This window comes from Syngnathus scovelli, chromosome 7 (assembly GCF_024217435.2).
Source record: "Syngnathus scovelli strain Florida chromosome 7, RoL_Ssco_1.2, whole genome shotgun sequence".
NCBI classification, from domain to species: Eukaryota; Metazoa; Chordata; class Actinopteri; order Syngnathiformes; family Syngnathidae; genus Syngnathus; species Syngnathus scovelli.
In genome coordinates, this window is record NC_090853.1 from 13,885,996 (window position 1) to 14,457,500 (window position 571,505).

General features: G+C 42.7%; 6 protein-coding genes, 2 long non-coding RNA genes and 3 pseudogenes across 18 annotated transcripts in view; 6 read left to right on the top strand and 5 right to left on the bottom strand.

The window, feature by feature from the left end:
- The first annotated feature begins 18,276 nt into the window (after positions 1 to 18,276).
- LOC125972221 (ATP-binding cassette subfamily G member 4-like) lies at positions 18,277 to 37,395 on the top strand (annotated as a pseudogene).
- Positions 37,396 to 44,615: 7,220 nt separating this feature from the next.
- On the bottom strand, positions 44,616 to 134,535 carry ngef (neuronal guanine nucleotide exchange factor). The gene is made up of 15 exons (XM_049725776.2): positions 133,982 to 134,535; positions 72,383 to 72,479; positions 64,536 to 64,838; positions 64,118 to 64,176; positions 62,024 to 62,262; positions 59,146 to 59,306; positions 58,876 to 59,028; positions 52,676 to 52,805; positions 52,497 to 52,571; positions 51,345 to 51,434; positions 49,933 to 50,096; positions 49,700 to 49,858; positions 46,486 to 46,565; positions 46,300 to 46,404; positions 44,616 to 46,223 (listed from the first exon to the last, which is right to left on the bottom strand). Exons 1-15 carry the CDS (start codon positions 134,199 to 134,201, stop codon positions 45,979 to 45,981), a joined length of 2,280 nt encoding a protein of 759 aa, XP_049581733.1. The 5' UTR covers positions 134,202 to 134,535; the 3' UTR covers positions 44,616 to 45,978.
- A 1,717-nt stretch (positions 134,536 to 136,252) lies between these two features.
- mrps23 (mitochondrial ribosomal protein S23) lies at positions 136,253 to 145,936 on the top strand. Its single transcript, XM_049725949.1, has 5 exons — positions 136,253 to 136,415; positions 140,626 to 140,805; positions 140,925 to 141,002; positions 141,135 to 141,258; positions 145,285 to 145,936. Exons 1-5 carry the CDS (start codon positions 136,372 to 136,374, stop codon positions 145,414 to 145,416), a joined length of 558 nt encoding a protein of 185 aa, XP_049581906.1. The 5' UTR covers positions 136,253 to 136,371; the 3' UTR covers positions 145,417 to 145,936.
- A 973-nt stretch (positions 145,937 to 146,909) lies between these two features.
- On the top strand, positions 146,910 to 174,594 carry LOC125972189 (centrosomal protein of 164 kDa). Of its 2 annotated transcripts, none has more exons than XM_049725634.1 (28): positions 146,910 to 147,078; positions 147,435 to 147,512; positions 147,724 to 147,835; positions 150,480 to 150,693; positions 150,902 to 151,066; positions 152,209 to 152,316; positions 152,419 to 152,499; positions 152,705 to 152,803; positions 157,923 to 158,762; positions 159,326 to 159,379; positions 159,850 to 159,974; positions 161,279 to 161,920; positions 162,727 to 162,858; positions 163,007 to 163,193; positions 163,306 to 163,380; positions 163,453 to 163,575; positions 167,055 to 167,198; positions 167,875 to 167,958; positions 168,027 to 168,095; positions 168,160 to 168,419; positions 168,530 to 168,688; positions 170,725 to 170,869; positions 170,953 to 171,057; positions 171,794 to 171,896; positions 171,997 to 172,326; positions 172,411 to 172,477; positions 172,581 to 172,682; positions 173,800 to 174,594. In XM_049725634.1, the coding sequence occupies exons 2-28, from the start codon at positions 147,440 to 147,442 to the stop codon at positions 173,894 to 173,896; spliced, it is 4,695 nt and encodes a 1,564-aa protein (XP_049581591.1). In that variant the 5' UTR covers positions 146,910 to 147,078; positions 147,435 to 147,439; the 3' UTR covers positions 173,897 to 174,594. The 2 variants fall into 2 exon arrangements, with proteins under 2 accessions (XP_049581591.1, XP_049581592.1); XM_049725635.1 differs by having other exon boundaries at positions 172,414 to 172,477.
- A 1,160-nt stretch (positions 174,595 to 175,754) lies between these two features.
- On the bottom strand, positions 175,755 to 176,571 carry LOC137840472 (uncharacterized; annotated as a pseudogene).
- Positions 176,572 to 196,233: 19,662 nt separating this feature from the next.
- Positions 196,234 to 437,757, top strand: fat3a (FAT atypical cadherin 3a). 8 transcript variants are annotated; one of them, XM_049725605.1, is made up of 32 exons: positions 196,236 to 196,398; positions 250,843 to 250,901; positions 283,989 to 287,315; positions 299,746 to 300,069; positions 330,676 to 330,737; positions 333,590 to 333,904; positions 334,510 to 334,720; positions 336,365 to 336,433; positions 357,451 to 357,590; positions 362,626 to 362,901; positions 364,693 to 364,903; positions 364,980 to 367,705; positions 367,810 to 369,178; positions 374,194 to 374,390; positions 374,551 to 374,704; positions 375,715 to 375,948; positions 376,400 to 376,792; positions 381,066 to 381,280; positions 381,941 to 382,078; positions 388,483 to 388,626; positions 391,476 to 391,673; positions 393,058 to 393,859; positions 403,006 to 403,140; positions 403,506 to 403,660; positions 403,837 to 404,079; positions 420,348 to 420,594; positions 426,108 to 426,261; positions 428,870 to 429,582; positions 430,073 to 430,186; positions 431,950 to 432,009; positions 433,016 to 433,051; positions 435,327 to 437,757. In XM_049725605.1, the coding sequence occupies exons 3-32, from the start codon at positions 284,006 to 284,008 to the stop codon at positions 435,953 to 435,955; spliced, it is 13,974 nt and encodes a 4,657-aa protein (XP_049581562.1). In that variant the 5' UTR covers positions 196,236 to 196,398; positions 250,843 to 250,901; positions 283,989 to 284,005; the 3' UTR covers positions 435,956 to 437,757. The 8 variants fall into 8 exon arrangements, with proteins under 8 accessions (XP_049581570.1, XP_049581562.1, XP_049581564.1 ...); XM_049725607.1 differs by lacking the exon at positions 433,016 to 433,051; XM_049725612.1 differs by lacking the exon at positions 362,626 to 362,901.
- Positions 221,379 to 223,432, bottom strand: LOC125972323 (uncharacterized). The gene is made up of 2 exons (XR_007482768.2): positions 222,358 to 223,432; positions 221,379 to 221,665 (listed from the first exon to the last, which is right to left on the bottom strand). It is a non-coding gene; the product is annotated as an uncharacterized lncRNA (long non-coding RNA).
- A 54,097-nt stretch (positions 437,758 to 491,854) lies between the features above and the next one.
- LOC125972268 (melatonin receptor type 1B) lies at positions 491,855 to 542,046 on the top strand. The gene is made up of 3 exons (XM_049725908.1): positions 491,855 to 492,410; positions 537,886 to 538,004; positions 539,740 to 542,046. Exons 1-3 carry the CDS (start codon positions 492,215 to 492,217, stop codon positions 540,487 to 540,489), a joined length of 1,065 nt encoding a protein of 354 aa, XP_049581865.1. The 5' UTR covers positions 491,855 to 492,214; the 3' UTR covers positions 540,490 to 542,046.
- Positions 532,182 to 538,202, bottom strand: LOC125972324 (uncharacterized). The gene is made up of 3 exons (XR_007482770.1): positions 538,119 to 538,202; positions 537,877 to 538,019; positions 532,182 to 532,510 (listed from the first exon to the last, which is right to left on the bottom strand). It is a non-coding gene; the product is annotated as an uncharacterized lncRNA (long non-coding RNA).
- A 6,740-nt stretch (positions 542,047 to 548,786) lies between the features above and the next one.
- On the top strand, positions 548,787 to 548,905 carry LOC125972981 (5S ribosomal RNA; annotated as a pseudogene).
- A 3,630-nt stretch (positions 548,906 to 552,535) lies between these two features.
- The window catches only part of LOC125972243 (vascular endothelial zinc finger 1), a 37,365-nt gene continuing 18,395 nt past the window's right edge, over positions 552,536 to 571,505 (bottom strand). The window contains exons 2-7 of one of the 3 annotated variants that reach the window (XM_049725840.2): positions 570,934 to 571,505; positions 569,702 to 569,771; positions 568,535 to 568,703; positions 560,767 to 560,808; positions 560,099 to 560,164; positions 552,536 to 559,900 (exon numbers count right to left, since the gene is read on the bottom strand). The exon at positions 570,934 to 571,505 is cut by the window's right edge and continues 183 nt beyond it. In XM_049725840.2, the coding sequence (XP_049581797.1) occupies positions 559,533 to 559,900; positions 560,099 to 560,164; positions 560,767 to 560,808; positions 568,535 to 568,703; positions 569,702 to 569,771; positions 570,934 to 571,505 (1,287 nt within the window). In that variant the 3' untranslated portion in view covers positions 552,536 to 559,532. The remainder of the gene's footprint in view (positions 559,901 to 560,098; positions 560,165 to 560,766; positions 560,809 to 568,534; positions 568,704 to 569,701; positions 569,772 to 570,933) is intronic. The other 2 variants (XM_049725841.2, XM_049725842.2) reach the window with 2 other exon arrangements.

A 571,505-nucleotide genomic window follows, 5' to 3' on the forward strand; every position in this document is an offset into this window, starting at 1 on the left:
CCATCGCAAAAAATATATTATGTATTTTTTTCTGGAGGAAATATTTTGTTTTAGTTAACAAAATCATAAAGTTATTGACATGGGAAGGGGGTTTTCTTCAAAGACAATTACCGCAGGCAATTTACATTCTTACCCGACGTACTACTGTGACAGAAGTGAGGAACAAGTCTTTATTCCATGACTGACTGCCAACAGTGAGAGGCGTCGAGCAGGTGTGGGCGTACTTATTGCCCCCCGGCGGGGCGCCTGCACATTGGGGTTCACCCCGGTGAACGAGAGGGTAGCCTCCCTCCTCCTTCGAATGTGGGGACGGGTCCTGACTGTTGTTTGTGCCTATGCACCGAACAGCAACTCAGAGTACCCACCCTTTTTGGGGTCCTTAGAAGAAGTGCTGGAGAGCGCTCCTTCTGTGGACCCTATCGTTCTACTGGGTGACTTCAATGCTCACGTGGGCAATTACAGTGAGACCTGGAAGGGGGTGATTCGGAGGAACGCCCCCCCCCCGATCTGAACCCGAGTGGTGTTCTATTATTGGACTTCTGTGCTCGACACGGATTGTCAATAATGAACACCATGTTCAAACATTAGGGTGTCCATGTGTGCAATTGGCACCAGGACACCCTAGGCCACAGTTCGATGATCGGCTTTGTAGTCGTGTCATCGGATTTGCGACCGCATGTTTTGGACACTCGGGTGAATAGAGGGGCAGAGCTGCCAACTGATCACCACCTGGTGGTGGGTTGGCTCCAATAGTGGGGGAAGATGCCGGTCCAACCTGGCAAACCCAAACTCTCTGTGAGGGTCTGCTGAGAACGTCTAGCAGAATCCCCTGTCAGGAAGAGCTTCAACTCCCACCTCCGGCTGAGCTTTTCCCACGTCCTGGGGGAGGCAGGGGACATTGAGTTCGAGTGGACTGTGGTCCATGCCTCCATTATTGAGGCAGCCGACCGGAGCTGTGGCCGTAAGGTGGTTGGTGCCTGTCGTGGCGGCAATGCCCGTATCCGCTGGTGGATACCGGCGGTAAGGGATGCCGTCAAGCTGAAGAAGGAGTCCTATCCGGCCGTTTTGGCCTGTGGGACTCCGGAGGGACCCGACAGGTACCGGATGGCCAAGCGGAACGCAGCTTCGGCGGTTGCTGAGGCAAAAACCCAGGCGTGGGAGGAGTTTGGCGAGGCCATGGAGAATGACTTCCGGACGGCTTCGAGGAAATTCTGGTCCACCATCCAGCGTCTCAGAAGGGGGAAGCAGTGCACCGTCAATACTGTTGACGGTGGAGATGGCATGCTGCTGACCTCGAGTCGGTGGGGAGAATACTTCGAAGACCTCCTCAATTCCACCGACATTGTGGAAGCAGGGCCTGGAGACTCTGAGGTGGACTCTCCAATCTCTGGGGTCGAAGTCACTGAGGTAGTTAAAAAACTCTTCGGTGACAAGGCTCCAGGGGTGGATGAGATCCGCCCAGAATTTTTAAAGGGTCTGGATGTTGTGGGGCTGTCCTAGCTGACATGCCTCTGCAACATTGCGTGGACATCGGGGACGGTATGTCTGTATTGGCAGACTAGGGTGGTGGTGTCCCTCTTTAAGAAAGGGGACCGGAGGGTGTGTTCCAACGACAGAGGAATCACACACCTCAGCCTCCCTGGTAATGTCTATTCAGGGGTGCTGGAGAGGAGGGTTTGTCGGGAGGGCGAACCTTGGATTCAGGAGGAGCAGTGTGGCTTTTGTCCTGAATGTGGAACAGCTCCACACCCTCGGCAGGATCCTCGAGGGGGCAAGGGAGTTCGCTCAACCAGTCGACATGTGTATTGTGGACTTGGAGAAGGCGTTCGACCGTGTCCCTCGGAAAGTTCAGTGTAGGGTGCTTCGGGAGTACGGGGTGCCAGGCCAACTGATAAGTGCAGTTCAGTCCCTGTATCACCGATGTCAGAGTTTGGTCCGCATTTCCGGCAGTAAGTCGGATTCGTTCCCAGTGAGGGTTGGACTCCGCCAAGGCCGCCCTTTGTCACCGATTCTGTTCAGAACATTTATGGACAGAATTTTAGCCGAGGCGTTGAGGGTGTCCGGTTTGGGGACCTTAGCATTGCGTCTCTGCTTTTTGCAGACGACGTGGTGCTGTTGGCTTCTTCAAGCCGTGATCTCCAGCTCTCATTGAAGCGGTTCGCAGCCGAGTGTGAAGCGGTTGGGATGAGGGTCAGCACCTCCAAATCCGAGTCCACGGTCCTTGGTCAGAAAAGGGTGGAATGCCCTTTCCGGATCAGGGATGAGATCCTGCCCCAAGTGGAGGAGTTCAAGTATCTTGGGGTCTTGTTCACGAGTGAAGGCAGGATGGAGCGCGAGATTGACAGGCGGATCGGTGAAGCGTCGGCAGTAATGCGGACTCTGTACCGGTCTGTCGTGGTGAAGAGAGAGCTGAGCCAAAAGGCAAAGCTCTCAATTTACAGTGGGGGAAATAAGTATTTGACCCCTTGCTGATTTTGCAGGTTTGCCCACTTGCAAAGAATGCAACGATCCATAATTTTAATCATATGTACATTCTAACAGTGAAAGACGGAATCCCAAAGAAAATTCCAGAAAATCACATCATATGAATTTATAAAAATTGATAATCGTCTGATGAGGAAAAACAAGTATTTGAACCCCTGGACAAACAGCATGTTAATATTTTGTAGAAAAGCCATTATTGGCCAGCACAGATGTCAAACGGTTTTTATAGTTGGTGACAAGCTTTGTACACATTTCGGCAGGGATGTTGGCCCACTCCTCCCTGCAGACAGCCTCCAAATCATTCAGGTTCCGAGGTTGTCGCCTGGCAACTCAAATTTTAAGCTTCCTCCAAAGATTTTCAATTGGATTCAGGTCTGGAGACTGGCTAGGCCACTCCAGAACCTTGATGTGCTTCTTCTTCAGCCACTCTTTTGTTGCTTTGGCGGTGTGCTTAGGATCGTTGTTGTGCTGAAACACCCATCCTCGACCCATCTTCAGCTCTCTCACTGAGGGAAGGAGATGTTGGTCCAGAATTCTACGATACATGGCCCCGTCCATCCTCCCCTCAATACGATGGAGTTGTCCCGTCCCCTTGGCTGAAAAGCACCCCCAACGCATGATGTTGCCACCACCATCCTTGACGGTGGGGATGGTGTTCTTTGGGTTGTACTCGGTGTTCTTTGCCCTCCAAACACGACGAGTTGAGGCCAAAAAGTACTATTTTGGTCTCATCTGACCACATCACCTTATTCCAGGCCTCTTCTGAGTCGTCCAGGTGCTGAATGGCGAACTTCATGCGGGCCTGTAAATGTTTCTTCTTGAGCAGGGGGACCTTGTGTGCGCGGCAGGATTTCAATCCATGACGGCGTAGTGTGTTACCAAACGTTTATTTTGTAACTGTGGACCCAGCTGCCTTCAGTTGATTCATCAGTTCCCCCCTTGTGGTTTTGGGATGATTCCTCACCATTCACATGATCAGGGAGACCCCACGAGGTGAGCTCTTGTGTGGAGGCCCAGACCGACGGAGGTTGGCGGTGGTGCAGTGCTTCTTCCATTTCCTGATAACTGCACCGACAGTTGATCTTTTCTCTCCAAGTTGCTTTCCGATTCTCTTGTAGCCCATCCCAGCCTTGTGCAGATCAACAATCTTGTCCCTGATGTCCGTAGAAAGCTCTTTGGTCTTTCCCATGGTGGTGATGTTGGATGCTGGTTGTTTGGGTGTTGACAGGTGTCTTTTATACAGGTAAAGAGGTGAGGCAGGTGTATTTGATGTAGATAAATGGTTGGGATTGGGGCTGTGTCTTAAAGAAAGACTAACTGGATTGTAGGAGCCAGAATACTTGCTGTTTGTCCAGGGGTTCAAATACTTGTTTTTTCTCATCAGACGGTTATCAATTTTTATAAATTCATATGATGTGAATTTCTGGAATTTTCTTTGGGATTCTGTCTCTCACTGTTGGAATGTACATATGATTAAAATAGTAGATTGTTGCATTCTTTGTAAGTGGGCAAACCTGCAAAATCAGCAAGGGGTCAAATACTTATTTCCCCCACTGTATCTATGCTCCTACCCTCACCTATGGTCACGAGCTATGGGTCGTGACAGAAAGAATGAGATCCAGGATACAAGCGGTCGAAATGAGTTTCCTCCGCAGAGTGTCCAGGCTCTCCCTCAGCGATAAAGTGAGAAGCTCAGTCATCCGGGAGAGACTCGGAGTAGAACCGCTGTTCTTCCACGTTGAGAGGAGCTAGATGAGGTGGCTTGGGCATCTCATCAGGATGCCTCGCGGACGCCTCCCTGGGGAGGTGTTCCGGGCATGTCCCATCGGTAGGAGACTCCGTAGACGACCCAGGACGCGCAGGAGAGACTATGTCTCTCAGCTGGCCTGGGAACATCTTGGGATCCCCCGGGATGAGCTGGATGAAGTGGCTGGGGAGAGGGAAGTCTGGGAGTCTCTCCTAAAGCTGCTGCCCTCGCGACCCAACCCCGTATAAGCGGAAGAAGATGGATGGATGGATGGATGGATGGATGGATGGATGGATGGATGGATGGATGGATGGATGGATGGATGGTATACTCGCATCTTATGTAAATGTTTCAGATGTCTATGATTTCCAGAGGAATGCACTCAGTGCTGATGCCTGTTTTATGTCCTTTTCGGAGTTTACCCCTAGAGGGCGTATGCACGTGTTACAGGTCCAGCGAGGTGCACTACCCTAACAGAAGGTGTTTAGACAAGGGGCTTGTCTTAGATCATGTCTGTTTGTTTTAGGAAAACCATATCTGAGCGAGCCATAGAAATGAAACTCGTCCTAATGGGCACTCATGATCGGTTGCGAGCGTGTCTCCTCCATCCCTTCCCAGTTCACACGCACACAATTAAGTGTCCGTTTGAAAGATAATCAGTGACACAGACTCTTCCTCATTCAAGTGTCCACACACCAAGAACTAGGGTGACGCTAAAAACAGAGACCTTGCAGGGAAAGACAAAAAAAAAAAAAAAAAAAAAAAAACAGACAACTGGTGAGAGTGTCTAAACACACGCTTCTACGCGTCCGCGCCGCCGACTCACAATGATCACAAACAACAAAAAGACTATGGATTAATATTTTGTGATTATGAAGTAATTTGTTGCGTATGAAGTTTAAATAAAAAAGATAAAATGGAGAATTATTTAATTTGGATTAAAAATCTCACGATACAACCTGGCATATTTACTGCAGTCACAATCACCAATATCACCCTTCTTATTAATACAACATTAACAATAATAAAACAAACTTAATACATCTAATAAAAAAACATTCAACTTTCATAAAATTGTTAATTTGTATTTAGTTTATTTTTATTTTAATCTTTAAAATTCCCCTCCCCCGGGATCAATAAAGTTTCAATCAATCAATCAATCAATCAATCAATCAATCAATCAATCAATCAATCAATCAATCAACCAATCAATCAATCAATCAATCATATTTAACATATTTAGAAATTCATTTACAATGGTACAATGGTACAAGGAATGTCGGTGCGAATGGTCGGCCCCTATACAATTTCATCTAACCAAATCTGGCCCACTTTGCAAAAAGTTTGGACACCTCTGTTCTAAGTAAAACATCTGTTCTATTATCTCCTGAATGTTCTGTGCCTATGTCCATCCATCCATCCATCCGTCCGTCCGTCCGTCCAGCCATCCATCATCTGAACCGCTTGTCCCTACGGGGGTCGCGAGCGTGCTGGAGCCAATCCCAGCCGTCATCGGGCAGGAGGCGGGGGACACCTTGAACTGGTTGACAGCCAATCACAGGGTACACAAAGATGAACAACCATCTGCACTCGCACACAGGGTACAATTTGGAGTGCTCAATCGGCCTATACGAAGTGATGGGAGGGAACCTGAGTGCCCAGGGAAGACCCACGCGGGCACGGGGAGAACATGCAAACTCCATACAGGAAGAACCGGAGGTGGAAGCAAACCCACACCCTCCCAACTGTGAGGCCGACGTTCTAAGAAGTTCGCCACCAAGATGCCTGGTTAAAATCACAGACAGACAGACAGACAGACAGACTGGTTGGTTTCAGGATCGGTACAACCGGACCAACCCATTAAAAATATTTCACAGGTGTGATGATTTCCTCTTTTATTAATCTGTCAATTTCCTCATCCACTTGGCTTGGAAGGAAAATGCCAAGCCATATTTCTTTCATTCTAGGTCAGTTCCTTATGCCATGAGAGATAAGATAATAAATTCCCCAACTTTATTGTATCTCATCACAGAATGACAATAAAGGGTTTTTATCTCTTATGGCATAAGGAACTGACCTTAAGAAAGTGTCCTCCTTAAAATATTCAATACCTCGAGCAGATGACTTATTTTCAGCACTTACCAGTGGAAAACAGTTCTCCATATTGGACATGAGTCACGCTTATCAACAAATACTCATGGATGAAGACTGAAAGAAAGAACCAAGCTTTACATTGTTTTCAGACAAGGCCCCTGATGTTGATGTTTCAGCACCAGAGCCCAACGACCCAGAAGAAGTTGCGGCGTTACCACCACCCTCTCTACACAGTCCGAGTGTCAAAGACTTGCCTCATGAGCCAGAAAAGAGACGTTCAACCTGGGAGAGATGTCCACTGGTTCACCTTAAGGACTTTGTTTATTAACGTACAACGATTTCAGGTTGACAGTAATGTGTACTTACCATATTTTCGGGACTATGAGCCGCACCAGCTAAAATTAGGGAGAAATCTTGTTTTGTGCATATACTACGTATAAGCCACAGGTGTTTTATGTTTAATTGTAATTTGTAAGAGAATATACTCAAAGAGGATTTTCAAGAAAGAGATGTTTCTTTGGGGATACATATCTTTTATTGACATAGCGTTTATTGACAGAGATGGAGGAGTTCTACAAACACACAAACATGCATAAATCTCAGCGATGACCGTTATAAACTTAATGTGCTGAGAACACTAGCAACACACAATAATAAATAAAATGGGACCACTTACAGGGGTGAAGTTGGCAATGTGATACGAGCTACACGTAAAGCTCCGGAGGAGACATGACCCAGAAAAAAAGTATTGAAAAGGGTGCCGTAACAAGATGTCATCAACAATAGCCCAGTGTCCTCTAGTGGCCGGAGGACAGTAAATGCAGCAGCTCCATTTCCATTTTTCGTTTTGTCAAGAGCCAAAACGACTGCCTTTAACGTAAAGCGGCATCATATCCATTTCTTTTGTCTCTCATAATTAGCATTTGTGTAGCTTCCTTTACCCAGTAATGTCCGTTTTGATCTCATTCTGTCTCTTCTTCGTGTCAATTGTGCGGCACTATTTGCCTAGCGGACAAACATGGGATCAGCGCATCAGTGTTCTCCCCAGTAACCCTGAGTCTAGTACTTCCGCCAAGCAAAGCGATGTCGCACAACAGCGGTCCACAACCTTTTTACAAACAAATGTATGAGTTTATTAGATATCATACAAATCACGAAAAATCCATAGATATGCCGCATCGGACTACAGGCCAAAGGGTCCGAAGTTTGTGCACAAAATAGGGGCTTATAGTCCTGAAAATATGGTAATTTGAGACAGTGCATCTTAATTTGTTACATGTTATCTGTAGTGTCAGGTTGTTCGCTTGAAGGTGGAGGAGATGAGGTATACTTGCGCCTTATATTAATGTTTCAGATGCAGTATATAATCTCCAGAGGCGGCTTGGTGATGCACTGGCTAGCTCGTTCGGCTCCCAGCTAGGAGGTGTGGGTTTGTTTCCACCTCCGGCCCTCTCTGTGTGGGGCTTGCATGTTCTCCCCATGCCCGCATGGGTTTTTTCCGGGCATTCCGGTTTCCTTCTACATCTCAAAAACATGCTTGCTAGGTTGATTGAGCACTCCAAACTGTCCCCAGGTGTGAGTGCCAATGGTTGTTCGTCTCTGTGTACCCTGCGATTGGCTGGCAAACAGTTCAGGGTGTGCCCCGCCTACTCCAAATTGTCCCTAGATGTGAGTGAGTGAGTGAGTGAGTGAGTGAGTGAGTGAGTGAGTGAGTGAGTGAGTGAGTGAGTGAGTGAGTGAGTGAGTGAGTGAGTGAGTGAGTGAGTGAGTGAGTGCGTGCAAGTGTGGATGGTTCTTTGTCTCTTTGTGCCCTGGAATTGGCTTGGCCTACTGACAAGCGGTATAGGAAATGGATGGATGGATGGATGGATGGATGGATGGATGGATGGATGGATGGATGGATGGATGGATGGATGGATAATTTCCAGAGGAATGCGCTTAGTGCTGATGCCTGTGTTTTATGTTGTTTTCGGAGTTTACCTCTAGAGGACGGATGCACGCTTTGTGTAAAAGTAGAGAAAGCAACAAGCAATACCGAAAGTGTGCTATGTGAACGTGTGCCTGGAAGTTCAGTAAAATGTTAATTATATTCTGGTTATTGTGCAGTTATTTCAGCCACGATGCACGAGAGACTTTTTTGTAAACACTAGCTATCCTTCCGTTCACATTTATACACCTTTTGGACATTATTTCTGTCAAGTCAAGTCAAGTCAAGTTTATTTGTATAGCCCTAAATCACAAACAGTCTCAAAGGGCTTCACATAGCCAAAATTGACAATTATTCTCAATTTAATTTCTGGAATTTTGGCAATGAGTCTTTCTGCCATAGTCCCGACGCATCTGCAAATTTAGTCGCGAATAGAAGACTAAATTTTGGACTGGTGAAAGGAAGTGATATTTTGCAACGAAAATTGTCTAACGCAATTTCGGTGTATTTAATTGAGGCACATGCACACAGATTCGGCGCTCCGTGGATGTATGTGGTGGACGTCGCCAGATTTCATTCATAACGAATCATTACAAAAATCAATTCATTGAGCAGATTATAATTACTACCATCTCGAAAATATTTTAATAGCACCCACGTCACCTTTCCCTATTGCGGGGTCTTGGACTTAGACCAAGTGCTTCTCAATCATTTTCTGTGATGCCCCCCTAGGGAGAAGAAAACATTTCACAACCCCCCATGCTTGTACCCTTATTAACATTAAAGAAAACAACAAATAAATAAAAGAACAAAGAAAAATCCATTTACACTAAAGAATAACTATATTAATAACATTGTTTTTTAGTCTGTAACAGAACAGATTCAATGATCAACTGTTACAACTTGTCCCAGATCGTCCTACCATGTGTCCATGTTGTCAAAATGTCTGTGTACTTGCCCCTCCCCTCCTGTGTCTGCCCACGATCAGTGTAATCACAGTCACCTGCCTCTCGTTACCTGTCTTGTATTTAAGTCCTGTCTGCGTGTCACTCCCTGTTCGATTGTTCTCGTCTGTAGTCTTGTCTGATGTCTTCTTGTCTCTTGTGCCACGTCTTTGTCAGTCTGTTCCCCTTCATCCTCCACTCCAACTCCCCTTTTCCTTCAATAAACCCTGGCCCAAGCTGCATTTGGTCGCCCTGGCTCCATTTCGATCCTGACAGCATTACTTTGCCTGAAATTAAAAACCAAATTATAATTATTTAAACAATAAACATTCTTGACCAACTGTCATTTTATGCTGAAAAAAATACAATAAAATAATAACATACATAATATTAAATTAAATAACAGCAATAAATAATATTCAATTCAAAGTAATCAGCAACATTAACTCAGGAGCACAATATATAAAACATTTTAACCTACAAAACAAAAATGAATAAAACAATTTGTGTTCAAAATGAGGCAGCATGACGGAGACCATATCCACGGCTCCAGGTAGTATCAGCTCTTCTGAAATGGTGTGGTTTTTTTCTTGCACTGAGCAATTTGATACGCTGCTTTATATGATGCTTACTGTGCTTGCTGATTGACTGAAGTAGCATTCACTAAGTGGGATGATTGTTGGCAATATTCAGCCCGTTTTTGCTGAAAAACCTCAAGCATCTTATCAGCATGATTGGGGTGCTTTATACATAAGTGCCGCCTTAATTTATTTGTCTTCATACTGTCCGCTGCTAACATTGTAAGGCACAGTAAACACACTGGTTTTTCCTCGTCTCCCATCGTAGTCACACTGAAGCCGAGCGCTACGTACGCTTCGTCATATTTCCTTGTCTTAGCTTTCGTGTGACTCAATTTTCTTGTCTCTGTCTCTCTCCGCCGTTCTTTTAAACCCTGTTAAATATTTTTCCTTGGTGTCCCACTGAACTTTTTATCGCCTGCTCTGTGCTGTGTGTGCGTAATTTCCGTGCGCTCTACACTTTAGAGCAGGGGTGGCCAACCAGTCAGAGACTAATAGCCACTTTTTTTACTGTTACCGCAAAGAGCCACATCATACACAGGAGCACACATGAACATCACCTCATCCCTTCCTCTTATACACACACGCACGCGCGCGCGCGCACGCACACAAACACACACACACACACACACACACACACACACACACACACACACACACACACACACACACACACACACACACACACACGCCTTTTCTGGACAGTATAAAACAAGCTGACCTGGAGAAGGAAACTGTTGGTTCATCTGCTGCCGTGCCTCGTGTACTGGCCGCCATTAAACAGCCCAAGATCTTGCCAATAAAGAACCAATTGTTACTCCACATCTTTGTTTTTGCTGGCTCAACAACGGACATCCCAAACAACATGCAACAAGAGTCATTTGTTATTCTTTCTTATACATGCACATTCCTCTAAACTGTGTAACTGGCCCTGGCTAAATTAATATTAAAATATATGTCTGTTTCCTATGCAAAGGTGAAAATATTGTCAGTTTTGGTGCTTTAGACCAGACCTGGGCAAATTACGGCCCGCGGGCCACATCCGGCCCTTTGTGCGTCCCTGTCCAGCCCGCATGAGGCCAATTGTAAATTATATTTGATTACTACTTAATTTACAAAAAAAAATAAAAATAAAAAATAGCACCGTGCGCGCAATACAACTGTTTTGCTTTTATTTTGAAGGCGTCGTACTTCCGTGTAGCGTACGTGTATGTGAGCTGTGCGCAAAGGTGAACAGTGCGAAGTAATGCTGCCCGAGAAATGTGTGCTGACCCTCAGAAAAGAAAAGTTGACAAGGAGCGCCGTGGTTTCAACAAGACATGGACTGCCAAGTATTTCTTTACAGAAATGAAAGGTAAAGCCGTGTGCCTGATTTGTGGTACACAGGTCGCTGTGTTTAAAGAATATAATTTGAATCGCCACTACACGACCAAGCATGAGAAAAAAATACATCTGTCTGATAAACAGGGCGCATCAGAGACTGATGCATTGCTAGCAAAACTGCAAGCCCAACAAGGACTTTTAATCAAGCTTCACACCCAGAGCTTTGTCATTTGAGGAAAAGTTAAAGAAGTTAAGAATAAATTGTACTGATTAATGATTGTTTTATTAATGACCTATACACCACAATTTCACATAGCTTAATATAAATATAAACAGAATAATTGTATTCTTCTAATTACCAGTACCAACTATTTAAAATAAATAATTTAGTGCATTTTACAATGGAAGAAAATTGAGCAGGTTTAAGTTATCGTACGTAGGTGTGGCCCTCTGACACAACTCAGGTTTTTCATGTGGCCCTTTGTAAAAATTAATTGCCCACCCCTGCTTTAGACAGTAGGCCCAGTACTAGCTCAGAGCAGCTAACAGGTAAAGAACAGTCATCAATCACTGGTGTTATACTAGTATAGTATACTGGCAAGACAAGTCCAGGGAGTAGTGCAAGGGAAAGGCTAACTCAGGACACAGACAGACAGTCAGACTTATTTTGCTCGCCCTCATTCCAGAGATTTTGATTTGTTTTTTTCCGGTACCACCCACAACAAAACCCAAAGAATGATTGTGTGCATATGTGTGCGCAAAAATTTATTTTGCTTGTGCCCATGCACGTGTGGGCAAGGCCAGGGTGGCCTGGTTACATAACTGACTGCTGGCCTGAAAAAATCTCCCAGTCCGGCCCTGCAGAGTATGATCCCCTCCCTCCGTAAACTGGGCAGTTTTCCAACACAATAACGACCCCAAACACACCTCCAAGACGACCACTGCCTTCTTAAAGAAGCTGAGGGTGAAGGTGATGGACTGGCCAATCATGTCCCCAGACCTAAACCCTATTGAACATCTGTGGGGCATCCTCAAACAGAAGGTGGAGGAGCGCAAGGTCTCCAACATCCACCAGCTCCGTGATGTCATCATGGAAGAGTGGAAGAGGATTCCAGCGGTGACCTGTGAAGCTCTGGTGAACTCCACGCCTAAAAGTTTACGGCGGTGCTGGAAAATAATGGTGGCCACACAAAATATTGACATTTGGGTCCAATTTTGACATTTTCAGTTGGGGTGTACTCACTTTTGTTGCCAGCATTATACACATTCATTGTTGTATTTTGAGTTACTTTGAAGTAACAATAAATTTACGTTGCTATCCAAGCTATACAGTGACGACTTAACATTGGATCAAAGTGTCATTTCTTGAGTGTTTTCCCATGACAAGATGTCATTAAAACATTGCAGAAATGTGAGGGGTGTACTCACTTTTATGAGATACTGTAGACTGAGCTTTGTGCTCGACATGGACTCAGAACGAAAATAAGGCCCCGGCAGGTTGCGTTGTATGTTGCATGTCAGTGACTTGTTTAATTTCTCTAACGATTCTGTGATTGTTTTTCTTTCTGTCATATTGTAGTTTACAGGAATGAGGCGAGGCTAAAATCATATTGTAGTTTACAGGACTGAGGAGCGGCTAAAATGAAGCGCTGATAAGGAAAAAAAGAGTGTGGACATAAAACCCATGCACAAACACTTGACAATAAACGTTCATGGGTTATTCGAGGTGAAAACATCGAGCAACATGTTCAGTACGGTATGTAACATTTATATAATTTTCAAAGTTACATGTTTCAATGAATATACAACGAATAAACAATTTTAGTCAATTTTTGACCATATTGGTATAATGTAGGCTAAATACTTTTAAAAAAATCCTCTTTTTTTTTTTTTTTTTTTTTTTTTTTTTTTTTTTACTCATGGGTGAACAAGCCAATACTTTTGCTTCCTCTGCAGCTGGTCAATCAGTTCAAAGGATCTTAGCACTTTGTTCTACTACTTTGTTAAGACAGGACAAGTTTGGTTAATTATTACAGGTTACATTCCAACATAATCATAGGATCAAACTAATCTATCAACCCTAACATATCCGTCCTGTTTATCATATGATTATGTCACCCTGATTAACAAACATAAGCAAGAAAATATAATGAAGATAGAAGAATAACAACACAGAAACATCATTGTATTCATCACTTGCGAGGGATTGTCGACGGTCAAATCTCACACACAGTCTCCAAAAAGGAGTCTTTCTATCACATTGGTCCCAAGTTCTCCTCACAACATTCATATATCATTTTCAACTCAAGATTCCTGATAGAACAACCCACCAATCCCAAAAAAACTCAACACAAAAAAACTGCTGGCAAATTAATCAGAATTTTTTTCTTTGTTTTTAAATTTAAAGAACTCAGTCTCTCGGATCTAATTCACATGTAGAAGTTTGTATAATCTTATAACACAACCAATCAATTATTCCTATTAAATCAAGCATTGCAATGTCTTAAATTCACAATTCCTGAAAACATGTTTTCTCTGTCTTTTGAATTTGTCTTCAAGGTGAGACACTAATGAGCACTAGTGTGAACCAGTTTCTGCCCACAGGTTTCTTTCTTTTTCTCTCTATTTTATTTTTCAAAATTGTTTCCGTTTTGCGGTGCAAATTGGATAGACCACAGCCTAGCAATTTCTTCACCCTAAAAGTTTAGCCAATTTCATCATTTTAACACATACGCACACACATGCATAGCTCTCGCGGGCGAAGTGTAGGTCTCGGCACCAATGATTCGTCACAGGCTGGCCATTTCGTGCAGTCGATACTCCATACTTTTTCTTCCACTTCGGCATACAATTAGAAAATCTACTCGCCATGTACTTCTCATCTACTTCAACAGCTAGAGATTTACCGTTTTTATTTCCCATCTTAATTTGGTATTTTAGGTTTTACAAATTTTTTTTCAAATGTTTTCTTTGACGATCCTCAATGCAGGTTTAAATTGACCTTTCAACAAATTTCTTGCCTGTGTTATTTGCTAGTACTGCTCTTTAGTCAATTTATCCTACCAGTCACTCACTCGACCACACAAGTTTTTTATCCCTGCCTACGCGAAGTCCTCTTTAAAAAAAGAGCTGCTTCATTCGGGGGGAGACTCTACAACACTCCCTCCTTCCCTGGGAACTAAAGACAACAGTCGTGTTACCCAGCCCTGCCAACGCGAAGTACGTATTACTTTTTAGAACAGTGGTTGTCAAATGGGGGTACACGGAGGTACTCAAGGGGGTACGTGAGATTTTACAAAAATATATAAAAAAGTTTGAGAACCACTGCTCCTGAAGAGCCACTTCATCCAGAGGGGGACTCTACAACAGCCCCTCCTTCCACAAGACTTAAGATCTTCTGTCCTGCCTATTTACTTGTATATTTTCCTGTGCACTTTTCCTTTTACTTTAGTGCTTTTACTTACTTGTCCCCTGGTTCGTTGCACTTCCGGATCCCGTCAATCCATTGTTGTCAGACGAAGGCAGACCTAAGATGCTGGCCCAGCGAGGAATTTTCTTCCCAGGTCTTTCTTTTCCAGGTCCTCCTAATGGACGCTGGCTTGTCGACAATGCAGCACGTCGTCCTCCGTTGATCAGCAGTGGGGATGTGAGGGATCGGGGTCACGGCACCAAAATGTTAGATTTTGCAAGAACCACACGGGAGACAGTATGCCTTTTGAACACTTGCAAATGGAGAGGTCGTTCGTCACTTTGCATACAGCGATGATCGAACGAAGTCTGACTTTGGATTCTTGCAAGAGAGTATTTATTGAGAGAAAGCAGGGTGGGGGTGAGAGTGGACAGGATGGGGTTGAAGCCCCTGGCCTTTGGTCAAAGCATAGCAGGGGTCTTTTACAACGTTGGGGGAAACAAAACAACTTAGATTGCTTCCTCTGCAGCTGGTCAGTCAGTTCAAAGGATCTTCGCACTTTGTTCTACTACTTTGTTAAGACAGGACAAGTTTGGTTAATTATTACAGGTTACATTCCAACATAATCATAGGATCAAACTAATCTATCAACCCTAACAATTCAAATGCAGTATAACGTTTAATTAATTTCAAGAGCGTCTGAGTCACTATCACAAAGGCATCGTCCCCAGCGACAGGCAGCACTTGCACCAATCGATCACACAGCTCATCATCTCCCACTCTGTCATGCTGTGTCTTGAGCATTGTCTCCTTGAGACTAGCCATCTCATGACAGCGGTCAGAACAAGGAAGCCGATGGCCATGAGGATGGAAATGTACACATCTTCCACATCTTCCGTATGCAACCCGTCAAGGCAAATGACACGCCACTTGCTGTATGTGTGTCCCCAAACTTCAGTACCATAAAGCAAATGAGGTTCTATTAGTGCCGAATATAGAATTTTCAAAGTTGACTTATTTACTTTGTTTTGTAGTGTGATTGCACAGATATTTTTTTTGCTAATTTAATTTGGAGGTTTTTGAAGTGTGGTTTCCATCCCAAGAGGTTGTCAATAGTGATTCCCAACATGTTGTACTATATACTCTTTCGATAGGAGAAACATTTATTGTTAAATGTACTTATTGTTAGAGGTTGTCAATATAATTTCATCTTGTACTTGTTTCCTCTTTCGATAGGTGACCCATATATTGTTAGTTGTACTTCCTTGTTTTCAAAGTGATTCACTCCACATTATGTAAGACTGTCATGTTGTGGCATGGTCGAGGAGCCAAACGCAAAGAAATGAGGCAGGAGTCCAATAAAAAGTAATTTAATTCAAAAGTAAAAATAATGCAAAACAAGGTAGTTTGGTAACCAAAAATTCCCAAGTATCAAAACAAAAGTAACTTCAAAAAGACTAGGAAATCGAATAGAACATGAGGAGGTAAACAAACAGGATGACAGACGACGTGACAGGGACACAACAAACCGATGATGGACAACTGGACAAAACACAAGGTGGGTACACGACACAAAAGAACACAATAACCTACGGAGACAGACACAAAAGAAACACGAGAAAAACATAAAACTACTATATATTCTAAAGGAAAACCAAATCAATGAATCATTGTGATGGCGAAATGAAGCCTCATGAATTGCCGAGCTTCAGAAAACTGGTGAGTTGTGATTGGTTGTGACCAGAGACCTGGCAATTGTGATGTCATTTTTAGTCGACAGCAGGTGACTGTCCCCTCCCCGTGATGAATAAAAAAGGATGACTTTTGCTGCTTAACTCATATTTCTCACACACACACACACACACACACACACACACACACACACACACACACACACACACACACACACACACACACACACACGCAAATGCACGCACACACACACACACACACACACACACACATTTTAATCAGTGTTCACCTGGTGGGGGCACATACAACATATTGTTAAGAAAGTTTTGGGGTTGACACAAAAAAGAATGAAAAAATAGAGCAACTTAAAATGAACTAGCATCATGGAATTGGTTTCAGCTGAAAAGTTTCCACTATGTTATTACACAATATGTACTTTAGGATACATGTGCTTTTATGTATTGCGGGTAATTACTTTAGGTGGCTCGGTGATGCACTGGTTAGCACGTCCGCCTCACAGTTAGGAGGGTGCGGGTTTGATTCCATCGGCCCTCCCTGTGTTCTCCCCGTACTCGCGTGGCTTTTCTCCGGGCACCCCGGTTTCCTCCCACATCCCAATGCTTGGTAGGTCGATTGAGCACTCCAAATTGCCCCTAGTGAGTGTGAGTGCGGATGGTTGTTCGTCTCTGTGTGCCCTGCGATTGGCTGGCAATCGGTCCAGGGTGTCCCCCGCCTACTGCCCGATGACTGCTGGAATAGGCTCCAGCACACCTACGACCCCCGTGGGGTCAAGAGGTATAGAAACACGGATGGATGGATGTAAGTACTTTATACGACTTGAGGTGTACCTGCATATTTGAAGACCTTTGACACCATCATTCCATGATTTAAAGAAAGAGTTATTACTACAAGTATAGACCTCTGTCAGCAGGTAGTAGGGATAAGATCATTATTTCTTAAGAAAATGGCTAATTACATTTTTTGTCTTTGTCACTTTGACCAGTGAAAAGGTTGAACAAATCAAGCATGTAAGAAGCCCTGCTCCTGATGAATTGCTGCTGTTTATAAAGGCACTCGTGACTAGATTTAAATGACTCAGGACTTGTTACTTGGAGAATGATTTCCCCTTTGGTAAGTTAATATTATTGAAAGCCACATGGACCAAAGAGAAGACAAAGACTTGTCCAAATATACATTGTATAGACATTTCCCATCTAAATGAGTATGGGTCACATCTAGCTGCATGCTCAGTATTGGAGATATGTGACTCTCGTGGACGAGTTGATGCTTGCCTTTTTGCCACATTCTTAACCACGAAGGAATTCGATTGTGACTCCAACTTCCACATAATGTGTCATTGCAGCTGTAACATGTAACATACCTCAAGGCATGTAAACTCACTAAACGAACTGGAAGTTCCAAATGAAAAAAATCTAATTATAGTAACAATACAACCAAATTTTGTGTAAGAATATTGATCTCAAACATGTTACCATAGTAACGCTAAATAGCATTTTTTTTTTGTTTTTATACCTTGCTAATCAGACCAGAAGCACCTACTGAAGGTCAGAAATAGTCTCTGGGATTAAGTTCAAATGTAGTCTTGCTGACTGCTACCCGACCATATGATAAAATCATGTAATCTCTGTGTATCCATTTTTAAAAATTCCAGTGATTTTAATTAGCTTAACCTTTTTTGTTTTTCTCCTGGGATTCCAACACTCTCTTTATTCAGTTTTAAACGGGAGCTGCAGTTTAAAGAAATACTGTAATAGAAATACTCATTAGAGTGGACTATGCAATTTTTGAATGAGCAAATACTGCATTTATGTTTACTTATGAGAAAACTAAGACATCAAAGTTATCCTATCCTGTAAAGTTGCGATTGAAATAAAATTAAATAAAAAGGAATTAGAAATGATAAAGATAAGAAGGGCATAAAAAGACATTTCCATGAGGTGTTGCTTAATCCCTCATGTGACTCAGGTATGTTAGAACAGCCCCTCCCCCAGCCATCTACAGTATCCACCTACCAAGTCAACCCGAGCCGACCTCCCGCCCACATCCCTCCTGTAGTAATGCACCCTGTAAACTGGGGCCCGGCGAGAAGAGATGGTGGAGAACACTCTTGGCTAGATACTGAAGACTCAAGCCGGTACAACCTCATCAAACTTGGACGTCATACTTGACAACAAATAACGTAAGAGCAACACCCAATTTCCAAATTAACTTGAAGTACAGCCTTTTTCCCTCTGTTATTGTTTTAAATGTTGTTTTAGATAAAAGCAGATACTTAATGTCACACAAGTTACCCTTTATGGGTAATTATTGTTAATTCAAAATACCTTTTTACTTAAATCTCTTAAATTTATGTTACCTATTTAGTTTTTTTTTCTTGTATTGAATATTGATGTTAATTTCAGTAGCAACCTAAAAGTAAATCTGGTTAAAATAATAACCACTCTTTCCATGGTTGTTTAAAATGAAGCAATACAACATTTCTACATTATTTACACAACAATTTAGATCGAATGTGTATGCATCTTCTGTAGCTTCAATGAAGAAATTGTTCTTTTTGTTTCCCCATTTAAACTTCCTCAGCAATTTAGCTTACTAAGTCATGGGAGACCTGCACTGTTAACCTATTTTGCTTGGTCTGATCTCAATATACAGCATTTCAGCATTCTCGTGTTAACATAGGGGCAAAATCACTTCACAGACCTACTGTTAATCGTTACGTACTGTTTATTACCATAGTAATATTAAAGTATTAAAAATTGAAAGTATCAAACCTATAATTAACCATTTGGCTTCAGGATTTTGTGGTTGGCTGAAAAATGTCTTGTTCCATTAATAAGTCATCCAGGCCTTGAAGTGGTAAAACAGCCGCAGTTGAAAATGTTCCGGAGATGACAAGATGCCATCCGCGGTAGATTATTTTACAGTTTGCCATTGTAGGGATAGCCAAACTTTTTTTTTTTATTAACCTTGTAGAATCCACACTATTATGTGAATTAGTTTAGCAATTAGCACAGCTTATCAGTGTTTCCTCGTTGTCCCTTTCTGAGAACCACACTTGTAACTACCTTATTTGCCACCATACAGGAGATGGTTTCAAGTTTAGGAGCGACTGTGCAACATGTGTAAATGAACTATTAGCCAGCCTGAACTAGCATCCCAGACAAGCTTTTTGGGCCGATTGGCAGTTTATTCTCAGTTGTGCTATTCAATGTTTTGTTGAGCACTAAATGTGAATTTTACATTGCAAACTTTGATGCAAAACTGCATATTTGAGCTTTGTAGCCTATAGTATGTACCGGAATATACATATTACCCAACCATTTGAGGCAATCACTGCAATGAAAAATGTTGTTAACTTTTGTGGTATATGGTTTTTGCTGCTTCGCTGGTCTTCAAAAAATACTCGGTGATCGGTGGCTGTTTCCCGACGAATGAGCACTTCAGGGACCACGGCTGATTGGGAAAAGATTTTATTCAACCAATGTCAGAGTGAAGTCTTTCCAAAAAGTTGAGTGGCACAAGGCATGGATGTAAAAAAGCCCTCCCCCCCCCCCCCCAAAAGGGGGAGCGAGCGAACCCGTGCTAGAGCGAGCCCTGGAACCAACGAACGACCCCTGCTCGAACGAGAGACAACGAACCCCCCTCTTGTCAGGCCCGTAGCTTTTATACCTGACAAGAAGCTGATGTCACGGCTTGGGGTAACAGCTGTAGTTTTCAATCTACTAGTTTACTTCAGTCCTAAAAAGGAGATCTTGACCAGCGCTGTTGGTGATGGACAACAACAGCCACTTTACCTTATTATAGGATTGCACACATTGCTGAAACTGAATTCTCCCTGGTCACGGACAACTGGCCCTTCTGTCTTCTACTACGTACTTATACACTACTGAAACTAAAGCTTCTCTGTACAGCAAATATAGTTTGATAGTCTTACTGCTACTAGTGGATCATCTAGTGCAACATACAGATACGCATAAAGTTCAAAATTCACTTCACTTTCAATGACACTATGGGCAAGTGTTTTGACCTTTTCCTCATGAGAAAACTTCTTCAGTTGTCTCAACTTTGAAGGATGCTTTCTTTGACTGCATGTTTTAGTTCTTTTTATCGGTTCAATAGGGTTGAGATCAAGACTCATACAAGGCCACTTCAGAATAGTCCGACACTTGGTTCAAGATGGCGGCGCGTGCACACGCAGCGGCCACTCTCTGTCCCGTTCGGTGTTTTGTGAGTGCTTACTGAGTGTTTGTCCGGCCGTTTTGTGTGTGTTCGTCTCGTGTGATACGTCGTGCTACTAGTGCGGCGGGCATGTTCTGCTCAACATCGGCGGAAGTGGGTTTTATGGCGTTCTGGACTTTGGTGCGGAGAGATTAAGGGCGCTCGGACTGCTTCGTCATTCTCTCAGAAGCTTTGTGATTAGTCAACATCCAATTTGGCAAATTCCAGTCTTGCGTTTTTATTAAAAAAAAAATTCAAGGACAAATGGTGTGATCTGACACTAATGTACTTGTACCTTGACCTTCGAGTTCACCTTTAATTTCTTTGGAAGTCATTCTGAGCTCTTTTGCTACCTTGTGTGCTTGTTATCTGGCTCTTTAATTTGTCATCAATTTTCTTCCTGCGGCCATGTCCTGAGAGGTCTACATATCTTTGGTTCTTAAATTTCTGAATAGTATGTGCAACTGTAGTCACAGGAGCGTCAAGCCGATTGGAGTCTTTACTTTTATCATGTTCATAATTTTCTTTATGATCCCCTGAGACGACTCTCTCATTTGCTTCCCTGGTTCATGTTTAGGCTGCGTGACTGATTATGATGTGTGTTTGAGGACATCTGTGGACAAACCTTGGTGAAACAAGTTCCTATGGTTAAATTATTTGCAGTATATTCTGGGGGTAACATAATTTTTCTGTACAGGCCTGTTTCATGAGTTTGTTTTTCAAAAATAATTCTGCTCAACCACAAGTATAAAGTAATGAAGCATTTTCATTTTTTCAATTGTATGCAGTTTTTTTCATTATTTCATCAGGTTCAAGTTATATTTGTGACCGCTGTGGGATTTTCTTCTATTAAGAGAAGGGTGCCAACAATTTTTTCCATTTGGTTGCAGTGAAACATTTCAAATGAGATTCAAGCATAACAGTGCACTTGAGATGGTGTGATCCAAGGCCATTGAGTTCTTCTCCCCGTGGACTGTGGCTTTCGTCCAGAGTACTCGCCAGGTTGACTCGTGACATGTTGGCATGAAATGTGTCTCCCCTGTTCCCTGCTCTCTTTTTATCAGAACCTTTTGTCACCTACTAAAAACTAAGGTTGAGACCTCCCACTCTATGCTGTCAGTAAAATGAGTGTGTCTAAGTGTGAAGTCGGGGGCAAGTGAAGGAGTATTCATTTCCCATACATTGGCTTGGCATCGGACATGAGTCTGCAGATTTTTCCCAAGGAAGTGACTGCTGCCCCTCCTGCCCCCAACAGATCAAGGCTGGAAAAGAAGGTTTTTAATCCCAGAGAGGATTAAAAACCCCATGAAAGATTAGATGAGACCTCTAGCTCAAAGTGGACAAATTACTGTACCACCTCAGACTTAAGAACCGCTTACACAGTGTTAGATTATGGCTCCATATTGATGTGTGATCAAGAGTTTGACTACATATTTCTGCTACTTAGAGTCTTGTCAAGAGGATGGAATTGGATTGCAAAACTCATATTGCAAGCATAGTCGCCAAATTATAAAGATTAACTGAATCAATTTAATTTGGGACAATTTTGAATTGCAACTTGCCTGGTAATTTGACTCATGTACTTCCAATGGAATAACGTTTCAAACAACTTATCGCTTTTACTATTATTTTATGCTCACAGGAGACGAGTATGGATAACAAGGCGTTGGAACCCGACTCTGTGAGTGTTTCCATAGAGGACAGCATCATTTGTAATGGAGGTACTCAGCAACAGGAGACTTCCATGCTAAAGCTAAAGAAAGTTGAGAACCAGATCACAGAAGCACAGCGCATCACCCATCTACCTAAACGTTCACCTGTAGACCTTGAGTTTATTAACATCTCTTACACCATTCAGGAGGGATCTTGCTGTAAGAGGAGAGGTAATGCACATTAAACTCATCTTTCATACAAATAGTTTTGTCAGTCATCCATTTGGCTTTTGGTTTTGTCAGTCTTCCATTTATCAGTTTTCACTGAGCGGTGAAAGCTTGTGAAGGTGGTGTATGTTAATTATCCAATATAACAGTCAAACATTAATTGGAAATGAAATGTTATGAGGAACTCATAAAATTGAACACAAAAATATATTTTTTATACATAATGTTTTTATTTACCTCTTTATTTTACTTTTATATTTACAGTGATACCCCATTTATTGCTGGAGATGTGTTCCAGAACCACCCACAAAAATCAAAATTCCGCAAAGTAGAAATATACGTATGTATTATTAAGGCATTTAAACAAACACGCGATATAAACACACCGCCTCCTGTGTTTGAACGCAGTCACGTCCGCAGTGACACACATTGCTCAGAGGCACGCCCCACGCTATCAGTGTGTGTTTAGATGCCGGTCACCTGTTGCTTATAAACCCACAAAGTAGCGCATTTGCTAAAGGTGAAGCGTAAAGTGGCGAGGGATCACTGTATTTTTATTCTTTATTACTTTTAGTCTTACAGTTACTTGTCTTACACTTTCTTGTTCACAAACGGATGTTGTCAGCTTTATTGTCAATTTCTCCACATGCCAAAGACACACAAAGAAACCGAAATTTCGTTCCCTGCTATCCCACGGTGACAAGACATGGCCCACAATAGACAATCAAGTAAACAAGTAAACAACAGCGTGCTGAATAAATAATGAATACCGTATTTGCCGGTGTATAAGTCGACTCGGTGTATAAGTCGACCACCTAAAATTCGACGGAAATTTACGATTTTATGATATATCCTTTGTATAAGTCGAGCTCAATTGTTGCATTATATTAAACTTCAAAATTCAATCAGAAATATGCGAAATTTATTGACGAAATGTGTTCAAATTCGCGAGTTTGTAGCGAGCGATCTATACGCCATTTTAAATATTATTTACTTCATGACCCTGTGATATTACGCGCCGAGAGAGACTAACAACAATGAACACTCTTAGAAACTGGTTTATTTTTATAATTATAAAGTGATTGCCGGTACATAGAGTTCAAAATTCGTCTTCATCGTCGCTATTTCCGAAAAGCTCGTTCCATTCGTTTTCGTTTAGTTTGTCGTCATAAAGGGCATCTTCTTGGTCTTCTCTATCCTGAGAGCGTTTGGCGAATATTTTCTAAGTGCCAACGGCTCTTGCGCCATAAAGAGTCCGCCACGGCTGGTTCCCCATGTCGGCCAGAACAAGTGAAAATTCGGCCTCTTCCCCTGGAAGTCCGGCCAAGTTTGGCGAATATTTTCTAAGTGCCAACGACTCAACCGCCGTAAAGTGTCCGCCTCGGCTGGTTACCCATGTCGGCCACCACAAGTGAAAATTCGGCCTCTTCCCCTGGAAGTCTGGCCAAGTTTGGCAAATATTTTCAAAGTGCGAACGACTCAACCGCCGTAAAGTGTCCGCCTCGGCTGGTTCCCCGTGTCGGCCACCACAAGTGAAAATTCGGCCTCTTCCCCTGGAAGTCCGGCCAAGTTTGGCGAATATTTTCTAAGTGCCAACGACTCAACCGCCATAAAGTGTCCGCCTCGGCTGGTTCCTCCGGTCGGCCAGAACAAGTGAAAATTCGGCCTCTTCCCCTGGAAGTCTGGCCAAGTTTGGCGAATATTTTCTAAGTGCCAACGACATTCATTTAGACATGGCGATTGAATGTTTACGTACCGGTAGTTATTGCCGTTGCTTGACGCGCGATGACTCACACATTCGCTCAATACCCAGTACTTCCCCCTAGCAGTCATCGTCGCTGCCTGGCTTTCGATGTCCGTTATTGAGGTGAGAATATTTGAAATTGTCGCTGAGGATGCGTGTTAATGCGACGAACGCTTTATAATGATTCAGTTTCTCGCTGTTTGATGAGCCTGACGGACGCACACCCACGCACAATGAGATGCATGAGAAACGGCCTTGGTTACCATCACATTTGAAGCGATGAATACGAAGTTAAATTTTATGACTCGGTGTATAAGTCGAGGTCGATTTTTATCGGTCGATTTTGGATCGAAAAAGGTCGACTAATACACCGGCAAATACGGTAAATAACACAACAAATAAATAAGAGGAGCAAAAAGGAACAAGTGAGCGTACAGCAGACATTCCAGAAAATAGCACAACAGTGCCACACGCTACGCAGAAGGGGGTACCGAGTTCAGGGTCCTAACAGCCTGGAGAAAGAAGCTGTTGGCGAGTCTGGGCGGTGCGGGAGCGCAGGCTCCTATACCTCTTCCCAGAGGGCAGAAGGTCAAACAAAGAGTGAGCTGGGTGACTCACATCACTCGCAATCGTGGTTGCCTTGCGGGCGAGATGGGAGGTGTAAATAGGCTGTCCATTAACAATTTTCATTCATAACTTGACGACTTGGATGAAATTTTAATTGACTGTTTCTACATACGGCATATGAATCCCTAAATGATCAATACCATGTCTATCTATGTTCAATATTTTTATTAGGATTCAAAGCCTTATTGAAAAGCATCTCTGGGAAATTCTGCAGTCGGGAACTCGTAGGAATCATGGGTCCCTCAGGTGCTGGAAAGTCTACCTTAATGAACATTTTGGCAGGGTACAGGTGAGCTAATCCACCTCTAATGCTAAAGTTATTGTCCATAGTCTTTGCCATGACTAAAATCAGCGCTTTTTAAAGTACCAAGTACAAATCTGATTATTTATCAACAATCAAACAAATAAATAGAAAATGAATGTCCTCATAGCAACTTTATTACTGTACTGATTTTATCTCTTGCACTTGGGTATTTTCTGTACCCGTTTGAATGTATCTTTTATTCTGATTAGGGGAAAAGGAATGAAGGGTCAAATCCTTGTAAATGGGAGACCCAGGGACCTGAGGTCATTTCGGAAAATGTCATGCTATATCATGCAACAAGACATGTTGCTGCCACATCTTACTGCACAAGAAGCCATGATGGTAAGCAGTTATACATTATATTTGAACCTTTATATAATGCATGTTCTTGCTGATATTCACTTTTTTTTTGTATTGTCTTGTGATTATATTACAGGTATCAGCCAACTTGAAGCTCAATGAGTCTATGGATGTGAAGAAAAAACTGGTAAACTAAAAAGAAAACAGACAAAGTACACAGGGGCAATATATCAAATTCTGGCAATTTATAACATGCTCAAAAGTAATTTTGCTGTGTTAATATTTGGGGTATCTGACACGTAGCTACATGTGGTCACAGTGAGAACCAAAAGTAAAGTAACTGTGGTTTGTTCATCTTGAAAAAATTTAATGTTCTGCATACAAAGATGTGCCAATAAGCTAAAATTTGATCATTATCACACTCGTGGCATCAACCAAGGACTTTTGCCAAGTATTGCCAAGCGCTCACACCCCACGTTGGCATTTGTTTGCTTGAGGTCAGAAGCATTTTGAGCGTAGCCAACGAAAGGGGATGTGCGCTTTAATGTCAACTATGATTCCCCCAATTGATTTTTTGCTCTCTTAATGTTCATGTTTCTTTGATAGGTTAATGAGATTCTGATTGCCTTGGGGCTTCTTGAGTGTGCTCATACTCGTACCAGCTCACTATCAGGCGGTCAGTGTAAAAGGCTCGCCATTGCCCTTGAGCTGGTGAACAATCCACCAGTCATGTTTTTTGATGAACCCACCAGGTAAAAAAAAAACAACACACACATATATATATATATATATATATATATATATATATATATATATATATATATATATATATATATATATATATATATATATATATGTGGGACAGACAAAATAGTTCCATGTAGTTACAGAATCCAAAGTTCAGATGTTGCATATATTGGAAGCTTCCAGATGTGAACATGCAAACATGCTCTAAGGGGAATTATTTAAGTCACAGTGATGACGTTAGATGACCATATCTCACAAATTAACATTTTACTTGTACAGTCATAAATTAAATCATTGTCACAAACAATGGGGTATAATCTACAATAGATTAAATCTTCAACAACCTCAAGATTTAATTTGTAGTCGATGCTGAGGTCATGTTAGTCAAGTCTACTTTTTTTCCATTGACAAATTCCTTAACTTATACAAAAATAACATTAAGTCATATTAATTCATCATCATTTTAGGCAGATGTGAATCGGTTTAGTTGCAGTGAGTCACTTGCAGAATATGACAATTTAATAAGTGACACATGTTCTGGTTGTTATGGTCCCTTACTGCAGAGATAATGATGAATAAGCATGCCTGTTTCTCTTCACCACACTTTCCCTATGCTCATTGAGTTTGTTTTGTTTGCTTCTGCAGTGGCTTAGACAGCACATCGTGTTATCAGGTTGTGTCCCTCATGCGTTCTTTGGCGCTGGGAGGAAGGACTATCATCTGCACTATCCATCAACCAAGTGCTAAACTCTTTGAGATGTTTGACAAGGTATACATTTTTTCACAAAGAAGCACACACTCACTCAAACATGGATTTAAATTTTTGATCATACTTGTACCGTATACATGAATTCATTAAATGTTTTATAATTGTTCTTCCAAGTGATTTGGTTAACCCAGCTATGGGCAAACTACGGCCCGCGGGCCACATCCGGCCCACGGGACCATTTAATCCGGCCCGCCAACCCTAAATAAATTGTATTATTAAACTTTTTTTTTCTCTCGGTCATTTTGCCTGCAATGACTGCGTTTCCCCAGTAGATGGGGAACCACTCGCCTGCGCATTTACTACAGTCAGAAAGCTCGGTGCACACTCACAAGTGCGTGTACGTACTCAGTAGTACGGAAATGGCGCACTCGCGCTCTATTTGTAGCAGTGCCGAATTTAGAGCGTGGGCTGTGACGACAGCATTCTTGTAATTTGCGCGCCGAGTTTTCGGATACAGTTTTACGCTAAAGCCACCCACAAAGCTTCCCTTGGAATCCTTCCATTAAAAGGAAAAGCAAGGTGGACACAGTGCCGAGTGTTTAAAAAGAGTGGCCAATTTGGCTCGACGTACGCGACGTGACGTTCAGCCACATGAACATCAACATCAAATGAACACTGAAAATGAAGGAGAGGCTTTCAAGTTTGTTGTAAAAAAATGCATTTTGAATATGATCTGTACAAATAGCAGGGATTGAAACTAGCGACCATTCTCATTTTCAAACAATGCAGGATGCTCAAGGACATTGATGCACCACCTGTTTGTGACTAATCTTAACCTTTAAAGTTCTTAAGGCTTACTTTAAGGAAGTGTTTTCCGTTTCCTCACCTCTGTTACCAGGTGTTTGTGAGTTAAAACTCTGCTCTGATTTTCAGATACCCCTCACCGTGTTGCCGTTTTGATTACTTTATTTGGATGTATGCTTTCACCGTTTCTTCAAGATGATGTATTTGGTCAGAATGTTTGCCGTTTGATGTGACCTCATAAGATAAACATCTTTCATTAATCTGACCTGCAGGCACTGAAGTGATGGAGACTGTTATTCATAATAACAGTGTCGTATTTTATGAGAGGGCGACTCGGTGGGGCACTGGGTAACACGTCCGCCTCACAGTTAGGAGGGTGCGGGTTCGATTCCGCCTCCGGCCCTCCCTGTGCGGAGTTTGCATGTTCTCCCCGAGCCCGCGTGGGTTTTCTCCGGGCACTCCGGTTTCCTCCCACATCCCAAAAACATGCTTGGTAGGCCGATTGATCACTCCAAATTGTCCCTAGGTGTGAGTGCGAGTGCGAATGGTTGTTTGTCTCTGTGTGCCCTGCGATTGGCTGGCAACCGGTTCAGGGTGTCCCCCGCCTACTGCCCGATGACAGCTGGGATAGGCTCCAGCACGCCCGCGACCCCCGTGGGGACTAAGCGGTTCAGAAAATGGATGGATGGATATTTTATGAGAATCACTGATAGCAGTTTTTTAGGGATTTTTTTTTTTAATGCTGTTAGTAAATGCATTTGTTTTCAAAAAAACTTTTTTGAATATCCATGCTTTACTACCTACTAAAGGCCAAAACCTTTTATTCAATGACCTTTACAGGTCATTTATATTACTTCACACAAACACTACATCCATCTGCTCCTGGTTCGGCCCCCCGGTCAAAATTTAGAACCCAATTCGGCCCGCAAGTCAAAAGGTTTACCCACCCCTGGGTTAACCCATTCAGGGTTTGACACACACTTTTGTAACCCGGTTTGTCCTTTTTTCCATCTCTTTGTTTGTTCTCACAACACTCATCAATCATCCTTCATTTCCCCTGCCCTGTTGCCTTTGTTACAATATGAGTCATTCATCCAACCGCAGGATGAGAACATGAGAAGTCATTCTGAGAACCTGTTTGTTTCTGGGATTACTTTTGTTTTTATTTTAGATCTTGTTTCATACCAGTCCTCAAGATAACCTTGTTGACCTTTTCATTGCATTTATTAGAAAAGTAAATATTGATTTCACTTCATTGTTTGTCGAAGAATTTGTGACCTTTGCTTCTCCATGAATCTTAAATAGCTTGGAGCCCCCACACCCCACAAATTGTTTTGCACAGATTCATCCTCCATAATATCTCCCTCCCCTAAAGAGTGATTAATTGAACAAATTTGTCCTTTCACAGCTCTACATCCTCGGCCAGGGTCAGTGTATCTACAAAGGCACAGGCCCCTACCTTATTCCCTATTTGAAAAGACTGGGACTTTACTGTCCCACCTATCATAACCCCGCAGACTTCAGTAGGTCTATTTTAACTTTTTTTTTTTTAATGATAAAACTTCTTAATATTTCCCTCCTTTTCAATTACATTACATCTCCCTGATTCTGATTCAGTCATTGAAGTGGCATCAGGAGAGTATGGAGACCTGAACCCAGTTTTGTTTGAAGCAGTCCAAGGAGGAATGTGTGGAACAGAAGACAAAAAGAACCAGCGTGGTACCAATGGCTCATTGGTCTATACCACAGAACATTCCAAGGTGGGGAGTAAACAAAGTGTTGCTGTGCATCAAATTCTGAATTGCATGATTTCTTTCCCCCCTCAACTAAACAAAGGAGCACACTGCTTAATTCAATCAAGGCTTTTTATGAAAATAGATTGTTTGACAGCATAGCGAAGAACACAACCAAAATTTTAAGATACACACTATAATCAAGAATGAGAAGCTCAATTAAGGATAAAACTACTTTTGTGGATATTACGTTTGTGTCGTATGTCAGAAAAGCGGTATGCATCTCAAGTTTATTTATATTGATTCGATTTGAAGGAGTAAACTCTGCTGGTTTAAAATATAATATATAATATTTAAAAAATAAAACTTGCTTGAAGAAACCATAGTCTTTGTGGGGACAAGTAAGCAGGCGCAAAATTAGGTCTAATTCTTAAGATTATGTACTGTAATAAAAAATAAAAAAATACCTGTCTCAATTTTGCTCAGGATACTGGACACATAGAGAGACATACTTTTGCTACAAGCACACTGACACAGTTTTGCATCCTCTTCAAGAGAACCTTCATAACTATTTGGCGAGACCAGGTAACTGATTATAATGCTCTACAAATACTTATTCAACATGTAGCATAAATATACCAATATAGTCATACTACAATGAAAGATACAAGTTTTTCTCTGATTTCAGGTTTTGACCCACCTCAGACTGATGTCCCACATTGTCATAGGTGTGGTGATAGGCTTGCTCTATCTGAACATTGGTAATGATGCCAGCAAGGTGCTTAACAACACTGGATTTCTCTTCTTCTCAATGCTTTTCCTCATGTTTGGAGCACTCATGCCAACTGTGTTAACCTGTGAGTATTAAAAAAGAAAAGAGCAGAGAGCAGCCACCTTGGAATTCTCATGATTCTGTCAATCAGTGTAGGTACATGTCTCTTCTATTTCAGTTCCTCTGGAGATGTCAGTGTTTCTGAGGGAGCATCTGAACTACTGGTACAGCCTGAAAGCCTATTATCTAGCCAAGACCATGGCTGATATTCCATTCCAAGTGGGTTGGCAGTAATTGAGCCTTAGATTAAAACAATCAGATGTCCACATTACTCTACAGCAGGTGTCATCAACCTGAACAAAATACATAGCGCCACATGTCACTGAGCAGCATGTAAAATCTCGGTGGCTATTCTCTGTAAATCACACTTGCAGGAATGTAAATTTGGAAATTCTTGAGATGTAGTCAAGCATCCAACAGGTTTTCTGGAAGATTTGATCTCTATCATCCCTTTGATACAAGAAGTGTCATACTTCCACCACTCCCTCAAAGCTTAAGGCCCCCAGTGAGTCTGGGTCACCACAAAATGATCAAATAAAAAAAAAAAAAACTAGCAATGTTCAATGGTCACTATTGTAGCACATGATCAAACCATAACATTTGTGGGGACAAGTGAACAGGCACAATGACAATGAGAAGATTAATTACTTCCAACTACCTTTCTATACCATGAGGGGAGCTAGAGCCTATCCCAGCAGTCATCGGGCAGTAGGCGGAAAACACCCTGAACTGGTTGCCAGGCAATCACAGGGCACATAGAGATGAACAACCATCCGCTCTCGCACCTAGGGGCAATTTGGAGTGCTCAATCACCTACCATGCATGTTTTTGAGAGGTGGGAGGAAACCAGAGTATCTGTATCCATGCAGACAAAGAGATCATGCAAACTCCACACAGGGAGGGCTGAAGGTGATTGACAGGTGCACATAAATTTTAGTTACAATGCCGACTTAGAAACACAACTATCGTTAACGGGTACCTGATCCCAGCTGATTGGTCAGCAGAATTGTAAAAAAAAAAAAAAAAGCTATGGTCTGTGGGCACCAGGTAGCTCCCAAGGACCATGTGAGTACCCCGCGGGCTTGCTCCAAAAATAGCTCAACAAAAATGGGCCGTTGTAATTTTCTAATAATGTTGTAGAAGTGATCATTTGAAAATGTAAATGTATATCAAATGGGTTAAGCTCGCATAAAGTATTCATCAATTAATAAAAGAGCCATGATAATTTATAAAAGCTATGACTGTCCAATGAATAAAAGCAGAAACTACAGGAAGCAGCATTGCAAGTGGTGATAGATCAATAATACTATACTATAGGCATTATATTCAAGTAAGAATTAAACTAGCAACTCATGATAACAATATGTCGTTTCAGGTGATTTGCCCCATCATGTATTGCAGCATTGTGTACTGGATGACAGAGCAACCTCCTGAGGTCAGCCGCTACCTCCTCTTCATAGCGCTGTCTATTTGCACTTCTCTGGTTGCACAATCCCTCGGCTTACTAGTTGGTGCTGCTTCCACTTCATTGCAGGTACTCTCGCTCTCTCTCTCTCTGTCTGTCATATATATATATATATATATATATATATATATATATATATATATATATATATATATATATATATATATATATATATATATATGTGTGTGTGAGTTGTCACCTTATCGTGGTGGAGGGGTTTGCATGTCCCTATGATCCTAGGAACCATGTTGTCTGGGGCTTCATGCCTCTGGTAGGGTCACCCATGGTAAAAGGGTCCTAGGAGAGGGGTCAGACAAAGCATGGCTCAAAAGACCCCTTTTGAAGGTTACAGTATATAGACTTAATTTTCCCTCGCCCGGACGCGTCACTGGGGCCCCCCTCTGGAGCCAGGCCTGAAGGTGGAGCTCGAAGGTGTCTGGTGGCCAGGCCTTCGCCCATGGGGCCCGGCCGGGCACAGCCCAAAAAGGGAACGTGGGCCCCCCTTCCCATGGGCTCACCCCCTGTGGGAGGGGCCAAAAGGGTCAGGTGCGTAGTGAGCTGGGCGGCGGCCAAGGGCGGGAACCTTGGCGGTCTGATCCCCGGCTGCAGAAGCTGGCTCTTGGGACATGGAATGTCACCTCTCTGGCTGTAAAGGAGCCCGAACTGGTGTGTGAGGCAGAAAAGTTCAGACTAGACATATTCGGACTTGCCTCCATACACAGTTTGGGTACTGATACAAGCCCTCTCGAGAGGGGCTGGACTCTCTTCCACTCTGGAGTTGCCCATGGTGAGAGGCGTCGAGCAGGTGTGGGCTTACTTATGGCCCCCGACTGGGCGCCTGCACATTGGGGTTCACCCAGGTGAACGAGAGGGTAGCGTCCCTCCGCCTTCGGGTGGGGTGACTGGTCCTGACTGTTATTTGTGCCTATACACCGAACAGCAGCTCAGAGTACCCACCCTTTTTGGGGTCCTTGGAGGAAGTGCTGGAAAGCGCTCCCTTTGGGGACTCCATCTTTCTACTGGGTGACTTCAATGCTCACGTCGGCAATGACAGTGAGACCTGGAAGGGCGTGATTAGGAGGACCGCCCCCCCCCCCCCCGATCTGAACCTGATTGGTGTTCTATTGTTGGACTTCTATGCTCGACACGGATTGTGAAAATGAAGACCATGTTCAAACATAAGGGTGTTCATGTGTGCACACCCTAGGCCGCAATTCGATGATTGACTTTGTAGTCGTGTCATCGGATTTGCGGCCGAATGTTTTGGACACTCGAGTGAAGAGAGGGGCGGAGCTCTCAACTGATCACCACCTGGTGGTGAGTGGACTTCGATGGTGGGGGAAGATGCCGGTCCGACCTGGCAGACCCAAACGTTCTGTGAGGGTCTGCTGAGAACGTGTGGCAGAATCCCCTGTCAGAAAGAGCTTCAACTCCCACCTCCGGCAGAGCTCCCACATCCCGGAGGAGGCGGGGGACGTTGAGTCCGACCATGTTCCATGCCTCCATTGTTGAGGCAGCCGACCGGAGCTGTGGCCGTTAGGTGGTCGGTGCCTGTCCTGGCAGCAATCCCCAAACCCGTTGGTGGACACGGGCGGTAAGGGATGCCGTCAAGGTGAAGAAGGAGTCCTATCGGGCCGTTTTGGCCTGTGGGACTCCGGAGGCAGCTGACAGGATTTCTAGGCGCAGCCGAGGCGTTGAGGGTGTCCGGTTTGGGGACCTCAGCATTGCGTCTCTGCTTTTTGCAGACAGCGTGGTGCTGTTGGCTTCTTCAAGCCGTGATCGCCAGCTCTCACTGGAGCGTTTCACAGCCGAGTGTGAAGCGGTTGGGATAAGGGTGGGCACCTCCAAATCTGAGTCCATGGTTCCCGGTCGGAAAAGGGTGGAATGCCCTCTCCGGATCAGGGATGAGATCCTGCCCCAAGTGGAGGAGTTCAAGTATCTTGGGGTCTTGTTCACGAGCGAAGGCAGGATGGAGCGTGAGATCAACAGGTGGATCAGCTGTAATGCGGACTCTGTACCGGTCTGTCGTGGTGAAGAGAGAGCTGAGCCAAAAGGCAAAGCTCTTAATTTACCGGTTGATCTACGCTCCTACCCTCACCTATGGTCACGAGCTATGGGTCGTGACAGAAAGAAGGAGATTCCGGATACAAGCGGCCGAAATTAGTTTTCTCCGTAGGGTGTCCGGGCTCTCCCTTAGAGATAGGGTGAGAAGCTCGGTCATTTGGGAGAGACTCGGAGTAGAGCCACTGCTCCTCCACGTTGAGAGGAGCCAGATGAGGTGGCTCGGGCATCTCATCAGGATGCCTTGCAGAACACCTCGGAGGTGTTCCGGGTATGTCCTACCGGCAGGAGACCCCGTGCTGACCCAGGCCGCGCTTGAGAGAGTGTCTCTCAGCTGGCCTGGGAATGTCTTGGAATCCCCCAGGGTAAGCTGGGCGATGTGGCTGGGGAGAGGAAAGTCTGGGAGTCCCTCCTTAAGCTGCTGCCACTGCGACCCGACCCCGGATAAGTGGAAGAAGATGGATGTCTGGATGGATGGATTTTCCCTTGGGTCACTTTGTGTGTGTAACTACTGCATGTCTTTGTACCGGTTCACAGGTGGCCACATTCGTTGGACCCGTCACAGCTGTCCCGGTGCTACTTTTCTCCGGATTCTTTGTGAACTTTGACACAATTCCAAAGTACCTGCAGTGGACCTGCTATGTGTCATATGTCAGGTTTGTGCAGTATATGTATCAGAACATATCAAGGAGGGCATTACTATCTGCTGCTCAGTAGATGTTTGATAAGTTTTCTCTCAACAATATACAAGTTCATCCCGTGTACCAAAACATTAGTTCACATTGAGTGTTTTTCTTGCATTGTTTGACAGAAGAAAAAGTTTCATGTTTTCAAACGTCCCTCCCAGGTATGGTTTTGAAGGAGTGATTCTGTCTATCTATGGGATGAATCGTTCTGAGCTGGATTGTCCAGACAAGGCGTGTCGCTTACAACAGCCTGAGGAGGTTCTTCAGCTGTTGGACGTAGAAGATGCCAAGCTCTACATTGATTTCATTGCCTTGGGCGTTTTCTTTATCATCCTGCGGCTGGCCACCTACCTTGTTCTCCGCTATAAGATAAAAGCTCAGAGGTAGCTTGTTTTACAGAAGATTTGTACTGTTGCCATTCCAGACATCATTTACACAACCCGAAATACGCTCTTTTACCACATTGATGTATTTTTTATTTTTACTGCACACATCGCTGCTAAAATATTTGCTGAAGGTGTCAATAATGTTTGATTATGAACTTGTATATTACCGTAATTGCCGGACTATAAACCGCACCGGATTATAAACCGCACCAGCTAAAATTCAGGGATATTTCTTGTTTTTTCTTACATAAGCCGCACCGGACTATAAGCCGCACTTGCACACGAGTTTTTTACAAAGAAAGACAGTACATAGAAAGCCTTTTTAACGTTTTAATAACATACTTGAACATGTCTTTCTAAACATTGCCTGTGACGCAGCAGTAGTACCGCAGCAACGCGGAAGTGTGCACGCGAGTTATTAGCAAAGAAAGATTGGACACAAAGTTTTTTTTAAAGCTTTAATAACATACCTTAACATTTCTTTCCAAACACTGCCTGTGACGTGGCAGTAATACCACAACAACACGGAATTAACACAGCAAAGTCACTGAGACGCGGCGGTAATGGCGGCGGTTACACAGCAGCAACACAGTAGCACAGCACGAACAGGGCTGGTTAAAAAAACATACCAATAAAAGTACAAAAAGAGCCGTCTTCATCTTCCTCCTTAGTGTCCGATTGGAATAGCGTTAGATATCCTTCGCCTCACACTTTCTCAGTCTCTCTTTCGTCGTCGGTTTTATGCATTTCTTCGAGTGTGAAGAGGTTCTGTTCATGCTAATCTTATTCATGCACGAAGCGCTACATTATATTAAACTAGCGAGCGACACGTATAGCTTAAAAGCGGCATCATATTCATTTATTTTATCCCCCATAATGACGGTTTGTGTATAAAAGCTTCCTGTCTTTGTGTGAATGTGGGTGTGTGCGTGATGCGCGAGACGATCACGTCTTCTTCGGCGCATTATCTCTTCTTCGTCTGTCTCGCTCTTGCTTCCTGCTAGAGCGCCCCCTGGAGAGCGGAGGCCCTAAAAATCCATAAGTACGCTCCAGAGTAGACACAAGATAATGTCATCAACATCGACTGCCTTTGGCTTAAAAGCTGCATCATATGCATTTATTTTGTCCCCCATGATGACGGTTTGTGTACTCGGTCAGTAATGTCCGTCTTGATCGCGTGATGCGCAAAATGTAAACAAAAACTAGCACGTCTTCTTCGGCGCATTGTCTCTTCTTCGCCTGTCTCGCTCTTGCTTCTTGCTAGAGCGCCTCCTGGAGGCCGGAGGCCGTAAAAATCCATACGTACGCCGCGCCGCCGTTTAAGGTTCAAAGTAACCTTCTGAATAAAATGCATTAAAAGTTCACATTCATTACAACCTGTTTTTGGTGAGCAAAATGTCAGAAGAATTGAATTTAAATGCTGATTGATTGGGTTTTAATACAATGCAGATTACTTCACTGGTTTCTTTTATATCAAACAAGTTGTTATCAAACAACTTGTTTGATTTAAAAGAAACCAGTGAAGTGATTAAAAAAAGGAAAAACAAGATGAACTTAGTACAATTACAATGCAGATTGTCCAAACAGCGCCACTGCTTTGTGTAATCTCTGAGTGATATGGCAGAGTAAGAGAAAGGGTTTAGAGCACAGGTGTCAAACTCAAGGCCAGATAGGGCCCACCACATCATTCTATGTGGCCCGCGAAGACAAATTGTGCATCAAATTCGTGTGTCATTACTAGAATTGCAAATTGTCTTCACTTTTAATAATATTTGACCAGTTTTTACTCGTCTGATTTGAAAACGAGTTATTTGTCAGTTTTTTTTTTGGTAGCTTTTACTGTATATAATAGTGTTAAGAGTAAAAGTGATCAAGTCATCACAAAAATCATGAAAAAAATCTTATATAAGCCGCACCTGACTATAAGCCGCAGGGTCCAAAATTTTGGAAAAAAGTCGCGGCTTATAGTCCGGCAATTACGGTACCTCAATACACCAGGCTTACTCTTCTGTTTTTAAACGACTGTAGTTCAGTCAGAGCAAACTCAACAGAGCATAAATATATTTTTAACACCAAGCATGGGTGTGCGCAGTGATTGTTTCCACTCACAAGGAGAAACAAGTCAAGTCTCCCCTCGAAAAACACAGTTTACATCATATTATGTAAGTCTAATACTTATATCAGCTCAAATGACTTTAGAAATCAATTCATTCTTTTGCTAGATGGACTTATTTGTAGATTAATTAATATAACCATATGTTCTCAAATGTTATATTCTACATACAATATGTGAAATTCTTTCAATGTGAATCAGAATGTAATGTTTTTTTGTGTAATTATCTCCTTGTGTTTATGCACTAACATACAGCATGAGTATTTAAGATAGAAATAAATGAGTATACTTTTATTTATTTTGTACCTACACAACCATCATCATGCAATCATGTTTGGTGATAAATTTCATGATCAATATGAAAAACACAATGCATCTGGACTGCACATTAAAAGGAGCGCTTGGAACATGGCCAAAAACTGGAAGCAGCTTTATATTGCATTTAACATGATGAATTATTTTTTTCTCAAACTAGTTTTTTGTTTATGTATTTTATGTTTTTTAGCTGGACTGCACAATCATTTCCAGTAATTGAGAATATAATAAACAATGATTTGATTAATTTGACGGAATGTTTCAAATAGTTCATCAATCACGTATGACTTGTGTTGAATAATGTAACATTTTTATTGTCTTAAAGCTCTTGATGAGGATTTTCCATATATTATTTTGTCTTCATTATGTCAGATATCATCAACCTATATTAAGCCTGCCACCGCGACTTTGCAGATCTATATCATACATTAAGCAGGCACAAAACTAGGCCCACTTGCACTTGCAGAATCATATTCTATAATAGTGACACTGTCACAGAGGCAGGTTTTTAGCCTGGTTTGAATTTGCTGTGATGGAGAACTGTACTGCAGGGAAGAAGAGATGCAAATGCTCACCAAAAACTGTCTAGGACAGGGGTCTCAAACTCGAGTCCTCAGGAGCCGCATTCCTACATGTTTTCCAAGTTTCCCTTGTTAAACACACCTGATTCAATTACCAGGCTCCTGCAGAACGTGAGGATGAACTGATCATTTGAATCAGGTGTGTTTAACGAGGGAAATGCGGCACCCGCCAACTGGAGTTTGAGACCCCTGGTCTAGGAAGTGCAGATGTTGAGGAAAAAAAAAAAAATCTCTATTGATCGACCCCCCCTCCCCCCCCCCCCCCCCCCCCCCCTCTCATGTACAGGACTGTCTCAGAAAATTACAATCTTGTGACAAAGTTCTTTATTTTCTGTAATGCAATTAAAAAAACAAAAATGTCATACATTCTGGATTCATTACAAGTCAACTGAAATATTGCAAGCTTTTCATTCTTTTAATATTGCTGATTATGGCTTACAGCTTAAGAAAACTCAAAAATCCAATCTATATATAGCAAAGCAACACTGTATTTTAAAATCATTTAACGGGTGGGCTAAATGTGATTGCCACATGCAGCCAGGCTGTGGACTGCCTCCAACTACTGATAAGAAGCTAGACATACAGCATTATGTTGCGACATACTACTGCACTACGGCCAAATACACTCACTAATAGACTTTAATATGTCAATCAAACCTGAACTTTTTGTTATCTTTTAAATGCAAAATATTTGATACATTTCATAAATATATTTTTAATTTAGGTTCATTTGCCACTATAGTATGTCCACTAGAGAGAGAACAGTGGACATTTTACCTAGGTTTGCTAGTGTCATGCGGTCGCGTTTATTTTTCCGGTTTTCTGTCTCGTCGGTGTCGTAACTTTACTTCCTGTTTTATTTTGTCATCCCTTCCGTTTCAGTTCGTGTTTCCTTCCTTGGTGTTTGGTTGTCTTGTCTTCCCTGATCCCGATTGTGTGCACCTGTGTAGTTGACACTAATTGTCAGCACCTGTGTCCCCGCCCTTTTGTGTGTATTTAGTCCGTGTCTTCCCCTTGTCTTGTGCCAGTGTGTCTTGCCTCGTCCCGACCACCAGCGATTCTTTGACGTCCGAGCTCTCAGTAAGACTCCTCCTTTTTGTCTCGCCACAGAGCGACGCTTTTTGTTAGTGCCTTGATCCCCATAGCCTTTTTGTCTCGCCACCGAGCGACGCCTTTTGTTAGTGCCGTGATCCCCAGAGCCTTTTTGTCTCGCCCCAGTGCGACGCTTTTTGTTTGTACTTTTTGCCACGTGTTTTCCCTCGCAAGAGGCGTTTTGAGTTGTACTTTTGATCAGTGTGTGTGCTGGAATAAATCAGAGAAAGAAACGACTCTGCATCCGAGTCCTCCGCCTTGTTCCCAGCCTGACAGCTAGTCTGTCATTTGTTCTATATCTGTGACCTGTATACCTTTTTGTGTTCGCTTCCAATCGTTTGTCATTCGTCATACAAAACCCCTTTGCAAAAAAATAAATAAATCATACTACAGATGAAAAACTCAAAGAGTACCTACACCATACAGTACCATCACTGGGACGGAATTCCCACTTCTAAATATAGTGGTAATTCCCACGTCAGCCGTATTTCAATTATTATGTCTTTGATGTGGAATAGGCCTATTGACAATTAAAAAAAACTTTAATGATGTTGTGACTGGTTGGTGTAAGGTTATTTGTTAGATCTTAAAAGGTTCCCACTCCTGGCTCCGAACGGGAGCAGAGCCAAGTACACCGACTACTTATTGTAGTTTACATGACTCAAATTGTTCAAGCATGGGCATGTCTGCCGCTAATAAACAGGTGTCAGGGTTCTATTTAGAGCATAACAGAATGTTTGGCATATCGTACGTGACAAGCAGTAATTTAAATTATGAAAAGGAATAATACTGCTCGTAAACAAATACTTTTATTTAGGGCAGTGGTTCTTAACCTAGGTTCGATCGAACCCTGGGGGTTTGGTGAGTCGGTGTCATGGGTTCCTCAGAGCCGCCACTGTGGAGGTCCGAACATACCTGATTTATCGTGTAAATTTGTGATGACGCATATCTGAACAGGTCTTGCAAAGGCAACAGCAGAAGTCACACTGCAGGTGTGTAATTTGTTGTGAGTTCATGCATTATGTTGGTTTTGTTCTTTGAACAAGGTGATGTTCATGCATGGCTCATTTTGTGCACCAGTAAAAAACATCGATGTCTTGAATTTGAAAAAACAAAATAAATTCACTAAAGAGGGGTTCAGTGAATGCGCATATGATACTGGTGGGGTTCGGTACTTCCAACAAGGAACCACTGATTTAGAGCCTTCCATCCATCCATCCATCCATCCATCCATCCATCCATCCATCCATCCATCCATCCATCCATCCATCCATCCATCCATCCATCCATCCATCCATCCATCCATCCATCCATCCATCCATCCATCCATCCATCCATCCATCCAGCTTCTGTACTGCTTGTCCGCATTCACACTCACACTCACACCCACAGGCTGGTGGGAGGAAACCAAATTCCCGGAGGAAACCAATGCAGGCACGAGGAGAACATGCAAACTCCACACAGGGAGGCCCGGAGGTGGAATCGAACCCCCCACCCTCCAAAATATGAGGCGGACATGCTAACCAGTGCACTGCCGAGCCGCCTATTTAGAGCCTTTTATTGATCAATTTAAATTACAAAGTACATATATTTTGATTAAATCTGTGATGCAAGTACCTAAAAGTTAAACAAATATCTGATGAGTTTTGATACAATCTTCTGGGTTGTTTTGAATAACAACCCAGAAAGGTGGGTCAAATTGACCTATAGTATACATTTTTGACGGAATTTGTTTTGTTTTGAGAAGGGGTGCCATGAAACACCAATAGTCACGTCCGTGCCAGAGCATGCTCGGCCGGCAACTTCCCTCAGCCACACCCCTTCGTCACCGTAATGTCTGTCACCTGCTCCCTCTTGTTATCCCATGTATTTAAACTCTGCCCTTGTGTTTCTCCCTGTCGGTGTCCACTGTTGTGTCCCGTCTGTGTACGCGCCGAGTGTTCCTGTCTTGCTCGTTCATTTTCCCCCTGGTCTTGTGTGGAGGCTCACGGGCAGAGTCGGTTCCGTGTTCGAGTGGACTTCTGATTTACTGTGCTGTCCGTGAGTCTCTGTCCCGCATGTGTTTGTGTTCACCCACTTCCCTTCCCTTCAATAAACCCTGGTCCCAGCTGCATTTGGTCGCCCTTGCCCTACTCATTCATGACATAGAGGACTTTGTACAGTCCATCTACAACTAAAAAACTACCTATTGATTCAAAAAACAAAATAAATAATCTGAACTGCAAGTATGCAGTGGTTTGCTGAACAGTATGTCTCGAGTCTCACACAAAACTGCAATGACTATTACCGTGATCCATCCATTTTCTTCATTGCTAATCTTCACTAAAGTTGCTGCCTTGCTGATAATAAATTAAGAAATAGAGTCACCTGACTTCCATGCATGCAACGTGGTTTTAATTCCCACTTAATCAACTTAGTCTACAGTACTTGCCCTGCTATTGAATGGAAACCAGTCAAGGGAGAACAGTACGACTGAATATGTTTGGCCCACTCTAATCACAAAGCGACACTGACCTATTTGGTGGGTTGAGTTGTGTCACATGCGATGAGTTAAAATTCACAACTGGTTTGTGTATGTACTGTGTGTGTAATACACATTTACTACCCTAATGAATATCTGAAAAAGCTGTGCACATTAATCGAAAGACAACAGTAGAATTTCTAAAACCTGTTGATTTACAATCATAATAGGTCTGGATCGATATCAAAAGTAAGTAACATACACAAAATACACATCATACACATAATAATCATGAGCACAGTTTTACCTCATTTTAAGCTTTCTTCTTTATCCATACCAGTTTATGTTTAAAGCAAAACATGACTTTAAAAACGAAAACACTATTAACACATCTCTTTTTTTTCTTTTTTTACTTCTTTTTCCAACAATGATATACATACCGTATTTGCCGGTGTATTGGTCGACCTTTTTCGATCCAAAATCGACCGAAAAAAATCGACCTCGACTTATACACCGAGTCATAAAATTTAACTTCGTATTCATCGCTTCAAATGTGATGGTAACCAAGGCCGTTTCTCATGCATCTCATTGTGCGTTGCACTTAGAAAATTTGAACCGTGCGGTGTGCGCGAGTGCGCGGCCCGCTGGAAGTCCAATGAGGCGCCGCGATCTCCTGCGCGGTGCTTATAAAGTGCCGATCCGCTCGGCTTGGAGCTATTTCCGACCTCCCGTTGGTGCCGGGCGGCGTGCGCGAGCTCGCCGGCCGCGATCTCCTGCGCGGTGCTTATAAAGTGCCGATCCGCTCGGCTTGGAGCTATTTCCGACCTCCCGTTGGTGCCGGGCGGCGTGCGCGAGCTCGCCGGCCGCGATCTCCTGCGCGGTGCTTATAAAGTGCCGATCCGCTCGGCTTGGAGCTATTTCCGACCTCCCGTTGGTGCCGGGCGGCGTGCGCGAGCTCGCCGGTCGCGATCTCCTGCGCGGTGCTTATAAAGTGCCGATCCGCTCGGCTTGGAGCTATTTCCGACCTCCCGTTGGTGCCGGGCGGCGTGCGCGAGCTCGCCGGCCGCGATCTCCTGCGCGGTGCTTATAAAGTGCCGATCCGCTCGGCTTGGAGCTATTTCCGACCTCCCGTTGGTGCCGGGCGGCGTGCGCGAGCTCGCCGGCCGCGATCTCCTGCGCGGTGCTTATAAAGTGCCGATCCGCTCGGCTTGGAGCTATTTCCGACCTCCCGTTGGTGCCGGGCGGCGTGCGCGAGCTCGCCGGCCGCGATCTCCTGCGCGGTGCTTATAAAGTGCCGATCCGCTCGGCTTGGAGCTATTTCCGACCTCCCGTTGGTGCCGGGCGGCGTGCGCGAGCTCGCCGGCCGCGATCTCCTGCGCGGTGCTTATAAAGTGCCGATCCGCTCGGCTTGGAGCTATTTCCGACCTCCCGTTGGTGCCGGGCGGCGTGCGCGAGCTCGCCGGCCGCGATCTCCTCCGCGGTGCTTATAAAGTGCCGATCCGCTCGGCTTGGAGCTATTTCCGACCTCCCGTTGGTGCCGGGCGGCGTGCGCGAGCTCGCCGGCCGCGATCTCCTCCGCGGTGCTTATAAAGTGCCGATCCGCTCGGCTTGGAGCTATTTCCGACCTCCCGTTGGTGCCGGGCGGCGTGCGCGAGCTCGCCGGCCGCGATCTCCTGCGCGGTGCTTATAAACAGCCGCATGCGCACGGCCTCCCGGAATTTGAACACATTTCGTCAATAAATTTCGCATATTGAATTTTGAAGTTTAATATAATGCAACAATTGAGCTCGACTTATACAAAGGATATATCATAAAATCGTAAATTTCCGTCGAATTTTAGGGGGTCGACTTATACACCGAGTCGACCTGTACACCGGCAAATACGGTATATTTGTCACGCCCGTGCCACAGCACGCTCGGCCTGCACTTCGCTCGGCCACACCCCTTTCGTCTTGCTCGTTCATTTTCCCCCCGGTCTTGTGTGGAGGCTCACGGGCAGAGTCGGTTCCGTGTTCGAGTGGACTTCTGATTGCCTGTGCTGTCCGTGAGTCTCTGTCCCGCATGTGTTTGTGTTCACCCACTTCCCTTCCCTTCAATAAACCCTGGTCCCAGCTGCATTTGGTCGCCCTTGCCCTACTCATTCATGACATAGAGGACTTTGTACAGTCCATCTACAACTAAAAAACTACCTATTGATTCAAAAAACAAAATAAATAATCTGAACTCCAAGTATGCAGTGGTTTGCTGAACAGTATGTCTCGAGTCTCACACAAAACTGGAATGACTATTACCGTGATCCATCCATTTTCTTCATTGCTAATCTTCACTAAAGTTGCTGCCTTGCTGATAATAAATTAAGAAATAGAGTCACCTGACTTCCATGCATGCAACGTGGTTTTAATTCCCACTTAATCAACTTAGTCTACAGTACTTGCCCTGTTATTGAATGGAAACCAGTCAAGGGAGAACAGTACGACTGAATATGTTTGGCCCACTCTAATCACAAAGCGACACTGACCTATTTGGTGGGTTGAGTTGTGTCACATGCGATGAGTTAAAATTCACAACTGGTTTGTGTATGTACTGTGTGTGTAATACACATTTACTACCCTAATGAATATCTGAAAAAGCTGTGCACATTAATCGAAAGACAACAGTAGAATTTCTAAAACCTGTTGATTTACAATCATAATAGGTCTGGATCGATATCAAAAGTAAGTAACATACACAAAATACACATCATACACATAATAATCATGAGCACAGTTTTACCTCATTTTAAGCTTTCTTCTTTATCCATACCAGTTTATGTTTAAAGCAAAACATGACTTTAAAAACGAAAACACTATTAACACATCTCTTTTTTTTCTTTTTTTTACTTCTTTTTCCAACAGTGATATACATATATTTGTCACGCCCGTGCCACAGCACGCTCGGCCTGCACTTCGCTCGGCCACACCCCTTTCGTTACCGTAATGTCTGTCACCTGCTTCCTCTTGTTACCCTGTGTATTTAAGCCCTGCCCGTGTGTTTCTCCCTGTCGGTGTCTACTGTTGTATCCATTCCTGTTCGTGCCCAGTGTTCCTGTTCTTGTCATCTGGTTTTCCCTCGGTCTGTCTGAAGGCTCACAGTCAGAATTTTAACCTTGTCCAAGGGGACTTCATGTCGGTCAGTCTCTGTTTTGATGACCGTGAGTCTTCCTCCCGTCTGTGTCGTCGGTTCCCCACCTGCCTCCCTTCCAACTCCTTTTCCCTGCAATAAATCCTGGTTCAAGCTGCATTTGGTCGCCCTGGCTCAACTCATTCCTGACAATATTTAAAAAAAAGGAATTGTTCTCGTTTTCATTTGAATGTTTTCATTTATGTACACAGACAGAAACATACAGGTTTTACAATCATGCTGTTCCACACTTCATATAAATGTATACACATTTACAACCTAAATGTAATAAAACCAGAATTTAGCATCTGTGTATTTGTGTGCATAGGAATGTTTTAGGTCTAAGATTTTGGTAAATTTTCATTCCAGAGGGACATTTTGGGAAGACTAACCAAGCTGTGGTGAGTGAGTCATAAATCCAAAATACATTTTGCTGACTTACTCTTTTCAGTAGTCATGCAGACAGACATTTGGGTAATCATTGATGCTTTTCATAACATTTGCTATGCATTTTTATGATGAAATGAAGGAACACAATCAAATGGTTAAACCCTGCCCACGCATCTGAGGGACAATTTACAGTAACTTCACAATAAATTAACTACAACATTTTTACCCTCAAACAAGTTCTTTATCAAATATAGATCCTTCATTTATTACACACCACATGAAGGGCAACAATACCCTTCATTGCACATTTATAAGCCATGCATCACTTGAATCATTTTGATGAGTTTGTGATCACTTAGACCCCTTTACATTGCCTGTAGAAGAACGCATCAAGATAGAATGAGGGTGGGCAAAGTCATCTTGGCAATTTTCTGCATTTGGAGGTAGTATCAGAGACATAACAGAAGTCCACCACACTATAAGTGATGCAGCCAACCGAAATGAAGACAGTGTTCGGCATCTAGAGAGGCAGCCTAATAATACTGACACTCTCTCCTTTACTCTCACAAACGTCCTCTCTTGGAAACAACCAGGGGTGCCACCAGGGGGTGGCCTCAGCCCTCTACAAGCCACCCCACAGCCACTCACCAGAATAGAATGCATAAGCATCAGTTATGCTTTTTATACCAAATGTCAATTTCACACACTTAAACTTTATTCACCATTTATTCACTACATAATAAAACCTAAATTCAAAATGTTAACTATATTGTTATGAGTCTGTGCATGTGAGAGCATTAGTAATATTAAATACAACACAATATACCAAAGCATATCGTTCGACATTTCCTAATGTTTTTCTGCTAGTTTTCTACTGGCCAGTAATGACAGGGGCAAGGTTGCCATTGGGAATTCTTTGAAAATGTATGGATTTTCCTACACAGCCAGTAGCACTAGCGCACATTTATTGGTTTCTACATTTAAAAAAAGCAATGGTGGATTCTGTTATAGCTCTGATGCATCATTTGTGCGCAATCTGTAAAAAAGGGGCTACTGACAGCAAGAAAGTGAAGCTTGAAAGTCATCTGCCCATAATTCAAGATCTCAAAGACTCAATGCTTTTGCACATGCATCTTCTTCAAGTGCTCTGCTTTACTTCCTTCCCATGGGATCATTCCACAAACTGAAGAGGTTGGAGACTTTTGGCATGGGTCTTCCTGCTCTTAAGCCAATCCTTGTTCCACTTTGCAAGGCTCCACCAGCATCTTGAGCATGATGAACCTTGAATGCCTCTCTCAAATTCTGAGCTCGAACTTCCGGACTCTGGATCTCCTCCACAAGTCGACTTGGGAACCATCCTCTTTCGCCATCGTGGAGCCTTTCCCCCATCATCCAGCCTAGAAGCAACCCACAAAGATGCACATTGACTATTTGTAAGTGAAATGCTTTTGAAGGCGATGTAAAGCCACATACCATCATCTGTCCTCTCCAAGAGATTCAAAACGTCGGCCATCTCAATAGAGAGTTCATCTGGCTCCTGAGAGGAGTAGGACTGAATACACTGCACCTGCAAAGAGTCTAAAATCCCAACAAATGGGATGCATTAATAGCATCATATTTGCATGTTACTGTAAGCGATTATGTCATTTGATATCTCACCAGATTGGTGCGTGCTGGTCGACATAAAACGAGTGCGTGGGTTTGGAGTCAGCGCACTCATCCATCGAAGCTTATCGCTCCTGTTCACAGGGTTCCATTGATTAGCAACGACTCCAAACTTTACTTGATATTTAGTTGCAAATAGTCAACAGCTAGCGTAGTGGTAAGAAGGTCAAACCATGGACTTGAATGTTATATTGATTTGGGGCATTTAATGATACATTGGAAGTGTTCTTGTCCTGGATGTGGTTGCAGGGGATCTGTGACCTATCTTAGCTGATTTTAGACGACAGGTGGTACACTCTTGATTTTAATTTCAACATAGGGTGGACATTGTGTAGAATGTCCCACCAGACCCAGAAGCTGCATTTTCATGCAGTAAAACCACTTAAAATTAAATGGTACAAAATCCCAACAATTTCTACAGGTTGTAGAATATGACACTAGAATATGTCTGAAACTTGAAAAAAAAAAAAAACTTAACTAGAATGTGACGTGTGAAGGTGAGGCAATGCACAGGGTGATACATTATTGACTGAAAGATAAATGTGATGCTGTCAGTATTGTAGTAGTTCTCAAGATCGGTCTTGGTTTCAAGACCGGCCCTGAGACCACTTTTGAAGAGTCTCGGTCTTGTCTCGCAACCAAAGGTATTTTTACTTGGTCTTGTCTCTGGATTTTTGATCAAGACCGGTCGAGCCTAAGCCAGCATAACTGTGATCAGTGAGAAACCTGAACATTAAGAAACACAGAAGGTGTCGCCGAGAGTGCCACGCCTCTTGTACATAGAGTTCAAGAGGGAAAACTACTCGAGACGCTGCACCCCAGAAGAATAAGAAAAAAATGTCGACAAACTCGTCAGTAATTAAGTTTGGTTTCCAAAAGGCTTTCATTTGTAAGTATGTACTCTGAAACATGCAAACTGGCACAACGTCCAACTTTTATCTGGAAACTAAAAGGAATCATGACGACATGATAACTGTTAAATGAACCACACTGGCAAAGTTAAAACCAGAGCACCCCATTCCAAGACAATGAGCAAAAATAAGCAATTTCCTACCTGCAATATATTTTTGTTGCAAATCTTAAGAACTAACAGCGATTTAATATTACAGCAAACGTAGCTTGCATAGCATGTTAAAAAGCAAGCTAACACAAAAACAAATAATCAACACGCCAGGTATTAGTCATTCCCCCAGGTGTTAATCGTTACATTTACACCAGTAAATGGGGCGAGCTTTAGATGAGACCAATTTCTATGTTGGTGCTTTAGCTGCAGAAAGTTGATCATTTGGCTTAACAACTGAAAGCTAACACTGTGCTAACTGGCACAAAGTCAACAACACTAAATGAATATGGTTCATCAAATTTCTTTCAGAACAAATATTGCTTAAAAAAATAAACATTTTCTAAGACAATAGAAACTCAATAAAGGTATTGTTAAAGACTCCTTAAGAGCAGGTAATAGAAAGTTGACTTCTTTATTCCAAGCAAAGTGAATACATATGGACTACTGCATGATGTGTTTCTCTGCAATTTGACACTTGTGTGCACTAAGCACAAACTTGTTTGTTGGTGTACTTGTTTTTGTTGCAAATGTAAAGTAAAATTTAATGGATATTGGTGATTTTGATTTTTTTTATGTATACACTTTGGTCTTAACCCCCAAAAGTCTTGGTTTTGGTTGATCAGAAAATATCGATACATGATTTGCACAGTATATCTAAATACAATACAAATTTGTCATTGCATCAATACTACAGCGCAAGCTGTTCCGCCAACCAGGCAGACAGCCTTCACTGCGGTTCATCTGGTTTATTTTGGTTATTTATTTTGCATGTATTTGCATGAAGTGAAAAAGTTATCTTGTTTTGTTTTTTGATTTATTCATTATCTACTGTTCTGTTTTTAATATTATTAAAAATCTGTCTTCATGTTGACACAAGCCTTGATGCATTTATTTGGAAATTTGGTTCCTCTCTCTTTATCATGTTATGTGCATTTTGTTGTACTGAAGCTCATTCCTATTCCATGCATCTGGCACACCAGAGTCTATAAGAAGACTAAAATGTAGTGCCTGCTGGATGCAGTTCTAAGTTTTGGTGTAGGGAGTCTAAGGAACTTTTGGTGAATCTGATAGCAGTGCAGGCGGACAGATTCTGAGCTCTGCTGACATGTTCAATTAGGATGGAAAGCAGTCTCCAAGTTATTATTATAATTATTAGCATGTTTATCATGGATTGTTAAAATAATCCCACTGCCAGCAGTAAAGCTATGGAGAAGAGCATTAGGTGAATATTTAAGGCCATGTATGATCCAAGTGCAATGTTAAATGATCGTCATCACACACATCTGGGTGTGGTGAAATGTGTCCTCTGTATTTAACCCATCCCCGTGTGATTTCTATCCATCCCCTGGGGTAGAGGGCAGCAGTGAGCAGCGGTGCCGCGCTCGGGAGTCATTTGGTAATCTAACACCCCAATTCCAACCCTTAATGCTGAGTGCCAAGCAGGGAGGCAATGGGTCCCATTTCTATAGTTTTTGGTATGACCCGGCCGGGGTTTGAACCCACAACCTTCCAGTCTCAAGGCGGACACTCTACCACTAGCTCACAGAGCTGGTCTCCAAGTACCCACTTCACAGATCTGTGACTTCCCTATAGTCTACTTGATATCGCGTGGAAAAGTCGACTGGAAGTTCCCTATAGACGTACTTAGATACTTTGCACTTTGCAAGATGTCGCAGGACTCAAGTAAAACAAAGTCTACTTCCTTCATGTCAATTCAAGCATGACTAGCAGCTCACACAATGCATAGAAAAGGAATGAGAGAAGCCACTTCAATTGTCGGCAAGACAAGTTGGCTGTGTTCATGGCCACAATGGTGCAAACTGTCCTTAAAATGCGGCATGCTGGTCTGGCTTGTGAAAATACCAAAACTCAGTCTAGCCCGCTCTTGTGCTGCTCTAATTGTACACCAACTGCCTCGTGCCAAACTTGCACTGTAAAAGTAAAAAATTGGTTTACAAAAGTAAGAATCAATGGTTATTTACTAAAGATGGAGTGTTTTAGAGTTTGCAATCAAAACAATTGTAAATTTGGTATTAAATATGCAGGTAATGTCAATGAATTGTGGCAGAAGATCAAAGGATGTAGGAATACTGCATCCATGTGAAAATGGCAGGGATTTTTACAACATGGGAAACAAAACCTTACATGCTTGCGGTCTTGAGCATGTAGTTGACGGCACGGTCCTCTTGGTTCTCCATCAATCTAAGATTAAAGACATAGGCCAGCATCTGGCCTTGGTCATCCTGATCTTCAGTCCTCAGCATAGCCCGTGTGCAGGAGTCAAGAACCTGAAACTTGTCCCCACTGGAAAGAAATTGCCATTTTGTTCAGGAGTGACTGACTGTCTTTCATGTAACAATGACTTAACGGATGCTTACCTCGAGCTGCGCTTGGTGACCAGCAGCAGGTTGTTGAACAGGAACAAGAAGACGGGCTGGTAAAGCTTACGGCTTCGCAATGTCCTGGTGCTCTTGGGTCCCGCCATGAGCTGCACCTCACCCTTCTTGAGCAGCCAGCGGGAGTGGGAGATGATGGGCACAGACTACAGATGAAGAAAGCAAGGTTTCTGATATACAGTATATGACTCTGCAAAGCAGGCCTACGTCACAGCATCACGGATGAGTTTGCACCCACTGGAGAGTGATCATACAGTGTGACTCAATTTGCATTGAAGAGAGTTTATTTGCATGTGTACATACAGACACACCGTGTTTACTTGCAGCGGCATTCCAAAGATTTTCTGAGAATTCAGAGCATTATTCTTTCTAGATATCACTTTGAAAGCTACATGATGGAGATTGGAGAATGAATTATATCTTTAGCGATATTAGCTGTTTTCATAATCAGCCAAAATTTTGCTAATGAAATACGGCTACATTCTTACTTTCTCATGAAACAGTAAATGCTGTTCAGTGTTGGAGTTAAGGCTTATTAACCTGGGGTCCTTGGTGTCTTACCAAAAGCCATCAGTCTTGAACTTAGGTTTAAAATTGTACAGTGATATAAATTGGACCGGCAAATCGTGTAAATGATATATACTCTTTGGCAATTATTTCGATGATCTAAACATTTACATTACTAGCAAAGCTCTAAGTAAAGAGAAACTACTTCTTTCTTAGACTTTGGAAAGGGGGGATTTAGGACAAAATGCAGACAAACCCAAGGCCTGAATATTATGATACAGAAAGAATATACGGAGCTGATGTTTTGAATCTCTGATGATTCCCTTGACAAGCAGAATGACACACTAACAGTCTTTATTCTTATACAAAGACAGTCGTATGCCTCACTCACTGTATCACAATCCATAAAACATCTTATGGACGTACAAGTCCTTGCAATCCTCTCCTTGTTTTGCATGCTGGATATGTTTCAACAGCCACACTTTTTATTGCTTTACAACAGTCACTCCCTCTGCTTCTACAGTTTCCATCTCTTCACAAATGTCTCTGTTATTCCAGCTCCTTTTTTCATAACAAAAAAAGAATGACACACGACACTTTACAGATAATTTGTCTAGGTTTTGCACTTCCCCCATACTTGCATGTTTTTACATTCTCAAAACATCAAAGACTAAGGTTAACCAAATACTGTAAATTGCCCCTAAGTGTGAATAAGAGAGTGTGAACAGTTGTCCGTCTCTACGTGCCTGTCGCCCAAAGTCAGCTAGGATTGGCTCCAGCTTACTCATAAACTGGGCAAGGGGTAGAAAATGCATGAAAGGCTAAGGAGTGAAATTAGTGCAATAAACAACAGAAAAATGCCAAACGATAGGTACAGTACATTTTACCTTGGATTTAAACTCTAATGTCTTTTCAATGCTGATAAGCTCCTCTGTGCGACTCATTTTGCGGACACCCTCGTTACACTCTTTCACAATCTGAAACACACGCACAAAAAGTAAATATTCTGGATCAATTAAAAAAAGTCATTATTTTCGTTTTGTTTCTAGTTAATGATGCCTTATTGCGATGTGATTAAATTGCACTTTGTAAATGCTCAGAGACAATCATTATTGTTTGTAACAAGTTTTACCTATGATGTTTGGTACTGATGTCGCATAGTCGCAATAAAAAAATAAAACGTTAATTACTCTATAATGTATTGTATTATTAGGGATACAAGAATATATTATTTATAAAATGAAAGGAAAGACAGAAAAGCATGCAATTTAAGCAAGGATGTCATGGCATTTCTCTCATGCTATTCTTCTCATAAGGGCATATTAAGGGCAGAGTAAATGATGTGATTTCCTGTAAGAATTTAACAACACAATATTGTGAATCAAAATGTAACATTATTCCTTATAACTTGAGTTCAATAATTGCAAGTAAAGAGTCATTAAAATGCATTCTTACATTTTGGAAGTACCTTGCTTAAAAATTTTGATTCTTCATTAAAACATAGAAATGAATGGTGCTTCGTATGTCTTATTGCGCGTTATGGATTTTTCTTTTCTTGCCTTTCTAATGAGGAAAATTTGACAGGTTAAAAATGTCAGAATACAGATTGTGTTGGATGTGTGTAGGTCAACTGTATTTAAAAATGATTCACCCTATTTTATTAGTGCCATACATGTACACAGATACAGAGAGCCAATCACAAAATCAATTCCATCGAGATGCCAGCATGGAGAGTTATGATATGCTGTGAAGTAATATCAATATTACTGCAGAATGTCGAGTATATAAAATATATAATGCATTACAATCACAATCTTGCCTTTTTTTTTTTTTTTTTTTTTTTACACAGCTTGCTATCCAGTCCACGTAAGCCTTACGCCACATCACTTTATGTTTAGAAGTTGTTTAGGTGAGAACATTTGACAGGCCAGACATTTATTAATAAATCAATAAGCCCCTGTTAATGTGACACTAATGTCGTCATTTATTCAATGACTTTGTAAACACATACTGGTGTCATTGCAAATATTAATGTTTACCCTCTCCAGTTGCTGGTGAGCTTTAATGGCACTTGCTTCCCTCTCAGAGTTTTCTTCAGAATTTTTCAGGATATTCTGTGTGAGAAACGACAGTTAGCAAAAAAAAAAAAAAAAAAAAGAACAGTGATATTTTAAAACTATGTCTGCGACTCTAATTCAAATCAGTAAAGCCTACTCACTTGAACGAGTAATTTGAGTCTTGTGATCCTCTGGAACGGAAGAATGAGGAACGATGTAAAGGACAGCCCTCTGACACATGAATGTTTCTCCAATACTGCCATCGTCTCCCGGAATGCCTGGTTCCCCTCTCTGGAGAGACACAAATGTTCATGGTACCACATGCTTGACAAAGAGGTCTCTGAGTAATTCACAACATTGCTACAATTTCTCCAGCAGGAAAAAGGCAGTTTGCGTACTCAGCTGCAGCAAATACTGTTTGCTAATTTGAATGATGCATATATTTGAGAGGAATTCTCATGAGACGCGACAAGATTTATCAATCAAACTAGCAAAAAAACACTGAGGTACATGAATACAAATTTACAAAACAACAACAATAATAATAATGATAAAAATGATAGTAAAAATAACAATACAGCAATAATAATAATAATAATAATAATAATGCTAATAATATTGCAAGTTCAAAATAACTTGAAAGTCTTGCAACAAAATAATGACCCAAAACACACAGTTATAAACACCTAAGAATGGCTCAAAGCAAAACATTGCATTGTTTTGAAGTGGCCCTTTTTGAGCTTTGATGTAAATTCTATTGAACATATGTGGAAGTAGCAGAAATATGGAGTCTGGAGGAAGAACTTGTCAAACCCTGGGCATTTGGGATGATTTTTTTTTTTTTGGAAGATTGGCAGAAAACACCTGCTGAGAAGTGCACAACTCTGAAAGAAATTTATAAAATTCATTTGATTCCAAAGTTTGCCTCAGATGTTTGTGGGGAGAAAAATATTAGGTAAAGGATACAATGGTTTTGGTCAGGCCTTTTTCATGAGTTTGTTTTTAAAAATAATTCTGTTGAGTGACATTTCAAAAACAATGTTGATTTCCTTGTTTATTTCTTTCATTAACGTTGGTCCACTAACAATTTTGTCCACATTACTATGCAAGAGTATGAGTTTTGTGGTGATTAAGAAACGAGCTGATATGTCTATTCAGATTTATCACTCTTTACACAGCAAGATCAAATTCAAGTTTGTTTTGTTTTTCATATGTAGTATGTCCTTTTAGCTAAGACTGCCATCGCTCTGAGTCACTGCAGCACAGAGAAGTTTTATTTGTTGATTTCACAGCTGAGTTACACGTCACACAGCTGCTACGTCACACTCCTTATCCATCTTGTGCAGCAATCTCATATGTTGATCTAACAGTGGTGTCACACCCATCACGGAAAATCGACGCATATCAAGGTGCAGCATTATGGGTGTATCACTCGGTGGTAATGTGACTACAGTAATTAGTATTAGTAATTACAGCTAGCTAGTGGCACCACCTGTAACTGTTTTTTTGGCGTCTATACACGGAAAGACGCTTGTTCAATGGATGATGCACATGGCAACACTATGCTACCATATGTCATCATTCATCCCCACATACAACTAAACTCTTAATGTCTCTCTCTCTCTCTCTCTCTCTCTCTCTCTCTCTCTCTCTCTCTCTCTCTCTCTCTCTCTCCACCTTCACAGGGTCCACATCAAATTCAAACAACAAACTGCGTTTTTTTTTTTATCATTGATAAACACCCACATAGTTATTCATTCTCCCGCATTTACGGTATCAAGGGAGCAAGGTTCAATGTGTTTCCGTACAATTTGTCGTGTACAATCTTTCCCCAAGCTCCAGTTTCACTGCGTGAGGTCAGACACACCTGTCAGGTAGGTGCGCCTTTGACTTTAAAAGCCGGCTCTTCCAGACCACTCCCTTTCTCTATTTCCCTTTTGCTGTTCAGCCTTATAACTAAATCATCTGTGTCTTTAGTTTGCTTTGTTTTGCCTCTGTTCCCTGTGAATGAATGTATAAAAGTACTCAACTGATTGGCAAATACTGATACAGTCTATTTTAAACTGCACATACAATACAAGAGTAATTTCCCCATTGTGGTGACGCCATAGTGACACCAAAACAAACTATACACCATTCAGATCCACTGGATATTTAGTAAACGTCACTCGCTGTCAAACCTAGTTTTTCCAGTTAAGAAAAAAGGACACAGACATTGCTCATGGCTCTTTGGCTCTCATACCTTCAGCCAGGTTTTATGTTATAGTACGAGATTTGTATCTTTCCACTCACATACAAACATTACGTAAACAGCTGTCCCTACAAACACAATGATAGTTTATTTTTGACTGACAGATATAGACAGCTATTAAGTTAACTACATTTTATTATGATTGTAGTTCTATGTTGAACTACAGTGCTAAATATATTGTAAAGGGAATAATTATTTTACAATGTCGGTCAAATTTTTGAAACGTCTGAATTGAAACAGCGGTTTTCAACCACCGGACCACACCAAAAGAAGCCATGCAAACCTAGGCCATAACATTAGCTAGTATATTGAGTGTTTCATAAGAACATTCCTGCACTACAGACAGACAGACAGACAGACATACAGACAGACAGACAGACAGACTTGATTGATTGATTGATTGATTGATTGATTGATTGATTGATTGATTGATTGATTGATTGATTGATTGATTGATCTACAAAACTTCAAAGTGAGGACTAATGAAGCTGTGCTCATTATGGCAATTATATACTATATAATCTTTGTGAGAAACACCGGCAAACTAATTTCAACACCCTGCCAAGTACTGTATATCAAAGAGAGGGGACGAGGCAATTAAGAAGAGTTAAAGACATTGGAGAAGACGGTATGTCAACAAGCAATACTGGTTTGATTTCTTAACACTCCTGTAGCAAAATGTATCATAAACTACCAGTACAAACAAGACAGAAAGCACAAAGTTTGCTTTTAATGACGAACCTGAGTACACTGTGCTGGTATCGGTTTCAGTGAAAACTGTCAGTCAGCCTGAATACTTTAGTACAAGACAGTGGTTCAACTCTTTCGCAGGCTGATAAAACTGACACACTTGACTATGTGATATGTATCAAGATGGAACTCCTGACACTTTAAAAAGTGGAATCCCACTTTTCCAACTCAATGATATACTGTAAATGCATCTATCTATCCATCTATCCATGTTGTATTCCACAGATCCTGTTTAGGATTACAAGGAAGTTGCCTATCCTTTGATGGGTAGTTGGGTACAGCATAAATTAGTTATTGATTAGGACAAGACTTAAGCCAGATGCATTAAGTCACCCATGTGAATTATTGCTCAACCAATGACTGATTTTGACTGATGCCATTTACAACTACTATGGTATATAATAGAACTCGGGTTTTGCAAGTCAGAGCTAAGTCTTGTGTGGTGCGTGGGAACATCTCATTAGCTCTTTTGTGTGCTGGGTAAGAAGCAATGTACAGTGCACTTCTAAATTCACAGGCAACCACACCCTTCACAGTTGTCATTATGAGAAACAAAGCTGCTCTTATTAAGACAACTGTGACTCCTGTTTCACTCACACACTCAATGATTTTTATTTATTTATTTATTTTTTGCAAGTCACATTTGAATTATGCAACCCCCAATGTAATTTTATCAAGAACTTGGTGTTTTTCTCTGTGATTTATATCCCTGGAGCTGTTTCAATTGGTCAATCGAAAATAAAATAAAAACTAATCACTGGCATAAAGAGGGATTTTTTACTTAGATGAATGTACATTTCAGAAATAAAAAGATGCAGGTATATTCACAATCTAAATAAAAAAATAAATAAAAAAACTCCTCACTGGCATTAAGAGGGATGGTTTACCAAAACGATGCAGGTATATTTACAATCTAATTGTCGGGGGGGATAAACCCCTTGAGCCTCTGACCTGAAGGTACAATGGTGTGCCTTTATGTGAAAAGGTAATAATACACTGTGAACCGCAGACCCCATGAAATGTAGACCTCTATTTTTTGAAGCTGATACTTTCTGAATCAGGGTGGCACAGTAGTTAGCACGTCCGCCTCACAGTTCAGAGGTGCAGTGTTCAATTCTGGCTCCGGCCTTCCCGAGTGGAGTTTGCATGTTCTACTCCGGTTTCTTCCCACATTCCAAAGACATGCATGGTAGGCCGATTTACCAGTTCAAATTGTCCGTAGGTGCGGTTGTGAGTCTGAATGATTGTCTATCTATATGTGCCGTTGCGATTGTCTGGTGACCAGTTCGGCGTGTACCCCACCTACCGCGAAAAGGCTGCTGGGATAGGCTCCAGCACACCCGCCAATCATTCCCACGGCGCGAACGCTCATTTCTACCAACAAAAAGAAAACTCCACCCATGTGCACAGCAAGACCGCCCTTTGCAGTAGAGTTGGGCTGGGCACGGAAATACGTAGATTGGCTTGTGAACTCCAAGTTAATTAGTTCACTGATGCTGACAGGCCGCTACAGTATACGGAAATACTTTATCCTAATTGTGTCAAACTGGGAGGGCTGGCAGTTAATGATTTACTGTAATCTACCTTATATGCTGTTCCATCCTCTCTGAAACATTTTCATATTCACTGTAACAGCAACTGCTCTAAAAAAATTAAATAAAACCGACCAAACTGGAACAGTTGGCATCTCAGGTACTTAAAGTGGAGTAGAGTGAGAGGAGTAAAAGACTCATGGAGGACAAAAAAATCATTATCGTGCGTGACGACTGGATGTGCATTAAATTGTTCAAAAACACCAATTTTGGGAGGATTAGCATCATGGCAACATATAGAGAAGAAAATGCAGGGAATTAGATAAATCAGACCTCCTCCAACTGTGGATAAATTCCACATATCTGCCAAAGCGACTCAAGTGTAAAAGGGACAGTTCAGCTATATCCAGTCAATGCAATTAAACAGATCAGTGACATACACTCCCACCTCAACATAACAACACAAATAATCACATTAAAATACACCATTTTTAAACCTAAAATGCAGTGAAACTATTTATCATTAAATATGGTACATTACTGGCATATAGAGCAATACATAAAACAAAAATAATTGAAAACGAGGGTCAGTGAAGTAACACTTAGGCCAACTATACTATATGTAATGTTTAATATTTCTATTACTGCTCATTATCGTTTTTCTCTGTGTTGTTGCCACCCAGCGTTAACACCTGTTTAGTAAAAATTATTTATAGATGTCATGCGGTCACGTTTATTTTCCGGATTTCTGTCTTGTCTGTGTCATAACTTCACTTCCTGTTTTATTTTGTCATCTTTTCCGTTTCAGTTCGCGGTTCCTTCCTCTGTTTCTGTTGTCTTTTATTCCCTGATCCCGATTGTGTGCACCTGTGTGGTTGACGCTAATTGTCAGCACCTGCTGTCCCAGCCCTTTTGTGTGTATTTAGTCCGTGTCTTCCCCTTGTCTTGTGCCAGTGTGTCTTACCTCGTCCCGACCACCAGCGATTCCTTGACGCCCGAATTTCTAGTAAGATTCCTCCTTTCTGTCTCGCCACAGAGCGACGCCTTTTGTTAGTGCCTTGTTCCCCATAGCCCTTTTTGTCTCGCCCGAGTGCGACGCTTTTTGTTTGGACTTTTTGCTGAGTGTTTCCCTCGCAAGAGGCGCCTTGAGTTGTATTTTTGGTCATCTTTTTGTTGGAATAAATCAGTGAAAAGAAAGACTCTGCATCCGAGTCCTCCGACTTGTTCCCTGCCTGACAATAGATACTAAATTGGAATTGGTGAATGGCCTACACTTGTACAGCACTTTGCTACCTTTGAGGTACTCAAAGCCTTTTAAAATTGTCTCCTCATTCCTCTACTGATGACGCAGCATCAGGAGCAACTGGGGGTTCAGCATGTTATTCAAGGACACATTGACATGGTCAAAAACACTGAGAATCAATCGCACAACATTCAGACGGCCAGCCTACCACTTGAACCATGCCTTCAACAACAAATTGGCCAATTGAAATTGTATTTTAAAAAAACGATACCCTATATACACATATACCGGATCAATACAGTGTATATAATAAAATGTCAACTAATGCCCAGCCCCAGGGAGAGCCTGTATCCAAAATAGCATCTACAACTAGTTGGTTTTCAATCGATATGATTATTGTGGTTTGAGGGACAAAATAAAACAAACTATTTTCACAGGTGCAATTTCGAACGCCGACTGTCACTGAAAATGTTGCAGTGATAAGGGTCGATTTTCATTCTTATCAAAACGAATGGCCTATTGATACTGAAAGGACAATAATAGAGAATGCAACAGATAACCAAGAATAATGAAATGAATACTCACAAAATTCGCCTGTAGTTCTTCTCCTGGTACACCTGGTTAATGACATACTTGATGAAGACACTGAAGTGCTGAACAGCATGGCTATAAACAATGTCACACACATCTGAAATCAAAATGGACTTCTCGATTCGGTGTTCGAGATCCATTAGGAACCTGAGAACATAAGATTTGAATGAGTCATTATGATTTCTGAGGAAAAGTCTGTTTGTTGGAATGGATTACATAGGAGGGAAACAAATAGGAATTTGTGTTAGCAAAGCGTCATCCTACCGTTCACTGGCTTTCATGACTTCTTCGATGTTGGAGAAAAGAAAGTGCATATCAGATTGGCTGAGGTTGTTTATTAAAGAAGGGTTACGTAGGAAGTGAGTTTCTAGAATCTCCAAACTTTTGTAGTACGATGCCTCTGAAGTAATGAGCTCAAACATGGCCTAGACAGAAAAGAAATGCCATACCGTCATATTGTGACCTAGCCATAACACAAAAACAAGAGTTGCTCTTTCAAAATTGTATATTGGTAAATAAAGACAGGCTCATCAAAATTAAGTACCGGTATTGTGTTAAGTCCATACTAAACAAACAAACAAGCAAGAAATCCATCCATCCATCCATCCATCTATCCATCCATCCATCCATCCATCCATCCATCCATCCATCCATCCATCCATCCATCCATCCATCCATCCATCCATCCATCCACCTTACAACCACAGCTCCGGTCAGCTGCCTCAACAATGGAAGCATGGAACATGGTCCACTCGGACTCAATGTTCCCCGCCTCCTCCGGGATGTGGGAAAAGCTCTGCCGGAGGTGGGAGTTGAAGCTCTTCCTGACAGGGGATTCTGCCAGACGTTCCCAGCAGACCCTCACAGTACGTTTGAGTCTGCCAAGTCAGACCGGCATCTTCCCCCACCATCGGAGCAGCTCCGCCCCTCTCTTCACCCGAGTGTCTAAAACATGCGGCCACAAATCCGATGACACAACTACAAAGTTGATCATTGAACTGCAGCCTCGGGTGTCCATGTGTGCACTTGGCATCAGGACACCCTTATGCTTGAACATGGTGTTAATTATGGACAATCGGTGTCAAGCACAGAAGTCCAATAATAGAACACTGCTTGGGTTCAGATCGGGGGGGCTGTTCCTCCTAACGACGCCCTTCCAGGTCTCACTGTCATTGCCCACGTGAGCATTAAAGTCACCCAGTAGAGCGATGGAGTCCCCAGAAGGAGTGCTCTCCAGCATTTCTTCCATCCATCCATCCATCCATCCATCCATCCATCCATCCATCCATCCATCCATCCATCCATCCATCCATCCATCCATCCATCCATCCATCCATCCATCTTCTCCCGCTTATCCGGGGTCGGGTTGCAGGGCCAGCAGCTTTAGGAGGGACTCCGAGACTTCCCTCTCCCGAGCCACTTCGTCCAGCTCATCCCGGGGGATCCCAAGGCGTTCCCAGGCCAGCTGAGAGACATAGTCTCTTCAGCGCGTCCTGGATCGTCCACGGGGTCTCCTGCCGGTGGGACATGCCTGGAACACCTCCCCAGGGAGGCGTCCAGGAGGCATCCTGGTGAGATGTCCGAGCCACCTCATCTGGCTCCTCTCAATGTGGAAGAGCAGCGGCTCTATTCCTAGTCTCTCCCAGATGACCGAGCTTCTCACCCTATCTCTAAGGGAGAGCCCGGACACCCTGCGGAGGAAACACATTTCGGCCACTTGTATCCGGGATCTTGTTCTTTCCGTCACGACTCATAGCTCGTGACCAAAGGTGAGGGTAGGAGCTTAGATCGACCGATAGATTGATTGACTGGGCGGATCTCATCCACCCCTGGGGCCTTGCCCCCGAGGACAACAATGGAGGTACGGAACATGGTCCACTCGGACTCAATGTCCCCCGCCTCCTCCGGGACGTGGGAAAAACTCTGCCGGAGGTGGGAGTTGAAGCTCCGCCTGACAGGGGATTCTGCCAGACGTTCCCAGCAGACCCTCACAGTACGTTTGGGTTTGCCAGGTCGGACCGACATCTTCCCCCACCATCAGAGCCAACCCACCACCAGGTGGTGATCAGATGACACGACTACAAAGTCGATCATCAAACTGCGGCCTAGGGTGTCCTGGTGCCAAGTGCACACATGGACACCCTTATGTTTGAACATGGTGTTCATTATTGATAACCCGTGTTGAGTCCAATAATAGAACACCACTTGGGTTCAGATCGGGAGGGCCATTCCTCCCAATCACGCCCTTCCAGGTCTCACTGTCATTGCCCACGTGAGCACTGAAGTCACCCAGTAGAACGATGGAGTTCCCAGAAGGAGCGCTCTCCAGCACTTCTTCCAAGGACTTCAAAAAGGGTGGGTACTTTGAGCTGCCGTTTGGTGCATAGACACAAACAACAGTCAGGACCCGTCCCCCCACCCGAAGGCGGAGGGAGGCTACCCTCTCGTTCACCGGGGTGAACCCCAAGGTGCGGGCGCCCTGCCAGGGGGCAATAAGTATATCCACACCTGCTCGACGCCTCTCAACGTGGGCAACTCCAGAGTGGAAGAGAGTCCAGCCCCTCTCGAGAGGGCTTGTACCAGAACCCAAACTTTGTGTGGAGGCAAGTCCGAATATGTCTAGATGGAACTTTTCTGCCTCACACACCAGCTCAGGCTCTTTTCCAGCCAGATAGGTGACATTCCATGTCCCAAGAGCCAGCTTCTGCAGCCGGGGATCGGACCGCCAAGGTCACTCTGCACCCGACCCCTTTGGCCCCTCCCACAGGTGGTGAGCCCATGGGAAGGAGGACCCCCGTTTTCTTTTCGGGCTGTGCCCAGCCGGGCCCCGCGGGTGAAGGCCCAGCCACCAGATGCTCGCCTTTGAGCCCCACCTCCAGGCCTGGCTCCAGAGGGGGGCCCTGGTGACCCGCGTCCGGGCGAGGGAAAACGAGGTCCATTTATTGTACTCATCACAAGGGGTTTAAAAAAAAAAAAAAAACATACAAACCAAAAAATACATGTGTATAAAAAATTATATATTGTGCGTTAACCAAAAAACAAGAATCACAAAAGAAATGTCTGTGTAAAACAACATAAAATGGGGGAAAATAGTTGTGCCTTTCATCACAGTCATCCCAATTGAAAAATAATTTTTGATCACCTCTTGCATTATAATTTCTTTTTGTGGCAACTGGTTGAGTAGTCCGCTGGCCTGCACCACTTCCAGGTTCTGCCACAAGCTTAGCGCACGGGCATTGTTCCTCAGCTGCAGCTGTAACACTGGTGCAGGAGAGACATTGGACTTTGCCAACATGGTGGAAGGAGTTCGATGCTCACGCTGGCGCCTTTGCTCAATCTCCTGCTTTTTGGATGTATCTCGGTATTCCTGATACAAGAAGGCTGGAAGACAAAATAATAAATGACATTAACTTAACCTTTTTTCATTGATGGGACATTGACCATCAATTTTAAACATAGCATTATGAAAGTCAATTATAAGTGAAGCACATATCTAATCCAACTCCACTGTATATAACATAACCATAATATATATATATATATATATATATATATATATATATATATATAGAGAGAGAGAGAGAGAGAGAGAGATATATAGATATATAGATATATATATAACCATAATATCATAATAATCCAACTCTATTTATCTGCTTTGGTCTAGACCAGTGGTTCTTAACCTGGGTTCGATCGAACCCTAGGGGTTCGGTGAGTCGGTCTCAGGGGTTCGGCAGAGCCTCCACTGCGGACGTCATTCATGCACGGCTCATTTTGTGCACCAGTAAAAAACATCTGTGTCTTGAATTTGAAAACAAAAAACTAAAAATTTCACTAAAGAGGGGTTCGGTGAATGCGCATATGAATCTGGTGGGGTTCGGTACCTCCAACAGGGTTAAGAACCACTGGTCTAGACCCTAGTGCCCAATGACAAGTGTGAAACAGCCAAGGAGACAGTATAAAAACAGAAAGGTTAATGAATGGAACTGAAATGTTCTATGATAGTGATAATAAAAAAAAAATAATAATAATAATAATAGTAGTAATAATATTTATTATTATTATCATTATTATTTTTATTTTTGTTATTATTATTATTATTATTATTACTAGTATTATCCATCCATCCATCCATTTTCTGAACCGCTTAGTCCCCACGGGGGTCGCGGGCGTGCTGGAGCCTATCCCAGCCGTCATCGGGCAGTAGGCGGGGGACACCCTGAACTGGTTGCCAGCCAATCGCAGGGCACACAGAGACAGACAACCAATCACACTCACACTCACACCTAGGGACAATTTGGAGTCTTCAATCGGCCTACCAAGCATGTTTTTGGAATGTGGGAGGAAACCGGAGTGCCCGGAGAAAACCCACGCGGGCCCGGGGAGAACATGCAAACTCCACACAGGGAGGGCCGGAGGTGGAATCGAACCCGCACCCTCCTAACTGTGAGGTGGACGTGCTACCCAGTGCTCCACCGAGCCACCACTATTATTATTATTATTATTATTATTATTATTATTATTATAGAACATTACAATAATAATGGTGATGACAATAATGATAATAATAATAATAATAATTATTATTATTATTATTATTATTATTATTATTATTATTATTATTATTATTATTATTACTACTATTATTTTTGTTTTTATTGAGCAATCCAAACATAAAGGGGTGTCAGACAATGGCTTTGTACTAATGGGTAGATGCACTACTTTTGTGCATTCAATGTAGGAGTTGAAGAAGCTTTTAGAAGCTTTACAAATTTTTAGGTGGGTTTGATGTTCACTGATAAGAACAGACATTTTTTCCCAGAGTATATTGACTGTGTGTATACCAAAACATAATGTGGCTAGAAACAACGTTGCATAATCTACCCTATACTGCAGATTGGTTTGGTGGGTGTCAAACTGGATTGCAAGTTACATAAGAGTGACAAAAATATGCAGCTGAAAAATGCATAGGGTGGTTATGCTTGCATGTCTAAACAACAATAAGGCACTGTCATTTTACAGTCATTAAAATAAAATGCATGCATTATTTAACCTGAAACATGCGTTTAAGATAAATGGCTAAATGGACCCTTAACCCAGGGGCTGTAGTTCTACATCTGAGACCAGCTCTACTATTATTAACAAGTATAACAAGTCAATTAAGATTCTAGTTTGAGGCATTCCTAGAGGGGATGACAGTTGGAGAACGCGGCTGTAAAGTGATTAGTGATCTCACCGATGTTTTTGACAATGTTGAGGCTCATTGGCTTAGAGTAAGCTCCATTGTTCAGCAGCCTGGAAAGAAAGACAAGCAGACAGATGATTGTTAAGACAAGCATGCAAACAGGTGAAAGATTATGTTCCTGTGTCAGCGAATGTATGAATTTAAATAAGGTGACAGGACAAGTTGTTATGTTATAGCGCAGACACCATAATTTGTGTTTTCCTTTTCATGGACATTCACCCTCAAGCAGCACAATATAACATTGTTTAATAAACTGAATTTTCAGATACGATGGACATAGGGGGAAAGCTATATGTTTGCTCATTATTTTCTTTGTGTGCTGTTTTTTAGATTATTTACTTGTAGCAGAAAACCCATAAACTTGAATTATTTGCCCATATCCGGTGCTGTTAGTGTAATTTGGTCAAACCTGTGGTTATAGTTGTCCCGGTCTGCTCCCTCAGGGCTCAGCATTCCCGAACTCATGGTACTTCCGATGTCGCGTACGGTGCAGGCTGAAGTCGTTTGCTCAGACAGCTTTTTAATGTCCCCACTGAGAATGGTGTGAGTCCGGTATGAGATTGAGTCGGACGTTAAAGCACTGTTGTGGTGGTAGGAGGTAGCAGATATGTCCACGCTCCCTCCTCCCACACTTCCCCTTTCCTTATTCACAGTATCCTTGTACAAAGAATAATATCTGCTGCTGGCCTCTCCATTGCTTGGCAACACAGATCTGGAATGAGGGAGATGTGGTGAAAATCAGAGACAAACATTTCATAACACAAAAGCCACTTTAGAGTAATAACTATCCAAGTTATCCTTGGAGCAGAAATTCCAAAGCAAAGTGTGATCGCTATCTGTATATTTGTTAGTTTGTTTTCATGGACGTGCTAGAAGTCTAGCCATATATACACAACTGATTGTTGGAATTTCACCTCTTTACACTATAACCATAATGTGTCACTGATTGTAGGGTGTGAACATATCAACATTTTTCTTGATTCATTATTTTCCTTATTGATCAGCTAAAAACCCCTCCGTGAGTCGTCACCTTATCGTGGTGGAGGGGTTTGCGTGCCCTTATGATCCTAGGAGCCATGTTGTCGGGGGCTTCATGCCCCTGGTAGGGTCACCCATGGCAAACGGGTCCTAGGTGAGGGGCCAGACAAAGCACGGCTCACAGAAGCCCCTTATGACGATTGAAATAAATGGACTTCGTTTTCCCTCACCCGGACGCGGGTCACCGGGGCCTCCCTCTGGAGCCAGGCCTGGAGGCGGGGCTCGAAGGCGAGCGTCTGGTGGCCGGGCCTTCGCCCATGGGGCCCGGCCGGGCATAGCCCGAAAAGGAAACGTGGGTCCCCCTTCCCATGGGCTCACCACCTGTGGGAGGGGCCAAAGGGGTCGGGTGCAATGTGTGCTGGGCGGCAGCCAAAGGCAGGGACCTTGGCGGTCTGATCCCCGGCTGCAGAAGCTGGCTCTTGGGACATGGAATGTCACCTCTCTGGCTGGAAAGGAGCCCGAGCTGGTGTGCGAGGCAGAAAAATTCCGACTAGATATAGTCGGACTAGCCTCCACGCACAGTTTGGGTTCCGGTACAAGCCCTCTCGAGAGGGGCTGGACTCTCTTCCACTCTGGAGTTGCCCACGGTGAGAGGCGTCGAGCAGGTGTGGGTATACTTATTGCCCCCCGGCTGGGCGCCTGCACATTGGGGTTCACCCCGGTGAACGAGAGGGTAGCCTCCCTCCGCCTTCGGGTGGGGGGACGGGTCCTGACTGTTGTTTGTGTCTATGCACCAAACAGCAGCTCAGAGTACCCACCCTTCTTGGGGTCCCTGGAGGAAGTGCTGGAGAGCGCTCCTTCTGGGGACTCCATCGTTCTACTGGGTGACTTCAATGCTCACGTGGGCAATGACAGTGAGACCTGGAAGGGCGTGATTGGGAGGAACGGCCCCCCCGATCTGAACCCGAGCGGTGTTCTATTGTTGGACTTCTGTGCTCAACATGGATTTTCAATAATTAACACCATGTTCAAGCATAAGGGTGTCCATGTGTGCACTTGGCACCAGGACACCCTAGGCCGCAGTTCGATGATCGACTTTGTAGTCGTGTCATCGGATTTGCGGCCGCATGTTTTGGACACTCGGGTGAAGAGAGGGGCGGAGCTGTCAACTGATCACCACCTGGTGGTGGGTTGGCTCCGATGGTGGGGGAAGATGCCGGTCCGACCTGGCAGACCCAAACGCTCTGTGAGGGTCTGCTGGGAACGTCTGGCAGAATCTCCTGTCAGGAAGAGTTTCAACTCCCACCTCCGGCAGAGCTTTTCCCACGTCCCGGGGGAGGCGGGGGACATTGAGTCTGAGTGGACCATGTTCCGCGCCTCCATTGTTGAGGCGGCCGACCGGAGCTGTGGCCGTAAGGTCGTTGGTGCCTGTCGTGGCGGCAATCCCCGAACCCGCTGGTGGACACCGGCGGTAAGGGATGCCGTCAAGCTGAAGAAGGAGTCCTATCGGGCCGTTTTGGCCTGCGGGACTCCGGAGGCAGCTGACAGGTACCGGATGGCCAAGCGGAACGCGGCTTCGGCGGTTGCTGAGGCAAAAACCCGGGCGTGGGAGGAGTTCGGTGAGGCCATGGAGAATGACTTTCTGACGGCTTCGAGGAAATTCTGGTCCACCATCCGGCGTCTCAGGAGGGGGAAGCAGTGCAACGTCAACACTGTTTACAGTGGGGATGGCGTGCTGCTGACCTCGACTCGGGACGTCGTGAGTCGGTGGGGAGAATACTTCGAAGACCTCCTCAATTCCACCTACACGCCTTCCATTGAGGAAGCAGGGCCTGGAGACTCTGAGGCGGATTCTCCAATCTCTGGGGTCGAAGTCACTGAGGTAGTTAAAAAACTCCTCGGTGGCAGGGCCCCGGGGGTGGATGAGATCCGCCCAGAGTTCCTAAAGGCTCTGGATGTTGTGGGGCTGTCATGGCTGACACGCCTCTACAACGTTGCGTGGACATCGGGGACAGTGCCTCTGGATTGGCAGACTGGGGTGGTGGTTCCCCTCTTTAAGAAGGGGGACCGGAGGGTGTGTTCCAATTACAGGGGAATCACACTCCTCAGCCTCCCTGGTAAGGTCTATTCAGGGGTGCTGGAGAGGAGGGTCCGTCGGGAGGTCGAACCTCGGATTCAGGAGGAGCAGTGTGGCTTTCGTCCTGGCCGTGGAACAGTGGACCAGCTCTACACCCTCGGCAGGATCCTCGAGGGTGCATGGGAGTTCGCCCAACCAGTCCACATGTGTTTTGTGGACTTGGAGAAGGCGTTCGACCGTGTCCCTCGGGAGGTTCTGTGGAGGGTGCTTCGGGAGTACGGGGTGCCGAGCCAACTGATAAGGGCGGTTCGGTCCCTGTATCACCGATGCCAGAGTCTGGTCCGCATTTCTGGCAGTAAGTCGGATTCGTTCCCAGTGAGGGTTGGACTCCGCCAAGGCTGCCCTTTGTCACCGATTCTGTTCATAATTTTTATGGACAGAATTTCTAGGCGCAGCCGAGGCGTTGAGGGGGTCCGGTTTGGGGACCTCAGCATCGCGTCCCTGCTTTTTGCAGATGACGTGGTGCTGTTGGCTTCTTCAGGCCGTGATCTCCAGCTCTCGCTGGAACGGTTCGCAGCCGAGTGTGAAGCGGTCGGGATGAGGGTCAGCACCTCCAAATCCGAGTCCATGGTCCTCGATCGGAAAAGGGTGGAATGCCCTCTCCGGATCGGGGATGAGATCCTGCCCCAAGTGGAGGAGTTCAAGTATCTTGGAGTCTTGTTCACGAGTGAGGGGAGGATGGAGCGTGAGATCGACAGGCGGATCGGTGCAGCGTCGGCAGTAATGCGGACCCTGTACTGGTCCGTTGTGGTGAAGAGAGAGCTGAGCCAAAAGGCAAAGCTCTCAATTTACCGGTCGATTTACGCTCCTACCCTCACCTATGGTCACGAGCTATGGGTCATGACCGAAAGAACGAGATCTCGGATACAAGCGGCCGAAATGAGTTTTCTCCGCAGGATGTCCGGGCTCTCCCTTAGAGATAGGGTGAGAAGCTCGGTCATCCGGGAGAGACTCGGAGTAGAGTCGCTACTCCTCCACGTTGAGAGGAGCCAGATGAGGTGGCTCGGGCATCTTATCAGGATGCCTCCTGGACGCCTCCCTGGGGAGGTGTTCCGGGCATGTCCCACCGGTAGGAGACCCCGGGGACGACCCAGGACGCGCTGGAGAGACTATGTCTCTCAGCTGGCCTGGGAACGCCTTGGGATCCCCCGGGATGAGCTGGATGAAGTGGCTGGGGAGAGGGAAGTCTGGGAGTCCCTCCTAAAGCTGCTGCCCCCGCGACCCGACCCCGGATAAGCGGAAGAAGATGGATGGATGGATGGATGGATGGATCAGCTAAAAACCACAGCAATGAGCTGATATTACTGTACAGATCAAAACAATCAAAGCGAACCATTACATGAGAAAACGTCTTAGCATTTTTTTAGCATGACGTTTTGAAAACTACCGTATTTGCCGGTGTATTGGTCGACCTTTTTCGATCCAAAATCGACCGAAAAAAATCGACCTCGACTTATACACCGAGTCATAAAATTTAACTTCGTATTCATCGCTTCAAATGTGATGGTAACCAAGGCCGTTTCTCATGCATCTCATTGTGCGTTGCACTTAGAAAATTTGAACCGTGCGGTGTGCGCGAGTGCGCGGCCCGCTGGAAGTCCAATGAGGCGCCGCGATCTCCTGCGCGGTGCTTATAAAGTGCCGATCCGCTCGGCTTGGAGCTATTTCCGACCTCCCGTTGGTGCCGGGCGGCGTGCGCGAGCTCGCCGGCCGCGATCTCCTGCGCGGTGCTTATAAAGTGCCGATCCGCTCGGCTTGGAGCTATTTCCGACCTCCCGTTGGTGCCGGGCGGCGTGCGCGAGCTCGCCGGCCGCGATCTCCTGCGCGGTGCTTATAAAGTGCCGATCCGCTCGGCTTGGAGCTATTTCCGACCTCCCGTTGGTGCCGGGCGGCGTGCGCGAGCTCGCCGGTCGCGATCTCCTGCGCGGTGCTTATAAAGTGCCGATCCGCTCGGCTTGGAGCTATTTCCGACCTCCCGTTGGTGCCGGGCGGCGTGCGCGAGCTCGCCGGCCGCGATCTCCTGCGCGGTGCTTATAAAGTGCCGATCCGCTCGGCTTGGAGCTATTTCCGACCTCCCGTTGGTGCCGGGCGGCGTGCGCGAGCTCGCCGGCCGCGATCTCCTGCGCGGTGCTTATAAAGTGCCGATCCGCTCGGCTTGGAGCTATTTCCGACCTCCCGTTGGTGCCGGGCGGCGTGCGCGAGCTCGCCGGCCGCGATCTCCTGCGCGGTGCTTATAAAGTGCCGATCCGCTCGGCTTGGAGCTATTTCCGACCTCCCGTTGGTGCCGGGCGGCGTGCGCGAGCTCGCCGGCCGCGATCTCCTGCGCGGTGCTTATAAAGTGCCGATCCGCTCGGCTTGGAGCTATTTCCGACCTCCCGTTGGTGCCGGGCGGCGTGCGCGAGCTCGCCGGCCGCGATCTCCTCCGCGGTGCTTATAAAGTGCCGATCCGCTCGGCTTGGAGCTATTTCCGACCTCCCGTTGGTGCCGGGCGGCGTGCGCGAGCTCGCCGGCCGCGATCTCCTCCGCGGTGCTTATAAAGTGCCGATCCGCTCGGCTTGGAACTATTTCCGACCTCCCGTTGGTGCCGGGCGGCGTGCGCGAGCTCGCCGGCCGCGATCTCCTGCGCGGTGCTTATAAACAGCCGCATGCGCACGGCCTCCCGGAATTTGAACACATTTCGTCAATAAATTTCGCATATTGAATTTTGAAGTTTAATATAATGCAACAATTGAGCTCGACTTATACAAAGGATATATCATAAAATCGTAAATTTCCGTCGAATTTTAGGGGGTCGACTTATACACCGAGTCGACCTGTACACCGGCAAATACGGTATACGTTTCAACCAATAGTGTAGTGAAGGGTTACGAAGAGAAGCTGCAAAATTCATATGGAACAATATATATGTAGATCTGTCTATTCAACAATTTATATACTGGTGTGCAAAGAAAATGAAGACTGAAAAGGTCGCCGGTGAGCTGGACCCCCAATCACACTTGAATATGGGTGACAGTTGAAGTACTCTAAACCTTGGACTGGATGGTTGGTAAACGCCACCTTTCAAACGTACATTTACACTAGAATGATTTGAGAGTTTAGCATGAGCATGCAGCTATGGATATATACTGTATTTTTTTAAATTATGTGCTTACTCAGTGACCTAAAACAAAACTGTAGGCCGATAGCTTCACAAACAGGTTCAATTTAAAGTAGCAATAGTAGCAAAGCCATGCATCTATCTATCTGTCCATCCGTCCGTCCGTCCGTCCGTCCGTCCGTCCGTCCGTCCGTCCGTCCGTCCGTCCGTCCGTCCGTCCGTCCGTCCGTCCGTCTGTCTATCTATCTATCTATCTATCTATCTATCTATCTATCTATCTATCTATCTATCTATCTATCTATCTATCTATGTTGTATTCCACATATCCTGTTTATTCTATCTATCTATCTATCTATCTATCTATCTATCTATCTATCTATCTATCTATCTATCTATCTATCTGTCTGTCTGTCTGTCTGTCTGTCTGTCTGTCTGTCTGTCTGTCCGTCCGTCCGTCCGTCCGTCCGTCCGTCCGTCCGTCCGTCCGTCCGTCCGTCCATCCATCCATCCATCCATCCATCCATCCATCTATCTATCTATCTATCTATCTATGTATCTATCTGTCTATATTTCTTTGTAGTTATTCTATATCTAGATAGTTTCCACTCCTTTGGAATCTTAATGATATTTAGGAATGTGTGCTCACATACATGCCGAGAAGGCACTTGTCAACAAATAGAGTCATAGAATACGAGTCAAAGAATACGAGTCGTAACAAGGTGATTTTACATTATTGTTAGTAGCCAGGGCCGTGGACTCGGACTCGGGGACTCGGACTCGGTCGGACTCGGTCGTTTTTGCCGGACTCGGACTCGGTGCTGATTTTGACCGAGTCCACCGAGTCCGACAATAAAAAAAATACGTTCAATTTTATTTTCATCATGCTGCTGAGAATGCGCGTAGGAATACTGACCACAGCCCTGCTTACGATCAATGCGGCCACGTTGAGTCTCATTTAGGCTATTGTTTACATTATGTACCAATGTCAAGGCCGATTATGTCACCCAGCTTATATCATTGATGTGTTTCGATAGTTGTGGGGTTGTCACTAATTATTTGTGTTTAGATAAATGTCTGAGCTATAATGGTGTAATTAATGATTAAAAAATATTATCTTACATGTCCTGTGTTTCAGAATGGTTATTTAATTGGGTGAGAGTGTGTTTTCAAGCGTTTTGCCTCATGCCAATGGCAGTCAGGGCTAAGGGTGGGCTTCAATGACTATTTTTGTAAAGCCACGCATTTAATACCATGTCAAATAATATATTAGAGTGTAGGTTATGCTCCAATGTATCCACTTCTATCGGTTAAATTGTCAACCGTACATTTATGACTACGCCATGAGTGATCTACGTTATGAACTTGCACAACTCCGGTAGGGCAGGGAAAATGTTATCGATCCGACGTCCGATTGGAACGTCGCCTCACTTTTACGTCCGCGCTCTCAGCAAGGGATCCTATATGAGCCGAACCAGCCAGTGTGAAAGCAGTTGCGTTCGTTCTGCGTATATAATTAACTATTTTGTCCCTCGGATAATCATGGCATCCAGAAAGAGTCATGTGTTAGCCTTGAATAAAGACTAAGCAGTCACATGAATTAACAGAAAAAACAGCCGGACTCGGACTCGGTGGTCAAGAGGCCGTACTCGGACTCGGTGCAAAAATCCGACCGAGTCCACAGCCCTGATTGTTACCACACTATTTTTTACAAATACACTAGTACAGCTATGTAGTATACAACATTTAACATTTACTGTTTAAATGAAAAGTTACACATGTCAATGGAAAATGAGCTACTTACAATGATTTTTGGCTCATCTGATAAAGAAAAATGTACTCACAATTTGCGCACCTCTCACATCGTGTCTGATATACTGTAAAACTGAAAATGCCAAACTAAGTTTGTTTTAGTGACAATCTAATGGCCCTCACTGCGTGTCCACCAGCATTGTTTTGACATGCAACATGCACATTTGTTTTGGTAGTGGTTTTGAAAAAACTCTTGAATCTTGGTTTTGATAGTCAAGGTGATAAGTCAACTCACCGATCAGCCGCAGACAGTTCCGGTGATTTATAGGGTGATGGAGTATTAGAATAAGAGTTTGGTGATGTGGTGTTGTCCACTCCAGATCTGGAAGAACCTTTTGTAAAGGGTCAAAGTTCCACATGGTTTGAAAAGAGAGAGAGAGGGAGAAAAAGCTTATTACTGAAATGAAGCACAATAACAGAATGTAACGGGTATTTTTTTTATATTGGCACTGAACACTGTTAACAGTTGTTACTGTTAAGAGGATCCATGAAGACACTGGGTAGCTTTCTAGAAGGCTAGCTAGATGCGAGTTAAGAGGATGTATGATAAATTGATTATTCAAGCAATAAACAATGATGAATATGTTACAATCTTGGATTTTATGGACAGCTGACTCAAAGATTACCCAGGTGATGGAAAGGCAAAAGCTTTCAGGAAGAACAGATTTGTTCACACTCCAAAACATGCAGTTTCATACAGGGTTGGGGAAGGTGGGCCAAAAAAACAAATCACCAGCGTTCTCTAACTCGCTGCCAGACAGGGCAGTTTGCCACCACTATGGTATAGAATGCAGCAGCCCGTCTCAAACGTGTCAGCCAATTACATCCTTCTGTCGGCACCAGAAGTGAGGCGCATTTTAAGACGTTTTAAACTCAAACAGAAAAATACCATCTATGTATTAAATGTTCATAACTAGAAATATCTACACAATTTAAGATTTCTAGCAATTATTAAAAGTTGACATGCAAAAAACATTATGGGGTAAAATCACGCAAGTCCTAATCGGCTCAATAATAATTTTTGTGTCTAAAAACTGAGCATCCGATAATGAAATTAATTCAAACTTTGATCGGATTAAAGATATTTTATCAATGTCAAAGTCACCATATTCACCTTTAATTTCCAGGTTACAGCAAAAATAAAGAAATTGGCCTCATTGTTCAAATACTTTTGGAGGGGAGTGTATGTGGGAGGGCAGTCAGCATGAACTTGCATGCATGTCACCGAGTACAGTAAGTGACTGCACTGCATGCTTCAAAGTCAATATTATTCCACCATAGCATCTGGACAGATGTTTTCTCCAGGAATGGAAGGAAATGAACTATTTTACAAAGAGAAAACAATTATGCCTCCATTTTGTGCAGCCATTTGTTCAGTCTTGTTGCAACATTTAGTAAATGAAACAATGCTTAATTTGTTTATTAAGAAAATTCCAGTTTGTCCACAAAAAAAAAAACAAACAGAAAAGGCCCTCACAGTAGAATAAAAATTGTTTAGTGTATAAGAAAAAAGAGATACCATTCAATGTTAATCTTTTATCACAGTGATCGAGAGGACACATGAGTAGCAGTTCACTGTATTCCTAACATAGAGGTGCAGATATGACACAGTAAATAGTGTGTTGAAATATACAATAGCGTGTCACATTGCCATATCAGATCGTAATCACTGGAAACATGATTTCTATTTCAACACCCCTAACGGCTAATGATGTCTTCTTGTTCTGTTTTACATATTTGATGATTAATTTGTGTGAAAAATAAACAAACAGCTTACATCTCAAAAAGCACTTCCATGTGTTTTTTTTTTTATTGGCTGTAATGAAGAAAATGCAATTAAACTTGAAATAAACAACGTCTATTTTGTATGTGTGTAGCGGCTCGGCGGCGCACTGGGTAGCACGTCCGCCTCACAGTTAGGAGGGTGCGGGTTCGATTCCACCTCCGGCCCTCCCTGTGCGGAGTTTGCATGTTCTCCCCGAGCCCGCGTGGGTTTTCTCCGGGCACTCCGGTTTCCTCCCACATCCCAAAAACATGCTTGGTAGGCTGATTGATCACTCCAAATTGTCCCTAGGTGTGAGTGCGCGTGCGAATGGTTGTTTGTCTCTGTGTGCCCTGCGATTGGCTGGCAACCAGTTCAGGGTGTCCCCCGCCTACTGCCCGATGACGGCTGGGATAGGCTCCAGCACGCCCGCGACCCCCGTGGGGACTAAGCGGTTCAGAAAATGGATGGATGGATGGATATTTTGTATGTGTCGCACATTTTATATGGCAAGCAAAAAAAAAAAAAAAAAAACCTATGTGCTCCAAGATAAAAAGCAAGATATAAGTGAATAAACAACAAAATCATTATAAAATTGTGAGAATAGCTGTAGATTTAAGATTACGTTTAAAGGAAGATTTTGTTGGAGATGAGCAGAATTCCAAAGGCAAAGAGTTCCACAGTGTTAGACTCTAGTAACTAAAATTATTTTAATCTGATTTGATTTGATATATTGAGGAGGGATTTACGTAAGGTGTCTGTTCGAAGTATAGTGAGCATGTCGGAAACATACAGTGAGCATTGAAAAACAAGTAAAATCTTGTAATCGATTCTTAACTAGAAGTCAATGAAACTGGAGCAATGTGCTCATATCTGTGTTTGCTAGCATTCTTGGTAGACCAATTTGTAAAAATTATTTTGAGTGCTTGATTTGTTAAAGCAAAAAAAAAGACCATTAAAGAAATTTTAAAAACTACAGATGAATAAATTAACCATATTTTCAGTCTCTGGCGGCTTCCTTGATCACCCTCATTTATTGATTCACCTCCTTTAAATGCCTGCCTTGTTTCTTACATGATAAAAGGCCGTAGAGGAAATATTAGTTAAAAACTAGAATTTGCAATTCCTGAAGAAATTGCGTGTGAAGGTGAAGAGGTTGAATAAATACTTGGGGAATGCTGCAGAATGATGTTGAAAAGAGTTGAATCGGTTGAAAAATGTAGAAATTACAAGGGAAAAAGGAAAATTGGGAAAATTGGGTGTGAATTTCAAAATCAAAAATTAGGAATTTTGGGTAAGTGGGAAGTTGTGGAATAGGTAGGAAAATGATGAACAGTTGAAAGGTGGAATGGGTTGAATAAGTTGAAAAATGTAGAAATTAGATTAGAAAAACAAAACTGTAGAGAATGTTTGGTAAGTGGGAAGTTGTGGAATAGGAAGGCAAAAGATGAACAGTTGAAAGTTGGTACGAGTTGAATCTGTTAAAAAATGTAGAAGTTTGAGCAAATCTTGAATCCTAATAGAGAATGAATGGGAATTAAAAGAAAAAAAAATGCGCCAAAATTTTGGGAAATTTGGAACAAAAGGAAAAAACGGCTTCAGGAGGTTCACTTTTGGGGTTAAAATGTTGAAACGGGTTTAATCGGGGAAAATTTGCAAAAGTTAGCGCAAATGTAGCTATTTAGGGCACTTAATGTCTAAATATGGTCACTTCCGGTTTGATTTGGGTCACTTCCGGTCTATTTGGGTCGCTTCCGGTTTGATTAGAGGAACTTCCGGGCTAGCTGAGGTCACTTCCGGTTTATTTGGGGTCACTTCCGGTTTAAAAAGGTCACTTCTGGTTTAAAAAGGTCACTTCCGGTTTGATTTGGGGTCACTTCCGGTTTGATTTGGGGTAACTTCCGGTTTACCTGAGGTCACTTCCAGTTCATTAGGGGTCAATTCCGGTTTGATTTGGGGCACTTCCAGTTCATTCCGCGTTCATTGGGGCACTTCAGGGTCAATCCAAGATGGCCGCCACTCTGGAAGTGGGGGTCAAGGCTTGAATTGTGGAAGTGGGGGTGAAGGGGGTGAATATGGTAAGCATAAGGTGAACAAAGTGAATAAAGTTGGAATGGGTTGAATCGGTTGAAAAATGTAGAAATTAGAAGGGAAAAACTAAATTTTTGGAAAATTTGGTGTGAATTTCAAAATTGAAAATTTGGAAATTTTGGTAAGTGGGAAGGTGTGGAATAGGTAGGCAAAAGATGAACAGTTGAAAGTTGGAACGAGTTGAATCGGTGGAAAAATGTAGAAATTAGAAGTGAAAAACTAAATTTTGTGAAATTTTGCAAAATTTTGTGCAAATTTTAAAAGTGAAAACGTGAAATTTTTGAATTTGGCAAGTTTGGGAATGTCCCCAATGTGATTTGAATGTGTTGAATTAAGTGAATTTCAAACTGGAGCAACGTAAATGTGAAATGTTGAATCTGCCATTAAGAATGAATGGGGAAGAATTTGCCGGAATTTTGTGAATTTTGCGAAAACGGAAAATTTTTTGAACGGAAAAAATGTAAGCACCCGTGTCATGAATATTTGGAATCAGTGAAAAGTGGAATGGAGTGAATCGGTTGAAGTATGTGGAAGTAGTTAAGCGTCAAAAAAGTGAGCGGAATAAGTAGAATAATAATAACTAGAATTTGCAATTCCTGAAGAAATTGCGTGTGAAGGTGAAGAGGTTGAATAAATACTTGGGGAATGTTGCAGAATGATGTTGAAAAGAGTTGAATCGGTTGAAAAATGTAGAAATTACAAGGGAAAAAGGAAATTTGGGAAAATTGGGTGTGAATTTCAAAATTGAAAATTTGGAATTTTGGGTAAGTGGGAAGTTGTGGAATAGGTAGGAAAATGATGAACAGTTGAAAGGTGGAATCGGTTGAATAAGTTGAAAATGTAGAAATTAGAGTAGAAAAACAAAATTGTAGAGAATTTTTGGTAAGTGGGAAGTTGTGGAATAGGAAGGCAAAAGAGGAACAGTTGAAAGTTGGAACGAGTTGAATCGGTTAAAAAATGTAGAAGTTAGAGCAAATCTTGAATCCTAATAGAGAATGAATGGGAATTAAAAGAAAAAAAAATTGCACCAAAAGTTTCTGAAATTTGGAACAAAAGGAAAGAAACGGCTTCAGGAGGTTCACTTTTGGGGTTAAAATGTTGAAATGGGTTTAATCGGGCAAAATTTGCAAAAGTTAGCGCAAATGTAGGTATTTAGGGCACTTAATGTTGAAATATGGTCATTTCCGGTTTGATTTGGGTTACTTCCGGTTTGATTAGAGGCACTTCCGGTCTAGCTGAGATCACTTCTGGTTTATTTGGGGTCACTTCCGGTTTAAAAAGGTCACTTCCGGTTTGATTTGGGGTCACTTCCGGTTTGATTTGGGGTCACTTCCGGTTTACCTGAGGTCACTTCCGGTTCATTTGGGGTCAATTCCGGTTTGATTTGGGGCACTTCCAGTTCATTCCGGGTTCATTGGGGCACTTCAGGGTCAATCCAAGATGGCCGCCACTCTGGAAGTGGGGGTCAAGGGTTGAATTGTGGAAGTGGGGGTGAAGGGGGTGAATATGGTAAGCATAAGGTGAACAAAGTGAATAAAGTTGGAATGGGTTGAATCGGTTGAAAAATGTAGAAATTAGAAGGGAAAAACTAAATTTTGGGAAAATTTGGTGTGAATTTCAAAATTGAAAATTTGGAAATTTTGCTAAGTGGGAAGGTGTGGAATAGGTAGGCAAAAGATGAACAGTTGAAAGTTGGAACGAGTTGAATCGGTGGAAAAATGTAGAAACTAGAAGTGAAAAACTAAATTTTGTGAAATTTTGCAAAATTTTGTGCAAATTTTAAAAGTGAAAACGTGAAATTTTTGAATTTGGCAAGTTTGGGAATGTCCCCAATGTGATTTGAATGTGTTGAAATAAGTGAATTTCAAACTGGAACAACAAAAATGTGAAATGTTGAATCTGCCATTAAGAATGAATGGGGAAAAAAATGCCACAAAATCGTGAATTTTGTGAAAACGGAAAATTTTTCGAACAAAAAAAATGTAAGCAGCCGTGTCATGAATATTTGGAATAAGTGAAAAGTGGAACGGAGTGAATCGGTTGAAGTATGTGGAAGGAGTTAAGCGTCAAAAAAGTGAGCGGAATAAGTAGAATAATAATAATAACTAGAATTTGCAATTCCTGAAGAAATTGCGTGTGAAGGTGAAGAGGTTGAATAAATACTTGGGGAATGTTGCAGAATGATGTTGAAAAGAGTTGAATCGGTTGAAAAATGTAGAAATTACAAGGGAAAAAGGAAATTTGGGAAAATTGGGTGTGAGTTACAAAATTGAAAATTTGGAATTTTGGGTAAGTGGGAAGTTGTGGAATAGGTAGGAAAATGATGAACAGTTGAAAGGTCGAATGGGTTGAATAAGTTGAAAAATGTAGAAATTAGATTAGAAAAACAAAATTGTAGAGAATTTTTGGTAAGTGGGAAGTTGTGGAATAGGAAGGCAAAAGAAGAACAGTTCAAAGTTGGAACAAGTTGAATCGGTTAAAAAATGTAGAAGTTAGAGCAAATCTTGAATCCTAATAGAGAATGAATGGGAATTAAAAGAAAAAAAATTGCACCAAAATTTTTTGAAATTTGGAACAAAAGGAAAAAAAACAGCTTTAGGAGGTTCACTTTTGGGGTTAAAATGTTGAAATGGGTTTAATCGGGCAAAATTTGCAAAAGTTAGCGCAAATGTAGGTATTTAGGGCACTTAATGTTGAAATATGGTCACTTCCGGTTTGATTTGGGTCACTTCCGGTCTATTTGGGTCACTTCCGGTTTGATTAGAGGCACTTCCGGTCTAGCTGAGGTCACTTTCGGTTTATTTGGGGTCACTTCCGGTTTAAAAAGGTCACTTCCGGTTTGATTTGGGGTCACTTCCGGTTTGATTTGGGGTCACTTCCGGTTTACCTGAGGTCACTTCCGGTTCATTTGGGGTCAATTCCGGTTTGATTTGGGGCACTTCCAGTTCATTCCGGGTTCATTGGGGCACTTCAGGGTCAATCCAAGATGGCCGCCACTCTGGAAGTGGGGGTCAAGGGTTGAATTGTGGAAGTGGGGGTGAAGGGGGTGAATATGGTAAGCATAAGGTGAACAAAGTGAATAAAGTTGGAATGGGTTGAATCGGTTGAAAAATGTAGAAATTAGAAGGGAAAAACTAAATTTTGGGAAAATTTGGTGTGAATTTCAAAATTGAAAATTTGCAAATTTTGCTAAGTGGGAAGGTGTGGAATAGGTAGGCAAAAGATGAACAGTTGAAAGTTGGAACGAGTTGAATCGGTGGAAAAATGTAGAAACTAGAAGTGAAAAACTAAATTTTGTGAAATTTTGCAAAATTTTGTGCAAATTTTAAAAGTGAAAACGTGAAATTTTTGAATTTGGCAAGTTTGGGAATGTCCCCAATGTGATTTGAATGTGTTGAAATAAGTGAATTTCAAACTGGAACAACAAAAATGTGAAATGTTGAATCTGCCATTAAGAATGAATGGGGAAAAAAATGCCACAAAATCGTGAATTTTGTGAAAACGGAAAATTTTTCGAACAAAAAAAATGTAAGCAGCCGTGTCATGAATATTTGGAATAAGTGAAAAGTGGAACGGAGTGAATCGGTTGAAGTATGTGGAAGGAGTTAAGCGTCAAAAAAGTGAGCGGAATAAGTAGAATAATAATAACTAGAATTTGCAATTCCTGAAGAAATTGCGTGTGAAGGTGAAGAGGTTGAATAAATACTTGGGGAATGCTGCAGAATGATGTTGAAAAGAGTTGAATCGGTAGAAAAATGTAGAAATTACAAGGGAAAAGGAAATTTGGGAAAATTGGGTGTGAATTTCAAAACTGAAATTTTGGAATTTTGGGTAAGTGGGAAGTTGTGGAATAGGTAGGAAAATGATGAACAGTTGAAAGGTGGAATGGGTTGAATAAGTTGAATGGGTTGAATAAGTTGAAAAAAGTAGAAATTAGAGTAGAAAACCAAAATTGAACAGTTGAAAGTTGGAACGAGTTGAATCGGTTAAAAAATGTAGAAGTTAGAGCAAATCTTGAATCCTAATAAAGAATGAATGGGAATTAAAAGAAAAAAAAATTGCGCCAAAATCTTTTGAAATTTGGAACAAAAGGAAAAAAAACGGCTTCAGGAGGTTCACTTTTGGGGTTAAAATGTAGAAACGGGTTTAATCGGTCAAAATTTGCAAAAGTTAGCGCAAATGTAGGTATTTTGGGCACTTAATGTTGAAATATGGTCACTTCCGGTTTGATTTGGGTCACTTCCGGTCTATTTGGGTCACTTCCGGTTTGATTAGAGGCACTTCCGGTCCAGCCGAGGTCACTTCCGGTTTATTAGGGGTCACTTCCGGTTTAAAAAGGTCACTTCCGGTTTGATTTGGGGTCACTTCCGGTTTGATTTGGGGTCACTTCCGGTTTACCTGAGGTCACTTCCGGTTAATTTGGGGTCAATTCCGGTTTGATTTGGGGCACTTCCAGTTCATTCCGGGTTCATTGGGGCACTTCAGGGTCAATCCAAGATGGCCGCCACTCTGGAAGTGGGGGTCAAGGGTTGAATTGTGGAAGTGGGGGTGAAGGGGGTGAATATGGTAAGCATAAGGTGAACAAAGTGAATAAAGTTGGAATGGGTTGAATCGGTTGAAAAATGTAGAAATTAGAAGGGAAAAACTAAATTTTGGGAAAATTTGGTGTGAATTTCAAAATTGAAAATTTGGAAATTTTGGTAAGTGGGAAGGTGTGGAATAGGTAGGCAAAAGATGAACAGTTGAAAGTTGGAACGAGTTGAATCGGTGGAAAAATGTAGAAACTAGAAGTGAAAAACTAAATTTTGTGAAATTTTGCAAAATTTTGTGCAAATTTTAAAAGTGAAAACGTGAAATTTTTGAATTTGGCAAGTTTGGGAATGTCCCCAATGTGATTTGAATGTGTTGAAATAAGTGAATTTCAAACTGGAACAACAAAAATGTGAAATGTTGAATCTGCCATTAAGAATGAATGGGGAAAAAAATGCCACAAAATCGTGAATTTTGTGAAAACGGAAAATTTTTCGAACAAAAAAAATGTAAGCAGCCGTGTCATGAATATTTGGAATAAGTGAAAAGTGGAACGGAGTGAATCGGTTGAAGTATGTGGAAGGAGTTAAGCGTCAAAAAAGTGAGCGGAATAAGTAGAATAATAATAATAATAAAGGACAGCAATAACAATAGTGTGAAGGTCTTCACCTTCACACTAACTAGAATTTGCAATTCCTGAAGAAATTGCGTGTGAAGGTGAAGAGGTTGAATAAATACTTGGGGAATGCTGCAGAATGATGTTGAAAAGAGTTGAATCGGTTGAAAAATGTAGAAATTACAAGGGAAAAGGAAATTTGGGAAAATTGGGTGTGAATTTCAAAACTGAAATTTTGGAATTTTGGGTAAGTGGGAAGTTGTGGAATAGGTAGGAAAAAGATGAACAGTTGAAAGGTGGAATGGGTTGAATAAGTTGAATGGGTTGAATAAGTTGAAAAAAGTAGAAATTAGAGTAGAAAACCAAAATTGAACAGTTGAAAGTTGGAACGAGTTGAATTGGTTAAAAAATGTAGAAGTTAGAGCAAATCTTGAATCCTAATAAAGAATGAATGGGAATTAAAAGAAAAAAAAATTGCGCCAAAATCTTTTGAAATTTGGAACAAAAGGAAAAAAAACGGCTTCAGGAGGTTCACTTTTGGGGTTAAAATGTAGAAACGGGTTTAATCGGTCAAAATTTGCAAAAGTTAGCGCAAATGTAGGTATTTTGGGCACTTAATGTTGAAATATGGTCACTTCCGGTTTGATTTGGGTCACTTCCGGTCTATTCGGGTCACTTCCGGTTTGATTAGAGGCACTTCCGGTCCAGCTGAGGTCACTTCCGGTTGAAAAAGGTCACTTCCGGTTTGATTTGGGGTCACTTCCGGTTTGATTTGGGGTCACTTCCGGTTTACCTGAGGTCACTTCCGGTTCATTTGGGGTCAATTCCGGTTTGATTTGGGGCACTTCCAGTTCATTCCGGGTTCATTGGGGCACTTCAGGGTCAATCCAAGATGGCCGCCACTCTGGAAGTGGGGGTCAAGGGTTGAATTGTGGAAGTGGGGGTGAAGGGGGTGAATATGGTAAGCATAAGGTGAACAAAGTGAATAAAGTTGGAATGGGTTGAATCGGTTGAAAAATGTAGAAATTAGAAGGGAAAAACTAAATTTTGGGAAAATTTGGTGTGAATTTCAAAATTGAAAATTTGGAAATTTTGCTAAGTGGGAAGGTGTGGAATAGGTAGGCAAAAGATGAACAGTTGAAAGTTGGAACGAGTTGAATCGGTGGAAAAATGTAGAAACTAGAAGTGAAAAACTAAATTTTGTGAAATTTTGCAAAATTTTGTGCAAATTTTAAAAGTGAAAACGTGAAATTTTTGAATTTGGCAAGTTTGGGAATGTCCCCAATGTGATTTGAATGTGTTGAAATAAGTGAATTTCAAACTGGAACAACAAAAATGTGAAATGTTGAATCTGCCATTAAGAATGAATGGGGAAAAAAATGCCACAAAATCGTGAATTTTGTGAAAACGGAAAATTTTTCGAACAAAAAAAATGTAAGCAGCCGTGTCATGAATATTTGGAATAAGTGAAAAGTGGAACGGAGTGAATCGGTTGAAGTATGTGGAAGGAGTTAAGCGTCAAAAAAGTGAGCGGAATAAGTAGAATAATAATAATAATAACTAGAATTTGCAATTCCTGAAGAAATTGCGTGTGAAGGTGAAGAGGTTGAATAAATACTTGGGGAATGTTGCAGAATGATGTTGAAAAGAGTTGAATCGGTTGAAAAATGTAGAAATTACAAGGGAAAAAGGAAATTTGGGAAAATTGGGTGTGTTACAAAATTGAAAATTTGGAATTTTGGGTAAGTGGGAAGTTGTGGAATAGGTAGGAAAATGATGAACAGTTGAAAGGTCGAATGGGTTGAATAAGTTGAAAAATGTAGAAATTAGATTAGAAAAACAAAATTGTAGAGAATTTTTGGTAAGTGGGTAGTTGTGGAATAGGAAGGCAAAAGAAGAACAGTTCAAAGTTGGAACAAGTTGAATCGGTTAAAAAATGTAGAAGTTAGAGCAAATCTTGAATCCTAATAGAGAATGAATGGGAATTAAAAGAAAAAAAATTGCACCAAAATTTTTTGAAATTTGGAACAAAAGGAAAAAAAACAGCTTTAGGAGGTTCACTTTTGGGGTTAAAATGTTGAAATGGGTTTAATCGGGCAAAAATTGCAAAAGTTAGCGCAAATGTAGGTATTTAGGGCACTTAATGTTGAAATATGGTCACTTTCGGTTTGATTTGGGTCACTTCCGGTCTATTTGGGTCACTTCCGGTTTGATTAGAGGCACTTCCGGTCTAGCTGAGGTCACTTCCGGTTTATTTGGGGTCACTTCCGGTTGAAAAAGGTCACTTCCGGTTTGATTTGGGGTCACTTCCGGTTTGATTTGGGGTCACTTCCGGTTTACCTGAGGTCACTACCGGTTCATTTGGGGTCAATTCCGGTTTGATTTGGGGCACTTCCAGTTCATTCCGGGTTCATTGGGGCACTTCAGGGTCAATCCAAGATGGCCGCCACTCTGGAAGTGGGGGTCAAGGGTTGAATTGTGGAAGTGGGGGTGAAGGGGGTGAATATGGTAAGCATAAGGTGAACAAAGTGAATAAAGTTGGAATGGGTTGAATCGGTTGAAAAATGTAGAAATTAGAAGGGAAAAACTAAATTTGGGGAAAATTTGGTGTCAATTTCAAAATTGAAAATTTGGAAATTTTGCTAAGTGGGAAGGTGTGGAATAGGTAGGCAAAAGATGAACAGTTGAAAGTTGGAACGAGTTGAATCGGTGGAAAAATGTAGAAACTAGAAGTGAAAAACTAAATTTTGTGAAATTTTGCAAAATTTTGTGCAAGTTTTAAAAGTGAAAACGTGAAATTTTTGAATTTGGCAAGTTTGGGAATGTCCCCAATGTGATTTGAATGTGTTGAAATAAGTGAATTTCAAACTGGAACAACAAAAATGTGAAATGTTGAATCTGCCATTAAGAATGAATGGGGAAAAAAATGCCACAAAATCGTGAATTTTGTGAAAACGGAAAATTTTCCGAACAAAAAAAATGTAAGCAGCCGTGTCATGAATATTTGGAATAAGTGAAAAGTGGAACGGAGTGAATCGGTTGAAGTATGTGGAAGGAGTTAAGCGTCAAAAAAGTGAGCGGAATAAGTAGAATAATAATAATAATAATAATAATAATAATAATAAAGGACAGCAATAACAATAGTGTGAAGGTCTTCACCTTCACACTAATAATAATAATAATAATAATAAAGGACAGCAATAACAATAGTGTGAAGGTCTTCACCTTCACACTAATAAAGGACAGCAATAACAATAGTGTGAAGGTCTTCACCTTCACACTAACTAGAATTTGCAATTCCTGAAGAAATTGCGTGTGAAGGTGAAGAGGTTGAATAAATACTTGGGGAATGCTGCAGAATGATGTTGAAAAGAGTTGAATCGGTTGAAAAATGTAGAAATTACAAGGGAAAAAGGAAATTTGGGAAAATTGGGTGTGAATTTCAAAATTGAAAATTTGGAATTTTGGGTAAGTGGGAAGTTGTGGAATAGGTAGGAAAATGATGAACAGTTGAAAGGTAGAATGGGTTGAATAAGTTGAAAATGTAGAAATTAGAGTAGAAAAACAAAATTGTAGAGAATTTTTGGTAAGTGGGAAGTTGTGGAATAGGAAGGCAAAAGAGGAACAGTTGAAAGTTGGAACGAGTTGAATCGGTTAAAAAATGTAGAAGTTAGAGCAAATCTTGAATCCTAATAGAGAATGAATGGGAATTAAAAGAAAAAAAAATTGCACCAAAAGTTTCAGAAATTTGGAACAAAAGGAAAAAACGGCTTCAGGAGGTTCACTTTTGGGGTTAAAATGTTGAAATGGGTTTAATCGGGCAAAATTTCCAAAAGTTAGCGCAAATGTAGGTATTTAGGGCACTTAATGTTGAAATATGGTCATTTCCGGTTTGATTTGGGTCACTTCCGGTTTGATTAGAGGCACTTCCGGTCTAGCTGAGGTCACTTCCGGTTTATTTGGGGTCACTTCCGGTTTAAAAAGGTCACTTCCGGTTGAAAAGGGTCACTTCCGGTTTGATTTGGGGTCACGTCCGGTTTGATTTGGGGTCACTTCCGGTTTACCTGAGGTCACTTCCGGTTCATTTGGGGTCAATTCCGGTTTGATTTGGGGCACTTCCAGTTCATTCCGGGTTCATTGGGGCACTTCAGGGTCAATCCAAGATGGCCGCCACTCTGGAAGTGGGGGTCAAGGGTTGAATTGTGGAAGCGGGGGTGAAGGGGGTGAATATGGTAAGCATAAGGTGAACAAAGTGAATAAAGTTGGAATGGGTTGAATCGGTTGAAAAATGTAGAAATTAGAAGGGAAAAACTAAATTTTGGGAAAATTTGGTGTGAATTTCAAAATTGAAAATTTGGAAATTTTGCTAAGTGGGAAGGTGTGGAATAGGTAGGCAAAAGATGAACAGTTGAAAGTTGGAACGAGTTGAATCGGTGGAAAAATGTAGAAACTATAAGTGAAAAACTAAATTTTGTGAAATTTTGCAAAATTTTGTGCAAATTTTAAAAGTGAAAACGTGAAATTTTTGAATTTGGCAAGTTTGGGAATGTCCCCAATGTGATTTGAATGTGTTGAAATAAGTGAATTTCAAACTGGAACAACAAAAATGTGAAATGTTGAATCTGCCATTAAGAATGAATGGGGAAAAAAATGCCACAAAATCGTGAATTTTGTGAAAACGGAAAATTTTTCGAACAAAAAAAATGTAAGCAGCCGTGTCATGAATATTTGGAATAAGTGAAAAGTGGAACGGAGTGAATCGGTTGAAGTATGTGGAAGGAGTTAAGCGTCAAAAAAGTGAGCGGAATAAGTAGAATAATAATAATAATAATAATAATAAAGGACAGCAATAACAATAGTGTGAAGGTCTTCACCTTCACACTAACTAGAAAATGCAATTTCTGGAGAAATTGCGTGTGAAGGCGAAGACTTTGAATCACTTCTTGGCGAATGCTGGCGAATTATGCTGAAACGAGTTGAATTACTTGAGAAATGTAGAAAATAGAAGTGAAAAACGGAATTTTGGAGAATTTGGTGGAATTTCAGAATTTTGGAGAATTTGGTTGAGTTTAAAATCTTAAAATGTGGAATTTATGGCAAGTGGAAATTTGGGGAATAGGTAGGAAAAAGATGAAGAGTTGAAAGTTGGAATGAGTTGAATCGGTTGAACAATGTGAAAATTAGAGTAGAAAAACACATTTTTGGAGAATTTGGTTGAATTTCAAATTTCAAAATTTGGAATTTTTTGTAAGGGGAAGTTGAGGAATAGGTAAGCAAAAGATGAAGAGTTGAAAGTTGGAATGGGTTGAATCGGTAGAGAAATGTAGAAATGAGCGTAGAAAAACGAAATTTTGGAGAATTTGGTTGAATTTCAAATTTGGGATTTTTGGTAAGTGGGAAGTTGTGTAATACGTAGGCAAAAGATGAAGAGTTGAAAGTTGGAATGGGTTGAATCGGTTGAAAAATGTACAAATTAGAGTCGAAAAACGAAATTTTGCAGAATTTGGTTGAATTTCAAATTTGGAATTTTTGGTAAGTGGGAAGTTGTGAAATAGGTAAGCAAAAGATGAAAAGTTGAAAGTTGGAATGGATTGAATCGGTTGCACAATGTAAAGATTAGAGTAGAAAAACAAAATGTTTGAGAATTTGGTTGAATTTCAAATTTTTAATTTTTGGTAAGTGGGAAATTGTGGAATAGGTAGGCAAAAGATGAAGAGTTGAAAGTTGGAATGGGTTGAATCGGTTGAACAATGTAGAAATTACAGTAGAAAAACGAAATTTTGGAGATTTTGGTTGAATTTCAAATTTGGAATTTTTGGTAAGTCGGAAGTTGTGGAATAGGTAGGCCAAAGATGAAGAGTTGAAAGTTGGAATGGGTTGAATCGGTTGAACAATGTAGAAATTAGAGTAGAAAAACAAAATGTTGGAGAATTTGGTTGAATTTCAAATATGGAATTTTTGGTAAGTGGGAAGTTGTGGAATAGGTAGGCAAAAGATGAAGAGTTGAAAGTTGGAATGGGTTGAATCGGTTGAACAATGTAGAAATTAGATTAGAAAAACGAAATTTTGGAGAATTTGGTTGAATTTCAAATTTGGAATTTTTGGTAAACGGGAAGTTGTGGAATAGGTAGGCAAAACATGAACAGTTGAAAGTTGGAATGAGTTGAATCGGTTAAAAATGTAGAAATTAGAGTAGAAAAACAAAATTTTTGAGAATTTGGTTGAATTCCAAATTTGGAATTTTTGGTAAGTCGGAAGTTGTGGAATAGGTAGGCAAAAGATGAAGAGTTGAAAGTTGGAATGGGTTGAATCGGTTGAACAATGTAGAAATTAGAGTAGAAAAACAAAATGTTGGAGAATTTGGTTGAATTTCAAATATGGAATTTTTGGTAAGTGGGAAGTTGTGGAATAGGTAGGCAAAAGATGAAGAGTTGAAAGTTGGAATGGGTTGAATCGGTTGAACAATGTAGAAATTAGATTAGAAAAACGAAATTTTGGAGAATTTGGTTGAATTTCAAATTTGGAATTTTTGGTAAACGGGAAGTTGTGGAATAGGTAGGCAAAAGATGAAGAGTTGAAAGTTGGAATGGGTTGAATCGGTTGAACAATGTAGAAATTAGATTAGAAAAACGAAATTTTGGAGAACTTGGTTGAATTTCAAATTTGGAATTTTTGGTAAACGTGAAGTTGTGGAATAGGTAGGCAAAACATGAACAGTTGAAAGTTGGAATGAGTTGAATCGGTTAAAAAATGTAGAAATTAGAGAAGAAAAACAAAATGTTGGAGAATTTGGTTGAATTTCAAATATGGAATTTTTGGTAAGTGGGAAGTTGTGGAATAGGTAGGCAAAACATGAACAGTTGAAAGTTGGAATGAGTTGAATCGGTTAAAAAATGTAGAAATTAGAGTAGAAAAACAAATTTTTTGAGAATTTGGTTGAATTCCAAATTTGAAAATTTGGAATTTTTCATAAGTTGGAAGTTGTGGAATAGTTAGAAAAAGATGAACAGTTGAAAGTTGGAATGGGTTGAATCGGTTGAAAAACGTAAAAGTTAGAGTGGAAAAACGAAATTTTGGAGAATTTGGTTGAATTTCAAATTTGGAATTTTTGGTAAGTGGGAAGTTGTGGAATAGGTAGCAAAAGATGAACAGTTGAAAGTTGGAATGAGTTGAATCGGTTGAACAATGTAGAAAAAAGTGGAATGATGTAAATGTGAAATGTCGAATCTGCCATTAAGAATGAATGGGGAAAAATTTGTCGTAAGTTCGCGAATTTTGCGAAATCGGAAAATTTTCGGAACGAGAAAAATGGAAGCGCTCATCTCGTGAATATTTGGAACACGTCAAAAGTGGAACGGAGTGAATCGGATGAACTATGTGGAAGAAGAAGCGGGACAAAAAAGTGTGGAGAATAAAATAGAAGAATAATAATAATAACTAGAATTTGCAATTCCTGAAGAAATTGCGTGTGAAGGTGAAGAGGTTGAATAAATACTTGGGGAATGTTGCAGAATGATGTTGAAAAGAGTTGAATCGGTTGAAAAATGTAGAAATTACAAGGGAAAAAGGAAATTTGGGAAAATTGGGTGTGAATTTCAAAATTGAAAATTTGGAATTTTGGGTAAGTGGGAAGTTGTGGAATAGGTAGGAAAATGATGAACAGTTGAAAGGTGGAATGGGTTGAATAAGTTGAAAATGTAGAAATTAGAGTAGAAAAACAAAATTGTAGAGAATTTTTGGTAAGTGGGAAGTTGTGGAATAGGAAGGCAAAAGAGGAACAGTTGAAAGTTGGAACGAGTTGAATCGGTTAAAAAATGTAGAAGTTAGAGCAAATCTTGAATCCTAATAGAGAATGAATGGGACTTAAAAGAAAAAAAAAATGCACCAAAAGTTTCTGAAATTTGGAACAAAAGGAAAGAAACGGCTTCAGGAGGTTCACTTTTGGGGTTAAAATGTTGAAATGGGTTTAATCGGGCAAAATTTGCAAAAGTTAGCGCAAATGTAGGTATTTAGGGCACTTAATGTTGAAATATGGTCATTTCCGGTTTGATTTGGGTCACTTCCGGTTTGATTAGAGGCACTTCCGGTCCAGCTGAGGTCACTTCCGGTTTATTTGGGGTCAATTCCGGTTGAAAAAGGTCACTTCCGGTTTAAAAAGGTCACTTCCGGTTTGATTTGGGGTCACTTCCGGTTTACCTGAGGTCACTTCCGGTTCATTTGGGGTCACTTCCGGTTTGATTTGGGTCACTTCCGGTCTATTAAGGTCACTTCCGGTTTGATTAGAGGCACTTCCGGTCTATTTAGGTCACTTCCGGTTTGATTAGAGGCACTTCCGGTCTAGCTGAGGTCACTTCCGGTTTATTTGGGGTCACTTCCGGTTTAAAAAGGTCACTTCCGGTTTGATTTGGGGTCACTTCCGGTTTGATTTGGGGTCACTTCCGGTTTACCTGAGGTCACTTCCGGTTCATTTGGGGTCAATTCCGGTTTGATTTGGGGCACTTCCAGTTCATTCCGGGTTCATTGGGGCACTTCAGGGTCAATCCAAGATGGCCGCCACTCTGGAAGTGGGGGTCAAGGGTTGAATTGTGGAAGTGGGGGTGAAGGGGGTGAATATGGTAAGCATAAGGTGAACAAAGTGAATAAAGTTGGAATGGGTTGAATCGGTTGAAAAATGTAGAAATTAGAAGGGAAAAACTAAATTTTGGGAAAATTTGGTGTGAATTTCAAAATTGAAAATTTGGAAATTTTGCTAAGTGGGAAGGTGTGGAATAGGTAGGCAAAAGATGAACAGTTGAAAGTTGGAACGAGTTGAATCGGTGGAAAAATGTAGAAACTAGAAGTGAAAAACTAAATTTTGTGAAATTTTGCAAAATTTTGTGCAAATTTTAAAAGTGAAAACGTGAAATTTTTGAATTTGGCAAGTTTGGGAATGTCCCCAATGTGATTTGAATGTGTTGAAATAAGTGAATTTCAAACTGGAACAACAAAAATGTGAAATGTTGAATCTGCCATTAAGAATGAATGGGGAAAAAAATGCCACAAAATCGTGAATTTTGTGAAAACGGAAAATTTTTCGAACAAAAAAAATGTAAGCAGCCGTGTCATGAATATTTGGAATAAGTGAAAAGTGGAACGGAGTGAATCGGTTGAAGTATGTGGAAGGAGTTAAGCGTCAAAAAAGTGAGCGGAATAAGTAGAATAATAATAATAACTAGAATTTGCAATTCCTGAAGAAATTGCGTGTGAAGGTGAAGAGGTTGAATAAATACTTGGGGAATGTTGCAGAATGATGTTGAAAAGGGTTGAATCGGTTGAAAAATGTAGAAATTACAAGGGAAAAAGGAAATTTGGGAAAATTGGGTGTGAGTTACAAAATTGAAAATTTGGAATTTTGGGTAAGTGGGAAGTTGTGGAATAGGTAGGAAAATGATGAACAGTTGAAAGGTCGAATGGGTTGAATAAGTTGAAAAATGTAGAAATTAGATTAGAAAAACAAAATTGTAGAGAATTTTTGGTAAGTGGGTAGTTGTGGAATAGGAAGGCAAAAGAAGAACAGTTCAAAGTTGGAACAAGTTGAATCGGTTAAAAAATGTAGAAGTTAGAGCAAATCTTGAATCCTAATAGAGAATGAATGGGAATTAAAAGAAAAAAAAATTGCACCAAAATTTTTTGAAATTTGGAACAAAAGGAAAAAAAACAGCTTTAGGAGGTTCACTTTTGGGGTTAAAATGTTGAAATGGGTTTAATCGGGCAAAATTTGCAAAAGTTAGCGCAAATGTAGGTATTTAGGGCACTTAATGTTGAAATATGGTCACTTCCGGTTTGATTTGGGTCACTTCCGGTCTATTTGGGTCACTTCCGGTTTGATTAGAGGCACTTCCGGTCTAGCTGAGGTCACTTCCGGTTTATTTGGGGTCACTTCCGGTTTAAAAAGGTCACTTCCGGTTTGATTTGGGGTCACTTCCGGTTTGATTTGGGGTCACTTCCGGTTTACCTGAGGTCACTTCCGGTTCATTTGGGGTCAATTCCGGTTTGATTTGGGGCACTTCCAGTTCATTCCGGGTTCATTGGGGCACTTCAGGGTCAATCCAAGATGGCCGCCACTCTGGAAGTGGGGGTCAAGGGTTGAATTGTGGAAGTGGGGGTGAAGGGGGTGAATATGGTAAGCATAAGGTGAACAAAGTGAATAAAGTTGGAATGGGTTGAATCGGTTGAAAAATGTAGAAATTAGAAGGGAAAAACTAAATTTTGGGAAAATTTGGTGTGAATTTCAAAATTGAAAATTTGGAAATTTTGCTAAGTGGGAAGGTGTGGAATAGGTAGGCAAAAGATGAACAGTTGAAAGTTGGAACGAGTTGAATCGGTGGAAAAATGTAGAAACTAGAAGTGAAAAACTAAATTTTGTGAAATTTTGCAAAATTTTGTGCAAATTTTAAAAGTGAAAACGTGAAATTTTTGAATTTGGCAAGTTTGGGAATGTCCCCAATGTGATTTGAATGTGTTGAAATAAGTGAATTTCAAACTGGAACAACAAAAATGTGAAATGTTGAATCTGCCATTAAGAATGAATGGGGAAAAAAATGCCACAAAATCGTGAATTTTGTGAAAACGGAAAATTTTTCGAACAAAAAAAATGTAAGCAGCCGTGTCATGAATATTTGGAATAAGTGAAAAGTGGAACGGAGTGAATCGGTTGAAGTATGTGGAAGGAGTTAAGCGTCAAAAAAGTGAGCGGAATAAGTAGAATAATAATAACTAGAATTTGCAATTCCTGAAGAAATTGCGTGTGAAGGTGAAGAGGTTGAATAACTACTTGGGGAATGTTGCAGAATGATGTTGAAAAGAGTTGAATCGGTTGAAAAATGTAGAAATTACAAGGGAAAAAGGAAATTTGGGAAAATTGGGTGTGAATTTCAAAATTGAAAATGTGGAATTTTGGGTAAGTGGGAAGTTGTGGAATAGGTAGGAAAATGATGAACAGTTGAAAGGTAGAATGGGTTGAATAAGTTGAAAATGTAGAAATTAGAGTAGAAAAACAAAATTGTAGAGAATTTTTGGTAAGTGGGAAGTTGTGGAATAGGAAGGCAAAAGAGGAACAGTTGAAAGTTGGAACGAGTTGAATCGGTTAAAAAATGTAGAAGTTAGAGCAAATCTTGAATCCTAATAGAGAATGAATGGGAATTAAAAGAAAAAAAAATTGCACCAAAAGTTTCAGAAATTTGGAACAAAAGGAAAAAACGGCTTCAGGAGGTTCACTTTTGGGGTTAAAATGTTGAAATGGGTTTAATCGGGCAAAATTTCCAAAAGTTAGCGCAAATGTAGGTATTTAGGGCACTTAATGTTGAAATATGGTCATTTCCGGTTTGATTTGGGTCACTTCCGGTTTGATTAGAGGCACTTCCGGTCTAGCTGAGGTCACTTCCGGTTTATTTGGGGTCACTTCCGGTTTAAAAAGGTCACTTCCGGTTGAAAAGGGTCACTTCCGGTTTGATTTGGGGTCACTTCCGGTTTGATTTGGGGTCACTTCCGGTTTACCTGAGGTCACTTCCGGTTCATTTGGGGTCAATTCCGGTTTGATTTGGGGCACTTCCAGTTCATTCCGGGTTCATTGGGGCACTTCAGGGTCAATCCAAGATGGCCGCCACTCTGGAAGTGGGGGTCAAGGGTTGAATTGTGGAAGCGGGGGTGAAGGGGGTGAATATGGTAAGCATAAGGTGAACAAAGTGAATAAAGTTGGAATGGGTTGAATCGGTTGAAAAATGTAGAAATTAGAAGGGAAAAACTAAATTTTGGGAAAATTTGGTGTGAATTTCAAAATTGAAAATTTGGAAATTTTGCTAAGTGGGAAGGTGTGGAATAGGTAGGCAAAAGATGAACAGTTGAAAGTTGGAACGAGTTGAATCGGTGGAAAAATGTAGAAACTATAAGTGAAAAACTAAATTTTGTGAAATTTTGCAAAATTTTGTGCAAATTTTAAAAGTGAAAACGTGAAATTTTTGAATTTGGCAAGTTTGGGAATGTCCCCAATGTGATTTGAATGTGTTGAAATAAGTGAATTTCAAACTGGAACAACAAAAATGTGAAATGTTGAATCTGCCATTAAGAATGAATGGGGAAAAAAATGCCACAAAATCGTGAATTTTGTGAAAACGGAAAATTTTTCGAACAAAAAAAATGTAAGCAGCCGTGTCATGAATATTTGGAATAAGTGAAAAGTGGAACGGAGTGAATCGGTTGAAGTATGTGGAAGGAGTTAAGCGTCAAAAAAGTGAGCGGAATAAGTAGAATAATAATAATAACTAGAATTTGCAATTCCTGAAGAAATTGCGTGTGAAGGTGAAGAGGTTGAATAAATACTTGGGGAATGCTGCAGAATGATGTTGAAAAGAGTTGAATCGGTTGAAAAATGTAGAAATTACAAGGGAAAAGGGAAATTTGGGAAAATTGGGTGTGAATTTCAAAATTGAAAATTTGGAATTTTGGGTGTGGGAAGTTGTGGAATAGGTAGGAAAATGATGAACAGTTGAAAGGTGGAATGGGTTGAATAAGTTGAATGGGTTGAATAAGTTGAAAAAAGTAGAAATTAGAGTAGAAAACCAAAATTGAACAGTTGAAAGTTGGAACGAGTTGAATCGGTTAAAAAATGTAGAAGTTAGAGCAAATCTTGAATCCTAATAAAGAATGAATGGGAATTAAAAGAAAAAAAAATTGCGCCAAAATCTTTTGAAATTTGGAACAAAAGGAAAAAAAACGGCTTCAGGAGGTTCACTTTTGGGGTTAAAATGTAGAAACGGGTTTAATCGGTCAAAATTTGCAAAAGTTAGCGCAAATGTAGGTATTTTGGGCACTTAATGTTGAAATATGGTCACTTCCGGTTTGATTTGGGTCACTTCCGGTCTATTTGGGTCACTTCTGGTTTGATTAGAGGCACTTCCGGTCCAGCTGAGGTCACTTCCGGTTTATTTGGGGTCACTTCCGGTTTAAAAAGGTCACTTCCGGTTTGATTTGGGGTCACTTCCGGTTTGATTTGGGGTCACTTCCGGTTTACCTGAGGTCACTTCCGGTTCATTTGGGGTCAATTCCGGTTTGATTTGGGGCACTTCCAGTTCATTCCGGGTTCATTGGGGCACTTCAGGGTCAATCCAAGGTGGCCACCACTCTGGAAGTGGGGGTCAAGGGTTGAATTGTGGAAGTGGGGGTGAAGGGGGTGAATATGGTAAGCATAAGGTGAACAAAGTGAATAAAGTTGGAATGGGTTGAATCGGTTGAAAAATGTAGAAATTAGAAGGGAAAAACTAAATTTTGGGAAAATTTGGTGTGAATTTCAAAATTGAAAATTTGGAAATTTTGCTAAGTGGGAAGGTGTGGAATAGGTAGGCAAAAGATGAACAGTTGAAAGTTGGAACGAGTTGAATCGGTGGAAAAATGTAGAAACTAGAAGTGAAAAACTAAATTTTGTGAAATTTTGCAAAATTTTGTGCAAATTTTAAAAGTGAAAACGTGAAATTTTTGAATTTGGCAAGTTTGGGAATGTCCCCAATGTGATTTGAATGTGTTGAAATAAGTGAATTTCAAACTGGAACAACAAAAATGTGAAATGTTGAATCTGCCATTAAGAATGAATGGGGAAAAAAATGCCACAAAATCGTGAATTTTGTGAAAACGGAAAATTTTTCGAACAAAAAAAATGTAAGCAGCCGTGTCATGAATATTTGGAATAAGTGAAAAGTGGAACGGAGTGAATCGGTTGAAGTATGTGGAAGGAGTTAAGCGTCAAAAAAGTGAGCGGAATAAGTAGAATAATAATAATAATAAAGGACAGCAATAACAATAGTGTGAAGGTCTTCACCTTCACACTAATAACTAGAATTTGCAATTCCTGAAGAAATTGCGTGTGAAGGTGAAGAGGTTGAATAAATACTTGGGGAATGCTGCAGAATGATGTTGAAAAGAGTTGAATCGGTTGAAAAATGTAGAAATTACAAGGGAAAAGGAAATTTGGGAAAATTGGGTGTGAATTTCAAAACTGAAATTTTGGAATATTGGGTAAGTGGGAAGTTGTGGAATAGGTAGGAAAATGATGAACAGTTGAAAGGTGGAATGGGTTGAATAAGTTGAATGGGTTGAATAAGTTGAAAAAAGTAGAAATTAGAGTAGAAAACCAAAATTGAACAGTTGAAAGTTGGAACGAGTTGAATCGGTTAAAAAATGTAGAAGTTAGAGCAAATCTTGAATCCTAATAAAGAATGAATGGGAATTAAAAGAAAAAAAAATTGCGCCAAAATCTTTTGAAATTTGGAACAAAAGGAAAAAAAACGGCTTCAGGAGGTTCACTTTTGGGGTTAAAATGTAGAAACGGGTTTAATCGGTCAAAATTTGCAAAAGTTAGCGCAAATGTAGGTATTTTGGGCACTTAATGTTGAAATATGGTCACTTCCGGTTTGATTTGGGTCACTTCCGGTCTATTTGGGTCACTTCCGGTTTGATTAGAGGCACTTCCGGTCCAGCTGAGGTCACTTCCGGTTTATTTGGGGTCACTCCCGGTTTGAAAAGGTCACTTCCGGTTTGATTTGGGGTCACTTCCGGTTTGATTTGGGGTCACTTCCGGTTTACCTGAGGTCACTTCCGGTTCATTTGGGGTCAATTCCGGTTTGATTTGGGGCACTTCCGGTTCATTCCGGGTTCATTGGGGCACTTCAGGGTCAATCCAAGATGGCCGCCACTCTGGAAGTGGGGGTCAAGGGTTGAATTGTGGAAGTGGGGGTGAAGGGGGTGAATATGGTAAGCATAAGGTGAACAAAGTGAATAAAGTTGGAATGGGTTGAATCGGTTGAAAAATGTAGAAATTAGAAGGGAAAAACTAAATTTTGGGAAAATTTGGTGTGAATTTCAAAATTGAAAATTTGGAAATTTTGCTAAGTGGGAAGGTGTGGAATAGGTAGGCAAAAGATGAACAGTTGAAAGTTGGAACGAGTTGAATCGGTGGAAAAATGTAGAAACTAGAAGTGAAAAACTAAATTTTGTGCAATTTTGCAAAATTTTGTGCAAATTTTAAAAGTGAAAACGTGAAATTTTTGAATTTGGCAAGTTTGGGAATGTCCCCAATGTGATTTGAATGTGTTGAAATAAGTGAATTTCAAACTGGAACAACAAAAATGTGAAATGTTGAATCTGCCATTAAGAATGAATGGGGAAAAAAATGCCACAAAATCGTGAATTTTGTGAAAACGGAAAATTTTTCGAACAAAAAAAATGTAAGCAGCCGTGTCATGAATATTTGGAATAAGTGAAAAGTGGAACGGAGTGAATCGGTTGAAGTATGTGGAAGGAGTTAAGCGTCAAAAAAGTGAGCGGAATAAGTAGAATAATAATAATAATAAAGGACAGCAATAACAATAGTGTGAAGGTCTTCACCTTCACACTAATAAAGGACAGCAATAACAATAGTGTGAAGGTCTTCACCTTCACACTAATAACTAGAATTTGCAATTCCTGAAGAAATTGCGTGTGAAGGTGAAGAGGTTGAATAAATACTTGGGGAATGCTGCAGAATGATGTTGAAAAGAGTTGAATCGGTTGAAAAATGTAGAAATTACAAGGGAAAAGGAAATTTGGGAAAATTGGGTGTGAATTTCAAAACTGAAATTTTGGAATATTGGGTAAGTGGGAAGTTGTGGAATAGGTAGGAAAATGATGAACAGTTGAAAGGTGGAATGGGTTGAATAAGTTGAATGGGTTGAATAAGTTGAAAAAAGTAGAAATTAGAGTAGAAAACCAAAATTGAACAGTTGAAAGTTGGAACGAGTTGAATCGGTTAAAAAATGTAGAAGTTAGAGCAAATCTTGAATCCTAATAAAGAATGAATGGGAATTAAAAGAAAAAAAAATTGCGCCAAAATCTTTTGAAATTTGGAACAAAAGGAAAAAAAACGGCTTCAGGAGGTTCACTTTTGGGGTTAAAATGTAGAAACGGGTTTAATCGGTCAAAATTTGCAAAAGTTAGCGCAAATGTAGGTATTTTGGGCACTTAATGTTGAAATATGGTCACTTCCGGTTTGATTTGGGTCACTTCCGGTCTATTTGGGTCACTTCCGGTTTGATTAGAGGCACTTCCGGTCCAGCTGAGGTCACTTCCGGTTTATTTGGGGTCACTCCCGGTTTGAAAAGGTCACTTCCGGTTTGATTTGGGGTCACTTCCGGTTTGATTTGGGGTCACTTCCGGTTTACCTGAGGTCACTTCCGGTTCATTTGGGGTCAATTCCGGTTTGATTTGGGGCACTTCCGGTTCATTCCGGGTTCATTGGGGCACTTCAGGGTCAATCCAAGATGGCCGCCACTCTGGAAGTGGGGGTCAAGGGTTGAATTGTGGAAGTGGGGGTGAAGGGGGTGAATATGGTAAGCATAAGGTGAACAAAGTGAATAAAGTTGGAATGGGTTGAATCGGTTGAAAAATGTAGAAATTAGAAGGGAAAAACTAAATTTTGGGAAAATTTGGTGTGAATTTCAAAATTGAAAATTTGGAAATTTTGCTAAGTGGGAAGGTGTGGAATAGGTAGGCAAAAGATGAACAGTTGAAAGTTGGAACGAGTTGAATCGGTGGAAAAATGTAGAAACTAGAAGTGAAAAACTAAATTTTGTGCAATTTTGCAAAATTTTGTGCAAATTTTAAAAGTGAAAACGTGAAATTTTTGAATTTGGCAAGTTTGGGAATGTCCCCAATGTGATTTGAATGTGTTGAAATAAGTGAATTTCAAACTGGAACAACAAAAATGTGAAATGTTGAATCTGCCATTAAGAATGAATGGGGAAAAAAATGCCACAAAATCGTGAATTTTGTGAAAACGGAAAATTTTTCGAACAAAAAAAATGTAAGCAGCCGTGTCATGAATATTTGGAATAAGTGAAAAGTGGAACGGAGTGAATCGGTTGAAGTATGTGGAAGGAGTTAAGCGTCAAAAAAGTGAGCGGAATAAGTAGAATAATAATAATAATAAAGGACAGCAATAACAATAGTGTGAAGGTCTTCACCTTCACACTAATAATAATAAAGGACAGCAATAACAATAGTGTGAAGGTCTTCACCTTCACACTAATTTGCAATTCCTGAAGAAATTGCGTGTGAAGGTGAAGAGGTTGAATAAATACTTGGGGAATGTTGCAGAATGATGTTGAAAAGAGTTGAATCGGTTGAAAAATGTAGAAATTACAAGGGAAAAAGGAAATTTGGGAAAATTGGGTGTGAGTAACAAAATTGAAAATTTGGAATTTTGGGTAAGTGGGAAGTTGTGGAATAGGTAGGAAAATGATGAACAGTTGAAAGGTCGAATGGGTTGAATAAGTTGAAAAATGTAGAAATTAGATTAGAAAAACAAAATTGTAGAGAATTTTTGGTAAGTGGGTAGTTGTGGAATAGGAAGGCAAAAGAAGAACAGTTCAAAGTTGGAAACAGTTGAATCGGTTAAAAAATGTAGAAGCAAATCTTGAATCCTAATAGAGAATGAATGGGAATTAAAAGAAAAAAAATTGCACCAAAATTTTTTGAAATTTGGAACAAAAGGAAAAAAACAGCTTTAGGAGGTTCACTTTTGGGGTTAAAATGTTGAAATGGGTTTAATCGGGCAAAATTTGCAAAAGTTAGCGCAAATGTAGGTATTTAGGGCACTTAATGTTGAAATATGGTCACTTCCGGTTTGATTTGGGTCACTTCCGGTCTATTTGGGTCACTTCCGGTTTGATTAGAGGCACTTCCGGTCTAGCTGAGGTCACTTCCGGTTTATTTGGGGTCACTTCTGGTTGAAAAAGGTCACTTCCGGTTTGATTTGGGGTCACTTCCGGTTTGATTTGGGGTCACTTCCGGTTTACCTGAGGTCACTTCCGGTTCATTTGGGGTCAATTGCGGTTTGATTTGGGGCACTTCCAGTTCATTCCGGGTTCATTGGGGCACTTCAGGGTCAATCCAAGATGGCCGCCACTCTGGAAGTGGGGGTCAAGGGTTGAATTGTGGAAGTGGGGGTGAAGGGGGTGAATATGGTAAGCATAAGGTGAACAAAGTGAATAAAGTTGGAATGGGTTGAATCGGTTGAAAAATGTAGAAATTAGAAGGGAAAAACTAAATTTTGGGAAAATTTGGTGTGAATTTCAAAATTGAAAATTTGGAAATTTTGCTAAGTGGGAAGGTGTGGAATAGGTAGGCAAAAGATGAACAGTTGAAAGTTGGAACGAGTTGAATCGGTGGAAAAATGTAGAAGCTAGAAGTGAAAAACTAAATTTTGTGAAATTTTGCAAAATTTTGTGCAAATTTTAAAAGTGAAAACGTGAAATTTTTGAATTTGGCAAGTTTGGGAATGTCCCCAATGTGATTTGAATGTGTTGAAATAAGTGAATTTCAAACTGGAACAACAAAAATGTGAAATGTTGAATCTGCCATTAAGAATGAATGGGGAAAAAAATGCCACAAAATCGTGAATTTTGTGAAAACGGAAAATTTTTCGAACAAAAAAAATGTAAGCAGCCGTGTCATGAATATTTGGAATAAGTGAAAAGTGGAACGGAGTGAATCGGTTGAAGTATGTGGAAGGAGTTAAGCGTCAAAAAAGTGAGCGGAATAAGTAGAATAATAATAATAATAATAATAATAATAAAGGACAGCAATAACAATAGTGTGAAGGTCTTCACCTTCACACTAATAATAATAATAATAATAATAAAGGACAGCAATAACAATAGTGTGAAGGTCTTCACCTTCACACTAATAATAACTAGAATTTGCAATTCCTGAAGAAATTGCGTGTGAAGGTGAAGAGGTTGAATAAATACTTGGGGAATGTTGCAGAATGATGTTGAAAAGAGTTGAATCGGTTGAAAAATGTAGAAATTACAAGGGAAAAAGGAAATTTGGGAAAATTGGGTGTGAATTTCAAAATTGAAAATTTGGAATTTTGGGTAAGTGGGAAGTTGTGAAATAGGTAGGAAAATGATGAACAGTTGAAAGGTGGAATGGGTTGAATAAGTTGAAAATGTAGAAATTAGAGTAGAAAAACAAAATTGTAGAGAATTTTTGGTAAGTGGGAAGTTGTGGAATAGGAAGGCAAAAGAGGAACAGTTGAAAGTTGGAACGAGTTGAATCAGTTAAAAAATGTAGAAGTTAGAGCAAATCTTGAATCCTAATAGAGAATGAATGGGAATTAAAAGAAAAAAAAATTGCACCAAAAGTTTCTGAAATTTGGAACAAAAGGAAAAAAACGGCTTCAGGAGGTTCACTTTTGGGGTTAAAAAGTTGAAATGGGTTTAATCGGGCAAAATTTGCAAAAGTTAGCGCAAATGTAGGTATTTAGGGCACTTAATGTTGAAATATGGTCACTTCCGGTTTGATTTGGGTCACTTCCGGTTTGATTAGAGGCACTTCCGGTCTAGCTGAGGTCACTTCCGGTTTATTTGGGGTCACTTCCGGTTTAAAAAGGTCACTTCCGGTTGAAAAAGGTCACTTCCGGTTTGATTTGGGGTCACTTCCGGTTTACCTGAGGTCACTTCCGGTTCATTTGGGGTCACTTCCGGTTTGATTTGGGTCACTTCCGGTCTATTTAGGTCACTTCCGGTTTGATTAGAGGCACTTCCGGTCTATTTAGGTCACTTCCGGTTTGATTAGAGGCACTTCCGGTCTAGCTGAGGTCACTTCCGGTTTATTTGGGGTCACTTCCGGTTGAAAAAGGTCACTTCCGGTTTGATTTGGGGTCACTTCCGGTTTGTTTTGGGGTCACTTCCGGTTTACCTGAGGTCACTTCCGGTTCATTTGGGGTCAATTCCGGTTTGATTTGGGGCACTTCCAGTTCATTCCGGGTTCATTGGGGCACTTCAGGGTCAATCCAAGATGGCCGCCACTCTGGAAGTGGGGGTCAAGGGTTGAATTGTGGAAGTGGGGGTGAAGGGGGTGAATATGGTAAGCATAAGGTGAACAAAGTGAATAAAGTTGGAATGGGTTGAATCGGTTGAAAAATGTAGAAATTAGAAGGGAAAAACTACATTTTGGGAAAATTTGGTGTGAATTTCAAAATTGAAAATTTGGAAATTTTGCTAAGTGGGAAGGTGTGGAATAGGTAGGCAAAAGATGAACAGTTGAAAGTTGGAACGAGTTGAATCGGTGGAAAAATGTAGAAACTAGAAGTGAAAAACTAAATTTTGTGAAATTTTGCAAAATTTTGTGCAAATTTTAAAAGTGAAAACGTGAAATTTTTGAATTTGGCAAGTTTGGGAATGTCCCCAATGTGATTTGAATGTGTTGAAATAAGTGAATTTCAAACTGGAACAACAAAAATGTGAAATGTTGAATCTGCCATTAAGAATGAATGGGGAAAAAAATGCCACAAAATCGTGAATTTTGTGAAAACGGAAAATTTTTCGAACAAAAAAAATGTAAGCAGCCGTGTCATGAATATTTGGAATAAGTGAAAAGTGGAACGGAGTGAATCGGTTGAAGTATGTGGAAGGAGTTAAGCGTCAAAAAAGTGAGCGGAATAAGTAGAATAATAATAACTAGAATTTGCAATTCCTGAAGAAATTGCGTGTGAAGGTGAAGAGGTTGAATAAATACTTGGGGAATGTTGCAGAATGATGTTGAAAAGAGTTGAATCGGTTGAAAAATGTAGAAATTACAAGGGAAAAAGGAAATTTGGGAAAATTGGGTGTGAGTTTCAAAATTGAAAATTTGGAATTTTGGGTAAGTGGGAAGTTGTGGAATAGGTAGGAAAATGATGAACAGTTGAAAGGTGGAATGGGTTGAATAAGTTGAAAATGTAGAAATTAGAGTAGAAAAACAAAATTGTAGAGAATTTTTGGTAAGTGGGAAGTTGTGGAATAGGAAGGCAAAAGAGGAACAGTTGAAAGTTGGAACGAGTTGAATCGGTTAAAAAATGTAGAAGTTAGAGCAAATCTTGAATCCTAATAGAGAATGAATGGGAATTAAAAGAAAAAAAAATTGCACCAAAAGTTTCTGAAATTTGGAAGAAAAGGAAAGAAACGGCTTCAGGAGGTTCACTTTTGGGGTTAAAATGTTGAAATGGGTTTAATCGGGCAAAATTTGCAAAAGTTAGCGCAAATGCAGGTATTTAGGGCACTTAATGTTGAAATATGGTCATTTCCGGTTTGATTTGGGTCACTTCCGGTTTGATTAGAGGCACTTCCGGTCTAGCTGAGGTCACTTCCGGTTTATTTGGGGTCACTTCCTGTTTAAAAAGGTCACTTCCGGTTGAAAAAGGTCACTTCCGGTTTGATTTGGGGTCACTTCCGGTTTACCTGAGGTCACTTCCGGTTCATTTGGGGTCAATTCCGGTTTGATTAGAGGCACTTCCGGTCTAGCTGAGGTCACTTCCGGTTTATTTGGGGTCACTTCCGGTTTTAAAAGGTCACTTCCGGTTTGATTTGGGGTCACTTCCGGTTTGATTTGGGGACACTTCCGGTTTACCTGAGGTCACTTCCGGTTTACCTGAGGTCACTTCCGGTTCATTTGGGGTCAATTCCGGTTTGATTTGGGGCACTTCCAGTTCATTCCGGGTTCATTGGGGCACTTCAGGGTCAATCCAAGATGGCCGCCACTCTGGAAGTGGGGGTCAAGGGTTGAATTGTGGAAGTGGGGGTGAAGGGGGTGAATATGGTAAGCATAAGGTGAACAAAGTGAATAAAGTTGGAATGGGTTGAATCGGTTGAAAAATGTAGAAATTAGAAGGGAAAAACTAAATTTTGGGAAAATTTGGTGTGAATTTCAAAATTGAAAATTTGGAAATTTTGCTAAGTGGGAAGGTGTGGAATAGGTAGGCAAAAGATGAACAGTTGAAAGTTGGAACGAGTTGAATCGGTGGAAAAATGTAGAAACTAGAAGTGAAAAAGTAAATTTTGTGAAATTTTGCAAAATTTTGTGCAAATTTTAAAAGTGAAAACGTGAAATTTTTGAATTTGGCAAGTTTGGGAATGTCCCCAATGTGATTTGAATGTGTTGAAATAAGTGAATTTCAAACTGGAACAACAAAAATGTGAAATGTTGAATCTGCCATTAAGAATGAATGGGGAAAAAAATGCCACAAAATCGTGAATTTTGTGAAAACGGAAAATTTTTCGAACAAAAAAAATGTAAGCAGCCGTGTCATGAATATTTGGAATAAGTGAAAAGTGGAACGGAGTGAATCGGTTGAAGTATGTGGAAGGAGTTAAGCGTCAAAAAAGTGAGCGGAATAAGTAGAATAATAATAACTAGAATTTGCAATTCCTGAAGAAATTGCGTGTGAAGGTGAAGAGGTTGAATAAATACTTGGGGAATGTTGCAGAATGATGTTGAAAAGAGTTGAATCGGTTGAAAAATGTAGAAATTACAAGGGAAAAAGGAAATTTGGGAAAATTGGGTGTGAATTTCAAAATTGAAAATTTGGAATTTTGGGTAAGTGGGAAGTTGTGGAATAGGTAGGAAAATGATGAACAGTTGAAAGGTGGAATGGGTTGAATAAGTTGAAAATGTAGAAATTAGAGTAGAAAAACAAAATTGTAGAGAATTTTTGGTAAGTGGGAAGTTGTGGAATAGGAAGGCAAAAGAGGAACAGTTGAAAGTTGGAACGAGTTGAATCGGTTAAAAAATGTAGAAGTTAGAGCAAATCTTGAATCCTAATAGAGAATGAATGGGAATTAAAAGAAAAAAAATTGCACCAAAAGTTTCTGAAATTTGGAACAAAAGGAAAGAAACGGCTTCAGGAGGTTCACTTTTGGGGTTAAAATGTTGAAATGGGTTTAATCGGGCAAAATTTGCAAAAGTTAGCACAAATGTAGGTATTTAGGGCACTTAATGTTGAAATATGGTCATTTCCGGTTTGATTTGGGTCACTTCCGGTTTGATTAGAGGCACGTCCGGTCCAGCTGAGGTCACTTCCGGTTTATTTGGGGTCACTTCTGGTTGAAAAAGGTCACTTCCGGTTTAAAAAGGTCACTTCCGGTTTGATTTGGGGTCACTTCCGGTTTACCTGAGGTCACTTCCGGTTCATTTGGGGTCACTTCCGGTTTGATTTGGGTCACTTCCGGTCTATTAAGGTCACTTCCGGTTTGATTAGAGGCACTTCCGGTCTATTTAGGTCACTTCCGGTTTGATTAGAGGCACTTCCGGTCTAGCTGAGGTCACTTCCGGTTTATTTGGGGTCACTTCCGGTTTAAAAAGGTCACTTCCGGTTTGATTTGGGGTCACTTCCGGTTTGATTTGGGGTCACTTCCGGTTTACCTGAGGTCACTTCCGGTTCATTTGGGGTCAATTCCGGTTTGATTTGGGGCACTTCCAGTTCATTCCGGGTTCATTGGGGCACTTCAGGGTCAATCCAAGATGGCCGCCACTCTGGAAGTGGGGGTCAAGGGTTGAATTGTGGAAGTGGGGGTGAAGGGGGTGAATATGGTAAGCATAAGGTGAACAAAGTGAATAAAGTTGGAATGGGTTGAATCGGTTGAAAAATGTAGAAATTAGAAGGGAAAAACTAAATTTTGGGAAAATTTGGTGTGAATTTCAAAATTGAAAATTTGGAAATTTTGCTAAGTGGGAAGGTGTGGAATAGGTAGGCAAAAGATGAACAGTTGAAAGTTGGAACGAGTTGAATCGGTGGAAAAATGTAGAAACTAGAAGTGAAAAACTAAATTTTGTGAAATTTTGCAAAATTTTGTGCAAATTTTAAAAGTGAAAACGTGAAATTTTTGAATTTGGCAAGTTTGGGAATGTCCCCAATGTGATTTGAATGTGTTGAAATAAGTGAATTTCAAACTGGAACAACAAAAATGTGAAATGTTGAATCTGCCATTAAGAATGAATGGGGAAAAAAATGCCACAAAATCGTGAATTTTGTGAAAACGGAAAATTTTTCGAACAAAAAAAATGTAAGCAGCCGTGTCATGAATATTTGGAATAAGTGAAAAGTGGAACGGAGTGAATCGGTTGAAGTATGTGGAAGGAGTTAAGCGTCAAAAAAGTGAGCGGAATAAGTAGAATAATAATAATAATAACTAGAATTTGCAATTCCTGAAGAAATTGCGTGTGAAGGTGAAGAGGTTGAATAAATACTTGGGGAATGTTGCAGAATGATGTTGAAAAGAGTTGAATCGGTTGAAAAATGTAGAAATTACAAGGGAAAAAGGAAATTTGGGAAAATTCGGTGTGAATTTCAAAATTGAAAATTTGGAATTTTGGGTAAGTGGGAAGTTGTGGAATAGGTAGGAAAATGATGAACAGTTGAAAGGTGGAATGGGTTGAATAAGTTGAAAATGTAGAAATTAGAGTAGAAAAACAAAATTGTAGAGAATTTTTGGTAAGTGGGAAGTTGTGGAATAGGAAGGCAAAAGAGGAACAGTTGAAAGTTGGAACGAGTTGAATCGGTTAAAAAATGTAGAAGTTAGAGCAAATCTTGAATCCTAATAGAGAATGAATGGGAATTAAAAGAAAAAAAAATTGCACCAAAAGTTTCTGAAATTTGGAACAAAAGGAAAAAAAACGGCTTCAGGAGGTTCACTTTTGGGGTTAAAATGTTGAAATGGGTTTAATCGGGCAAAATTTGCAAAAGTTAGCGCAAATGTAGGTATTTAGGGCACTTAATGTTGAAATATGGTCATTTCCGGTTTGATTTGGGTCACTTCCGGTTTGATTAGAGGCACTTCCGGTCTAGCTGAGGTCACTTCCGGTTTATTTGGGGTCACTTCCGGTTTAAAAAGGTCACTTCCGGTTGAAAAAGGTCACTTCCGGTTTGATTTGGGGTCACTTCCGGTTTGATTTGGGGTCACTTCCGGTTTACCTGAGGTCACTTCCGGTTCATTTGGGGTCAATTCCGGTTTGATTTGGGGCACTTCCAGTTCATTCCGGGTTCATTGGGGCACTTCAGGGTCAATCCAAGATGGCCGCCACTCTGGAAGTGGGGGTCAAGGGTTGAATTGTGGAAGTGGGGGTGAAGGGGGTGAATATGGTAAGCATAAGGTGAACAAAGTGAATAAAGTTGGAATGGGTTGAATCGGTTGAAAAATGTAGAAATTAGAAGGGAAAAACTAAATTTTGGGAAAATTTGGTGTGAATTTCAAAATTGAAAATTTGGAAATTTTGCTAAGTGGGAAGTTGTGGATTAGGAAGGCAAAAGATGAACAGTTGAAAGTTGGAACGAGTTGAATCGGTGGGAAAATGTAGAAACTAGAAGTGAAAAACTAAATTTTGTGAAATTTTGCAGAATTTTGTGCAAATTTTAAAAGTGAAAACGTGAAATGTTTGAATTTGGCAAGCTTGGGAATGTCCCCAATGTGATTTGAATGTGTTGAAATAAGTGAATTTCAAACTGGAACAACAAAAATGTGAAATGTTGAATCTGCCATTAAGAATGAATGGGGAAAAAAATGCCACAAAATCGTGAATTTTGTGAAAACGGAAAATTTTTCGAACAAAAAAAATGTAAGCAGCCGTGTCATGAATATTTGGAATAAGTGAAAAGTGGAACGGAGTGAATCGGTTGAAGTATGTGGAAGGAGTTAAGCGTCAAAAAAGTGAGCGGAATAAGTAGAATAATAATAATAACTAGAATTTGCAATTCCTGAAGAAATTGCGTGTGAAGGTGAAGAGGTTGAATAAATACTTGGGGAATGTTGCAGAATGATGTTGAAAAGAGTTGAATCGGTTGAAAAATGTAGAAATTACAAGGGAAAAAGGAAATTTGGGAAAATTGGGTGTGAGTTACAAAATTGAAAATTTGGAATTTTGGGTAAGTGGGAAGTTGTGGAATAGGTAGGAAAATGATGAACAGTTGAAAGGTCGAATGGGTTGAATAAGTTGAAAAATGTAGAAATTAGATTAGAAAAACAAAATTGTAGAGAATTTTTGGTAAGTGGGTAGTTGTGGAATAGGAAGGCAAAAGAAGAACAGTTCAAAGTTGGAACAAGTTGAATCGGTTAAAAAATGTAGAAGTTAGAGCAAATCTTGAATCCTAATAGAGAATGAATGGGAATTAAAAGAAAAAAAATTGCACCAAAATTTTTTGAAATTTGGAACAAAAGGAAAAAAACAGCTTTAGGAGGTTCACTTTTGGGGTTAAAATGTTGAAATGGGTTTAATCGGGCAAAATTTGCAAAAGTTAGCGCAAATGTAGGTATTTAGGGCACTTAATGTTGAAATATGGTCACTTCCGGTTTGATTTGGGTCACTTCCGGTCTATTTGGGTCACTTCCGGTTTGATTAGAGGCACTTCCGGTCTAGCTGAGGTCACTTCCGGTTTATTTGGGGTCACTTCCGGTTTAAAAAGGTCACTTCCGGTTTGATTTGGGGTCACTTCCGGTTTGATTTGGGGTCACTTCCGGTTTACCTGAGGTCACCTCCGGTTCATTTGGGGTCAATTCCGGTTTGATTTGGGGCACTTCCAGTTCATTCCGGGTTCATTGGGGCACTTCAGGGTCAATCCAAGATGGCCGCCACTCTGGAAGTGGGGGTCAAGGGTTGAATTGTGGAAGTGGGGGTGAAGGGGGTGAATATGGTAAGCATAAGGTGAACAAAGTGAATAAAGTTGGAATGGGTTGAATCGGTTGAAAAATGTAGAAATTAGAAGGGAAAAACTAAATTTTGGGAAAATTTGGTGTGAATTTCAAAATTGAAAATTTGCAAATTTTGCTAAGTGGGAAGGTGTGGAATAGGTAGGCAAAAGATGAACAGTTGAAAGTTGGAACGAGTTGAATCGGTGGAAAAATGTAGAAACTAGAAGTGAAAAACTAAATTTTGTGAAATTTTGCAAAATTTTGTGCAAATTTTAAAAGTGAAAACGTGAAATTTTTGAATTTGGCAAGTTTGGGAATGTCCCCAATGTGATTTGAATGTGTTGAAATAAGTGAATTTCAAACTGGAACAACAAAAATGTGAAATGTTGAATCTGCCATTAAGAATGAATGGGGAAAAAAATGCCACAAAATCGTGAATTTTGTGAAAACGGAAAATTTTTCGAACAAAAAAAATGTAAGCAGCCGTGTCATGAATATTTGGAATAAGTGAAAAGTGGAACGGAGTGAATCGGTTGAAGTATGTGGAAGGAGTTAAGCGTCAAAAAAGTGAGCGGAATAAGTAGAATAATAATAATAAAGGACAGCAATAACAATAGTGTGAAGGTCTTCACCTTCACACTAATTTGCAATTCCTGAAGAAATTGCGTGTGAAGGTGAAGAGGTTGAATAAATACTTGGGGAATGCTGCAGAATGATGTTGAAAAGAGTTGAATCGGTTGAAAAATGTAGAAATTACAAGGGAAAAGGAAATTTGGGAAAATTGGGTGTGAATTTCAAAACTCAAATTTTGGAATTTTGGGTAAGTGGGAAGTTGTGGAATAGGTAGGAAAATGATGAACAGTTGAAAGGTGGAATGGGTTGAATAAGTTGAATGGGTTGAATAAGTTGAAAAAAGTAGAAATTAGAGTAGAAAACCAAAATTGAACAGTTGAAAGTTGGAACGAGTTGAATCGGTTAAAAAATGTAGAAGTTAGAGCAAATCTTGAATCCTAATAAAGAATGAATGGGAATTAAAAGAAAAAAAAATTGCGCCAAAATCTTTTGAAATTTGGAACAAAAGGAAAAAAAACGGCTTCAGGAGGTTCACTTTTGGGGTTAAAATGTAGAAACGGGTTTAATCGGTCAAAATTTGCAAAAGTTAGCGCAAATGTAGGTATTTTGGGCACTTAATGTTGAAATATGGTCACTTCCGGTTTGATTTGGGTCACTTCCGGTCTATTTGGGTCACTTCCGGTTTGATTAGAGGCACTTCCGGTCCAGCTGAGGTCTCTTCCGGTTTATTTGGGGTCACTTCCGGTTTAAAAAGGTCACTTCCGGTTTGATTTGGGGTCACTTCCGGTTTGATTTGGGGTCACTTCCGGTTGACCTGAGGTCACTTCCGGTTCATTTGGGGTCAATTCCGGTTTGATTTGGGGCACTTCCAGTACATTCCGGGTTCATTGGGGCACTTCAGGGTCAATCCAAGATGGCCGCCACTCTGGAAGTGGGGGTCAAGGGTTGAATTGTGGAAGTGGGGGTGAAGGGGGTGAATATGGTAAGCATAAGGTGAACAAAGTGAATAAAGTTGGAATGGGTTGAATCGGTTGAAAAATGTAGAAATTAGAAGGGAAAAACTAAATTTTGGGAAAATTTGGTGTGAATTTCAAAATTGAAAATTTGGAAATTTTGCTAAGTGGGAAGGTGTGGAATAGGTAGGCAAAAGATGAACAGTTGAAAGTTGGAACGAGTTGAATCGGTGGAAAAATGTAGAAACTAGAAGTGAAAAACTAAATTTTGTGAAATTTTGCAAAATTTTGTGCAAATTTTAAAAGTGAAAACGTGAAATTTTTGAATTTGGCAAGTTTGGGAATGTCCCCAATGTGATTTGAATGTGTTGAAATAAGTGAATTTCAAACTGGAACAACAAAAATGTGAAATGTTGAATCTGCCATTAAGAATGAATGGGGAAAAAAATGCCACAAAATCGTGAATTTTGTGAAAACGGAAAATTTTTCGAACAAAAAAAATGTAAGCAGCCGTGTCATGAATATTTGGAATAAGTGAAAAGTGGAACGGAGTGAATCGGTTGAAGTATGTGGAAGGAGTTAAGCGTCAAAAAAGTGAGCGGAATAAGTAGAATAATAATAATAATAATAATAAAGGACAGCAATAACAATAGTGTGAAGGTCTTCACCTTCACACTAACTAGAAAATGCAATTTCTGGAGAAATTGCGTGTGAAGGCGAAGACTTTGAATCACTTCTTGGGGAATGATGCCGAATGAAAAGATGAACAGTTGAAAGTTGGAATGGGTTGAATCGGTCAAAAAATGTAGAAATTAGAAGTGAAAAACGGAATTTTGTGAAATTTTGTCGAAATTTTTAACGTGAAAACGTGAAATTTTTGAATTTGGGAATTTTGGGAATGTCGAGAATCATTCCGAATGTGGTTTGAATGTGCTGAATGAGGTGAATTTAAAATGGGAATGACGTAAATGTGAAATGTCGAATCTGCCATTGAGAATGAATGGGGAAAAATTTGTCGTAAATTCGCGAATTTTGCGAAATCGGAAAATTTTCGGAACGAGAAAAATGGAAGCGCTCATCTCGTGAATATTTGGAATACGTCAAAAGTGGAACGGAGTGAATCGGATGAATTATGTGGAAGAAGAAGCGGGACAAAAAAGTGGCGGGAATAAAATAGAAGAATAATAATAACTAGAAAATGCAATTTCTGGAGAAATTGCGTGTGAAGGCGAAGACTTTGAATCACTTCTTGGGGAATGATGCCGAATGATGTTGAAATGAGTTGAATTTCTTGAGAAATGTGGAAAATAGAAGTGTAATACTAAATTTTTGAGAATATGGTTGAATTTCAAATTTGATTTTTGGAATTTTTGGTAAGTGGAAAGTTGTGGAATAGGCAGGCAAAGGATGAACAGTTGAATGTTGGAACGGGTTGAATCGGTTAAAAAATGTAGAAGTGAGAGCAAATGTTGAATCCCCATAGAGAATGAATGGGAATTAAAAGAAAAAGCAATTGCGCCAAAATATTTTGAAATTTGGAACAAAACGTAAAAAAACAGCTTCAGGAGGTTCACTTTTGGGGTTAAAATATTGAAACGGGTTCAATCGGACAAAAAATGCAAAAGTTAGCGCCTAATGTAGCTATTTATGGCAGTTAATGGTGAAATAAGTTCACTTCCGGGTTGATTTGGGTCACTTCCGGTCCATTTGGGTCACTTCCGGTCTGATTAGAGGCACTTCCGGTTCAGCTGAGGTCACTTCCGGTTTATTTGGGGTCACTTCCGGTTTAAAAAGGTCACTTCCGGTTTAAAAAGGTCACTTCCGGTTTGATTTGGGGTCACTTCCGGTTTACCTGAGGTCACTTCCTGTTTACCTAAGGTCACTTCCGGTTTGATTTGGGCCACTTCCGGTTCATTCTAGGTTCATTGGGAGCACTTCAGGGTCAATCCAAGATGGCCGCCACACTGGAAGTGGGGGTCAAGGGTTGAATTTTGTAAGCATAGTGGAAGTGGGGGTGAAGGGGGTGAATATGGTAAGGATGAGGTGACCAAAGTGAATAAAGTTGGAATGGGTTGAATCGGTTGAAAAATTTAGAAATTAGAGTAGAAAAACCAAATTTTGTAGAATTTGGTTGAATTTCAAAATTGAAAATTTGGAAATTTTGGTAAGTGGGAAGGTGTGGAATAGGTAGGCAAAAGATGAACAGTTGAAAGTTGGAATGGGTTGAATCGGTTGAAAAACGTAGAAGTTAGAGTAGAAAAACGAAATTTTGGAGAATTTGGTTGAATTTCAAATTTGAAATTTTGGAATTTTTGAAAGGTGAGAAGTTGTGGAATAGGCAGGCAAAAGATGAACAGTTGAAAGATGGAATGGGTTGAATCGGTTGAAAAATGTAGAAATTAGAGTAGAAAAACGAAATTACGAAGAATTTGGTTGAATTTCAAATTTGAAAATTTGGAATTTTTTTGTAAGTGGGAAGTTGTGGAATAGGTAGGCAAAAGATGAACAGTTGGAAGTTGGAACGGGTTGAATCGGTTGAAAAATGTAGAAATTAGAGGTGAAAAACGAAATTTCGTGAAATTTTGTCGGAATTTTTAACGTGAAAACGTGAAATTTTTGAATTTGGGAATTTTGGGAATGTCGAGAATCATTCCGAATGTGGTTTGAATGTGCTGAATGAGGTGAATTTAAAAGGGGAATGACGTAAATGTGAAATGTCGAATCTGCCATTGAGAATGAATGGGGAAAAATTTGTCGTAAATTCGCGAATTTTGCGAAATCGGAAAATTTTCGGAACGAGAAAAATGGAAGCGCTCATCTCGTGAATATTTGGAATACATCAAAAGTGGAACGGAGTGAATCGGATGAACTATGTGGAAGAAGAAGCGGGACAAAAAAGTGTGGAGAATAAAATAGAAGAATAATAATAATAACTAGAAAATGCAATTTCTGGAGAAATTGCGTGTGAAGGCGAAGACTTTGAATCACTTCTTGGGGAATGATGGCGAATGATGTTGAAATGAGTTGAATTTCTTGAGAAATGTGGAAAATAGAAGTGTAATACTAAATTTTGGAGAATTTGGTTGAATTTCAAATTTGAAGTTTGGAATTTGTGGTAAGTGGGAGGTTGTGGAATAGGTAGGCAAAAGATGAACAGTTGAATGTTGGAACGGGTTGAATCGGTTAAAAAATGTAGACGTGAGAGCAAATGTTGAATCTCCATAGAGAATGAATGGGAATCAAAAGAAAAAGCAATTGCGCCAAAATATTTTGAAATTTGGAACAAAACGAAAATAAATAGCTTCAGGAGGTTCACTTTTGGAGTTAAAATGTTGAAATGGGTTCAATCGGACAAAAAATGCAAAAGTTAGCGACTAATGTAGCTATTTAGGGCAGTTAATGTTGAAATAAGGTCACTTCCGGGGTGATTTGGGTCACTTCCGGTCTATTTGGGTCACTTCCGGTTTGAGTAGAGGCACTTCCGGTCTAGCCGAGGTCACTTCCGGTTTATTTGGGGTCACTTCCGGTTTAAAAAAGTCACTTCCGGTTTAAAAAGGTCACTTCCGGTTTGATTTGGGGTCACTTCCGGTTTACCTAAGGTCACTTCCTGTTTACCTAAGGTCACTTGCGGTTTGATATGGGGCACTTCCGGTACATTCTGGGTTCATTGGGGGCACTTCCGGGTCAATCCAAGATGGCCGCCACACTGGAAGTGTGGGTGAAGGAGGTGAATATGGTAAGCATAAGGTAAACAAAGTGAATAAAGTTGGAATGGGTTGAATCGGTTGAAAAATGTGGAAAAAAGAGTAGAAAAACGAAATTGTAGAGAATTTTTGGTAAGTGGAAAGTTGTGGAATAGGCAGGCAAAGGATGAACAGTTGAATGTTGGAACGGGTTGAATCGGTTAAAAAATGTAGAAGTGAGAGCAAATGTTGAATCCCCATAGAGAATGAATGGGAATTAAAAGAAAAAGCAATTGCGCCAAAATATTTTGAAATTTGGAACAAAACGTAAAAAAACAGCTTCAGGAGGTTCGCTTTTGGGGTTAAAATGTTGAAACGGGTTCAATCGGACAAAAAATGCAAAAGTTAGCGCCTAATGTAGCTATTTATGGCAGTTAATGTTGAAATAAGTTCACTTCCGGGTTGATTTGGGTCATTACGGTCTATTTGGGTCACTTCCGGTCTGATTAGAGGCACTTCCGGTCTAGCTGAGGTCACTTCCGGTTTATTTGGGGTCACTTCCGGTTTAAAAAGGTCACTTCCGGTTTAAAAAGGTCACTTCCGGTTTGATTTGGGGTCACTTCCGGTTTACCTGAGGTCACTTCCTGTTTACCTAAGGTCACTTCCGGTTTTATTTGGGGCACTTCCGGTTCATTCTAGGTTCATTGGGAGCACTTCAGGGTCAATCCAAGATGGCCGCCATACTGGAAGTGGGGGTCAAGGGTTGAATTGTGTAAGCATAGTGGAAGTGGGGGTGAAGGGGTGAATATGGTAAGGATGAGGTGACCAAAGTGAATAAAGTTGGAATGGGTTGAATCGGTTGAAAAATGTAGAAATTAGAGTGGAAAAACGAAATTTTGTAGAATTTGGTGTGAATTTCAAAATTGAAAATTTGGAAATTTTGGTAAGTGGGAAGGTGTGGAATAGGTAGGAAAAAGATGAACAGTTGAAAGTTGGAATGGGTTGAATCGGTCAAAAATTGTAGAAATTAGAGGTGAAAAACGGAATTTTGTGAAATTTTGTCGAAATTTTTAACGTGAAAACGTGAAATTTTTGAATTTGGGAATTTTGGGAATGTCGAGAATCATTCCGAATGTGGTTTGAATGTGCTGAATGAGGTGAATTTAAAAGGGGAATGACGTAAATGTGAAATGTCGAATCTGCCATTGAGAATGAATGGGGAAAAATTTGTCGTAAATTCGCGAATTTTGCGAAATCGGAAAATTTTCGGAACGAGAAAAATGGAAGCGCTCATCTCGTGAATATTTGGAATACGTCAAAAGTGGAACGGAGTGAATCGGATGAATTATGTGGAAGAAGAAGCGGGACAAAAAAGTGTGGAGAATAAAATATAATAATAATAATAATAATAATAGAGAATGGTGTAGAATAACATATGTGTGAAGGCCATCGCCTTCACACAACTAGAAAATGCAATTTCTGGAGAAATTGCGTGTGAAGGCGAAGACTTTGAATCACTTCTTGGGGAATGATGCCGAATGATGTTGAAATGAGTTGAATTTCTTGAGAAAATAGAAGTGTAATACTAAATTTTGGAGAATTTGGTTGAATTTCAAATTTGAAAGTTAGGAATTTTTGGTAAGTAGAAAGTTGTGGAATAGGTAGAAAAATGATGAACAGTTGAAAGTTGGAATGGGTAGAATCGGTTGAAAAATGTAGAAATTAGAGTAGAAAGACGAAATTTAGAAAAATTTGGTTGAATTTCAAATTTGGAATTTTTGGCAAATGGGAAGTTGTGGAATAGGTTGGCAAAAGATGAACAGTTGAAAGTTGGAATGAGTTGAATAAGTTGAAAAATGTAGAAATTAGAGTCGAAAAACGAAAATTTGGAGAATTTGGTTGAATTTCAAATTTGGAATTTTTGATCAGTGGGAAGTTGTGGAATAGGTAGGCAAAAGATGAACAGTTGAAAGTTGGAATGGGTAGAATTGGTTGAAAAATGTAGAAATTAGAGTAGAAAAACGAAATTTTGAAAAATGTGGTTGAATTTCAAATTTGGAATTTTTGGTAAACGGGAAGTTGTGGAATAGGTAGGCAAAAGATGAACAGTTGAAAGTTGGAATGGGTTAAATCGGTTGAACAATGTAGAAATTAGAGTAGAAAAATGAAATTTTGGGTAATTTGGTTGAATTTCAAATTTGGAATTTTTGGTAGGTGGGACGTTGTGCAATAGGTAGGCAAAAGATGAACAGTTGAAAGTTGGAATGGGTAGAATCGGTTGAAAAATGTAGAAATTAGAGTAGAAAAACGAAATTTAGAAAAATTTGGTTGAATTTCAAATTTGGAATTTTTGGCAAATGGGAAGTTGTGGAATAGGTTGGCAAAAGATGAACAGTTGAAAGTTGGAATGAGTTGAATCGGTTGAAAAATGTAGAAGTTAGAGTAGAAGAACGAAATTTTGGAGAATTTGGTTGAATTTCAAATTTAAAAATTTGGAGTTTTTGGTAGGTGAGAAGTTGTGGAATAGGCAGGCAAAAGATGAACAGTTGAAAGTTGGAATGGGTTGAATCGGTTGAAAAACGTAGAAGTTAGAGTAGAAAAACGAAATTTTGGAGAATTTGGTTGAATTTCAAATTTGAAATTTTGGAATTTTTGGTAGGTGAGAAGTTGTGGAATAGGCAGGCAAAAGATGGACAGTTGAAAGTTGGAATGGGTTGAATCGGTTGAAAAATGTAGAAGTTAGAGTAGAAAAACGAAATTACGAAGAATTTGGTTGAATTTCAAATTTGAAAATTTGGAATTTTTTTGTAAGTGGGAAGTTGTGGAATAGGTAGGCAAAAGATGAACAGTTGGAAGTTGGAACGGGTTGAATCGGTCGAAAAATGTAGAAATTAGAGGTGAAAAACGAAATTTCGTGAAATTTTGTCGGAATTTTTAACGAGAAAACGTGAAATTTTTGAATTTGGGAATTTTGGGAATGTCGAGAATCATTCCGAATGTGGTTTGAATGTGCTGAATGAGGTGAATGTAAAAGGGGAATGACGTAAATGTGAAATGTCGAATCTGCCATTGAGAATGAATGGGGAAAAATTTGTCGTAAATTCGCGAATTTTGCGAAATCGGAAAATTTTCGGAACGAGAAAAATGGAAGCGCTCATCTCGTGAATATTTGGAATACGTCAAAAGTGGAACGGAGTGAATCGGATGAATTATGTGGAAGAAGAAGCGGGACAAAAAAGTGGCGGGAATAAAATAGAATAATAATAATAACTAGAAAATGCAATTTCTGGAGAAATTGCGTGTGAAGGCGAAGACTTTGAATCACTTCTTGGGGAATGATGCCGAATGATGTTGAAATGAGTTGAATTTCTTGAGAAATGTGGAAAATAGAAGTGTAATACTAAATTTTTGAGAATATGGTTGAATTTCAAATTTGATTTTTGGAATTTTTGGTAAGTGGAAAGTTGTGGAATAGGCAGGCAAAGGATGAACAGTTGAATGTTGGAACGGGTTGAATCGGTTAAAAAATGTAGAAGTGAGAGCAAATGTTGAATCCCCATAGAGAATGAATGGGAATTAAAAGAAAAAGCAATTGCGCCAAAATATTTTGAAATTTGGAACAAAACGTAAAAAAAACAGCTTCAGGAGGTTCACTTTTGGGGTTAAAATGTTGAAACGGGTTCAATCGGACAAAAAATGCAAAAGTTAGCGCCTAATGTAGCTATTTATGGCAGTTAATGTTGAAATAAGTTCACTTCCGGGTTGATTTGGGTCACTTCCGGTCCATTTGGGTCACTTCCGGTCTGATTAGAGGCACTTCCGGTCCAGCTGAGGTCACTTCCGGTTTATTTGGGGTCACTTCCGGTTTAAAAAGGTCACTTCCGGTTTAAAAAGGTCACTTCCGGTTTGATTTGGGGTCACTTCCGGTTTACCTGAGGTCACTTCCTGTTTACCTAAGGTCACTTCCGGTTTGATTTGGGCCACTTCCGGTTCATTCTAGGTTCATTGGGAGCACTTCAGGGTCAATCCAAGATGGCCGCCACACTGGAAGTGGGGGTCAAGGGTTGAATTTTGTAAGCATAGTGGAAGTGGGGGTGAAGGGGGTGAATATGGTAAGGATGAGGTGACCAAAGTGAATAAAGTTGGAATGGGTTGAATCGGTTGAAAAATGTAGAAATTAGAGTAGAAAAACCAAATTTTGTAGAATTTGGTTGAATTTCAAAATTGAAAATTTGGAAATTTTGGTAAGTGGGAAGGTGTGGAATAGGTAGGCAAAAGATGAACAGTTGAAAGTTGGAATGGGTTGAATCGGTTGAAAAACGTAGAAGTTAGAGTAGAAAAATGACATTTTGGAGAATTTGGTTGAATTTCAAATTTGAAATTTTGGAATTTTTGATAGGTGAGAAGTTGTGGAATAGGCAGGCAAAAGATGAACAGTTGAAAGTTGGAATGGGTTGAATCGGTTGAAAAATGTAGAAATTAGAGTAGAAAAACGAAATTACGAAGAATTTGGTTGAATTTCAAATTTGAAAATTTGGAATTTTTTTGTAAGTGGGAAGTTGTGGAATAGGTAGGCAAAAGATGAACAGTTGGAAGTTGGAACGGGTTGAATCGGTCGAAAAATGTAGAAATTAGAGGTGAAAAACGAAATTTCGTGAAATTTTGTCGGAATTTTTAACGTGAAAACGTGAAATTTTTGAATTTGGGAATTTTGGGAATGTCGAGAATCATTCCGAATGTGGTTTGAATGTGCTGAATGAGGTGAATTTAAAAGGGGAATGACGTAAATGTGAAATGTCGAATCTGCCATTGAGAATGAATGGGGAAAAATTTGTCGTAAATTCGCGAATTTTGCGAAATCGGAAAATTTTCGGAACGAGAAAAATGGAAGCGCTCATCTCGTGAATATTTGGAATACATCAAAAGTGGAACGGAGTGAATCGGATGAACTATGTGGAAGAAGAAGCGGGACAAAAAAGTGTGGAGAATAAAATAGAAGAATAATAATAATAATAACTAGAAAATGCAATTTCTGGAGAAATTGCGTGTGAAGGCGAAGACTTTGAATCACTTCTTGGCGAATGCTGGCGAATTATGCTGAAACGAGTTGAATTACTTGAGAAATGTAGAAAATAGAGGTGAAAAACGGAATTTTGGAGAATTTGGTGGAATTTCAGAATTTTGGAGAATTTGGTTGAGTTTAAAATCTTAAAATGTGGAATTTATGGCAAGTGGAAATTTGGGGAATAGGTAGGAAAAAGATGAAGAGTTGAAAGTTGGAATGAGTTGAATCGGTTGAACAATGTGAAAATTAGAGTAGAAAAACACATTTTTGGAGAATTTGGTTGAATTTCAAATTTCAAAATTTGGAATTTTTTGTAAGGGGAAGTTGTGGAATAGGTAAGCAAAAGATGAAGAGTTGAAAGTTGGAATGGGTTGAATCGGTAGAGAAATGTAGAAATGAGAGTAGAAAAACGAAATTTTGGAGAATTTGGTTGAATTTCAAATTTGGGATTTTTGGTAAGTGGGAAGTTGTGTAATACGTAGGCAAAAGATGAAGAGTTGAAAGTTGGAATGGGTTGAATCGGTTGAAAAATGTACAAATTAGAGTCGAAAAACGAAATTGTGCAGAATTTGGTTGAATTTCAAATTTGGAATTTTTGGTAAGTGGGAAGTTGTGAAATAGGTAAGCAAAAGATGAAAAGTTGAAAGTTGGAATGGATTGAATCGGTTGCACAATGTAAAGATTAGAGTAGAAAAACAAAATGTTTGAGAATTTGGTTGAATTTCAAATTTTTAATTTTTGGTAAGTGGGAAATTGTGGAATAGGTAGGCAAAAGATGAAGAGTTGAAAGTTGGAATGGGTTGAATCGGTTGAACAATGTAGAAATTACAGTAGAAAAACGAAATTTTGGAGATTTTGGTTGAATTTCAAATTTGGAATTTTTGGTAAGTCGGAAGTTGTGGAATAGGTAGGCCAAAGATGAAGAGTTGAAAGTTGGAATGGGTTGAATCGGTTGAACAATGTAGAAATTAGAGTAGAAAAACAAAATGTTGGAGAATTTGGTTGAATTTCAAATATGGAATTTTTGGTAAGTGGGAAGTTGTGGAATAGGTAGGCAAAAGATGAAGAGTTGAAAGTTGGAATGGGTTGAATTGGTTGAACAATGTAGAAATTAGATTCGAAAAACGAAATTTTGGAGAATTTGGTTGAATTTCAAATTTGGAATATTTGGTAAACGGGAAGTTGTGGAATAGGTAGGCAAAACATGAACAGTTGAAAGTTGGAATGAGTTGAATCGGTTAAAAAATGTAGAAATTAGAGTAGAAAAACAAAATTTTTGAGAATTTGGTTGAATTCCAAATTTGGAATTTTTGGTAAGTCGGAAGTTGTGGAATAGGTAGGCAAAAGATGAAGAGTTGAAAGTTGGAATGGGTTGAATCGGTTGAACAATGTAGAAATTAGAGTAGAAAAACAAAATGTTGGAGAATTTGGTTGAATTTCAAATATGGAATTTTTGGTAAGTGGGAAGTTGTGGAATAGGTAGGCAAAAGATGAAGAGTTGAAAGTTGGAATGGGTTGAATCGGTTGAACAATGTAGAAATTAGATTAGAAAAACGAAATTTTGGAGAATTTGGTTGAATTTCAAATTTGGAATTTTTGGTAAACGGGAAGTTGTGGAATAGGTAGGCAAAACATGAACAGTTGAAAGTTGGAATGAGTTGAATCGGTTAAAAAATGTAGAAATTAGAGTAGAAAAACAAAATTTTTGAGAATTTGGTTGAATTCCAAATTTGGAATTTTTGGTAAGTCGGAAGTTGTGGAATAGGTAGGCAAAAGATGAAGAGTTGAAAGTTGGAATGGGTTGAATCGGTTGAACAATGTAGAAATTAGAGTAGAAAAACAAAATGTTGGAGAATTTGGTTGAATTTCAAATATGGAATTTTTGGTAAGTGGGAAGTTGTGGAATAGGTAGGCAAAAGATGAAGAGTTGAAAGTTGGAATGGGTTGAATCGGTTGAACAATGTAGAAATTAGATTAGAAAAACGAAATTTTGGAGAATTTGGTTGAATTTCAAATTTGGAATTTTTGGTAAACGGGAAGTTGTGGAATAGGTAGGCAAAACATGAACAGTTGAAAGTTGGAATGAGTTGAATCGGTTAAAAAATGTAGAAATTAGAGTAGAAAAACAAAATTTTTGAGAATTTGGTTGAATTCCAAATTTGGAATTTTTGGTAAGTCGGAAGTTGTGGAATAGGTAGGCAAAAGATGAAGAGTTGAAAGTTGGAATGGGTTGAATCGGTTGAACAATGTAGAAATTAGAGTAGAAAAACAAAATGTTGGAGAATTTGGTTGAATTTCAAATATGGAATTTTTGGTAAGTGGGAAGTTGTGGAATAGGTAGGCAAAAGATGAAGAGTTGAAAGTTGGAATGGGTTGAATCGGTTGAACAATGTAGAAATTAGATTAGAAAAACGAAATTTTGGAGAATTTGGTTGAATTTCAAATTTGGAATTTTTGGTAAACGGGAAGTTGTGGAATAGGTAGGCAAAACATGAACAGTTGAAAGTTGGAATGAGTTGAATCGGTTAAAAAATGTAGAAATTAGAGTAGAAAAACAAAATGTTGGAGAATTTGGTTGAATTTCAAATATGGAATTTTTGGTAAGTGGGAAGTTGTGGAATAGGTAGGCAAAACATGAACAGTTGAAAGTTGGAATGAGTTGAATCGGTTGAAAAATGTAGAAATTAGAGTAGAAAAACAAAATTTTTGAGAATTTGGTTGAATTCCAAATTTGAAAATTTGGAATTTTTCATAAGTTGGAAGTTGTGGAATAGTTAGAAAAAGATGAACAGTTGAAAGTTGGAATGGGTTGAATCGGTTGAAAAACGTAAAAGTTAGAGTGGAAAAACGAAATTTTGGAGAATTTGGTTGAATTTCAAATTTGGAATTTTTGGTAAGTGGGAAGTTGTGGAATAGGTAGGCAAAAGATGAACAGTTGAAAGTTGGAATGAGTTGAATCGGTTGAACAATGTAGAAAAAAGTGGAATGATGTAAATGTGAAATGTCGAATCTGCCATTAAGAATGAATGGGGAAAAATTTGTCGTAAGTTCGCGAATTTTGCGAAATCGGAAAATTTTCGGAACGAGAAAAATGGAAGCGCTCATCTCGTGAATATTTGGAACACGTCAAAAGTGGAACGGAGTGAATAGGATGAACTATGTGGAAGAAGAAGCGGGACAAAAAAGTGTGGAGAATAAAATAGAAGAATAATAATAATAACTAGAAAATGCAATTTCTGGAGAAATTGCGTGTGAAGGCGAAGACTTTGAATCACTTCTTGGGGAATGATGCCGAATGATGTTGAAATGAGTTGAATTTCTTGAGAAATGTGGAAAATAGAAGTGTAATACTAAATTTTTGAGAATATGGTTGAATTTCAAATTTGATTTTTGGAATTTTTGGTAAGTGGAAAGTTGTGGAATAGGCAGGCAAAGGATGAACAGTTGAATGTTGGAACGGGTTGAATCGGTTAAAAAATGTAGAAGTGAGAGCAAATGTTGAATCCCCATAGAGAATGAATGGGAATTAAAAGAAAAAGCAATTGCGCCAAAATATTTTGAAATTTGGAACAAAACGTAAAAAAACAGCTTCAGGAGGTTCACTTTTGGGGTTAAAATGTTGAAACGGGTTCAATCGGACAAAAAATGCAAAAGTTAGCGCCTAATGTAGCTATTTATGACAGTTAATGTTGAAATAAGTTCACTTCCGGGTTGATTTGGGTCACTTCCGGTCTATGTGGGTCACTTCCGGTCTGATTAGAGGCACTTCCGGTCCAGCTGAGGTCACTTCCGGTTTATTTGGGGTCACTTCCGGTTTAAAAAGGTCACTTCCGGTTTAAAAAGGTCACTTCCGGTTTGATTCGGGGTCACTTCCGGTTTACATGAGGTCACTTCCTGTTTACCTAAGGTTACTTCCGGTTTGATATGGGGCACTTCCGGGTCATTCTGGGTTCATTGGGGGCACTTCCGGGTCAATCCAAGATGGCCGCCACACTGGCAGTGGGGGTGAAGGAGGTGAATATGGTAAGCATAAGGTAAACAAAGTGAATAAAGTTGGAATGGGTTGAATCGGTTGGAAAATGTGGAAAGAAGAGTAGAAAAACGAAATTGTAGAGAATTTTTGGTAAGTGGAAAGTTCTAGAATAGGCAGGCAAAAGATGAACAGTTGAATGTTGGAACGGGTTGAATCGGTTAAAAAATGTAGAAGTGAGAGCAAATGTTGAATCCCCATAGAGAATGAATGGGAATTAAAAGAAAAAGCAATTGCGCCAAAATATTTTGAAATTTGGAACAAAACGTAAAAGAACAGCTTCAGGAGGTTCACTTTTGGGGTGAAAATGTTGAAACGGGTTCAATCGGACAAAAAAAGCAAATGTTAGCGCCTAATGTAGCTATTTAGGGCAGTTAATGTTGAAATAAGTTCACTTCCGGGTTGATTTGGGTCACTTCCGGTCTATTTGGGTCACTTCCGGTTTGATTAGAGGCACTTCCGGTCTAGCTGAGGTCACTTCCGGTTTATTTGGGGTCACTTCCGGTTTAAAAAGGTCACTTCCGGTTTAAAAAGGTCACTTCCGGTTTGATTTGGGGTCACTTCCGGTTTACCTAAGGTCACTTCCTGTTTACCTAAGGTCACTTCCGGTTCGATTTGGGGCACTTCCGGTTCATTCTAGGGTCATTGGGAGCACTTCAGGGTTAATCCAAGATGGCCGCCACACTGGAAGTGGGGGTCAAGGGTTGAATTGTGTAAGCATAGTGGAAGTGGGGGTGAAGGGGGTGAATATGGTAAGGATGAGGTGACCAAAGTGAATAAAGTTGGAATGGGTTGAATCGGTTGAAAAATGTAGAAATTAGAGTAGAAAAACCAAATTTTGTAGAATTTGGTTGAATTCCAAAATTGAAAATTTGGAAATTTTGGTAAGTGGGAAGGTGTGGAATAGGTAGGCAAAAGATGAACAGTTGAAAGTTGGAATGGGTTGAATCGGTTGAAAAACGTAGAAGTTAGAGTAGAAAAACGAAATTTTGGAGAATTTGGTTGAATTTCAAATTTGAAATTTTGGAATTTTTGGTAGGTGAGAAGTTGTGGAATAGGCAGGCAAAAGATGAACAGTTGAAAATTGGAATGGGTTGAATCGGTTGAAAAATGTAGAAACTAGAGGTGAAAAACGAAATTTCGTGAAATTTTGTCGGAATTTTTAACGTGAAAACGTGAAATTTTTGAATTTGGGAATTTTGGGAATGTCGAGAATCATTCCGAATGTGGATTGAATGTGCTGAATGAGGTGAATTTAAACGGGGAATGACGTAAATGTGAAATGTAGAATCTGCCATTGAGAATGAATGGGGAAAAATTTGTCGTAAATTCGCGAATTTTGCGAAATCGGAAAATTTTCGGAACGAGAAAAATGGAAGCGCTCATCTCGTGAATATTTGGAATACGTGAAAAGTGGAACGGAGTGAATCGGATGAATTATGTGGAAGAAGAAGCGGGACAAAAAAGTGTGGAGAATAAAATAGAAGAATAATAATAATAACTAGAAAATGCAATTTCTGGAGAAATTGCGTGTGAAGGCGAAGACTTTGAATCACTTCTTGGGGAATGATGCCGAATGATGTTGGAATGAGTTGAATTTCTTGAGAAATGTGGAAAATAGAAGTGTAATACTAAATTTTGGAGAATGTGGTTGAATTACAAATTTGAATCTTGGAATTTTTGGTAAGTGGGAGGTTGTGGAATAGGTAGGCAAAAGATGAACAGTTGAAAGTTGGAACGGGTTGAAACGGTTAAAAAATGTAGAAGTTAGAGCAAATCTTGAATCCCCATAGAGAATGAATGGGAATTCAAAGAAAAAGCAATTGCGCCAAAATATTTTGAAATTTGGAACAAAAGGACAAAAAACGGCTTCAGGATGTTCCCTTTTGGGGTTAAAATGTTGAAACGGGTTCAATCGGACAAAAAATGCAAAAGTTAGCGACTAATGTAGCTATTTAGGGCAGTTAATGTTGAAATAAGGTCACTTCCGGTTTGATTTGGGTCACTTCCGGTTTGATTAGAGGCACTTCCGGTCCATCTGAGGTCACTTCCGGTTTATTTGGGGTCACTTCCGGTTTAAAAAGGTCACTTCCGGTTTAAAAAGGTCACTTCCGGTTTGATTTGGGGTCACTTCCGGTCTATTTGGGTCACTTCCGGTTTGATTAGAGGCACCTCCGGTCTAGCTGAGGTCACTTCCGGTTTATTTGGGGTCACTTCCGGTTTAAAAAGGTCACTTCCGGTTTAAAAATGTCACTTCCGGTTTGATTTGGGGTCACTTCCGGTTTACCTAAGGTCACTTCCTGTTTACCTAAGGTCACTTCCGGTTCGATTTGGGGCACTTCCGGTTCATTCTAGGGTCATTGGGAGCACTTCAGGGTCAATCCAAGATGGCCGCCACACTGGAAGTGGGGGTCAAGGGTTGAATTGTGTAAGCATAGTGGAAGTGGGGGTGAAGGGGGTGAATATGGTAAGGATGAGGTGACCAAAGTGAATAAAGTTGGAATGGGTTGAATCGGTTGAAAAATGCAGAAATTAGAGTAGAAAAACCAAATTTTGTAGAATTTGGTTGAATTTCAAAATTGAAAATTTGGAAATTTTGGTAAGTGGGAAGGTGTGGAATAGGTAGGCAAAAGATGAACAGTTGAAAGTTGGAATGGGTTGAATCGGTTGAAAAACGTAGAAGTTAGAGTAGAAAAACGAAATTTTGGAGAATTTGGTTGAATTTCAAATTTGAAATTTTGGAATTTTTGGTAGGTGAGAAGTTGTGGAATAGGCAGGCAAAAGATGAACAGTTGAAAATTGGAATGGATTGAATCGGTTGAAAAATGTAGAAACTAGAGGTGAAAAACGAAATTTCGTGAAATTTTGTCGGAATTTTTAACGTGAAAACGTGAAATTTTTGAATTTGGGAATTTTGGGAATGTCGAGAATCATTCCGAATGTGGTTTGAATGTGCTGAATGAGGTGAATTTAAAAGGGGAATGACGTAAATGTGAAATGTAGAATCTGCCATTGAGAATGAATGGGGAAAAATTTGTCGTAAATTCGCGAATTTTGCGAAATCGCAAAATTTTCGGAACGAGAAAAATGGAAGCGCTCATCTCGTGAATATTTGGAATACATCAAAAGTGGAACGGAGTGAATCGGATGAACTATGTGGAAGAAGAAGCGGGACAAAAAAGTGTGGAGAATAAAATAGAAGAATAATAATAATAACTAGAAAATGCAATTTCTGGAGAAATTGCGTGTGAAGGCGAAGACTTTGAATCACTTCTTGGGGAATGATGCTGAATGAAAAGATGAACAGTTGAAAGTTGGAATGGGTTGAATCGGTCAAAAAATGTAGAAATTAGAGGTGAAAAACGGAATTTTGTGAAATTTTGTCGAAATGTTTAACGTGAAAACGTGAAATTTTTGAATTTGGGAATTTTGGGAATGTCGAGAATCATTCCGAATGTGGTTTGAATGTGCTGAATGAGGTGAATTTAAAAGGGGAATGACGTAAATGTGAATTGTCGAATCTGCCATTGAGAATGAATGGGGAAAAATTTGTCGTAAATTCGCGAATTTCGCGAAATCGGAAAATTTTCGGAACGAGAAAAATGGAAGCGCTCATCTCGTGAATATTTGGAATACATCAACAGTGGAACGGAGTGAATCGGATGAATTATGTGGAAGAAGAAGCGGGACAAAAAAGTGGCGGGAATAAAATAGAAGAATAATAATAACTAGAAAATGCAATTTCTGGAGAAATTGCGTGTGAAGGCGAAGACTTTGAATCACTTCTTGGGGAATGATGGCGAATGATGTTGAAATGAGTTGAATTTCTTGAGAAATGTGGAAAATAGAAGTGTAATACTAAATTTTGGAGAATTTGGTTGAATTTCAAATTTGAAGTTTGGAATTTGTGGTAAGTGGGAGGTTGTGGAATAGGTAGGCAAAAGATGAACAGTTGAATGTTGGAACGGGTTGAATCGGTTAAAAAATGTAGACGTGAGAGCAAATGTTGAATCTCCATAGAGAATGAATGGGAATTAAAAGAAAAAGCAATTGCGCCAAAATATTTTGAAATTTGGAACAAAACGAAAATAAATAGCTTCAGGAGGTTCACTTTTGGAGTTAAAATGTTGAAATGGGTTCAATTGGACAAAAAATGCAAAAGTTAGCGACTAATGTAGCTATTTAGGGCAGTTAATGTTGAAATAAGGTCACTTCCGGGGTGATTTGGGTCACTTCCGGTCTATTTGGGTCACTTCCGGTTTGATTAGAGGCATTTCCGGTCTAGCTGAGGTCACTTCCGGTTTATTTGGGGTCACTTCCGGTTTAAGAAGGTCACTTCCGGTTTAAACAGGTCACTTCCGGTTTGATTTGGGGTCACTTCTGGTTTACTTGAGGTCACTTCCGGTTCATTTGGGGTCACTTCCGGTTTGATTTGGGTCACTTCCGGTCTATTTGGGTCACTTCCGGTTTGATTAGAGGCACTTCCGGTCTAGCTGAGGTCACTTCCGGTTTATTTGGGGTCACTTCCGGTTTAAAAAGGTCACTTCCGGTTTAAAAAGGTCACTTCCGGTTTGATTTGGGGTCACTTCCGGTTTACCTAAGGTCACTTCCTGTTTACCTAAGGTCACTTCCGGTTCGATTTGGGGCACTTCCGGTTCATTCTAGGGTCATTGGGAGCACTTCAGGGTCAATCCAAGATGGCCGCCACACTGGAAGTGGGGGTCAAGGGTTGAATTGTGTAAGCATAGTGGAAGTGGGGGTGAAGGGGGTGAATATGGTAAGGATGAGGTGACCAAAGTGAATAAAGTTGGAATGGGTTGAATCGGTTGAAAAATGTAGAAATTAGAGTAGAAAAACCAAATTTTGTAGAATTTGGTTGAATTTCAAAATTGAAAATTTGGAAATTTTGGTAAGTGGGAAGGTGTGGAATAGGTAGGCAAAAGATGAACAGTTGAAAGTTGGAATGGGTTGAATCGGTTGAAAAACGTAGAAGTTAGAGTAGAAAAACGAAATTTTGGAGAATTTGGTTGAATTTCAAATTTGAAATTTTGGAATTTTTGGTAGGTGAGAAGTTGTGGAATAGGCAGGCAAAAGATGAACAGTTGAAAATTGGAATGGGTTGAATCGGTTGAAAAATGTAGAAACTAGAGGTGAAAAACGAAATTTCGTGAAATTTTGTCGGAATTTTTAACGTGAAAACGTGAAATTTTTGAATTTGGGAATTTTGGGAATGTCGAGAATCATTCCGAATGTGGTTTGAATGTGCTGAATGAGGTGAATTTAAAAGGGGAATGACGTAAATGTGAAATGTAGAATCTGCCATTGAGAATGAATGGGGAAAAATTTGTCGTAAATTCGCGAATTTTGCGAAATCGGAAAATTTTCGGAACGAGAAAAATGGAAGCGCTCATCTCGTGAATATTTGGAATACGTCAAAAGTGGAACGGAGTGAATCGGATGAATTATGTGGAAGAAGAAGCGGGACAAAAAAGTGTGGAGAATAAAATATAATAATAATAATAATAATAATAATAGAGAATGGTGTAGAATAACATATGTGTGAAGGCCATCGCCTTCACACAATAATAGAGAATGGTGTAGAATAACATATGTGTGAAGGCCATCGCCTTCACACAACTAGAAAATGCAATTTCTGGAGAAATTGCGTGTGAAGGCGAAGACTTTGAATCACTTCTTGGGGAATGATGCCGAATGATGTTGAAATGAGTTGAATTTCTTGAGAAATGTGGAAAATAGAAGTGTAATACTAAATTGTGGAGAATGTGGTTGAATTTCAAATTTGAATTTTGGAATTTTTGGTAAGTGGGAGGTTGTGGAATAGGTAGGCAAAAGATGAACAGTTGAAAGTTGGAATGGGTTGAAACGTTTAAAAAATGTAGAAGTTAGAGCAAATATTGAATCCCCATAGAGAATGAATGGGAATTAAAAGAAAAAGCAATTGCGCCAAAATATTTTGAAATTTGGAACAAAAGGACAAAAAACGGCTTCAGGAGGTTCCCTTTTGCGGTTAAAATGTTGAAACGGGTTTAATCGGACAAAAATTGCAAAAGTTAGCTAAAATGTAGCTATTTAGGGCACTTAATCTTGAAATAAGGTTACTTCCGGTTTATTTGGGTCACTTCCGGTTTGAATAGAGGCACTTCCGGTCAAGCTGAGGTCACTTCCGGTTTATTTGGGGTCACTTCCGGTTTAAAAAGGTCACTTCCGGTTTAAAAAGGTCACTTCCGGTTTGATTTGGGGTCACTTCCGGTTTACCTAAGGTCACTTCCTGTTTACCTAAGGTCACTTCCGGTTCGATTTGGGGCACTTCCGGTTCATTCTAGGGTCATTGGGAGCACTTCAGGGTCAATCCAAGATGGCGCCACACTGGAAGTGGGGGTCAAGGGTTGAATTGTGTAAGCATAGTGGAAGTGGGGGTGAAGGGGGTGAATATGGTAAGGATGAGGTGACCAAAGTGAATAAAGTTGGAATGGGTTGAATCGGTTGAAAAATGTAGAAATTAGAGTAGAAAAACCAAATTTTGTAGAATTTGGTTGAATTTCAAAATTGAAAATTTGGAAATTTTGGTAAGTGGGAAGGTGTGGAATAGGTAGGCAAAAGATGAACAGTTGAAAGTTGGAATGGGTTGAATCGGTTGAAAAACGTAGAAGTTAGAGTAGAAAAACGAAATTTTGGAGAATTTGGTTGAATTTCAAATTTGAAATTTTGGAATTTTTGGTAGGTGAGAAGTTGTGGAATAGGCAGGCAAAAGATGAACAGTTGAAAATTGGAATGGGTTGAATCGGTTGAAAAATGTAGAAACTAGAGGTGAAAAACGAAATTTCGTGAAATTTTGTCGGAATTTTTAACGTGAAAACGTGAAATTTTTGAATTTGGGAATTTTGGGAATGTCGAGAATCATTCCGAATGTGGTTTGAATGTGCTGAATGAGGTGAATTTAAAAGGGGAATGACGTAAATGTGAAATGTAGAATCTGCCATTGAGAATGAATGGGGAAAAATTTGTCGTAAATTCGCGAATTTTGCGAAATCGGAAAATTTTCGGAACGAGAAAAATGGAAGCGCTCATCTCGTGAATATTTGGAATACGTCAAAAGTGGAACGGAGTGAATCGGATGAATTACGTGGAAGAAGAAGCGGGACAAAAAAGTGTGGAGAATAAAATATAATAATAATAATAATAATAGAGAATGGTGTAGAATAACATATGTGTGAAGGCCATCGCCTTCACACAATAATAATAATAATAGAGAATGGTGTAGAATAACATATGTGTGAAGGCCATCGCCTTCACACAATAATAATAGAGAATGGTGTAGAATAACATATGTGTGAAGGCCATCGCCTTCACACAATAATAATAATAATAGAGAATGGTGTAGAATAACATATGTGTGAAGGCCATCGCCTTCACACAATAATAGAGAATGGTGTAGAATAACATATGTGTGAAGGCCATCGCCTTCACACAATAATAATAATAATAATAATAATAATAGAGAATGGTGTAGAATAACATATGTGTGAAGGCCATCGCCTTCACACAATAATAATAATAGAGAATGGTGTAGAATAACATATGTGTGAAGGCCATCGCCTTCACACAATAATAGAGAATGGTGTAGAATAACATATGTGTGAAGGCCATCGCCTTCACACAATAAAGGACAGCAATAACAATAGTGTGAAGGTCTTCACCTTCACACTAATAATAATAAAGGACAGCAATAACAATAGTGTGAAGGTCTTCACCTTCACACTAATAATAATAAAGGACAGCAATAACAATAGTGTGAAGGTCTTCACCTTCACACTAATAAAGGACAGCAATAACAATAGTGTGAAGGTCTTCACCTTCACACTAATAAAGGACAGCAATAACAATAGTGTGAAGGTCTTCACCTTCACACTAACTAGAATTTGCAATTCCTGAAGAAATTGCGTGTGAAGGTAAAGAGGTTGAATAAATACTTGGGGAATGTTGCAGAATGATGTTGAAAAGAGTTGAATCGGTTAAAAAATGTAGAAATTACAAGGGAAAAAGGAAATTTGGGAAAATTGGGTGTGAATTTCAAAATTGAAAATTTGGAATTTTGGGTAAGTGGGAAGTTGTGGAATAGGTAGGAAAATGATGAACAGTTGAAAGGTGGAATGGGTTGAATAAGTTGAAAATGTAGAAATTAGAGTAGAAAAACAAAATTGTAGAGAATTTTTGGTAAGTGGGAAGTTGTGGAATAGGAAGGCAAAAGAGGAACAGTTGAAAGTTGGAACGAGTTGAATCGGTTAAAAAATGTAGAAGTTAGAGCAAATCTTGAATCCTAATAGAGAATGAATGGGAATTAAAAGAAAAAAAAAATTGCACCAAAAGTTTCTGAAATTTGGAACAAAAGGAAAAAAACGGCTTCAGGAGGTTCACTTTTGGGGTTAAAATGTTGAAATGGGTTTAATCGGGCAAAATTTGCAAAAGTTAGCGCAAATGTAGGTATTTAGGGCACTTAATGTTGAAATATGGTCACTTTCGGTTTGATTTGGGTCACTTCCGGTTTGATTAGAGGCACTTCCGGTCTAGCTGAGGTCACTTCCGGTTTATTTGGGGTCACTTCCGGTTTAAAAAGGTCACTTCCGGTTGAAAAAGGTCACTTTCGGTTTGATTTGGGGTCACTTCCGCTTTGATCTGGGGTCACTTCCGGTTTACCTGAGGTCACTTCCGGTTCATTCGGGGTCAATTCCGGTTTGATTTGGGGCACTTCCGGTTCATTCCGAGTTCATTGGGGCACTTCAGGGTCAATCCAAGATGGCCGCCACTCTGGAAGTGGGGGTCAAGGGTTGAATTGTGGAAGTGGGGGTGAAGGGGGTGAATATGGTAAGCATAAGGTGAACAAAGTGAATAAAGTTGGAATGGGTTGAATCGGTTGAAAAATGTAGAAATTAGAAGGGAAAAACTAAATTTTTGGAAAATTTGGTGTGAATTTCAAAATTGAAAATTTGGAAATTTTGGTAAGTGGGAAGGTGTGGAATAGGTAGGCAAAAGATGAACAGTTGAAAGTTGGAACGAGTTGAATCGGTGGAAAAATGTAGAAATTAGAAGTGAAAAACTAAATTTTGTGAAATTTTGCAAAATTTTGTGCAAATTTTAAAAGTGAAAACGTGAAATTTTTGAATTTGGCAAGTTTGGGAATGTCCCCAATGTGATTTGAATGTGTTGAATTAAGTGAATTTCAAACTGGAGCAACGTAAATGTGAAATGTTGAATCTGCCATTAAGAATGAATGGGGAAGAATTTGCCGGAATTTTGTGAATTTTGCGAAAACGGAAAATTTTTTGAACGGAAAAAATGTAAGCACCCGTGTCATGAATATTTGGAATCAGTGAAAAGTGGAATGGAGTGATTTGAATGTGTTGAAAGAAGTGAATTTCAAACTGGAACAACAAAAATGTGAAATGTTGAATCTGCCATTAAGAATGAATGGGGAATAATTTGCCATAAATTCGTGAATTTTGTGAAAACGGAAAATTTTTTGAACGAAAAAAATGTAAGCACCCGTGTCATGAATATTTGGAATAAGTGAAAAGTGGAATGGAGTGAATCGGTTGAAGTATGTGGAAGTAGTTAACGGACAAAAAAGTGAGCGGAATAATAAAGGACAGCAATAACAATAGTGTGAAGGTCTTCACCTTCACACTAATAATAAAGGACAGCAATAACAATAGTGTGAAGGTCTTCACCTTCACACTAATAATAATAATAATAAAGGACAGCAATAACAATAGTGTGAAGGTCTTCACCTTCACACTAATAAAGGACAGCAATAACAATAGTGTAAAGGTCTTCACCTTCACACTAATAAAGGACAGCAATAACAATAGTGTGAAAGTCTTCACCTTCACACTAATAAAGGACAGCAATAACAATAGTGTGAAGGTCTTCACCTTCACACTAATTACGTTAAGTTTCTGTCAAAAAAATTACCATCATGAGAATAAAATTGGGGGGAAAAGCATTAGAAGAATATAGTATTTGCAAGCGTATGAGAACATTCATTCATCTGTTCATCCATTCATGCATGCATTCATTCATTCATTCATTGACTGTATTAAATGGCAGACTGAGCCTCACATTTGCCAGGATTTGGCAACAGCCGGAAGGAAAATCTCCCTCTTAGGATGATACCTAGAACAGAACCCAGAACCCCAGGCTTTGTTGGGCAACTGTCTGCTTTGGCCAGTTGGACTGAGCGAGTGAGACAGAGTAGAGGGACAGAGGGAAGCTAAAGAAAACAGGATAGAGGGGTTGAGTCACCAGGGGAAGGACGAGAAAACTATGGGTATAACAACAGTCCTAACAACAACAGTAAGTCAGAATATTATGAGAGCTGAATCACAATATTAACAAGCGAATGACAACATTGTCTCACTAATGTAAAGACCATATCTAAAAACAGCAGTCTGTCACTACATGTATTATAATAAAAGTTTGTATTTATTATTTTCAGTTTGGCCCTCATATTCCTTTGTACTTAGGGCGTTAAATAGCAGCAGAATGGAGACACTCCCTGGAAATTAGCATCAAAAATATGCATGAACCTGTTAGTGATTCGTCATCAGTGCATAACATGTAGAGTGAAAAATATACAATCAATAGCTTCTTTGCTGTCCAAGAAAACATTTTCTCATTGCATCAAAAAGTCAAATTTAAGTGTGGGAAAACGTTCTTGTCGCCTCCCAAGCAGCAAAATGTACCAAATACGATTTGGTATTTTTGGTTTATTTTCGAGTGAAAGTTGACTTCACTGAAAAATGATTTGATCAACAGCGCTTCCACTTTTCTGTACTTGTGTGCAAAATCAACAAGCTTATCAAGAGATCTGACAATGCATTTTGACAGGCCTCGTTGCTTTTTATGACTTGAACTGCCTTTTTAATACATGCCTGTCTTGTTATGTATTTATTACCCTATAACCCCTAGTTGGTTTGTTCTATGCTGGGCAAAGTCCAAGCCCAAACACTTTGGTGCGGCTCAGTGAAAATGTTTAAGACCTGTTCAAAATAAGTTTCTTTACACAGTAAAATAGTAAAAAAAAAAAAGCCTTTGTATCATATAAATTGATAGTTGTTTAGTGTTGGTTCAATTCAATTTAAACATTTACTCCTAATTATTTTTACTTTGTATGACGAGATCAGATGTTGACATGTAACAATTAGGTATTACTCAGACAACTGTGTTATTTTAACCCAACAGGTTACTCAGGTTGCACTCACAGATTTACACGACAGCAGAATACGTGGCAAACCCTGTTCTTCATTTAGTAGTTGTCAATTTCACAGTGATATAGCGCGACACAACATGGCAACTTAGTTGAAACCTTAAGTAGAGTATGGAGACTATAATGTCTCTAACAGAAGGATGTTTGTTTCTACAATAGGAAATAGGACATTCACTTTAAAGAGACTAAATTTGACTTGTTTTTCAAACTGTTACTGATGAAGGAACAGCTGGTCAATATAAACAAGTGTGACTATAGCTATGTCCGCAAGTGTATGTATGTGTATCTATGTCCGCAGTATGTGTGTGTTTTGCATCTGGATGAAAAGCTGTGTTTCGACAAATATCCTCATTTGTGGGGATATGAACATAGTCTAATTTCAAGGATGTGCAAAAAAAGTTAACGATAGAACTAAAGCAGAAATTGTTACTTAAAGCTTGTTTCGCTACACATTTAAATGTTCTTCTGTTCTAATACAACCATTTGCACTTACCAAACAGTAACCTATGCTAAAATTTTATGAAACCTTGTACTTGTGTGTTGCATTAAATTAAAGAAAAAATCATATTGGATTGCTCGTGGACTACTTGTGGCGTCTCGGGAACCATTGGTGGTCCCATGGACCACACTTTGAGAAACACTGGCTGACATGTTTGACATAATGTATTGTGTCCATTAGGTACAAGCTCAACATTTAGTATAAACATCCGAGATAACTTGATGATTTGATGTTTTCTTACTTTCTGAGTTTTCAGAGGCAGCCATTCTCTTCTTCCTCATTGAACGGTAAAAGCGAGAGTTTCTGCGAATAGGTTCTCTGCTCAGGCCCACCCTGGATTCATCATCGTCGTCATCATAGTCCTCCTCGTGGTTGGCGAGCACCACAGTGGTGGGATGCTTGTCAGGGCTTTCCTGGGATTTTGTCCCCCACTTGCCCCGAAACAGAGCAGCCACAGACATGCTGAATGTATCACAGATCTCGATATCAAGTGCGCTAAGAAAATTCAGTAAGACTTCGAGCAAACTGTCTGAAAGTAATCCATCCTAATCAGCCAGAATCCAGAAGAAAATCCATCTTGAGAAATGATTGGCTTCAGTGATTATGTTCATTTAAAAAATACAAATAAATCCCAAACAGGAACGATGAATGGTAGTGTAACCAACAAAACAAAAAGGTCAATGTTGCTCAGGTCCTCTTCATTCTGTCCTGTTGTTAGCTACGCTGGCAGCCAGTGGGAGCAGAGTGCTTTGCTTATTTCTACCTAAGCTGTAATTATTGCATTTATGACTCGCTCTCCCTCTCCTGCTCTTTGTCCCTCCTCTGTTTGGCTCCGTCCCTCTCTCTACACCACCCTGTAACGCGCTGACATTCCTAAACTCAACCTGGCCTGCCTGCCTGTCTGCCTGCCTGCTTCTGTGCCTTAAAATGCACTCTGTTGCCGAACCAGAAAAAAGAACCACTGGCAGATTACAGTGTAATGTGGCTCTCCATTTTAGATTCTCTCCTCCGCCTTAAGTGAAGTTAAATTATATATCAAAAGCAGAGAAAGAAATGACTAAAATAACTATGCTAGCCAGTACTGTAAGTGATTTACCATGTGTGTGAAAGTGTGTGCTAAGAACTGCGAGTAATGTTCTTGATCCAGTTGAGCCAGGGCCCCATACACATTTTTTGTTTTCTGGTCAGCTGACATTAAGAGTTTAAAGTTCACTTTTGCCTTTTTACATGGTGGGATTAAGCCTGCATGTGTTGCTATTTAACCATGCCGTGTCCTGTCCCACTCTAGCCTTACTGCAAATTGAGGTTTTTTATCTTGTTGTTTTTAATTAGGTTTAGATCAAATTTAGAACCATATAAAAATGTGTTATCAAGTCATTTGAACGTGTTAAACAGGCAATTTAAAATTTGGGTTTAAAATGTGTGTACGCTTTCATTATAAGCAATTAATTAGCTTGTTAACACCAGTTATATGGGGAAAACAAATGACTACCTCAAAAATGTGATTTCTTAAGCAGAATGATGCACTAATTTGCTAGATGTTAGTCATTAAAGCTCATGGTGACTACATACTTTTACAGGTTAACTAAAGAGTCTGATTTGAACAAGAGATTGCAGTGAGGAAATTTTACTTTCAGACTTCTATGACTCCAAGTTACAACTCTTAATGAATAATTAACAAAGACTTTAAAATATCTGTATTAGCACATTTAGAAATGATTAAGGATGCTCATATTGTATAAACATAAATTGGTATCATAGTTTGAATGTGATTGGTTAATTCTGAAAAAGTCACAATGACACTTTCAAGAGGATGTGCACACTTCTGCAAACAATTATCTCGGTTATTTTTAATATCTTTCTTAAAAAGATAAATCATTCTAATTGAGGTGTACAGTTTAAATACAGCTCGCATTAAAGGTGGAAAATGTTTTGAAATTATCTTCATCCCATCTTTGAATTTACAAAATGTATTTGAAAAGAAATGTGTAGACTTTTTATATCAAGAGATGGATTGAGATCGATAGTGAGATTAGAGTGACAGATTGATTTACACAACGTTTTCTAATGATGAAATCGGATGTGATAAAAATTGAAATATATCATGTATTAGGGCTAGGGTTATGGTTAGGGTTAGATCAAAAAGAGTAACCGAGAGGTCATGTCAGGGAAGATACAGGATCTTGATTGTTCTCTAGTGGTAATTCTTGGTATATATTTTGATATATTTTTTTGGTCGTACCGACGAGCGTTTCCACAAGATATGGCGCGAAAAGGGATACCCGAGGTCCTACGTTAGTCAAGTACATCCCAAGAATATTGAAAGTAATAAGACAACAGCAAAAAAAAATAAAAAAAATAAAAAAGTTTAGAACAGAAAAATATACGATCTCGTTGATATCATTATATTAATACTCCCAAAGGCAGGCGAATAAATAAATAAATAAATAAATAAATAAATAAATAAATAAATAAATAAATATGCACTGTATAATATATATTCCTATTATCAAGTCATTGTTGTTTGAACAGTGATACTTTATTCTGAAAGAGATTAAAGTACTACCGGAAGTGCTGTTTGGATTGCCCGTCGAGAAACTGCTTGTGGTTCAGCTGTACCTAAACAACCAAATGGCTGGGAGCAGACTAGAGAGAATTGGAACTGTGTTTACGCGGTAAGAACGCGTTTTAATGACCTACTTGTTGTATTTCTTTTATTATAGCACCAGTTTTCAGCATTTCCTAGTAACTATTATGCTATTTTTGAGCCGCTTGAGCTATACTGCATTGTCTTCAATTTGTTATACTGAAAACCAAATTGTAAGACTTAAGTTAATATTATAGACCATGTGTAATAAACACGGTAGTTCTAAATATATTTGCACGTGAATTTGTATTTTTCAAGAGCGCCGACGTGTCTCTTAATGACGAAATAGTTGTGCGACAAAAGCAAAAATATTTACTCGGAGAGAACTTGGAATAACCACACATTTGAACGCGTGTGCAATGTATAACATTTTAATCATAAAAATTCAGTTATACGAATGAAGCAATTGCGTCTTACCTCTATGACTCAATGCTCATCGTCTTTTGAAGGACGCTGTCAAGGCACGATGGCGGTTTCGGTCCCTTAAGGCTAAACAACTTGGGCAGTCAATGTCACTACCTGATTTGCATTGAATCACATTAATATTATTATTATTATTATTATGTTGAATAATAATTAATTTGATTCATAACTAAAAGGTGGACTCCTGCAGAAGGTTGAGGAGGAATTTAGTTATATTAGGTCAGAAGTCACCATTGTGGTGACACCAACGTGGTGCCAACGTGGTGCCAGCGGGCACCAGTAGCCTATGAGTTCTAACGATTGATGGGACAATTGTGATTATCCAGCAATATGGGAGTAGTGATCATTTGATGTTAAAATGTGAACACTTGCTGATCTTTACAGTAATAAATTGTGTTATTTATAGTAATGAATTGTCTTGTAAAATTAAATAAGTTAATATAAAGCAGGCGCAATGGTTACCATGTTCGCCTCACAGTTCGGAGGGTGCGGGTTCAATTACACCTCCGGCCCTCTCTGTGGGGAGTTTGCATGTTTTCCACGTGCCTGCGTAGGTTTTCTCCAGGTCCTCCGGTTTCCTCCCACATCCCAAGACACGCTTGGCCGATTGAGCATTCCAAATTGCCCCGAGGTGTCAATGCGAGTGCGGATAGTTGTTTGTTTCTGTGTGCCCTGCGATTGGCTGGCAACCGGTTGAGGGTGTCCCCCGCTGACTGCCCAATGACTGCTGGGATAAACACCAGAATGCCCGCGACCCCTGTGGGGACAAGCGGTATAGAAAATGGATGGATGGATGGATGGATGGATGGATGGATGGATGGATGGATGGATGGATGTCTATTTTGGGAATCTCAGCTACATTTGACATAATTTGGATGGATAAATGATTCACAAAATTAGCTGGAAAATAAATCAAGTCTACTTAATAAATCCATCGTATTTTTAAAAAAGTTACAATTATTTTCCACTTCCAATTTTGCGGACCACCTGCAATACCACCACGGACGACCAGAGGGCTGCGGACCACCTGTTGACAAAATAACATACAGATATGGAATTTTTTGGAATGATGTTGATCCAGCATATTATAAAATAAAATACCGTAATTTTCGGACTAAAAGTCGCTCCGGAATATAGGTCGCATTAGCCATAAAATGCACAATAACGTGACAAAAAACATATAAGTCGCTCCGGAGCATAAGTCGCATTTTGGGGGGAAATTTATTCGACTAAATCCAACACCAAGAACAGACATGAACGAGCAATAACAGGCTAAACGATAGGTATGCTAACGTGACATAAACACAAACGAAGAGCTGAGAACGGGCCTGACGTAACATTCAGAGTTATTAAAAAAAAAACTATTACATAAATAACACGTTTATGAAACCATCTATGTCACTCCAATTCATTAAATCCATCGATCGTCCTTTGTCAACAATGGGTGCGCGCCGCTTGCACTTCAAAATATTCCACAGGCCCATATAACGATATATAAATTATGTATCAAATAACTATTATATAAGCAATAATATTATCAAACCATCTGTGCACTCTAAATCATTAAATCCATCGATCAAATTCCTCGTCCTTTGTCAACAATGCCGCGCGTGCGCCCTGACGTCAGCCTCGTCGTTATTCTAGTATATAACTAGTATATTGTAGCGTTAACAAAGTACAAGGAAAGACGTGGGTTTGGTAAACGGCTCTTTATTTAACAAAACAAACTTCCAGGCGTGTGGCGGCGTGGACTTCCAGCCACGGAGGGGGAAGAGAGATCCATAGAATAGGACCGGGCGTGCGTAAAAGCCATGACCGAGCCCCATCCACCGTCCCTGGACAGCCACCCGGCCGAGCGCCGGCCCCCGACTTCTATCCACGGAGGTGAAAGACAGCTCCGTAGAGTAGGACCGGGCGTGCATAAAAGCCATAATAGTTGTTCAAACCTTCTGTGTCACTCCAAATCCTAGAATCCTTCAAACTCTTCGTCCTCCGTGTCACTTAGAAACAAAGCCGCGAATGATGCCGGCAGTACGTGGGGCCCTTCGTCATCTTTGTCATCCCATGATCAATCTTTGTCCTTTTTGTAAACAACCGCCGTGCCACGCTCCGTCGTGCTGCTGACGTCACTTGAAATTCAAATTACAGTAATCCCTTGCTACATCGCAGTTCGTTTATCGTGGTTTCACTTTTTATTTTTATTTTTTGAAAAATTTTGGAAAAAAACCCCACATAAATCGCTCCTTATTATAAGTCGCCCCCCACCCAAACTATGAAAAAAAACGCGACTTATAGTCCAAAAATTACGGTGTATATATATATATATATATATATATATATATATATATATATATATATATATATATATATATATATATATATATATATATATACACACACATACACACACACACACTACCGTTCAAAAGTTTGGGGTCACCCAAACAATTTTGTGTTTTCCATGAAAAGTCACACTTATTCACCACCAAACGTTGTGAAATGAATAGAAATAGAGTCAAGACATTGACAAGGTTAGAAATAATGATTTGTATTTGAAATAAGATTTTTTTTACATCAAACTTTGCTTTCTTCAAAGAATCCTCCATTTGCAGCAATTACGGCATTGCAGACCTTTGGCATTCTAGCTGTTAATTTGTTGAGGTAATCTGGAGAAATTGCACCCCACGCTTCCAGAAGCAGCTCCCACAAGTTGGTTGGATGGGCACTTCTTGCGTACCATACGGTCAAGCTGCTCCCACAACAGCTCAATGGGGTTCAGATCTGGTGACTGCGCTGGCCACTCCATTACCGATAGAATACCAGCTGCCTGCTTCTACTCTAAATAGTTCTCGCACAATTTGGAGGTGTGTTTGGGGTCATTGTCCTGTTGTAGGATGAAATTGGCTCCAATATTTTTATATATATATATATACACACATATATATGTATATATGTATATATATGTAGAACATCATTTTATGTATCAGAACAATGCACACCAGCACAGAAAACAGCCCTCTGGTGTTTAGTGGATTAAAGTAACTGATTGAGCCACCGATTTAAAAAAAAAATTAAAAAAAAGTAAGAGTGTGCTGGCTTAAGCAGGGGGACACGTCTGGCACTCCAGGATTTGAGTCCCTGGCAGCATAGTCTTTGTTACTTTGGTCCCAGCTCTCTTCAGGTCGTTCACTAGGTCCCTCTGTGTTTTTCTGGGATTTTTGTTTACTGTTCTTGTGATCATTGAAGCCATTATTAACCAAATACTTATTTCCCACCAAAAATGAGTAATTTCCTGGATTTTTTTTTATTTTGTCTCGCATAGTTGAAGTGTTCCTATGATGAAAATTACAGGCATCTCTCATCTTTCAAGTGGGAGAACTTACACAATCGGTGGCTGACTAAATACTTTTTTGCCCCACTGTATTGTTGAGGGACAGGTACATGTCCATCTTTGCCTTATTCTATTGTGTTGTGTTGAAAAATAAATTGGACCTTTTTTGCAGATTTTTTTAGGACTATTTTAGAAGAAATAATGTAATTTAATAAAATAAAATAAAATAATGTAAAATAATTTAGAAGAATAAATGTCAGACTTTTAGATAGGTCAGGGCCTAAAAATATATTTTTTTTAGAAAACAAACAAAGAAAATTATTAAAATTAATTCACGTTAATTGAGGGTCAATGAGGTTAGTGTGATGTGGGTTTTGGGATTCGTCCTTAATGATTGTCTGGCTTTGATTGTGGATCAGAGGTGGGGGTTAGGGTGTGTTTGTTTCAACATCACCAATTGATTATGTAAAAATATGATTAACAGGGTTCGGGATCTAATGCGCTCTGGAGTGATAAAGCAAACAGAGAAACCAATTTGGTATGATGTATATGAAGCTTTTCCACCAAAACGGCAGCCACTTTATGTAAAACCTCATACAAGATCCCGGGTCAGGAAACCAGACCCGGTGCCTGAAATCTTCTACACAGAAGATCAAGTTAGAGCGTAAGTAAATACCAATTTTTACTATTTCTTGTTCTAAGATGGTGTATGTCTAATAAAAATAATAAAGTAAAAATACTGTACTGCATTATATAAAAATGTTTGTCCATCTCTGCTTTCAGGAAATTTTATGAACAATATGGGATGGGTCCTCGCCCTTTTGATCTTTCCAAATCAAACTTTGTCTCTACCTGTCAAAGGTATGTACTGGATTGTATTTCCCCCATCTAAGGGTTTAAACTAATGTCATTTGGCTTGTGATTTTTGTAATGGCGTGGCTCACTTGGTGAGGATTAACAACATTTCTGCAATATTTTTATGCTCCATTGTAGGTTTGTAGACAAGTATGCTGAGTTAAAGAGCCAATCCGAGATGGATGACACTGTTCTGTTTGAGGAGACTGCAAAGGCTTTACTCGCAGAGGGCATCATACTGAGAAGGAGAGGAGCCTCAACAGTAAGTGTTCATCTGGAAAGGTCCATTTCCACAAAAGATATCTGCTGGAAAATCTAGGGGTTCCTTGGTTTTTGATGGTCCCGACATATGCTGTTTTGAGGGAACAAATAGCATGCAATGAAGTAGTGAAGAGGGAGAACACATCTTTGTTTTCATTGCTCAACGACGGACATCTTGAACAAAACGCAAAATGAGATGTCATCAAGCAGCACATAAACTCACGCACTGTACTGCTTTGCCTACAGTGGAACCTTGGTCCAACTTAACTTTACTTCCGGCGCTGTAGGAGACGGCAGCTTTTCCAGTAGCTCTCTAGTTTTTGACTATTTTTCGACTTTTTTCGACCTTTCGGATTATTTATTTTGTCTATTTTTCTTTGTTCTTTTAACTGGTCAGCTCTTGACTTTTAAGCTCTTGCTTTCTTTATTTATTCACTGCTTTTCGGAGTTAGTGGACACTTCTTTTTATCATCATCATGCAACGCGGAGCCGGTTTGCTCACATACTCGAAGGAGGAACTGTTGTCGCTGAGAATAATGGGGCAAGCCGGACTACGACACGACATCCCGGTGGAGCTGAGGAGGAAGTACCGGGGCTGCAAAGCCGGTGCTAAGCTGAAAGCTAGGCGATCGGAGAACCGGAGGAGATATAAACCATCGATTCCTTCCGTAATCACGGGGAATGTGAACTCCCTGTCCAACAAGATTGACGAGCTGACGGCACTGAACAACCAGCGGACCTACAGGGAAAGCAGCTTGCTCATCTTTACGGAGACATGGCTAAACCACCTCGTACCGGATGCTAACGTGGACCTGCAGGGATTCACTATGGTGAGAGCCGACAGAGACGCCAAAGCTAGTGGAAAACGGAAAGGTGGGGGTCTGGTCGTGTATGTGAACCATCGCTGGTGTAACCCGGGACATGTTTCTGTAAATACTGTGTTGTGCTGCCGGGACCTTGAGCTGCTAGCTGTTAGCTTGCGGCCATACTACCTGCCGAGGGAGTTCAGTTACGTGATTACCATCTGTGTTTGCATCCCTCCGAGCGCGGACGCAGCCACTGCCTGTGAGACTATACACACTGTCACAGCCAGGCTAACGACTCAGCACCCCATTGCTTTTGTAATAATCTCTGGAGACTTTAATCATGCAACCTTGGACTCTACCCTGCCCGTTTTCCATCAGGCTGTTGACTGCCCCACAAGAAACAACAGGACAATAGACCTCATGTATGTCAATGTGAGGGATGCGTACAAGGCCACACCGCTCCCCCCACTGGGGAAGTCAGACCACAACCTGATCCACCTACAACCAGAGTACACCCCCCTGGTCAAAAAACAGCCCGTTGCAACCCGCACCATCAGGAAGTGGACCCCGGAGATGGAAAGTGTCCTGAGAGACTGTTTTAACACCACAGACTGGGATGTGCTGATCGATCCACACCGTGAGGACATAGAGGGGTTGACACACTGCCTGACGGACTACCTGAACTTCTGCATGGATGTGGTCTCTCCTGTTAAGACAGTCCGCTACTACCCGAATAACAAGCCTTGGGTAACACGGGAGGTCAAAGCCGTCCTGAACAGGAAGAAAGCCGCCTTCAGGAGCAGAGACAGGGAGGCCATGAAGGCAGCACAGCAGGAGGTGAAACACTGTGTGAGGGAAGCCAAAGACACCTACAGGACAAAGGTGGAGCAGAAGCTGAAGGAAAACAACATGAGGGCCGTCTGGGAAGGTGTGAGGACTATCACGGGCCACAACACCAAGACCAGGGTCGTTGAAGGGACAATGGAGAGGGCGAACGAGCTGAACAACTTCTTCAATAGGTTTGATCGGCCCATGACCCCCCGACCTCTACTGCAGCCATCTCTCCTTCCCTCCACAACACACAACTCCCGAAACAACACAGCACCCCCACCCTCCTCCTCCTGCCCCCCCCACCCCAGATACCACAGCACACCACCCCCAAAACACCACAGCACCCCCACCCTCCTCCTCCTGCCCCTCCACCCCAGATACCACAGCACCACCACTCTCCTCCTCCAGCCCCCCCACGCCAACACAAGCTCTGCCTTACATCACAGCAGACCAGGTCAGAGGACAGCTGAGGAAACTTCGACCCAGGAAAGCACCAGGCCCGGACAAGGTGTGTCCCAGACTACTGAAAACCTGCGCTGCTGAACTGGGGGAACCACTTCAACGGATCTTCAACCTCAGCCTGCAGCTGGGGATAGTGCCTACACTATGGAAGACATCCTGCATCACGCCGGTTCCTAAAAAGACCCGGCCCAGTGAACTGAATGACCTTCGGCCGGTGGCACTCACTTCACACCTGATGAAGACATTGGAGCGGCTCTTCCTCAGTCTCCTCAGACCTCAAGTGCGACATGCTCAGGACTGCCTGCAGTTTGCATATCAGCCAGATGTTGGAGTGGAGGACGCCATCCTCCACCTACTGCACCGAGTTCACTCCCACCTGGATAAGGGAAGCGCCACAGCGAGGATTCTGTTCCTAGACTTCTCCAGTGCGTTCAACACCATCCAGCCCCCCCTGCTCAGAGACAAACTGGGCAGGATGGGAGTGGACCCATACATGGTGACCTGGATCTCCAGCTACCTCACAGACAGGCCACAGTACGTCAGACTAAAAGACACCATCTCTGACACTGTGGTCAGCAGTACTGGAGCCCCACAGGGCACAGTGCTGGCCCCTGTACTCTTCACCCTGTACACCTCAGACTTCTGTTACAACTCTGAGCTGTGTCACATACAGAAGTACGCGGATGATACAGCCATTGTCGGGTGTATCAGGGACAACAGAGAGGAGGAGTATAGGAGCCTGGTGGGGGATTTCGCCACCTGGTGCCGTGCCAACCAACTGGAGCTCAACATCTCCAAGACCAAGGAGCTGGTCATAGACTTTGGGAGGAACAGACCCAAGCCTAGGCCCGTACTGTTGGAGGGGGCTGAGGTGGAGGCTGTGGACTCCTACAAGTACCTTGGGGTGTGGCTGGATAAAAAACTGGACTGGTCAACTCACACCAACCACCTTCACAGGAAGACACAGAGCAGGATGTACTTCCTGAGGAGACTACGTTCTTTTAACATCTGCAACAAACTCTTGGAGATGTTCTACCAGTCTGTGGTTGCCAGTGTCCTGTTTTACACCGTGGTGTGCTGGGGCAGCAGCACATCCAAGAGGGACACCTCCAGACTGGACAAACTGGTCAGGCGAGCCGGCTCTGTGATCGGCAAGAAGCTGGACTCACTGGAGACAGTGGCAGAGGCAAGGACACTGAAAAAACTGTTGGACATTATAGACAATGTCAGTCACCCTCTGCACACTGTCATCACTAATCAGAGGAGCCGGATCAGTGGGAGACTGCTCCTCCCCAAATGTAGGACAAACAGACTGAAGAACTCCTTTGTCCCCCAAGCCATCAAGCTGTTCAACTCCTCACTGGGGGGAGGAGGTGACATGGACATGAACAGGGACATGGAGATACTTGTAATAACTGTACACATTCACATCAATATACAATGTGCAATATTTCCCATTCCATCCTATTTACTACATTTGTCATCATTTGTGCAATTATTTTTTTCACACTGTCCAATAATAATACATTGCAATAATACATGGCAACTACTGTGTAGTGTTTTTACCTCCCTCAATTTTCTTACCTAATTTATCTTTTTGCCTTTTTTACATTTCATTTGCTAATTTTTGCACTGTTTATATTTCTGTATATTTTTATCTCTTATATTTTTTTTGTATATTTTGTATTTTACTGCTACTGGACACAGAATTTCCCTGAAGGAGTAATCCCAAGGGATTAATAAAGTTGAGTCTAAGTCTAAATTGAAAGACAAACTAAAATATTTGACCTCAAACATCACAGTCAAGTATTGATTTATTGAAACATTCTAATAACAACACGATATTATTAATATTCTAATAATAAAAAGTGGAAGGTTGAAACTGCAAATTTGAACATATGATCATAGTTTTGCCTTTTATTTCACAGGTGGCAGCAGAGTCAAGGGATCCAGTTTTGGGGCTGAAGCTGACAGCCATGTTGGCAGAGCAACAGTCAATTGGTGATGACAGCATGCAAGAGCCAGAACAACTTACATCAAATACAACACAAATGTCGTAGAACTTTCTCCTTATTTGGAGGCTCTGGTCAGCTTTAGAAATAATAGCATGATCATCGAGCAGGGGTGTAAATTTGTTTTCCACCAATGGCCTCATACAGAAAAGTTGAATGAAGTTGGGGACACAGATATTCTACACCATTGTGTAATAAACATGGTAAAAAAATCAATCCTAAATTGAGAAATGCTAAGTATTTTATTCTACCGCTTATCCTGTTCAGGGTCTTTAAAAAAAAAACAGCATGTAGTTATCAGGTTTTGTTAAAATTTCATGTTTACAATATCCCACCATTAAAAAAAAAAAAAAGAGCTGTTGCTGTTCAGGATCCTATTTTATCTGGGAACTTCAAGTAGCCATCTTTGTGAAATGTCACTTCAGAAAAATCAACAATGTCAGCAAGCTACTTACAATAATTTATTGCATACAGTCTACTTTGTCTGAATATCAAAATGATGGATGTTTCATGGAATGTTGTGTGAAACTGTGTGGCAACACACTGAGAATAAATTGTATTTACAGCAGCCAAATGATTGGATTGAGAATTACTTAAAAATGTCTCATTAACTTTTTGAATGAGTGTGAGAAAACGTCTCAGCAATCCAAATGCTTTTGAACTCATGAAAATGTTGATATTCTGCTACAAGTGGCACTTTCCCAAATGGTAAATCCCAAATCTTTGTAAAACTCATATTAAAGCGTGAGTAACAACCGGCAAGCATCACTCCAACTGGGAAGCATCAAGGAAAGGTATGAGGAGTCAGAAGACGTAACTAAATCAAATGTTTCATGTACTGTACAATATTGCAAGAGTAAAAGCAATTATGGCTTCTAGAAAATACTCTTGTTGCCTTATCGTCAAGTTTTGTACTCACCAAATAATCTATAATTGTGGTTATGATTCATATTATTCGGGTTGACCACGTTTTAGTGGGATATTCAAATTTCCCAGCAGCATTGAAATCATCCGATCAAAATGTGTGGTCCAGCGGATATATCAAAACAAAAGTATCCAGTAATCTAGCTCGCAAAGTGGGACTGTCACGCTTTAATGTGTATTGATTTGACATCGTGGAGCTGATCGTTATTCAATTTATTAATACATAATGTACAAACTGTGGTCACTAAAAAAATAAGGGCAACAGAAGATTGGTCTTGTTGATTTTGTAGCGGTTCGTAATATAATGAATGAATTATTTTTGTCCCCCAAACAAATGTAAGATTTCATGCTGTTAAATGTTGTGTCCATATTTAATAAATGAGACATAAGAAAAGACGTGGTTCTTTTTTTTAGTTTTTAACGTGCTGTACGTAACTACGTATCTACCCTCAAAATATAATTAAACCCAAAAAAACAATACATTGAGGTGAATGATGGAAACATCCCTGTTGTTGTTTTTTTTATTTTATTATTATTTTTTTATAGCATAAAGAGACGACTTAAAAATGTAACCGAGCAGGAAAAATATTTACGGTGTTTCCTGAATGTCTCAAGCGACCAGCCAATAAAAGTCTATTTCAGGCTGTCAACAGGAAACCAGGGAAGCGTCCTTGGTCACGTTCCTATTTGTATAAGGTTTTCTTTTTGCATCTTTATCAGAAACAATGCCCGCATTACTGAGCTGACAGAATCTGGAAAGGCAAAGGGCAGTCGGACAGTTTAAAGGTGAGCTGATATGCAATCCACAACTTTTCTTTTTTTTACCTGCTTAGCTTTACGTAGCTAAATGGCGCCTAGCTTACTTAGTTCAGTGTATGTATTTGAGCCGCTTTTCATTCTACGAATTAAGGCGCCGAAATCCTTGTACATAAATTCATCAAAATATTACCCTTAATTTTTATTTACATGTTGAGCTCGGGGACATGTTTTTACGCTAATGTATTTGAAATTTACCACGTTCTTTAGATATTTTCATGTATTAGATGGAATTTCTACCGGAGTCAAATTCCTTGTTTGGCATGCTCAAACTTGACAAATAAAAGATTGATTGATTGATTGATTGATTGGCGTGTTATCTGCAGTAATCATGAGTGCGCCGACCGGAAAACAGCTTATCCTTGAGGAGGACTTTGATGAAAACTATATTCCATCTGACCAAGGTAAACAGTTTTTTTTTTTTTATCATTGTTACTACACAAATTGATGCCATAATACTCAAACATTGGAAATAAATACAAAAAACATGTATTTATTGGTCTTTTTTGGTCATGTCCTACTGTGTCAAAAGCCCACAGTTTCACATATCATCAAGCGCTTCTTTGATTTTAACATCTACTCATTCTTAATGTGTTGTTTTCCCTATATTATCAGAGATCAGAGAGTATGCAAAGGAGATAGGCATTGATCTTGAGAATGAGAAGGAACTCATGTGGCTCGCCAGGGAAGGAATTGTTGCACCTCTTCCACCTGAGTGGAATCCTTGGTAAGTCAGGGGATGTACTACAGTCAACTTTCTATGAGATTTTGATACAAGCATAACTTGGTGCAACTAAAGCTGATATTAATATCAGTTTTATCTTTAATTTTCAGTTAACACAATTTCAAGTCACTTCATATAAACTATATTTACTGCCATCTTAATTTAGCTTTGAGTTCAAGTCACTTAATTTCCAATTTTTGTCTTTCTATCACTAACCGGCTGCAACATTTTGAGAAACATGATCAGGTTAGGTAAATGGGATCCCCAAGTTTTCAGAACTGGAGTCATTAGTGTAATATAGTGCAGTTCTACACTAACCTCAGTACAAGCAGTGTGGCTTAAGTTCCCATTTAATGACTGTATAAATATGTGCCCTGTGATTGACTGGCAACCAACCCTAAGAGTAGTCTGCCTTTCACCGCAGCTCCGGCTTGTTGCGACTCTGATAAGGATTGTAGAGAATTGATAGATGGATTAAAGTTGTGTTCAATCAGTATAATTTTAATGACCTGACTGAAATCAAATTTAATTAATGCAAGACAAAGATAATTCTTCAAAATTTGCATCATCCCTCCACCGTAAACTTGGTGTTATTATCTACAGACACAATTTTGTCTTCGCACCTCTTGAATTGATTTGAAATAAAATTAACTTGACAACCAGTAGTATAAATTTTCCATCCAAATTAAATAACTTTTTTTATTATTTTTTTTATTACTATGGTTGTCTTCTGTGAGTTTTGCCTGCCACAGTGGCCTGCACCCTCTTTTTGGTTCAGGTTTTAACACTGATTGCAAAGCATTATAAAGACAATCCGATAAGATCCAAGATGTTTGCCTCACGTTATAAGTGTGCAACTGAATTTAAGCAGAAATAAATTCACATTTTGAACAGGCATCTCATTTGCTTTGACTCATTAAGTCATTAATTTCATTCTTCACAGTCCCTTCTTTCCATAATTCGATTAAGTAAATCTTCATAATCATTATGCAGAGCGAACTTTTCTTTTATTTATTTACAATTCTTTAGAGCTATTTGTGCACTTAAAAAGTAACCACATCACGACTGTGATTCCACTCATCACTGCAAATTATCCATCCATCCATCCATCCATCCATCCATCCATCCATCCATCCATCCATCCATCCATCCATCCATCCATCCATCCATCCATCCATCCATCCATCCATCCATCCATCCATCCATCCATCCATCCATCCATCCATCCATCCATCCATCCATCCATCCATCCATCCATCCATCCATCCATTTTCTGTACCGCTTGTGCCCACGGGGATCACAGGCGTGCTGGAGCCAATCCCAGCAGTCATCAGTGGACACCCTGAACCATCCGCACTCGTACTCACGCCTAGGGGCAATTTGGAATGCTCAGCCTACCATGTATGTTTTTTGGGATGTGGGAGGAAACCGGAGTGCCCAGTGAAAACTCACGCAGGCACGGGGAGAATATGCGAACTTCACACTGGGAGGGCCGGAGATGGTATCGAACCCGCACCCTCTGAACTGTGAGGCGGATGTGCTAACCAGTGCTAACCAGTAACACCATGCTGCCACTCCAAATTAATTGGATGGATAATGTGGCATTTGGTGAAGGACTGGCTGTTCGTGACATCTGAGAGTGGTGGTGCTCGTGCACGTTGATGTTTCTTTACCATCTGCAGGGTGATGTCAACAGTAGGCCTTCAACAAGCTACTTATGACAGTTTTCTTAGTTCTACTTATTGTTGTAGATAGAATTTTGAGAGTAAATTCATATTTCTATCTATATATTTATATTTCAATTGATATTATTTCAGATGTTCCCTATATTTTTGACTGGCATAGATTTAACTGAAACAGTTGATTTCATTCCCTGCTGACTTCTGCCCTGTCTTCTGTCCTGTTTAATTTATGTTCACAACAAAAGTAGGGATGGGCGAGTACCGATCTCAGGTATTGGTGACGATACCAGCCTTATTTCACAGTATCGGTACTCGTGATGTTGGCCGATACGAGTATCGTCCGCCCTATTGTGGTTGTTTTGGGATCAGGAACTAGGAGTTAGAATTTAGAAGAATAGAAAATTGCAATTTGCAAAAGAGAAATGCTATACTTTTATCCATCACATTTTTGGAAGGAAATTTCATAAATCTAAAGTACCAATGGTATTGGTGCTTAGTATCGATATCCGTGACTAATCAAGTTCTCGTACTTGTATTTGTCAGAAAAAAAAAAAAAAAATCTCTAAACAAAAGCCATACGCACAAGAATCAATGTGTTTGGACCTTTTTTTAAACATACTGAAAATAATACTTGTCAGAGTAGTAATTCTGCTGTGCATTATATTTTTCTAATATTGTCTTGAAATCTTTAGATGGATACAAGCGTGTGAGGAGTGCACCTGTAAATAAAATCAATTTGTTTAATTTCCTGGTCATTATTAGATCTGTATGTGTCCCAAGCAGGAATATATTGGTACCTTTAAAAGACAAAAGTTCAAATTTGGCGACGCATGCCACTGTCAAAGTTTACGTTATTACCACAGATGCCAATGGGTTTTGAATAACAAAAAAAGTTGATTAGTGTAGATAAGATAACTCACTGTTACGTATGTCATTTTTGTGCCAACTTGTGATCCCCCTTGCAGCCAAGATGTCACAGGAGACATCTACTATTTCAACTTCTCCTCTGGTGAGTCTACTTGGGATCACCCCTGTGACGAGCACTACCGCCGCCTCGTCATCCAAGAACGTGAACGCCTGCAGAGCGCTGCTGCTACTGGGGCTACAGGGTCCAAGAAGAAGAAGAAGGAAAAAAAGGAGAAAAAAGATAAAAAGAAGAAGGATTCAGACAAAAGTGGAGTGAGTGGTTCTCCAATTTTCAGAAGAACAGAATAGCATACATTGAATATTGTTAGGTAATAGGTTTTACCTACAATCTTTAAGATACAAAGCGAGAAAATAAATCAAACCAACCAAAAGTTTTGGGAGGAAAACTATAATTTCCAAAAACAAAGTGATTACATTTGCTGTATACATGTGGAAACGTCTGACTTTGTTGTTCTTGAAGGGCCTGAGTTCAACATTGGGGTCTTTGCCACCTCCACGAGGAAGCCTGGTTTCTCTCGGTGCTCTTGATCCTCCTGTCCTCGGCCCAATCTCTGGATCTGCTTTCCCACGGCCTCTTGGGTCCGGGGGGCTGGAACCCCTCAAAACATCTCCTCGGCCTCTTGGGGTAATCTGTGATTAATTAATTATACGATGGAGGTGTATTCAAAACTACAGTGGAACCTCCAAATGTAATTGGCTCAAAGGTTTTACAATTTTGAGTTCAGCCAAATGTTTACAGATGAGTGAAAGAGGAAAATACGTAAGATGATAATCATAGATATAAATGGAATTCACTACAATGTAGGAAAGCAACTGATCAAATGAGCAATACAAATATTATCTACGGCAATGTAGCAATGACAAACACAAATATATTACATGTATTTTACTGTCCGGTGTATTCCAATCGGAGTGGTTTCGCTTTATTTTAATCAGAATAAGTGGTACAGAAAATGTATGAAGATATTTGTGTTTTACATTTAGTGTCCTTTTACCTTTTGTGTATATAGTTAAAGATATAATGGTGGTTGGTTTATGATATGACCCTACAAGAAATTTATTCACTTTACACAAGTGGCCATGGGAACATTGTTTTGAATTAGAACAGAACTTGGAATACAACCTGCATATTTATGGAAGTGATTATTTCCAACTTTGGAGGTTTATGTTGTTGTTACACACAGTCTCTTGTTGTGGAAAACTTACCTAACATAGGCAGAGGCATCCTGGATTTTAGTTCCCAGTCAGTGACGATATGAATGAATGTGAGTATGAATGATCATCTGTCGCTTTGCGTGCACTGGGTTTTATCCGCCTGGCGAAACGTGAGGAGAACAAAACATTAGCTGCCTTCGAAAACACTTGCAATTATTCGGAGCTTAGTGAGAGAGGGGCGTTAACTTTGTGTCAGTTGGCATGGGCTCCAGCTCCTTGCCACACCAAATGGGTAGTGCAACAGAAAACAGACGGATCAATGAATGCTACACATAGGATCGTGAAGATTGCATTGATGTTACCACTGGAGCCCTTGACAATTATTAATTATTATTATTATCAGTGGTAGTGGTAGTGGTAGTAGTAGTAGTAGTAGTAGTAGTAGTAGTAGTAAAGAAAATGTTTGTATTTTGAAATATAATACTTTATACTTTACTTTTATATAAATAAAATACTTTGTATTTTGAATTGTACTTTCTGTCAAGCACATGTGTGTTTATCTAATGATGGTGAAGTCAGCACAGTGCTAATTTTGATTTCCTCCCTTGTCAGGCACTCCGTAACAGTGGTGCTGCAAATGTTTTAAGCCCCAAAAAGGAAGAAAAAGTTTACCTTTCCATGCCTGGGTTTGATGATGATGATGAAATCTTGGAAAATGAGGTGCAGTACATTGATTAAGAAATTAGCTAAAAGGCAGTTGGGGCAAAAAAATCAACAATTGGTTCTTTGATGATGTGATGTTTTTTTTTTTTTTTTTTTAAGTCAAGTCAGCGGTCTTCAAACTGGCAACTGATGAACCTCCACCTGAATCTGGATGACCTCAGAGAGGGCATAATATATGAGGTACACAGAACACTAAAAAAACATTTTTAATGCCTCATTGGAATTTCTTTTTGATGGTATAGTTGATTTGTTTGTTTTAGTTCCCTTTTTACACCTAACTTTAGGACCATGTTTCTTATGATGCGTGTGTGTGCGCGCGCGCGCGCGTGCGCGCCCACGTGCATGTTTGTGTGCTTGTGTTTACATGCACGCGGGTGTTGGTCAGGACAGTGACGGTGGTGCAGCAGCACGAGTAGAGAAAAGGACTGAACCAGAAATGCAGGACATATCTGGAGGCCAGAGTTCTGAACCACCATCTCGACAGGTATGCTCATAACACATACATAAATACAAAGGTGTTGGTCTCTTTTTTTTGCGACTGTTCTTCATTTTTCATTTAAAATGAAACATTTTTGTATGTGTTCATTTTAGTGATGGTTTGATATTTATAGACGTTATATACATTTTAGTCATAGCTAATATTTCCTCAATCAAGCAAAGCAATGACAAACTACTCATACAGCGTTAAGAATATTGAGATAGTTTAATTTCTATATGGATATAAAATCTACCCTAACATTTCCATGGGAATTTAATTTGACAAACTACTCATACAGAATTAAGAATAATGAGATAGCGAAATTTCTATATGGATATAAAATCTACCGTAACAGCTCCATGGGAATTTAATTTGACGTTCTCTGAACCTTTCAATGCACATGTCTGCTTGTTCAATATTTCAGTACTTTTTACAGTACTTGCTGTTCTCTCACAAGGAGCTTAATGTCAAGATATAGAACAGGTGCTTGATCCATGAATCAGTATTAGAAGTGGTATTCAGGTGTATTTTGCAGGAGGCAACAGAGAAGCATCACAGAAAGGCATAGAAGTGGATGTCTTGGGGTGGGAAGGGTTCGGGGGGCCTATTTAAAGATATAAAGAAGCTCCCTTTTAGAGGACAGAAATCTGTGCAAGAAGTACTGAAACACTGAACAGAGTTTTAAAGTTTGTAGTGCATTTTAGATTTATCCTAAAATTTCTACCAAAAGCCGACTACCGTATTTGCCGGTGTATTGGTCGACCTTTTTCGATCCAAAATCGACCGAAAAAAATCGACCTCGACTTATACACCGAGTCATAAAATTTAACTTCGTATTCATCGCTTCAAATGTGATGGTAACCAAGGCCGTTTCTCATGCATCTCATTGTGCGTTGCACTTAGAAAATTTGAACCGTGCGGCGTGCGCGAGTGCGCGGCCCGCTGGAAGTCCAATGAGGCGCCGCGATCTCCTGCGCGGTGCATATAAAGTGCCGATCCGCTCGGCTTGGAGCTATTTCCGACCTCCCGTTGGTGCCGGGCGGCGTGCGCGAGCTCGCCGGCCGCGATCTCCTGCGCGGTGCTTATAAAGTGCCGATCCGCTCGGCTTGGAGCTATTTCCGACCTCCCGTTGGTGCCGGGCGGCGTGCGCGAGCTCGCCGGCCGCGATCTCCTGCGCGGTGCTTATAAAGTGCCGATCCGCTCGGCTTGGAGCTATTTCCGACCTCCCGTTGGTGCCGGGCGGCGTGCGCGAGCTCGCCGGCCGCGATCTCCTGCGCGGTGCTTATAAAGTGCCGATCCGCTCGGCTTGGAGCTATTTCCGACCTCCCGTTGGTGCCGGGCGGCGTGCGCGAGCTCGCCGGCCGCGATCTCCTGCGCGGTGCTTATAAAGTGCCGATCCGCTCGGCTTGGAGCTATTTCCGACCTCCCGTTGGTGCCGGGCGGCGTGCGCGAGCTCGCCGGCCGCGATCTCCTGCGCGGTGCTTATAAAGTGCCGATCCGCTCGGCTTGGAGCTATTTCCGACTTCCCGTTGGTGCCGGGCGGCGTGCGCGAGCTCGCCGGCCGCGATCTCCTGCGCGGTGCTTATAAAGTGCCGATCCGCTCGGCTTGGAGCTATTTCCGACCTCCCGTTGGTGCCGGGCGGCGTGCGCGAGCTCGCCGGCCGCGATCTCCTCCGCGGTGCTTATAAAGTGCCGATCCGCTCGGCTTGGAGCTATTTCCGGCCTCCCATTGGTGCCGGGCGGCGTGCGCGAGCTCGCCGGCCGCGATCTCCTCCGCGGTGCTTATAAACAGCCGCATGCGCACGGCCTCCCGGAATTTGAACACATTTCGTCAATAAATTTCGCATATTGAATTTTGAAGTTTAATATAATGCAACAATTGAGCTCGACTTATACAAAGGATATATCATAAAATCGTAAATTTCCGTCGAATTTTAGGGGGTCGACTTATACACCGAGTCGACCTGTACACCGGCAAATACGGTATATCTAAATTTTTGGGAGAAATGGATGTTTGATAAGTTTTCTTCCCCCCATGACTGCACCACACACTATTCAAAGACCCTCATCCATACACAGTGTTTATTAAATTTATTAGACGATCTCCCAATATAAGGTTTATGCCATGGGCTGTTCTAAATTAGCAGCATTGGAAATTAAATTAATGTTCTTCCCTGTAAATGCTAATGCATGAACTATGTAGAAACTTTTAAAAGAAAACATATTGCATAATGCAAAAAGTAATTACCGTATTTTCCGGACTATAGGACGCACCTAAAACCTCAAATTTTCTCAAAAGCCGACAGTGCGCCTTATAGTCCGGTGTGCCTTATATATGGAACAAATTCCGGCCCGCGTCTAAATTTAAACTGGTCCGAAGCAATGTGTCATAAAATCAAGCATAAGTGGCCCGCTGAAGACTATGAATCATAAATCAAAAGGACTATGGATCATTATTTTGTGATTATAAAGTAATTTGTTGCGTCTGAAGTTGAAATAAAAAAGATAAAATTGGAAATGATTTGATTTGGATTAAAAATCTGACATGATGCAACCTGGCCTGTTTACTGCAGTCACAAACACAAATATCAATCTTCTTATTCATACAACAATAACAACAATAAAACAATCTTAATACATCTAATAAAAAATTCATTCAACTTTCATAATATTGTTAATTTGTTATTATTTTAATCTTTAACTTTTCTGGTAGTGCAATTGACAACATTTTCTCATTTGCAATATCAACCTATCTGCAAAGGATATGGTAAAGGATATAGTTATATATTTACAAGTTCATTCACAATGGTAATGGTTCGTGGAATGTCGGTGCGAATGGTTGGCCCCTATACAGGACTGTCTCAGAAAATTAATGCATTATTGGTGCGCCTTATAGTCCAGTGCGCCTTATATATGGACAAAGTTTTAAAATGGGCCATTTATTGAAGGTGTGCCTTATAGTCCGGTGCGCTTTATAGTCCGGAAAATACGGTAGTTATAATCCAGGAATGTTCGAAGTTAGTATTTTACAAAACACGGGAACATATTAAAGTGATTTATTAATGCATTAAATAACAGTTATTCACATTTCTGAACAGAAAAAAAAATATTTTTTGTATTTGAATGCTGTGCTTGCTTAATAACTGACTAATTTGTAATGGTAATTCTTATACAAGAATTACATTCGGGTATAAAAAGGTGAATCTGTCTTTGTAAATCAGTTCACTGAAACTGAGGCGCTTCATGATATTATTTGGTGTCTTCAATGAGATGTGGACTTTATTGAGTTCTCGATGCTTAAACTAGGATGCATTTTTTGAGATTACATCTGGAATAGTTTAATTGTCAGAAAACTACACTGGTTGCTGTTCCAGCTGACTTTGATCAACACTCAAAGCATCAGTTGTCTCTGTTTCTAGTTTTGATAAAATTGTTATTGTCTTTGTGACAAGTGTTTACAACTTCACTACCTCTTCACCATTCTCTAATTTAATCATATTTTCATCTTATCCTCCTTTGTATCTTTCTTTCATCTTTCCCTCTTTGTATCTTTTGTGAAATTTACACCATGACCCAGGATGTGTTTGAGTAGCTTCTGTGCTGCTGGGATCTATCCTATGGGCATGGCTGCCACTGTACCTTCCTCTTTGTCCTACTCTCTACCTACTGTCACTGCTACTGTTTTGCCATCTGAATTCCAACAGCATGGTCATCCTCGTGTTTTTGTTATTTATAGTTCATATTAAATAAATTAAAAAAAAATAAATTACAAATTAGAGAATCTCACTATGCGGACCTGTGCTCACTGCAGGATCCTCATGGTTTATGAACATTAGTACCTATAAGCCCCAAGCTTTTTCACCCAGTTTAGCCGCCTAATGGCTTTAACCAGAACACTGCTTGTTTGAGGATTTTCCCTATCCTGGGTGCATCAGGTTCTTGTCAATTCTCTGCTTCTACTCACTAAAATCATTAATTGCATTGTGGAACAAAATTTATGATGACTTAGGTTCAATGTTTTTTTTGTTTTTTTTATTGTTTTTTTTTAATTTGGGGTGTGGAATCAAATTTTTTTCCTTCAATTTTTCTCTTTCACGTCGAGTTTTAGAGCTATAGGTTTCTTAAAAAGTATGAGATAAATGTCTATGTACGTATGTAAATAAAACACTAAGATGGGATAGTTACAAGGTTTCAATCCCCCCCCAACAAAGAAGGATAAAATAAAATAGAATTTAGAATGATATGCCCATGGCTGCAAGGTTAAGATAAAAGGCAGTCCTTTTAATTACTACTACACTAGCTTTTTGTTTGCAGATCTTGATAGTACAGAGTAGACCTATTGGGCGCATGTCTCAACTGTGACTATACAAACAAGCTGCTACGTATTTGGAGATAATTCCATTTGAAATAAATTGACAAGTCTTACTTTAGTTTATCAATAGAATTTCGCATATCTGGTAAGATGTGGAGAAAAAAAAAAAACTTGATGTGCTTAAAAAAAATGACAGCTATTTGGAATCGTCATAGCAATTTTGAAATCCATCCATCCATCCATTTTCTGAACCGCTTAGTCCCCACGGGGGTCGCGGGCGTGCTGGAGCCTATCCCAGCCGTCATCGGGCAGTAGGCGGGGGACACCCTGAACTGGTTGCCAGCCAATCGCAGGGCACACAGAGACAAACAACCAATCGCACTCACACCTAGGGACAATTTTCCTAATGACAGATTTATATTAAGAGTATGAAAAACTATGACAAAGTGATTTTTTTAATTGCTAATTTCCACTTAAATTTAGGATTAATTTTGTTTTTAATGGGCGCGGCACATATACACCAATGCGCTCAACAGACCCAGCTTTCCCTTACATAATATGTAACATGTTTTTAATCACATGCATGTGTCTTTATTTGCCATGATCTGTATTTTGACTGTTTGTCATCTAATGTTTCTTTCAAAACACCATCAGCCAGTCCTGCATGTTATTTGTCAAGATTATCACTGCCACTATCTCTGCATGCATGTTAAAATGATCTGACTTTTGTTTGTCTGCCTGCTTCCCCTCACTACCCCTTCCTACTTCTCTCTTCCTTGTGTCTGTTTGGAATGGATGGACTGTTTACCCAAGGACTCTTTGAGGGGCCGCCGCTTATCCCCTCTGGCAGCTCGAAACCATCTCAATGAGACTATGATCGAAGGAGAACCTTTTGAGGAGACTGAGTACAAAAAAAAGACCCAAATTAAATATGAGGAAGCAGATGAGAAAAGTAGAGACAAAAAGGGGGATGAGGGGGGAGGTCATGACACTCCAGAAACTGAGCGTAAGCCATCCAGTGATTATGAAAGTGAAAAGAAAGACAAAAGTGATGGTGGAGGAATAGATTTTTTACTAGATGAGGAAAATTTGGACAAGGTCGGAGACAAAGATGACAGACCCGAGACAGTCCAGCATGATGACAAGGAGACAATAGAATGTGCAGAAGTAATGGACAAAGATGTCCAGGAGAAAGAGAAAGGCAATAATATTGTTGAAGACTCCCAAAGAAATGACACAGATGTGAAGGAAACTGATTATGAGGGAGTTGTGCATCAGAGTACCACAGATAATGATGGTGGACATGACGGAATAGAGGAAGAGGATGGTGAAAGTCATGGTGATTTGGAGCGATGCTCCCTGAGTCAGAGAAAATTGACAGATGATGAGGAAGTTTTGGAAAGTTGCGTAGCCAGTGATCATGGAGAAACGCAGGGGGAGAGAGAAGAGTTGAAAGATGAATTAGACGCCCAAAAAGCTCAATCAGCATATTTGAATGAAGAAGAGGAAGCCATTGAGATGTTTGAGATGGCAACAATTCAATCTGCGCAGCGCGGCAAGGAAGCAAGACTTGACGTCCTTACAGTGTCTCACCAAAAGAGGAAACCTGGCAAGATGGAGAGCGTGAATAATATATCCCTCCTTCCTGCAGAGGTAGGGTTTGCTTTTAAATCTCTGCGCACTGTGTGCTCACATGACATGTTGCTAGCTTACCTTTCCATGCGGGGCTAGTCCCCATAATCCAACCTCAGTCTTAAGGAGCACATGCAGATAATAATGATGCAGGCTATTCATGTTTTGCGTCCTATTTTAATGTGTGATATATTGGTCAGAGACAGCTTTCCAACCAAACCCTGGTCATTTAAGTTGTCTTGTTTTTCTGCACGCATGCTCACTTTGTTTTGGCAACACTGGTTGGTTTGCACAACAGTAGCATAGCATTTGCAGCGATATGGCTTCTCTGGACACTGATTTTGTGTGTGTGTGTGTGTGTGTGCGTGTGCGTGTGCGTGTGCGTGTCTGCGTGTGCGTGCGTGTCTGCGCGTGTGTATATGTGTTCGTGTGTGTGTGTGTGTGTGTGTGTGTGTGTGCACGCGCTTTTATCAAATGTGCGCACATGCACATTTGATAAAAGCAAATCCATGTGTCCATATCCACAGTGGTTAAGTGCTTTTATCGTCAATTAGGTGATTGCATGTGTGTGCGTGTGATTGCAGCATTCTGATTCCAGCGATGACATTAAGCAGGGTTCATCCTCCATAATTGTGAAGGTATTGTGATAATGCAGTGTGACTTTATCTTGAATGATTTTTTTGTGTGTCTGTGTCTGTCTCTGAACAAGATATATCACTCCCCCAAACGTTTAACAGTTCACCCTCTACAGAAGTATGTGCTGCAATTGAGGGACACTCTTGGTCAATAAAACTTAGTTAAAGCAATAAATCTCTGTGGTCATGCTACAGTATATCAGATATGGCCTAAACCGTGACTCCTGACTAATTTTTATAGGTCATGTCTGCTCAGTGTGAATGTGCGCTCACATTTGGAAAGCAGCACAAGACAAAACTAGATTTTCTGTATATCTGTAGAAAAGGTACAATGAATTTGGGCTGGGAAATATTTTCTTAGTGATAGTTTGCTTACATTTGAAAAACATTTTTTGCACATATTACTATAGCAAAGATAAGGCCACTGGTTCGGGACAACTTGTTTGATAAGGTATTTTTTTTGTCTCACCTAGATGTCGGAAAAGGTTTTGGACTTTTCTGATCTGTCTGGCTCTGTGAGTCCATTGGAGGATAATGATGATGAAGAAGTAAAGAAAGATGAGATGGATAAGTACATAAAGGGCGAGACTGCCAAGAGGTTAGTTGCATCCATGCTGTTTATATATAGTAAACGAATGTTTATGGTAAAATTGTTTCTACAGAATAGACTCCAGACAACAACTACCTTGTGTTTCTAATGCACTGCCACTCATTTTTCCTGTACATTTCAACCAAACGTAAGAAACTCATAGATGGACTACACCAGGGGTCACCAACACGTTGCCCGCGGGCACCAGGTCGCCCGTGAGGACCGCATGAGTCGCCCGCAGGACTGTTCTAAAATTAGCTCAAATAGCGGCACTTGTCAGTGAGCTGCATCTATTTATTTTACAGTCAAACCTCGGTTTTCGAACGCCCTGGTTCTCGAACAAATCGGAATTCTAACAAAAAATTCGAGATTTTTTGCTTCGGTTGTCGAACAAAATTCGTAAGTCGAACCTCGCGAGATGAGCCGGGAGAACCCGAGAAAACCCGACCGCCCGGCCCGGATGCCGACTGACTCCGTTGTTATTGTATTTTCGTTACTTTGAGGATTGCATTAACCCCTAATCATGCCTCCAAAGAAAGCAAGTGGGAGCAGTAAAGCCATCCTAAAACACAAAGACGCTCTTAAAGCAATGCGACAGTGAGCGCCCTGCGGTTGTGCGATTGGACCAAATTAAGCTCCCTGCGCACTGAGGTCCATTTAAATTTTGGAAAGTACATCAGGACTTTAAAAATATTTTCTAAATTTCAGCAACGGCTCTGTCACAATAATGCGACCAGCGCGGTGCAGTTGCGCGGTGGGCGACACGTTACGGTTCCGCGTTTGACGGTGCGCCACAGTTGCGCGATCGGACAAATATGCGCAAATGAAAAAATGTTTAAAAAAGGCTGTTTTTTTTTGTCTTGAAACGGATTAAAATTTTTTCCATTATTTGTAATGGGAAAAATAGATTAGGAATTCAACCGATTCGCTTCTCGTACCGACTTCTGGAACGGATTGTGGTCAAAAACCAAGGTTTGACTGTATTTTTGCTATTCTTGTTAAAATCACACTTGCATGTGAACTGGAAATGACAATAATAACACAGTGAAAGCCAAATTGAGCAAATTGGCTATTTCAGAAGTCTGTGTCAAACTGGTAGCCCTTTGCCTTAATCAGTACCCAGGAAGTAGCTCTTGGTTTAAGAAAGGTTGGTGACCCCTGGACTACACAAATTTTTAAAACTGATAAATGAATGAAAATCACATTTTCTGTTCTCAGAGTAGTGACTATTAAAATTACTGAATATTGTCATGAAGGACTCCAGAGGCAAGTCATTCTAATGAATTGACATTCATAATGTGCTTTCTCCAAAGGCGTTTGCAGTTTGCTGTCAAAGACAAAGCTGCATATCCAAAAGTAGAAAGACTCGTGCTCCACCAATCAAATGTTGGGAGCCAACAAACAGCAACTGGTCTCAGCTCAGGTGTGAATCTACCCAGGCCTGAAACATCTAGAGGTCGACTGTCCAGAACTTCCAATGCCCAAATCAACGAAGGAGAAACTGCCACACAGAATTATGTGACCCCATTGGAGAAAGAAAACTTTGGAATCTGGAAAAATGAGAAGAAAGAAGACCGGGAGGAAGGAAATGAGTGGAGGAATACTGAAAAGGAAAAGAGTCTAAACGAGAGGAGCAGCGAGCTTGACAGGAAGCATGGCAATGTCGTTTCGGGAGTGGAGAACCGCAATGAGCAAATAATGGGGGAGAAGAAAAGTAGATCGTTTAACCTTCAGGAGACAATGAGCAGAGAGGAAGAAGAGGAGAAGGAACGTTTGAAAAGAGAGAAGGAGATGAGAATCTCTCTCTTCATGGAGGAAATAAAGAGAGAGGAGGAGGCAGAGAAGGTCCAATTAATGCAGAAGAAGGACCAAAGAAATTGTCTCCTCCAAGAGGAGCTGAGAAGCAAAGAACAGGAGGAGATAAAACTAACAGAAGAGAGTGAAGAAAAACTCAGGTACTATCATAATCACGCTCAATTTGTCGATGTTTTTTATCAGCACTTTGTACTTTGAAACCTTATGTTTTGTTTAGAATCATCTCTTTGTCAATCAAATGGTATATGTGAGAAATCTAATACAAAAAGGATAAAGAAGCTAACAAATTCAACAGATCATCGCCGTTAACTTTTTTTCTCTGCAGAGCTAACAAATGATGGTCCTATAGCCAGGATACTACGATTTGTTATTTTCCAGTCTCACAATGATACTGAAACAATGGGAAGCACAGTGGGGCACTGGTTAGCACGTCCGCCTCACATTTCAGAGGGTACGGGTTCCATTCCACCTCCGACCCTTCCTGTGTGGAGTTTGCATGTTCTCCCAGTGCCTGCGTGGGTTTTCTCCAGGTCCTCCCATTTCCTCCCACATCCCAAAAACATGCATGATAGGCCATGCCGATTGAGTGCGAGTGTGATGGTTGTTCAGCTCTGTGTGCCCCGCGTTTGGCTGGCAACCAATTCAGGGTGTCCCCCGCCTACTGCCCGATGACGGCTGGGGTAGGCTCTCGCACGCCCGCGACCCCCGTGGGGACAAGTGGTACAGATAATGGATGGATGGACTAAATGACATCTCCATGTCACTTTTCACCATTTTCAAATATTTCTTGTTTTAGCAAGAACCGCATTCATTTTGAGTGGTATCTCATCCAAGATGTGTAAGGTCATCATAATGTGTCATTTGCATGTTAATACCAAATAACATTCACTGTTGAAAAACACCCGCTATGAGTTTTTTTGTTTGTTTGTTTTTTCTGCCTTGTCAGGACTCTAAAACAGCATATTCTGTCCAAGAGACAAGAAGAGGAGGTAAGGCTGAACATGGAGTCTGACCGAATCCTGGAGGCACTAAAAGAATCTGCTTTGAAGGAGAGAAAGAGGCAGCTTCACAAGCTCAGGTCAGAGTCACGAAGGCGCACGGGAGCACTTGCTGCATGAAATTATTTTTATAATGGAAAAACATAATACGATGAATGGTCACATGAAAGGAATGTACTAAGCTTTAATTGATACAATGTTGATGTGGAGCTATTTTTTTGTGTTCAGGGAGGAGAGTGAAGCTATGCTGAAAGACTTGCGTATCACATTTGAAGAGGAAAAGGCAGCAGAACGTGACAAGTTGGAGACTCAGAATAACTTGGAGATTGAGCGTCTGAAGGCGGAGTCAGACCGGAAGCTGCGAGCAGAAAAAAAGAAACTCCAAGAAGAGAAACTAAGCTCTTTTAAACGAGAGGTAGTTGATAATTTTTGTTTTAATTATTAAAAACCCCCAGCACTGAGCATGTTAACGAGACACAACATCTTAATGGCAATTTTTTTACTGTCTGTTTTTTGTGTGCTTAAAGGTTATTGGTACCGAGAGCAGGAGGGAGTTGATTGGTCCACGTCCTGAAGAGCAGCTTGCAAAGTACCACAGAGAGGTACTCTATTTGAAGTACTTTGCAAATTCGCTATGATAAAGCTTTCATTCAACCCTACTTTTCCTTGTGCAGCTGTCTGATCTGCTCGTGGAAGTGCGGGAAGAAGTGCAGCGTGACCATGAAAAGAAACTGAAAGCGCTGAGGGAGGAGCACAAGAAAGAGCTGAACAACATCAGAGAGAAACAACTGGAGGAGGTCAGTTGTTTTTTCTGCTATTTCTGCTCTCATTGTGCTGAGAAAGATGTCTATCTAAAGCCATCTATAATTTCAGCAAGCCGACATTCACATAATTAGATGGAGAAACAACACTTCTAACAAAATCACAAGCAATAAGTATTGTGTACTGAATTTTTGATTGTCAAGCAGGCAAACAATTTCATTTCGAAGGTGTTGGGTTCACAAAATTTATTTGAAAAGATTCTCACAGACGCAATGGATGCCTTCGCTGACAAGCGGCTTCTGCAGAAGGGCGCAAAACAGACACACAGCGTGTGTGGCTGAGATTCGCGCTCTTCTCGAGTTTAGCCGTGCCTTTTATTGAGAAAGAAACAATTGGGCAAGTGTACATGAACGGGTAGTTTCCCAGACAGGAAGGACATTCCATAGTTACATCTCATGACCACAGAACAAGGGGGGATACTCTTATGGACGGAGCAGTATGGTCGTCTCATGACTTTAGCTTAACAAAGACGTAGTCTTAGTGCCCCTGGGAATACATCGCTGTGCCGTACTCATGACTTCAACTTAAATAAGACTTTTGTCTGCTTCAGCCATCCCATGACAATCTCATGATCTGTTCATGTCTAGCTAACTGTGGGGCTTATTGTATAGCGCGGCTAATGACTCCAGTCATTAGCCGGCCATATGCCCCCAAGTCATTATCACGAGGCCAGACTGTCACATACTGCGGAGAATCTTGCACACAAAAGTAGATACATAGAATCCAATGATAAAGAGTATATTTCTCCCAACAGAAGGGCTTTTTGATTCATGTTTGTTTTCAGAACTTCACGTCTGTTGTGTTTTTAACATGCCTACATATGACTTAGCCCTATCTCCTATTGCAAAACAAATGCGAGTATATGACCCCCCTCTTACTCCCTAAAACTGTTTATAATTGCCTACCTCATAATTTAAACAGGAAATGAAACAATGATTATAAAACAGTTTGATGTTTCAGACTCGTCAACATTACCCTAACAAATGAATGAGTCACAAATGACTGGAATTTGAAAAAAAAAAAACGTGTTTAAAATAACATGCCGCAAAGTCACTCCATAATGTCAATTAACAGCCGATGCCCAATTAGGGCTGCTCAATTAATTGAATTTTAAACATTATTACGATTTTGGCTCTACACAATCGCAAAATTCATATAATCAAGGAAAAATTATTATTTGGTCTTTCTGTTTTGAGAGTGTAGAGAATGGAGACCCAGGACATATTTAATAGGAACATTTCTCTTTTAAAACATGTTCAATAAATGCTGTTCCAAACATGTCCAATAAAAGCTGTTTCAATTTCAAAAACATAATCATATAAACAATTGTGATTTTAACATTGAACAAAATAATTCTGTTGACAATTTTATCCGCAATCGAGCAGCCCTATGCTTAATTTAGCTTTCTCCCGAGAGACAAAGATTTTTCTCTCAATCTAGTATCACTTCAGTTTACAGTAGTTTCTTGTACCCAGACCCGGCTTTTGGGCCCATCTTGTGGCATTTTAGGGCATTTCAGAATGCCGAGAGTTGAGTTTGTCAAAATGATGTGAGAATGGGTTCCACAGCAAAAATGCAAACATTGCATGAATCATCTTTTCCAGCTCAAAATGAGATAACAGACTTAAATATAGGATTACCGTAATTTCCGGACTATAAACCGTGACTTTTTTCCAAAATTTTGAACCCTGCGGCTTATAGTCAGGTGCGGCTTATATACGATTTTTTCCGTGATTTTTGTGATGACTTGATCACTTTTATACACTCGTAAAAAGGCTGTGGACCAATGTTGTGCGGTATCTTGAAGAAAAAAACAACAACAAAAATACTATTTTGAAACACTACTATGACTGCTGCTTATTCTGGCTGTCTTGCTTGTGACTATTATGAGCTTTAGTAGGAATGCACGCTAGGTGACCTGCGTCAAAGGGCTCTAAACCAGGGGTGTCAAACTCATTTCTTTCGCGGGCCGCATTGTAGCTTCTTTCGGAGGGCCATTATGACTGTCAACCCAAATAAATGTATGAGCACCTCATATTATATACAGTAAAAGCTACAAAACAAACCGACAAATAACTCGTTTTCAAATCAGACGAGTAAAAACTGGGCAAATATTTTTAAAAAAAGATATGACTAAAAGTGAAGACAATTTGTAATTCTAATAATGACACACGAATTTGATGCACAATATGTCTTCGCGGGCCACATAGAATGATGTGGCGGGCCGTATCTGGCCCCCGGGCCTTGAGTTTGACACCTGTGCTCTAAACCCTTTCTCTTAGTCTGCCATGTGACTCAGAGATTACACAAAGCAGTGGCGTTGTTTGGACCATCTGCATTGTATTAAAACCCAATCAATCAGCATTTAAAATTCAGTTCTTCTGACATTTTGCTCACCAAAAACACGTTGTAATGAATGTGAACTTTTAATGCATTTTATTCAGAAGGTTACTTTGAACCCTGAGGCTTAAATGGCGGCACGGTGTATTTATGCATTTTTACGGCCTCCAGGGGGCGCTCTAGCAGGAAGCAAGAGCGAGACAGACGAAGAAGAGATAATGCGCCGAAGAAGACGTGCTCGTTTGTGTTTTGAACATTTCGCGCATCACGCAGAACGCAATCAAGACGGACATTACTGAAAGGAAGCTTTTATACACAAACCGTCATTATGGGGGACAAAAGAAATGCATATGATGCCGCTTTTAAGCTAAAGGCAGTCGATGTTGATGACATTGTGTTGCGGCACCCTTTTCTTTATTTCGTGGTCCCGTCTACTCTGGAGCTATACGTGTCGCTCGCTAGTTTAATGTAATTTAGCGCTTCGTGCATGAATAAGATTAGCATGAACAGACCCTCATCACACTCGAAGAAATGCATAAAAGCGACGACGAAAGAGAGACTGAGAAAGTGTGAGGCAAAGGATATCTAACGCTATTCCAATCGGACACTGAGGAAGACTTCGATGGTTTCAGTGCACAGAAGGAAGATGAAGACGATGAAGCTCTTTATTTTACTTTTACTAGTATGTTTTTTTTAATCAGCCCTGTTAGTGCTGTGCTACCGTGTTGGTGCTGTGTTACCGCCGCATCTCAGTGACTTTTACCGGTATGTTTTATTTAATCAAACCCTATTAGTACTGTGTTACTTCCGTGTTGCTGCGGTATTACTGCTGCGTCACAGGCAATGTTTAGAAAGACATGGTAAAGTATGTTATTGAAACTTTAAAAAGGCTTTCTGTGTACTGTCTTTCTTTGTAAAAAACTCGTGTGCACGTGCGGCTTATAGTCCGGTGCGGCTTATGTAAGAAAAAAACTAAAATATCCCCGAATTTTAGCTGGTGCGGTTTATAGTACGGAAATGACGGTAATCCTTTTTTTTTTTTTTTATTATTTTATAGTTTGTTTGTTTCAAGAATTTTGTATTGTATTTGATTTTTTGTGTTTATTTGTTACAGGAAAGTGCCCAGAGGGATCGCTTGCTTTCTACTCTGCAGGTTGACAGAGAGCATCTTCAGGCCTCACACGCTCATGAGCTGGAAAGACTCCACAAGCAACTTGACAGTGAAATAGAAAAGGCACAGCTGACACATTCACACAGGGTAAGATCAGCCAGACTCGTACATCGATATCCTGTACATGCAACCTGTCATATGGCTAAAGAAAATATTGGTCTTTTAACAAGTAGACAGATAAAGAGTCAGGATATCAGAGAAACCGAGATGGGCGCACTGATGTTTCATGCAAAATGTTCGTATTATAGGGGGCCATTGGTTGACAAGAGTTGGATTCCTGCTGCAACAAAGCACTGTAAATTTGTCTGCAAGTCAAAATGCTCCAGAGTTTATCACTAAACTATGATCAAGCAGTAATAAAGTAATTATTACAGAAAATATATTAACATAAAACACTTGTATGCTGTAAATATGAAGCAATACAATTATGGGAGTGAAAGTGCTTTCTTTTGCCACAAACGTAATCTTACTCCACTGGGCAAAATAGTTCACGGCCTGTTGTTTATAACCTTGAAATGTTTTATCCCGGTACCAAGCACCCTGAAATGAATCCAATTGCCTGGGAGAATTCAAGTGGACAATACATTTTCACACGATGAGTGAAAGGTGCATAAACAACCCTAACCCTAACCCTAACACCCACCCCCCCACACCCCCTGGAAATGTATCTTACATTTGGTACATTGTAAGATGATTAAAAACTGCGGGAATACACATTTCAAAGTCATGAATGACATGGTACTACTTTTGATTCTTTCTGCAGGAGTCAGAACTTCAGGATCTGATCAGTCAGTTGGATCTGAGAGCAAAAAAGCTGAAGAGAGAAGAAGAAATTCTTCACAGCAAGGTACAATTTGTTCATGAACTCACCACAACACAGCTAGAACTATTTGGACTAATAATGTATCTTCCTAGACTGAAGATGTTAACAGGAAGAGGAAGGTGCTTGGTGAAGAGGAGGAGGATCTGGACAAACGGATAGGGGTGGGGTGTTTTGTGATAAAGAAGGTTAGCTACGTATTAATAAAAAATGTGTTTGTATGTTCAGGTCTTACACCAAGTGACCATGGAGAGAGATCAGCTGAAGCTGGAGCTAGGGAGAATGAAGGAGGAGCAAGCTCAAGCTCGAGAACTCATCCGCGTGGTGCGGGGGAAGAAGAATGAGGCCCGGCGGGAGGAGGAGAGGTCAAAGGAGGAGAGAGACAAAGTCAGGGAGGAAAGCAGGAGGGTGAAGGAGGACAAAGAGCAACTGGAGTGCAAAGTGGCTCTGCTGGAAGAACAATGCGACCGGCTCAGTCGCAGAGTCAGGTATGCTGAAATGTGCACAGATGTAGCTATGACATTGAAAATGAAGTTGGTACTACATTGCAACTTGGATTTTAAAAACATAATCAATTTCCTCTGCATTGGACTTGTAGTGAGTTGGAAATAGGTGAAGAAGGAAATTTCTCCAGACAAAAGGACAAAATTAAGGTGACGTCGCCCTCCTGTGGCCGACGAGACTCATCACTAAATGTGGATGATCTGGACGAACCGCTTCCCTCCTCAGTACATGACAGTAAAAACACCATCCTGGAGTAAGTACAGTGCAGCCTTTGTGTTATTGTAACATACTGATTTGCTCATCCAGTCTAAAATTTTATTGCAGCATTTACATTTACACTGACTGAAAGTGATGGCACAATGAGGTTTCGATTTGCAAACAAGTACTATATGCCATCTTGATACTCGCCTGACAATTTTGTTGGTTATTTTAAACATGTTTTTGATTTATATACAGTAATCCCTCGCTACGTCGCGGTTCATTTATCATGGTTTCACTACATCGCGGATTTTTATTCCAAATTAAAAAAATAAATGAATTAAAAGTCAAAATAAAAATTCTAAATTGAGGAATTATGGCACAGAACTTGCCCACACACCAGCAAAAGGCAAGGAGTGCCCACACAATTGCAGTGTGTACACTTGTACCTTTTTATAAAAAAGAATTATAATAATAAAAGTTCTAAAAACATATTTACAGTGTTCTACCATGTTATAGAAAAAAAATTATAATAATAAAAGTGTTCTAAAAACATATTTACAGTATGTACACTTGTACCTTGTTATAAAAAAAATTATAATAATAAAAGTTGTTCTAAAAACATATTTACAGTATGTGTTAAGAATTCTCCATGTTATTTATGTTATTCAGCCATGCTTTGATTTGAGGTAGGGTGATTTATTTTGAAGGCCGTTTTCAGGCGATACCACTTCCTGTTTTACGTTCGTGCACATATGTCGGTTACAGTGGTACAGGAGTCATTGACAATGTAAGTGGGTCTCCTAACAAGAGAAATGAACGATCACATGTGTCTAACCTTTAGGACAATGTAGTATTGCTCCAAATGTGCGTTTAAATTATTTTAGAGCACAGGTGTCAAACTCAAGGCCCGGGGGCCAGATATGGCCCGCCACATCATTTTATGTGGCCCACGAAGACAAATTGTGCATCAAATTCGTGTGTCATGACTAGAATTGCAAATTGTCTTCACTTTTAATATCTTTTTAAAAAAAATATTTGACCAGTTTTTACTCGTCTGATTTGAAAACGAGTTATTTGTCCGTTTGTGTTGTAGCTTTTACTGTATATAATATGAGGTGCTCATACATTTATTTGGGTTGACAGTCATAATGGCCCTCCGAAAGAAGCTGACTACAATGCGGCGCGCGAAAAAAAAGAGTTTGACACCCCTGCGAGGTCCTTTTTTGTGTTAGCACGCTCGCTAATTAGCATCTTTACGCTAACTCCTTAGCCTGCCCAGTACTTCTTGTTAAGATGTTACATGCACACACGTATAATATTTATATTTTCAATGTTTATACAAAATGTTCTGTTATTTATACTATTAATATATTATTTACATACTTAAAACAATTATTTAATGTTCTAATAATAAAACTTAAATGGTTTCATATACATTTATTGACACACAAAAAATGTACAGATAAAAAAAAAAAAATTTACAGATGAGAGGGTGACCGTACTTTGTGGATTTCACTTATCGTGGGTGGTTTTTGGAACCAATTTTTCGCGATAAACGAGGGATTTTCAATCTTTTCATCAAATATTTTTGGTGCACAGCAAAAACAAAAAAGCAATGGGCTTCATTGTTCCAACACTTTAGAAGGGCATTTTGTGTATTGCTGGTGATTTTTAAAATCATAATCCTTGCATCCCTATTTTTTTTAATATGACTGAAATCCAATATATTAAAATATGTGATTCCATGCAACACAAAAGGCATTCTAATTAATGGTCGATTGATATCACAATTTGCTCATTTATGACGTTCAGTTCAATTAAATATACTGTATGCATGTATATTAGATTGAGGGGCAATTTAAGATCACTCTTATTGTTCATTTTCTTGTTTTATTTTTCCTGTGTTGTTTACTTGTATGTGCGTTCTGAACTCTGTCTTGTCACCCTGGGATAGTGAGAAACGTAATTTCGATCTGTTTGTGTGTCTTGACATGCGGAGGGATTGACAATAAAGGAGACTTTGACTTTGACTTTGATCCAAGTAATATAATCCACACCAATGATGCAGTTTCACACGGCTCTGTTCAGATTTGGCGGATTCAACTCCTCACATTGTGCATCCATTGACAAGACCAAAATCTTCCTGGAGAAGGAGAGCAGCCTACTATTGCAGAAACAGAATCTGCATGTCGCTCACAGCAACTCCACTCAGCAATCCAACATGGAAGGAAAGGTGCAGTAACTCTGAAGATGTAATCTATATTTCTTGTTGCATGTTTAATGAACTGTCTTATTGGATTTCCTGTCTCTTGTCAGGAGGCTGGAAGTTTCTCTGAGCTCCAGCAGATGGTTAAGAATGGAAATGCTTTCAATCGTAGGAAAGAACAACTGAAGCAGCTTGATACTTCCATTGCTGATGAGGTTAGCATTGAGCATACTATCACATCCAGTCTGTCAAGGGAGCTCCCCTGACAGTCCAGGCCTATATATATGGCAACATAACTAAAACTAAATAATCTTTTTACCCAACCTGTATCTCAGTTAAAAAAAAAAAAAAAAAAAGAATATGCACACGGTACTAAGCATAATTTTAAAGTTAAGACCAAAAAATGAATGTTTTTAAGCAAACCCCCCAATGACAACAGTATTTTTTTTTTTAAATAAAAATGTATTTTGTGTATTTTATGTTTTATTTTATGCAGCATTGTTTCAGCACATTTTATAGGAAATCAAAAGCTATCAGTTTGTCAAAAACAAAAGATGGAACTTCACCTGTCAAGATGTTTTTGATTGAAATGGCTTTTGGTTTGTTTTTTGTTGAATTTATTTGTTTTCGACAGTTTCAGTAAATACGATGTCCTACTGCTGCAAATTCAACAGATAAAAATGTCAGTTCTTTTCTACCTATTAAATGTCTATGATAATTTGGAAGAGAGTATTTTGACAACAAATATGTTATCATTGGATGGTTTGTTTAAAAAACGCATTCAAATTATTCTCTAACAGTTGATGACTTAAATTATACTCAGTGCCATTTGTTGTATTGCATGATAGTTGAATGATAAATAATCCTGATAAAATATAATGCAGATGTTCCTTACTGTGTGCAGTACTGTGTTCTTACTAAATATGTTCTCCTTCTTGATTCCCTTTACAGTCATTCCTTCAAGATGCATTCCTCTTGGCTGGAGAGAGGAAGGTCACGTTTGATGTGACGGATTCGGACCTCAGCAGCACTGTTGACCCACCCTATGAGACAGGTGACAAACATTGCCCTGATGCCCAAGAGGAAACAATTTTGTATTTTGACTACATTTTTCCTTCCTCATCTCATCTGTTGTCCTGGATGTCACTTATCAGGATGTGGCTTGACGTTCTTGGCCAAAGTGCAAGAGTCCCAACATCACATCTCAGGCCAGCTCAACACTGTTTTAGGTGCTCTGGGCTCATTAGCCCAGAAGCAGAGCAATACATCTCTCCCAGCCTTCCCTGCAGCCCTGTCTCATTCCACTCCCACCACAAGATCTTCAACCACTCCAGGCCCAACCCCTTTTGGCCAACCTAACCCACTTTGGCTGTCGTCAACCCAAAGTGGCCCCAGACCGACAGTCTACCCGGATAGCTGCATCAAAAGTGGACTGAGAACTGCTGAGGATCTCACACTCCGCAGATGGAGAGAGATATTTCCCGGTATGCTCAGTTGAACAATTTATAACTTGATCCGGGTACTGATCATTCTTGTTCAACTGTTATCATTGTTTTTTTGTTCCTCAGAAGCAGCAGCACTCAACACCAGCACCCTGAAGACATACACGTCACCCGTATCCTATACTCCTGCTAGGTAGTCTTTGCCTTTAATTGCAGTATTTTCTAGAATTCCTTTCATTCATGACAAATGTATTTCCACTAGTACTCAACATCCGATGTTTTGTGTTTCCCCAAAGCCTGCACGTTCAAAAGTCAGTGAAAGTGGATGGCCGTAAACTGCAGAACTTGATTGAAAGCAACAAGAGATGGCTGGAAATGCGAAAGAAAGACAACAGCATGTATCCTTTCATCACATATTATTCCACAATGACTCGCTATTTTTGCTCATGGCCTTTTAGTTTCTTGTAATGTTGGACACTATAAGAAATAGAGGTACAGCAGGAGACCTCTTCTGTACCTAAGTTACACTAAAGGAACTCTTGTCAATTTTTCAATAACAAAAATAGTTTTTGCTTAAGAAAATAAAATTGTCATTCTTTTTTCATATTGTCAATCCCTTTTTAATCAGTCGGTAAATAATTGTACTAGGAACACTTTTTTCCCCCAAACTTATGTGTATATGCCCCTCCCCGTTTTTTGCGTGACATCAAGAGCTGGAAAAAATCTAAAACGCATTACTTACATTGCTCATAATTTCATAAATCTGATAAATCATCACCAAAATGAATGTGGATGATTGAAAATGCATTGGTAAACGATAGCCTTCTGCATGCCAATTTAACCTAATTGCAACAGATATCTTCCAAAATAAGCTCAAAAATGAAAATTGGAAATGGGTAAATAAACACAGCTATTAACCTATTGTAAATTTAAATTCTGTGTTTAAATCTTTTGACCAAATTCACACCAGATATTGAAACATACATAATTTTAAGCCCTGATGGTCATTCGTTGTTAATGCTCTGTTTGCTCTTTTTCCATTGTCTGTTCACTCCCAAACTTTTGATCTTACATTCCTTTATGAAGATGTACAACTTACAAAGCATTGAGATGCACCCATAAGAAACAAAGACAGTACCCCAACATAAAAAAAAAACAATAAATACATACAAATAAACACGTTTATCTACAAAATATAAACACTCATGATACTGGCTTGATCAGTTTCCCTTTTACAAAGGCTAAAGGTGTAGCTGTTGCTGCCACCAAGCATGGTCTTTAGCCATTTATCTTGAACAATAAACTTTTCCAATAAATTTCAATAAATCCTAACACAAATAGCAACAAGATGCTTATACAAAACTCACTTGTGCGGAGCCAAACTGTTCCAACATGATCAAGGATACTGGTAGATCCACCAAATTGCATTACCAAGGAGCTGAACAGGACAGGTTTTCAAAAAAGAAGGAACAGATTGTTGTGTAAACTGTTTGTGTCCTTAACTGAGCGCCTCAGACCTCTCTTCACCCGCTATCAGGCTTCATCCGCCCAGAGCAATCTCATCCAGCTTGGCCTGGATGACAAGGATCGGATCAGAGTCTACCACTACTGATGACACAACACACTGTGGCGTCCTGCTGGGCTCTGTTCCCTGAAAATTTTGGAGAACAAATGGCCGGATTTGTTTACGCTGTGAAGTTTAGCTATTGGTGCTATAGGGAGGAGACAGCCCACATTGAGGTCTCACTAGCCGATGTCCCATTCTCAACTACAGTAGAGTGGATTTCACTCAGGTGATGTCCATGACAAGGCAAAAAGACTCACATTTATTTATTGTTATTCAAGTAGGGATAACCTTGTACAGTAGCTACTGTTGTGTCTGTCCCATTATTCAGTTCGGTTTACATTGGAAGCAAAACCCCTGTGCTGGACACAGGATTTAGTATTTTCCAGAGATGTCCTTTAATTTTTATAGTAAAAATCACACATAATGTGATAGAAAAGTGATCCAAGAGGGACCCGAAGGTCATCTGTTTTATCAACTCCACTGTCAAAATAAGTAAGCTCTAATTTCTATCATCTGTAATGCACTACGCTCTGTTTTCCGTGTTGTTTAATTGTTCTTGATGTTTGATCGTATTTCTGTCTTTGCTAATGGTTTTGTGAAAGACTTTTATACATCAGTTTTATCCACTTGTCTCTAAATCCCAAGTGAGTGTTAAGATGCCAACAAGTCAGCTTATTAGTAGTTATGAGCTTTGTGCATTTATATTTTTGTATTAAATGTTTCAATAAGTTGTTTTTCTACAACTAGTATATTTTCTGTCAATATTTTAAATTTGTAATTGCTGCAGGTACACAGCAAATTTAAGGTGAGTAAAATAAGGTCACATAGAACAACAGTTTTATTCCAAAATTCATTTGAAAATCAGCTTTCATTTTGGTGCATCTCATTGCATAACATTAAAGATCAGTTTGTGGGGTTTTTTTGTTTTAGTTTTGTTTTTTACTTTTGCAATTGGTAATGGTTGCTGAGAGAAAGCAATAGAGCAAGGATGTCCAAACATTTGTGTGGTGGGCCTACCACTGAGCTTCAAGTTGCTTTAATTTTTCATGGTATTCATGTCACCTTGTCAGATTGCATGTCTGGTAGTGCCTCTTGATATTGAATTCCTTGAACACAGTATGTCTTTTGTCACACCTGGGAGACACGGTCGTTTTGTACAGTGGGGGAAATAAGTATTTGATCCCTTGCTGAATTTGCAGGTTTGCCCACTTGCAAAGAATGTAACGATCTATAATTTTAATCATATGTACATTCTAACAGTGAAAGACGGAATCCCAAAGAAAATTCCAGAAAATCACATATGAATTTATAAAAATTGATAACCGTCTGATGAGGAAAAACAAGTATTTGAACCCCTGGACAAACAGCATGTTAATATTTTGTAGAAAAGCCATTATTGGCCAGCACAGATGTCAAACGGTTTTTATAGTTGGTGACGAGCTTTGTGCACATTTCGGCAGGGATGTTGGCCCACTCCTCCCTGCAGACAGCCTCCAAATCATTCAGGTTCCGAGGTTGTCGCCTGGCAACTCGAATTTTAAGCTCCCTCCAAAGATTTTCAATTGGATTCAGGTCTGGAGACTGGCTAGGCCACTCCAGAACCTTGATGTGCTTCTTCTTCAGCCATTCTTTTGTTGCTTTGGCGGTGTGCTTAGGATCGTTGTGGTGCTGAAACACCCATCCTCGACCCATCTTCAGCTCTCTCACTGAGGGAAGGAGATGTTGGTCCAGAATTCTACGATACATGGCCCCATCCATCCTCCCCTCAATACGATGGAGTTGTCCCGTCCCCTTGGCTGAAAAGCACCCCCAACGCATGATGTTGCCACCACCATGCTTGACGGTGGGGATGGTGTTCTTTGGGTTGTACTCGGTGTTCTTTGCCCTCCAAACACAACGAGTTGAGGCCAAAAAGTACTATTTTGGTCTCATCTGACCACATCACCTTATTCTAGGCCTCTTCTGAGTCGTCCAGGTGCTGAATGGGGAACTTCATGCGGTCCTGTACATGTTTCTTCTTGAGCAGGGGGACCTTGCGTGCGCGGCAGGATTTCAATCCATGACGGCGTAGTGTTACCAACCGTTTCTTTTGTAACTGTGGTCCCAGTTGCCTTCAGTTGATTCATCAGTTCCCCCCTTGTGGTTTTGGGATGATTCCTCACCATTCGCATGATCAGGGAGACCCCACGAGGTGAGATCTTGTGTGGAGGCCCAGACCGAGGGAGGTTGGCGGTGGTGTAGTGCTTTTTCCATTTCCTGATAACTGAACCGACAGTTGGTCTTTTCTCTCCAAGTTGCTTTCCGATTCTCTTGTAGCCCATCCCAGCCTTGTGCAGATCAACAATCTTGTCCCTGATGTTCGTAGAAAGCTCTTTGGTCTTGCCCATGGTGGTGATGTTGGATGCTGGTTGTTTGGGTGTTGACAGGTGTCTTTTATACAGGTAAAGAGGTGAGGCAGGTGTATTTGATGTAGATAATTGATTGGGATTGGAGCTGTGTCTTAAAGAAAGACTAACTGGCTTGTAGGAGCCAGAATACTTGCTGTTTGTCATCAGACGGTTATCAATTTTTATAAATTCATATGATGTGAATTTCTGGAATTTTCTTTGGGATTCTGTCTCTCACTGTTAGAATGTACATATGATTAAAATAGTAGATCGTTGCATTCTTTGTAAGTGGGCAAACCTGCAAAATCAGCAAGGGGTCAAATACTTATTTCCCCCACTGTATTTCAGTCCTCTCCATAGATGGGAAATGTACTGACATTTTGTACTTGAATAGAAGTACAATTACTTAAAAAAAAACGACTTTGGTGAAAATAAATATCAAATAATTATGATAAATATAATCAAATAATTATTCGAGTAAAGGTAAAAAAAAAAACAGGCTTTGAAATGTACTTTGTGAGTTCAAGTAAAAAGTAATTTTACCAGATGTTTCCTCCTCATGTTATATAATTTGAAGTCTATTAAAGTTGAAAGATTGTCACTCAGCACACCCTTTAAACTGATTGGATTGGTTTTAACTGTAAAATGATGAATCATGCAGGTAGACCCACAAATACTGAAGGGCAAAGTATCGTAAATCTGTCAAATATTATATCTTAAGTTTTATATTTGTTGGAAGTGACAACAAAAATAGATTAATATATTCTGTATTTCTTTTTAGAATGAATCTGCCGATTAATCAGCAATCTTTATTTTTTTTCTTTCAAATATTGGCATTAGAATCAGTCTAAAAAAACTCAGTGAGCACGGACCTTCTCTTGCACAATAACTGTTTGGAGTTTGATTTCCCCACCGTGCTTCCGCGACGCCTCGTCATCTCGCTTTCTGATTGGCTGCACGTCACTGTCAACTGGCTGCGTGCTCATTTGTCCGAAAGGGACACCACACAAAAAGTCGGGCCAGAAAAATCTAATATGTTGGATATCCTCAATTTGATGTCCTACCAAGCCGCCGGGATCAGTTTGAGGACACCACACACAGCATGATTATATGCTAAGATTATCTTTGGAGCCATTACTAGATTCAGGGCCGAATTACAATTGTTGGGAAGGAAGATTCAAGGCTAAATTCGTGCCTATAATCCTGCTGAGTGAACCAAGCTTTCCTTTACAGGCTATACTTCTCTCTGTATGAGAGTCGTAATAGTATTTTGACAATACTGCTAGAGGCAGTGCTGAATAAAATACATACAAGAGGACACCTGATTTTTAACACTATAGTACTCACCAAAGTCAAATTGTAGAACATGTGAGAAAGAGAAACTTTGGTATTATTGAACATATTAAAATGCATAGTGGAACTATTCAAACACATTACCGTCTGAGGGAGTTACATTATTTTTAAAAGTATTGAGATAATTATCAATCATTGCAACACATACTATATTCTATTTAGGACGAGAATTCATAAATATGCTTCATAAACGAACACTCTGTGTGGATATACTGTTACAGTGCTACTACCAGCATGGATTAGTTTTGCGACCTGCTCTAATACTATAAAATCTCTCTAAATGTGTCTCACTGCCTTGAAATCACATTTGTCAAACTGCGATCTGTGAAAGGCCAATCTTCTTAACACTGGTCTAACAATTAGACACTAGAATGGATTTAATTTCATCATATCATACAATAACTTATGCCAATCTTCTTATCACCAGTCTAACAATTACATAGTAGAATTGATTTCATCTCATCATACATCACAATAGCATATCAGTTGTCCTGTAATGTGATGACAAGACATTCTTAGTTGAGTGTAATTTTGTGGTGTGTGTGTTCATATGCGTGTGTGTGCGTGTGGGTGTATGTGTGTGTGTGTGCGTGTATGTGTGTGACACGCAAGATAAGAATTCGCACAAGATAAGAATTCATATTTGCCCCTCCATTTATTTTGCTTTGTGTATGTAGGTATGTGTTTTTATATATATTGTGTGTGCACATACTGTACATACATACATACATATGAAATATCTACCCTATGTTGTTTAGACTGCTGATTTTGTGCGAATATACCGTATTTTTCAGATTAAAAGTCGCTCCGGAGTACAAGTCGCATCAGCCATAAAATGCACAATAAAGGGGAAAAAAACATATATAAGTCGCACCAGAGTGTAAATTGCATTTTGGGGGAAATTTATTTGACAAAATCCAACACCAAGAACAGTTTTGAACGAGCAACAACAGGCTAAACGATACGGTATGCTAACGTGACATAAACACAAACGAGGAGCTGAGAACGGGCCTGACGTAACATTAACGGTTATTCAAATGACTATAACATAAATAACACGTTTATCAAACCATCCAAATCAATAAATCCATTGATCGAATCCTTCATCCTTTCTGTAAACAACGCCGCGTGTGCGCCGCGCCGCTGACTTCGGACTCGTTGTCGTCAGTTGCAGTTCAAATTATTCCACAGACCCATATAACAATATATAAACTATATATCAAAAAACAGTAATATAAACAACGATTTTATCGAACCATCCGTGTCACTCCAAATCAATAAATCCATCGGAATCTTTGTCTTCTGTGTCACTTAAAAAAACACACACACACACAGCTGTTGACTCCGGAACTACGTGCGCTGCTGACGTCAGACTAGATATATCAAATATATATGTAATATAAACAACAATTTTATCGAACCATTCGTGTCACTCCAAATCATTAAATCCATCGGAATCTTTGTCTTCCGTATCACTCAAAAAAAAAAAAAAAAAAAAAAAAACACAGCTGTTGACTCTGGAACTACGTGCACCGCTGACATCAGCCTTGTCGTCAGTTGCGGCTCCAATTACTCTACAGATCTACGTATATATTATAGTCACTCCCAGTATGCCGCCGGTTGCAGCTGGGACTCCCCGTATGCCGCCGATTGCGGTGGGGCCTCTCCGAATGTCGCAGATTGCGGCTGGGACTCCACGTATGCTGTCGATTGCGGCCGGGACTCCTCATATGCTGCCGATTGCGGCGCAGACTCACCGATTGCAGCCGATTGCACGCGGACTCCCCGAATGCCACCGATTGCGGCTGGGACTCCCCGTATGCTGCCGATTGCGGCGCGGACTCCCCGAATGCTGCCGATTGCGGCGCAAATTCCCCGAATGCCGCCGATTGCGGCTGGGACTCCTGGGGAGTACAATACAGTTATATACTATACAACTGTATTGTAGCGTTATCCAAGTACCAGGCAAGATGTGGGTTTGGTAACCGGCTCTTTATTTCACAAAACAAGAGCTCAACATATGAGTGTGTGCTCGAAGCAAGCGCCCTGGATGGCTCTTCCCATTCTCTCCCCCCCTGCTGCCTTCACAGCCTCGCCAAACAATCAGAAACTACTGAAGTCTAACAACATACACGTTGCTACTCTAAATAAACTACATATCAAATAACTATAACATAAATAAGTAGTTTATCGAACCATCTGTGTCACTCCAAATCATTAAATCTCCTGACTCCGGAAGTCAGTGAATGGAACTCCTTGTCAGTGAGGCTCCAATTATTCCACAGCCATAGTGCTGATCTGTGAAGTGGGCACTTGGGGACAGCCTTCCTCCCCAATCATACGTGTCCTTGTGCGAGCTGCTGTGTCACACCATGATGCCAAAGTTGAGGACGCGCTCCACCACTCATCTGTAGTAGATCCCCAAGACACAGGTCCCTTTCCGGCATGATGCTGCTTCTAGATGAAGTGGAGATTTTGGTCATTCTTTAGCACAGTGTTTCCCAACCAGTGTGGCGCGGCACACCGGTGTCACGTGAGAGATGTTCCGTGGGAAATTGTCCAACATTAAATACCGAGTGAATTGTAAACAGGATTACCAAACCACAGGTCAGTTTCCGCAAGGCTAATCGTGCATGCGTGGCAAATCGGAGAATTTTGAGATTTCATGTTGTGGCATCGGCACATACTCAATTTATGTGTGTGTTGCTGTTAGTGTTGGCTAGTGAGTGAACGATTCGTTCAAAAAAGGTTGGGAAACACTGCTTTAGCAGACAGTGTTTCTGGTACAGGTGACCCATGGGTCATCTTCAAATTTCACTATATGACAGCTGCGGACTTTCGTGGAGCTTTCATACGTCAATAGTGTGAACAGGAGGGGACTCAGAAGACAGCTCTTGGAGGAGCCAGGTCAAGATGGAAGGACGAATGACAGACCAGCAAAATTTAGACCGCTGATGATTCATTCAGGAGGCTCGGCGGCGCACTGGGTAGCACGTCCGCCTCACAGTTAGGAGGGTGCGGGTTCGATTCCACCTCCGGCCCTCCCTGTGCGGAGTTTGCATGTTCTCCCCGAGCCCGCGTGGGTTTTCTCCGGGCACTCCGGTTTCCTCCCACATCCCAAAAACATGCTTGGTAGGCCGATTGATCACTCCAAATTGTCCCTAGGTGTGAGTGCGAGTGCGAATGGTTGTTTGTCTCTGTGTGCCCTGCGATTGGCTGGCAACCGGTTCAGGGTGTCCCCCGCCTACTGCCCGATGACGGCTGGGATAGGCTCCAGCACGCCCGCGACCCCCGTGGGGACTAAGCGCTTCAGAAAATGGATGGATGGATGATTCATTCATAGATATGACAACAGTGGGTATCAACCCCCATGAATCATTGTAGAAATCAATTCATTAAACACATTATTATTAATATAATAAAACAATTATTCATTTTTTTTGGGGGGGGGGGTTGACGGACTGACGGAAGTGATGGCGGGAACCCTTTTTAAAGAACGAGGACGGATGGACACGCTGACAATTAGACATATTATGAATAAGGACAGATTGATGATGACTGAATGATGCCCTGGTCACAAACAGCGGATGAATGATGGACAGGCTGAATTTGGTAATCGCCCACCTCTGTTTGATATGTTATTCATAAATATAACACCAGTGGGGATCAAACACCATGAATCATTGTCGAAATAAATTCATTGAGCACATTATTATAATAAAATCTTTTTGGGAGTATTGATGATTGACTGACTGCCCTGGTCACAAAAGGACGAATGACGGACAGGATGAATAAAGCCACCAGTCAAGATCTGTCACAGTTCGTTTCCTTGTTTTAATGTCATAGTTTCGGTTCGCGTGTCTGTGTGCTCGCCCCTCCCCTCCTGTGCTCTGATCAGTGTAATTGCCGTCACCTGCCTCTCGTTAACTGGCTTGTATTTAAGTCCTGTCTGCATGTCACTCCCTGTGGGATTGTTCTCGTCTATCGTCCTCTTGGTTCTAGTTTCCAGTCTGTTCCGTTCTAGTCTTTCTGTTCAGTTATTCACGTCGCTAGTTGAGCATCTATAGTTTGTCTTTTGCGTTCCTTCAATAAACCCTGGTCCAAGCTGTATTTGGTCGCCCAGCTCCATTCCTTCTATGACACCACCTCTATCTATTTAAAAGACAAAGAGTCTGGCATGTTGTAGCCATGTCTCCATTAAAAAAAAAAAAAAAAAAAAAAAAACAGAGACCAATTTCTAAACTTGTTTGAACTAGAAAGCCTTGGGTAAAGTAGTAAGTGAATTTTATTGACCAGTAGGCAAATGTTGGCTCTGAAGAGTGATGGCATTGGTGGCTTGCAAGACGAGCTGAGCAAGCCAACCGGCTTGTTTACCACAATTTGGATTATGTGTGGATAGCTCCCTGTTGCAGAATTCTTCACATTAGAGATGAAATTGTCATTAAACTCTCTAAATTGGTATAATTCATCCAAGGTAAACTTCACATGCGTCATTAGTGTTGAGATGGACCTAAAATCATCTTTGTAAAGAGGCTTAATCCTCTGAGCTCGAGAAGCTGCTGTACCATGGAGCAGAGCGGTCAAATAAGGCGAGTTTTTTTTTTAAACAGCATGAGTAAAGACATGGCTACAACAAAAACTCCCACTTGTATTCAAAGAGCTTATCATTTCAATATAAAACTGGTGAACTTATCCTTAAAGTATGCCACTTAAGAATGTTCCAATATTACTTAAACTACAACTATCTGCGAGTGGTTGGCAACCAGTTCAGGATGTGCCCGCATACTGCCAGAAAACAGATAGATGAGTGCATTCAACTAATATATTTGCTTTCCAACAAGAGAAACATAATGAATACACACCTGGACTATTCCTTCCTCAGTCACGGCCAAATGCGTTGATACAAAATGCACATGTAATAATAGACATGCACTGGGCAGTATGTAAACAAGTATAATTTTACTCTGATTTCATGACATTCATAAATCAACTTTCTGTTAACATAGTGTGGCATGGGAAATTGCACACATCACACACTGATGTATTCACTCACGTCAAAGAGTGTGTGTTGACCTGCACATACACATGTCGGCATGGTGATGAATTTGAATCCTGGGGAGCAAGCAGCCATCATTCAAATACCCTTGTATTGTCCTTCATCTTCATTGTGTATGTGAGTCAGGGCTTGGCATTGCACCAGACTGGCTCATTACACGCAATGACAAGCAGGCTCTTGCATGCACACACATACTACCTACAGGCACAAAGCACACAAAGCAAGGCCAAATATACAGTACAAACAATAAGTGTCAACATGTACATTTGTGTTATTCGCATTATCTTTCACACATGCAGGTAGGATAGGTTAGATAAGAAAACCTGGTATTAGGAAAAAGGTGAAGGGTCATTGTCACCTTTGCCTTCATGTATGCAGTGATGTTTGTCTGAGGACAAGTCATGAATTCCAAACAGCCAGTGTGTGTGAGCTGAAAGACGAGTAGAAGACTACAAACAGAATGAGAAATTATGACTGCTGTGTGAGAACGAAAGTCAGTCAGCGTGCTTACTACAGAGGAACCAGGAACTATCCATATGGATGTAAATGGGCATCAAAAATTGTAGACATCTTTGACTGCGGCACATTCATTACTGGCACATTAATTGTGTAAATAAATAGCAAATTAGACCAAACACCCGCACACTGTAGATCATTTTAAGATGTACTATTCAAGCAGGTGGCCATTAGTCACCAGCATAGACCTTAATACATAGAGCCTTAACTACTATGGTCTCTTTGTTAAAGCCCCGATTATAAAATGACAAGTGGCTTGTATCATAGGTGCATGTCCCATGTTTGTAACAACGCGATCCTTGTCCAAATCGAGTTATGAGTTATAATGCCTCATATGTATTTTTTTGTAATGAATTGACTTTTTTTTTTTTTTTTAATGTAATTCGGCAACTCCAAGCGTTTGATTGCTGTAGTTATGTAGTTAGCCAGCTAAGCTAACTCTAATGTAGTTAGCTTAGCTGGCTAACTACATTGGAGTGAAGCTACATTTATTATAGATAAGCTTACATATGAACCAAACAGATTGCCTCACACTGCCGAGCAGAGAGGTTTTTGAAGGACAGTTTTCCCCATTTTCTTCACAATGTGTTCCAAAGGCAGTCTCTTGTCGGATACGTTCTCTTGCTTGCGTCTTTAGGGGCTTCAAAACAAGTGAGCTGGGAATACCTTGGTATTAAGTTTTCTATCTATCCTTTATAGGCATGTTTATTGGACACTAGTGAAAGAGCAAAAGGATAGTATAACGGACAAGGACACAATAAGGATATAGCATGTGAAATCTGGTCTTCTAATGTATTGTTCACTTTCAGTTTTGTTCAGATGGATAACAGATGAAACAGAAAATATATAGAAAAGAGATGTATAATGAATGGAAAAGAGTGAAGGGAGACCGGTGGATCATTCATTTTAAATCAAACTTGCTCGGGCAGTCAAGATATAGATTAAAAAGATTTAAAAACAAGTTGCCGTTAAACACCAGTTACCTTTGATAGAACCCCTAGGCTGATTGCAAAGGTTCAGAGACAAATAATTGATTAAAAAAAATAATTCTCTCATTTTTGCATCTTCTTGTTTGCATCCCCATGATTTGATCAAAAGGAAAAACCACTAAGAATTATTTAGCTTAATCACAGATCCACTGCAAACTTAAATCACAATTAATAAGACATAATGTTAATGTAGTGTAGCCATCCATCCATTTTCCAAACCGCTTTTCCTCATGAGGGTTGTGGGCGTACTGGAGCCTATCCCAGCTGACTGCGGGCAGTAGGCTGGGAGACCCAGAATTGGTTGCCCACCAATCGCAGGGTACACATAAATGAAAACCCATCTGCACTCATACTCATAATTTGGAGTGCTTAAATGGCATACCATGCATGTTTTTTTTGGAATGTAGGAGGAAATGTGAGTACCCAGAGGAAACATGCAAACTCCACACAGGAAGGCCAGAGTCAAAATCGAACCCACCACCTCTGCACTGTGAGGCGGAGATACTAAACAATGCGCCACCATAATGTAAATCTAAACAGAACATTTACATGTTGTCAATATTTGAGTCGGGCGAACATTCTGGTTCCGTAATAACCTCTTTATGTGAGTGTTACTCCCGCATTTGACTAATCCGATTCAAACGTTGACGCACGGACATCGTCACGCAAATAGATGTCTTTACGGTCGTTGGTCTGCAGATGTGCCTGTTTTGTTCAGATTCCACGGCAGAGGTGCTTTTCCCAGATCCTGTAGGTTTATAGAGTGACACCTATAGTTAGGGCCTAAGCAGCAACTGCTTTGTCACTAGGACACATAATTTTACTTTTTATATTATCTACATTACTTACAGATTACTATTAGCAAGAACGTACCCGTTTAGGAAAAATGTAAATTCAACTATTGAAGTTAAAATAAAGAGTGCATATCACACTATATTGAATTCTTATTAAAAATATTTTTAACAGAAATTGGTCAAATTATCAAAGCAACATGGGAAAAATCCCACTCATAATACTCAAAATGCAGTAGTGCTACGCTCCCCTCTTGTTTTGATCCTTTTGTTTTCCGCCAAATGATCAAATAAGGGCTCACAAGGCAGAACTTGGTATTCAAAGAATTTTAGAATTCGATACCGATAACATTCACATATCGTTTAACAGTATTCAGTCCTAGTGAAAACCTTATTGCGTAATATTTTCAAAAATGTACTAACATCCCAAAAATGGACCGATTTTATGTGTTTATAAAACAATTTAAAATATCAAAAATAGCCCCAAAACACAGAGTATTAAACGAAAATTTGCCATTAAGGCATTTACATTTATTAGCTCAAAATTTTGTTGCACAATCCATGTATGTATACAGGACTATCTCAGAAAATTAGAATATTGTGATAAAGTTCTTTATTTTCTGTAATGCAATTAAAAAAACAAAAATGTCATACATTCTAGATTCATTACAAATCAACTGAAATATTGCAAGCCTTTTAGTATTTTAATATTGCTGATTATGGCTTACAGCTTAAGAAAAGTGAAAAATCCTATCTCAAAATATTTGAATATTTCCTAAGACCAAGTAAAAAAAAAAAAGATTTAAAACAGCAAAACAAAATCAAACATTTGAAAATGTCCATTAATGCACTCAGTACTTGGTTGGGAACCCTTTTGCACGGATTACTGCAACCAATGCGGCGTGGCATGGAGGCAATCAACCTGTGGCATTGCTGAGGTGTTGGATGCCCAGGATGCTTCAATAGCGGCCTTTAGCTCATTTGTATTGTTGGATCTGGTGTCTTTCAGCTTCTTCTTCACAATACCCCACAAATTCTCTAGTGGGCTTCAGGTCAGGGGAATTGGCAGGCCAATCGAGGACAGTAATGCCATGGTCATTACACCAAATGGTGTAATGGTGGTTTTGGCACTGTGGTGCCAGATCATGCTGGAAAATGAAATCATCATCTCTATAGAGCTTTTCAGCAGACGAAAGCATGTAGTGCTCTAAAAATCTGCATTTACTCTGGACTTGATGAAACATAGTGGACCAACACCAACAGCTACAATGGCTCCCCAAACCATCGCTGACTGTGGGAACTTCACACTGTATTTCAAGCAACTTGGGTTTTGCTCCTCTCCAGCGTTTCTCCAGACGCTGGCGCCTTGACTTCTAAATGAAATACAAAACTTGCTTTCATCTGAAGAGAGGACTTTGGACCACTCTGCAACTGTCCAGTGCTTCTTTTCCATAGCCCAAGTCAGACGCTTCTTCCGTTGTCTTGAGTTCAGAAGTGGCTTGACCATGGGAATAAGGCTATTGTAGGCCATTTCTTGGGCAAGTCTATGAACAGTGGCTTTTGATACCTGGACTCCAGCTTCAGTCCATTGTCTTTGAAGCTCCCCCAAATTCTGGAAGCAAATATTCTTCACAAGGCTGCGGTCATCTCACTTGGTTGTGCAGCGTTTCCTGCCACATTTCCCCTTTCCAATGGACTTTTTGTGGATGTGCTTTGAAACTGTACTCTGTGAACAGCTTGCTCTTTGAGAAATTTGTTTTTGTGACCTCTGGACAGCAGTCAAATCAGCAGTCTTCCCCATACTTTAGTTTACTGAACCAAGCGGAGTGTTTTTCAAGGCTCAGGAAACCCTTGCAGGTGTTACGAGTTAGTTAGACGCTTCAAGTGATTAGTTGAATACACTACTAGTATACTTTTTCATGATATTCTAATATTTTGAGATAGGATATTTGAGTTTTCTTTAGCTGTATGCCATAATCAGCAATATCAAAATAATAAAAGGCTTGCAATATTTCAGTTGATTTGTAATGAATCCAGAATGTATGACATTTTTAGTTTTTTAATTGCATTACAGAAAATAAAGAACTTTATCACAATATTCTAATTTTCTGAGACAGTCCTGTACACATGTATACTGTTTTGTTAGAGCTCATCTATTGGTAGTTGATTGTGTCACCACAAAGCCTAACTGCATTGATGTTTGGTCTTTCCTTAATTGGTGCACCCTGGCCTGTGCTGTAGGATGCAACCATTATCTTCTTTAAAGGTGGGGGATTGGTTAGAGTCCGGGCGTAAATTCTAAACTGGTTATTAAAACATTCATTAACATGGAGACAATATAAGAAAAAAATATAGTCTAATTTAGTACAGATAGATTCATTGGGGAGCCACCATGTGAAATCTGTGCCCCAACTGGTCTGAACATTGTATTCTGATTAATTTTGCATTTGTGGCATATGAATTCAGCAGCAACATCTAATCCATTTATCTAGGTATTCTTTTGTCACTGTCGACTGAAAATGACAAAATCCCTGAGGTGGGTTTAAAAAAAATCCTAGATTTGTTTTTTTGTGCTTAAATCTAATACAGTATTAATCTGAATATTATGTTTTGACTGGTGGGAGGACACAGAATATATTGTATGGACAAGTTTAATTTGACTTTGAGTTAGTGTTAGTTTGATAATTTTGCCTACTTGCACTGCTTTTATGACTTCATGGCTCGGCTGGTGGAGTTGCCGTTTGGCAATCAGGAATGGTTATTTTAATTTGACACTCCTCCTGAGACTTGAAGTGTGTATTTTTGAAAAGTATAATCAAGTCCTAATTGCTCTGGATAGTGTGGGATCAGCGAATGAGTTCATTTGTTGCTTTGTAGCCACTGCCAGCCATTGTAGCCACTGCCATCATCATCACTTTGTGAAAGAGAAAACAAACCATTAAAGGATCTTTATTAAGACCGCACATATACCCTGCTCCCCTGCCATTGTTTTAATGTCTTTAATCTGGTTTGCTGATGTCGTAAAACTGACAAACTGACATACGTGTGACCCTCATGAGGACAAGAGATATGCAAAATGGATGGGCAAGATTTGCATAAAAATTAAATAACTCCTTTAGATAAATTAACATCTCCACCCAATACATAATCTTCCCTATCTAATCTATAAGAAAAACGTCTATTCTTGCCCCTAAGAAATATCTTGGATGCTGGTGCTTTGACTTAGAGTTGATGTTTTTTTTTTTTTTTTTCATTAAAGAATCAGCTAAGATTAAACTATACCCACAAAACGACCCCCAAAACACATAAAATATAGCTGTAGCAGTGGTGTCATCTAAAAACTACCCATAACTTCAGTCATGCCGTATGCACTCAGAGGACACAGTCACCTTTTGTTCCAGTAATAAAAGATCACTAACTCATACTCAATTAATCTTGGTCTTTGTCCATCTTTTTATATGCATTTCTTTACATCTCTTTCAGTGTATTCTCCTCAGCCTTTTGATGATCTTTATGAACAGACAATAAAGCACTGCATTTAGCAATGTCTTCACAGCACAGTGTCTCTCACACTTTGAGTCCTTAGATTATCATCCTCCTCACCCACTTGCACTATTGCCTTGTTTGTGTCTTGTGAAACCAACACATAATACATAATAGTGTATCTATCTATCTATCTATCTATCTATCTATCTATCTATCTATCTATCTATCTATCTATCTATCTATCTATCTATCTATCTATCTATCTACGTTGTAGTCCACATGTTAGGGTTTTCAGGTTAGTTTGATCCTATGATTATGTTGGAATGTAGACTGTAATGATTAAATCAATCACGTCTGGCCCTCACAATGTAATAATTAAATCAATCACGTCTGGCCCTCACAATGCAGAGTCTGTTTCCCACAATAGTGTAAAACACCCCCTGCTCTGATCTTATCAGAGGCCGGGGGTTCACCAAACCTGTCCACTCCCACCCCCACTCTGTTCTTCCTAATAAATATGCCCTTGCAGGGAGGAGACTTTTAGACTTCATTCCTTCAACGAGTGAACTCTCCACCTGCAGGTGTCTAAAAGAACTTGCCTTGTCTTCCGTGTGGTTCTTGCAAAATAAGTTGGAGTGAGCAAATCTCTAACATTTTGGTGCCGAAACCCGGGACCCTCATACCCATCATCTGGCTGACGGAGGACGACGCGCTGTACACCGTCGACGGGCCAGCGTCCACTAGCCGGACCTGGTAAAGAAAGACCTGGGAAGGAAATTCTTCGCTGGGCCAGCATCTTAGGTCTGCCTTCGTCTGACAGAGGTGGATTGACGGGACCCGGCAGTGCAACGAACCAGGGGACAAGTAAGTTCTTGAAATTGTGTTGTGTTGTTAAACGCGTAACACATAGAGGTGCACGGGAGATAGCTTGGGTTCAAGTCCCAGTGGAAGAAACAGGCTAAGAAAGGCAGAGCTTCTTTTTCGTTCATCGAAGAAGTGTGTAGACTCTTCTTTGTCTGTTTTTCCGAGCTGAGGGATCTGGCTTGGGTTAAAGTCCCAGTGGAAGGAACGTGCTAAGAAACACGGAGCTTCTTTTTTGTTAATCAAAGAAGGGCGTAGATTTTTCTTTGTATGTTTTTCCAAGCCAAAGAATAGCTTGGGTTCAAGTCCCAGTGGAAGAAACGGGCTAAGAAAAACAGAGCTTCTTTTTCTTAATTGAAGAAGGGCGTAGATTTTTTCTTTTGTCCGTTTTTCCAAAGCTGTTTGGGAGGGTTTTACACCCATCCCTGGATAGGCCTAAAAAAGCGCTGGAGTTTGTGTGATTGAGTGTGTGACTGGTAGGATAAATTGACTAAGAAGCAGTTCTAGCGTTGATCCATGGCAATAAAACAGGCTAGTAATTTGTTGAAAGGTCAATTTAAACCTGCATTGAGGATCCTCAAAGAAAAAAAAAATTGAAAAAAAATTGTAAAACCTTAAGCTACTAAAATTAAGATGGGAAATAAGAACGGTAAATCTCTTGCTCTGCTCTTCTTTAAAACGAGAAGTTCATGGCAAGTAGATTTCTTAATTGTATGCAATACATGCTGAAGTGGAAGAAAATGTATGGAGTACAAGGAAATTTGAAATGTGGAAGAAGTGGTAGAAGTGCTAAAATGTGGTTGAAAGCTTCACAAGAAAGAAGAGAACAAATCCAAAAGACAAAAGATAGAAAGTTGAAAAGTGATGAGGCCGCCATTCAATTGAGATTTGAAAAAGAATTCAGGGTGCATAGTGGCATCCCATTCAATGATACAGCTGAGAGTGCTTATCAACAACAGCTTAAAAATGCGCTCCTCACTAATTTCCGCCCTGAAATGGGCAGTTGGGTGAGGAAACACTTGGTGGAAGCGGACACTGCTTGGTTTACAAAAAACATGCAGTGGCCCGGAGACGCTGATAAAGGGATTGAGAAAGGCAAAAGTTCTGATGTATTTCATCTAGATGATGATAATGATCTAAATGAAGAAACAACGATCTTCTTCCAAAGTTCCCAAAGGGGCAGAGGAAGAGTTAGATACCAACAAGGTCGCAGGCCGCCATATAATTCAAAACCCCCACGAGATTCTGACAACTGTTGGAACTGTGGGAGACGAGGACACTTCGCACGAGAGTGTCGTTTTGCAAAACAATATCAATCAAAGGGTGGAGGAAGGAAAAGAGGAAAAGCCTCATTTTTAGCATGACAAGCTTCCTCCTCTTTGACCGCTTATGCTCATACAGAGAAAGAAAGAATAGATGCCCATATGACAGCAAAACATGTCATTGTCAGATTATTAGAATTTTTTTTTAGATTATTAGAAATCCTGTTCACACAAGAAGTATGACAATGCTGTTTGTAGGCCCAATTACAAATGAATAGGGATCAAATTGTGTTACACTGAAGTTAAAATATGCAAATCAAGTGGTAAAGAAATGCAACTTGCTTCTAGAAGATAAATAAATAAAATTAGAATGTGCTGTCCTCGTGTGCATGGGAGGGACCAGCTCATGATCGACCACAGGAAATGGCCAGCCTGTGACGAATCATTGTTGCTGGGAACTACCTTTTGCATGCGAGAGCTGTGCATGTGTGTGCGTATATGTTAAAATGATGAACATTGGCTAAAGTTTTAGTATAAAAAAAATTTGCTAGACTGTGGTCTATCCAATATGCACCGCAGAACAGAAATGATTTTGAAAGATAAAAATGAGAGGAAAAAGAGAGAAGTCTGTTTGCGAGCAGAAACTAATCCACACTAGTGCATGTAAAGTGTCGAGCCCACATGAGAAATTCGGAAAAAAAAAAAAAAAAAAAAAAATGACAGAACATGCTTTCAAGAATTGGAAGAAGCTAAATTGTGAATTTAAGATTTTGCAATGCTACATTTAATAGGAATAATTGATTGGTTGTGTTATAAGATTATACAAAATTCTAAATGCAAGCTAAATCTGAGAGATTGAGTTCTTCAAATTTAAAAACAAAGAAAAAATTCAGATTAATTTGCCAGTTGTTTGTTTTAGTTAAGTTTTTTTTGAATTGGTGGATTGTTCTACCAGGAAAGCTAAGTTGAAAATGATATATGAATGTTGTGTGGTGAGCTTGGATGAATTGGGACCAATGTGATAGAAAGACTCCTTTTTGGAGACTGCGTGTGAGATGCAAATGAACATTGATGAATGATAGCCTGAATGAAAAGAAATTACAGGTTGAATGGTTGAAGTCGTTGGCGACTACTATAGAGAATTAGTAGAGCGACTTTGATGAAAGAGTGATTTTGAGCAGGTTGAATGTTAGGAAGAAACGCGTAGCTTTTGGATTGATAATTAACTAGAAAAAAAATGGAGAACCAGTAACACATGTAGAAGATGTGTGAACTGAGAAATTGAGAAGCGTTTTGGAAAGTAAGTCAAATTAAATAATGATGGAATCGTATGTAGTAAAGAACACATTCTCCCAAAAAGTTTGTCAAGGTGTGAGGCATGGGCGTTGCCAGGCCTCAAAAAGGGGGGGAGTGAGTAGGACAGATAGTGGAAGATAGTAATAATACAACACTTTATGACAATGAATTTTCGAATACATTTGGTGTTATATTGTGGTAATTTTTTTGTTCTGGTGTAGATAGGTTAGCAACACGAGAGATTTAGAGGTTCAAAAGAAAGACAGTTAAAAGAAAACATTTTTGATTTGGACAATTGCAGGCTAACAGGAACATGAGAACGATAAGAACTACGAGGTGGGATCCAATTTCATTGGGGAGATTGAGAATTCACAGCACCATACTCTAAGTCACATTTTTGAGCAAGCATGACAATAACATGTGATAGGTCAAGACATACAGATCAGGGCTTGATGTGGAAAGCAGACCTCGATGAGTTGGTTTTCAATAATGATACTGAAGACAACATACTGTCTGATTAAATTGGAACTATAGATAAAATGTAGCTCAAAAATAGGATGAGTTGCAGGATTTACGATATAAAAACGAGACCGCTGTTATTAGAAGAATTTGAAGTTTGGTAAACAAACATTACCAGCAAATTGATGGAAGCAGCTACATTTGGAGATAGTCTTACAAGTGTTCAAACCAGCCTGTCATTCTCAGTGTCAGGGCCCCTGAAACCCAATCCGAGTCTTCGCCTGCAGCCGTGAACAACCACAAAATGGTGCCTGGCTCTGAAGCACCTTTGACCTTTGGCGAAGGACAAGAAAAGACTGCTGTTGTGCTTGGAGGAGGACAAGTACACTCCAGAGGAAATACAACATCCTCGGGGACGAGAAAAGACAGTGGAAAGCGGAGGAACTCACAATGATGAAAATTGACTCATTTGAACAATGGACTCATTCAAGAGTGATGGATGGGGTCGCTCTGAAGCAACAACAAAAGAACACCAACTTGATAGGGTGAAGTGCGGCAAAAAGATATGGACTTGGAGTGTCTGACAACCAAATCGCACTCCTTGCTACGGCGTTCCCAAATTTGGTGGAGCTTGGTTCAAAGTGGAAGGGAGGTTCATTGTGCACTGAGTTTGACAGAACTGAGGAGATTTGATAAATAAATAAATAAAAATTTGAAAAATACGTAGGGCTACAGATTATAATCAGAGATTGAACGGATTTGGATAAAACAAATAGGCTAAAACGGTAGGAAACAAGAGCAAGATCTTATATTTTGGCTCATCAAGCTTAAGACGTAGAGGTCGAGTTATATAAATTTTAGAACAGGACATTTGGCAGTCAGGAGGAAGCTAGGTTGCTCGATGTACCTACTCAATACAATAGTAAGTTTTTTTTATACCACAGTGGAGGTTGGATGGTCAGAAAGTTAGGTACGTTCAATTTTTGACATTCACACAGTCATGCATAGGAGTCACAAGGCGGCAGTTAACAAGACAATGACTGCAATAGGGGCCACCTACGACTGCACCGACATGAAAAAGTAGAAGTGAGAGAGCAGAGTATGGGATTATATGCTAAAACGTCTGCTATACATTTACCAATAGGAGATTCTATCAAGAGAAGCTACATGAGAGATGGATTAGAATCTGTTTGTCTGCGTGGGTGCGTGTGTGTGTGTGTGTGTGTGTGTGTGTGTGTGTGTGTGTGTGTGTGTGTGTGTTCACACCCTGTGTGGGTGCGAGCGTGTGAGGACAAAGAAGGCATGGATAAGACAATCTCTTTTAAACCAGGAGGCAATAAATGGGAACGCCCCTGTCATAAATAGTTTTTGGTTAAAGGGAATCATTAGGAAGTGTTCAAACTCTTCCCGCAAACATTCCTATTTGCCAGTTAAATGGGCACTACAATTGACTACGAGAGTTGCAAACAACAGATGAAGAGCAGTCCTTGGCAGATTATATGATCAGGACGCTCAAACTGTGTCAAAGACAAATTTACTGCCGCTTGATCTTTCCTCCTCACAGGTCGACAACCCCATCAATCCAGGAGACTGGGTCTACATCGAGGTCATCAAAGGAAGGAACTGGGCCAGCCACGACGGGAGGGACCATTCCAAGTCTTGCTGACTACACATGTTGCACCCAAGGTTGCAGGACCCACAAATGCATTAACGACGACTGCTCTCCAGGAGGAAACTGGATGGGAGCTTTGGACATCACCGCTGTGTGCCAGGATGAGAGAGCCGTTTTCAAGGTGTAAGGGCTCTACTACCAACATGGCTGCACCATCGGACGGGACCTACTTCATCCAGAAGTTCAGAGGCACTGCCTCACCTGCATCCTATGAGTGCACGTGCCTGTTCAGTACGGATCATGGTTTTGTGGTCACAGGAGTTGTCCGATGCTGCCTGCCAACTGGACACGAGTGTGTGCGCCAGTGTGTGTGACAGACCTCACCTACAGACTAGAACATCATCAGCTGACGAAAACACGGGCACATATACAACTTCTTAGACGTGACAGTTGTGATAATGATAATGAGACGTGGATTGCGTAGATGCTGTTCTGTTGAGCATGTATTACGGAAACTTGTTGATTTGACCATCGAAAAGCTTCACAAGTGATGGATACAATGATGTACTGTTTCTGTGTTTTTCTTTTTATTTTTTATTGATAGCATTCTGGTCGTCTTAGGCAAAGGGACCGTGTAAGAATTTTCCTGCTAGTAACATCTGGCCAGCAGGTTTTTCGCTTACACAATAAGTTTGAGGTAATGCCTCATCTTCACTGGAAGGTGTTGCTATCATTGTTTGTTGTTTTTATTTTTACCATTCTACTTTCTTCATTATACGTATATATGTTTTTTTTTCTCTTGCTTATCGTTGTTGTTTGGGGTGGCATAATCATATGATAAATCAGGAGGGAGATGTTAGGGTTTTCAGGTTAGTTTGATCCTATGATTATGTTGGAATGTAGACTGTAATGATTAAATCAATCACGTCTGGCCCTCACAATGTAATAATTAAATCAATCACGTCTGGCCCTCACAATGCAGAGTCTGTTTCCCACAATAGTGTAAAACACCCCCTGCTCTGATCTTATCAGAGGCCGGGGGTTCACCAAACCTGTCCACTCCCACCCCCACTCTGTTCTTCCTAATAAATATGCCCTTGCAGGGAGGAGACTTTTAGACTTCATTCCTTCAACGAGTGAACTCTCCACCTGCAGGTGTCTAAAAGAACTTGCCTTGTCTTCCGTGTGGTTCTTGCAAAATAAGTTGGAGTATCTATCTATCTATCTATCTATCTATCTATCTATCTATCTATCTATCTATCTATCTATCTGTCTATCTGTCTATCTGTCTGTCTGTCTGTCTGTCTGTCTATCTAGCTATGTTGTATTCCCCAGATCCTGTTTATTCTATCTATCTATCTATCTATCTATCTATCTATCTATCTATCTATCTATCTATCTATCTATCTATCTATCTATCTATCTATCTATCTGTCCGTCCGTCCGTCCGTCCGTCCGTCCGTCCGTCCGGTAAGGCCTGCAGATGGCATGGTCTGTCAATAAATTGAACCCGGTGAATACAGCAGCCTCTTCTCAATGGCTTCCCCGTGTCTTTTGATGACAGTTTCTTAGAATAAAAATTTTGCAAGGCAAATGTAGTGACACCTTAGGTTTACAAGATAACAGAATCATGCTGCTGCCATCCAAGAATACCATGTGACAGAATATTTTGTAAACCCAGTATTAGGAAGATAGGATCAAATAACTGTTTACACTTTTGAGCCATCTGAACACAGCACTGATAGAAATTATATTTCCTATTTTCACATTCTAAATTCAAGTTCTGGAATTGTAGACTAATTAAGACTTATTGATTTGACACTGCCCCCAATAAAAAGACCGGTTTCAGACAGTTAATTTTCTAATTGATTTCTTCTTTTTGGCACAGTCAATTAACTACTTAATTTTTACACATTTAATTCCATTACGAGGCTTCAGAGTTGATTTGTAAAAAAATTGATAAAACGCCCCAATTTATCAACTTTGCACATGTGCTTGTATTTATTTCATCACCAAAATCTGAATTAGTTAAAAAATGCTGTTGGTAAAACATGGTGAAACATTAAATTATGTAAAATGTGTACGAGAAATTACTTGCGAACATCCAAACATTTACGTTGATGCAAACTTTATAGGTTAACATTAATGTTTGTTTAAAAATCACCCTTGTTACAATGGCCAATTTTTTAGGTGTACAACAGACCAAATTAAGTGAAATAATTAGTTTTTGCACCACGGGAATTACTGAATTGAAAATATTAGAATACAATCTGTTGGTTCTCCTGCAGGCTGTGCTGTGCCCGCGCACTTCTGCGTGCAACACGGCTCCGTCATGAGCGCGCTAAAGCAGCAGAGGAGAAAGCTCACAGGGGGAGAAGCCACTCGATGAGCAGTTGCTGTGCGTTACAGTTATACCGGTGTGGATGGTAATCAGAAGTACGACAGAGTTATTCCCTGGGATATTCCGCAGCATATATCGGTAAGTCCCCCCCATGTATTTCTTAGATGATGTATGCGAAGTTCGGAACATGCACGTAAACGTGCGGTGAGGATGAATGAGGAGCAACGCGGATTTCTGCAACCAGTGATGCGATATACAGTATTAAATGAATACCTATCATGTGCTGGATAAAACAAATGACCAAGAGCATGATGCACCTCAATGCTGTAAATGAAGTCCTGCAGCAGTGTGTGTCTTGAATAAAAGGGTGGTGGAGGAAGGAAGAGCGGATGAGAGGTGATTGCTGATGATTAGTGAGCTGAGCATGGAGCTTCAGTCTCAGTCGCGTGGGACTGTCCGGGCTCAGCTAGCGTCTCCGTGTTTTTTTGTTTTCATATTACTACGAACCTAAGCCCTGTGGAATGTTAAGAACTATAGCCACACGTGTCGGAGCGCTCAGCATGAGAGTATTCCACAGAGGCAGGTGTATGTTGAATACGCGAGTACAAACCGTCAGCGACTTGAATATCAATGGTTTTGGTTGCATTTGCTTGAAAAAATCATGAAGTACAAACGTATACTGTGTCCTTGATATTAATTAGTTTCCACACTCAACCTTCAGATATAGAGAGAACTCATAGTGATCATTGTGATTCCTGCAGGATTGTATATAGCTGCAGAGAAGCATATGGAAGCAACAACTGGGGCTGGTCTAAAATGTCCCAGGGATCTCCATCATGAAGGTTACCACCAGTCATTATAGGGCTGCTTTGGCGGGGTTGAGAATATTTACAGTCGAGTTTCTGCAAAAGCCATCAGGATGCATGAGACCAATTTCTGATGTGACCAAAGTGGTTATTTAGTTTACAGCCTGGCTTCTCTGATTACAACATACATCACATGCACACGCAAGCGAGCATGCACACACACTCGCACACAATAACACACGCACACACATACCTGTGTACACACATCTACTGCTTTGTGTATTAAGCGGCATCTTCTCACCTTTCAGCTGGCAGGCAGCCAAACAACTGCACAGCTGTATTGCTGCCTGGTGGGCCTGTGTTTACAGCTCCTCCTCATTTCACGCCATATCACCTCCTCCTCTTCCACCCTCTCACCTCTTATCCTTGCACCTCCTTTATCACACTGGTCTTGCTTTCAACAGTTTTGCATAGTCTGGGCCTTAGATCAGCCGGTCAGTCACTGTAGACTTGCGTCCTTGCAGTAGCCTACATAATATTTCTAGCACGTAACCAAACAGAGCCTGCAGGTGTTTATCATTCTGTCGAATTAATTTTTAACCACCTTTGGTCTTCTCGGAAGATTTAGTTTATTGCTGTTTGACATATGGGGAAATGAGCACAGAAGTGATCGTCCAACATACATAATGCACCATTATATTTGGTTTAAAAATCTATAGATTACCTGGACTGGTTTTAATACTGGTTTTGTAGTTCATCTCTTTATTGAGCAGAAATGCTTACATTTTGTTCTGTAGTGTGTGGACAGTAACGCCTCAAGTGTGGCATCAAGTTTTCTTTACCATTGATTATCAAAATTAATCATCAATGAAGTTGATAATGGTTAGTTGTTGACTAATTCTTTCATCTCCTCCAAATTTAGACAATGTAGTGGAGCAAGAGGTCGCACAGAAACTTTTTTGTTGTTTTTGACTAGTCATATTTCTTAGTTCTGGGCAAAGAACCCATCCTGGCATACATTTTTGATTGATCTTGTTTGGGTATTAGAGAGAAGCTAGAGTCTATCCCACCAAGACGAAACTGTACACCCTTAAAACTGCTGGGCAAAACAACCCAGGAAGTTGGGTCAAATTGAGCACACCGCATAGGTCGGTCCAATTTTTAACCCAAACTGGGTTGTTTTTACCACAGCATTTTTAAGGGTATATAGTTTGTGCTCGCTTGCATTAGACGTGAATATAAATGAAATTGCATTTATTTAAATAACTCTGCATATGGAAAATATTTATCCACCCATTTTCTGTACTGCTTTGTCCCTACGGAGGGTCGAGGGCGTGCTGGAGCCTATCCGAGCCGTCATCGGCAGTAGGCGGGGACACCCTGAACCGGTTACCAGCCAATTGCAGGCCACCCCCTAACCCTAACAACCATCTGTACTCGCACTCACACCTACGGGTAATTTGGAGTGCTCAATCAGCCTACCATGCATATTTTTGAGATGTGGGAGAAAACCCATGCAGGTGCGGGGAGAACATGCAAACTCCACACAGGGAGCGCCGGAGGTGGAATCGAACCCGCACCCTCTGAACTGTGAGGTGGACATGTTAACCAGTGCATTACTGTGCCACCCTAGGAAAATATTTAAATTTGAAAAATATCCAAGATATACGGTACAGATAATGGCTGGATGGATATAATATATGGAACATTTTCAGAGATCACCAACGTGAAGCCCGCGAGCAGCAGTAGCCCGTAGCATTGTTCTAAAAGTAGCTCGTCTGTGATAGAACATTGGGATTTTCTTGGAACGACGTAAAAAAAAAAAACATTTAAAAATGCAAACTCTTGTAGAGATGTATGAACAAAGAGAGTGCATATATTTCTCTGTTTCCTAATTATTGTGAGGCATCGGTAACATGACAACCAGTGTCTGAAAATGCATATTGTAGCACATAATGTTATTAAAAGTAATTTGCGCTAATTAATTTCAGATGCCAATCAAATTGATAGCCCTCAGCCGTAATCAGTACATAAGAAGTAGGTCTTCTTAAAAAGGTTGGTGACCCCTGTTCCAGACATTCCCAACATATTATAATACAATATATAATGTTGTCTATAATGTTGTCTATACTGTTGCTCATTTTGTCATTTTATTGAAGTGAGGGCAGCTCAAGTGCATGCCTCACAATTATGAGGTTTGTAATTCTGCTCCAGCCTTTATGTATGTTGCATGCATGTCTTCCTTGTACTTTCCGAACTTTCTGGTATCCGGTTCTCTGGGTTTCACCTGCATTCCAGTAACATGCTTGTTCGGTTGATTGAAGAAGCTTAATTGACCAGAGTTTGAACACGAGTGTGCCCTGTGATTGGCTGGTGGACCAGTCAAATTTGTGCCAGCTGAAAGGCCCCTGGTCACCCCTGGCTCTAAAAAGTACAGGTGGTATATGAAATGGATGAATCAACTCATTAAAACATATCGCTGATGATTATGCACTGCCAAATATTGTCAATCCTTTAACCCATTTTAGCATCTCTCCAACTGTTTTTAAAAACGTATAACACAAAGAATAGGTAGATGTTAATATAATATAATATAATATAATATAATATAATATAATATAATATAATATATATATATGGCGGCTCGGTGGCGCAGTGGGTAGCACAGTGGGTAGCACGTCCGCCTCACAGTTAGGAGGTTGCGGGTTCGATTCCACCTCCGGCCCTCCCTGTGTGGAGTTTGCATGTTCTCCCCGGGCCCGCGTGGGTTTTCTCCGGGCGCTCCTGTTTCCTCCCACATTCCAAAAACATGCTTGGTAGGCCGATTGAAGACTCCAAATTGTCCCTAGGTGTGAGTGTGAGTGTGAATGGTTGTCTGTCTCTGTGTGCCCTGCGATGGGCTGGCAACCGGTTCAGGGTGTCCCCCGCCTACTGCCCGATGACGGCTGGGATAGGCTCCAGCACGCCCGCGACTAAGCGGTTCAGAAAATGGATGGATGGATAATATATATATATATTATATATAAATGGCAAGTCTGAAAAGTACATTTCACTTAATACTATCATTACTTGCTTTGCCATGGATTCACCCACAAGAAACAATATTTTCTATGTTTGTATGAGTTTGGTGAAACAAAGTACAGATCGTGGGATCATTGCAAATGATCTGTAGTCAAATAACACTATGTTAAAAATAAAAGCAGCAACAGACATTTTATTTGACAACAAATTTATTAAATCAGGTACAAGTACATTTATATGTGGTTTCAGATTGTCTTATTGCCGTCGATGAGTCAGTGTGCCAAAGCCTCCAATGTGCTCGTTGTGAGTGCAGACTTGACTATTGAATTTGCTTAAAGATGTTTTTTGAAAAATATCTGAGCCAGATGTCTTATCAACTAGTCATTCGACAGTCAATACTGAATATACAAAATTAATCCATTTTACTTCACGCTGTATTTGCACGACATAATCAAATATTTTTTCACGAGATTATATTCTGCTGTTACAAATTTACGTAATAATGATCAGTTTTGATTGACACTATCAGCTAGGATTATAAATTAACATTCCATTCCATTGCATTACTGACAACAAATTGTCGAAACTGTTTGAAGTAATAAACTCATCTGTCACCTTTACCCATGCAGCTAATTTGGTAAGTATGGCTCTTCTACCCGTGACTCTGAACTGGTTTAGCAGAAAAGAAATGCTAGCTGGATGAGCATCTCTACGTCAGTACAAGCGGCAGGTTAAATTGACTTTTAATGTTGGCTTCATTAACAACATTGCATTGCTCTTCAGGAGTTTTATGTATATAATATATCATATGTATTCTATAATATAGTGTATTGTGACTGTTAAAAGAATATCTCTTTTCCAAATTTGCTCATTTATTACTTCAATGTGCATTCAAGTAGTGTGTTTGTTTTGTTGAGCTCTATGTGCATAAACCAAGGCCTGACCAAAATATGTTCTTTTGATAGTTTTGAGTAATTAAGTTTTAGTAGTTGAATAAATCCAGTTTTGAAATCACTGAAAATGTGTTTTAATCATGATTTCAGCCATGTTCAAAACAATCATGATTGTTTTTCTATAACCGCCCAGCCCTCGTAGAGCGTAATCTGAATACATGACCAAGGAGGCAAATACTTGTCTATACGTGTATTGCAGAGATGTATATCATTTCCTTCTGGCGAACAGCTTGGATTTATTGAATCTTGTGTCGTAATGATGACTGCAGATGTACACTACATGCAGATTTTTAAGAGGGGTGATGTGCGTCTCCTGCTGCAGCGGCTGACCTCTCTGCCAAGCATACTGACCTCCACATGAAGGAGGAGGAGGAGGAAAGGGAGGCCATCCCCCTGTTCGTTTTGTTCTCATTCTCCCTGAGCGCCTCGCTCCACAGGCTGCCTGCTTGGAAATGGCATTACTGCAACCCCTCCCCTCCGTGCTCCTCCACCCTCCCCCACATTTCTCCTTCATCTCCGGGGTCCCGAGGGCTTTGTGAGCGTCTGTTCGTGCCAAATGCCAGCACTCCGAAAGCCCCCTTCCCTCACTCTGACTGTGTAGGAGAGAGAGTGAGTTGGGGGATTTCTTTGGTTCCCCTCTCCATACAAGCTAGGGGTGCCTGTTATGTGCTCCTTCGTGTCGGAGCGGTTGGATAGTGTGAGTAAGTGTGTGTTTGTGTGCAAGGACCCACTATTGTTCTCAGCAACTGCTGGAATGCTGTTGAATAGTGGTCGTGGCAGTACAGCGGCATTGTCTGTCTTTGTCATTTTTTGTATGTGTATGGACCATTTTGGCCTCTTTTGAGAGACTGTCTTGCCTCACAATGAGCCTGCTTCTCTGCCCTAAACACTGTCTGGTCTGCTGTACATAAGGTTGTGGACTAAAGCAATATGCTGCATCAGTTTTGCCATCAACGACTAACATCAATATTAATTTAGAGTAATTAGCAGTAGTTAAATGTCTAGAATATGCTGATAGGATTTGCTGCTGCAGTTCAAATATGTTAAAAGTAGGGCTGAACGGATTCATAATAGTACAATTTTAACCCTGCCCTAAATTCGCAAATTAACTTGATTATTTTTTCAATATCAAATTTGTTATTCTTGAATAAGAGAAATCAGAATCAGAGTCATCTTTATTGGCCAAGTAAGACGACCTAAGGAATTTGTCTCTAGTAATTTGAGTCACACTAGCATTATAGCAACAAGCAACAAAGAAACGTTTACACACAAATAAGTACAGAGAGCCATTAAACAATGTAGGGATATCATTAGTGCTGTAGTACGAAACAGTGACAGCTGTCCAAATGATGCGGAGAGTCTTCAAGCAAAATAAAGTGAACAGGCGTGCAGTAATTAGGATATAAAGAGGATCATGCAAATGATGCAGAGTCCTTGAATCCTTTTTGTCCAGGGGGGTGAAATAATGATCAGCAACAGTTAAACAAATATGTAGAGTCAATCCTACAATGATCGATGCGGTAAACCTTGCTTCATGCTTGATGCGTGAATGCTCTGCTCAAAAACAAGACAAGCGGAATCTGTCGTGTATTTTGCAGTATTTTCTATTCTGTGTGGCTTGCAACTGCAGTTAGCCAATATACTCCCATACTGTAGGGGGCAGTGAAATGAATGTTTGGCATACGAACCACACTACACTGTGAATACTACTACATTTTATAACGTGGCAATACTCACAGGTTAATCAATGATGACACACTGTTTAATAAATAATAACTGTTTGATTGATAACACATTCACATCTTTCAGAAGGTGTATTCTTCGTTCTTCCTGGATCCACTCTACTCTAAGGCACCCTTTCTTGCTTTTAGGAAGCAATCTCTTAAATTGTTCCAACTTTTTTAATCGCCTCCTTGTCTACTCCAAGTAATGTCCCAGCAACTTGTTTTTCAATTGTGCAAATGTTTGAACTGTATCTACAATCGTCGAGCAGAAGTTGCTCGTCTGCTATGTTTTCTGCGTGGTCGTGTCCGCATGAATATACAAATCTCAGAAGGTATGCGAGTCTGCTGGTTTTAGTGCACATAGATCAATCGTGCCTACCTGAGGGAAGGAGATGGAAAAGGTGGCAACCAGGATGTGAAGGATCAGAGAGAATTTTGTCTTAGTTCTTGTGGTGTGCAAGTCATCATAGCAGGCAGGAGGGAGCCAATGATTGTTTCGGCAGTATGTCTCCCTGATTTATTGTGACATTCAATAAATATTTAAATGGTGCACTGGTCTATGCAAATGGTCTGTGAAATCTGGTATTGTTTTACATAGTTGAAGATTTTTAAAAAATATAGCACAATAATCACTTTCCATGTTAATATTGACGCAGGCCGTAGGTAGTCTATTACTAATTTAATTAAGCTTTTAGGAAAAAACTCGGAACTATAACTAATGCTTTTTTCCAATTCATTTGCTCAGCACTGATTATTATAGATTTCAAAAAGGCACTGTCGTCTAGGACTTTTGGACACTTCAGGACACAACAGAATGGCGTGACAAACAGTGAGCTGCAGAACTGTGTTTAAAAAGCCTCAATGATGAAAGGTTAACTCAGGGTGAGACTGATTTGATTTGACAAAGAGATGCTGACAATGAAACTCCTAGAAGGTCTTTGTGTGTTGCTAGTTTCAGAATTGACTGTTGGAATCTACAGTATTAGTGTAACCTACTCTAAAAGACTGTCCAAAATGGTGGCAGTAATATGATATTGTGAAAGATGTTTCGTTTGTTCAGTCTGACCAGCAGTACCATGTGGATCCCGGGACTTAAATACAAACATAATTTATGGCTTGCTGAACCTTCTCTGTCACTATATATGAGTTCAGCAGAACAACCATTTGATCTGGTAGAATTAACAGAGTACTATGGCATTTCCATCAGATATGATGTGATGCAATTACTGTGTGTAGAAATGGACCTCCATAAAAAAAGAATTATTCTTTTATGTTCTTATGTAGCGTGTGGGATTTGTTTGTCATTTTCCTCTGTGAGCATTAACAGGCGGAGCCTCCTGCATCATACATTCGGGCACTTTCAATGAGCTGGAGTTGTAGGTGCAGCAGTAGCCGATGGGAGACGAGACGGAATTATTTTAATTGCTTCCTTCATTGTCTTGGTTTCCAAGGATTGTCTTTCCAGTGAAACTTAGACTGCGCTTACTGTTTTTTGCCTGACTTCTGGTAACAGTAAGTACAGTACACATGCGATTTCTGTTATTTATGTTTTTCATTTCTTGTGTAGGTTTTACTTTTTATTAGTTTCCGCTGTGGCTCTCTCAAGTCTCAACCATCTTTTTTTTGTTTATTAATTACAATGTGAGTTATTTATGCATCACATCAATTTGCCCCTTATTGTTCTCAATTTAGTTATTTAAATTATTTTATTTTCATGTCGGTTCTTCGAGTCTGCTTTGGGAGCAGTCAAATCAGATAGACTCCCTTATCACAAAAACTTGAGTCTTTGAGAACTAAGACAGGCCATCCCAAGAACTTTTAATGGGAGCCCAATGCATCATTTTCTGTCTATATAAAGCTGTTTTAACATGTATGTAATATGTAATGTGCTGCAATCAGCAGTCAGATGTTGATTCACTATACTCTGTGCATTTGATTACTCAAGGCTGTTGTCTAAATTTGTTGCAGTGTTCACAGCAGCCTACTGTATACAGTAACACTTTGTCACACTGGCATTTACTGTACTTGGCCATAATAAACCAATTTAGGGAATGAAGGTGTGATTGTTATCAGACTCAAATTAATTATACATGCAGTATGCCGTTAAAGAGGACCATTAAGGACCATTATCTCTTATCAGTGCACATAATTTCATCAAGCCTCTTTATGGTTGATTACGTACACCACCAATCATTTTCTATGTTTTAGGCAACACAAAGACAGGTGTTCCATTTTAATTTCTGCATGCTTGCAAAAATAGATTAATCTGTTACCTGTGCGCAGAAATCATAATTTCACCATCCCCCATTTCTAACTGCTGGAAAAGGTCATTACTGGTGACAAATTGCACTTCAGCTAATATTAATGGAGAATAATTATTTAAAATCTCATATTTGGAGACGGTACAGAACTCGCCTTCTCACCATAATTATCGATGAACTCAGAGCTGTCACCAAGAACAGGCCTACAAGTTGTTTGTGCCCCCCTTCCTTGAGGCTTGAGTCTCCGAAAAATATATTTTTTAATCACAATAAATGTGTATTTTAGTATTGTTGAAAAGGCTACAAAGTCAAAGAGTATGGTTAAGCTAGTGTTATGGTTAGTAATTTGCATACTTTGTATCCCGGAGGTGCCGAGGACTAAGCGGAACCTTAGATGGGATCGGGCCTTTTCTGTTGCCGATCCTTCCCTCTGAAATGACATCCCCTTAAATGTCAGGCAAGCCCCTTCTCTTTTCATTTTTAAAACTCGTTTGAAGGTCCATTATTCTTTGCCTTTTGACTCACTTTCAACTGTTATTCTGCTTCTGGCCATTCCCCTTTGTGCCAAATTGTGCAGCGTTTTTGATGTCTCCACATTACAGCGCAGTGATTGCTAAGTTGATGTGACTTCGCAAAGTCAGGAAGTGGTACCAATTCAGTGCCACCACAAGAGCATAAACGGGAAGTTGTGCTTAAATGTAGCTAGCTTAACCATGCTTTGTTGAATCTAATGTGCAACAGCCCATCATGTCGCAAAGTAAATCGTGTATGTGTGTTTGCACTGTAGCATACGAGCTGTGCATACACACACCAATGCAGTTGTTTATTGGGTAATTACAATCCCCCCCCCCCCCCCCCCCCCCCCCCTATGCATTTCTTTTCCCACCCTAGACTGGTAACAGTTCTGGCATCAGTCCCACGTTACCTTTCCCAACTAACCTTGTATGTAAGTGAACAGAAGGTATGATTTGGGATTTGTGAGCTCATTGTGCTTATGCACACAAAGTGGTTGCAGTGAAGGGCTCATATAACTATCCTGGCGGTGTGTCTAATTGGGCTTAAAATCATGCCTCAAGGCATGAATGGACAAAACATGAGTAGGTGGTGCCAACATCAGCTTGTACATCGTGAAGAGTATTGGAGGTTCTGTAGTCCACATGTCATTTTTTAGTTGCTGTCATCATTGCATCTGATAGGTGTCATTAGTTTCAATTTATTTCATTGGAACAACCTTTTAATTCCTTTGTGGTAATATTCATCATCTAATCAGTATGTACAGTGTTTAAGTGTCGAGTGTGTTGCAATGTTCACACAGATAGATATTCGTTCTTACTGCTGCTATGTATTCTTGGCACCACATAATACCAGAGCAGATGGGTACTTATAGTGGGTGGATGTTGGCAAATCAGTCACTCGCTTGTAGAACTGTACATCACAGTAATTAATTCGAGACTTGGCCTTCTGAATGACAGATCATAGCTCTCTCTCACATGCATCCTTCTGACCATCCTCTCGTCTATCCAGCCATCCGTTCATCTGTCGGTCAATCATCCATCGATCCGTCCAACCATCCGTTCGTCTGTCCGCCTGCTCACCTGTCCGTCCAACATCCCTCCGTCCGTTCACCTGCCCATCCATCCATCCATCCATCCATCCATCCATCCATCCATCCATCCATCCATCCATCCATCCATCCATCCATCCATCCATCCATATGTCTGCCCATCCATCCATCCATCCATCCATCCATCCATCCATCCATCCATCCATCCATCCATCCATCCATCCATCCATCCATCCATCCATCCATCCATCCATCCATCCATCCATCCGTATGTCCGTCCGTCCATCCATCCATCGAGCCATCCATCCACCTGCCCATCCTCGTGACAGCATAAGAGAGGCATCAAAAAATTAAAATAAAAAAATATTTTAAAAAGTCTGCCTCTGCTTTGCAGATTTAACTTATTGCGGGCATTGTAACCCCTGTGATAATCAAGGGAATACTGTACCGGTATGTAAATGAATGAATGAATGAATAAATAAATACGTAAATAAATAAATGAATGAATGCATAAATAAACAAATAAACGAGTGAGCGAACGATAACTAACTAACTAACTAACTAACTAACTAACTAACTAACTAACTAACTAACTAACTAAATAAATGACAATCTTAACTCATTGTGCATCTAAGTGTAGGTGATAGGGCTTAAAATAGATTTTTTCATGTCAAGAACCTGCGAAATGTTCTAAAGAACGCTTAGCAAACATTTGTGAAGGGTCATTCATCACCCAATCTGATACAGTACCTGAATTTAGAGCAAATGCAACAGGTACTGTATTTTGGCCTTATGCAGAAGGCTTGGTTCTATTTATCTATCTATTTATGAAGTGATGTTTACATGCTGATTGAATGTGAGTCATTGGTCAACACTCTGGACTCAACTATGTCCATCCATCCATTTTCTGAACCGCTTAGTCCCCACGGGGGTCGCGGGCGTGCTGGAGCCTATCCCAGCCGTCATCGGGCAGTAGGCGGGGGACACCCTGAACCGGTTGCCAGCCAATCGCAGGGCACACAGAGACAAACAACCATTCGCACTCGCACTCACACCTAGGGACAATTTGGAGTGATCAATCGGCCTACCAAGCATGTTTTTGGGATGTGGGAGGAAACCGGAGTGCCCGGAGAAAACCCACGCGGGCTCGGGGAGAACATGCAAACTCCGCACAGGGAGGGCCGGAGGTGGAATCGAACCCGCACCCTCCTAACTGTGAGGCGGACGTGCTACCCAGTGCGCCACCGAGCCGCCGGACTCAACTATGTAATTTTACTTTTTTTAACTCCACATTGTTTCAATTGACAATTGAGCTATTGTCAGCACTGACCTTACTATCAATCGGTGGTTCAGATGTTCACAAATTGGCCTTTCTCTGCTGTGGCCAATGCCTTTTTGTCAGAGATAGATTTTCTTGCAAGAGGTGTTGTTGACAGAAAATGGGAAAATGCTTTTATAGTGCAGCTTGGTGGCATTTGGGGAATCAATATCTTGTTAGGTCTAATGGGAAAGTGATTTAGCAATGAACTGAGATGTAAACTCTTCTCACCCTTTGACGTTACAGCTGACCAAAAGCAGAAAATTGTTAAAGTTAAAGTCAAAAGTTAAAAGTTAAAGTCCCAATGATCGTCACACACACATCTGGGTGTGGTGAAATTTGTCCTCTCCATTTAACCCATCCCCATGTGATTTTGATCCATCCCCTGGGAGAGAGGGGAGCAGTGAGCAGCAGCGGTGCCGCGCTCGGGAATCATTTGGTGATCTAACCCCCCAATTCCAACCCATGATGCTGAGTGCCAAGCAGGGAGGCAATGGGTCCCATTTTTATAGTCTTTGGTATGACCCGGCCGGGGTTTGAACCCACAACCTTCCAGTCTCAGGGCGGACACGCTACTATTGGGCAAACATTCCCATCTCAGGCACAGTGCCTTTCTTACAATATCTTTTTTGCAAATTAAATTATATAACTATATTGTGACCAGGTCTAAGTATCTTTGAGCAAGGTATTGAACCCCCAGTTTGTGATGGTGTGTCATCAGTAGGTAAATTTGAATTTAGTGTGAAGCTCTTTGAGGACTTCAATATGTGGAAAAGTGATAGATCAGTGAAAGACCATTTACCATCTACTGTACAAAGATGACATTGCCTCGCTGATGTTTACAGGCCATCCACATTTGAGTTAAGGTCAACATTTGGAATAACTCAGTTACACCCGTATATATTGTAGTTGGATCAATTGGAGTGTCCCCATCTAAACCGTGACGTGACGACTTCCTGTTAAAATAGATGTCATTTCTGCTTCTTATTTTCTATGGTCAACAAAAGCCATTACGCTCATGTCTTTTACCACACTAAAAGTTGTCGATTTCCTCCTCACTTGTTTACCTCTACTTGTGATTTTCTGTTGGGCTTCAGAGTAACAACAGAATATGAGAATATTTAGGCTTTTGTAGGGGTTTCCATGGCCTTGCGGAACAAGAATTTTGCCATTATGATTTTTAAAGGTTACCGTAATTGACTCCACATGAACATGGTTATTGATGTACATCACAAATGAACGTTGAACGGCTGAATTATTGCTGTCACCACAAATGTAAACTTTCAAGTGGGATTAACTTAAGTTGAATACGAAATTAACACTGCGATCTTTCACGACTTTGCAATTGGAAGGATGATCGTGACCACAACAAGCCTGCCTTCCCTGCTCGCACACAGCCCATATTTTGCATCTGATTATGTAAAGGTCGGATAAGTGCGACCTGAGCATATATACTGCAGTCATAGCAGATACATACCATATCTATATTTATCATGCGATTGAATCAGTACTACACTGTCTGTGAAGGATAACATAAATTCTTGCCAGCCCCCAATATACATTAACTCATCAATTGTACTACATGCTGCATTTGAATGTTAAAAGGAAGTGCTATTACACATTTTTGTTTGTTTGTCATTTTGGTTATTCGTATACAAATACTTGAGTCTCTGGAGTATCACAGGCAGCGAAGGTTAAATTTGATTGCTCCTTGTACCTTTCATTTACAGTCTGAACATGTCTCCAAAGGTCCACAATATCAACACAGTAATTTGCTGGACTTGCTCCAGATTGGTTAGATGCGTAGATGGTGGTAGAGGCGAGCACTTTTGTCTAAGTTGGTGAATTTGAACCAGCCAGACACAACAAGTTGGCATCCAATTTGTATTTACCGCACTACAAAATAAAAGCAGGGCATTCTGTGCAATTAGTCTAAGTTGGTGAATTTAAACCAGCCAGCCACAACAAGTTGGCATCCAATTTGTATTTACCGCTCTACAAAATAAAAACATGGTATTCTGTGCAATTAGCGTGGAGAAACGATGTAGGACAACATAATCACTGTGATTCTTGAGCACCAGGAGCTCTATGCTCCAGACAGTTTCTAATACCGTCCAGGACGGAGCCAAAACTGAGCAGATTTGGAGGATGGGGAGTAAGAAAGTTGCTTTTTCTGATAAGTGCACGTACATGTACTTGCTGTTGAACTGAGAACTTAGGTACCAATAGTATTTAGCATTAGCCAAAGTTGAAGCACAACCACCAGACTCCTGATTGACTAGTGATAATTTACATATAATATTTTTTTCCCACCAAAGAAGGAGGAAGAGCCCCTGCTTTTCTATGTTGTGGCCTGGCATGAATGAAGCTGCTGTGTTTGTGTCCCACGATCAAACTCATGCAAGGCTTAGCCCCGCGCAAAGTGATATTTCTCCTTCGGTCTGAACATAGTATGATAGCGACAAAGTTGTTGCTGAGTTACTACTTGAATCGTTATATGCCCTACCTCTCTGCCGCTGGTCATGACATAATGAAAGCTATACTCATTAGGATTTGGAATGCCTTTGCTTCACATTACCGATTAATTTCAAACAGTGGTTATTACCTATGTTATACTTCTTTATCCTCTGTATATTTTGATGGAGTAATTTTGGAGACCATTTTATTAAGACACCTGAGAACAGTAAAAAAAATGCACAGTGTGTCTCCTTAAGGCAATTAATTGGCAAGCTGTTAGCGAGTAGAAGCATTGCAGTATAAACGGTGTTCTAAATGAGAGGGACTAAAAAGCAGAGCAGCTAAGGTTCACTGTTGATAAGTAATACTAAATGCGGCACTCTATAAGGGAAGAAAAAGGCGCCAATTTAATTGCCTTAGGATCTTGTTGACAATTAAGAGCCATTAAAGTATGGAAGCCAGTTACCGTATTGGCCCTAATATAAGACGATGTTTTTGCATTGAAATAAGAGTGGGGGTCGTCTTACATTCAGGGTCTAGACATTATAACCATTCACAACACTAGATGGTGCCAGATATCTTTAAAGTGAAGTTACGTCACCGCGCCTTAAGTCTCGCGTGAGTTACCTCAGCTTATCGCGATTGTTGGAGCTTGTGCGCAGCAGTAAGTTAAAGGTTGCAGGCATCGACTGAGTATGTTGCTGTGATCGTGTGCGTCCTTGACACAAAGTTAGTATATACATTTCCTTGTTACTACTGTCCACTGTTGTGCCGTTTGTCCGATCGCGATTTGCTTCTTGTGCGTGCCGTTTGAGCTCCGGTGCGCTCCTTTAAATTTGCCTCGCATCGTACGAGTAGCCGTTACGCAGAAGCACGGCGACTAACGGTCGCCAGCAAATGTATTTTGTTGTCTCGATGACTTATGTTTGGTGTGTTGCCGAGAGTATTTCATTTATGTTCATTTAGTATAGCGGAACCGTTACGCGCAGTAAGTTATGTAATGTGTGCCGTCTACGAGTGGCGTGTGACGTCAGAAGTTGAGCGTTGATTTACGTGCTGTAATTCCGTCTGTTGCAGAAGCTCACACACACGCACATACACACACACCACACACACACACACACACACACACACACACACACACACACACACACACACACACACCACACACACCACGCACGCACGCACGCACGCACGCACGCACGCACGCACGCACGCACGCACACACACACACACACACACACACACACACACACACACGCACACCCTTCACACGCTTCATACAATAATCACACACAAGGATCCTTATGGGCAAACATATGCCTATACCAGGGGTGGGCAAACTTTTTGACTGGCGGGCCGAATTTGGTTCTAAATTTTGATCGGGGGGCCGAACCAGGAGCAGATAGATGTAGTGTTTGTGTGAAGTAATAGAAATGACATGTAAAGGTAATTGCATAAAAGGTTTGTGCTTTTAGTAAGTAGTAAAGTATGGATATTCAAAAAAAGCTTTTTGAAAACAAATGCATTTATTAACAGCATTAAAAAAATATTTCACCAAAAAACTACTATCAGTGATTCTCATTAAATACGACACTGTTATTATGGATAATAGTTTCCATCACTTCAGCGCCTGAAGGTCAGATTTATGAAATATGTTTATCTAATGACGCGAAATCACATCATACGGCAAACATTCTGACCAAATACATCATCTTGAAGAATCAGTGAAAGAATACTTCTAAATAAAGTAATAAAGAACTCAAGTATTGTTGGTCTCCCTTTTTTGCTAGTGCATTATGGTCTGGAGTAAAATTTGTTGTGGTAATTCTTAGGATAGAGCCGAGGTGTCGGTCCGTTAACCTAGAGCTGTGACAGGCTTTATTGACGTTCATGTGGCGGAACGTCTGCTCACACACGTAGGTCGAGCCAAATTGCCCTCTCTTTTTTTTTTTTAAACACTCGGCACTCAGTGTCCACCTTTCTTTTCCTCGGGCCACTCATTTTAGTGGAAGGATTCCAGGGGAAAGTTTGTGGGTGGCATTAACATAAAAGTGTATCTGAAAGCTCAGCGCGCGAATTACGAGAATGCTGACGTCACTGGCCACACTCGAAATTCGGCACTGATAGAAATAGAGCGCGGAGTGCGCCGGGTCCGTACTACTTAGTACATACACGCACTTGTGAGTGTGCACCGAGCTTTCTGACACGGCTTCCGGGAGTAAATGCGCGGGCGGGCGCTTCCCCATCTATGCGGGAAACATACTAATTGCAGGGAAAATGACCCAAAAAAAAGTTCAATAATACAATTTATTCAGGTCTGGAGGGCCGGATTAAACGTCCCCGTGGGCCGGATGTGGCCCGCGGGCCGTAGTTTGCCCATGTCTGGCCTATACCCTTTTGCTAGTTTGCCTGTATGTCCCTATGAGCTACAATGCCTATTACTTTTTTGCCAATAATTCAGTAAAGCAATCAAAACTGAACCACGTCTTCCCTCCTGTGTTCTGACCGACACCCGGGGGCTCCCCAACAATAGCGGTAGCAGTTTGCATTATTTTATTGTAATGTTTTTCCTTATTCAGATTTCTTTCAAGACTACAGTTAGTTAGACTTCACTTTGATGGTTAATGCAGTTATTGCAACTCTGTTGTTTTATCACAGTAGATTGGTTTACCGTATTTGCCGGTGTATAAGTCGACTCGGTGTATAAGTCGACCCCCTAAAATTCGACGGAAATTTACGATTTTATGATATATCCTTTGTATAAGTCGAGCTCAATTGTTGCATTATATTAAACTTCAAAATTCAATATGCGAAATTTATTGACGAAATGTGTTCAAATTCCGGGAGGCCGTGCGCATGCGGCTGTTTATAAGCACCGCGGAGGAGATCGCGGAGCCTCATTCGACTTCCAGCCCGGCACCACCGGGAGGCCGGAAATAGCTCCAAGCCGAGCGGATCGGCACGTTATAAGTACCGCGGAGGAGATCGCGGAGCCTCATTCGACTTCCAGCGGCCAGCGCACTCGCGCACGCCGCCCGGCACCACCGGGAGGCTGTGCACACGCGCTGGGTGGCCGAAAATAGCTCCGGCCGAGCGGATCGGCACTTTATAAGCACCGCGGATGAAATCGCGGAGCCTCATTCGACTTCCAGCGGGCCGCGCACTCGCGCACGCCGCCCGGTTCAAATTTTCTAAGTGCCAACGGCTCTTGCGCCATAAAGAGTCCGCCTCGGCTGGTTCCCCATGTCGGCCAGAACAAGTGAAAATTCGGCCTCTTCCCCTGGAAGTCCGGCCAAGTTTGGCGAATATTTTCTAAGTGCCAACGACTCAACCGCCGTAAAGTGTCCGCCTCGGCTGGTTCCCCATGTCGGCCACCACAAGTGAAAATTCGGCCTCTTCCCCTGGAAGTCTGGCCAAGTTTGGCAAATATTTTCAAAGTGTGAACGACTCAACCGCCGTAAAGTGTCTGCCTCGGCTGGTTCCCCGTGCCGGCCACCACAAGTGAAAATTCGGCCTCTTCCCCTGGAAGTCCGGCCAAGTTTGGCGAATATTTTCTAAGTGCCAACGACTCAACCGCCGTAAAGTGTCCGCCTCGGCTGGTTCCTCCGGTCGGCCAGAACAAGTGAAAATTCGGCCTCTTCCCCTGGAAGTCTGGCCAAGTTTGGCGAATATTTTCTAAGTGCCAACGACATTCATTTAGACATGGCGATTGAATGTTTACGTACCGGTAGTTATTGTCGTTGCTTGACGCGCGATGACTCGCACATTCGCTCAATACCCAGTACTTCCCCCTAGCAGTCATCGTCGCTGCCTGGCTTTCGATGTCCGTTATTGAGGTGAGAATATTTGAAATTGTTGCTGAGGATGCGTGTTAATGCGACGAACGCTTTATAATGATTCAGTTTCTCGCTGTTTGATGAGCCTGACGGACGCACACCCACGCACAATGAGATGCATGAGAAACAGCCTTGGCTACCATCACATTTGAAGCGATGAATACGAAGTTAAATTTTATGACTCGGTGTATAAGTCGAGGTCGATTTTTTTCGGTCGATTTTGGATCGAAAAAGGTCGACCAATACACCGGCAAATACGGTATTTACATTTCAAAAACCAGAAGCCATTCATTTAACAAATGTGATTGCACTTTAGGTTACATATTTAAATGTTCAGATTTTAGGATGTGATAACATGCTTTTTCTCTCGAATATATTGTTATAATCATTTGTTTCAGATGTACTATAATGATTTTCTGTATAAAAATTTAATTTGGTGTTCAAAATGTCTTTTTTGAAACTTGAGTCAAAAAGTCTTTTTTCAAATTTGAGTCTTGAAAAAGAGGGTGTCGTCTTATAATCAGGGTCGTCTTATATTCGGGCCAGTACGGTATTTAGCATATAAATGCCATCACCCATTTTCATAACATTCACTGACTCTGGTGAATAGCAATACATGAGCACCAGGAAGTAATTGGTGGAGGGGGGTGGAGAATTCAGACAAGTGGGGAGAAAGTGCTTTGTCAGCAGCAGATTGTGAATTTATCTTGAGGCATATATACTACGTGTTTGAGAGAAGAAACAGGGGTGGGGTTTTTTTCACAGGCCTCATGTTTTTACTTTCAGTGGCTGTAATTTTTCACCAAGTGGTTGTCATTGGTGTGGGATGTTCTTTCCTGTAATGTGTACATAATTTGCATCCGGATAGGGATTGGAAGATGGCCGTATCCTCCTTTTTTCTCCTATAGATCGCTTTCACACAACAAATTGCTAAGTTGGTGCATTTATTTATATTTTTTTATCCCACCTTTACTTATCCAGGTAAAGTAATTTGAAACAGATGATCATTTACAAGGCTCACCCGCAAAAGCTAAAAAAAAAAGAAAATGCAAATAGTTAGACAACAAACTGTACAATGTGACATACTAACACATGGTTCAAGGTTCCAAAGGCTCAAAACAGGTGCAATCCCTCACAAACTTAAAAAAAAAATGAGATTGGGATGAAGGAAAATCGTTTTCATAGATAAACATGGAGCAATTAATTTGTAAAACTTGTGTTGTGCTTTGCTACCTTCAAGCTAATCAAAACACTTGTAAAATATATATTGTTTCACCCTATTTGATACAATGATTAATGGAATATAAAGTCATGATAGAAAAGTTGTGATTTGTAATAATGTAATGTAAAAGGTGTGTGTGTACTTGAATGTGTGTGTGTGTTTTTTTATTGTTAACTCAGTTAATGGCACAATTTATTTATTGTAAAATATCCCTTTATTTTTTTGCTGTGGCATTATTTTAGCAAATTCTCATACCCTTAACATGAAGAAGAGGATTGATTTTCTTGTGCAGACACATTTGATTCAATTTATAAAAATAGCACCTCAACAGTCTATTAAGATTTCAAAATTTGGGCAATAGAAAAAAATACAACATGCATATGAAATGTAAACAAGGACTCATCCGCAACAAACCACTTTTGAAGTTTCATTTGAACTTAGCAGCAATAGCAATGTCTTGATTCACCATAATTATTATCGTAATTTTTGGACTATAAATTGCGTTTTTTTTCATAGTTTGGGTGGGGGGGCGACTTATACTCATGAGCGACTTATATGTGAATTTTTTCACAAATTTTCAAAATTCAAAAATCCGCGATGTACTGAAACCGCGATAAACGAACCGCGATGTAGCAAGGGATTACTGTAATTTGAACTGCAAGTGACGTCAGCGGCGCGGCACGCGCGGTTGTTTACATAAAGGACAAAGGATTCGATCACGGGATGACGAAGATGACAAAGGGCCCCACGTTTGAAGGATTTAATGATTTGGAGTGACAAGGTTTGAAAAACTTATGTTATAGTTATTTGATATATTTTATTTTGCGTAGCAACTTGTATATGTTTTTATCATTACAGTTCAGTAGTTGTTGGCTTGTTGAACTCTTGTTTTGTTAAATAAAGAGCCGTTTACCAAACCCACGTCTTTCCTGGTACTTTGTTAACGCTACAATATGGTTATATACTAGATCTGTGTGGCGCACGTGCGGCGTTGTTGACATAAAGGACGAGGAATTTGATCGATGGATTTAATGATTAGGAGTGACACAAATGGTTTGACGATCGATGGATTTAATGAATTGGAGTTCTTCTTATCGTGGCTACAAGGCAGTTAGTTACAAGACTTAGCTAGATGTGCTTCAGCCACAGCTGAAGACATTTCTGTCCCTTCTCAATAAACTCTGCTAAGTCCGGTGCTGTGCAGGGCGGCTAAGATTGTTTGTTTCTCAGAGGAGAACCCTTCCATGTTCATAGATAGAATTGTTAATGCTGGTCGTGAGGAGGTTCCTCGTTTCCAAGATCGACCTTTGTGTCTATCTCCAGGCATGATGTTTTCTGTTCTGTAACTTTGTGGCTTGTAGCTTTCGGCGTAGCTTGTAGCGTAGCTTGCAGCGCAGCTTGTAGCACAGCTTGTAGCGTAGCTTATAGCGTAGCTTATAGCTGTGTTGTAGCTTGTAACTTTGCTTAGCTTCATGAATTGGAGTGACACCGATGGTTTGATAAACGTGTTATGTAATAGTTATTTGAATAACTCTGTTACGTCATGCCCGTTCTCAGCTCCTCGTTTGTGTATATGTCACGTTAGCATACCGTATCGTTTAGCCTGTTGTTGCTGGTTCATATCTGTTCTTGGTGTTGGATTTTGACAAATTTGCCCCAAAAGTGCGACTTATACTCCAGTGCGACATGTTTTTTTTTCACTTTGTGCATTTTATGGCTGGTGCGACTTATACTCAGGAGTGACTTATATTCAGAAAAATACGGTAACCTTTTTTTTTTTTTTTTATTTCTCAAGAAAAAATGAGCAGACCACTCGCCACGACGCCTTTATTTCTAAAAACGGATGAAATCTCTGCTTAAAAAGCCCAGACTAGTGTCACCAGTGTGGTGTGCTTGATGTTTATTTCCGGTCTCACAACCTCTGGTGAGGTGTTGTAGTTTTTGTACGACAGGACGTGATAAGAGTACAAATATTAGGCAGAAATGAGCCTTAATCGTACGATTAAAGAAATGTATGGTGTTGGATTTTGTCCACAATTTAGAGAGCGCGTTATCTGCGCCTCACGGCAAAAGCCATTGCCAATCACCTGTTATCCAATTTACTCACTGCGTGCTCGTTTGATTTCTTCAGATTTAGGAAAATGCTAAGACACTGAAGCACAAATTAGACTTACACAGGTTGGTTGAGTTCAATCACAATTCTTGTTTAGACAGCTCTGTTTTCAGGAAAGTACAATACAGCGCTGGGACCTTGAAGAGCGGAAAGTCTCCATTCAGAAAAGGCAACGTTCAAGGTTCTTTGGTTAGCTTATATCAGTTTCACATGCCAGTGTGGGCCGAGTTTGATGGGTGATGAGTCTTTGCGGTGGGGGCAAGTTCGCCATGGGAGTGGGTGCTGGTTATGAGCGATTCGGTGTGTGTGTGGGGGCTGTTGTCTTCCATCCCGTCTTTCGGCCTTGGCGATCATCTTTGGCCGAGTCCTTGGCTGGCTCCCTCTGGCACCTACTGGTTTTATCTCCACGTGACCTTCCTGTGAACATTCTTCTCCAATCTTGGAGAACCTCATTCTTTCAATTTTGTCATTTTGTACGAAATTATGTTAGCTTTTGGCTGCGACCTCATTAATCTATTGCTGTTCTTTTGATACTTCATATCTTTGCTTATTCTTAGTTTAATCATGCTTCCAACCGTATCTTTTCTGTGCAGAGCGTTCAGTAGTAATCAAAAACCGGCGTTTAGTATTAGTCAAAACATAAGATACAATCAAGTACTGAACGGTCAAGACGACTCTGGCCGTGTCCATGATTTAGAGAAAAATCAGGAATGCATTACACAGTTCCTTAAGGGTCATTAAGCTATTTAGGCAATATATACAAAGTCATTTGTTATTTAAGTGCTCAGAAATATATAGCAGATAAAGTTAAAGTTAAAGTCCCAATGATCATCGTCACACACACATCTGGGTGTGGTGAAATTTGTCCTCTGCATTTAACCCATCCCCATGTGATTTTGAGCCATCCCCTGGGGGAGAGGGGAGCAGTGAGCAGCAGCGGTGCCGCGCTCGGGAATCATTTGGTGATCTAACCCCCCAATTCCAACCCTTAATGCTGAGTGCCAAGCAGGGAGGCAATCTGTCCCATTTTTATAGTCTTTGGTATGACCCGGCCGGGGTTTGAACCCACAACCTTCCAGTCTCAGGGCGGACACTCTACTACTAGGCCACTGAGCTGGTTATATAGTTATAAAACTATGTATAAACTCATAAAGTTATAAAAACCTCTCATTACCATTTATCAAAATTAATTACCGTAATTGCCGGACTATAAGCCGCACCAGCTAAAATTTTGGGATATTTCATTTTTTTCCTTACATAAGCCGCACCGGACTATAAGCCGCACGTGCACACGAGTTTTTTACAAAGAAAGACAGTACATAGAAAGCCTTTTCAACGTTTTAATAACATACTTGAACATGTCTTTCTTAACATTGCCTGTGATGCAGCAGTAGTACCGCAGCAACGCGGAAGTGTGCACGCGAGTTATTAGCGAAGAAAGACTGGACACAGAAAGTTTTTTTAAAGCTTTAATAACATACCTTAACATTTCTTTCCAAACACTGCCTGTGACGCGGCAGTAATACCGCAGCAACACGGAAGCAACACAGCACCAACACAGCAGCAACACGGTAGCACAGCACGAACAGGGCTGGTTAAAAAAAACATACCAGTAAAAGTAAAAAAAGAGCCGTCTTCATCTTCCTCCTGTGCACTGAAACTATCGAAGTATTCCTCCTTAGTGTCCGATTGGAATAGCGTTAGATATCCTGCGCCTCGCACTTTCTCAGTCTCTCTTTCGTCGTCGGTTTGATGCATTTCTTCGAGTGTGAAGAGGGTCTGTTCATGGTAATCTTATTCATGGACGAAACGCTAAATTATATTAAACTAGCAAGCGACACGTATTGCTTAAAAGCGGCATCGTATGCATTTCTTTTATCCCCCATAATGACGGTTTGTGTATAAAAGCTTCCTGTCTTTGTGTGAATGCGGGTGTGTGCGTGATGCGCGAGACCATCACGTCTTCTTCGGCGCATTATTTCTTCTTCGTCTGTCTCGCTTTTACTTCCTGCTAGAGCGCCCCCTGGAGACCGGAGGCCGTAGAAATCCATAAGTACGCTCCAGAGTAGACACAAGATAATGCCATCAACATCGACTGTCTTTGGCTTAAAAGCGGCATCATATGCATTTCTTTTGTCCCCCATGATGACGGTTTGTGTATAAAGTCTTCCTTTCAGTAATGTAATGCGCGAAATGTAAACACAAACTAGCGCGTCTTCTTCGGCGCATTCTCTCTTCTTCGCCTGTCCCGCTCTTGCTTCCTGCTAGAGCGCCCCCTGGAGGCTGGAGGCCGTAAAAATCCATAAGTATGCCACGCCGCCGTTTAAGGTTCAAAGTAACCTGCTGAATAAAATGCATTAAAAGTTCACAGTCATTACAACTTGTTTTTGGTGAGCAAAATGTCAGAAGAATTTAATTTAAATGCTGATTGATTGGGTTTTAATACAATGCAGATTACTTCACTGGTTTCTTTTATATCAAACAAGTTGTTATCAAACAACTTGTTTGATTTAAAAGAAACCAGTGAGGTGATTAAAAAAAGGAAAAACAAGATGAACTTAGTACAATTACAATGCAGATTGTCCAAACAGCGCCACTGCTTTGTGTAATCTCAGTGATATGGAAAGGGTTTAGAGCACAGGTGTCAAACTCAAGGCCCGGGGGCCAGATACGGCCCGCCACATCATTCTATGTGGCCCGCGAAGACAAATTGTGCAACAAATTCGTGTGTCATTACTAGAATTGCAAATTGTCTTCACTTTTAATAATAGCTTTTTTTTTTAAATATTTGACCAGTTTTTACTCGTCTGATTTGAAAACGAGTTGTCAGTTTGTTTTGTAGCTTTTACTGTATATAATAGTGTTAAGAGTAAAAGTGATCAAGTCATCACAAAAATCTCGAAAAAAATCTTATATAAGCCGCACCTGACTAGAAGCCGCAGGGTCCAAAATTTTGGAAAAAAAGTCGCGGCTTATAGTCCGGAAATTACGGTAGTTATGTCTTTATTGATTTGGTGTGTAGGTATAATTCTAAGCTTAAAGTGTTTCTTTTATTGATTTAATATGTGAATATACTTTTCTGCTTATGTACTTTATTCAATGAGGTTTGAGCATATCTGTTTTTGTAGCTAGGTAGGACTTTTTGTATTTTGACCCCATTCCTTCACTGGCATTAAAAGGGGGTTGGATTAATTGCATTAACGCATCAAACTGACACCAGAACTTTCACTCTAACATTGCTTTCAGGACTGTTGGTCAACCTGTGTGGCATCACACTATTTATGTACTTGACGAAGCTATTGGCATAAAGTCATCAACACCCTATTGTACAAACAAGAGGCGGATTGGTTAACTATTAGACAAATAAATAAAAGCCATTTTCAAAATCTGCAGTGGCTGTAGCTGAACTAAAGTCTAAGATTCTTAAGTTCTTTTTACAGTTATTGAATTTTGTTATTTGCTTAGTTGCAATGAAAACAGATTAGTGCCGCAATATATTGAATATCCAATGTCAGCCTCACTGGTTACTGATTAGCTAGAGTCAGAAATTGCACAAAGTCAGAGCATTAGTAGCAGTGCATTTTTTTTTTTTTTCATCTGTGTCTTCTGAAAGAAGAAAGCTCTTTTTTTTTTTTTTTTTCAATGTGCCTGACTCTTATGAAAGGTTTGCCAGGTGAAGGAAAAAAAAAATCTTTAAACAGTGACATCAGTAAACTCTAAAGACCTGCTTAATCCTGCCAAGCTGTCATGGATGGTGCGCATGGTTCTAAACTTGTTTGAATCCTTATCTCTTCTAAAAGTCCCATCTCGGCAAGGAGAACAAACACACAAATCTCTAGGTGAATAACAAAAGGTTTTTATGTCAGAACAAGAAATTCAGTTAAACCAACCAAACAAAACAGTACAGTTCTTAGGGTTAATCCAGTATATAACTGCGACCTGAATCACAATTCTGTCTTCCAAACACAACTCACATTTAATGCAACAAGGAAAGCAGTATTCCATGAACATTCATCCATCCATCCATTTTCTGAACCGCTTAGTCCCCACGGGGGTCGCGGGCGTGCTGGAGCCTATCCCAGCCGTCATCGGGCAGTAGGCGGGGGACACCCTCAACTGGTTGCCAGCTAATCGCAGGACACACAGAGACAGACAACAAATCACACTCACACCTAGGGACAGTTTGGAGTCTTCAATCAGTCTACCAAGCATGTTTTTGGAATGTGGGAGGAAACCGGAGTGCCCGGAGAAAACCCACGCGGAGAACATGCAAACTCCACACAGGGAGGGCCGGAGGTGGAATCGAACCCGCACTCTCCTAACTGTGAGGCGGACGTGCTACCCAGTGCGCCACCGAGCCGCCCTATTCCATGAACATTTGAACATTAGTCCAACTTTTTTATGACACACACAGCTATTGATTGGGCTTGTGTACAAAATAACTTGGGTTTATAAAACCAGCAATGTCAAGACATTTTGGTAAACAAACTACAACGTTTAAATGAGGCAGTAATGACACCAAGCAACGGGCGCACAGCACAATGCGAGAGATAGTAGAATCTAGAGGCGCAATGATCACTCAATTAAGTCAACAACTAATTGAACAATCATTATCACTTATTTTTGGTACTCCTAATAACTTTGTAAATTTAAAATTGACCAGATTCTTGTCCTCAATGAAAGCAGACTGCATATCCTTTTGTTGGATCAAAATAAAACATTTGCCTTGACGGTCAAAACAAATATGATTTTTTTTTGCATGCAATAACATTTCTGAAGTTGAAAGTATAGCTTGTTTTGAATAAAGGGATTGTCATACTTGGATCAAGGAGAGGACTTGGATGCAGAGTGACAAAAAAAAAAGGGAGTTTATTCTGACAAGCTGGAGACAGCAAAAACCCAAAAGCGCCTCAAAGAGTGAAAACAAGGTGGCAAAAAAGAAAAACTGAAATACTCAGAGATAGGCTTGACGACAAATGATTCTTCACAAAAAACTGGGTTCTCAAAAAGTATCATTAAACTCACGTGATCGCTGGTGCTCATGACGGGACAAGACACACTGGCACAAGACAAGGGGAAAGACTCTGACTAAATACACACAGAAGGGTAAGGGCACAGGTGCACACAATTAGGATCAAGGGCACAGGTGCACACAATTAGGATCAGGGAAGACAAGCAGACTGACGCACAGAGGAAGGGCCCACGAACTGAAACGAGAGGCGAGTTACTTATCAAAATAAAACAGGAAGTGACAATACGACAAAAAAAAAAACAAGACAACAAGAACCCACAAAACATAATGTGTATATGATAACTACAGATTACTATGATAGTCTTCTATTTGAATAAACTAAATCTACAAAGTATAATAAATATTTAAGTTTAATAGACTAAGCGGTACAGAAAATGGATGGATTTTTATATATACGTACGTATATATAAAAGAATAATATCCCAGAACCACGCAAACATAGACATCCAGATAAACTAAGTCACTGGTCATCTGCGACCATTTATATTCAAATTTGAGTGTTTGACCCCTGAAGTTGTTCCTGCAGCAGCTATCGCTCTCTGTCTCGCTTTCTGTCTTTGACTGAATGGATTCATCAGGCTGGAAGCTGTTTGTTCACATCCGACTGCCCTCATTAACATTTCACTGCCCCTTCTCCTGCTCCCTCTCACTCTACGCACACACGCACACACACACACACACACACACACACACACACACACACACGCACACACACACACACACACACACACACACACACACACACACACACACACACACACACACACACACGCACGCACGCACGCACACACACACACACACACACACACGCGCACGCACGCATACACACATTCTGACAGGCAGTTGAACATCGTGGCGGATAAATTTCCTCACTCAGTGTATCTGCCTTTAATAACTGACTATTCTTGTTCACTTACCATGTATTTATAGCAGTAATTCAGCAAAATTTAGCTCATACAAAATGATTGCAATTGCTTTTAAAATAAATTGCAGAATGGAAAAGTCACTAAAGTTAATAAGGGATGAATAAAATCTTGTCAAAAATGATTACCAGCAATTAACTACTATTAGTGTGTATTTACTAAACCATAACATCATAAGTAGAGTATATACACAAGTAAAGCATTTGGTCTGCTTCCACTGAAACACCAAATCATAAAATGTAACATACACACGACACCTGAAGCTCGATTTTACTCGCTTTGATCCTATGCGACTTTCTGTCTAACGCAGTTTGGTCATGGATGGCAATATGTTCTGGTCATAAATACATTTCAAGTAGTATTTTGGGGATGATATGAGGATCGTATAAAGCTAAATGACTAGTGCGTAAACCTTAGCGCTAGTGAATTGATGAATTTCCGTGACCAATTTAAAGGTGATAGATAATAAGTCGTGCTGTTTGATCTTTATCACTGCTTTATTAGTGTTACGGATATCTAGGATCGTTCTTGATTCGGAAAGGTGGAAGTTCTGGGAAGCACCTCATCCACACAGTCACTCACAAGCCAAAGAGTGTGGCCGGACACAGTAGTAGAATAATTGGGTAGTTTAATAGTTCTTCCATTCAATTCACATAGCATCAAGATGACTTACTCAGTCCACCTGATATTGTCATCTGCGTATTGCTTTTCTTTTACAATAATGTCAACAGATTTAGTAGATGTGTGGGGAGAATTCAGGGTGACGGACGGCAAACGGAAGGGTTGACTGCCCAACAGCATGATTGACGTAAATTATTGTATGATTACTGCTTAAAAACATGGCTTTCTAAAAAACAAGATTTTCTATTGAACACACTTTTTGCGTTAACACAGTTCTCAAATTTTGGACCCCAAAGTTCCTGCAAAATCGAGATTTAGCAGTAATTACTAATCTGCATCACTTTGCAGTACAACGTGGAATTATCTATTGTTTGAAAATCTGGCATTTTTATCACTCCGTTTTACTTGATGTTTCTTTTGTCTTACACAGTTTACTAACAGGCAATGTTATCTGATCACGTGTCACTGTTTTTCTCCATCCGTCTGTCCGTCCATCCATCCGTCCGTCCGTCCGTCCGTCCGTCCGTCCGTCCGTCCGTCCGTCCGTCCGTCCATCCATCCATCCATCCATCCATCCATCCATCCATCCATCCATCCATCCATCCATTCTCTGCACCGCTTATTCTCACTCAGTTCACAGGTTGTGCTGCAGCCTATGCCATGTTTCAGCTAATTGGCTCTGACAGCCTACGTTGCGTTAAGGCATAGAAAAAAACTGCCAGACCTGGTGATTTGACTCATGTTGTTTTGAGGATATTTAATCGAATTTCGTAAAAACTCAGGCTATAATTGCTAAAATACTGAACACATACTATGTAGGTGTGTTTGGTGGGGGTGGAGCTTGGGGCAGGCTGCGGCGCTGTGAGAGGAGTTGGACTCTTGAATTGGCTAAATTGGCAATTTCTCTGCAGGAATCCATGTGAAACGACATTGGCATGCACAGTAAACTGGCAAACATATTTGGATAATAGAGATTGGAGTCGATTTTGATTATTGTAATGGCTGCACGTCACTCCAAAGGCCTAGCAGTGAAACAACTACTGAAGGCTACCATCCCTTGAGGAAACCTAGACATAGAGATTAGATTTGTATATTTAGGTTGTCAGGTCTCACAAACAAGATGGCTACTCCATCGGGCTATCGTGATAAGGGCACTGAGTCTGAGTCAGTGGAGCACTGGGGAGCACTGATAGATGAATGATGAGCTTAGGTATAGTTTAGGGCAGCTGTTAAAAATAATCAGTTTTGTCGAGCGTGGACAGACACAGCTAGAAAGGATGCGGCAATGGACCACCCCGCCCTAGACACACGGCAGACACTGATACCCTAAACCAGGGGTCACCAACTCCAGTCCCCCAGGGCAGTGTTTTAGATACGTATGTCCCTTGTATAACAGATCTGATTGAAATGATCAAGAATGCTTGTAGAGAGCTTGCTGATCATTTGAATCAAATGTGTTGGATGAAGGATACAACTAAAACACTGTGGATAAAAGCCTTTGAGGACCAGAGTTCATGACCCCTGCCCTAAACTATTGCCCGGGGGGGTAATTTGTCCCCCGCTTCATTGTCTGCCACCCATAGTGTGAGCTTGCTGTGTTCCCTATGGTTATGGGTTAAATGCAGAGGTCAGATTTCCTGACTATGCACGACATTTTTAAAACGTTAACAAGAAAAATTTAGGAGATTATATTATTTATGTTGAAAAAAGTCTACATTTTAGGTAAGTAAAAATGTTGCTGGAGATGCATTTCGAATCAATTGCAGTTAATGTCGTATGATTCAGTTACAAATCTTTTGCTTTGAGTCATTACAACAAGCTTGTAATATTGCTAAAATTGTGGCCATTGATAAGATTCTTTACTCCTTCACGAAATGTTTCTGTGGACTTTCGAGTTCATTTTGATGCTGCTATTTTATGCTACATCGTCAATAAAGATTATTTAGCCTGCCCAAGAATAAGCCATGCAAGCCAAAGCCATAATATTACCGTAGATCCTTTCTTTCGCAAAGCTTTTAGCCTTGCCATTACATTGACAATCTTTGTCTCGTTAGTCAGTGCTACTTTCTCCCGCAATTTGAAAGCATGAGCCTGTATCTTTGGGAAATGTTCCTATTCTTGCCAATGGAAATACTATGTTGCCGCCAGCATGGTCACTAGAGCTAACATAAGGAAAGGAAATTGGTACTGAGAACAGTAGAAAGGGAGCAAATCTGAATGTGCTTTAAAAGCCATTAGCTCAATGCTTTATTCTCATCATTACCACAATTCAAAGACTTGATCTGAGGTTTTTCTTAACTGCTTTGTGTTGACCTCGCTCGCAAAAACCTTTGGGATAAACCACAACAGAGATTGTGTTCCAGGCACTCTTATAGACCAGCAACAGTGTCTGACCTCACATATTTGGAAACATTCAGCCACATCTTTTAGAAGACTTCCCAGCAGGATGGACACCACAGGGGCAATGAAAGTCCAAATTGAAATTTTGCAGTTTGTTATTCTGGACAGAGCTGACAACACTACATAAAGTCCATTACTGTCTATAATTACAATAGATGATTATTTTATTTTTCTATATCTTCACTGTTGAAAGCACACAACAGAGGCTATTAAGGCCACCATAACATTGTTGGCAATTCCATAATGGTAGAAGAAAAAACTAGATTGCTACAAAAATTGCAGAACTTCACCATGGATGAGCTGCAAATGAAACAATTCATACTGTGCAGTTTTGCATTTGGGCTTGATTGTCAATCTACTTGTTAGTTAGCAAATAGCATCTTGTTAATGGAGGATGGAGAACAGATGGGAGGTGCCAAAATAATTGTAATGGTTTGACAATGACAATTCCAATTATTGACTCATATTGTAAAAAACAAAACAAAACAAAAAATCAAAAAGGCACTCGTTGCGAAAAAGTAATGAGATATATTGGGTTGTTAATTGAAATGCAATTGTGTTTTCTTTCACACTCCATTCCTCTACAATTTTGTGTATTTATTTGTGTAAATGTGCTCTGTCCTATTCATGTTTCACAAATAATATTGACGACTGTTAAAAAGGTTCATGAACACAGCCCTATTGGTGGCCCAAAACCTTTGCACAGTACTGTAAATAGATAAACCATTGCTAACACCATTGCTAATATAGAAAGTACTGTTTCAGATTAGCCCAAGCTCCTCCATGATTCAAAAGAAATAGAACAGAATAGACTTGGATTCAGTTCACCAACTGTGTGTCCTATTGCTTGTCCTGCTATTACATGCTATGCCATGCCATGCCATGCCATGCCATGCCATGCCATGCCATGCCATGCCATGCCATGCCATGCCATGCCATGCCATTGCAGATTAAAAGTGGCTTTGACAAGGAAGCACAATTAACTGACTGTGGTATTGTCTGCTATTAAAGTCAGTGTCTTGCCAAGTATCATTTAGGGTTATGGGGGAAGGCGCTGCCCATTTGAACACGAATGTTCAATTTGTCTGGAGTGATTCTTGATTTATAAATAGCTGATACCAATTAAACTTGCTTCAAATAGACAGCGTAGAAAATGCACAAAACCAATTATGATTCAGTCTCTATTTGGGTCTGTAACATCAGAAAATAGAGGGGAAATGTGGCTCATTATTTTCCCTAAATCAAAGCAGCTGTTTGCAAATGTCCATTACAGATTAAACACAAAGATAATCACTTGTCAGATTTCACTTCAATTACAATTAAACCAAATTACCAAATGTTATGAAAATACTCATTACAGGTCAAATCAGAATGGAATTTCTTTGGGTTTAAAGAGGTGTTACATTACTGTGGCCAATTTTATACGTATGTATGAATGAATGAATTTAATAATTTGATCATCAATGTTATTCATCCATCCTTCCATTTTCTGAACTGCTTATCCTCACGAGGTTCACAGGTGTGTTGGAGCCTATCCCAGCTGTCTTTGGGCGGTAGTCGAGGTACACCCTGAACTGGCAGAGCATACATACAGTAGATCAACAACCATTCACACTCACACTCACACCTATGGGCAATTTGGAGTGGTCAATCGACCTACCATGCCTGGGAATGTGGGAGGAAACCGGAGGACATAAAGGAAAGCCACGGAGGCACAGGGAGAACATGCAAACTCCACACAGGAAGACTGAAGCCATAATTGAACCCTGCACCGCTAAACTGTGAGGCGGACGTGCTAACCAGTGTGCCACTGTTCCGTCCTAATGTTATTCAATATAAGTATTGATGAGTTCAAGTGAAGATTTAGGTTTTCAATTGTAGTGTTTCTTTCTGCACCCTGGATGGCACCCATGTGAAATTGAAGAAGAGCAAATGTGACATGACACATATCACTTAGGTCTTCTATGCCACAAATGTGTGAATAAATAAATATAGGACTGACCATTGAGATTAGAATATCACCAAGTCCAGACAGCAACTGCTGCCCATTCTGAAACTCTCTGTAGCCATCAAAAATTTCATTTCCAACAGGTGAGCTAAGCGCACTTATGCTAATGCTAGCTAGTCTCTGCATGCTGTTACTTCATTCCCATAGGCAAAGCCAATGTTTGTTCATTGAAAATAAGACAAACGGTTTTCCTGAGGCTAACTTTTATTGTCAATGCCAAAACTCACAGCCATAAATACGGAGCATATGTCCTCGATTTTTTCATTCAGTCATATGATTTAGCCAATCGGTTCCCAGAGTGCATTGCATGCCGCAAAGTATTACATTAATGAACTTAGGACATAAATCCTTGTCATATAGCCTATCCTGTTAACAGTAGTTGAATGTGTCATGAAAGTTGACATTGTTTTTCTTTTTTTTTTTTCTTTTTTTAAACAAACTGTGACTTTATGTTGTGTGTGGGGGCGGCTCGGTGGCGCACTGGGTAGCACATCCGCCTCACAGTTAGGAGGGTGCGGGTTCGATTCCACCTCCGGCCCTCCCTGTGCGGAGTTTGCATGTTCTCCCCGAGCCCGCGTGGGTTTTCTCCGGGCACTCCGGTTTCCTCCCACATCCCAAAAACATGCTTGGTAGGCCGATTGATCACTCCAAATTGTCCCTAGGTGTGAGTGCGAGTGCGAATGGTTGTTTGTCTCTGTGTGCCCTGCGATTGGCTGGCAACCAGTTCAGGGTGTCCCCCGCCTACTGCCCGATGACGGCTGGGATAGGCTCCAGCACGCCCGCGACCCCCGTGGGGACTAAGCGGTTCAGAAAATGGATGGATGGATGGATGTTGTGTGTGTAATAGTGACTTCCAGATCAATGTTGCCTTATTCATTCCTTTTTAAACACACTGGTATATAGAAACAGTTGATATTGTGAATTTATTATTGGTAAATAAAAAAAAGTAAAGGTAATGGTAAAAGTAATGGTAAATTGTAAATTGTTGACTAAACTGAATGCATATGAAATACAATTGTGTATGCTTGCTGAAAATGGTAAGAATACCTAAAAGTAAAAATGATCTGTAAACACTGGTCATTTGGCTTATTATTTTGGCTGACACAATCAGACGATTTTATTGACCGACTGATTAACCGGTAAGGCCCCTATTTTATTATAGTATTTATTTAGAAAAAAATCAATTTCAGAAAAACTGGACCCTCTGAGCTCAAGCACAAGCCACAATGGACCTTTAATTAATCCACTCCATATAATGATGTAAATCCGAAACATTTCAAGGTTTGTGAATGCCATATAATTAAGTCTTAAAAGAAATAATTGTGTCACTATACACTTCACTTTTCTTCCCTTTTTTAAATTTCTACTAAGGTAAATTTTAAGAATATTTTTTACCATAAAGTATTCCTGAAGTGCATTAAATATATAAGGGTAAATATAGTACATCATATGTTTTGCATGTTGTTCATATATATAGTATTTGATCATAATTGTGGCAGTCTATAGTTCACTTCATATCATTTTGAGTCTGCGGTTATATCTTGTGCTTCTAACTTCTGCCTGGCATTCTCTGTCTCTGTCACTCCTATCGTGATGACTCTTCTCTATGTGATGCAGTGCGTGAGATCTTTTTGCACCCTTGTCTGACACCTCAGCATCTTACAGAACCATCAGAACATGCAGAAAGACTAAAAAAAAGAAAAAAAGAAAGAAAATCAGGTCGAGCAAGAGTTTGCGAGTAGAAGGGTGAGCAGAAACTGTCTCCCTAATGAGAACTTGCTTGCTACAGGGTGCTGGACTTAGCAAAAACAATATGAGATTTTAAAGAAACACTTTTACAAGGTCCTCTGACGAGTGGTTGTGACCTTGCCTCACGTTATACTGTATAACACTGGTCAATGCATTTTTACTGAATAATAATGGTGGTCAACTGGTAAATGTCAGCTCACTCAGCATGGCATGAATATTGACATAGTACTGTGGTGAAGTTCGACTCTCCAGTTCGTCATGGGTGTTGAAACAGCCACTTAACATCTGAGAGGCTCCTAGCAGATGTGGATGGCAAGGTTGACACATACTACCAATCTGAGCTGGTGTCTCGTTTTAGGACTAAGCATAACGGCATTAGCACAAAGGACACTAATGATGCAGAGCAAGAATAGGAGTCAAACAGTTTTGGGATAAGTATTTTTTTTTTCATGGAATGTGTTGAAAACCACACCATGAATAATATATAAATAATGATATTGTAATCTCATATAAAAGTGTGCTTCTATGGAATTCCAGTTGCAATTAAGATTGCATCTTATATACCGTATTGGCCCGAATATAAGACAACCCCGATTATAAGACGACCCACTCTTTTTCAAGACTCAAGTTTGAAAAAAGACTTTTTGAACACCAAATTTAATTTTTATACAGAACATAATTACATCTGAAACAAAATGATTATAACAATATATATGAGAGAAAAAGCATGTTATTTTGCCTCATTCAAATCATGCAAAAACTGTCTATCACATCTTAATATCTGAACATTTAAATATGTAAACTAAAGTGCAATCACATTTGTAAATGAATGGCTTCTGGTTTTTGAAATGTAAATAAACCAATCTAATTGTCACGAAACGGATGGAGCAGGGCGACCAAGTGCAGCTTGGACCAGGGTTTATTGACTAACAGACTCGGTAAACTGACGTAACTTACTAACAAAGTCAACCACAGAAACTGAACTGAGACGTGAGACGTGAGACAAAAGCCATCATGACATTAACACACAATGACCCGACAGGAAGTGACACACAGACAGGACTTAAATACAAGACGGGTAACGAGAGGCAGGTGACTATGATCAGTACATTGATTGTGAGTTGACACAGGAAGGGAGGGGCGAGTACACAGACGGACAGAAACCATGACAACTTATACATATAATAAAACAACCAGGGAAGGGTCGTGACAGAACCCCCCCCATAAGGGACGGCTCCCGACGTCCCAAAAAAACAACCCCCCACGGGGCACGTGGGGGGGCGGGGGGGAAGCGCACCAGTCCAGGCGACCCCACTGGTCTGTGACAAAGTTTGAACCGCGCTCGGCGGCCACTTGGGGACATGAACTACAATCGGCGGCGTTCGGGGGACCTTAAACGCACTCGGCGGCACACACTGGGGACCTAAACCGCATTCGGCGGCACACACTGGGGACCTGAACCGCACTCGACGGCACACACTGGGGACCTGAACCGCACTCGACGGCACACACTGGGGACCTAAACCGCACTTGGCGGCACACACTGGGGACCTAAACCGCACTCGGCGGCACACACTGCGGACCTAAACCGCACTCGGTGGCACACACTGGGGACCTGAACCGCACTCTGCGGCACACACTGGGGACCTGAACAGCACTCGGCGGCACACACTGGGGACCTGAACCGGACTCGGTGACACACACTGGGGACCTGAACCGTACTTGGCGGCACACACTGGGGACCCGAACCGCACTCGGGCGGCACACACTGGGGAACCGAACAGCACTCGGGCGGCCACTTGGGGAACCGAACCGCACTCGGGCGGCCACTTGGGGAACCGAACCGCACTCGGGCGGCCACTTGGGGAACCGAACCACACTCGGGCGGCACACACTGGGGAACCGAACAGCACTCGGGCGGCCACTTGGGGAACCGAACCGCACTCGGGCGACAACTTTGGGAACCGAACCGCACTCGGGCGGCATACGAAAGTTAGCACCGCAATCGGCGTCATTTCAAAGTCAAAGTCAAAGTCAGCTTTATTGTCAATTTCTCCACATGCCAAAGACACACAAAGAAACCGAAATTTCGTTCCCCCCTATCCCACGGTGACAAGACATGGCTCACAACAGACAAACAAGTAAACAAGTATAACAAAAGCGTGCTGAATAAATAGTGAATAAATAACACAACAATAAATAAATAAATAAGAGGAGCAGAAAAAAAAGGAGCAAGTGCGCGTACAGCAGACATTCCCGAAAATAGCGCAACAGTGCCGCACGCTACGCAGAAGGGGGTAGCGAGTTCAGGGCCCTAACAGCCTGGAGAAAGAAGCTGTTGGCGAGTCTGGTGGTGCGGGAGCGCAGGCTCCTGTACCTCTTCCCAGAGGGCAGAAGGTCAAACAAAGAGTGAGCCGGGTGACTCACATCTCTGGCAATCGAGGTTGCCTTGCGGGCGAGATGGGAGGTGTAAATGTCCTTCAGGGAGGGGAGCGAAGCACCAATAATCTTACCAGCCGTATTCACTATGCGCTGCAGGGCCTTCAAGTTCTGTTCAGTGCAGTTACCACCCCAGACAGCGATGCAACTGGTGAGGACGCTCTCAATGGTGCCATGGTAGAATGTAGACAGGACTGCCTGAGGAGCACATGCACGCCTGAGCTTCCGCAGGAAGTACAGGCGGCGCTGAGCTTTCTTTGCCAGTGACGAGGTGTTTGCGGACCAGGAGAGGTCCTCACTGATGTGCACCCCCAGGAACTTGGTGCAGCTCACCCTCTCCACCACAGGACCGTCGATGATCAGCGGCAGGTGTGTTGTGTGACCCTTCCGGAAGTCAACAATGATTTCCTTGGTCTTATTGACGTTCAGCAGGAGGTTGTTGTCCCTGCACCACGTGGTCAGAAGGTCAACTTCCGACCTGTACCGAGTCTCGTCGCCCTTCGTGATGAGACCCACCAGAGTCGTGTCGTCAGCAAACTTCACTATGTGGTTGTCGCTGTAGGTCGCAGTGCAGTCATGCGTCAGCAGGGTGAAGAGCAATGGGCTGAGCACGCAGCCCTGGGGGGCCCCCGTGCTCAGCGTGATGCTGGCGGAGATTTTGTCGCCAACACGCACCACCTGAGGCCTCTGACAGAGGAAGTCCAGTATCCAGTTGCAGAGGGAGGTACTGAGGCCCAGCTCGTCGAGTTTGCAGATGAGTCGCTGCGGCACAATGGTGTTGAAAGTCCAAGACCGCAATCGGCGGCATTCGGGGGAGTCAGGACCGCAATCTCGGCATTTGTGGAGTCATTGCCGCAATCTGCGGCACTCTGAGAGTACCGCAATCAGCGGCATTCGAGAAGTCAGAGCCGCAATCGGCGACGTTTGGAAGTCCACGCCGCAATCGGCGGCATTCAGGGAGTCAATACTGCCGCAATCGGCGGCACTCTGAGAGTCATTACCGCAATTGGCGGCATTCGAGAGGCGGAGCTGCAATTGGCGGCACCAGGGAGCCAGCACTGTGTGCAGCGGCAGGAGCCACCAAACGCTGCAGCAGTGGGAGTGGGGCCAGGGACGATCGCGGGTCCAGCGCAGCTGGCTCGAAGTCCGGCGATGGCCGCAGGTCTGGTGACGGCCGCAGGTCTGGTGACAGCCGGCTTGAAGTCTGGCGACGCCCGCGGGTCCTGCGACGCTGGGGTGGCGCCCGATGGCGGCCGCAAGTCTCATGCCGCCGGGAGGCACTCCGATGGGGGCCGCGGATCCGGCGTCGCGGGAGCAAAATCCGATCGCGGCCGCGGGTCTGGCGTCATGGGAGCGAAGTTCGATGGCGGCCGCGGGTCTGGTGTCACGGGAGCAAAGTCCGATGGTGGCCGCGGAGCCCATGGCGCTGGAACATGCCCGGACGACGGACGTGGATTGGGCATCGCAGCGGGAGCTGATGGAGGAGGGGGGGTCCAAGCGCTGGTCGCTGTAGTAGTCGGATCATTCTGTCACGAAACGGATGGAGCAGGGCGACGAAGTGCAGCTTGGACCAGGGTTTATTGACACTAACAGACTCGGCAAACTGACGTAACTTACTAACAAAGTCAACCACAGAAACTGAACACAGACGTGAGACAAAAGACATCATGACATTAACACACAATGATCCGACAGTGAGTGACACACAGACAGGACTTAAATACAAGACGGGTAACGAGAGGCAGGTGACTGTGATCAGTACATTGACATGACATGACATGACAACTTACATATAATAAAACAACCAGGGACGGGTCGTGACACTACTGTGATAAAACAACAAAATTGCAATAACTGCATTAACCATCAAAGTGAAGTCTAACTAGTCTTGAAACAAATCTGAATCAGGAAAAACATTGCAATAAAATAATGCAAACTGCTACCGCTATTGTTGGGGAGCCTGAGGACTGTATAGGGTTGGCTCGGATGGTTATGTTCTTTTCACCCCGGGTGTCGGTCAGAACACAGGAAGGAAGACGTAGTTCATTTTTGATTGCTTTACTAAATTATTGGCAAATAATAATAATAAATAACCATAAATGAAATACTCTCGGCAACACACCAAACATAAGTCATCGATCGAGACAACAAAATACATTTGCTGGCGACCATTAGCCGCCGTGCCGCTGCGTAACGGCTACTCGTACAACGCGAGGCAAACTTAAAGGAGCGTGCCGGAGCTGTCAATCAAACGGCGCGCACAAGAAGCAAACCGCGAAAGGACAAACGGCAAAACGGTGGACAGTAGTAACAATGAAATCTATCTACTCATTTTGTGTCAAAGACGCACACGATCACAGCTACATACTCAATTGATTATGAGCGCGCCGGAGATGTCAATCAAATGGCGCGCACACACGAAGCAAACCGCGATCAGACAAACGGCACAATAGTGGACAGTAGTAACAATGAAATGTATATACTCACTTTGCGTCAAAGACGCACGCGATCACAGCAACATACTCAGTCGATACCAGGAACCTTTAACACACAAGTGAAAATGGGTATAAATGTCTAGACCCCAAATATAAGACGACCCCCACTTTTTCAGTCTTATTTCAATGCTAAAAAACATCGTCTTATATTCGGGCCAATACGGTAAGTAAATACAATACAAATAAATACAAAAAATATTCACAAAATTATTTTCTTAGATGTTGACTCATTTTGACTTACCTTGCTGTACTAAATCTGTGCAATTAGCATTATTTTTGGATGCCAGCCCACACTGTCCAACTTGAGCAATACCGTATTTTCCGCACTATTAGGCGCACTTAAAAACTTAAATTTTACTAAAAAAAACCACAGTGCGCCTTATAATGCAGAGCGCCTTATACATAGATCAATTGATGAATTTGTTGATCCATACTGGTTATACACAGCGCTCTGCCAACATGTTTCAGTACGTTTTAGTACGACTAGTAAATTACAAGGTCGCATTGCTTCCCAGGATTATGGCAACCTTGGTCAGAGGGCGTCACTGAATAGCTGTTGTACTCGCGAGGCTATTTCATTTCAAAATAGGCTGTTCTGTTAATGTTTTCGAGTAAGTTTACGGATCAATGTCCAACGGAATCATAAATAAGCTGCACCAATGTGTTAAATCAGTCTTTAGTCGGTTCAGATCACTTTTATGGAAGAGAGTTTGAGAAACGTGATTGTTTACAGGGGGCTGCCACGACAGTTTTGCTGAGGCTCATGGGAGTCTGCGAGCTGAGGCTCATGGGAGTTTGAGGGTGGCTAATGCTTTAATGACAGCTGCTATACGCATGAGGCTATTTCATTTCAAAATAGGCTGCGCCGTTAATGTTTCGAGTAAATTTACGGATCGATATGGAAGGGAAACATAGGTAAGCAGTACCAATGTGTTAGATCGAACTTTAGTCAGTTCCGATCATTTTATAGGAGATAGTTTGAGAAACGCGATTGTTTACAGGGGGCTGCCATGACACTTTGCTGAGGCTCATGGGAGTTTGCGAGCTGAGACTCATGGAAGTTTGCGGGTGGCTAATGCTATAATGATAGCTGCTATACGCACGAGGCTATTTCATTTCAAAATAGGCTGCTCTGTTAATGTTTAGAGTAAATTTATGGATCGATATGGAAGGGAAACATGGGTAAGCAGTACCAATGTAATAGATCAAACTTTAGTCAGTTCTGATCACTTTTATAGGAGATAGTTTGAGAAACGCGATTGTTTACTGAGGGCTCATTGGTTATTGGCTAGTGGATGCGTACCGCAACCCTAGTCAACCTCAGTTTGTTGCAGTATAGCTTCTATTTTATGCACCTTTTAATCCGGTGCGCCTTATATATGAAATAATTTTAGAAATAAAAAATTCAATGGGGGTGCACTTTATAATCTAGTGCGCCTTTTGGTGCAAAAAATATGGTAATTAAAAAATAGGAATGCATAAGCAAAAGATCCAAGATCATTGCTTAAAAGATTGCTTGACAGTTTTATTTTCTCTTATCTAAATAGGGATAAACCATTATACAGATTTTTATATGATGGGATTTGCAAATGGGAAAATAGTTGACCTCATCCACTGCTGGTAAAATTACAATGGTTTTATATTAGTCTTGATCTTGCAATTCATACTGGATACGTTTGGTGGGACTGCATGAAAGTGTGTGATGCTTTCTGTGGCCTGCAGAAAATGCAATAAAATCCTTCTGTCAAGAGATGGGGTGTGAATATTTGACCCTGGGAGGCTAAATAAACTGGACACGCATACTGAATTACTCTGTGATCCTCTCTCAGGCCGCATATCCGGTGTGAAATCTCAGTGACATTTTACAGCATACCGATAGTAACACCTGTCCATCATCCGTCAGCAGAGCTGTTTGTTCGACAAATGTCACTTTGCATGACTGAGGCACATTTGAATATTTTGATGTGGAGTCTGCTGAGCCCACAGCATCATGCCATCTCAGACTAATGAACTAGCTAATGATCACATCCTCCTGTCAACAAACTCGATACTACACTTTCAATGGCAAATGTATTGGTCTATGTAAACTAATCAAAAGCTACAGATTACCTGGCGAGAACCACAAAGAACAGGGAGAACGAACATGCAGTAAATTACAGATAGAATGGCCTGCACAGATTTTTAAACCCAGAACATAACCCACATCTTTTGTATCAAATAGAATCCTACATTATATATCATATAGATTGGAGGATTAGCTAGAGTATGACAAAATAAGTATAATTCCAATTATAATTTTGAATGTCAAAACAGAATGTATCGTGATGTGAGAAGTAATCACCCTTCAGTCAAGATCAAGCTCTAGACACCATTAGGATGCAAGCTCTGGAGTTGTGAATAAGTGACTGAACGGAGCTCAGCGGCAATCTTTGATCTGAATCAACACTCTGCTACCGTGCCACTGCGAGGAGTATGGCTTTGCATACTAAGCATGAGCAAAGAACAGTTCTCTACTCACATTCACTCCCTCACACTTTCATCATTTATGCTGTCTACATGCCACAGGTCTCCTTCGGGTTTCTCTGCATTGCAGTAAGATTTTTTTTTTTATATAACGGTTCTAGCCCTAATTTGACAGCGAAATATAAATGGAACGTTGCGCTCTTTCAGGATTTCAGACCAATTATCACAGAACAGGACAGCAAACTCAAGAAAGCAATTCCACTCTAGAGAAACAATTACAATATGGATGAATAATTACGAATTCAGATGTAGTAGTAGTGGCATTAGACAGAGGGACTTTCCAACACCTGTTTTGACAAAGTATTTCTTGGTTGGTAGAAAGGCAACATGTGAGGGATTACTGCATGATCACTGGATGGTTTGCATTGGTCACCTAACTAACTATCAGATGTTTTTATTGTGCGTCATAAATGATGCATTTGTATCATGCTTTGAATATTACACGATTTATAGTGTGTATATATATGTATGCCTACATAGATTTAATTAGTATGTCACTATTTTGTTGTTGACTGAATTTGAGATCTAAACAAAGCCAATCAATTTAATCGCCTTCAGTTTTGACATTTTATTTTGTAATGTGTGTATGAGCCATTTCTGCATTAATGTAATGTACCTCCATGCCACTAGAGGGACTCCAGTACAGTACCCATCCATCCATTCTGTACCGCTTTGTCCCCACGGGGGTCGCGGGTGTGCTGGAGCCTATCCCAGCCGTCATCGGGCAGTAGGCGGGGGACACCCTGAACTGGTTGCCAGCCAATCGCAGGGCACACAGAGATGAACAACCATCCGCACTCGCACTCACACCTAAGGGCAATTTGGAGTGCTCAATCGGCCTACCAAGCATGTTTTTTTTGGGATGTGGGAGGAAACCGGAGCGCCCGGAAAAAACCCACCCGGACACGGGGAGAACATGCAAACTCCACACAGGGAGGGTCGGAGGTGGAATCGAACCCGCACCCTCCTAACTGTGAGGCGGATGTGCTACCCAGTGCTCCACCGAGTCGCCCCCAGTACAGTACCATTATATGTATTTTTATATGTATTATGTATAATATCATATGTATCAAGGCGGCTTGGTGGCGTACTGGGTAGCACGTCCGCCTCACAGTTAGGAGGGTGCGGGTTCGATTCCACCTCCGGCCCTCCCTGTGCGGAGTTTGCATGTTCTCCCCGAGCCCGCGTGGGTTTTCTCCGGGCACTCCGGTTTCCTCCCACATCCCAAAAACATGCTTGGTAGGCCGATTGATCACTCCAAATTGTCCCTAGGTGTGAGTGCGAGTGCGAATGGTTGTTTGTCTCTGTGTGCCCTGCGAGTGGCTGGCAACAGGTTCAGGGTGTCCCCCGCCTACTGCCCGATGACGGCTGGGATAGGCTCCAGCACGCCTGCGACCCCCGTGGGGACTAAGCGGTTCGGAAAATGGATGGATGGATCATATGTATCATGCATTATACTGCGGAGTCTATAAAATTCACGGTGAATTTATGGCAATATATGTGATTTTTTTGGTTACTTTTACGTATGTTATGAGTTATTTGTCGTGTTGTTTGATTTGGATAATAAACCTGCACGTCATCACTTTACCTACACCAACCGAACTTTCTGTCTGCTTACTGCGTCAAGTACAAAGGCACACGTCCTAACTCCGTTCATCAGCCCTGGGAAGCGACTTTATAGGGTTTAGTCCAGGGGTGGGCAAACTCTTTGACTGGCGGGCCGAATTTGGTTCTAAATTTTGATCGGGGGGCCGAACCAGGAGCAGATGGATGTAGTGTTTGTGTGAAGTAATATAAATGACATGTAAAGGTCATTGCATAAAAGGTTTGTGCTTTTAGTAGGTAGTAAAGCATGGATATTCAAAAAAAGCTTTTTGAAAACAAATACATTTATTAACAGCATTAAACAAATATTTCACCAAAAAGCTACTATCAGTGATTCTCATTAAATACGACACTGTTATTATGAATAATAGTTTCCATCACTTCAGTGCCTGCAGGTCAGATTTATGAAATATGTTTATCTAATGAGATGAAATCACATCAAACGGCAAACATTCTGACCAAATACATCATCTTGAAGAATCAGTGAAAGAATACGTCTAAATAAAGTAATAAAGAAATCAATAGTATTGTTGGTCTCCCTTTTTTGCTAGTGCATCATGGTCTGGAGTAAAATCTGTTGTGGTAATTCTTAGGATAGAGCCGAGGTGTCGGTCCGTTAACCTAGAGCTGTGACGGGCTTTGTTGACGTTCATGTGGTGGAACGTCTGCTCACACACGTAGGTCGAGCCAAATTGTCCTCTCTTTTTTTTTAAACATTCGGCACTTAGTGTCCACCTTTCTTTTCCTCGGGCCACTCATTTTAGTGGAAGGATTCCAGGGGAAGGTTTGTGGGTGGCATTAACGTAACACTGTATCTGAAAGCTCAGCGTGCGAATTACGAAAATGCTGACGTCACAGCCCACACTCGAAATTCGGCACTGATGGAAATAGAGGGCGGAGTGCGCCGGGTCCATACGACTTAGTACGTACATGCACTTGTGCACCGAACTTTCTGATACGGCTTCCGGGAGTAAATGCGCGGGCGGGCGCTTCCCCATCTATTGGGGAAACATACTACCGTAATTTCCGGACTATAAGTCGCGCTTTTTTTCATAGTTTGGGTGGGGGGGGCGACTTATACTCAGGAGCGACTTATATATGTTTTATTTCACAAATTTTTACTTGAGAATTCAGACATCACTTACTTACAAGTATAGTTGACCACTTCCCATGTTATTTTTAGTATAGTTGATCACTTCACATGCTTTTATATCTTTATCTTGAACATATTCAAAACATAAAAAATAGAGAAAACATCAAATAAATAAAGCAATTAACACTTTAAAGTACCATATCCAAGTCCACTGTCTGCTGTATGTACACTTGCTCTATTTTTGCTCCTCTTATATTTATTATTATTATTTATTATTATTTGGCCCGTTCTCAGCTCTTTGTTTGTGTTTGTCACATTAGCATACCTATCGTTTAGCCTGTTGTTGCTATTTAATGAATTGGAGTGACACCGATGGTTTTATAAACATGTTATTCATGTAATAGTTGTCCTTAATCACTCTATATGTTACGTCAGGCCCGTTCTCAGCTCTTTGTTTGTATTTGTCACGTTAGCATACCTATCGTTTAGCCTGTTGTTGCTATTGTTTAGCCTGTTGTTGCTCGTTCATGACTGTTTTTGGTGTGGGATTTTGTCGAATAAATTGCCCCCCAAAATGCGATTTATACTCCGGAGCGACTTATATATGTTTTTTTTCACTTTTTGGGGCATTTTATGGCTGGTGCGACTTATACTCCGGAGCGACTTATAGTCCGGAAAATACGGTAATTGCAGGGAAAATGACCCCAAAAAAAGTTCAATAATACAATTTATTCAGGTTTGGTGGGGTGGATTAAACGGCCCCGTGGGCCGTATGTGGCCCGCGGGCTGTAGTTTGCCCATGTCTGGTTTAGTCACTTCAATGTGTTTATTGTGCACTCAGAGTTTTTATGTCTCGGCTGGCACGAGTTGATCATTTCAAACAAAAAAGCTCTGAAACTAAATGTTAATCCAAATACATTTCTGCTGAGAAAAAGCATCCCAGCTGCACAGAAACAGTCAAAGGGATGAACATGAGTTGGTGTATTATGAGTGCACTACAATCCTGTCAGCACTTTGATTTAGAGAAGAAATCACCAATGCAGTCTTTTATGATGAGTCATGTTGAAGAATGGGTTATGGAAAATGTCATCATGCCAAACCTGATTTTGCTCCTCAACAGCAACACATAGCTAGAACGTACTGACACCACAATCGTAACATCCTCATGTTTTTCATCAGAGCTGTAATGGAGCCATGTCTTGCAAAGGTTATGATTTCATATGAACTGTAGGGGTTCAAGAAAACTGATCTTGCCTTCGGCAAACCACAGGAAATCTGTTTTAGTTATAATGGAGTTTATTGTGAACACGCTGGAATAGAGTCTAGTCTAGTGTCTCCATCTCCCATGACGTGGGTCAAATACTATCACGTGCTACACATTGCTGCTGTATTTTACCTTGTTTCTTAAAGAAATTACAAAAATAAGTTTGCGGAGAACCTTTGTTTGTGGAAAAAAAATGCTGGCCTGAGGTCATTTGTAATTGCTTTATAATCAACTTGCTCACACAAGAAATATGGCCCATCGGTTGCCCCATTATGACTTGCAGTATCAAGTAACTATATTAATAGATTTGCAGTCAGTTGGAATTTAAGTATCCTGCTAAAATACTCAACAACACAAGAGGGCCTGTTGTTTTTACTGTCCACCTGTTTCATGTCTGTCATCTCCTCAGAGCACAGAACTGCCTTAATGAGCAGTATGAGGACAGGCTGCGCTTGGCATAGATTCACATGAAGATTACATTTGATAACCTGCATTTACAGATTAAATATACAGCACTTCTAAATCCTGTGACTATCCATTAAATCTTAAAGGGGGCATAATAAGAACATCAAATGGTCAACCTCTGGCTTCAATTTGCATCATCCCTGCTTGTAATGCTGCGCTTTCCGTTCTGTCAGTTAAAGTTATTAAATCATGTTTTATCTCGCGCAATTAAAACTCAACAAGGCTCAAATTCAAACTGGTTCTCAGAGACAGAAGAGGCACCTGGGTGACCATAGACACACTCACCCACACACACAGACTGCATTGACTCATTCATGCTTGATCTGGAATGATGATATCATTGCCAAACCGTTAACATCCTAAGGTGGTGGGAGCCAGGCAGCCTTTGTCTGCTGGTGGCTGTTATTGCATTTGGCTGAAAGCGTAGTGTTAGGATGCTGGAATGCTCAGCAATGGGCATGAGCCAGTAGAGTCCCTGGCATCTGCTTCCATGGTAGTCCCCCCTGCTACAGCCACATTTGTAGGCTTAGATGGAAGAGTGGGGCAGAAAGACAAAGAGTGAAGGACAAGCTGAACAATTGGTAAAGACCGAGGTAAAATAACGGTCACTTTCTAAGTTCCTCCCACACATAAATTGAGGCTGAAGTGTGTGTGTGTGTGTGCAAGTGGGTGTGCCTGTCTCGGTGTGTGTGTGGGAAAGTGTGAAGCTATAAAGTAGCCTTACAGTAAATCTCAGCCAACCTTTTTCTCAGTCACTGAACTGCCATTCATCTTGGATGTTTGCCTGTTTGTTTGTAACAGATTATAAGGCGCCTGAACTAATGAGTTTAAAACTAGAAACTTAAAATCACCCCAGCAAGACTGAGATGAAAGGGAGGTGTAAAGCCAAAATAATGGGAAGGAGCTTCAAAGTGAGACACAAATTATCGTAGGTGCGCAGTTTCTGCAATCTAGAGAAAGAGTAATGTGGCAGCATTTAGCTTCTGACTTTGACTCCAAAGAGACAGAATTAAAAGTGCCCCATATATGCGGTGAAGAGGAGGAGTTCTTTTGGTTTCAGGCATCGTATGAGCCCGCGTAAGCCCAACTAAACAGGATTACACTCAATTTACCGTGGCCAGGCTGAACGCTTGTTGTTTTCAATCAGACCATGACAGTTAATTTGGTGCAAGGTTCCGTGTTGCTCTCAACTGACTAAACTATGAACTAAATTCAGGCAAGACTGAGAGCAACCAAACTGAACTGTGAAGTTGTGTCAGTCTAAACAAAATAGCTCTAAGTGGCCACTACACACTCCTCCTGTGAAATGTGATTCATGCACCTTGAAAGTTCCAGCAACAGAATATATACTGAACAGAAATGAAGGGATTCATCCTAGATGAGAAGGCACACCCACATACATCTTAACTACTCCATTTGAAAAGACATGAATAGTCGTGCTTTGAAAAATGAAAGAAACTAGTATTATACAGTATGCATCCGTCGACTTTGGGCAGTATGCGGGGGACACCCTGAACTGGTCGCTAGCAAATCGCAGGGCACACATAATAGACGAACAACCATTTGCACTTGCTTCTCTCTCACACTTACGGACTATTTGGATTGGACAATTGGGATGCCACTTTCCAAAAAAACCCTCTTACAAGTACATCTGTACTACTGTGTCGCATAACCTTTCCTTTGGACATATGTAACTAACCGTTTGGGAACTGCGGACTCCCTGTTGAAGCTTTGTAGGTGGAATTCTTTCCTATTTTTGCTTGACCAACATGGTTGCATTTTGCCCTTCATATTCAATCAAACTTTTTCAATAGTAGACTGCTGGCAGGCCACCAGCCTAGTACTTACTTTGTATTTAAAACAGGTGCCTTGGCACAAGTTGGAAAACACCGATCCAAACATTACTCACCAAAATTAGAGTTATTGAATAATTCCTTTATGATGTAAATTAAACAAGGTGTGGAAGAAAGATGATGATGATGATGATGATGATGATGATGATGATGATGATTATGATGATTATTATTATTATCCATCCATCCATTTTCTGAACCGCTTAGTCCCCACGGGGGTCGTGGACGTGCTGGAGCCTATCCCAGCCGTCATCGGGCAGTAGGTGGGGGACACCCTGAACTGGTTGCCAGCCAATCGCAGGGCACACAGAGACAGACAACCAATCGCACTCACACCTAGGGACAATTTGGAGTCTTCAATCGGCCTACCAAGCATGTTTTTGGAATGTGGGAGGAAACCGGAGTGCCCGGAGAAAACCCACGCGGGCCCGGGGAGAACATGCAAACTCCACACAGGGAGGGCCGGAGGTGGAATCGAACCCGCACCCTCCTAACTGTGAGGCGGACGTGCTACCCAGTGCGCCACCGAGCCGCCTTTATTATTATCCATTTGATGATAATTATACATGAATGAGCTCAGCTCAAACATAAAAAAGACTTCATCTGTTTATTCACAGGACACACAGACACTCAATTCTCTTTATTGAAAACATCACAATAGGTTTAAAATGAAACGAGATGTACTGTAACCATAGTCTTTCAGTTTTAATTTGAGAGAATTTACATCCAAATCAGGTAAACAGTGTTTGAGTGATCACAGTTCATAAATGTGCCTCCCAGTTTTTAACAACAGCGTCGCATGCGTTTAGCCAAGTTCCTATGATATCCTAAACAACTCAGTCATGAACGTATCGACTTTCATCGAGTTGTGATTCCAAGTTGTCTGTTTTATGGCTTGGCTTGGATTTATAAAGACAGTTGTGGCGTTTTACGATGGTGGATACTGGAGCTAGGATACTGGAGAAGCACATGCCTAAAAGTGTGAATCATGAGGCGTCGCCATAATCATTTTAATTTTTCATAAATTGGCTGCATTATCAACATGGAACATACCGTATTTTCCGCACTATAAGGCGCACCTTCAATGAATGGCCCATTTTAAAACTTTGTTCATATATAAGGCGCACCGGATTATAAAGCACATAGAATAAATAACGTTGCTCAAACGTTAACGCAATCACAGTATAGTAACACTCGAAATAGTGAAAACAATAACAATATATCAATAACTCAACGTTGCTCAACCGTTAATATCACACAACACACAAAATAAACATGTAAAGCTTACTTTAATAAATTAGTCCTCATCCACGAATCCATATTGGTCCATATATAAGGCGCACCGGATTTGTCACGTCTCGTCCCCAACTGCTCCACTGTGTGTCTGTTGTCTTGGTTTCTGTCTGTGTGCTCGCCCCTCCCCTCCTGTGTGCCCATGATCAGTGTGATTGTTCCCACCTGCCTCTCGTTACCTGTCTTGTATAAAAGTCCTGTCTGCCCCTCTCTCCCTGTCGGATCATTGGTATTGGTATTGGTATTGGTATTGTTATTGGTTTGGTTTTGGTCATTGGTTTTGGTTCCTGTCGTTCGGTGTGTTGTCCTGTCTTGGTGCCGTCATGTCCTGCTGTCTTGTTTCACGTCCCGGTCAGTCAGTCAAGTTATTGTTTGCTATGTCATGTCAGTTGCCTTTTGAGTTCCGCCAATAAACCCTGGTCCAAGCTGCACTTGGTCGTCCTGCTCCATGCTCCACCCGACCGTGACAGAATGATCCGACCATCACAACGACCAGCGCTTGGACCCCCCTCCACCACCAGCTCCCGCTGCGACGCCCGATCGTCATCCGAGCATGTTCCAGCGCCATGGGCTTGCAGCCGCCATCGGAATTCCCCCCCGGCGCCATCAGCTCCGCGACCGTCATCGGACTTCGCTCCCGCGACGCCGGACCCGCGGCCGCCATCGGAGTTCCTCCCGGCACCATCGCCTCTGCGACCGTCGTCGGACTTCGCTGCCGCGACGCCGGACCCGCGGCCGCCATCGGAGTGCTTCGGGCGCCAGCGGCTTTCCGGCCGCGATCGGACTCTGGTGCCGTGACGCCGGACCCACGGCCGCCGTTGGAGTGCCTCCCGGCGTCATCAGACTCACGGCCGCCATCGGGCTCCACCCCAGCGTCGCAGGACCCGCGAACGTCAGCAGACAACCAAGCCAGCTGCGTCGGACCCGCGATCGTCCCTGGCTCCACTCCCACTGCTGCGGTGCGTGATGGCTCTTGCCGCCGCGCACAGCCCCGCCTTCCGAATGCCACCGATCGCGGTACGGACTGTCAGAGTTGCCGCCGATCGAGGTACAGACTTCCAGAATCACCGCCAATTACTGTACGGACTTCCAGAGTCGCCATCCGAATGCGTTCTATGTTTGGGTTGCCGCCCGAGAGCGGTTCATGTTTGTGTTTCCGCCGATTGCGGTTCTGTCCCCAAATCGCCGCCCGAGCGCGGTTCAGTTCCCCAAGTCGCCGCCCGAGCGCGGTTCAGTTCCCCAAGTCGCCGCCCGAGTGCGGTGCGGTTCGGTTCCCCAAGTCGCCGCCCGAGTGCGGTGCGGTTCGGTTCCCCAAGTCGCCGCCCGAGTGCGGTGCGGTCCGGTTCCCCAAGTCGCCGCCCGAGTGCGGTGCGGTTCGGTTCCCCAAGTCGCCGCCCCAGTGCGGTTGTGTTTTCCCCGAGTTCCGCGGAGTGCGGTTCTGTTTCCCCAAGTCGCCGCCCGTGTGCGGTTGTGTCCCCCAAGTCGCTGCCCGAGCGCGGTTCTGTTCCCCAAGTCACCGCCAGAGTGCGGCTCTGTCCCCTAGGTCCCCGCCCGAGTGCGGCTCTGTCCCCTAGGTCCCCGCCCGAGTGCGGCTCTGTCCCCTAGGTCCCCGCCCGAGTGCGGCTCTGTCCCCTAGGTCCCCGCCCGAGTGCGGCTCTGTCCCCTAGGTCCCCGCCCGAGTGTGGCTCTGTCCCCTAGGTCCCCGCCCGAGTGCGGCTCTGTCCCCTAAGTCCCCGCCCGAGTGCGGCTCTGTCCCCTAGGTCCCCGCCCGAGTGCGGCTCTGTCCCCTAGGTCCCCGCCCGAGTGCGGCTCTGTCCCCTAGGTCCCCGCCCGAGTGCAGCTCTGTCCCCTAGGTCCCCGCCCGAGTGCGGCTCTGTCCCCTAGGTCCCCGCCCGAGTGCGGCTCTGTCCCCTAGGTCCCCGCCCGAGTGCGGCTCCGTCCCCGAAAACGCCGCCAGAATGCGGTTCTGTCCCCGAAGTCCCCGCCAGAGTGCGGATCTGTCCCCGAAGTCCCCGCCAGAGTGCGGATCTGTCCCCGCAGTCGCCGCCAGAGTGCGGATCTGTCCCCGCAGTCGCCGCCAGAGTGCGGATCTGTCCCCGCAGTCGCCGCCAGAGTGCGGATCTGTCCCCGCAGTCGCCGCCAGAGTGCGGATCTGTCCCCGCAGTCGCCGCCAGAGTGCGGATCTGTCCCCGCAGTCGCCGCCAGAGTGCGGTTCGGTTCCCCCAAGTCGCCGCCAGAGTGCGGTTCGGTTCCCCCAAGTCGCCGCCAGAGTGCGGTGCGGTTCGGTTCCCCAAGTCGCCGCCCGAGTGCGGCGCGGTTCGGTTCCCCAAGTCGCCGCCCGAGTGCGGCGCGGTTCGGTTCCCCAAGTCGCCGCCCGAGTGCGGCGCGGTTCGGTTCCCCAAGTCGCCGCCCGAGTGCGGCGCGGTTCGGTTCCCCTAGTTTTTTTTTTTTTTTGGGACGTCGGGAGACGTCCCTTGTGGGGGGGGGTACTGTCACGTCTCGTCCCCAACTGCTCCACTGTGTGTCTGTTGTCTTGGTTTCTGTCTGTGTGCTCGCCCCTCCCCTCCTGTGTGCCCATGATCAGTGTGATTGTTCCCACCTGCCTCTCGTTACCTGTCTTGTATAAAAGTCCTGTCTGCCCCTCTCTCCCTGTCGGATCATTGGTATTGGTATTGGTATTGGTATTGGTTTGGTTTTGGTCATTGGTTTTGGTTCCTGTCGTTCGGTGTGTTGTCCTGTCTTGGTGCCGTCATGTCCTGCTGTCTTGTTTCACGTCCCGGTCAGTCAGTCAAGTTATTGTTTGCTATGTCATGTCAGTTGCCTTTTGAGTTCCGCCAATAAACCCTGGTCCAAGCTGCACTTGGTCGTCCTGCTCCATGCTCCGCAACCGACCGTGACAGGATTATAAAGCGCATTGTCGACTTTTGAGAAAATTGGAGGTTTTCAGGTGCGCCTTATAGTGCGGAAAATACGGTAGTTATTCAATGTACATTTCTTTTTTGAGAGTATCCGTACAAGTTTTTTTTTGTATACACATAATCATATCATCTGCACAGCGACTGTTCATGATGCGTTAAAAGGGCAACTTGGGAAAACGTGCTATGACATGTACAATAGCTGAAACGTTTTCTTGGCTGTTAAAGTGTGGGAATTACAAAGGGGACAGATTTGGAAAATACAGGCACTTGTCCTGTTCCCTCCTTAATGATGCCCATACTTACAGAATAGCTTCATTTCCCATTTCTGTCTTTCAAAGAAATTCAAACCGTATACAACATAGCGATAGCTAGTAGTGAAAAGTAATGAGACACAGGTAAGGCAAATATCACAGGTAAACATAAAGGTATGGTAGGCCAGGTAATCACTTGACTGAGAAGGAGATAAAGAGGTCCAGGATATTGAACACAGTCTAGAAACATGCCTGGAGAACTCAAGTGGGATTTTATCGCAGTTGGATGTAAATTGAATGTAAATTCAACAAGTGTTTTTTTGTTTTTATTTTCTTCAGTACAGAGACCACAAATGGGGTAATGATGGCGAAAGGAGATCATAGCCATTTAAAATGTTAAGATGGAGCTGTAAGGGATCGGACAGTACAGCCAAGTGCGTAGCGACAGAGACTTTATTATGGAAGGGGATGATGGGAATAGCTGGCGCTGGAGCGGCGATCTGGCTGGGGTGGACAAGCAGTCCTGCGGATTCGAATTGTAAAGTCAGTTTCTCAGGGACAGATGAGCGAAGCATCACGGGACAGACTGACACTTGGGTCTGCGCTGGCGGCGCTGATATAGCGCTGTCCATAAGCCCGTGGCATGTGACGGCGATTTCACTGACAGGGGGGTGTGGTCCTGTCGCAGGTGGCGCCCGCACGTGACAGGAGCAGTCAGTTCATGTTTTGCTGCTGGCTGGTTGGCATTAGATAATCAGGAAAAGGGTGAAGGTCTATTGCACTAATATTATAATTAAAAAAATACATGCCACACATATTTATGTGTACACTCAATATAACGTTCTGCTTCAGCTTGTACATTGTTGTTATCTTTGTGTGAACCACAATATGGTTTGTCACTAGTAATAAGGCTAGAAATCTTTTATTTTTAGAAAATGTAGAATGTGAGGTTATTGTCGGTCAAATACAAATTCAATCAGTTGGAAGAGAATCAATCAATTTGAGCTGTCAAGGTAATTCATTTTATTTACATATTTGCAATGGTCATCTCATAAGGAGTAAGTCCATGGAATACTACAAAGAAGCATTTGGGAACTGTGGATAAGTCAAAACATCCTTACAGCTCAGTGGCCTAGTAGTAGAGTGTCCGCCCTGAGACTGGAAGGTTGTGGGTTCAAACCCCGGCCGGGTCATACCAAAGACTATAAAAATGGGACCCATTGCCTCCCTGCTTGGCACTCAGCATTAAGGGTTGGAATTGGGGGGTTAGATCACCAAATGATTCCCGAGCGCGGCACCGCTGCTGCTCACTGCTCCCCTCTCCCCCAGGGGATGGATTAAAATCACATGGGGATGGGTTAAATGCAGAGGACAAATTTCACCACACCCAGATGTGTGTGTGACGATGATCATTGGGACTTTGGGACTTTACAACAGAAATTTTTTTGAGAGCCAAAAAATAAACTGTTTGTTTTGATCAGACACTTCAGTGCAGTTTATGCCAACCAACTAAGATTCCAGATGGTTTATTAACTCTAGAAAAAAAAATGCACTTAACCCTGACTTTGCTGCATTTTTCCTGTTTGACACATTCACAAATGTGCAAGTGTTCTATGTAACGCTTTTACGTTTATGTAAATCTTCAAAGCTAGGATGTTTTTGTCGGCTTAAACTATACTGTCTGTCGCAGTTTGTTTATTTTTTCCCAACATCAATTCTGACATATTTGCTTTCTTAGACTTTTGGAGTACAATCTAACTCGTGCTCTGTGGATTTGGCTGTGGTTCCATTTGTCCTGATTGACCAAAATGGAGAATGTGAAATGGACTAAAGATTATGAATTGGTAAACATTTAAGTAACTGTTGTTTTGTTTTCTTCAGGCCAAGGTTTCATTTGCACTGTTTTACATGTTGTATTTGACAACTTCTGATTCTGTGAGAAGGAAGTGTACTTGTTATTTGAGCAAGAGAGGATTGTAATTAGGACTTGTGTATGGATGTTTATGGATGTACTGTATATGTTTACTTACAGTATGTATTGTAATTTGGTGTGATTTTGTGATGTAATGATTCAGACTGCCCAAGTTGCTAACCAGTCAATGACTGACCTGTAGTCTGCTACCGTCATTGCATGGGTTGAAAATAGGATATCTAATAGATGGAGGGGCTATTGGGACACAACCATCCATCTGCATGCATTTAGTGGTGGTCTATTTGGTGTTGGTTAAGGCTTAATCACAGACTTTTTTTCCCCTCAGTTAAGTTCTTCCCCAGATGTTCCTGTTCCATTACCGTCAAAGAAAACAGCTGTGTGTAAGTCAGGGTGTGCATTTGCATCTATGTGAATGTGTATGTTTTATTATTGTGTGCAGACCCCCAGGCGATTACTGAGAAACAGGAGCTTTTCGTCTCACCAAAGCAACTACTTCAGGTCAGAACGGGAATGCCACTATTATAAATACCGCCTGATTGTGCTCATGACCAACAAAAAATGGTCTAAAGCCTTTAGCCTAACATAAATCCCAGAGAGCAAATCCCTCGTTACTGCAGTGCAAGCAGTTATGTTCATGGTCCTAATTTACACCCAGGAGGAATACACCCTTTAGATCTGCTTTATGCTGCTGCCTTATGCTTGGCTCAGACATCAGCTTCTTGCAAGGATCAGTCTCAAGAGTACTTCTTTCAATGTATCTCATCTTCTCCGCCCAGCTTTTCACCACTGCACTCTCTCATTCCGTTCTTTTTTGCATCCAATTCAGTCCGGTACGCACTCGGACAGTGGAAAAACATTCAATGTGCAATTTAGGTCTTGAGTATTATGATATCGATATTAGAACAATTTTTTTTCATATATAATCTTTTGTCATCTAATGAAATAATTTTTTCATGCAGCCAAATAAGCAGCCTCAATCCTTAGCTAATTAATTGTAATAGCAATTAAAGTAAAACGTTGTTCAGTGTTGATAACGCCACTACTGTTCTATTTTTTGGTGATGCACTGTTAACGTTAGACATTAAAACAATTTCACATAAAACTTATTACACATCTTTGTAATACACATTGCATAGGCCATTATTGTGATGACAATCATTTTTTCACTGTATTGTGCAACCCTGTACACATATAATAATCTAGTCGATTTTAATCTTGATTCTTCTTTCCCAATGAAAAAGAGCAAGAACTGGTTATTTTAAGAATAACAAATTTCCTGTGCTTGGAAAACGTAGGGCCTACAATTCTGAATAGTAAAAAAAAAAAAAAGAAAAAAGGCTGTGACTATTGTCACTTGGAATGGAACGCCAGTAAATGCAGTTGACTGGAGATGAAGAAAGAACAAAAAAATAACGGCAACTGGAGACAGTGCAAAACTCAATGTGAGATGAACATTATAAATGGAAGACCAACACGTTTAGTAGTTGTGTCAAGTGCTATTGTCAGCAACCTCACTACTCAGCTTCCAGTCATGCTGTAAACCAACCAGTCAGCCGTCCTGTTGTTAAGTACAACGGCAATCTCAATCCAGGAATACGATCATGATTTAACATGCTTGCCGTCAAATGCTATCATGCTCATGTTTCTCACAAGCGTGGAAACTGGTTAGGTGCAATCTATATCACCTATATTTCCGAAAGGTATATTAATTCTAGAAAGGTTATGGATTTGGGACCCTTCAAATGAATATCACTTTTGTCTCCATTACCTCAGAGCTGCAAATTGAAAATACTTTTTTGAGCCCCTTCAGTCAAATCATCATCATTTTTCTCTTTGTTATGCTGCTCTGAAGAATAGGCACTTAAAACTTTGATTCATATTTCATTGGTTGACATTTTTCCTGATTGTTTGAGACACTCAACAATGTACAGTATATTGTGTCATGCTTTTACACAAGAATTCAAATATTTCCACTAAAATGTAAAAAATATGCTGTGAACAAAGTCCTCATGTGGAGTCTCTTTTTAAAACACACACAATTACAAAGGCTTCTTTAAAAAAACAAAAAAACAAAACGTGAGTTCTTTGTTTCAGTGTGCCCCTGTGTGACATCCAAAAAGAAAAAACTGGATGATCTTCCAATTCCTGCAGTGGTGTTTCTATCAGATATGCACGGTGATTTGTTGAGGGAATGAATGTTATAATTTTGTGTAATCAGGTCTACAGGGTTATTTCTTTCCAATCTATGCATGAGCAGTAGCTTGTCAGAAGTCACTGGGACTCTGAAGCTCTTGCATACTAATCGGAACGCTATCATCCATATTCATGACATCCGTCTGTTCTCACGCTAGAGCATTGTCTGTGTTTGTGTGCACTAAGGAAATGGAGAGCTGTATTCAAGAAAAAAAAAAAAAAACCACAAGGCTAGCACATAAAATAAATGTGGACAAACTGTGTTCTCTTGTTTGTAGTTCCATGTTGCTTTTGTAATGCTCTCAATATACCGTAATTGCCGGACTATAAGCCGCACCGGATTATAAGCCGCACCAGCTAAAATTCAGGGATATTTCTTTTTTTTTTCTTACATAAGCCGCACCGGACTATAAGCCGCACTTGCACACAAGTTTTTTACAAAGAAAGACAGTACATAGAAAGCCTTTTTAACGTTTTAATAACATACTTGAACATGTCTTTCTAAACATTGCCTGTGACGCAGCAGTAGTACCGCAGCAACGCGGAAGTGTGCACGCGAGTTATTAGCAAAGAAAGACTGGGCACAGAAAGTTTTTTTTAAACCTTTAATAACATACCTTAACATTTCTTTCCAAACACTGCCTGTGACGCGGCAGTAATACCACAACAACACGGAATTAACACAGCAAAGTCACTGAGACGCGGCGGTAATGGCGGCGGTTACACAGCAGCAACACGGTAGCACAGCACGAACAGGGCTGGTTAAAAAAAACATACCAGTAAAAGTACAAAAAGAGCCGTCTTCATCTTCCTCCTGTGCACTGAAACCAAGTCTTCCTCCTTAGTGTCCGATTGGAATAGCGTTAGATATCCTTCACCTCACACTTTCTCGGTCTCTCTTTCGTCGACGGTTTTATGCATTTCTTCGAGTGTGAAGAGGTTCTGTTCATGCTAATCTTATTCATGCACGAAGCGCTACATTATATTAAACTAGCGAGCGACACGTATAGCTTAAAAGCGGCATCATATTCATTTATTTTATTCCCCATAATGACGGTTTGTGTACAAAAGCTTCCTGTCTTTGTGTGAATGTGGGTGTGTGCGTGATGCGCGAGACGATCACGTCTTCTTCGGCGCATTATCTCTTCTTCGTCTGTCTCGCTCTTGCTTCCTGCTAGAGCACCCCCTGGAGAGCGGAGGCCGTAAAAATCCATAAGTACGCTCCAGAGTAGACACAAGATAATGTCATCAACATCGACTGCCTTTGGCTTAAAAGCTGCATCATATGAATTTATTTTGTCCCCCATGATGACGGTTTGTGTATAAAGGCTTCCTTTCAGTAATGTCCGTCTTGATCGCGTGATGCGCGAAATGTAAACAAAAACTAGCACGTCTTCTTCGGTGCATTGTCTCTTCTTCGCCCGTCTCACTCTTGCTTCTTGCTAGAGCGCCTCCTGGAGGCCGGAGGCCGTAAAAATCCATAAGTACGCCGCGCCGCCGTTTAAGGTTCAAAGTAACCTTCTGAATAAAATGCATTAAAAGTTCACATTCATTACAACCTGTTTTTGGTGAGCAAAATGTCAGAAGAATTTAATTTAAATGCTGATTGATTGGGTTTTAATACAATGCAGATTACTTCACTCGTTTCTTTTATATCAAACAAGTTGTAACAACTTGTTTGATATAAAAGAATCCAGTGAAGTGATTAAAAAAAGGAAAAACAAGATGAACTTAGTACAATTACAATGCAGATTGTCCAAACAGCGCCACTGCTTTGTGTAATCTCTGAGTGATATGGCAGAGTAAGAGAACGGGTTTAGAGCACAGGTGTCAAACTCAAGGCCCGGGGGCCAGATACGGCCCGCCACATCATTCTATGTGGCCCGCGAAGACAAATTGTGCATCAAATTTGTGTGTCATTACTAGAATTGCAAATTGTCTTCACTTTTAATAATAGCTTTTTTAAAAAATATTTGACCAGTTTTTACTCGTCTGATTTGAAAACGAGTTATTTGTCAGTTTGTTTTGTAGCTTTTACTGTATATAATAGTGTTAAGAGTAAAAGTGATCAAGTCATCACAAAAATCACGAAAAAAATCTTATATAAGCCGCACCTAAATATAAGCCGCAGGGTCCAAAATTTTGGAAAAAAGTCGCGGCTTATAGTCCGGCAATTACGGTATATACATATATTTAGAAAAACCCAGCTACTTACAATAAGATAAAGACAAAAATATGTAAAACAAGAAAAACTAATTTGCTCATTTGCATATGGTCATGTCTGATGTTAAGTGAGTACTTTTAAACCTGGTCTAACATTTGTCACCTCCATGACAATACGACAGAATTTCTTCTCCACTCTAGAAGCACATTTAGAGACCACAGTTTCACGCCACAGTTGTACAATGCTCTCTTAAATCAAAGGCCCTCTTAATTCATCTGCCACCCTGAAAACTCACCAGCTAGTGGAAGGACACATACAGAAAAATGCTCGCCATTGCTCAAACACTTAATGTTGCGTGTGTCTACGTGTGTATGTGTGTGTGCGTGTGTGCACGTGTGCACGTGTGCATGCACTGTGCACAAGCCGTTGTCTCCCTGTGCTGACCCTATGCCCCTTTCCTGGATGTGCTATGATGCCGACACTGCAAGGTCATTTTATAACTCCTCCAAACAGAAGGGACAGCAAGTAAATTAAATGACCATAACTGTTTTTGGTTTTCAATCAATCAATCAATCAATCAATCAATCAATCAATCAATCAATCAATCAATCAATCAATCAATCAATCAATCATCTTTTTTCAGGCTTAGGAAAAGTCATTGTCAACTGCGGCAGCTCATTCTGCTTTTGTCTTTACTAAGAAAAATTATGGAACATGGTATGACAATTCGCTTAATATCCGTTTTATTATTTAAAACTAGAGTTGCCCATAGTACTCATTTTATTGCTTTAAAGCATTTCATCACCAATCGTTTTTGTCTTTTGCTCTAAAGCAAAATCAAAATATTTTTTCCAGATACTTGGAAAACCAATTTTCAACCCTGGTGTTTAAGATGATGAACAAGGAGAATAGCATATTTCTTGGCTGTGCATTGTGTTGAATTATTGAATTACGTTAAATGACGATATGATAAGATTGTTCTGATGCATTGTTGGAAAACAATTTAAGTGTGACTAAAAAAGAAAAGAAAAAGAAAGAACCAAAAGTAACACACAATGATAACTGTGCCAAGAGGCTGGGTACATGACCCAGTTTCTACGTTTACATGCATTAAAGGTTCAGGTCAAAATTCCTGTGTCTGAAACATTTGAGACATTCCTGAACATTTTATTGCAAACAGGCTTACGTGTCACCATTAAATTTTGAACATGTTCCAAATTTCTTTTTGACACTAAAAACAGTTGATACAATTACAATGCGAACATTTGCCACCTTAAACGAACCTTGACAAAAAAAAACATTTGCGACGGACCGGCATCCATTGATTGTGTACATTTCAATGATTTTAACTTCGCCATTCAAATATATACATTATTTGTTGCTGAAAGGGGTGGCAACTCTTGCGTCCGTAGCCACGGGGGAGTGGGGCTTGCACCCCCACCAATTTCTTTCGCAACAGAACGTCGACAAAATCATACTAGAAACCCACTCCGGGGAAGTACCTCCGACGCTAAAATATGGCACCGTATGAAGGCGGCATAACTTTGCCAGGAGTCATGGTTTGAGAGTTGGTGGCACATGGTTCTCGAGGCTGGATTCGTGGCGTTGGACCTGGTATTCAAATATCGGCGGTCATAATCGACAAGTGCCGCAAGGCAAGACTCGATGGCAGAACCGGTCACGATTCGAGAAGCCATTCGAGCTGCTGGTCGGGACCATGAGGGGCGGGTTCGAGATCTCTGTGAGGTGGTCAAGGGTCACTTGGGTAAAAGTGACGCTCGCCCAGCTTACGAGGCGATTCGAGAACTCCGCTCATCTGGGCCCTACCTGCGCAGCTCGATGGTCCTCGCGGCTGATGGCGGTGCCCTCTCGTTAGTAGATGGGCTGAAGCGCTGGGCCGAGTACTTCGAGGAGTTGTATCGGGCCAAACCTCCACGCTGCAAGCTCTCTGCTGTAGGCATCCAGAGCCTGGTGCCTAGCCCACCCCTCAGCATTAATGCGCCTACCATTGAGGAAGTCCGAAAGGCTCTGGGTCAGCTGAGGGGTGGAAAGGGTCCGGGAATCTGCGGTGTCTGTGCAGAGATGCTCAAAGCTGGAGGGGATGTGCTCCCGTGGTTGCACACGCTGATTTGCTCCATATGGAGCTCAGGGCTCATCCCCACCGACTGGAAAAGGGGCATTGTCGTCCCTATCTGGAAGGGGAAGGGTGATATCTGGGAGTGTAACAACCACCGAGGGGTTACCCTTCTCTCGGTGCCAGGCAAAGTCTTCGCCCGGGTACTTCTAAACAGGATACGTCAGCAGCTCCTAGACCACCAGCGTCCTGAGCAGTCCCGTTTCACACCAAAAAGACCGCATCCTTGTGCTTCGCGTTCTCACCGAGCGCTTTCAAGAATTCGATAGAAAGCTGCTTGCAGCCTATATTGATTTCAAGAAGGCGTTCGACTCACTCAGTAGAGATGCTCTGTGGAGACTTCTGGGGCTACGTGGGATCACCCCGCAGCTTGCCCATCTCATCCTGGCTCTACACTCCGACACAGAAAGTGCTGTTAAGTACGAAGGCACCACCTCTGACTTCTTTCCAGTCAATACTGGGGTGAGGCAGGGGTGCGTACTAGCCCCATCACTTTTCAGCACTTGTATGGACTGGATTGTGGGCCGCGTTGTAGACAGGACGGACTGCGGGGCGTCGTTCGGCAATGTTCGGATCACTGATCCGGACTTTGCTGAGGACGCTGTGATCTTTGCGGAGACCCTAGAAGTCTTGACCGAAGCACTTGAAGTGCTGAGCGAGGAGGCGGAGCCGCTGGGACTGCGCGTCTCCTGGATCAAGATGAAGATCCAGGTCTTCGGTGACTTTCTGGACGCTGCTATCAAGTCAGCCGATGTGGTGGGTGAGAAGGTGGAGATCATAGACAAGTTCACTTACTCAGCAGCGTGGTTCACCGCTCCGCTTCATGTGAGGCTAAGGTCGCTCGTCGGCTTGGTCTTGCGCATGGAGCGATGGGCTCGCTGAATGGGACTGTTTGGCGCTCCCAATATCCGAGCACGTTGAAAAAGGTTCGAGTCTTTCGCTCGCTGGTCATGCCCGTCCTGCTTTACTCTTGTGAAGCATGGTCACTGACTGGCGGGCAAAGGCGAAGACTCAACACCTTTGTGTGCACTTCCCTCCGTCGCATCCTCGGGATCCACTGGCGAGACCGTGTGTCAAACCAGACGGTGCTCGAGCAAGGGGGGATGGAGAGTGTCAACTGCCAGATATGGGAGCGACAACTGAACTTTTACAGCCACGTGGTACGCTACCTGCCATCGGATCCAGTGAGCAGGATTCTGTCCACTCTGGACCCGAGGGGATGGAAGCGCCCAGTAGGGCGACCGGGTGCGCGGTGGTTGGAGCAGCTCGGGAAGCATCTTGAGATTGTGGGTGTGTCGGGCCGGGCGGGCGCTCGGTCCAATGCCGTAAGGTCACCGATAGAGTGGAGCAAGAAGGAGAGCGCAGCGAAGCGTCACCTCGACATGTGCCCCCATACCTGACCTGACCTGACATTCAAATATGCTGAAAAAATATTTGTGGTCTGTGCATTGTGGGTGGTTAGATCATTAGTCATCTGCTCATTTATTTGGCCAACAGTCTGTTTGACTTCCCAGCCATTTTGTTATATCTGCCCTCATTCCATGGAGCTGTTTGAGTTTCTGTCACTGCTTGCTGTATTGCATAAGTGAGTTCTGAGTTGTTTCACAGCTGTCACTGATTAGATTCAACATTAATTGTAATTTGGATGTTAGCAGTCAAACACAGATACCACAACCGAGCCAATGTTGTGTTGCGGTTTAGTTGCTATGCAAAGTCCGCTAGACGAATACATTGGTAATTTTGACTTGTTGCTCTCATTGTGTTTGTGTGTGTCTTTGTCTCTGTGTGCGTGCGTGCGCACAACTAAAACAAGACATGGTAGCACATGGTCCACTGAGACAATCTAATCACTGTTCTAATTAAACACACTCACATGACACAGTTGATGTGTATCCTGATACAATTTGTGCCTTAATGCCATCTTTATGAGAATCCCCACATTTAAAGACAAGTCAGATGATTTGTTTCACAAAAGGAGTGCCAGAAAAATAACAGATTTTAAATGCTTCTAAAGGGAAGGATGTTATCATTTGGTTGGGTGAATAGCTTGTTTTGACACCGAGATTTGTCTTTTTCCTCTTTTTTATTGGAAAAAAATGAGATCTGTTATCACAATTCCTCCATTTGAAACAAGGCTTTAAAAGATACTCCCTAATCCAGTCTATATCAGATCACAGCAGTATCAGTTTGAGTTTCACTTTCTGACTTTATCTGTGTTCTCTTGGACGTGAGCCATGAAATCACTGGCTAAAATATTATGTCGACAACTTACTTCCCCAAAGTCTTAGAACTGTCAACAAAGTATTAAAATACATCACAGTGGGACCGCTAAATTCTAATGCCCTTCACATGCAGTTTTGAATTAAATGATTAATTTAAATTGTATAATCCCTAATCACATATTTCTTCACCCTGAAAGCTGCGCAAAATCTGACCAGCATCTAGGAACTGATATGTATTGTATGTAACGGGAGACATGTCCAATACCGCTCCACCCATACACACACACACACACACACACACACACACACACACACACACACACACACACACACACACACACACACACACACACACGCGCGCGCACACACACACACACGCACACGCACTCATGCACACACACACACACACACACACACACACACACACACACACACACACACACACACACACACACACACACACACACACGAAATTTACAGTTCCCAAATGAGAAATTTTCGTCAAAATATCCATAGGATAAAAACCTATGCACTTACCTCTGTTTTACAACTCTCTGAACGATGTAATCCTGTTACATGAAAATGAGCCACAGTTTATCATGCCAAAATCCACTGCTGAGCCAGTATTGATTATGATTTTCGGTATCATGACGACAATGGGTGGAACAAGAAGGTTTAGATGAGGCAATAGATTCTGCTTGCGGAAGCGGTATCCCAGATGTGAAGGAAAAAAGTGAGCATGCACATTCATGTGGCGCATGCAGTGGTCACCAACAAAATTGAGTAAAATTCTGAATGGCTTACTTAATAGACATATATCAGCTCACAAAAGACTAATGTAACTCTCGGGTGGGCAGACTGTCCACACCCATAATAACACGTCCTCTTTAGTTAAAATGCTTTTTGCAATTTTTTTTCATAGCAACACTGAAATCTGGAGGAACTGCCTGTCTGATATGCCTTATTTCCAACATACAATGAAACAGCAATAACGAGTTTGTCATGCAAATAATGTACGCCTACAAAATAGTAAGCAGTTCAGTTTTTTCACATTGCCTTATCGTATAACAAAATTGACTACATTATTTTTTCCTCTCAAAATTACTGTACATACAGCACTCAACGTTGACGCTAGACAAACGTTAATTGTAAAAAGCACTTGGCAGTCCACCCACACTTTTGCTAAAGGCCCCTGAAGGAGACTCAGAACATGAGCTAAACAACTCTTTGTTGTTTGATGAGACAAAAATATATACATTCATTTTTGGTGAGAATGCCAGATGCCATGTTCAGAGAAAAGCAAAACTGGGCAATACTGTCCCTATAGTGAACTGTGGCGGTGGTAGCATCGTACTGCAGGGATGTTTTTCAGCAGCAACCGGGAGACCAGTCATTGAGGGAATATTCTGTGTCTGGTAGTCTTTAGGAAATTCCAACTGACCGTACTGTAGGCTGTGTGTGTTTTACACACCCCATATGATGTGAACACCATAGTCCCAGTGACGGGATTAGATTTCAATGTAAATCGTTGTTCCTTATCCACGTCTCCTCCTTTCTTCTCACATTTCACCACCCCATTCTCCCATTTTTCTTGTCCAAAACTCTGGGGACATTCGGAGGGACATGACAGAGATAGCATTACATGGCGTGGGCTTAAATGAGTGCAGAACCCAAAACGCCCTCAGACACATAAGCCTCAAATTGATCTTTGCTCTTACAGCAGAACAAATGGGCACCCTCGAAACAGAAGCAGAACTGAGGGGTGGTCTGGGCGAGGCTGCGGTTATCATGCTCTGTGTGTCCAAAGGTCTTCGAGGACAGACGCTCATGCATAGACCCTGCCGCTGCTTTAGCTATGAGTACACTGGATAGAAAAAAAATGCTTGATTGGATTTAGTGTCCTCTCATGTGGGGTGGAGCAGAGTAACACAAACAACTGTTTGAGTGCTGGAGCATTTCTGCAGAAATGCATGCAACTGCTCACACACTGACTGGCCCACTTGCGCATACCCCCTGCCTTCCACTGAAGTAAAAGGGTCTTCAGAAAGACTTATGCAATTACGTATTTCTGCCTCTCTGCAATGCATCCTTTCTGAATGTATGTGTGTGCGGAGAGGAGCGATAATGGGTATCTCCTCACATCATAGCGGTATACCCACACGTCTCTAGTGAAAAATGAATGCTTTCAGAAACAAGGGAAGCATGGGAAGTGAGAACATGCACACATATAGAATTTCTGGCAATATCCAAGGAATTACTATGGACGAGCACGAGCCAGAATCTCTCTATCTTCACATATGTATCACAAAATTGCCTGAGTGAGTTTGTAATGCTGCTTATCCTGCTGCCAGATGACCATTAGTGCAGATCGCATTTCCTCAGGCGGCTTCAAGGTCAAAGCTGCTCCCTCACTTTGTGTATGTGCATATTTATATCAGTCTTTTTAAAAGTGTTTGAAATTGCCACTCATTTTACTGCAGTATTGGGAAGATGGCAGCATACTGTATGTCCTTGGTGTTCAAGTATATCCTTTCAGACCAAAGGAAGAAGTTGAATGGATGTGGTTGCTCATTTGGTTTTATCATAGTGGCTCTTCAGGTGCAAATCAAAGATTAACCTGAAACATAATTTGTTTTGAAATCTTTGTCCACAGTAGAGATAACAAATAACAGATACCAAAAGCATCGGAATCTTGTTTCATTTTGAATACACAAAGGAAAGAAATGGGAATTTTAAATACATTTTCATGCAAGCAAAACCCTGCAAAATTGAACAAAAAGGACAAAGACAGGGAACAATTTAACAGAGGTGGGACTACAAGTCACTCACTAAAATAATTAATTGGTGTCTGTAATTAATTCATGTCGTTTAATGAAATAAAAATATGTGACACAATAAACATTGTTTTTCAATTAAAATAGACTCATATGAACATAAAAAACAAAATTCAATCCAAAATGTTCATTTTCAATCACGTTCTTCCATACACAAACAGATTAGTGCCATTTTGCTGCATTAGGTAGAGAGTCTCAAACTCTTAAAAAGTATGTACATTCATCGTTAGTTGTTTTGATATGAGTGTGATTTGTTAATTGTGGACACAGCCACATCCCAGCTGTGCACATTTCAGTTGTTTATTTTTACTCTGTTGACTTTCTGTTGCGCCTGTCTTCATTGTAGTTGCGGGTGAGCTGTAGCCTATCCTAGCTGACAATGGATATAAAGACATTATAAGTATTATAACCAGAGGCATTCACCCCCCCCCCCCCAACATTGTAGAAATTAATTACTTTTATGCTTGTTGGAAGAACTAATAATAATAGTCAGTTTAGTTTGACAGATATGCCAAATTTAAAGTTGATCATCCATTCCAAAGTATGACTAAAGATACAACAAGGAAGTCGGGCGTGGAAGAGAGACTGGTTAAGGCTGTGATGGCTCTCTACTGCAGAGCATGCACAGCTGTTAGAACAGGAGTTGGCGACAGTAAAGGATTTGAAGTAAGGGTAGGGGTGCACCAGGGATCAGTGCTCAGCCCATTATTGTTTGCTATCGTGATGGATGTGGTATCGAGGGAAGTGAGGGGTGGACTACCATGGGAGCTGCTCTACGCGGATGACCTGGTATTGATGGCTCACAGTCGAGAAGACCTAGCTAGGAAGCTAGCAGCCTGGAAGACCTGCCTGGAAGTGAAAGGAATGAAGGTGAATGCGGCAAAATCAAAGGTCATGGTCGGTGGTGCTGGCCTGGGAGTGGTACCGCAGTCAGGAGCATGGCCATGTGGAGTTTGCGGGAAGGGAGTGCAAGCTAACTCTATCCGGTGCAAGGGTTGTCAGAGATGGGTACACCGGAGATGCAGCGGAGTAAAAGGCAGCCTACTAGCTGCAAGTGAGACCTTCAAATGCAAGCGGTGCAGGGGAGAAGTCGCCCAAGCTGAGCAAGAGGGGCTCATAGTAGATGGGGAGATGTACGAGGTGTACAGCTTCTGCTACCTTGGAGACATGCTTAACGCTGATGGGGGGGGGGGGGGGGGGTGGACCTAGCAGTGACCACAAGGGTGAGAAGCGGGTGGAAGAAATTCAGGGAACTCATGCCCTTCTTAACATCTAAGGCCCCATCCCTGAAGATGAGAGGCCAAATGTACTCAGCCTGCGTCAGAAGTAGTATGACGTACGGAAGTGAGACATGGGCCCTGAAAACAGAACACGAAGACAAACTAAACAGAGCAGAAATGAGGATGATCAGATGGATGTGTGGTGTGTCAATGAGGGAGGTAAAGACCAGTGCAGAGCTGAGAAAAAAGATGGGCGTGGAGGCCATAGTGGATGTGGTGAGGAGAGGCAGACTGCGATGGTACGGACATGTAGTGAGGAAGGACGAGAACGACTGGTGAAGAAAGTTATGTCGTATAACGTAGAGGGAACAAGACCCAGTGGCCGACCTAAAAAGACCTGGCAGGCGACCGTGTCAGCCGACATGAAGGCACTCGGCATCAATCACGAGATGGCCATGGACCGTTCCCGGTGGAAGAAAGCCATATCAAGAACCCAGTCCAACCCAGCGGCGCCTGGAAAACAGACTTTAAACCGATGATGATGATGATGATGATGACTAAAGATACAACAAACATTTTGCAAACTTATTACTACAGCATCTGTGCAAACACAAAAATCCTGATAAATAATGTTGAAGGCACGAAGTTGCAGTTGGTTGGTGATAGTGGATTATGAACCCCACTTCTATGGTCAGCTGGGGTTGCTCCATGTGACCCCTAAAAACACGAACATCATAAAAAAAAAAAAATACAAATTGAGTACATAGTTTTGTTGTACACATATAGAATTTCTGCTAATACATAACATGCACATCCATATATTAGAAGGGAAAATAATTAACCCCATTCTAGCTTACTGCTTTTGTAGTCTATAAAACAAATTCATGGGTCACAGTATACTGGAGGCTGAGAGACATTTGTAATAAACATACATTTGTGTGTTTTACCCACAATGATTATTTAATGTAACCAGACATGAAGCCATTTCGGGCTTAGTGGTTAGAACAGAACCACTAAGCATTTGAAGCAGGAGCAGCTGACTCCAATGTTTGTAATGCAAGCGGACATCGAACATGAGCATGACTTCCCAAATCTGATTGTCCAACCGGGTGGATTCGGGATTCTACAAACGGCAATTTTCTGTAATTCTTTCATACTTGAAAGAAAAACGGCGGGAGTGAATAATCTTGATATGTTTTGTAAAAGCTATTATCAAACCAAACCTGGCATCAGACCCACTCTCAAAAAGTGATTATTTAGCATGCCAAATGGGGCGTGAGATTGTGAGTTGATTCTGAGTCAGAGAAGTACCTGCGTGCTATTAAATTCTTGAGAGTCCCTAAAAATACAATATATAAGAGTAATAGGACATTTAAATCTTTTGCGGCCTTCCATCCTTGGCAGTGACATTGTAATTTATGACTGTGAGGCTGACACACACACACACACACACACACACACACACACACACACACACGCACACGCACACGCACACGCACACGCACACGTACACGCACACGTACACGCACGCACGCGCGCGCGCACGCACGCACACACACACACACACACACACACACACACACACACACACACACACACATTGTTAATCAAATAGTGCTGGTACAAGGACAAAATGGAAGCAGTGAATGAAGCGGTGTCACGCACTCTTCCTCCCCCATCCAGCTGCCGTGGAACATGAGAACGCCTGTGTTTACCCAGAAAAACGTTCTGAAAAAGAGGAGAGAGAGAGAATAAGCTGAGGAGAACAAATGCTTTGGTAGAGGAGGCGGTCTTAAGCAGAAAAGATCTGTGCAAAATCACTTACCTACCCTGCAAAGCAGAGGGATGGAAGAAGTATGGCAGTGAAATAATGGGCTCTTACTCTTAACAAAAACATGGGTTTGATTTCACACTTATTTAAGATGACTTTCTCATTATCCCCATTTCACTTAACAATCATCTCAAAACAGTAATTTAATTTTAGTCTTATTATCAGGAATACTAAATTGATTAGATTTAGGTTTTCTTCAGGATTATTTCCACCACATACTGTATGTGCAATGGCGGATGAGAGATTTACAGCTGGACAAAAGACGAAATAAAAATATTTTGGTCTCCATTTCTCTCCATTTGTTGCTCTCCGTGTACCATCAGTGTATTTATAGCTAGTTTTGTGCAGTATTGTGTAGTGTAGTGTAAAACATAAGCCCCCTTTAATTATCTAGGGAACTAGAGTATGAGTACCAGTACATTTATAAATTTGCAAAGGAAAACTGTTTATTCTGGGTTCTAGGGATTTAAAACAACTGTGACGGATTATTCAAGCTTGTTTGTTTATTATTTCTTTGCTTCAGTGTATCGGGGTTGCTCAGATGAAGCCAGCTGCTCTAAAAGAACATAAGCGAGAACAATTCCCGATGGTAATGTGACCCTCCTCATATTAAACACGTCTTGTGATTTTAATTAAGTCTGCACCTCATCTCTTTCAAAAAATAATGACCTTATGGTATTTAAAAATACTCATCTAAAACACACTTCTTGGGATTGGGTATAAAAACAAACTTTGAGACGTCACTGAAGACTTGTATATCAGAATGACGAGAAGTGAAAGATGAAGCGTTTGCCAATGTTTGTCCCTTCTTGCAGTGAGAGAAATGGGTTAATTGCTGTTTCATTATCACCAATGTCTGCCTGCTTCTTCAGTGTAGGAGGGAATGGTGAGAGCAACAGGTGGGAATTGGTGCAGGATTTAATAGAACAAAACAAATGAAGAGAAGAGCTGCAATGTAAAGGAGCTACAGTTTAGAAGAGGGACATAGGAGAGGATGGCAGAAAGTGTCATGGACTTGGTTGATTTGGTTTGTGATTTGGAGATTTGTTTCCTGTTTTTCACGTGTTCTTTTGTGCTTTTATCTTGTTAGTTTAATGTAATTCTCTCGTGTTCATTTACCTTTCAAGTCCTTGTAGGTTCGTTTTGTCTTTGTCTTGGACACATTCTCTTCTCACTGTTGGTTATATGCTCAGAGTTCCAAGCTGTTTTACTCGTCTTTTGTTTTTACTCTTTTGATTTTGGATTTTTGTTGATTCTATATTGTGATCATCTCAGTACCTTGTTGTGCCTTTTTGTTTCCCCTTTATTAAACTGCCCACTACTGGCTCGCTTCCCTGCATTAGGATTGTCAATCCTGCCACAACCACCACAGAAATAAGTTCAATCAAACATCTAGGCTTATAAGCAGTGGCTGGATTCTCCAAAATGAATGATCAATCAGACCTACGCAAAGAAGCAAAGAATGTGAAGATTAGGAATCAGCAATAAAAGAGCAGATACGAAAAATTAAAAAGGCCTTATCAAAGAGAGAATGATTTTGTGTATGTAGCTGGCATGATTGCTGATTAGGTGAGTTGGTCGGGGGGGTGTTGAATACGATCAACTATTCTGCATTGGCAGTGCTCACAGAGCTGACCACAGGTCGCATGGAAATGAAAATCAATGAATCCTCCTTTGGCCTTTAGAATATATACGTAACTGGGAGGCAAAATGAAATTACAGAAATATTTCATGTCAATCATGTTACCTACATGCTGCATCAAACTGAGTGACCATCAAACAGTAGAATACTAATGAGTCCTAATTAATAATTAATCTCATGTTCAAGGGAAAGTACAACACACATGCATGAATGTATGCACGCGTGTACGCACACACACGCACACACACACACACACACACGCACACACGCGCACACACACACGCACACGCGCACACGCACACACACACACACACACACACACACACACATACAGATCACCGGGATCGGTTCCCGTTGTGACAGTGTGGATGTGGGTGTAAATGGTTGCCTGGCGACCAGTTTGGGGTGTAGTCCGCCTTTTGCCCGACGTCAGCTGGGATAGGCTCCAGCACCCTCCACAACCCTGAACGGGATAAGAGATGTTTAAAATGAATGAACAGGAGTTCTTTGTTTGGAATCACTTCTTTCTTTCTGAAGATTGATTGAGGATATGGTGGAATGACAAGGGTCCTTAATGTACAGTGGTTATAAAAAGTCAACACATCTCTGCTCAAATGCCAGGTTTTTGTGCCATAAAAAATTATATCAGTATACATAATTCCCTCAAAATAAATAATTTCCCCAATTCCACTATTGACATGACCTATAACGATCCATGCATGTTGTTGCTAGTTCTACCTACGTGCATTTACCACAAATGTGAGGAGCGTCTGTATTGTTATGAATGAATGTGAAGTGGGAAACTTTTTTTTTTATGATTTTCTTTCACAGAAGATATTTCCCTGGATCAGAATGATCAAATTAAGCAATGAATTAGAAAAGAAACACACATACCGTATTTTTCGCACCATAAGGCACACTGGATTATAAGGCGCTGTCACGGTCGGGTGGAGCATGGAACAGGACGACCAAGTGCAGCTTGGACCAGGGTTTATTGAAGCAACTCAAAAGGCAAACTGACATGACTTAACAAACAATAACTTGACTGACCGGGACGTGAAACAAGAAGACAGCAGGACATGACGGCATCAAGACAGTACGACAACACCGAACGACAGCAACCAACACGACACCAACCAATGATCCGACAGGGAGTGAGGGGCAGACAGGACTTATATACATGACAGGTTAACGAGAGGCAGGTGGGAATAATCACACTGATCATGGACACACAGGAGGGGAGGGGCGAGCACACAGACAGAAACCAAGACAACAGACACATAGTGGAGCAGTTGGGGACGAGACGTGACACAACCCCCCCCACAAGGGACGGCTCTCGACGTCCCAAAAAAAAACAACTAGGGGAACCGAACTGCACTCGGGCGGCGACTTGGGGGACAGAACCGCACTCTGGCGGCGACTTTGGGGGCAGAACCGCACTCTGGCGGCGACTTGGGGGACAGAACCGCACTCTGGCGGTGACTTGGGGGACAGAACCGCGCTCGGGCGGCGACTTAGGGAACAGAACCGCGCTCGGGCGGCGACTTGGGGAACAGAACCGCGCTCGGGCGGCGACTTGGGGAACAGAACCGCACTCGGGCGGCGACTTGGGGAACCGAACCGCACTCGGGCGGCGACTTCGGGGACAGAGCCGCACTCAGGCGGCGACTTCGGGGACAGAACCGCACTCGGGCGGCGACTTCGGGGACAGAACCGCACTCAGGCGGCGACTTCGGGGAACAGAACCGCGCTCGGGAGGCGACTTGGGGAACAGAACCGCGCTCGGGCGGCAACTTGGGGAACAGAACCGCGCTCGGGCGGCGACTTGGGGAACTGAACCGCGCTCGGGCGGTGACTTGGGGACAGAACCGCAATCGGCGGAAACTCGGGGAAACACAACCGCACTCTGCGGCGACTCGGGGAAACAGAACCGCAATCAGCGGCATACGAAAGTCAGCGCCGCAATCGGCGGCATTTAAAAGTCCAGATCGCGATCAGCGTCCATCGGAAGGCGGAGCTGTGGCAGCAGCATGAGCCACCACGCGCCACAGCAGTGGGAGTGGGGCCAGGGACGATCGCGGGTCCGGCACAGCTGGCTTGAAATCTGGCGACGCCCGCAGGTCCTGCAACGCTGGGATGGAGCCCGATGGTGGCCGCGAGTCTGATGGCGCCGGGAGGCACTCCGATAGCGGCCGCGGGTCCGGCGTCGCGACAGCGAAGTCCGATGACGGTCGCAGAGGCGATGGTGCCGGGAGGAACTCCGATGGCGGCCGCGGGTCCGGCGTCGCGGCAGTGAAGTCCGATGACGGTCGCGGAGCCGATGGCGCCGGGGGAGAATTCCGATGGCGGCCGTGAGTCCGGCGTCGCTGGAGCAAGATCCGATGGCAGCTGCAAGCCCATGGCGCTGGAACAAGCTCGGACGACGATCGGGCGTCGCAGCGGGAGCTGGTGGTGGAGGGGGGTCCAAGCGCTGGTCGTTGTGATGGTCGGATCATTCTGTCACGGTCGGGTGGAGCATGGAGCAGGACGACCAAGTGCAGCTTGGACCAGGGTTTATTGAAGCAACTCAAAAGGCAAACTGACATGACTTAACAAACAATAACTTGACTGACCGGGACGTGAAACAAGAAGACAGCAGGACATGACGGCATCAAGACAGTACGACAACACCGAACAACAGCAACCAACACGACAGCAACCAATGATCCGACAGGGAGTGAGGGGCAGACAGGACTTATATACATGACAGGTTAACGAGAGGCAGGTGGGAAGAATCACACTGATCATGGACACACAGTAGGGGAGGGGCGAGCACACAGACAGAAACCAAGACAACAGACACATAGTGGAGCAGTTGGGGACGAGACGTGACAGGCGCACCCTCATCACATTTTTTATTTTAGAAATGATTTCATATATAGGCCGCCCCTGTCACGTCTCGCCCCCAACTGCTCCACTATGTGTCTGTTGTCTTGGTTTCTGTCTGTGTGCTCGCCCCTCCCCTCCTGTGTGCCCATGATCAGTGTGATTGTTCCCACCTGCCTCTCGTTACCTGTCTCGTATAAAAGTCCTGTCTGCCCCTCTCTCCCTGTCGGATCATTGTTATTGGTATTGGTATTGGTATTGTTATTGGTTTGGTTTTGGTCATTGGTTTTGGTTCCTGTCGTTCGGTGTGTTGTCCTGTCTTGGTGCCGTCATGTCCTGCTGTCTTGTTTCACGTCCCGGTCAGTCAGTCAAGTTATTGTTTGCTATGTCATGTCAGTTGCCTTTTGAGTTCCGCCAATAAACCCTGGTCCAAGCTGCACTTGGTCGTCCTGCTCCATGCTCCGCCACCCTACCGTGACAGAATGATCCGACCATCACAACGACCAGCGCTTGGACCCCCCTCCACCACCAGCTCCCGCTGCGACGCCCGATCGTCGTCCGAGCTTGTTCCAGCGACGTCGGACTCACGGACACCATCGGAGTTCCTCTCGGCACCATCGCCTCTGCGACCGTCGTCGGACTTCGCTGCCGCGACGCCGGACCCGCGGCCGCCATCGGAGTGCTTCTGGCGGCAGCGGCTTTGCGGCCGCGATCGGACTCTAGTGCCGCGACGCCGGACCCACGGCCGCCGTTGGAGTGCCTCCCTGCGTCATCAGACTCACGGCCGCCATCGGGCTCCACCCCAGCGTCGCAGGACCCGCGAACGTCGCCAGACTTCCAAGCCAGCTGCGTCGGACCCGCGATCGTCCCTGGCTCCACTCCCACTGCTGCGGCGCGTGATGGCTCTTGCCGCTGCGCAGAGCCCCGCCTTCCGAATGTCGCCGATCACTGTACGGACTTTGTGAGTGGCCGCCGATCACGGTACAGACTTCCGGAGTCGCCGCCAATTGCCGTACGGACTTCCTGAGTGGCCGCCGATTGCGGCACTGACTTTTGTATGCCGCTGATTGCGGTTGTGTTTCCCCGAGTCGCCGCGGAGTGCGGTTGTGTTTCCCCGAGGTCCCCGCCCGAGTGCGGCTCTGTCCCCTAGGTCCCCGCCCGAGTGCGGCTCTGTCCCCTAAGTCCCCGCCCGAGTGCGGCTCTGTCCCCTAGGTCCCCGCCCGAGTGCGGCTCTGTCCCCTAGGTCCCCGCCCGAGTGCGGCTCTGTCCCCTAGGTCCCCGCCCGAGTGCGGCTCTGTCCCCTAGGTCCCCGCCCGAGTGCGGCTCTGTCCCCTAGGTCCCCGCCCGAGTGCGGCGCTGTCCCCTAGGTCCCCGCCCGAGTGCGGCTCTGTCCCCTGGGTCCCCGCCCGAGTGCGGCTCTGTCCCCTAAGTCCCCGCCCGAGTGCGGCTCTGTCCCCTAGGTCCGCGCCCGAGTGCGGCTCTGTCCCCTAGGTCCCCGCCCGAGTGCGGCTCTGTCCCCTAAGTCCCCGCCCGAGTGCGGCTCTGTCCCCTAGGTCCCCGCCCGAGTGCGGCTCTGTCCCCTAGGTCCCCGCCCGAGTGCGGCTCTGTCCCCTAGGTCCCCGCCCGAGTGCGGCTCTGTCCCCTAGGTCCCCGCCCGAGTGCGGCTCTGTCCCCTAGGTCCCCGCCCGAGTGCGGCTCTGTCCCCTAGGTCCCCGCCCGAGTGCGGCTCTGTCCCCTAGGTCCCCGCCCGAGTGCGGCTCTGTCCCCTAGGTCCCCGCCCGAGTGCGGCTCTGTCCCCTTGGTCCCCGCCCGAGTGCGGCGCGGTTCGGTTCCCCAAGTCGCCGCCCGAGTGCGGCGCGGTTCGGTTCCCCAAGTCGCCGCCCGAGTGCGGCGCGGTTCGGTTCCCCAAGTCGCCGCCCGAGTGCGGCGCGGTTCGGTTCCCCAAGTCGCCGCCCGAGTGCGGCGCGGTTCGGTTCCCCAAGTCGCCGCCCGAGTGCGGCGCGGTTCGGTTCCCCAAGTCGCCGCCCGAGTGCGGCGCGGTTCGGTTCCCCTAGTCGCCGCCCGAGTGCGGCGCGGTTCGGTTCCCCTAGTTTTTTTTTTTTTTTGGGACGTCGGGAGACGTCCCTTGTGGGGGGGGTTCTGTCACGTCTCGCCCCCAACTGCTCCACTATGTGTCTGTTGTCTTGGTTTCTGTCTGTGTGCTCGCCCCTCCCCTCCTGTGTGCCCATGATCAGTGTGATTGTTCCCACCTGCCTCTCGTTACCTGTCTTGTATAAAAGTCCTGTCTGCCCCTCTCTCCCTGTCGGATCATTGTTATTGGTATTGGTATTGGTATTGTTATTGGTTTGGTTTTGGTCATTGGTTTTGGTTCCTGTCGTTCGGTGTGTTGTCCTGTCTTGGTGCCGTCATGTCCTGCTGTCTTGTTTCACGTCCCGGTCAGTCAGTCAAGTTATTGTTTGCTATGTCATGTCAGTTGCCTTTTGAGTTCCGCCAATAAACCCTGGTCCAAGCTGCACTTGGTCGTCCTGCTCCATGCTCCGCCACCCTACCGTGACAGCCCCGGATTAAAAGGTGCATAAAATAGAAGCTATACTGTAACAAACTGAGGTTGACTAGGGTTGCGGTATGCATCTACTAGCCAATAACCAATGAGCCCTCTGTAAACAATCGCGTTTCTCAAACTATCTCCTATAAAATGATCGGAACTGACTAAAGTTCGATCTAACACATTGGTACTGCTTAATTATGTTTCTCTTCCATGTCGATCCGTAAATTTACTCGAAACATTAACGGCGCAGCCTATTTTGAAATGAAATAGCCTCGTGCGTATAGCAGCTATCATTATAGCATTAGCCACCCGCAAACTCCCATGAGCCTCAGCTCGCAGACTCCCATGAGCCTCAGCAAAGTGTCGTGGCAGACCCCTGTAAACAATCACGTTTCTCAAACTCTCTCCCATAAAAGTGATCGGAACCGACTAAAGACTGATTTAACACACAGGTGCTGCTTATTTATGATTCCGTTGGCTATTGATCCGTAAACGTACTCGAAAACATTAACGGAACAGCTTATTTTGAAATGAAATAGCCTCGCGGGTACAACAGCTATTCAGTGACGCCCCCTGACCATAGTTGCCGTAATGCTGGGAAGCGATGCAACCTTGTAATTTACTAGTCGTACTAAAACGTACTGAAGCATTTTGGCAGAGTGCTGTGTACAACCAGTATGGATCAACAAATTCATCAATTGATCCATATACAAGGCGCTCTGTATTATAAGGCGCACTGTGGGTTTTTGAGTAAATTTTAAGTTTTTAAGTGCGCCTAATAGTGCGGAAAATACGGTAATTAAAAACACCTGGATCAGAATTTGCCCACGTTATTATGAAAGAACACTGCTCTTCAATAGAGCACTTGTGCTTTAGGAATTGACTGGCTCATCTGTGCCAGCCTGTCCCAATTTGTACATTCTGGTCTACCACCAGTCCGCAGGCCAACTTCTTACAGTCTGGCCCAAAAGTCTTAAACTGTGTACGGTGTGACACAGCTATGCACAATAGGAGGGGAGTTGAACAGAGTGACTCGGCTGCTCTGGTAATTGCTCATCTATTACTCTGGGCCAGATTACGTATACACCAAGGACATAAGCACTGGCACTGGCATTCACAGCCTGCTGCCTAATGGATATTTGTGTATGTGTGTGGGAGTTGCACCCTGCACTCTCATTTATTATATACAAACCGTTATTTTTGCTGCTGATACGCCTGGGCTATTTTACATTAGTAAAAACCATTTGTGCAAAATATGACATGTGTAATATTGTTGAGCCGCACTCCTTTGCCAGTCTGATACTTGCGGTGTAACTTTTGATTTTATATATATAAAATGATGATTAGAAAATACAGTGGGGGAAATAAGTATTTGACCCCTTGCTGATTTTGCAGGTTTGCCCACTTACAAAGAATGCAACGATCTACTATTTTAATCATATGTACATTCTAACAGTGAGAGGCAGAATCCCAAAGAAAATTCCAGAAATTCACATCATATGAATTTATAAAAATTGATAACCGTCTGATGAGAAAAAACAAGTATTTGAACCCCTGGACAAACAGCAAGTATTCTGGCTCCTACAAGCCAGTTAGTCTTTCTTTAAGACACAGCCCCAATCCCAACCATTTATCTACATCAAATACACCTGCCTCACCTCTTTACCTGTATGACACCTGTCAACACCCAAACAACCAGCATCCAACATCACCACCATGGGAAAGACCAAAGAGCTTTCTACGGACATCAGGGACAAGATTGTTGATCTGCACAAGGCTGGGATGGGCTACAAGAGAATCGGAAAGCAACTTGGAGAGAAAAGATCAGCTGTCGGTGCAGTTATCAGGAAATGGAAGAAGCACTACACCACCGCCAACCTCCCTCGGTCTGGGCCTCCACACAAGAGCTCACCTCGTGGGGTCTCCCTGATCATGCGAATGGTGAGGAATCATCCCAAAACCACAAGGGGGGAACTGATGAATCAACTGAAGGCAGCTGGGTCCACAGTTACAAAAGAAACGGTTGGTAACACACTACGCCGTCATGGATTGAAATCCTGCCGCGCACACAAGGTCCCCCTGCTCAAGAAGAAACATGTACAGGCCCGCATGAAGTTCGCCATTCAGCACCTGGACGACTCAGAAGAGGCCTGGAATAAGGTGATGTGGTCAGACGAGACCAAAATAGTACTTTTTGGCCTCAACTCAACTCGTCGTGTTTGGAGGGCAAAGAACACCGAGTACAACCCAAAGAACACCATCCCCACCGTCAAGGATGGTGGTGGCAACATCATGCGTTGGGGGTGCTTTTCAGCCAAGGGGACGGGACAACTCCATCGTATTGAGGGGAGGATGGACGGGGCCATGTATCGTAGAATTCTGGACCAACATCTCCTTCCCTCAGTGAGAGAGCTGAAGATGGGTCAAGGATGGGTGTTTCAGCACGACAACGATCCTAAGCACACCGCCAAAGAGTGGCTGAAGAAGAAGCACATCAAGGTTCTGGAGTGGCCTAGCCAGTCTCCAGACCTGAATCCAATTGAAAATCTTTGGAGGAAGCTTAAAATTCGAGTTGCCAGGCGACAACCTCGGAACCTGAATGATTTGGAGGCTGTCTGCAGGGAGGAGTGGGCCAACATCCCTGCCGAAATGTGCACAATGCTTGTCACCAACTATAAAAACCGTTTGACATCTGTGCTGGCCAATAATGGCTTTTCTACAAAATATCAACATGCTGTTTGTCCAGGGGTTCAAATACTTGTTTTTCCTCATCAGACGATTATCATCCATCCATCCATCTTCTTCCGCTTATCCGGGGTCGGGTCGCGGGGGCAGCAGCTTTAGGAGGGACTCCCAGACTTCCCTCTCCCCAGCCACTTCATCCAGCTCATCCCGGGGGATCCCAAGGCGTTCCCAGGCCAGCTGAGAGACATAGTCTCTCCAGCGCGTCCTGGGTCGTCCCCGGGGTCTCCTACCGGTGGGACATGCCCGGAACACCTCCCCAGGGAGGCGTCCAGGAGGGATCCTGATAAGATGCCCGAGCCACCTCATCTGGCTCCTCTCAACGTGGAGGAGTAGCGACTCTACTCCGAGTCTCTCCCGGATGACCGAGCTTCTCACCCTATCTCTAAGGGAGAGCCCGGACATCCTGCGGAGAAAACTCATTTCGGCCGCTTGTATCCGAGATCTCGTTCTTTCGGTCACGACCCATAGCTCGTGACCATAGGTGAGGGTAGGAGCGTAAATCGACCGGTAAATTGAGAGCTTTGCCTTTTGGCTCAGCTCTCTCTTCACCACAACGGACCGGTACAGGGTCCGCATTACTGCCGACGCTGCACCGATCCGCCTGTCGATCTCACGCTCCATCCTCCCCTCACTCGTGAACAAGACTCCAAGATACTTGAACTCCTCCACTTGGGGCAGGATCTCATCCCCGATCCGGAGAGGGCATTCCACCCTTTTCCGATCGAGGACCATGGACTCGGATTTGGAGGTGCTGACCCTCATCCCGACCGCTTCACACTCGGCTGCGAACCGTTCCAGCGAGAGCTGGAGATCACGGCCTGAAGAAGCCAACAGCACCACGTCATCTGCAAAAAGCAGAGACGCGATGCTGAGGTCCCCAAACCGGACCCCCTCAACGCCTCGGCTGCGCCTAGAAATTCTGTCCATAAAAATTATGAACAGAATCGGTGACAAAGGGCAGCCTTGGCGGAGTCCAACCCTCACTGGGAACGAATCCGACTTACTGCCGGAAATGCGGACCAGACTCTGGCATCGGTGATACAGGGACCGAACCGCCCTTATCAGTTGGCTCGGCACCCCGTACTCCCGAAGCACCCTCCACAGAACCTCCCGAGGGACACGGTCGAACGCCTTCTCCAAGTCCACAAAACACATGTGGACTGGTTGGGCGAACTCCCATGCACCCTCGAGGATCCTGCCAAGGGTGTAGAGCTGGTCCACTTTTCCACGGCCAGGACGAAAGCCACACTGCTCCTCCTGAATCCGAGGTTCGACCTCCCGACGGACCCTCCTCTCCAGCACCCCTGAATAGACCTTACCAGGGAGGCTGAGGAGTGTGATTCCCCTGTAATTGGAACACACCCTCCGGTCCCCCTTCTTAAAGAGGGGAACCACCACCCCAGTCTGCCAATCCAGAGGCACTGTCCCCGATGTCCACGCAACGTTGTAGAGGCGTGTCAGCCATGACAGCCCCACAACATCCAGAGCCTTTAAGAACTCAGGGCGGATCTCATCCACCCCCGGGGCCTTGCCACCGAGGAGTTTTTTAACTACCTCAGTGACTTCGACCCCAGAGATTGGAGAATCCGCCTCAGAGTCTCCAGGCCCTGCTTCCTCAATGGAAGGCGTGTAGGTGGAATTGAGGAGGTCTTCGAAGTATTCTCCCCACCGACTCACGACGTCCCGAGTCGAGGTCAGCAGCACGTCATCCCCACTGTAAACAGTGTTGACGTTGCACTGCTTCCCCCTCCTGAGACGCCGGATGGTGGACCAGAATTTCCTCGAAGCCGTCCGAAAGTCATTCTCCATGGCCTCACCAAACTCCTCCCACGCCCGGGTTTTTGCCTCAGCAACCGCCGAAGCCGCGTTCTGCTTGGCCATCCGGTACCTGTCAGCTGCCTCCGGAGTCCCGCAGGCCAAAACGGCCCGATAGGACTCCTTCTTCAGCTTGACGGCATCCCTTACCGCCGGTGTCCACCAGCGGGTTCGGGGATTGCCGCCACGACAGGCACCAACGACCTTACAGCCACAGCTCCGGTCGGCCGCCTCAACAATGGAGGCGCGGAACATGGTCCACTCAGACTCAATGTCCCCCGCCTCCCCCGGGACGTGGGAAAAGCTCTGCCGGAGGTGGGAGTTGAAGCTCTTCCTGACAGGAGATTCTGCCAGACGTTCCCAGCAGACCCTCACAGAGCGTTTGGGTCTGCCAGGTCCGACCGGCATCTTCCCCCACCATCGGAGCCAACCCACCACCAGGTGGTGATCAGTTGACAGCTCCGCCCCTCTCTTCACCCGAGTGTCCAAAACATGCGGCCGCAAATCCGATGACACGACTACAAAGTCGATCATCGAACTGCGGCCTAGGGTGTCCTGGTGCCAAGTGCACACATGGACACCCTTATGTTTGAACATGGTGTTCATTATTGAAAATCCGTGTCGAGCACAGAAGTCCAACAATAGAACACCGCTCGGGTTCAGATCAGGGGGGCCGTTCCTCACAATCACGCCCTTCCAGGTCTCACTGTCATTGCCCACGTGAGCATTGAAGTCACCCAGTAGAACGATAGAGTCCCCAGAAGGAGCGCTCTCCAGCACTTCCTCCAGGGACCCCAAGAAGGGTGGGTACTCTGAGCTGCTGTTTGGTGCATAGACACAAACAACAGTCAGGACCCGTCCCCCCACCCGAAGGCGGAGGGAGGCTACCCTCTCGTTCACCGGGGTGAACCCCAATGTGCAGGCGCCCAGCCGGGGGGCAATAAGTATACCCACACCTGCTCGACGCCTCTCACCGTGGGCAACTCCAGAGTGGAAGAGAGTCCAGCCACTCTCGAGAGGGCTTGTACCGGAACCCAAACTGTGTGTGGAGGCTAGTCCGACTATATCTAGTCGGAATCTTTCTGCCTCGCACACCAGCTCGGGCTCCTTTCCAGCCAGAGAGGTGACATTCCATGTCCCAAGAGCCAGCTTCTGCAGCCGGGGATCAGACCGCCAAGGTCCCTGCCTTTGGCTGCCGCCCAGCTCACATTGCACCCGACCCCTTCGGCCCCTCCCACAGGTGGTGAGCACATGGGAAGGGGGACCCACGTTTCCATTTCGGGCTATGCCCGGCCGGGCCCCATGGGCGAAGGCCCGGCCACCAGACGCTCGCCTTCGAGCCCCGCCTCCAGGCTTGGCTCCAGAGGGAGGCCCCGGTGACCCGCGTCCGGGCGAGGGAAAACAAAGTCCATTTATGTTTTTCATCATAAGGGGCTTGGGTGAGCCGTGCTTTGTCTGACCCCTCACCTAGGACCCGTTTGCCATGGGTGACCCTACCAGGGGCATGAAGCCCCCGACAACATGGCTCCTAGGATCATAGGGGCACGCAAACCCCTCCACCACGATAAGGTGACGACTCGCGGAGGGGAGACGATTATCAATTTTTATAAATTCATATGATGTGATTTTCTGGAATTTTCTTTGGGATTCCGTCTTTCACTGTTAGAATGTACATATGATTAAAATTATGGATCGTTGCATTCTTTGCAAGTGGGCAAACCTGCAAAATCAGCAAGGGGTCAAATACTTATTTCCCCCACTGTACCTGTATACAATGTTTTTCTTCATTTGGAAGTTTCTTCACTTTCTTACCACCCTCTCAGTTCTACCTCCTTCACAAGCAAGGAGATTAAACACTCCTGGCTGAGAGTGGCGAGAGACTTGATCCCTCACTGACTTCCCACAATTAGCACTGATTGTGTTCAATGTAGTGCCTAGCCAAGCTTGAAGCAGCTCTCCCACAAACTGAACTTGATCTTATTTTCACCTGCAGCAGCTTTTTGCTGAAAGACAACACACAGAAAAAGTATTATCTCTACACCAGAAATGCAGCTTCACAATTTTTTTTTTTTTTTACATTTGTTTACATCGAAGGATTTTCCTATCTCCTCAGTTGGCAAGCAGCATGTTGGTTCCTTGGCCCCAGGACATTGAATTACAGAATACAATTTTCTTGTGAAAACAGGACACTATGATTGGGGGTTCTATTATTGATTTAACTAAAAACTCAACAAAGGTTTATGACTTATATAAACGTATATGAGTTGAACAGATAAGACACATTGCAACTGTTTGTCTCAGAGATGGCTTTTGATTAGGCATTGAAACTGAACTTTTGGTGCCTGACCTATTTTCTGTTCGTGTGTTGTGTGTGTGTGTGTGTGTGTGTGTGTGTGTGTGTGTGTGTGTGTGTGTGTGTGTGTGTGTGTGTGTGTGTGTGTGTACTCAGTCTTTCTTTTTCTTTTGCTTTCTTTCCCTCACATAGAAGCAAAACAAACATTTATGCACATACTGGCTCAAGCCAAATCAACATTTTCAAAAAATGATTTTAATTGGACTTACTATTAATCATCTGGGTATTTGCCATGCTCAATCTTTTGAAACGGTTGTGAGGCAAAGAAAAAAGAATAACAGAGTAATTGAGTTTGTCCTTGGCCCAATGGATGTCATTCTGCTGATTGATGTGTTAAACAGAGATGACAGTCATGGTTTCAGGCAGTCTTGTGGGTGCAGTTCTTTCTCTGTATGGATGAGATAATGCACACTCCATTTTTTTGCTTTTGTTTGTTTTCTCCTCTAGCTTTAGTGTTCTTTATTCCATCCACCAATCTGCTTTCTTGCACTCTTTCCAGATAGCTTGAGCTTTGATCATCACAGTAGGGATCCAAAACAAGCCAGTTTTTCATTCTGCAAAGAAAAATTTGGCAGTGAGATACACTAAAGGACAAATTATATAAAAATAATTTCTATGAAGCATGTTGTCCTTCTTTGTAGAGTTGGTGCAGTGATGGTGTTGATGCTTGAATCTCATTGCAGTCATGCATAAAATCTTACATGTTGTGACTGCAAAACAGAGCATTGGTTAGCTAGACGGATGGATGAATCCATGCATCCATCTGTCCATATATCCAGGAAAGATATGTTTTTTTCCTGGCTCCAATTGAGGCAGTGATGGAACTTCTGTAATCTAGTAATTCATACACGTGTGTATGCCACATCCCCCACTGGCTTGCACGAACATGTAAATTACAAATTCGTACATTCATTTTATTTTTATTTGTCATTTTATTACATATAACATATAAATACAGTAACTGTTGCGATTACGTTAGGTGTACAGTTAAATTACTTCCATTTCCGTTACAAAATTCACAGTAAAAGATTTAAGATTTAAATCTTAAAAGATTTTAAGATTTAAGATGCCTGTTGTTAATTTGTAAAATGTCCTCATGTGGTCCTCTTAGTCCAGTGCAGTGCTCTCCCTAAAAGGTAAAGACACAATGAAATATCTATTTTGACAACCAGTTGCATTTTTGTCACTTTTAGAGTAAAATGTTATATTAGAAGTCTTCTTATTTTCCTTTTTTCTTTTTCTTATTCTGTTGCTGACTTATAGCTAGCTGTCAATACAGTTAACGGTATTCAGCCTGTATGTAATCTGTCAGCAGCAAGTGACTACTTCACAGTATCACAATGCATCTGGCAGACACTGTATTGCACAGAATGTCTGAGGAATATTAATTTAATAAGCCACTGCTGATCAAAACTGCTGGATTTATTTTTGTTACAATTATTGTAACACTAATGTAAAAAATGGACACAAAAACACCAATACATCACTTCGTTGCCTTTGTGCCTATGAAGAATTGTTTTGTTTCTGGTAAAACGTACAGTTCCAAAACAATACAAACAAAATGAGCAGTTAGAATGATTAGTGATTCAATTTCATTCAATTAAGTAACAGCCGGCTTCTGTACTGGGCTCTTCATGCACTTTTGTCAGCATGTCAACTTGTAACAAAGGCAGTGAAAACAGAAACCCATGTCACTGGATGCCTGTCTTTCTGATAACACATACTCTATGTGAGCAAGATGTCTGGGCCACCAGAAGCGACAGTAACTCATCTAGGGTGTTGAGGCGGTTGGTTTTTACACACAATTCAAATCCAATCAGCTGAGGATAAAAAGCTAATGAGAGGGTGTTTAGGACTAACAGTAAGAGGGGCTCCTTAGTGGAGAGAATATTTTTCTGTCGTTGTCCATGTGGTGTGAGTGTGTGTTGTGTGTGTGCGTGTGTGTTTGTGTGTGTGTGTGCGCGCGTGTGCGTGTGTGTGTGTGTGTGTGTGTGTGTGTGTGTGTGCGTGTGTGTGTGTATGTGTGTGTGTGTGTGCGCGCGTGTGTGCGTGTGTGTGTGTGCAAGCATACATTTTAATGCGTGTCAGCTTTGGCTTGTGACATTACATGTATAGAAAAAAAGTATGTACTTATGTCAGAACTGTGTGTGTGAGTGGCAATGCATTAACAAGCAATATAAAAAAAACACACGCATTTTGTGTGTATATATATATATGTATATATATATATATATATATATATATATACATATATATATATATGTATGTACACACACACACGCATACACACACGCACACACACTATCTGTTCTGCGTCACAAGCGTGCTGGAGCCTATTCCAGCAGTCATCGGGCAGTGGGGGGGGGGGGGGGGGGGGACACCTTGAACTGGTTGCCAGCCAATTGCAGGGCACACGGAGACGAACAACCATCTGCACTCGCACTCACACCTAGGGGCAATTTGGAGTGCTCAATCGGCCTACCAAGCATGTTCCCAGGGAAAACCCACGCAAGCAATGGGAGAACATGCAAACTCCACACAGGGAGGGCCGTAGGTGGAATCAAACTTTGAAATCGAACCTTTGAACTGTGAGGCGGACGTGCTAACCAGTGTGCCACCGTACCCCCCCTGTGTGTGTGTGTGTGCGTGCGTATGAGCGTGTGCAGTTTTTGCTCAGCTCTAATATACAAACGCACAGACTACTTGGTAAAATATCTGATCTCAACAGAAATATTTTAAGTGTTGAGCAGAGCAGCTTGTAGGATACATGTGTTCGGCATCAAACTACTCCTTTCTACTTTCAAAGCAAGCCCCTGTGGCAAAACTATAAACGTGTACAGTATAGGGGTTGCAGGAATGAATCTTGGTGGCCACTAGTGTGTTTGTATGGTGTCAAACCAGAGGGAATACTTTGCCTCTGTGTTTATAGTTATTCAAAGTATGGCTATCTCTGGGGTAGTATAGTATCATAACTCATAATAAACAACAGACTAAACTCATTCACATCTGACTTTAAACAAACAGTAGCGGCAAGGCAGGATGTCACTCCTCTCATAAGCATACACCACATGTACAAGGTGTTCTGTGAATTGCTTTTATAAACAATGACAGCCTTCCATTGTATTTCATTGAAACATAATAATTCAGGTGTCCACGCAGTTTCTGAGATAACATTCAATGTGTGAAAATATGGACGTGGCTACACTTAACAAGTGAACTCAAAGCAACGGATTTAAAATAGACATTAGATGAAGTAGTATACTGTATTTGCATAAAACAGCAATGTGTACCATGTGGAGCACTTCCTTCAAATATTACCTTCTCTCCACTCTTTTTTTTTTGTTTTGTTTGTCACTGTTATCCAAACAATTAACACTGGTGGCATAGACTACAACGGAAACAGTGTTAAGAGCTCATTCACAAACTGCTAAGGCAGTATCAGGAGCAAATGGACCTTCACTATCTTCCTAAAGATAATGGGGCAAGGTTATACGGTAATCGTGGATTGCAACCTTCAAGTTGAGAGCTGTTGAACGAATGTGCCCAAATATTATGTACTGTTCTGCTAAATTCACAATTTAACTAAAACATTGAGGTATTAGCATCATGGTGGAACCTGTGTTTAAGAGAATTACATCTACATATTAAAGAAGACATTTTATGCCCATAATTTAAAACAGTTGCCAAGTGTCTTAATAACATGTCTATGGCATTAGTTTTCCAAAATACCTTTAAATTGCATTTTCTTTACCTTCTAAATTGAGTTTATTGTGTTATCCTTGTCATTCTTGTTGCTACGTACATCTTTGTCGCAATTAGCAAACCTGCTATTTTGCATGTTGTCTGGGATGGGTTGAGTCATCACAAGACTGCTTATCTATTAGGTCTCACTTCGCTATATTTTTTTTTTAACAAAAATGGACTGACCTAGTAAAAGTGACAGAGATTTCTTTCAGACACTTTTCACAGTAAAGTTCCAAAATGCCTCTCTTCCCATTCCCAAACCCCATGACCACTCAACCTCCTCACTGACTGAAGTTGATATTCTGATGACAGTTTAGGGTCAGATGAAAATTGCAGGGTTCTTCATCTTCATTTCACTGGTGTATATTCGAAGCTGACTTCCCTGGATGATTTGACTTATATTTAAATGTTGACTTCGTAGTCAGTTTGCATTGCTTCCACAGAGGTGGTTTTTGGCCAGGCAGGCAAAACCAAACAAACATTAAGAGGTCAAGAGTGTTGTGCAAGACAATAAAATGTTGCTTTTGTAACAGTAATATGTACATGAGCCTATATGTGGCTGTGAATCTTATATTTGTACTTGGCAATATGTTATTATAAGTATGCTTTCTTGTCCCGCCCAATATAAACTGTATGTATCCCTTGCGGTGGAAAGTGCCAAATCATCAAGTTGAAGACTTGTGTGGCTCTCCTTTGACCACAACATGACATTTACCGGATCAGGCCTGTCTTCCTAAGACTAGCTTTGCACATATTTGCGGTTACATTTTTTTCTTTTAAAAAGAGAACATACTCTGAACACATTAACTTGTTCAAAACCATATCCCATTGCCTCTGGAACTATTACATGGTTTTGAGTCTACAGTTTCCGCGTATTTGAGGAAAATGATTATGATAGGGTCATGATGAAGTAGCCCATCATTTAGTCCTATGCAGTTATTTTCTTCAGTGTTTGTTTTGGTGATGTTACACTTATCTTGCTAGCCATATAATTATTTTGTTCCTGCTCAAACCGCCTGTGGTTTTTATAAAACTTGCAACTGATGGTCATTGTTTTGTAACCGCAAAAGGATGATGTCAGACCTCATTTTGGTTAGGGTTAGGATTCCCCAAGAAACGTGCACTCGCTGTCTCCCCCTCCCCACATCCAATCAGTCTTGTGGTCTACTGGATAATTAGTCGCCCATGAGAGTAGAGCTTTCAAAGGTCAAATTCTGGTTCCTTTTGTCGCAGTAAATCTCTCTCACTGTGATCATCTGTATTTTTCTGTTTCAGGATGGAGTGATGATGGGATGGATGTGAATATGGGCCAGTGGGCAGGCATGCGTGCCCCTTTGCTCGGCCTCATCTCGCTGCTGCTGTTGTTTCTCTTCAAACCACCACCCTGCTGCGGCCAGAACACCCAAGGGGCCCCTCCAAATACACCTCATTTTGGTTTCACTCACCCTGTGTACCATGCCACAGTCTATGAAAATTCAGCTGCTCGCACCTATGCCAACAGTAAAATTAAAATGGGCATCCACCTGGCACAGCGCTCCTGGGAGATTCGCTACAGAATCACATCAGGAGATGATGAGGGTTTTTTCAAAGCTGAGGAGTATGTGCTGGGCGACTTCTGCTTCTTGCGCATGAGAACCAAAGGTGGCAATGCTGCCATCTTAAACAGAGAAATACAGGACAACTATGTTTTGACAGTCAAAGCCTCCATTAAGGGAGAGGCGCTACTCGAGACCTGGGCTAAAGTCAGCATCCAAGTCTTGGATATGAATGATCTTCGTCCATTGTTTTCCCCCACCACTTACTCTGTGACCATAGCAGAAACCACCCCACTCAGGACTAGCATAGCACAAGTTACGGCTACCGATGCTGACATCGGCTCCAATGGGGAGTTTTACTATTTTTTCAAAGAAAAACGAGAGCTTTTTGCAGTGCATCCAACAAGTGGTGTTGTGTCCCTCAGTGGAAAGCTCAATGTTGAGGAACAAAGCCGGTATGACTTGGAAATACTGGCAGTGGACCGCGGCCTGAAGCTTTATGGAAATAACGGAGTCAGTAGCACGGCCAAACTCTTTGTCCATATTGAGCGCGTAAATGAGCATGCACCCCTTATCAAAGTGATCTCCCACAACCCCTCTTGGCTTGATAAAAACTCAGTGTATGCCATAGTCACCGTTGAAGACCCAGATGAAGGTTTAAATGGTAATGTAGACTCTGTAGTCATAGTTGGAGGAGACCTCTCTGATCAGTTTTACATTGAAAGAGCTGATGAAGGCGAGTTTGTCATAAAGGCCTCCGAGACAATTAACTGGGAGACTTACCCACATGGCTGCAACCTCACACTACAAGCTAAAGACCGAGGCAACCCACCAAAATTCTCTGCTGTCAAAGTTGTCCATGTTGTCGTTAACAACCAACCAATAGTGGATATCAAGTTTGAGCATGAGTTTTATGATGTTAATTTGAGTGAAATAGCACCACCAGGTACAATTGTACAGGCTGTGAAAATAAAACCAGAGCCAGATGATGCAGAATATATCTTGATACCCTCCGCAGATTCCACATTTTTTCAAATAAATACTATAACAGGAGTCATCTCCACCACTCGTTGGTTTACCCAGGTAGCTCAGAATGTATTTAACCTGGAGATTATGGAAATTGATAGTGAGCTCAAAGTTAAAGTCCAGATTTCTATTGAGGATGCCAACGACAATACGCCAACATTTACTCAGTCCTTTTACAAGGCTTTTGTCAACGAGAGTGTACCAGTTGGGACCACTGTATTAACTGTTTCTGCAATTGATGTGGATAAAGGAGAAAATGGATACATAACTTACAGTATTTCCAGTCTTGTGACACTGCCATTCAAAATTAATCAGTTCTCTGGTGTCATCAGCACCACAAAAGAGTTGGACTTTGAATCATCGTCAGAGAGCTTCATGTTTGTAGTCAGAGCATCTGACTGGGGCTCACCTTATCGGCGAGAAAGTGAAGTAAATGTTACTATTCAGCTGGAGAATACCAATGATAACCAGCCCTTGTTTGAGAAAGTAGCATGTCAGGGTGTGATCTCCAGAAACTTCCCAATGGATGAAGTCATCACAACAATGTCCGCTATTGATATTGATGAGTTGGATCTAGTAAAATATAAAATAATTTCAGGTAATGAATGGGGGTACTTTGACCTCAACCCTGATTCAGGAGTCCTTGCATTGAGACAGCCCTTGGCCACAGCCAATCCAAAGAATGGTGTCTTCAGTCTCAAAATAACTGCCACAGATGGTGAGAATTTTTCTGAACCCATGTTTGTTAACATTTCACTTGTTCATGGGAAATCTTCTCCCAAAGGATTTAATTGCAAGGAAACAAGGGTAGCTCAAAAATTAGCAGAGAAATTACTCAAAAAGTCAAAAATAAGCAACAAGCCCAAAATAGAGGAAGATTTTATTGACCTTTTTTCTGTCAATCGGCAAATGCCCCAGTTTGAAAGCTCTTTTCCTGCTGATATCTCTGTGGTTGAAGATCTAATGGTAGGCTCAAGTGTTTTCCAGATTAATGCTTACGATGGGGACACGGGTTTCAATGGCCGCCTTATTTACTCGATTTCAGATGGGAATACTGATAGCTGTTTTACAATTGAAATAGAGACAGGTCTTATTCGCGTCTTTCTTCCCATGGACAGAGAAAAAAGAGATCGTTATCTCCTCAACATAACCATCTATGACCTTGGCCTGCCACAGAAAGCTGCCTGGCGGTTGCTTACTGTCTACATCACGGATGCTAATGATAACGCACCTCGGTTTTTACAAGAAGGAGGTTATAGAATTGTCATACCTGAAAACACAGCCATAGGGACAGATGTCATTCAAGTGGAGGCCATTGACAAAGATCATGGACTTAATGGGGAAGTCTTCTACTCTTTTCTGACCAGCACAACCCACTTTGGTATCAACTCCACAAATGGCATAGTATATGTTGCTGGGCAACTTGACAGGGAGTTTGGCTCTACTTTATTTTTGAAAATTGAGGCTCGAGACAAGGCAGATAAAGGGAGCCAGAGGTTTTCTGTAACCTCATTAAAAGTCATACTGGAAGATGTAAATGACTGTCCTCCACTCTTTATCCCAACTGTGTACAAAGCCAGGGTTTTAGAGGATCTCCCAGTCGGAACACTTGTGGCCTGGATAGAGACCCAAGACTTAGATCTCGGTTTGGGTGGCCAAGTCCGCTACTCTTTAGCCAATGACTACAACGGATGGTTTGAGATAGACAAAGTAAGCGGAGCTATTCGTCTGACCAAGGAGCTAGACTATGAGACCCAGCAGATCTACAACCTCACTGTTCGGGCCAAAGACAAGGGGAAACCAGTTTCTCTTCTCTCTGTCACCTTTGTGGAGGTAGAGGTCCTGGATGTTAATGAAAACCTCTATACGCCATACTTTTCCCAGTTTGCCTTGTCAGGATTAATTAAAGAAAACGCACGTATTGGATCTACCCTTCTGCAAGTCAGTGCTAATGATGAGGATGATGGCAGAGATGGAGAAATACAATATTCTATTCGAGATGGGAGCGGACTCGGACGGTTTGCCATTGATGAAGAAACAGGTAGGATTTCTTTGAAAATTATACATTGTAGCCATGCTTTTGATAGGATTCATTTGTTTTAACCTCCTTTGTCTGAGAAGAAATCAAGCTCTAATTTTGTGCTCTGTGCAAATCTTGCACAACGCGTGGCCTCAATCTGTGCAGAGGCCAACTAGACCAAGTTCTGGTATTTTTATCTTGCTTTATGTATCACTGTGGATATGAACCTAGCTGAGTTGCAAGACCTCCGTAGGCGTGTGATATAAAGTTGGCAATGGAGATCACAGCTCTGTGAAGAAGGCACTTGAAGACTACCTTAAAAGCCGATTGTTCATGTCTGTTTTTGAGCGCCGCATAACCCCCCTCCCCCACCCCCACTTTCTCTTATTCCTGCGATTTGCTAGGGGCTATAAAAAACTATAACAATGACATTAATAATTATGCATGAATTATGCAAGGAACTGATTTCTACAATGATTCATAAGGTTTGATGTCCTCTGCCGTCATCCTTATGAATGAAATATGATCTATCCTCTGTATAAACATCCCAAGTGGGAAGGTTGTGACTAAATTAAATGAAAAATAAAAAGTCATAGCAAAACACTATTGGGGTGCTCACCTGTATTGGAGTGCACGCTTGTACACTAATACAATTACCGTGATATAAATACTCGTTGTGCTTGTCCCGAGGTGATGACCAAGAGTGTGAAGGCTAGGATTTATCGCTCTTGTTAACTGAGCTGTGGCAGGTCTCATAAATCAGCTCGAAGCTGTTAAAAAACCCTATAAATGTAATTACAACTTAAAACAAAAATTATCCACGTCCACACACACAAGCACTCACATCAGCACATATAATCAAGCCAGTTTTTTAAAACACAATAATTACGTATAAAGTCATTCACTAATATTGTGGTGTGTTCAACATTTGGGCAAAGCGTATTTGACATTAATTTGGGAAAAAAAAGTTATATACAGTAATCCCTCGCTACATCGCGGTTCGTTTGTCACGGTTTCACTACATTGCGGATTTTTTTTCCAAATTAAAAAAAAATGTAAAAGTCAAAATAAAACTTCTAAATTGAGGAATTATGGCACGTAACTTGCCCACACACCAGCATAAGGCAAGGAGTACCCACACAATTGCAGTGCGTACACTTGTACCTTTTTATAAAAAATTCTTATAATAATAAGAGTTCTAAAAACATATTTACAGTGTTGTACTTTGGTATAGAAAAATTGTTATAATAATAAAAGAGTTCTAAAAACATATTTACAGTATGTTCACTTGTACCTTGTTATAAAAAAATTGCAATAATAAAAGTTGTTCTAAAAACATATTTACAGTATGTGTTAAGAATTCACCATGTTATTTATGTTATTCAGCCGTGCTTTGATTTGAGGTAGGGTGATTTATTTTGAAGGCCGTTTTCAGGCGATACCACTTCCTGTTTAACGTTCGTGTACATATGTCGGTTACAGTGGTACAGGAGTCATTGACGATGTAAGTGGGTCTCCTAACAAGTGAAATGAACAATCACCTGTGTCTAACCTTTAGGACAATCTAGTATTGCTCCAAATGTTCGTTTACATTTATTTAGAGCAGGGGTGGGCAGTTAATTTTTACAAGAGGCCACATGAAAAACCTGAGTTGTGTCAGAGGGCCACACCTACGATAACTTAAACCTGCTCAATTTTCTTCCATTGTAAAATGCACTCAATTATTTTTTTTAAATAGTTGGTACTGGTAATTAGAAGAATATAATTATTCTGTTTATATTTATATTAAGCTATGTGAAATTGTGGTGTAAAGGTCAAATAAAAAAAACAATGATTAATCAGTACAATTTATTCTTAACTTCTTTAACTTTGCCTCAAATGACAAAGCCGCTCTATCTCTGGGTGTGAAGTTTGATAAAAAGTTTTTTTTTTTAAATTACGATTGGCCTCATGCGGGCCGGACAGGGACGCACAAGGCCTGCGGGCCGTAATTTGCCCAGGTTTGATTTAGAGGTCCGTTTTCACGTGTTAGCACGATCATGAATTAGCATCTTTCCGCTAACTCGTTAGCCTGCCCAGTACTTATTGTTAAGATGTTACACGCACACACGTACAATATTTATACTTTTAATATTTATACAAAATTTTCAGTATGTTATTTATACTATTAATGTATTATTTCCATGTTGTTTACTCGTCTGATTTGAAAACGAGTTATTTGTCAGTTTGTTTTGTAGCTTTTACTGTATATAATATGAGGTGCTCATACATTTATTTGGGTTGACAGTCATAATTGCCCTCCGAAAGACGTTATGACTACAATGTGGCCCGCGAAAAAAATGAGTTTGACACCCCTGCTCTAGAGTATAAGTCGCACCCCCGGCCAAACTATGAAAAAAACTGCGACTTATAGTCCGGAAAATACGGTACAGACATATGCAGATGTTTTTGCCAAATTTCTCGATAATGATTAGCACTGATATTACTATGAGTTCGGTAAAAATAAACCTTTTTCTCTTAAGAAAAACCAACATATCAATCTTGAAGGATGTGGAAAGTTTTTTTTTTTTTATTAGAGCATACTGACAATCATCAACATGAACAAAGTCAGCAATAAATACGAATTAATTGAACTAACATTGCACTGCAATGTTTCCAGTGAATTGGCACTCTGCAAAAGCTGCCCTTGGTCACAGATTCTGTTCATAAACTTTATGGACACAATTTCTAGGCTCAGCTGAGGTGTTGAAGGGGTCCAGTTTGGTGTCAATAGCAATGCATCTCTATTTGCAGGTGATAAGGTACTCTTGCCTTCCTCAAGCCACAATCTCCAGCCGTCTCTGGAGTGGTTCACAGCAGAGTGTCAAGTGGTTGGGATGAAAATCAGCACCTCCAAATCTGGGACCCGTGGGTCTGAGTCGGAAAAGAGGGGCATGCCCTCTGTAGGTTAGAAAAAAAATGCTGTATTAAGTAGATGAGCCTTGTTCACAAGTGATGGGGGAATGGGGCGGGAGATTGACGAGTAGATCGACAGGCCGATTGGTGCAGCTCTTGATTTACCGATCAATCTACCCTCACCTATGCGTATGTGCGTGCTTGAACAGATTATTTGAGAGACATGTGTCTCGAGTTACAAACGTGGTGTGTGTGTGTGCGTGTGTGCGTGTGGGTGCGTGTGTGTACATTTGTTAAAGAGCTATCAACAAATGCGCAAACATTTCCTCCAAAGCCTAACCTTCCTATGCTATGCCTCCACCCACTAAGTTCAGTTGAATGCTCCTCACATCAAGACTCTTAAACACTGTGTCACCGCTCCTGTTTTAGGTGACAGAATGATAGAAAGGCATGGGTCGTGTGGAACAGAATTCATGGCCTCTATTTGTACTGTAATTAATTTCTAACTGGGAGGGAGGGCTGCATCTTTGTCTCCCAACAAAACCAGCTTTGTAGAGCGTCTTTAATCCAAAGCACGGAAGACGGAAACGGGGACGCACACTTACATGCATACAAGTTACTCTATCTGTAAATACCTAATATCTGGCATGCTGTTGATGTGATGATTGTATTTTTATTTTGTGTGTGTGTGTGTGTGTGTGTGTGTGTGTGTGTGTGTGTGTGTGTGTGTGTGTGTGGTTCTGCAACAGACAGAAATACAGCACGTAAATCAACGCTCAACTTCTGACGTAACACAACACTAGTAGACGGCACACATTACATAACTAACTGCGCGTAATGGTTCTGCTATACTAAATAACAATGAATGAAATACTCTCGGCAACACACCAAACATAAGTCATCAAGACAACAAAATACATTTGCTGGCGACCGTTAGTCACCGTGCTGCTGCGTAACGGCTACTTGTACGATGCGCGGCAAACTTAAAGGAGCTGTGAATGATGTGTAACATGGAAGAGTAAAAGGAACGGAACTGGCCAGCGTGCTGAAGATGCTGACATGGGATGTGTATGTGTGTGTGTGTACGTGTGTGCGTGTGCGTGTGTGTGTGTGTGTGTGTGTGTGTACTGTACTGTATTTCTGAGCACTCCATTCTTCTCTTTGACTATCACTACAAAGTACAAGAACTCCTGCTAGATTCTTACATGTGTTATGCAGGGCGCATGCACGCGCACACACAGACATACACACACACACACACACACACACACACACACACACACACACACACACACACACACACACACACACACACACACACACACACACACACACACACACACACACACATATCTACACACACACACCACACAGCATGGACGTGTAAAGCTCTTAGGCCCTCAATTTGCGCTCATGCTTTAATGGAGAAGGTCATAATAAATTTAGACTACATTTTTCAGCCCGACTTCCCCAAATGAAACTATCAATGTCGACGAATCCTACATACAGTATGAATGTGTGTGGAGAGGAAGATATAATTTACTTCCTCAGGTTTGTTACATTGATGATTCTTTGATGATTATCTGGAATGACTCCCCGCCCCGCCCATTATACTATAATTGTTGAGAAAAAACAGACAGCAACATGGAACTCAATGATTACCTCATTAAGCTTTGACTAACATTCAACAGCAAAAAAGCAGAAAGTTGTACACACTGTACAAAACAGTTTAAAACAATTAAAATTACAATCTGAGTTCTAAAACAGAATGCAGGCCGAGATTAACTACAGGTTATGATACCCGGCAACAGAAAGCATCAACAGAAAGTATCCCGTAGGACGCTTGAACATCAAATATTTGCATCTCATATCATGCTTATATCACTGGGTAGTGATTTGGAGTGCTGAATAAATTTAGTGGAGCAGCACCTGCTGTAAGGTTTGGCTACTCTACATCAACAGCTTGTGTAATATTTTTTGTTTCCGTATTTTTAGTATCTTTACCCGGAGGATGCGGGTTTCATTCTACATCTGGCCCTCCCTATGTGGAGTTTGCATGTTCTCCCCATGCCCGTGTGGGTTTTCTCCGGGCACTCCAATTTCTTCCAGCATCCCCCCCCCAAAAAAAAAGCTTGGTAGGCCAATTTAGCACTCCAAATTGCCCCTATGTGTGAGTGCGAGTGCGGACGATTGTTCGTCTCTGTGTGCCCTGCGATTGGCTGGCAACCGGTCCAGGGTGTCCCCTACCTACTGCCCGATGACTGCTGGGATAGGCTCCAGCACGCCCGCGACCCCCGTGGGGATAAGCGGTATGATGAATGAATGAATGTGCTCAAAATTGTGGATTAAAAGGTCAATTCAATTTGGAATTCCTAATTCTTATTCAAAAGTGTAAAACACAGAGAGCTCACTAAAAATCAAAGTCAAAGTCAAAGTCAGCTTTATTGTCAATTTCTCCACATGCCAAAGACACACAAAGAAACCAAAATTCCGTTCCCCCCTATCCCACGATGACAAGACATGGCCCACAACAGACAAACAAGTAAACAAGTATAACAACAGCGTGCTGAATAAATAATGAATAAATAACACAACAAATAAATAAATAAATAAATAAATAAATAAATAAATAAATAAATAAGAGGAGCAAAAAAAAGGAGCAAGTGAGCGTACGGCAGACATACCAGAAAATAGCGCAACAGTGCCGCACGCTACGCAGAAGGGGGTAGCAAGTTCAGGGTCCTAACAGCCTGGAGAAAGAAGCTGTTGGCGAGTCTGGTGGTGCGGGAGCGCAGGCTCCTGTACCTCTTCCCAGAGGGCAGAAGGTCAATGGAATAAGGTCTGCATGAAATCACTTTAAAATACTAGACATTGTCTTTATGAAGTTAGTATAAGTATTATTGGTTTAATGATTGCTTATAGGCAAGCAAATCTGAATTATGAATGGGCAAAAACTTTAATTACAATCATTACATTACATTTGGTAAAAACATTTATCAGAAAAAGACATCCTTCCATAATTCACATTTAATCGCAATCAGCAGTGGTAAATGTGTTAAACCATAACATGGCTAGGCTCGTGTTGCTGACGGTAAGAGATGAATTAAATTAAATGGATTATTGTGAAGTAATAAAACAATTAGATGAAACCTGAGGCTGGATTTACAGATACTGTTTAACTCATTTTTTAATAACCCCAGAAATGAACGATGACCTCGAAACCACTAAATGCCCTGAATAAAAGGAATAAATACATTTCAGTTGTTGGATTCCAGCTCAGTTAATGTGTGAAGATGCCTGACTGTCCTGGGGGCACGGCAATGTCTGAGTGAGTTCATTTCAGCAAGACAGACAAACTGAGTATCAATCTTAATTGGAAATTAGGTCGGGATTAATTAAGGAAGTGATGAGCATTTACACTAATCCGTGGGAGTGGAAGACATTTGGAATTCACTACACAGGCACTTCCTGTCACGGATCGGAATGGAGCAGGGCGACCAAATGCAGCTTGGACCAGGGTTTATTGGAGAAAACAAAACTAACAGACTCGGCAAACTGACATGACTTGAAAAAAACAATAACTCGACTGACTGACCGGAACGTGAGACAAGAAAACAAAAGGACATGGAGACATCAAGACATAACGACAACAATAACACAATGATCCGACGAGGAGTGAGGGGCAGACAGGATTTAAATACAAAACACGAAACACGAGGCAGGTGACCGCGGTTACATTGATTGAGGTGACACAGGAGGGGAGGGGTGACGCGAACAGAAACCATGACAACCTAGACACATAGTAACAAGGCTGGGGACGAGACGTGACACTTCCACTGTGTCTTCAAAAGGGAGTGCCTGCCATCTGAGGTGTTGCTGCTGAAAAACAGTGACTGGGATGTCAATACAGTATGATCATGTCCTGTATTTATAAAAGCACCAGTAGAGTTGCTTTAGTAATCAGCCTTTAATAAAGTCCAAATGAGTAGGTCTCAATAAACCATAAATATCTTTTATGTTCCTTCAGCGAGAAACGTTTCACCAAAGAGCTGTGGAAGCATGAACCTTTTCAGTAATACCCATGTAAGCTGTGATGATGTAAAATCATGATTAAATGTTTGACGAAACCACACACACGCACACACACACACACACACACACACACGCACACACACACACATATACATATATATATATATATATATATATATATATATATATATATATATATATATATATATATATATATATATATATATATAATTAGCGCTTACAGAGCACTTGCATACGTCTGACAGACCTTATTCTTAAAGGCGATGAAGACAGGTGGCACATGAGCAGTGACACATTCAAGCCGCCGACTGCACACGTGCTGAGGTTAGAGATTGCACTGGCTTTGACATGTATCTTATGTATAGTAAATGACAAGGTAAAAAGGATGACTCTCATAAAATAATATTTTGTTTAACTTCTACAGACTCACGTTAGCATTATAGACCCAGCTACAGTTAACAAGCAGAAGTGGAGGCAGGGAAGCGCTAAAATGTTTTCACCATCCACAACACACAGGCAGTAAAATAAAAATTACAAATAAATTAAATTAAAAAAATAACAACAGGCAAGAAAGAGATTACAGTGCTAGCAAATTAAAAATATGGAAGTGAGGAATGACTGAAGAATAGACAATGAACTGACAACTCAGAGTCAGGCTTGGTTTTACTCATCCACTGATTGGATGATGTGCATGAAGAATTTTTAGCATACTGCTGAAGATGCAAAATGTGTCATTGTAAATAACCCAGTTTGAGCATGTTTTATTTGGCTGGATGGTACAGTTTTGACCTTAGCTCAGCTGTTATTCAAAAACAATGTGACATTACAGAGAGAGAAATAGGGAGACTGTCACGTCTCGCCCTGCTCCACTATGTGTCTGTCTTGGTTTCTGTCTGTGTGCTCGCCCCTCCCCTCCTGTGTGCCCATGATCAGTGTGATTGTTCCCACCTGCCTCTCGTTACCTGTCGTGTATAAAAGTCCTGTCTGCCCCTCTCTCCCTGTCGGATCATTGGTTTTGGTCATTGGTTTTGGTCATTGGTTTTGGTTCCTGTCGTTCGGTGTGTCGTCCTGTCTTGGTGCAGTCATGTCCTGCTGTCTTCTTGTTCCACGTCCCGGTCAGTCAGTCAAGTTATTGTTTAAGTCATGTCAGTTTACCGAGTCTGTATTTTGAGTTGCTTCAATAAACCCTGGTCCAAGCTGCACTTGGTCGTCCTGCTCCATGCTGCACCACAACCGCTCCTGACAGAATGATCCGACCATCACAACGACCAGCGCTTGGACCCCCCTCCACCACCAGCTCCCGCTGCGACGCCCGATCGTCGTCCGAGCTTGTTCCAGCGCCATGGGCTTGCAGCTGCCATCGGACTTCGCTCCCGCGACGCCGGACCCGCAGCCGCCATCGGAGTTCCTCCCGGCACCATCGCCTCTGCGAGCGTCATCGGACTTGGCTCCCGCGACGCCGGACCCGCGGCCGCCATCGAAGTTCCTCCTGGCACCATCGCCTCTGCGACCGTCATCGGACTTCGCTGCCGCGACGCCGGACCCGCGGCCGCTATCGGAGTGCCCCCCGGCGCCATCGGACTTGCGGCCACCACCGGGCTCCATCCCAGCGTTGCAGGACCTGCGGGCGTCGCCAGATTTCGGGCCAGCTGCGCCGGACCCGCCATCGTCCCTGGCCCCACTCCCACTGCTGCGGCGCGTGATGGCTCTTGCCGCCGCGCACAGCCCCGCCTTCCGAATGCCGCCGATCACGGTACGGACTTTGTGAGTGGCCGCCGATCGCGGTACAGACTTCCGGAGTCGCCGCCAATTGCCGTACGGACTTCCTGAGTTGCCGCCGATCGCGGCACAGACTTCCCAAGTCGCCGCCCTAGTGCGGTTGAGTTTCCCCGAGTTTCCGCGGAGTGCGGTTCTGTTTCCCCAAGTCGCCGCCCGTGTGCGGTTGTGTTCCCCAAGTCGCTGCCCGAGCGCGGTTCTGTTCCCCGAAGTCGCCGCCCGAGTGCGGTTCTGTTCCCCAAGTCACCGCCAGAGTGCGGCTCTGTCCCCTAGGTCACCGCCAGAGTGCGGCTCTGTCCCCTAGGGCGCCACCGGAGTGCGATTCTGTCCCCTAAGTCACCGCCAGAGTGCGGCTCTGTTCCCTAGGTCACCGCCAGAGTGCGGCTCTGTCCCCTAGGGCGCCGCCGGAGTGCGGTTCTGTCCCCTAGGTCACCGCCAGAGTGCGGATCTGTCCCCGCAGTCGCCGCCCGAGTGCGGATCTGTCCCCGCAGTCGCCGCCCGAGTGCGGATCTGTCCCCGCAGTCGCCGCCCGAGTGCGGTTCTGTCCCCCAAGTCGCCGCCCGAGTGCGGTTCGGTTCCCCAAGTCGCCGCCCGAGTGCGGTTCGGTTCCCCAAGTCGCCGCCCAAGTGCGGTTCGGTTCCCCAAGTCGCCGCCCGAGTGCGGTGCGGTTCGGTTCCCCAAGTCGCCGCCCGAGTGCGGTGCGGTTCGGTTCCCCAAGTCGCCGCCCGAGTGCGGTTCGGTTCCCCAAGTCGCCGCCCGAGTGCGGTTCGGTTCCCCAAGTCGCCGCCCGAGTGCGGTTCGGTTCCCCAAGTCGCCGCCCGAGTGCGGTTCGGTTCCCCAAGTCGCCGCCCGAGTGCGGTTCGGTTCCCCAAGTCGCCGCCCGAGTGCGGTGCGGTTCGGTTCCCCAAGTCGCCGCCCGAGTGCGGTGCGGTTCGGTTCCCCAAGTCGCCGCCCGAGTGCGGTTCGGTTCCCCAAGTCACCGCCCGAGTGCGGTTCGGTTCCCCAAGTCGCCGCCCGAGTGCGGTGCGGTTCCCCAAGTCGCCGCCCGAGTGCGGTGCGGTTTGGCTCCCCTAGTTTTTTTTTTTTTTTTTTTTTTTGGGACGTCGGGAGACGTCCCTTGTGGGGGGGGTTCTGTCACGTCTCGCCCTGCTCCACTATGTGTCTGTCTTGGTTTCTGTCTGTGTGCTCGCCCCTCCCCTCCTGTGTGCCCATGATCAGTGTGATTGTTCCCACCTGCCTCTCGTTACCTGTCGTGTATAAAAGTCCTGTCTGCCCCTCTCTCCCTGTCGGATCATTGGTTTTGGTCATTGGTTTTGGTCATTGGTTTTGGTTCCTGTCGTTCGGTGTGTCGTCCTGTCTTGGTGCAGTCATGTCCTGCTGTCTTCTTGTTCCACGTCCCGGTCAGTCAGTCAAGTTATTGTTTAAGTCATGTCAGTTTACCGAGTCTGTATTTTGAGTTGCTTCAATAAACCCTGGTCCAAGCTGCACTTGGTTGTCCTGCTCCATGCTCCACCACCCGACCGTGACAGAGACAACTGAACTTGACGTTTTTGCAGCTTTTACGTCGTACCACGCAGGTTTTTGGGACCACTAGTAATATTACTAATCACATTGGTAAAATACATTTAATATCCATCCATCCCCATCCATCAATTTTCTATACTTCTGAGATGAATCTATTCTAAATGAAATGAGCCAGGATACATTCTTGAGTGGTTGCTTGTCATTTGCAGGGCACATGCCGTCGGGAAACATTCACACTCACAGGCAATTTAGTCTTCAGTGAACCTAAGAAGCATATTTTGGGAATGTTGGATGAAGTTGGAGTACCTGCAGGAAATTTACATGGGCACATGCAAATTCCATACTGGAAAGCGGGACTTGAGATTTTAACCTCAGCAATGTGAAGCAGATGTCCTAACCACTCAACCACTGTGCTGTCATACAATAAATATAATACAAAGAAGCACTATCTACTACTGGACGGGATATATTGTAAATTTGACACATACCTAAACAACACATGGATGTGAACAGCTTGAGATGGCGAGGAGAGAGAAAGCAAGTCTAGGTTCAGGCTGCATTACTAAAGGATTACTCAAGACAATTTTGATGACTTGGTTCCACAAAACCATTGTAGTTATGGGTGAGAAGTGAATAAAGTACAGTGTATAAGGATGGGTGCACACCCTCAAGGGGCTCAGTCATAAATTGTGTCTTGAGGACGAGTGACTGACAGACTGAGGCCTGCTTGAGAAAAATTGCCAGAGTCACCCCTGGGAGGTGGTGCTGATGCGACTGTTTCTTTTGGGTTTAGCAGCTTTAAATCAAACTTGACGTACACCATTCTCCTATAACTATGAATTATAAATAAAGGGTGTGACAGTGACTCAATTAGTATGGCATTATGCGGAATGTGCTTGATTTTGACTTTCTGGGATAATGATGTAGAAAACACATACAACAAAGGTGTTTTAACATAAAATACTCCACCACAGCGGTATACTTGATTTATAGCAGTTTGTTTGCCGCATTTGTTCCTACTGAATGTTTTATGTGCACAACACATCTGCAGTTTTCATAGTTGGAACTGTATTTCAGATCCTAGTGTGGGCCATAAATGTATTCAAACTGTGCTTTCATAACACCTGTGGAATTGAAAACATAAAAATACAGATAAACAGACAAACACCATTCATTTCACGTATTTATAGTATTATATTGTGTCACTCTCAAGCAAATACGTAAAAGCTTCTATGAGCATTGCATTCCAACTGGAATACAAATAATATGGTTCAAGATGGCGGCGCGTGCACACGCAGCGGCCACTCTCTGTCCCGTTCGGTGTTTTGTGAGTGTTTACTGAGTGTTTGTCTGGCAGTTTTGTGTGTATTCGTCTCGTGTGATACGTCGTGCTACTAGTGCGGCGGGCATGTTCTGCTCAACATCGGCGGAAGTGGGTTTTATGGCGTTCTGGACTTTGGTGTGGAGAGATTTGCTGCTGGTGTTAGCGCTCGGACTGCTTCGTCATGGAGCGACGCCGGACTGGCCTGCTCTTCCTCCCCCGGTTGGACTGCGTCCTGAGCTCGGACTGCTCCGTCCTGGAGCATTGTTGGGATGCGTCGGCAGCGGGTCTGCGAGGCAGCGGAAGAGGGGCCAGCGCGGAGACGTCGGGCCAGGCTTGCGGCCAACCCAACTCGCCCATCCGTGCCTTCCATTCTCCTGGCGTACGTTCGTTCGCGGGACGACAAGATGGGTTGCGTTCGCCTGATAGGATCCACGAACCGGACAGTGCGTGCCTGCTGTGTGCTCGTGTTCACAGTGGCCTGGTTGACTGTCATCTTACCGGACTCTGCTGTGCATCGGGAGCGGCTAGCGTGCTATCACGCTTATTGTTCATTGATGTTGACTTCTTATGTTATTTTTCCTGTGTTGTTTACTTGTATGTGCGTTGTGAACTCTGTCTTGTCACCCTGGGATAGTGAGAAACGTAATTTCGATCTCTTTGTGTGTCTTGACATGCGGAGGAATTGACAATAAAGGAGACTTTGACCTTGACTTTGACTTTGAATATTGAACAAACAATATTGATTATATTGGGGGTGCATTTGAACACCATACTGTATGGATTAGGATGAATAACAAAAATATACTTTCTCTGTGTTGCAGTCTTGCTTTATCATAAAATATTGTGGTCTGACTTTCACATTTTTTCTTCCTCTAACAGGAGTGATCTACACCACAGACATGCTAGATCGTGAGACCAAGGACTCCTATTGGCTAACAGTGTATGCCAGTGACCGCGGTGTGGTCCCTCAGTTTGCCACAATTGAAGTATTCATCCAAGTGGAGGATGTAAACGACAACGCCCCCCTAACATCTGAGCCGCTGTACAGGCCATCAATACCAGAGAACTCTCCTCGAGATTTTTCTGTGGTCCAAATCCAAGCCCAGGATCCCGACGCCACACCACACGCATCGACTGATCGGCTCAACTACCGCATCATCAGCGGAAACCCGCAGAATTTCTTCACCATCAACCCTCGGACTGGTCAGTAATTATTTGTGCTTAGCCATAATTACTTGCTAAATGATGAAAAGAAATGTGCTGAATTTTCCATTAGCCGTGACTTGATTTGACAGACACCTCTTATCATTCTCCGATGCCAGTAATGACTGACACCCATTTAAACAGTTTCCACCCACATGCACAGAATGTGCATCTTAATATTAAGAATGAATGTGATACATTTGTAAAGATTGGCACATGTACACTTTGCTCACTTGAGGCTGGAATTACATCATGTCACTGTAGAGAATGATTTCACAAGACATTCTTTCGAGGTGAAAACTGAACATATAAATCTTGCAAAAAAAAGGAAAATAGCTCATCTGAAAAAAAAGACCAGTTTACAAATGAAGAGATCAGGGAAGCAGTTGATTGCTGAAGCAGAAGCAGAAAGGACTGAGCAGTCTTTCTGTAACTCAAACATGTTGAACCTGATTGTAGCTTGCTTCCACTTATCATTCTCTTTTGCCTCCGTTTATTTACTCATTCATATTAGCTGTACCCATCCTTCATCAACACAGGCAGTGATGTGAACATTTCCATGATTTAAATAATCAGAATTAAATTTAGAAACATGGAATAAATTACTGTAACAGATTATTTGATTGTTACAATTGCTTTGCCTACAGAACCCAAAAATAAGAGCTGTTGGGAATAAAGTATGAGGACTAATACTGGAATAAAAAATCTAAATAAGGATATCATTTTGGTTACTACACAGGACATAATCTGATTGAACAAACAGAGTATGACAAATTCACTCAAGCACACATGCGTAGAAACTGACGCACTTTTATTTTCATGCTGGGGCACGTCCATTTTACAGTGTTTGGGAATTTGGCAGATCATAATGCATCACACCAGGCAATCCGGCAGACCGAGTGTATTTTTGTTTAAATGTCTCTGGCACACATGACATTTTGGTGACAGAAGGTAGACTATACTTTATATACTATACTTTAGACCAAGTGAAACCAGGTTGCAGCCAGCAAGGCTGACAGATTCTGTGCTTTGCTGATACGTTCGTGGATGGTGGATGATGTCATATTTCATTCATATGACAACAGCCTATGTGCTCTACATCCTCTAAATCAGTGTAGGAATCACTTTATTGAATACATTGTTGCAATATAAAGTTAAAAAGTTAAAGTCCCAATGATTGTCACACACACAACTGGGTGCGGTGAAATTTGTCTCTGCATTTAACCCATCCCCGAAGGGAGCAGTGGGCAGCAGCGGTGCCGCGCCCGGGAATCATTTGGTGATCTAACCCCCCAATTCCAACCCTTAATGCTGAGTGCCAAGCAGGGAGGCAATGGGTCCCATTTTTATAGTCTTTGGTATGACCCGGCCAGGGTTTGAACCCACAACCATCCAGTCTCAGGGCGGACACTCTACCACTAGGCCACTGAGCTGGGATATTACCGTATTGGCCAGAATGTAAGACGACCCTGATTATAAGAAAAAAGAAAAAATACTTTTTGAACACCAAATTTAATTTTTATACAGCAAATAATTACAGTACATCTGAAAAAAAAGATAATATATTTGAGAAAAAAAGCATGTTATTTTGCCTCATTCAAATCATGCAAAAACTGTTGATCACATCTTAATATCTGAACATTTAAATATGTAAACTAAAGTGCAATCACATTTGTATATGAATGGCTTCTGGCGGCTCGGTGGCGCACTGGGTAGCACGTCCGCCTCACAGTTAGGAGGGTGCGGGTTCGATTCCACCTCCGGCCCTCCCTGTGCGGAGTTTGCATGTTCTCCCCGAGCCCGCGTGGGTTTTCTCCGGGCACTCCGGTTTCCTCCCACATCCCAAAAACATGCTTGGTAGGCCGATTGATCACTCCAATTGTTGTCCCTAGGTGTGAGTGCGAGTGCGAATGGTTGTTTGTCTCTGTGTGCCCTGCGATTGGCTGGCAACCGGTTCAGGGTGTCCCCCGCCTACTGCCCGATGACGGCTGGGATAGGCTCCAGCACGCCCGCGACCCCCGTGGGGACTAAGCGGTTCAGAAAATGGATGGATGGATGGCTTCTGGTTTTTAAAATGTAAATAAAACAATCTACTGTGATGAAACAACAAAATTGCAATAACTGCATTAACCATCAAAGTAAAGTCTAACTGTAACTGTAGTCTTGAAACAAATCTGAATAAGGAAAAACATTGCAACCAAATAATGCAAACTGCTACCGCTATTTTTATTTTTCTTCTTCGTGACAGGGGTTCGCTTTGGCCTGGGGAGTTAAGTTCAGCATTCGCTTTGAAGATATATGGCGCCACCTAGCGTTGTGAATGAGAATAATGTCTAGACCCCCAATGTAAGACGACCCCCACTTTTTCAGTTTTATTTCAATACAAAAAACACCGTCTGATATTCGGGCCAATACGGTAATACTATTATCATTTTATTTATATTTATATTATCAAGATCATTTTAAAAGGCCATGGCACAAACTGGTGTGTGTGTGTGGCGAGGGCACACCGACGCAAGATCAGCGGTTCAAGGCAGTCTCCAAGTGTCGACTTTAAACCATCTACAAGTGCAGTTCCTTTTATAAGAAATACACCGTATTTATTCTAATTATTATTCCTTAAAGGCATTTCATGAGGTGAAATTCCACAAAGCAGGAGGGGCAAACCCATTCGAGTAATCAGTTAGTGTCAATTTTGCTCTCAAATGCACAGCTAAACGAAAATATGAAGATGAACACAGGACGTTTTTAACAGAGTGGGAAAGTTTAGATTTTTTTGTTGAACGTAATGGCAAGCCATTTTGCCTGATATGTCAAACGTCATTAGTGCATTTCAAAGCTTCAAATCTTCAGCCCACTTCAGCTCACTCCATGCTAACATCGATAAGGACTTTCCAAAAGGGACTGAATTTCGCAAGCGCAAGTTGGACACTTTGAAAAGTCAGGCAGAAAAACAGGTACAGTTTTTCCAAAAAATTACGACGCACTCAGAAACTGTCATACTTGCATCGTATCAACTGGCTTGGAACATTGCATGGGCTAAAAAGCCATACAATGAAGGGGAGTTCGTTAAAAATTGCCTCAGTGACGTGGAAATCTTGTCTCCTGAAAACGACAAACTAAAATGAATGGTATCAGACATCCGACTGTCCCGCCACACTGTTGAACACAGAATGTCGGACATTAACAGGAATGTCAAAAACATGCACGGTAGGCCGATAAAGCACTCCAAACTGTCCGTACGCCGTCTACTGCCCAAAGACTGTTGGGATAGGCTCCAGTATGCCTGCAACCCTCATGAGGAAAAGGGGTTCAGAAAATTGATGCATGGATGGTTTCTAACACCTCATGCTCTACCACAGAGTAAAATCCACCCAGTCTTTGATTTCGACAGGGATCCGACACATCCTACTTTGGCGAAAGGAAGACTATGCCCTGGAGTGGTCGGCACATAAAGAGAAAGAGCTTTTCCATTTTACATTCGCCTACTTGAGTGTGCTTGAACCCCAGAATTCAGGCAAGTGAACTGAGACACCATCACTGTTCCCGGGTAAATTGAAAATATTCTCTTATAATCAACGATTCAATTTGTTCAAAGTAGGTGGCCAAGGCTCAGGTCAACAGCTTCACAGGGCTGCACTAATTGCTTTGTATGTACATGAGTCATGTCCTCGTTACAGCCTGCCAGCAGCTATAATGACAACATAAAATCTGAGTGCACGGAGGAGTACTGAAGAGAAATAAAGTTTGAGAGATTTGCAAGTGGATGCAATAAACCAACAGAGTGTAAGACAGACAGAACACGATAGGATGCAAACACAACAGTAAACGCTAAATCAGAGATAAAGAATGATCCTGATTCCAGGCTGATGCGATGAACTATAAATCCCTCATCAATGTTTCATGATGAGTGATCAAATATTCAAGACCTGCCATCAAGAAGAGAGACGATCAAATGGGTGTGGAAAGAAATGCACAGTCTATGTGGAAAATGCCAAGAAAATGAACACAATATTATCCCAAATGAATTATTTGAGATGCAAATGCATTGGATATACAAGTAATTCAGTATATTGCGTGTAAAGGGATCTGGGATATGTACAACTTGACCATTACGCAAACAGGAACTGAATATAGAGGAAACTAAAGGATTTGGGAACAAACTATAGTTTCTTCCTTTTCCAGTTTGCAACAAGAACAGTTTCATCTGTACCTTCTGCAAGATAATAGGGTGTGCCCCTGGGTATTTCCTCCATTCAGTGAAAATATATATATTTTTTGTGAGGTCCAAGGTCCCTATTGTTGAACTTAAAGGCCTCGGTTTACAAACTAGCTCCAATTGCAGACATGGTTTGGTCAGGGGCAGTGTTTTGAAACAGAGTGGCAGTGGACGTACTGACACCCACTTTTTGGGCAGAGTCTGCTTGATTTGACACATTGCATTGTCTTTTTTTGCTACCACGTATTCCCTGCAATGTGCTCACATACTCGTAATTGCTTTTTGGTGCAATTACTGAGTTTTACAACTGTGTGAGTGGTCTCTGAACACCCCCCCAGTGTTGTGCCAAACACCAGACTTCCAGGGAGGACCATTCAGCTGAGTGCGGCCGTTTAAAGCACCTCCTTTTCGGATATGCGGCAGAGGTGGTACCCCATACATGGACTTCGGGTGAAATGTGAGGCAAATGAATCCTTACCACTTTAAATTAACTATAGAACAACGTACGAACAATTCAGCTTCCATAAAGCCTCTTGGAACATGCCGTGTTTGCATATGTTGGTAACTGATGAAAGGAAATCGACAGATGTGACAGGGCACTTTGGCTGCAGAGAGACTGCTCATTTCACTTAAATCGGCCACGGAGAGTTAAGCGATGGTCTGCACAATGATTTTTAATGGGGAAATCATCAACTATAATCAACCAAGACATGGAGGGGGAGGGGGCTATTCCTCATTAAAAGTGGGCGTCTTTAAAGGCATTTGTTGTTTCTTTATTTCTCCAAAATGAATGGATAAAATATAAAATGCAAACTTTTTTTAATTTTGCTGATAAAAATAATACATATATAATCTGGGCTAGTTAGTGAGAAATTAACCATCCTCGCTTTACCTTCCCTTTAAGTTGGGTAGATTTTGGGCACAGGAATTGGAAAAAAAATCCACAAAATTGGAAGCATTGAAGCATATCCCTGTCACAACTCGTCCCCGGTCGTTTTATTATGTGTATATGTTGCCATGGTTTCTGTTTGCGTCGCCCCTCCCCTCCTGTGTCTGCTCACAATCTATGTAATCGCCGTCACCTGCCTCTCGTTACCTGTCACGTATTTAAGTCCTGTCTGTGTGTCGGATTATTTCATGTCTTTCTGTTCTATTTCTGTTAGCCAGCCCTGTCAGTCAGTCCTATTGTTGTTTTGTTAGGCCGTTATGTTAGTTTGTTCGTTGTCTGTTCCCCTTCATCCTTTATTCCAACACCCCTTTCCCTCAATAAACCCTGGTCCAAGCTGCATTTGGTCACCCTGCTTCATTCCGATCCGTGACAATCCCCAAAAATATCATACTGAACTAACAAAAGAGAAAAGAGAAAAAGTGGTCTTGCTCAACACCTAATCAATTTAAGAACTGGGTTTATCTTACTCATGCTTTTGTTTGTAATGTCAGGCAAATTACCTTCTATGCACACCCCATACCCTAACCTCTGATTTGACTCCCTTTAACATTTATTTATGTGTTGACAGGACAGAACTGTTTTTTCTCTGCATCTCATTTTTAATTCACACTTCTGCCTAATCTCCACAGTGCACACACACACGCGCGCACACACACACACACACACACACACACACACACACACACACACACACACACACATACATGCGCACGCACACGCACGCGCACACTAACACATTCATTTGCCATTATCTATTTTAATATTTTTCCTCCATATTATTACTGCGTATCCAATTATACCTATGCAAGATCACCCAACTCAAGTCAATTCAAGTCAAGTCAAGTCAACTGAATATCAGTAATGAAGAAGTTCCCTGAAGCTGCTGTTTTTATAGGATTAATACTGTACATGACGTTATTGGGCCACATCAAAGTGTGAACATTCCACAGGCAACATGAATTTGTCATGTTTTATGTTAAAAATAATTTCTTATTGATTGTTCTTTTAAACATGGTAAATAGTTTTCTCCACAAAAGTCACAAACATTTCCAATATTCAAGTGCTGATGTTCTTAAAGACTAGGGGCCCTATTTTAAGGCCCAGCAAAAGTCTTGAGCAAAGTGCAGTGCAACTGTGCGCATGTGTGTTTTCTCACTTTGGGTATTTTTGTAGATGGACACAGTTGGAAAGAGGTGTTTGCGCTCTGTGGGAATGAACACATCCAACTTACTTCCGAGCCAATGAAAGAGGGTCCACTCATTGCCATTAAATTCAGTACAGGTGCACAAAATAGCGTATTTATTCTAATGATCGCCCATATTCTAATAATCGCCCAGTGTGTGTTAGCGATGACATAAATAAAAAACATTGATACCTCTAATTATTGCCCATGCTGCTAAAATTGCTGCGATTGGCCATTGCGCCCGGCCGTTCCGATCAGCGATTGCACGCGATCATTCTGATCGACCAATGTCGTTGCGCGCCGCCGCTCCGATCGACCATTGCGCGCGGTCATTGCGCGCCGCCGTACCGATCGGCCATTGCGCGCGGTCATTGCGCTCCTGTTGGATTGCCGCTGTGGGAATGTCGCCCTCTGGCCAAAGCCCAAAAGTAAATGAATGGGCCTTAGCACATTGCGTAATTTCAACCGAGAGGAAGTGTGCAACTTGGGAGCGACCGTTGTGGTCGGCCATTGCGCGCAGCAACTCCGATCGGCCATTGCAGTTTCAACCGAGAGGAAGTGTGCGGCTTTGGAGCGGCCGTTGCGATCGGCCATTGCGAGTGGCCGTTCCGATCGACCATTGCGCGCAGTCGTTGCGCGTTTGAAGTATGTTGCGTTCCTTAAGAACGCCAGTGAGATGTAGGTATTGCATACTACATAAGGAAAATATACATATTATCGCCCATTTCAGTGCCCCTTGGCGATCGGAAAAAAAGTGTTCTCTATTAATCGCCCACCCCCCTGTTGGACATAAACCTTCTCTAATTATCGCCCTGGGCGATAATTAGAGAAGGTAATTAGAGAACGATTGCTTTTTTGTGAGCTTGTGTGTATTTGACCTGGTCGCGGCATAGGGTGCCCACTCGAAAAGCGATTTGAAAGGTATGTCAACTAACCCATGAATAATTTTATAGACCATGTGTAAATCAAAACGTAATCTTCTAAGTTCTAACAACTCAAGTTTTGCAACCTCCAAGCGAACTGCGTACGGTACTTCCGACAACCCAGGTGCCTTGTGAACAATTTCTGCACGCTTTCAAGTTTCTTTATGTCTCCGAGCAAGTATGAATTCCAAACTTGCGTTGGACTTTCAAGTATGGGCCTGATGCAGGACTTGTAAATCGAAACGAGCTAAATACTGCCAAAATATTGAGCAGAGTATGAATGTACACGTAATGTCATTTTTTCTAATGATTTTGCAAGTAGTACATTATTAGTAATTGTTTTTCTACATTATCATTGTTGGGTCTAAATACGATTAGACATTAAATCACTCACTGGAATGAAGAGGAGAAGACAACCAGAACAGGTTTACAAATCGCGAGGAGAACGATAGAGAAAGCAATCTCAGTTACAACCTCCATCAGTTCTGAGTCCTTACTCCACGTGCCCCTCTTTTTAATGTTATGGTTGCCCTGGTTACAGAGGCGTTGCTACACTAAAGGGGGGGAATTGTGTCTGTAGCAACCCTGATTAGCAAAAGAATGTAGTGTGGTGTGAATTAGCACTTCGTTGTTGGCTCGTGACCCCCCGCAGAGGCCGTCCCCAGCTGTCTTCCCTCACAGTTGGCTGACTCGTCCTCGACTGTGGTCAAATACCTTGAAGCACGTTGATTGCCGCTTTGCTGTGGAACAAATGCAACTAGACCTTTGCTAACTTTATCTACTTGGTAAATTAACACATAATAATAATAAGTAACTTGTCCTAAACATTTCAACACACATTAAGCAAACGTGAGGTAACCGGTATGCAGTTCCTTAAACAAACATTGAGTAAATATGGGATAACTTTTATGCAACTACTTCTAACTGTATGTAACCCTTAACAAAGAAAAACAGGTCTGATAAACTACAATCTATGAACCTAACCTATATCTAAATGAAAAGAAATGAAGTTCCTGTGAATCAAACAAAGAACATGTCACCTATGCAAATAAGCCCTGCTCATTGTTAGTGAAGGCCTCTTACGGGAACGAAAACACACAGACAACATAAGGACAGGAAGGATACAAATGGCTGACAGGGATCAAAAGACATCCCTATCACTAAAAAGGAAGAACCTAGATAAAAGGAAAGATAAACTCGTAAAGGTGAGGCGTCCAGGTCTGGCAGGCCAAAGCTTCACTTAAAATTATTCCAACAATCATGATGAGGTGTCTTGTAGTATTTTGAGAGGAAAAATCGGTTAATGACTTTGCATGTAGTATACACTTTTTTTTACACTGCCATGATGAGGTGTGTGTAGTATTCTGAGAGGAAAAAACGTTCATTCATTTTGTGATGATGAGGTAATAATGTGAAACACTGTAAACACGTCGCAGATGCACTGGACAAGGACAGAAATGTAGTAACAGTGGGCTCAGAGACCTTAGCAGGGACTCTTCAACAAGTAAGGAGGGGAGTACAGAAGTATAAGCTTGTGTTGAAGACATTTATTTCATCTAATATATTATTCATATTTATTCTATAATGATCACTACTACCAGTACATTTGCACCATTTTTTACTATGGCAGATTTATGTTCCATGTATTAAAATGCCTTCATTTCAACTCAAGCGTGCACTGTTTGAAATTATAGTATTCATTATTCATTTCTAAGCCGGTTGAAAAATGACATCCACAACATGGTTGTGCAAGAAACCGTACAACAGTTGTATTGATTTCCCAGAGGGTGCTTTCTTGTGTCAACCAGAGATGACAGACATCCGAGTCATTGGAATTTTTTTCATTTGACTAATCGGATTCCATATATTCTTGAAATGGCTGATATAGTATGGGTAGAGGAGAATGCGATTTGATTCTGATGCCATTGTTTTATTTTCCATGACCTTTCTTATACTTTGCTGTTGGCTTGTTTCTTATTTTTGCTCAAGTAAATTGCAGATTTTGTGGCAGCGTTCAGCCATTCATTTACTGCTTAGACTTCAGTACACGCATCTATATGGTAATCAAGTCACTCTCTCTTTCTCAGACCCACACACAAGCCTCCTCCTTTACATTCCATCCCTCCTACTTTTTTCCACACTCATCATTCTGCTTGATTTGCTGTACCACAACATCTATCAGAAACAATGACCCACATTTACGACCTTAACATTAATTGCATAAAATGGCATTAATTTGTTCTCAACGGTCCACTGGTATTATCTTAATTTGATTGCGTTTTTCTTGGCTGTACCACTTCCAGCATGTATAGCCTGAAGCTATTTCTTTAACCAGTCAGATTTCAAATCAGCCTCAGAGAGCTAGCTAGCGGTTAGCACATCAGCCTAACAGTTCAGAAGGCGCGGGTTCGATTCCACTTCGGGCCCTCCCTGTGTGGAGTTTGCATGTTCTCCCCGTGCCCACGTGGGTTCTCTCTGGGCGCCCCGGTTTCCTCCCACTTCCTAAAATCATGCATGGTAGGTTGACTGAGCACTCCAAATTGCCCGTAGGTGTCCACTGGTATTACTGGCCGTAGGTGTGAGTGCAAGTGCGGATGGTTGTTTGTCTCTGTGTGCCCTGCGATTGGCTGGCAACCGGTTCAGGATGTCCCCCTCCTACTGCTAAATGACTGCTGGGATAGGCTCCAGCATGCCTGCGTGGGGACGAGTGATACAGAAAGTGGATGGAGCTAGCTAGCGGCCCTATAGTGGCATTCCAATTGGTAGGTTAGAATAAGCCAAGCACAACTCGCACAATATATGCGCTCACATTAACACATTTAATAATCAGCATCTTGGGTAAGTCCAATGTATTTTTTAATGAGCTTTTATCAGGTTATCAGATAAATATTCATTCTGATGTGATCGAGATCAGGGGATTTCAACTGGTTTTGTCCAAGGGACCACCATTATAACCAAAAAGCAACTCGGGGACCACTGCTTTGGCGGAATACTATTTTATTTTTCACTGAAGGAGGGTAGACCTATACAGGCTATTTATTTGCATCTGTATGTTTATTTTGGGAATCTCAGCTACATTTGAAACAATTTGGATGGATAAATGATTCACAAAATTAGCTGAAAAATAAATCAAGCCTAAATAATAAACCCATTTTAGTTTTAAAAATTTTACAATTATTTTCTATTTCCAATTTCGCAGACCACCTGCAATACCACCATGGAAAACTCGAGGGCCGCGGGCCACCGGTTGACACAATCTTATCTAGATGATATAGAAAGCACTGTAGGAAAGGAAAACAATATTTTAGTGGTTGGTTATGGCTGTTTTATTGTGACAGCTACAGCTATTGTAAAATAAAATAAAATAAATGTAATTTGTGTTGCATGATTCTTCATTCAGATTTTGTATCGTATTAAATGTTATTATTACAACACGATAGAAATGCCATTAAGAGGTAGACTAAGTCAGATCGGTCACCATTAAAGGCCCAGTTTGTCAGGGTCGGGTGGAGCATGGAGCAGGACGACCAAGTGCAGCTTGGACCAGGGTTTATTGAAGAACGCAAACAGACTCGGCAACTGACATGACTTAACAAAACCTAACAACGAGACTGACCAAAAAGACGTGAAACAAAAAGACAGGGTGACATTACCAATGACAGGAACAAGAACCAAAAAGACATCATGACATGAACACACAACATAAATCCAACACCAAACAACCACAACCAATGATCCGACCGGGAGTGAGGGGCTGTCAGGTTCAACGTGCTAACTATCTGAATAAAAGAAAAGGATCAGCAGACAAAAAACAAGTGAGGCAGAATATTGAGTTTTCTCGCGAGGAGTGAGATACAGATTGCTTTCTACAATCTGACTACACTAAAAATCTGTTTACACTCCTCGCTCTTTTTATTTGGAATGCCCTACCCACAGTGTGAGACGATTAGCCCCTGAGGGTAAGGGGGGAAAAAGATTGCGGGCCTCGTCTCGTAAGAAAAGAAACAAAAAGTAATGCACAAAGTGTTGCGTGCAGATATGGCTATATCAGCAAAACAGTTTAAACAATATTCGAGAGATAAAAAGAGAAAGTGACGTTCTTTAAGGAAGATCAGAAGGTTCATGACGCATCGTTTGACGTATTGTTTTCACGATCTGTTCTGGTGGACGCTGAGATGTCAGCAGTATCTTGTTTGACACAACCGTCATCTCGCCCCTGACCCAGCCGTAATCCTTCTGTTCTGTTGCACAAGATAAGAATAAGCAAGGCAAAGCAGCAAGCATACTGAGCAGTAACATTATGAATAAGTACTCATTAGAGAACGCATGATAACATATATATATACAATTTTTCTAACAATTCCCCCCTGTTTATCAAGTTCTCGGGGACTAATTTATCACCCATATGGCCACTTCAAAAGATTTTCAGCCAAGGGATCACATTTCGCAAGAACTAACTTACACTTAGGAGGAAATTGAGTTTTAATCGTCAAAGCCAGAGTCAGGAAACAAATCGGACAGGTTTACCACAATAGATTCGCTGACAGAGTCGTCACTAGAGAAAAAACTCCCGTCGATCGAAAGGTCATCCCTTTGGAGCAACGGAAAAGTCTCAGCTGGTAGAGAGATAGCAGTTGTAATTAGACTATTAATTAAGGATCGGAGACAAGGAATGCAACAACATCCACACAGGGTCAAAATGGCAGAGAAAACGGCAATGGAGACCAGGACCGAGGAAACCAGGGTGCGGTACTTTCCAAACACGTTCAACCAGTCGGTCCAAACCTCCGTGTTCACCCCACTGTGTTCCTTCATCCTCCCATTCAAGGTCCGCAGACCCTCAAGGGCCCGGGACAGGCTTCCGTCGGCTGCAGTATTATTTGGAATAAATGTGCAACATTGCTCACCAAACATGGCGCAGACACCACCCTCTTTTGAGAGTAGCATGTCAAGGGCCTTTCGATTCTGGAAAGCCATGAGGGAAGTAGCGGCCAGTTGGGAGTGGACCGCCTTGAAACCCGCCTCGGTCCACTTTCCAAGCCTCTGCACGTTGTAATGGATGTAGTTAATCCTGTCAACATTTTTGTTAAGAGTACACCACCAACACAGGGCGGATTCAAAACCAGCTGCTATCTGATTCACCAGCTTATACTCATCCGGTACTCCTCTAGGAACACCAATGGCGTCTATGTAAGTTGGATTAGCTGCGCCCTGCCATTCGGCGTTTCGCTTCGTTCTCGGCCAGTATTCGGGCACTACGGACTTAGCAAAAGATGTTAGATCATAAGAGGACATTGATATCAAATGAACAGGAAACAATAGGGTTACCAAAGTGCAAATTCCAGAGCTGTTTAAAGGCAACCTATCATAAAGTTTGTTACTATTACACCAAAACCAAATATCACTACGAGCAATGGGCAAAAAAGGGGCAGTGACATTGGTCATGGACCCACACCATGGAGTAGGTAGGGCGCCGAGCTTCTCACCGGTACCAAGTAAACTAATGCATTTAAAATTACCCTTAGCTACATCGGACGAAAAAAGGGGTTTATATTTTGTCATAGAGACAACAGGGTAAACCTTATCCCATTTAAAACAATCATGAGTGGGTGAAATGGATGAGTTTAACATTAAAACAACAGCACACTTAGGAACTATATTTGCAGGTATGATTTTCAAAAGAGGTCTTGGACCCATACATGCAATGCAACTGGTGTTAGCCATCTTTGCGGCTAGCCATAAGAAGCCAGTTGTTGGTTTGACCGCTTATTCCTGTGGAGGCTACAAAATAGCTGTCTACATCAGTGAGGAGCATACTTGTGATTTTTGCTCCTGCTGACAAGGTGTAATTATTTGTCACGGGACGGTCTGCGATCGACATTGTTTTGTTAATGCAAATAGCAATAGGAAAGTGAGGATCAATTCCAGAGGACCAAGCCCACAGTTGAAAACCCCAACAAGAAGTGTTAAACAAGGTGGCATTTGGAGGACGAATTTGACCATCACGGAGTGTAAGAGTCAAAAGGAGGCTTGTGCCCTGATTCTTCAAAGTTACTCGTTTAGCAAAGAACACAGCCTCTTCACTGGAACCAGAGGGCCAAAAATCTTGCGTTTGTGTGGTGACAAGGGTGCCCCAGTCGGTGCTAACCGGGTGACCAGTTAAATACCACCAATATCGGAGCCATTTATCCCCAGTAGTGGGGTGACCATTTCGAAAACCTTTCAAACTTTTCATGGGTAAAATAATAGAAGAAGATGTATTAGGAGCCACAGTAAACATTAATGAGTTATTGTAAGTCCAAGACAAAAGCCATGGTACGCAAGTTGGAACGCGGACGGTTTCTGGTGTACAAACAACATGATCAAAAGGGGATTTTGTGTTGCGCTTGTGTCTAGCAATTTTTCCCCATGAGCCATATTGATTAGAATCAGCGTTGGTAGTTGCCTGAGAGAAGAATGTTCGAAGCTCATGGTACTCTATCCATACAAATAAAATAACCCCCGAAAAAAATATAATGGTAACACAAACCAGCAAAAGCAACCAAAAGCGCATGGTAGACTTTGCGCAGGCAACAGCCCGATTAAAGCACTCACCAAATGACTCTCTAATGCTCATGTTTTTGGATCTCCTCAGAGTCAACACCCTGAGCTTCGGGTTGGTGTCTTGGAAATTGGCTTCTGCTAGCTTTCGTGTCAACCCTGGATCTTGGCACCAGGATCAGGCACTATTACCAGACTTTGCTCACCTTCTGTACTTAGGTTGGGTCTGCGGAGATCACCTTTTTACAATGAGATAAATTAATCCACATGTTGCGTTCGGCTATTTTCAAAGCATTAGGTATCGTGAGTAGTACCAAAAAGGGACCTTCCCACTTGGGTGAATGCCAATTCTTCCTCTTGATACTCTTGATCAAAACCCAGTCTCCCGGTACCACTTTGGGGTCTTCCTGCGGAGAAATGGGTTCATCATCAGTTTTATTGGTTAGATTATTTTGACGTTCCAACATTTTTCTCATGTAATCAGCTAATGTGGCTTCCTCGGGGATCTCCCGTATGTTCTTGAACTGAGGAAGCCTGTACGGTCTTCCAAACATAGTTTCATAGGGAGTTAGCCCTGTTGTACTTGTAATATTTATGTACATTTTGACCAGGTCTAAACACTGAGTCCATGGTCGTTTGGTTTCTTCCATACATTTCTTTAATCTGTTTTTTATAGTCGCGTTAAATCTCTCAACAAGGTCAGCTGATTGTGGATAATAAGAACAATGGTTATTTAAATTTATGTGGAACATCCTCCCAATGTTATGCACTATTTGATTTACAAAATGTGGACCATTGTCGCTGTAATTTTTTTCTGGAATACCGTACCTTGGAATGATGTCTTTGCATAAGGCTTTTGCCACTGTGAGTGCATCAGCATGTTTGGTAGGAAATGTTTCTACCCATTTAGAAAATGCGTCTATTATGACCAAACAATATTCTTTCCCTTCACATTTATGTAATTGGATATAATCCATATGTATTATCTGAAACGGATACAATGGAGTCGGGAATTTCCCTCGCTGAGGTCTTAAATTGCCTTGTGGGTTATGTTTAGCACAGATCAAACACTCTGCAAAATTGTTGTGAAAAAGCTGCAAAGCCGTATGTTGTATAAATAGCTTCAACTTGTTTCACCATACCCCCCGTCGAGACATGGGTGACCCCATGACTCGAAATAGCAGCCCATTTGAACAAGTTACGAGGCAAGATAGGTTTGCCCAAAGGTCACACAAAAAGACCATCAGTGTTTTTAGTTGCACCCCGTTTTTCCCAAGAGAGTCGTTCCTGGGAGCGGCTCTGAGACTGCATGTCAAGCAACATATCAGGGGAGATGTGTGACATCGAATCATGATCAGTGAGAGACGAGAGGACATGAAGCAGGCCTTCTGCAGCGGCCTTAGTGGATTTGTCAGCAAAAGCATTACCAAGAGAAATGGGATCAGATCTTGCAGTGTGAGCAGCACATTTGCAAACCGCCACCTTTAAAGGTAGCTGGACAGCGTCCAAAAGTTGAGTTAGTAATGTGGAATGGGTGACGGGCTTCCCCGTAGAAGTTATCATGCCACGGTTGCTCCACTGCTGAGCAAAAACGTGCACTGTAGCAAAAGCATACTGACTATCAGTCCAGATAGTGACGGACTTGTTTGCAAACAATTTGCAGGCCCCAGTCAAAGCAATGAGCTCAGCGGCCTGTGCTGACATATAGGATGGCAGTTTAGCAGCCTCCAAGACTTCGTCTGCAGTAGCAATGGCATACACCAGATTCATTTTTCTTAGAAGACCCAAGTCAAGTCAAGTCAAGTCAAGTTTATTTGTATAGCCCTAAATCACAAACAGTCTCAAAGGGCTTCACATAGCCAAAATTGACAATTATTCTCAAAGCATCCCCTGATCATAAGCTCCCAAAAGGGCAAGGAAAAACTCAAAAAACCCCTACCAGGGGAAAATGAGAAACCTTGAGAAGGGACCACAGATGGAAGGATCCCCCTTTCAGGATCACCAGGTTATAATGGATGCAGAGAGTACACAAGTAATACATAATATGAAAATCAATGAAAAAAATGAATGTCGGAGGTGTCCTCGATTGTCCTGGCAGTGTCCTCAAGGGGGCCGAGCCGCAGCTCCCCCATCCCGAACTGGTCCCCGAGAATCCAGCCAGCCGCTATCCGCTTTTGAGCCACCTAACCCCCTCCCCAGCCGGGGAGGAGGTGGGCAGAGAGAACAGAACAAACTCCGGCCAAATCGGCCATCACAAGTTAGTTAAAGGCCATCTCATAGAAATGTGTCTTTAAACGTGTCTTAAATGTTTCTACTGAGGTAGTAGTTTTAATATCCATTGGTAGGGCATTCCAAAGCTCTGGAGCCCGAATAGAGAATGCTCTAGACCCTGCAGACATTTTCTTGGCCCTCGGTATAACTAAAAGACTAGCGTTTTGCGAACGAAGGTTACGAGACGGAACATAAGGAACGACTAGGTCGACGAGATATGAAGGCGCTAAGCCATGCAGTGCTTTATAGGTTAGTAGAAGAACCTTGAAGTCACATCTTAAATGGACCGGGAGCCAATGTAATTCGGCTAATATTGGGGTAATGTGATCAAATTTTCTTGACCGTGAGAGCAGCCTCGCAGCGGCATTTTGCACTAACTGTAGACTTTTAATACTGGATTTAGGAAGACCAGAGAATAATACATTACAGTAGTCCAGGCGCGACGTGACGAACGCATGTATAATAGTTTCCGCATCCCCGGTCGAGAGGATAGGACGGATCTTAGCAATATTACGAAGGTGAAAAAACGCAATCCTGGTTATATTCTTAATGTGTTTTTGAAAGGAGAGCGTTTGGTCAAATATTACCCCGAGATTAGTTACCGTATCACTCTGAGTGATAGTACGGTTATCTATAGTTATAGTGGTTTCCTTAAATAAATGTTGATAACGAGTAGGACCAATTATCAACATCTCAGTTTTATCCGGGTTAAGACGAAGGAAGTTGAGAGACATCCATTGTTTAATCTCCGCAAGGCACGCCTCGAGATTACAGCAGTCCTGTGGATCTGTCATCGATAACGGCATATATAATTGGGTGTCATCCGCGTAGCATTGAAAACTAATATTATATTTACGTATTATGCCCCCAAGCGGAATCATATAAATATTAAATAAAATCGGTCCGAGTACCGATCCCTGTGGGACACCACAAGTAACATTATAAAGCTCAGAGGACGTATTACCATGGACCACTCGGTGCGTCCTGCCTGATAGATAGGAATTGAACCAGCTTAGTGCTGACCCTGAGATACCAACACAACTTTTAAGCCGCCCTAATAAAATATCGAAGTCTACAGTGTCAAAGGCAGCACTAAGATCAAGTAGTAACAATACAGACGACGTATTTGAATCCATAGCTATGAGGAGATCATTAGTCACTTTAGCAAGTGCTGTCTCTGTAGAATGATTGGCTCTAAAACCAGACTGAAAAGAGTCATATCGATTATTATCGACCATGTAATCAATAAGCTGCTGTGCTACTACTTTTTCGAGAAGTTTTGCTATGAATGGGAGGTTTGAAACTGGCCTATAATTACTGAGACAGATTTGCTCGCTTAAGTAGTGGTTTAATAATAGCGGTTTTAAAGGCCATTGGCACTATCCCAGAGGAAACAGATTGATTATATTTAAGATGGACGGTCCTAAAATTGGAAATATTTCTTTAAGTAGTTTGGCTGGAAGCGGGTCGAGTAAACATGTTGTTTGTTTAGCCGTACTAACCAATTTTTTAAGCATTTCAAGGGACACGCTTTTAAAATTTGAGAGGGTTATTGCATGATCCCCAGCGCTAGTAACCGGCGGAGCGATTGGCATGGTATTCTTGATCTCGTCCCTAATGGACTCAATCTTTTGAGCAAAAAATTTCATAAACTCGTCAGCTGAGTGGAAGGAGCTATCGGGGGTCGGCTGGCGCAGAGTTAGCTTTGCCACTGTATCAAATAAGTATTTAGGATTATTTTTATTAAGATTAATGACTTGCGAAAAATAACGAGTTTTTGCTAAAATAAGCGCATCTTTATATTTCAGGAGGCTGTCCTTCCATGCCTGATGGAAAACCTCAAGTTTGGTTAAACGCCATCTGCGCTCATGCTTTCTACATAATTGTTTAAACGTACGTGTTTCATCTGTGAACCACGGAGTTGGCCATCTACGGCGAGTTTTCAGACGTAGCGGTGCCACAGAGTCGATGGCTTTTAATAATGTCGCATTGAATTCATTTGTAAGATTATCGATAGAGCCACTGTACGCGGGAAACATGGCGGTTGCCGGCGACAGTAACTCAGATAGCGCAGTTGCAGTCATGGAGTTAAAATTACGGCTGCTATAATTCTGATTGCTCTCTTGTCTTTGACAAGGAACTAAAATTTCAAATTTTATTAAAAAATGATCAGACAGAACAGTAGTGTATGGCAGTACTGTTATATTTGAGGTTGCTAGTCCTCGGGATAATACCAGATCTAAGGTATTTCCATTCTTATGCGTTGCTGCCTGTACAGCTTGCGTAAAACCAAACGTATCGATTAAAGTTTGAAATGCCGAAGTCAGTGGTTCCGACGGTGAATTCATGTGGATGTTGAAATCACCCATGATAACTATATTATCTGCATTTGTCACTAGATCAGCCACAACTTCTGAAAATTCATCCAGGAAGCCAGAGTAAGCCCCGGGTGGGCGGTAAATAACAACCAGATAGAATGACGGTAACGCAGTGGATCGCACAATGAGAACTTCAAATGTTTTAAATACGTGAATTGAGCGAGGCCTAAATCTAAGCTCAGAATTTGAGATGAGGGCGACACCCCCACCCTTTTTTCGAGGACGAGCCACATGCGAGCTCACAAAATTTGGAGGCGAGGCCTCGTTAAGTGGCAGCAGTTCATTAGAATTTAACCAGGTCTCGCAAAGACCAAAAACATTTAGATTATGTTCCATGATAAGGTCATTAACGAGAACTGCTTTCGTATGAAGTGATCTAATATTCATAAAACCGAATTTAAGTGTAATTGGTTGATCAGAGTGCGTATCTATCGAAGGATTTTTAAACGGGATGCGAGTAAAATTGTGTTCTCTAGGCCTAATATTACCTCTCAAAAGTTTATTAGGGCGGTGGGATGAAACGACCGTGGGAATTTGTTGATGAGTATTTGTTACACATGTGAAGTTATCTAAAACAGGCACCGTTTCATCAGCAAGACCGGTCGGGACGGAGTGATTGGATTTGTCTACTACCCCAGTAGAAAGTGTGTTTATGTGTACTGCAGCACTATTTAAACTGTCGCGCTCTAGTCTACACGAGGAGCTATGTGTATGCTGAAAGTCTAGCCTAGAGCTAGTTAACTTTAACTTAACAGACTCCAAACCCATCCTCACAGGTGGTCTAATCACCTGTGCCCTGGCCTGCTCTAAAGTGACCTGTCATGAGTGGCTCAAACAGTAATCTATATTCCTAGAAAGAGTGAAGGCGCCTTCACGGTTAGGGTGAAGGCCGTCCTTCCTCAGCAGGTCGGGGCGGCCCCAGAAGGAGGACCAGTTATCTATAAAATACAGTCCCTGCTTTTTACAGAACCCAGCCATCCATCGATTAAGGGAGACTAATCTACTAAACCTCTCATCAGTGCCTCTCCCAGGCAGGGGGCCAGAGACAAATACTCGATGCCGACTCATCTTTCTGGCAAGATCACAAGTCCTCACTATGTTTTTCTTTGTGATCTCTGACTGTCTCATCCTAACATCATTGGAGCCGACGTGTATCACTATGTCCGAGTAGCTAGTGTTGTTGGAACTACGCTGTTGACTAGGCCTATTGCGAGTCAGCTCCCTAAGACTAGCTTCTATGTCGGGTGCTCTGCCCCCAGGAATACACATTACCGTGGCTGGATTTTTAAGCGTAATGTTGCGGGTAATGGAGTCGCCTATGACCAAAGTGCGAGGGCCAGCAGACCGAGATGACTTTGGACGGCTATGCGTCTTACCTGGCTCATCGCGATTAGCAAGCCGCTTGGGGCTAATGCTAACCGGGCTAGCGGGCTGACTACAGCCCGCCTCTGTGTCCGCCGCAACTACTGTTATCGCACTATTCTGCTCTAACTGGCGGACACGTCCCTCTAGCAGAGACAACCTCTCTAAGAGAAGGGTGCAGTTGGTGCACGAAGCCGTACATACCTCTTGGTCCGCTGCCATACTTTGTGTCCGAAGAGCGACGATCTGTCAGAACAACCCGGAAGCAGAGAGCTGTTTAACAGTCTTGTCATCACCAAAAACCACATGACCCTCTGGCAGAGGCGTATCTTCCAAATCAGGCCGAGCCTTTGCAATCTGTTGGGCCGCATCGACACAATTATGGAATTCCCCGTCGTCAGGAAGGGGAATGAGAGTGGCAGGATTGAGTGTCGTGCATCTTTCAACGGTCAGATGCGGCTGAGACAGCAACGTAGCCATGCAAGAAAGATGACGTGCAGGCGACAGAAATGTCATATTAGTCTGTAGCAGAAGAGCCGAGACAGCATGAGGAACTTTTAGTGTCAAAGGATGAAACAACACAACACCAGCACTGCTCTCCACAGCCATGGAGGCCACCACCACGGCCCTCACGCATGGTGGGAGAGCACATGCAACACTGTCCAGTTTAGAGGAATAAAAAGCAATAGGTCGCAACTTTGAGCCATGTGATTGGAGCAAAACAGAGGTCATGTAATGACCTTTGCAGTCAACAGTTTGGACAAATGCCTTATCATAGTTGGGTAAGGCTAGAGTGGAGCTGGAGACCAAAGTCTGTTTGATCAAAACAAAAGCATTTTCAGCTTCAGGAGTCCATTTTAAGTGAGCGGACATTGAGATGTTTTCCACATACATCAATTTGGACAGAGGAGCAACAATTTGGGCATAGTCAAGTATCCAGCTTCTACAATAACCTGTGAGACCCAAAAAAGACATCATTTGTTTCTTTGTGAGTGGCTTAGGAGCTTGCAAAATAGAGGCTTTTCTGCTCTCAACTATAGATCGACCTTGGGAACTTAGATTGTGGCCTAAATACTTAATTTCAGTGGACCACAGTTGAAGCTTGTTTTTGCTGACCTTGTGGCCTTCACTTGCCAAGTGATGCAACACTGCAAGCGTGTCTTTCTGGCAAGAGGCAAAATCAGCAGATGCTATTAAAATGTCATCAACATAGAGCAAGATTTGACTTCCCATTGGCGGGACAAATTTAGCTGGCTGCCATCACCTGCGAGTAAATTGTCGGGCTTTCACAGTACCCTTGTGGTAACCTTGTAAAGGTGTACCTTGAGCCAGCATATGTAAATGCAAACCAAAACTGACTCTCTTCTGCAATAAGGACAGAGAAAAAAGCATTGCTAATGTCAATCACTGTAAAGATTTTCGCATCAGGTGTCAATGAATTCAACAAGGTATGCGGGTCAGGGACACAAGGTGCTCTCTGAATAACAGCATTGTTTACAGCTTGCAAGTCTTGCACCATTCTCCACCCCACAGAAGGGGGCGCCTTCTTTACAGGGAAAATTGGAGTATTGCAAGGAGAATCAGGGCAAGGAACAATGACACCTGCTTTTAACAAATCAGAAATAACAGGTGCAATACCCTGTAAAGCATCAGGTTTTAAAGGATACTGCCTCACACAAGGGCGGTATTCAGTTCGAGGTCTTATGACAACAGGAAGCGCACCTTTCACTAAACCAACGTCAGAAGGACCCGTAGACCAAAGATGACTCGGGACCTCAGCGAGGATGTGCTCGTCATTGGACGTCAACACATAATCTCAAAATGAGGGTGTTTGTTCAACACAAGAATCAGCGTGGATTCCACTAATAAATTACAAGTCTTGAGTCATATTTTGTTTGAAGAGCTTGGTGGAAGGACTATAAAAGGAGTCAGGATTAACCTGAGTCCAGTCAGAAGCTGCCAAGGCCTCACCAGCCATAAATCCCAAACTTTGCCACGTTGCAGTGTGAGGCCTGTAGAGAGAGATGTGGAGCGGAGTGGGAGACACGTGCAACTTCCGAACAACAGGGGGAGCCGTTTGTATGACTACACAAGCACGGCTTTCACCATCATGCAGAAGGAAAGATGTTGTCAAAGTGGCAGGTTTAGCAGTCTCAAGCATGTTCTCGTAGGTGTGTCTTTATGCCACATAGTTATGTGTAGTTTATTGGCTTCCATTGCTTGTTCAGGGCAGTGCAAAAGAGTGGCCACATGGGCCAAAAGAGGGGAACCAAATTCCACCACTTCTGCATCAGCCAAATCCAATAAAAATAGTAGCAGTGAAATTGACCAAAAATCTGTAACTGGTGTCGCCTTTTGACAACAATTTGATCGTTAAGAGACACAAGGGAAAGCCCAAGGGCAGTGAGAGCATCTCTACCTAGCAAATTAATAGGGCAACTGGGCATCAGCAAATGGGAATGCAACAACTTCCCCCTTCTGGGTCCCGTATCCAAACTGGTCGAGACTGGGGAACTGGGGTTGCCAGCCCATTTGCTGCTCTCACCCAAAAAGTTTTACCGTTTTTTTGCACATCTGCAGGTATGTCACGGCATGTGGTCACACATGCCCCTGAGTCACACAGAAAAGTTATTGGAGTCCCGTTTACCATTAGTTATCAGTGGCTTTTCAATATTGTTCATCAACAAATCTTGAATGTTCAAATCTACATCAACAGGGGGAGCTGTTGGCAAGGCAGTTGTTTCAGCTGTATTTTGACCGTCGGCTAGTCATAAGGGAGGTTTACTCTCGCCCTTGTGATTACCTGGGCAGTTTCTTGCTATATGGCCTTTTTTCCCACATGACCAGCAAATAGGAGGTTCAGCATTGTACCGTTTTGGCTGACCTGAGGCGGGCTGGTCATTTGTTTCATAATTGGGAGAACCACGACTATACCCCCCGCTACCTTTGCCACGGAATTTGTTACGACCACGCCCCCCTAGGCGTGGTTCGAAGGTCTTATTTTGATAGAACACTTCAGACTGCTCTCCTTTAACCAAAAAAATGGTGCCTGTTTTCCCTTTCTCTTTTGCTCTTTTTGAATTGACAACTTTTTCAGCGTGTATAGCATGATCAATGAACTGTGGCAAGGTAGATGTCGGGAAAGTGATCATATGTTTAGTGATCCAGTTTTGGATTGCTGGTCGCGAATTTGCATGTAGAGCAATTTTGAGTTCTTGGTCATAAACATCAGTTCCATGCTCCAAGCCACTATTGGCTTTGAACATTCTTTCTAGTCTGCGTCTAAAGTCTTCAAACAAATCATCTTCTTTTTGTTTGGTTCGGCCAATGTCTGTGTAATTTGCTCTACGTTCGAATTTTATTTTTATCCTGCCCAATAGTTGGTCAATTTCTGTTTGTAATGGCACCCCGTTACATTCCAATGGACGGCTCCGGGAATCAAAAGGATTCCAGGTGCCTTTAACGCTTGCCCAATGTTTGGTTAAGGATGCCATGAAAACCTGTTGTACTTCATCGCCTCTCAAATTATAGGAAGCAATGAGTTGTTTCATGTCGATACAGTATTGATCAACATCTTCAGTGGGCAACGCTATACCCTCAATTGCTGATTTTATATCAGCTTGGGTCCATGTTCTGTATACTAAAATTGTGGGTCCTCCATCATCATGAGGATTGGCCACTTCAATCATCGGGTATGCGTCAGCTGAGGGACCCAACTTAGCACGGCTCCGCGTCAACATACCACGAGTAGAATCACTATATTCAGGAGGATGATCTGTGCTTGGTAATTTGGGGTACAGAGACGGAAAAATTGGTTCCCTTTGGCGTGCTGCAATCTCCGTCTTTATAATTTGATCATTTTTCTCATCCTCATTCATCGCATTGTCAGCTTCGGCCTTCAAGCGACCCCGCGCTGACACTGTCTCATCATCTTCCTGCCTGTGCAACAGCAAGTTCTTTTTTATCTTTTCTTCGTCTTCCTTATCTTTCAACTTTCCTCTCATCTGCCCACATTTTCTCTTCTCAGCTTCCAATTCCCATTGTACTATTAGATGATATCCGTCTTTATTCTTCTTTACGCCACATTTAGCATCAATTGATTGCTTTAGGTTATTCAACGAATTCGTTTTCAGCTGACCATCAAATTTGTAATCGGTTATCCATTTGTCAAGATATTTTACATTTTCGGGGTCGACCTCTTCCATTAATTTCCAATCTTTGCATTTTAATTCATGTCGGGGTAGCGGCTTTTGTTTGCTATTTGATTTTCCCATGGTTTATTTTCTAAATTTCGGAGTTGGCAATTTGAATGGCACCTACAGTGTCCTAAAGCCAACTTTATTCACAGGACAGTGGTTAAATGTTCGATGTGTGGTGAGTCTCCTTTCACCTTCCCGGAGGAAGCGGAGAATCCTTGCCTCTGCGTCCGCACAAAGCCACTGTTTACAATCCTGTGTGTTTATATAGAGGAGAGCTCAAATGAGGTCACTCTCTCTCACTTTTATCGTCTCACAGGCAAGCAGGGGAGTCCGCCCTCCCGTGGATTTTAAAAAACTCTTTAACCTTCCTATTGTGTAAAAAAAACTTATTTTTGCCTTTTTCTTGAAGTAGATATAAAACCTATCTTTTCATGGATAAGGGAGCCAAACCAGCTAAACAAGAGTTAAGAAAAACACCACAGATGGCAGCAGAAAGCTAACACATTAGGAAGGTTAAGTTAGGAGGCCCCACGACACCTCAGCGGAATTTAACTACTCCAAATTACCTGTACTTCTTTAGAAATCAGAGGAGTCCGCCCTCCCATGGAATTTAACTGACCTGTAAGTCAGGGGACTCCATCATCCCAGCGGAATTTAACTGTTTCTAATTGCACTTGATAGGGTCTAGAATTGTCAAGGTTTTAAGTGACCTCTTGTCACCACAATTTCATTCCTTTTAACAGAATCAATATTCGTACTCACAGTCTGCTGGTTCTTTTCCTCGGATGTTCTCGTCAACCACTCCGGCGTCCAACCGACTGATCGAGTCAGCCCCGTGAAAAGGGTTTCTTTATGTGCCTTGGCCAAGGACTTGTCCTGCGTCGAAAAGTCAGCCGGATCCCCGAGATAGGTCTATTGAGATTCCGGGACGAGCCCCCAAATTTTTGTCAGGTTCAACGTGCTAACTGAATATCTGAATAAAAGAAAAGGATCAGCAGACAAAAAACAACTGAGGCAGAATATTGAGTTTTCTCGCGAGGAGTGAGATACAGATTGCTTTCTACAATCTGACTACACTAAAAATCTGTTTACACTCCTCGCTCTTTTTATTTGGAATGCCCTACCCACAGTGTGAGACGATTAGCCCCTGAGGGTAAGGGGGAAAAAAGATTGCGGGCCTCGTCTCGTAAGAAAAGAAACAAAAAGTAATGCACAAAGTGTTGCGTGCAGATATGGCTATATCAGCAAAACAGTTTAAACAATATTCGAGAGATAAAAAGAGAAAGTGACGTTCTTTAAGGTCGATCAGAAGGTTGATGACGCATCGTTTGATGTGTTGTTTTCACGATCTGTTCTGGTGGACGCTGAGATGTCAGCAGTATCTTGTTTGACACAACCGTCATCTCGCCGCTGACCCAGCCGTAATCCTTCTGTTCTGTTGCACAAGATAAGAATAAGCAAGGCAAAGCAGCAAGCATACTGAGCAGTAACATTATGAATAAGTACTCATTAGAGAACGCATGATAACATATATATACAATTATTCTAACAGGGGCAGACAGGACTTATATACACGACAGGTAACAAGAGGCAGGTGGGAATAATCACACTGATCATGGGCACACAGGAGGGGAGGGGCGAGCACACAGACAGAAACCAAGGCAACAGACACATAGTGGATCAGTTGGGGACGAGACGTAACACAGGTACCAAATGCATGTCTTGCCACTGTTGTAGTGTCTTTTTCTGATGGCACTGACAACCACAGGGTCGATTATAGAACAAGAGCGTTGACATTAATACTCTTCATGTTCCTTTTAAGTTTCAGCGGACAATCAGAATTGAATCTGTGTATGTGATGTACAGCACTGACGTTCACAAAGCGCAACTCATGAATATGGTGATGTATTTTTGTCACGCAAGGCATTGATAAGTGAGTAACTAATGAACTATATGGAGGAAATCCGTCATGCATTTTACATTCAGATGTCTAGTACATTATCTCCCCTACAACACTACATATGCATTAGCATTCTATTTAAAGTATAATGTGAACTGTTTGACAGCAGTCGTTTTCAATCATTCAACACAGCAACTTTATTGTACTGTTAATCTGTCTCTTCTGGGATATATTTTCATTGTTGGTTTCTCATTGGGTTACATTAACAATGCTGCAAATACTTTTCTGTGCTCGCTTGTAAGCAGGTCTGCATTGGTTTCATGAGGATTTCCATTGATTTATCAATTTTCTATGCCATTTATCCTGTTTAGATCAGGTGGAGCCTGAATCTATCCAAGGAGCGGTGGCATAGAGCAAAAAGCGGACGTGTGAAGTTACACAGCGTGTTGCACAGGATTTATTCCGTTCACAGAAATAGAGCCTAAAGTATACATCAAAGTGACATTTCAGTTTTTATTCATTTTTTTGGTGCATTTTTGGTCTATCTCTCTCTCTCTCCCGCGCGCGCTCTCTCTCTCTCTCTCTTTCTGTCTCTCTCTAGCTCTATTTCTATCTCTCTATCTCACTATTTCTATCTCTGTTAGTGTCTATCGCTCTCTCTTTCTCTCTCATTTTCTCTATATTTATCTATTACAAGTATGTGATGGTAAAAATATCCAAACTGCATTAAAGAGGTAAAAGCCCTTCATTTGAACTGTTATTTGTTATTTTTGTTTAGATTTGTAAAGTTGTCACACTGTCTGGTAAAATATTCCTCCAGCAAAGATGTTGTGAAAGGAATGGTATCTTAATTAGTGCTCTTTTTTCGTCGACCATTTACAGCGGATGGTGGAAATGTGTGTGAGGGAAATAAATGTGCGCAAATACAGCCCTAATTATGAATCAAATTATAGGACTCTGTATTTCTTTGTTGGGGGTGTTATTTTAAGGTTGCGGTATTGTAATAATGAGAACTTGGTTGTTAGATCCATAATAATGCCTGTGTTGTTAGAGATCATGTGGCTTTGATGCTGACTGAAGACGACTGTTTACTGTCTATTAGAAAGAGGTCGAGTTCACCTCACAGCATTTTCCTTTATTGTCACGACTGCAAATTGTGTCAATGAACTTCACTAGTTTTCTATGTAAATTAATAGGTTTACAAGTCAGACATTTCATAAGCACATTGGGAATGTAGACACGACTGACCAATACAGAGTCCGCATCACTGCAGACCCCTCCACTCCTGGTGATGGTAGTCTCCTCCCAGAGTCATCTTCATGGTGGAAGGGATGAATGTTACAATTATCCTAGGAGCTAAGTTTTCTGGGACGTTAAAATTCTAGCAGGGTCACCCACAGCAAACAGATCTTTGACAAAGCATGACTCCAGGACCCCTGTGATGAATACACATGTGGGTCACAGCCCATCAAGGGCGAGTGCCTGGTGACTGGGGTCAGCTCAAAAAGGTATCATGGGGCCCCCTTCCCATGGACCCACTACCTGTGAGAGGGGCCAATGAAGTGCGCACAATGAGCTCGACGGTTAACAGATCCATGGAAATAAAAGTAATTAACCATGGAGGTCTGCATTCAGAATCATCGTCAAAGTGAACATTTTGTATGAATAAATATGCTATTTTAAATTACATGGAAATACCTCAGGACAATTTAAAATGAAGCCGAGTCGTGTGTGTGTCTTGCACATACCTGTATACACTTCATTGCCATGTCTTGGCTTGCTTGCCTGATGTGACATTAAATGTTTATCTGGGACTGGTTTGACATTTCCTATTTCTAAATACTACACTTATCAATTAGTGTGGTTCATTAGATACAGTACATCAGACAACACATTTACACATTATTTCAAGATGGCGGCGTGTGCACACGCAGCGGCCACTCTCTGTCCCGTCAGTACGGTGATTTGTTCGTTTAATGAGTGTTCGTCCGACAGTCTTATGTGTTCGTCTCGTCGTGCTATATCGTGCTACAAGTACAGCAGGCAGGTTCTGCTCGACATCGGCAGAAGTGGGTTTTGTGGCGTTCTGGACTTTGAAGCGGCAACATTAAAGGCGCTCGGACTGCTACGTCCTGAAACGTCACCGACCTCGCCCGCTATTCCTCCCCCGGTTGGGAGCCGTCGGAAACGGTGTGCGAGGAGGCAGAAGAGGAGCAAGCGCGGAGGCGTCCGGGCCAGGCTGGTGGCCAACCCAGCTCGTCCGGCGGTGCCTTCCATTCTTCTGGCGAATGTTCGATCGCTGGACAACAAAATGGATTACGTTCGCCTGCTGAGGTCTACGAACCGGACGGTGCGGAACTGCTGTGTGCTCGTGTTCACCGAGACCTGGTTGACTGACAACATTCCAGACTCTGCCGTGCATCTGGAGCGGCTAGTGTGCTATCGGGCGGACCGTGCCATTGTACGAAGGGGTAAGTCGCGAGGAGGTGGAATATGCGTCTACATCCGAGAAGAATGGTGCCGGGACTCTGTGGTGGTATGTAAGCACTGCTCGCCACTTGCGGAGTTTGTAATCATCAAGTGCCGTCCTTTTTACCTGCCGAGGGAATTTACCGCGATTCTGCTAGTCGCGGTATACATCCCGCCTTCCAACATCGAATGCGACAGGATCGCGGCGCTTGGTGAACTGTACCAGGCTGTCAGTGAACAACAGACAGCGCACCCTGACTGTTTCACCATCTTCGCTGGAGACTTTAATCATGCCAACCTGAAGTCTGTTTTCCCGAGGCTTCACCAGCATGTTACTTTTCCGACACGTGGAGACAGCTTCCTGGACCGAGTCTATTCTGCGCATAAGGGAGCTTTCAAAGCCACCCCCCTCCCCCATCTTGGGCTTTCTGACCATCTCGCCATTTTGCTTTTGCCCGCATACAGACAATTGGTAAAGGCATCCAGGCCGGTTCGGAGGCGGGTTCGGGTGTGGCCTGAGGGTGCCTCCGATGCACTTCGTGGCTGCTTCGACACCACTGACTGGGACTTGTTTAAGCAGGCGGCCACCTACAACGATCGGACGGACATAGAGGAGTATACTGACTCTGTTTCCTCTTACATCGCGAAGTGCATCGATGATGTGACTCGCTCAAAATCCGTCGTCACTCGAGCGAACTGGAAGCCGTGGCTGACAGGGGCTGTCCTCAGACTGCTGAGGACCAGGGACAAGGCTTTCAGAGCGGGGGATGAGGCTGGCTTGAGGACAGCGAGGGCCGACCTGTCCCGGGGCATTAAAGAAGCGAAAAAGGCGTTCTCGTGCAAAGTCTCCACCCACTTCAAGGACAGCAAGGACGCACGGAGCCTTTGGCAGGGCATTCAGACCATCACGGACTACAAGCCCGCGCCGAGGAGCTGTGAGGGCGACGTCCGTCTGCTGAACGATCTTAACCGCTTGTTTGCCCCTGTGCCTCTCTGCCGACGGAGTGAGGAGGGCGCTTGCCGCTATTGACACCCGTAAGGCGGCGGGCCCTGACAACATCCCGGGTCGTGCGCTGAAGGACTGCGCTGGCGAGCTGTCGGGTGTCTTCACGGCCATCTTTAACGTTTCCCTGCAGCAGGCCGTCGTCCCTTCGTGTTTCAAGGCTGCCACCATCGTTCCTGTGCCGAAGAAACCTGCACCGTCCTGCTTCAATGACTACCGCCCCGTGGCACTGACGCCCATCATCATGAAGTACTTTGAGCGGCTTGTCATGGAACACATCAAATCCGTTCTCCCCCCCCACCATTGACCCCTTCCAGTTTGCGTACCATGCCAAACGGTCCTCTGAGGATGCCATCTGCTCTGCCCTTCACTCGGCCCTCACCCACCTGGAGAGAAAGGACTCATATGTGAGATTGCTGTTTGTGGACTTCAGCTCTGCCTTCAACACCATTGTGCCGCAGCTACTCATCTGCAAACTCGACGAGCTGGGCCTCAGTACCTCCCTCTGCAACTGGCTACTGGACTTCCTCTGTCAGAGGCCTCAGGTGGTGCGTGTTGGCGACAAAATCGCGTGTGGCACTGTTGCGCTATTTTCTGGAATGTCTGCTGCACGCTCACTTGCTCCTTTTTGCTCCTCTTATTTATTTGTTGTGTTATTTATCATTATTTATTCAGCACACTTTTGTTTACTTGTTTACTTGATTGTCTATTGTGGGCCATGTCTTGTCACCGTGGGATAGCAGGGAACGAAATTTTGGTTTCTTTGTGTGTCTTTGGCATGTAGAGAAATTGATAATAAAGCTGACTTTGACTTTGACTTTGACACCCACATGACTGCATCAACAACTTCTCATAGCAATCATGTGTTTTCTGCCAAACAGCAATATGTGCATTCAACAAAACTCATTGCAGTATATGTTATTCAGATTTTTTGACAATGTCAGCGCTCGGTCCATGGTGTACCCTGACTCTCACACTAATCAGCTGGGCTAGGCTAAATGTGTAGTTGTCCAACTATTAGGGATGCTATATCGCTTATACAGTTAATTATGTTTCATGTACATCAACTCCTCTTTTTCAAACAGCTTGTTTCCTTATGTCTTTCAGTTAAAACAACTATAATTTAGACATTTGGTTCACTTGTATGGGTTTTGGTGTGTGGTTTAAACAAACTATAGCTTCATGTTTTCTCTCTCATTTTCTGTCTCAGGTCTCATTACAACAACCTCAAGAAAACTGGACCGTGAACAGCAAACTGAACATGTTTTAGAGGTGAGGACTTTTTTTTTTACCAAAATAATGAGCGCATAAATAGGATACAACTGATACATAAAATGACATTAAAATGTCAGAGGATAAAATTCACGCATCTCCGCATCTTCGAACGTAAAACACATTTGCTAAAAGAAAGTTAATTGGGTGAAAATTTCTGTTTATTAACATACCATTTAACTTTTTAACCATGATTATTACACAAGGTTTATTTATTAACACATATAATTAAAAACTGCTCCATCCACCATAAGTATTACTGGTAAGGATTCAACATGGCAAGCTACTTGAGGCATTGAAATACAGTATTCCAATTTCACATCGCATGAACTTAAAACCCCCAAAAGAAAATTATATTCACCCCTGTTGTGTTACCCCAGAACTCACAATGGTGACCCTTTCTTTATAAATAAATGACATATGGTTGACATTGTGCTGCCGGTATTTAGCCCTGCACCATTTCAGAAGCTGCCAAGGTTTTGATGAAAACAAATAGCCTCTCCCATCTCATCTACGGCTCATACTCAGCTCTATCCCCTCTGCTCCGTATGGCTTTTCCCAATGTGGTTTTCATTAGCTTAGTAATAGAGCTTGTTTGAGGACAGTCAGTCCATTCTGGTCCCTTTTAACAATAATGAGAAGTTATATCAACTCAGGTCTCCCATGATTAGTGATAAATTGTGCCATGCAGTGGCTTTCTCATCATGACTCAGAGTTGAGTGAAAGCAGTGTGTAGTTCTTGTTTCAGGTGTGTGTATGTGTATGTTTTGCGTTCTTGGGACCAAAATTTACTCATGAGGGGAACAATTTTAAATGAACCTAGCAAATATCCTCGACGTGTCTGCCCCCTGCAAAGAATGTTCATAGATACCCAATCCTTCCAAGTCCTTGTAATGGCCAGTGTTGATGAGGACACACGGGCTAGTCATTTCAAAAACTAATTTCAGCAAATGTTCATTTTCTTTGCTGTTGCTATCTCATGCACTGATTTGTTTGCAAAAAGCCAATCAGGGTGATTGATCGCCACTAACAATCAACGCCAGTTTGCGTAGAGTGGCTCATTCATTCAAATCACATGTAAAAATCACAACGACACAAAAGCTCTTAATCCTTCACAATTCTAAATGTCGCCTTGTTACTTAAATTACATCCTGCTTGTATTATGGGCAAGACTGGTATATGTACACATTTTATTGAATGAAACCATGACTTGGATGGTATGAGAAACGATGACTTCTCGGCTATGCTGTTGTCTTGCTGTGGTTTTTAAGTAATGCTGTGATTGATTTTGACTGTGTGCAATTTAAGGTCCTTTAGTTCAAACAGATAGTTTTAAACATTCAAGCATTTAGATTAGTTGTATTTATTTCTTAAAGATGCAGTTAATATAATTAACATTTAACAAAGTATCATGGGATTTAAGAATACAGCATCCATGTGAAAATGTGACAGCTCTGCCCCTGTTTGTGGCTACCTACAAGAATCGTACAGCAAATGACGTATTTCATTTTATTGCTCTGAGTCCAATCTTTATGCAACAATGGCTTGGCACTTAGAATATGCACATTAGGACCAACTTGATGACACCAAAGCCCTCAGCTTCCCTTAGTGGTCACCAGAGTGAAAAAAGCGTTTTGATTAAATTCGCAACAGGGGAAATGTTGCACACAACACCATTATGGAGTCAGGAATGGGGGAACTGGTGCTATTTAATCGACTACCTAAACATGCACAGAGAAGCGCGGTCATGCACTGTGCCTACCGTCAAGGCCTTTGACAAAAAAAACCAAAAAACGTGTCTTAAAGTGGGCTCAGACCTCCCCTTCCCGGAGCCAGGGAATAATTGTATTCAATGTTTATAACCATGCCATGAGTTGTTATCCAAAAAATAATTGTAAAAAAATGGAATTGGACAGCACATTAAAGAAAGGTGGATCAGTATATATAAGTATACATAATAAAAGCATACAGTTTAATTATGAGGAATCAAGACGTGGTAAAGAAGACCATGGATTTCTGAGGAGTCCACTAGAATATATGAACCGCAACCAACTGAACACTACAAACACCGCTACCAAAAACCTTGCTTGAGATGGCAAAGGCAAGTCTCAAGCAGATGTCTCCCTCCAGCCAATGTTTTATTTTAAAACATTTAATGTTAAAAATTGCAAAGTGTGAGAAAAATTCAACTATTGGTTCAAATCCAAGTGTATTTAACATGCATAGTTTTGGCATTCACACAAATGTAATGTGGTAGTAGTACCTTACAAAGCATTATTTTTGAGGCGGCGCGGGACTGAGTTTAGCTCCTCACGCATCCCCAATTGACATCATGTTTATGTCTGGATTTTAAGGTAAATGACATTTTATTCTTAATTTCAGTTTTGTGGTTAAAGTAGATTTGCTGTGTATGGAAAAGAGATTTAGATCTAGTGTCTTAAAACACACATGCACACACAAACACACATGCACACACAAACACACACGCACACTTGCACACACACACATACACACGCACACACACACACACGCACGCACACACACACACACACACACACACACACACACACACACGCGCGCGCGCGCGCGCGCACGCGCGCACGCACATCATGGATACAAACTAAATCTCTGGTTGTACATGTATGGTCCAGCAAAAGAACTGTCACTCTTTTAAATCTATTAATTTGCATATCCTTGCATATGTAATATGACTGTAATTCAAGGAGGTAAATGTCATGCTTTCTCTGAGTTAATCCAAGGAAACGTACGAATTCTTGGAAAGATGCATTTGAGGAATTTGCAAATATTTTGGCATAGGCATTCATGCTCGTAATTCTGTTCTGCACATTAAGGTGATGGTGTCAGATGGTGGGCTCAGTCCGAGGCATACTACAGTGTGGGTGATGGTGCAGGTTCTAGATGAAAATGACAACAAGCCAACATTTCCAGAGAAAGTCTACCAAGTCAAACTACCGGAGAGGGAGCGGAGAAAGAAGGGGGAGCCTATCTACCGCGTCTTTGCTTATGACCGCGATGATGGACCCAACGGAGACCTTTCTTACAGCATTGTGGATGGCAATGAAGATGGGAAATTCTTCATTGATCCCAAGACAGCAATGGTGTCATCTCGCAAGGCCTTCACTGCTGGGAACTACGATATCCTGACAGTATGTACAACTGATATTTGTCCAATTCCTGGTAACAGAGTAGCTGTAATCATTATAGTGTTTGAAAAGAACAAATGAAATGCAACCAAATGTGTATATTTGGTATTACTAATAATTTTAGTAAGTCAAATGAACAACTTTCACATTGCAGATTAGAGAATGACTTTAGTTCCTAGCTAAATGAGAAAAGACTCCTGCAACTCTTTAAGTGAATATGCACTCTAGCATTAAAATAATACAGTATAGCAAAATGATTGATAATGTTGAGGCAGAGAATTAAACACATGAAGTGTGTTACAATACAATACAATACAATACAACACAACACAACACAACACAACACAATACAATACAAAGCAGATCCTTTAAATGGCAAATTTATGTAAATTGCTTTAATTCAGTATTTTGCAGTCCTCTAGTGTAGCTGCATTGTGATAGGGCTCCTGCATTTAAGATGACAGAAGAGAATCTCGAGTAACAGCTCAATTCTAGGGGAAAAAAAATAAATGATCTAGATCCAATTCATTTGAATTGTGTTCCACTGACACTATTATGAGCCTTTTGCATACTTCCTTTACAACTTGGTTGATGACTTCTTTCTTTAGATCAAGGCAACAGACAATGGTCGTCCTCGGAAGTCCTCTACAGCTCGCCTCCACATTGAGTGGATCCGCCGTCCTCCAGCCACGGCTCTGCCACCTCTATTTGATGAGCCTTTCTACAATTTCACTGTTACGGAAAATGATAAAGTCACAGAAATTGTTGGCGTGGTCTCCATTCAGCGGAGTTCAGCACCCTTATGGTTTGACATCACAGGTAAAAAGAAATGTTTTTCTGGCAACGAGTGAAGTGCTAAGGGCATGGCTTGTTTGGCAGAATAGATCACTGCATTATCAGTGTAGCTCAGGTACCGTCGCCTCACTGTTTGCTCCGTTACAGATATACTATGTTGTACTATGCATCGGAGAAGAAATAATAAATTAAACCAGCAGTCTAAAGAACTTTAACAAAGTACATCATTAAACTTGGAATAGGGTGTGACGATGAGCCCCCCTGAACCGTTCTGCACTAGGTTATGTTAGTAAATTACGTCGCATTGCTCATTCATGACACCTTTGTCATGCGCCATCATTGCTGTGCCCAAAAATGTGGTTTTGCCCAACTAAATACATTTTTGCACAATTTATCATAAAAAAAAATCAACATTTTTATCCTGTCCAACATTGTACACTAATATGGCTTTGATGCGTCAAAATTGACTTTCTCCACTTGAGAGGCTTAAATGAGATTATGTCATGTGAATTTCCCTGCATGTGTTTAAGCACTGACTGGTGTGGTACAAGTGATGTGATCCAATTACCAGTAGTTTTTGCTGTAAATCCACATGATTCAAGTGGTGTGACAGTGTGACTGAAAATAGTACTGCATTTATTCTGCACAGTCTAGGTCTCACTTCTTTGTCACCCAGCATAGAAAGTCAGCATGTGTCCAACTTTCTGACTATTGTAGTGCTTTTGACTGAGCAGTTGCATCTTTCCTGTCCATAAACATTTTTTTTTACGTTTTCATACCACTCACTGATTGTGTCTCAATATTATTGTTCCTAAGGATTTCAAAATCTTTCTTGAAAAGTAGGACTTTTTCAGTATTACATATTTTAATTTTCATTTGTTTCTATACTTCATTTCATATTATTCATTGTCATATTTCATACTATATACATTATTAAATATTACCTTTGCAGATCAGAAAATGAAGACATCCAACCCAAATTAGTTTTATCCAATGTAACGAAATGTCAAAGTTAAGATGGTTCTGACCAACCCTTGCTCTCTCTTTCTCCATCCATCCATCCATCCATCCATCCATCCATCCATCCATCCATCCATCCGTCCGTCCGTCCGTCCGTCCGTCCGTCCGTCCGTCCGTCCATCCATCCATCCATCCATCCATCCATCCATCCATCCATCCATCCATCCATCCATCCATCCATCCATCCATCCATCCACCCAACCCACAACTTCTGAAATGTGAGGTGACGTGCTAACCAGTTCTCCACCATGCCTCTCTCTCTCTCTCTCTCTCTTTCTCTCTCTCTCTCTCTCTCTCTCTCTATTGCTCTCCCATTCACGTACCTCGTGGAGGTACAATTCAGACTAGTCATTATTTATTTTTTCAGTATCCATTTTGATCAATTGGTATATTTGGATTTAAGCATTGGGTTTTAGCTTAAATAAGCTTTGATTCGGTATAGTTAAGAGTTAACACTCTTCATCATTTAAAAGTAATTTGTACCTGCAGGTAATTTCTAGGCTGGCAAACATTTACAATCTCGGTGGGCTCTATTGGTGTGGTTTCTTATAGCTGTGTCTTCATCATGCACTCCTTTTGTCCTATTCCTTTGGTCTTTGTGTCTCACTTGTTCTCTCCTCTTTCTCCTTAATGCTTCATGACTGAAAGGTCCCTGGTCTTTCCTTGAGATGTTTATTATTCTGCAGAACACTTGCACCCGGAACTGTTCCTCTGAAGGTATCTGACTTCCACTTCCTCTTTTATGCTGTCAACTTTCCACTTGGTCTCCTTTCATTTCTTCATATTTTTTGGGGCTGTTTTCACTGTAATCATTGTCCACCCATGTGACCTAATTGGTTTTGGTCTTATCATTTTGTCGATTGCTGGTTGCAAATATTTCACTATGGACTTGTGCTTGATCATGTCTGGTCTATTGACAAGCAATAAGTAATTACCAGGAGGTTCAGATCAGGCAGGAGGAGAGCTGTGTAATATAACAAAACACTAGCGCTGGTTGCAATATAAAAAAAATGACTATACAATACAACCCTCTAATGTTGATCTATTTTTTGTTTCGATTCTAGATTTCCCTTGTCGTGACCGAGAGACTCCCATAATTTGTTTTCCTCCGCGTTTCAATATATTTATGCTGAGCAGAGAGGGGCCACTGCCTATTATTTATCCTGAGCTAAGCAATGGGCTGCCTCAGCCAATGGACAGCAAGTTGCGTTCGATCTGTATAATTTTTCGCAGCCAGCTGCAGTCTTGATTGACGCATGAGCCAAGTATTGCACCCCTTCAGTATCCACACGACTTGTTTTGTTCTTTGTCGATGTGTAAACTAGTTCTAATTATTGATAGGACAGTACTGATACCAGCCTTTTTCAAGGAATCGGTATTTTCATGTACTAGTATCAGCCGACCTCATTGAGCCATTTCATGATCAGGGATTAGAAATTAGAGATATAGAAAATTGCAATTAATTTCATGCAATTTCAAGAAGAATTGCTCTATTGGGATGTATAGGTTTCTTTAAAATCATCTGTCATTGTATTTGGGGGAAAAAAACATGTTTCAAAAGTACTATTGGTATTGCACGTTGTTATGCTATTGGGGACTACTTAAGAACTGAGTACTTGTATTGGTATCGGTCTGGAAAAAAATGTAGTAACAAATATCGGTAGTTCTGATATAGCTAGATCAAATACATCACAGATGGGACTGTGCTATTGGTGGTCTAGCATACCTCTTGTTGCAACATTATAAAAATAGAAAAAAATAAAATAACAAAGAGAGGGGGTCGAGAGGCTGCCACAGAGCACTGAGAGGTGACTGGAATGTGAATTTAGACTGTCCTAATTACAGGTTGCCTATTTGGTCACTTTGGAATGATATTCATTAAATAACAATGTTATTTAATGACTGTAAGAAGGTCATCCAAGTTACCGTGCTTTACTTTGCTGTCCATTTGACCACCACATACAGTAGATGAGTGAATTCAGTAGTGTTTGACCCCAGATCCCCTACGAGCAGTGATTGTGAAAAGAAATGTTGGTGATGTAGCCATAATCTGACAGGATAACCCACCTTTTTTTTTGTTTGTTTAACAATGATAGTCAGAATATGGCTGCCACTTCTTTTGGTTTGTTGTCATGCTAAAGCCTTTGTTGTCCAGAGACGTGGCAGTACATATGTTCAGTGGAGCATACTCTCCAGTGCGTAAGAGGGAAAAAGCTCGCTTGTTTGGCTGCACAGATTCTCCATCCCCTTAAAGTGTGTCATTCATGCGTCTTCATGCCAGATACACACTTTGGCTGGAGCAACCCTCATGTGGCCTTTTCTGTCTGATCTGGCCTTCTGCGTATTCTCCCCTCTTGCACTTTTCCTTTTGCATTTCCGAGGCTGTAGTAGTAGCACTCCATGAAGGTGAAACATCCTATTGCACTTAAAGTCTGGATGCAGTTACAATACATGCAACTATTAAAATTGTCATTTTTTGTCTATGTGAAGCCCTTTGAGACTGTTTGTGATTTAGGGCTATACAAATAAACTTGACTTGACTTGACTATTACAAGAGACTTCAAGAAAGCTATCAAAGACTAAAAACTGATTAAGTGGAGCAATTAGTCATTGTGAGTTAGCCCATTGGCAGATAATATTGAAACCTTTTTCAGTTTATTTTCAATGCTCAACTCCAACTGAGCGGAATGATTTACGTTCAGTTATGCTGACGGCCAACTGTCAAAGACAAGCATTTTTTGAAAGATAAAAAAGTTGCCGCAGGATGAGACTGGCTTGTTGAGTAGACGGCTCCCACTATTACAACAATTAACATTCATACTAGGGATGGCATAAATGTTTAGTTTCATGAATGTTTTAGTGAGTGGTCTGCATCTCCCAATTGGCCCTGTGCACACTTCATCTGTTAATGTAAAGTATTATAGTAAGGATTTTATCTATATCTCTTAAGTGTGAAGCAGAGGTTTGTTAGCAACAAAAAGTATTTTATTAAAAAAAAAAACACTAGGCGCAAATTTGCAGGTAAAAATTTACTCACGCTTTATGTGACCTTTTTGGGGCAGTCAGGAGCCCTGTAAGAGTCACCCACTGTGCTCTGTTCCGAGAGTGGCATTTTGGGGCAATAGTTTTAGATCAGGGGTGTCCAACACTTTAACGATATTCTTCTCAAGCAGCCAACCTTTAATTCAGTGTCAACATCACAAACCTCCATGGTCGACTTGAGCTCAGTTTGCAGTCTACCATTTGGCAGATCGGGTTCTCTTGGTTTAGAACAGGCATGTCCAAAGTTCGGCCCGCGGGCCAAATCCGGCCCCTGGTCAGATTTCATACGGCCCGCAGCTACGGCCTTATAATGTATTATTTATGGCCCGCCTGCACTGTCAAATTGAAAACAAAAAAAATCATGAAACTTGAAACTGTAATTCATCCTATTATAAAAAGTTGGCCGCACCACCCCTCTCCGCTCATTTCTGCCATGGCGACTGCAAAGAAAACGAGTCAAGTTGATATTGAAGGCCGTCGCTTTCAAGAGAAATGGGAATAACAATACTTCTTCACTGAAAATCAAGGCAATTGTGTTTGTCTAATTTGTAAAGAGACAGTTGTCTTGTTTAAGGATTTGAACCTAAAGAGACACTAGAGTCTAATATATTAGACTAAACATGCTAACACATACGACAAGCTAACAGGGAGTGACTGAGGTGATAAAGTGAAGCAGCTCCAAGCTGAACTGGCACCACAATAGCGATTCTTCATGCGGGGCTGTGAGTTAAAAGTAAATCAAAAGTAAATATTACTTAATATTAAATAATTTGAAGTGGCCATGGTACTGTTGTTATGAACCTGTAGATGTGACACAAACTATTACTTTCTGAAAGATATTGTAAATGACAAGAGCAAAATTCACTCCTTTTAAGTTTTAATAATAACAGACAACTTTGCATTACTTATAACTCCTGTTTAAAATGTTCATGAGGCAAAAGTCATTTTAAACTCATGTAAATTTGAGGTATTTCATACAGTTTGTTCAATGTTATCTGACTCTTCAGATATGAATGAAAGGCAGAATTTGTGTTTTTAGAGTGATTCACATCTGCCTGAGTGTCTTGTATTTGGTTATTTTGTCATTTAAAAAATAAAGACAGTAGGGACAGTGAAATTTGTTTTATAACAGTGTGCATTTGCATGAAATGTTCACTTTATCAAATCTGGCCCTCCTTGCAAAAAGTTTGGACACCCCTGGTTTAGAAGCTGCTTTATATCCTCCCGAGACTCAGAAAAAAAAAAAACATTTTTTATTTACTTACCGTATTTTCCGGACTATAAGTCGCTCCGGAGTATAAGTCGCACCAGCCATAAAATGTCCCAAAAAGTGAAAAAAAACATATATAAGTCGCTCCGAGTATAAGTCGCATTTTGGGGGGCAATTTATTCGACAAAATCCCACACCAAAAACAGTCATGAACGAGCAACAACAGGCTAAACCAGGTATGGGCAAACTACGGCCCACGGGACCGTTTAATCCGGCCCGCCAACCCTAAATAAATTGTATTATTAAACTTTTTTTGGGGTCATTTCGCCTGCAATGACTGCGTTTCCCCAGTAGATGGGGAACCACTCGCTTGCGGATTTACTACCGGAAGCCGTGTCAGAAAGCTCGGTGCACACTCACAAGTGCTCCGTACGTACTCAGTAGTACGGAAATGGCGCACTCACGCTCTACTTGTGTGCCGAATTTAGAGCGTGGGCTGTGACGACAGCATTCTTGTAATTTGCGCGCCGAGCTTTCGGATACAGTTTTACGCTAAAGCCACCCACAAACCTTCCCCTGGGAACCTTCCATTAAAATGAGTCGCCCAAGGAAAAGCAAGGTGGACACTGAGTGCCGAGTGTTTAAAAAGGGTGGCCAATTTGGCCCGACGTACGCGACGTGACGTTCAGCCACATGAACATCAACATCAACCCGTCACAGATCTAGGTAAACAGACCAACACCTCGGATCTCTCCTAAGAATTGCCACCACAAATTTTACTCCAGACTATGACACACTAGCAAAAAAAGGGAGACCAACAACACTGTTCCCACTGAAAATGAAGGGGAGGCTTTCAAGTTTGTTGTAAAAAAATGCATTTTGAATATGATCTGTACAAATAGCAGGGATTGAAACTAGTGACCATTCTCATTTTCAAACAATGCAGGATGCTCAAGGACATTGATGCACCACCTGTTTGTGACTAATCTTAACCTGTAAAGTTCTTAAGGCTTACTTTAAGGAAGTGTTTCCCGTTTCCTCACCTCTGTTACCAGGTGTTTGTGAGTTAAAACTCTGCTCTGATTTTCAGATACCCGTCACCGTGTTGCCGTTTTGATCACTTTATTTAGATGTATGCTTTCATCGATTCTTCAAGATGATATATTTGGTCAGAATGTTTGCCGTTTGATGTGATCTCATAAGATAAACATCTTTCATTAATCTGACCTGCAGGCACTGTAATAACAGTGTCGTATTTTATGAGAATCGCTGATAGCAGTTTTTTAGGGATGTTTTTTTTTAATGCTGTTAATAAATGCATTTGTTTTCAAAAAACTTTTTTTTTGAATATCCATGCTTTGCTACCTACTAAAGGCCAAAACCTTTTATGCAATGACCTTTACAGGTCGTTTATATTACTTCACACAAACACTACATCCATCTGCTCCTGGTTCGGCCCCCCGGTCAAAATTTAGAACCCAATTCGGCCCGCAAGTCAAAAAGTTTGCCCACCCCTGGGCTAAACGATAGCAACAACAGGCTAAACGATAGGTATGCTAACGTGACAAACACAAACAAAGAGCTGAGAACGGGCCTGACGTAACATATAGAGTGATTAAGGACAACTATTACATGAATAACATGTTTATAAAACCATCAGTGTCACTCCAATTCATTAAATCCATCGATCGTTCGATACGATAGCAACAGGCTAAACGATAGGTATGCTAACGTGACAAACACAAACGAGGAGCTGGAAACGGGCCTGACGTAATAAATAGAGTGATTTAGGACAACTATTACATAAATAACATGTTTATAAAACCATCGGTGTCACTCCAATTCATTAAATCTATCGATCGTTCGATACGATAGCAGCAGGGTAAACGATAGGTATGCTGACGTGACAAACACAAACGAATAGCTGAGAATGGGCCTGACGTAACATATAGAGTTATTAAAGAAAACGATTACATGCACTGAACAGAACTTGAAGGCCCTGCAGCGCATAGTGAATACGGCTGGTAAGATTATTGGTGCTTCGCTCCCCTCCCTGAAAGACATTTACACCTCCCATCTCGCCCGCAAGGCAACCTCGATTGCCAGAGATGTGAGTCACCCGGCTCACTCTTTGTTTGACCTTCTGCCCTCTGGGAAGAGGTACAGGAGCCTGCGCTCCCGCACCACCAGACTCGCCAACAGCTTCTTTCTCCAGGCTGTTAGGGCCCTGAACTCGCTACCCCCTTCTGCGTAGCGTGCGGCACTGTTGCGCTATTTTCGGGAATGTCTGCTGTACGCACACTTGCTCCTTTTTTTTCTGCTCCTCTTATTTATTTATTTATTGTTGTGTTATTTATTCATTATTTATTCAGCACACTTTTGTTATACTTGTTTACTTGTTTGTCTGTTGTGAGCCATGTCTTGTCACCGTGGGATAGGGGGGAACGAAATTTCGGTTTCTTTGTGTGTCTTTGGCATGTGGAGAAATTGACAATAAAGCTGACTTTGACTTTGACTTTGGTAACACGTTTATAAAATCATCGGTGTCAATCCAATTCATTAAATCCATCGATCGTTCTTTGTCAACAATGGGTGCGCGCGGCTGAGGGCCCTTGCACTTCAAAATATTCCACAGGCTCATATAACGGTAGATAAACTATATTTCAAATAAAGTTAAAGTTAAAGTCCCAATGATCATCGTCACACACACATCTGGGTGTGGTGAAATTTGTCCTCTGCATTTAACCCATCCCCATGTGATTTTAATCCATCCCCTGGGGGAGAGGGGAGCAGTGAGCAGCAGCTGTGCCGCGCTCGGGAATCATTTGGTGATCTAACCCCCCAATTCCAACCCTTAATGCTGAGTGCCAAGCAGGGAGGCAATGGGTCCCATTTTTATAGTCTTTGGTATGACCCGGCCGATAATAATATAAGCAATAATATTATCAAACCATCCGTGCACTTTAAATCCATTAAATCCATTAAATCCATCGATCAAATTCCTCGTCCTTTGTCAACATCGCCGCGCGTGCGCCCTGACGTCAGCATCGTCTTTATTCCACAGATCTAGTATATAACTATATTGTAGCGTTAACAAAGTACAAGGATAGACGTGGGTTTGGTAAACGGCTCTTTATTGAACAAAACAAACTTCCAAGCGTGTGGCGGCGTGGACTTCCAGACACGAGAGCTCCATGGCATAGGACGTGCGTAATGGCCATGTCCGAGCCCCATGCACCGTTCGCGGACAGCCACTCGGCCGAGCGCCGGCCCCCACTCAGTAGAGTAGGACCGGGCGTGCGTAAAAGCCATAATAGTTTTTCAAACCTTCTATGTCACTCCAAATCCTTAATTCCTTCAAACTCTTTGTCCTCCGTGTCACTTAAAAATGATCACCACTAATGATGCCGGTAGTCCTTACGTGGGTACGTTTGTCCTTTATGTAAACAACAGCCGCGCCGCGCCGTGCCACTGACGTCACTTGAAATAGTAATCCATTGGTACATCACGGTTCTCCAAACTTTATTTCTGCTGCTCGATTACTGTTTTCAGCTGCATATTTTACAACTTGAAATTTGTGACCTGCAAGATATGAGTTTCTTTTTGGTGCCATTTTTCTTAAGCCCACCCAGTTGATGAGTTATGGCCAACGGTGAAATTTAGAGCGCCCTCATCCAGTTTTGTCTGAAAATAAAAAAAACATTCAGATGTAGTTTTTTGTTTTGTTTATTTGGTTGTTTTATCAAAGTCAAAGTCTGCTTTATTGTCGATTGTTTTTTATACCAAGACACACAAAGAGATTGAAATTACGTTCCCACTATTCCTCGGTGAGATAGTACACATATCCATACAAGCAACACAAAAAAAACCAAGAAGGCACAAACAATGAATAAATAAAAGTGTTGAATAAATGATAAATAAACAAATAATAATAAATAATAATAATAAATATAAGAGGAGCAAAAATGGAGCAAGTGTACATACAGCAGACAGTGGACTTGGATATGGTGCTTTAAAGGGCTAGGGACATCCCTTTTTTTTTCAATTAGAACGGAATTTGATAGAATGTATAAAGTGAACACATTTGCCGCATTGGAAATTAAAAATGGACACCGATTACTAAGAATAAAGCTGAAATGAAATGCCAGTGTATCGATTGGGTCCCGCACGAAGCCAAACTGGCGGCGCCATTACTGTGACGTCACAAGTTGTACATCTGTGTCATGCTGTCATGTGTCGTCCGGATCATTTCCTGTTTTATTGTGTGATTTTCCTCTCGTTCCAGTCAGTGTGTCCTTCCCCTGTGCGTCCGGTCACGTGATCCCCTGATTCCAAGTGTGTGCACCTGCGTCAATGACCAACTGTCTTCACCTGTGTTCCCCTCCTGTGTCCATATAACCCGCGTCTTTCCGAGTATCCAGTGCCAGTGCGTCTTGCCTTGTAAGAACACTAGCGATCACGAAACCCTCGAGTTCCACGTAGAAGCCTTGTTTGAGCAACCTTGATCACCGATGTTAACTTGGTTACATCGCTATCTTGTTTTTGTATTTCCCTCGGTTCGAGGCGCTTTGTTTTCCCCTTTTTCTCCCTCGGTTCGAGGCGCCTTAGTTTTCCCTTTTTTCCCTCCTATTGAGGCGTTTTTTGTTCGACTGTCAGTGGAGACAATAAAAGCCTTTTTGGACATTGAAATCTCTGCATTCGAGTCCTCTCCCTGCTCTGCGCCTGACATTACGCACTGGCCAGATATGGACTCGGCAGAGACAGCGCAGCTGGTCGCCCAAGTACGCTCCCAGACTTCGCAATTGGGCCAACAGCAGAAGCAGGTAGACGCTCTGAGTGTTGGCGTTCAGGAACTGGTAATGAACCAGGAAGGCTTCAGAGAGGCGGTGGCCGCCCAGGTGGATTCGCTGAGTCGTCAGATGCAAGACGTCCTCGCTCTGCTGACCACGGGGCGAGCTGCAACGCCCTGTTCCACAGCGGCGCCCCCTGTGGACCACCCGGCGCCCGCGCCTCTGGCGAGGGGGATCAGACTGGCTTCCCCGGAACGATATGCGGGTGAACCCGGGCTGAGTCGAGCCTTTACAACGAATTGTGAGATGCAGTTCGAGCGAGCTCCCGGCGACTTCCCAACGGAACGCTCCCGGGTGGCATACACGATCTCCTATTTGACGGGAAGAGCCCGGACGTGGGCGACCGCAGAATGGGCCAGGAATTCCGCTACCTGTCACTCGTTTTCCGGATTCATCGAGGCCCTGCGCATGGTGTTCGATCCAGTTCCCACGGACCGAGAGAAGGCACGAGAGCTGTCCCATATCACCCAGGGTCGGGAGACGGTCAGCGACTACGCGATCCGCTTCCGCACTCTGGCCGCGGAAAGCGGATGGAACTCGACGGCTCTGTACGATGCTTTTCTCCGGGGTCTTTCCGGGACCATCCAGGACCAACTCATTCCCCTTGATCTTCCTGTGGAGCTCGACGCTCTCATCGCGTTGGCCGTCCGAACTGACAACCGACTACAGGAGTGGAGGAAGCTGCGCGCAAGCAGGGGTGCGATCGCTACTCCTTCCGCATCATTGGGCGGGCGGTCATCCCACGAGACGCACCACCAACGATCGATCCCGGCAGGGCCACTCGCGGGGACGGAACCCATGCAGCTCGGCAGGGCCAAATTGAGCGAAGAGGAAAGACAGCGTCGACGCCAGGAGGGCAGATGCTACTACTGCGGGGCGCTTGGTCATCTCCTCCTCTCCTGCCCGGAGCGGAGTGCGCTGAGGGTAAGCACCTTCTCCGTGGTCCGGCAGAAGAATAGGGTTCTACCCGTCGGGACGCTAACCTGCCAAGGCAAGGAACTCGAGCTCGGGGTGTTAATTGACTCAGGGGCCGACGAGAATCTGATTGACTGGGCTTTTGCTCGCAGCATAGGTGTAAAGACCGAACCCTTGAACACGACCATAAAGGCTAAGGCACTTAACGGACAAGCCCTTTTTGACGTATCCTATATAACCGAACCCCTCTCATTGTCGTTTGGTACTCATCATGAACTAGTAAGACTGCATGTAGTCACCTCCCCCCTGAATCCGCTTATCCTCGGTTATCCGTGACTAAAACACCACAACCCTGCAATAAACTGGGAGTCAGGGGAGATAAAGGGGTGGACATCCCAGTGCCAAGTATCGTGTGTCAAACCGAACCCTTCGATCGAGTCCACATGCACTTCTCCCTCGGACTTTGCGTCTCCGGAACCAGAGTTCAGAGCTCCGGATCTAAACCAAGTACCCAAATGCTACCATCAACTTGCGGAGGTATTTAGCAAAGCCAAGGCGAGCTCCTTACCACCCCACCGTCCCTACGACTGCGCCATAAACCTACTGCCCGGTGCTTCGATCCCCAAGGGGAGACTTTATTCCCTTTCGGGCCCCAAAAAGAAGGCCTTAAATGACTATATTGACGCGTCACTTAAAGCGGGTCTGATCAGGCCATCATCATCGCCTGCAGGGGCCGGATTTTTCTTTGTGGGGAAGAAAGACGGAACCCTGCACCCCTGCATAGATTACAGTCCCCTCAACCAGATCACTATAAAGAATCGGTACCCCCTCCCACTCATGTCGGCCGTGTTTGATCAGTTGCAGCAGGCTCGGGTATTCACCAAGTTAGATTTGCGTAACGCGTATCACCTCGTGCGCATTCGGGAAGGTGATGAGTGGAAGACGGGCTTCAACACCCCCCGGGGACACTTTGAATACCGGGTAATGCCGTTCGGCCTCACCAATGCCCCCGCGGTCTTCCAGGCCATGATCAATGACGTTCTGAGTGATTTCTTAGACCACTTTGTTTTCGTTTACTTGGATGACATCTTAATTTATTCACCAGATTTGAGGACCTATGAGAGTCATGTTAAGTCGGTCCCGCAACGGCTCCTGGACCATCGACTTTATGTAAAGGCCGAAAAGAGCGAGTTCCATGCAGAAACGATATCGTTCCTTGGCTTCATCATAGCCCCAGGAAAGGTCCAGATGGACCCAGCCAAAGTAAGCGCGGTGACCCAATGGCCGGTACCGGATAGCCGCAAAAGAGTGCAGCAATTTCTGGGATTTGCTAACTTTTATAGACGATTCATACGAGGCTTCAGCGCCACCGCGGCTCCCCTGCACGCTCTCACCTCCCCGACAGTTCCGTTTCGCTGGACGGCGGAGGCTGAACCCGCCTTCCAGGAGCTGAAGAGGCGGTTCACCACCGCTCCAATCCTTACCTTGCCTGACCCATCTCGTCAGTTCGTGGTGGAGGTTGATGCCTCCAGCCAGGGAATCGGCGCCGTCCTGTCTCAGAGATCCCAGGTCGACAACAAGCTCCATCCATGCGCCTTTTTGTCCCGACGGCTGACCCCCGCGGAGCAGAACTATGACGTCGGAGATCGGGAATTGTTAGCGGTCAAAAAGGCTCTTGAAGAATGGAGACACTGGCTGGAGGGAGCCCAACACCCCTTTCTGGTTTGGACCGATCACAAGAACCTGCAATATATCAAGGAGGCCAAGCGATTGAACTCCCGCCAGGCTCGTTGGTCTCTCTTCTTTAACCGTTTCCATTTCACGTTGTCTTACAGACCGGGGGCCAAGAACACCAAACCTGATGCGCTGTCACGCATCTACAGCCCAGACCCGGTGTCCGCAGAGCCAGAGCCCATTCTCCCCCCTCACTGTGTGGTGGGAGCCGTAACCTGGCCCATAGAGGACTTGGTGAAGCGGGCAAACCACGATGATCCACCCCCTAGGGGAAGTCCCGAGAATAGACTGTTTGTTCCGCCCCAACTACGATCCCAAGTGATCCACTGGGCGCACACCTCCCGGCTCACGTGTCACCCGGGCGTGCGAAGAACCCTGCACGTCATCCAACAAAGATTCTGGTGGCCCTCCATGGGGGCGGACGTCCGGGAGTATGTTGCAGCCTGTTCCATCTGTGCGCGAAGTAAGAACACTCCGGGCCGCCGTGTGGGGTTGCTGCAGCCTCTCTCCATTCCCTCTCGACCATGGGCCGACATCTCTGTGGATTTTGTCACGGGACTGCCGGTGTCTAGCGGTAAGACGACGATACTCACCGTCGTGGATAGGTTCTCCAAGATGGCCCACTTCATTGCCCTGCCCAAATTACCTTCGGCCAAACGAACGGCAGTAGTTCTCATGGACCACGTCTTCAGGATTCATGGATTTCCTCGGGACGTCGTGTCAGATAGGGGCCCCCAGTTCGTGTCCCGTTTTTGGAGGGCTTTCTGCAAGCTTATAGGGGCCACCGTGAGCCTCACTTCGGGCTACCACCCGGAAGCGAACGGCCAAGCAGAACGCATTAACCAACAGCTGGAAACGGGCCTCCGCTGTTTGGTAACCCAGAACCCCTCGTCGTGGAGTCAAAACTTGACCTGGGTAGAGTACGCCCATAACTCCCTTCCCACCACGGCGACCGGGATGTCCCCCTTCATGTGCGTCTTTGGATACCAGCCCCCGCTCTTCCCCGACAGCGAGCCGGAGGTGTCAGTTACCTCGGCGCGCGCCGTGGTGAGACGCTGTCGCCGCATCTGGGCGGCGGCAAGGGCCATACTGGTCCGCCAGGGCGACAGGGTGAAGAGGATGGCTGACCGGAGACGTCGTCCGGCGCCTGTCTACCGGCCCGGCCAGCGGGTCTGGCTGTCCGCCCGGGACCTTCCCCTCCAGGTGGGCTCCAGGAAGCTGGCCCCCCGTTTGTTAGGGCCGTTCCCGATCTCCAAGGTCGTCGGTCCAGCGGCTGTGCGGCTCCGTCTGCCTCGGTCCCTTGCGGTGCATCCCACCTTCCACGTCGGGAAGGTCAAGCCGTTAGGGAGAGTGGGATGGTGCCGGCTCCCGCGGCACCCCCGCCTCCGCGGACGGTGGGGGGTGGGCCTGCCTACACAGTTAAGAAGTTGCTGGACGTGCGCCGGAAGGGCCGGGGCTGGCAGTTTCTGGTGGACTGGGAGGGTTACGGGTTAGAAGAGCGGCAATGGGTGCCGCGTAGCTATATCCTGGATCCCGGGCTACTAGATGACTTTTACGCGGCTCACCCCGATGCTCCGGGTCCGTCTGGGATCCGGCCCTAGAGGGGGGGGGGTTATGTCATGCTGTCATGTGTCGTCCGGATCATTTCCTGTTTTATTGTGTGATTTTCCTCTCGTTCCAGTCAGTGTGTCCTTCCCCTGTGCGTCCGGTCACGTGATCCCCTGATTCCAAGTGTGTGCACCTGCATCAATGACCAACTGTCTTCACCTGTGTTCCCCTCCTGTGTCCATATAACCCGCGTCTTTCCTAGTATCCAGTGCCAGTGCGTCTTGCCTTGTAAGAACACTAGCGATCACGAAACCCTCGAGTTCCACGTAGAAGCCTTGTTTGAGCGACCTTGATCACCGATGTTAACTTGGTTACATCGCTATCTTGTTTTTGTATTTCCCTCGGTTCGAGGCGCTTTGTTTTCCCCTTTTTCTCCCTCGGTTCGAGGCGCCTTAGTTTTCCCTTTTTTCCCTCCTATTGAGGCGTTTTTTGTTCGACTATCAGTGGAGACAATAAAAGCCTTTTTGGACATTGAAATCTCTGCATTCGAGTCCTCTCCCTGCTCTTTCCTGACACATCTGGATGTCAACAAACCCAAACAACATGGCAGATGATAGCGACAGCTCCGTTTCTAGCGGCAATATTAGCATCATTTTATCCGATTCAGAAACCTCTTTTGACGCAGAATATGATGAATCTAGCAGTTCACTTGGGCTGAGCTGAGCACGTTTTCTGAATTGTGCCCCTTTCGTCACTCGTTAGGTTGGCATAGTAAAAAGTGCTCTTGGGGGCTTTAGAGTGCCGAGTTGATCTCGGCACATGAAGACATGACCACCTGCAACGTTTGGTTTAGGTTTTATAAGCATTTTTAATTTTATTGCTTAAATCGCATTTTCTCGACGAGCTGAGCACGTTTTCTGAATTGTGCCTCTCCCGTCACTGTGGTTAGGTTGGCATAGTAAAAAGAGTAGAGTGCCGAGTTGACCACTGCGAATGAAGAAATGAACATCTGCAGCGTTTGGTTTAGGTTTTAGGCGCATTTTTAATTTTATTTCTTAAATCGCATTTTTTCGACGAGCTGAGCACGTTTTCTGAATTGTGCCCCTCCCGTCACGCTTCGACATACTTTTCAAAGTCAAAGTCTCAAAGTCTCCTTTATTGTCAATTCCTCCGCATGTCAAGACACACAAAGAGATCGAAATTACGTTTGTCACTATCCCAGGGTGACAAGACAGCATTCACAACGCACATACAAGTAAACAACACAGGAAAAATAAAACAAGATGATGAACAATAAGAGTGATAGCACGCTAGCCGCTCCCGATGCACAGCAGAGTCCGGAAAGATAAGACAGAGTTCACAACGCACATACAAGTAAACAACACAGGAAAAATAAAACAAGAAGATGAACAATAAGAGTGATAGCACGCTAGCCGCTCCCGATGCACAGCAGAGTCCGGAAAGATGACAGTCAACCAGGCCACTGTGAACACGAGCACACAGCAGGCACGCACTGTCCGGTTCGTGGATCCTATCAGGCGAACTCAACCCATCTTGTCGTCCCGCGAACGAACGTACGCCAGGATAATGGAAGGCACGGCTAGGCGAGCTGGGTTGGCCGCAAACCTGGCCCGACGTCTCCGCACTGGCCCCTCTTCTCTTTTTGTTTACATTCACTGAAGCTAAACGCGTACAACTTGAGACGTCATGAGACGTCACTTCCGGCTGGCGGCTCGGTGCAGTCAAACTCGTCTCTGCGGCAAATTTAAATTATATTTTTCAGAGCAACAGCTTCCTTTTCGTTGTTTCGAGCGTCAATTTATATTTATAAGCCCATAAGCTAACTAAAACGGATTTATACATATACCTGTGTCTCTAGCCCTTTAAAGTGTTAATTGCTTTATTTGATGTTTTCTCTATTTTTTATGTTTTGAATATGTTCAAGATAAAGCTATAAAAGCATGTGAAGTGATGAACTATTCTAAAAATAACATGGGAAGTGGTCAACTATACTTGTAAGTACCGTATTTGCCGGTGTATAAGTCGACTCGGTGTATAAGTCGACCCCCTAAAATTCGACGGAAATTTACGATTTTATGATATATCCTTTGTATAAGTCGAGCTCAATTGTTGCATTATATTAAACTTCAAAATTCAATATGCGAAATTTATTGACGAAATGTGTTCAAATTCCGGGAGGCCGTGCGCATGCGGCTGTTTATAAGCACCGCGGAGGAGATCGCGGAGCCTCATTCGACTTCCAGCCCGGCACCACCGGGAGGCCGGAAATAGCTCCAAGCCGAGCGGATCGGCACGTTATAAGCACCGCGGAGGAGATCGCGGAGCCTCATTCGACTTCCAGCGGCCAGCGCACTCGCGCACGCCGCCCGGCACCACCGGGAGGCCGTGCACACGCGCCAAGTGGCCGGAAATAGCTCCCGCCGAGCGGACCGGCTCTTTATAAGCACCGCGGAGGAGATCGCAGAGCCTCATTCGACTTCCAGCAGCCGGCGAGCTCGCGCACGCCGCCCGGCACCACCGGGAGGCCGTGCACACGCGCCAAGTGGCCGGAAATAGCTCCCGCCGAGCGGACCGGCTCTTTATAAGCACCGCGGAGGAGATCGCAGAGCCTCATTCGACTTCCAGCAGCCGGCGAGCTCGCGCACGCCGCCCGGCACCACCGGGAGGCCGGAAATAGCTCCAAGCCGAGCGGATCGGCACTTTATAATCACCGCGGAGGAGATCGCGGAGCCTCATTCGACTTCCAGCGGCCAGCGCACTCGCGCACGCCTCCCGGTGGTGCCGGGCGGCACAGCCGGGAGGCTGTGCACACGCGCTGGGTGGCCGAAAATAGCTCCGGCCGAGCGGATCGGCACTTTATAAGCACCGCGGATGAAATCGCGGAGCCTCATTCGACTTCCAGCGGGCCGCGCACTCGCGCACGCCGCCCGGTTCAAATTTTCTAAGTGCCAACGGCTCTTGCGCCATAAAGAGTCCGCCTCGGCTGGTTCCCCATGTCGGCCAGAACAAGTGAAAATTCGGCCTCTTCCCCTGGAAGTCCGGCCAAGTTTGGCGAATATTTTCTAAGTGCCAACGACTCAACCGCCGTAAAGTGTCCGCCTCGGCTGGTTCCCCATGTCGGCCACCACAAGTGAAAATTCGGCCTCTTCCCCTGGAAGTCTGGCCAAGTTTGGCAAATATTTTCAAAGTGTGAACGACTCAACCGCCGTAAAGTGTCCGCCTCGGCTGGTTCCCCGTGTCGGCCACCACAAGTGAAAATTCGGCCTCTTCCCCTGGAAGTCCGGCCAAGTTTGGCGAATATTTTCTAAGTGCCAACGACTCAACCGCCGTAAAGTGTCCGCCTCGGCTGGTTCCTCCGGTCGGCCAGAACAAGTGAAAATTCGGCCTCTTCCCCTGGAAGTCTGGCCAAGTTTGGCGAATATTTTCTAAGTGCCAACGACATTCATTTAGACATGGCGATTGAATGTTTACGTACCGGTAGTTATTGTCGTTGCTTGACGCGCGATGACTCGCACATTCGCTCAATACCCAGTACTTCCCCCTAGCAGTCATCGTCGCTGCCTGGCTTTCGATGTCCGTTATTGAGGTGAGAATATTTGAAATTGTTGCTGAGGATGCGTGTTAATGCGACGAACGCTTTATAATGATTCAGTTTCTCGCTGTTTGATGAGCCTGACGGACGCACACCCACGCACAATGAGATGCATGAGACAGCCTTGGTTACTATCACATTTGAAGCGATGAATACGAAGTTAAATTTTATGACTCGGTGTATAAGTCGAGGTCGATTTTTTTCGGTCGATTTTGGATCGAAAAAGGTCGACCAATACACCGGCAAATACGGTAAGTGATGTCTTAATGATCAAGTAAACATTTGTGAAAAAAAAACATATATAAGTCGCTCCTGAGTATAAGTCGCCCCCCCCACCCAAACTATGAAAAAGAACGCAACTTATAGTCCGGAAATTACGGTATTTTTTTTAGACGACATAATTCTTAGGGGTGAAAAAAAAACAAAACAGTTGGGGCAAATCTGAAAAGCCTAGGACTTTTTCTGTAAGGACCAACAGGAACTAACACAGTGGCATGTATGGCATCAGAGATACAGGGCAAAAACATACGTCCTCTACAGAGGACAAAAATGAATTGCTGTGTCTCAGGAGGTTATCTTTGAGAGATCGACTTAGCTACTTTATACTCTCGCTGAGAAAGAGATTTTCCCAGACATTTGATAACTTCAATTTTATTCCGGGGAGGCACAATTTTGTACAATTTAACCAAAGAAACCACATGCGAAACATTTACCAATTGCCAAAAGGAAACTGCTCTGGCAAGATGATAATGCAGTGATGATTGCTCTTTGAATTTGTCTTGTACACAGCAGTCACATTTAAAATATGATGTCATGGCAACCAAATATAAGCATGCACCCTTATATCAAACACCTCATTATCCAGTTAAAGCTGATACTCCACCCAGAAGATGAAACAGGTATAATTATGAACTGCTTTAGATTAGACATTCCCACGGTAGTGGATGGCCATCTGTGTATATAATTGCTACCTTAACTAGGAATAACACATAATTGGGTTTTTGCTCCCAGGCTTCATTGGAATGACTGAGGTGTAATTTAGTTTTAATTTCTCAAAAATGTAACTCCAAGTAGTGTAGACATAAGGTGGCCTGGTTACCAAGTTTGGAGGCCCAAAAATGTGGACTCAATCAATTTTGCGCAAAAATACCCAAACATGCAAAATACTGGGAGTGATCTATGAAAACAGATTAATTTAACATGCAGTGTGATTTAGCAAACCTGAGACAAACTGTGGTGGCTGATTTTGCATCTTAGGATGGGCAGGTCTATACCTGCACTGCTGTGTGGAACAGTTATGAGGAACCATAGCGAGAATGAGGTTAGGAATAGTGAAAGGCAATAGACGAGCGAATAATTTTTCCTTCTGTTATTATTTGTGAAAGACTAGAAACAATTATCATCTATTAAGCGATTTGAAGCTTCTGAATGATCTAAGGCACATGTGTCAAACTCAAGGCCCTGGGGCCAGATACGGCCCGCCACATCAAAGACAAATTGTGCATCAAATTCATATGTCAATATTAAAATTACCAATCGTTTTCACTTTTAAAAAACAACTTTGTTGCTAGCAAGTTTTATTACCATATTTTTAAAATATGTTAACAGTTTTTCTTAGTCTCTGTTTTGTTGACATTCAGACATATATTTGGGTTGGCAATTTCAATGGCCCTTCGAAGGAAACCATGACTATGATGTGGCTCGCGACAAAAATAAGTTTGACACCCCTGATCTAAGGGCTAGTTCAGAAAAATACTCCGCCAACTCTGAAAAAGAAAACATTATGTGGTAGATCATATTTTGTTACAAAATTCACAACATTGGCAAAGCTACACAGTACGGAAACATGTTTTGATGCTACATGTGACATGTAACATGACACTCCCCCTTTCTCAGGACTAACACTATCCAGTAAGTTCATAGTAGAAGGAAGGCTTGTGAGTAGAGACATTTTCTTTTCATTGAGCCAGGTTATCAAAATGGGTATTGTGTATTATATATTTGCCATATAATTGTGTTTGATTGAGAGTAAAAATTCATGTTTATTATTATATTTACCGGTAGGTACTAAATATCTGAGTCTGCTTATACAGGGGTAGAACTGCATGAATTTTTCCAATAGGATTAGTAAAGTTGTTTTTTACTCAATTATCTGTACTTGTACTTAAGTTCAGAGTTTTCCTACATGAAGCAAACACACTGCCAACCAAAATCAAACTTTTTTTTTTAGAAATAGACAGCTCACAAAAAAAAACACCATACTTTTTTGAAGTCAGGATTCTCACTTTAAAGTCAGAATTCTGACTTTATTCTTAGAATTCTGATTTTAAATTGGGAATTCTCACTTCTCACCAGCTCAGTGTTCTAGTGGTAGAGTGTCTGCCCTGAGACTGGAAGGTTGTGGGTTCAAACCCCGGCCGGATCATACCAAAGACTATAAAAATGGGACCCATTGCCGCCCTGTTTGGCACTCAGCATTAAGGGTTGGAATTGGGGGGTTAGATCACCAAATGATTGCGGCACCTCTGCTGCTCACTGCTCCCCTCTCCCCCAGGGGATGGATCAAAATCACACGGGGATGGGTTAAATGCAGAGGACAAATTTCACCACACCCAGATGTGTGTGTGACGATCATCGGGACTTTAACTTTAAAGTCAGAATTTTGAGGAAAAAAAAGTCTGAATCTTGTCACCCCCCCCCTTCTTTTTTTTTTTCTTCACTGGCCCTAATCCTCTTCCGTACTATGGAGTACTACTCCAGAATTCCAAATATACCTGCATAAAAACCAAGTCAGTTCCCCATAATATGACACTAAAATTTTAGCACAATTGTATTATTGTCATTAATAAGATGCTTTAGTTACTAAGAAAACAAAAGCTGTTTTCTTTATTCTGTCGTCCGATCTGCTGTACTGTGTCAAACAGCTTTTCATTCAGCAATATTAGTTTGCATGGATAGTAATTGCTGCAGTTGTCAAATGTGCCACTTTAAATTACAAACTGTAGGTGATATAAACACGTAGGAGGTGCATGATAGAATAACTAATAGCATACAGTTACGATACAGTTGAATATGTGAAAGCACCAATTCAATAGGTGGCCACATTGCACTTGTGGTTTTGCTGGTTATCCACAGCAAATGTTCTTGTGCACGAGTGTGTCACTACAAAACAAATACAGATCCAATTAGAAGTTAGCGTTGCTCTGCACTACCTTAAATCTATGCTAACAGCCGTTTAATAGCCAAATAACAGCTGTCTGCAGAAAACATTCGACTGGTTATTGAATAGTGCTGCAGGTTGAAGGTCCTTTAAGGGGAACCGGCACTAGAGAAGACAATTTCAAGTGGATTTTTGTTTTACTGTCCTCAAGTTGCTGATGGGATTAATGTCAATTAATGCTTTTGTGTAAGCAAACATCTAGAATCTGTTGGGTGGTAGTTTATAAGTACAATTTCAAGAGCATTTAGATTTGCTTGTGTTATGTATTTTTTTTTTAAATTTGTGACATATTATTTCTTTAAAGTAATATCTAGCAAGCACACTTCCTAATCCTCATTTGCATATAAGTGAACTACGTACTGCACTGGAATGGAAATAGCAAAGCAAAAGAGCTGCTATAAGATGTAAAGAATGAACTAGCAGCATAAATTGCTGCAGTGCAGTAATGAAACACTGTACCATATTGACTCATGACAGATGTCTTTAGACTAAAATTGTTCAATTGCAAACACTACAATGATAAATACTATTAATTTATGATGCACCACCATAATGCTTGTGGCATTTAATTGAAGATTGCATGATGAGGTGAGGTACTCCCTTGTTCTGTCAACAGACAGTGATCATAAACCCTGCAGGCAGCAGAAAGCAATTTTGAGTTCTGGCAGAGGCTAGGTTTCTTTGTATATAATTTGGTGTTGGCAGATGGGAGGTTCTCTCTGGCCTCAGTGGGATTCTTGCCAAACCTCCTTCTTCCACATGGCCTAAAAGAGGATGCTTGGTTTGGACAACAGACATAGTAATTTCAACCTCCCTGTAATCACAGTGTATTTTAATGTCTTTTTCTGTCTTAGTGTCATCTTTCCCATTTCCGACTGCTGAACAAACAGTGCATCCTGTGTTCTTCAATGTTAACATGGAAAAATCATAAATTGGTATTTGCCTTTCAAATCTTTTGTTCTCAAAGTGCTCGTGTATGTTTCCAGCCAGCACAAAGATTTCTCTAAACAGTGATTTCCAAAGTGGTCACATAAATAATTCACTAAAACATGCAACTAAAGACATAGACCACCTTTCAAAGCTGGAGTTATGATGCATATGTAATCTTACGTGATCATCCTATTAAAAACACACTCAGTGGCAACAAGATATCTGAGATCCAATATAGGAACTGTATCATAATTTCTATCTTTACAAAGAAAATGACGATCAGTTTGACAAAGCCTGTTCATGTTTTTTTTGTTTTTTATTAATCATTGCTATTGTACTCCAGAATTGTGTAAAATTGACCACTGGTAATAAATTGGCCATTTTCCCATTGCAAAAATAAAGAAACTAAAATCTCACATCCCTGTCAGATTCTGAAACCACTGAAAATAACAACCAAAAAAAAAAAAAACATCCTTGGACTATGTTACTGTGTTACTGTGTGTGCGTGTGTGTGCGTATATGCGTGTGTGTGCGCATGTAGGTGTGTGTGTGTGTGTGCGTGTGTGTGTGGGCGTGCGTGCGTGCGTGCATTCATTGTGTAAGCCGTTTTGTGTTCAGACGCAGTCTACATGATTAACATTGTTTCTCTTCTACTGCGGTTGTTTGGAGCAGGTGGGAACACAGACAGTGAATTTGATGTCGAGAAGGCCATGGGCACCATCATCATCGCCAGGCCTTTGGATGCTGAGCAACGCTCTTTTTATAACCTAACTGTGCAGGCTACAGATGGCATCAACATCGCATACACACAGGTAAGACATGTATGCCACACAACTTTCCTCACTATAATTGGATTTGAGATGGACTTAACAGTCGCAATTGTGGTAGATGTATGAAAAGTTGGTGAATATTTTAGGGGTAACAGTCACTCACACCATATGAACTTGGCAGCATTCATACAATTGATATACACCTAAATCTCAATTTTACGTGAACTTTGGGGTCCTTAATTTGGGAATCGCATTAACCCCGAAAGCGCGTTCTATAGAAAGTCTTGGTTCTTTAGAAAGCCATGTTTTTAGGCAGCCAAAGGGGTCCTTTGTTACAGTAATTTAGGTCAGCCATGTTATTGGGCCGTCGAAGGGTTCCGTTTGCTCCACACACATTGAAGTCTGTTGACATTTGATTAAAAGAGAAGCAATATGCAAATGGCAATATCAGGCGAATTGAGTAAGTAATTTGGATGCTATGTGAATTAGATGGAAGAGAAAATAAAGCAGCAATGTGTCCGGCCACACTCTTTGACTTGTGAGTGAATGTGTGGATGAGGTGTTGCCGCCAGCATCCCCCTTTCCTAATCAAAAACGATCCTAGCTATCCTTAACACTGTAATATAAACAGCCCGGCTTCTTATTATCTAACGCCTTTAAATTGGTCACGGAAATTCATCGTTTCACTAGCACTAAGGTTAAATCGCTAGTCATTTAGCTTCGTACGGTCCTTATATCCATCAATCCATTTTCTATACCGCTTGTCCTCATGAGGGTCGCAGACGTGCTGGAGCCTATCCCAGCAGTCATCGAGCAGTAGGCCCTGAACCAGGTGCCAGCCCATGGCAGGGTCCTTGTATCATCCATTTAAAATACCTGAAAATGTATTTATAACAAAAAGAAATTGGCGTCCATGACCAAACCGCGTTCGAAAGTCGCGTCGGATAGAAGCGAGTAAAATCGAGATTTAGATATACAGTTGACATATTGAGAGGTTGTAAAACATAACGGTACATTTACATCAACACAGTCTGTATGTTGTTGTTGGTTTTTTAAATTATCAAAAACTAAATGTACATTTTGGGATGTTTATGTATATTAGCAAATGTCAACTCTACTATGGGAGAGTAATAACATGCATAGACTTGATTTTACTTGGCCAGAGGTGGTAAGCATGTCTGCCAACTTATGATTCAACTCAAGTTTCATTTATGTCATGTTATTGAAGATTATTTCTTGGAGGCACTTGTGTTTGCTAAAATCTTCAGCCATTCATACATGACCTAGATGTATTTATTTTGGCCTATAGGCGAGTGTAAATGTTAGCTAATAATGTGAAAATGCAACCTATTGATTGGAGTCTTTGATTCTATAGACAGAAAAACAGTTATTACTATAATGGTTAACACGGACAGCCCTCGTGTGTTAATGATACTAGTAAATACTAACATCATGGAACTACTTCTGGTTAATGTGGAACATTTCTATTTGTGATTACGCTTCCAATTTAATTGATTGAAAAGACAATTGGTTAACTTTTGGTTTATTAAACTGCTCCCGCATTAAAAGTTTTTCATAAGTGCATGTTACACAACATTGAAAACAAAAATTTTGTCAGTCATTTATAATTTGCCATTCATCTGCTCAGTTAAGGGAATGTCTTTGAAGGACCTTGCTCCTTTGCCTTTGGCCTCCTCTTTTCCAAACAAATACACACCTGTATGATGGAACCAAGTCTCTCGTATGGACATTCAGCACAGCAACATGCCGCCAGGGAGAGCCTTGGCAGTTCAGCTACAGAAGGCTGACTGCCGCAGCAGGGTTTATATTTAGACTAACTGCCTGGCAGCTCTCCAGTCGGTTTCCTTCCACTTTTTGTTATGTTTTCTTTACAAATCCCAGGATCCAGTTTCTGAATGTGTGCAAAGTACATGTTGACGCTTTCCTTGCCTTGCAAATCATACAGTTGTGCCTGCTGGAATTTCAGTTTGGTTCGTTTATGTTGGATGAGCAGTCATTCAATACAAAAGCTGAGAGAAGTGGTTGCTTTTTTCACCTAAGTTTTGAAGAAGGCTAGACTGTGTGGGCTCCATTGATAAGGGTAAACTATTTTGTTGAAGTTTCTGTTTATTCCCTAATATTGACTTAGAAGAGTCAGTCCTTAACATCTCATCATGCTATATCTGAAATGCTATATCTGAAATGTTCTGATAATGAAACTAGTCAAAACATTTGGCTTACAGTTCAGCCCGGTGATTCCTGTATAAAATAAAACGCAATAGGTGACTCAATAAGTTACTCACACTGCACTGAGCACAGTGCCCGCTTGCCAGGGGGAAAAAAAAGTTCAATTTGGGTGGCAGTGCACTGCAATGTCATCTCAGTACATCCCATCGGAGAGATGGTGGCCGAGGGATTTCAGAATGAGAATACAAAGAGATTGTTGTGTAGTTTTACAGTAAAAACTGTAGAGGAAGTAAAGGAATAAGAAATGAAAGAATAGATAAATAATGTGCCGTCCCAGTGTGCTAAACTCTGGGACAGATGACATGAGAAGAAGGTGAAAAAAAAAAAAAATCAATCCATGGAGATTTCCACTAATTTAGATGTACAAGTTTTGCTGAAAGTGTCAAATATATTATATTATATTATATTATATTATATTATATTATATTATATTATAGGGCGGCTCGGTGGCGCACTGGGTAGCACGTCCGCCTCACAGTTAGGAGGGTGCGGGTTCGATTCCACCTCCGGCCCTCCCTGTGTGGAGTTTGCATGTTCTCCCCGGGCCCGCGTGGGTTTTCTCCGGGCACTCCGGTTTCCTCCCACATTCCAAAAACATGCTTGGTAGGCCGATTGAAGACTCCAAAATTGTCCCTAGGTGTGAGTGAGATTGGTTGTCTGTCTCTGTGTGCCCTGCGATTGGCTGGCAACCAGTTCAGGGTGTCCCCCGCCTACTGCCCGATGACGGCTGGGATAGGCTCCAGCGCGCCCGCGACCCCCGTGGGGACTAAGCGGTTCAGAAAATGGATGGATGGATGGATGACTTAGAAGAGTCAGTCCTTAACATCTCATCATGCTATATCTGAAATGCTATATCTGAAATGTTCTGATAATGAAACTAGTCAAAACATTTGGCTTACAGTTCAGCCCGGTGATTCCTGTATAAAATAAAACGCAATAGGTGACTCAATAAGTTACTCACACTGCACTGAGCACAGTGCCCGCTTGCCAGGGGGAAAAAAAAGTTCAATTTGGGTGGCAGTGCACTGCAATGTCATCTCAGTACATCCCATCGGAGAGATGGTGGCCGAGGGATTTCAGAATGAGAATACAAAGAGATTGTTGTGTAGTTTTACAGTAAAAACTGTAGAGGAAGTAAAGGAATAAGAAATGAAAGAATAGATAAATAATGTGCCGTCCCAGTGTGCTAAACTCTGGGACAGATGACATGAGAAGAAGGTGAAAAAAAAAAAAAAATCAATCCATGGAGATTTCCACTAATTTAGATGTACAAGTTTTGCTGAAAGTGTCAAATATATTATATTATATTATATTATATTATATTATATTATATTATATTATATTATATTATAGGGCGGCTCGGTGGCGCACTGGGTAGCACGTCCGCCTCACAGTTAGGAGGGTGCGGGTTCGATTCCACCTCCGGCCCTCCCTGTGTGGAGTTTGCATGTTCTCCCCGGGCCCGCGTGGGTTTTCTCCGGGCACTCCGGTTTCCTCCCACATTCCAAAAACATGCTTGGTAGGCCGATTGAAGACTCCAAAATTGTCCCTAGGTGTGAGTGAGATTGGTTGTCTGTCTCTGTGTGCCCTGCGATTGGCTGGCAACCAGTTCAGGGTGTCCCCCGCCTACTGCCCGATGACGGCTGGGATAGGCTCCAGCGCGCCCGCGACCCCCGTGGGGACTAAGCGGTTCAGAAAATGGATGGATGGATGGATATATTATATTATATTATATTATATTTTTACAAAAGCAAGTGTCTCAAATCCTGTGATTCCCAACAAGAATGTTGGGGCACACCGGTATACTGTGAGAGATCATGACAGGTGCTGCAAAAAGATGATCGATTCTATGTCACTTAATTTGTGTAAAATGTATTAATTCATTACAAATATATATTTGTTCATCAGGCAGGTCAATTAATGTCTTTTTTATAACTGTGCATTGGTCCTTTAGTTTGTCACGGGGTTGGGCGTGGCCTGGCGTCTTTCAATATTTAAACTCTGGCTCTTCAGTAACTTGTTGCCAGAACGCCTATCCTGCCATGCCTCTTCGTCAGGCGCTCAACCAATGCCACACCCTGGCCCTCGTCTTTTTTGTTACTTTTTTGTTTCATTTCTCGCTTGTAGAGTGTTTTTGCCTCATACGTTTGTTTATAAGGTCTTTTACTTTGCCACTTCCATATTGAATTTGCGTTACAGCTCCTTCACTGGAGAGTACAAGTGTTGCCATTAAACCTGTTTCCATTTATAAATCAGAACAAGTCATGGCTTCCTGCGATTATATCAGCCATGTGTTCACTTAAAACAGTCACCCATTTCAAACTGTATAAATAGGTAATTGTTTATAGTGAATTGAGATATGATCATAAAAAACATGAAATTTGTAATTGAGCATAATAATTTAAATGTCATTAGTTTTGCAGCTCTGTATATATCCAGTATTATTTTCTTAAAAATGAAATTCTGACCACCTGGTTTTGTAATCCCGGAGTTAGAAAGGAGTTTTTTCCCTGTCAGATTTTAGATGTCTCATTTTGTATCTTTTCACTCAACACTGGTGACTCACAGAATTTTACTTGTCATAACATGCAACTACCACAACATCAGTTTCCTGACAGTTTTCAGTCAGAGTTAAATTGCATTGGAGAATATGTATTGATCAGCTGAACTGCCAAATTCTAATTTAGTATTTCACAGAACATCCAACAGAATGTCAATTTCCACAGAAAGTATGAAAGTAACTTGAAAGCATGCACTTTCAAAAGTATGTTATAATAAGATCACTTAACAGTGATATCATTTCTCTCTGTCTTTTCTCTCCATGGTCAAGGTTCACATCACTGTTACTGACAACAATGACAACGCTCCCATCTTCTCCCAGCCATTCTATGATGTCACTATTTCTGAGGACACACCCCCTGACAGTGAAGTGGTTCAGGTCCTAGCATTGGACAGAGATGAGAATCATCAGCTGAGTTATTCCTTGCAAAGTGCAATAGACCCAAACAGCATGCGTCTGTTCCGCATCGACCCCACTATGGGGACTATCTATACAACCCAGAGTTTGGACCATGAGGCTTGTGCACAGCACATACTTACTGTTATGGTAAGCGATCTTCAGGGGGAGCTTGACTGAGCTATAGCTAGTGCATGAGCTTGTTGTGGCAGAGTTCATCTGTTTTATGTGTTGTTGTTTGTTAAATGTTTATATTTTACCTGAGAACTAACATGTAATGTGTATTCTTTCCTAAAAAAAAAATCAATTTACAAATAGATAATTCTGTATATTGTACCTGCAAATCCTCCACTTGCTCTACAAAATAAAGAGCTCCGGCATCTGCTGTTGTTTGTTATCGCACGGAGCGGCAAAGGTTGGCAAGTGATTACATGGCCCAGATTTTTGGTCAGGGGTTGTTCAAGGTGGCAAATGGTCGCAAAGACGTTCGCCCGATATTTACCTGTAACCTGCAGAATGGAGCGGGGTTACCAAATGCAGCTTGTACCAGGGTTTATTGAAGGGAAAAGGGTGGTGGAGGACATGATGAGGGGAGCAAATATGCAGCAGAAACGGATGGGAACCAGACGTGGGCGACGCAAACGACTGAACAGGGAAACAGGCCGGGACAACAGGCCGGGACGAACAGGAACTAACAGGGCAAACAGGACAATCCGACAGGGAGTGACACGCTGACAGGGCTTAAATACAAGACTGGTAACGGGGGGCAAGAGATGGTGATTACGGGTAGAACACAGGCGGGGAGGGGCGAGTGCACGGACGCACAAACGGACACCACAACAGCAATGTGACATACGAGGGTACGAGAAGCTCCACTCTACGTGGCGATCGGCGCCACTGAGGAGTGGAGACGGGATATTACCAACAGTTTGAAAGAACAGTTTTTCTCATCACAAGCAAATTGTACACATTCAGATTTTATTTGCAACAAGAAAAACTGTATGCAGCCTTTTGGGAACCTTGACAAAAAAATAGCCTTAGAAGTCCAACCTTCATTGTTAAGAAAACATTAAAAATGCTGTGACTAATTAATGCTTAACTGCAGTATGAAAAAAAAAAATAAACACTGTAAAATGTTATGTTTCTCAGGACTCAAGTGCAGATACAAGGGATGAATGGGAATATATAATGTAGAAACATTTAGTGCAACAGTGGAAATGGCTGTGGCTAAAGGGGAAGAGACGAATCAGGGTGCATGGTCCAAGCGGGCGTGAACAAGATTCGAAGCAGGTGTGTAAGGGAAAAGCAGGAGGCAGGCAGTAGGCAAGCCGGGAATATGATGCCAAACAGGGCAGGGTAAATATTTCAGAATATGAATTTGAATGTTCTAAGTGGCTGGATACAATGAACGCAATGAAAAGTGTTGAAGATCTGGAAGAGTGGTGAAGTCCAAAACTAGCTTAAGAAAGGCAGCTGTTAATTGGTAGAATGACGTCCATGTGCCTGCAACACACCCAAATCCTGCAATTAACACCAACACACACGCACATAGGGGAACGAGTTGGCATTCGGGATGATGAGAGAGAGGACTTGTTAATGAAATGTAAATTTTGCAAGAATCTGCTGCCACTACTCAGACACTCTGTTTGAATGTTTTGTTCTTGTAACCTTTATAAAAACATTAATGGAGGTGTGAATGTGAAACAAAAATGTTAAAGGTATACAGAACGGCATACTGTCTTTTGTTATTTACAGGAACTGATGTGAATCCATAAAAAATATGTGAAATTGTGAATAACAGAAGGTGCTTAGATGTCGAGAACTATCTGCAGACATGCTCATTCGATGTAGTCTCATTGTGTAGGCCTAAATCATAAAATCACATTTTCTACATCTGGCTTCAATATTGATACTAACATTTGACAATGTGTCTTCCTACAGGTAAAAGACAAAGAATTCCCATACCGTAAGAACTTGGCTCGTGTCTTGGTAGAGGTGGAAGATATAAATGACCACGTACCGATATTTACTAGTGCACTTTATGATGGTTCAGTCTATGAGTCAGCAGCTGTGGGATCAGCTGCTGTACAGGTGACTGCTTTGGACAAAGACAAGGGGAAGAATGGAGAACTTCACTACTCTATTGAATCGGGTTGGTGCAACTAAATATTTTTAATATGCTTAGTAATATCTTTAAATAAACCAAATTATTTTTTCTGTTCCTACAGGGAACATTGGAAATTCATTTCATATTGAGCCAGTTTTGGGAATCATCACAGTTGCACATGACCTTGACTTGTCCAGTATAGGTCACTACATACTCACTATCAGAGTCACAGACAATGGCTCCCCCTCTCTCTCCACTACCACAATAGTGCGTATAGCTGTTACACTCTCAAATAATGCAGGTCCAAAGTTCCCTCAACCTGAGTATCAAGCCGACATCACAGAAAATGCAGTGATTGGAACCTCTGTCACCACAATCAGCGCAATGAGTCAGTCCACGCTTACTTATGAGATCAAACAAGGGAACTCTGATCGGGTTTTTCAGATAAACCAGTATAGTGGAGTAATTACAACTCAAAAGTCTCTGGACTATGAAGTTAGAGCATCATTCACTCTCACAGTACAGGCTACCAACATGGCTGGCTTGGCCTCCAATGCAACTCTTTTGATTCAAGTTTTGGATGAAAATGATAACGCACCAGTGTTCAAGCAACTTCACTATCATGGCAGCATCAGTGAAGCTGCACCAATCAACAGTCTTGTTTTAAACACAGAAGATTCCCCACTAGTTATCAAGGCCACTGATGCTGATCATAACCAGAATGCTCTGCTCGTATATCAGATTGTCGAAGACACAGCAAAAATGATTTTCACGGTGGACTCAGGTACTGGCTCTATCAGGACCATTGCAAATCTTGATCATGAGACATCTTCTATCTTCCACTTCCATGTTCAAGTCAGAGATAATGGCAGACCACAGTTGGCAGCAGACAGCCCAACTGAAGTCACAGTACAAGTCATAGACACAAATGATTCACCACCTCGTTTCACCCAGAGTAACTATGAAACAGTTGTGCTTCTCCCCACCTATACAGGAGTGGAAGCGCTGCAGGTGTCAGCCATAGATCCAGACAAACATGTGACAGGACTCACCTACTCTTTCACAGATGGAGCACTGGAACATTTTTCCATCCAACCTTCCAATGGAATTATAATTGTTAAAAACAACACTTTTTGCAGAGAACGTTTCCGCTTCACTGTCAAAGTCTCAGATGAGAAATTTTCCACCACAGCCATGGTAACCATTCTTTTGAGAGAAGCTTTGGATTCTGGTTTAAGCTTCACCAATAATCTTTACACTTCGTTAATTCAAGAGAATGTTTCTAACATCACCAAGGTAGCTGTTGTCAATGCTGTTGGAAACCGTCTTAATGAACCATTGAAGTACAAATTATTAAACCCTGGTAAACGCTTCAAAATCCGTCCAACTTCTGGGGTGATCCAAACCACAGGTTTGCCATTTGACCGTGAAGAGCAAGAATTCTATGAACTGATTGTTGAGGCAAGAAGGGAGCATGACCGTCTGCACGTAGCCAGAGTTATGGTGAAAGTCCAGGTGGAAGACATCAACGACAATGCCCCTATATTTGTTGGACTTCCTTATTATGCAGCTGCTCAAGTAGAAGCTGAGCCAGGATCCCACATTTTCAAAGTTATGGCAGTTGATGGGGATAAAGGAATTAATGGAGAGGTGTCTTATTACCTCAAGGATGACCATGGTCATTTCGAAATCAATCGACAAACAGGAAATCTTAAGCTGAAGAGAGCCTTTGAGTCTGACCTATCTAATATGGAATACCTGATGGTGATATACGCAAGAGATGGTGGTTATCCACCTCTCTCTTCTACAATTGAATTTGCGATTACAGTTGTCAACAAAGCCATGCCTGTCTTTGACAAATCGTTTTATTTGGTGTCTGTTAATGAGGATGTGGCAGTGCACACACCTGTCATTGGTATTAATGCAACTAGTCCTGAAGGTCAGACTATCTTTTACACAATAGTTGATGGTGATCCAGCTCTTCAGTTTGACATTGGTTTTGACACAGGAGTCATAAGTGTCATACATTCCTTGGACTATGAAATAGCATCATATTATCATCTGACCATAAGAGCAACTGACTATTTAACTGGTGCCCGTTCTGAGGTTGATGTGAATGTGGTCATTCAGGATGTTAATGACAATGTCCCCATCTTTCAGAAAATGTCCTACGCCGTAGTTTTATTGGAAACAGCAGTGATTGGAACTCCAGCTCTTCAAGTAATTGCTACTGACAAAGACTCTGAAAAGAATAATATTGTTCTTTACCAGATCTTATCCGATTCACATAACAACACAGACTATTTTCACATCGATAGCAGCAGTGGACTAATTCTGACTGCCCGTATGCTGGACTATGAACAAGTCCAGAAGTATGACTTCATCGTCAGAGCAACTGATAATGGCTTTCCACCTTTGAGTAGTTACATGTCTGTCACAGTTGTGGTGAATGACACAAATGACAACGCTCCAATTTTCAACCAGCTTCTTTATGAAGCCCACGTGAATGAGCTGGCACCAAAGGGTCAATTTGTAACCTGCGTCCAAGCCTCGGATGCAGACGATTCCGATTTTGCCAAACTGGAATACAGTATTTTGTCTGGAAATGAAAAGACGATCTTTGTGATGGAGAAAAAGACTGGAATTATCACTTTGTCCAGCCAAAATAAAGAAAGGATGGAACCTGTATACAGCCTTAATATTTCAGTGTCAGATGGGGTCTTCACCAGCACTGCACAAGTTCATGTTAAAGTGGTGGGAGCCAATTTGTATAGCCCGATATTTGAACAGACTGTATATGAAGCAGAGCTAAGAGAAAATGCTGCAGTGGGAACCAAAGTTATACAGGTAAGAGATGTTATGAAATTATTTAATTGGATGTTTCTGTCATTTTTTGTAATTGAAAAAGATTCCTGGCATATTTATTCATTTTCCCCTTCATTAAATTAAAGGTACAGGCAACTGATGCGGACCCTGGTGTTTTTGGTCGTGTGGCTTATTCCTTCGTCAATGATGTTGGCAAGAACCAGTTCAGCATTGATGCAAATGGCCAAATCACCACAGTGGAAAAGTTTGATCGTGAGGACCCTGCAAATAAAGACACAGTCTTGACTGTGCTTGCCCAAGACTCAGGTGGACGTGTTTCTTACTGTACAGTACAAGTTACCCTTCTGGATGACAATGATAATGCACCTCATTTCAGTGCCACTGAATACAGAGCGTCTGTCAGGTCTGATGTTGCTCATGGTTTTTTAGTGACACAGATTCAGGCCAGTGATCCTGATGATGGTATCAATGCCAGGGTTACATATTCTCTCTACAGTGAGGCACATGTCCCTGTGGCAGACATTTTGGAGATTGATCCTGAAAATGGCTGGATGGTGACAAAAGGAAGCTTCAGCCATTTGAGAAACTCTGTGTTATCTTTTTTTGTAAAAGCCATGGATAATGGAAATCCAGTTCGCCACTCTCTAGTGTCAGTCTACATTCATGTTCTTTCTCCAGATTCCATCATTCCCTCATTTAGTCATCATCCATATTCATTCAGCATACCAGAGGATACTCTAATAGGCTATGCTATTGGTATAGTTCGCCTTAACAATCCTCCTGGATATGACACGCTTATCGCTGCATTTTCCCTGGTTAATGGAGAGAATGGTGAAAACAACAAAGATGAGGTGTTTGTGATTGAAAAGGATACTGGGGTGATAAAAATAGATAAGCTCCTGGACCATGAGCATATCAAAGAATTCCACTTCAAAGTTATTGCAACTGTCCAACAAGCCAAGCTGGATTCTGTAACTTCTGTTGATGTTAATGTTAAAGTACTAGACCTAAACGACAATAAACCATTTTTTGAGACCATCTCCTATGAAGCCACAGTTTTGGAAGGAATGCCAATTGGAACCAGAGTTATTCAAGTCCAAGCACATGATCCAGATTCATCTGCCAATGGACAAATAACATATAGTCTTGGAGACTTTGTCAATTCAGAAGTTCAGACTACATTAATTGGAATTTTCAGTATTGACTCCAACGCAGGCTGGATTTCCACCCGCAAGACCCTGAACCATGAGTCCAATCCATCATACACATTCACTGTGATTGCCTCAGATCTCGGGGAGGCATTATCTCTTTCCAGCACTACCACTGTTACAGTGGCAGTATCAGACATCAATGACAACCCACCCATTTTCTTGGAACAGCGATATGTTGGTACAGTTAACGAGAGTGACTCACCAGGAGAAGTGGTTGCTGTGCTGAACACAAAAGATGATGACAGTTCCGCCATTAACCGACAAGTCAGCTATCACATTACAGGTAAGATTATTATTATTATTATTATTATTATTATTATTGTATTTGAAATGATGTGTGTTGAAATCACGGTAAGAGTTTCGGTAAGCCACTGATTGTGTTAAAGAACTACCATGGCGCTGTTTTATTTGGAAAGATTTTCACAGAGAAACATTTGCTACAAAAATGGTTTATGACTAAAATCATCTAACAACATAACAATTTCCAAAGATCAAACAAATAATAACCAGCACATTTGTCTTTGAACACTGAGGCAAAGCCAAAACCAGCTGCATTGAACATTATTTTTCTGTAATTGTTTAATACATTGTTAGGTTAAACAAACTCTTAATGAGGGCTTTGCCTGGAAACCTAATGACTCACATGTCATGGTCTTTCCCAAATACAACATTTATATGTATGTATGTATAAATTTCGTGACAAAAACTAATAGGTGACTCAAACAAAGAGTTACGGTATTTATATTGAGGGCAAAAGAAACAATTAAAATTGATGAAAGCAGGATTAGTTACCTCCTTGATTAAATAGTATGAATTAAAATAAAATGATTACTTTATTCATTGACAAATAAGATGAAAATGAAGTTGTAATTTCCCACAAGATTGAGAGAGCCACCACCAAGAGACAAGAGATTAAAAAAGTGAGTAATTTTGGTGGAAGAAATTCGTTCTCTTTATTACATTGCAATGAACATCAGCAAGACAGGCTGGTTGCACGCCCTTACCCTTGACAGTTGAGAGGGAAAATGGTCAATGGGATTCACTCGTATCGTACTTTAATTCCGTCAAGGGAATCAATCCCCGGCTGCAGAAGCTGGCTCTTGGGACATGGAATGTCACCTCTCTGGCAAGAAAGGAGCCCGAGCTGGTGTGCGAGGCAGAAAAGTTCCGACTAGACATAGTCGGACTTGCCTCCACACACAGTTTGGTTTCTGGTACATGTCCTCTTGAGAGGGCCTGGACTCTCTTCCACTCTGGAGTTGCCCACGGTGAGAGGCGTTGAGCAGGTGTGGGCATACTTATTGCCCCCCGGCTGGGCGCCTGCACATTGGGGTTCACCCCGGTGAACGACAGGGTAGCCGCCCTCCACCTTCGGGTGGGGGGATGGGTCTTGACTGTTGTTTGTGTCTATGCACCAAACGGTAGCTCAGAGTATCCACCCTTTTTGGAGTCCTTGGAAGAAGTGCCAGACGACGTGGTGCTGTTGGCTTCTTCAAGCCGTGATCTCCAGCTTTCACTGGAGCGGTTCGCAGCCGAGTGTGAAGCGGTCAGGATGAGGGTCAGCACCTCCAAATCCGAGTCCATGGTCCTCGGTCGGAAAAGGGTGGAATGCCCTCTCCGGATCAGGGATGAGATCCTGGCCCAAGTGGAGGAGTTCAAGTATCTTGGGGTCTTGATCACGAGTGAGGGCAGGTTGAAGCGTGAGATCGACCGGCGGATTAATGCAGCGTCGGCAGTAATGCGGACTCTGTACCGGTCTGTCGTGGTGAAGAGAGAGCTGAGCCAAAAGGCAAAGCTCTCGATTTACCGGCCATGGAAAATGACTTCCGGACGGCTTCGTGGAAATTCTGGTCCACCATCTGGTGTCTCAGGAGGGGCAAGCAGTGCACCGTCAACATAGTTTACAGTGAAGATTGCTCTGAGGTGGACTCTTCAATCTCTGGGGTCGAAGTCACTGAAGTAGTTATAAAAATCCTTGGGGGCAAGACCCCAGGGGTGGATGGGATCCACCCGGAGTTCTTAAAGGCTCTGGATGTTGTAGGGCTGTCCTAGCTGACATGCCTCTACAACATTGTGTGGACATCAGGCACGGTGCCTCTGAATTGGCAGACTGGGGTGGCGGTCCCCCTTTTTAAGAAGGAGGACCGAAGGGTGTGTTACAACTACAGCGAAATCACACTCCTCAGCCTCCCTGGTAAGGTCTATTCAGGGGTTCTGGAGAGGAGGTTCTGTAGGGAGGTTGAATCTCGGATTCAGGAGGAGCAGTGTGGTTTTCGTCTCGGCGTGAAACAGTGGACCAGCTCTATACCCTCGGCAGGATCCTCGAGGGTGCATGGGAGTTTGCTTAACCAGTCCACATTTGTTTTGTTGACTTGGAGAAGGCGTTCGACCGTGTCCCTTGGGAAGTTCTGTGGAAGGTGCTTCGGGAGTATGGGGTGCCAAACCAATTGATAAGGGCGGTTCGGTCCCTGTATCATCGATGCCAGAGTTCGGTCCGCATTTCCAGCAGTAAGTCGGATTCGTTCCCAGTGAGCGTTGGACTCCGCCAAGGCTGCCCTTTGTCACCGATTCTGTTCATAACTTTTATGGACAGAATTTCTAGGTGCAGCCGAGGCGTTGAGGGGGTCCGGTTTGGGGACCTCAGCATTGCACTTCTGCTTTTTGCAGACGACGTGGTGCTGTTGGCTTCTTCAAGCCGTGATCTCCAGCTTTCATTGGAGCGGTTCGCTGCTGAGTGTGAAGCGGTCAGGATGAAGGTAAGCAAATCTGAGTGCATGGTCCTCAGTCGGAAAAGGGTGGAATACCCTCTCCGGATCAGGGATGAGATCCTGCCCCAAGTGGAGGAGTTCAAGTATCTCGGGGTCTTGTTCACGAGCGAAGGTAGGATGGAGCGTGAGATCGACAGGCGGTTGGACCGGTGCAGCGTCGGCCGTGATGCGGACGCTGTACCGGTCCAACATGGTGAAGAGAGAGCTGAGCCATAAGACAAAGCTCTCAATTTACCGGTTGATCTACGCTCCTACCTATGGTCACAAGCTATGGGCCGTGACCGAAAGAACAAGATCCCGGATACAAGGGGCCGAAATGGGTGTCCAGGCTCTCCCTTGGAGATAGGGTGAGAAGCTCGATCATCCGGGAGGGACTCGGAGTAGAGCTGCTGATCCTCCACGCTGAAAAGAGCCAGATGAGGTGGTTCGGGCATCTCACCTGAATGCCTCCTGGACGCCTCCTTGGGGAGGTGTTCCGGGCATGTCCCACCGGCAGGAGACCTCGTAGACAACCCAGGACGCGCTGGAGAGACTATGTCTCTTAGCTGGCCTGGGAAGGCCTTGGGTTTCCCTGGGATGAGCTCGACGAAGTGGCCGGGGAGAGGGAAGTCTGGGCGTCCCTCCTAAAGCTGCTGCCACCACAACCCGACCCTGGATAAGTGGAAGAAGATAGGTGGATGGATGGATAGTGTTATTATCAGCTTTTTAAACCCTCCCCAGTACTTTTACGTGCCATAAACTTTCCCATTCCCTTATTAACCATTCTGACACTCTTTTGTGCATGTATTTTACCTTTACAGTAAACAAAAGAACAAACACGTGATATTTTCACTCCTTCTGCACCGATTGGTGCGCGTGGCCGGCTGCCGCCTCCTGTGCTTGAACTCTGTCACGTCCGCAGAATGTGCATACATTGCTCAGAGGCACGGCCCGCTATCAGGGCTCATTGCCGGTGTTCCGCGCACGTAGGAAAAAAAGCACTGCCATCCCAAGTCCTCGACGGCAGTGCCTTCTTCCTACGTGCACAGCAGCCAGCTACGCAACGCTTGTCCTCAGTGAAGCATATTTCACAGAGGCACTCCCCACGTTATGAGCGGTAATTGTCGCTGTCCTGACACTTTCTGCGCGGGGGTGCATTTTTCTCTTGTGCGCGGCTGTCACGTCTTCGCTCCCGCCCTGCTGGCCGGCCGAGCGCCAGACGCTAGACCTCGGGGCGCCCGTTGCCAATACGGTATTGCATGTGCTAATCGGCGCTGATTGACCACCTGTCTCGTGTTACCCGCTTATTAGGGCATTTATATAGACGCTGTTCATCACCTGTCAGTCCTCGCTGTTTCATCTGCTTTGACACACGCACGCCTGCCACCCGATTCCCGTTTGCCTGATTTGCTGTGTAACGAAATGCCACCACGACACACGACGCGAGCTCGCTGACCGGCTTGTCAGTCGCCTCGTGCACCTGCTCTGCTGACGTTCCAGCCTCGCTTTTCCTCTTTTCCCAATCTCTAAATAAACAGTCCGTAGTTGTCCTGCCTCGGTCATGACAGGCTGGCTGCCGCGCTTCCCGCGTTTGTCCGCAGTGACGCACATTGCTCAGAGACACCCCACGTTATCAGCGTGTATTTAAATGCCGTTCTCCCATCACGTATAAACCCACGAAGTAGCACATTCGTGAAAGGTGAAGTGCAAAGTGGCGAGGGATCGCTGTATATGTAGTCTTGATAAAAAAACAGCAGCTTATTCACATCGCCATGAGTTCAAGGGTACTTCGAGGAAATTTGCTGGGGATGGGACCCACAACCGAGGTGGTAGCACCCTGAGACCACCCCCAGATTGTGGCACCTTAAATAAATGAATGGCAAATTACAACAATGATTAGCGCACTTGATACTATGTTGATACTGAGGAATCCATGCACTCATTATTATGGACAAGCCAAAGTCCTATGTCACATGAAAAAGTATAGATCTTAACATATTGTAATAAAAAACATGTTAGCTTGACTCTAGTAATGAATATATTTGATGGGAACACAATAGAAGCCCTACTAGAATGAGGAATGAAATTGCCAAAATAGATAAATGAGCCCGTCACTGCGGTCTGCATTTTCCACACATATCGGGAAACTACCAAAATATGTATGACTAGTACCTGTGTTTCAAATCATTGTTCTAATGGAATCATGGAAACCTATACAGTATACTCTTTCAGTTGTGATTTTCTTAGGCTTTGCCATTTATTGTTACTGAAACAGCAAGCTCCTTACTTTTTAAAATGTGTACTTTCTCTGTGACTTCTTGTTAGTATTCTCTGTTTAAATAACCCTGATTATGTTGTAAACCATGCATATATTATATTATTTACATACTATCATGTCTGTCCACGGTATTAGTAATAAATGATAAACTAGCATAGAATACTGTTCAGAATATATGCTTGTATAGTCTGATCAGTTGTAATTATCAAAGAATTCTGTATGGACCAAGACTCAGAAACCAGATTGATTGCTGTCTGTTTCTCTGTTTTACAGGTGGAAACTATCGTGGTGTGTTTGCGCTGGGTCTAGTTCAGGGTGAATGGAAAATGTACGTGAAAGGGCAGTTGGACAGGGAGGAACACAGCCTCTACATTATTAATGTCACTGCAAGCGATGGACTATTTGTTTCCCAAGCAATCGTGGAGGTCACAGTGATGGACGCCAATGATAACAAACCCATCTGTGACCAGGTGACGATCAAGCTTGCTGTTGGCCACTGTCTTTGTTTATTGGATCCACTGGATTTGGATGGACTATAAATTATTTTAGACTGAATGTAGCAAGCTGATGTCAATTCATAAAATATTTTATCTGAGGGCTGTGTGTGTGTTTGTGAATGTATGTCCACAGGCACTCTATACTGCATCTGTTCCAGAGAATATCCCAGTGAATAGTGTGCTGCTAAGGGTCGTTGCCACTGATAAAGATGTGGGCATCAGTGCTTGGATACAGTATTCCTTGCATGGCCGTGGATCACATGACTTCAGTATCGACCCAGACACTGGTATGAATGCAGCTTATATATATACATAGATGGAACGCTCTATTTTCGTCACAGTGCAGTTCTAGCGCAAGGCGCATTCTAAATACATGGGGAGACTAAGTACACCTTGTTTTGGTATTTTCACAAAGCACAGCACGGTGCATTTATAAAAGGGTATTTTTCAATCAAAGCAGCTCCTCTAATTCCCTTTAAAATTGCTGCCTGAGAGGGGTCGTCCTTCACAGTCCATGTAGGAGGTCAACCTGTGAAAAATACAGATCAACCGGAGTCAAATTCCTTGTTTGGCATGCACAAACCTGGCCCAATAAAGCTGATTCTGATTTTAAAGGAACTGCAGGCAGCCCTCCACATGTGAATGATGTAACGTTGACCATGGAGATCAATGATCTGCATGGAGAAGTGGGCACTTGGAAGCCACCATCCACCAAAAGAAAAGCTAATAAAAAAAAAACTTGCTCTAAAAACTAATTAAGACTAGATGAATTTAAAAAAGACTTAATAATAAAGAAAAAACTAACTACAAATACAAACTTTCTTTTTTAAACAAATCCAGCTACTTTTCCATTTGAACATGGCCTATTTATACCAACGGTTGGATGTGGCATCACTTTAAATTACTTCCAGCCAAACAAATTTGTCAGGTCCGCATGGTACTTCAGAACACCCAATATAACTCAAAACGTTCTACCAAATACCAAAACAGGTGAAACAAGGCTTGCACTGGCACAAAAATCAGGATGTACCATTTTTTACGCTCAAGCACCTTCTATGAATAGATTATAGAGCCCATAGTGTGGATATATCAACGCTCCATACTTTTGGATTGTGTGTACAGTGTGCATTTACTGTATGTATTTATATGAAATGAAGCTCAAATTAATTTGAGTTAGTGTGTAAAATCTATGGCCTAAGTTAATAGTCTTTAATTATGCACACGTGCATACAAATCACTATACGCATTTTTTCTATCTGTTATTATTCCACCTTCTGTTAATAACTTCATTCATCAGGTGAGATCAAGTCATCTGTAGCTCTGGATCGAGAGGTGACACCCAATTACTGGCTGGTTGCCCTGGCAACTGATGGTGGTGGGCAGTGGTGCCGTGTTGAGTTGTGGGTGGAAGTGACTGATGTGAATGACAACCCACCGGTCTTTACCCTGCCACACTATACAGCAAGTGTATATGAAGATACTGCTACTAAAGCCCTTCTCACTCGCATCCAAGCCATAGACCCAGATGAAGGTGATTCACTGAATTTTATTACTTGTAACTCATAAATGCTGCTACTTTTTTCCTCTGTCTCTTAAATCATATCCAACACCCATAGCAATAGTCCGTAAAGCTATACAATGAAATCCAGCTTTTTATATGTATGACTTATTATGCTAAAAAAAAAAAGCCCCCCAAAAAACTTTTTCTCATCGCATTAGAGTATACAGTGAATATTTTAGGTAGTTTTCAAAGTATTCATTCATTGCCCAATCCACTTTTTGCTATGGAAGATGTTGGATGCAGGCTGCACCTACACATTTGAAAGGATAATTGGGATGTATGTATGTTATCTATGGTTTTAGTTTTTGAGTTCTTTGGAGGATACAGTAGTAATGTCTTTCTACTTTTTTTTTGTTGTTGTTTTCAAAACTTTTTTTGTCCAACTGGAAAATTATTAAAACTACTTATTTTGTCTCTACAGCTGGTCCAGGGCGTACGGTTGTCTACTCCTTGGCAGATTCTGCTGATGGTTCATTCTCTATTGATAAGTCAACAGGTATCGTGGTACTTGAACGCATCCTTGACAGAGAGATTCAGCCATCTTATCAGTTAATCGTCCGCGCATCAGATGAGGGTTCACCTATTCCCCTTTCTTCATTGATCAATGTTACAATCACTGTATTGGACATAAATGACAATCCACCGGTGTTTGAACGTCGTGATCAGTTGGTGACCATCCCAGAGGATGTGCCAGTCGGCACCAGGATGCTCACGGTGTACGCCGCCAGCAAGGACATAGGGACTAATGCTGAGATTACCTACAGTATACGATCAGGAAATGAGCATGGAAAGTTCAGTATCCATTCTCTTTCTGGTGAGTATAACAATTGCTGTTGTTGGTATTGGTTCACTTGTGACACACCTGAGACAGTGCATTGTAGCTTATACATTCTATATCATTTCACATTTTCACAAACATAGTGCACACTTTTCCCCAATATCATTGCAAATGATTCTAGAGCTGTCAAAATAGATTAATTGACAACTAATCGATTATCAAACTACCGTATTGGCCCGAATATAAAACGACCGTGATTATAAGACGACCCCCTCTTTTTGAAGACTCAAGTTTGAAAAATACTTTTTGAACACCAAATTTACTTTTTATACAAAAAATGATTACATCTGAAACAAATGATTATATTATAATAATAATATATTCGAGAGAGAAAAAGCATGTTGTTTTGCCTCATTCAAATCATGCAAAAACTGTCTATCACTCTTAATATCTGAACATTTAAATATGTAAACTAAAGTGCAATCACATTTGTAAATGAATGGCTTCGGGTTTCGGGGGGGAGCGAAAATACAAACCCCAGCCGAATCGGCCACTACAGGTTAATTAAAGGCCATATCATAGAAATGTGTCTTTAAACGTGTCTTAAATGTTTCTGCTGAAGTAGCAGTTATAATATCCATTGGTAGGGCATTCCAAAGCTCTGGAGCCCGATTAGTAAATGCACTAGACCAGGGGTCATCAACACGTTGCCCGCGGGCACAAGGTCGCCAGTGAGGACCGCATGAGTCGCCCGCAGGACTGTTCTAAAATTAGCTCAAATAGCGGCACTTGTCAGTGAGCTGTATCTATTTTACAGTCAAACCTCAGTTTTGTAACGTCCTGGTTCTCGAACAAATCGGAAAATTCGAGATTTTTTTGCTTCGGTTGTCGAACAAAATTCGGAGGTCGAACCTCGCGAGATGAGCCGGGAGGACCCGAGAAAACCCGACTGCGTGGCCCGGATGCCGACTGACTCCGTTGTTATTGTGTTTTCGTTACTTTGAGGATTGTATTAACCCCTAATCATTCCTCCAAAGAAAGCAAGTGGGAGCAGTAAAGCCATCTTAAAACACAAAGACGCTCTTAAAGCAATGTGACAGTGAGCGTCCGGCGCCCTGCGGTTGCGCGATTCGACCAAATTAAGCTCCCTGCGCACTGAGGTCCACTTAAATTTTGGAAAGTACATCAGGACTTTAAAAATATTTTCTCAATTTTAGCGACAGCTCTGTCAAAATAATGCGATCAGCGCAGTGCAGTTGCGCGGTGCAGTTGCGCGGTCAGCGACGCGCTACGGTTGCGCGTTCGGCGGTGTGCTGCAGTTGCGCGATCGGACAAAATTAAGCTCCCTGCACACTTAGGTCCACTTAAATTTTGGAAAGTACATCAGGACTTTTAAAATATTTTCAAAATTTCAGCGACGGCTCTGTTACAATAATGCGACCAGCGCGGTGCAGTTGTGCGGTGGGCAACACGCTACGGTTGCGCGTTCGGCAGTGCGCTGCAGTTGCGTGATCGGACAAATATGCGCAAATGAAAAAATGCTTGAAAAAGGCAGGGTTTTTTTTGTCTTGAAACGGATTAAAAATGTTTCCATTATTTGTAACGGGAAAATAGATTCGGAATTCAACCGATTCGCTTCTCGAACCGCCTTCTGGAACGGATTGTGGTCAAAAACCAATGTTTGGCTGTATTTTTGCTATTCTTGTTAAAATCACACTTACATGTGAACTGGAAATGACAATAATAACACATAGTGGAAGCCAAATTGAGCAAATTGGCTATTTCAGAAGTCTGTGTCAAACTGGTAGCCCTTTGCCTTAATCAGTACCCAGGAAGTAGCTCTCGGTTTAAGAAAGGTTGGTGACCCCTGCTCTAGACCCTGCAGACATTTTTTTGGCCCTCGGTGTCACTAAAAGACTAGCGTTTTGCGAGCGGAGGTTACGAGACGGAACGTAAGGAACAACTAGGTCGACGAGATATGAAGGCGCTAAGCCATGCAATGATTTATAGATTAGTAGAAGAACCTTGAAGTCACATCTTAAGTGGACCGGGAGCCAATGTAAGTTGGCTAATATTGGGGTAGTGTGATCAAATTTTCTTGGCCGTGAGAGCAGCCTTGCAGCAGCATTTTGTACTAACTGTAGACTTTTGATACTGGACTCAGGAAGACCAGAGAATAATGCGTTACAGTAGTCCAGGCGCAATGTAATAAACGCATGTACAATAGTCTCCGCATCACCGGTCGAGAGGATCGGACGAATCTTAGCAATATTATGAAGGTGAAGAAATGTTCTTAATGTGCTTTTGAAAGGAGAGTGTTTGGTCAAATATTACCTTGAGATTAGTTACCGCATCACTCTGAGTGATAGTACGGTTATCCATAGTTATAGTGGTTTCCTTAAATAAGTGGTGATAACAAGCTGGACCAATTATCAAAAGGCTGTGATCTACCGAAGTCAAATTCCTTGTTTGGCACGCTCAAACATGGCGAATAAAAATTCTTGAATCTTGAATCTCAGTTTTATCTGGCTTAAGACAAAGGAAATTGAGAGACATCCATTGCTTGATCTCCGCAAGGCACGCCTCAAGATTACAACAGTCCCGCGGCTTCGTCATCGAAAACGGCATGTATAATTGAGTGTCAGCCGCGTAACATTGGAAACTAATATTATATGTACGTATTATGTCCCCAAGCGGAATCATATAAATATTAAATAGAATTGGTCCAAGTACCGATCCCTGCGGGACACCACACGTAACGTTATAGAGCTCAGAGGTCGCATTGCCATGGACCACTTGGCGCATCCTGTCTGATAGATAGGAATAGAACCAGCGTAGTGCTGACCCTGAAATACAAACACAGCTTTTAAGGCACTCTAATAAAATATCGAAGTCTACAGTGTCGAAGGCAGCACTAAGATCGAGTAATAACAATACCGATGAAGTGTTTGAATCCATAGCTATGAGGAGATCTTTAGTCACTTTTGTAAGTGCTGTCTCGGTGGAATGATTAGCTCTAAAACCAGACTGAAAAGATTCATATCGATTATTGGCGACCATGTAATCAATAAGCTGCTGCGCTACTACTTTTTCAAGAAGTTTTGCTATGAATAGGAGATTTGAAACTGGCCTATAATTACTGAGACAGTCCGGGTCGAGATTTGGTTGCTTAAGTAGCGGTTTAATGATAGCGCTTTTAAAGGCTGTCTGCACTATACCAGAGGAGACAGACAGATTAATTATATTTAAGACGGATGGTCCTAAAATTTGAAATAATTCTTTAAATACTTTGACTGGAAGCGGGTCGAGTAAACATGTTTGTTTAGCCGCACTAACCAATTGCAAATCTTCCTCTCAAAAGTAATTATTCGTTAATTTGTCGTTAATTCATGAAAATAGACTGATTATCTTTAGTGGTTAATCAAAACAAGATATTTGCAAACACCTGCTTTTACTTCACTAAACAATCACCACACCAGTAACAAAATCAGTTTAGAAAAGTTTGATGAGCAGTACAACATTAATAACTCTTGTGTGATATTGTTTAATTGTTGTTTACTAAACAATACCAAATAAACAACACTGGTTGGTTAATAAACAGTACTTGGGTATACAGTTTTAAAAAACACTTTCATGCTAAATTAATTATTATCGGATTGTTCGATTGATCTGTAGAATGAACTATAAAATAATCAATTCTGAAAACATTTAATAGTGGCAGAAAATATTTGACAGTGACAGTCATTCAAAGCCATTCTGTTATTCTAAATGTTTCTACTATATCATTCTTCATCTTTTTATTTAATCACACCCGGTTCAGGGTGTCCCCCGCCTCGTGCCTGATGACTGCTGGGATAGGCTCCAGCACGCCCGCGACCCCCGTGGGGATAAGCGGTATAGAAAATGGATGGATGGATGGATGGATGGATGGATGGATGGATGGATGGATGGATGGATGGATGGATGGATGGATGGATGGATGGATGGATGGATGGACGGATGGATGGATGGATGGATGGACTAAACATATATGAATAGACAGGGCCACCACCGAAAAAGGCTAAGATGCCAGATTGCGCATACCTGGATGGATGGATGGATGGATGGATGGATGGATGGATGGATGGATGGATGGATGGATGGATGGATGGATGGATGGATGGATGGATGGATGGATGGATGGATGATACCAAATATTTACTTTCAGAATTTCATTATTCATTTCCTCCAGAAATTGTATGTTCTAGTTGAATTTTAATACCCATGTGCTGCAGTATGTCATGTTTTTTCTCTGCTCACCTCCGTGTAGGAGCCATTTTAGTTGCCCAGGCCCTGGATTATGAAACTTGCAGGGACTACTTCTTAACAGTGGAGGCTCAAGATGGGGGAACGCCTCCATTGAGTGCCATTACTACAGTGAACATAAATGTAACGGACGTCAATGACAATGCCCCCATGTTCAGCCGTGACCTGTATACAACTGTTGTGTCAGAGGATGCCACCATTGGAGAATCTGTTGTACAGGTATGATCAATTCATGACCTTTTTAACCAAGACATTGTGATTAATTTCTGCCACATTATCATAGCATTTAAAGGTACGACTAAAAAAAACTTTCTCTCAAGAAATATCATATATGAGGTGTAGTTACTTAGCCAATAATGTTACATATTCATCATTGTTAGTTTGTAAATGATGATACATTGTATCGACCAGAATTTCTCACTCTCTCTCTTTTTTATTATGCATGAATTAGGTAAGGCCTCTTTGGCACAATACGCGGCTCGCGCCGGGTGCAAATTTAAAATGATTTATTGATTATCCCTAAATGTGGAACCGCTAACATAGGTTAACATTGAAAGCAATGCCCAATTAATATTGGCTGACTCAGACCACCCAACTGAGAGAGGCTGAAATAGGGATTGAAACTTAGGGATGGAGGACAATGCCCACCTTTTTAATTAGCCTCATACAACTATTCTTCATAAGAATTGTAAAAATCTTCCTTAATAATTAAATAATTGTCAAAAATTGTAGAAGTGCTGCTAAATGTGTGTGCATGTGTGTATGTGTATGTGTGTGTGTGCGTGCGTGCGTGCGTGCGTGCGTGCCTGCGTGCGTGCGTGCGTGCGTGCGTGCGTGCGTGCGTGTGTGTGCTTGTGTGTGTTCATGCGTGCTCTGCAGCTGGTAGCAGAGGATATGGACAGTCAGCTGAATGGGGCCATCCTCTACTCCATTGTAAGTGGGGACCGAGACAACCAGTTCTTCATTGACCCACTCAGCGGGATTGTCAAGGTCAACAAGCATCTGGACCGTGAGACAGTAAGGGCACACACACACGCATGCACACACACGCGCACACACGCGCGCACACACATCCATCCATCCATCCATCCATCCATCCATCCATCCATCCATCCATCCATCCATCCATCCATCCATCCATCCATCCATCCATCCATCCATCCATCCATCCATCCATCCATCCATTCATCTTCTATACTGCTTGTCCCCATGGGGGTCGCGGGCGTGCTAGAGCCCATCCCAGCAGTCATCGGGCAGTAGGCAGGGGACAGCCTGAACTGGTTGCCAGCCGATCGCAGGGCAAGGGCACACAGAAACGAACAGCCATCCGCACTTGCACTCACAGTCGCTCCTAGGGGCAATTTGGAGTGCTCAATCAACCTACCAAGCATGTTTTTGGAATGTGGGAGGAAACCGGAGTGCCCAGAGAAAACCCACACGGGCACAGGGAGAACATGCAAACTCTACACACGGAGAGTCGGAGGTGGTATTGAACCAGCACCCTCCTGACTGTGAGGTGGACGTCCTAACCAGTGTGCCACCAATCCGCCCCAAACACACACTTATAATAGCTAAAAATTATCAGTTAAACACAGAGAAAAATCTGATCTAATCTGATCTAATTGCTGGCCAAATGCTCCTGGAGACAGCCAATTAAAAACTCCGGAGTGGATGAATCTCAAAGCAGATGGCAATTATTCACACCCAACCAGGAAAGCCAGGCAAACAATTATCTGAAAGTCTCACACATGTGCTCAGTAAATTCTGGCATGAATAGTGACTTCGTCATCTCCTATTCATCTGAAGTGCTTGAGAAATTCAGTAATGTTCAGATTCTAACGATAAAGTATTCATGAGTGTGGTCCATGAGCCACATGAGTGGAGTTTGAAGTTTGGTGGGTGGGATCAAAGCTTTAGGCTGATGAAAGTGTTTTGGACGTTATCACACAATGAGCATTGGTTTGTGTGGATTAGTGTGTTTGCACGTGTCTGAGAGAGCACAAAACAATGGAGTGATTGTTTTCTCCCGTGGTTGTCAGTGTTAATGAATAGATGTTTGTGTTTACCTGTTTCACCTCCAATTTCTTATAGCACTTGCTTCCCCTCTACCGCTCCCTCATTGTTTAAATGTGGGTCGCTATCATATTCTTCATATTGTTATGCTGCTGCATTGGCATTTCTCTTCATTGTACTTCATTAGCGCTATTTTTATTTCTCAGTCTAGTAAAAATAATGAACCAAAAAAACACCCCCCTTACTCTCTGTAGAGCATTGTGCAGCACATCAGTGTGTGTGGTGTGGTGTGTGTGTGTGTGTGTGTGTGTGCATGTGTGTATTAAACAATCCTTCACTATTAAATCAAGGCAATAAACAAGTCACAGCTGTTTGAAATTAAGATATATTGTGTAATTATTGTCCATTATATTTTATGACAACAACTATCTTTACTGTTCTGGAAATGCAATATGCTATATCCTTTCATCCAAACGCATTGAATGTCACGTCTCGTCCCCAGCCGTTCCACTATCTGTATATACTATAATGTCTGTTGTCATGGTTTCTGTCTGTGTGCTTGCCCCTCCCCTCCTGTGTGCCCATGATTAGTTTGATTATTCTCACCTGCCTCTTGTTATCTGTCATGTACGTATGTATATAAGTCCTGTCTGCCCCTCACGCCCCGTTGGATCATTGTGTTGTTGTCTTAATGTCTTTTTCTTTCACGTCGTCGTTGGTCAGTCCTGTTGTTGGTTTTGTTAGTAAGTTATGTCAGTCTGCCGAGTCTGTTAGTTGTTCCCTTCAATAAACCCTGGTCCGAACGACATTTGGTCGCCCTGCTCCGTCTGATCCGTGACATTGAAACAGTGAGCCCAATTGTCTTTTTTTCAACTATTTCCAATGAGGAAAATAAACATCCATGTTTCAGATTGTATTTTTATGTACATAGTCGGGCAAAATGATCTGACACATTTGTAGGTTTAATAAAATGTAAATAAATTAAAGAAACAAAAACGTTTTTTTTGTTGTTTTTCAAAAGTACATATAATGCCATTTTGTTTCGTTTGGTTTCGTTTCATTTTCGTTTCGTTTCATTTTCGTTTCGTTTTTGAATAATGTTATATTGTTTCGTTTCAGTTGGTAACATGAATTGGACTGATGAGTATCGCGCTTTCATTGTGGAAACATTTATCAAGAACGAATCTGTAACTGCAACACAACGAGCGTTCCGTTTATGCTTCAGACTTGGTAGACATGATCCCGTACCTGCTCGAAACACGATCTTGTTATGGGTTACTAACTTCAAAGCCAATGGATCAACATTGAAACGAAAATCAACCGGCCGACCTCACACCGCCAGAACTCCAGAAAATGTGGCAGCGTTAAGATCAAAATAACATTATTTAAAAACTAAACGAACTGAAACAAAAACAAACAAAATGGCATTATATGTACTTTTCGAAAATAAAAAAACTTTTTTGTTTCTTTCATTTATTTGCATTTTATTAAACCTACAAATGTGTCAGATCATTTTGCCAGCCCCTGTATTTACATCTGGATCTGATACATAACTGGAAAAAGCATAATTGGTGTAAAAAAAAAAAAAACTGTTGATAGTGATTGCAACGCTTCATTTCTTGTTGAGAATATGTGTATAGAATAGAGAGAAAAACTAAACGTATACACATTATTCCCTGGTGTCGTGATAAAAGGTTTCTGACATTCTGGAAAAGAACTGGTGTTCACCTCACACCCCTGTACTGCTGGGCCAATGCCAAGAACACCTTTTATTTTCCATGATGGAGGGGTGCAGAGGTAGAGAGTCGCAATGCAGTGAGGTCTGCTAGACCAGAGTTTGGCAAGAACAAAAAACAGGCACCCATAGATTTGGAGTATTTTCTCTTATGGAGGCAGTACTTCATCTAGAAGTCGACGTTCCACTTGTTACTGCAGAAAAGATAATTGGAATCAACCTCCCATCTATCCAAGACTTGTACCTGTCCAGGACCAGGAAACGTGCAAGTAACATCTCAACAGACCCTTCGCACCCAGGTTGCAGCCTGTTTGAACTACTCCCCTCCGGACGCCGTTATAGAGCTCTGTACACTAAAACCAGCAGACACAGAGACAGCTTCTTCCCCCAGGCTGTCGCTCTGATGAACTCACACCCCTCTTATGGTCTCAGAGTCATTACTGTGCAATAACATCCCGCTTTCCACACCTTTTTTGTCTACACTGTTTGTACTATGTGTCCTCTCTGCATCCATTGCAGCCTGGTCATCCTAGAAGAGGGACCCTCCCATCTGTGGTCTCTTCTCAAGGTTTCTCATTTCCCCTAGCTGGAGTTTTGAGTTTTTCCTTGCCCTCTTGGGAGTTTAAGATCAGTTTAAGATCAGGGGGTGTTTGAGAATATCTTTCGTTCTTCACATGTCCTGAGTGTTGTTGTTAGTCACCTAAATGTTGAACAGAGGCTGTGATTTACCGAAGTCAAATTCCTTGTTTGGCACGCTCAAACATAGCGAATAAAAAACTCTTGAATCTTGAATCTTAATTAATGTCATGCGGGCATGTGTGGTCACATCACCAAATACAGGCAGACAATCTGAATCATTTTAAAAATCAGTTCATTGAACAAATTAAAATCATGATCCATAGTAGTACCCCTTTGACCGACCAGCACTCGTGTCGAGTGGATCCACAGCATTTTTTCCAGTATTATAAGATTAGTGTAAATAGTTTAATATAATTTGTAAACTATTATGAATTGCCAAGACACTTCTACGCCCACAATTCTGGACAAATCAATCGTGCTTCTTTCTCTACCACAACCCTCAGGACAAACTGTGTAATTACGAAAGTCTTACATTCATTACCTTTTAAAGGGGACAACGTTGTCATGTTTTGTGGCATTGTCCAGTTAGTTGCCTTGTTGGCATTACTGATAGTCACGCCCGGACTGACCATCGGGAGAACCGGGAGTATTCCTGAAGCGCCGGCCTAGGATTGGCCTGCTGACCTGCATCTCTGTTTTTTTTTTTGTTTTTTTTTAAGTCTGCCGGTGCGGCGGCGCACCTATCAGAGAGACAGGCCACTTAGGCCACTCAGGCCAGGAGAATGTGAGGAGGGAAAGACGATTGGTTTTTATCAATTAACACCCGCCCCAACAGTCCGTATCAACCACACAGAGCCTCTGCGTGTGGAAGAAGGGGTGTGTTACTATGTCAGGTGCCGGCTGCTGTAGCTAGCGAGCGGTGCAAGTGAAGATAACGGACTTCGAACGTGGTAAAAAGAAGAGAAAAGGCGGTGCGGAGAGGGACAAAAAAAGAAACCCTAACCATCCGTGTCACTCCAAATCAATGAATCCATCAGAATCTTCGTCTTCCGTGTCACTTGAAAAAAAAAAAAAAAAAAAACCCACAGCTGTTGACGCCGGAAAGACTACGTGCGCCGCTGACTTCAGACTAGATATATCAAATAAATGTAATATAAACAACAATTTTATCGAACCATCCGTGTCACTCCAAATCAATAAATTCATCAAAATCTTCGTGTTCCGTGTCACTTAAACAAAAAACAAAACAAAACAAAACAAAACACAGCTGTTGACACCGGAAGTATGTGGGCCGCTGACGTTGGACTAGATGTATCAAATAAATATAATATAAAGAACAATTTTAACGAACCATCCGTGTCACTCCAAATCATTAAATCCACCGGAATATTCATCCTCTGTGTCAAAAAACAAAACAAAAAAACAACAAAAAAAACAGCTGTCGATTCCGGACCTACGTGCGCGCTGACGTCAGCCAACTTGTCAGTTGGCGGCTCCAATTATTCCACAGATCTACGTATATAACTATATTGTAGCGTTACCAAAGTACCAGGCAAGACATGGGTTTGATAACCTGCTCCTTATTTCACAAATCAAGAGCTCAACATGAGCCAACGCAGCGCCCTGGATCGCTCTTTCAGTTTTAAAGTGAAAATAACATGTGACGTGATCAAATATACTAGTATGTAAGTAAAGTGTTAATGATTAAGTAAAAATTTGTGAAAAAAATCACATATAAGTCGCTCCTGAGTATAAGTCAAACCCCCCCCCCACCCAAAGTATGAAAAAAAAAAACCCGCAACTTATAGTCTGGAAAATACGGTAACCATATCATTCTTTCAATATTGATTAAATGTGTTTTTGTCGATAATATAATTATTATGGTGGTTGTTCTGACACTCCCAGCAGATGCAGAGTACGATATTTTCTGGACTATAGGGCGCACGTAAAAACCTAACATTTTCTCAAAAGCCAACAGTCCGGTGCGCCTTATATATGGATCAATTGATGAATGTGTTGATCCATACTGGTTGTACACAGTGCTCTGCCAAAATGTTTCAGTAAGTTTTAGTACAACTAGTAAATTACAAGGTCGCATCACTTCCCAGCATTACAGCAAACGTGGTCAGGGGGCGTCACTGAATAGCTGTTGTACCCGTGAGGCTATTTAATTTCAAAATAGGCTGCTCTGTTAATGTTTCGAGGAAATTTATGGATCGATATGGAAGGGAAACACAGGTAAGCAGTCCCAATATGTTAGATCGAACTTTAGTCAGTTCCGATCATTTTATAGGAGATCGTTTGAGAAACGCAATTGTTTACACTTTGCTGAGGCTCATGGGAGTCTGCGAGCTGAGGCTTATGGGAGTTTGCGTGTGGCTAATGCTATAATGATAGCTGCTATACGCGCGAGGCTATTTCATGTCAAAATAGGCTGCTCTGTTAATGTTTCGAGTAAATTTACGGATAGATATGGAAGGGAAACATAGGTAAGCAGTACCAATGCATTAGATCAAACTTTAGTGAGATCCGATCATTTTATAGGAGATAGTTTGAGAAACGTGATTGTTTACAGAGGGCTCACTGGTTATTGGCTTGTGGATGCATACTGCAACCCTAGTCAACCTCAGTTTGTTGCAGTATAGCTTCTATTTTAAGCGCCTTTTACTCTGGTGCGCCCTATGTATGAAATCATTTCTAAAATAAAAAATTCAATGAGAGTGCGCCTTATAATCCAGTGCGCCATTTAGTGCGGAAAATACGGTATACTGGCAAGTGAGGTCCAGGGAGCAGTGCAAGGGAAAGGCCAACTCAGGACACAGTCAGACTCAGAGAGACCTTTTGATTATTTTGCTCGCCCTCATTCTAGAGATTTTGATTTGTTTTTCCAGTACCACCCACAACAAAACCCAAAGAATGATTGTGTGCATGTGTGTGCACACAAATGTGTTTTGCTTGTGAACATGCACGTGTGAGCAAGGCCAGGGTGGCCTGGTTACATAACTGACTCCTGGCCTGAAAAAATCTCCCAGTCCGGCCCTGCTGACAGTAAACCATGATCAATACAATTCTTTAATGTATTTGTGCCACTTAGGTTCCTGGCTACTCATTAACCATCAGAGCTCTGGATAGTGGAATGCCACCTCTGTCCTCCACTGCTATGGTCAAGATTGACGTCTCTGACATCAATGACAATCCGCCTACCTTCTCACCTGCCAACCTCACCACTGTGATCCAGGTAAATACCATGCTGACAGAAACATATTTAGACTAGGATTTGGTGGTAATGTTTTTTTCATTTCTATTATTGCACTGAAAGCATCTTGGCAAAGAAGCCAGTGGTGCTGCCTTCCAGTAAGCAGTAATAAGGTTGCTGATGCATGATGATAGCTCACCCGGGAAAAGGGAGTTATTATTTATGCCCAAAAATATATGCCTGTCAGGTAATATTTCCTCCCATGTTTTAGGCTCCGAACGGCCCATAAATTAAATGGTTAGTACGTCTTGTGACACATATATAAAACACAAACTTTGAGGCGCCCTCACACTAACGTCTTAGTTTTATTTCTGAAATAAAGACAAAGACACCTCAATATGCTGCTCACATCATCTGTGAATAATTGCTGATCGGACAATCAGAGAATTGTCTCCCATTTGCCCTACACAAGATTGGGTAAGTACGAGACTCCTGATGTGACTGCTGAAAGTCGTGTAGAAAATGAACGGCTGGATACTACCATTGGTATATCGTAGTAATGTTACGTGCACTGTGATTTTATCTCTACTTGAGTCTCTCTCTCCTTCGCTCTCTCTCTCTCTCTCTCTCTCTCTGTCTCTCTTTCTCTCTCTCTTTCTTTCTCTCTTCCTCTCTCTCGCTCTCTCGCTCTCTCTCGCTCTCTCTCGCTCTCTCTCTTCTCTCTCTCTCTCTCTCTCTCTCTCTCTCTCTCTCTCTCTCTCTCTCTCTCTCTCTCTCTCTCTCTCTCTCTCTCTCTCTCTCTCTCTCTCTCGCTCTCTCTATTCAACTAGTTGATACTGTGTAGTCTAAAACCTCTCCTCATGAAAAGTCCATTAATATCCTATTTTTTTTTTGTTTGATTTGTTTTTGTAAAATCTTGCCTCAACAGAGCTAAATCTACATCTCAAAATTTATAACTTTATAACAATGTCTAAGCATGTCTACTAAATAGCTATTTTTCTAACATTTGTGTTTTGCTGCTGTCTTTCTTTTTTTCCGGGAAGAAAGCAAATGTCCTTTTATGAGATATCATTGGAAAGACCAGTGTAAATGAGTCAAAAGATATATACCAAAATTAAATGTTCTCCACAGTGAACACAAATTTAATAACTCAATAACCAAGTTGATCTCATTAAATAAGAGCATGGTGAAAAAACTAATTAATTGAGTAGTTCAATAAGAAAGGCGGCACATTTATCAAACATAAATATTTCAAAGATAATAACACTCACATTCAGTACCTTATAAAATCAGAGAATTTCACAAAGTTTAATATTATGTGCTAGAGTCTTTCTCCAATAAGCTGATAATTAAAACACCAGCAAAAGCTTCCTGAGCCTTTAAATGCCCCTTCAGTCATGGGGAAACTGTTGAGAACTTGACTGTTAATAGATTGCCTCCACAAGTAAGGCAAACCACTACAGGTTACAGCTGAGGAAGCTGTCTGTTCATACAGTTCAGGGTCCAGCTAGGCACACTAATAAAGCTGATAACCTCAGCCTTCAGAAGACTATCATGCAAAACCCATTGGAACATTTGGGGAAATTTGGGATTCCGTCAACCTGCCTACTGTTAGGTTACGGATTCTAGTTATTGATCTGACTCCAAATTGCGATCAACACTTAACACATAAATTGCTATGTCATAATCCACACACTGGTGCACCTAACAATTTTGCGAGTTCGTTCTGTCAAAGAGAAGACCAGTAGATCAATCAGACCAAATTTACCAATTGTTTATTCCTGACAAAGCGCACTAATACAGGCCTGGGTCCCGGGTCCCTCACACTAAAACTCGTGCGTTTTTGTGACCACCAAAAGACGACACATTCTTCCGGGTTGCCCAGTTTTAAAGAAACACAATATGAATATTAAAGCATGCAAAATATTGTGAGATGATTGGTCGATGGCCATCTCCTCCCCATGTCGGTGTTATCGCTGAGGTCAGGTGGTTGGATTTCCCCGCGAAGCCCGACCACATAGACGTGCTGTTGTTCTCGTTTCTCACCGACCTTGAGGTGTTCTCGTCCGGTACTCCCTGTCTGCCTATTCCACAACACTTCAAAGAAAACAAGTTCATGCAGTTTGCCTGCACATTCTTCGCCATCCACCAATCCACACGAGCACTCCAGTACTAGATATTAATATGATTATAAGTTTAACACAACCTTAAAATTTGCAAAGTTTGCAAACTCCCGAAAGCACATTTCCCTTTACTACACTGTCAAAACTACCAAAAACTGGTTAGACTGGGATATTATCGTTTTCATTAACTAGCAGACACTGACCTGAACAGTATTGCCGTGATAATGATGAGAGATATCTGACTCAATAATACAGTAAAGCTGTCATCAAAGCAGCCTGGGCTTGGATAACACCTCCGCAATACCTCAGGCTGATTGCCTCCATTCCACACCACGTTCATGCAGTAATTCATGCAGAAGCAGCTCCAAGCAATTATTCACTCTATTATGAACCTAGTTTTCAAAAGGTCAATATTCCCATACGAAAATATATTATTGTTTTTATGTAATAAATTACTTTATGGGAATGTATGATGGGAAAATATAATCTATAATATGATCATCAAAATTATGAGAAATAAAATCTTAAAATATTTTACTTTGTAAACCTCTATAATGTTTTTCACTTTTATAGTGGAAGACTTCAATAAATTAAGTTTCCCTATATATTGGAATTCCTTAAACTGCAGCTGTAGTGATTGTTATGCTATAGCACTAGAAATGAATTAAATTTAATTTAGCAAAACATTCTAACATTCAGAAACAAAATGTTGGAAATGATTCATTCCCAATCTGAGTAGTCCCATTGACAGATTGTTTACTCCCCTAGGAAAACAAGGCAATTGGCACCAGCATCATCCAGCTGTCCGTTATCGACCTGGACTCATCCCACAACGGCCCACCATTTGACTTCCACATTTTATCCGGAAACGAGGGAGGAGAATTTGAGCTGGAGCAAGACGGAACACTTGTGGCCAATCAAGTGTTCAGAAGGGACCTGGCAACTAAATATGTTGTCCATATACAGGTACAGTCACTTGCTTTAAGATTACCCTAAATAATTAGGGCAACACCATCCTAACCTGAACAGACTGGGGACTTGTATTCTTGTTATCATGAGCAGGTTTTTGGTGTCATTACAAATACCTCAGTGACCAAACGCAATTGTTCTTTAACTGTGGCTGGTGTGAGTCTGGCTGAGTGTGGTGCAGTATGTCAAAAACACTTGAACAACTTCAAACAGATGGAGACTGGTTAGTTTTGATGTTTTGGCAAGAGAAAACAGCAGTAAGCAAAATTTCTAAACTTACAGAGTACTTTTGAAACACCTCCAGCAACAAATTAGCACCCATGAACAAGGAAGCCAATGTATTTTTGGATTGTAGTGCAGAGGAGGGGAGATAGCACCAAATTTTCTGCAGGTGTTGAGATGAAGCAAGTCTAATCACTTCATCGACTCCGGTAAAGATATACACAAGGGAGGAACTAGAACTCCAGGGCGGGCAGACAGACAAAGGAATAAACACGCTGAAAAACAAAAACACAATGAAATAAAACAGGCACACCCTGAAATTATTTAATCTTCAGATATAGACTGAAATATTATAATATTACTAGTGTAGTAAAAAAGTATTCAAAGTATTCAAAGACATTCTGGCAGTCCAATAGATTTAGTTTATTTGTTTTATAATTCAATGCATTCTACATACAAACAAGCTTTATCCTTTTTCAGTGCCTTAAAGTGGAAGTCAAGTCCAAAATCTTCTTTGTAATAATAGGTTCTGTGCAGACCATGTAGTTGAAAAACATCCTTCTGGTTGGTGTTTCATTTGTGGAATATAAATTAAACAGGCAAAATCCACCTGTTTTTATCCATTTCAAGGGGCAGCCATCTTGCCACTTGCTGTTGACTGAACATGACATCACAGTTGCCAAGTCTCAGGTGACAACCAGACACGGCTCACCAATTTATTGAAACTGAGCCATGATTGGTTGTGATAAATAATATACTGTAATTTCCGAGCTATAAGCCGCAACTTTGTGCACAAGTTTTGAACCCTGTGGCTTGGAGTCCAGTTTGTCGTATCTATGGATTTTTCATGATTTTCATGCTATTATGAAAGGATTTGTTTTGGTAATACAACTAATAGAATTGAAAACAATTAATTTAAAGACCCTGCAGTTTATAGTCCAGTGCAGTTTATATATGACCAAAACGGGATTTTCCCCTAATCTTAGCTGGTGCGTCTTATGTTCAGGTGGGGCTTGTAGTCCGGAATTTACGGTAAATAGTAATACATGTCCAGTCCGACCTATCATGACTTGCAGAAATGCCTCCTGACGAGATAAAGCACGTCAATCCCTGTATTCAGTGAATCAAAATTAATCTTCTCCCCTTTTCTTTCTACAAGGTGACCGACTCTGGACAGCCTCGCTTGTCCTCATCCTCCATGCTGACAGTCAGGGTGATTGAGGAGAGCCTACACAGGCCTGTAGCGTTGCCACTAGAGATCCATATTGTGACCATGGAAGATGAGTTTCCCGGTGGTGTCATTGGAAAGTTGCATGCCACAGATGCGGACTCCTACGATGCATTGACATTTGGCCACGCCCCACCAGCCCATCGCAGTCTCTTCAAGATTAGCCCTCGTGATGGAAAGGTCATTGCCCTGGGAGGTTTGGATGCTGGCAGATATTCTCTGAATGCCAGTGTTAGTGATGGCCGGTTTGCTGTCCCTGTGCCTGTCAGCGTGCATGTTGAGCAGGCAACCCCTGAGATGTTGCGTGAAGCTGTGACGGTTCGCTTTGAGAGTGTAGCGCCACAAGACTTTGTTGCCTCACACCTGAAAAGTGTGCTAAAGGTGTTGCAGCAAGCGGCCACCTCTCAGCAACGGGATGCTCTGCACCTGCTCAGTTTGCAGCCAGTTGGTGGGACTAAACAGCTGGACATGCTTTTCGCTGTGGAAACAGCTGAGGGCGGATACTACAAGGCAGCTTACCTCACTCAGAAGCTTAGTGCTTCCCGGCGGCGGCTAGAGGAGGTCCTTAAAGTCTCGGCCATCTTGGATAAAAACTGCTCAGGGCTGGATTGTCGTGGGGCCCAGTGTGAACAAAACATAATCTTGGATTCACACAATCTGGCAACGTACAGCACTCCACGAGTCAGCTTTGTGTCACCACGATTCCATCGGACGTCACGCTGCACATGCGCTGGTAAGCAATGAGACGTTGTCAATGTCCCGTAAAATTCGTATTAGAATGCAATCGTCAAATTATATTACGAACGTCTATACTTGCAAACATTTCGAGATACAAACCGGAGCCTCGAGAATTTTTTGCCTCTTCTTACAAACCAAAATTGTCTTCCAAACCCATGAACGATTCTCTCAGAGCGTGTCTGGTGACGTTATGTGTGTGTGTGGGTGTTTGTGTGTGTGTGTGTGTGTGTGTGTGTGTGTGTGTGTGTGTGTGTGTGTGTGTGTGTGTGTGTGTGTGTGTGTGTGTGTGTGTGTGTGCGCGTGCGTGTGTGTGTGTGTGTGCGTGTGTCATTTACCCATTTTCTTATTGCTCTTGCCCTTCGCTCCTGTGTTCCTGTGTGGGTTAGCATATTGAGAAGTTCGTGCTTATTTCGTCCTAAGAAAACTTGCGCAAAAAGCGTCGAGGGTAATCAGAAGGTGTAGCGAACATATAAATTAACCATACGGTACACTTACCATAGCCCCCCACCTCTCAAGCACCCACCTATCTTTCACCTATAAAGCACTTAAACATTCATTTTACATTAACTAATATGGAGAAAACGTATTCTCCTTACGAACTTTTCGACCTACAAACATGATCACGAATTAAGTTTAGTTGTACTAAGTTAATTTTGTTTTTACTTGTTAATCACTTAACTGGTTCTTTTATCTCAAACAAAATACAAGTCGAAACAGGTCAGGTAATGCAACCTAAAATATTTTGTTTGATATCAAAGAACCAGTGAAGTGATGAACTAAGTTTGTAAGTAGAGGTTTCACTGTCTGTGTTTATACAGTGGAGGAAATAAGCATTTGCCTCACTAATTTTGTGTTTGCCCTCTGACAAAGTATAATTTAAAGGTAGTTTCTTTTTAACACTGAGACACAGAATATAGAAATGAAAATGCAATCTACATTATATAAAACATATGCAGTAATCCCTCGCTACATCGCGGTTTGATTATCGTGGCTTCAGTACATTGCGGCTTTAAAAAATGTAAATAAAATTCACAGATTAAAAATAAACCTTCTAAATTGAGGAATTATGGCGCAAAAGTTGCCCACACGCCAGCAGAATGCAGGGAGTGTCCATACAATTGCAGTACGTACACTTGTACCTTTTTATAAAAAAAGTTGTTATAATAATAAGAGTTCTAAAAACATATTTACAGTTTCGTACCTCGTTATAATTTTTTTTATATAATAATAAAAGAGTTCTAAAAACATATTTACAGTATGTACACTTGTACCTTGTTATAAAAAAGTTGTTATAATAATAAGAGTTCTAAAAACATATTTACAGTATGTATACTTTAGCTACATATACATATGCCACACACACACACGTATCACTTTTATATTTAAATGATTTATACATAATTTTTTTTGTCATTTTTACTACGTATTAATATTTATTTACATGTTTGAAACTATTATTTAATGTTCTAATAATAACATATGCACTTATATGGTTTAATATACACTTATTGATACACAAACAATATACGTATGTATGTTAAAAAAAAAGGGTGACGCTACTTCGCGGATTTTCACATATTGCGGGTGGTCTTGAAACCAATTATCCGCGATAAACGAGGGATTATTGTAAATAGATTTGCATTTCATTGAGGGAAATAAGTTTTGATTCCCTGGCAAAACATCGCTTAGTATTTGGTGGCAAAAACCTTTTTGGCAAGCACAAAGGTCAAACATTTCTTGTAGTTATTCACAAGGTTTGTGCACAGAACAGGCGGAATCTTGGTCCATTTATCTTGGCAAATCACCTCCAATTCTTTAATGTTTTGAGGCTGTCGCTTTGCAACTGGAAGTTTCAGCTCCCTCCACAGATTTTCTTTGTGATTAAGGTCTGGAGACTGACTTGGCCACTCCATGACCTTAATGTGCTTCTTTTTGAGACACTCCTTTGCTGCCTTGGCCGTATGTTTTGGGTTATTGTCTAGCTGAAAGACCCATCCACAACCCATTGTCAGTGCCCTAGTGGAAGGAAGAAGGTCGTTACTCCTCCATCGGTGATGACGTTCTGTCCCCTTAGCAGGGGATCACCCCCAAAGCAGAATGTTATCACTTCCATGCTTGACAGTATGGACTGTGTTCTCTGTGTTGTAGTCAATACTTTTCTTCGTCCAAACACGGCAAGTTCATTTGATGCCAAAGAGCTCAATTTTGGTTTCATGTGACCACAAAACCTTCTCCCAAGATGTCTCTGAATCATTCAGATGTTCATTTGCAAATTTCAGATGAGCCTATACATTTGCCTTCTTGAGCAGGGGGACCTTGCGGGCACTGCAGGATTTTAAGCCATTGCGGTTTAGTGTGTTACTAATTGTTTTCTTAGTGACTATAGTGTCAGGTGAGTAGAGATCATTAGCAAGCTCCTCCCATGGACCGTATTTTTCGCACCATAAAGCACACTGGATTATAAGGCGCACCCTCATTGATTTTTTTTTTTTATTTTAGAAATGATTTCATATATAGGGCGCACCGGAGTAAAAGGCGCATAAAATAGTATAGCTATACTGCAACAAACTGAGGTTGACTAGGGTTGCGGTATGCATCCACTAGCCAATAACCAATGAGCCCTCTGTAAACAATCGCGTTTCTCAAACTATCTCCTATAAAAAGATCGAAACTGACTAAAGTTCGATCTAACACATTGGTACTGCTTACTTTATGTTTCCCTTCCATACCGATCCGTAAATTTACTCGAAACATTAACGGAGCAGCCTATTTTGAAATGAAATAGCCTCATGCCTATAACAGCTATCATTATAGCATTAGCCACCCGCAAACTCCCATGAGCCTCAGCTCGTAGACTCCCATGAGCCTAAGCAAAGTGTCATGGCAGCCCCCTGTAAACAATCACGTTTCTCAAACTCTCTCCCATAAAAGTGATCGGAACCGACTGAAGACTGATTTAACACATTGGTGCTGCTTATTTATGATTCCGTTGGATACTGATCCGTAAACGTACTCGAAAACATTAACGGAACAGCCTATTTTGAAATGAAATAGTCTCGCGGGTACAACAGCTATTCAGTGACGCCCCCTGACCACGGTTGCCGTAATGCTGGGAAGCGATGCGACCTTGTAATTTACTAGTCGTACTAAAACGTACTGAAACATTTTGGCAGAGCGCTGTGTACAACCAGTATGGATCAACAAATTCATCAATTGATCCATATATAAGGCGCTCTGCATTATAAGGCGCACTGTGGGTTTTTAAGTGCGCCTAATAGTTCGGAAAATACGGTAGTACTTTGCTGATTTCTTACCTTCCTCATCATCAGTAATACCCCACGAGGTAAGATCTTGCATGAAGTGCCAGAATGAGGTCGATTGATAGTCAATTTGTGTTTCTTCCATTTTCGAACAATGGCACAGAAAGTTGTCACCTTCTCACTCAGCTTCTTGGCCATGGGCTTGAAGCCCAGCCAATCCAACCTTATGCAGCTCGACAACCTTGTCTCTGATGTCTTTAGACAGCCCTTTTTCGTAAACTTATATATATTTTTCACCCTCATTAGGAACACGTGGAAAAATGGCAATGAAATAATTTTTTCAAAATCATACAACCCTAGTACGCGAACATGTATTTTACACACATTTAATCCAAATATATGTAAACCATTTTTACAAGACAATAGTACATTTTAGGAAGACAATTCTTGATAATTAACCACAAAGTATCATCTGTTTTGGGGGTAACTGGATGATATTCACCTTGGGCTGTGTGAAAATATGCACAGAGTCCTGTAAGGGAACGGACAGTACAGCCAAGTGCGTAGCGACGGACTTTATTGGAGAAGGGGATGATGGGAACAGCGGGCGCTGGAGCGGCGATCGGGCTGGAGAGGACAAACGATTCTGCGGGGGTTCCAAGTAGTCAAGCGGGTCCGTAGCTTCGGGACTGATGAGCAAGGCAGCATCAAGGGACAGACTGACACTCAGGTCTGCGCTGGCGGCGCTGATATAGTGCTGTCCATGAGCCCGTGGCAGGTGACGGCGATTCCATTGACAGGGGGGCGTGGTCCTGTCGCCGGTGGCACCAGCACGTGACAGAACCCCCCCCACAAGGGACGGCTCCCGACGTCCCCAGGAACCAAAAACAAAACAAAAAAAAACAAAAAAGGAAGGCATTTCCCCGGGCGACCAGGTGGGGGGGTCAGCACACCACCGAAACGTCCGACACCTCGCCAGACGCAGGATCGACGGACGCGGGAGCAGAAGACCCCGGTACCGGCGGGCAAGACCTCCCCTCGTCCCTCCTCGGGCGCCCGCGCCGAGGACCCGGTTGGTCCGGATGGCAGCGATGGAACTCCGTGATGAGCGAACGGTCGAGTATCCAGCGGCTCGGAACCCAGGAGCGGTGCGCGTCGTCATAACCCTCCCAGTCCACGAGGTATTGGAGACCACGACCGCGCCGCCGCGATCGGAGCAGGGAGCGGACAGCGTAAGCCGGGCCCCCCTCAACGAGCTGGGGCGGCGGCGGCGGAACGGGCGCCGGCGCCAACGCGCTCTCATGGATGGGCCGCACACGGGACACGTGGAACGTGGGGTGAACCTTCATGGACTCTGGAAGGAGAAGACGGACTGCGGCCGGGCCAATCACCTTCTGAATAGGGAACGGTCCAACAAAGCGGGGCGCCAGTTTGCGGGATCCTGCTCGCAGCGGCAAATCCCGCGTCGAGAGCCACACACGCTGCCCCACTCTGTACTCCGGAGCCGGTGTCCGGTGCTTGTTCGCCTGGCGGGCGTAGCCTGAAACAGAGCGGAGAAGAGTGACCCGGGCCCTCGCCCAGGCGCGATGACAACGGCGGACACAAGCCTGGGCCGACGGGCACGCCGCACCACGCTCCTGGTGGGCGAACAAGGGTGGCTGGTACCCGAAGACGCAGTGGAAAGGCGAAAGTCCAGTAGCCGAGCTGGGGAGGGAATTGTGAGCGTACTCTACCCAGGGAAGCTGTTGGACCCACCCGCGCTGGTCCCCGGCGGCCATGCATCGGAGAGACCTGCCCAGTTCCTGGTTCAGGCGCTCCGCTTGACCGTTGGACTGAGGGTGAAACCCCGAGGAGAGGCTGGCCGTGGCGCCGAGGAGTCGGCAGAACTCCGTCCAGAAGGTGGAAGCGAATTGAGGTCCTCGGTCTGACACGATGTCCTGTGGGAGACCGTGGTGGCGAAACACCTCCCGCACCATGATGGACGCCGTCTGCTTCGCAGATGGGAGCTTAGGCAGAGGGATGAAATGCGTCATTTTGCTAAAACGGTCCACCACCGTGAGGACCACCGTGTTTCCCTCAGAGGGGGGGAGGCCCGTGACAAAGTCGATCGACAGGTGAGACCAGGGACGCTGGGGGACCGGCAAGGGTTGAAGCAGCCCGGCCGGAGGACGAGTAGACGTCTTGTAGCGGTTACAAATTGAGCAGGCTCTGACGTAATCGCTGGTGTCCACTTGCCAGGTGGGCCACCAGAAACGCTGTGCCACCACGTACCTCGTGCGTGCCGCGCCGGGATGACAGGCCAGGCGTGAGTCGTGCGCCCATTGCAGCACGGACGACCGCAGACCTTCAGGGACGAACAGGCGACCCTCCGGGCAGTTGCTGGGGCCGGGTTGATCGCGTGATGCGGCTTCCACTTGGCGTTCGATCTCCCATGTAAGAGCCGCCACCCGAACTGAGCTCGGGAGGATAGTGGGAGGCGGACCCTGTCCCTCCTCCCCCCCAGGAAACAAACGTGACAGGGCGTCCGCCTTCGCGTTACGGGAACCCGGTCTATAGGAAAGAGAGAACTCAAACCGGTCAAAGAACAGAGCCCACCGTGCTTGTCTTGCGTTCAGCCTCTTGGCCGATCGCAGATACTCCAAGTTGCGGTGGTCGGTCCAGACGATGAACGGAGTGGTGGCGCCCTCCAGCCAATGCCGCCACTCCTCCAAGGCCAACTTGACGGCGAGGAGCTCCCGATTCCCGATGTCATAGTTTCGTTCCGAGGCCGACAGACGGCGAGAAAAGAAGGCGCACGGGTGGAGGCGATCGTCTTGGTGGCTACGTTGAGACAGCACCGCCCCGACACCCACGTTCGAGGCGTCCACCTCTACCACGAACTGTCTGTCGGGATCGGGAACCCTGAGGATGGGAGCGGATGTGAACCTCCTCTTAAGCTCCTGAAATGCCCGTTCTGCCCGTTCCGTCCATTTGTACGGGGAGGCGGGGCTGGTAAGGGAGGTGAGGGGCGCGGCCACTGTGCTGTATCCACGGATAAAACGGCGATAAAAGTTCGCGAACCCTAAGAACTGTTGCAGTCGCTTGCGTGTTTCGGGAACAGGCCATGACGTGACCGCTTGCACCTTCCCAGGGTCCATCTCGATGGATCCCTCACGCACCACATAGCCGAGGAATTTGACAGAGGAGGCGTGGAACTCGCACTTCTCCGCCTTCACGTAGAGCGAATTCTCAAGGAGGCGGCGCAGCACCGCCCGTACATGCTTGATGTGCTCAGGGAGCGAGCGTGAGAAAATGAGGATGTCGTCTAAATAAACGAACACAAATTTGTCCAGCATGTCTCGTAGCACGTCATTAATCAGTGACTGGAAAACCGCTGGGGCGTTGGTGAGCCCAAACGGAACCACCAAGTACTCGTAGTGTCCGCTCGGGGTGTTGAAAGCCGTCTTCCACTCGTCTCCCTCCCGGATGCGGATTAGGTGGTAGGCGTTGCGAAGATCCAGCTTGGTGAAAATGGTGGCTCCCTGAAGGCTCTCGAAGGCGGAAGACAGAAGAGGCAGAGGGTATCGGTTCTTCACAGTGATCTCGTTTAGTCCCCGGTAGTCGATACACGGGCGTAGCGTGCCCTCCCTCTTCTTCACGAAGAAGAACCCCGCTCCCGCAGGTGAAGAGGACGGTCGTATGATACCGGCTGCCAGGGACTCCCGGATGTATTCCTCCATAGCCCGGCGCTCAGGAGCGGACAGGGAGTAGACGCGTCCTTTGGGAGGGAAGGTGCCGGGTAACAGCTCGATAGCGCAGTCGTAGGACCGGTGTGGAGGAAGAGAAGTGGCCCTGGCTTTACTAAAAACCTCCTTGAGCTCGTGATAAAACGCTGGGACATTGGGGATGTCGGGACTGTACCTCGGCGGGGCTCTGCTGAGTGGGCTGGTGGCCGCCTTCAGGCACGCCTGATGGCAGCGTTCGCTCCACTGCCGAACAACCCCCACCTCCCAGTCCAGCACCGGGTTGTGCTGCCGCAACCAAGGGTGCCCCAGTATGAGCTGCTGTCCTGGGAGGGAGAGAAGAAAAAACTGGATGGTCTCGTGGTGATTGCCCGAGAGCAGTAACTTAATTGGTTCCGTCACGAAAGCCACCTCGCCGATCAGACGGCCATCATGGGCACGTGCGGGAATAGACGGGCTCAGAGGGAGGAAGCCGACACCCCACTTGCGTGCCAGGCTAATGTCCATGATGTTCCCCTCCGCGCCGGAATCCACCAAGGCCGCCACGTTCTGGTCGCCCGCCGCGAGCTGGACGCGTGCCTGTAGCGTGAGCGTGCTGGGGCTGGGAGAGCCGGTGCTGGTCGAGCTCACGCGGATCCCCCGACGCCGCGTGAGCTCCGGCCTCTTTAACGGGCACCCCGCTACCCGATGGCCCCCCTCCCCACAGTAAAAACACAAGCCCAGTGAGGGGCGTCGACGGTGCTCCTCCGAGGGAACCCGAGCCCCTCCCAGATCCATGGGCTCGGCGGGTGGTGTGGTTGGCGGGTCCCCAGCAGACGGAGGAATGTGACCACACGGGTTTCGCGGGGACCTCCTCTCCCGATCGCGCCGCCGCGTCTGGATCCGCCGGTCTACTCGGGCCGCCAAGTCCATCGCGCCCCTCAGGGTTCGCGGGCGATCGTACGCAACCAGTCCATCTTTCATGTACTCAGCGAGTCCGTTTAGGAAGGTGCTAACGAGCGCCGGCGTGTTCCATCCGCTGCTGCCGGCCAACGTCTGGAACTTAAGGGCGTACTCTGCGACCGATCGGCTACCTTGACGCAGCGTCGCCAGTTCCTCGGCGGCGTCCTCGGCGGCGGATCCCAGGTCGAACAGGCGGAGCAATTCCTCCGCGAAGGCGTCGAAGGAATCGCAAGCCGGGGCCATCCTTTCATATTCGGCCAGGCCCCACAGCCGCGCCTCGCCCGTGAGGTGGGTTAGGGCGAACCCGACCTTGGCTGATTCCGACGAAAACGTGATTGGCTGGAGGCTGAACATTATGCGGCAGTTCGTCACGAATGCCCTCACGTGCTTGGGATCGCCGTTAAACTTCTCGATGTTGCCAAGGCGGGGCTCCGGGACGTCCACGAGCGTCCTGGCCTCGGCAGACGAGCGGTGCGGGGGTACCGTGACAGCCGGGGACGCAGCCACCGACAGTCTCTGGAGGGCTTGGGCCATCTCCTGCTGCTGTAGCTGTTGCTGCTGACCAACCTTGATCAGGTGCCGGATGTCGGCAGACAGGCTGCTGACGGCGGTCTCGGCTCGCTCCAGTCGACTCAATGCCGTCTCGTCGTTCGCTGGCTGCATAGCGTTGGTCAGTCTGTACTGTAAGGGAACGGACAGTACAGCCAAGTGCGTAGCGACGGACTTTATTGGAGAAGGGGATGATGGGAACAGCGGGCGCTGGAGCGGCGATCGGGCTGGAGAGGACAAACGATTCTGCGGGGGTTCCAAGTAGTCAAGCGGGTCCGTAGCTTCGGGACTGATGAGCAAGGCAGCATCAAGGGACAGACTGACACTCAGGTCTGCGCTGGCGGCGCTGATATAGTGCTGTCCATGAGCCCGTGGCAGGTGACGGCGATTCCATTGACAGGGGGGCGTGGTCCTGTCGCCGGTGGCACCAGCACGTGACAAGTCCAATATGTAGCTCGTACATACTAACATGGGGTGATGTTGGGTATATTGTCACATGGACACAAAATTACTTCTTTTCATGCTGAAAATGTTCTTTTGCTCTGAATACATTCTCTGGGTCATCTTCAGAAATGTGCCATTAAGCATAAACTACACAATAGATGAATAAATTGAATGTTGACTAAAGTTTTTTTGTTAAAATGCTTTTTTTCTATTTATGTTGCTAGACGCCAACTGTGCTGCTTTGTCGGAACAATGTGAAGACCAGCAGTGCCCAGCAGACATGCAATGCGTTTCGGTGGATGTGACCAGAGGGCGGTATGCATGTCAATGTCCACCGGGCAAACTTGGAGAGTGTGCAGGTGTCAGAAATATTACTTTTATATGTTGTTCTCTTTTGTTACATAATGTAATAATGCACGTTGTGGTATGTCCATGCGCGTGTGTGTGTGTGTGTGTGTGTGTGTGTGTGTGTGTGTGTGTGTGTGTGTGTGTGTGTGTGTGTGTGTGTGTGTGTGTGTGTGTGTGTGTGTGTGTGTGTGTGTGTGCATGTGTGTGTGTGTGTGCGTGTGTGCGTATGTGCGTGCGTGTGTGTGTGTGTGTGTGTGTGTGTGTGTGTGTGTGTGTGCGTGCGTGCGTGCGTGCGTGCGTGCGTGTGTGTGCGCGCGTGCGTGCGTGCGTGCGTGCGTGCGTGTCTGTGTGCGTGTCTGTGTGCGTGTGTCTCTAGGCCATTCATCTTTAAGTTTCTCAGGTAACAGCTACATCAAATACCAGCTTTCAGAGCGACTCCAAACAGAGCTGAAACTCAGTCTGAGAATCAGAACATTGCAGACTAGAGGAATCATCATGTACACTCATAGTGAGCCTTGCACCATGCTTAAGGTATGCTGTCTCCATCTAGTTCCCTGGCCCGTTAAAAAAAAGATATATCCTCAAAGCAAATTTTTGTCCAAGCATAATAACTCTTGCAGACTCCAGGATTATTCAGGGTGCGTTCATCCACAGGGCAAGCCATAGTTACTGTCACATACAATATGTTTTCATCTGTGTGTGAGCAGCTGGACGAGGGAAAGCTGTGGTTCCAGCTCAGCTGCACACCTGACACTGCAGGTAGTGACAGTCCCGACATGTTGGGCATCTCTGGCCGGCGGATCAATGATGGCAGCTGGCACACAGTGGCAATGGAGCTCAACCGCAACTTCAGCAGTCTCTCTCTGGATGACAGCTATGTTGAAAGGCGCCATGGGCAAGCCTATGTGCAATCGTTTGCTCCAGACAGAACCATCTACTTTGGAGCACTGGTCAGTGCATTCTTTTCTGTTTCCTAATTGTGTGAAGGCGATGGCCTTCACACATATGTTATTCTACATCATTCTCTATTATTATTGTGTGAAGGCGATGGCCTTCACACATGTTATTCTACTCCATTCTCTATTATTATTGTGTGAAGGCGATGGCCTTCACACATATGTAATTCTACACCATTCACTTTATTATTATTATTATTATTATTATTATTATTATTATTATTATTATTATTATTAGTGTGAAGGTGAAGACCTTCACACTATTGTTATTCCTGTCCTTTATTATTATTGTGTGAAGGCGATGGCCTTCACACATGTTATTCTACACCATTCACTTTATTGTTATTAGTGTGAAGGTGAAGACCTTCACACTATTGTTATTCCTGTCCTTTATTATTATTACTGTGAAGGTGAAGACCTTCACACTATTGTTATTCCTGTCCTTTATTATTATTAGTGTGAAGGTGAAGACCTTCACACTATTGTTATTCCTGTCCTTTATTATTAGTGTGAAAGTGAAGACCTTCACACTATTGTTATTCCTGTCCTTTATTATTAGTGTGAAGGTGAAGACCTTCACACTATTGTTATTCCTGTCCTTTATTATTATTAGTGTGAAGGTCTTCACCTTCACACTATTGTTATTCCTGTCCTTTATTGTGTGAAGGCGATGGCCTTCACACATATGTTATTCTACACCATTCACTTTATTAGTGTGAAGACCTTCACACTATTGTTATTCCTGTCCTTTATTATTATTAGTGTGAAGGTGAAGACCTTCACACTATTGTTATTCCTGTCCTTTATTATTATTAGTGTGTAGGTGAAGACCTTCACACTATTGTTATTCCTGTCCTTTATTATTATTATTATTATTAGTGTGAAGGTGAAGACCTTCACACTATTGTTATTCCTGTCCTTTATTATTAGTGTGAAGGTGAAGACCTTCACACTATTGTTATTCCTGTACTTTATATGTGTGAATGTGAAGACCTTCACACTATTGTTATTCCTGTCCTTTATTATTATTATTATTATTGTTATTATTATTATTATTATTAGTGTGAAGGTGAAGACCTTCACACTATTGTTATTCCTGTCCTTTATTATTATTAGTGTGTAGGTGAAGACCTTCACACTATTGTTATTCCTGTCCTTTATTATTATTATTATTAGTGTGAAGGTGAAGACCTTCACACTATTGTTATTCCTGTCCTTTATTATTAGTGTGAAGGTGAAGACCTTCACACTATTATTCCTGTCCTTTATATGTGTGAATGTGAAGACCTTCACACTATTAATATTCCTGTCCTTTATTATTATTATTATTATTATTATTGTTATTATTATTATTATTATTATTAGTGTGAAGGTGAAGACCTTCACACTATTGTTATTCCTGTCCTTTATTATTATTATTAGTAGTAGTAATGTGAAGGTGAAGACCTTCATACTATTGTTATTGATGTCCTTTATTATTAGTGTGAAGGTGAAGACCTTCACACTATTGTTATTGCTGTGTCAGGCCGGGAACAAGGCGAAGGACTCGGATGCAGAGTCGTTTCTATCTTGGATTTATTCCAGCAAGCACACAGAGCGAAAGTACAAATCAAATCGCCTCTTGCGAGGGAAAACACGTGGCAAAAAGTACAAACAAAAGGTGTCGCACTGAGGCGAGTCAAAAGGCTAAAAGTACAAATCAAAACGCCTCTTACGAGGGAAAACGCGTAGCAAAAAGTACCAACTAAAGGAGTCGCACTGGGGCGAGACAAAAAGGCGATGGAGACCAAGGCACAAACAAAAGCGTCGCTCGGTGGCGAGACAAAAAGGAGGGTTCTTACAGAGAGTTCGGACATCAAGGGATCGCTGGTGGTCGGGACGAGGCAAGACACACTGGCACAAGACAAGGGGAAGACACAGACTAAATACACACAAAAGGGTGGGGACACAGGTGATGACAATTAGTATCGATTACGCAGGTGCACACAATCGGGATCAGGGAAGACAAGACAACCAACACCGAGGAAGGAAACACAAACTGAACCGGAAGGAACGACAAAATAAAACCGGAAGTAAAATTACGACATCGACGAGACAGAAACCCGGAAAAATAAACGCGACCGCATGACAGAACCCCCCCCCCCTAGGGCCGGATCCCAGACGGCCCAGGAGCCCCAGGGTGAGCCGCATAAAAGTCCTCAAAAAGTCCCGGGTCCAAAATATAACTAGGCGGCACCCATTGCCGCTCCTCCGGCCCATAACCCTCCCAGTCCACCAGGTACTGCCAGCCCCGGCCTCTTCTGCGCACATCCAATAGTTCTTTAACGGTGTAGGCCGTCCCACCTCCCACAGTCCGCGGAGGCGGAGGGGGCGCAGGATCTGGCACCAACGGACTGTCCACCACCGGCTTGACCTTCCCAACGTGAAAGGTGGGGTGGACTGCAAGGGACCTGGGCAAGCGGAGACGCACCGCGGCCGGGTGCACGACCTTGGCGATGGGGAACGGACCCACGAAGCGAGGCGCCAGTTTCCTGGAGTCCCCCCGGTGGGGAAGATCCTTGGCGGATAGCCAGACACGTTGACCTCTCTGGTACACGGGCGCCGGACGTCTCCTCCGGTCAGCCATCCGCTTGACCCGGTCCCCCTGTCGGACCAGCGTGGCCCGAGCCGCCGACCAGACGCGACGACAGCGGCGCACCAAGGCGTGGGCTGAAGACACCGTCACCTCCGGCTCACTGTCAGGGAAGACAGGGGGCTGGTAGCCATACACACACTTGAAGGGGGACATACCTGTAGCCGTGGTGGGCAGGGAGTTGTGGGCATACTCCACCCAGGAGAGGTTCTTGCTCCACGAGGAGGGGTTCTGGGAGACCAGGCAGCGGAGACTTGTCTCCAACTGGTGGTTAATACGTTCCGTCTGTCCGTTTGCCTCCGGGTGATAGCCTGACGTGAGACTCACGGTTGCCCCTATGAGCCTGCAAAACTCCCGCCAAAACCTGGATACGAATTGGGGCCCTCTATCGGAAACAATGTCTTTCGGGAACCCATGAACCCGGAATATGTGGTCCATCATCACGGTGGCCGTTCGTTTAGCGGACGGGAGCTTGGGCAAGGCGATAAAGTGAGCCATCTTTGAGAATCTGTCCACCACTGTGAGTATGGTGGTTCGCCCATGCGAGGCCGGAAGCCCGGTGACGAAGTCCATGGATATCTCTGACCATGGGCGCGAAGGAATGGGTAGGGGATGCAGCAACCCCATACGGGCGCCGTGGGAGTTCTTATTCCGGGCGCAGACGGGGCAGGCTGCAACGTATTCATTGAAGTCTGCCCTCATGGAGGGCCACCAGAATCGCTGCTGGATGACAAACAGCGTTCGGCGCATGCCCGGATGGCAGGAGAGTCTGGAGGTGTGAGCCCAATGGATGACTTGGGATCGTAATTGAGCAGGGACAAATAGTCGGTTCTCAGGGCAACCACTAGGGGGTGGCTTGTTACCATTGGCCCGCTGTACCCGGCCTTCGATAGGCCAGGTCACTGCTCTAACCAGGCAATGAGGAGGCAGGATGGTTTCGGGCTTCTTAATTTCTGGATCCGAGTTGAAAACACGGGAGAGGGCGTCAGGCTTGGTGTTCTTGGATCCCGGTCTGTAAGACAGAGTGAAGTTAAAACGATTGAAAAAAAGTGACCAGCGGGCTTGGCGTGAATTCAGTCTCTTAGCTGACTTTATGTATTCCAAATTTTTATGGTCTGTCCAGACCAAAAAAGGCTGCTGTGCTCCCTCTAACCAATGTCTCCATTCTTCTAATGCCAGCTTTACTGCCAACAGTTCGCGATCCCCCACATCATAATTCTGTTCGGCGGGCGTCAGCCGTCGAGACAGGAACGCGCACGGATGGAGCTTGTTGTCGCTCTTGGCCCTCTGTGAAAGGATGGCACCTACTCCTTGATTGGAGGCGTCCACCTCCACCACAAACTGCCGCGACGGATCAGGAAGCGTGAGGATGGGAGCGGTGCTGAAACGGTTCTTTAGCTCCTGGAAGGCCGCCTCCGCCTCTGCTGACCAGCGGAAGGGGACTTTAGGAGACGTGAGCGCGTGCAAGGGAGCCCCTGTGGCACTGAAGCCCTTGATGAACCGCCGATAAAAATTGGCAAAGCCCAGGAATTGCTGCACCTTCCTGCGTGAGTCAGGGGTAGGCCATTCCGTTACCGCGCTTACTTTCGCCGGGTCCATCTCTACCTTGCCCGGGGCTACGATGAAGCCGAGAAAAGAAACGGTGCTCTTGTGGAATTCACTTTTCTCGGCCTTTACGTATAGTTGGTGTTCAAGGAGTCGTTGCAACACCGTCTCGACGTGAACCCTATGGGTCTTCAGATCTGGGGAATAAATCAAAATATCGTCCAAATATACGTACACAAACCGGTCCAAACAGTCTCTCAAAACATCGTTTATCATGGCCTGAAACACAGCGGGAGCATTGGTGAGGCCAAATGGCATGACGAGGTATTCAAAATGTCCTCGATGGGTGTTGAACCCTGTCTTCCATTCGTCCCCTTCCCGGATGCGCACCAGATGGTAGGCGTTGCGCAGATCTAACTTTGTGAACACCCGGGCTTGCTGTAATTGGTCGAACACGGTCGACATCAGTGGGAGCGGATACCGATTCTTGATGGTGATCTGATTTAGGGGACTATAATCAATGCAGGGACGTAGGGTGCCGTCCTTCTTGCCCACGAAAAAGAACCCCGCCCCCGCAGGCGACGACGATGGTCGAATCAGTCCTGCTTGCAGGGAGGAGTCTATATATTCATTCAAGGTTTGCTTCTCAGGTCCCGAAAGAGAATAAAGCCTCCCCTTGGGTATAGTTGAACCCGGCAGGAGGTCAATGGCGCAATCATACGGACGGTGGGGAGGCAGAGAGGTAGCCTTGGCCTTGCTGAATACCTCGGCCCATTGGTGGTAACACGCAGGGACCCCGGTTAGGTCTGGGGTTGGCGCGTCTGGAGCAGGAGGCACAGGGCGCGGGTTAGACTTGATACAGGAATCATGACAGTCGGACCCCCATCCCGTTATTTCCCCTGATCCCCAGTCTATAGCGGGGTTGTGGCGTTGAAGCCATGGATACCCGAGAATGAGAGGGTTCATTGGAGAGGTCACGACATGTAGCCGTATGTTCTCCTGGTGGGGACCAATTGACAGCGAGACTGGTTCTGTTATGTGAGTTATCTCAAAGAGTGCCTGTCCATTGAGTGCCTTGGCTTTCACGGGAGTGTTCAGTAGCTCAGTCTTTACCCCCCACCGGCGAGCAAATGCCCAGTCTATTAAGCTTTCGTCCGCTCCGGAGTCTATTAATACTTCGAGTTCTATTTCTCTTCCCAACTGTGTAATCCTGCCCTTGGGGAGCACTCGCCCCGGGGACAGAGCCGCAGAGAAGGCGCTTACCTTCAGGGTCCTCCTCACTGGACAGGAGAGAAGGAGGTGTCCGAGCTCGCCGCAGTAGTAGCATCTTCCCTCTCGGCGCCGCCGTAACTTCTCCTCCTCTGTTAACTTAGCTCTGCCCAACTGCATCGGCTCTGGCTCCTGGCGCTGCCGATCCCCGTACAGCCTGGAGTGGTGAACGTCAGGGCCGGCTACTGGGACGAAGGCGGGGGCGTTGCTGCGTCGGTGCTTCCTCCACTCTTGCAGCCGGTTGTCAGTGCGGATAGCCAGAGCGATGAGGGCGTCGAGGTCGGTGGGAAGGTCTAAGGGGATTAGCTGATCCTGTATGGGTCCAGACAGGCCCCGGAGGAAGATGTCATATAGTGCCGCCGCGTTCCAACCGCACACCGCGGCCAGCGTGCGGAACCGGATGGCGTAGTCTCCGACGGTGTCTTGTCCCTGGACTATCTGACAGAGTTGGCGAGCCTTGTCTCGGTCAGCGGAGATTGGATCGAACACCGTTCGCAGGGCCTGGATGAAAGCGGGGAGAGAGCGACAGGAGATGGAATCCCTGGCCCATTCCGCGGTGGCCCACGTGCGGGCCCTTCCCGTCAGGTATGATACCATGTAGGCCACCTTGGAGCGCTCGGTGGGGAAATCTGCTGGGGAACTCTCAAAATGCATCTCGCATTCTGTAATAAAGGCCCGGCTAAGGCCGGGTTCTCCGGAGTAGCGCTCTGGAGGAGCCAGTCTGGCACCGCCAGTCATGGGAGCTATTGCAAGGGGAGTAACGGGGGAAGCGACGGGTGTACCGGAGGTCGCTGCTGGTCCCGCGTTTAAGAGCGAGAGCACTTCCTGCATTTGCTGACCCAGCTTTGCTACTTGGGTGGCGACCGCTCCTCTGAAATCTTCTTGATTCTTAGCGAGTCCTCGGATCTCTTCTCCCAAGTCGCCCACTTCCCTCTGGTGCTGGGCGAGCAGTGAGGCATGGGAGCGCACTGCGGCGCACAGGTGCTCCGACTCTGCCGAGTCCATGTCTGGCCAGTGTGTACTGTCAGGCCGGGAACAAGGCGAAGGACTCGGATGCAGAGTCGTTTCTATCTTGGATTTATTCCAGCAAGCACACAGAGCGAAAGTACAAATCAAATCGCCTCTTGCGAGGGAAAACACGTGGCAAAAAGTACAAACAAAAGGTGTCGCACTGAGGCGAGTCAAAAGGCTAAAAGTACAAATCAAAACGCCTCTTACGAGGGAAAACGCGTAGCAAAAAGTACCAACTAAAGGAGTCGCACTGGGGCGAGACAAAAAGGCGATGGAGACCAAGGCACAAACAAAAGCGTCGCTCGGTGGCGAGACAAAAAGGAGGGTTCTTACAGAGAGTTCGGACATCAAGGGATCGCTGGTGGTCGGGACGAGGCAAGACACACTGGCACAAGACAAGGGGAAGACACAGACAAAATACACACAAAAGGGCGGGGACACAGGTGATGACAATTAGTATCGATTACGCAGGTGCACACAATCGGGATCAGGGAAGACAAGACAACCAACACCGAGGAAGGAAACACAAACTGAACCGGAAGGAACGACAAAATAAAACCGGAAGTAAAATTACGACATCGACGAGACAGAAACCCGGAAAAATAAACGCGACCGCATGACATGCTGTCCTTTATTATTAGTATGAAGGTAAAGACCTTCACACTATTGTTATTGCTGTCCTTTATTATTAGTGTGAAGGTGAAGACCTTCACACTATTGTTATTGGTGTCCTTTATTATTATTATTAGTGTGAAGGTGAAGACCTTCAGACTATTGTTATTCCTGCCCTTTATTATTATTATTATTATTATTCTTATTATTCTTATTCTTATTATTATTATTATTATTATTATTAGTGTGAAGGTGAAGACCTTCACACTATTGTTATTCCTGTCCTTTATTATTATTATTATTATTATTATTATTATTATTATTATTATTATTATTATTATTAGTGTGAAGGCGAAGACCTTCTCACTATTGTTATTGATGTCCTTTATTATTATTATTAGTGTGAAGGTGAAGACCTTCACACTATTGTTATTGCGGTCCTTTATTATTAGTGTGAAGGTCAAGACCTTCACACTATTGTTATTGCTGTCCTTTATTATTAGTGTGAAGGTGAAGACCTTCACACTATTGTTATTCCTGTCCTTTATTATTATTATTATTATTATTATTATTATTATTATTATTATTATTATTATTATTATTAGTGAGAAGGTGAAGACCTTCACAATATTGTTATTGCTGTCCTTTTTTAGTGTGAAGGTGAAGACCTTCACACTATTGTTATTGCTGTCCTTTATTATTATTATTCTACTTATTCCTGTAAGGGAACGGACAGTACAGCCAAGTGCGTAGCGACAGACTTTATTGTGGAAGGGGATGATGGTAACAGCTGGTGCTGGAGCAGCGATCGGGCTGGAGAGGACAAGCGATTCTGCGGGATTTCCAATAGTCAAGCGAGTCAGTATCTCAGGGACTGATGAGTGAAGCAGCATCAAGGGACAGACTGACACTCAGGTCTGCGCTGGCGGCGCTGATATAGCGCTGTCCATGAGCCCGTGGCAGGTGACGGCGATTCCACTGACAGGGGGGCGTGGTCCTGTCGCCGGTGGCACCAGCACGTGACAAACCCCCCCCCACAAGGGACGGCTCCCGACGTCCCCAGGAACCAAAAACAAAAAAAAAGGAAGGCAATACCCCGGGCGACCGGGGGTGGGGGGGTCAGCACACCGCCGAAACGTCCGACACCTCGCCAGACGCAGGATCGACGGACGCGGGAGCAGAAGACCCCGGTACCGGCGGACAAGACCTCCCCGGACCCTCACCCCTGGTCCCCTCGTCCCTCCTCGGGCGCCCGCGCCGAGGACCCGGTTGGTCCGGATGGCAGCGATGGAACTCCGTGATGAGCGAACGGTCGAGTATCCAGCGGCTCGGAACCCAGGAGCGGTGCGCGTCGTCATAACCCTCCCAATCCACGAGGTATTGGAGGCCACGACCGCGCCGCCGTGATCGGAGCAGGGAGCGGACAGCGTAAGCCGGGCCCCCATCAACGAGCTGGGGCGGCGGCGGCGGAACGGGCGCCGGCGCCAACGCGCTCTCATGGATGGGCCGCACACGGGACACGTGGAACGTGGGGTAAACCTTCATGGACTCTGGAAGGAGAAGACGGACTGCGGCCGGGCCAATCACCTTCTGAATAGGGAACGGTCCAACAAAGCGGGGCGCCAGTTTGCGGGATCCTGCTCGCAGCGGCAAATCCCGCGTCGAGAGCCACACACGCTGCCCCACTCTGTACTCCGGAGCCGGTGTCCGGTGCTTGTTCGCCTGGCGGGCGTAGCCTGAAACAGAGCGGAGAAGAGTGACCCGGCCCCTCGCCCAGGCACGATGACAACGGCGGACACAAGCCTGGGCCGACGGGCACGCCGCACCACGCTCCTGGTGGGCGAACAAGGGTGGCTGGTACCCGAAGACGCAGTGGAAAGGCGAAAGTCCCGTAGCCGAGCTGGGGAGGGAATTGTGAGCGTACTCTACCCAGGGAAGCTGTTGGACCCACCCGCGCTGGTCCCCTGCGGCCATGCATCGGAGAGACCTGCCCAGTTCGTGGTTCAGGCGCTCGGCTTGACCATTGGACTGAGGGTGAAACCCCGAGGAGAGGCTGGCAGTGGCGCCGAGGAGTCGGCAGAACTCCGTCCAGAAGGTGGAAGCGAATTGAGGTCCTCGGTCTGACACGATGTCTTGTGGGAGACCGTGGTGACGAAACACCTCCCGCACCATGATGGACGCCGTCTGCTTCACAGATGGGAGCTTAGGCAGAGGGATGAAATGCGTCATCTTGCTAAAACGGTCCACCACCGTGAGGACCACCGTGTTTCCCTCCGAGGGGGGGAGGCCCGTGACAAAGTCGATTGACAGGTGAGACCAGGGACGCTGGGGAACCGGCAAGGGTTGAAGCAGCCCGGCCGGAGGACGCGTAGACGTCTTGTAGCGGTTACAAATTGAGCAGGCTCTGACGTAATCGCTGGTGTCCACTTGCCAGGTGGGCCACCAGAAACGCTGTGCCACCACATACCTCGTGTGTGCCGCGCCGGGATGACAGGCCAGGCGTGAGTCATGCGCCCATTGCAGCACGGACGACCGCAGGCCTTCAGGGACGAACAGTCGAACCGGGCAGTTGCTGGGGCCGGGTTGATCGCGTGATGCGGCTTCCACTTGGCGTTCGATCTCCCATGTAAGAGCCGCCACCCGAACCGAGCTCGGGAGGATAGTGGGAGGCGGACCCTGTCCCTCCTCCCCCCCAGGAAACAAACGCGACAGGGCGTCCGCCTTCGCGTTACGGGAACCCGGTCTATAGGAAAGAGAGAACTCAAACCGGTCAAAGAACAGAGCCCACCGTGCTTGTCTTGCGTTCAGTCTCTTGGCCGATCGCAGATACTCCAAGTTGCAGTGGTCGGTCCAGACGATGAACGGAGTGGTGGCGCCCTCCAGCCAATGCCGCCACTCCTCCAAGGCCAACTTGACTGCGAGGAGCTCCCGATTCCCGATGTCATAGTTTCGTTCCGAGGCTGACAGACGGTGAGAAAAGAAGGCGCACGGGGAGGCGGGGCTGGTAAGGGCGGTGAGAGGCGCGGCCACCGTGCTGTATCCACGGATAAAACGGCGATAAAAGTTCGCGAACCCTAAGAACTGTTGCAGTCGCTTGCGTGTTTCGGGAACAGGCCATGACGTGACCGCTTGCACCTTCCCAGGGTCCATTTCGATGGATCCCTCACGCACCACATAGCCGAGGAATTTGACAGAGGAGGCGTGGAACTCGCACTTCTCTGCCTTCACGTAGAGCGAATTCTCAAGGAGACGGCGCAGCACCGCCCGAACATGCTTGATGTGCTCAGGGAGCGAGCGGGAGAAGATGAGGATGTCGTCTAAATAAACGAACACGAATTTGTCCAGCATGTCTCGTAACACGTCGTTTATCAGGGACTGGAAAACCGCTGGGGCGTTGGTGAGCCCAAACGGAACCACCAAGTACTCGTAGTGTCCGCTCGGGGTGTTGAAAGCCGTCTTCCACTCGTCTCCCTCCCGGATGCGAAGATCCAGCTTTATGAAAATGGTGGCACCCTGAAGGCTCTCGAAGGCGGAAGACAGAAGAGGCAGAGGGTATCGGTTCTTTACAGTGATCTCGTTTATTCCCCGATAGTCGATACACGGGCGTAGCGTGCCCTCCTTCTTCACGAAGAAAAACCCTGCTCCCGCAGGGGAAGAGGACGGCCGTATGATACCGGCTGCCAGGGACTCCCGGATGTATTCCTCCATAGCCCGGCGCTCAGGAGCGGACAGGGAGTAGACGCGTCCCTTGGGAGGGAAAGTGCCGGGTAACAGATCGATAGCGCAATCGTAGGACCGGTGTGGAGGAAGAGAAGTGGCCCTGGCTTTACTAAAAACCTCCTTGAGTTCGTGATAAAACGCTGGGACATTGGGGATGTCGGGACTGTACCTGGGCGGGGCTCTGTCGAGTGGGCTGGTGGCCGCCTTCAGGCACACCTGATGGCAGCGTTCGCTCCACTGCCGAACAACCCCCACCTCCCAGTCCAGCACCGGGTTGTGCTGCCGCAACCAAGGGTGCCCCAGTATGAGCTGCTGTCCTGGGAGGGAAAGAAGAAAAAACTGGATGGTCTCGTGATGATTGCCGGAGAGCAGTAACTTAACTGGTTCCGTCACGAACGCCACCTCGCCAATCAGACGGCCATCAATGGCACGTGCGGGAATGGACAGGCTCAGAGGGAGGAAGCCGACACCCCACTGGCGTGCCAGGCTAATGTCCATGATGTTCCCCTCCGCGCCGGAATCCACCAAGGCCGCCACGTTCTGGTCGCCCACCGCGAGCTGGACGTGTGCCTGTAGTGTGAGCGTGCTGGGGTTGGAAGAGCCGGTGCTGGTCCAGCTCACGCGGATCCCCCGACGCCGCGTGAGCTCCGGCCTTTTTAACGGGCACCCCGCTACCCGATGACCCGCCTCCCCACAGTAAAAACACAAGCCCAGTGAGGGGCGTCGACGGTGCTCCTCCGAGGGAACCTGAGCCCCTCCCAGATCCATGGGCTCGGCGGGTGGTGTGGTTGGCGGGTCCCCAGCAGACAGAGGAATGTGACCACACGGGTTTCGCGGGGACCTCCTCTCCCGATCGCGCCGCCGCGTCTGGATCCGCCGGTCTACTCGGGCCGCCAAGTCCATCGCGCCCTTCAGGGTTCGCGGGCGATCGTAAGAAACCAGTCCATCTTTCATGTACTCAGCGAAGCTGTTTAGGAAGGTGCTAACGAGCGCCGGCGTGTTCCATCCGCTGCTGCCGGCCAACGTCTGGAACTTAACGCGTACTCCGCGACCGATCGGCTACCTTGACGCAGCGTCGCCAGTTCCTCGGCGGCGTCCTCGGCGGCGTCCTCGGCGGCGGATCCCAGGTCGAACAGGCAGAGCAATTCCTCTGCGAAGGCGTCGAAGGAATCGCAAGCCGGGGCCATCCTTTCATATTCGGCCAGACCGCACAGCCGCGCCTCGCCCGTGAGGTGGGTTAGGACGAACCCGACCTTGTCTGATTCCGACGAAAACGTGATTGGCTGGAGGCTGAACATTATGCGGCAGTTGGTCACGAATGCCCTCACGTGCTTGGGATCGCCGTTAAACTTAAATGTTGCCAAGGCGGGGCTCCGGGACGTCCACGAGCGTCCTGGCCTCGGCAGACGGGCGGTGCGGGGGTGCCGTGACAGCCGGGGAAGCAGCTACCGACAGTCTCTGGAGGGCTTGGGCCATCTCCTGCTGCTGTAGCTGTTGCTGCTGACCAACCTTGATCAGGTACCGGATGTCGGCAGACAGGCTGCTGACGGCGGTCTCGGCTCGCTCCAGTCGGCTCAATGCAGTCTCGTCGTTCGCTGGCTGCATAGCGTTGGTCAGTCTGTACTGTAAGGGAACGGACAGTACAGCCATGTGCGTAGCGACAGACTTTATTGTGGAAGGGGATGATGGTAACAGCTGGTGCTGGAGCGGCGATCGGGCTGGAGAGGACAAGCGATTCTGCGGGATTTCCAATAGTCAAGCGAGTCAGTATCTCAGGGACTGATGAGCGAAGCAGCATCAAGGGACAGACTGACACTCAGGTCCGCGCTGGCGGCGCTGATATAGCGCTGTCCATGAGCCCGTGGCAGGTGACGGCGATTCCACTAACAGGGGGCGTGGTCCTGTCGCCGGTGGCACCAGCACGTGACAATTCCGCTCACTTTTTTTACGCTTAACTACTTCCACATACTTCAACTCCGTTTCACTTTTCACTTATTCCAAATATTCATGACACGGTTGCTTACATTTTTTTCGTTCAAAAAATCTTCCGTTTTCACAAAATTCCCAAATTTCCAGCAAATTTTTCCCCATTCATTCTTAATGGCGGATTCAACATTTCACATTTACGTTGTTCCAGTTTGAAACTCACTTAATTCAACACATTCAAATCACATTGGGGACATTCCCAAACTTGCCAAATTCAAAAATTTCACGTTTTCACTTTTAAAATTTGCACAAAATTTTGCTAAATTTCACTAAATTTAGTTTTTCACTTCTAATTTCTACATACTTCAACCGATTCAACTCGTTCCAACTTTCAACTGTTCATCTTTTGACTACCTATTGCACACCTTCCCACTTAGCAAAAATTCCACTTTTTCAAATTTGAAATTCAACCAAATTCTCCTAAATTTCGTTTTTCTACTCTAATTTCTACATTTTTCAACCGATTCAACCCATTCCAACTTTCAATTGTTCATCTTTTGCCTACCTATTCCACAACTTCCCACTTACAAAAAAATTCAAAATTTGAAATTCAACCAAATTCTCCAAAATTTCGTTTTTCTACTCTAATTTCTACATTTTTCAACCGATTCAATCCATTCCAACTTTCAACTGTTCATCTTTTGCCTACCTATTCCACAACTTCTCACCTACCAAAAATTCCAAATTTTCAAATTTGAAATTCAACCAAATTCTCCAAAATTTCGTTTTTCTACTCTAACTTCTACATTGTTCAACCGATTCAACCCATTCCAACTTTCAACTGTTCATCTTTTTTCTACCTATTCCACAACTTCACACTTACAAAAAATTCCAAATTTTCAAATTTGGAATTCAACCAAATTCTCCAAAATTGTGTTTTTCTACTCTAATTTCTACATTTTTCGACCGATTCAACTCATTCCAACTTTCAACTGTTCATCCTTCACCTACCTATTCCACAACTTCCCATTTACCAAAATTCCAAATTTGAAATTCAACCAAATTTTTCAAAATTGCGTTTTTCTACTCTAATTTCTACATTTTTCAACCGATTCTACCCATTCCAACTTTTAACTGTTCATCTTTTGCCTACCTATTCCACAACTTCTCACTTACCAAAAATTCCAAATTTGAAATTCAACCCAATTCTCCAAATTCTCGTTTTTCTACTCTAATTTCTACATTTTTCAAACGATTCAACCCATTCCAACTTTCAACTGTTCATCTTTTTTCTACCTATTACACAACTTCCCACTTACCAAAAATTCCAAACTTTCAAATTTGAAATTCAACCAAATTCTCCAAAATTTGGTTTTTCTACTCTAATTTCTACATTGTTCAACCGATTCAACCCATTCCAACTTTCAACTCTTCATCTTTTGCCTACCTATTCCACAACTTACCACTTACCAAAAATTCCAAATTTGAAATTCAACCAAATTCTCCAACATTTTGTTTTCCTACTCAAATTTCTACATTGTTCAACCGATTCAACCCATTCCTACTTTCAACCGTTCATCTTTTGCCTACCTATTCCACAACTTCCCACTTACCAAAAATTCCAAATTTGAAATTCAACCCAATTCTCCAAAATTTTGTTTTCCTACTCAAATTTCTACATTTCTCTACCGATTCAACCCATTCCAACTTTCAACTCTTCACCTTTTGCCTACCTATTCCACAACTTCCCACTTACCAAAAATTCCAAACTTTCAAATTTGAAATTCAACCAAATTCTACAAAATTTCATTTAACTCTAATTTCTACATTTTTCAACCGATTCAACTCATTCAAACTTTCAACTGTTCATCATTTTCCTACGTATTCCACAACTTCCCACTTACCAAAAATTACAAATTTTCACCACAAATTCTCCAAAATTTTGTTTTACACTTCTATTTTCCACATTTCTCAAGTAATTCAACTCATTTCAACATCATTCGGCATCATTCCCCAATGAGTTATTCAAAGTCTTCGCCTTTCTCCAGAAATTGCATTTTCTAGTTAGTATTACTGTTGTAAACTTACTCAGCATACACTTTAGTACTTTGACAACTGCAGTCACCATCTTTGATTAAGTAAGGCAGAACTTCGTACCATGTCTATGTAATGCAGAATCTGTGACTGTGGAAAATTGTCCCATTTTCCATGGAGTCTATAAACCAATTTAAGACTTAATTTAACCAAGTTTCTTTAGTAATTCAAATAATAAATGCCTACATAGACATTTTTTACAGCACTTGCTTTGGCAAAGTAAAACAAAAGGGTGGTTTTGGAAGAACACAACAATTTGGTGATGTGGTGCGGATAAAGGGACAACAGTACTCGAATGCATAGCTTGCCTGCCTCACAGTTCTGATGCTCTTTCTTTAACTAAGTACTCTGGTTTTATCTTATATTCCAAAACTATTAAACCATTTCTGAAACGTTCCTATAATGCCACTAACTCAAACATAGACGTCTTGATTAATTAAAAAAAAAAAAACACCACACAGATTGTGTTGATGTAAATGTTCCATTATGTTTTACATGCTTTCAATATGTCAACAGTACACCTAAATCTCAATTTTACTCGCTTCGATCCGACGTGACTTTCTGTCTAATGCGGTTTGGTAATGGACCCCAGATTTTTTTTGTTGTAAATACATTTTCAAGTAGTATTTTAAATGGATGATATAAGGACCGTATGAAGCTAAATGACCAGCGCTTTAACTACTGATTCGATGAATTTCCGTGACCTATTTAAAGGTGTTAGATAATGAGTGCTACAGTGTTAAGGATAGCTAGGATCGTTTTTGTTTAGGAAAGGGGGATGCTGGTGGCAACACCTCACCCACACAGTCACTCACAAGTCAAAGAGCGTAGCCGGACACGTGTCTGCTTTATTCCCTCTTCCATCCAATTCACATAGCATCAAATGACTTACTCAATCCGCCTAATATTGTCATCTGCGTATTGCTTCTCTTTTAATAAAATGTCAACAGATTCCAAAGTGGGTGACTAACGGCAAACGGACCCCTTCAACTGCCTTGCAACATGAGTGACCTAAATTAACGTAACAAAGGACCCCTTCGGCTGACTAAAAATATGCCTTTCTAAAAAAAAAAACAAGAATTCCTATACAACACGCTTTCAGGGTTAACACGATTCTCAAATTCTGGACCCCAAAGTCCGTGTAAAATCAAGATGTAGGTGTATGCAGTTTACATGTGTACAATTCCATGAATTTTAACACAAAATGTTCTAATTGTAACATGTTCAAAGATCAGAAGGCCCTCACTGTTCAAACTTATGGCATTTTCAAATTTGCCTCTGTTACCAGCACTACCTTTGCAAATGCACCGTGTTTAATTCCTCTAATGTCATGTATTGCAGAAAAAGAGGAAATTCAGTCAGCTGTCTCAAGACTGTAGAAGTTATGCCTGGATACTCACTGGGTATCTTAGTCTTAAGTTATTATCCTAACACTTGCCCACCATGGCTTCAGGTGCAGCATCCCACTTCACGCAGCCTCGTTGACTCCCAAAAGGACCCGAAAGTGCTTGAGGGCTTCCAAGGCTGCCTGGACTCGGTCATGCTGAACAACAATGAGCTGCCACTGCAGAATAAGCGGTCACACTATGCTGAGGTGGTGGGACTTACAGACCTCAAGTTGGGCTGCGTCCTCTTCCCTGATGCCTGTCTGCAGCATCCATGTCACAATGGGGGAAGCTGTATCAGCCTGCCTTCTGGTGGTGAGTGACAGCTACTGCAGACACTACAACACAAGAGCACAAGTTGCACAAACTTGATATGCTCAATCAAGTATTTGGTTTTGTTTGCATCAGTATATCTGATTAAAACTCATCACTCCATCATGATATTACTTTGCTTAAAGCAAGCTCCCCTCTCCCATATACAGTACAGTATACAATACACGTCATGTCAGACCAATTTAATACCTATACTGAATACAGCTTTTTAGCCATGATGAGGCAAAACAATTTTAAGTCCATTGAATAACATCTACAATACAGTAGACGTTTTAGCTCTCAAGACATTACATCTTGTAATATCGCAGAACTCTGTCAAACTCATCTTAAAACATTACCCATAACAATAAATGGCTTATAGATCATTTCAATTTGACACACAGTTTGGTGGATATTAATAGATATAATAATTATAATTATAATATTAATAATAGTTATTCTTGTAGAAAATTGCTTCTGGCTGTTTATTGCCTATACCAGTTGAAGCTTACTTCACACTTAACATAAAACAAAGCAAATATCCGAGCCTCCAAAAGCATACAATTGGGAAAACCACAGCGCTCTGAGTGGCGGTGTTGTTGTAAGCAACGGATATCCGAACACTAAGAGTGTCGCAACACATGTAGCCACTATCATAATGCTCAAACTGTATAGTCATTACCCTTCGCAACAAACAAATACTATATATAGTACTGAGAATCTAACAGAGGAGCTGATTCTTCACAACTGTCAGAATGAATATTATTCCAGGAGAAAGTGAAACCATCCATCCATCCATCCATCCATCCATCTTCTTCCGCTTATCCGGGGTCGGGTCGCGGGGGCAGCAGCTTTAGGAGGGACTCCCAGACTTCCCTCTCCCCAGCCACTTCATCCAGCTCATCCCGGGGGATCCCAAGGCGTTCCCAGGCCAGCTGAGAGACATAGTCTCTCCAGCGCGTCCTGGGTCGTCCCCGGGGTCTCCTACCGGTGGGACATGCCCGGAACACCTCCCCAGGGAGGCGTCCAGGAGGCATCCTGATAAGATGCCCGAGCCACCTCATCTGGCTCCTCTCAACGTGGAGGAATAGCGACTCTACTCCGAGTCTCTCCCTGATGACCGAGCTTCTCACTCTATCTCTAAGGGAGAGCCCGGACATCCTGCGGAGAAAACTCATTTCGGCCGCTTGTATCCGAGATCTCGTTCTTTTGGTCACGACCCATAGCTCGCGACCATAGGTGAGGGTAGGAGCGTAAATCGACCGGTAAATTGAGAGCTTTGCCTTTTGGCTCAGCTCTCTCTTCACCACAACGGACCGGTACTGGGTCCGCATTATTGCCGACGCTGCACTGATCCGCCTGTCGATCTCACGCTCTATCCTCCCCTCACTCGTGAACAAGACTCCAAGATACTTGAACTCCTCCACTTGGGGCAGGATCTCATCCCCGATCCGGAGAGGGCATTCCACCCTTTTCCGATCGAGGACCATGGACTCGGATTTGGAGGTGCTGACCCTCATCCCGACCGCTTCACACTCGGCTGCGAACCGTTCCAGCGAGAGCTGGAGATCACGGCCTGAAGAAGCCAACAGCACCACGTCATCTGCAAAAAGCAGAGACGCGATGCTGAGGTCCCCAAACCGGACCCCCTCAACGCCTCGGCTGCGCCTAGAAATTCTGTCCATAAAAATTATGAACAGAATCGGTGACAAAGGGCAGCCTTGGCGGAGTCCAACCCTCACTGGGAACGAATCCGACTTACTGCCGGAAATGCGGACCAGACTCTGGCATCGGTGATACAGGGACCGAACCGCCCTTATCAGTTGGCTCGGCACCCCGTACTCCCGAAGCACCCTCCACAGAACCTCCCGAGGGACACGGTCGAACGCCTTCTCCAAGTCCACAAAACACATGTGGACCGGTTGGGCGAACTCCCATGCACCCTCGAGGATCCTGCCGAGGGTGTAGAGCTGGTTCACTGTTCCACGGCCAGGACGAAAGCCACACTGCTCCTCCTGAATCCGAGGTTCGACCTCCCGACGGACCCTCCTCTCCAGCACCCCTGAATAGACCTTACCAGGGAGGCTGAGGAATGTGATTCCCCTGTAATTGGAACACACCCTCCGGTCCCCCTTCTTAAAGAGGGGAACCACCACCCCAGTCTGCCAATCCAGAGGCACTGTCCCCGATGTCCACGCAACGTTGTAGAGGCGTGTCAGCCATGACAGCCCCACAACATCCAGAGCCTTTAAGAACTCCGGGCGGATCTCATCCACCCCCGGGGCCTTGCCACCGAGGAGTTTTTTAACTACCTCAGTGACTTCGACCCCAAAGATTGGAGAATCCGCCTCAGAGTCTCCAGGCCCTGCTTCCTCAATGGAAGGCGTGTAGGTGGAATTGAGGAGGTCTTCCAAGTATTCTCCCCACCGACTCACGACGTCCCGAGTCGAGGTCAGCAGCACGCCATCCCCACTGTAAACAGTGATGACGTTGCACTGCTTCCCCCTCCTGAGACGCCGGATGGTGGACCAGAATTTCCTCGAAGCCGTCCGAAAGTCATTCTCCATGGCCTCACCGAACTCCTCCCACGCCCGGGTTTTTGCCTCAGCAACCGCCGAAGCCGCGTTCCGCTTGGCCATCCGGTACCTGTCAGCTGCCTCCGGAGTCCCGCAGGCCAAAACGGCCCGATAGGACTCCTTCTTCAGCTTGACGGCATCCCTTACCGCCGGTGTCCACCAGCGGGTTCGGGGATTGCCGCCACGACAGGCACCAACGACCTTACGGCCACAGCTCCGGTCGGCCGCCTCAACAATGGAGGCGCGGAACATGGTCCACTCAGACTCAATGTCCCCCGCCTCCCCCGGGACGTAGGAAAAGCTCTGCCGGAGGTGGGAGTTGAAGCTCTTACTGACAGGAGATTCTGCCAGACGTTCCCAGCAGACCCTCACAGAGCGTTTGGGTCTGCCAGGTCGGACCGGCATCTTCCCCCACCATCGGAGCCAACCCACCACCAGGTGGTGATCAGTTGACAGCTCCGCCCCTCTCTTCACCCGAGTGTCCAAAACATGCGGCCGCAAATCCGATGACACGACTACAAAGTCGATCATCGAACTGCGGCCTAGGGTGTCCTGGTGCCAAGTGCACACATGGACACCCTTATGTTTGAACATGGTGTTCATTATTGAAAATCCGTGTCGAGCACAGAAGTCCAACAATAGAACACCGCTCGGGTTCAGGTCAGGGGGGCCGTTCCTCCCAATCACGCCCTTCCAGGTCTCACTGTCATTGCCCACGTGAGCATTGAAGTCACCCAGTAGAACGATAGAGTCCCCAAAAAGAGCGCTCTCCAGCACTTCCTCCAGGGACCCCAAGAAGGGTGGGTACTCTGAGCTGCCGTTTGGTGCATAGACACAAACAACAGTCAGGACCCGTCCCCCCACCCGAAGGCGGAGGGAGGCTACCCTCTCGTTCACCGGGGTGAACCCCAATGTGCAGGCGCCCAGCCGGGGGGCAATAAGTATACCCACACCTGCTCGACGCCTCTCACCGTGGGCAACTCCAGAGTGGAAGAGAGTCCAGCCCCTCTCGAGAGGGCTTGTACCGGAACCCAAACTGTGCGTGGAGGCTAGTCCGACTATATCTAGTCGGAATCTTTCTGCCTCGCACACCAGCTCGGGCTCCTTTCCAGCCAGAAAGGTGACATTCCATGTCCCAAGAGCCAGCTTCTGCAGCCGGGGATCAGACCGCCAAGGTCCCTGCCTTTGGCTGCCGCCCAGCTCACATTGCACCTGACCCCTTCGGCCCCTCCCACAGGTGGTGAGCCCATGGGAAGGGGGACCCACGTTTCCATTTCGGGCTATGCCCGGCCGGGCCCCATGGGCGAAGGCCCGGCCACCAGACGCTCGCCTTCGAGCTCCGCCTCCAGGCCTGGCTCCAGAGGGAGGCCCCGGTGACCCGCGTCCGGGCGAGGGAAAACAAAGTCCATTTATGTTTTTCATCATAAGGGGCTTGGGTGAGCCGTGCTTCGTCTGACCCCTCACCTAGGACCCGTTTGCCATGGGTGACCCTACCAGGGGCATGAAGCCCCCGACAACATGGCTCCTAGGATCATAGGAGCACGCAAACCCCTCCACCACGATAAGGTGACGACTCGCGGAGGGGAGAAAGTGAAACAAACAGTTCAATTCTTGTGTACTCACTGTATATTTTTATAGATTTTGGAGTACATTATAATCCTATTTTTCTCATTGAAAATGTGTGGTTGTCCGTGGGGAGTATGAAATGAATTAAAGTCGTTTCATTCATTTCAATGGGGGGAAAGATGATTTCAGTGTTTTGAGTTGTGAAAATCGTATCTCAAGGCATCACTGTGCATTTCTCTAGATTTATTGCTACATTCAATCTTTTCATTAGTTTACTCAGGGTTGTGCAGATTAGTCGCTAATTATGTGTTTTTGGCTTGAGGAGAAGATAGAAGCAACAGGATTGTGCTAAATAAAGTTTTTGCCTCACCTTAATTGATTTAAAGACAAGGAAGCACATTTCATAAACTGAGCAATGCAATGAGCTTCATGTAACCAAAAGCACAATATCTAAAAGTATTAAAAGGACAGTAAAGCGAGAACAACATTGCTACTTATGTGATAGGACTGTATTAAAAAATTATGTCAGTACTACAATTCCCTCCTGGAAAAAACTCAGAAATGATTTAACAGTATTTAGGAACAGAAGAGCACATACTGACGCCCACTGTTTGGGCTGCATCCGCTTGATCAGCCTGACTATGTCATGGAAGGAAGCGATTACAATCTCCCCATTGGAAATCATTGTACAGACTATCACATAAAAATGTCCAGAAACAGCTATCAGTTGGCACCAAAATTAACATGGGCATCTCTACTTATGACAACTTCAACATATCACAAGGATTAGCCTCTCCGTGGTTGATTTAAGAGCAAGAAATGTGCAGGCTGTCTTAGCTCAAGTGCCTTATCACGTCTATTTGCTTTCACCAACACACACAAACACGACGCGTTTGTGCACAGCATGGGGCTTTATGGAAGCTGAATTGTTCATACGTCGTTATATAGTCAACTGAAATTGGTAAGGGTTCTTTTGACTTACATTTACCCTGAAGTCCACCTCCAGAAAACAAAAGTATAATTACCTAAAATCATTAAAAAAACAGATATTGAAAACATTAAAATGCCTTCTATTTCTAAATGGACAGCTTTTGTAAGTAATGAGAACTAGTAAATTGGAAACGCTAGGCTCCAGTGATATGTTGGACCCCTTTTTGGCCCCACTGTGAAAATCGAAGGAGAGTGCGGAATTATCCACCACATACAAAGAGGTTTGAGCTGTTGATTGACGATGAATAGATTATTGTTCCTCTTGTCATTTGTTAAAATTACAGCATTGTCACTCCTGAGACAAGTTCAATGACATTGTGCAACCTATGCTGTCTGCGAAATGCCTGAATTCTTAATTGTTTGTTTCTTTTTTGTGTCTGCCAGGATTCTCATGCAGCTGTAACCCCTTGTACACTGGTGGGCGCTGTGAAATCGAGATAACGGCATGTGTACCCAATCCATGTAAGAACGGTGGGACGTGTAAGGCTATCGGCAATGCGTTCCTCTGCAGTTGTAGAAGAGGCTTCATGGGTCTGACGTGAGTATCATGCCAATCAAGCTCTGAATCCTTTAAGAATTTGTTTGAGGGCTGTAACGATTAATTGTGTAACTCCACTCATTTGATTATAAATTTAGACAAACGTGATTAAACCATCGACTATAACAGAAGATGATAAATATAAATATGATGAGAATTAGGTAGATCTTAAATATCTTTATTATTTACTACAATGCAACAACACTGTGAATCAATTACAAGTGTTTGTAGATGAGGCTTTCTAAATCCTGCTGTCCTTGAATCCTTGGTGTATATTTTTCAGGTTCGTCGAAGGATGATGATAATTGCCTATTGCCTTGTCTGTGGTCCAAGATTGTTTTTAAAGATACAGACTTTTATTTTTTATTTCATGATTCCGCTAACTTACTTCAGTTCTAAAACCCTGCAATCAAAATCCTCACTTATATAGTTTTAATGAGAATCAACTGAACCTGCTTTATTTAAGGAGGGGGATCTTCAAACAGAACCAACACCTGCAGTATGTGTGCTGGGTCATCTGCCTGCATTCATTGGGTGAAATTGATGAGACCGACATAGGGATAGAGATAAATACAGCTCTAATGATCTAGTGGCTTTTTTTTCCCCCTCAATTTAGGGGTAAGGAGAGAGGCTCTTATGTTTGTTCAGTCACATTTAAAAAAATAATATTAATTAATTAGACACACATGTTGCATAGGACTAAAACATGGCCACAGCCATCACATGCTTGAAGATATTCGAAAATGTGTCAAGATTTTGCCTCCACAAAGTACTAACAGAAAATAATTGATTCACATTAGGTACAAATGGGCTAATCACAATAGAATATCAGCATTATGATTTGCAATTGAAGTTGTATAGTTTTGTGTGCAGATAATAATGATAATAATAATAATAATAAGCGCTTTATTCCGCCTCCGGCCCTCCCTGTGTGGACTTTGCATGTTCTCCCCGGGCCCACGTGTTTTTTCTCGGGGCACTCCGGTTTCCTCCCACATCCCAAAAACATGCTTGGTAAGCCAATTGAGCACTCTAAATTGTCCCTAGGTGTGAGTGCGAGTGTGAATGGTTGTTCGTCTCAGTGTGCCCTGCGATTGGCTGGCAACCAGTTCAGGGTGTCCCCCGCCTACTGCCCGATGACTGCTGGGATAGGCTCCATCACCCCCGTGACCCCCTTGGGATCAAGCGGTACAGATAATGGATGGATGGATAAGCGCTTTAAATTTTTAACCCAAATGTCTCACAATTTTATTTTGGATATATAGACTAATTTCCACATATTTAAAAAAAAAAAAAAGTAAATGTTTTCTTTCTGTGGCCACATGGGGGCAATATTACAATGTATATCATGGATCAGTGTTTGACAGGGACGGCTTCTCAAGCTATTTATTGATCACACCGTTTTCCATCTATTATTTCATAATGTGAGGCAATACAAGCTGCCAACAGACCTTTAATATAGTTTATTATTGGTTGTATAACCTGGTCTGTTTGATTAATCTGACTTTGTAAAACTTGGTCTTGAGTGTCTCCACCATTGAGTGTACTGTAATTTACTTTTTGACTATGTTGACCTCATTTAACATTAAATGAAGAAATACCTTCATGTCCACCATTTTAATAGCACCCAAATCTCGCTGTCTGATTTTCATATAGTCTCTGACTTCCCACAGGAAGAATAGAAGCTAAACAAATTAAATGGAAACAGTGACGATCCTACACTTATTTAAAATCGTAGTTTTTGTTTGCTTTTAGAAAAACATACGTAGCAAAAGTCATGATGCAATTGTTTTTCAGCAGCACATTACTTTCACTAAATACTGCCATTAGGATTGTATATAATTTAATCTCCATTCCATATTGGCCTTCACTGAAAATGGCCCCCAAAAAAATCTATTTACTTTAGTAACACCCAAGGTTATTATAGTTAACAGAAAAGCTCACAAAATAACCTTATTTATATATTTTTTAATCATCATGTTTGTCAACAGTTCCGTTAATTTTAGTGGTTATTGCACTGTTAAATTCACTTAAGCATAAAGGGACCGATTTTTGGGGCCACCACAAGTCTAACCCAAAGTGCAATCTAACTGTGTGCATGGGTTGAGTCTTAGAGCCACAGTTAGAAATGGGTGTTTGCGCCGTTGTGAGACTAAACACAGCCAACTTGAGCCCTGGCTAATTGATGCCCCGCGCCCCGTTTCCTTTAAATTCAGCACGCGTTCCACATGGCGGAAGTATAAGGAACTCGCTGGAGTCAGTGCAGGGTGATCATACGTTTAGAAGAAATTGCAAGAAGATCTCCCCTTTCAGATGTCGATTTGGCCACTGAGAAGTGGGAACTTTGAGATGATTGTGCATCTGTGTGTGACATCCCAGAATGTACTGTATGGTTGTGTACGTGACACGTTTTGGGGCAGAGCAGGTTCACAAGTTGTAACATGTTTCACAAACTTCCACTCAGGTCCATAAATATACTTTGACAATGAGAAATGAGGATTCAAAAACAGTTGATTATTTTATAAACTCATTTGTGCAGCCCTTGTTATTTATACATTCTACTCATACCAGTTTCTTCCCCTCTTTCCTCCAACCCTCCATCCTGCAGCTGTGAGAAGGATGTGAACGAATGTGACCACAGCAATCCTGAGGGGGAGTGTGAGAATGGTGGGATCTGTGTCAACACGCACGGTTCCTTCTACTGTAACTGCACTGCGGGCTTTGTGGGACAGCGTTGCAGCCTGCGGCCCGTTGTCGTCCCGGACATGCAAGCTGGGCACGCAGTAGTCGGAAAGGAGGAGTTGATTGGCATCGCCGTGGTGCTGTTTGTCATCACCACCCTCATCATCCTCTTCATCGCTTTCCGCAAGAAGGTCTTCCAAAAGAGCTACTCGCGAAACAACTTGTCGCTGATCCAGGACCCCGCCACAGCAGCCCTTCTCAACAAAGCCAATGGTGTTCAATTTAAGACCCTGCATTGCACAGCAGGAGACCCCATCAATCTTTATTCAGAGACCGGACTGGGGCCCACCGTGGTGGGAGCGGGTGGGATGATGGGACCTCCACAGGTCCCAGTCAGGCCCATGGCATACACTCCTTGTTTTCAGGCTGATCCAAGGGCAACATTAGAAAAGATGGTGGATGGGCGCACAGTGGAGCACACAGAGATGAGCACCTTTCACCCAGAGTCGCCACGGATTTTGTCGGGGTCCACCAGGAGGGGGGTTGTGGTGTGCAGCGTGGCCCCAAACCTACCCCCAGTTTCCCCTTGTCGATCAGACTGTGATTCCATACAAAAGAACCTGTGGTACAGTGATGACGGTGAGTGACAGTGATGGTGTCTGTGACTGTACGTACAGTTGATCTGAAAATCTAATTAGACTAGAGATGATGTACACCGAAGTTTGGTGAAATTTCAGAATGAACGAAAATGCTTTATAAGAGTTACTCGTGTACCTAATTTGACCTTCTCTTAACTCTTGAATATGCATATCCAGCTGTTCAATGTTTCAGTACTTTATGCACTTGCTGTTCTCTAACAAGAAGCTGAGCGGGGAAAAAAATCACAACTCCTTAACAAAATAGGACACCCAGTTCTAAAATATGCCTTTCTTTGACTCTTCCAGTCTTTCTCTTTCTGCTATGACACTTTAAGCTCAGTGGCCACTTCCCTCTGACATCATCTCACTTGAAGCCTTCAAAAGACAAAGTGCTTTTGCTCAAATAGGTGTCGAAATGGTGTTGTGATGTCAAAATGTGAACATGATTAAATACTGAGTATTCTAATTGAGCAAGTATCCTCTCTTTACAGGTAAGATGGTTGACATGGCCGAGGAAATAACTTGTCTCTCGGGGAGCAACAAGGGCAGTAATTCAGAGGTCCAGTCGCTGAGCTCGTTTCAGTCCGACTCCTGTGATGACAATGGTAAGATACGCCCTCTCTTCTTTTCAAGCTCTGTTAATGTTGGTCTCCTAAAATATTTTTGCTTGTTAAGACCGGGACTGTGTCTTTACATTGAAATGCAAATACAAATGCTTTCCCCATGGGTTTCATACATTGGTGAAATGTTTGGCTTACAATAGAACACTATTCACGTCTCTCGTGTGTCCTTGAGGAGAATAAGGATGAAAGAATGGATGAGGACAGTACAAGACAGGTGAATCATCAATGAAAAGAGAAGGAGGAATGGAAACATTTACTCCAACCAGAAGCTGGCTTCCCTTGTGTTATTTCCACAGCCAACTGTGTCTCATGCTTTATTTTTGCGGAGCTGCAGCTCACATAAAAAACCTGCTTCATGAAGTGCACAGCCACAGAATGAGTTTTCAGTGCATGGGGTTGTGCAGCCTTTGTCATAAACAAAATCATTCCTCTACAGCAGAAACTAAGCGTGCGGTTCTGACCCTGTAAACCAGGGGTGTCAAACTCATTTCTTTCGCAGGCCGCATTGTAGTCATAGCTTCTTTCGGAGGGCCATTATGACTGTCAACCCAAATAAATGTAAGCACCTCATATTATATACAGTAAAAGCTACAAAACAAACTGACAAATAACTCATTTTCAAATCAGACGAGTAAAAACTGGTCAAATATTTTAAAAACAGATATTATTAAAAGTGAAGACAATTTGCAATTCTAGTAATGACACACGAATTTGATGCACAATTTGTCTTCGCGGGCCACATAGAATGATGTGGCGGGCCGTATCTGGCCCCGGGGCCTTGAGTTTGACACCTGTGCTGTAAACAATGTGATATTGTTTTGATTGACGAAATTAGCAGTTGAAGTTAGCAATTGTTCATTTTCTATTCATCTAAATTGATTAAAAAGCAATAGTAGAAGCAGCATTAGGTTCATTTTACTGTACAATGATGATCCTTCTTTATTAAGTGTACTGATGCTTAGAGATGCCTCAAGCCATAATGGTAAAAAAATGTCATTATTCTTGTCGGACTGTCAAATGACATGTCCACAATGTCCGTACTGCTATTATAATATGAAGCAACCTCTACAACTGTAGAATATCTACAGGATGTTTTTTCTTTGCTTCTCACACTGATTTTGTGACATCAAATACAAGAATATAGTGAACCATCCTGCAACGGGGTTGAACAAACGTTTTGAGTCGTTTCCAAAGCACATTATAGTTGTTCCGACAACCAGCCGTACTTCCTGCAGATGAGGGTTTTTAATCTTTCACAGTGTGTTGTATGAAGTGCAGCCTTTATCTGGAGCTTTGCAGATGGCTTTGTGTCTTGGTTTGATTGTATTGCCTTGATTTCATGACATCACTTCATCGAGAGCCACAAGTCTCTGAACAGTTGTGATTCAGAAATGTCAACTTCATAGCCCATTAATTAAAAAGCATTCATTTTGACCAATTATTTCTGACATTTCAAGCCAATATAATTTTGCAGGTGTGTTGTTTTGCACCAGACGCCTCATTACATTTTCTTTTTATCTTTGATCCCTGAGGCTTTGTTTGTCATTTGAAGTGTTTAGTCATTGTGCATGTTTGTTTAGGAGGGTTGTTCAATTTTTATTAGTAAAAGCAAAAATGTGAGAGAAGTCTAGGTCAAGGCTGAAAAGGTAGTCTTCTATTCAGACAGGGATGGCAACTGATAGGATTTTGAGTGGATGTCCTAAACCATCACCATGAATTACTGTCTTCCTTTTTCCTTCCAAAAGCCTCCATAGTGACCGTCATTCGACTGGTCAATGACGCTGTCGACACAATCGAAAGTGAAGGTACCATGTCTCATCCACTTTGCATCTCACCTCTGACTATTCGACTCTTTCTTTCTCTAATTTGTGTTTTTCTTTACACTCCAGTTTGAGGAAAGCACAATTTGAACGGACAAATACGGCACAGCGTTCATCGCTTGAACTCTCATTACAAGTCCCTTTAAAATTAAAGATAGTGGCTCTGACCACACCACCACGCCCCTCTCCAAAACACGTATGCCTTAGGGAAGTAGCAGAACTATGATTTATTTTTGTTAACTCAAGTTAAGTCCAGCAAAAACAATAATTTAATCGTCAAACGTCTTTGAGACTGTAAGATTTGCAAGTAAGCATACTTTCATGTTCCCAAATGCTGACAAAAATTTATTAATTTGATTTTTATTGTATTATAGATTTGTATTCATAAATATGATTTATTCTTCCTGAATGAGGTATGCTGCCCAAGAACTTTCCCTTTAGAGTCTAGTTAGAGCCTCATAATCTGTGATTTTTCTTGTGTTAATAGGATCTAAAAGTATTGGGGCCCTTCAGCTGGTTATGACGGTGTGTGAGTTCAGATGATGGACATGTGTGAAAATATGGTTGATATTATGTTAATTTGTAATAGGTCATTGAAATGAGTCACTAGATTTATAATTTATTACCGTATTTTCCGGACTATAAGTCGCACCAGCCATAAAATGCGTAACAAAAAGTAAAAGACATACAAGTCGCGCTGGAGTTTAAGTCCCATTTTGGGGGAAATTTATTTTATAAATTCCAACACCAAGAACAGACATGTCATCTTGATAGACAATTTAATATAAAAATAGAATAGAAGCTGAATAATTGTGCGGTATGCTAACGTTACAAGACACAAAGAACAAACTGAGATCCTTCCTAGTATGTTAACATAACATATCAAGCAATGCTAATGGTGGCCTCGGACTTTAATGTATCATGCAAAAATCTCGTCACTTAAACATACAAATGTTTCAAACCTCTCATATGTTATTCTTCCATCTGACAGTGTCAGTCATGGACCAAAGTCAAACCTTCGACAGAGGTGAAAAATCTATCGACTGTATCTCTCTCTCTCTCTCTCTCTCTCTCTCTCTCTCTCTCTCTCTCTCTCTCTCTCTCTCTCTCTCTCTCTCTCTCTCTCTCTCTCTCTCTCTCTCCTGATGTATTCCTCTCCTGTGTCTCTCACCCTCGCTCTGTCTCTCAGCAAGGAGTAGACTTCATCTTCAGCTGTAGATATGTCTTACCCAAATGATGACTACTGACGAAACAGATTCATATTTTAAAAATGCCACGCTATCAGTCCAACCGTGACAACATTTTGTCTCAGGCAAGATAAGATGACCTACTTTCCATAAAGTTTGTTGCAAGCATCTGACCTTTTCTCTAGGACTAGCATCAGGCTAACGTTCCCATTTGACTAACGTACAAATACTGTACTCAGCAATTGCTTCATTAATCATTGTCCGACCGTCCAAACAGACAGAAGGAGTGAGGATGCAATTCTGTGACTTGGATGTGACCAGGCCCTCCAGCTTCACACTCCTTTGTGTTGTGGAACCAATTAAGTGCCTCAACACCCAAAAGTGCTAATCCTCAGTTCTGAAACCAACCAACTACCGTTATCCCTCAAAGTTGAAGAGCTCACAGCAGAATGAAATGATATGGAGATTTGACTGGCTAACCGCCTGCACGTCACATAGCCAGACAGTGACTTTTTAAAATGAGTCTACTCCTTGTATCTTTTTATCTATAAATACCCAGATGGTCTTTTTGTCATTGATAAATTCATATGACTCTTCTGAGCTCTATCCCCACTTCCCTCAGCTTGTTGGCTTGGCAGCAGAGGACAATCACTCATTTGTCATCCTTGTTTCTATCTTTTACCTGTCTTGCTTGTCCCCTTACTTACCCGTACTACAGCCACAGTACTATCATGTTGTTTGGAGTTGTTCCTCCATACCAGTGATTGTAATTGTGTTTAATGACATAGAAGTTCACATTCTCAATCATGCATTCTGATTTGATGCATGTTATTGTTTTTGTTTGCCATTTTTTTTTCATTCAATTTGCTCAATTGTTCAACTGCATCAGTCCAATAATAACATTATATTATTCAATCCAACATTCCATCATAATTGTTGAGAACTTTTCTCTTGAACTCCAAGACCAGGACTCCAGAACTCTGCTAATTTAAATAACACTGATCATTCTTTCATATGAGCTGCCCATAAAATGTGTTAACGGAAAAGCGACAAGGAGAACCATAATGTGCTACATGTTTAAATTAAGCCACCGTATAAAATGATTCTTTCAAGAGTCATTAGTATTCAAAACCAGAGGTATCATTTTGGCCAGACTTCACTTAAGAGTCTGTGTGTGAGGTTGTCAATCAAGACATTGAAAAGAGCACCATCATTTGCGTATCTGGGCATCTAGGGGTAATAAGACAAGGCTGATGTCAAATAATAAATAAATAGGCGAGGCGCTAATGACAATAGTTTGTCACCTTCATTGTTTTTTACATTTCGAATATTCTATATCCCAGACGTTATCAGACAGTTTTTGAGGAAAGCTACATTCTAGGATCTTGGTAATTTGTTTATTTGTAGAATATTCAAATCAACTATGAATTTAGAACATAAGATTATGGATGTACGATTGTTAAACTAAATTGCTCCTTTTTTTCTCAAAAGGTAAAGTAATGGACATGTTTTGTTTTTTCTAAATATCTTTGTCATTAAGAATGGTCATTTAATATTGCAAATATTTAGTTTACTCAAACTTTTAAGCTTATGAATAAGTTCAGGTGGATTTATAAACATAATAATTCACAGTATTTTGGAATTTTTACTTCAGCCTCCAAACTACTCCCTAAGGCACGCCAATAATTTTACAGGGCATCCTTGCGTCAACAAATGTGTGATGATACGACTGCCTCATCAATCAAGGAGATATTTTCCCATTTTTTTACATGCTATTCTAACATGTCAAAATGTTTCATGTGGATGTTTTTAACATGGCTTTTGTGCTGCAATTCCCATGAACCTGAGCATGCTGTGATCTTGCCCCTCAACGGTTTCTTGTGTGCATGCCACAGCAGTGTTCTATTAAGTGCTTGTCATGTAATTGACCTTCACCACATTTGTGTATTGTTGTCGCAACTGCTTGTGCGTGACACATCGAATGCATATCAATGGCATGTGTACTGCAGAGCTTTGTACTGTGGACAAGAGGGTGTTGGCAGTGCTGACTAATTCCATGATCCTTCACCTTCACATTCTAGCTTGTCACTAACCGTGTCCTTTTCTACTCTCCAGCATATCACTGGGACACATCAGACTGGATGCCAAGCACCAAACTGTCAGACATCGAAGAGGTGCCAGGCTATGAGGCTTCTCCCGGAGGCATTACAGTGGGCACCGCTGCACGACTCGGAGGAAGCACTCGTGAATTAGAGTCTGACTACTACCTTGGGGGTTTCGACGTTGACAGCGACTACCCACCTCCCCATGAAGAATTCTTTAGCCGAGACCAATTGCCTCCTCCGTTGCCCATCGGAGAGGATTATGCAGAGCCCCATACTGCCCTACCTGCTAACTTGCCAGTTTCCAAGGAGAGCACCTTGAGATCTGGTGACACTGGACATCAGCATGGCAGGCCTCATTTCCACCCCAGTCAATACTTGCCCCCCCATCAGATTCCAACAGGGGAGGCAGCACACAGGGACGTCAGTACTTCGGTGAGCGGAGTTGCCTCAAAAACTGGTGACAGCGGTGATTCTGTCGCTCTAAATATGCGGCTGTCAATTGGAGCATCATCAGCGTCGGACGTGTCGGCCCCATGTGGGCTGGATGACTCAGAACATGGCAGCAATTTTGATAGTATGGACGAACTGCGTCGAGGGGTCACCATTACCACTGAGTCGCAGCAACAAACAGAGGTGTGATTGATTGTATAATGACGTCTCATCAAGAAAACACAGTGGTGCAGAAACATCGCCGTATGGTAGGAAAATGCTTTTGAAGAAGTTCCATTGATCGATTAATACAACAATAAAAATATGAAAACAATGATAACATTGTTAAAGCATCATCCATTGTATTTCTGCATTGAATCACACGTTAAAAAAGTAATTCCTTTTTTTGATTTGCAGAAGAGAAGTGCCCTTTGTAATTCCACAGGATGTCATATGTAATGTCAGAATAATTGGATGGAGAATGTTGAGAAAGATTAATTCACAAGTGATTCATGTTTAGAAATATTATGAGGAAATGTAGAAAACAGAAAGGACACGTAAGTGAAATGATTGTTTGATTTCCTGCTGACTAACAGATGCCAAAGGAGTACTTCTTTCTAGAAACACAGACATCCTCCCCTAATACTGCCTTCCTGTTTTTTTTTATTGCACAATTTAAAGTGCTTGTACAGACTTTGTATGATAAAATAACCTGACTTGTAATCAGGTGTGAGGGAAAAAAAAATTTTTTTCTAAGAGACATGTATTTTATTTCATGTGGAATGTGCCCCCTTAAACCATGACTAGTATTGTATGAAAGCTAAGGGCTGCTGTTGTTGCTAATATACGTACATACTTTCAGTTAAGTTCTGTTATTTGGGACTCACACATCGAGATTCTCTTCTGAAGCACAGTGTCATCATTTATGAACATTAACATTTGAGTGTAGCTTTACGTATAAAGACCACACAGTACGTTTGGTGTAGTTTAGTTATCTTTCTCTACAGTAAGTAATTATTTTGTAGGGATGTGTTCCAAAAATACAATCCATCCATCACTGTGTGGCCGATGTGCTAACCAGCCGACCACCGTCCTGCCTCCAAAAGCAACCCACAATATTAAATCTGTGCAAATGGTCTGAGTAATGGTCATGTAATACTGCTGACGGACAAAGGAGGATAATAAACCAATAGAAATGCTTGCATTCTTTTGTTTTGTTTTTAGCTAATCATAAATAGGAAGAATTCTACTACAACAACAGTTTTTGGCAATAATATTTGAGCAAACTCACAATAGTTTTTTTATTCTATTCAATGCAAGTCAGATTGACATTTAATATTTACTAATGCAATTATTCACGCACTGCTGGAAAAGCACTGCGCCTAGTATTAAAAAAACAGTTCAGACTGATGAAAAGGTACTAAAAGAGATTAATTAATATGCAACTTGAGTGAGAATGTGAATTTAAGATCCATGTATGTTAGCAACCACAGGAAAACTTAGCTTCAGTAATTGTGTTTCATGAAATTGTTTGCTTTATGATACGTAAGTGATGTGCTGTTTTGTTGAGATATTTATGAGATGTTGTGCCACATTCATGAATCCTACGCCTTGGTAACAGTATTGATATCATTCTTATTCTTAAATTAAACATGCAAAAAATGGCAGTGCAACTGCTAAACTAAAAATGTGAATGAAAACTGTTGTCAGGCTCTTTCTACATTCTGTTTTGAATCATTGCTGCCATAGGATTCAGTTAAGCGAATTAGACACTTCCTTTGAGCATTTCAGTTGTCGGCCACTTGGCATCTTCACCATCCAGGTATTGACTGATCTAATTAAGCTTAAGGCTTTTAGTTGTAATAGATGTATGTTTGTGAACAAATTGTTGTACAGTGTACATAGCTGTTGTTATAATGCAGATTTTATAGGTATGAATTGTAACCTTTTTTTTATGAGCATGTGGAGAAAGAGGCATTCAATTAAATATCGTTGTTTTGATTTCTTCACAATCAGACTTGGATTGAATTCATTCCACATCAATGCAATACTACAGATGAATAGTGTTCAATCCACACAATGTAACAGATAAAAAAACTTATCCATTTCAGTGATTTGAAATCTGATTTTGACTGAATTTAATTTGTAATTAGTTTTTCACTGTCAAAATACTGTACGTTATCTACAGAAACTGTACAAAATGATTCCTGTATTCCTTATTTTGTATTCAGTTTCTACAAAGGTTTAGGGTCTTTGGATTGTTTGGGATCCAGTTTCAGACTGCAAAGTTTGCTTCTGTTGGCTCCATTCTCAGTTGATGATATTTGAAGCATTAGTCCTTTGCTTTAGAACTTGCAAATGCATTCGACAAAGTTTTGACCATCACATTGTATTATACGTAGGGTTCACCTCATTGAATTCCAATAGGAAAAACAAGTTTGTTGAGACACCTCAGACGAAACTGGCCCATAAAATGACATTGCAACGTAGATCACACCCAACTTCATATATCAATGAAAATTGTTGAACCTTTCAACATTTCGCCACATTTCAGGCTTCAAACATAAAATTTTTGTCAAGAATCAACAACAAGTAGGACACAATCGTGAAATGGAACAAAATTTATTGGATAATTTAAACTTTTTTAACAAATAAAAAACTGAAAAGTGGGGCGTGCAATATTATTCGGCCCCTTTACTTTCAGTGCAGCAAACTCACTACAGTAGTTCAGTGAGGATCTTTGAATCATCCAATGTTGTCCTAAATGACTGATGATGAGAAATAGAATGCACCCATGTGTAATCAAGTCTCCGTATAAATGCACCTGCTCTTTGACAGTCTCAGGGTTCTGTTTAAAGCGCAGAGAGAACCATGAAGACAAAGGAACACACCAGGCAGGTCCGAGATACTGTTGTGGGGAAGTTTAAAGCCGGCTTTGGATACAAAAAGATTTCCCAATCTTTAAACATCTCAAGGAGCGCTGTGCAAGCAATTACATTGAAATGGAAGGAGTATCAGACCACTGCAAATCTACCAAGACCCGGCCGTCCCTCCAAACTTTCATCTCAAACAAGGAGAAGACTGATCAGAGATGCAGCCAAGAGGCCCATGATCACTCTGGAGGAACTGCAGATAACTACAGCTGAGGTGGGAGTCTGTCCATCGGACAACAATCAGTCGTGCACTGCACAAATCTGGCCTTTATGGAAGAGTGGCAAGAAGAAAGCCATTTCTCAAAGATATCCATAAAAAGTCTCGTTTAAAGTTTGCCACAAGCCACCTGGGAGACACACCAAACATGTGGAAGAAGGTGCTCTGGTCAGATGAATCCAAAATCAAACTTTTTGGCCACAATGCAAAACGATATGTTTGGCGTAAAAGCAACACAGCTCATCACCCTGAACACACCATCCCCACTGTCAAACATGGTGGTGGCAGCATCATGGTTTGGGCCTGCTTTTCTTCAGCAGGGACAGGGAAGATGGCTAAAATTGATGGGAAGATGGATGGAGCCAAATACAAGACCATTCTGGAAGAAAACCTGTTGGAGTCTGCAAAAGACCTGAGACTGGGACGGAGATTTATCTTCCAACAGGACAATGAACCAAAACATAAAATCTACAATGGAATGGTTCACAAATAGCCAGGTGTTAGAATGGCCAAGTCAAAGTCCAGACCTGAATCCAATCGAGAATCTGTGGAAAGAGCTGAAGACTGCTGTTCACAAACGCTCTCCATCCAACCGCACCGAGCTCGCGCTATTTTGCAAGGAAGAATGGGCAAGAATTCCAGTCTCTCGATTTGCAAAACTCATAGAGACATACCCCAAGCGACTTGCAGCTGTAATTGCAGCAAAAGTTGGCGCTACAAAGTATTAGCGCAAGGGGGCCGAATATTGCACGCCCCACTTTTCAGTTTTTTGTTAAAAAAGTTTAAAACGCAATCCTGGTTATATTTTTAATGTGTTTTTGAAAGGAGAGCGTTTGGTCAAATATTACCCCGAGATTAGTTACCGTATCACTCTGAGTTATCTATAGTTATAGTGGTTTCCTTAAATAAGTGTTGATAACGAGTAGGACCAATTATCAACATCTCAGTTTTATCTGGGTTAAGACGAAGGAAGTTGAGACATCCATTGCTTGATCTCCGCAAGGCACGCCTCGAGATTACAACAGTCCCGTGGATCTGTCATCGATAACGGCATATATAATTGGGTGTCATCCGCGTAGCATTGAAAACTAATATTATATTTACATATTATGTCCCCAAGCGGAATCATATAGATATTAAATAAAATCGGTCCGAATACCGATCCCTGTGGGACACCACACGCAACATTATAGAGCTCAGAGGACGTATTACCATGGACCACTCGGTGCGTCCTGTCTGATAGATAGGAATTGAACCAGCTGAGTGCTGACCCTGAGATACCAACACAACTTTTAAGACGCCCTAATAAAATATCGAAGTCTACAGTGTCAAAGGCAGCACTAAGATCGAGTAGTAACAATACAGACGACGTATTTGAATCCATAGCTATGAGGAGATCATTAGTCACTTTAGCAAGTGCTGTCTCTGTGGAATGATTAGCTCTAAAACCAGACTGAAAAGAGTCATATCGATTATTAGCGACCATGTAATCAATAAGCTGCTGCGCTACTACTTTTTCAAGAAGTTTTGCTATGAATGGGAGGTTTGAAACTGGCCTATAATTACTGAGACAGTCCGGGTCAAGATTTGCTCGCTTAAGTAGCGGTTTAATAATAGCGGTTTTAAAGGGTGTTGGCACTATCCCAGAGGAAACAGACAGATTGATTATATTTAAGACGGACGGTCCTAAAATTGGAAATAATTCTTAGTAGTAGTTTGGCTGGAAGCGGGTCGAGTAAGTTGTTTGTTTAGCCGCACTAACCAATTTTGTAAGCATTTCAAGGGGGTTTAAAATTTGAGAGGGTTATTGCATGATCCCCAGCGCTAGTAACCGGCGGAGCGATTGGAATGGTATTCTTGATCTCGTCCCTAATGGACTCAATCTTTTGAGCAAAAAATTTCATAAACTCGTCAGCTGAGTGGAAGGAGCTATCGGGGGTCGGCTGGCGCAGAGTTAGCTTTGCCACTGTATCAAATAGGTATTTAGGATTGTTTTTATTGAGATTAATAACTTGCGAAAAATAACGAGTTTTTGCTAAAATAAGCGCATCTTTATATTTCAGGAGGCTGTCCTTCCATGCCTGATGGAAAACCTCAAGTTTGGTTAAACGCCATCTGCGCTGATGGTTTCTACATAATTGTTTAAGCGTACGTGTTTCATCTGTGAACCACGGAGTTGGCCATCTACGGTGAGTTTTCAGACGTAGCGGTGCCACAGAGTCGATGGCTTTTAATAATGTCGCATTGAATTCATTTGTAAGATTATCAATAGAGCCGCTGTATGCGGGAAACATGGCGGTTGCCGGTGACAGTAACTCAGATAGCGCAGTTGCAGTCGTGGAGTTAAAATTACGGCTGCTAAAATTCTGATTGCTCTCTTGTCTTTGACAAGGAACTAAAATTTCAAATTTTATTAAGAAATGATCAGACAGAACAGTAGTGTATGGCAGTACTGCTATATTTTAGGTTGCTAGTCCCCTGGATAATACCAGATCTAAGGTATTTCCATTCTTATGCGTTGCTGCTTGTATGGCTTGCGTAAAACCAAACGTATCGATTAAAGTTTGAAATGCCGAAGTCAGTGGTTCTGACGGTGAATTCATGTGAATGCTGAAATCACCCATGATAACTATATTATCTGCATTTGTCACTAGATCAGCCACAAATTCTGAAAATTCATCCAGGAAGCCAGAGTAAGCCCCGGGTGGACGGTGAATAACAGCAAGATAGAATGACGGTAAAGCAGTGGATCGCACAATGAGAACTTGAAATATTTTAAATACGTGAATTGAGCGAGGCCTAAATCTAACCTCAGAATTTGAGATGACGGCGATACCCCCACCCTTTTTTCGAGGACGTGCCACATTCGAGCTCACAAAAGGCCTCCTTAAGTGGCAGCAGTTCATTAGGTTTTAACCAGGTCTCGCAAAGACCAAAAACGTTTAGATTATGTTCCGTGATAAGGTCATTAACGAGAACTGCTTTCGTATGAAGCGATCTAATATTCATAAAACCGAGTTTAAGTGTAATCAGTCGATCAGGGTGCGTATCTATCGAAGGATTTTTAAACGGGATGCGAGTAAAATTGTGTTCTCTAGGCCTAACATCACCTCTCAAAAGTTTATTAGCGCGGTGGGATGAAACGACCGTGGGAATTTGATGATGAATATTTGTTACACATGTGAAGTTATCTAAAACAGGCACCGTTTCATCAGTAAGACCGGTCAGGACGGAATGATTGGATTTGTCTACTACCCCAGTAGAAAGTGTGTTTAAGTGTACTGCAGCACTATTTAAACTGTCGCGCTCTAGTCTACACGAGGAGCTATGTGTATGCTGAAAGTCTAGCCTAGCGCTAGTTAACTTTAACTTAACAGACTCCAAACCCATCCTCACAGGTGGTCTAATCACCTGTGCCCTGGCCTGCTCTAAAGTGACCTGTCATGAGTGGCTCAAACAGTAATCGATATTCCTAGAAAGAGTGAAGGCGCCTTCACGGTTAGGGTGAAGGCCGTCCTTCCTCAGCAGGTCGGGGCGGCCCCAGAAGGAGGACCAGTTATCTATAAAATACAGTCCCTGCTTTTTACAGAACCCAGCCATCCATCGATTAAGGGAGACTAATCTACTAAACCTCTCATCAGTGCCTCTCCCAGGCAGGGGGCCAGAGACAAATACTCGATGCCAACTCATCTTTCTGGCCAGATCACAAGTCCTCGCTATGTTTTTCTTTGTGATCTCTGATTGTCTCATCCTAACATCATTGGAGCCGACGTGTATCACTATGTCCGAGTAGCTAGTGTTGGTGGAACTACGCTGTTGACTAGGCCTATTGCGAGTCAGCTCCCTAAGATTAGCTTCTATGTCGGGTGCTCTGCCCCCAGGAATACACATTACCGTGGCTGGATTTTTAAGCGTAATGTTTCGGGTAATGGAGTCGCCTATGACCAAAGTGCGAGGGCCAGTAGACCGAGATGACTTTGGACGGCTATGCGTCTTACCTGGCTCATCGCGATTAGCAAGCCGCTTGGGGCTAATGCTAACCGTGCTAGCGGGCTGACTACAGCCCGCGTCTGTGTCCGCCGCAACTACTGTTATCGCACTATTCTGCTCTAACTGGCGGACACGTCCCTCTAGCAGAGACAACCTCTCTAAGAGAAGGGTGCAGTTGGTGCACGAAGCCGTACAAACCTCTTGGTCCGCTGCCATACTTTGTGTCCGAAGAGCGACGATCGATCTAGTGGCGTGAGTGCGCCGGCCGCCGGAAGTCCAATGTTCTGCATTTTAATCAAATTGTATTCCTGGGATGAGCAGCCACCTCATTTTTCAACATTGTCCAACATAAAACATAAAAACACATTCAACATGCAGTATAGTCATGACAACTATGCAAAAAAAAATCCTCACATCAACATCCACTTGAAACCAATTTGAATGACAACAGTACAGACATAATAAGGTTTTTAGAGCAACACTATGACATAATAGACAGGATGAAAGACATGTATGAAGTCCCCACCACGAGAAGAAATAAAATAAAATCAAGTGTGACGTAAACTTGACCAAACATTTTAAACAGCTAAAACTATTTTAAGTATACTTTCATTAGATGTATGAATGCAACCAACCCCAGACCCACGGCAACACGCTTAACAATGAAAATGCTTTTGTTCAGCAAACTCCGGTAATCTTCAGAGATGACGATATTTCAACTACACCAAGTCTCTTTACCATTGTTATTGTGTTATTCGGCAAAATGCCTTGGTGCTGTGTGGCGATGCATTGCTCACTTATACAGTTGGCCAACAGTTAGTTTAGTGGCCAAAATATAAGAATAGGGCACGTAAATGTATCCTTTTTGTCAGATTCACGCCAGTGTTATGTAATGGTTCAACGGTCTTTCAGATCAACTGGCTCCGAAACCCAGATGTGGCCGTGAGGGCAAAGTCAACCCATTAATCTTGTTTCCTGTCTGCAGATTTGTCACAAGCTACATGGAAATTGTTCACCTGCATTACTGTTCAATTCTTCAGTTAACACAAAGGTTTACAATTTACTGACTGGCTGCAAGAAATTGTAAAAATAGTCAAACATAAAAATTTCATGGCAGAGAAAAAGATTTGAACCCCTGATGTGAAGGAACAAAGAAGCATCTTCAATGCAAGTGTCCTACTCCTATGCTACTATAATCAAAACACTTCCACACCTGCAATATACTGTGTACTTTGAATTCAAAACTGGTCCGTCCGTCTCACTTGATTTAAGTCTGGAAATAGACTGTCACGCCCGTGCCACAGCACGCTCGGCCTGCACTTCGCTCGGCCACACCCCTTTCGTTACCGTAATGTCTGTCACCTGCTTCCTCTTGTTACCCTGTGTATTTAAGCCCTGCCCGTGTGTTTCTCCCTGTCGGTGTCTACTGTTGTGTCCGTTCCTGTTCGTGCCCAGTGTTCCTGTTCTTGTCATCTGGTTTTCCCTCGGTCTGTCTGAAGGCTCACGGTCAGAATTTTAACCTTGTCCAAGGGAACTTCATGTCGGTCAGTCTGTCTGTTTTGCTGGCCGTGAGTCTTCCTCCCGTCTGTGTCGTCGGTTCCCCACCTGCCTCCCTTCCAACTCCTTTTCCCTGCAATAAATCCTGGTTCAAGCTGCATTTGGTCGCCCTGGCTCAACTCATTCCTGACATAGACATTGAAATTTGTGTTTTGTTTGGGTTGTCCAAATATGTCCAAATTTAGTCCAAAGGTACAGTAGTTGTAGAAAGCTGGGTCTGGAAATAGACATTGAAATTTGTGCTTTGTTTAGGTTGTCCAAATATGTCCAAATTTAGTTCAAAAGTAGTTGAAGAAAATTGGGTTATGTTATAGCCCGACCAATGTGACCCAAATTTTGTCATCCAAAAACAACTGTTGATAATTGGGTTGTGTTTAGCTCGTCCAATTTGTCTGAATTCACTCTAAAAGTAGTCATTAGTAATTTAGCTACACATCAGAATTGATCAGAGCAGGTCTCATCACTTTTGTCTTTAAATTACATGCCTTGGAGGTGTGAGGTGCATAACTTATGTCAGGGCCCCAACCCTCGCAGACTCCCTTCACAACAGAGAGCTGAACTCTCAAGCCGAATTGTTGGACTGAGAAATGCAATAGTGAGTGATGTAGCAAGGAAGCCTTTATCTCTTAATGTCACACAGTTTCAACAGTTTTTGCTCTACACTGCTCTATGGAATTTTAGACACAGATTTGTACCACCATTTTCTCTGCCTGACAGTGGAAATTATAATTCTTGTCACAGAAGATCATGACAGAAGAAACCTGCTTCTCCCATATGCAGCTGAACTCCTCAAACATTTTGTGGTCAACAGCGCTGAAGTCTATGATGGTAAACTCACTGTCTACAAAATACATGCTGCAAAGCATCCCCATGAAGATGTTTCACATTTTGATTGCGGCCTAAATGAGCTATATGAGACGGGCCCCCTGCTGGACCCCCTGCAGTTTGCCTACCGGGCAAACAGGTCGGTGGATGATGCGGTCAACATGGGACTGCACCACATCCTGCATCACCTAGACACCCCAGGAACATACTCCAGAATCCTGTTTGTGGACTTCAGCTCGGCGTTCAACACCATTGCTCCCGACATCCTACACCAGAAGCTCTTCCAGCTCGCGGTGCCTGCCTCCACCTGTCAGTGGATCACCAGCTTCCTGGCCAACAGGAGACAGCATGTGAGGCTGAGGACCATCACATCCAACACCTGGACCACCAGCACTGGCTCCCCCCAGGGGTGCGTACTCTCCCCACTGCTCTTCTCTCTCGACACCAACGATTGCTCCTCAGGTGACTCTTTGGTGAAGCTCCTGAAGAGACCAAAATAAACATATTTGGTTCAGGTGGTGTCCGGCGCGTGTGGCGGCAACCAGGTGAAGAGTACAAAGACAAGTGTGTCTTGCCTACAGTCAAGCATGGTGGTGGGAGCGTCATGGTCTGGGTCTGAATGAGTGCTGCTGGCACTGGGGAGCTACAGTTCATTGAGGGAACATTGAATGCCAACATGTACTGTGGAGTACTGAAGCAGAGCATGATCCCCTCCCTCCGTAAACTGGACCGCAGAGCAGTATTCCAACACGAAAACGACCCCAAACACACCTCCAAGACTTCCTAAAGAAGCTGAGGGTGAAGGTGATGGACTGGCCAAGCATGTTCCAGACCTAAACCCTATTGAACACCTGTGGGGCATCCTCAAACGGAAGGAGGAGGAGCGCAAGGTCTCCAACATCCACCAGCTCCGTGATGTCATCATGGATGAGTGGAATAGGATTCCAGTGGCGACCTGTGAAGCTCTGGTGAACTCCATGCCTAAAAGGGTTACAGCGGTGCTGGAAAATAAGGTGGCTACACAAAATATTGGCATTTGGGTCCAATTTTGACATTTTCAGTTGGGGTGTACTCACTTATGTTGCCAGCATTTTACACATTAATTGTTGTATTTTGAGTTACTTTGAAGTAACAATACATTTACTTTGCTATCCAAGCTCTACAGTGACTACTTACCATTGTCTTAAAGTGTCATTTCTTCAGTGTCGTCCCATGACAAGATATACTTAAAACATTGCAGAAATGAGGGGTGTACTCACTTTTGTGATATATATATATATATATATATATATATAGATATAGATATAGATATAGATATAGTGAAGGAATGGGGTCGAAATACAAAACATACAGGGTGTGTTTTCACGCTGTGTTGGTGTCCCCCAAAATAAAAAATGAAGGTTTGTGTGTCTTCCACAACAAATACAGGACAGCAAAATGAGTCAAATCGCCGCGGTTGAGCACAAAAAGGGAGAGCGTTATGGTGGTCCGTTGTCAGAGAATGGGAGGGCTTTACCTTATAGAGTCATGTTTGGGGGTGGGGGAAGGGTTAAAGTACCCCGTCACCTGGATCAAACTAAATCATTTTCCGGGCAGGGGGAGAGAGGGGCTGGCACCGACCATCACAATGCTTGAATTACAGCACGATGTTTACAAACACAAGCCTACACCCCTCTCCCTCCTGTTAATTGTATAACCCCATGACCCCCTCATCACTTTGTTGTTGTTGTAAGTTTTTTCTTTTGCTGAAGTTATCAGAAGAGTCAACCTGTGAGTGGATGACAAGATGAGTGAGTCAAGAAAAAGAAGTGCTGTGTGGAACCAATTTAATAACATTTCTGATAAAGCTGCAGCATGCAATATTTGCAAAGCAAATATTTCAACAAAAGGTGGATCTACAGCCAATCTTCTGCACCACTTAAGAAGTCAGCATCCAACTGTCCAGCTGCAAGAGGTGAGAGAAGACCTTCGCCTGACTGAAGCTACTACCAGCACTGCTAAAGTAAGCACTGTTCAAGCCAGACAACCCAGACTTACTCATTTTGTTTCAAGGCCAATTGACCCACTTGGGCAAAAGGCCTTGGATGAAATACTTGTTAAAATGATTGCAAGGGATTTTCAACCCTACTCCATAGTGGAAGACCCTGGATTTCGGCAATTTACAAAGGCACTGAATTCAAACTATGTTCTACCTAGCAGAAAAACCTTGTCAAATACAGTCATCCCTGATTTGCACAAGAGAACCGTCGAAAAAATGAAGGACAGGGTGAAAGGGGCCCAGGCTGTGTGTTTGACCACTGACTGCTGGACATCGAGGACCACAATATAATTTATGTCAGTGACATGCCATTTCATTGACAATTATGAGATGGTCTCTGTCTTGCTGGAATGTTTTGAAATGAGTGAGAGACACACAGCCAACAACCTATCGGAGCAGCTCGTAAGAGTTGCAAGGGAATGGGACATTTCAGACAAGATATCTGCCTGTGTATCTGATAATGGTGCAAATGTAGTAAAAGCAATTCAGATCACAGGTTGTCCTCACCTTTTCTGCTTTGCCCACACCCTCAATTTAATTGTCAATAGTGGCATGACTGCAATAAAAGAAACCCTGGAAAAAGTAAAGGCAATTGTTGAATATATGCACAAAAGCACAGTTGCCGCTCAAAAACTGCGAGCCACCCAAAAACAGTTGCCAGAAGCTCGCTTGAAGCAAGACTGCCCCACAAGGTGGAATTCAACATTGTACATGATCCAAAGTACTCTTGTGAACAAAGATGCAATAATTACAACTTTAGCACTTACAAATCCAAAATTCTCACTCCTAACACAAGAGGAATGGGAGGGAATAAAGCAGGCCTGTGACATTTTGAAGCCCTTCGAAGAAGTCACCAGGGAATTATGTGGCCAGAGGTATGTGCATGATCATATTTTCTAAGTGTAATTTTGCCCTTAATTTTAAAGGCTTTGCTTTCAGTGTCCCTTTAAAATAAAAAATAATCAGAAGGAAAAAAAGATTTGCCTTTTGTAGTTTTCAAGCAAATGTACTAATCATTACTACTATTGCTAAACATTTCATATGCACCAACAACATGCACTCATATTATCAAACCTTCTTTTCCCTTGTCTCAGATATGTTACTGCATCAAAGGTGATTCTTGCGAGAGAATTACAGAAGATAATCACAAATAAACAAAGAATTGCAAACATGACGGCGCCTGTGACAGCCATGGTAGAGACGATTGCAAGACAAATGTCAAACAGGTTCCACCAGATTGAGGCACATGTTTTGCTATCTGAATCAGCAGCACTGGACCCTTCGGCAGGGAGGAGGATGCCGATAGAACAGCACAGCCACAGCGTTCCGAGCAGGACAGCCAAATTTGGCAGGAATTTGACCAGCGGGTCTCAGGACTTGTAAGCAGCTGTCGTAATACATTAACGGATTCAATGCTGGAGGTGCATGCTTTTGTGGAAGACCCCTTATAAGTTGAGGTTCAAATCCCCTCTTTTGGTGGCAAAGTAGAGGTGTGGTTTATCCAAGACTTTCTCATGTGATGAAAAAGAGACTCTGCATTGTGGCTACATCTGTCCCGTCTGAGAGGACTTTCAGCAAGATGGGGCAGATATTATCAGAAAGACGAAATCGACTGACTTCATCAAAAGTTAGTCGGCTTGTATTTTTGATTGCAAATCTGAAGAAAGAGCGAAAGAAAGTACAATGCATAGGACAGTTTTACTTGACTTTATTTGACTGTTTTGGTGTGTTTGTTTTGTTGATAACTGGATTTTTGGGGTCACTTTTTGGGAAATTTCTACCTCTTAGTGAAGTATTATTTTGCACAATTTTGGTGTGTTTGTTTGTTTGGTCCCGCGACCCCCGTGGGGACTAAGCGGTTCAGAAAATGGATGGATGGATGGATGTTTGTTTGGTTAATGATTTTTTTGTCCCTTTTTTTAAAATTGTCTACCTCTTAGTGAAGTATTATTTTGCACAATTTTGGAGTGTTTGGTTACTGATTTTTTTGGTCCCTTTTTTTAAATCGTCTACCCCTTCGTGAAGTATTATTTTGCACAATTTTGGTGTGTTTGCTTGTTTAGTTACTGATTTTTTTTTTGTCCCTTTTTTTAAGTTGTCTACCTCTTAGTGAAGTATTATTTTGCACAATTTTGGTGTGTTTGCTTGTTTGGTTACTGTATTTTTTTAACACTTTTCTAGCTCTTAGTGTTGTATTATTTTGCACAAAAATTATTTTGTATTGCACTTTTACTTTAAAGTCTTTGTTTCAGTATCTTTGTATTTATTTCCGTATTTTATACACCTCGCCGTGAAACAAAACGAAGAAAATGACATAACTTCCCGTTCACGAACGAGTCGAGAATTTATTATTATTATTAATTATTTTTATTATCCCCCTATCCATTTTCTGTACCGCTCTGTCCCCACGGGGGTTGCGGGCGTGCTGGAGCCTATCCCAGCCGTCATCGGGCAGTAGGCGGGGGACACCCTGAACTGGTCGCCAGCCAATCGCAGGGCACATAGAGACGAACAACCATCCGTACTCGCACTCACACCTAGGGGCAATTTGGAGTGCTCAATTGGCCTACCAAGCATGTTTTTGGGACGTGGGAGGAAACCGGAGTGCCCGGAGAAAACCCACGCAGACACGGAGAGAACATGCAAACTCAGCACAGGGAGGGCCAGAGGTGGAATCGAACCCGCACCCTCCTAACTGTGAGGCAGACGTGCTACCCGGTGCTCCACCGAGCCGCCTATTATCATTATTATTAGTAGTATTATTATTATATTATTATTATTTTAATAAACATTTATGTTAATACTTGTCTAGTGTTTTATTCCTTGTTTTTATATCCGCCTATTAAAACATAAAAACCAGACATTTGGTTAACAGCTTTATATGACAATATGTGTTAGGTTCAAAGTGCTAACTGAATATCTGACTAAGAGAAAAGGATCAGCAGACAAAAAACAAGTGAGGCAGAATATTGAGTCTTTTCTCGCGAGGAGTGCAATCAGACTTACAGCAATCCGACTACACTAAAAATCTGTTTTACACACCTCGCTCTTTTTATTTGGAATGCCCTACCCACAGTGTGAGACGATTAGCCCTTAAGGGGGGGGGGGGGGGGGGGGGGGAAGAGATTGTGGCTTCGTCTCGTAAGAAACAAAAAGTAACGCACAAAGTGTTGCGTGCAGATATGGCTATATCAGCAAAACAGTTTAAGCGATATTCCGAGAGATAAAAAGAGAAAGTGACGTTCTTTAAGGAAGATCAGAAGGTTCATGACGCATTGTTTGACGTGTTGTTTTCACGATCTGTTCTGGTGGACACTGAGCTGTCAGCAGCATTTTGTTTGACACAACCGTCATCTCGCCCCTGACCCAGCTGTAATCCTTCTGTTCTGTTGTACAAGATAAGAATAAGCAAGGCAAAGCAGCAAGCATACTGAACAGTTATATTGTGAATAAGTACTCATTAGAGAACGCATGATAACATCCATCCATCCATCCATTTTCTGAACCGCTTAGTCCCCACGGGGGTCGCGGGCGTGCTGGAGCCTATCCCAGCCGTCATCGGGCAGTAGGCGGGGGACACCCTGAACCGGTTGCCAGCCAATCGCAGGGCACACAGAGACAGACAACCATTCACACTCACACTCACACCTAGGGACAATTTGGAGTCTTCAATCAGCCTACCAAGCATGTTTTTGGAATGTGGGAGGAAACCGGAGCGCCCGGAGAAAACCCACGCGGGCCCGGGGAGAACATGCAAACTCCACACAGGGAGGGCCGGAGGTGGAATCGAACCCGCACCCTCCTAACTGTGAGGCGGACGAGCTACCCAGTGCGCCACCGAGCCGCCTGCATGATAACATATATATATACAATTTTTCTAACAATTCCCCCCTGTTTATCATAAGTTCTCGGGGACTAACTTATCACCCATATGGCCACTTCAAAAGATTTTCAGCCAAGGGATCACATTTCGCAAGAACTAACTTACACTTGGGAGGAAATTGAGTCTTAATCGTCAAAGCCAGAGTCACGAAACAAATCGGACAGGTTTACCACAATGGATTCGCTGACAGAGTCGTCACTAGAGAAAGAACTCCCGTCGATCGAAAGGTCATCCCTTTGGAGTAACGGAAAAGTCTCAGCTGGTGGAGAGATAGTAGTTGTAATTAGCTTAATAATTAAGGATCGGAGACAAGGAATGCAGCAACATCCACACAGGGTCAAAATGGCAGAGAAAACGGCAATGGAGACCAGGACCGAGGAAACCAGGGTGCGGTACTTTCCGAACACGTTCAACCAGTCGGTCCAAACCTCCGTGTTCACCCCACTGTGTTCCTTCATCCTCCCATTCAAGGTCCTCAGACCCTCAAGGGCCCGGGACAGGCTTCCGTCGGCTGCAGTATTATTTGGAATAAATGTGCAACATTGCTCACCAAACATGGCGCAGACACCGCCCTCTTTTGAGAGTAGCATGTCAAGGGCCATTCGATTCTGGAAAGCCATGAGGGAAGTAGCGGCCAGTTGGGAGTGGACCGCCTTGAAACCCGCCTCGGTCCAGTTTCCAAGCCTCTGCACGTTGTAGTGGATGTAGTTAATCCTGTCAACATTTTTGTTAAGAGTACACCACCAACACAGGGCGGATTCAAAACCAGCTGCTATCTGATTCACCAGCTTATACTCATCCGGTACTCCTCTAGGAACACCAATGGCATCTATGTAAGTTGGATTAGCTGCGCCCTGCCATTCGGCGTTTCGCTTCGTTCTCGGCCAGTATTTGGGCACTACGGACTTAGCAAAAGATGTTAGATCATAAGAGGACATTGGTATCAAATGAACAGGAAACAATAGGGTTACCAAAGCGCAAATTCCAGAGCTGTTTAAAGGCAACCTATCATAAAGTTTGTTACTATTACACCAAAACCAAATATCACTACGAGCAATGGGCAAAAAAGGGGCAGTGACATTGGTCATGGACTCACACCATGGAGTAGGTAGGGCGCCGAGCTTCTCACCAGTACCAGGTAATCTAATGCATTTAAAATTACCCTTAGCTACATCGGACGAAAAAAGGGGTTTATATTTTGTCATAGAGGCAACAGGGTAAACCTTATCCCATTTAAAACAATCATGAGTGGGTGAAATGGATGAGTTTAACATTAAAACAACAGCACACTTAGGAACTATATTTGCAGGTATGATTTTCAAAAGAGGTCTTGGACCCATACATGCAATGCAACTGGTGTTAGCCATTTTTGCGGCTTGCTCAGCCATAAGAAGCCAGTTGTTGGTTTGACCGCTTATTCCTGTGGAGGCTACAAAATAGCTGTCTATATCAGTGAGGGGCATACTTGTGATTTTTGCTCCTGCTGACAAGGTGTAATTATTTGTAACGGGACGGTCTGCGATCGACATTGTTTTGTTAATGCAAATAGCAATAGGAAAGTGGGGATCAATTCCAGAGGACCAAGCCCACAGTTGAAAACCCCAACAAGAAGTGTTAAACAAAGTGGCATTTGGAGGACGAATTTGACCATCAGGGAGTGTAAGAGTCAAAAGGAGGCTTGTGCCCTGATTTTTCAGAGTTACTCGTTTAGCAAAGAACACAGCCTCTTCACTGGAACCAGAGGGCCAAAAATCTTGCGTTTGTGTGGTGACAAGGGTGCCCCAGTCGGTGCTAACTGGGTGACCAGTTAAATACCACCAATATCCGAGCCATTTATCCCCAGTAGTGGGGTGACCATTTCGAAAACCTTTCAAACTTTTCATTGGTAAAATAATAGAAGAAGATGTATTAGGAGCCACATTAATGGCTTAAACATTAATGAGTTATTGTAAGTCCAAGACAAAAGCCATGGTGCGCAAGTTGGAACGCGGACGGTTTCTGGTGTACAAACAACATGATCGAAAGGGGATTTTGTGTTGCGCTTATGTCTAGCAATTTTTTCCCATGAGCCATATTGATTAGAATCAGTGTTGGTAGTTGCCTGAGAGAAGAATGTTCGAGGCTCATGGTACTCTATCCATACGAATAAAATAACCCCCGAAAAAAATATAATGGTAACACAAATCAGCAAAAGCAACCAAAAGCGCATGGTAGACTTTGCGCAGGCCACAGCCCAATTAAAGCACTCACCAAATGACTCTCTAATGCTCATGTTTTTGGATCTCCTCAGAGTCAACACCCTGAGCTTCGGGTTGGTGTCTTGGAAATTGGCTTCTGCTAGCTTTCGTGTCAACCCTGGATCTTGGCACCAGGATCAGGCACTATTACCAGACTTTGCTCACCTTCCGTACTTAGGTTGGGTCTGCGGAGATCACCTTTTTACAATGAGATAAATGAATCCATGTGTTGCGTTCGGCTATTTTCAAAGCATTAGGTGTCGTGAGTAGTACCAAAAAGGGACCTTCCCACTTGGGTGAATGCCAATTCTTCCTCTTGATACTCTTGATCAAAACCCAGTCTCCCGGTACCACTTTGGGGTCTTCCTGCGGAGAAATGGGTTCATCATCAGTGTTATTGGTTGGATTCTTTTGACGTTCCAACATTTTTGTCATGTAATCAGCTAATGTGGCTTCCTCGGGGATCTCCCATGTGTTCTTGAACTGAGGAAGCCTGTAAGGTCTTCCAAACATAGTTTCATAGGGAGTTAGCCCTGTTGTACTTGTAATATTTATGTACATTTTAACCAGGTCTAAGCACTGAGTCCATGGTCGTTTGGTTTCCTCCATACATTTCTTTAATCTGTTTTTTATAGTCGCGTTAGATCTCTCAACAAGGCCAGCTGATTGTGGATGATAAGAACAATGGTTCTTTAAATTTATGTGGAACATTCTCCCAATGTTATGCACTATTTGATTTACAAAGTGTGGACCATTGTCGCTGTAAATTTTTTCTGGAATACCGTACCATGGAATGATGTCTTTGCATAAGGCTTTTGCCACTGTGAGTGCATCAGCATGTTTGGTAGGAAATGTTTCTACCCATTTAGAAAATGCGTCTATTATGACCAAACAATATTCTTTCCCTTCACATTTATGTAATTGAATATAATCCATATGTATTGTCTGAAACGGATACAATGGAGTCGGGTATTTCCCTCTCTGAGGTCTTAAATTGCCTTGTGGGTTGTGTTTAGCACAGATCAGACAGGCTCTGCAAAATTGTTGTGAGAAAGCTGCAAAGCCGTATGTTGTATAAATAGCTTCAACTTGTTTCACCATACCCCCCGTCGAGACATGGGTGACCCCATGACTCGAAATAGCAGCCCATTTGAACAAGTTACGAGGCAAGATAGGTTTGCCCAAAGGTCACACAAAAAGACCATCAGTGTTTTTAGTTGCACCCCGTTTTTCCCAAGAGAGTCGTTCCTGGGAGGGGCTCTGAGACTGCATGTCAAGCAACACATCAGGGGAGATGTGTGACATCGAATCATGATCAGTGAGAGACGAGAGGACATGGAGCAGGCCTTCTGCAGCGGCCTTAGCGGATTTGTCAGCAAAAGCATTACCAAGAGAAACAGGATCAGATCTTGCAGTGTGAGCAGCACATTTGCAAACAGCCACCTTTAAAGGTAGCTGGACAGCGTCCAAAAGTTGAGCTAGTAATGTGGAATGGGTGACGGGCTTCCCTGTAGAAGTTATCATGCCACGGTTGCTCCACTGCTGAGCAAAAACGTGCACTGTAGCAAAAGCATACTGACTATCAGTCCAGATAGTGACGGACTTGTTTGCAAACAATTTGCAGGCCCCAGTCAAAGCAATGAGCTCAGCGGCCTGTGCTGACATAGGATGGCAGTTTAGCAGCCTCCAAGACTTCGTCGGCAGTAACAATGGCATACCCAGTAAGGGTCACTCCAGATTCATTTTTCTTAGAAGACCCATCAACAAAAACCACATCACCATCTGGCAGAGGCGTATCTTTCAAGTCAGGCCGAGCCTTTGCAATCTGTTGGGCAGCATCGACACAATCATGGAATTCACCGTCGTCAGGAAGGGGAATGAGAGTGGCAGGATTGAGTGTCGTGCATCTTTCAACGGTCAGGTGCGGCTGAGACAGCAACGTAGCCATGCAAGAAAGATGACGTGCAGGCGACAGAAAAGTCATATTAGTCTGTAGCAGAAGGGCCGAGACAGCATGAGGAACTTTCAGTGTTAAAGGATGAAACAACACAACACCAGCACTGCTCTCCACAGCCACGGAGGCCGCCACCACGGCCCTCACGCATGGTGGGAGAGCACATGCAACACTGTCCAATTTAGAGGAATAAAAAGCAATAGGTCGCAACTTTGAGCCATGTGATTGGAGTAAAACAGAGGTCATGTAATGACCTTTGCAGTCAACAGTTTGGACAAATGCCTTATCATAGTTGGGTAAGGCTAGAGTGGAGCTGGATACCAAAGTCTGTTTGATCAACACAAAAGCCTCCTCAGCTTCAGGAGTCCATTTTAAGTGAGTGGACATTGAGATGTTTTCCACATACATCAATTTGGACAGAGGAGCAACAATTTGGGCATAATCGAGTATCCAGCTTCTACAATAACCTGTGAGACCCAAAAAAGACATCATTTGTTTCTTTGTGAGTGGCTTAGGAGCTTGCAAAATAGAGGCCTTTCTGCTCTCAACTATAGATCGACCTTGGGAACTTAGATTGTGGCCTAAATACTTAATTTCAGTGGACCGCAGTTGAAGCTGGTCCTTGCTGACCTTGTGTCCTTCACTTGCCAAGTGATGCAGCACTGCAAGTGTGTCTTTCTGGCAAGAGGCAAAATCAGGAGATGCTATTAAAATGTCATCAACATAGAGCAAGATTTGACTTCCCATTGGCGGGACAAATTTAGCCATGCTGGCTGCCATCACCTGCGAGTAAATTGTCGGGCTTTCACAGTACCCTTGTGGTAACCTTGTAAAGGTGTACCTTGAGCCAGCATATGTAAATGCAAAGCAAAACTGACTCTCTTCTGCAATAGGGACAGAGAAAAAAGCATTGCTAATGTCAATCACTGTAAAGATTTTCGCATCAGGTGTCAATGAATTCAACAAGGTATGCGGGTCAGGGACACAAGGTGCTCTCTGAATAACAGCATTGTTTACAGCTTGCAAGTCCTGCACCATTCTCCACCCCACAGAAGGGGGCGCCTTCTTTACAGGGAAAATTGGAGTATTGCAAGGAGAATCAGGGCAAGGAACAATGACACCTGCTTTTAGCAAATCAGAAATAACAGGTGCAATACCCTGTAAAGCATCAGGTTTTAAAGGATACTGCCTCACACAAGGGCGGTATTCAGTTCGAGGTCTTATGACAACAGGAAGCGCACCTTTCACTAAACCAACGTCAGAAGGACCCGTAGACCAAAGATGACTTGGGACCTCAGCGAGGATGTGCTCGTTATCAGACGTCAACACATAATCTCAAAATGAGGGTGTTTGCTCAACACCAGGATCAGCGTGGATTCCACTAATGAATGACAAGTCTTGAGTCATATTTTGTTTGAAGAGCTTGGTGGAAGGACTATAAAAGGAGTCAGGATTAACCTGAGTCCAGTCAGAAGCTGCCAAGGCCTCACCAGCCATAAATCCTAAACTTTGCCACGTTGCGGTGTGAGGCCTGTAGAGAGAGATGTGGAGCGGAGTGGGAGACACGTGTAACTTCTGCACAGCAGGGGGAGCCGTTTGTATGACTACACAAGCACGGCTCTCACCATCATGCAGAAGGAAAGATGTCGTCAAGGTGGCAGGTGTAGCAGCCTCAAGCATGTTCTCGTAGTTGTGATCAGGACCAGGTGTGTCTTTATGCCACATAGTTATGTGTAGTTCATTTGCTTCCATTGCCTGTTCAGGGCAGCGCAAAAGGGTGGCCACACGGGCCAAAAGAGGGGAACCAAATTCCATCACTTCTGCATCAGCCAAATCCAATGAATAAAAGTAGTAGCAGTGAAATTGACCAAAAATCTGTAACTGGTGTCGCCTTTTGACAACAATTTGATCGTTAAGAGACACAAGGGAAAGCCCAAGGGCAGTGAGAGCATCTCTACCTAGCAAATTAATAGGGCAACTGGGCATCAGCAAAATGGGAATGCAACAACTTCCCCCTTCTGGGTCCCGTATCCAAACTGGTCGAGACTGGGGAACTGGGGTTGCCAGCCCATTTGTTGCTCTCACCCAAAAAGTTTTACCGCTTTTTTGCACATCTGGAGGTATGTCACGACATGTGGTCACACATGCCCCTGAGTCACACAAAAAAGTTATTGGAGTCCCGTTTACCATTAGAGTTATCACTGGCTTCTCAATATTGTTCATCAACAAATCTTGAATGTTCAAATCTACATCAACAGGGGGAGCTGTTGGCCAGGCAGTTGTTTCAATTGTAGTTTGACTGTCGGCTAGTCATAAGGGAGGTTTACTCTCGCCCTTGCCTGGGCAGTTTCTTGCTATATGGCCTTTTTTTCCACATGACCAGCAAATAGGAGGTTCAGCGTTGTATCGTTTTGACTGACCTGAGGCGGGCTGGTCATATGTTTTATAATTGGGAGAATCACGACTATACCCGCCGCTACCTTTGCCACGAAATTTGTTACGACCACGCCCCCCCTAGGCGTGGTTCGAAGGTCTTATTTTGATATCACATTTCAGACTGCTCTCCATTGACCAAAAAAATGGTGCCTGTTTTCCCTTTCTCTTTTGCTCTTTTTGAATTGACAACTTTTTCGGCGTGTATAGCATGATCAATGAACTGTGGCAAGGTAAATGTCGGGAAAGTGATCATATGTTTAGTGATCCAGTTTTGGATTGCTGGTCGCGAATTTGCATGTAGAGCATTTTTGAGTTGTTGGTCATAAACATCAGTTCCATGCTCCAAGCCACTATTGGCTTTGAACACTCTTTCTAGTCTGTGTCTAAAGTCTTCAAACAACTCATCTTCTTTTTGTTTGGTTCGGCCAATGTCTGTGTAATTTGCTCTACGTTCGAATTTTATTTTTATCCTGCCCAATAGTTGGTCAATTTCTGTTTGTAATGGCACCCCGTTACATTCCAATGGACGGCCCCGGGAATCAAAGGGATTCCAGGTGCCTTTAACGCTTGCCCAATGTTTGGTTAAAGATGCCATGAAAGCCTGTTGTACTTCATCGCCTCTCAAATTATAGGAAGCAATGAGTTGTTTCATGTCGATACAGTATTGATCAACATCTTCAGTGGGCAACGCTATGCCCTCAATTGCTGATTTTATATCAGCTTGGGTCCATGTTCTGTATACTAAAATGGTGGGTCCTCCATCATCATGAGGATTGGCCACTTCAATCATCGGGTATGCGTCAGCCGAGGGACCCAACTTAGCACGGCTCCGCGTCAACATACCACGAGTAGAATCACTATACTCAGGAGGATGATCTGTGTTTGGTAATTTAGGGTACAGAGACGGAAAAATTGGTTCGCTTTGGCGTGCTGCAATCTCCGTCTTTATAATTTGATCGTTTTTCTCATCCTCATTCATCGCATTGTCAGCCTCGGCCTTCAAGCGAGCCCGCCCTGACACTGTCTCATCATCTTCCTGCCTGTGCAACAGCAAGTTCTTTTTTATCTTTTCTTCGTCTTCCTTATCTTTCAATTTTCCTCTCATCTGCCCACATTTTCTCTTCTCAGCTTCCAATTCCCATTGTACTATTAGATAATATCCATCTTTATTCTTCTTTACGCCACATTTAGCATCAATTGATTGCTTTAGGTTATTCAATGAATTCGTTTTCAGCTGACCATCAAATTTGTAATCGGTTATCCATTTGTCAAGATATTTTACATTTTCGGGGTCGACCTCTTCCATCAATTTCCAATCTTTGCATTTTAATTCATGTCTGGGTAGCGGCTTTTGTTTGCTATTTGATTTTCCCATGGTTTATTTTCTAAATTTCGGAGTTGGCAATTCGAATGGCACCTACAGTGTCCTAAAGCCAACTTTATTCACAGGACAGTGGTTAAATGTTCGATGTGTGGCGAGTCTCTTTTCACCTTCCCGGAGGAAGCAGAGAGTCCTTGCTTTCATCCACACAAAGCCACTGCTTACAATCCTGTGTTGTTTACATAGAGGAGAGCTCAAATGAGGTCACTCTCAGTCAAACCATACACACACACACAATGCACACTTTTATCGTCTCACAGGCAAGCAGGGGAGTCCACCCTCCCGTGGATTTTAACAAACTCTTTAACCTTCCTATTGTGTAAGAAAACTTATTTTGCCTTTTTCTTGAAGTAGATAGATTTTCATGGATAAGGGAGTCAAACCAGCTAAACAAGAGTTAAGAAAAACACCACAGATGGCAGCAGAGAGCTAACACATTAGGAAGGTTAAGTTAGGAGGCCCCACGACACCTCAGTGGAATTTAACTGCTCCAAATTACCTGTACTTTTTAGAAAACAGAGGAGTCCGCCCTCCCGTGGAATTTAACTGACTTTTACGTCAGGGGACTCCACCATCCCATGCAGAATTTAACTGTTTCTAATTGCACTTGATAGGGTCTAGAATTGTCAAGGTTTTAAGTGACCTCTTGTCACTGCACTTTCATTACTTTTAACAGAATCAAGATCCGTACTCACAGTCTGCTGGGCCTTCTCCTCGGATGATCTCGTCAACCACTCCGGCGTCCAGCCGACTGATCGAGTCAGCCCCGTGAAAAGGGTTTCCTCTATATGCCTTGGCCAAGGACTTGTCCTGGGTCGAAAAGTCAGCTGGAATCCCGAAATAGGTCTATTGAGATCCCGGACGAGCCCCCAAAAATCTGTTGGTTCAAAGTGCTAACTGAATATCTGAATAAGAGAAAAGGATCAGCAGACAAAAAACAACTGAGGCAGAATATTGAGTCTTTTCTCGCGAGGAGTGCAATCAGACTTACAGCAATCCGACTACACTAAAAATCTGTTTTACACTCCTCGCTCTTTTTATTTGGAATGCCCTACCCACAGTGTGAGACGATTAGCCCTTAAGGGGGGGGGGAGAGATTGTGGCTTCGTCTCGTAAGAAACAAAAAGTAACGCACAAAGTGTTGCGTGCAGATATGGCTATATCAGCAAAACAGTTTAAGCGATATTCCGAGAGATAAAAAGAGAAAGTGACGTTCTTTAAGGAAGATCAGAAGGTTCATGACGCATTGTTTGACGTGTTGTTTTCCCGATCTGTTCTGGTGGACGCTGAGCTGTCAGCAGCATCTTGTTTGACACAACCGTCATCTCGTCCCTGACCCAGCTGTAATCCTTCTGTTCTGTTGTACAAGATAAGAATAAGCAAGGCAAAGCAGCAAGCATACTGAACAGTTATATTGTGAATAAGTACTCATTAGAGAACGCATGATAACATATATATACAATTTTTCTAACAATATGTATATGTGTATTACGTTGTTATATGAGTTGGTGCCCCCCAAAATAACAAATGTCGGCATAACGGTATTTTTTTTCAACCTTTTATTCAAACACAAACACATTCGGTGTAATAATACCTGAAGTGAATTTTAAACTTTATGCGTATCTGTATGTTGCATTAGATGATCCTCTAATAGCAGTAAGACTATCAAACTATTTTTGCTGTACAGAGACGCTTTAGTTTCAGTAATGTATAGGTACTTAGTAGAAGATAGAAGGGCCAGTTGTCCATGACCAGGGAGAGCTTAAGGGATGACCTTTTAGGGGAAACAAGCAGACTGAGACTCAAACTGCAGCTGTTACCCAAAGCCGTGACATCAGCTTCTTGTCAGGTATAAAAGCTACGGGCCTGACAAAAGAAGGAGCGGGGGCTCGCTCTAGCTCGGGCTCGCTCGCTCTCGCTCGCTCTCTCTCTCTGGCTTTTTACATCCATGCCTTGGGGCCACTCAACTTTTTGGAAAGACTTCACTCTGACATCGGTTGAATAAACTCTTTTCCCAATCAGCCGTGTGTCCCTGAAGTGTTCATTTGTCTGGAACCAGCCACTGACCACCGAGTGTTTTTTGGAGACCAGCGAAGCAACAAAAACCATATACCACACACGATCAACTACAAGCCAACAAATACAAAATTAAAATCAATGTCGGCATAACATGTGTCGGCTGGCAATGGCATAGCAGCAATGCTGTCTGTCACTCACTCACTCACTCACTCACTCACTCACTCACTCACTCACTCACTCACTCACTCGTGAAGACCAATCAGCAGCGCTAGCGAGCGTTAGATGGAGGAGGAACTTTACAAGTCAGTGACGTAACTTCCCGTTCACGAACGAGTCGTGAATTGCATTTCCCGTTCACCAACGAACGAATCTGTGAGTGAACGAATCGCTCACTGAGTGATTGCCATTTCCAGTTCACCGCGAGAATGGATCAGTGAGGGAACGAATCCTGGCTTTCCGTTCGCGAACGAGTCAATGAGTGAACTGCCTTCCTGTGCATCAACGGATCAGTCAGTGAATATGTTGCGTCTCCTGGCGTGAACTATGTAAGCCAGAATGTGGATTTGCGATTTAGTTATAGTAGGTTCTAAATAACGTGTATCATATATATGCCTAAATATTGTTATCCAATATATCGACTGCAGTTTCACATTAGGTTGCTGGTTTGAGATGTACTTTTATTATTATTATTATTATTATTATTATTATTATTATTATTATTATTATTATTATTATTGTTATTATTATTATTTTAATAAGCATTTATGTTATAACTTGTCTGGTGTTTTATTGCTTGTTTTTATATTCGCCAATCAAAACATAAAAATCAGACATTTGCTTAACTGTATATGTATAAATATGACAATATGTATGTGTTTTACGTTGTTATCCGAGTTGGTGCCCCCAAAATTAACAAATGTCGGCATAACGTTTTTTCACCCTTTTATTCAAACACCAACACAAACACATTCGATATAATAACACCATCAACTACAAGCCAACAAATACAAAATTAAAACATCAATGTCGGCATAAAGTGTGTCGGCTGGCAATGGCATAGCGGCATTGCTGTCTGTCAATCTTCGAGAACAACCAATCAGTAGCGCCAGCGAGCGTTAGATGGAGGAGGGACTTTACGAGTCAGTGACGTAATTTCCCGTTTACGAACGAATCAGTGACGCAACTTCCCGTTCACGACCGGGTGAGAGACTGTTGCCAACGGATCAGTGTGTAGGTGTTGTATAGAAAAAAATGTGTCAATTACCCGAGCCAATTATTATTCTATATAATAATTTGGGGGGGTTGTGTAGTTGTATTGTTTGATGTGTATGTGTTGTTTCCACTGGATGTTATAAAAAATAAATAAATAAAAAAAGCCGTATCAGTGTGTGAGAGTGTGTGTGTGTGTGTGTGTGTGTGGGGGGGGGGGGGGGAGACTCTGCACGATTCGTTTGAACGAATCTTTTGAATGAACTGATTCTAAAGATTCAGTTCACCTACATTTTAGGTGAACTGAATCTTTAGAATCTTTTTTTAGGTCCTAAAAGAACTGGAATGCACATCACTAACACGAACGTAAAACAAGAAGTGGTACCGTCTGAAAATGGCCTTCAAAATAAAATACCCTACCTCAAATCAAAGCACGACTGAATGACATAAATAACATGGAGAATTCTTAACACATACTGTAAATATGTTTTTAGAATGACTCATTATTATATTTTCTTATAACAAGGTACAAGTGTGTATACTGTAAATATGTTTTTAGAACTCTTATTATTATAACAATGTTTCTATAACAAGGTACAACACTGTAAATATGTTTTTAGAACTCTTATTATTATTATTATAACATTTTTTTTTTATAAAAAGGTACAAGTGTACGTACTGCAATTGTGTGGGCACTCCTTGCCTTCTGCTGGCGTGTGGGCAAGTTTTGTGCTATAATTCCTCAATTTAGAAGTTTTATTTTGACTTTGAAACATTTTTTTAATTTGGAAAAAAAATCTGCAATGTCGTGAAACCACGATAAACGAACCGCGATGTAGCGAGGGATTACTGTATATATATATACTGGACAATGGCATATTTTGTAATAATTAGGCATAATCATGAGTAAATACATGCAAATAACAAAGGCAAATTCTCATAACAATTCATCATGAGTTAGTTGAATGGGGAAGAAGAGCCAAAAAAATTGTTTAGTTCATTAAGTTTTCAGTCTTTAAATGAATTTGGAACAAACTACTAATGCATGTACAGTCTTTGTGTGTTGTTTATATACCCACTTGTTATCTCATTAAACATCCCTGGCCAGAAAAAATCTCAGAGAGATGCCATATTTTCCTTTATTCTGGCCAGGGTGTGGCCAGAATACATGTACATAAATAATTGTTTCGATTCGTTAGAAGCGGGTGTTGTCTACTGCCCGGATTTTTGGGTTCGCAAGCCTAACAAGAAAGCAGGTGTCACGGCGGCAGCAGCCATGCCTAGCTGGAAGGCAGCTTTTCAATAACAGATTGACAAACGTTTTTGTCAAAATTCCCACAGCAAAACTGGGTGAATAACTCTGATTTGTTAGAAATGAGTGTTGTCTACTCCCGGGGCGTGGATTTTGGGTACAAGCCGAATGAGGAAGCAGGTGCTACGGCGGCAGCAGCAGAAACGAGTTTGCTCAACAGCATGTCTGGCGGGCAGTGGACTCATATGGCGGCTTATCAAAGTCACCTGAGCTATCCACTCAATAGCAGGTGTTGGGTGAAAGGGACAGCCCAGTCAACATCACCTGTTCCAACATGGCGCCATGCATTAAAGGTAGAGAGAGGAATTATTTTGGGATATACAAGACTAGACGCAAAAATGGGAAAACCAGATATTGACCAAATTTTACATTATTGATCCCTTTCCTAAGAAAGACCTCAATGTGGGTTTCCCACGGGTGCACTTTAAGGCTGATGGAGGACCAATATTGCCAAAATTAAAAAGAATAAAATTGAAAATAAAAATAATTACAATCTTACTGCTTCACATTGACCATATATAGTTAACTTTGTATGCCAGCGGCGAGAATAATCGTCATCGACATTAACTCTTTAAATGCCAAGCGTTTTCGGAAAAGACAACCCCCAAAATCCCAGACAATTTTGAGCATTTTCACTCATTTTTCAAGGCCTACAGAATATTGTTTCTATGGCTATGTAAACATGAGTGGTGCCATAAGATAGATTAAACTTGTAGATTTTTTGGGTCGTCTATTTCTGAAAACACTTGGGACTTAAAGCGTCAATTAAGATGGGGTGGTCTCGTTTTTTTCTTTTGTTTTCAGGTTTTGTGGTTATGCACACTTTTAGTTGCTACGCATTTGCTAAGTGAGAACCCTGAACCGTACAGATAATGACCAGTATTTACAGTATTTGTATGATTTGTGCTTGAACTTCTAGAAAAATGCCAACAAAGTCTACAAGTAGTACCAAATATTGGTTTGCTCAGTATAATGGGCGATAGAAACAAATCAAGCAGAGGACCAAATTTTCTCGTAGAAGAAACGCTGGAGAGGAAGCAGAGTGGTGGTGGTGAGCTGTTTAAGTAGGCCAGGGACCCACTCCTTACCCAATCGTGTGTTGGCAATCAGGCCCGGCTTAACGAGCGATACCTGTTCCTCGTTCAATCAATCAAACACACCAAGGAGAGTACATGACAAAACATAGACAAATAAAATCCTGTAAATCCAAAACCAGTGCCAGTCTCTGCCTCTTCTGTGCAGGAACATTTCTTGTCTGTTTTCCCAGCAGACAACATTCTACTACACATCATGGAAAATTGTAAATGCATCAAACACATTGATTGCATCAAAGGACATTGAGATCACAAGTTTCCTTGAGGTCACTGTGTCTATATTATTCATTTTTATTTTACATAAATCAAAATTTCTTTTGAAATGTCAGGATTTTTACAATAATGCATGTTTTACAACATTAAAATAGGCATGTAACTGATTACTCAGTACTTTCTTTACTCTCAAGTCACTTTACTTCTGTTTACTTTCACTCAAGTATAATTTTGCAATGTCCAAATGCCCATGCACAAAAGAAAACACATAAAAAGGATGCCTCCTCCTCGGGACATTTATTGTCCCGAGGGGGAGGCAATGTGGGCTGTTATTGAGTAGTACAAAGGCTTTCCAAAAGAAAAAAGTCCACTTCCACTTTCTGACAATATGTTATGCACATAGCATATGTTGGTGCTGACGTTGTCATACTTATGTGTGATTTTGAAATTGGGGCTCACTGTAAATGGCAAGCATGACGTATTGTTGTTTCTAGAGGAAATGATCCTGTTGAGGTCACAGCACAACTGATCACATCAGACTATGTCTTACAGCCTTCATAATAAATGAAGCAGACTGAAGCCACCAGACATGATATTGCAGTTTCTCAAGGAGAAATTGTAAAATCACCCTTTGTTTTCTTTTTCATCTCTGGGACTGATTATAGCTTCAAGAGGAATCTACAGGTAATGCAAATGCCCATGTAGAAGTTTTGTGTCAGTATTTTCTGGTTCCTCTTTCCTCATCCTGACAGTAAAGTGCCCATAGCACTCTACATTTTCCATAGAAACACTTAACAAAATGAGGCGCACTTAGGACCATAACAGCCTTTTGCCATTGCTTCACAGGTTCTCTACAAAGGTCAATTGCTCTCATCAGTAATCGTTAGAAGCATGGCATCTAAGCACTGATATTCATGACTATGTGGCCAGGCCCATCGTTTAAGGTAGGAAACACACTGTCGACATTCACAGGTTAATGCTCCTGTCAGCATTTGCATTACAGTATCTTATTCCCCTTGCACACACACAATTAACATAGATACAGAGACAATAAAAAGGCTGTGGCCAAGGTTAATCACATGCACGTTTCATTCCACCCTGACGTGAGTAGAACATGCTCTGCTTAATGTGGTTAGAATGATTTATGGAAATCAAGCACTGAATAATTCAATAGCAATAACATTATCATGAGAGCGTAAGGTAATATATATTCATAGAGTTGCTCACTTGTTTTCACCTAAATTACGTACATCTAACCTTGAGTGTGATCAAGTGATCCAGAGCTGATCAAATGATGATGAATTATAACTGTGATGTCTATGATTGTGAGGCAATACATTTGCATTTTATAAAACAAAAAGTTATTGGCTCCATTAAAATACATATACAATAATCGTTTGGATGGGTCATGTCTGCGCACCTGGCTGGAAATAAAGGGCTGCCGTCCAGGGGTCGGGACAGCGGCCATGAGTGTTAATAGCGCGCACTGGGTATGCCTCTGAGCAATGTGCTCCACACTGAGGACAAGCGCTGGGTGCGCAGCTGGCTTCCACGCACGTAGGAAAAAAGCACTGCCGTCCAGGAGTCGGGACAGAGGCATGAGCGCTGATAGCGTTGGGCGTGCCTCTGAGCAATGTGCATCACTGCGGACGTGCTGAGTTCATGGGCAGGAGGCAGCAGGAGTCGTTTATAGTGTAGTGGTGCACTCGCCTGTCTTGTGTGCAGGTGCCATGAGTTCGGTTCCCGCATATGCTGGTGTGCGTGCGTGTGCGTGACAGGAAAAAAGTTAAAAAAAAAGCAGGAGGCGGCATACGGTCACGTGCAAGGGAAGAAGCATCAACCGGTGCAGAATTCTTAAGGAGTCAGGACACGTGACACTATCACGTGTTTGTTCTTTTATTTATTGTAAAGGTAATGCACAGAACAGTGTGGGAATGGGAAATGTTTATGTAGCGTAAAAGTATTGGGGAGGGTTTAAAAATCTTTAATATTGTGTACTGGACCACAATGCAACAGGAGATTCATGTGCAACCGTGACTCACTTTGGTTTCGCTATGCATGATCTTAGTCCAGTCTGGTAAGATAGAAGATGGGCAAGTTATAATTAACTTTGGTCATCAAGAAACACTATGTGTTGGGAATTTCAACACAGTGGTCACTATATACCTAATGAAACAATTTATAACTAAAAATTCCGAGTACTGTATTTTTTTTCTTCTTTTTGCTTGTAATCTCATCAAAATGGTTTTTGATTTGGACTTTGTTTTTTTGTGGTAAAGAGAGAGCTGAGCCAAAAGGTAAAGCTCTCAATTTACCGGTCGATTTACGCTCCTACCCTCACCTATGGTCACGAGCTATGGGTCGTGACCGAAAAAACGAAATCCCGGATACAAGCGGCCGAAATGAGTTTTCTCCGCAGGATGTCCGGGCTCTCCCTTAGAGATAGGGTGAGAAGCTAGGTCATCCGGGAGAGACTCCGAGTAGAGTCGCTACTCCTCCACGTTGAGAGGGGCCAGATGAGGTGGCTCGGGCATCTCATCAGGATACCTCCTGGACGCCTCCCTGGGGAGGTGTTCCGGGCATGTCCCACCGGTAGGAGACCCCGGGGACGATCCAGGACGCGCTGGAGAGACTATGTCTCTCAGCTGGCCTGGGAACGCCTTGGGATCCCCCGGGATGAGCTGGATGAAGTGGCTGGGGAGAGAGAAGTCTGGGAGTCCCTCCTAAAGCTGCTGCCCTCATTGTTTAATTGTTGTTTACTAAACAATACCAAATAAACAACACTGGTTGGTTAATAAACAGTACTTGGGTATACAGTTTTAAAAAACACTTTCATGCTAAATTAATTATTATCGGATTGTTCGATTGATCTGTAGAATGAACTATAAAATAATCAATTCTGAAAAGATTTAATAGTGGCAGAAAATATTTGACAGTGACAGTCATTCAAAGCCATTCTGTTATTCTAAATGTTTCTACTATATCATTCCTCATCTTTTTATTTAATCACACCCGGTTCAGGGTGTCCCCCGCCTCGTGCCCGATGACTGCTGGGATAGGCTCCAGCACGCCCGCGACCCCCGTGGGGACAAGCGGTATAGAAAATGGATGGATGGATGGATGGATGGATGGATGGATGGATGGATGGATGGATGGATGGATGGATGGATGGATGGATGGACTTTGTTTTTTCTTGTGTCCACAATGTCTGTCTCATCAAGTTATTGTGTGCACTGGTGCTTGTTTGCCCGTTCTTTTGTGTTACCCAATCAGCTTTAGCCTACCCTTCGTATCTTGTCCATGTGTTCCTCATTGTCTAGTTCACCTGTATTTACTTCCCTGCTTTCTTTGTCTTCTTTTTGTCATGTCTAGTCATAGCCTAGTCATATTTGCTAATGTTTGGTGCTTTTTGTTCTATGTTTTGGGGCTCATATGTAGTATTATTTAGTAAAACCAAAGCATTTTGTTTTTATTATCGTTTTTTTTTCAAGCAAACTGTGCACACTGTTTAATTGGCCACAATTAATTGTACAGCGCTATAAAAAAAAATGTGCCTGTCACACATTGTCCTGTGTTAGAGATACTTGGTGCCGGTGAGCCAGCTCTTAGTTTGCCCAGTAACACAAAGTCCAAAACGAAATGAATCCAGCCTTGTGCAGTCAATCCAAAACAAAATGAAACTCAACAAGGATCTCAACAATGTCACCTATCCCATATTACTGCTGCTGAAATACATTCCCATAGCATGATAAACCAGGTTTTTGTATTGCACACGTAATGAATAGTACCTGGTTTCCTCCTAAAATGGAGTTAATGCACAACTTTGTAGACCAGAGTTTTGTTCCCAAGGTTCTGAGTCCTTCGGGTTCCTTTGGCCAAAACTCTGGGCTGGCTTCCATATGCCTCTTACTCAGTAGGGCCTTCCCACTGGCATTATACAAACTTGATTGATTGATTGATTGATTGATTGATTGATTGATTGATTGATTCCTGCAGATGTCATTGTTATCATTCTGTTGTGGTAGTGCCGTGTATGTGCATGTTCCTATCACTAATCTTTGTTGAACCACAAAACACTTAAATAAAGTTAAAATTGTATTAGTGTCTTTGTCTATGTGACTGTGGTTTAGTATTAAGCGGACGTGTTTTATCAAGTGCCGGAGATCCATTATATCTTTAAAAAATAATACATAGCTGTGTAAATTGTTTTATTTTTTTCATGTCTGTGAATGACATTAGATTAGTTTTGTGTGATCAGAGAAAAACGTGTCTCTCAGGTCTGAGAGGCGAATCCTCAAGACTCTTGCTGATTGTATTTTTTTGCAGCTCACTAATCATGTTTTGCTTGCTTGAGGGCGCGATCGAACTTCTCTGTCTCTCCATCAAGAGATTTTGTTTCAGTTTTTTTTTTCCATTAAAGCTGTGTGTGCTTCTGCTATCAGTCTTTGTAATGACTGAAGTTACTGACATCAGCCACATTCTTTCTGCTGCTGTATGCAATATGTTTATGACACGTATGATTGAATGCATAGTAATTGTATCACAATGTTTTTACAAGCTGTCTTGTCTTTCATATACTGAGCAAATCGAAATAAACCGTCAAAAACCTTATAGTCTGTACTAGGGCTGTGGACTCGGTCGGATTTTTGCAACGAGTCCGAGTCCAGCCTCTTGACCACCGAGTCCAAGTCCGAGTACGAGTCCGGCTGTCCATTTTTTCTGTTAATTCATGTGACTGCTTAGTCTTTATTCAAGGCTAATTTAGATCAAAATCTAAATAATTACAACAGTTTTGTGATGGCTTTGTCTTTTGTAAACATATAAACGAATACAATAAACAGATACTTTCAAGTTTCAATTCAACGACTTGAGTTTGTTCTTAGGAACAAAATCGCCTCAACCAAGCCAGCCTTCATCGCGCCGCGCTGATCAGACATGATAAACTTAAGCCCGGAAAACAGGCGCTCTACGCTGACTTGGCTGATTGGCATTGCTGTTAGTGTCCGAGTCGCTGCCTTGAGGCCGGACGGATAACGATCACCTGTAACAAATGGGCTCTCTTTCATTCGACCAAGTGCCAACATTGCCAGAATTTCTTCATCTATGTCGGTTGGCGAGGTGGCAGCCGACAAACGCCCGCGGCGCTCAATGCTGTCAAGTTCTTTTTCAAACTCATCCACCTCCGTCGATGTGGAGCCATCAACCTCGGCCTCCATCGACAGCCCCTCCAGGGGCTGGTGGGTACGAGACCGGATTCGCCTCACAACGGCACGGAGGCCATTCTTGGCGCGCTCCATCTGCTCTTCGCTGAGGAGAAAGCGGTAACGCGCATCGACGAAGACGGCTGCCAGAAAAAAATTATTGTCGAAGAGCTTGTCCTCTCGTTGCTCCATTGAATTGGCGATTGGTGAAGCCAGAGTGGGCTGCCTGCGCAACGCTGCCTTCAAGGCCGCCCACTCCTTGAGAAAGCTGCCGGGGGTGATTGAGGCCGACTGGAGCTTGACTGTGACATCGTATGGCATCTTGAGGATCGTGGCCAAGGTCTCAAGCTTCTTCCATTCTGACTCGTTAAGGAGAAGTTCCGGAGAAGCAGCCGCCAAGTCCTGGACATGCTCTCATAGATGAAGGAACTGTTTTGTCATGAGGTAGGTGCTTCCCCGACGGGTGGGCACATCGACGACAGGGAGAAAACCTCCTCGACGACGGAGGACAGCAAGCAGATTGGGGGTCCGCAGTCTCTTCACCACCCGTCGGACTTTATCCAGTAGTTTCATGACATGCTCCGCCTTCAATCCGTCACGAAATGCCAGTTGCAGCGTGTGAATAGCACAGCGCATGTGATAAATCAATCGAAAGTTGGCATCCTGAATCCCAGCGAACTTCTCAAGCTGGACCTCGTCGTCCAGATTGACGCCCCCCTCGTCCTCATCCATTTCGTTTTCAGTATCATCAGCATCCTCGTCGTCCTCATTGATGAGCCGCACGGCTTTGCTCATGGTCGCTGCGTTATCGACGACGATGGAGAGGACATGCAGGTCAAAATCCTTGATGACGGCGTTGATGACATTCTTGACCGCCTCACTGTCATGCCCCCGTCGGTGTCCTTGATGGCAAGAGTCTTGATTTTAATCTCCCCGTCGCGGAAGTACTGGACGTTGATGCCTATGTAGTTCCGCATGAGCCTGGTGGCGGCGTCTGCCTTGATGAATACGCATTCTTGGCTCAGCTCCGACTTGATTTCCTCCTTCAACCTGTCGGCCTCAGCCACCACCATGTAGCGGATCTGATCTCTGTCTAGGCTGACAGAGAGCTGATTAGCAGCAGGCCCGAGCAGTGTCCGTATGCTGGAATGTGACGAGCGAGAGGCCGTCATGAACAATCAGAGAAATGACCGCCTTTTGAAACTCCTTGCGGTCCATCTTGTATTGGATCGTCTTGCGCGTCACTTTCGCTGTCACAAACCTGAGAAAAAAATAAAATCAATAGCTAATTATATATGCAGAACGAACGCAACTGCTTTCACACTGGCTGGTTCGGCTTATATAGGATCCCTTGCTGAGAGTGCGGACGTAAAAGTGAGGCGATGTTCCAATCGGATGTCGGATCGATAACATTTTCCCTGCCCTACCGGAGTTGTGCTAGTTCATAACGTAGATCACTCATGGCGTAGTCATAAATGTACGGTTGACAATTTAACCGATAGAAGTGGATACATTGGAACATAACCTACACTCTAATATATTATTTGACATGGTATTAAATGCGTGGCTTTACAAAAATAGTCATTGAAGCCCACCCTTAGCCCTGAGTGCCATTGGCATGAGGCAAAACGCTTGAAAACACACACTCTCGCCCAATTAAATAACCATTCTGAAACACAGGACATGTAAGATAATATTTTTTAATCATTAATTACAACATTATAGCTCAGACATTTATCTAAACACAAATAATTAGTGACGACCCCACAACTATCAAAACACATCAATGATATAAGCTGGGTGACTTAATCGTCCTTGACATTGGTACACAATGTAAACATTAGCCTAAGTGCAACTCAACGTGGCCGCATTGATCGTAAGCAGGGTTGTGGACAGTATTCCTACGCGCATTCTCAGCAGCATGATGAAAATAAAATTGAACGTATTTTTTTTTATTGTCGGACTCGGTGGACTCGGTCAAAATCAGCACCGAGTCCGAGTCCGGCAAAAATGACCGAGTCCGACCGAGTCCCCGAGTCCGAGTCCACAGCCCTGGTCTGTACAAGGCAAAAGATGCGTTTGTGAAATTGTAGATAGATTGTATTGCAGTTCACGCTGTTCCCAAAGCGTTATCACATGCGCTGTGCTATTGGCCAAAACAACTGTGCTAAAGGAGAAGTTGTAGAACGAACGAGCTTATCTTAAACATGGCATTTCCTTCATGAGACAGAGAAGTCAGAGTTTATTGATTCATAGGTAACACATGAGAGACGAAGTGAGAGGCAGACTGTTAAGAGAGACCATTCTAATCCTTGTAAAAGCCATTGATATCTGTTATACAAGATAGCAACCAGCCATATAAAGTCACTAATAAAAGTTGAAATGAACAGACTAAATCTCAGAAAAAAAACACAAAATTAAAGCAAACACGGAAGAAAGAATCCTGTTGCAGGCGATCCAGATTTAAACAATGAACAAAAAAAAAAACCTCCTGCAATAGGCCAACTGTGTTAGACATGAACAAACAAAATCACCTTGCCAAGGTGAGCATTCTCAAACTCAATAGCACCAACAGAGAAATAAAGTTATTGTTGTTGCGCAAAATGAAGATGACATGTCTATTAGCACAGGACCATGAAAAACGTGAATTTGATGGAGTCTGCACAAATAGAAAGTGAGGAAGCCTGAGAATAAACAAGAACTGTGACTTTTGTAGTGGATATGGGCACGCACTGCAATGCGATGTCAGTCAAAACATTTAAAGCAGTGGATGTCAGAAGTAGGTTTGGAGCAAGTAAAAGCAAAGTTATTGCTTTCTTGGACAGAAAATAGCTCCAGCTGGCGAAATAAATACATAAATAAATAACATTGTTGGAGGGAAAGTTTCCTTACTGCTACAGGCAAAAGGCAACATTAAAAAATACCAACGCACACGACCGGAATCCATCTCCAGAATACCAAAATTTGTCACATTCATGGTTCTATTTATTCATCCAACACCATCTTGCATCTGTTGCATAGATTACTTATGGTTTCCAAAAATGTCAATAGCATCACAATATAAAAATAACTGCGTTTTTAAATGTGAAATAAAACATTCTTGTTGAATTGTTTGAAAAGTTGCCTGCTGTGAAAATAGAGTTCATTCTCCTTTTGAGCAAGAGGACGTGCTGAAGACGATTTTACAGCTTTACGAACAAAAACAAAAAAATTACATGGCAGCGAATAGTCTCTAACCAAATACAATGGCATGGCAAGTTTTGTTCAGCTTTATTTTGTGCTTTTGGGGGTGCGGCATTAATTATCGGATTTTATCTGTTGATTGGTTTTGTCTATTTTACTGCCATCTACTCTTATTTTTTGTTTATCATCGTTTCATGCTGTAATGTGCACTTTGGGATTTCCCTTCAAATAAAATACATAAAATCTTATCAGAGATAAATAAAATCTAAATAAAATCTGTAATTCTTGTTAATAACATTTTGGAAAATGGCTTTTTACATCTATTAATGTATTTCTTGCATTAACTTTTCTTATTTGAGTAAGACGATTTGAGAAAGAGGCGGCTCGGTGGCGCGCTGGGTAGCACGTCCGCCTCACAGTTAGGAGGGTGCGGGTTCGATTCCACCTCCGGCCCTCCCTGTGTGGAGTTTGCATGTTCTCCCCGGGCCCGCGTGGGTTTTCTCCGAGCACTCCGGTTTCCTCCCACATTCCAAAAACATGCTTGGTAGGCCGATTGCGCACTCCAAATTGTCCCTAGGTGTGAGTGTGAGTGCGGTTGGTTGTCTGTCTCTGTGTGCCCTGCGATTGGCTGGCAACCAGTTCAGGGTGTCCCCCGCCTACTGCCCGATGACGGCTGGGATAGGCTCCAGCACGCCCGCGACCCCCGTGGGGACTAAGCGGTTCAGAAAATGGATGGATGGATGGATTTGAGAAAGACCCCTGATTTACACACATATACTGTCTACTCTGTGTGCTAATGGGAACAAAGTAATTTACCATTGAGGTATCATATATGCAGGTCATTCTTTGGCTCAGCTATATGCATAGGTGATGTTAGTTCATAGGAGTTTTTCGTCGTTGATGACTCCCTCTTGTTCATTAGTTCATCCGTGAAAAGACATTTAACATTCAAGCTTATTGGGTTTGCACCGAGTGCTTTGGTAAATCACGCACTATGCACTTAAACTCAGCCAAAGTTATTTACCAAACTCATTATTGTCTTTTTCACCATTTCTACACGCACGCACACGCACACCTGACCAAGAGTGCACTATCATTCAAAATAAAAAATAACAAGTTTCCTTTTAATGTCTTACACATTATATTACTTCAAATATTGATTTTCTTTTTTAATATGGACTTTTCCAAAAGGGGACTTCAAGGCTTAAGTAATGTCTGACCTCTAACACCTAACGGTGATACCTAATCCTATTGGGATTTGGTGTATACTGTCAACAATATCTTTAAATGAATAAAATGAAAATATTTTTTTACAATTGCAATCAATTCAGCATTTAAATATTTGCCTAAAAAAACTAAGGCAACGCAACAAAAAAAATGTTTCACTTGTGTTTGAAGTTTTTACACTGGTCTCTGAATGTGTCTTGTTTCATACGTGTGTGTGAATAGTCATACTCAATATGATCGGTTGAATTATTGCAGATATTTTGTTGTTTTAAAATCTTTGTTTCTTTCACCCCTTCCGTGAGTCGTCACCTTATCGTTGTGGAGGGGTTTGCGTGCCCCTATGATCCTAGGAGCCATGTTGGCTGGGGCTTCATGCCAAAAGGGTCCTAGGTGAGGGGCCAGACAAAGCACGGCTCACCCAAGCCCCTTATGATGAAAAACACAAATGGACGTCGTTTTCCCTCGCCCGGACGCGGGTCACCGGGGCCCCCCTCTGGAGCCAGGCCTGGAGGTGGGGCTCAAAGGCTTGCGCCTGGTGGCCGGGCCTTCACCCATGGGGCCACCACCTGTAGGAGGGGCCAAAGGGGTCGGGTGCAAAGTGAGCTGGGCGGCGACCAAAGGCGGGGACGTTGGCGGTCCAATCCCCGGCTGCAGAGGCTGGCTCTTGGGACATGGAATGTCACCTCTCTGGCTGGAAAGGAGTCTGAGCTGGTGTGTGAGGCAGAGAAGTTCCGACTAGACATAGTCGGACTTGCCTCCACACATAGTTTGGGCTCTGGTAAGCCCCTCTCGAGAGGGGCTGGACTCTCTTCCACTCTGGAGTTGCCCACGGTGAGAGGCGTCGAACAGGCGTGGGCATACTTATTGCCCCCCGGCTGGGCGCCTGCACATTGGGGTTCACCCCGGTGAACGAGAGGGTAGCCTCCCTCTGCCTTCGGGTGGGGGGACGGGTCCTGACTGTTGTTTGTGTCTATGCACCAAACAGCAGCTCAGAGTACTCACCCTTCTTGGAGTCCCTGGAGGAAGTGCTGGAGAGCGCTCCTTCTGGGGACTCTATCGTTCTACTGGGTGACTTCAATGCTCACGTGGACAATGACAGTGAGACCTGGTAGGGCGCGATTGGAAGGAACGGCCCCCCCGATCTGAACCAGAGCGGTGTTCTATTGTTGCTATTGTTGGACTTCTGTGCTCGACACGGATTTTCTATAATGAACACCATGTTCAAGCATAAGGGTGTCCATGTGTGCACTTGGCACCAGGACACCCTAGGCCGCAGTTCAATGATTGGCTTTGTTGTCATGTTATTGGATTTGCGGCCGCATGTTTTGGACACTCGGGTGAAGAGAGGGGCGGAGCTGTCAACTGATCTCCATCTGGTGGTGGGCTGGCTCCGATGGTGGGGAAAGCTGCCGGTCCAACCTGGCAGACCCAAACGCTCTGTGAGGGTCTGCTGAGAACGTCTGGCAGATTCCCCTGTCAGGAAGAGCTTCAACTTCCACCTCCGGCAGAGCTTTTCCCACGTCCCGGGGGAGGCGGGGGACATTGAGTCCGAGTGGACCATGTTCCGCGCCTCCATTGTTGAGGCAGCCGACCGGAGCTGTGGCCGTAAGGTCGTTGGTGCCTGTCGTGGCGGCAATCCCCGAACCCGCTGGTGGTAAGGGATGCCGTCAAGCTGAAGAAGGAGTCCTATCGGGCAGTTTTGGCCTGCGGGACTCCAGAGGCAGCTGACGGGTACCGGATGGCCAAGCGGAACGCGGCTTCGGCGGTTGCTGAGGCAAAAACCCGGGCGTGGGAGGAGTTTGGCGAGGCCATGGAGAATGACTTCCGGACGGCTTCGAGAAAATACTGGTCCACCATCCGGCGTCTCAGGAGGGGGAAGCAGTGCACCGTCAACACTGTTTACAGTGGGGATGGCGTGCTGCTGACCTCGACTCGGGAGGTCGTGAGTTGGTGGGAAGAATACTTAGAAGACCTCCTCAATTCCACCTACATGTCTTCCATTGTGGAAGCAGGGCCTGGAGACTCTGAGCCAGACTCACCAATCTCTAGGGTTTAAGTTACTGAGGTAGTTAAAAAACTCCTCAGTGGCAAGGCCCCGGGAAAGGATGAGATCCTTCTGGAGTTCTTAAAGGCTCTGGATGTTGAGGGGCTGTCATGGCTGACACGCCTCTACAACATTGCGTGGACATCGGGGACGGTGCCTCTGGATTGGCAGACTGGGCTGGTGGTTCCCCTCTTTAAGAAGGGGGACCGGAGGGTGTGTTCCAATTACAGGCGAATCACACTCCTCAGCCTTCCTGGTAAGGTCTATTCGTGGGTGCTGGAGAGGAGGGTCTGTCGGGAGGTCGAACCTCAGATTCAGGAGGAGCAGTGTGGCTTTCGTCCTGGCTGTGGAACAGTGGACCAGCTCTACACCATCGGCAGGATCCTCGAGGGTGCATCGGAGTTCGCCCAACCGGTACACATGTGTTTTGTGGACTTGGAGAAGGCGTTCGACCGTGTCTCTCGGGAGGTTCTGTGGAGGGTGCTTCGGGAGTACGGGGTGCCGAGCCAACTGATAAGGGCGATTCGGTCCTTGTATCATCGATGCCAGAGTTTGATCCGCATTTCCGGCAGTAAGTCTGATTCATTCCCAGTGAGGGTTGGACTCCGCCTGTTGGGTTGACAACATTTATCTGAAATCAATCTCAGAGGCGGTAGGTCTTTTTGGCTTAGCGTTTTCTTCTGCGCAGAAGGGCGCACCCCAAACACACGCAGCAAGTGTGGCTGAGATACGCGCTCTGCTCGAATTTAGCCGTGCCTTTTATTGAGAGAGAAACAAAGGGGCAAGTGTACATGGTCGAATAGCTTTCCAGACAGGAAGAACATTCCATAGTTATATCCCATTACCACAGAACACAGGGGGTACTCTTATGGACGGGGCAGTATGGACGTCTCATGACCATTAGCTCAACAAAGACGTAGTCTTTAGTGCCTCTGGGAATACATTGCTGTGCCGTACTCATGACTTCAACTTAAATAAGACCTTTGTCCGCTTCAGCCGTCCCATGACAATCTCATGATCTGCACATGTCTAGCTAACTGTGGGGCTCATTGTATAGCGCGGCTAATGACTGCCATATGCCCCCAAGTCATTTTCACGAGGCCAGATGGTCACATACTGCGGAGAATCTTGCACACAAAAGTAGTTACATAGAATCCAATGATAAAAAGTATATTATTTCCAACACCGCCAAGGCTGCCCTTTGTCACCGATTCTGTTCATAATATTTATGGACAGAATTTCTAGGCGCAGCCGAGGCGTTGAGGGGGTCCGGTTTGGGGACCTCAGCATCGCGTCTCTGCTCTTTGCAGACGACGTGGTGCTGTTGGCTTCTTCGGGCCGTGATCTCCAGCTCTCACTAGAGTTAAAGTAAAAAAAAAAAGTCCCAATGATCATCGTCACACACACATATGGGTGTGGTGAAATTTGTCCTCTGCATTTAACCCATCCCCATGTGATTTTGATTCATCCCCTGGGGGAGAGGGGAGCAGTGAGCAGCAGCAGTGCCGCGCTCGGGAATCATTTGGTGATCTAACCCCCCAATTCCAACCCTTAATGCTGAGTGCCAAGCAGGGAGGCAATGGGTCCCATTTTTATAGTCTTTGGTATGACCCGGCCGGGGTTTGATCCCACAACCTTCCAGTCTCAGGGCGGACACTCTACTACTAGGCCACTGAGCTGGTGTAGAGCGGTTCGCAGCTGAGTGTGAAGCGGTCGGGATGAGGGTGAGCACCCAAAACTGTGTGAGAGTGGATGGGCCAAATTTCATCTGCAGACCACGGTCAGATGCCACTTCCATCAGTTTTTCCTGGTGAGTGACAGGAAGCTTGCTTCTCTTTGCTTCAGACAAGAGAAATGGGTTTCTCACCCAATCCAGCTGTGCAGATTTCTCCTCCATGTCAGCAAAGTAGCAATGAAAGCCCTTTATCAAGTTAGCCAAATGTCCCACTATGACTAACTTTACTGGAGCTGTCTCCACATCTTCATTGGAGAGAAAAGCATCCACCTGAGGAAAGCAGGTGAAATCCTCCTGACCGCATGCCCTTTTCCACAGCTCTGTTTTCTTCAGGAAACCACCCACCTTGTCATACAGGTTCAGGTTGCTGGTGTCCTTGCTCTGCAGAGACACATTCAGTTTGTTCAGTTTGCTGAATATATCTGCCAGATAGCAAAGCTTTGCAAGCCAGTCCGTGTTCTCGAACAAGGTGGCATGGGGAGATCCGTGCTCTGTCAGAAAGGTGTGCACTTCAGCTCGTAACTCCAACAGCCTGTTGAGTATCTTCCCTCGAGAGAGAGAGCCAGCGCTCTTCTGTATGCAGGAGGAGTTGCGTGTGTTCAGCTCCCATGTTTTCACAGAGGCGGCGGAAAAAAACATACATTAAGTGGCCTTCACTTGATGAAGTTGATCACTTTGATGCTGTCGTTCAAAACATCATGCAACATGGGGCTCATTTTCTTGGACGCTAACACTTCCCTGTGAATCACACAGTGAGTCCACTTAATGTCGGGATTTTCCTTTTTCATCCGCGCAATGAGCCCTTTCGCACTGCCCGTCATTGGTGCAGCCGCATCTGTACAGATGCTGCTGCAGGATTTCCAGCTGATACCATTTTCAGAGAAAAATGGGTTAACGACATTAAAAATGTCCTCTCCGGTTGTTCTCCCCTCCAGACTTTTGTACAAAAGTATATGTTCACAAATGTCGTCAGTCTCAATGTATCTCACAAAAGCAACAAGCTGTGCATTTCCACTGACATCTGTGGATTCATCCAGCTGGAGTGAAAAAGAGTCGCCAAGTTTTCCCACAACTTGTTCGACAATGTCTGCACCCATTCTGTCTATTCTGCGGCAAACGGTGTCATTAGACAAAGGCACAGTTTTTAATGTATCCGAAGATTTTTTGTCTAGCATAGTTTCGGCCAATACAACAGCGGCGGGGAGCAGCAGCTCTTCAGCTATGGTGAACGGTTTTTTGGCTTTAGCTACGAGCAAAGAAACCGCATAAGAAGCCTTCAGGGCTTTGGCTGATGCAGTGGAGGCTTTTCGCATTGTGTCTTGGGATGACTTGAAGTCAGAAAGTTTCCTCCTGAAGAACTCCGGTGGCTTACCATCATGACATCCGTGTTTTGTGGTGAGATGCCGCTGGAGATGTCCTGGCTTCATGCTAGCGTTGGCTAATTTCTCCCCGCAAAAAAAGCACAGCGCTTTGGATGGGTTACAACTTGTGGACGTAAATCCCATCAAACAATAGTCTTCCATGTACTGTCGGTACTTTGTCGGCTCTGGTTGTGCCTTCTATTTTATTTGTTTCTCCGTGTTTTCAACAGCAGCATCGCAGCTACGCTTTAGCCACATCTCCTTGTTACAGTGCGTCGTCAAGGCAACCGCAGGTGACTACTATTGGTTTGTGGAGAGTCTGTTTTTTAAGGATTAAAATTGAATACTGAATGTAAAACATACATTTGTATTTATAACTAATTCTCAAGACAATCAGGCTTACTGGTTTTTTTTTTTTTTTTTTTTTTTTTTAATACCGGTATATATTTTCCAGGGCAGTGTTTCCCAACCTTTTTTCATTCACGGCTCACCTTTTCATTGGAAAAAAATCTCGAGGCACACCACCAGCAAAAATCTGTTAAATGTTACACCAGCTTCTATATTGAAATCAGTTATATTACAACAAAAGACATAAAGTTCTATTCTTATATATGTATGGAGAGTCAAATAATTGAATAAAATTACTAAATATTCAATATTCTTTAAATTGTATTTCTTTTGTAAATGAAAGTGACAGTTTTTGAAATGTGTTATACCTCATGGACACTTACATACACCTCAGGGACACTTCAATAGGTACACTACACGAGGTAAAAAAAAAAAAAAAAGAATAAATAAATGGTTAATTGCACATTTATGTACATTCTCACACCTGCGATCAAATCAAGTTATTACCGAGCAAGAGCCCGTGTCATTATACATTCGGCTATTTCGACCTGGAAGCCCGCGGTCGTCTGCACTGTTTTGTACTAGTGATGTGCATTCCAGTTCTTAAGTGAACTGAATCTTTAGAATCGGTTCACTCAAAATATTTGTTCAAAAGAATCGTTTACCGAATTGTTCAGTACAGTTTCTTATTTATTCATTCTTTTTCTTTTTTTTTACCTCGTGTAGTGTACCTATTGTAGTGACCATGAGGTGTCCCTAATCACAGGCCACTTCAATAGGGAAAAAGCTTAAGTGAAAGTGAAAAGTGCCACACCCGCCCTCACCCCCACGTTCTGATTGGCTGTTTGATCTGTGACGTCATTCGGACACTCTATTAAAGTACACCGCCATTTTCAGGTGTACCTAATCACAGGCCACTTCATTAGGGAAAAATCATGGTCAAAGCTTAAGTGAAAGTGAAAAGTGCCACATCCGCCCTCACCCCCACTTTCTGATTGGCTGTTTGATCTGGATTACCCAAAGAGAAGCATAATCTCCCCGTTGTTGCATAACGGCGCATCCCTTCATGCAATAAAGCTAGTCGTTAGCTTGGAGAAAACGTGCATAAAAGAAGTCGTGTTTCAGTGAGTGGTTCTTTCTTTCCTTGGCAAATGGTAAATCTACATTCTGGCTTACATAGTTCACGGCAGGAGACGCAACACGTTCACTGACTGATCCGTTGATGCACGGGAAGGCAGTTCACCCATTGACTCGTTCACGAACGGGAAATTCAGGATTCGTTCCCTCACTGATCCGTTCTCGCGATGAACTGGAAATGCAAATCACTCACTCACTGACTCGTTCACTCACAGATCCGTTCAGTTGGTGAACGGGAAATGCAATTCACGACTCGTTCGTGAACGGGAAGTTACGTCATTTTCTTCTTCGTTTTGATTTACGGCGAGGTGGCCCAGCTTCAATGCGCATTACCGGCACCTACTTGTTGAAGTCATATGAACTGAAAAAAGAACGAATCACTTTAGGAAGTGATTCGTTCATTCTCGTTCACTGGAAAAAATAAATCGTTCTTTTGAACGAATTGTTCACTCACGAGCCAACACTAACAGCAACACACATAAACTGAGTACCGTAATTTCCGGACTATAAACCGCGACTTTTTTCCAAAATTTTGAACCCTGCGGCTTATAGTCAGGTGCGGCTTATATAAGATTTTTTTTGTGATTTTTGTGATGATTTGATCACTTTTATACACGTAAAAAGGCTGTGGACCACTGTCGTGCGGTATCTTGAAGAAAAAAAACAACAAAAATACTATTTTGAAACACTACTATGGCTGCTGCTTATTCTGGCTGTGTTGCTTGTGGCTATTATGAGCTTTAGTAGGAATGCACGCCAGGTGACCTGCGTCAAAGGGCTCTAAACCCTGTCTCTTACTGTGCTATGTGGCTCAGAGATTACACAAAGCAGTGGCGCTGTTTGGACCATCTGCATTGTATTAAAACCCAATCAATCAGCATTTAAATTCAATTCTTCTGACATTTTGCTCACCAAAAACAAGTTGTAATGAATGTGAACTTTTAATGCATTTTATTCAGAACGTTACTTTGAACCCTGAGGCTTAAATGGCGGCGCGGCGTATTTATGGATTTTTACGGCTTTCTGTGTACTGTGTTTCTTTGTAAAAAAATCATGTGCACGTGCGGCTTATAGTCCGGTGCGGCTTATGTAAGAAAAAAACAAAAATATCCCTGAATTTTAGCTGGTGCGGCTTATAGTCCGGTGCGGCTTATAGTCCGGAAATTACGGTATGTGCCGATGCCACAACATGAAATCTCAAGATTCTCCGATTTGCCACGCATGCACGATTAGCAAGTGGCTGACCAGGCCTTGCGCTAACTGACCTGCGGTTTGGCGATCCTGTTTACAATGCGCTCGGTATTTAATGTTGGACAATTTCCCACGGCACAGCTGAACATCTCTCACGGCACACCAGTGTACCGCGGCACACTGGTTGGGAAACACTGCTCCACTGCTGTGTATATATATATATATATATATATATATATATATATATATATATATATATATATATATATATATATATATATAGTATGGCATAATATGTATATATATATATATATATATATATATATATATATATATATATATATATATATATATATGTCATCGTGAAAAAAAAGTCCTCCCATTCCCTATGAAAGTGATACATTTTTTAAAAATCTTTTTACTATGTCTAGCTGCCCTTTTTATACCCTTTCTTAAGTTTAAGAGAAAAAACAGGGATCTGACAATTGGAGGGAACTCACGAGCGTTAGTGTTGTGTTGTTAGCGCCGTTGTTTGCCCACGCGTCAAGTGCGAAAAACCCCCAAAAACATTTTAATGTCACGCGATCGACCAGTAGTGACTAGGCGATCAACCAGTCTTAATGATCAAAATTGATCATGATGTTATGAAGAACTGGGAGTACAACTCCATCTGGCAGCTGGTGTAGAGCTTTCTTTTGATAACATGAGAAACAAAAAATTCCTGACATTAATTAAAAAAAAAAAAAAAGAGAGATAAGGAGTCGGAGATGACAGCATGGCAGCATCTAGCTACAGTAAGACTCAGTTGGCGTTCTAGCATCAAATCCACCAGCCTGAAGTTCGAAGCAGAAAGAAGCGAGGCCTCACGTTATAAGCGTCAAAGACAGAAAGAGCAGACAGCAGCACAAGCCCAGCTTATTCAAGCGTTCATCTGCCTCAAGTGCAACAGGTCTTGTGCATCCCGAATTGGACGTTTCAGCCACCAGAGGGCTTGTAGAAATTAAACTCTGGCCTTCCTACTATCCTTGCAAGAAACCGCCAAGAAGAGAAGAGAAAAATATTAGTTACTAAATCTCATAAGGAGTTACAAATGCGGGCACCACTCAAAATCGATCCTTAAATTTTAACAGGACCATAATGTTTTACAAAGTAATCTTCCCGTTGTGATAACTGCTAGTAATAATAATTTTGACTTTCCCAGGAAAACTATGCAACAATACTGGAAGCAAAGCCCCAGGGACTACCCCCCCCCCCTGTGTGTGTGTGTGTGTGTGTGTGTGTGTGTGTGTGTGTGTGTGTGTGTGTGTGTGTGTGTGTGTGTGTGTGTGTGTGTGCGTGTGTGCGTGCGTGCGTGCGCGTGAGGATCAACAGAAAATATTTTTTTTATTTTGGGAAATTAAGATTGTGAGCAAGGTTAGGGCATTTATAAAGCTTTCAGCCTTAAGCCTTTGGACCAGCCACGGCATTTTATTTGCACTACATATCTGCGGATATTGGTGTGTACATGTGAATGTTGTTTGAATAAATAAATACATTTTGCATCTCTCAATCTGCTCCTTTGTGGCAGGAAATGTGTTTGTGACACCAATCACTGTCATGGTTTCATAAAATGAAATGCAAAATATATTCAAAATACAAGCAGGAACAACAAGTAAAAAGTAGCAAATCAATTGTGAAGAAGCATTATGGTGCTTTGTTTGTGCCACCAGATGTGATGAATTGGCAACTATCCTGATTGGCTGAAGGGAGTGTCAAGATGCAATTTGTGACCCCTGCTTGCTCTGCGCACATTCACAGAAGCTCAGCCATCTGCCTAAACGATTTGCAAATCTTAATTTAACTCGGGTGGGGAAAAAAACTGATGGTTTACCTTTTGACAGTTTATTAAACAAACTGCATTGGCCCTGAGGTTGAAAAAACCCCCCGATTGTTTACCTTTTGACAGTTTATTAAACAAACTGCTTTGGCCTTGAGGTTGAAACTGTGAAATGAATTGTACAAGTGTTGTGTATTTTATGTTGTCGGTGTAACACAAAGAATATAAAGAAATCAAATTAAAGTGCTGGATCTGAATGAAACTGCAATGAGATGACCAAATTAATGGTGTCATCATCACACATAAGTGAAAAGTGTGTGATTGAAACTTGTGTGTGTCTGTTACTCCAAGGCAGTGGTAGATGAGAGGTGAGATAAGATGAGAGAGCTAGTTGTCCTGCATGTTGCCATGTGTGCCGTGAACCACATGGACAGAGCCACCTCTGCATTCTCCTCGATGTCCTTTGCGGCTGCATTCCTCTTGAGTGCCCCTAAAAATAAATGACGAGAAGCCAACTTAGTAAAACTATCTTTACGTTTAGATTATGAAACTGTATGAGACGTGTTAAAAAAGTCTTATTGAGAAATGTAAAAGCACATAATATGTATGTGTTTGAGTGTAGGAATTGCACAACTCGGTACAGTATACCACATCACCTGACAAGTATTTAAAAATATTTTTATATTGCGGACTGACCAGTCTCTCAGCCAGTTGTAGATAGAAATTGGCAACAGGGCAACAGACAAAACTTAAAACGCCACTGTCTCAGTTTTCCAGGCAGAGCTGTGCTGTTGATCTGCTTGAGGTCGTTGATGGTATCCTGACTGAGTTGGGCCGACTGCTTTGAGTCCTTGAGCGCTGCGCTGTACCTGGGGTCAAGGCTTTTGACAGGCTTCTCCAGAACTGTTACCGTGGAACCTAAACGTGGTTTAAGGCATATGTATATTATTTTGAACTAGTTTATTTATCGACACACTTTTGGCTCACACTTTAAGAGAACCTGCCATCTGCTTTTTGGACTATAGTGATTTATTTTTTTACAATTTCAAAGTGCCTAATATTATTTTTTTTTAATTCCTCAAATTAAATATAATTCTCCTGCCTTGCAACCCTGCCAGAATCTAATTGAGTTTAGTTTCATTTCAACTGCAGATGCATTACAGAAACTCACTCGATAACAATAAATCACTTCTTCTCTGCCAGTGAGGTGTCTCTCGCTGGAGGGAATGGTGGATTACACTTGCCAGTCAGTTAAATAAAGAAGGTAAAAGAAATAAAAGCCATTCCAAGAACACTGTATAAATAGAATAACAGCGTAGGGTTTCAATCACTTGACTTTTGTGCATTTATATGCACTATATAACAGCTGGCCCGCTGTTATATAGTGTATATACTGTTATTACTACAAATCCCAGGATGTTTTTCAAGTGCATTAGTTGAAACCAGCAAGCATCCCCTACTTTTCTGTTGCAGTCATTGGCGACCATGTCACTCACCAGTGTTCTTGGGAAAATGTACACCGCCCCTACCCAAAATGGTCAAATAAAACATGAAAAAAAAAAAAGATTTCATTACAGGCAGATTATCTGTTCACACCACTGTAAAGGGCAGACCAATTTGTCTTGTGTGGGGTGCCAATGTGGCCGCAGGTGTTAAACTCTGGAAAGGTTTACAGACTGATGTCTGTGAAATTGAAAGTCTTTAAAAGGGAAACATCGGGTTTATTGATAAAACATGCTCTGTAGGCTGTCAAGGAATATTATGGCTGAAATTGTTTAAAACAAATTAGATCAAAAATTGATGAACATAATAAAAAAAAGTTTGTTATAGGTAAACTTGAACTGTCATTTTTGGTTTTGTGGACAAAATACAATTGAAACTATATAGTTATGTGTCATGAAACAAAATCCTTGGTTGGAATTGTGGCGGGTAGGAGTAAGCAAGGTTGCTTCATTTTGTTTCCAATTTCGACAAGTTTTATGTTTCTTCAGTGCATACAAAGAAAACTGTGAAGAAGTGTGATGATGTACCTGCCAAAACAAAACAAAAAGCACAAAAAAAATGCGCTACTTGCTCAGGTCCCTCAGAACAGTTTGATGAAGTGGTTGGGAAAAGGAAAGACGCGACCAGAAACCATGGTAACCTAGACATAATAAAGCACCCGTTGACGAGACGTGACAGTAGTGCCTCAATCATATGTAAGATTTCTTATTCATGGAAAAATTATATGGCTTACTGCCAAGACATACGCATGGCTTGAGTGCTATCAAACGTAGCTTCAGCAAAGCTTTTGTTTAGGTTGCCATCAGAAAATATTCAAAATTTCTTCTTTAACAGTTAAAATTTGTGTTTTCTAACCAGCTTGTACTTTTTCGTTCACAATTTAGAGCAATCTCAAAAAGAAGAGAAAGAATCAGAGCTCCTACAAACGCCCTGGCCACTTACAAGTGCAGCTACAGTATGCTTACACAGTAAAGCTTAGCTCTTGGAAATTTCACTGCAAATGAATTAAACTGGCACCCTTCCACATTTTTCCTTGAGCTGTATCATGCATTTATTGAAACTGTGAGATGTGTTGATTTACTATGATGGACATTTTTGGAGGCTGTAATTTGTGGCACAGTTTGAAGGGCAGTGGTCTTCTTGAGTGGCTATCATTGCAAAATATAGAAAAGAAATAAGAATTTATTGACAAAACTCCATCAAGTTTGTAGATGACGCATGACGGCCAATAAAGTCAATACTGTGCACTGACAACCGTCACACTTTTTTCAAAGGTCATATTGTTGTACAAGACAGTGTGCTAGGTCTGACGAGAGAAAATGAGATGACCTAGCCAAGACGTTGCGGTCAACAACCCAGTTTTTGACACCTAGCCTACCCAAAACAACGTTTATAAAGATGGGCTAATTTCATGTATTTCAACGTTATTTCCTAAAATTATGTTCTTCACGTCGTATGCATTTGTGCTGTAATGTGTCAAAATTGGCCAATTAGTACCTCTATTGTAGCTGACAAATCCTTTCTTTTTACATTTTTCTCATTCAGTTGTGGTCTATATAAAGTGGAACATCAAAGCTTTTATCTGAATTCCTTGTCATCATAGCATTACCCCCGGCTCAGAGCAACCCGTTTTGATGCGGTCTCTTTAAATTCAAATGAGATACTTTACACCTTTCCGGTCTGACATATTTGTAGTTTGTTAGCAGAAATACAGTTTACTTGCGACGTACACCTTTTGATTGATTAAAAGATGTCAACAGCAGTCCATCCAACCATACATAATCGAACTTTATTTATCCCACAGTGGGGAAATCTTCTTGTCACAGCAGCGTACAAGAGTGCAAGAATACAAGAAACGTGCAAAATGTAAAAATGGATAAAATACAGACAAAGACAAGTGCACAAACAAAAACAAGTACTAGTCATGGTCGAGATGATAACGGAAGGAAACCAACACATGATCAGGTGCTGCATGTGTTGTAATACGTAACAAAATAAATCCCCTCCCAATATTTATGTAAACGTCTTGTAAACAACAGTTAATAAGTAAGCTAATGCTAGCGTTAGCAAGAAACTAACGAATGCATTTAACTAGGGTGACCAGACGTCCTCTTTTTCCCGGACATGTCCTACTTTTGAGACCTATAATAAATGTCCGGAGGGAATATCAAAATTGTCCAGGATTTTGTTCAACATCCACAAGTGGAAACATAGAGCGCACAGCACTAAAATCAGCTAAAAGACTGATGCTAACGCTATGAAAACGAGGGTGTTACGTTTCAACTCGCTTCCATGTTAACTGGCTCCCCGAATCCAAATATGATCGTTAGGGCAAAGCCAGTTCAGTAATCTTGTGTTTCCTGACTGCAGATTCATCACAAGCAACATGGAAATTGTCGAACTTCGTCACAAGCAACATGGAAATTGTCGAACTGCAAAACTCTTCAGTTCCTCAATGAACACGTGGAACAAAACATCTCGTTTACAAGAAATTGCAAACAGTAAAAAAATGAAATAAAAAATACAACATAGAAAATGGGATTGAACAAATTAATAGGAAAGTAATAAGAAAACACTGACAAGCTGATGGCTTTACCGCTCTACTACGAGCCGTGCACTCTGACCTTCGCAAAGTATATTATTTGAATTTAAAACCAATTTCCCCAGCGAGGGTACGAGTTGATCCGGTGCCTAGTGTATACACGCCCATGCTGTTTGTTTGTTTGTTTGTTTGTTTGTTTGTTTGTTTGTTTGTTTGTTTGTTTGTTTGTTTGTTTGTTTGTTTGGTGCAAATCAACAGTTCAGAATGCACATTAAAAACACATTAGTTTGCCATCACCAACAGTGCATAATATGCATGAGTATGGCAGCCTTTGACGTTTAGAAAGTTTTAAAAAGTCAATTTAAAGAATGTGTGTTATTATTCTTTTTTTTTAAATGTTTTAAGACTTTAGGCAACCTGAATCCTGTGGAGGTTTAACAAAGCCCACCAGCAAATCTTGGGGGACTTCTAACTGCCGTGTAATCAAGAATATGATAATGAACTTAAAAAAATATGCAACTCAGTAAAGCCGATGAAATGTTCTGCCTCTCACCATGAAGCCCTCTAGCAGGTAAAAAGAATACTGCCAGACCGATAACCAGCTCCCACTTAACCTTCATTGATGACATTTACCACAAGTGCTGCTCGGGAAAGGTGACGTACGTTATCAAAGCTACGCCAACCATGTATTATTTTTTTTGCTGTTGCACATTTATAAACAACTCTGCATATGGTGATGACACCTTGTAGATATACAATTGTGCTCAGACGTTTTACATAATTTTGAGGAGATCCGACCGATGATGAAACAGGAACCATCTCGTTATTCTCTTTTTTGCAATCTTATAATAATTGTGCTTTTCTGTATTGTTATGCAGTTTACTTTGAATCAAGTTGAAAAAATAAATGTGTTTTGCTTTCTTGAAAGAATGGAACACATATTACAAATTCTGACAGGGTACACCGTTAAAACTGCTGGGTTAGAAATCGGACGGACCCAGGAAGTTGGGTGAATTTGACCCAACCTTAGATGTTTTGCAGAAAAAGTAACCAAATTTGTTGGGTTGCTTTGTTTTGGGTTGTTTTTGTCTCAACAACCCAGCAAGTTGCCGCAATTTGACGATCCAGTTTTTAACCCAAATTGGGTTGTTTTTAGCACAGCATTTTTAAGGGTCTGTGTCAACTTATGTGCAACTGTACCCTACAGGTATGCAGACGCATATTCTATACGTGCAAAGTCCACAACTGCACCTTTTCCATAACTATCTTGGTGTTTGAATTAAACTGCATTTCATTAACCGTATACAGTTCACCATCTTTTCAGCCTCTCCAACTTCACTTGAGGCTCTCTCTTTTCCCTCGTCTCAATGGCATTGCATCTCACTGAAATACAAGTTAATCCTTTTATAATGGATAATTTCAACTCTGGTGAGTTACTCCCTTGACGCTTGCCTTCCAAATGTTGGAGGCATTTTGTTTCCTGAGCATTCTGGTTGGTTTCTGAACCATACAATGACTGGGAAATACTGTGAGGTTCTCCTGCACATGTCAATGATCACCTGAAGAAATGAAGAAGGATGTCTGAAATCTGAAGCTGCATCAGTCACAATTAATGAGTCTGTGGGAGAGAAATATGAAATGAGATGATAATGCAGCCCACCTGGAACCGGCTGCATTTATCTACATAAGATTACATTTGCAAACCACCAATGCAAAGTTACTCACTGACTGCACAATGTCTGTGACTCTAATTGTATTCACGATGAGTCACTGAATGCGGACAGTAACGAATACAAAATACTTTCGTCAAAGTCACCTGCTCTCTAGTGTTTTGCATGACTAACTGAGCAATCAAAAGTCTGCACGCACAAAGTGAATTTGTGGACAGAAAAGCAATCGTGATGTGGCATTGAAGTTTTTACACTATGTTGCAATCAAACCTACCAAGAATCTAATCACCTTTCTCCTCCTTTCCAATTAAACTCCCCCCCCAAGAGAGTATTCGTAACATATTATCTTTTAGCTTGGAATGCTTTTCCTTCAGATATGTGTAAATATTGTGAAAAGCCCATTTCCAATGAAGTTGGCATATTGTGTAAAATATGAATAAAAAGAGAAAACAATGATTTCAAAAACCATTTCAGCCTTTAAAAACCAATTATGATTGCAAGGAATTTAGGAATCTCACCATCTATCGTTGATATTATAATCAAAGGATAAAAAAAAAAATCGCGAAAATCTCTGCAATATCAACAACACAGCCGCCTGGCTCGAGTTCATCTGAGAGGGAATGATGCAAAGTTGAAAAACGAGCTGTGGTCAGACCAGACTACATTTTTTTCAAATACATATGATGAAATGTTGGATTGAATAATAAAATATATATAACATATACGTATATAATATATGTTTTGGGAAATAATGGAAAGACATGTCACTGGGACAAAGAGTTAAAATAATTTTTGGTTGTTATCAGCACAAATTTCAAAGCCAAAATCTGTGATGGTATGATTTGTGTGTTAGATCCCATGCCATGGTAGTAAACTTGCACATCTGTGAAGGCAGCAATAACACTAAAAGGCACATACAGATTCACGTTCCCATGTTACAACAGCTTGGCTACATAGTAAAAGAGTGTACTCGACAGGCCTGCCAGTAGCCCAGACTTGTCTTTCATTGAAAATGGGGTGGCGCATTCATTTTGAAGCACAAAATAGAAGACTGTTTGAGCAACTGAAGTTAGACATCAAGCATCAATGGGAATTTTACCGACAACGCTTCAACAATTAGTGCTCACAGTTCCTAATAAGCGTGATATATCACAGTGGGAAACATACCCATTTCCCAGCTTTTTTGGAAAGTGTTGCAGGTCTAAAAGAGGGTGATACGCAAAAACAAAAGGATAAAGTTTAGTCATTTAAATATCACATATCTTGTGTATTTATTTGTTGCGTATTTAATTGAATATCGGCCAAAAGGACGTTGCCATGTTTTGGCTTCACAAAATGTGCAAATTTCATTAGATTTGTGTTTTTTATATTAAGTCACGTGTCACATGATAAAGTATGTGTTATTGCTCTTATTATTTGATTACTTTGCAATGATTATAGTTAATAACTTAATGACTTCGTTATTTATCATCGAAACTTGCACAACATACTTTGACTCATGTAGAACTTGATTTAGTCTTGTAAAGGACTCCCAGAACTGTATCAAATGCCTTGTTGTGCATTACATAAGTTGAATCCAAAGAGAAGATGAACTCAATATAGATGCAGTCTCCGACATCCAAAAGCAAAAACGTACGATTTGTGACTCATTAAAATCTCAATAAAGCAGACATATCTTGGCATATGATTTGTTGGCGATTAATAAAATATTCCTTCAAGAACAAAGACTTTTCCATTCAACAAATGCATGAACTGCTGCTAAAACTGAACAGCAGCCAATGTGCACAGACAGCAACAGAATACCAAAGGCGCTGTAGCAAGTTGCCTCCAGTTCCTCAGAGATTAGAGGAGGGGGAAGGAAAGGAGATGTGTTGGAGGAGGCAGAAATGAAGAGAAATGAGGAGCAGCAGCTTTGGAGAGGCAGAGTAGCAGAGAGAATAAAAGGAGGAGGGTTGGAGACCCATGCTACTGCTTCTATGCTCTCAGCATCTCGGATCCCAGAAATGTGAATGGATCTCGCCTGGCTGCAGTCCGCTCCGCGTGGACTGGCTGAGGGCTGGCGGAGCGACTCCGGACCGTGGAGACAATGAGAGCGTAAAGAATGCCTGTGGCCACTGAGGGGCACGCAGCCAACAGGTTCGGGAATCAAAGAAAAAAAATGTAAATAATCTAGCACGCAAGAGAAGGAAGAGAAAGGGGAGAGAGTGGTGGCTATGGACATGCCGGAGGATGGATCGTTGTTTAATAATCAGACTGCACATGGGCCGGAGCCAAGCCAAGGAGGAGCGCGTCCTGCATGGGCAGTTACGGCGCTGGCCAGCGTGCTGATCTTCACAACTGTGGTGGATGTGTTGGGGAACCTGCTGGTTATAATCTCGGTAGCGAAGAACCGTAAACTCCGAAATGTGGGTAAGAAGCTAAAATCTATTTGGTGTGCATGTGTGTGTGCGCGTGCATGCGCGCGTGCGCGCACTCATGTAAACAAACAGCCTCGCGGTTGTCAGCTGAGAAACAAGCGTAACGTTTTTATGTGAATCAACCTTGACTGAGTGGATGACTCGACGCACTTTAAAGGACTCAGTCGAAACGAATGGATTTTAATTACTTCAGGTGCCAAACTAAATGGCTTGCTTTCAACGGTCTGCCTCATTCATACTACAGACTAATAAAGTCTTACTCAATTTGTCTTGCCATTGTGATATTCACATTCCACACACTGGAACTTGACTCTTGCAGATTGACGGTGGGCGGCTCGGTGGCGCACTGGGTAGAAGGTCCGCCTCACAGTTAAGAGGGTTCGGGTTCGATTCCACCTCCGGCCCTCCCTGTGTGGAGTTTGCATGTTCTCCCCGAGCCCGCGAGGGTTTTCTCTGGGCACTCCGGTTTCCTCCCACGTCCCTAAAACATGCTTGGTAGGCCGATTGCGCACTCCAAATTGTCCCTAGGTGTGAGTGCGAGTGCAAATGGTTGTTTGTCTCTGTGTGCCCTGCGATTGGCTGGCAACCGGTTCAGGGTGTCCCCCGCCTACTGCTCGATGACGGCTGGGATAGGCTCCAGCACCCCCGTGGGGACTAAGTGGTTCAGAAAATGGATGTATGTATGTATGTTATATATGTTTTATATATATATATATATATATATATATATATATATATATATATATATATATATATATATATATATATATATATATATATATATATATATATATATATAACACACACACACACGCACACACACACAGTTGAGCCTCGGTTTTCGACCACATTCCGTTCCAGAAGGCTGTTCGAGAAGTGAATCGTTCGAATTCCGAATCATGGTTTGCCATTACAAATGATGGAAAACCCCGCCTTTTTTAAGCATTTTTTCATTTGCGCATCTTTGTCCGATCGCGCAACTGCAGCGCACCGCTGAACACGCAACCGTAGCGCGTCGCCCACCGCGCGACTGCACCGCGCTGGTCGCATTAATGTGACAGAGCCGTCGCTGAAATTTAGAAAATATTTTTAAAGTCCTGATGTACTTTCCAAAATTTAAGGGGACCTCAGTGCGCAGGGAGCTTAATTTGGTCCGATCGCGCAACCGCAGCGTGCGGGGCGCTCAATGTCGCATTGCTTTAGGAGCGTCTTTGTGTTTTAGGATGGCTTTACTGCTCCCACTTGTTTCCTTTGGAGGCATGATTAGAGTTGATGCAATCCTCAGAGTAACGAGAATGTAATAACGAACGGAGTCAGTTGGCATGCAGGTCCTCTCTGCTCATCTCGCGAGGTTCGACAACCGAATTTCGTCCAACATGCGAAGCAAAGAAATTGCGAATTTTTTGTTCGAATACCGATTTGTTCGAGAACCGGGACGTTGGAAAACTGAGGCTCCACTGGGTGGCTCGTTGGCGCACTGGGTAGCACGTCCGCCTCACAGTTAGCAGGGTGCGGGTTCGATTCCACCCCCGGCCCTCCCTGTTCTCCCGGGCCCGCGTGTCCGGGCACTCTGGTTTCCTCCCACATCCCAAAAACATGCTTGGTAAGCCGATTGAGCACTCCAAATTGTCCCTAGGTGCGAGTGCAAATGGTTGTCTCTGTGTGTCCTGCGATTGGCTGGCAACCGGTTCAGGGTGTCCCCCGCCAACAAGTTACACGCATATGCGCAGTACTTCGCGCAGGGACGTGAGCAAGCATGGATATCAATAAGGAAATAAAACCCGGAAAACAAATTGATTGACAAGTTAACTGATCATTGTTGCCATTATTCCTGCCAACAATGATTGGTTGAGGTCATTCTGATCCCACAGAGTGCGCGGTTTATATATATTAATATATATTATTTAAGACGTCAGTGGTATGTAGGAAGAAATTTGAGAAATATTACAAAATAAATTCTAATACCTTTAAACATATGACATTAGTTAGTTGTAGGACTTTTTCTCATACCACTAATAGTTCCAATGGGGAAAAAAAAGACACAAGAAAGTTATGAGACTACAGTGATTCCTCGCCACTTCGCGCTTCACCTGTTGCGGCCTCGGTGCGCAAATATTGCCGATATATTCGGTGCATCGCGCCTTTTTGTGGCGTCACTTGGAACGCGAGCCTTTGTCTCCCCACGACACTATTGGCCGGTAGATGAGACGAGACAAATGGAAACATGTTGATCGGCATTCCTGCCGCTGATTGGCTTAGAGCTGTAAGCAGTTCTCGCCACGCTTTATTTCAGCCTCCCGCTAAGTATCAGAATCAGCAGCATCTCTTTGTTTTGTCACGAACGAGGCAGGACAAGCGAATGCAACACGAGCTCACACAACTTTAAAGTTTAAAGGAGACAAGAAGGGCTGGAATGCCGGCAGAGCAGGATGACGAGGCAAGCTGACGAGCCAGTCAGCGAGCGCGCGTCGTGCGTCATTGAAGCAGACGGGCATAGCAAGCTCGTGCTCGGGGACAGTCAGAAAGTAGAGCCGAACAGTTTCCACAGCAGATCATAAAAACAGGCTTTCGTTAAACAGCGAATCGGGAAACAGGCATCGCTCTACACAGCAGATCAGACAAACGGGAATCAGGTGACAGGAATACGTGTATCGAGGCAGACAAACCACCGCAGATTGACGGGCTTTAAATACACGCCCTAAACAGCTGGTAGCAAGGGTACAGGTGGTAGCGATCAGCTCAAGCAGCTTCGCATTGGATTTGCGTGCCCACGCGGACCAGCGCGAGGGCGCATAAGCCTGCGAGCACGGCGAGAGCAGAGCAGAGCCGTGACACGTTTTCTTTTTTTTTTTTTTTTTTGAAGCCCTAAAGAATGTTCCTAGAAGTCAGTTTAACTTTATAATGTTTAAAAAGTGTTTAAAAATACAATAAAGTGTTTAAAAATAAAATTATAAAAGGCTTGTGCGGAGATCCTAAACATATTGACTCTACATCGCGGATTTTCACATATGCTAAACCAATTAGTAGCAATAAATGAGGGATCACTGTACACTGCGACAGAATCGGTTGTAGTTTCAATGATTTATTCCAAATGCTCTAGAAGGCAGCAGGATCATAAATCTGTCATGGTTCCTAATTTTCAATAGTGACTTTCAGTGAACAAATACTTGCAAGTGGTCGAACAGTCACCGTTCGACCACTTACAAGTATTTGTGTTAAACAGCCAAACCTGCTGAAAGACCAACATCAGCATCCTCAGGCCAGAAGGGAAATTGTCATTCCAGCACTTCTGATGCTGTAATTAGAAATGCCAAATAAGATATGCCGCATGAAAATTCACTTTTCTGTGTTGTGTTCAAAGAGCCTTAGGAATCCTCTCACTCTAAATACCAGCAATGAAACTCTGGTTTAACTGTAAATTCTCATTTGAGATATGAGAGAGTAGACATAATGGCGTTAAGGGTTTTGAATGCAAGTCAAGCATTCATCAAAACAATCATAAATCAAAGGATTGGGCACAGAATTGTTCGTAACGGGTGTACTAAAGACTCCCAATTAGTGAATGCAAATCTCGTTTTCATTAATAGTAAAACTCTAATTAAAACAGGAACTATATGATCAAAAATATATTTGAATTTTTTGCATTTTGTAAATTCCCAGGAACCTGCTGTGTTGTTTGTCTGTGGGAGCCAGGATCGAGTGAAGTTATTGAATAATTGTCGAAAAAGATCCGTGTTGAAGTAATATTTTTGAGAGATTCAAGAAACTTTTTGAAGCACTGATCAAATCTAATAAGACCCCTCTTCCTTCACAAATAAATATTCCCATTGGGCTCTGTGTTCATGCAGCGAGAGACAGCCGTAAAACGCAGCATACACTGTACATCAGCCCCCAAATATCCCTAATTCTATTGATTATCTTCCAGAGGGCAATATAGTAAATATCGTAATTTCCGGACTATAAGCTGCGACTTTTTTCCATAATTTTGGCCCCTGCGGCTTATAATCAGGTGCGGCTTATATAAGATTTTTTTTCGTGATTTTTGTGATGACTTGATCACTTTTACTCTTAACACTATTATATACAGTAAAAGCTACAAAACAAACTGACAAATAACTCGTTTTCAAACAGACGAGTAAAAACTGGTCAAATATTAAAAAAAAAAGATATTATTAAAAGTGAAGATAATTTGCAATTCTAGTAATGACACACGAATTTGATGCACAATTTGTCTTCGCGGGCCACATAGAATGATGTGGCAGGCCGTATCTGGCCCCCGGGCCTTGAGTTTGACACCTGTGCTCTAAACCCTTTCTCTTACTCTGCCATATCACTCAGAGATTACACAAAGCAGTGGCGCTGTTTGGACCATCTGCATTGTATTAAAACCCAATCAATCAGCATTCAAATTCAATTCTTCTGACATTTTGCTCACCAAAAACAAGTTGTAATGAATGTGAACTTTTAATGCATTTTATTCAGAAGGTTACTTTGAACCTTAAACGGCGGCGCGGCGTACTTATGGATTTTTACGGCCTCCGGCCTCCAGGGGGCGCTCTAGCAGGAAGCAAGAGTGAGACAGGCGAAGAAGAGATAATGCGCCGAAGAAGACGTGCTAGTTTGTGTTTACATTTCGCGCATCACGCATAACGCGATCAAGTCGGACATTACTGAAAGGAAGCCTTTATACACAAACCGTCATCATGGGGGACAAAAGAAATGCATATGATGCCGCTTTTAAGCCAAAGGCAGTCGATGTTGATGACATTATCTTGTGTCTACTCTGGAGCGTACTTATGGATTTTTACGGCCTCCGGTCTCCAGGGGGCGCTCTAGCAGGAAGCAAGAGCGAGACATACGAAGAAGAGATAATGCGCCGAAGAAGACGTGATCGTCTTGCGCATCATGCACACACCCGCATTCACACAAAGACAGGAAGCTTTTATACACAAACCGTCATTATGGAGGACAAAAGAAATGCATACGATGCCGCTTTTAAGCTATACGTGTCGCTCGCTAGTTTAATGTAATTTTGCGCTTCGTGCATGAATAAGATTAGCATGAACAGACCCTCTTCACACTCGAAGAAATGCATAAAGCCGACGACGAAAGAGAGACTGAGAAAGTGTGAGGCGAAGGATATCTAACGCTATTCCAATCGGACACTAAGGAGGAAGACTTTGATGGTTTCAATGCACAGGAGGAAGATGAAGACGGCTCTTTTTTTTACTTTTACTGGTATGTTTTTTTTAACCAGCCCTGTTAGTGCTGTGCTACCGTGTAGCTGCTGTGTTACCGCCACGTCTCAGTGACTTTGCTGTGTTACTTCCGTGTTGCTGCGGTATTACTGCCGCGTCACAGGCAGTGTTTGGAAAGAAATGTTAAGGTATGTTATTAAAGCTTTAAAAAAACTTTCTGTGTCCAGTCTTTCTTTGCTAATAACTCGCGTGCACACTTCCGCGTTGCTGCGGTACTAGTGCTGCGTCACAGGCAATGTTTCGAAAGACATGTTCAAGTATGTTATTAAAACGTTAAAAAGGCTTTCTTTGTACTGTCTTTCTTTGTAAAAAACTCGTGTGCACGTACGGCTTATAGTCCGGTGCGTCTTATGTAAGAAAAAAACTGAAATGTCCCTGAATTTTAGCTGGTGCGCCTTATAATCCGGTGCGGTTTATAGTCCGGCAATTACGGTAGTACTCTGTGATTACATGATGGGGAACTGTTTTATTCTGGTGACCAGCTGTGAGCATCACCAAGTGATCAGATGTGATGAAATGTACACGACAGCAGCAAATCAGACAGGCCAGATCTTCATTCTTTCTCTACTTCGGTTTGCAAGTTGAAGACGCACAGAGAAAGTAAAAGAAACAAGAACTAAAGCACTCAGCTGATGGTCAGCCATGACTTGATGATACTATCTTCCTAAGATGATAGTATTTCAACAAGATCGTTCCTCACCATTGCTTGTATGATAGTATCTCCAAAGCGACATGGAGTAAATGAAGCTGTTGTGCAAGGTCATCAAAAACAGGCACAACAATCACTTGAATAAGGAGTCACCCAAGTGATGATGTGGAAAGCATTATAATGCGAGAGGAATTTGCCAACGTATCATCAGCCATTTAGCTGCTACTAAGTCGCCATTCATTAGTAGTTTTGCTGCCACTTCGTAGTGGCTACTGAGCAGTCAGACAGACAGATACAACTGAAATAAAAGGTATTCTCCAAGTTCCCAATTCAATGTGGTGATATGTGATTGCCCTGACAGCCTTATATCATCCGCCCGTGGCCGTCTGCTTGCAGTTTCTCATAAACATATTTTGTGCACTTGGTTCTCCTGCATGGATTCCAGCAAATCAGTCAGCTTCCACCATGTCAAGGACTCTGTGCCTCTCATGCACCGATTCTAAAGGGAATGAGAGGAGCTACTCCCCTTGACTGCGAATCAAGTCGACTGTGTTCACGTACACAGTGCTCATATCTAACTGTTCCAACCTACGTGTGTCTGCGAGAAAACACTTGCTGTGGAGCCCATTGTGTTAGAATCGTCAGTACAATACACATTTTTGCTCTTCACTTTACTTCTACAGGGACAGCAAGACAAATAGGTTCATAACGTAATACAGTGCGGATCACAAACATAATTATTAAGACCTACACTATAAAAGCAGTTTTCCCCAATATCTGAATGGGAATATAATAACTGTAATCCATCTCTGCCCCAGAAAAATTGTGTGGCTTTTTTTATACACGCACCATCCATTAAAAGCATTTCCACTCAGAAATTCTTAGTAAAATAAGAATTTTTTTTCAACCTTACAGCAGCGATCTGCTAACTTAATAAGACCCAGCCTATTTATTTGTGTCCCTGGTAATGGAGATTTGATTTTAGTATACTGTATCTTTTGACTCATTTGTGTTACGCTATTCTTTACTATTTTTGCTGCTCAGGAGAAGACATTCTGGCCTTTCCAATGATATTTCATGTGTTTGGGTGGGATCAGAGGTAACATTGCTTTCTCGCTAAGAAAATAGCAACAAAACACAAATGTCAGGAAAAGAGAAATATGTTGAAGATTTTCCTGCTTTAGCATTGCAAATCACTACACTTGATCAACTTACTTAAAAGTATTCTTATAAAATTCTAAATTGTTAATCATTTAGTTCCAACGAGGCAGGAAAAAAATATATATGCATCTTTTCCTCAGGTCTCGTTGTTTACATAAAGGACAAACAATTCGATCGATGGATTTAATGATTTGGAGTGACACAGATGGTTTGATAAAATTGTTGTTTATATTGTGAAATAATTTGAACTGCAACTGACGATGAGTCCGACGTCAGCGGCGTGCTGCACACATGGCGTTGTTTACATAAAGGACGAAGAATTCGATCAATAGATCCATTGATTTGGTTTGATGAAATTGTTGTTTATATTATAGTTATTTGATATATAGTTCATATATCGTTATATGGGCCTGTGGAATAATTTGAACTGCAACTGACGATGAGTCTGACGTCAGCGGCACGCCGCACACGCGGCGTTGTTTACAGAAACGATGAAGAATTCGATCGATGGATTCAATGATTTGGAGTGACACAGATGGTTTGATACACGTATTATTTATGTTATAGTTATTTGAATAACTGTTAATGTTACGTCAGGCCCGTTCTCAGCTCCTCGTTTGTGTTTATGTCACGTTAGCATACCGTATCGTTTAGCCTGTTTTTGCTGGTTCATGTCTGAACTTGGTGTTGGATTTTGTCAAATAAATTTCCCCCAAAATGCGACTTAAACTCCGATGCGACTTATATGTATGTTTTTTCCCCTTTATTGTGCATTTTATGGCTGATGCGACTTGTACTCCGGAGCGACTTTTAGTCCGAAAAATACGGTACATTCATATTTCCCTTTTTGTCCATATTTAAGGCAATTCTTTATTTCTTTAAGTTCATTGTGTCATCTGAGGCACACATTTTTCTCACACCAAAAATTTGAAAAGAAACTGGTCAGAGTGCATTTAAGTTTGAAGATCCATCCTTATGGTCTTAGATCAATAACCTGTTTAAATTTGTCAGACATCTTGTTCTTGTACTATTTTTTCCTGAACTCATTAGATTTGATTTGGACGTATTTTCTACTTTCTCTCAGTTGCATAGGTTATGTATATCATAATGTATTTCCAGTGCCTTTTGTGCCATAAGATGTTTATGCTGCAATATGTATGTATTATTATATTTTTACGAATGACTATTGCAAAATATTGTGGCTGATGGGAGACGAGGGCGCATCAAGTGTGAGTGATTGGGTGTGAGTTTTTTTGTGGTTAAATGCTTTAGATTGTCTTGTGGATTGATTTTCAATTAATATTTTGATTGTATTCGTATGTGTTGGAAGGATGCCCTAGAAAATGAGACGATGGATCTCAAGAGCATTTCCTTCAAAACAATAAACAAACTTGACTGTGCTCCCTAAGTGAAATAAAAAATGTAATTTTGCAAAATAATCCTCATTCTTATCAAATGTAAATGTAATCCGATCTGTAACTGTAACGGATGCGCTCTGCTGATTTGTGTGATTGATGTCATCATATTTCACTCAAATATGACAACAGTGTGCATCGAGCCTGCTAAATCATTGTCGAAATACTTTGAGACTTGCACTGGGCATAAAAATAAGGCCCGGTATTTGTATTTGTGGAATCCACAATGTTGTTGATCGATCACACTACTTTCTGTCAGAATCAGCAGTTCCTCCGTTCTCATGGATGTATTCAAATATCAGGGAATTGCAGTGGTGCCATAATTTGATATGTAAAAGAACTGTCGCTATGTTCACTTAAAGTATACATATTAGTAAGTCTGAAGAGAAAGTTAGAGGGAAAGAACACCAATAAATGAGATTCAGAGGAGAAAACAAAAGTAACTTACCAAGATTGCCTAAAGAATGCACATTGACGACAGGAAACATTTTAAACGTTTTAAAAGTAAAGAAAAAGGGTTTCTAAAATTGCTAAAATAAAAACTAGACTTGCCCCGGCACGAAATTATCAGTTCGTGTGCGCTGTTTATAAAAATAGAGCCCTATATGTTATAGCAAACCAATAAGAGCTGAAAAATTCATGAGCCCACCCAAAAATTCAGAGAAGCTATATATTCTGGTCTGTTATTCTTCTCACAGCATACTTCTCTGAGGGGAGAACTTAACACAACTCAGTTGGTGACACATGAATAATTCCACACAGGTCTGGCCACCACCTCTCACCCGGGCAACTATGTGGAAAAGAATCAAATCACTTTCTTTGTGTCTCATTGGTGATGTGGGTGTGGGTAGAGCAGAGCTGTGGAAACTGCTTAACCTTCCCACTCTTTTTCACCACCCCACAGGATGTCCCATTTTTTTTTTTTAAACTAAGTCCTAATCGGAGTAAAAATGAAAAAAAAAAAAAAAAAGTAAAATAAGGGCTTCTTTTTTCAATGCACTTCAAGATGTGTAGAACACAAACACATTTTTCCTTAATACCAATAAAAGCATTTTAGGTTTTAGCTTGCGTATATTGGACATGTTTCTCTCTCTTTTTGGCTCTCTGCATCTAATTCTTTTCCATAGCCGGGCCAATCCAATCCAGTGGCTCTGGAATCTTTTTATGGATGGGACAAAGGGGGTGTAGAGAGGAAGATGAGTATTGTACACTATACAAATGTTCTGGGACCAACCATTTGAACAGTAGTTTATGTAGCTAAATCCGAGTATCATTGATTAACTGCGTATGAACAGTCACTTCAAGAATTGTAAAAAGCATGTGAAGGGGAACTTTAAGAGATGTCTTAATAACACTTAGTTGCAAGTGTCTTTTAACGCAAATATAAAGTGTTTGATGCATAGATCAATTGGATTAGATCTGTCAGATTAGTGATGACATCATATAAATTGAGCTCACAGTCTGATTTGACAAGTTTGGTAAACAGACTACAAACCCTGGAGGTAGATCATACAAAATGGCTGAATGACTTTTTATAGCTAAATCTTACAGAATTAGTTTATAGTCTCCTTTTTGACGCAGGGTTTAAAACTAAATTGTCAGTGACATATTAAATATAAAGTGTCCTTCATTTGATAATCCTGTTACAACACATGGTTCAAGATGGCGGCGCGTGCACACGCAGCGGCCACTCTCTGTCCCGTTCGGTGTTTTGTGAGTGTTTACTGAGTGTTTGTCTGGCAGTTTTGTGTGTATTCGTCTCGTGTGATACGTCGTGCTACTAGTGCGGCGGGCATGTTCTGCTCAACATCGGCGGAAGTGGGTTTTATGGCGTTCTGGACTTTGGTGTGGAGAGATTTGCTGCTGGTGTTAGCGCTCGGACTGCTTCGTCATGGAGCGACGCCGGACTGGCCTGCTCTTCCTCCCCCGGTTGGACTGCGTCCTGAGCTCGGACTGCTCCTTCCTGGAGCATTGTTGGGATGCGTCGGCAGCGGGTCTGCGAGGCAGCGGAAGAGGGGCCAGCGCGGAGACGTCGGGCCAGGCTTGCGGCCAACCCAGCTCGCCCATCCGTGCCTTCCATTCTCCTGGCGTACGTTCGTTCGCGGGACGACAAGATGGGTTGCGTTCGCCTGATAGGATCCACGAACCGGACAGTGCGTGCCTGCTGTGTGCTCGTGTTCACAGTGGCCTGGTTGACTGTCATCTTACCGGACTCTGCTGTGCATCGGGAGCGGGTAGCGTGCTATCACGCTTATTGTTCATTGATGTTGACTTCTTATGTTATTTTTCCTGTGTTGTTTACTTGTATGTGCGTTGTGAACTCTGTCTTGTCACCCTGGGATAGTGAGAAACGTAATTTCGATCTCTTTGTGTGTCTTGACATGCGGAGGAATTGACAATAAAGGAGACTTTGACTTTGACTTTCGACAAGATTACACATTACATTCCAGAATAATACACTATTTTCTCAGGAAGATGATGTTTATTATGAATTTGGAGGAAAACAAAACAGAATTTGCACCCTTACTCCAAACATTGCTTAAACAAATTGATCTATAAATGTCTGATGACTTTGAGGTTAAACTGTAAAGTATGAATCAAGTCAAGTCAGGTCAAGTTTATTTATATAGTCCTAAATCACAAACAAGACTCAAAGGGTTTCACATGTACAAAAATTGACAATTATTCTCAAACATCCCCTGATCTTAACCTCCCAGGAGGGCAAGGAAAAACTCAGAAAACCCCTACTGGGGGGAAAATGAGAAACCTTGAGAAGAGACCATAGATGGGAGGATCCCCCTTCCAGGATGACCAGGCTGCAATGGATGCAGAGAGGGCACATAAAACACATAATATAAAACAATCCAAAGAAAAAGTGAATGACCAACCGAATCCCTAATGATGCTTCAATTGGCCAATGGGTAGAAAGTGGATTCCTTATTGATATGCCAGCATAGTAGCAAAAATATTCTCAAATCCCCAAACTAATGAAGGAGCCAATTACAGAGCAGCACACTGAGGGGATTCCCGAGCCACACTGAGATACCTTTACAGACATCTGAGAAATGGGAAAAATTGACAATTGGTTCATTCTTTCCTGAGGGAATCTGCCTCCTTCGCTAGCTCTTCCTGCTGCCGCTGTCTTTGTGCCCCACTTTGTACTCCTGCTTTGAAGATGTGCTCGTATAATCAGATGAACAATTAGGCTATCAACCATGGCCAAGACGCATGTTTTCTGCTGCTTTAAAAATGCTTTATTTACTGTATGTATCGAGATGTCTTTTTATTACTAGGCGATGGAAGAATGTGTTAATTTATTTATTTCTAATGTAGGAATTTCTTAATTATACATCCTATGCTTAAGATGAGCTCAATTATGAGCCTTGACACGTTCCTCTTTTTGCTGTGACGTCAGACTGCTTCCGCTCTGTCTCTTGCTGCTCATGTCTGCTTCCTTCATCTTTGTCCCATTGGTTGGTGAATCATTGTTGTTGGATCACCCTATTTGTGAGTCTTGGTCTGATGTTTCAACCACACGTTTCTACAATTAATGTGAAAGAAAAGAATAGGTCATTTCTGTCACCTTGGAGTTGGGGTGCTGCTGCGCTATGCCGTGACTTCATCTTTATTCAGAATTACTCAGAATTAAAAAGATAATACAAAATTAGGTCTTTTCACCTTTCATTGTTATTTCTTTGCAGCTGTAAATCCAGCCTAACATGTTTGTTTGTTCATGTATTTATTCATTCATTCATTCATTCAGTCATTCAGTCATTCAGTCATTCATGGCAGTGATAGGAACAACAAAAAATGTGCACGTTAAGACCTATTTCAAAGGTTTGCATTGTCAGGCTGCAGAACACTGATTACGTAATTGAAAATTTCACATTTTGTTTTTATTTTTGGTAGATTAGATAATTAGGTAGGTAGGTAGGTAGGTAGGTAGGTAGGTAGGTAGGTAGGTAGGTAGGTAGGTAGGTAGGTAGGTAGGTAGACTTAATGTGTATCTGTTAGAGAAAAAAAACAATGACACTTTTTCACATGTCCAGGTTTAGCTAACTTGCGTTCAGTAGACTGACATGGAAAATCATGCAAAACAAATAATAAACAGCCGATTAAAGTGTCACTATATAAACAAGCAACAAACATTATTCATTTGCCAACCCAAGACCATGAGCGTGAACGCACCCCTAAACCCCGTGACGAGTTAAAAAGTCTCACGGCATCAGAAAGAAATGAACCCCTCAGGCTTTCTACGGAGCAAGATGGTGTCAACAGCCTGTCACTGAAGCTACTCCTCCACCCAGTCACGGTGCTGCATACTGTGTGACGGGGCTGTCCTTGATGGACAGCCACCTGGCCAACACCCGCTGTTCTGCCACAGACATCAGATCAGGCAGCTCTGTGCCCACAACAGAACCCTCCTTCCTCACCAGTTTGGCCAGGTGGGTGGGAGGCATCCCTCTTCTTGATGCTGCCCCCCCCCCCCCCCCCCCCCAGTACGCCACCACAAAGAAGAAGGCGCTCGCCACAACAGATTGGTAAAATATCCGCAGCATAACATTGCAGACATTGAAGGATGCCAACCGCCTGAGAAATTACAGTCGTCCTTTTTTGCGCAAAGCATCGACGTGAGCAGACTAGTTGTCTTCGTCGTCCAGCAACACTCCAAGTATTTACAAGTCTGCACTATCTCCACACAGTCTCCATTGAGGCTCAGGACAAGGTCTGGGCCTCCTGAAGTCCACCACCATTTCCTTGGGCTTGATTGTGTTTATGTGCAGCTGGTTGGAGCCACACCATCTGGCGAAGCGCCGGACCAGGCTCCTGTACTCCTCCTCCCGTGCATCTCGAATAGAGCCAACAATTACAGTGTCGTCCGCAAACTTCTGAAAAAAGTGATATGGCTCAGGTTTTTGGCAGTTATTTTGTTGGATGTAAACTTTGTGCGTTATGGATGTTTTTTCTCATTAAACTTTGTCGGCTCGATTCTCAATAAGATTTATGTATTGATCAATATTCAGTTCTTTGGAAATTCTGTAACAACGTCTTCTGCCTCTGCCCTATCCTCCCTTAATAGAGTTATCCCTGCTCCTGCCTGTCTTGCAGTCTCTTATCATCTTTATGGACTCAATTCCTTTGTCCCTCCTTCCTACTCACTGCCAAGGTCACACTTCACTGTGCTTTCTCATTGACCTGGACTCTTTGCTGAATATCCGAGTCTCTCGTTTTACAAAATAGGGTTGTAAGATTATACTGACGCTGCATGTACCACCTGAAACACAGTATTTAGTTAAACATGATATACCAGCTCAGTGGCCTAGTAGTAGAGTGTCCGCCCTGAGACTGGAAGGTTGTGGGTTCAAACCCCGGCCAGGTCATACCAAAGACTATAAAAATGGGACCCATTGCCTCCCTGCTTGGCACTCAGCATTAAGGGTTGGAATTGGGGGGTTAGATCACCAAATGATTCCCGAGCGCGGCACCGCTGCTGCTCACTGCTCCCCTCTCCCCCAGGGGATGGATCAAAATCACATGGGGATGGGTTAAATGCAGAGGACAAATTTCACCACACCCAGATGTGTGTGTGACGATGATCATTGGGACTTTGGGACTTTAACTTTACACATAATTTAACTCTACCACCCTGAATTAACATATTTAATCAACAAATCTCTAATTTAACTGTTTGTTTAAATGACTTAGCCAAGAATTTACCCCTTCAGAAAATTTGACCTCAATGTTTTCAGATCATACTGTAGATCCACACGCATGTTTTAAAAAGAAAATTATCACATGCAATGTAAAACTCTCAATGAACAGAAAATAAACAAACTTACAATATTTTTGTGGGACTCTTGCAGACCAGGATTTATAACTTACAAGACACCTAGCAGAAAAATACCCCTGTGCTCTACTCTTGCTTTGTGAGGCTATATTTAAGAATGAGAATGAATTGACACACTGTAGTAGCTTTCTATTAATACCCGAGAGGCTGTCAGCAACCATCTATTATTAATATAACTCCTGCTTGAATGTCACCCTTTCCCTTTTACAGCTACAGTATTTTGATAATTAGCAACTGGTCAGACCCCAAAGCAAAGAGAGTGAGGAAGGAATTATCGGAACGCTTAATCCAAATAAGATTCAAACAAAAAGAAAGACTGGTGGTAACATAAGGCATCACTAATTAGTAGGGAAAAGTACTAAACTAAAAATTAAAAACAAATGCACTACTGCAGAAAAGTCAAAATTTTCAAGAGATTCAAGATTCAAGAGTTTTTTATTCGCCATGTTTGAGCGTGCCAAACAAGGAATTTGACTTCGGTAAATCACAGCCTCTGTTCAACATTTAGGTGACTAACAACAACACTCAGGACATGTGAAGAACGAAAGATATTCTCAAACACCCCCTGATCTTAAACTGATCTTAAACTCCCAAGAGGGCAAGGAAAAACTCAAAACTCCAGCTAGGGGAAATGAGAAACCTTGAGAAGAGACCACAGATGGGAGGGTCCCTCTTCTAGGATGACCAGGCTGCAATGGATGCAGAGAGGACACATAGTACAAACAGTGTAGACAAAAAAGGTGTGGAAAGGATGTTATTGCACAGTAATGACTCTGAGACTCTAAGAGTGGTGTGAGTTCATCAGAGCGACAGCCTGGGGGAAGAAGCTGTCTCTGTGTCTGCTGGTTTTAGTGTACAGAGCTCTATAACGGCGTCCGGAGGGGAGTAGTTCAAACAGGCTGCAACCTGGGTGCAAAGGGTGTGTTGAGATGTTACTTGCATGTTTCCTGGTCCTGGACAGGTACAAGTCTTGGATAGATGGGAGGTTGATTCCAATTATCTTTTCTGCAGTCCTTATTGTCCGTTGCAGTCTGTGCTTGTCTTGTTTGGAGGCCGATCCAAACCAGACAGTGATGGAGGTGCAGAGGACAAACTGGATGATGGCAGTGTAGAAGGTCTTCAGCAGCTCCCGCGGCAGGTTGAACTTCTTGAGCTGTCTCAGGAAGTACAGCCTCTGCTGGGCCTTCTTCCGGACAGAGTCTATGTGGCCGGTCCATTTCAGGTCCCGAGAGATTGTGGTTCCCAGGAACTTGAAGGTGTCTGATGAGAGAATAGTATTACTGCGGATAGTGAGGGGTGAAAGTGGTGAAGGGCCTCGCCTGAAGTCCACTGTCATCTCCACGGTCTTGAGTGGGTTCAGGTCCAGGTGGTTTTGGCTGCACCAGTGGACCAGCCGCTCCACCTCCTGTCTGTACGCAGTCTCATCACCGTTCTGGATCAGTCCGATGAGAGTGGTGTCGTCTGCATACTTCAGGAGCTTCACGGAAGAGTCACTTGCGGAGAAATCGTTGGTGTAGAGGGAGAAGAGCAGTGGGGAGAGGACGCATCCCTGAGGGGCTCCAGTGTTGGTGGTCAGGGTGTCAGATGTGATGCTCGCCAGCCTCACACGCTGTCTCCTGTTGGTCAGGAAGCTGGTGATCCACTGACAGGTGGAGGCAGGCACCGCGAGCTGGATGAGCTTCTGTTGGAGGATGTCAGGAGCGATGGTGTTGAACGCCGAGCTGAAGTCCACAAACATGATCCTGGCGTACTTTCCTGGGGTGTCCAGGTGTTGCAGGATGTAGTGCAGTCCCATGTTGACCGCATCATCCACCGACCTGTTTGCCCGGTAGGCAAACTGGAGGGGGTCCAGCAGGGGGCCCGTGACATCCTTCAGGTGGTTCAGTACTAACCTTGAAGCACGAGGGCACCTCACACAGCTCCAGGGAACGGTTGAAGATCCGTGCAAAGGTGGGCGCCAGCTGCTCAGCGCAGACTTTCAAGCAGGAAGGTGACACGCTGTCTGGGCCCGGTGCCTTCCTGATCTTTTGTCTCCGGAACATCTGGCGCACTTCCTCCTCGCGAATCTGGAGTGCGGGCGCGGCCTCTGCAAGAGAGAGAGTCGGTGACCACGGTGATGGAGGTGTGGACAGAGCAGTTGTGGGAGGAGGTGAGTATGTGGATTGTGTGGATTGTGCTGCAGGAGGTCCCATTGTGTGGGAGGACCGATCAAACCTGCAGTAGAACCTGTTTAGCTGGTCAGCGAGCCTTGGGCTCTCCACAGGACGGGGGGTTCGTTTCTTGAAGCCCGTGATGCTCTGCAGGCCTTTCCACACTGTTGAGGGATCAGGATTGGCAGAGAGGTGTCTCTCCAGGCTCTCCCCGTAACACCTCCTGGCTTTCCTGAACTCTCGGTTCAGTGTGTTTCTGGTCTGCTTGAACAGGTCCCGGTCGCCGCTCCTGTAGGCCTCCTTGACTTTGCGCAGCCTCCTGAGGTTCGGTGTAAACCAAGGTTTGTCGTTGTATGACTGATGTATGATGTGACAGTGTCAGTGAGTTCATGCAAGTCTGAATTTGCAGCTTCAAAAACACTCCAATCGGTGCAGTCAAAGCAGGCTTGGAGGTCCTGCCTTGACTCCACTGTCCACTTCCTGACAGTCCTCACCACAGGCTTAGAAGTTTTTAGTTTCTGTCTGTAGGCAGGGATCAGATGAACTAGAGAGTGGTCCGAGAGTCCTAAAGCTGCACGAGCCACAGAGTGGTATGTATCCTTAATTACGGTGTAGCAGTGGTCCAGTGTCTGTGCCCCTCTGGTGGGACACGTTATGTGCTGTCTGTATCTGGGGAGTTTGTGTGTGAGGTTCGCCCTGTTAAGATCACCCAGAACAATGATTTTGGTAGAAGTTTCTCCATGTCTGTCACCTGGTCAGCCAGCATCTGCGTGGCTTCACTCGCACGTGCGTGTGGTGGGATGTAAACAGCCGCCATGACGATCGAGGAGAACTCCCGTGGTGAATAGAATGGCCGGCAGTTTATGAAAAGTGTTTCTAGGAGAGGGCTGCAAAACTCTTTCAACACCATGACATCGGTACACCAACGTTCATTAATGTAGAAACAGAGACCACCTCCCTTTGATTTTCCGGAGAGCTCCGCGCTGCGATCTGCACGCGTTAGCCGAAACCCAGCTAACTCCATGGCGTGGTGGGGGGTTCGTTCGCTAAGCCACGTTTCAACAAAACACAGCGCGGCGGATCTGCTGAAGTCCCTGTTCCTTGAAGTGAGGAGCAGCAGTTCGTCCATCTTGTTCGCCAGGGAGCGGACATTCGCCAGATGAATTGACGGTAGGGCAGAACGGAACCCTCTCTGCCTCAGCTTTACGAGGGCTCCCGCTCGTTTTCCGCGTCGCCGCCGTCGCGCTAGCTTGTATAGCACCGCCGCTCCGGCTAAAATTTCCGACAAACAGTCTGAATCAGAGAGAACAGGAGAGAAAATACCAGAAGAAGACTGACCGATGTTTAACAGTGCTTCTCTAGTAAAAGTGATCCGGGATGGACAGCAGAAGACACAGAAAACACACAAAATAAGACAAAGAAACAGAGAGCGACTCACCGTGGCAGCCATCCGCGGCGCCATCAGATCAGCAATTTATAAAGAAAATATTTAATAAACAAAGCCTTGTCACATGCCTTCGTCACCAGACTTCCAGCCAAGCCCCCAATCAGGCTAATCACCAGCACCTGCCACGGCTCGTTGGGCCCGCTCTATTTAAACCCAGTGAATCAAGCCAGTGGTTGTCAGTTCGTCTGCTTAACCTGCCTGTGACTCCACTGCGCTCTGCTCCTTACCCTGCCCATTAAGCCACTGTGTCCTGCCTGAACGGTTCCCATTGCCGACTTAGCTCTTGTTCTGACCCGACTTGCCTTGCCCTCTGCCTGTCCTGACTACTGACCTGTCCTTGACCACGTCCTGATCACCGCCTGCCTCGACCACCTGTCTACCTCCGACTCCGACTACGCGCTGCGCTCTTCTGCTCAGTCACACCAGCCAGACCGGCAGTCCAGCTTCCACTTCCCCTTCCCCTGTTCAATAAAGGTTCGTGCTGCATTTGGTCGCCCTGTCTCTGTTCCTGACAAGCCTGACTTATAAGTGGGGAAGAATAGAAACAAAGTTGAAACAAACAAAAAAAAAAACAACGAAAAGAGAGAGTACAGTGAAGAGGACTACCAAGACAACACTGGAACTTTCTGCTGGACCCAACAAGCAACAAGCATCAACAAAAATCCCCCTCATTGCTCCCTTAGCAAACCATGAATGTTTTTTTTTTTTTTTTGTCAAACAGCAAACAGTGAAGACAAAGAACTGATCTGACGCATTCCTGGTGTGACTCCGATTACGTGACCGATGACAAATGAGGCCTCCGATTGTCCAGATGACATCATTGTTTCATTCAACGTATCATTGTTTCATAACACCGAATACCTCATCTGCAGTTCTTGTGAACTTCAAGTTAGTTGGCAAGTTAGAGTCACTCCGTGCATGATAGAAAAATATTGGTTGTGAAAGTAAGCCAAATATGCCCAAATTCCGGCCCGCGGGCCAAATACGACCCGTGTCTAAATTTACACCGGCCTAAAGCATCGTGTCTTAAAATCAATAATATGTGGCCCGCTAGCACTGCCGTGGGGACCTTCTGACCACGTGGTGCAGGGACAACAAACTCTTGCTGAACGTCAGCAAGATCAAGGAGATTGTTGTTGACTTCCGGAAGGGTCACACCCAACACCTGCCACTGACCATCAACAGTGCTGTGGTGGAGAGAGTGAGCAGCACCAGATACCTGGGGGTGCACATCAGTGAAGACCTCTCCTGGACCACCAACATCACCATCACTGGCGAAGAAAGCTCAGTGCCGCCTGTACTTCCTGCGGAAACTCAAGCGAGCAAGCACTCCACCAGCCATCATGACCACATTCTACCGAGGCACCATTGAGAGCATCCTCTCCAGCTGTATCGCTGTGTGGGGTGGAAGCTGCACTGAATACAACAGGAAGGCCCTGCAACACATAGTGAACACGGCTGGAAGGATTATTGGTGCTTCACTCCCCTCCCTGAAGGACATTTACACCTCCACCTCACCCGCAAGGCGACCACGATTGTGAGTGATGTGAGTCACCCCACTCACACTTTGTTTGATCTATTGCCCTCTGGGAAGTGGTACAGAAATCTGCGCTCCCGCACCACCAGACTTACCAACAGCTTCATACTCCAGGCTGTTAGGATCTTGAACTCTCTCCCCCCCTCTCCCCCATCCACCCTCGACTGCATAACGTCCTGGCCTTTTGGGCCACGATGGCTGCCTTGCACTACTCCACTTGGACGACTCCACTTGTACTTTTGCGCTATTATACTGACTGTCTGCTGTATGCACAATTGGACCATTTCAAACAAGTTGCTCTTATTTATTAATTGTACGTGCCTTCTTATTTTTATTTTTTGTATTGTTTACTTGAATGTTTTGTTTGTCTGTGGACCAATTGGGTGTAATATGTCTTGTCTCCACCGTGGGACAGTAGGAAACGCAATTTCGATCTCTTTGTATGTCTTGACGTGAAGAAATTGACAATAAAGCAGACTTTGACTTTGACAAACACTAGTGCGCAAACAAACAACAAAACTATTATAGATTATCATTTTGTGATTATAAAGTATTTTGTTATGTATGAAGTTTAAATAAAAAAGATAAAATGGAGAATTATCTCTAATCTGATATGGTACAACCTGGCCTGCTTACTGCAGTCAAAACACCAATATCTGCCCTCTCATTAATACAACAATAAAAATAATAAAACAAACTCAATAGATGTAATAAAAAAATTATTTAACTTTCATAAAATCGTTAATTCATATTTAATTTAATATTGTAATCTTTAACTATCCTTGTAATGCAATAGATAATAATAATACAATAGATTCTCGTTTGCAATATCTACAGACAGCAAAGGATATAGATACATATCCATCCATCCATTTTCTGTACCACTTTGACCCCACGGGGGTCACGGGCGTGCTGGAGCCTATCCCAGCGGTCATCGGGCAGTAGGCGGGGGACACCCTGAACCGGTTGCCAGCCAATCGCAGGGCACACAGAGACAAACAACCATCCGCACTCGCACTCACACCTAGGGGCAATTTAGAGTGCCCGATCGGCCGATCGAGCATGTTTTTGGGATGTGGGAGGAAACCGGGGCTCCCAGAGGAAACCCACGCGGGCTCGGGGAGAACATGCAAACGCCACACAGGGAGGGTCGGAGGTGGAATCGAACCCGCACCCTCTTAACTGTGAGGCGGACGTGCTAACCAGTGTTCCACCGAGCCGCCGTATAGATTCATATTTACAAGGTAATTTAAAATTGTAATAGTTCAAGGAATGTCAAATCTGGCCCCCTTTGCAAAACGTTTGGACACCCCTGAAGTAAGCAATGGATAACATAATAATCCCTCAATTGGAGCAATGTTTAAGTATCCTGCTAATCAGAAAAGGTGTGAAGCAGGGGGCTTTGCCCACTGGCCATCATGTTTGTTTTAAACTCTAGGCTCCACTAATTGATCAGAGTCTGCAGACCTCAGAGGTTATATTTAATTGATATTTCTTTAATGTATTCAGGTGACTTATCAGTAGCAGAATTTCGAGCCAGGACTGGAGTACAGTAATCCCTTGCTACATCGCGGTTCGTTTATCGCAATTTCACTACATCGCAGATTTTTTTTCCAAATTAAAAAAAAAAGAGGAATTATGGCACAAAACTTGCCCACACGCCAGCAGAAGGCAAGGAGTGCCCACACAATTGCAGCGCGTACACTTGTACCTATTTGTAAAAAAAAAAATTGTTATAATAATAAGGGGTTTAAAAACATATTTACAGTGTTGTACCTTGTTATAGATTTTTTTTTATAATAATAAAATAGTTCTAAAAAAATATTTACAGGATGTACACTTGTACCTTGTTCTAAAAAAATATAATAATAAAAGTTGTTCTAAAAACATATTTACAGTATGTGTTAAGAATTCTCCATGTTATTTGTTATTCAGCCGTGCTTTGATTTGAGGTAGGGTGATTTATTTTGAAGGCCGTTTTCAGGCGATACCATTTCCTGTATTACGTTCGTGTACATATGTCGGTTAACAGTGGTACAGGGGTCATTGACGATGTAAGTGGGTCTCCTAACAAGAGAAATGAACGATCACATGTGTCTAACCTTTAGGACAATGTAGTATTGCTCCAAATGTTCGTCTAAATTCCTTTAGAGGTCTGTTTTCGTGTAGTCAAAGTCAAAGTCAAAGTCAAAGTCAGCTTTATTGTCAATTTCTCCACATGCCAAAGACACACAAAGAAACCGAAATTTCGTTCCCCCCTATCCCACGGTGACAAGACATGGCTCACAACAGACAAACAAGTAAACAAGTATAACAAAAGCGTGCTGAATAAATAATGAATAAATAACACAACAATAAATAAATAAATAAATAAATAAATAAATAAATAAATAGGAGGAGCAGAAAAAAAAGGAGCAAGTGCGCGTACAGCAGACATTCCCGAAAATAGCGCAACAGTGCCACACGCTACGCAGAAGGGGGTAGCGAGTTCAGGGCCCTAACAGCCTGGAGAAAGAAGCTTTTGGCGAGTCTGGTGGTGCGGGAGCGCAGGCTCCTGTACCTCTTCCCAGAGGGCAGAAGGTCAAACAAAGAGTGAGCCGGGTGACTCACATCTCTGGCAATCGAGGTTGCCTTGCGGGCGACATGGGAGGTGTAAATGTCCTTCAGGGAGGGTAGCGAAGCACCAATAATCTTACCAGCCGTATTCACTATGCGCTGCAGGGCCTTCAAGTTCTGTTCAGTGCAGTTACCACCCCAGACCGCGATGCAACTGGTGAGGACACTCTCAATGGTGCCACGGTAGAATGTAGACAGGACTGCCTGAGGAGCACATGCACGCCTGAGCTTCCGCAGGAAGTACAAGCGGCGCTGAGCTTTCTTCGCCAGTGACGAGGTGTTTTCGGACCAGGAGAGGTCCTCACTGATGTGCACCCCCAGGAACTTGGTGCAGCTCACCCTCTCCACCACAGCACCGTCGATGATCAGCGGCAGGTGTGTTGTGTGACCCTTCCGGAAGTCAACAATCATTTCCTTGGTCTTATTGACGTTCAGCAGGAGGTTGTTGTCCCTGCACCACGTGGTCAGAAGGTCAACTTCCGACCTGTACCGAGTCTCGTCGCCCTTCGTGATGAGACCCACCAGAGTCGTGTCGTCAGCAAACTTCACTATGCGGTTGTCGCTGTAGGTCGCAGTGCAGTCATGCGTCAGCAGGGTGAAGAGCAATGGACTGAGCACGCAGCCCTGGGGGGCTCCCGTGCTCAGCGTGATGCTGGCGGAGATTTTGTCGCCAACACGCACCACCTGAGGCCTCTGACAGAGGAAGTCCAGTATCCAGTTGCAGAGGGAGGTACTGAGGCCCAGCTCGTCGAGTTTGCAGATGAGTCGCTGCGGCACAATGGTGTTGAAGGCAGAGCTGAAGTCCACAAACAGCAACCTCACATATGAGTCCTTTCTCTCCAGGTGGGTGAGGGCCGAGTGGAGGGCAGAGCAGATGGCATCCTCAGAGGACCGCTTGGCACGGTACGCAAACTGGAAAGGGTCAATGGTGGGGGGGAGAACGGACTTGATGTGCTCCATGACCAGCCGCTCAAAGCACTTCATGATGATGGGCGTCAGTGCCACAGGGCGGTAGTCATTGAAGCAGGACGGTGCAGGTTTCTTTGGCACAGGAACGATGGTGGCAGCCTTGAAACACGAGGGGACGTGTGTTAGCACGATTGCGAATTAGCATCTTTCTGCTAACTCGTTAGCCTGCTCAGTACTTCTTGTTAACATGTTACACGCACACGTATAACATTTAAATTTTCAATATTTATACATAATTTTCTTTATTTGTTATTTATACTATTAATGTATTATTTACATGTTTGAAACAATTATTTAATGTTCTAATAAAAAAATATGCACTTAAATGGTTTCATATACATTTATTGACACAAAACATGTACAAAAAAATGTACAGATGAGAGGGTGACCGTACTTCGCGGATTTCACTTATCACGGGTGGGGTTTGGAACCAATTATCCACGATATACGAGGGATTGTTGTAATATGTTCTAATCTTTTTGTTCGGGTCAGAACCATAGCTGCAGCTGTTTGATGCTCTTTTGAGGGAGCCCAATCAGAAGACCATTAGAATAGTCCAAAACCAAAAATCTACTGGAGATAAAAGCATGGATGAATTTCTCCTGGTCCATTTGTATCATGCAACTATTCAGCCTGAAAGGTTTTCAGCTGGTTAAAGACTGTTTTAGTGATTGATTTGATTTGATTGCTGAAAGTCTGTTCCGAGTCGATCAGCACCCCACAATTTAGGATTGAGGGTCCACTGTCTTTTGAAATGAAGGACTTTTGGTGGACTACGCATGTTCTTTGTGTACAAATGGTCATAAATTAATTTTCGTGCCACTGCAAATCTAGTCTAACGTGCTTGGGACAGTCCTGCACTCCTCTGGACATGCTGGCGGACAAAAAAGCCTTGTCTAGGACGCGCCTGATAATTTGGTGACAGAAAGTATACTGCGCTTGGCATAAAATTGGGCACATTGTCGTTTTCGTGCAATTGCAATGGTTTAGTTCGGCGTGTTTGTGAATTTGGTAGACGTACTACGCCTCACTGGGCCCACCAGTTTATCTGTAAATCTGGCGAAAAAAAGTAAACTTAATTCTAGACTGGAAAAAAGCAGGTCTACTTCCAGACGCAGGCGATTGAACATGATTCTGGTTTATTTGATCGAGGAGCAGACAGACAAATCGGGACTCCATGAGTGTGAGTGATAAGATTGGAACAATCCCGAATCATTAATTGAACGGATTATGATCTTAATAATTGTCTTGTGATTTAAAAGCACTTCCATCATTATTTGTGTGTGTGTGTGTGTGCGTGTGTGTGTGTGTGTGTGTGTGTGCGTGTGCGTGCATGTGTGCGTGTGTGTGTGTGGAGGGGGTGTGGTCCACAGCACTTCCGACCGCTCCCCCAAGCCCCTGGTCGACGTAGATGTATTACTGGCATGTTTATCGGCTGATCAATAATACATTGTGCATGTTCAAGGGCAACAGGCTGGGATAGATGGGGCCGACACTCTGAGAAACGGCCAAACTTTCAGCTTAGCAGTTAATGCTTTGTTCTTCCAAGTCAAGGCCGCCCAAGTTGGGTGATAATTTTTTTCCGCATAATGTCAGCAAAGGCAGACTCGGGTTTGCACTTTGAAAACTTCAATTTTGATGCAAATGAGGGACACTGTGCGGATTGTCTGGGAAGAGTCTACTTCCATGCCACAACACCATACAAAGGCACAAACGCCCCCGTTATGCCCAGCGTTATACCAGCGCAGTCTAGTAAAATACTTAAAGAAAAAAAACTCCACCCATTTGCATAGTTAGACTACATTAGACAGCAGTCCTTGTTTCTTTATTGCCAAAGACAATTACCTCCATTTTGTTTCGGTTTTGCTAAAGGACATTTTCTTTCATCTGGTTGTTAATTTACTCTAGACAGTAACGCGACATGTGAATTGAATTGCTGTCACTTGACAACATTGAAAATGTACGTACCTGTTTGTAATCTGCATAGCCATGATAAGTAACATTGATGTTCTGAAGTGTTTGACCCAAAGTTAACATGCAAACTGAACAAAAAGGATCCAAGGACTGAACCCACATCACGGCCATCTGATTTCTTTTAAAATTTCCAGTGGTCGCAAGAATTTTTCTTTCAGTAGGAGCTGAACCAATTAGGACTGTCCGGTTTTAATCCCACCAAAGTTGCCAAAATGTTCAACACTAACTGTTTATTTTTTATCAACTACCGTATTTTCTGCATCTAAAGAGGGCTTCGGTGAATGCGCATATGAAACTGGTGGGGTTTGGTACCTCCAACAAGGTTAAGAACCACTGGTACGTATTACATATCTCTGTGGCGGCAGCCACACAACATTTCCAGATTTTGGATTTTGGGCCACACGAAAGGTGCACCTTATTAAAAGGCGCACCTTCGGTTGTTGAGAAAATTAAAGGCTTTTAAGTGCTCTTTATGGTGCGGTATTCCAAACACTGTACAGAGATTAGCACTGACACTTTGCGTGTGTCATTTTTCAATCTCATACCATTTAGTATGTTAATAAGAGCTGTCACTATGCTTTAATTCAATTGGAAACCTTGTCAAAAAGTCCATCTTAGTAATAGACCTGAACTAATGAGCAGGAAGAATAGTGGAAAGTTATAAGGTTGCAGTCTGTTTGAACTACTTCCCTCCGGACAGTGTTACAGAGTGCTGTATACCAAAACCAGCAGACAGAGACAGCTTCTTCCCCCAGGCTGTCACTTTGGTGAACTCACACCACTCTTAGAGTCTCAGAGGCATTGCTGTGCAATAATATCCTGTTCTCGACGCTTCATCTTTGAATTGTCTATATTATTTGTACTATGTGTCCTCTCTGCATCCATTGCAGCCTGGTCATCCTGGAAGAGGGATCCTCCCATCTGTGGTTTCTCAAGGTGTCTCATTTCCCCTAGTAGGAGTTTTGAGTTTTTCCTTGCCCTACTGGGAGTTTAAGATCAGGGGATGTTTGAGAATAAATGTCAATTTTTGCACATGTTGTCCTGAATGTTGTTAGCTAACTAAATGTTGTACAGAGAACGAGATGTACCGGAGTCAAATTCCTTGTTTGGCATGCTCAAACTTGGCAAATAAAAATTGATTTGATTTGATAAGAAAGACTGACTAAAAGAGGAATGAGTAAAGCAAAGAATATTACCGGGAAAATGCCAGAACCTCTTGGGAGAAACAAAACGTTACAAATATCTAGCTCAAAGTGGAATCCAAAAATGGAGTGAGACAGAACAAGAATAACCTTATACTGTATAATTGGTCTCAGTCATGTTTGATTGGCAACAGTCGGAGAAAAAACAGCTTGGTTGCCACGTTGTCCTCATAATATTCTGATAATGCCCTCAGTTTGCGCTATCGTTCAAACCCCCCAAAGCTTTGACTATACTGGTTGACATTTACAATTTGTCTCTATTGGTTTGGCTCACACCTTGAAACAAAAAGGACATTCTCAAAACAACTTGGAGAAATCTCCAAACTAAAACACAATCATTCACAAAAAAAATATCATTGTGTCTCATTGATTTCATCAAATTGTATGTCTTGTGTCTTCGTAAGAATAGCCTACAGTTACCACAATGGGGTCCACATTTAGCCCATTTTCCAAATAAATCTTGCTGATCTGAACTTATTAGTTGATTATTGGTCTAATGGTTATTCTCTCAAAACATTTCAGCATTTCATTCCTTAAGTCATCATATGCCCCACATAGTCTATTCAATTGTAAAAATTATAATAATATAATATATGATATAATATAATCTATTATAATATAATACAATAAAATCCATGTATGAAATCCTTGGAACGTGCCAAATGTTCATGGAATGGAAGGACATGAGGGCAGATGTCCCCCTGCTCCATGCAATGGAGTAAGAGGAAATGACAGGAGGTCGGTGTAGTGGATAGGTTGAGTATTTCTTCCCTTGCTGTCATCACAACAGAAAGTATCCGCTGTGATGTTGATGAACATCTCTGGCCAAACTGAGAGCAGCGCATCACTCCTCGAGTGAGGAGGAGGAGAATAGTAAAACTACTTCATGTATAAAAGTAAAAGCAGGAGGGAAAAAAAAATAAGCTCAAGTCAAGTCAAACATTTGCTTTTCAAATTTTTACTTTGTTACTTGATACCTCTGGTTGCACATGAACATCACCAAACATTTTCCAATGTACCATGTTGAACCTGCGACTGATACAGATTTGGAAAAAAGCAAATACAGTAATCCCTCGTTTATCGCGGATAATTGGTTCCAAAAACCACCCTGTTAGGTTACGGATTCTAGTTATTGATCTGACTCCAAATTGCGATCAACACTTAACACATAAATTGCTATGTCCTAATCCACACACTGGCGCACCTAACAATTTTGCGAGTTCGTTCTGTCAAAGAGAAGACCAGTAGATCAATCAGACCAAATTTACCAATTAATTATTCCTGACAAAGCGCACTAATACAGGCCTGGGTCCCGGGTCCCTCACACTAAAACTCGTGCGTTTTTGTGACCACCAAAAGACGACACATTCTTCCGGGTTGCCCAGTTTTAAAGAAACACAATATGAATATTAAAGCATGCAAAATATTGTGAGATGATTGGTGGATGGCCATCTCCTCCCCGTGTCGGTGCTATTGCGGAGGTCAGGTGGTTGGAATTTCCCGCGAAGTCCAAGACACATAGACGTGCTGTTGTTCTCATTCCCGACCTTGAGGTGTTCTCTCGTACCGGTACTCCCTGTCTGGGCCTATACACAACACTTCCAAGAAAACAAGTTCATGCAGTTTGCCTGCACATTCTTCGCCCCCCACCAATCCACACGTGCACTCTAATACTAGATATTAATATGATTATAAGTTTAACACAACCTTAAAAAATATGTTTGCAAACTCCCAAAAGCACATTTCCCTTTAACCCGCGATAATTAAAATGCGTGAAGTACGGTCACCCTCTCATCTGTACATTTTTTTTATCTGTATATTTTTTGTGTGTCAATAAATGTACATGAAACCATTTAAGTGCATATCTTATTAGAACATTAAATAATTGTTTCAAACATGTAAATAATATTTGTACATTAATAGTATAAATAAAGAAATTTTTGTATAAATATTGAAAATAAATATTTCCTCCCACATCCCAAATAACATGCCGATTGGGCACTCTAAATTGCCCCTAGGTGTGAGTACGAGTGCGGATGGTTGTTCGTCTCTGTGTGCCCTGCGATTGGCTCGCAACCAGTTCAGGGTGTCCCCCACCTACTGCCCGATGACGGCTGGGATAGGCTCCAGCACACCCGCGACCCCCGTGGGGACAAAGCGGTACAGAAAATGGATGGATATTGAAAATATAAATATTATACGTGTGCGTGTAACATGTTAACAAGAAGTAGTGGGCAGGCTAACGAGTTAGCGGAAAGATGCTAATTCGCGATCGTGCTAACACACGAAAACGGACCTCTAAAGGAATTTAAACGAACATTTGCAGCAATACTACATTGTCCTAAAGGTTAGACACGTGATCGTTCATTTCTCTTGTTAGGAGACCCACTTACATCGTCAATGACTCCTGTACCACTTTAACCGACATATGTACACGAACATAAAACGGCCTTCAAAATAAATCACCCTACCTCAAATCAAGGCACGGCTGAATAACATAAATAACATGGAGAATTCTTAACACATACTGTAAATATGTTTTTAGAACAACATACGTATATTATTATAATTATTTATAACAAGGTACAAGTGTAGATACTGTAAATATGTTTTTAGAACTCTTATAATTTTTTATCTATAACAAGGTACAACACTGTAAATATGTTTTTAGAACTCTTATTATAAAAAAATGTTACAAATAGGTACAAGTGTACCCACTACAATTGTGTGGGCCACTCTGTCACAGGTCGGATGGAGCAGGGCGACCAAGTGCAGCTTGGACCAGGATTTATTGAAGAACACAAACTAACAAACTCTGCAAACTGACATGACTTATCAAAACAACAAGAGGACTGACCGACAGGGACGTGAAGCGAAAGACATGAAGACATTACGACAACAGACGTGACGACATCAATGATCCGACGGAGTGAGGGGCAGACAGGAATTAAATACAAAACAGGTAACAAGAGGCAGGTGACTGTGGTTACATTGATTGAGGTGACACAGGAGGGGAGGGGCGACGCGAACAGAAACCATGGCAACCTAGACACATAGCAAAACTGGGGACGAGACATGACAGTAGAAACCATGGTAACAGACATATAGCAACCGGGGACGAGATGTGACACACTCCTTGCCTTCTGCTAGCGTGTGGGCAAGTTTTGTGCCATAATTCCTCAATTTAGAAGTTTTATTTTGACTTTTAAATTTTTTTCAATTTGGAAAAAGAATCCGCGATGTAGTGAAACCGCGATAAACGAACCGCGATGTTGCGAGGGATTACTGTACAATACTGCAACCTGTAAATGTTTTAAGATGTAATGTACTGACTTTGTAGCAATTAAATAGTAAAGTGGAAATCCTTGAAGATGACGATTTGCAACTATACTTTTTACCAGTTTTCCTGAATGCAGAAGTTAGTTGCCCATTTATGCTATTAACCACCAAAACTACAGCTAGTGAAAATGCTGAGTGGCTACCAAAAAAATGATGTCAAGCCTCGACAAATAACAGTAGTATGGGGAAAAATACTGGAGTATTTGTCATTCCTGAACCCTGTATTGGAATTTTACACTTCCCTTTGGTTAGATGAACCAGTAGAACGTACTGTTTTTACATTACATTAAAACATGATGTTCATGTTGAATTGTGTTTGTGTTGAAAATTTTAAGTGAATGTGTGTGATATGTCAATAAAAGAAGTTACCCATCCTAATATCCATGACTGACGTGTTCTAATACTAGCAATATTAATTGAAACAAACACATGGTCCCACATTCAAAAAACTGTTTTGTACAATTACATCTGTCCCTTCATTTTCTACCATTTTTGTCCTGATTCAGTTATACTACAATATGAAACTATTCTAATTTGAGATTGTATTTTCCCCACTGCTTCAATTAATATATTTTATGGTTTGACAAAATATTACAGTACAATTGTGACTTTTTTGTTTTAATTTAGTTATTTTCCAAGCAAAAACAAGTTGGAGACATTTTTAACTTGTCTTGTGTCCTGTGACGTGTGAATTGTGGCGTCGTGGGAGAAGCGTTTTACTAATGTGAATCATTGAAATGACCTTAAACTGTGTGGTAAGTGGTTTGTACATGGTTTATGGTCACTGAGAGACTCGAGTGGTTTGTCTCACTGTATGAATATCAAATAATTCAATTGGAGGTGTGAGAAGCTCACTTTTGAGCAGTATGTTAGTTTTTGATGTGGGATTTTAATTAAGATATGAATGGACATTAGCTAGTGTGGAACATACAATACTCCATGTTAAATGACAATTTCCTACTGTAAATGTAGCACCAACATTCCACAGGCATGTATTGGAATAATGCCAGTGCTTGCAATCCACATCCTTCTCCCACTTTCCATTTTCCTCACTGTACTTGAATGCCATCATCAATCACTACTGACCTTCATCATTCTAAAGTCTTTCCTGCCAGCTGAGGTGAGCAGAAGCTCATATCGTCAACTTCCATTTCAGCAAAATGGTCCCTAGGTCGTGGGTCTAAATGGAGGCACGGGGCGGAAGGGAGTCTAATAAAGCACCTGATAGAGGGCGTGAAGGATGGGAAAAGATAGATGAGATGATGGATGAGGGAATTGGAATCCATGTAATCTGTGTGAAAAAAGTAAGACAGTGGTATAGTAGGGGATTTATCGTCGTGCAAAAGGAGGGGCTTTGGAGCTTGGAGAAGGACATGGTAGGTCGCTCAGACATTTATGTGCCTTAAGCGGCAGAACATCAATAGTAAAGCTTAGGATGTCAATGGTTCAACCTCCACATGGGCTCTTGGAGCCCTCCACTTTGGCCGATCATATTTATGAGTGTGCTACAATCAAGTTTGTTTCCACTGATGGATGACTCCTTGTACTGACCCTGGCACGTTTGCTGGGCTTTCTGATGAATGACTTCAATAAACTCTGTGCCATGTTCATGTTATTCTAATCTAAGTCAATGTAGGCCAGCCACACAGTGGAAAGGGTTAACAACAACAACAACAACAACAACAACAACAACAACAACAAAAAGCAACCCTTTTAGTATACAAGTAGAAAATCAAAGGATTGCATATCACTCTGTCAAGCTGTGCAAGTCAAGCTAAATTCCCCAAATAATTTCTCTCTTTCTTTAAAGTTAATGTTTCTTTTCATGCATAATTTTAAAATATTAAATATTAACAACATCCCCTGATTTTAACCCCCAGGGGGGCATGGAAAAATTGAACTGGGGAAAACTGAGAAACCTTGAGAAGGGACCGCAGATAGGAGTATCCCCATTCTGGAACCACCACGCTGCAATGGATGCTGAGTGGGCAACATTTAACACACAATTTAATATGAATCAATATGAAAAAATGGCATGTAGAAATAAATGTAATTAGATGAAGCGCTGCAGGAAGACCCCTTCAGTCGCCATGGTGGCGCCTGCGAGGAGGCAGTCTACCTAAGATCTTGTCCCACTGGTTGGTGTAGAATTCAGACAGCAACTTTCAGTTTGGTCATTATAGAGCCCAATCCCCAAGCTGTGGAGGAGGGGGCAGGAGAGAGAGTACAAACAGCAGTCAAGTCTGCCAATAGTTTAAGGCAAAAGTATAAAATATCTTTAGTCATGTCTTGAATACTTCTTCTGAAAGGCGATGTGGCTCAGAGGTAGCGTACCGTATTTTCCGGACTATAAGGCGCACCTAAAAACCTAAAATTTTCTCAAAAGTCGACAGTGCGCCTTATAGTCCGGTGCGCCTTATATATGGACCAAATTCCTAAATTTAAACTGGCCCGAAGCGTTGTGTCATGAAATCAATCATAAGTGGCCCGCTGAAGACTAGGAATCATGAATCAAAAACACTATGGATCATTATTTTGTGATTATAAAGTAATTTGTTGTGTCTGAAGTTCAAATAAAAAAGATAAAATGGAGAATGATTTGATTTGGATTACAAATCTGACATGATGCATTAATGGTGCGCCTTATAGTCCGGTGCGCCTTATATATATAAGGACAAAGTTTTAAAATGGGCCATTCATTGACGGTGCGCCTTATAGTCTAGTGCGCCTTATAGTCCGGAAAACACGGTAGTTGTCTCCCGCCCAGACATTAGGGGTTCAATCCCCAGCCATTAGGTCCGTGTCCAAATGTTCTTGAGCAACTTGCTTCTCATGGTATGTCATCATGAATGAGGAAGCAGTGTGAAGCGCTTTGGGTGTACCTAAGGTAGAAATGCGCTATACAAAAAAAGTACAGTCTCACAAAGGCCAATCATGTTAATCATGATTATGGTCTCTAATGAGGTCATTAACTAGTGGCGCTTTTGTGGAAAGTAATCTAATATTCATGAAACCGAGTTTTAGTCAGCGGATTTCCAAACAAAATATTAATAAGAGAGGGCAGCTTGGTGACACACTGGTTAGCACGTCTGCCTCACAGTTAGGAGGGTGCGAGTTTGATTCCACCTCCGAAACTCCCTGTATGGAGTTTGCATGTTCTTCCCGTGCTCACGTGGGTTTTCTCCGGGCACTCCGGTTTCCTCCCCTGGTAGGTTGATTGAGCACTGCGATTGGCTGGCAATCAGTTCAGGGTGTCCCCCGCCTACTGCCTGATGACTGATGGGATATGCTCCAGCACGCCCGCGATCCCCATGGGGACAAACGATATAGAAAATGGATGGATGGATATGAATAAGATTGAATTGCCTGGGTCCTGACTATTTACACGGTGGGAGGTGACGACCGTAGGAATGTGATGACTATTTGTTGGCACACAAGTACTGTTATTGGGAACAAGCACCGTGTCATCGATAAGACCAGCCAGGGATGAATGCCTAAACTTGTTGCGTAGCACTGCCTCAGTAGACAACATCAGTATGTGTTGGTTGGTTGCACTATGTGAAGTGTATCGCTCCAATCTACACAAAAACCTATGTGTATTGTAAATAGAATGCAAATTCCTCACAGAGAAAGTCAGTTGAAGTTAAGGGGATTCTGTTTAAATTGTGGTTAAATAGGTATTATTTGAAGAAAATGAAACTTTGCAGTAATTTTTGTGGTTAGAAAAGTTTTAACTTATAGCATCTCTGTCGGTCCTGTACATTAAAGATTTACATTCGACATGTAATACTTGATAGTTGATTGTGCGGTTACTCTTTTCTCCAGCTCTCTGCCACCCTGACGTTTTTTTTTACGATTTCTTGACCACATCAGTTTTCCAAGGGATTTTAGTTATTTTTTTTATACAGTATAAACAGGTCCAGACTTGCCCTAACTCTACTATTAAAATCATCCCTAACCCGAACCCAATAAAATCATAGGGCCAGTCTAATCTATCAGAGAGAGGGGGGGGGGGGGGGGGAGAGGGAGGGATGCATGGTGGAGAACTGGTTAGCACATCACCTCACATTTCAGATGTTGTGGGTTGGATGGATGGATGGATGGATGGATGGATGGATGGATGGACGGACGGACGGACGGACGGACGGACGGACGGTCGGTCGGTCGGTCGGTTGGTTGGCAAGGCAGGCAGGCAGGCAGGCAGGCAGGGAGGCAGGCAGGCAGGCAGGCAGGCAGGTAGGCAGGCAGGCAGACAGGGAGGGAGAGTAGATTGAGTAGATACTGTTTGTTTCATGAGAATGGGCCTTTACATTTGTTATAGCAATGATCTTGGCATAAGTATGCACCATAGGGAGTGTTCTTCTATTTTTGCCTTCTGTCACTTTCCAAGCTGTCTTCTGTCTGCCCTTTAAACAATCTCCGACTTGATTGCTGAGTCGGTAACTTTGCAGTTAAATGAAAACAAATTAGAGATGAGTGATTACCTCGGCTTTGTTTTACTTTTCTGCGTTAACTTACGTTTAAGGTTTTCCTGATGATGAAGAGTTTTCCCATAGGAGTACAGTCCTGGAAATCAAAAAACAAGGTATCCTTCGTAAAAATATACCTGTATAAAAAGCAAAATTGGAGGCAATGCCACAAAGGCCAAAGAAGGCATGATTTGAAATAGACACAAGCTGCTGGGATACATGAATGTGTTGAAGTGATGTGGTCTCTCAATGTGACCCTGAATAGCAAATTAAAACAAGTTCGTCAGTGATTCTTTGGTGGCAAGTCTTTAGTTGTACAGTTCTATGCAGTCGTGTAAAATGCAAAGGATGATTGTTTCAATATTTTAGGATAATTGTAACTTTAGCCTAAACCATAAAGTTTGGGTCTGCTAAAACCCTTGTCATTAGGTATTTCCAAATAGATATAAGTACCGTGTTTTCCGGACTATAAGGCGCAGTTTATTTCATAGTTTGGCCGGGAGTGCGACTTATACTCGGGATACTCGGGAGCGACTTACAGGACTGTGTCAGAAAATTAGAATATTGTGATTCTTTATTTTCTGTAATGCAATTAAAAAAACAAAAATGTCATACATTCTGAATTCATTACAAATCAACTGAAGTATTGTAAGCCTTTTATTATTTTAATATTGCTGATTATGGTATACAGCTTAAGAAAACTCAAATATCCTATCTCAAAATATTAGAATATTTCCTTAGACCAAGTGAAAAAAAAAGATTTATAACTGTCACGGTCGGGTGGATCATGGAGCAGGACGACCAAGTGCAGCTTGGACCAGGGTTTATTGAAGCAACTCAAAAGGCAAACTGACATGACTTAACAAACAATAACTTGACTGACCGGGACGTGAAACAAGAAGACAGCAGGACATGACGGCATCAAGACAGTACGACAACCCCGAACGACAGCAACCAATGATCCGACCGGGAGTGAGGGGAAGACAGGACTTTTATACATGACAGGTAACGAGAGGCAGGTGGGAACAATCACACTGATCATGGGCACACAGGAGGGGAGGGGCGAGCACACAGACAGAAACCAAGACAACAGACACATAGTGGAGCAGTTGAGGACGAGACGTGACAGAACCCCCCCCACAAGGGACGGCTCCCGACGTCCCCAAAAAAAAACTAGGGGAACCGAACCGCACTCGGGCGGCGACCAGGGGAACCGAACCGCGCTCGGGCGGCAACTTGGGGAACCGAACCGCACACGGGCGGCGACTTGGGGAACCGAACCGCACCGCACTCGGGCGGCGACTTGGGGAACAGAACCGCACTCGGCCGGGGACTTGGGGAACCGAACCGCACTCGGACGGCGACTTGGGGAACAGAACCGCACTCGGGCGGCGACTTGGGGAACAGAACCGCACTCGGGCGGCGACTTGGGGAACAGAACCGCAGTCGGGCGGCGACTTCGGGGACAGAACCGCACTCGGGCGGCGACTTCGGGGACAGAACCGCACTCGGGCGGCGACTTCGGGGACAGAACCGCACTCGGGCGGCGACTTCGGGGACAGAACCGCACTCGGGCGGCAACTTCGGGGACAGAACCGCGCTCGGGCGGCGACTTCGGGGACAGAACCGCGCTCGGGCGGCGACTTCGGGGACAAAACCGCGCTCGGGCGGCGACTTCGGGGGACAGAACCGCGCTCGGGCGGCGACTTCGGGGAACAGAACCGCGCTCGGGCGGCGACTTGGAGAACAGAACCGCACTCGGGCGGCGACTTTGGGGAACAGAACTGCGCTCGGGCAGCGACTTGGGGAACAGAACCGCGCTCGGGCGGCGACTTGGGGAACAGAACCGCGCTCGGGCGGCGACTTGGGGAACTGAACCGCACTCGGGCGGCAACCATAACCTGAACCGCACTCGGGCGGCAACCCTAACCTGAACCGCACTCGGGCGGCAACCCTAACATGAACCGCACTCGGGCGGCAACCATAACCTGAACCGCACTCGGGCGGCAACACGAACATGAACCGCACTCGGGCGGCAACCCTAACCTGAACCGCACTCGGGCGGCAACCATAACATGAACCGCAATCTGGATTTGGCCCAGACGAATTGGCTAAGATGAAATTCCAAATTTCAAAGCTTGACATGGAAGACCTGAAGAAGGGGGCCTGAGTAGGGGTTACTTAAAAGTTACTTCTTCAAAATTAACTATTGTTAAATTGGTAAAGGGTAATTTGTTGGTTGAACCAGTCAACCTCCATTCCCGTTCCAAATTTCACCAGAAGATGGTGCCAAAGTCAGATTGACCTAACATAGTAAATTAATAGTTTAAAAAGTCATCGATTAGATGAAGACTTGTTCTGAAGCACAGCAACACACAATTTTGGAGTATGTTATATTATTTTGTTTCGCTATAATATACTTTGGAACTGCTTAAATATTTTAATTTGCTAACTAGGGAAGCCCATGCTCATCGTTAGCTAATGAGAATGAGACATGTTGATCACAGTTAGAGTAAGCTGCAATATACTTTATTTCATTCTGCTTTGCAATACTGTATAGTTAGTAGCAACTTGAGAAACATCATAGCACTGATGTTTCATGTACACATGAATGTATTAAGAGTTGAGTAACGATAAGGGGCTGACAGTGATACTGTGGGTGGAAGACTGCAATCCCATGCTTGAGCTTGACCTAGAGGTCACCAGCTTGTCAAAATACGTTTTGAAGATGCTTGAGTGTTTTAACCTGCTAACTAAGAGAATCCACGATCATAGTTATGATTATGTGTTAAATTAACTATTGTGAAAGTATGTGTTATTATTGTCACGATGTTTGATCAGTATCAAACATGTATGTAATATTGATGTTCCATTTACACATGAATGTATAAATGTGAGCGAAGACAAGGAGGCGGAAAGGGTTAATGGTGATAAGTGGTGGAAGACTAAGATCCCACATATGAGCGTAACCTCGGTCACGTTCATCCAGTTAAAGCCTAAACAAAATGCTGTTTGACGGAGAAAAAACATTTGCAAATGTCACGTTGATGGACAGTTGACCAGATTTGGGAGTGGGAAACAGGGTGAAGCATCCCTGAGAAAATTGTTACTTCCGTGACAACATGGTCACCTCATCTGGTTGAATCCGGTTGAGATGCAGGTGCAGTCTATTCTGGAAGCATTTGGGTCATCTGAGGCCAATGTATGACATCATGGAAAAAAACTGGTACGTGACCAAGCAGGCATAGTACCCACGAACTGGACTGGTATAAAAGGTTCGTTCCGACAAAGAGCATCGCTCTCTCTCGCCCGGTGGGCTTTCCCCGTCAGGGGTATGGGCCCTGCGGCTACTGCCGTGGGTCGAGAAGGCCGATTATACAAAGATAGATTTTATTCTTTCTGAAATTAACCCAAGGTCCGTTAAAATGAATTTATACTATCTTCATATTGAACTTAGTCAAATTTTAAGCTCAAAGACAGGCTAGGAGATGCAGACCTCGGCGCAGGAAAGAGGAGCCATTTTTAGGGCGTCGTCATCTCCATTCTTTAGGCCAGCCTGTTCTTTTAAACAGAATTCGGATTTTGGAACAAGGAGAACTGATCACTCGACTTTTCCACCAAACAGCATTTTAGACCTCTAGCCTCTTACCCTTTTTTACTATATTTTTGAGTTTTCAATCAAGAGAACTTCGAGACTGAATAATTTTTGCTTCTACTTTATAATTATCTAATTTTTATTAATGATTATTTTGATCTTTTATGCTTTAAATCTCTTTTGTTTCTCTATCATAGTCATACTTTAAACCATTCAGTTCTTTTTTAAATGAAGACAGCTTTAATCCTTGACATCAGGGAGTGTCAGAATCTGGTTCGAAACTGTTAACTTAAGCTCAGCTAGTGTGAGTGTACGCTAGTGAAAATAAACGAGTTTCTGCGGTTTTAACAAAGACAGCTAAACTATTCCGAGCGGATAACAAAAGCAACAATCTTAATAGGAAAGGAGAGCCGCTGAAACGGCCGCGATCGAGGAGATCCTGGGTCTCGACAAAGTAGTTACTCAACCCTCGGGTTTCTTTTATTTCAGCGGGACTGGCGTCCGGAAATGACGGAATTAATCTAACAATAGATTAGTTACCTGAACAGCGGTTAGACTCAGAACGAATCTTCTTCTTTCCGTACCGGCTTAAATCAATTCTCGTCTCCCCTACAGGCTGCGTTACTGCAGAGGGGCTAAAGTACAGAATTTTACCCTTTAAACAGAGAGCCGGTCACTTACATCAGATAAGTGCACGATTGACACCAGCCTTTCTCCAGACTCTAGCGCCTTAACTTCTAAGTGAAATACAAAACTTGCTTTCGTCTGAAAAGAGGACTTTGGACCACTCTGGAACTGTCCAGTGCTTCTTTTCCATAGCCCAAGTCAGACGCTTCTTCCGTTTTCTTGAGTTCAGAAGTGGCTTGACCATGGGAATAAGGCTATTGTAGCCCATTTCCCGGACACGTCTCTGAACAGTGGCTTTTGATACCTGGACTCCAGCTTCAGTCCATTGTCTTTGAATCTCCCCCAAATTCTGGAAGCAACTCTTCTTCACAATGCTGTTAAGGCTGTGGTCATCTCTTTTGGTTGTGCAGCTTTTCCTGCCACATTTTCCCCTTCCAACAGACAAAATATAATGACAAAATAACCAAATATAAGCCACTCAGGCAGATGTGAACAACTCTAAAAACACAAATTCTGCCTTTCATTCATCTGAAGAGTCAGATATTATTGGACAAACTGTATGAAATACCTTAAATTTACATGAATTTAAAAAAAAATGTTTGCCTCATGAAAATTTTAAACGGGAGTTATAAGTCACATATGTCAGAGTCAAGGCCCGCGGGCCACATCCGGCCCGCGAGAAGGTTTTTTACGGCCCCTGGGATGATCTTGATTTATTATTAGAACCGGCCCGCAGACCGCAGCAAGCCGGCAGCCCGCAGATCTTTTACACGCACCAATACTACATTTCCCACAATGCAACGGTGACGCACCGAGCAGTACGCTGCTTCATTTCAGTGTTTATTATTAGCAGTCAGCATAACTGTAAAATTAACTTTCAAAAATGGCAAAAAGGAAGGTGGACACTGAGAACTGGGGGTTTCAAACAAGTGGGAGTCGGAGTATATCTTCACAGAGGTAGCTGGAAAACCTGTGTCTTCTGTGTGGAGAAAGTGTGGCGGTACTGAAAGAGTATAATCTGAGACGACATTATGAAACGAAAGACGCGGATTATTTTTTTCTTTGAAGTAAATTTAGCCCACTTTTGCTAAAATAGAAAGTTTAAAAGTTAAAGTTTTTATTTTCACTGCATGTTACTTCTCCTTGAGGAAAGTGTTTTTGATTAATAGATTTTTGCACTTTATTTTATTGTATTTCAATCCAATTATATTTTAAAAATATTTCAGTTGAGTGGATGAAAGAAAATTGCTATTATTTTTTTCTTTGAAGTAAATTTAGACCACTTTTGCTAAAATATAAAATATAGGTTACTGATGGTGCCTTAAACAATACAGGTTTCTTTCATTTAATGTTAATGTTGTTAGGCTACGGATTTTAGTTATTGATCTGACTCCAAATTGCGATCAACACTTAACACATGAGTTGCTATGTCCCAATCCACACACTGGCGCACCTAACAATTTTGCAAGTTTGTTCTGTCAAAGAGAAGACCAGTAGATCAATCAGACCAAATTTACCAATTGTTTATTCCTGACAAAGCGCACTAATACTGGCCTGGGTCCCGGGTCCCTCACACTAAAACTCGTGCGTTTTTGTGACCACCAAAAGACGATACATTCTTCCGGGTTGCCCAGTTTTGAAGAAACACAATATGAATATTAAAGCATGCAAAACATTGTGTGATGATTGGTTGATGGCCATCTCCTCCCCGTCTAGGTGTTATTACTGAGGTCAGGCGGTTGGGTTTTCCCCGCGAAGCCCGACCACCTGGACGTGATGTTGTTCTCGTTTCTCACCGACCTTGAGGTGTTCTCGTCCGGTACTCCCTGTCTGGGCCTATTCCACAACATTTCGAAGAAAACAAGTTCATGCAGTTTACCTGCACATTCTTCGCCACCCACCAATCCACACGAGCACTCCGATACTAGATATAATATTAATATGATTATAAGTTTAACACAACCTTAAAAAATGTTTGCAAACTGCCGAAAGCACATTTCCCTTTAATGTTATGGGGATTTTTATATAAAGGAAATTTGTCTTTTGTGTCTGTTGAAAATTAAAGATTACTGACAGAGCCATAAGAAAATATTGCTTTATTTATCTGATCATATTGGAATATATTTGTTAGGTTTTCAGTAGGTTCAATTAGGTTCACTAGACTATATGCGTCATTTAAAAAAATTTCAATGAACATTCGATCAGTCCGGCCCTTGGCTTGTAGCAAATTTTTTTATTTGGCCCTCCGTCCATTTGACTTTGACACCCCTGTTATAAGTAATGCAAAGTTGTCTGTTATTAAAACTTAAAACAAGTGAATTTTGCTCTTGTCATTTACAATATCTTTCAGAAAGTAATAGTTTGTGTCATGTCTACAGGTTCATAACGTCAACAGTATTAAGATGGCCACTTCATAGCTTGCTTTTTTAATATTTACTTTTGACTTGCAGCCCCGCGTCAAGAATCACTATTGTGATGCCACTTCAGCTTGGATCTGCTTCACTTGGATGCAAGATGGCGGCGCGTGCACACGCAGCGGCCACTCTCTGTCCCGTCAGTACGGTGATTTGTTCGTCTTATGAGTGTTCGTCCGACAGTCTTGTGTGTTCGTCTCGTCCGTGCTACAAGTACAGCAGGCAGGTTCTGCTTGACATCGGCAGAAGTGGGTTTTGCGGCGTTCTGGACTTTGAAGCGTCGACATTAAAGGCGCTCGGACTGCTACGTCCTGAAACGTCGCCGACCACACCCGCTATTCCTTCCCCGGTTGGGAGCCGTCGGAAACGGTGTGCGAGGAGGCAAAAGAGGGGCAAGCGCGGAGGCGTCCGGGCCAGGCTGGCGGCCAACCCAGCGCGACCGGCGGTGCCCTCCATTCTTCTGGCGAATGTTCGATCGCTGGACAACAAAATGGATTACGTTCGCCTGCTGAGGTCTACGAACCGGACGGTGCGGAACTGCTGTGTGCTCGTGTTCACCGAGACCTGGTTGAGTGACAACATTCCGGACTCTGCAGTGCACCTGGAGCGGCTAGCGTGCTATCGGGCGGACCGTGCCATTGTACGAGGGGGAAAGTCGCGTGGAGGTGGAATATGCGTCTACATCCGAGAAGAATGGTGCCGGGACTCTGTGGTGGTGTGTAAGCACTGCTCGCCGCTTGTGGAGTTTGTGATCATTAAGTGCCGTCCTTTTTATCTGCCGAGGGAATTTACCGCGATTCTGCTAGTCGCGGTATACATCCCGCCTTCCAACATCGAAGGAGACAAGATCGCGGCGCTTGGTGAACTGTACCAGGCTGTCAGTGAACAGCAAACAGCGCACCCTGACGGTTTCACCATCTTCGCTGGAGACTTCAATCATGCCAACCTGAAGTCTGTTTTCCCGAGGCTTCACCAGCATGTTCCCTTTCCGACACGTGGAGACAGCTTCCTGGACCTAGTCTACTCGGCGCAAAAGGGAGCTTTCAAAGCCACCCCCCTCCCCCATCTGGGGCTTTCTGACCATCTCACCGTTTTGCTTTTGCCCGCATACAGACAATTGGTAAAGGCATCCAGGCCGGTTCGGAGGCAGGTTCGAGTGTGGCCTGAGGGTGCCTCCGATGCACTTCGTGACTGCTTCGACACCACTGACTGGGACTTATTTAAGCAGGCAGCCACCTACAACGATTGGACGGACATAGAGGAGTATACTGACTCTGTTACCTCTTACATCACAAAGTGCATCGATGATGTGACTTGCTCAAAATCCGTCGTCACTCGCGCGAACTGGAAGCCGTGGCTGACGGGGGCTGTCCTCAGACTGTTGAGGGCCAGGGACAAGGCTTTCAGAGCGGGGGATGAGGCTGGCTTGAGGACAGCGAGGGCCGACCTGTCCCGAGGCATCAAAGAAGCAAAGAAGGCGTTCTCGTGCAAGGTCTCCACCCACTTCAAGGACAGCAAGGACGCACGTAGCCTTTGGCGGGGCATTCAGACCATCACGGACTACAAGCCCGAGCCGAGGAGCTGTGAGGGCGACGTCCGTCTGCTGAACGATCTGAACCGCTTCTTTGCTCGCTTCGACGCCCAGAACAGCACTTGCCCACTGAAGTCCACTCCCCCCCTGCACGAGCAGCCCCTGCGCCTCTCTGCCGACGGTGTGAGGAGGGCGCTTGCCGCTATTGACACCCGTAAGGCGGCGGGCCCTGACAACATCCCGGGTCGAGCGCTGAAGGACTGTGCTGGGGAGCTGTCGGGTGTCTTCACGGACATCTTTAACGTTTCCCTGCAGCAGGCCATCGTCCCCTCGTGTTTCAAGGCTGCCACCATCGTTCCTGTGCCAAAGAAACCTGCACCGTCCTGCTTCAATGACTACCGCCCTGTGGCACTGACGCCCATCATCATGAAGTGCTTTGAGCGGCTGGTCATGGAGCACATCAAGTCCGTTCTCCCCCCCACCATTGACCCTTTCCAGTTTGCGTACCGTGCCAAGCGGTCCTCTGAGGACGCCATCTGCTCTGCCCTCCACTCGGCCCTCACCCACCTGGAGAGAAAGGACTCATATGTGAGGTTGCTGTTTGTGGACTTCAGCTCTGCCTTCAACACCATTGTGCCGCAGCGACTCATCTGCAAACTCGACGAGCTGGGCCTCAGTACCTCCCTCTGCAACTGGATACTGGACTTCCTCTGTCAGAGGCCTCAGGTGGTGCGTGTTGGCGACAAAATCTCCGCCAGCATCACGCTGAGCACGGGAGCCCCCCAGGGCTGCGTGCTCAGTCCATTGCTCTTCACCCTGCTGACGCATGACTGCACTGCGACCTACAGCGACAACCGCATAGTGAAGTTTGCTGACGACACGACTCTGGTGGGTCTCATCACGAAGGGCGACGAGACTCGGTACAGGTCGGAAGTTGACCTTCTGACCACGTGGTGCAGGGACAACAACCTCCTGCTGAACGTCGATAAGACCAAGGAAATGATTGTTGACTTCCGGAAGGGTCACACAACACACCTGCCGCTGATCATCGACGGTGCTGTGGTGGAGAGGGTGAGCTGCACCAAGTTCCTGGGGGTGCACATCAGTGAGGACCTCTCCTGGTCCGAAAACACCTCGTCACTGGCAAAGAAAGCTCAGCGCCGCTTGTACTTCCTGCGGAAGCTCAGGCGTGCATGTGCTCCTCAGGCAGTCCTGTCTACATTTTACCGTGGCACCATTGAGAGCGTCCTCACCAGTTGCATCGCTGTCTGGGGTGGTAACTGCACTGAACAGAACTTGAAGGCCCTGCAGCGCATAGTGAATACGGCTGGTAAGATTATTGGTGCTTCGCTACCCTCCCTGAAGGACATTTACACCTCCCATGTCGCCCGCAAGGCAACCTCGATTGCCAGAGATGTGAGTCACCCGGCTCACTCTTTGTTTGACCTTCTGCCCTCCGGGAAGAGGTACAGGAGCCTGCGCTCCCGCACCACCAGACTCGCAAACAGCTTCTTTCTCCAGGCTGTTAGGGCCCTGAACTCGCTACCCCCTTCTGCGTAGCGTGCGGCACTGTTGCGCTACTTTCGGGAATGTCTGCTGTACGCGCACTTGCTCCTTTTTTTCTGCTCCTCCTATTTATTTATTGTTGTTTATTATTGTTGTTGTTGTGTTATTTATTCATTATTTATTCAGCACGCTTTTGTTATACTTGTTTACTTGTTGTCTGTTGTGAGCCATGTCTTGTCACCGTGGGATAGGGGGGAACGAAATTTCGGTTTCTTTGTGTGTCTTTGGCATGTGGAGAAATTGACAATAAAGCTGACTTTGACTTTGACTTTGACTTTGACTTTATCACCGCGGTCAGTCCCTGTTAGCTTGTCGTATGTGTTAGCATGTTTAGTCTGATAGTGTCTCTTTAGTTTGAAATCCTTAAACAAGACAATTTTCTTACAAATTGCAAATTAACACAATTGCCTTGATGTTCAGCGAAGAAGTATCCTAATTCCCATTTCTCTTGAAAGCGACGGCCCTCAATGTCAACTTTCCTTGTATTTTTTGCAGTCGCCATGGCAGAAATGAGTGGAGAGTGGTGGTGCTGCCACCCTTTGGTAATAGGAGGAATTACAGTTTCAAGTTTCATGATTTTTTTTTTATTCAGTTTGACAGTGCAAGCGGGCCATAAATAATATATTATAAGACCGAAGCTATGGGCCGTATGAAATCTGACCGGGGGCCGTATTTGGCCTGCGGGCCGGACTTTGGACATGTCTGCCCTACTAGTATACTTTTTCATGATATTCTAATATTTTGAGATAGGATATTTGAGTTTTCTGTAGCTGTATGCCATAATCAGCAATATCAAAATAATAAAAGGCTTGCAATATTTCAGTTGATTTGTAATGAATCCAGAACGTATGACATTTTTGGTTTTGTAATTGCATTACAGAAACTAAAGAACTTTATCACAATATTCTAATTTTCTGAGACAGTCCTGTATATGTGAAGTTATTAACACATCATTATATAATTTCACATGTTATTTTCACACGAAACCGCAAGAGGGCGCTCCAGGCCTGTGGAATAATTGGAACTGCAACTGACGATGAGTCTGGCGTAAGGGACGTAGAAGAGGAAACGCCGCATCGTCTCCCTCCGAAGTTAGCGGAGTTGTTTAAAAGTGACACAGAGGGTGAAGATTTCATTGGACTTCGTGATTTGGAGTGACACAGATGGTTTGGTAAACTTGTTAGCATGTTATTTATGCTATAGTTATCTGAATAACTCTTAATTTGTTACGTCAGGCACATTCTCTGTTCCTTGTTTATGTGTTTATGTAAGGTTAGCATACCATACCGTTCAGCCTGTTGTTGCCTTCTATCTTTATTTTAAATTGCCTTTCAAGATGACATGTCTGTTCTTGGTGTTGGAATTAATAAAATAAAATTCCCACCAAAATGCAACTAATATTCCAGTGCGATTTATATAAGTCTTTCTTCTTTGATGCATTTTATGGCTGGTGCGACTTGTACTCCGGAGCGACTTATAAGTTGTAGTGTAAGTGTTTCGGATGATGTTGTGGATGACACTGCAATCCAAAATTAATGTTAAACTAGTAAATTCAAAGTTCTATATTCTGTTCTTGTTTTTGTTACTGATGTTATAACTTACCACTGTTCCAGCATTCGCCCAAACATACAGTTGTTGAACCACACCGATGTCCAGGTTTCAAGACTCACCAATATTTTGCTATCTCTTACTTTGAACAGGAAATGCCTTTGTGGTGAGTCTTGCCTTCGCTGACTTGATGGTAGCATTCTATCCTTATCCTCTGGTGTTGTATGCCATCTTCCATGACGGCTGGTCATTGGGAGAGACCCAGTGCAAGGTACGCAATTAAGACCTATTATAAGTAAATCTTGGTTTCAGTGGCAGCTTTTTAAAGTCAACTATGCGCATGTCAACAAAAACACATTTAAAAAAAAAAACATGTAAGACTTACGAAGAAGGGTGATTGTTGCCACATGCACAAAACAACAAATAATTTCCAGACACTCCTGCAGCTCTTTTATAGTTGCTGTCAGCCTCTTGGCTGCCTTCCTGAGCAGCTTCCTTTTTGTCTTTTCATCAATTTTGGAAGCATGTCCAAAGTTCACTGTTTTGCTGTATTTTGTCCACTTAATGATGACTCTTCACTATTTTTCCTGTGATTTCTTTTGAAATTTGGAGCAAAAATTCTCCTGAATGACATGTCGAAACAAAGAGATCCGTCTGATGTTGTGGAAGCTCTCTATGGACCATGCCTTGAACTGTAAAATGTGATGACAAAAATGCCAGGAAAAGCCTTCAAGAACATCTGAAATTTATTATGAGATAATAAGAGGGACTTAAATGAATTGCAGGTGTGTGCTAAATCCATCAATATAACTTTCACTAATAAAAATAATTACTTCTGAACACAACCGAATTCCAAGCTATACGAGGGTGTGTGCCGTAATTTCCGGCCTATAAGCCTCAACTTCTTGCACATGCTTTGAACCCTGTGGCTTGTAGTCCACCTTGGCATATCTATGGATTTTTCATGATTTTTATGATATTGTAAGAGTATTTGTTTTGGTAACACAGGTAATAGAAATGAGAACAATTCATTTAAAATACCTGTGGTTTATATATGAAAAGGATTTTCCTCTAATTTTAGCTGGTGCGTCTTATATTCAGGTGCGTCATATAGTTCAGAAATTACGGTACATTTTAGCAGCCACATTTCATCATGTGTTTATTTTTAAATACCCTTGCTTGTGGAAAAAAAAGAAGTAATTCATTTCGGTCCATTTTTATTTTATTATTATTATTATTATTATTATTATTACTATAACAATCTGAGATTTGAACAGGGGTCTGTAGACTTTTTAATCTGCTGTAGATAAAATCCAACTCCAGATGTGAACTTGTCGTTTCCTGTAATTATGCTGTTGCTGTTTTTCTTATTTTGATTTAAATTAAAGGAGCTGTATTATACTATTTTCCACAGTTAATTGGTGATCTAATTTTTTATGAAATGTGAGTTATTTTGGTGACTATTTTTCTAACCTGGAAGTACTCGCACAATTTCACGCACGCAGGTCGGCTCGAGGTGCGGTCATGCCCACTCACACAATAGGACATCCCAAAATCACAGAAAAAAGCTCATCAAACACCAGTGACTAGTACTTGAGCACAATGCAGAAGGTAATAGAAACATTTGATAATATACATATTTGATGCACCAAAATCAGAACAGCCGCATGTCAACTATGTGTAAATCTATTAAGGATTAAGGCTCGTGAGATAAATTACATGAACAAAATCGTGTCATATTCAATGCGTGGGCAAAAATGTGGCTTATGGTCATTAATATATTACACTGCAAATGTTCTCTGGTTCCAACAGAGTAAAACTTTCCAAAAGGCATTTTCCATTCCAGCACAGATTTGAGGCCTTTATACTAACCAAATACATTTGGAATCAAATAAAATGCAGAATTAATCATCTTGTCTAATTTAAACACCTTTTTATGGGGGGAAAAATCCCACAGAGAAACTCTTCTCCTGTCATTTATCTGTCTAAATGTCCACCTCTTTCAGATAAGTGGCTTCCTGATGGGTTTGAGCGTCATTGGCTCCATCTTCAACATCACAGGCATTGCCATCAACCGCTACTGTTACATCTGCCACAACTTCAGCTATGACAAGTTGTACAGCAACCGCAACACACTGGTGCTAGTCGCACTCATCTGGTTCTTAACAATCATGGCCATTGTGCCAAATCTGTTTTTTGGCTCGCTGCAGTACGATCCCCGCGTCTATTCCTGCACATTTGCACAGACTGTAAGCACTTCCTATACCATCACAGTGGTGATAATTCACTTCTTTGTGCCCATTTCCGTGGTTACTTTCTGCTACATGAGGATATGGATCTTGGTCATTCAGGTAAGGCGCAAAGTGAAATCGGAGGTACGTCCTCGCATCAAGCCCAGTGACTTGAGGAACTTCATCACCATGTTTGTAGTATTTGTGCTTTTTGCAATTTGTTGGGCACCACTCAACTTCATTGGGCTTGCTGTTGCCATTAACCCAGAAGAAGTCGCACCTCACGTCCCGGAGTGGCTCTTTGTTGTCAGCTATTTCATGGCTTACTTCAACAGTTGCCTTAATGCCGTCATCTATGGCCTGCTGAACCAGAACTTCCGCAGGGAGTACAAACGAATTGTCATGTCTGTGTGGTGGCCACAGCTCTTCTTCCAGGAAACATCACGAGGAGGGACTGAAGGCATGAAGAGCAAACCATCACCAGGACTCAATAATAATGACCAAGTAAAAGGAGAGACTCTGTGACTCAGTTTGTCACTACCGTGCCAAAGCCTCAACAAGCACTTGAAACACAATAGCCAAATGGGCTACAGTAAAATGAAAAGACAAAAACTGCCCAATACACAAAATAATGCTCACATTTTTTAGCACCATTCTTAATGTTTAAAGCTCATCAATTTAGTTTTTTTTTTTTACAGCAGTCTTGGGGCCTGAATGCGCCAGCATGTAAACATGTTTATTGCATCATCAGTCTATTCAACCAATTAAATTTTGGAACTTCTGAATGAACTCAAGGGATGACTTAGAGCCAGTCATTAGGGATTTGTGCAACATCACTTTTGACAAATTTCCTTTCAACTTTGCATTCCCTTACATCTGAGTCATTTCAGCACACAGTGACAATTGTTGCTGTTCCTGTTTTTAGGTGTGTTGTCAATGCAAGGTGGGCAAAGCTATCAAATTGCTAAGCATCAGGGTGTAGTAAATGAAACAAAACATAGTATGAATGTTGTTGCTGGCTTTCTCAAATTTATCACATATTTATTTACTGCAAGTCAAAATATTCTTTTGCATCTTTCACTAACATTTCTATCAATTCAAATTTGTTCTGCAGCTGATGTGCTCTCCTGAATTTTTTGTGACAAAAATATCCAGCATCCCTGAGTGGCATAAACTCTATAGAAACCAAACAGTAGAAAAAAATAAAAGCTTTATACTTTTTTTTTCACTTTTTTCATCAGTTGTGAAGCGAAATTTGATGATTTTTGACGATTTGACAAAATGATTTTCAATTTGCGGATATCACCAAAACTAAATTGATGAGCTTTCAATGTGGTGTATGTTTAAATGTTCTTGAGCAGACCCAAGGTGCCCGTGTTGTTTTGGAAATATGTATTTGGCACCAAAATGCAGTTGTAAACATTTACAACATTTGGTGAGAATATAACAGACAGCAGCTTCTTTATCTTCTTATTCATATTAGTAACATACTGTGCAAGGTGTTTGGCAGCACCAACAGTTTCTCATGGTATATAATTGTATATCAAATTATATTATCACATTTTACCTTGTGTCACATTTATGACTACCATGACTAAATGGTGAAATACTATTTAATTTGCTTAGCTGGTAGTCAATACCTCAACTTGTTAATTATCAGAAAAGGTGCCTGTCCTGCTCATCTTCTTTTTCACTTGACCAAAAATAACTTCTTTTAACGGACCATAGATGAACATCTGCTGTAAAATTTTCACTTTGATGTCAATGTTTATCAAGGCTGAATGGAACTACAGTAGGCAGCACAAGCAGAGCATTTATCCGTCAATGATTAATCTCTGTCAATATAGTTTTCTTGTCGTAGATCATGAACTAGTTAGGAATGTAACAGAATTTTTGGGTCATATCTGAAAAATGTTTCGATGTAAGTCATATAAGTACTACACAAGAATGACTGGAAAACACAACTCAACATTGATGTTTTATATATAGTATGCAGCATTTTCCTGATTTAGAGATTATATTTTCATCTATTTAAGGCACATACTGGAATAGACATAAAGTTGACATGACCCCCCCCCCCCCCCCCCCAAGCACTTTAAAGGTGCACATTTCTCTAAATTAATTTTGATGAAAACATAAAGGAAATTTGTAACAGTAGTACCTCCAAAACGGCACGCGATCCATTCGGATAACTGGACAAGCCTCAGTTTGTTTGGATTGAAAAAGATTTTCTCTGTCAAACTGCTAGCACAATTATATTGAAGTAATAACTTATAAATAGAAGATAAGCCCCTCCGTGACTACGAATAAGACTTTTGAGGAACCCAACACATTTTGTCATCCAATTTTTGGCTCACTGGGTTTTACCTGGGTTATTTATCCAAATGAGATACTTGTCTTAAAGACATTATTTATCCCTTTTGCAGCAATAACAGCTGCTTCCAGAAAAAAACAATCATGCCAGTAGATTTTTGTCCATTTGGGTGGGTCTATTAATTGTTGAGTTGTTGACTGCTAATGCAATGCTAGCTGACTTGACTTGTCCTTGAAAGTGCTGGCTCATGGAAACAAGAAATGATATGGAGTTTAGTTGCCATTTAGGTATTTGAAACAGTAGCTGTTAAGAATAATCACAAAGAAGAACAGAGCTCAGTCTAAAAACAAACAAACAAACAAACAAACAAACAAACAAACAAACAAACAAACAAACAAACAAACAAACAAACAAACAAAACAAACACATAAAATAAATAAATGTTCACCAGCAAAAAAAAACCATCATAACTTAAATAAATCACATACTAGTCATCAATATAGGCCATACAGAAGCTGACTATAGCTTGAACAGTCCTCCAATGTTTTTTTGTTTTTTTTTACAAATAATTAGACCATTTAGGGATGTAAAACAATTCCTAAAGGTCTCTAAAAGCACAATTATTTCATAAAACCGGATCACAGTGTACTTATGCAGTTTACAGTTTGGAATCTTAGTAACATTGTAATCTTAGTAATGATGAAAATCAATACGTTCTCTATGCATTTTATTCTTCATCTGATTCCAAAAGAGCATTAAAAGCAAATGGAAGGCCACTCATGTTTGTGAACAGTGCTGTTTTTGAATGATTGTATCTTAGTAAAAAAAAATGCTCAGCTGATTCATGCTGAACTTCGGACTTTCTATGACCATGTGCATGTTTTTTAAGACGTTTCTGTTTTCCTTGTGGATTGTTACATACAATCGTTTCATTTTTTTTGCAATATGTCAAATGAGCACAGCTTTTGGTTGATTGACAACTGCTATTAATGATGATAAATCAAAGCATATTTAATGACTGTAGTAATTGCATTGATTTAAAGTTGCACTTATCAGTGTTTTCAGTTGTTTTTTTAAATTATCTTCATGTTCATCCAAAATGTTGTCACAGATGCTATACAACAATCCAAAAGAAATTAAATCTGCTGTTACTTTTCATTGTCATCGTTTTCACCCCAATTTCTATGATAAATAGAAATCAGTAGTCCACTTACATAAATATGTACCATGTACTATGATATTCTATCCCAGATAATTTATTTGATTAGATATTATAATAATTATTATAATCAGTTGGTGGCACAGAACATGTACTATGACATGAAAAAGTGCATACGTAGCATGTTGTTGGAATGCTAACTTATCAACAAAATTGACACTAATAAACTAGGGTTGACAAATTATCGTGATCGTATGATTATGTTGGAATGTAAACTAGAATCATTAACTTTATTAAAACCTTTCACCTTTCCTTGACTCTGGAAAGTATCCACATTCAGTTGTTGAAACTTTCCAAATGGTGTGGAAACATTCTTGCTTAGTTAGTTATCTAAAATGCTCCACGAGTTTCTGTTTCCACAACCTTGTATAACAAAGAGCTAAGACACTCTGCACTGATTAACCAGTTGCTGAGGTGACCACCAAACTTCTCCACTCTCACCCCCACCCTGTTTTCTCTCAATAAATACGTATGCCCTTGCAAGAAGCCTAAGTCAGACTTCGTTCGAACATCGCTGTATGCACGGTGACAAACATTTTCTCCACTTGCAAGTGCTACAAGGGCATACTGTCTCCCGTGTGGTTCTTGCAAATAAGTTAGAGTGAGCACCACTCTAACACTAATAATTGTATTTTCGTGGCTTTTCTCTTTAAAGTTCCCATGTTCTCCCTGTACTTGCATATCTCTCAAGGTTTACATTTACATGAGGAGGTTGATTCATGACTCTCAATTGCCTAAAGTTGTGAATGTGAGGGTGACTGATTGTCTCCAAGTGTTTGAATGGCAAGCAGTCGCAAAATCAGTTGGGACAGGGTCGACCCCATATTTGACCCTAAACAGCTGGATGGATGTATCATTAGTTAAACATCTCCTCAATTAGTTCACTGATTTCAAGGAAACGGAGAGCAAAATTCTTAACCAATCATTCAGTATACATACAGAATACATACTATGTCACCATTCATGACAGAGTATGTATGGGGCAGCACAGTGGTCGACTGTTTAGCACATCCGGCTCACAGTGCCCAGGTTGCACTCGCAGCTAACCCACACAGGCACGGGGAGAACATGCAAACTCCACAGAGGAAGGCCGGAGCCAGAATTGAAGCCAACACCTCTGAACTGTGAGGCGGACCTGCTTGACCGTCCGCCCTCAAAGAAGAATTACAAACTATAATTCTGAAAACAATCCTGAATATTTTTTTCTGTCTTCAGTGCTACTACAGGCACTCTGTAAGCATTTGTGATGGAAAAAAAAAAAGGCTTAAGCATTTTGATACAATTCCTACATTTTATTTAAGTAATTATGAAGTTAATAATTATGAAATTATTTTTTCCAAGGAATCCAAATATGTGTCTTACAGGGCTTGACATTTCATTGGTTACCTCATGAATTGTTCATGAAAACAGGTGGTCTTTGCCGATTTTACTGTGTCAACCAAATTCACAGATTCACAACTGACAATTGTCTGTTTATAAAATCTTTATCAGAGAGAATTGTTGATTTTTTTTAACTCTTCCGCTACTGCAGTAGTTTTTGTCTTTACATAAAGTAGACAATATGGGCCAATTTGTAGCAGTTGCATCAGATATGACAACACTGTCCTTCTCTTGGTTATGACTGTCTGCAATTTGTGTGGGGGTGAAAACAACAACAAAGCATTATCGTGTTATATTAAAATACTTTTTCTTTCATCAAAGAATATTTTGCCAACACTCACTGTGAAAAACAACTTCATGGTGGTGTACTGACTGTGAGGACATTAAACAAAATTTCTACAAGGTAATTTTATCATGCTTAATTTGAGGTAGAGAGGGTTCAGCCAATAATTCCAGGCTACCAATAAAATGAATTAGTTTTTCAATCCCCAAAATTGCAGTCATTTGACATTGAAAACTTGTCAACTACAACAAGCAAATAAGTGGCTGCTGAGATCATAGCAGCTCAGACTTTCGAACTGCAAGTTTCTTGGAATGTTTTTCAGCCCACAATAGATATTTAACAAATTGTTTTGATTCTTTTGTGAAAAAAGTACAAAATATAATGCATTTATTACTGTGACATATGAGAGCAGCACTCACAACTTTGCCATAGTTAAAGATTACTATACTATGTCAATTAAAATGTGTGATTCTCTTTAAGAGGCTGTGTTCATTTTTCTCTTATTACTGTAGTGTTTTAAAAGCATGGAAAATAGGCTCCCTGGCCCGCCGACTGAGAATGAGTGATGCAGAAAATGGATTGTATGGATGGAGCAATAGGTTTATATAGCACTTTGCTCTCTGATCACGTTCACCACACAGTAAAACGAAGAACAGTGGAGGTACTTGCAACTCCCTTGTTGGAGGTACTGAACCCCACCAGTTTCATAGGCGCATTCACCGAATTAGTGAATTTTTCTTTTTTTTTTTTTAATTCAAGACAGATATTTTTTACTGCTGCACAAAATGAGCCGTGCATGCACATCACCTTGTTCAAAGAACAAAACCAACACAATGCATGAACTCACAACAAATTATATACTGGCAAATCAGAATTTACACGATAAATCCGGTTTGTTCAGACCTCCTCAGTGGAGGCTCTGTCAAACCCCTGAGACCGACTCACCCTAGGGGTTAAGAACCACTGGTCTAGAATAAATGGTAACGGAAACAGACCACTCAAAAGGGTGAAATATTTCATTCACAAATTCGAAAATACAACAACTATGGAAACTAGGGCCATCAATGAGAAATTAATGACCAAGTAAGCAATAAGATTGTGGAACTAGAGGCACTGATGGCCAGGTTAAAAACAGCCTTACACATTTAGACTCCTATACAAACAGTCAAGGTATTACAACTAAAGTCATACAGGCTGTAGACATTTTTTATCAAGTTATTATTTCTTCAGTAAGTTGACAGGTCATGGCTTTAAGGCATGTCTCCTCATCAACCTGACTAACCTCTCCCTGAATATTTCAATATCAGCATCCAACAATATTTGGACAATGGCATTTCATTCTGGGTAAGACAACTGTTTCATCGAGGCTTTTAGTCACCGGCAGCGGTAGAAAGAATTTGTCGGACATCCAAACAAAAAGACAATAGGTGTTGAAGATTTTGGATATGAATCATAGTTAGAAATTTCAATTGCTTAAACATTAAGAATTGCATTAACGTTTAAATTTATTTATGCATATTGTATTTGTATTGTTTAGTTTTAGTCATTGCATTGAGAAACTGAATTTGAGTAGTGTATTAGTAGATTATTAACTAGTTTGGAACAGAAGCCCAATAAATTCTGTCACGAACGGATGGGGCATGGAGCAGGACGACCAAGTGCAGCTTGGACCAGGGTTTATTGAAGCAACTCAAAAGGCAAACTGACATGACTTAAACAATAACTTGACTGACCGGGACGTGAAACAAGAAGACAGCAGGACATGACGGCATCAAGACAGTACGACAACCCCGAACGACAGCAACCAATGATCCGACCGGGAGTGAGGGGCAGACAGGACTTTTATACACGACAGGTAACGAGAGGCAGGTGGGAACAATCACACTGATCATGGGCACACAGGAGGGGAGGGGCGAGCACACAGACAGAAACCAAGACAGACACATAGTGGAGCAGTTGGGGACGAGACGTGACAGAACCCCCCCCGCCCCCCCACAAGGGACGGCTCCCGACGTCCCAAAAAAAACCTAGGGGAACCAACCCGCACTCGGGCGGCGACTTGGGGAACCGAACCGCACACGGTCGGCGACTTGGGGAACCGAACCGCACTCGGGCGGCGACTTGGGGAACCGAACCGCACCGCACTCGGGCGGCGACTTGGGGAACAGAACCGCACCGCACTCGGGCGGCGACTTGGGGAACAGAACCACACTCGGGCGGCGACTTCGGGGACAGAACCGCGCTCGGGCGGCGACTTCGGGGAACAGAACCGCGCTCGGGCGGCGACTTCGGGGAACAGAACCGCGCTCGGGCGGCGACCTAGGGGACAGAACCGCACTCCGGCGGCGACCTAGGGGACAGAACCGCACTCGGGGGGCGATTCCGGGGACAGAACCGCACTCGGGCGGCGACTTCGGGGACAGAACCGCGCTCGGGTGGCGACTTCGGGGACAGAACCGCGCTCGGGCGGCGACTTCGGGGACAGAACCGCGCTCGGGCGGCGACTCGGGGAAACAGAACCGCAATCAGCGACATACGAAAGTCAGCGCCGCAATCGGCGTCATTTAAAAGTCCAGATCGCGATCAGCGTCAATCGGAAGGCGGAGCTGTGGCAGCAGCATGAGCCACCACGCGCCACAGCAGTGGGAGTGGGGCCAGGGACGATCGCGGGTCCGGTGCAGCTGGCCCTAAATCTGGCGACGCCCACAGGTCCTGCAACGTTGGGATGGAGCCCGGTGGTGGCCGCGAGTCTGATGGCGCCGGGGGGCACTCCGATAGCGGCCGCGGGTCCGGCGTCGCGGCAGCGAAGTCCGATGACGGTCGCAGAGGCGATGGTGCCGGGAGGAACTCCGATGGCGGCCGCGGGTCCGGCGTCGCGGGAGCGAAGTCCGATAACGGTCGCAGAGGCGATGGTGCCGGGAGGAACTCCGATGGCGGCCGCGGGTCCGGCGTCGCGGGAGCGAAGTCCGATGACGGTCGCGGAGCCGATGGTGCCGGGGGGGAATTCCGATGGCGGCCGTGAGTCCGGCGTCGCTGGAGCAAGATCCGATGGCGGCTGCAAGCCCATGGCGCTGGAACATGCTCGGATGTGGATCGGGCGTCGCAGCGGGAGCTGGTGGTGAAGGGTGGTCCAAGCGCTGGCCGCTGTGATGGTCGGATCATTCTGTCACGAACGGATGGGGCATGGAGCAGGACGACCAAGTGCAGCTTGGACCAGGGTTTATTGAAGCAACTCAAAAGGCAAACTGACATGACTTAACAAACAATAACTTGACTGACCGGGACGTGAAACGAGAAGACAGCAGGACATGACGGCATCAAGACAGTACGACAACCCCGAACGACAGCAACCAATGATCCGACCGGGAGTGAGGGGCAGACAGGACTTTTATACACGACAGGTAACGAGAGGCAGGTGGGAACAATCACACTGATCATGGGCACACAGGAGGGGAGGGGCGAGCACACAGACAGAAACCAAGACAACAGACACATAGTGGAGCAGTTGGGGACGAGACGTGACAAATTCAAAACTGAAATGTAAGACTATTAGGAGCATATAGTCACCCTTTTATGATAATGGCCTGTCATAGTTTTAACATGTATTTTTTGCATTATCTCCTGAAGCTTATGGCCATACTACCCTGAGAACGCCTGATCTCATCAGATTTTTGAAGCAAAACAGAGCCAAGCCTGGTTAGTACTTGGATGGGAGACCGCCTGGGAATACCAGATGTTATAAGCTTTGAGCGGCACAGTGGAACACTGGTTAGCACGTCCGCCTCACAGTTCAGAGGGTGCGGGCTCGAACCCATTGCCGGCCCTCCCTGTGTGGAGTTTGTATGTTCTCCCCGTGCCTGCGTGGGTTTTCTCCGGGCACTCCGGTTTCCTCCCACATCATAAAAACATGCATGATCGGCTGATTGAGCACTCCAAATTTCACGTAGGTGCGAGTGTGGATGGTTCTTCATCTCTGTGTGCCCTGCAATTGGCTGGCAACTGGTTCAGGGTGTCACCCGCCCACTGCTGGGATAGGCTCCCGCGACCCCCGTGGGGACAAGCGGTACAGAAAATGGATGGCTGGATGGATGGATGGATGGATGGATGGATGGATGGATGGATGGATGGATGGATGGATGGATGGATGGATGGATGGATGGATGGATGGATGTTTCCTGAGGATGCTAAAATCGGCCCTGCTTGCATGCATTTTCTTCCTTCGGGTTTGGTCAGTGATGGACATTAAGGACTTCTTACTTGAAATGAGGCTTTTGTAAATAGTTTTGATTTTTTTTTTTTTTTTTAAAAGACCAGAGCCCATTATTCTTTGTGATGACTGCTGCATTCCGATTTTGACAGTGATGGGGGATTTATCATTATTTTCAAATTGACCCAATTTAGAGGTTCAGTCCATTTTTTACTTGACTTTAAGGACCTTTTGAGAGATTCCGTTTGTCATGTCTGAGAATACATATAACTATAGTTAAGACTTCAGAAATAAAGAACATTCTAACTTTTAAACAGCAATTATATGCTCAATATATTATACCCAACTCTCACGATGCAACCATAGAGCAGGTTGTTTCACATCACGTCCGTTGTTTCACGAGAACACTGATGACACCTGGTGGACTGCTAAAACGTTACCGGACTACCATTCTAAATGCTTGATTTTTTCCCCCCTCATACAAGTTCCAGTGAGAATATCCGAGAAAAGCTCATTCGTTTCAGCAGCAAGTTATACTTTGACAGTATAGTCTTAAAACACAGGGAAATTTTCACAGAACCACTTTCCACCAATCATAAATCTAATGTCTCTCCCTCTCAAATTTTCATCATGTGATTTTAGGAGCCATTTTAATGATGAATATTGGCAAAAACAAAAGATACAAAATCTAGTAGAACACCCTTCTTGTTCTCACTCTAGAATCTAGAGTGACATGGGCAAACTACGGCCCGCGGGCCACATCCGGCCCACGGGGCCGTTTAATCCGGCCCACCAAACGTGAATAAATTGTATTATTAAACTTTTTTTGGGGTCATTTTTCCTGCAATTAGTATGTTTCCCCAATAGATGGGGAAGCGCCCGCCCGCGCATTTACTGCCGGAATCCGTGTCAGAAAGCTCGGTGCACACTCACAAGTGCGTGTACGTACTAAGTAGTACGGACCCGGCGTACTCCGCGCTCCGCCCTCTATTTCCATCAGTGCCAAATTTCGAGTGTGGGCTGTGACGTCAGCATTCTCGTAACTCGCGCGCCGAGCTTTCAGATACAATTTTACGTTAATGCCACCCACAAACCTTCCCCTGGAATCCTTCCACTAAAATGAGTGGCCCGAGGAAAAGAAAGGTGGACACTGAGTGCCGAGTGTTTAAAAAAAAAGAAAGGACAATTTGGCTCAACCTACGTGTGTGAGCAGACGTTCCGCCACATGAACGTCAACAAAGCCCGTCACAGCTCTCGGTTAACGGACCGACACCTCGGCTCTATCCTAAGAATTACCACAACAAATTTTACTCCAGACCATGATGCACGAGCAAAAAAGGGAGAACAACAATACTATTGATTTCTTTATTACTTTATTTAGAAGTATTCTTTCACTGATTCTTCAAGATGATGTATTTGGTCAGAATGTTTTCCGTTTGATGTGATTTCGCCTCATTAGATAAACTTTTCATAAATCTGACCTGCAGGCGCTGAAGTGATGGAAACTATTATTCATAATAACAGTGTCATATTTAATGAGAATCACTGATAGTAGTTTTTGGATGAAATATTTGTTTAATGCTGTTAATAAATGCATTTGTTTTCAAAAAGCTTTTTTTGAATGTCCATGCTTTACTACCAACTAAAAGCACAAACCTTTTATGCAATGACCTTTACATGTCATTTCTATTATGTCACACAAACACTACATCCATCTGCTCCTGGTTCGGCCCCCCCGATCAAAATTTAGAACCAAATTCGGCCCGCCAGTTATAAAGTTTGCCCACCCCTGCTCTAGATGGTAAAGGGAGGCCTTTAACTACTACAACTCAAATTTCCATCATATACTTTATACGTCATTTTGGAGAAATAGGAGACATTCTAAACAAATTTACTAGCCCTATATTAACAAAAATATTCACTACAAATCAAGGAACACATTGTTGGATTCTGTCCACAATTTAGGGAGCGCGTTATCTGCGCCTCACGGCAAAAGCCTTTGCCAATCACCTGTTATCCAATTTACTCACTGCGTGCTCGTTTGATTTCTTCAGATTTAGGAAAATGCAAAGACACTGAAGCAGAAATTAGACTTAGACAGATTGGTTGAGTTCAATCACAATTCTTGTTCAAAAAGCTCTGTTTTCAGGAAAGTACAATACAGCGCTGGGCCCTTCAAGAGCGGAAAGTCTCCATTCAGAAAAGGCCAAGTCCAAGGTTGTTAGATCAGTTTTATATTCAGTAGCACATTGTGGGCTGGGATTGATGGGCGATGAGTCTTCGGGGTGGGGCAAGTTCGAAGGAGAGTCTGCTTCCATGGGAGTGGTGCTGGTTATGGGCGATTTGGTGTGTTGGTGGGGGGCTGTTGGTGTGTGTGTGTGTGTGTGTGGAGGGGGCTGTTGTCTTCCATCCCGTCTCTCGGCCTTGGCGATCATCTTTGGCCGAGTTCTCGGGTGGCTCCTTCTGGCACCCACTGGTTTTATCTCCACGTGACCTTCCTGTGAACATTCTTCTCCAATCTTGGACATACACTGTCGTACCGCATTCAACCGTATCTTTTCTTTGTTAGGCAAACTATTTCCCTCTGTGCAGAGCGTTCAGTAGTAATCAAAAACTGGCGTCTAGCATTAGTCAAAACATAAGATACAATCAAGTACTGAACGGTCAAGACGACTCTGGCCGTGTCCATGATTCAGAGAAAAAACATCAGGCATGCATTCCACAGTTCCTTAAGGGTCATTAAGCTATTTAGGCAATATATCAAAAGTCATTTGTTATTTCAAAGTCCTCAGAAATATATATATCAGATCATAAAGTTATAAAAACCTTTCTCATCACCACTTATCAAAAATGTCTAGTTATGTCTTCTTTATTGATTTGGTGTGTAGGTATAATTATATGCTTCAAATGTTTCTTTTATTTATTTAATATGTGAATATACTTGTCTGCTTATGTACTTTATTCAATGAGGTTTGAGCATATCTGTTTTTGTAGCGAGGCAGGACTTTTTGTATTTCGACCTCATTCCTTCAACATCTTGACTATTATTTCAGTCTGTGTAGCGGAACAGAGCTTCAAATTTTGAAAGGAAAAAAAACTGTTTTAATTATATACTAAGTATCCAACAATATGTAGTTACTGACGTCAGAAAACACACAGACACACATCAACATTTCCATGTTTAATAATTAAAGAATGGAAAAAGAACTTTTGCTCGTTTTTTGGCACGCGCTCTCAATCTGTCAATAACCATCTTCACAGCGGCGGTTTACAGCAAACGGGCCAACTGTGCGCCACCTTGCTCGTAAACACACGGTTAGCTCGTAAACACACTGTTCACATCCATGGATATTGTGGGGTTTTCTTAGCTCTAGGCGTCAAACCACCTTAGCCACCCAAAAAGCGTCAGACATACGTAGGTCGAACATGGCCAGTTGACAATCATGTTTTACTGTTTTCTTTTATTTAGACAAACCCAAATAAAAGGTACATAAAACCTTGCGCATGTTTACATAATTATTTTCCATGAACATACATTTTAAAAAAATGTAGGAATGTTTTACCTTTCTGCTAACCAGAAAGCCTAGCCTTCATACGTATGTACAAAATGTATCACTGTTAATAATCTAATACAAAATGTTTTATAAAACGTTTTTTCCTTGCATGTCTGTCATAACTATAACTAAGTCCTCTGTTCTTAACGGTTTGTACAAAGATATACATTCATTTGCCTTCACAACATTTTCCATATTAACCCCGTCTCACTCCCATTCCTCAAAAACAGATGATTTGGCCAAATATTTTTTTACCCAAATTCTCCTCCCACCCAAAGTTATTGATTTAAAAAAAAAAAAAAAGTCAGTTTCTTGCACAGTCATGACTCGCATCCCATTTCAAGGTTTAACTTTAAAACAAACACTACCATAATGTTTCATCAAATAAATTGCTTAAGCCATAGTTTGGATGTTTGATATCTGGCTTCCTTCACAGTATCTTATATCAAACAAGACAAGGAGGAAGCATCAGCATGTGGAAAAATCTTGCTTAGTAATGCAGGCACATTTGTTTGCGGCCACTAGAAAAGGTAATATGACAGCACATGCTTGATTTTAACCATTTTTTTTAGTGTTTTGCTTTTCTATGTCACTATCCTTCTATAAAAAAAATGTTGTTCAACTTAAACCTATAAAGGACAAGCTCAGTCCACATGCAACATTGCGAATAAAAAAAGTATATTAAATGAATTACACATTTCCAAGATCACAATGCCATTCCACATAAGAGCATTTCACTTGGAGGACAGTGTTGACATGCACACAATGAAATGAGAACAGCTGGATTACCAAAAATGAAGCGTGGGGAACAACAAACAGAAATCCTTATCTTATTACCACAAAATAAAATGCCGCTTTAAGTACCACTCTGTTGTAGTGTGCATATCCTGGTTTGCTGCAAGTGCTTCGGAGTTTAAACTTGTATACTTAACAAATAAGGAACATATTCATGTTTGGGTATTACTGAAAAAGATCAACGTGTCAAAACTCGCATTTTGTGACATGAGACTGCAAAAAAGCACAAACCAGCAAATGTTTAAAAAAAAGTTTGTCTTGCACAGTCATGAGTCATTGCAAATGTTAACTTGATTGTTTTTTGTTTTATAAGTCCATGCAGGCTGGGCGTACCATTGATGAATGACAATTAAAATTTTCAACCCAATGCGGTAGGCTACTATTGCTTTGCTTAAAAAACATAAATCTGCTTATGCTTTCATGTTGCGTTAATGTTGAGAACTTCACTACATAAAGATGTTGCTTTGATTCAATAAACCATACCTAAACCTTTGACAAGAAAACAGAAAAAGTGAAATTTCACTAAACCTTTGCTTCCTCACAGTGAAATAAACTTAGACTGGTGTTTTTTTCCCCACAAGAAAAAATAATTCCTGAAATGGTTGTGGGCAAGAGCTCAAAACTTGTGTTGAATTAGTTTTAAGCTCAGCTATCTCTAACACCTAGTGTTCAATACCAATTAATACTGATGAAATTCTGTCATAGATATGGTTAATCAGCATTAAAAAAGACAAATTGGAAAATCGAGGATTCAAAATCAGTCAAACAGTTTCTATGCAACAATATTTCCATGTGCCACTAGTCTAGACACAGTATTTTGATTAATCCAGCATTGTTGGAATAAGAATTAATCATCTTAATTATCCCATTTTCATCCATTTCAGGGTGCAGTCATTTTAACTTTCTACCGCCATTTGCGGTTGACTGAAATTGCTGTCAAAGTATCCTTGGGCTCGCACTGCAATCGCTACGCTCCACCTGTTTTGGGTTTGAGCACATGACATTTGCAATGTTGACAATTTTATTCGACAACAATGGGGCAATAGAATGACAGCTGCACCCTGAAATTGATAAAAATGGGTGGATTAATTTACATTATTTAATTCCACCAACGCAATATTAATCAAAATCCCGTTTAGACTAGTGAGATTACAAAGAACATATTGCTATGAAAAAGACTTGAAAAATATTTTAAAAAGAATGCTGGTGATGATTTTCCCGTGTTTCCTCGTCAGTAAGGCTTTGAAGAGTGTACTGGCAAAAAGTTGTGTGTTTTTTAACAACCACAACTTCTGTTTTTTATGTCAGAATAGGATATCAACACCACCTCAATCATGTGTGACATGCAAAACTTTTTTTGTCCAATGGGATTGTTCGTCTGCCACAAAAAAAGCCACTATGACTTTAAATTCGTCACAAAGGAATTTGATACTGTTTTTGGCACTCCTGCTATTGGACGGCCATAACAATGCTGAGACAAATCTTGCATTGTAGCTGGTGGTGCAAAGCCAAACTGGCGCGTCCACAGGTAAAAGGCAACTAAATATTGTTTCATATTTACACAAACACAAAGACCGGTCATTAATATATTATAGAAGACTAATCTCAGACAGACATCTGAGTTTTACTTACAGAATTGGGATCCTCTACCTGCTCAAGTAAACATTCTAATATACCAAACAACTTTGGGCTTACACTGTCCATGTGCAACTAAGCAAATCTATTGACCTCTACAGTTCAAAGAAAAAGACAGAAAACAAAAAACCAGATTTTTTCTATTTGACCTTAGATAACACTGTATTTTAAAGGCAACGCCTCAGGAGACTTGCTTTCAGTTGAAAAACAAACAAAAAAACAAAAATGTTTTTCAGTACCATTTACTATCATGTCCTCATGTATCTATTCATCCATCCAAAATTGATGAGATCTCTAAAGTGTGAAGAGTATCCAGCAGTGATGACAAGTGACCAGTTTCTAGCCATTTAAATATATGGGAGGAGTTGATTTGAAACAATTATTCTAGCCAGTCTCAGAAACAACAACGCAATCCAAAATATTGCTCAACACCTCCACTCTAACCTTTAAAATACAGAAACTATTAAATACTGATCAGTCCTATAAAATCTTTTAAAACTAAAAACATTAAACCATTTTAGTAGGAAGCATTTTTCACCCTCCGGCAATACACCTGGGCGTATGATTTGTTGTAGTAAGGTGTCACATTTATTGACATCAAATGCCCAGCGCATAACAAATCTTTTGTGTTTCTTAGCAAAGCAGCTGCGATGAGCCGGCTAACAACCACTTACAGTATCTATTATGTTAAAAATAATAACAACTAAAGTCTAACAAGCAAAAAATAAAATTATGGTTTGGAGTGTAACTGCTGACAATGTAATAATTGGTGAAAAAACCTTCAATATTAGAAATACTAGTGAATATCTGTTTGAAAAACCTGTATTAAAATGTAACAATATAAAAGTTTGAGTCAAGATATTTTCTACAAATCTCAATTCCAATGAACCTGGGATGTTGAGTAAAATGTAAAATCAGATTCAATGATTTGGAAATCCCTTTCAACCCATGTTCTACTGAATACACTACAATGACAAAGAATTTAAATATCAAACAGATAATGTCTTGTTTTTTAATATTATTATTTACAAGTACTTTAAATTTGATGTCTGTAACGTGTTAGCAAAAAGGCTGGGACAGGGGAAACAAAAGTAGTAAAAGCTAGCAATGCTTAAAAACGAAGAAAAGAAAACCCTGTTTGGAGCATTTCACAGGTAAGCACGTTAACTGTTTTTTTTTTTTGCTAAACGATTCTCAATGTACAATTGCAAGAAATTTAGGGATTTAATCATCTAGGATCCACAACATCTATAAAGATTCAGAGAATCTGAAGAAATCTCATCATATCGTACAGGCTAAAAACCAACAATGAATCCCTGTGACTTTCAATCCCTCAGGCGGTACGGCATTAAAAAAAACGGAAACATTTCTATGGTAGGATACTGCCAATTGGGCTCACAAAACTTTCAGAAAATCCTCGAGCAATCCAGGTAACTGTTAAAAAAAATTGCTCACGGCATTTTTCTCATTTATATGAACAGTGTTCTGGAACTAAAGACCCAGGAAGAAGTCAAGCCAGCCGCAGCAAAAATTCTAAATACTTATGACAGTCACAATGTTGTATTGAAAGAACGTTCAATTGCTAATTAAGGGCGCTAAAAAATTACACTGGCGCCTGTTGCCAGCATTACCTGCTTGCACTGTTAGCATTGCTCAAGTGCCCCATATATATGTAGGAAAAAAAACGTTAAGAATAGAGGAAATTATGACATTTTAAAGGCTTCAAAAAGCAGGCAAAAATGCTAGTTAACTTTTTCCACTGTTACAATGGAAGAGCCTGAGACTTACTTGTCTGTGTGAAAGGATGTGGGGGTGTTACGGACAAGAAAGAGCAACAAGAAGCATTTTGAGTCGAGAAGCAGGTGTGCCATATAAGCAATCCGTCTGCCTGCTACCTTCATCTCATAGACCCAAAACTCTGAGAAGCGATTTGTCCAAAACAATTTACCGCGAGAGGGACGCAGAGTACAGTTTAAATTCAAATACAGTCAAACCTCGGTTTTCGAACGTTCCAGTTCTCGAACAAATCGGAATTCGAACGAAAAATTTAAAAATTGGTTGTCGAACAAAAATTCGGAGGTCGAACCTCGCGAGATGAGCCGAGAGGACCCGAGAAAACCCAACCGCGCGACCCGGATGCCGACTGACTCCTTTCGTTATTATTGTATTTTCATTATTTTGAGGATTGTATTAACCCCTAATCATGCCTCCAAAGAAAGCAAGTGGGAGCAGTAGAGCCATCCTAAAACACAAAGACGCTCTTAAAGCAATGCGCCCGTGAGCGCCCGGCGTGCTGCAGTTGCGTGATCGGAACAAATTAAGCTACCTGCGCACTGAGGTCCACAAAAATTTTGGAAAGTACATCAGGACTTTAAAAATATTTTTCAAATTTCTGCGACGGCTCTGTCACAATAATGCGACCAGCGCGGTGCGGTTGCGCGGTCAGCGGCGCGCTACGGTTGCGCATTTGGCGGTGCGCTGCAGTTGCGCGATCAGACAAAAGTGCGCAAATAAAAAAATGCTTAAAAAAGGCGTTTTTTTTAGTCTTGGAACGGATTACATTTTTTCCATTATTTGTAATGGGAAAAATAGATTCGGAATTCGAACGATTCACTTCTCAAACCGCCTTCTGGAACGGATTGTGGTCGAAAACCGAGGTTCGACTGTATACATCTATGTTCAAATACGAGTCAAAAGTCTACCAGGTAAACAAAAGCCATCTATCAATAAAAACCCAGAAAAGTTGCTAGTTTCTATGGGACCAAGCTTAACTAAGATGGAGTGACGCAGAGTGGAAAAGAGTGCTATGGTCTGATGAGTCCACATTTCAAAATGTTTTTGGGTAGTCATGGACATCGTTTAAGAGCAAAAAACATTTGTACTGTTATCAGCGCGACAATCAAAAACCAACATCAGTGATGGTATGGGAGTGTGGTTAGGGTTAGTTGCACATCTGTGAGGGCATTGTTGATGCCAAAACAGTATATACAGGTTTTGGAGCAACATATGCTGCCATCCAAGCAACGTGTTTTTTACGGAACGTCCCAGAGTATTTCAGCAAGTCAATTCAAAGGCACAATCTGCACGTTACAACAGTGAGGCCTTTTAATACGAATATGAGCACTATACTTGCCTGGCAGCAGTCCAGACCTGTGTCTTATTGAAAATACTACTGAACAATTGAAGTTGTACATCAAGCAAAATTGGGAACAATTCCACAGACTACCTTGTGTGGAAAGGAAAGGTGAAAGGAAAGGAAAGGAAAAGAAAGGTGAAGTAACATACGCTTGCCCCAGCTTTTTTTCGGAACATGTTGCAAAATGTGTATTATTGCAGAATTTTTTTTTTAAGATAATAAATATCTTTGTAGTGTATTCAATGGGCTATAGGTAGGAAATGATTTTCAAATCAAATAATCTGTTTACGTTTTATACAACATCCCAATTAAATCAAATAGGTTAAAATACGACATGGTGCAAACTTAAAGTTAACTGCCTGTAGCGGCTTCTAATGTGAGGCCTCAGTCAGGTAGTATGCTAATTAAATGTATTTGGGTTTCCCAATCTTTTCAAATATAGAATTCAAAAGGGAAACATGTTTCTTGGAAAATCTTTGGCATAACGATTGCTTTCATGTTTGGATTAAAACTATATAGTGGGTTCATTTAAATTGGGCACCACCCAAACAGTTGATCTTCTACGGTTTGTCCCATTAAAAGATAAAGGTCCTCTCGCCTCTCTATTTTGCAAGACGGGGATGCACCGCGAAAGTCCTTAAACTCCTTTCGGATTTTCCAAATAAGGAAAGGAGTTCTGTTGTAGAAATTTGTAGGGACAGCTTTGGAGGTAATATTTCATTTACATCATTTTGCATCAATGTGATGAATTAATTTGTCGGATACAAATTACAAATTACTACAATGACGAAGATTTTTCCTAAGCATTTCCCTAATAAATACAAACAAATAAACAATTAACGAATTGATATTAGCACAGATTTTTGCTATTGATAATCCATGCGGGTTGTAGGGTGTCATTGCATTATTGAGGACGGTATGCCAACTTCAGTGTTAGGCATATTGCCCATCCACTGAGAACGCAATTATAGTCAGATTTTGACGGGTTTATCTATTATTAGGCAGTTACATTCTCAACAGTTACTCAGCGGCTAGAAAACAAACTCTACCAAGGAGGTGAGGATGGCAGAACCTGGGATAGAAAAGGCATGCTCTCCATGGGCCTCATGGCAATGTTAAGTGGGCCAGTGATATTCATGGGCATTGGGGTGGTGATGGCCACGGGGTGGGCAATATTCATGTGGGCGGTCGTGGGGATGTTGACAGAGGCTAGGTTCACAGGGCCTGTGATGGTGACGGGATGCTGCAGGTTGACGGGGTTTGTAATGTTGACCGTGCTGGTGGTGATGTTCATCTGAGCGGCAATGGTGACTGGGTTGCTGGCATTGCCGCCACGGTTCATGGCCGAAGTGATGGCTGCTGAGTTGGTGACCGGCGTTGTCGTGGCGGAATTGTTGTGCACGTTGTTGGCATCTACAGTCAATAAAAAAATACAAAAAAGAAAAGAAAAGAAACAAGCCCAGTCACCTTGGTAGGAATTTGAGTGTCTACTTAAGTACAGTAAAACCAACAGTCCAATCGGCACTGTCGTTCTTTACCTGGGTCGCTGAAAATGTAAAGACATCATTTCAACATTATGTCAACTGTAGTAATATTGGTGGAGAAACCTACCTTTGTGAAAGTTGTCAATTAGGACTTGGAAGGAGTTATTTAAAATCTCTCCTACCGTCAAATCACCTAAGGGGTAAATTCAAAAAGCAGGATCAATAGACTAAACGGCTAACTGATTGTTTAAAAAGCTGTAATTTTGAACATTAATACATGATATAAAACATCCTCAGATCTATGTGCAGCAGACTAGATGAACACGACAGTGCATGATGGTTAATCTGATTATTTTAGGGCAAGGACATTGTCAATGTCAGCAAGTCTGGCTCAAGCAGCAACAAACTGTGTAAAAAAAGTGTTAGCTATTGGGGCATTTGTGTCCCAGTTACATCTATGTGTAACATCTATGAGTCCATTTTTATATGTAAGTTTTGCAGGAACCTATTTAATCAATCAGGATAACAGCCAGGTAGTGTGCATCTAGCCTGCGCAATGGTCCAGTTTTTTGTTAATTCAAATAATCTACTGATCCTGCTTCATGAACTTTAACCTAACACTGGCACAATTATACTGTACATACTACAAAAACAGAGAAACCTGAAATTTACCAGCCCTCAGAGAAAACACATGTCTTCATGGGGAAATGGTGCAACATGACTAAAAACTGGCCACATGTGACTAAATCATGGCATGTCTAAGAGTTTCTGCTACCAACTACAGGACTGGATTACCTTTTCGTGGCCCTGAGTGGTTCCACTGCCAGTCACTTATGCCTATTCAAAAATACAGACACATATGGGGTTACAAAAACACAGGGCAACATTGCCATCATCTGGGGGTTTTGGATAGCGTGGTTAAAGGTATTTTTTATTTGCCTAAAAATCTGATTTTTTTCCCTACTTTTGTAAAACAATCTTTGATATCCTTTTATTGAGTTTGTAAGATAATTTGGGTCGGAAATGAATAGCCAAGTTATTTATGTTGGTCAAAAATAACTTATTTTGAACAATCTTTTTTTTTCATTATCATTCAATATGTAAAATAGAATTTATTGTGAATAGGTCTCAGATCTCTTTAATTTGATGTGGATACAGTTTTTCTCTGTTTGTTAAATCCCACGATCTGTCATTTGGCCACCATGCCATTTCATTTGGATTATCTCTATTGAAATGTAGCAGGCCGGCAGCAGAAATGTAACGGATGACAATGGACCCTTAGGCTGCTATGGCAGGGTGATGACCCATTCACCATGGTGGAAATCTATTTTGTCAATTGCAAGGTGACGTTGCTCTACCTTCAGTTCTTCAGCTGTATGAATACTATGATTTGTGATGAACATTTCTAAGACTTGGTGCACAAGAATTCTTCAATTCTTAAAAGATTTTTTTTAGATTTGACAAACTCTACTAGAGATCAGGCATTTAACAGTTTTGGTCATATTGTGTTTCGTCTGCCACTCCAGTTCCTTGCAAGCTGCTGTGGTTGTGATCTATAAGTAAACGGTTCCGGTTGGAGTTGAGTTGAAACAGAACACCACACACATAGATGTTGCTCCACAACTGGTTTAGCATGCAGTCCTTCGAGGCTGAGTTTTCCATTCACAATACAAGTCAAATGATTGCCATTCCCCGAATACATTGGGTTGTGAGTAGGGATGGTTCTTCCTTATGGTATGACCTCCTTTTAAATATTTGGCAAGCAGTCTCTCTGTTTATTTTTAAAACTTGTTTGAAGACCCATTTTTTATTCTTTGGGTTTCTACTGAATTTGTTGTTATTGTTCTACTACCGTTTATTAATCTGTAGTTAAATTTACTATTGTTGCTTTACCATTTACTGTATTTGTGGTTGTCCCATTGTTATATGTAAAGCGCTGTTACAGCTTTAGCTGATGTAAAATGCACTATGTAAATAAAGTTGGATTGTATTGGATTATTTGGGATATGGGGGGGTTAGTTGATTAATCAGATTTAAAAATATAAAAACAGGATATTGCTCCAAATAGTGTAGAGAATGCACAAACAAATAGCTTCAGTTACAGTTTCACTCTCTTACATGTCATAAAATAGGGGGAAATATGGCTCACTATTTCCCTCAAGTAAAAGCTGCCGTTTTCAGATGTCCTTTACAGATTAAACACAAAGATAATCAATCGTCAGGTTTACATAGAGTCTTCTATTACAATTAGAATAAAACCAAAATGGAATGAAAATACTCATTATAGGGGCAAATCAGAATGGAATTTAATATGAGCGCAAAGGGGTATCCTGCGGCCAATCCTGCTGCAGTAAGAGTATGAATTTAATAAATTATTTTAATAATAATAACGTTTCTACTCATACGCTCAACCATTCACACTAGTGGTGGTGAACTACTTTAGTAGCCACAGCTGCCCGAGAGCAGGCTGACAGAAACGTGGCTGCCAGTGTGCGCCTACGGCCCTTCCGATCACCACCAAACATTCACACACCAGTGTGAGTGGGACTGGAGGCAAGGTGGATGATGAAGTGTTTTGCCCAAGGACACAATAACCCATGACTCGGGCAGAGCAGAAATCAAACAGCCGACCTTTCAGTTATTGGACGACTGCTCTACCACTCTACTTATAGTGTAATTCTAATAAAAGTTGAAGAAAATGAAGAGTGCTTTAGGTAACATTTAGTTGTTTAACTAGTTTCTCTATCTGAGCATTGGGTGGCACCAACAAAATTGAAGAACAAATGTTGGGCGAGTCTACTTCTGAGCCTCCCCACCTGTAAAACCTACATATTTTATTTCGAAGTTTTTTATTTTTTTTTATTAGAACAGTATATGCTCCAAAGTATTTTAAAAGAGCCCCCCGTAATTGCAATTACAGTTGAGCTTGATACACACAACATACCGTATTTTTTGGCTTATAAATCGCGTTTTTTTTCATAGTTTGGGTGGGGGGGGGGGGGGGCGTCTTATACTGAGGAGCGACTTATATGTGAATTTTTTCACAAATTTTCAAAATTCAAGTGAAACTGCGATAAACGAACTGCGATGTAGCAAGAGATTACTGTAATTTGAATTTCAAGTGACGTCAGTGGTGCGGCGCGGCGGTTGTTTACATAAAGGACAAAGATTCGATCACGGGATGACGAAGGGCCCCACGTACTGCCGGCATCATTAGCGGCTTTGTTTGTAAGTGACACGGAGGACGAAGAGTTTGAAGGATTTAATGATTTGGAGTGACACAGAAGGTTTGAAAAACTATTATGGCTTTTAAACACGCTCAGTCCTACTCTACGGAGCTCTCTTTCACCTCCGTGGATTGAAGTCGGGGGCCGGCGCTCGGCCGGGTGGCTGTCCGGGGACGGTGGATGGGTCTTGGACATGGCTTTTACGCACGCCCGGTCCTACTCTACGGAGCTCTCTTTCACCTCCGTGGATGGAAGTCGGGGGCTGGCGCTCGGCCGGGTGGCTGTCCGGGGACGGTGGATGGGGCTCAGACTTGGCTTTTACGCACGCCCGGTCCTATTCTATGGAGCTCTCTTCCACCTCCGTGCCTGGAAGTGCCACCTCCAGGGATGGAAGTACACGCCGCCACACGCCTGGAAGTCCACACCGGTGCTTGGGGCCGTGTGGCGGTGAACTATTTATGTTATAGTTATTTGATATATTTTATTTCGTGTAGCAACTTGTATATGTTTTTGTCGTTACAGTTCAGTAGTTGTTGGCTCGTTGAACTCTTGTTTTGTTAAATAAAGAGCCGTTTACCAAACCCACGTCTTTCCTTGTACTTTGTTAACGCTACAATATAGTTATATACTAGATCTGTGGAATAACGTCAGGGAGCACGCACGGCGTTGACAAAGGACGAGGAATTTGATCGATGGATTTAATGATTTCGAGTGACACAGATGGTTTGATAATATTATTGCTTATATAATAGCCATTTGATATCTAATTTATATGTCGTTATATGGTCCTGTGAAATATTTTGAAGTGCAAGCGCCGTCAGCGGCCCGCACCCATTATTGGCAAAGGATGATCGATGGATTTAATGAATTGGAGTGACACAGATGATTTTATAAACGTCTTATTTATGTAATAGTTATTTGAATAACTCTGAATGTTACGTCACGCCCGTTCTCAGCTCATCGTTTGTGTTTATGTCACGTTAGCATACCTATCGTTTAGCCTGTTGTTGCTCGTTCATGTCTGTTCTTGGTGTTGGATTTTGTCGAATAAATTTGCCCCAAAATTATACTCCGAAGCGACTTATATGTTTTTTTTCACGTTACTGTGCATTTTATGGCTAATGCGACCTATATTCCGGAGCGACTTTTAGTCCAAAAAATACGGTACATTCTGATATTTCAAACTCTTATGGTCATACATTTACTGCATGTTACTCGTAAACTATTAAGTGTTGCTTCAGTTAGTGAAATAAATAAACGAAGGGCAGCAAACCGTCTGGAACTGGCAGCTACAGCTCGTTGAAGATTCGCTAACTTGCAGTTAACTTGAAGGACTGTAAGCTATCAGGTGTTTGCTTGCTTAATATATTACATTATTTGCCCCAATGTTATAAGTTGTATTTAATTTTTCCACGAGTCTGAGAATTATAGTCTGTGTGTGGGGTGGAGTAGGCATAGTGCTTACAAATGCTGCTCTCCGCCCTGCTCACACACACAGAGCACCGTGTGCAGAGTGATAGCTCCGCAGGAGCAGAAAAAAACTGTAGACTATGACATTTATTTTTTTTTGTGACTGAATCATGGTAGTTGATGCAGACACGAGCCGGGCTTCTATCCAACTTATTTGCAGTAATGAAAATTCAGCTCAAGAATCTATTGTGTATCGTGAGTAAAAGTGGGCCTGATTAGTGTGATAAAGTGATGTGTTTGACCGATGACATCGCAGTTATTTTCCTTATTAAACCTGTCTAACGTTAACTCTCAATATCAGATGTCACTCAAGGTGTAGCACTGCTTTTGCACACTAGGCTGAGAAACATGACAAAGTTATACTTTGACTGATTCTTGGTATGTAACATCTAAGCCATTGGTGTCAAACATACGGCGATCAGGCCCGCATTCGATCAGGCCCACAGGATAATTTAAAAGTGAAAACATGCATAAAATACACGGAATTAATATTTTTAATAATATGCAATTCATGGATTATACGCTATGGTGCACACTGTTTTGATCAGAGTAGAAGACAACATTGTTTTGATCAGAGAAGACAGACCCAACACAGTAGACGGTAACAATGCGCCAATTGCTGCTTGTTACGACGTTGTTTCTACCCTGGTCTCTACTCCTCCCCTACACCCTCATTCGCCAAAATGTCATTATCCAAACGGAGAAAAGTAGATACGGAGTGTAGAATTTTCAATGAATAATGGACCACATCTTATTTATTTTTAGATAAGCACGGAAAACCTTTGTGATTGGTGTGTTTGCAACAAGTTTTGGTATTGAAGGAATATAATATTCAATGCCACTACGAGACTCTTCACAGCGAAAAATATGACAGCTTGCAAGGACAACTGAGAAGAGATAAGATAAAACGAATTGCAGGCGGGTCTGAGTCAGTGAGGCAGCGGTAAAAGCCAGCTACCTGATTGCCAGCGAAATAGCATTAGCATCAAAGCCGTATTCCGATGGTGACTTTGTTAAATGATGCATGATGAAGGCGGCTGAACTTGTACGTCCCGAGAAGCGACAAGCTTTTGCTAATTACATTAGCCTGACGAGGAATACTATAGCAGAGAGGATTTCGGACCTATCAGCAGATTTAGACGGCCAATGGAAACAGAGAGTCAAGTCATTTATTGCATTTTCCGTTGCAATTGACGAGAGCACCAACATCACAGACGTGGCACAACTGGCCTTATTTATTCGTGGAGTTGATGAGACATTGACTGTTACTGAAGAGTTTCTTGAGTTGGTGCCAATGATGGACACCACAACAGTCGAAGACATGCAGATTTGAAGGGCAAATTTGCCTCTGTAGGTCTGGACACATTTTATCAGTATCTACTACGAGGGTACCCCAAATTAACAGCCCTGGCTGCTAAACGTTTGTGCATGTTTGGGACAACCTACCTCTGTGAACAAATTTTCTCAGTAATGAATATCAATAAAACAAAAATGCGTTCAAGGCTCACAAACAAGCACTTAAATGACATTCTGAAAGTGACAGCTAGTCAGGACATGGCACCTGGTATTGATGCACTTGTACAGGCCAAAAGATTCCAAGTATCAGGAACAAAAACAAGTCCAGACTAGTCTAATGCCTTTAAAATGCTGCCTTAGATACTGTTTGCGTTGAAAAAATATAGCTCTGTGAAGATTAATCCTTACTGTGGTGATTAAAAAAGTGTGCAGTTTGTTAGTAACTTCACTACAAAAAAGTATGGTGGATTTCTACTGTTCATGCAACTCTATGAATGTTCAATATGTATTGTATGTGTATGTATTTCATGTATGAAGTTTCCACATTTACAGGACATGTGAATACTTTCTTCTTTACACATTTAATAGCACTCTTCTTAGTTTGTACGGTGTAGGCAGGGAGTAAATTTAGATTTTATATGCACATGTGTAAATGGTTTAAAAATTCCTTTCTTTATAAATCTCGTTTAATCTTAAAGTGCATTACTGTTAATGTTTTAAGTTATGTTAATGTAATGCTATTAATGTTTTGTAAAAGAAATGTTATTAAATGTTCATTAAATTTCAAATTTTTCCTAATGTTCTTGTGCTTCTTTACACCCAAAAAAAAAAGGAAAGACATTATATTTTGGTTATTTATAGCAGAGTATGGTATAATGTTAATGGTCCAGCCCACTTGACATCTACCAAGGCCATATGTGGCCCACAATGTGAAATGAGTTTGACACCCCTGGTCTAAGCAATTATTAACAAACAACAACACAGTAAGTGGTTTTAGATCTTTTACAATGCATTTTGGAAAATATATTAAATTGTAATTCTTTTAAAAAAATAAATTCTAATATTAGATTATAAATGTGTATAGAATATTGGAATTACAGACAGAATTTAAGATACTATAATTCTAACTATAAATGTTTCCTCTGTTTAGCAATTGCTGTCTGGTGGCAAAATAACAAAAACCAAATCTAGTATGCCAGTATTTCACTGAGCCAACACCAGGGAAAGCCAAGTGCAGTATCGGCAATGGACTGGTGAGCATGGGAGTGGAAAAAGGTAAAACGAAAAACACGACCAATTTGTGGAGTCACCTGAGGTGCCACCACCTCCAAACTTACAAGGATGCACATAAAAAGAGGAAGCAGCTGCCTCCACAGCCAAACTTTGCAGTTCTACTGTTATTTAACATTTATATGTTGTATTTTTTATATTTATTTGTATTGTTGAATTAATATTTATTCATACACATTTCTTTTATTTACATGTATAGTTTATACTTACGTTCAACAATCAACGAATATTTGATTGACTTTTTTAAATTACATGTTTTATATATTTCATACTTAACTCAATTTATTGATTGTGTGTTGAATAAATGCAAGTTCAGAAATGCTGTGCACCCTCTTATTATTAGAGTGACATTTTAGCATGCAAATAAAGCACACAACTTCAATCTAACAGTCAGCCAAAAATATCGGCAGCTTGTATCGATCATCGGTTGACCCTGACAGCTAAATATTGGTATCGGTTATAGAAAACCCCATATTAGTCGATCCTTAATCATGACAACCCTATTTACACGTGTAAAAACACTGGCTCTGGTAGGCTACCATAATGCTGCCTTAGCCAATCGCGCATTAACTTGTGACGTTAACACGGAAATTGCTCACTAGCCTCAAGCCTGCAGCTGAAGGGGGTGCTAAATTGTCAATTACCCACACAGTGATATGACAACTAATGGAGAACCGCTTTGCGGCCCAAAACATATATATATATTTTTTTTTCTTGTGTCGCCCCCCACGTGACATAAAAAATGCCGCTCTGGGCCACCCATGTAAAAAACTGCCACTGACTACAATAGTTTTCAGGCTGCATCTTATCCGACTTAAATCAGAACTGCAATCACACTGGCTGACTGGTAAAGTAGGAGGAAGCAGCTTTATGACTTGTCCTTTTCGTTTTACAGCTATGCAATGCCGCCCCTATGTGTTACATTTGAGAACTTCAAGTGAATTAAAGTAGATACCCTCTTTTTTTGCATGATATTGAGGGACAAATCTAACCATACATAGTTGTAGAAAAGCACAGCAACTGCAGCATTTTTTTTTTTTGGACGGGGGGAACAAAAGAAACCACATGTGATAATTTTATTATAAAGTTGTAGCATATCATCATGAATGCCAATATTGATCATTTTGTTGTCATAATATCTGTTACAAGCACATATTTTCTATATTTTTCAAAAACCATATAGAATGTGGAGACACTGCAAATACACGTCATGTGACTTGAGTGTATTCACAATCCTGAGTCAAGTCATAATGGAATTGTGAAATTTGGAAACAGCCTACCTTTATTGTTACATTGGTTGCTGAAGCTGGCTTGACCATGTGTCTTGAGGTGACTTGTGATGTAGGCAGCACTTAGCATTTTGCCACAAATGTTACAGGTAACTTTGCCTTCATGTCTGATCATGTGAGAACGTAGACGGTCTTTGGTAGCGAAGGCAGACGTACAGGCCTAAAATAAAAAAAATAAATTACTCATGATTTCAAACGCAAAGAAAATATTTCTTGAGTGGAGAAAACATATTTCTCTTAACATCTTAAACAAGTTATGTTTAACAATCAGTAACACCAAAATAAATACATCATTTGACTATTTCAATACTGCTGATTATATGCAAAGCAATGGTACAATGACAAAAGTGAACTGATTCAAGAAAAATCAAGATGAATTAAAACTAACTAATCAAACCTAAATGGAAGGAAAATGAATCTGGATGACTAGTTGTGTGAATTCCCAATACAGCTCTAATTAAACTGAGCAAGTAGTCAGAACGCATAAACTTCCATTCACTACAAAAGTCCGAACGTTCGGACAATTTCTCAGGCTAAGAAATAAGAAAAAGTGTATCCAATTGCTTTAATAGTATAGAGGCCCATTATGTATGTCATGGTTAGGAGGGTGCGGGTTCGATTCCACCTCCGGCCCTCCCTGTGCGGAGTTTGCATGTTCTCCCCGAGCCCGCGTGGGTTTTCTCCGGGCACTCCGGTTTCCTCCCACATCCCAAAAACATGCTTGGTAGGCCGATTGATCACTCCAAATTCTCCCTAGGTGTGAGTGCGAGCGCGAATGGTTGTTTGTCTCTGTGTGCCCTGCGATTGGCTGGCAACCGGTTCAGGGTGTCCCCCGCCTACTGCCCGATGACGGCTGGGATAGGCTCCAGCACGCCCGCGACCCCCGTGGGGACTAAGCGGTTCAGAAAATGGATGGATGGATGGATGGATGGATGGATGGATGGATGGATGGATGGATGGATGGATGGATGGATGGATGGATGGATGGATGGATGGATGGATGGATGGATGGATGGATGGATGGATGGATGGATGGATGGATGGATGGATGGATGGATGGATGGATGGATGGATGGATGGATGGATGGATGGATGGATGGATGGATGGATGGATGGATGGATGTTAAATGTGATATATGTAGTGTTGACATCAGTTACCGTCACTTGGCACTTGAAAGGCCTCTCTGAGGAATGGACATGCTTGACATGACAGCTTAGGTGATCAGGCCTGCACACAATGATGGAGACATTGAAAACAATTACGTGATCTACAGTTTTAATGAACAGTAGCAACTCTGTGGATCGACACATGCATTTGCATAAAAAAACCTGGAATTTGAACCTGGGTGTGTAAACCTTTTCCAACAACTGTCAGTGCTTGAATTGACCAGTTTGTCTGTTAAAATCTGAATAAAGTACGGTATGGCCAGTGTGAATTTATGAGTTAGTCTGGTGAATTGTTAGTTCAGAGTTCAAACATCACTACATACACAAATACAATTTTATTGACACTAGTAACATGATGGAATAAAAACTTGATATAATTTTGTAGCTCACATACACAACTGTTTGATATTTTTTTATTCCATTTTTTCATTAAAAGGAGAATAACCTAGCTAAGTGTTTTAACATATGCCCACCATTATTAAATGTGACCAAACTCTCATCTTAGTCATTTTAAATACATTTCATGTGTTTTTTAATTTGAAAATTCAGTATGGGTCTCTTTATTCTTTTTTGTTTTAAGAACATTTTAATTTAATTTTTTTGTTGCTACGTGCATGAAACGATTTATTTTCATAAAATCGTAATCATACTGTTGTGTTGTATGTGTAAGTGATATTATTTTGGCCGTGATAGCGCGTGATCTGAAATTTTGAGATTTCATCTCTCTACTTGTACCTATTTTTCTGTGTATTATATTAAAACTGGGGTGGCACGCTTGGGCACTGGTTAGCACGTCGCCTAACAGCACAGAGGTGCGTGGTTCAATTCCTGCTCGGGCCTTCCTGTGTGGAGTCTGCATGTTCTCCCAGAATCTATGTGAATTTCCTTCGGATACTCTGACTCCTCCCGCATTCCAAAAACATGCAAGGTAGGCCGACTGAACACTCTAAATTGTCCTGAGGTGTGATTGAGAGTATCAATGCTTGTTTGTCTATGAGTGCCCTGCAATTGGCTGGCAACCAGCTCAGGATGTCAAAGTCATTGAGGCTCCAGCACAACTGCGACCCTCGTGAGAAGCGGTTCAGATAATGGATGGATGGATGGATGGATATTAAAACTCATGTATATTACAATCATACACTCTTACTGGTACTTGCTGTCCTTTTGGTTAATATGATCAAATGTGTTTGGATGTTTATTTATACAAACAAATAACTACATACCTGGAGAATCCTTTCCCACATACAGAACAAATATAAGGCTTGTGAACACCACCATCATGGGAGCGTGCATGATATGTCATTCGATCCTTCCTCTTGAATCTCTGATGACAGATGGGACACTCAAATGGCTTTTCATCAGAGTGTGACAACTTGTGGCGGTTCAGGTGATAGACATCCCTGAAAGCCTTCCCACACATATCACAGCCATGATTCTTTTTCACAGGTTTGGGGGGCTTCTTAGGGATGTTCTGCTGCTGTTGGTGTTGCATCGAGGTCATGATACTCGTGCCTGTCGCAGTTGATGTGGTGGCTGTTGTCAAAATGCCAGCTACAGTAGTAATGTATGAAGGGTTTCCACTGTTATCTCGAGGTAAAGTGGATATGATTGGCACCATGGTGGGAGCTGCTTGCGTCTTCTTTGGCCGCGATACCATCTTAATGCCGGTGTGGCATGACTCGTGCCGCCGCAGGTGGTAGCTGTCCCGGAAAGCCTTGTTGCAATAGCCACAAATAAATGGCGTCTTTGATTTAGGCTCTTTTTTGACCACAGCAAGTGGAGGTCCTCCACCACC

What these genes read in the sequence shown, in the direction of transcription:
- LOC125972189 (XM_049725634.1), top strand. Translation starts at nt 147,440, where the DNA reads ATGAGTGCGCCGACCGGAAAACAGCTTATCCTTGAGGAGGACTTTGAT. An exon ending in AGGATTCAGACAAAAGTGGA is followed by an intron (nt 150,694 to 150,901) that starts GTGAGTGGTTCT and finishes TTGTTCTTGAAG; the next exon opens with GGCCTGAGTTCAACATTGGG. An exon ending in GAGAGGGCATAATATATGAG is followed by an intron (nt 152,500 to 152,704) that starts GTACACAGAACA and finishes GGTGTTGGTCAG; the next exon opens with GACAGTGACGGTGGTGCAGC.
- LOC125972268 (XM_049725908.1), top strand. Translation starts at nt 492,215, where the DNA reads ATGGACATGCCGGAGGATGGATCGTTGTTTAATAATCAGACTGCACAT. An exon ending in CCGTAAACTCCGAAATGTGG is followed by an intron (nt 492,411 to 537,885) that starts GTAAGAAGCTAA and finishes TACTTTGAACAG; the next exon opens with GAAATGCCTTTGTGGTGAGT. An exon ending in TGGGAGAGACCCAGTGCAAG is followed by an intron (nt 538,005 to 539,739) that starts GTACGCAATTAA and finishes CACCTCTTTCAG; the next exon opens with ATAAGTGGCTTCCTGATGGG.
- mrps23 (XM_049725949.1), top strand. Translation starts at nt 136,372, where the DNA reads ATGGCTGGGAGCAGACTAGAGAGAATTGGAACTGTGTTTACGCG. An exon ending in ACAGAAGATCAAGTTAGAGC is followed by an intron (nt 140,806 to 140,924) that starts GTAAGTAAATAC and finishes CTCTGCTTTCAG; the next exon opens with GAAATTTTATGAACAATATG. An exon ending in TTTGTCTCTACCTGTCAAAG is followed by an intron (nt 141,003 to 141,134) that starts GTATGTACTGGA and finishes GCTCCATTGTAG; the next exon opens with GTTTGTAGACAAGTATGCTG.
- ngef (XM_049725776.2), bottom strand. Translation starts at nt 134,201, where the DNA reads ATGTCTGTGGCTGCTCTGTTTCGGGGCAAGTGGGGGACAAAATCCCAG. An exon ending in CGGGACAACTATAACCACAG is followed by an intron (nt 64,177 to 64,535) that starts GTTTGACCAAAT and finishes CTTTCTTTCCAG; the next exon opens with GCTGCTGAACAATGGAGCTT. An exon ending in GACCAGCACGCACCAATCTG is followed by an intron (nt 46,405 to 46,485) that starts GTGAGATATCAA and finishes TTGGGATTTTAG; the next exon opens with ACTCTTTGCAGGTGCAGTGT.
- fat3a (XM_049725605.1), top strand. Translation starts at nt 284,006, where the DNA reads ATGGATGTGAATATGGGCCAGTGGGCAGGCATGCGTGCCCCTTTGCTC. An exon ending in GGAACTACGATATCCTGACA is followed by an intron (nt 333,905 to 334,509) that starts GTATGTACAACT and finishes TTCTTTCTTTAG; the next exon opens with ATCAAGGCAACAGACAATGG. An exon ending in TCAACATCGCATACACACAG is followed by an intron (nt 357,591 to 362,625) that starts GTAAGACATGTA and finishes TCCATGGTCAAG; the next exon opens with GTTCACATCACTGTTACTGA.